The following is a 511,043-nucleotide window of genomic DNA, read 5'->3' on the forward strand; positions in this document are numbered from 1 at the left end:
TCTTGTGCAATGCTTGAGGATACTGCTTTTGAAGTGTGTGTAATTCCTATCAAGTATTTTCTGCCACAGGATTTCGAAGTGCCTTACAAAGGTAGACAAATCTCATTAGCTGAATTTTAGAGATGGGGAGAAAAGTATCAGAATTGAAGAAAAACTCCTTTCCCTACCTGCCCCCAGCCCAAATTCTGTCCACTTGGCATTCATAATAGAATGAACAGATTTTCATAATGCTTATTTTTCTTTTACATGCTTTGTTGAGCAGCAAAACAGCTAGCAAAGTTGAAATTTAAGTAGTCATCATTAGGTTTGAGTTATAGTTCCACTATGATGACTAACAGCAATTTATACTGTCTTGGTACTATTGTTTGTCACCTCTGACTATGCTGATTAAATTTAATATTAATATTTTGAATGTTTTCTTCACAACCATAAGGGCTGGAGCCTTAATTAAAAAAAATAAATAAATAAAGCATGGTGAGACCTGGAGTATGAAATACAGCCACCTGTGGAATGTACTAGGTTAGCAAGTTACTATCCCCTCTCTCCCAGGCTGAGTTATAGGGGAAAGGTAGGTTCAGACATTTTGTCTTCCCTGAGAGAGGTGGCAGGAGAGTAGGGGACTATTAGAGTACACCCAATGAGCAATGATGGAAATTACACCTCTACCAGTGCCCCTTTCATTTGTGAAGTCCCACAAGGATCAATTCTTTCCTCAGTCCTATTCTTCATATATATGCAGCTGCTGAATGAACTGGTTAGATGAAATGGACTCAAGTGCCCACACTATGCAGATGACAAACAGCTCTGCTTATCCTTCAGCACACATGACCATACCACTACCATCACAATGGCCCAATGTTTGGACAAAATCAACTCATGGATAAAGAACAGCTGGCTGAAGCTGAACCTGAACCTAAGGAAGCCAGAGGTGATGCTGGTTGGCAGAGGAAAGCACGTTGAAGAATTTGCAGTACACTTTGCAGTCTCCTGTAGTTGAAGGTTCACATCCAAAATTGGTGTAACTGCAGTCTGTTGGTTAGGCGTACTCTTGACTTCTTTGCTGATGCTCAGGTCTCACATATTAACATCAGCAGGTAATGCTTTTTACTATCTCCGGTTACCTAGACTGTCCTATCCTGGTGGACAATGACAGCCTCAGATTTTGAGGCTTTCATCACCTTTTGGCTGCATTCCAGGATAGCATGCACCTATCACTCCTTAGAAAGCTTCAGTTAGCACAGGATGCTGCAGTGTACCTTCTCCCTAACACAGGCTACTGTGAGCACATCAGTCCTATTCTTCACTCTTCCTACAGAATACCAGGTCAAGTGCAAGGGCTCAGTCCTTCTTGTCAAGGTATTCAATGGCCTGGGCTCAGGAGATTTGACAGATCACCTAACACTCTGGGATGAAAATTGTGGTCAACAACAACTTTGCTCCTCTGCCATAAGGGTAAAGTTCATCGGTGCTGCAGATGCAGCCTTCAGGGGGTCTGGGCCAAAAATATGGTCTGACATGGCACAGGAAATAAGGCCTGTCACAAACCTCGCTGTGCAAGGTGCACTTTTCCACCTTCCTTCTCTACTATAAAGAGAGTGGTGTGTGCAGAGAGAAAACAACCTACAACCCCTGCCTGCTGCAGCCGTGGGTGGGGATGCTCCCTGGAACAGCTGTAAGTCATCTATCCTAGAGCTTGTCTTCACTGCCTCAAGCTAACACGCCGCTGCACCCACATGCACCTCCAGCAGAGGCTAAGTGCTCGTTTAAACTCAGCTAGCGGGCTGGGCAGGGAGTGCAGGCTGAAGCTTGAGTGCTGTTGAGGAGGGTGGAGCTAGTAATGCAGTGGGGACGCAGCAACTCTGCTGCTACCCAGTTTGTTTTTGTTTTTGTTTTTGTTGTGGGGCTCTCCCTCGAGCTCGGGGAACCCGAAGCCATGCTGCAGAGGCGAGATGCTCCAAAGGCACCACGGCAAGGCGCTTGGACGCTGCGCTGATGAGCGCAGGCTGTGAACCTGCGCGGAACAGAGGGCACCTCTCTCAGCCTGGGTAAGTCTCAGCAAACCAGGGCGAACGGAAGAGCCCTGGCTCCTAGCCCTGGGCTGTAACCATCATCCCCACCTCCCTCAACCGATGACGAAACACGCCTCCCACCCCTCCTTTTCCCCAGCAGCCGGAAAACTACACTATCCAGAATGCATTCCTCCTATGCGCATGCGTGAAGACCATTGTGACTCTGTTAACCGGTTACCGCCGCTCTCAACCAAACCTCAAGACAGCGGTGTTTCCAAGGTCCGCTCGCCTGTCATCATCCTGTTAGCCAATCGGCGGCCGAGAAGCTCAGCAGCCGTCAAATCAGCGTGCAGCGTGAGTGGAGGTGGGCGGTGCTCTCAGAGACGCCAGGCTAGTTGGCGCTCGAAGGCGGGGGGAGAAGGGGAGTGTATGTTGCGACGGCGACGACGGTGGAGAGACTGAGGCCAGTCGGGTCCAGCGGGCACTGCAGCAGGCATGGGCGAGGCGGCAGCGAGTGGGTTAACCCTGCTGGGGCGCGACGCGGTCCCCGCACTGCCCCACTAACCACTCCTGGCTGGGCCCTCGGCCCGGCTCACCCCTCCCGGCGGGCTCCCTCCTGCACGGCACGGCAGGCAGTCACCATAGAGACCGCACGCGATGGGTAGCAGGCTGAGCCGGGCCCGCGGCGCTAGCCCCGCCCGCCGCTGAGGGGCCGCAGGGGCGCTCCCTAACCCCGGCCTCCCGCCATCTGACTGGCCCGCTGGGGGGGGCGCCGCCGCGTTCCAGGTGAGAGCCGCCCGCGAGGCTCAGACTTGCCCCCCGCTGGGCCCTGCCTCACCGCTGCCGTTCTGTGTCGCCGGGTCTTTGTCTGCGCGCGGGGCGCTGGGGACGGGGGTCGGTCGGTCGGTCGGTCCGAGTGCTGGAAAGATCCGGCTGTGATTTGCCGGCGCCTCCCTGGGCGGATGGCGAGCGGGGCCGGAACGCAGGTGGGAGCGCTGGGAGCTGGGGGAGAAGGGCGCGTTGTGTGCGCCCGTTAGCGGGTAAGCACCGGCGAGGAGCGCTGAGGGGCTCCAGCAAGACCAGATCCCGTCGCTGTATCGCGTCCCCGTTGGCTGCAGCCAGACTGCCAGTGACCGAAGGGTTTTTGCTGCATAAAGGTGCAGATGAGAGGTGCTATTCCATAGTGTTAAACGGTTATTACTGGAATCTCAGTTATGGTATAATGCTGATGGCATAAAAGGTGTTTGCTGTGCACAGGAGCTTTGGGATGCTACAGGACACTCTCTGAAAGATATGGCTATTACAGCATAGGCTGTGTAGATTGGAGGGGGAGGATAGTTATTCCTTTATTTGATTTGAGGTCACCAGATCTGGCGGAATCCAGCAGCATTAATGTCCACCTGGGCCCTTCTACTCCTAGGTTAAATTTATAGGGACATGATTATCCTTTTTAGTCTCTCTTACTGGAAGAGGATACACAATATTATTAGCAGATATTTATGTCACTTGATGTTGAAAAAGCCAAGTTTATAATAGCTTGTCTCCTTCCTTTACTTATACAAATATACTATGTATGTATGTATAATATATGTGTATGGGCAAGGATGGATGGAGAATCTGTCTGCTGTCTGTCTCATTGAGCACTGGAGACATTAACAGCAGTTGCATCAATATATGAATACAGATATGGGATGTCTCTCTAGGCCATAGATGTGTAGATGTACCCTATGTAGTAGTTGTAACAAAAAACAAACAAAAATCTAGTATAGGAAGGGCCTTTTAAAAATATGATTAAATACTAACAGTGGTGAATAAAAGGATGCAAGAAAATATATTGTTTCTGAATGTAGAGCTGAGGATTGAAAGCTGTTAGAGCATCCTTGCACTTTTGTTATCATAAGAAAGCAAAAGCAGTGAGAGGACAAAGATTGGCATGGAATTTCTAACCTTGAGGGCGTATGCTGTGGCAATAGGAAACTCTCTTCAGTGTTTACAAATTCTGATTACCTGTGTCAGGAAACAGGAAAGTGGCATGTTTATAACTCAATCTTTCCTATACAATGTATAGTATTTATGAGGAAGATGAAAAGGAATGTGTGACATGGATTGTAGTGAAGACCTTTTTTATTCAGACAATGTACATGAAGAAACAGTATTGAAAATTTACAAGCTGCTTTTGTTTTAAATGAGAAATGTATTAAGTGCCTTGCTACTTTTGTTGCTCTATACATTTTTTTAATATTAAGAAATGAGGCTACTATAAAAACCTTAGAATGAATGGAAATGCAGAAGTTGAGCTGTGAAGTTGTAATATCAGAATACAAATTTAAAACCAGTAAGATATATTGATTATGGCTGAGGGGGAATGTAAAGAACAATGTACTGCTTATTGTTTAATTTAATACCGCATAAGTATAGTTAGCATTAAAATGAATAAATTCTATGTTGCAGATCTGCCAAAAGCTTAGTTTTTTATAAATACTATGCAGGCTATCCTGTGCCTTTGTTGCGGTGTATCTGCATCTGTGTTAATTTATTTTTGCTACAGTACCTGAGTGAACAATCACCAAGAGGTTAAAGGTAATATGATCTTGCAAATTTTTGTGTCCTCAGTAGCATTGACTCTCAACACTGAATGTGGGACAAATGTATTCAATGTTCTGTGTAGCTCAGTACAGAATCTTTTCACTTCTTATACAGTGAAATGCCTTGGTAATTTATTTGAGTAAGCCAAGTATTAAGTCTTTCTTAAAGTTAATTTATTATTCTCGAGGTAGTCCTGTTAACATCAGTTTGGTTTGTAATGGATGAGCAAAGTGATTTGTGATATGTATAAAAGAGTGATATGTACTTATTGCTAATGCTTTTTATTTATCAGTCATAAAGTTATTTTTGGCACAGTATATCCAAATATTGTGTATGCAATGGAAATGTATTATTAGCTTTCTTCAGAAAATATTTCCATTTTTATTTGCTTCAGATCTGCTATTGAGTACCTGATAGCCACAGTGTTTTTAACCTCTTTGTGTTATTTTGGAAGCGATAGAGGATTAGACAGAGAAATACAGACTGATGGAAAATGTGTGATAATGGAAGCCCATGAGACATTAATCAGTTCTGGTGGAGTCATGTAGTACTGCATGTTGCATTTTCTGCTAAATTGTAACAATGCAGTTTTCTGCCACAGAGGGTTATGTATACAGTACTAAAATAAAAGTTGGATTGTTTTCTAAAAGGAAAACTGTTTTCCTTATCCATAAAAGTTAAATATGATTATAGTAAGAAAATTATAGAGACCACAACACAACCAGTTATTTGTCTATACAATATTAAAGATCCATTTGGAATGTAGAAAGTATGATGTAAGATAAAATGAATATTGTTGATTGTATCTCCTATTAAACTAGGACTTGATCATACAATTGGAATACATTGACCAATCTAAAGCTGGTCTTGTATAGTTTCTCTGTATTCCCATTTTCTGCATCGTCACATTCTCCTGCTCTGTTAAGCCACTATTCAAAACTGTAGAATCTGGCGAAAGGGCAGAGAGACAGCTGCCAATTCATTTTAAGACAATACTGTTTTTTGCAATCTCAGAGGAGTGCCTATGGGCCAGCTACGGTTCCTCCTCCCCTTTTTCCAACTCTTGAAACACCTTTCCTCCAGTGACAGAAAAAAGAGCCCCTTCTGTTTGATGTCACAGATAAACCAGGAACCTAACAGACTATTCAAAATTTACACGTTTAATTGACAATTTACTAATCATACAAGAGTTAAGTTTGCAGAATCAGATTATTACAAATTGCACACTCAGAGATCCAAGAATTGTAGTTTATGCTTTGGTTAAAAATGACTTGCCATCAACCAGCTATATTGATTTCTTCTTGGGATTAATGTGAAAGAGATTTGTTCATCAGAGTAAAATGAAATATATAAAATAAATATATATTTATTTTAATTTACCTCTTTTAACTGATTAGAACATTAACATAGGAAATAAAGATCTGATTTATCATGCATAAATTTTTAATCTATTATATTTCACTCAATTTAGAGAATGAAACTAGACAGGATAATTTAATTTCTTATGCACCAGCCATGTGCTTTATTGGTTGGGCTGTGTATGCTGCAGGACAATATTGAAGAAAAGTCAACTTCCCTGTCTTCATTGAATATCTTGAATACCACATAATGTTAATAGATTTTTTTTTTTTTTTTTTTAACAAAATGTAGGCCTGAACGTTTCCTTATCTCTTGCCTTGTGATGCTCCTTCATATGCCTTCTCTCAAAAGTTCATCCAACCTTTTAGCTTAGTTTAACTTTATAATCAAATACTTTGGGATGTATTATTTTTAATTGCCAAATTTCTCCTACTTTTGATATATATACACTGTCCATTTGACAGCTTCCTCCATCCCATTTATTAAAATTTTGTGGTATGTGCTGAGTCCCACTACACTTTTCATCCCGAGTTAGGCAAGGAGCGTGGCATGCTCATAAGAGAACACAATACATACTGTTATGACTGAGCTGGGTGAAACCTTGTTATGGGCTGAGTTAAAAAACGTTGGTGAGGTTGGTGGATGTAAATGCACACATCAGTTAGTATAGCTGTAGGGCTAAGTTTAAACCCCCAACTAACACAAAAGGAGTTAGACTTGGTGGGTGGGAGGGGCTTTTGCTTGAGTATTATTTTGGGTAAAGTGTGTGTGTGAGTGGGGAAGGCTAAAGAGGCTTGGGGCTGTAAGCTGAGACTATTCTTGTGTTTCTGGTTCCTCCTGCATTTGGAGAAGTAGGACTTTGCCCAAATTTTATAAATAAACAAGACTGCATCAAAGAAAATACTAGAATCCACTGTCAATTTCTGCCCCAATTAGAACATTCCCATAACCACAAACTTTGAGCAGTGCCATTCCAGAAGGGACAACGCTACTAATGGCATTTGATGTTGGGATCTGCTAACCTATTCTCACGTTGTGCTGGTTCTCAATAATAAGGGCTGGAATCACAGAAATGTTGAAATCAGAAAATGGTATAACTTATCCAGGGAAGTTGGATTGTTCTGCGTCTTAAATGTGGATATTATTACTCTTACAAAAATAAAAAATAACCTGCGCTTCTTTTAAAATAATATTGGTGACTTATGTCAGGGGTTTGTCTATTTATTAAATTTAATATATAGTCTTAGATGTGAAACTGTTTGCTGATATAATTACTACACAATCATATGACCTTGTTTGCCATATGATAGTCTTCTTCTGAGCATGTTCTCCCTGCAGTAGAAATTCAGTTAATGCCAGTTTTGGCATCCTCCTTTCTGCATAATGTTTTCAGAATCTGTTAAGATTATTTGTGATTTTTACTGGTGGAGCACACATTGCTATAGATAATTTTAAAAACATAAAATGCTGTACTACTATTAGGGTTGTGTCGTCATTATGCAAACATTTTTTTTTAACTGACTCACTATGATATAAAAGTTTGCTTGTGCCTAAAACCTTAGGTTTTTTTAAATTTATAAATGAAAAAAACTTTGTTCAGTCACTTGTTTTAAGTCAAAACCTTTATTGGTTTTAGCCTTTTTACTTGTATAATTCAGATTACTTCGACTTTTAAAATATATTGGTCTGTGATATAGTTAGAGCTATTTTAAGGTAAACTCTTTAACATTATGAGAGATTAAGCACTAAAAATGTCCATTGTCGAGGTACAGTAAATACTTTTAAAATGTAGTATGAATATTTAATATTTATTGTTCATTTCCTAAATATGGATTGCATGGTAGACTATAATGGCTTTGAGGAAACTCTTCATGTCTGTTAGATTAATAATGGGCATAGGTTTGTGTGTGTGTTTTTATTTGGCAGTTTAGCTAGTGAAAAAGAGCATCTCAGCTTGGATCAGGACTTTTTTTCTAGTATGTAAGAAATTATGACATGACTTCTTCAGCATTTGGAACAATATGTTTGCAATACACAAATTGAACTACAGAGAAGGTCACCAAAAGACGCATGTTTCTTTTGGTCATCTAACAGCTGGACTGTTAGGTATGTCATTGTGGTCTAGGAGCAGTGCTGTGACAAATTAAATTTACATGGGAAGATTATTATTTGATGACCAATGCTACTTTGTAGTCAACTTTTGATGAGCAATACAGATCTTTCATCCATCTCATCCGAAACGGTTTCTCACTATTCGTTCATAGATTTTTTTTTTTTTTTTTTTTTTTAAATTTAAAAAAAAATAATAATGCCAGAAGGAGACGACATAATCATCTAGTTTGGTCTGCGTAATGCAGGTCATAGGACTTCCCTGAATTAATTCTTGCTTCAGTTCCAATAACTGTGGTTGAACTAGAATATATCTTTTATAAAAACAATTGATCTTGATTTAAAACATTTCCAGTGATGGAGAATCCACTACAACCCTTGGCAAGTTGTTCTAATGGTTAATTACTCTCGCTGTTAAAATATCTGTATCTTGTTTGTAGTCTGACTTTGTCTAGCTTCAACTTTCAGGCATTGGATCTTGTTATACCTTATGTCTGCTATTTAAGGATCTGAAGGGAGTGGGCCTAGAACATGGGGCTGTGGGGGCGTTAGGTCACTGACATTCCCTTGTTAGCACCAGGAGAGACAGATGAAGTAACATCTCACTAACTTTGAAAGGTCAAGTTGTACAGGAAGTCCTATCAGGATGTCCAAGTCCTATGGTGTTTGTTTGGCTTGTGCTTGACTGAAGCCAGGAAGTGACCCAATTGGGTTGTCCAAGCAACTGTGCAGACTTCCTGTTGCTGCCACATTGGAGCCTGCTGTTTACCTGTCTCTTGGGATATACAGCCAGCTCTGTTCCTGCCCTGCTCTAGCCCCCACTCCCAGTTCCTGTTTTACTGCTGCTTCATGCCTGATCCTTGCCTCGTATCTTGTTCCTGCTGCTATGCCTCACTCTTCACCATCAGTTTTGACTCCTGACTCTGATCCTTGATTCAGTTCCTGATTCTGAATCCAGGTTTGACTCACGGTTCCAACTCTGGCTCTGATCCTTGGCTTGATTCCTAATGCCGACTCTTCCTTTGACCATTAGGCAAGACTGCCTATGTCCAGGTTCCGAACACGTTAAATTGAAAAGCCGTCTGTCATCGAAGTTCTATTTCCCATATAGGTACCTACAGTCTATAGTCAAGTCATGCCTTAATCTTCTCTTTGAAGCGAAATAGATTGAACTCCTTGAGTCTCTCATTATAAGGCATGTTTTTCAATTCTTTAAACATTCTTATGGATCTTTTGAATCCCCTCCAATTTTTCAGCATTCTTCTTGAAGTGTATACGCCGGAACTGGACATGGTATTTCAGCAGTGGTTGAACCAGTGCCAAACATATATAACTTTCCCATTAGATATTCCTCTGTTAATACATGATAACTGGATGCTCTGCTCCTTTAAAGACTTGGGGCCAGCTAGCACTATTCAGTTATCAGACTGTCTGGGAAGTGGTCAGGTTATGCCTCCGCAGGGTTGATAGAGCTCAATTGGCAAGGAACCTGTAGGAGGCAGTTTGGCTCTTGTGAATGATCTTGGAGCAGAGAGAGAGGTGCAGAGGGAAATGACTCTGGGCCCCTTCAGGCTCTGTTGGTCAAAGGTGTTTTTAAAAAAAAAAAAAACCAAACAAACATGACCTCCTGGAAGGGCATGAAAGAGACTTTGGCCTGGTGTTCATTTTTCCTGGAGTGAGGAGAGACAGGCCAGCAGCTTACACATCTATCCAAGGATCACACAATGTCTTTTAGCCACATCATCACACAGGGAGCTCATGTGCAGTTGATTATCCACCATAGCCCCCAAGTCTTTTTCAGGATCACTGCTTCCCAGGATAAAGTCCCCCATCCTGCAAGTGTGGCTTACATTTTTGTTCCTGGATGTATGCTCTTCCATTTTTCCATATTGCAATGGCAATTGTTTGATTGCTTCTAGTTTACCAAGCGACCCAGATTACTCTGCATCAGTGACCTGTCCTCTTCATTATTCACTATACCCCCAATTTTTGCAGATGAGAACTTTATCTGTGGTTCATTTAATTTTCTTCTAAGTCATTCAGAAAAATATTAAATACTGTAGGGCAAAGAACTGATCTATACAGGACCCCATTTACAGTTACATTTGAGACCTATTAATTAGCCAGTTTTGAATCTGTTTAATATGCACTATGTTAATTTGTATCATGTTAGTTTCTTAATCAAATGCCTTATGTAATGCTAAGAATATTGCATCAACACTATACTTTTATAAGTCAAACTCTTATCTTCTTGTTGAGATTATCATGTTAGATTGACCAGATCTATTTTCCATAAACTTAAATTGATTGGTGTTAACTAAATTACCCTCTTTTAATTCTTTATTAATCTAGGCTGTAATCAATTGTTCCATTATTTAGCCAGAATTGTTGTCAGTCTGACAGACCTAGAATTACTTGGGTCATCCTGTTTACCATTGTGAACTAGTAAGAGAACATTAGCTTTCTTCCTGTCTTCTGGTATTTCTCCAGTGTTCCCAGACTTATTAAAAATCAGGCCAGCTCTTTTAAAACTCTTGGATGCAAATTATCCAGACATGCTGATTTAAAAATATCTTACTGATATATATCCTCTGACTTTTTCTCAACCGTTTTTCTTTTAATAAAGTATTTCAGGAATTGTTTAAAAAGTACTCTTACCACACTAAAAAACAAAGCCTTTTCCCTGAATCCCTGACCAGTCTGGTTTCACTGTCTAATCCCAAGGAAATGTAAGATATAAACTGCATAAATACTGAAAAATGAAAATGATAGTATATTAAACTGCTTTCATTTTTTATAATTCCATGGATTATTAGTAGCACATGTAATAGTAGCTTTTATTTAAAAATGACTTTTTTAAGAGTGTTCCTGTAAATGTTAGTCTTTATACTTCTCCTGATGAAATGGTACATTTCTGAACTTTTGAAAACCCTTTTGCTATAATATAGTAAATTAAAGTATTTAGTGTTTGACCCCTTTTTCTGTAACAATATGGAATAATTTATCATTAATTTGTTACATCACACTACCTTCTACAAGGTTGAAAAAACTGGTAATGTTACAGGGCAATATCAGGTATTTATTTAAGGATATAAATACAGTATGAAGTTTTGGTGACATAATGAGTCAGTGCTTATGATGTCACCAAAAACCCAAAACTCATTTAATATTTTGTGAACAGTTTACCCCCTACTATTTTAGAAATTAAGTTATGGAGCTCGTGACTAGGTGACTATTCAAGCCATGTTTCTTTCCTCGTCCCTTTATATAAGGTAACGTTTTGTACTCTGATAAAGTTTTTAATACTAAAGAGATACATAAGTAGTAACAAATATTTGAGTAGGATTGCAACTCTTGATCGTTTTTCAGTGCATCTGCTGCCCCTGCCCATTTTTCTGCAGCAATTGCCAACTCTTTCAGAGGCTATTTTCTCCACTGCTCGTTCTCTGCAGCTCTCCACATCTGTTACTCTTGTTCATGTTTCAACCTCCTCCGCCCCAGTTCAGCCAACTCCATCTGAACAGCTGCTTCATTGAGGATTGTGCCAGGCACACCCCCTGTTCCTAAGGGAATCAGACCCATGCCTGCATTCTCCATATCCTTATTTCTTTCTGAAGGGTTTGTCTGCTCTACATATCACTCCCCTTGTGCCGTGAGCATAATTCTCATCTCTCCTGTGTGATTTTTCCTGCTGTAGTTAGTCAGTGTTCTGTGTACAGATACTCAAACTGTGCCTTCATCTGTAGTTTGGCATATGTTTCTTGCTTGCTTATTTTGTGCTGCATTTTGTTTTATTTCCCTGTCTTGAAATAAACAAGCAGAAAACAACAAAACAACCTTTTTCTCTCCTGTTTCCAACCTGATTACTTTATTAATCTTTAGGAGGTATATATTAGTATACTTTGTAAGTGCCTTGAGTATCTCATAAATTGGATACAGATCCTGCTGACAGTTCTACTGAGACAAATTTCAGGTTTATCTGAGCTGTCCCGCATGAATCACTACCATCTGCTCACAATGGGAGGGAGCCCTGTCTGTGACCAACAGGTGAAACTCCCTCCACCCACCAGCTACTGGCAATGTAGGCACTCTACTCCTGGCTCCATGAGCCCTGCTCTTTCTCTTTGCAGGCTAACAATTTACACATTCCACTCTGTTACACTGGAGTCCCCCATTTTCTATTTCCTTGACACCCCCATTGCACTCCGATCTGCTGCCTCTGTGGAAACAGGGCATCGTAGTTCACTGGTTTCATTTGAGTTCAACACTCTCCTTAACACGAGGCGCTTAGACAGGTTTAAAGTAAAACCAAATGGAAGTTTATTTAACAGAGCTTGGGATAAAGATTCAAATAAAAGCAAGGATAAGAGTTTGAAAACATAAGGCTACAGGTAAAAGAAAAACATAAAACACAATCTATAGCTTATATTGATTAACAAGTTATTTTCCTATTCTTATAAAATATTTCTCACCCAGCGCTTGTCCAGTTCTGAAAGCTGGGATCCACTTTTCATGAATAACTTGCTGGCAGAGTCACTGCTCAGTAATGGATCACTACTTGGGCCATTTCTTCTCTTATACAGTCACATGCTATTTTTTCTTAGTCCCTGGGGACCCCCTCTTCTGAGAACTCTCCTGGGGTTTGTTTGTCTTTGAGTATACTCAAGACTGTATCTTTCCAAAACTGTAAACATGAACTGGCTCAATCTAAGGATGTCCATTGTTCTCATGTTGACTTCCCCTTCTGAGGTGATAGGTTTCACTCCCAACATTTGGAACATATATATCCTACATGTTACATAACTGCAGAATTGATTTCCTGTACAAACATCTTGCAATAACAATGACAATCAGATAGTTAGCTTTTGGCAGAGACCACACATGACCCCCTTCAGTGTAATATTGAGTAAATGGTCAGACATGATGTAATATACCTGGCAGGGCATATTTGGGCGTATCTGTATCACACATACATTGGTAGACTCCAGTCCTTTTTTAAATGTACTCCTTGTTATGTACAGTTCAGGACTTGAAGCTTTGTGAAAAAGAGGAAGCAACTTCTGTAAAACACATTGGGACCTTTTTGTATGGGAGATGTATAATATTTTATATAAAAAGTGGCTTGATTGCCAGGAAATTTGGCAAACTAAATTCTCATTTTATATAATGGCTTATATTTGGGAGAGTGGAGGTAGGGTTGGTGTCTCTGTGCACAGTTTAATCAAATCTTTTTTCTTGCTTTATCAGTATTGCTAAAATGTTCTTTGTTTTTCTAAATTTGAAATTAAGCTAATTTAGTTCCAAGTTGAATCTTGCCTTGTTGGCCATATCTGATGTTGGACAGGTTATGTAATAATTTACAAATATTCCTGATTTTTCACACAGTAAAAATTTACTAACCTGACTTGATCCCCTCTAAACACTTCTTTTATATGCTCAACTGTCTAAAGAAAAACTGTTGTGTTTTGCCTTCTGTCCTGTTAATACAGGCATTGTTATAGTTAGTTATTTAAAAAACAAAACAAAACAAAAAAGCACCCTGGGGAGAAAGGTTTTACCAGATATCCCTGAAAAATTATGACATCATAATCTCAGTCAAGGCACTGGTAACTTGACTACAGAATGTTTCTATTCTTACCAAAAAAATTACAGAGAAATCCCATATCCTGCAAGGAGAGTTTTATTTTTTTGTATGGCAGATGATATGGAGCGTATTCTTTGCTGTTTCCTTAAAAGGAGTTGATCATATAAATCCTTTCATATATCCCAGAGAATCCGGATGTCAGTAGTGAAGTAAATAACTTATCTCTCACACACACACACCTTGAAATGGTACCTCCAATGTATGTTTCTAATAGCTCTTGAGAAAAGAGAATCATTTGAGTATAAGACTCGTTTGCGAGGATCAGATATGTGCTGAATTCTAGTCTTTAAAACATTTTTGGACATCTACAGTTACAGTCACCATCACAGACATACACTTTTCTGTGCCTTGTTAGATTGCTCCACCAAGGACAGAGTTAACTTCTCTATAGACTGGTTTGTACGCCTCTCGTACAGTCTCTAGCCCTGCCTTTGGCTTTAGGCAAGGAAAGGTCTATGATAACTACTTTCTGCCTGTTATATTTTGGAGACTTTGGGTAGGATGTTGTTGTGACAAAGGAGTAGCTCTCTCCTTGCCTGTCCACTCTTCTGTCCCTGTTATTGGTAAGTGGGTATGGGGTATGAGAGGTGTCTTCTCTTTCTCTTCCTTTTTTCCCTTCCACATTTCCTTTTATTCATTTGCATACCACTCTTTCATTTTCATATTGTTTGAGTTGCCTCCAGTCAAACGTCCACAGCTGTTATGGAGTCCGAAGTGAATGCTTATAGCAGCGGCAGTGTTGCGGGGCTATTAGAGAAACCACTTCTGGTAACACACAGATTTTTCAGATAGAAGAGTATTCTACCAGATAACTTCAAACAGCACTCTGTTTATAGCTGGTAGCTTTAAAATTTTGATGCAGTAGTCTAGAGCTTATATATCCTTGGTTACTGACTTTACTCACTGTCTACATCTCTTACCTCTCAAACGTTGGGTACTCTCTGGTATTCTATTGCAGATTTACTCAGTACTGAGCCTTGCTCTGTTGACAATGATACTTATGATGCGTTGAGCAGCTCAGCCTGATCTCTTCCTCTCCTGTGTGCTTACCCAAACTCTGTTGGGCAAGGATATCCCTCTCTCCGTGTATTTCTCTCTGACTTTTTTTTCCCCCACTCCCTCTGTCATTGCTCTAAAGCCCCCTATATTGCAGAAATCTGTCAGGAATGCCACAGGTACTAAGTCTTGCAATTTTTCTGACCCAAGGAGTTGCCTTTCATCTCTGCCTCTAATATCCTCAGGTATACTTTGGTTCTGAGGAGGTTTTCATTCAGTGTTCAGATGTAATTCAAAAGAATATGTTTTCTGTTTAGAGAACTAATCAATCAAGGCACATACTCTAGAAACTGAGTATGTGTATTATTTGTTTTTAAATCTCCAGCATATTTTCTGCCTTGTCAGAGTAGAGTAGATCTCTGAGCTTTTAACAGCTATGTGATGTTGAGGCATCTTTTCCAAAATGTTTGGCTTTCTGTCACATGTAATATTGGGTCTGTTTTAGGCTTCTTAGACACTTACCGTTAAGAAGCTTACTGAATGGCATGAAAATCATACGGTAAAATAAGTGGGTAGAGATGAGAGGCTTGTCTCACTGTTACCAAGAGGCCATCTTTTAGTAGAATGGCTGGCACTCAGGCCCAGCCTTATGCACTATTTCTAGCAAGTATTTCCCCTTTGCTAGGTTTTTCAATCAAAGAGATTATCCTAATTTGTCAGAGACTAAGGACTTTGATAAATAGCATGGTGCATGTTAGTCTTTAAATGGTTTGTTATTGAGTGGTTGAAACTGTTGCTTTTGTCGCTCATATACTCTGAATGACAGAGATTCTATAACGTTCTGTTGTATGTACTTAAGGGAACTCCTAGATAGATTTGGGCATATTGGAACGTTATTAGGCAGGTTTACTGCCTTGTACTAGCAGAGGCTGTTTTCAAGATAGTGTTTTGGATCAAGTATAAAATCCTGAAAGACATTCAAAATCCTGATAAATGAAATTTTCACCTGGTCAAAGTCCTGACAATTATTCAATTAATTATTTTACCCTTTTTCGTCACTCTGCCATCCCACTTTACTTTTCATATCCCTGCGATGAGGGATCTGCCAGGCTTCTCTGACACCCCTCCAATAAATGATCTTTGGGGAAATAAATAGCTGAGAAGAGCTATGTGTCAGCACACACAGTACAGATCAGTGATGCAATGTTTAGTGATTTTGAACATCAGGATTTTGCATGTCAGGACTTTGATCAGGTTCCAGTATACTGAGTTTCTTAAACAATGCACTCTGTATTTGTTATGCACTGTGCATCATCAGTGGGTTTTCATTTACCCTGCCTGACCCCAATTAGAATACACATAAAGAGGCTATTCTCCTGAGGCAGTGGCTCAATAAATCTGAGCCTGTCTGAGTGAGGTTTGTAGAATGTTGTTATACTCATTCTTTCTGGATTCATTTGTCTTCCTCTCCCTTATAATCTTGCTAGATGTACACATTTAATGTGTGATTGGAAGGGTGGACATGTGGCTTCAGCAAAGGCTTTCGTACCATCACTCCACAACCAGATGCTAAGGGGTGCAAGTGAGTGGTACAAACTGTAGTTTTTTTTTCAAACCAAAGACAGAAAGCTAACCTAAGGAGCAAAGTCCCGAGTGGGTCTCTCACACCCTGGTTTAGTACATTAATAAGTTGATTTGGTTGACTATTCAATAAACCATCTATTTTTAAAATTTTGCTTGAAATAAGTGAAATAAATGAAGGACTTCATTTGTCATAAAAGAAAATACCTCATATGTGCCATGAGAATTTGAGAGAGGTTTATTCAACTGCAACTTGAATAGAAATTCCACCGTCTCTGAGGAGCGGGCTGACACCACAGTGCTGCTGATAAAAGTATCTTGTTGGTGCTAAAGAATATAATAATAAACCATTCCAGATTGTGCGTTAACAGGATATTGGTGCATGTTTGTGGTGTTTTGTAAGCCTACAGCTGCTTGAGAAGTGCACCAATAACCTACAAATGTGTGTCTTGGTGTGGTTTAATACTATTGAAGTTCAGCAGATCTGTGACGGAATATTATGTTTCTCCTTTGAGTGGTTGTCCATAAATACATTCCACTAATGATGCGCATGTGCCCTGTGTGCTCTAATTTGGAGTCTTTTTGCCATCAGTGTCTGTAGGGCTGCATATGTGCCCTGAGTGTCCTCGTTGCTTGTGTCAAGGGCATGAAAAGGTGGAGTGCAACAACCACCACTCAGTTCATCTGGCTGCGTTTTGGCTTCAAGAGGGAACAGTTTGCATTTGTGGTTCATGAACTGCTAGCCCCTTTTTAAAACTTGTATATAACTAGGCTTGGAAGTATTAAATTTTTATCAGTAAATGTCAATTTTACCATTCACACTGAACCCAATGAAAAAATATTTCCATCAGTAGTAATAGAAATGTACAGATAGGCAAAGTAAGAAAAATGTTGCTTGGGAACTTACTAGAGTTTGACTTAAAGATATTTACTTTGTGTGTTTTGACATATGTTGTTGACAATTAGTGTTTTAAAAGTGTTAAAGTTTTGACGTTTTTGAATCTCAACATCTTCTGTCATTGAATAAGTATCTGGCCTCCTTATTGTCTGACCCACCCCCCAATATTTTCTTGTAAATGTGGTCCTTTAAATAGATACAAATAAAAAAAAATGCTAAAACACATAATTTTGCACAACTGTGAACATTTAAATTGATAAAAATAGAAAGAATGCTTAAAAATAAACATAGATATTATCCACTGAAATTATAAAAAATAAAAATTGAATTCTGCCAAGCCTGTACATAGCATTGTTATGATTGTATAGTTTCGTTAGTTGCCTTTTGGTGCTTTATTTTACCAAAATTAAAATTCTGCTGCTACCCGAATGGCCTCAGCCAAGTCTCCTAGATTCAAATACATATGAGGGTGCTGTGCCCATCATTAATGTGTACCTAAAATGTTTTTGTGTGAGGGAATCACACATCCCTGGAAATTGTACCATTTGTCAGTCCATCATCATCAGGAGTCACAAAGGTAAGGAAGCTTGGCTACAGATCTACCTTATGGGTAAGTTCATGTTGCTGGCATGAGACCCAGGGTTATGTGACCTCTTTTCCTCCTCTTGTATATGATCTTTTGAAGCCAGTGAGTGAGAGTGGCCCACATGATTTCACCAGTCTTGGCTCCAAGATTACCATATGTGACAAAAAGTCATTGTCAGAGAAGGTATTAGGGCCCAGGGAGCTCTAGAGGTAGATCTACTGAGATCTCCTCAAGAAGAGAGTCTCCTCTGCATCACTCTGCCTCTGAGACTTTGTGGCCCCATGTCATTCCTGGCAAAGCTGAACCTCACTTTAATGCCGATGCCTCAACACCATGAAGGTACTCAGAAGAATCTTCACAAATGGCACCACCAAAAGCTTTTTCCACATACAGAAACTTGATTTGTTCAATTTCCTGCCCTTCAGCATTGGCATCGCTGAAGATGGATGCAGCACTGCTGTCTGTGGTACCGCAGCTTCCAATATTCACAGTATCAGCATCAAATAAGCAAGCACTGTTGACAGGACCATATACTATGGCACCATCTGTGTAGTTGACTCCTCGGCACCATGTGACAGCGACTACAGACCTAGCTGTGTTACAGGAGGTAGAGTCACCATTGCTCTGTGTGTCTGGCGGCACTGGGACACTGTCTGCCTATGACTCTGAGTAGTTGGTTCTACCAACAGCACCTATGTCTACCGTGCAACCAGTGGAGTTGGGGTATTCCTTCCCAACAGCACCTTCAGTAGTATCAGAGGATAGCAAGGGAATGGAATGCTCCCAGATATACTCTCCAAGAACATTTTCTCTACCTTCTTCAGTCTCACATAGTGAATCTAGAGACTGTTTGCAAGATAGTTATTTGGGCACCCACTAAGCAGGACATGGACTGTGATTCCCTATACCAGTGGTTCTCAGTCTTTCCAGACTCCTTCAGGAATCTGAAGTCCAAGCCCCACCGCCTGGGCCTGAAGCACGTAATTTAGCTTTCTGGGGCCTCCTGTGGTGCAGGGCCATAGGCAGTTGCCTTGCTTGTCATTCACTAACACCGGCCCTGCACTTGCAACCCTCCCCGAACCTGTCTTGCAGCCCCCCTGGGATTCACACACCCCAATTTGAGAAACAGTAATCTAGATGAGTTGACATACCCCCTGGAAGACCTCTGCATACCTCTGGGGTACATGTACCCCTGCTTGAAAACCACTACCCTATACCATGGCCACCAAGCCCTTACCCCTCTATGCCCGTGTGGTTGTATTGGGGGGTCTTCAGATGCTTTTGGAAGGAATAATTACAGACAGGCCTCAGTCCCCTAAGTCTCCTCATCTATGGTTACTCAGGCTGTTCCTGAGTTTCTACCTGCTTAACCTTCACTGTAGTATGAGGACTTCCCAGAGTACATCCCACCTCCTCTGGTTGAATGATTGAGCCCTGCTACAGTTTTGTCGTCATTGTCATGCAGGCTGGCTTGAGTGGGGGGGGCATTTAGTATATTGGGTGACATCAGTATGGCAGAATCATAATAATCCATGTGGGATATGCCATGTCAGGTACTGTTAGGAAGGTTGTAGTGTGCTAAGTAAGATGATAATACTTTATGTTCATGTGTGATATTTGAAATGGAAGTTATAGATGTATTTGAGATATCTGTATTTCAAATTGTTCTGCCTGGACAACACCCCAGATAGGAAGGCTGCAGAACAATGGCCTGCGTAATGGCCCATTAAGGCATTTCCAGGTGCAAGGGGCCCTGAGGGAGAGGCCAGCATCACCACTGAGTCACCAGAACCTGCTTACGTGACTCTGGACTCCATTGCAGGCAGTCTACCTGATGAAGCACCAGGACTGTCCCATGTGACTGTGGACCCCAGGCACACCAGAGGAGTCACCAGGATTGGCCCATGTGACTATGGACTCCATTTTGGGTCTTGTGACTGCCCACAGGCTGCATGGCCGGAGGAGGGGGTTTATAAGATCAAACCAGAGAAACCATCTTGTCTTTGTTCCTGTCCAGTCTGCAGACATACACCTGTCTCTGGACCAATTCATCTTGCAACTGAACCGAAAGACCTAGACCCATCCAGGTACTGGATATGAACCAGAGGGAACTATACAAGCCTGCAACTCCACATTTCTTCCAGAAACCTGAAGTATATGGACTTTTAATCATTTGTATATCTGTGATTTACTTTAACCCTTTAACATTTCTCTCATGGTTTATTTCTTTCTTTTTACAATAAACCTTTAGTTTTAGATACTAAAGGATTGGCTGACAGCGTGGTATTTTAGGTAAGATCCAAACTTATATTGATCTGGTGCTATGGCTGACCCCTTGGGGTCAAAGGGAACCTTTTTAGCAAAGAGCAGAGAGTTCTAGTAACTGGACTCTTTGCTGGACCTAGTGCTGATTTGGGAGCCTGGAGCTGAAATGCAGTGAAGGGGGCTGTGGGCATTTGTGGACTGGCTTCTTGATATCCAGTGTGGGGTAATCAGAAGCAGTTTGTGGCTGGTTGGGAAGCCGGGGTTCAGTGTCACCCACCAGCATGGGGAGAATCTGCTCTCCTTTTGCAGCCTGCCCTGACCTTGGCATTATCAGTTGGCAACCCCTGGGCACTGGTCGTATCACAGTCATCATCATCGTCATCCAATGAAGCCATGGGGTCCCATCCTTCTCTTTCCCCCCCCCAGTATTCCTGAGGTGGATGAATCTGGTGGGAGAAGTGGGGTTTGAGGGCCTCCATAAAAGTGTCTGACTCGTTGCAGATCCCAATGGAGGCGGTCCAGGAACTGACCCATAAGTTGACTGAAGTACTGCAATCTACTTTGTTGGGAAAAATAGCCTTTCTTCTTTAAGTGTCCTGTGCATATTCCTACTCTTGGGATATGCCGGTCAAGCGCAGCCTGGATGGTGGAACCTTCTAGTAGCAGTGCTTGTTAAGTCATCCAACTCCTCCGTCCCTTGTCCCCAGCACTCGAGTGCATTCTGAGGGTGTCGTCATAAAAGGGGCTTGTTGCCCATTGCAGCCTCAGTTGCTTCCACCCAGTAGATGTGAACCTCCAGATCTCTCAATCAGTATCTGATAATGCTATAAATTCTTCTTAATAGTTTTTATATAGTTAGATTAGGATGATAGTTTTAGATAGAATAGTTATAGTTGTTGGTTCAGATACTTAGTGGTTCTGACATGATACTTCATGTTGGAATCTGTGTTTAAGAGATGCGCGTCATGTCCAGTGGTCTTTTTGGACTCCGATGCATAGATCTGGTGCCTGATATGTTTAGGTGAGAATCATTTGCTGACATGCTGCACTATATGCTGGCATGTGTACTTCTTGAGCCCGGAAAGAGAGACAAAGTAGACTTCAGGCCCCTCTCTTACAAAAGGCCTTGTCAGGCAAGCTTTTGTGATCCAATAACTCAAAAGGATCTGAAAACAAGAATAAGAAACCTGAATTGGCTCTGACTATTTCCAGGTCTAAGAAAACACCAACTGCAAAGGCTTCAGCTTTGACACCCAGCTCTGGTTCAAAGTTAATTTAGCTCTTGATAACCAAGTGATTGGCTGCAGTTCCGAACCTGATACAGTCTCCACTGGGACCAGTACTGTACAACCACTCCAGAGATTCTGCAAAACATACTGGAGCCATCTTCTTCAGCTCTGAAGAAGAGAAAAGATAAATTAAAACAGATGAGCAGCTCCTCAGATCATTTTATATCAGGCAGATCAAAGATTTAATGATTTAAAACCTTCAGATTTCTGCCAAAAGTACAGATCCAAAAAAAAGATCATCAGATCCAGTCATGGCAGATCACCTGCATGCTGTAACAGTTCTAACACACATTCACCTGGATATGCATCTCTTAACTGATCCAATAATATCACACTGCTCACCTGATAAGAGACTGAAACAAGGCACTGAACTGGAAAAAGCTTTTGAATTGATATCCCCTCAACTCCTAAAACTTTAGAGGGCTTACCTTTTCCTCTTTCCTTTTTTCGAATCCCAACATTAGTGATCCCACCGATTTGCTTTGGGATCGGATGCTATCTTGGGTATCCTGGCCATATTGGCCAACTCCTGCTTATTCTACCAGAAAACCTGACTCTCCAGTGCCAAACATATCCCACTGTAACCTATGAATCCGAGGCCTCTGGATCTGAGAACTAGGGAATGTTCCTCTTCCTTGACTCAGGATGTACTTTTGGAAGAAGAGTACTGGGAGGGATCACCATTAGATGAATTCCAGGACATCTTAGAAATGGAAAGTGGCTCCTCTTCTGATGATGATGATATGGGAATATTGACAGCATCATCTCCTTCAGAGGGTGTGGTTCAGTTTCATGAATTAGTTGATACGGTGGCATCAATGTTAAAATTACCATCAGTGGCTTTGAAGGAGGACACACATCCAGTGTTTGACATTTTGTAATCTGCTGTAAAGAGTAAGGGCTCATTGGCTAAATTAGAAGGGCTCTGGCAACCAGCAAAATCCCTTTGGTCCAATCCTTTGTCATGCTAACTGATTTCAAAAAAGGCCCACAAGTTATACCATGTTTTCTTGTGCACTCTTAGCCTAACTTTCTTGTGATAGCAGTAAGACTTCAAAGATCTAAGTCAGGTCTACCACCTTCTACCCCTTTATGATGATAAAAAGAAAAAAATTGAACTCACTAGAGAGAAAATTGTGTTTGTTTTTTTTGTTTGTTTTGTTTTTTGGCTTCCTTAAATATTCATTGTTATGAGGTGTGCAAAGTAAACCTTCCTACCACTCTGAGTTCTCTCCCTCAGCAGTGTCATTGAAAAACATGTATATTTTGGATACATATATATAAAGCAGCCACTTGGAGTTCTGTTCACACGTTTGACACATTAAGCTATTACTGTTGGAGGCCCAGTGCAATTTCAGTTGCCTAACCACTGTGCTACAGGCCTAGCATAGCTTCAGTTGCTTTGTTGGCTATTCTGATCCCTGTAGTATGACATTTTCCAGTTGGCAGAGATGAATAGGACTACTGAGTAATCTTGCAGATGTCTCAGTTTCTCCATACCACTGCACATAACAAGACAAAATACACAACATGTATGCTTGCAGCTGCACATAGGTAACAGTGATGGGAACGACAAGTTATACTTGAACTTCTGGGGGGTACACTGTTCATGGCCAAGGGGCATATTTTAACACTGCCCCTTCTATCACCAGATGTTTTGATGACCCCAATTATTATGGTGAGAATGGAATGTAGTTAAAGGTGAAAACCCAATGTAGGTAATTAGTATATATGATAGTGAGTAGAGAGGTAATTAGGTGAAAGTTGTTTATGGAAGGGTATAAGAAGTTATTATTTAGACAAAGGGGTGCGCTTCATCAACACTTGACTCCATGGGAGGTGCTGCTGGTCAGACCAGAGGCCACTGACTCCCTCGCAGGGCCCCTGAAGAAAGCCGTTCCTGTATTCAGCCTTCTGAGTGACTGCTTAGCTCTCCAGGTTTAGTATGCTATATTGTAGTTAATTTTAGGTTTTGTATTCAACTATTATATCTATAGAAAACCTTGCACATTAAACCTTATTGATCTGCAAATTGGGCATACCGTGTTTCACTGATATTCACACTCATCACTAAGTGTCAACAGTTACTAAAGCCTTATGGTCAGATACTGCATATGGCAAGGCTGTTTTACAGTGTTTATTCTCATAAGACTCTGAGCTCTCACCTCCATTGCAGCGGTCCACTGCTAAGGAGTCAGCACTAGTAGAAAGTGCACATGGACAACACAGTTCAAAGAACTCCAGTTACTCTACTGGTAAGTAACTTTCCTATGTAGATTGTGGTATGTGGCCATATCAAGAAGTCTGAGTTCTTGGATAGGACTCTGGGCTGGGAGTCACAGGACCAGAAGCAGCTGGGGCACATTATCCTCCAAGGAAACCAGCCTGAAGCATACATCGAAGAGGAGGTCAGAAGTTGGCTGATGGGTGTGAATGCAAAGACAAATTTAAAAGTTTTATTGAAGATAATGTTTACAAAATAAAAAAGGTAACCCATAAAGTTAGAGACAAAGTTATAACCTGCATGCTATCCCTGGATGTTTTATCGGGGGGTATGGGGTGTGATTGGAAGTCAGGGGAGAACAACCAGGGATAAGCTGCAGTGTCCTAGATGGGGGGGTGATGGTGTGGGCGCTAAGAGATACAAGGGGATATAAGGGAATGGGGGAACATTACTAAGTATGTAGGTTACATTGGGGGTGTTTTAACAAACAGAGTAAATAAGTCAATACAGAGTGGTGTGTACACTGAACCTTCCCACTCTCTCAAATTTGGTTTGGCCACCACTCTGTCATGATCAAGGTGAGGCTGGGCCAAATTTGAGTGAGTGGCATTGATGCTTGGGGTCGCAACACGAACTCTTTGATGGTGATATTGAGAAATACTGCCATGAAAACTTTTTGGATATTAAAGTATGTGCTTTTAAATGGACTTCTAGCCTGTGCACAGTTAGACAGTAGGATCAAAGGACTTACTTATTTAAAGTAGAATCCCCTGTATTGGAATCAAAGTATTAATAGCCCCTGTTCTGTCTACATTAATGGGAAAGTCCCATTTTGTAAGTGGGAGAGAGGGACTCCAAAGTGGTGTGTTTTTTTTTTTTTTTTTTTTTTAAGGTTGGGGGGCATGATTCTAAAAAAGGTTGAGAACTCCTGCTTTAGAAGGCTTCTTTCTACTTTTTGTTTAAAAAAAAAAAAAATTCTGGCACTGAATTCTATTTCAAACTGGAAATTGCGTGACAGCTTCTAGTGTATGTTGTGCTTTCTTGGTGGGTTTTTTTTTTTTTAATGAGGTTGTTTTGATACTAAATTTAATGTATTTAACATTGTCCTCAAACTGTGAAAGTGCTGCAGACTCTTGTAGTGACAATAACTGTAATGCATAAGTTGCCAAAAGGGAAGCTGGAGGTTTTGACAGCTGAATAGGAGACAGTTGGAACTTTTTGCACCTGGGAATCTGTGGGTTGTGATCTGGGTTTTTGGCACCCATGAGTTGAGGAAGGAAGACACAAGCTTGCATTGGCTATGTTTAGTTCTCATTTGGAAGATTTTCTTCACAACTATTAAGGCTTATGTTTCAGGGTTAAAATGTAAAACTAAAATCCAGGACCACTATGATGATGATATAAAGACGTATATCCTACCTTTTGGAGTGACTATGCAGTTCTTGTTACAAAAGGTGGATGGAAACCTTGAATCCTTATGCCAAGAGGTTATGTGCATTGTGTATTTGTACAAATTCATCCAAGTTAAATTCCACTAAATAGTGTGTTTGAGGAAAGTTGTTGTTAATTGCATAGTCATATGTTGCATCACATATGACTCATTCACTTACAAGACTTATCAGGTCTTATAGTTCAAGAGGACTTTAACATATTGAACAGTGTTATAACTTTATCATTAAATCTGTTGAAAAGAGACGACTTGCCCATAGAATTAGTCCTATCAAAACAGGGTTGAGGTATTCTGCACATGTGGAGAAATGTCTGTTGCTGTTGGCCATGTACTAGATCCCTTAATACACCTGATCTGTCAAATACAATGCCAACACTAAATGTATCTACAGCAATATAAAGGTGGGCCATGTATGGCTCTATGGATGTACATATTGGTGGTGGTACATTTTATGCAAATTAATGATGCTGCATTAATATGGTCATGACCCAGAGTGTGAACAGAGTTCAGCACTCAGAAAGGTTCATTATCAATGATGTGATGATAAATTCTAATTTGAAATATAGGTATTCAATCAAGATTGGTAGCAATATTGATATAAAATGGTAAAACTGCTCGCTTCATAACCTCTTATTTTCATAGTTTAGTAATTTTAGGCTGACATGCTTGGGGTCTGTCCAGTAGTAATTTTTGTTTGAAAGTTTGAGCAAAATTCTTAATGCCATTTTTGGATTATTGGGACAGCAAATACAAATTTCTTTACAATGGGGAAAGTATTCTATGCCTTTTTGAACAAAGCCACAGCAGAAATGGCTGAAGCCTGAAACTGGGCATGAACACGTTACTTAGTAAGGATCATTGACTTTGCTTCATTTGTTGAGGGAGCAGTGAGGGGGTGGAACTGGAGGGGAGGAATAAAGATTTAAGTGAATGAAAAATCACGGCGCATGCTCAATGGACATCTAACATGAGAAGAATTTAATGGTGCTCTTCACCTTTTATGACATTATTACAAGTTCTCTCTGCCCAGCCATGACCTCTTTACTCTTTGTTTACACTGTGGAGTTTTTTTTTTTTTTTTTTTTTTTTTTAATTAAAAAGTCCATTGTTGTTAACACTGGTTAGCAACATTGGAGCCTTAGTACAAACGACGCTCTGGCATTCGTTTTCAGCGTTTCATTCTTTTCTAATGGGGGTGGTTTAGGAAATTTACTGGCATTTATCTACTGGTATAATACCAGATTAAGTCCCTGTGCGGAGATGCTCATTCTGCATAAAAGTAGCCTTCATTCAGTTTATCTTAATTCATTTGAATTGAATTAAACCAAATTAAGGCTACTTTTTATTCTGAGTGCGAGCATCCACACAGAGACTTAATCATGTTTGCATTCATATTTTTTGTTAATCCAGACTAGTTTTCCTGTGTAGGCAAGGCCTTAGACTTGTTGAGAGTAGGATTAATTGAGGCTGTCTACACTGCAGCACTAATTCGCATTAGCTTAATTCGAATTGCAGAAAGCGATATATAGAAAGTGCTGCAAACTGTCCACACTACAGTGTTTGTGCTGGTTTCTTGCGTCCACACTGGCCAACCTTAATTCAAATTAGAAAGCAGTGCAATGTGGGAAGCTATCCCACAGTGCAACTAACCATAGAGGCTGTTGTGACGAGTGTCGTCATCCCAGAATGCAGCACTGCTTCCCCCACCCTCATCCCCCACCCCCAAACAAACAGGAAAAGGATTTTCATGCTGTTTTTTACCTCCCCCGATCGCCATTGCTGCAGGCACATGGAGCCAGCTTGAACTATGCTCTCATTTTGACCGTGACAAATACATCGCAGCTTATCCTGGATTACTTTAGAACTGTATGCTGTTTGCCTTTTATGCTCCCCCCACCCCCCCCTGTATATTGCGTGCCTTAGATTTTTCCCTTCACCAAACGAATCCCCCCACCTGTATGCTGTTTGCCTTTTATGCTCCCCCTACCACCCCCTGTATATTGCTTGTCTTTGATTTTGATTCTACAGGTGTCTGTAGAATGTAAGATAAATAACAAGGGAGTCAGTTAGTGTATTAATACAGTGATACAAATGTTTCCATTTCACTGATGGAAGCATGATATAATGTATCTACATGTAGCACTGTGAATAAACTCTTAAGAAAGTATCAATTTCCATGATTGGTCACTGAAACAATGTAGCAAAGAATTTCCTCTCACTGCTGGCAGTTTAAACGCATTCACCACGCAGGGAGGGAGGTGGTGAAATCTTTCAAACCCTTAAAGAGACAAACTGCAAAGGGTTTGGGGTGTGTGTGTGTGTGTGTGTGTGTGTGTGTGTGTGTGTGTGTGTGTGGGGTGATCGCAGCTTGGATTTTAAATCCATTCACCGCAGGAAACGAAGATTTAAATCTTCCTGGGGCTGCTTTGGGGGAGGGTACTGAAATAGAGCATCATGGGATACAGTCTGGAGGCCAATTAATTCGAATTAAGCCCCATTGCGTCCACACTCACACTAATGTGAATTAACTGATGCGCTGCAGGCGCTAATCCACTTGCAGAGGTGGTTTTATTAATTCAATTTTAAAGGCTCCTTAATTCGAATTAACAATGCGCAAGTGTAGATGCGGGAGTAATTAATTCGAATTAAGGGACTTTAATTCGAATTAAGCCACCAGTGTAGACCAGGCCTGCCACAATGCTGAAAGCAAAAGCTCCATGGTAGGGATCAAGGTTGTTCGTACAAGTATATCTGAAGCGACATTAGCAGTAGTAGAAAATTTTTGTAAAAGGTTTCTAATGTAGACTAGGCTACGGGGGCTGCTCAAAGGACAAGTTGAATCAGGGAGATTGTAGCTAACTCTTTAAAACATACACAAAATTACTGACCAAGAAAACTGGTCTCAGAAATCGGGAAAGGATGAAATTATGAGTGTGGATGGAAAAAGCCTCCCACTGTATGAATTGAGGGTGTCTCCACAGTTTTTGCCGAGTTGTGCAAATTCTAAACTGTAAGAAACAGGGAAGGGGTTTAAAAAGTTCCATCTTTGAAACCTTTGAAAAAAATTCTCTTGTCAAACCATAGTAGCAGCAAATGTGGGAACTGGCCTTTAGGTGCCCATTCATCTGAATGAGGAGTTAACTTCAAAGCCTAATTGGGAACATTACTAAGCACAGGTATTTTTCTATTTTAAGAACAAACAACCAATTTGTCAAAAACCCAAACAAATATTAAGAAGTTAAATGTGCACAATAACAACCTGCATTAAAACAATTTTAAAGATATATAGGAAGGGCAAGCTTAGACTAGTAAATAGGTTATGTTAAAAAAATGTAAACATAATTTTGCATCTTGGGTAAACTGAGGGCTTGTCTGCACAGGAAAGTTATACTGGTATAAGCTAAGGTGTGAATTTAAACCACAGAAATATATCAGTATAACCCTCCTCATGTTGACATAGTTATTCTGGTATAAGAGGACCATTTTTGGTTTAGTTTATGGCTGATCTTTGGAAGGGGTTTAAACTAAACCAAAAAAAGTTATTCTTATTATGGATTAAGTGTTTTCACTGGGGGAGTTAAACTGGTATAACTATAACTGGTAAAATTTCCTGTGTAGACAAGCCCGTAACTTATCAACTTTAAAAACATATTAGCTCGTCCTGGTTGATGATATGGGGAGCCATTGACTTGAGTGGGAATTGCACTGGGCTCCAAGATACTGTATAAAAATCTAAAATAGATAAGATCACCAAAAGTCAATAAATTGATAAAGAAAACTGGCTGCATTGTTCATGCTTAGAATTTTTTTCAGACTTTTTTTTTTTTTTTCCTGGCTAAATGTGCAGTTTAACATGTACTGTAAAAATAATTTTATATACACATACTCACCGTTAAGTATAATATACATGATGTGCAATACAGTGTTGGAACTGTTACTTCTTAATTTCCCCAATTTTTGTGTGTAACTTTTAATTGTGCAACTTTAAAATTACATTTTTAATGCAATTTTTTTGCATTTAATGGTGGTTTATAGCAGTACAGCAGTATAGCTACAGAATATAACTTTTGATTTAGGCTATTTTCCTTTATAATGTTTCTATCCATTAAATAACATTTTAGGACTAGATTCGGGTTAGTTCTAGGTATAGCTGGTTGCAACCCAATTTAAAAAAAAAAAAAAAACCCAAAAAACAAATAGGGATTTTTTTCATCAAACTTTTGTTAATTGGAAATTTTCTAAATTAATTTTTATGCAGCAGAATGGCCTAGTTAAGAGCTAGTTGGATTAGGAATACAACTGTTTTTGATTCTTATGGGGCCCTTGCATTAATTAATGACATCTGATGTTCTCCTTTTTTTTTTTTTCTCTCTCTCTCTCTAGCCTCAGGTTAAATGGAATCCACCTCTGGGAGTTGGATGATCTGTACTGAGGTAGACTCTTCATAGCAGCTCCACCACATCTGGAGATTGCAATGAGTGGGGGTGGGGAGCAGCCAGACATCCTCAGTGTGGGAATCTTGGTCAAGGAAAGATGGAAAGTGGTGAGTATATCTTGCTTTCATTTCTTCTTCTTTTTTTAAATAAATTTTGTCTTTGAAGTGGTCTTTGCTTACTATCAAAGTTTGTATTTATCTGCCTGTACCAAATTCCTTTTAAGTCTAACACCCTTCCCTTTTATTGGACTTCTTCACTAGTGCTTACACTGCACTATCACAAAGTGCCAGTCTCTAATGGAAAATATACTGAATAACCTGATCTAATTTTAAAATGAAGTTCAGCTTTGCATGGATTTAAGAAGTTTTCCCTGGTTGACAAGGATCTGAAAAACCTTGTTGAAACCCAACTGCTGAAATCATTTATGACCGAAGAGCCAGATTCTGATCTAAGTTAAAAAGGCTTAAATCCTGAATAAACTCCAGTTACCTCACTGTTTTAGTGCAGTTTGAAAATTGTCACTCAGAGCAGAAAGTAGTAATAAATTCATAGTTACTTTCAAATCCATCATAGGAAAAATATTTCCAACAATCTAGGTTCAGTCCACACTGAGTAGGAAAGTACCTTATTTCTCTGTTAGGCTGATTCTGGTTTTATAATCAAGTTCTGCCTAACATGGATTGTTAACTCAGTGTAAATGGGGCCTAAGCCACCAACTTTGGAAAGGAAGTACATTTAATGTTATAAAGAAGCATTGTTGAGAAAGAGAGTAATTTAATGTGTTACTCTAGAAACTCTAGCACTAATTTTAAATCAGATCATATGCTATAAAAGAGCCTTACAAATGGAGTATAGTCACCAAACTAGTAAGACAAGGTGGGTGAAGTTATATCTTCTATTGGAACAACTTCAGGTCTGGGAAAGGTACCCAGTGTCACAGCTAAATAAAAAGTAGTAAACAGTTGGCTGAGCAGTACAGGAGCGATCCTATTTCCTTAAGCCAATTTCCATCTTCTTTCCCCAGCTAACGAGCAAGGGTGAACAGATGAGTGGCCTGGTTGCCTGGAAAATATTGAAATTAGTTTGTAGTTCAACTCATGTGATTATGTATTTTAAATTGTAAGTTTTCTAAACATTTAATCAAATATTACAGACTGTAAAAGAGGCACCATTGCCTCTGAGCATCTCCATGTTGCTGAGTGTGGCTTTCCTCATTTTCCCTCTTTGTGAGGTAACAGTGAGGTCACTTCAACAGCCTGGTCCAAGAGAAACCAAACACTGTACTTTACAGTTGTATATCTCCCTTTTAATAAAATCTTCTGAAAGTACACTTGTACTGTGATTTTATAGGCTCTTTCTTCAAAGCTCAGACACAATTTAATAGTCCCAAAACAAAAGTATCTGGGTTCTAGAAGCAGCTCTTCCTGATGTAAGGTATCAGACTTCTCCACAGCCTAGAGAGCTTTTGCAGTCTTTCCCTTGCTTGTTCAGGGTCTCTCACAGGCCTCCCTGCCTAGAGAGCCATGTAATCAGCTCACTCTCACTGCCTTTGGAGCACAGTTTCTGCCTTGCTTAATCTCCCTAGGAGCTCCTTTCCTCCAGAGCTTCCTTTCTCCTGGGGAGCCTTGTTTTCAAGTGAGCTCTCTCCTCAGCCTTTTATTAGGCCCAGGTGCTTCTTACTTAGCTGCCTTCCTGCTATTTAGTTAACTATCCTCAGGTGAACCTGGGTTGGGTCTTTCCCTTCACCAGGTAGGCTGGGCATCTAACTCCCCTTAAAGGGCCAGTCCTGTGACACACACACACACACACACACACAATTATGACACAGGGACTGCCTAAAATTTCTTGTGGGCAGTTCCTGTATGCAGCTGCCAATATTCATGTTTTGGGGTAGAAACTTCAGCTAATTAACTCTTTGCACTCAGGATTCCCAGCATAATGTGCCAATGAAAAAGGCAGTAGAGGGCAAGTTTCAGAATTATGAAACTGCCTGTGATGTAGAATCTAGAATCCTTCACTTGGCTACTAGAACTGACTTTTTTTTGCTGTGTGAATGCAGTTTTTAATTTTTAAAAATTGTACTTCTAGGGGGAGGAGGGAAGCCTGGTTTAGTGCTGATATATATTTTTTTGTGATTCATTGCTTTTCTTTCCGTTGGGAAAATGCTAGAATTCATGCATCTTTCAATTTGCTGCCCTAAAGAATTCATTGTATATCTCTAAGTGTGTAAAAAATTACCTAGATACATCTGGGAGTTGGATAAAGATTTGCAGTAGAAGTACATTTTTATTGGATTTTTTTTATTATTGTATTTTGTTCTTTGTAACCAGTTAGAGTGATCAAAGACTTAGGTTTTTGCTGGTGAATTACACATATTTTAATTCAGAGTTAATGTTGCTTGTTAGTATGTTGTCCCCTTGCAAAAAGCTGAGTTGAGTAAAACACGAATTTGTGAAAACCAGTGTATGGCCAGTTTTAACTCTGCATTTCCTGGTTTTCAGAAATTTTAATTTTGCTCAACTTTGTTTTCTGCAAGGGGATGACACCACCAAACAATCTTAACTCTGCATTAACATAGTTCTTTGCCATTCAATTTCCTGTATTTTTGAACCGGAAAAGATATATTGTTGGTAGGAGTTAGTAGTCTTGTACGTATCAAGTCCTGCAATTTGCACAGCGAGCCAGCCAACCCCTTCTTCCTACCCCCGCTGCATCACCTGGGCCCCACCAGCCCTGCTTCAGCACATTGGCACATCTGTCCAGCCATGCCCCTGCCCAGTTTCCCCCCTCCACCCTGGCTCCCATCCCTCTACTGTACCCACCCACCCCCAACTTTAAGCAGGAAATGTATATCCCTGAAGTCTTTACTCTCTGGTATACAAATATTTCTGTTGCAGTTACTCCCCCATCCCACTCACAGTAATCCAACTCACAGAGAGAGTCTGGAGTAAAGGACAGCATGTTACAGCGGAATGGTGTTCTTGGTCACGTTTCAGAATGGTTGGAGAGTGCAGTTTGTGGCAGGGCCAGCAAGTGAAATCACAGACACGGTTTCTGTTCCAAAATACTGACAGTTTTATGTGTGACAGTTCCTGTGACACCTCTCCACCTGATAGATTGCATATTTGAGAAACAGTGAGATGTCAGAGCTTGTAATGTTTCTATGACATGCACACTATACATTTTTTGGTTAACCATGAACACTCCAGTTTCCCGATTAATGTTCTTCCAATACTTATTAGTGACTTTCATATTGACACTGTAGCAGTTATGCGGACACGCAGCCATATCTCAGGAAACAATAGCATTTTCTGAATACAAATCTGTGATGTGGTCCAAATCTGCTCTCATACATTGTGTAGGTGTACACCAGTAATAAGGCCCAGATAATTTCTGCTCAAGGGAATCATGACAATGTCTGGTAGATCACCGCCTCTTATGTCACTGGTTAAATGCTGCAGAGTGGGCAAAACATGATGCCAACGCAGGCCACCTCTTTCCACTCAAATCTGTAGTCAGCAATCCCCAAGTCATGGTATACTCCTTGCTATCCTACGAACTTCTGCAATCTTGTGATCCAGGAATCATCCAGGATCCACATGTTGGTAATCTTCGCAACATAATTTCTTTTCCCTCAGAGGTCAAGAGACCTGCACTGTCAGTTCCAAGCCTCCATGTTATGTATGTGTCTTTGGAAACACCACATTAATCTCCCCTTTTGTTGGGTAGTAGCCACTCACTCCCCCCCCCCCCCCCCCCCCCGGGTGAGTAAAATAATGTTCTCAAACAACCTATTCAAATCTTGCCCACCAACTGCCCTCATTTCCTGTTCCTTCTGTAGCTGCAATACCTCTCCTTGTGCCCCACTCCACCCAAGATCTTTATTTTAAGCTCCTGCCCACCCAATACAACTGCTGACTATTATGCCATGTTCACAGTAAACCTCCCCTTAAAATGAATGTGTTATATTTTAGCAGAGACAACTTGAACTACCCAGGCAAGCGTAAAAGGGTTGAATAAAAACCTTTTAATGGGTTTTTTTTTTCTTTTCTTTTTTAATTGGTGCATGCACACTGTCATCCTTCAAGACTGCACATCTACACAGTAAAAGAAGTGAACATGTCCTTAAATACCATTATCAGTTTGGGTCCCCAAAAATTTAGTGGGTGCCATATACTATGTTGGGTAAAACTCAACGGACTGAAACCATGTTGACCATCATATCAATAGTTTGATCTGTACAAAAAAACCCCACCTAGAATTTTTTTGAAAAATGGCTATATTTTTAGGCTTACATCTCCTCAACCCCTTGCTCATGTGACTCCAAGTTTGGGTTACTAATCCTACCCTGCAACATCCAGAGGCACATAAAATTTGAAAGGAATCCAACTAACCATGATTTTAGAGGACTTAAAAAGATCAACCTTTAAACAGGAGTTGTGATACAACCTTAACTATAATGGTGCTGCTGTGCCACCATAATTTTTTGTAATTTCAGGAGATGATCATATTTTTAAAAACTTGTTTAAATTCCATTTCCTTTGTTTTTAATCAGTGAAGGCAGGGGAGAATATTTAGAAATGTGGCTATATTTTGAAAAGTGGCTTATAAAACGTTTCCAGTATTGTTTCAATGACATATCTAACTGCCTGCCTTGAAAATGCAATATGAGATGTGAAGGTCAAGCTGGTTTTTCTTCAGGTGATTGCATATGTATATTCCACTTTTGGTGTGTGCTCACCCTGTGCACAGTTGCTGGAAATTTTCCCCTCAGTGTTACCCATTGGAGTAACCTGAGTAACTTGGAGGCTTGAGCACCCTCTGCAGTTTCACACTGTTGGTGGTGGTATAAAGGGCCCAGTTGACCTCGATACCCCTCAGTTTCTTCTGAACACCCGTGACAGTTGCCGGAACTGTTCTTCTTGTTTCTGCAAGTACTCTTAGTGGACTGTGTTCTCTTGAATTTTATTGTAAATAGAGTTGTTAAGATTATTAGTGTTTAGTGTTTAGTTACTCCATCTGAGGGTTTTGGTCAATTGCTGATGCCAAGTGATGCCTTGATCACCGGGCTTCAAACCCTGCATTTCCTGAAATAAGGCTGTTCCCATGAGTGTCCTGCACTCAAGTTTCTTGAAGTGCCTTAGGGAAGCTCATATTGGAGATTACTGCAAAATTTGCAAGGACTTTAAGCCTCACATGAAGAAAAATCATGAAGCCAGGCTAAAGTTTCTACTCATGGAGATGGCCTTGAGATTTCCCTCTGAGCCAGGTTGGACAGACTGGCTCCGCCCGAACCTGCAATCCCCAACATCAATGCAGCTACACTGATGGAGCATCTTCATCAGAAGGGCTGCATGTTGACGGGATAGAACTCCCCCATTGGCATAATTACTGTACTTCCATGAGAGGCGGAAGCTATGTTGGTGGGAGAATGTCTCCTGCTGACATAGTATCAGTGTGGACAGTGCTTTGGTCGCTGTAACTTGCGTCACTCAGGGGGCGTATTTTTCACACCCTGAGCGACGCAAGCTATATTGGCTTATGCAGTAGTCTAGACCTGCCCTGACTCAGCAGTACCCTCCTTAATTACAAAAATGAACTTCTTCTTCTATTCAGTAAGCTAAGGCATATTATAAATGTATGCAAACTGGCCAGATCCCTGGCAACCAGTAACATGTTTTAGTCAAACTGCTATGCTCTTAGCAACGAAAAACAAAGTATTTATTTGATAAAGATTCATGTGATTTATGAAGGCCCCTAACTGGAGATTTTTGGTGTACTTTATTCTTTTGTATTAAAGGAGACAGTTGATGTAGACTACAAAAAAGTGACCTAATAAACCTGTCTTTTGAAAGGTTCTGTGAAGTGAAACTTCCAGAAATTTGGCATTCCATGTCCTCCTTTTTTGATACTCAATGCAGACAGATGTATTGGGGTGGAGTTTGTGCTACAGTACATGAGCGGAAAAATACAAATAAAATTATGAATAAATCTTATTTCATGTATCATCAGATCCTTCTTGGTAGGAACTTAGGTTATTTAAAAAAAATTACTCTCCCTTTCTCTATTAGTTTAATCACATATAGGAGATCTTGCTGACTCCATCTTCAAAGCCTAAAGAGAGGCTAATATGCTGGCTGGATTTCTAGCTGGATAATTTCCAGATTCTCAGAATACTTAGACTGCATTCAGGATAATGTAGTCAGGTGACCCCAGCAATGCTGCTTAGAAAATGATGGCAGCCCTTTCAGAGCAAAAGTTTCTTATTGTGACCCTGCATTTCTACTTTAACAGTTTTGGAACAGTAGGGGTGGAAGGAGATTGTTGTACAAAATAAGTGAAATCACTGGCTGAAACAAATCTAATTTTTACCATACCAAAAGAACAGACAGCCCTTTGCGCACTGTGAACTTCAAAGCAAGGTCTGAAAGGCTACCCTGTAATATTGTCTCTGAACATATCACGTATCCGCCAAATATTATGAGACACTTTTTGTTACTTCCTCCTAACGCTGGTGAGACAGAAAATATTATAATGCCACTATCTAAATCCATGGTACACCCACCCCTTGAATGCTGCGTGCAGTTCTGATTGCCCCATCTCAAAAAAACATAGATTAAAACTGGAAAAAGTACAGAGACAGGCAACAAAAAGGATTAGGGGTATGGAACAGCCGTAACAGGAGAGATTAAAAGACTGGGACTATTCAGTTTGGAAAAGAGACGACTGAGTGGGGGATATGATGATGGTTAGGGACATAACTCTATGCTCTGGCTGTCCCTAAACCTCTGACTGCTAGAAGCTGGGACTGAATGATGGGATGGATCACTCGATAACTTCCCTGTTCTGTTCACTCCCTCTGAAGCATCTGGCACCATTCACTGTTGGTAGATGGCATACTGGTCTAGATGGACCATTAGTCTGACCCAGTATGGCCATTCTCATGTTCTTATGAGATTTTGTATTTGTTGAAATTTTTGTAATATCCCTTAAGTTAATATGAGTGGAATTAGGGGAGGAAAGTATTGTCAACAGTTTAAAAAAAAAAAAACAAAAAACCCAATTTTAAAGATCTTTTCTAAATTGTGGTGGTTGTATTTTCAACTATTATGTAAAGGTCATTGCATGGAGAATGGTATGATGGTTCTGTGTGGGCACCCCAGGAACTGATAAGTGTGTGTGTGTATACTCAAAGTATCTATTCATGAAGAAGACAAAGAGGGCATATTTTTAAAATTTCACTGTGTATCAATATGTGGAATTTTGTTTATTTTGGTGTTTTGGAAATTTTATTATGTTACTAATACATTTTAACTAACTAACATGATGGTAAACACTACGTAAAACCTAGCATAGGTGGGTGACAAGGTGGTTTAGCTGATAGTAGTTAACATTAGGGTCCTCTTAAGGTACCACAACGAGCTAAAACATGACTTCCCTGTCCACACTAAGGGTAAAATCATGTTTAATATCATGTTAGTTTAAAAAGTGGTAGTAATATAATACAGTTTCCTACTAGGAGAACAATGCATAGAAATATTAATATATTTTGTTTCCTTTGTCTTTTTTGTCTCCTTTATATATATATTTTTTAATGCAGTTGAGGAAAATAGGAGGTGGGGGGTTTGGAGAAATTTATGATGCTCTGGACTTGCTCACCCGGGAAAACGTTGCACTGAAGGTCGAGTCAGCTCAGCAGCCAAAGCAAGTCCTGAAAATGGAAGTGGCTGTGTTGAAGAAACTGCAAGGTAAGGTGGTTTCCTGGATATACCAAAAAGCTAGTGTATGATATATTGATTTTCAGCAATGATTTGAGCAGAAGCTTCTAGCTCTTGGCATACTGGACAGGAAAATCACTCACTTCCAGTATGTGGAAGCTTATGGTGGAGCTGCCTTTATGGTCTGACTAGGATAAGAGAAAATTAGCAGAAAGGTTCAATTGTTCTAGAAGTTGGAAGTTTTCTTAATCTTCAATTCTACTTTGAGTGATTGCACAGATCCATTCCAATATAGGTGAGTGCACGCCACCGTGCACTGGTTCCCGGAACTTTTTTCCCCTTAGCAGACCCTGCAGGGTCAGCTTAGGCGCCCCCTGGAGTACCGCGCTCATGCCGCGATATATGAGGCACCACTGACCCTATGGGCCCTCAGTTCCTTCTTTCCGTCCGTGACGGTTGCTGGAACATCTTGCTTCTTGCCTTTCTCAAGTAGCATTCCCCTTACTGATTCTGTTAATTGTTGTTGAATAGTTTGAATAGTTTAGTGTTAAGTATAGTGTTAGTTAGAATAGATGCCCTTAGGGGCTTAGGGCCGGGCCATGCCCGGCTCACCTGGCTTCAAGTCTTGCGCCGTTTGAGGCAAGCCTCTTCCGTGACCCGCACGATCGCTGCCTCAAATGCCTGGGAGAGCAGCATCGGCGAGATAAGTGGAAGATTTGTAAAGCCTTCAAGCTGAGGACTCAAAAGGAGCGCGATATTCGGCTGAAGGCTATTTTGATGGAGGTGGTGCTCCGACCGGCCTCCGAACTGCCGCGTTCCACCTTGGCACCGAGCGTCTCCTCCGTGCGGAGCGCTCCACCAGCACTGGAGTCTACCCAACGCTGCCCATCTCCAGTGCCCAAGAAGAAACGGCGCCAGGGCATGAAGTGCCCAGGCTCCCCAGCACTGCCTGCGTGGCCGGGATTGAGCAAGGAGATGCACCAACCATGGCCCGTTGAGCCTGCTCCGGCACCTGCATCTCCATGCAGGGAGCCTCCCCCAACTCCTGGGGGTGGGGGAGCGCCCCTGCAAGGACTGTTGACACCAGAGGTGTTCCACATGTCACGGGCCCTACTGATCATGCCCACGCCTCCATCCCCCCTCGGCCGAGGGCGCGGGGACCGGTGTCCCGGGGCAAACCCGTCCTGGGTGCCTCTGGTGGATGGTTGAGACCCCCGTCAGGGACGAGGTCTCCCACCAGACGGCCAGAGAGGGTAGAGCACAGCGGCTCCCCTTACAACTCCAACTCTGAGTCGTCGAGCTGCTCCTCCTCCACACGTCACCGAGGACGGTCCCCGGCACCGGAGGCGTCGCGCTCAAGGCGGCACCGCTCCAGGTCTGCCTCGCGCAGTGTGCACAACTCCCGCACGCTGGCACTGAGCCCTTCGCCACCACGGCACCGATCCCGATCTCCGGCGCGGAGCCTGGCACCGAAGGACCCGGCCACCTTAACCCGTTGCCGATCGCGGTCCTCTGAGTCGGGCTTGGCATCGAGACGCCATGGACGGCACTGTTCCCACTCACTGAGTGGCAAGCGGCACCGGAAGTCCTCGGTGCCGAGACGGAGGACCTCCTCGTCCAGCTCATCGGGGCGCGTGTCCTCACCGCTCGAGGCGGCACCGACGCTCCTCTACCTCGTTGGGGTCGTCGAGAGGCCGGTCCCCGATGAAGAGGAGCAAAAACCGGAGGCATCGTCGACATCAGTCCAGCAGCTTCGGGTCCCGCAAGGACAAGACCTGCCATGACGCTCCGCAGCTGGTACCGATGCCGGCACCAGGGTGGCCGCAAGGGCCCTGGCAGTGGCCTTATTGGGGCTCTTGGGGGGCACAGATGGGACAGGGAACTGTCGGTCCCATCCTCAGTGGCACAGCCAGTGGTGTACCCCCCCCACCTCCCAGCCAACAGGCTAAGGGCCATTCCTCGGAGGAGGAATCTGACCCTGAGGTGGGACCCTCTGCGGGGCCCCCTCAACAATCCTCCTCCTCTTCCCCTGATGAGGTGGCCGCCAGAGACCACAGGGCGCCCCTCCCAGATTTCAGGGCCCACCAGGAGCTCCTTAAACGGGTGGCCAATAATTTGAACCTTGAACTCAAGGAGCTCTCAGAGGAGGAGGATCCCCTCTTCGGGGTTGTCAGGTCAGGGGGACCATCAAGGGTGGCCCTACCCGTGCACGATAGGGTCCTTAAGCTGGCCAAGGCCCTATGGCAAACCCCTGCCTCGGTTGCCCCTACTTCTAAGGGCGCCGACAAAAAATACTATGTTCTGACAGGGGTTTGAGTTTTTGTATACCCACCCAGTCCCGGGGACTCTGGTCAATGCAGCTAACCACAGAGACAGGCAGGGTGGCCCGGGCACCACATTTAAGAACAAGGACAATAACAAAACTTGATTTGTTTGGCCGTAGGGTTTACTCCACCGGGGCCTTACAAGTCATGATCTTGAACCACCAGGCCCTTCTAAGGCGGTACAGTCTGAACCTTTGGAACTCTATGAGCCGTTCGCAGAGGGGTTGCCCCAGGACCAGGCGGCGGCGGACTTTGCCACAGTCCTGGAAGAAGGCGTCACGGTGGCAGGGGCGGCGTTACAAACTGCCAGTGACGCTGCAGACACCACCAGCAGAGCTATGGCCTCTGCAATAGCCATGAGGCGGTGCTCATGGCTGCAGTCCTCTGGTCTGTCCCAAGAGGTGCAGCAGTCTATACAGGACCTGCCCTTCAACAGGGCAGGCCTGTTCTCGGAGAAAACTGACGAGAAGCTGCATGCTCTGAAGGACTCGCGAGCTATGCTCCGGTCCTTGGGACTATACACCCCAGGCCTCGAGGCGTCAGTCTCGGCCGCCGCCCCAATGCCAGGCACAGCCCCTAGGCCATCGCTTAGACCCTCTCAGCCCCATAGGGACAGAGATAGGAGCAGGGGGTTCAGAGAACGCAACTGCTCTGGCTTGTCTGCAGCCTCCCAGCAAGGCCCCTCTAAGAGGGCTAACAAAAAAAGCAGTTTTGATGGTGCGCCCGAGGGTGGCACCAGTACTTCTCTCCCGGATCCACTCTTCCCGTTTGCAGAAAGGCTAAGACCCTTCTACACCGAGTGGCAAAATATCACCTCAGACCGTTGGGTTTTTGGCATAGTTATCAGGGGATATGCCCTTCAGTTCAGTCCACTCTGGACTTTTTCCCACTCCGTCCCTGTTCAGGGACCCCTCTCACGAGCAACTCCTTTTGCAGGAGGTGAATTCCCTCCTCCTCCTGGGGGCGGTGGAAGCGGTTCCTCCGCAAGAAATAGGGAGGGGATTCTACTCCAGGTACTTTTTCATTCCCAAAGCAAAAGGGGGCCTGAGACCCATACTAGAGCTACGCCGACTGAACAAATTCATCAAGCGTCTCAGGTTTCGCATGGTCTCCCTACCCTCCATTATCTTTGCTCTGGATCCAGGAGATTGGTATGCCGCCCTAGATTTGAAGGATTTCAGTCCTGCTTTGAGCAGGGGGTTGGAGTAGATGACCTCCTGAGGTCCCTTCCAACTCTGATTCTATGATGCATACTTTCACATTTCCATCCTTCCCAGCCACAGGCGCTTCCTCCGGTTTATGGTAGCTGGCTGCCATTACCAATTCTTGGCCCTGCCCTTTGACCTCTTGTCCGCCCCCAGGGTCTTTACCAAGTGCATGGCGGTGGTGGCGGCTCACTTGTGCCGTAGAAGGGTGCAGATCTTCCCCTACCTGAACGACTGGCTGATCAGGGGCAGGTCCAGGGCCCACATTCAGAACAGCCTATCCCTAATCTGTGCGACGTGCACCAGACTGGGGCTGCTCATAAACGAGCAGAAGTCCACGCTTACCCCGCTGCAATGCATAGAGTTCATTGGGGCCACCCTGGACACTACCCAGACCAGAGCCTTCCTCCTGCAGCCTCGATTCGAAGCTATGGCCATGATAATCGCCCAACTACACAGGTGCCCGATGACGACAGCCAGGCACTGCCTGCAGCTGTTAGGGCACATGGCAGCCTGCACATATATGGTGAGGCTGTCTCGCCTCAAACTCAGGCCTCTCCAGGCGTGGTTAGCCTCTGTGTATGCACCGATCACGCACCCCTTGAACAAGGTGGTCACGGTTCCTCCAAGGGTCTTGGCCTCCCTGAACTGGTGGAGGACTCCCTGGGAGGTGTTGAGAGGGGTTCCTTTCCAGGATCTGGCCCCATTGGTCACCCTTATCATGGACACTTCGGACGTGGGGTGGGGGGCCTACATCAGCACCGACCTGAGCATCTAGGGGCTGTGATCAGAGGAGGAGAAGAGCCTCCACATCAATGTATGCGAACTCCGGGCAGTCCGGTTGGTCTGCAAGGTGTTCCTCAGATTCCTGAGGGGCAGGATGGTTCAGGTTCTGACGGACAATACAGCGGCCATGTTCTATATAAATAGGCGGGGGCGGGGGGGCGCTCCTCGGCCCTCTGCCAGGAGGCCATTCGACTTTGGGACTTTGCAGTGAGGCACGACTTTCATATATCTGCCTCTCACCTCCCTGGGGTCAGGAACGACGAGGCGGATCACCTCAGCAGGTCGTTTCTACCCCGGCACGACTGGTTGCTACACCCGGAGGTGATAAATTTTATCTTCCGCAAGTGGGATGTTCCCCAACTGGACCTGTTTGCGTTGTCCTGGAACAAGAAGTGCCCGAGGTTCTGCTCGCTCCGGGGTCGCGAGCCGGGCTCCATTTCCAATGTGTTCCTCATAGATTGGACGGGGACCCTGGTGTATGTGTTTCCCCCCATTCTGCTGCTGCCCAAAGTCTTCTTGAAGATCAAGAGGGACAAAGCGAATGTCATATTGATCATCCCAGCCGGGCCGAGACAGCACTGGTTCAGCATGTTGCTGGACCTGTCCATCGCCCCGCCAGTGCTGCTCCCGAGGCGTTATGACCTGCTCTCCCAGGACCAGGGTCGCCTGCTGCACCCGCACCTGGACTCCCTCCACCTGACGGCATGGAGACTCTGTGGCTGACGGAGGGAGAGAGAGCCTGCTCAGCGCAAGTCCAACAGGTTCTACTGGGCAGCAGGAAACCCTCCACTCAGGTGATGTACTGGGCCAGGAGGAAGCAGTTTACCTGTTGGGCAGAGTCCCAGGGCATCTCACCGAGCTTCTCGCCCATACAGGCGATTTTGGAGTACCTGCTCCACCTGAAGCTCCAGGGTTTAGAGCTGGCCTCCCTAAAGGTGCACCTGGTGGCCATCTCGGCCTTCCACCAGCCGATGGAAGGGGGATAATTATTTTCCCATCCCATGTCAGTCAGGTTCCTCAAAGGGGTGGAGAGGCTATACCTACAGGTCCGTGACCCGGTGCCTCCCTGGGACTTGAACCTGGTCCTCGCCACACTGACAGGACCCCCCTTCGAGCACATGGCTACATGCTCACTGCTCATCCTCTCGTGGAAGGTAGTCTTCCTGTTGGCCATTACATCAGCTAGGAGGGTCTCCGAGATAAGAGCTTTAACCTTGGAACCCCCCTACACCATCTTTTATAAAGACAAGGTGTGGCTGAGACCTCACCTGGCCTTCCTGCCTAAGGTGGTGTCCCAGTTTCATTATAGCCAGGATATCTTCCTCCCCATGTTCTTTACTAAACCGCATGGGTCCAAGGAGGAGCGGAGATGGCACTCGCTGGATGTGAGATGAGCCCTTGCCTACTACATCGAGCGGATGCGGCCGTTCCGGAAGTCGACACAGCTGTTCATGGCAGTGGCGGACTGGATGAAGGGCTCACCTGTCTCCACCCAACGCATCTCCACCTGGATCACTGCCTGCATCAGGATCTGCTACGAGCAGGGAAAGGTACCGCTTCCAGGAGCTGTTTCAGCTCACCCAATCAGAGTCCAGGCCTCGTCGGCGGCCTTCCTGGAAAGAGTGCCCCTGCAGGATATCTGCAAAGCAGCTATCTGGTCATCGGTGCACACCTTCATGTCCCATTATGCCATTGTGTAGCAGGTGAGAGAGGATGCGGGCTTCGGCAGGGCCATACTGATGAGAGCAGCTTGCGGATGACTCCTACCCACCTCCAAGGTATGGCAATTTAATCACCTATATTGGAATGGATATGAGCAATCACTCGAAGTAGAAAACAGGATTACTTACCGGTAATTGTTGTTCTTCGAGATGTTGCTCATATCCATTCCACACCCACTCTCCAGCCCTGCTGTCAGAGTCGGCAGAAAAAAGGGACTGAGTGCCCTCAGGGTCAGCGGCGCCTCATATACTGCTGCATGAGTGCGGCACTCCAGGGGGCACCTAAGCCAACCCTATGGGGCTTGCTAAGGTGGAAAAAAGTTCTGGGAACCAGTGCATGGTGGTGTGCACTCACCTATATTGGAATGGATATGAGCAACACATCTCGAAGAACAACAGTTACTGTAAGTAACCCTGTTTTTTAGCCCCTTTCTGGAGCCTGTCTCTTTCTTTGTTAGAACCTCTGCTCTAGGCTTGTGTTTGTGTCTGTATGTGTGTTTTTTTTTACCTTTGCCTCACCAGTTAAGTCTGCCTTTTTGGTTGAGGGCCTCCAGCTGTGACATCCAGGACAAGAAGATTTATACCAGTATTTCATAGGTTTTTTGTCTTCTCAATGGGAAGGCTTCAATGGATTCAGTTACATTAAAGTGGAAATAGCCCTAAAGAACGTAGGTGTGCTCAAACCAATAAGAGAGACAGAAGCAATGATATTTAGAATTCTAAAGCACTTTTGGGTGGTCAGACAGTTAAAGCTCAATTGGCTGAGCATTCAGAACTACATAATTTTGATTGACTGATTCTTGCATGTTCAATAATTAGATCACCTCATCAGCTTAACATTCAAACTTTTTAAAGGCAAAAGAAGGCTACTGGTACACAGAGAAATGTAATGGCTTCTCTTTACTATTATTCACATCCCTGAAGTTTAAAACATTACCATATATTTTTAAACAATACAATTTTCTTTAATATTGGAGCATTCTCCAGTTTTTCTTTTTCTTTTTTTTTTTTTTGTAATCTGTGCAACTGCCAATCTCTTTTGCTGTTTATAGTTTGTTTTTAGATTCTTAGCTTGGACAAAACAAAACCTGCAAGACATATGGTGTCCAATCTGCTCACAAGGTCACAATGCAGGAGCAAAAGCAGCCTCTGCTCCATATAGATTTAATACACCAAGCACGCTCATGCAATTATACAAATACTTTTAACAGGCCATTTCATTCCAAGGGTGGAATTCACAAGGGGAATTTAGACACTGTATATTGAGTGTTGCAGTCCCTATCTTTTAGGCATCTCTCCATTTAGTAGAATTCAGAATCCTGAGTTAGGCTCGTGATACAACGTATAGGGAGAATTAGGCATCTAAGAATGGGATCCACAAAAGCCAACAGGCTGACTGGGGAACTGCTTTAAGCTAGCCAGAAGGAAATACCGGGCAGAAGGGTTTGGCCTAAACCCTGCCACTCAAAGGAAGTTAAGCATCTGTCTCCACTCAGAAGTTAGCTCAAAGAGAGGGTTCATGACTATGTGCCTAAATCAGATCAGGATAGGATTACTTTTTGCTTGACAGACAATAACTTAGACAAATGCCAGGAAAATTTCATGCTGCCATAGGCTGCCTGTCTTCTACCAGCAAGAATCTTTACTCATTTTTCTACTTCACAGGTTTTCACTGTGCGCAGACTAAAGGTTTCAAATAGGAAAAAAAGTAAGAAAAATGGACAGAAAATGGCTATTGTAAAATAACATTATAGCTATTTATTGCAGAATATTTTTATCCTTTCTGCTGTGTACCATGGTGCCCCTAGAAAAATAGACTTGGGCTACTACTTGCAGGATTCTGATTTTGTTGTTGTTGAGCGTTGTCGGTGTTTGCTGCTGCATTAATGCATAAAGGAAGACCTGGTCGTCATTGCCTCAGTGCTGAAATAGACTGACAGTACCATTCAGAATACTCTGGAGGATGGATCTTAGGGGGATTTTGTTTTTGTTTTTTAAATATGAATTTCATTGGTAGATTAATTCTCAAGGGATTTGTGGAAGGGGTAAGCTTTAAGGAGGGATTTGAAAGAACAGAAGGTGGCAGTTTGTCCTCAATCCAACAAAACATACAAGCACATATATAACTTTAATCACACACACAGTCTAAATAATTTCAGTGAGACTACTCACATGTTTAAAGTTACATTTGTACCTAAGTGCTTTGCTGGATCAGGGTCTTATTGCACAAGAAATGAGAAACCAGTCCAAGCACAGAACTTGGCATGGAAAAGAAATGAAGATACATGAGAGAAGGTTTCAAAGGGCATGGTGAGGGGGGAATAGTAAAGTGAGTGCGAAGAGGAATAGGAAGAAATGGGACATGTGTAAGAAAGCATGTAGATACTTGAAGGTTGGTGCTAGAAGAATGCAAAATGATCAGTGTTTTTAATGTTTTATTGTCAGAATTTTTCAGTAATACAATGGGCATGTTTCATACACCAGTAGTATCAGAGGTATAAAGTACTGTAAGTAATGGAGAGCTGCAAAGAAACTGTTTTATGGTCCTGATCTAGAAAAAGCAGTTATGCACATGCTTAAGTCTGAGTAGTTCCATTGAAGTCAGTGGGACTATACAAGTGCCTAAGTTCTTTGCTGAAGCAGGGCCTTACATGAGCATTTGAAAGGTTTACTAGAAAACAATTTGTTTGTACTATAGTTTGTTTTAATATAAACTAATACACCTACATTTAGAAACCAGTTCTGGGCTCCAGGACCTGGTTCACAAGATTTCATATATACATTAATAAATAATGCTCCACAGGAAGATCCCACCTAATTTCTTGAAAATATAAAAAACTGGAATTATTTATTAAAAGAATAGATCCCTTAAGAGCAATAAGCCTGAAATGTTCATTTTAATAAACACATTTTTAATCCCTACCACACAGCCTATACTACTATATACTGCTCTATCACAATGTTTCATAGTAAACAATGGAAGAATAAAACAAATAACTCAAGACTTCAGTCCTTTTTCCACTTGCCTATTGATGCAAATAGCATATTGTGTACACAGTACAGGACACTTGTTAAATCAGATATATAAAAATACCCCAAATTATGGGGACATGAGATATTGAGGCAATCTAATGAAGAAAATGGAAAGAACACTGCTAATATAACTTGGAGTTTTAATCACACAAAATTCAGAATGATTGTTTATAAATTACTTCAAACACATATTACACCCCCAAAACTTACTACTTATAAAGATGAGGAAAGCTTTTTTGACTGGTGCCAAGTCTCAAGAGGTTCATTACTATGTATGGTTTGAAAATGCACAGCAATACAATCATTTTGGATAAAAGTGAATGGTATAACTTGATTGTGTGACTGAACATCCCCATTGAACCCAAGGCTGGCCTGCCTCCTCTGAATCCAAAAAGTAAATACAAGAGGAGACATCTTCAGGCAAAACACTTTACAGGGAACCCCCAAAATGTCCTATAATCCATCTTCAAAATCTATTTGGACAAAGAATATGAAAAATAGAATTTCCTTAAAAATAGCCTACTAAATAGCTGAAGAGACTTAATTTACAGGAAGAGAGGCAATATTTCTTTATGCTCATGGAATTCTTTTAAAAATTCCCTAGACATACTAGTGGTTTATATACAACTGTGGTGTTTATCAATAGCTCATCTACCAGAATCACAATAGTAAAATATATCCGTTATTTTTATATTTTGGCTTGATGCATTTGTCTCACCAGAATACTTAAGACTCAGTGCAAAAGTATTATGGCTTTGATTTTTGTAAAATGATGATCTATATATTGATGTCAGATGTCTGTCTTATATTATCCAGCATCTGTTCCCGTTTTGTCAAGAATGTAAGCTTTACAAATTTCTGGGTAGCTGATGTGTTTGTTTGTTTACAGAATGTTAAAGCAAGCTATAGGTTAATTTTATGCACAGTTTTCTACCTTTAGATTAGCATTAAAATCTATATGAAAAATAAGCAGCACAGAACATCTTGTCTTGTTTGGGGTTCTGAATTTCAGTTAAATTGTTGCTGAAGCACTTGATTACAGCTTTTGATGGTATTTCATTTGGCTGATGTTGTGCATTTACCATGTGCTGAAGGCCACTGGTGCAAAGTAGTCATGTCCAGTTTTAGATCTAGCCCTCCGTCATTCTCTCAGAATATAAAATGGAATACTTTCACTTTATTATGAAGTAGAAGATGAGTGTATTAAGAGATTTAACTACAAGCATTTATGATGCTTTCAAACGATTAAGAACTTGATTGTCTTGTTTTCTGTTTTGTGCATGCTTCAGTGGAGATAGCTGCGGATCTGTAGCATCAGTATGTTCTTGAACGTACTAGCTGAGCTCTCACACTTCAAAGGAATACTATATTTGCTATTCAGACTGGGAATATTCAGTATTCAAATGGCAAAGTAACTGTGTTCGTTCAACTGGAACGGACAAGAGATTTTTGTGACTCACAGTTTCATAATATACATCAGGATAATATAGGCCTATCTGTCTTGCTTTTTCTGATGTCTTCATAGCATCTGTAAACAAGAGACATGTACAAAGGAAATATGTTCTGAGGTTATGGAACATATTTTCATGAGATAACTGTGACCTGATCACTTACTGATGGTATAGAGATGCATAGGTAATGAAAAATCTATCAGCTCCTCATCTTTATACTTTTTTGTTGATTTATATGTTGTCATTTCTGCTTTTTTTGTTCTGCAGAAAAGAGGATAGGAGAAGGGAAATGGGAAGGGGACTGCAACCAAGTTTTGTATGGTTCCATATGTGACTTCTTCAAGTGCTTGCTCATATTGATTCCAATTTGGTGTGTGCGCACCGCATGCACAGTTGTCGTTGGAAGGTTTTTCCCTTAGCAGTACCTGTCAGGTCAGTGCAGGCACCCCCTGAAGTGGCACCTCCATGGCACTTTATATAGGGCCTTGCTGATCTGCTGCCTCTTCAGTTCCTCCTTATCACCGGTGATGGTTGTTGGACCTTCTTGCCTCTTCTGTTGGCAAACTTTCCTTTAGCGGAATAGTTTCTTCAACATGTAAATAGTTGTTAGTTAGTTAGTTAAAAGTAATAGTTTCATTTGGGGGTTGTTTCCCTCCGCCTTTCTCCCAGTCCCAAGGATTCAAACAGTGCAGGTCCTGCCACAAGCCCATGTCAAAGGGAGACCCCCACAAGTCTTGTCTCAAGTGCCTAGGGGAAACCCACCAAACTGACCGGTGCAAGATCTGCAGGGGTTTCCAGCCAAGGTCTAAGAAAGACAGGAGTGTCAGACTCAAGCACCTCCTTATGGAGGCAGCTCTCTGGCCCCAACCAAGCCATTTGGATTTGGCACACAGCACATTGGTGCGCAGTGTGCCGGCCTCTTTAAGGGAGGCTACGACACTGAAGGAGTCTCAGCACCAACTTTCTCCAGCACTGAAGACCTGGCACCATTCCTCTCTGGTGCTGGAAAAGAGGTGAAAAAATTGATGGGGATATTCGCCTACAGTGAAGCCTACAGGAAAAGAGGATACCCAGGTGCATCTCATGCCAGGACACTTGGGTGCCTTCTCCACCCGAACTGGCATCACTGACTTTGGCCCTGCAAGGAGTATCATTGAGCCCAGTGCCATTGGATTCATCCAACAGGGAGAGCAATGTGGGAGAGCTGCACTCTCTCTCGACCAGACACATTTGAGGAGGCTAGGGATCTGATAGCCATGACAGCACAGCAGTCCCCCGCCAGAAGAGAGGGATAGGAGATAAGACTTCCAGCACCGCAGTACGTTGCGGTACCATCTAGAGGCAAGCCCTCCGTGACACGGCACCAGTCGCCCTCTCCTCGGTACTGATCTCTGGGCCCATCCCACTTGCCACCGCCATGGTCTCTGCACCCCGAGTCTCAGTCATCGGGATCAAAGGTGAAGTACTACGTCTCTAGACACAGCCAGCACTGATCACATGGGTGAGGCCAGGGACAGGAGCAGGGCAAAATCCCATTATGGGATGGTGGCTGGCACAATGGCAGATGCCGGCGCAATGGCTCTTCTGGACTCTATGGGCTTACCATCAAGCCCAGGGGCCCTCGTCTAGAAAGTCTTACTTGGTCACCTCCCAAGCAAGGATCTCACGACCATCGTTGTCCCAAGTATCTCCCCGGAGCACCGAGAGAGATGAAGATCCTGGTGCCGAAGGGTGAACAGAGCATGGTGTGGAACCTGGCACCTGAGAAGATCCCGCTACTGAGACGGAGATTCCTGGAGAATCACAGGATCTGGTAGGGCAGGAAGATCCAGTCCTTCCCAGGATGTTATCATTGTCATCCCCAGTGAGGCAGAGGTGGGGGCTTCAGCTATTCTACCTCCGGTGGGTAATAGAGCCCACCAACAGCTTCTCAGGAGAGTAGCTAACAACCTGGGCTTCCAAGCAGAAGAGGTGGACGTTCTGACACCTGAAAGCCCCTCTAGCGTAGCTCTATCCTTTATCAAAACTATTCAAGCCACCACTAAGACACTGTGGCAGACATCTGCCTCTATTACCTCAACAGCTAAGAGGGTAGAGTGTAAGTACCTCCCCTCTTCTTCCCCCCCCCCCATCCACCGGGCATGAATATCTCTTTACACAGCCAGGGTCACTGGTGATGGTGGCGGTGGCAAACAACAAGGCGAGACAAGGACAACAGGCATTCTTAAGGCCGTAGTCCAAGGACTCTTAAGAATCTGGATCTCTTTGATAGGGAGATGTACTCATTGGGGGGGCTCAAGCTTCGCATAGCCAACCAACAAGCTATTCTTAACTGCTATAATTTTAATTCCTGGGAGGCTCTGACAAAATTCAAGGAGATGCTTCCAGCTGACTCCAAACAAGAGTTTGCCACAATTGTCGAGGAGGGTAAGGCTGTGGCAAGAATATCACTGCAGCCTTGGATGCTGTGGACTCTGCCATGTGAACAATGTCCTTGGTGATCGCAATGAGAAGATGCTCCTGGCTGCAGGTGTCAGGTCTTCCCCTGGAGGTACAAAAGACAATTCAAGACCTGCCATTAGAGGGCTTTGGGTTGTTTTTGAGCAAAGTGACTCCAAACTGCACAGCCTAAATGGTTCTAGGGCTACTGTCACACTGGATGGATCATGGGGGCCCTTGAGGTGTATTCAGGAGCTCTGATTGCTCCCTTCTACACCAGTCTCGCGTTGGGGGTGTCATGCTGGCTGGATTGAGGGGAGCATTTAGTATATTGTTTGACATCAGTATGTCAAAATCATAATAATTCGTGTAAGATATGCCATGTCAGGTACTGTTAGGCTATAATGTACTAAGTAAGATGATGATGTTTATGTTCATGTGTTATATATGTAATGGAAGTTATGGATATGTTTGAGATATCTGTATTTCAAATTGTGCTGTCTGGGACACATCCCAGACAGGATGGCTGCAGAACAATAGCCTGCCTAATGGCCCATTAAGACATTCCCAGGTGCGAGGGGCCCAGGGGGAGAAGCCAGGGATACCTGATGAGTCACCAGGACTTGCTCATGTGCCTCTGGACTCCATTTTGGTTCCTGTGAAATTCCACAAGGAGCATTGCAAGGGTCAGAGGATATATAAGGTAGAAGCCTTGGAATCCATTTTGTCTTCAATCCTGTTCAGCTTCTGCCACCTATCTACCTCTGGATCAAGTCATCTGCAACTGAAGCTGTGCAACAAAGGACTGAGACCCATCCAGGTGTTGGATGCATACCAGACCAACAAGCCTGCAAACTCCACAATTCTTCTAGAAACCTGATGTATATGGACTTTAAAATCAATTTTATTTGTCTGATTGATTTAATCCTTTAACATTTCTCTTATTTGTTTGTTCCTTTCTTTTTATAATAAACCTTTAATTTTTGTTACTAAAGGATTGGCTGGCAGCATGGTATTTTGGGTAAGATCCAAACTTGCATTGATCTGGTACTGTGGCTGGCCCTTTGGGGTCAGGATGAACCTTTTTGGTAAAGATCATAGAGTTTTAAATAACTGGTCTCTTTACTGGACCTAGTGGCTAATTGGGAGTCGGAGACTGAAATGCAGTAAAGGGGGCTGTGTCTATTTTTATTTTGGGCTTCTTGATAACTAGTGTGGGAAATCAGAAGCACAGATTGTGGCTGGTTGGGAAGTCTGGCTTCAGTGCCATCCACCAGTGCTGGGAGAATCTTCTCTCCTTTTGCAGCCTATCCTGGCCTTGGCATTTTCAGGTGGCTACCCTAGGCACAGAAGGGACATAGCTATCTTGAAGACCTTAGGCTTGCATACTCTCAGCACTCAGAAGAAGCATTTTAAGCCTCAACCTGTCCCATGTTTTTACCCTGCACAGAAGCAGGGCTACCCTAGGAAGAGGGGCAGGAGCAATAGGCACAGAACTCCACAGCCCCCACCTACTCAGGGTCAGAGCTCAGCAAGTCAGCCTTCAAGCTCCAAACAATCGTTTGAAGGTGTGCCTGACGGCGACACACAAGTCCAAACCCAGGATCCCTCCCTGTATTTCCTGACTCATCTATTCCATTTCTACTGGGCATGGACTCACATCACCTCGAATGCTTGGGTGCTGTGCACAGTAGAATTAGGATATTCTGTCCAATTCTCCTCATTCCCACCCTCCCGCTCCCATTCTGTCACTCTTCAGGGACCCCTCTCATGAGCAACTTCTTATGCAGGAGGTGCAAAAGTTCCTACGAGTGGGAGCTGTGGAGGAGGTTCCTTTGGAACTAAGGGGAGAGGGGTTCTACTCCCAATATTTCCTAAGGCCAAAGGGGATCTCAGACCAACTCTTGATCTGTGAAACCTCAACAAATTCATGAAGATGAAGTTTCATATGGTCTCTTTGGACTCAATCATTCCCTCCCTGGATCCCAGAGACTGTTATGCTGCGCTCAACCTATAGGACGCTTACTTTCATATCTCAATAGTCCTGTCTCACAGAAGGTTCCTCAGTTTTGTGGTAAACCATATTCAATATCAGTTTACAGTCCTCCCTTTTGGACTGTCAACAGCTCTTCGGGTTTTCACCTGCCTCCTGAGGCACTCTACATCAACATCAGGGAGCTGAGAGTGGTTCACCTAGTGTGCCAAACCTTCTGGACTCATATAAAAGGTAGATGCGTTTCAGTCATGACAGACAATATAGCAGCAATGTTTTATATAAACAGACGTGGGGAGCATGCTCCTCTCCCATGTGCCAGGAAACCCTCCAGCTATGGGACTTCTGCATTGTCCACTCCATACACCTGGAGACATCTTACCCTTCCAGGGGCCCGGAGCGTGCTGGCGGATCATCTCAGCAGATCGTTCCACAACCACAAGTGTCTATCGTCCAGATATCCTGCACAACATCTTCCAGAAGTGGGGAATTCCTTAAGTGGATCTGTTTGCGATGGAACTCAACAGGATATGCCAGCAGTTCTGCTCCTTCCTGAACCACAGCCCAGGATTGATCGCAGATGCGTTCCTCCTTCCATGGGGACATCACTTACTTTACATGTTTTCCCCCATTCACTAGGTCCTACTCAAGATCAGAAGGGAAAAGGCATCAGTCATTCTGAAAGCCTCTGTGTGGCCCCGACAGCTTTGGTATACAACGCTATGAGAGCTTTCCATGGTCACTCCACTAGCCCTGTCGTTGGTACCAGATCTAATCACGCAGGATTATGGTCGTCTGCAGCATCCCAACCTCAAATCCCTCCACCTCACTGCATAGAATCTCCATGTCTGAACCCCAGGGAATCCGCCTGCTTGGAGCCGGTCAGGGAAGTCCTCTTAGATAGCAGGAAGCCATCTACCAGGCAACATATTTGGCCAAGTCGAAGAGGTTGCCCATCTGGGCAAAACAAAAGGGGACTCTTCCAATGCAAGCATCATTGCCCCTCATCTTGGACTATCTGCTGCAGTTAAAGCAACTAGGGCTGGCGGTTTCATCCATAAATGTACCCCTGGCGGCAATATCTGCCTTCCATCCTAGTTCAATGGGGCATTTGGTCTTTGCTGATTCAGTGGTGACCTGCTTCCTCAAAGGGCTGGATAGGCTGTACCCACAGGTCTGCAATCTGTTACCAGCATGGGATCTTAACTTCATGCTTACCAGACTAATGCGCTTTGAGTCCTTAGCGTCCTCTTCACTCCTGTATCATTCATGGAAGGTGGCATTCCTGGTCGCGATCATCTCAGCCAGAAGAGTATCTGAGCTTAAGGCTCCAATGTCTGACCGCCCCCGTACACGGTGTTTCACAAGGACAAGGTGCAGTTACGACCTCCAGTTTCATATGAAACAGGATATCTTCCTTCCAATCGTCTTCTCAAAACCATATGCCAATAACAGAGAATGGACTCTCCATTCCCTAGATATTGGGAAGACACTGGCTTTCTACATAGAAGGGACTAGACCTTTCCATAAGTCAAACCAACTCTTCATTGCTGTAGCAGATAGGATGAAACGTCTACCGGTGTTGTCCCAGAGGATCTCTTCTTGGATTGCTGTTTGTATCAGAATCTCCTATGACCTAGCTAAGGTGTCAGCCCCAGCACTGACAGCGCACTCCACGAGGGCACAGACCTCCTCAGCAGCGTTCCTGGTGCAGGTCCCTACACACGAGATCTGCAGGGCTGCAACTGGTCTTCGATCCCTACGTTCACTGTGCACTATGCTATCACTCAGCAGGCCAGAGATTACACAGCATTCAGCAGAGCGGTGTTTCAAGTCAGTGATTCCATGAGCTCCAGCCGCCCCCCCCCACTCCCCCCATCTTCGGTCAGTTTGAGAGTCACCTACTTGGAATCGACATGAGCAAGCACTTGAAGAAGAAAAGACAGTTACTTATCTTCGTAACTGTTGTTCTTTGAGATGTGTTGCTCATGTCCATTCCAAGACTCATCTGCCTTCTCCTCTGTTGGAACACTCCAGCAAGAAGGAACTGAAGAGACAGCAGGTCAGCAGGGCCCTATATACAGAGCTAGGGAGGTGCCACTCCAGGGGGCTCCGCACTGACTTGAAGGGTACCGCTAGTGGAAAAACCTTCCTTCATCTTGTGTCTCTACTCGTCAGCCAGTGCCACACAACCTACTTTTGAGGTCTAGCTGTCCAGGATTCAGCAGAGGGAGTAATGAGAGGGGAGGCAGAAAACCTGCTTGCAGAGTTGGCACTAAAGTATCCCCTAATGGGAATTGCTGCAGGGGAAGTGCCATCTTCGTGTCTTCAGCCCAGCTGGATGTGTGAGTATCTAGGTGGGCTGTGATGGAGAGCTGAAAGTGTAAATATCACACAAAAATGACACTTGGCAGTTCTGGAAAGAATGGGACATTTTGTGCTGTCTAGAACTGCACATGATGCACTCAAATGTGCTGTGAATGAGTGAGTGTGTGACATACCAGGATGCAATCCAGACCAGTGGGGGGCTGTCTAACCCCCGCTCTGCAATCTTGGGTGCTTTACAATACCTTGTTGAAATAGCTCCCACCTGGGCTGCTCACAGATGCCTTCCAGAATGCAGGTCACTCCAAGATGTGTTTGTGAAACTGTAGCCTGCCACTCACATTCTGGCTCTCACCAGCCTTGGTTATACTGCAGGGTGACCCCAACGTACTCTCAGTTCCGGATTTCCCCCCAGAAATGTATGTTTTGTCGTCGTCACCGCCTCCTTTCTTGCCAATGAATGGCCAGTTGGTAGACGATGGCCCATCAGCTTTGTTGCCCCCTTTGTCTTTGAGAAACTGTTTTAGCCATACCCCAGACTTATCTGGGAAACACACCTCAGTCATGATTTCAGGTAAGTTCATAACTTTACACATAATGTTGCTACATGTGTTTTACCATGATATTACAGATAAGCAAGTTGAGTTTTCAGATGATACTTGACAAGGCATACCTTGTACAAAGATTATTATAATAGTGTGTTAGGTGTGAATACAGGGGTGCATTTCTTCACAGAGAAACTTGGAAGGATAATTTGGGGTTCGGCAGAAGAGCATTCAGAAAATCATCTTGGAGTGAGCAAAATTAATCTTATTTGTAATTCCATTGATTTGAACAGTGTTTCAATAGCAATAAATCTGGCCTAGTTTCTTTAGATTATTATGAAGGGCTCCCTAAGCAAGCCAGTAGAGCGAAAATCACTTTGATTCTGTAATCTGTCAGTGTTCTTTATTTCTTATAATTAATTTGGTTTATGTACAGTATATTTGCTTTTAAGGTTTCTACACATAACGGTTTTTTTTTTGTTTTTGTTTTTGTTATAAACAGCCAGCCCATTAAAAGTGTGCATGTACTCGTGAATGGTCCCAGTGAGTGTACTTAAGACAAGTATTTGTGAGGTTAATGGGACACTGTTAGTTTGAAAATTAAATTGTCTGAAAATGTTGTAATAGTAGGTACAAATAGTAGGTACAAATAAGAGCCAAGATTACTATAACTGTGCTTTGGCATGCATGCAAATTGTAGGGTTTTAATGGCCAATGAGAGTGAAGGGATCTGGTTTTTGTTTTTTTTATGATGTGAGTTTAAAAAGAACCCAAAAAGACGCCATTGCCAGTTTAACATTCTTGTGAAAGATAAACTTTCATATATTGTATATTGGAACTGCAGCTTCAAAACTTTTTTCTAGATATAACATATATTACTTAAATTGATGTACAATTTATCCAATATTCCTCAAATTTGTGATATTATAAAAGGTGAATTTAGCTTTTCTTCATAAAACAGAAATTTCTGCAGACTTTCCCTTTCCCCAGCAGAAAGCCATAGTGTAGAGCCTGGCAGAATTTTCCTTGTTCTCCTTAACAAGTTTTCATTGCTCATAAAATCTCTATGAAAGGGACTTATTTTCATGGGAATGTGTTTGCCCTGACTAAAATAAGAAGTGACACTATAATATTCAACCTTATGGTTGTCATTCCAGGATTTTCAAGTGAGATGGAATTCAGAAAAATCCTGGGGACATGGATAAACTCTCCTTTGTTGGCAGGCAGGTACCCACATTTTAAACAGTAGATCTTATTAATGCCCCTAGGTTTGTATAGAGAGGTTTTGTCAAGTGTGGCTTGTAGTAAAATGGAAAAAATATGATCTTTAATGGCAAGGTAATACATTATTTTGAAATGTGCTTCACTTTTTTTAATTTTGATAATAGGATCCTATCATGAGTGAAGGAGAAAGTGATGAAAAGGTGAACTTTCAGGCTAGCCCATTCTACTGTTGTGAATTAAGCTATACCTCTTACACCTCTAGTCCTGTTTGTATGCTCTGTTATATTCTATTTAATTAAATATATCATTAAAAAATTCATGCCCATATTGGGACTCTTGTAAAAACTTTTGTACAGTAAAGCAAAATAAGGCAATAAATAATAAATAAAGCAAAAAAACTGTTCAAATTTTGCTCTTTCTTGCTTTTGCCATTTTATACTTTTCAGTCTATAAATGCCTACAAAGGGAGATTTTCAGTAGTAGTCAACTCTTTAATCTAGCAAACAGAAGCATAACAAGATTGAATGCATGGAGGTTGAAAACAAATTCAGCTTGAAAATAGGGTGCAGATTTCTAACTGTGAGAATAATGAATCATTGGAACAATTTACCAAGAGAGATGGTAGATTCTCCATCATTTGAATTCTTTAATTCAAGATTGAATGCCACCTTACAAGGTAGGCTTCAGTTAAGCCAAAATTATGGATTTGATGCAGGGGTGATATACTGTGACCTGTATCATGTAAAATGTCAGAATAGATTATCACAATGGTCTCTTTTGTCCTTAAAATCTATGAAACTGTTAGACCTTCTTAATTTTAGATTTGCCATTTGTATTTATTAGAATATATTTGTTAGTGTGATTTAGTAGCTCAGCACAATGCAAGGCCAGAACAAGAATTTTATAGGGTACAAGACAAGGTGTAAAGATAGACTCATGGTTAATTTAGGCCTGGTCTATATAAAATAGTTAAGTTGATGTAAATCACATTGAGTTGACCTATTTGTACATGTGTCTACATGCAAATTTTGATATAAAAGCCCCATTACAGGAGTAGAACCTGCCATGGTCAGCCTACTTTAGGTCGATACAGTGCGAGTGTAGACACTGGATGACCTGTGTTGATCCTAACATTTCTCCAGCAGCTGTCTCACAATACCCATTCCCTGTGACAGTGACCGCTCTGGTCACAATTTTAAACTCCACTGCTCAGGGGTCACAAAGACAGGAAACCAGCTTTCTCACCTTTAAAAAACCATATATATATATATATTTTTTTTTTTGAAATACCTTTTTCCTGGTTGCCCACCTTGGTGAGCACACCTAGGAGCTTGCACTTGTGTACAACTGACAATGCCTGGAGTAGACAAGAGGTATTGGATCTTCTGGTCCTGTAGGGAGAAGAGGAGTGCAAGCACACCTACAGACTAGCCATAGAAATGTGGACTTTTACGAACAGATTGCATGGGAGTTGCAGGCATGACAGGGACCAGCAGCAGTGCCACATGAAAGCAAAGGAACTTTGCCAGGCATATTACAAGGCCAGGGAGGCCAACAATAGATCTGGTGCTGAGCCACAGATCTGCTGCTTTTACAACCGGCTGCATATTAAACTTGACAGAGACCCCACAAGTCACCGTGGATACCTCCGAGGAGCCCGATAAAGAGACCTCTGCCACGAACAGCAAAGAGGAGGAGTGAGGAAATGTGGTGGATGACTTCAGCCACGCTGAGAGTCAGGTCCTGTTTGAGACTCCATTACAGTCTAGCTAGTCCCACGAGGCGAGCATGGATGAGCCCAATGAAGGGGAAGGGAGCTTGGGTAAGTGTTTGCATGCATCTTTCTTTACAATGTTTAAATGTAAAGATGGTGCCCAGCCCATCACCAAGTTAACAAGACACAGATATTGACTTTTCATTGTTTAACTCATATGAGAAGAGGCAGAAATACAATAAACAGAGGTAGAGTTGGCTTCTGCTTTTCGTTCCGATGTTGACTTAGGTGGGGGATGAAGGAGTGGGGGCCATGCAGAGAGCTTTGTTTATGAACCTAGGGATGTCCCTTTTACCCACCTCAGAGATTTCAATGAAACTTTTGTGGAGGTACTCTGCAATCCTCTCCCGAAGGTTTCTAGGGATGGCTACCTTATTTCTTTTTCCGTGGTAGAACATTTTGCAGAGTGGCATGGGATCATTGCAGTAAACAAGCTAGTGGCACATGGGCCTGGGCAGCTTCAGAACACCAGTAGCATCTGTGTTTTCTGTGCCCTAGTTACCCTCAGGAGTGAGAAATCATTGAAAACAACCACCACTGTGGAAAATAGTGCCAATGTTCAGTGCCATTGCCCTATATTCATACCCATGGAATAAGGACCAACGTTTTATTGCTTCATGCAAGAGAAAATCTTTCCCCTCAACCTGGCGGGCCGTACTCATCATTATGGGAGCTGGAGAGCAGTGCTATGCAGAGGCACTCCAAAGTTGAAATGTCAATAAGCATTTCTTATGAAAAGTGTTTGTGGTAATAAGGAAAGGGAGTTTTAAAATTCTTTCCCTTTCTGTTGCAACTGTAAATCCAGCAATATGTCTTCCTGTTTTTAACTGCAGATTCTGCCATGGTGGCCTTGAGGGATAGCCTCTCCTTTCCCACAGAAACCCTGACCCTGATTAGGAGGAAAAAGAAGAGGACTGGGGACAACATGTTCATTGAGATCCTGCAGACCAGTGCTGCTTCAGACTGAATAGAGGACCAATAAGACTGACAGCGTGGAGAAGGACAGAGCAGACAGCTGAAAACCCCAGTAGGAGAAGGAGAGGGATATGCACTTGGACATAATGGATCTTCTCAGGCAGTAAACTGAAATACTGTAGACCCTGGTTGACATGCAAGTCTAAAAATCCAGGCTCCCCACCCTTTGCAGTCTTTAGAGAACTCCATGGGAGCAGCTCCTCACATGCAGCATACCATACAGCAAGGAAAACCACAGCTTCATATAGACTGACTTGTGAGAACCATGACTGGTTTATGTATAGCCATAATCAACTATATTTGTGTACTGAAATGAACAGAAATGTTTGCTGCCTTTCCAATTTCAATATTCTACTCCATTAATTTGTTAAAAGTTTGTGTTACATTGTCTGTGTTTTTGTTTTTTTTTCACATTGTTTTTCTGTGGTTTTTTTCTTCCACTCAATAAATTTATATTTTTAGAGGAAAAAAAAAAGATCTTTGAGTTCACAATATTTTGCAGAATGCATAGAGGTCCTGAAAGTACACGGTACTTGTAAATGTACAACAAACACTACATAATTCCTAGCAGCACCCAAAGCTCCAGGCCCAGAACTGGCTGACCATTAAAATGCTCTTTCAAAGCCTCCCTCAACTGCATAGCTCCATGTTGGGCTCTTATAGCAGCCCTTGCATCTGGCTGTTCAAAGTCAGCAGACAGCTGCTCCACCTTTTGTCCTCCACCTCAGCGGCAGCATTTTGCTCTTTGCCTTGCAGATAGCATTTAGGACACAGCAGGCAGCTATAACCACTGGGATATTTTACTCACTGAGATCTAATCTAATGAGTAAACACCACCAGCATCTCTTCAGTCTACCAAAAGCACTTTCAACAGATATTCTGCACCTGCTGAAGTGGTAGTTGATTCTCTTCTTGGTGTCAAGTTGACCAGCATACAGCTTCGTGAATCAGGGGAGCAAGGAGTAGGCTGGATTCTTCAGAATCACTGTTGGCATTTCAATATCACTAATGGTAGTCCACAGATCGGGAAAGAATGTCCCTCCTTGCAGCTTTCTGAACAGTTCAAAGTTCTTAAAAACATAAGCATCATGCACCTTCCTGGACCAACCTACATTGATATCTGCGAACCGTCCCCCGAGATCCATCAATATTTGCATAACTGTAGAAAAGTAGCCTTTCTGTGGATGTACTCTCTGACAAGGTGGACTGGTGCCAATAGAGGGATATGCGTATCAGCTGGTGCCCCACCTCAATTCAGGAACCCCATTGCTGCAAATCCATCCACTATTCCCTGCATGTTGCTGAGAGTCACAATCCCTGCATAGTAGAAGATTATTAATGGCTCTACATGCTTGCATGATACTGGCCCCCCAGGTGGATTTTCCAACTCCAAAACGATTTTCCACTGACTAGTAGCAATCTGGCATTGCCAGGTTTCCACAGTGCAATCACCACTCACTTCTCCACTGTCAGCACAGCTCTTACTCTGATTTCCCTGCACTGGGGGGCTGGAGTGAGCTCTGCACAGATCCAGGAGTGTGGCCTTTTGCATCCAAAAGTTCTGCAGCCACTGCTCATAGGTCTCAAACTTGTATTATGATGCAATCCCACCAGTCAGTGCTCATTTTTCTGGTCCAGAAGCAGCTCTTCACCATCTGTAGCTACTCCTTGAACCTGCCAACAACCTTGAATTGTTTTTCACTGCATCCCTTAACAAATTGTCCTTGAAGTAATCATGATGTCCCTCATTGTTGCAGTACTTCCTGTGGGTCTGCAAATGTGGGAGAATCATGCATCCTCAATTTGCAACATTCATGAGGATAATGCAGAAGTCTGTGGGGTTCAAGGTTGTCAGAGGTGAACGCTAGAAAGTGTTTGGGTTTGTGAGATTTTAAAAAAGGTGCAAAAATTATGGGATGTGGATGGCATTATGGGATGGAGAAAATTGCATGCTGGAAACTTGATCCTTAGGTCCCAGCGATCCTAGAGTAAGTCATTTGTACCCTACAGCACATTGCAAAAAGTTCCCAAAAAGCACTGCACCCAATGACACCATGTATCACACTGGGATACCTACTTGTGGTGCACTGGACTTTGCATCAACACAAGCATTCCTGGTGAGTATGTGCAGTGCTAACACAAGCAGTCAAGTATACACGTGCACAGGTGATATACAAACTTTAGCAGTTGTGTACTGATGTAACTTGGGTCGACCAAAGTTTGTAGCATAGATGTATTCTTAATCTACTTAACTTTAGATTCAGAGCCCCATTACTGTTCTCATGAGATGAGTCCTTGCACAGTTGGCAAGAGAATTTCTGACTCTGGTTAATTGTGCTCCTGATGTGCCTGATCAGTGGCCTCATTTGTAAGGCCAAGCCTGCAAAGGCTTTACGCTCAACTCAATGTCATTTCTGTATTTGTCTGTAACATGATAACTTTTGAACAATGCATCCAATCAATTCCAAAATTTCAAGAAATGTTCTAGGTATCAGTGGCCAGAACCCTTCTGAATTTGGGGAAAATCAGAAAACTGAAAGGGGAAAAATGGGTGATACATGGAGCTACTGCCGTTTGATTAGAACAGCCATAGCTTTGAGTACATCTGCAATTGTCTATAGATCAAACAATTGGTTAATAGCATCAGTTAATACCTTCCCACATAACAATACATCACGCTAACTGAATTATCCCCCAGAGAGAGAGAAGAATAACGGTGGGAGGTCAGGAGGAGGAATGGGGAGAAAAGGGAATGTATATACAGCCCCTGGCATGAGAGGAAGATTGGGATGCCTGCTAGGGAGGAAGTGGAGAAGGTGGGTGGTGTGGAGGGGGAAGGAAGGAAAGAATGAAATGAAAGCTCCCCTTTCTGTCAATTAGATGGGAATGACCAGGGAGCCTTGCTCCACTCTCTCTGCAAGGCTCCTGGCCCTACATCCTTAGTGACAGGATTTCCCCCCAAGCACCTGGGACCGCTTCCTCTGTATCTGTATTCCCCTTAAGTCCTTATACTGGACCTCTCAAACCCTTAAAGGGACATGCCATGCAGTAGGGTGGGCTGACCACTAGGTACCACTTCCTTAAAGGGGCAGACTACCCTATTGTGGGGGACCACTCGGAGACCCTAGCATGGAGAACACAGAGAGCACCTGTCATGGCGGGGAAAGAAGTGGGGGACTACACTAATCCCCTGGCAAGGCAGGAGTTCGAGGGACTCTGGTATGGGATTAGGGGGAATGGTAGGCATGGAGGGAAATTGGAGCACACAGCTGAAGAGAATGAAGGAACCTTAGAATATGCGGGTGAGGGAATGATGGGGCACACAGAACCCCTGGTAGGGGAAGTTGGGGGAATCTAGTATGGGAGGAAAGGGGTCACACAGAGCACCTGGCATAGTGGGGAAGGGGGAATATGTGGCATGGGGGAATGGGAAAGCTGCTGATATGGGGGAAGAATGGAGGACCCTGATATGGGGGAGGGGCACACAGCCCTTACCAGGGAGGAGGTTATGGGATTTGTAAGGAGTCCCTGAAATGGAGAGGTATGTGAGAGAGGCATACAGGGAGCTTATGGGGGAGGGGGGAAATGGAAGCATTCAAGAAGCACCTAGTGTGTGCAGTAAAGTTGGCCTATACAAGCTACAAAGTATGTGACCCTTTAGTTATCAGTCATATTTATCCAAAAGACAGTTGAGGAATACAAAGTGGCATAAATAAGCCCAACCCTGTGGTATTCTTGTGTTGGTGGGGGGGCAGATAGGAAAGAAGACATAGAAGAAAGTAGTTAGCTGAGAAACATTGTCCTGGGACAAGGGTGTATTGTCTTAAATTTAAAACTAAACAACCTAAATCACAGGTTTCAATCACTAATAAAATCAATAGTAAAAATCTATTTAAATAATGAATGTTTAAAATTGCTTTCTTAAAAGTGCAGCCAGACCTGTCATTTGCTTTCATTAGGTGAATGCTTCACCCTGTAAAGCTCTTGCCAATTTTTTTCTGACTCCACAGCAGGAGGCAGGCTTAATCAGGCCTCCTTGCTGTAGAGCTATTCTGAGGAAAATTCCAAAATTTTATTTAAATTTCTGGCTAACAATTTGGCAGTCTAAATTCCAGCTGTGATTTTGTTTGCCTTTTGGGTAGCTTTTCTCCCTCATCTATTTCCATGTTCAGATGTTGTAGTGACTGTGATCCTGCAGCTGCCTGGGGAGAAAGCAAGGCTGAAAAAGTCAAAGGCAGAATGCAAATCTGGGTCTTGATTGGGAGATTTGCTATTTCTGTGGGCAGGAAACAATTTCCTCCTCAGTAACCCAGTGTGTGCAGGAAGGATGTGCCTTTGGCCAGCTTCCAGAACACAAAAGTAAGTAGCCAGGATCAGAAAAGCTAGTTCCAGTGGCATCTTCTTTTCTATGAAGTTGTAATTTCAGAAAGGTAACATGCTAGAACATGATTGTGCCTAAATCCCCAGAGTATGCACCAGGAATTATTGCTCCTGACTGTGGAGTTCAGTTGTTTCCTCCTCCTCTGCTTTCCCTCAGGCCTCAGATGCAAGACTTCACACACAGCATAAGATCTGTGGAAATCATAGAGAGCAGTAAGGAGGATACAGGTCCAGTCTTTTCCTTTCTGCAGTTGAGATTATTCCACCAGTTTTTAAAGGTGCACAGCACACTCCATTTGGCACTGTTTACAATAGAGAAAAAAAGCATTTTTTATACCTCCATCTTTTTGTATAGTTTCAGACTTTCTTCTGAACTCTTTGGGGTTTACATATTGAAATAATATCCTCTAAAATGAATGTATTCTTGGATTATCCAGAAGAAATCTAATCTGAGATAAATTGTACTATACATACTGGAAAATATGCTTGTATGGGAAATGTTGTCAATTTTAAAAAAGTTTTGCATCAGACACCCCCCGATCATTTTTCGTTTTGTCCTAGATTAATAAATTTATTCATAGATTTTAGAGACAGAATTGACAATTAGATCATCTTTTCTGACCTCCTGTGTATCACAGGCCATTAACTTTCATCCAGTAAACTAATCCTCTGTACTGAGCCCAGTAACTTCTGTTTGGTTAAAGTATATCTTCTAGAAGGGTATTCAGTCTTGATTTGAAGACAACAAGAGATGGAGAGTCCACTACTTCCCTTTATTATTTGTTCCAATGATTAATCACCCTCACTGTTTAAAAAAAAAAAAAAAAAATTGTGCCTAATTTCCTGTCTGGATTTGTTTGGCTTCAGTTTCTAACTGTTGGGTCTTACGAAGCCTTTGTCTGTTAAATTAAAGAGCCCTTTAATACCTGTTATTTTCTCCTTGGGAAGGTCCTTATACACTGTAATGAAGTTACCTCTCAGTTTTCTTTTTGAAAAGCTAAACATATTGAGACCTTTTAAATCTCTCACTGTATGGCATTTTCTCCAGCCTTCAAATCATTTTATGACTTTTTTCTTCACCGTCTCCAATTTTTCAACTTCCTCTTTAAAATGTGGCACCAGAACTGTGTGCAATATTCTAGTATCTGTCTCACCTAAGCCATGTACAGAGGTAAAATCACCTCCATACTCCTACTCACCATACCCGTTTATATACCAAGGATTGCATTAGCCCTTATCAGCTAATAACTGATTGACAGCATCGTACTGGGAGCTCATGTTGAGTTGCTTGTCCACTAAGACACCTAAATCATTTTCAGACTCACTGCTTTCTATGGTACATTCACCTGTTCTGTAGGAATGGCCTACATTCCTTGTTCCTAGATGTATAATGTTGCATTTGGTTATATTAAAGCACATTTTGTTTGAACGGGCCCATCTTACTAAACAATCCAGTTTACTCTGTATGAATGATGTATTCTCATCATTACTTACCACTCAGCCAATCTTCATGTCTTTTGCAAATTTTATCAGCAGTGATTTTATATTTATTTCCAGATCATTGATGAAAATGTTAAATAGCATCAGGCCAAGTACTGATCCCTGTGGAATCCCACTAAAAATATCCCCATTCAATGAAGATTCCCCATTGACCTCTGTTTTTTAGAACTAAGTTAGCCAGTTCTTAATCCATTTAATGTGTGCTTTATTGATATTACATAGTGAAATTTTGTAATCAGAATGTTGAGTGGGCTTAACTCAAATGCCTTACAAAAGGCTAAGTATATTACATCGAGGTATTTACCTTTATCAACCAAACTAATAGGAGGGGCTGCAGAAGCAGCCAAAGCAAGGACTACTGCACTGAGGGAGAGAGGGGTTAAAAATGGACCCAGCTGGGGTGAGCCATTCCTCCAGCACATTCCTGGACCCAGAACTATGCAAGGGAGACCCCCTTGCCCAAGGGGCACTATGACCCATGTGATGCTTCCCTTCCTTTCCACCATGTGGTGTTAGGGGGAAAAACTCTGGGAGGAACCAATCAGAGATTTCAGATAAGAGTAGCTGCAGAAGTAGCCAAAGCAAGGACCTTCAGACATTCATAGAACTTTATATTGTTGTGACTGGACTTTCTCTGCCCTGTACTGATTGGCTGTTTGCTCCAGCTCTCCCCCTTCTCCTTCCTCACAGTCACTTCACTTCAGATTCACTCCACATCTGTCCCTCTTATCCTCTTTTCCCCTGCCCAGTCCCCCTTATCCCCCTTCTCTTCAATGTCCCCTTTCCCTTCAGTTTGCTTTCCATTTAACTTATCCCCTTTAGCCCTCCCACCCCACTCCAAAAAAATCATGGGATGAACATGACGTTTGCTGCCATCACAAAGTTCACTCTGCTTGTGTGTTCTAGCCCTTTTCCCCACCCTGTGTCTGTCTTGTCTATTTAGATAGTCCCTGCCTTGAGTAGCTTACAATCTGCTACTCTTGTTTGTACAGTGCCTTGCACAATGGGGCTCCATTTTTGGTTGGTCCTTAGGCACTACTGTGATAAACATTATTATTGATAATCTTATCAAAGAATGAAATCAGGTTTGTTTGTCAAGACCTATATTCTAATATACCCACAAAAGCTGGGTATCTAGTATTCTGTGAACTCCTGCTTTTTCTCCTTTATGACAGGTTCCCATGGATGGATTCAACTATTCCTTAATCATGCTATTCTAAGTTCACATGTGATTTCTGCTATAATAAGTAAGACATTTAGAGCTATGAAGATGTTTTCAGTCCCTATGTATGGAGTGTAGTTGTTGTAATGTCAGTCCCAGGATATTAGAGACACAAGGCGGGTGAGGTAATATCTTTTATTGGACCAAGTGGCTTGAAAGTTTGTCTCTCTCACCAACAGAAGGTCTGGTAAAAGATATTGCTTCAGCCCCTATGAAAAGGCATTCTAAGTGACTGGATCTGTTTTGATGAAATTCCTTGGCTGCTCTAGTTTTTAAGAGGTTCTAATTATTGGGTAGTTATGGCCAGATATAATGTTTCACTTAAAATTAGTACATTCCTCAGGACAAAAACAGGAGTTTCTGGAATTGTTCAAGGAAGTGTTGGTGGCATCCAAACATTACCTTAGGGCTTCCTTTTATATTTTGGTCACATAGACCTTAGATACATCTGTCTCCCTTAAGAGATGTTGCTGGTTGAGGAATTATGGTCTCACTTTTAAGGCTCAGGCTAATATTGTGAATCTTTATATAGACTTTCTAGGGATCAGATATTACAGGCTTCCTTCGGAGTTGGCCAGCAGTCCAGCAGAGATCCAAATAATTTTGGAAGCACTTCTTTTCCCATCAGAAGAAACAAAGATCTCTTTAACTTTGCTCACAGAGTACTGTTTAACTCTTTTAACTTACCTCTGCTTTTTAAATTAAACCTGCTAAAGCAGATTTCTTAACCTGGCTATAATACTGTCTCTTCATATAGCTCAGATCAAAAACCAGGTTCAACCACATCAGAGTGTAATACTGGTTGTAAAATTCATTTGTTTTAACTGTGTCAATGGAGCCTCTGTCAGTACTGTACCATTGCCTCAATTTTTTATAAAAGTTAATTTCAGGAGCATTTGTCAAACTGGCTGGAAAGAGTTATTGCTCCAGTTAATGAGTGGTTTCTCAGGGCAGTCAAGGTTTTGGACACCTGTATTGCACTTGGCAGATAAAGCAAAATGCAGTAATACATCTTCAAACATGTTCCTCCAGAATGCCACAACTCCTATAAAAACAAGTTGTAAATATTTGAAGTGAGACCTCATTAGCTGCAAACTGCAGCAGTGAAGATACACAGTTGCATTTTGGGAAGTTTGCTTCAAATGTTTTCTTATAAAGAGATGTATATAAATATTGATTTGGGGACTTATTGAATAATACTTTCAGCCATAACAAGATAACTAATACTTCTGGGTAACAATGTTTAAAAAATGATTCACCTGACTTTTTCTCTGGTGCTCATTTAAAAAAGGGAGGGTGGGGAAAAGAAGGAGGGATACAGGTAGGGTTCCATTATTGCTCAATATTAAGGTATGGTGCTTTATTTTGAAGGATCCCCCTCATTACTGACTTTCCAGCATCCCAGAAAACACTGTAATTGATCTCTTCCTTATTATTTTCTTCTATATATTTCTAATTGTCCCCCCACCCCCCCTTCCTAAGCTCTTGAATTTCAAATGGAGTTATATAGAAAAGCTCTATTTTACTGCCAAGGTCATTTGGCTGGACTCAGCGGAAAAATAATATTTTAATCTAATACATGAAGGGGTATGATCAGACCAAATTATAAATCCCAAATTAGTTTTTTTGACCAAATTAGCTGAAGTCCTAAAACAAAATTCATATAAATCCTGGCATAAGATCCATGAGTAGCAGAATAATACATATAATTCCTGACATCTGGATTCGTCTCCTGACAGACATCCTCCAGATCCTCATTTTCTAAGCAATGCAACAAATTTGGACTTGCTCCTCATGAATGCCCTCTTTGTGCATTCGGTTGATTCAAAATGGAATTAACCACCTCGTTAAAATCCCCCCGAAAATAATATCCCCTGCCCTAAAACTTCCTAAATCCATGAAAAACTGATCAGAAAAAGAAGCTTGATTTTGACTGGGAGCATATACCTTGGCTAAGGGCAGAAGGACCCCTTAATTAAAATTAGACTTATCAGAATTCAATTCAGTTAAAGCTTTATAACAATTAAAACACAAATTGTCAGTATATACAAAGTAAACATCTGTAAACCAAACTCTTAAAGTTCTCAAGCAGCATTTTTCTTACTTTTCTTACTATCTTGTAAATTTTGATTATTCTCAATGGAAATATTTTTTCCTTGGTTTGTGTTGGTATGATGAAATTGATGTTTACCAACATTTTACTAATAAAAATCTAATCCATCCAAGGCTAATTAAAATATATCTGCCTTCTATATCTATGAGTTATTACTGAAACAATAAATGGGAAATGTTTAGTAAAGAGAGTTGCCACTCCTCTTCTATTAGATTCCCCTGGAGAGATATTCAGTAGCTGTGTCGAAGAAGTATTTGGGTGTTTATCATCATTTTTCTTCAAGGGTGTTTCATGTAAATACACTATATTAGGAAAATCTTTTTCAGTGAGTAGAATACCCCTTTCCTTTTTTGTTGGATTGTTCATTCCCTTCACATTAATAGTCATGAGATTAATAAACTCACCCATGAGTATCACATCATCTCTCACCCAGTATATTAATCTTTGTGAAAGGCAGTGAGACCCTCCAGCCAGATGCCAGGTCTCCATTATATTTGCACCTCTTCTTTAAATAAGACATTTTAGATATAGTTCCCATCATACACAAAATAATTTTAACACTACCACATATATTGCTTTTCCTTTCTTTAACACCTATATTATTTTGATCCTGAGTCTGATTTACTGTAAATTTTAAAATTCTGGACCCTAACATTTTATATTAATATACTCTTTTATATTAAAACATGTAACAATATTTATTATCAGTTTCTGTTCTCTTGTCCCTTGTTTCCCTCCCTGTGCACTGTTCCATTGTCACCTTGTCCTTTCTAGCTGTGGGAAGTCACTTTACTTCATTCATGGACATGTTAGTACCCTGTTCTTGGTACACCTTTATAACGTAGGGCATTTTGAGATTATTATACCATCTCTGAGTGAACATATTCTTAAATTTTTCCACCATAGGTGACCCTTCTTCAATTTATATAAATTTTGAAATGTTTGTGATAACTCTAAAGTCAAACATGCTTCAGTTGGGGAAGCTGAGGGTCTCCTGCTATTTTGTTACTAACTTTTTTTACAACATAAATCACAACATCAGATTAACTATGTTTACCCATTAAGTATACTGTGTCCACATAGAGTAAAATATCATCCAAACTATACAGCCCAGTTCCCATTTAACACTATACCCTTTATCATTATAACCACATGGATATAATATCCATTATCTATTATAATGTGGTAGTCACACATACTCATTTTGTTCTTTTGGATCTGGACTGTTTCTTCTGCTCTTATGCTTGTCTTGTGGTCTTAATGATTCATCTTTTTGAGCTGTTCTGGCTCTCTTTGATCTCTCTGCTTCCTAGTGATTTCTTGGTGACCTGTAGGACTGATGTCCTCAAACAATTCCAGTCAGATTGTTCTTGAGTTGATTTGCCTATTCTTATGTCCATGAGTACCTGTTTCCCTTCATTTGGATCTGAGATACATACATCTTTCCTTCCATTGAAAGGACAGTCTAAATGGGAACCCCTATTTGTATCTTATATTGTTTTTTCTAAGAATTGTGGTGGTGTTCCCTTGATTTTTAAGGGTTGAGGTTTCCAGATCTGGGAAAGTGTGTGTGGACTAGTTAAGAATTGTTAGTGCTTCATCTCTCTCCCTCTTTGCCTTCAGTATTTTATCCTGATCTTAATAGTAATGTAGATGGATGATCACACCTCTTGGGCTGGAGCCAGCTGAGGGCCTGAGGAAAAGGGATCTGTGAGCCTGCTTAATATGAATGCAATCTTCATTTCCCAGTTTTAATATGTCATGGAAAATATCATCTAGTGTATTCAGCAGAGTTCTCCCTTCAGTTTCCTTCGGAATATCTTTAATCCTTATGTTATTCCTGCATTCCTTATTTTCCATGTCCTCCAGCTTTAATTCTATATCTTTTTCTCTTTTTTCCATTATTTGGATTCTTTCGTCTAGATTAATAATGCTGTTTGATTGCTCATTTAATCCTATTGCCACATCTGATATTTTCCCCGTAATTTCATTTTTTTTATCTTTAATGTAAGCCTGGAACTTGTCCTTCATCTCCTTATTCATCTTTTTTATTTTTAACAGCAAGTCTTTCAGGTCAGCCTTAGTGACTGCTGCTTCTCCACTTGCCTTCATAGTTTGTTTCCTGGAGGAGGAGTTACTATCTTTTATGGCCATGTCTTTGTTTTGTGGGAGGACTGAACTTTGTATTGGAGGATCTCTTTCCTTTCCCAGACAACTAGCTCTTCTTGTCTTTCCTTCTTTCTTGTTCTTCCCTCAGGATGGCCACTCCACACTTCCCCTTTACTTGTCTGGCCTTTCCAAAATGCGTGCTGCCGTACTTCCTTCCCCAGCCACAATAGTACAATTGTAATTCATTTTTTAAAATCTCATTGCACTCACCCACTCCCTTTTTGCAGTATAATGATGGTCCAGTTCAACATCTCCAAGCTTGCAGAGTCATTTTAATATGTTCTGTAGGCTGGTGGTACTGGATTCTGTTGCTGTATATTCTCCCCTTGAGGCTGCTCTCTGGGATTGAAATCTGCCAGCTCTCTCTTGTCTTCTCTTTTTCTTTTCAAAACTGGTTTTATGGGTGGTTATTCATATTTCTGGCACAGATCTGTGGATTCAGGTTGGCTGGTTCTTTTAATCTTCTTAAATTGCTTTAATTTATTCCCCTTTTATTGGAGAGAGCTGGATGAAACCACCATCTTGTTGGCTGGTTTAGCTATGCTCCAGAAAGGAGTTACTTTTCAATGGTTATGCAAGTATTGGTGGATCACCTGGGATGTTTCACTGACATTGTTGGCTGGTCAGGAAGGTGTATGATACTCACATCTTTAGGAATACAAGACTTTTTGAATAGATGGAAACAGGAACTTTTTCCCCAGACTGGCAGATTCATATATGTGCTGTTACAATGTTAGTAGTGATTCTTGGGGACCCAACCTACCTTTTTGCTTCCCTATTTGTGAAACCATAGGCAGACCACTGGGACAGAAGCAAGGAAAAAATTAACTACCACCTAAGCAGGTGAAGGATAATTGGTGAACATGCATTTAGTAAATTGAAAGGATGCTGAAGAAGAGCTCTCATTGAGCCAAATATTCCTATTGTTATTTCTGCATGTTGCATTTGACTGTTTTACATAATATTTGTGAAGCAAAGGAGGAAATGTTGCCTGTAGAGCAGAAGAGGTAAGTGGAAAGACTGCTGATTTTGAACAGCCAGACGTAGGGGCAGTTACAAGAGGGCTTTGAGATGCTGTGTGACTGAGGAAGGCCTTGAGAATGTACTTTGACTAGTGTGTCATAGCATGAAAGTGTGCTGCTGTGTGCTATTTTGTATTGTTTTATGAAGAACTTTACTTGGCTTCTATATGAATTGTACGTATACTGTTAATACGCAAAATGGGGGAGGTGCTGCTTTTGGAGATCAAAAATGTTTTGTGAGACAAAGTAAATAAATATGATTTTCCTGAAACACAACTTTTATTGAACAGTAGTCAACAGTGAAAGTATTTTAAAAAATATTTACAAATGCACAGTGCAAAATGATCCTATATAAACCACAGATCAGTGACAGTGTACTCATATAATTTTTCTTGTTTTCTGCTGGGATGGAGTGGAAAAGTTTCTGTGTAGGCTATGCTGGTGCCTTACCGGGGGATGTGTATGGCACATGGCCTGGGAATATAGAGTTGTCCATACGTTGCTATGGCTTTTAGGGTGTCAGTCTGTGCACATTTTATTCTGTAATGAATTTCAGTGTCTGAGTTTGTTTGTTTGGTGTGCTTCTCAATGCATGTCTCGGTTCTTCAGCCTTTCCACGATCATGCACTTCTTCCAGTCCCTTGCCTCTTGTGAGTGGGCCTCAGAACTCCTGAGAAGATCTGAACATATGTCTCCCTTGTCCATTCCTCTTTCCCCTGATTATGGTCAGTCTTTCAGTTGGGGTGGAGGGGGTGCCTGTCCAGGGTACCCTGTCTCAGGTCGCTGATAACCAAGTGAGAAAGATATTGTTAGATTTAAAGGCTTACTGGTCAGAAAAAGATAAGTCAGAAAACTTCCTGAAAAGTTCCCATAAAGATATTCATAAAAGTATGAACTGGGTCAGACTTGCTTCAGAGATGCTTAGTTTAGGAAGTTCAGCAGCTCCCAGCATGTTGAGTATATGTGGCACTGTTCAAAGTCTGTAGCCATGTGGGAAGAAGTATGGACTGTCAGGTATACTAGTAATAAGTGTAGGCATAGTACAGTAAATATTGCAGAACTTATAATAATATAATGTTGGTCTGGAAAAGGTCATCTGTTTCTAGACCATTCCTCACTACTAAGGGAGCTGATGTTTGTGGCAGAAGGGAGTTTTGTTTGATTGGAGGTAGAGCTGCCACTGAGTTCACTGCTGTTTTAGTCTGAATGTGGTTTTTTAAAATTTTGTTAAAGGCACCTAGAGTAATACCTAGGCACATTTTTACATATTTTATTAGACATCTATATGAAGAAAGACAGAAATTAGTTGTTATTGGCTAACGTGTTTCTTTTTTTCCCTCAGGGAAAGACCATGTCTGTAGATTCATTGGCTGTGGAAGAAATGACAGATTTAACTATGTGGTCATGCAGTTGCAGGTGAGTTGAACTAAATAGATCTTAGGACTTTCTTTTTTCCCCCCAAGCATGTATTTAGCAAAAAATAACAGTGAAATTTAAGAGCATGATGGATAGTAGAAAACAGGCCGCCATTGTTATGGTGGGATGGTGAGCCAATTTAAGTTGAACATTTCATATTGTTACCATCATCTGTCAGAAAGGAGGAGAAATCTCACAGATCTTCAGAACAGTCTGATTGTTTTAGTGGGAGTGGTGTGCTGTTTTCTGAGATAGTTTACATCCCTTGAAAACTCTACTTGAAGTTGGAAGATATCTTAAGATGTGTGCCCAGTTGCTTCTGGAATAGAGTAGTCTTTTCAGTATATATTTTGATCACTTCTCTAATGAAAATATATTGATAAGAAACCTACTGTGCAAGAAGATCAGAAGACCTATTCTGAGTGATTGTGTATGTCCATTATACTAGGTGTTTCCTGCGTCTGTGCCAGAGAGTTTTTCCTAGCAGCATCAGTAGAGATGGCTATGCCTGCACCCTGAGCTCCTTGTGCTTCAAATCAAGGGTATAAAGGGTGGAGTGCCACTGCCCATCTCTCAGTTCCTTCTTACTGTCGGTGATCACAGTGTGCTGCCAGTTGTTCTTTTGTGAACATGCAGTAAGTGCTTTGCTTTGTAATGGTACTCATTTTGGGGTTTCCTTTCCTGACCTGACCTGACCTGATCTGTGGACTCAGGGCTTCGCCCAGTGCCAGGGGAGCATATGCCTAGGTCCCCTGGTTTTAAACTTTGCAAACTGATACTTGTCAGCAACCCTCACTCTTACTGCCTGAAATTCTTGGGTGAGGGTCATGTCAAGGACACCTTTCCAGTTTGCCAAGGTTTCAAGAGGAGCCTAAGAAGCTAAGAGAAGAATACCTCAGGTACATCATTACATGCATTGGTACTGCCTTGCTCACTTCAAGGAAGTTCTTCCCCATCCAGGAGTGTGCCCTTGCCTTACCAGAAGGCAGGGAAAGGAGGAGATCTCCTTGAAGAGGCATAGTGCTCAGAGCCCTCTCAGCCTCTGAAGTCAAAGAGAGGAACAGTTTCCATGGTGTCCAAGTCCTTGGTGCAGGACTCTTTAGCTGAGAGATGACCCACTCCAGTACCGAAGGTAGAGTGGACCATCCAGCTTGCCATCCTTGTTACTTCTTTCTAGTGGCTCGATCAGTGCAGAGCCATTGATTCCAGTTCCCCAGTTGGGACCTTGAGGAGCTCGGGGTGCAGGTATGGCCGCCCCTAAGGATACCATTATGGAAAACTCTTCAGCACTTGTGTACCAGATGTGCATGCACCTAGTCTAATGGACATATGGAATGCATCTCAAAGAACAACAATTACAAAAGGTCAGGAACCTTTCTTTCCTGTAGAAAAGGATTAAAATGGGGGATTAACACTAAAAAATGATAGGACGTTTCCTTAGAGAAAAATGTCCTGGCATTAAAAAAGGCCTGAAAAAACAGTAGGTTCTGATACACATTGTTAGTCATCCTGCTACTTAGGATATTCAAAAAGAAGGGCGTGTAAAGACCTTTGTGTAAACTTATGTTGTGTTTTTATTCTCTTTGTGACTGTCAGACACTCAGAAGGTTACAGATATAATACTGTAGCATAAAACCAGAGCTGGTTTGCTGGCAATTTTAAAAAAGAATAAAAATTCTTCTTTGAGTGCTTGTTCATGTCTATTCCATGTTAGGTGTGTGAATGTCGTGTGCATCATTGCTGGAGATTTTTTCCTCAGTGGTATCTGTCAGGCTGGCTCTAGTGCCTTCCGGTGCTGCGTGCTTATGCGCTGGTAAAAAGGACACCGCCAGCCCCACACCTTCTCAGGCTGTGTCTTCACTGATGGCAGCAAATTCACTGCCATCAGATTGACTTCTCCCAATCGACTGAGTGATCAGTGAAGACCCGCTCAGTCAATCCAGAAATCGACATATTAAGACCACCTCCTCAAGTAGCGTAGCGCTGCGTCAACGGGAACGCTGTTCCCGTCTGCACAGTGCAGTGAAGATGGCGTGCAGAAGAGAAGCAGAGAAGTTGACAGGAGTTACGCAAGTTTTTTGTGTAGCTTGCGTAACTCCGGTCGACTGCTGCCGAATCTCGGAGGTAAGTGAAGACAAGCCCTCAGTTCCTTCTTACCAACGCCCATGATGGTTGCTGGAACAACTCCTCTTGCTTTGGCAAGTGTTCTTCTCAGTGGTTTTTTTCTTTGTAATCATAGTTTGTAAGTCTTAGTATAGTTTTAGTGTATATATTGCAAATAGTACTAGTACAGATAGTTAGAACCCCAACCTCATCGTTGAAGGGCTCCCTTCATCCCTCGGGGCCAAGCATGTCTCGGTTCTCGGTCTTCAAATCTTGTGCCTCCTCTGGGAAGTCTGTGTCTTTGAGCAATCCGCACTCCAGTTGTCTGAAGTGTCTGGGAGAATCTCATGTGAGAGACTGTTGTCAAATTTGTTGGGACTTTAAGCCACGCACAAAGAAGGACAGCCTTCGGTCTGATCTCTGTTGTAATGGAAGGCGCTTTTAGACCAGCTTCAGAGCCAGACTGCTTGGATACAGCACCAAGCACTTAGACTTCAGTGTTAAATGCCCCTATGGCACTGTGTGCATTCCGGCTCCGTTCTCCATCTCTGGTGCCAAGGAAGAAGTATAAAAAGCAGTGCACCGGCAGAGGGCATTTGCCCGTGTCAAAGAAAGGCAAACAAGGGGAGGGCAGAAGCATGCGATCTGTGTCGGGCCACTCCTTCAGCCCCAGTCCTATTGTGGTACCGTCGACTCTGCCCAGATCATTGAGTCCAGTGCGAGACCCCCCCACTGATGCCAGGAAGCTATCATGGCACCAGCAGAATTGTAATGCCATCACCCAACAGGCTCAGTACAATCCTTAAGGTTCGGGAGAGCAGTGTTGCAGTCCACATGCCCATGAACTCTGAGCCTACCTCTCTGGGTACTGCTTGGGAGTCACTTAACGTGGAGTGGACATAAGCAAGTACTAAAAGAAGAAAAAACAGTTACTAACCTTTCTGTAACTTTTGTTCGTAGAGATGTATTGCTCATGTCTATTCCATGACCTACTCACCTACCTCTCTGTCAGAATTAGTTGGCAAGAAGGGATTGAAAGGGTGCAGGACTGGCGGTGCTCCTAATATTGGCACATAAGCATGTGGCAGCAGAGGGCACTAGAGCTGGCCCAATGGATGCCATGGAGGGAAAAATCTCCAGCAGTGGTGCACATGGCATGTGCACGCCTAATGTGGAATGGACATGAGCAACGTATATCGAAGAACAATAGTTACGGAAGGGTTAGTAACTGTTTTATCTCTTTTTGTTTTAGGTTGAACTGAGAATAAAATTTTTCAAAATTTTCAGTAAATTGAAAAAAACACTTTGAGTTGAATTGAAATGAAATGTGTTTTGTTCTGACTCTCATTTTATCATTTCTATTTCAGGCAATTTGACAAAAGGAAAGGAAGACTAGATTCACAAAATGGCAGGGGAAGGAAATGGACCTGCTTTCTTCATGACCGTTCACCCAATGGTTTAGGGCACTCACTTGAGATGTGAAAGACTCAGATTCAATTCCATCCTTTTTCTAAAGTGGAGAAAGGATTTGAACTTGTCTCCCCCACATTGTAGTAGAGTTGCCTAGCCATGCAGCTGTGAAATATTCCAGTGAAGGTCCTTCTCAATCTCTCCTGTTGAAGCTGTTCCAAAATTTATAAATAATTAAATAGTCATTGGAGCATGGACTTGAACTTAAATCTCCCACATTCTATGTGAGTGCCCTAACTATCAGACTGCAGAGTCATTCTCACCCTCTTTTCCTGACCTCAAGAGTACCCATTGGAATTCATAGTGGCAAATTCATAGATCCACTCCAGAATCTCACATAGCTCAGTGTGTATGGCACTCCCCTGAAATGTGGGGGAGATAAGTTCAAATCCCTTCTCCGTGTCAGGCAGAGAGAGAGGAATTGAACTTGGTTTTCCCACATGCCATGTGAGTGCCTTTACCACAGGCTAAAAGTTATAAGGAGACAACCTCCTCCACTTCTTTCTGCTTTGTGAATCTAGACCTCCTTTGTTTTTGTGAAAATGCCCAAAATCTAAAATGAAAAATGTTGAGTTGAGTCAAAATGTAACATTTTTTTTGACATTTCTGAAACATTTTGATTTTTTGGTTTGGTTGAAACTATTCTGCAAACTCAATGCAAATTCACGAATAGCTTCAGGTCGACTGAAATGGCAATTTCTCTAAAAAAATGTTGTCTAGCTCTAATCATAACTGACAAATATGCCAAAATCACTTTTCTGCTAGACTCAAGTTGGTATGGTTCAAGTTTTCTGGAATGAGAGACATTGAGTCATATTTTCAAAAACAGCTTCTAAATTTAATATCTGAAATATATGGAGAATTTTGCATATAAATTTAGAATACCTCTATCACTGACAATTTTTAAATCAAGATTGGATATTTTTCTAAAAGATATATTCTAGGAATTATTTTGGGGAAGTTCTATGGCTTGTGTTATATAGGCAGTCAGATTAGATGATCATAATGGTCCCTTCTGGACTTGGAAACTATGAATCTATGAAATGTGGTGTCCTTGAAGGGGAGCAAGTCCTTGGATGACTTCCATTGTGAAAAGTTTAAGAAAAGCATGCAGTGTTGTTGCAGCTGTGTTGATCCCACAATGTTTGAGAAATAAGGTGGGTGAAGTAATATCTTTTATGAGACCAACTTTCGTTGGTGAGAGAGGTGTAAGCTCAAAATTGTCTCTCTCACCAACAGAAGTTGGTACAATATAAGATATTACCTCCCCCACCTTGTCTCAGTTCAAGATAAGGTAGGTAAAGGATTTATTAACGTTATCTGCGGATATTGGGACTGCTCCTGTAAATGTACTTGTGTTTTGATTAGGGTCGGAATTTGGCAGATCTGCGTCGGAGCCAGTCTCGAGGGACCTTCACGATCAGTACCACCCTGCGCCTGGGAAAGCAGATCCTTGAGTCCATTGAGAGCATTCACTCTGTTGGATTCCTGCACAGAGACATTAAACCAGTAAGTTCCTTCTTAAGTCAAAACCAGTAATGAATATGTTGGCCTTAGTTGATAGCATTAAGAAGAACAGGCAGTGTATTAGATGTTTGTCTGAAAAAGTCAGAAGGGGCAGAGAATTAAATGTCAATCTTTCAAGCTGGCAGTGCAAAATTTATTTAATTAGTGCTAGATTGCAACTGGTATACATGACAGTCATCCTCCAAGTGATCTTCAGTTAACATTTTCATCTGTGATCTATTGAGACCTTATATAGCAGTAACTCCCACCACAAAATAAAATATGATTAGTGATTATTTGGACTATGGAAGCAAACTTTTAATGTAAGAAATCAAAGGGAGTAAACGTCAACCATAGGAAATATTTGTAAGAGTTTTAATAGTAATTTCATAATATTAAATCAATTTAATTTAAGTTGTGGTATGGAATCTAATATATGAATAACAAAGAGATATGAACCATCTCTGCATATGGAAGAAAACTGTTATGTGCAGGAAGCAGCCTGATATGCTAGATTGTCAAAGCCTGAGCTTTGAATAAAACCCATTGAAAATAGAAAGCTTTTGGTTGCTTGAGTAAAGTGTAGGTACAGCAATTTTATTTGGGAAAAACGACATACAATACATAATACTGAGAGAATGCCTCAGCACCTATTATGATGTTCTGGTAATTGATTATTCTGTAATAGTATGCTTGTGTTTGTTTGGAAATCTTATTCACTAACAAAGACAGTTTTCAGTTTCAAAAAGTACACGCACACTTAAATAGAAAATATTGAACAGGCAGGATATTTAAGACATGGTGGGATTTAAAAAGGAGGACTAACTCCCGAAGGTCTCAAAGCCTTTAAAATTAAATATTTGCCTGACCATGTTTTAAAAGTATTATTTTAAATACCGTATAAAAGGTGTTCCAACCATATAGAAAGATAGCTACACTACTGCCTTTACATCACGTGCAAGCTGGTAGTTGAGAACATAAATTGACCAATAATGAGCTATACTTTACTTAGCTTATTATACATTGTACAGTGTGATTATAGTTTATAGATTATTTTTATTTACATAGTGTTTTCATTTATTTTTTTCTCAGTTACCTCTGTTGAAGTGTAGATTTTGCATTAACCATTGTGAATATTATATTGGGGAGAGTTTTTTAGATAACACGTTAGTCTTTCTTCCCTCTGATCATCTGTCCATTTATTACTCCTATGTTTTTTAATTAAATTCCTCCAAATTACAAAGAAAATGTTTTCTTTAGAGAAGTATAAAAACTACAGATGTCTATAAAACAGGCATATTGCCTATGTTTTAAGTTGGACAGCAAGTGTTTTTTTTAAACAATGAACGAGGTAGATGAGGCTTTCTTCAGTCAACTAGGGAAAGTTTCCAGTTCACAGAACCTGTTTCTCATGGGGGACTTCAATCACTCTGACATCTGCTGGAAGAGCAATACAGCAGAGCACAGACAATCCAGGAAGTTTTTGGAGAGTGTTGAAGACAACTTCCTGGTGCAAGTGCTGGAGCAACCAACTAGGGGCTGTGCTCCTCTTGGCCTGCCGCTCACAAACAGGGAAGATTTGGTGGTAGGGGAAGTAGAAAGTGGGTGGCAACCTGGGCAGCAGTGATATGAGATGGTAGAGTTCAGGATCCTGACAAAAGGAAGAAAGGAGAACAGCAGGATACGGACCATGGACTTCAGAAAAGCAGACTTTGACTCCCTCAGAGAGCTGATGGGCAGAATCCCCTGGGAGGCTAATATGAGGGGGAAAGGAATCCAAGAGAGCTGGCTGTATTTTAAACAAACCTTATTGAGGGTACAGGAACAAACCATTCCGATGTGCAGAAAAAATAGCAAATATGGCAGGTGCCCAGCTTGGCTTAACAAAGAAGTCTTTGTTGAGCTTAAACACAAAAAAGAAGCATACAAGAAGTGGAAGCTTGATGAGATGGCTAGGGCGGATTATAAAAATACTGCTTGAACATGCAGGAATAAAATCAGGAAGGCCAAAGCGCAATTGGAGTTGCAGCTAGCAAGGGATGTGAAGGGAACAAGAAGGGTTTCTACAGGTATGTTACCAACAAGAGGAAGATTAGGGAAAGTGTGGGCTCCTTACAAAATGGGGGAGGCAACCCAGTGACAGAGGCTGTGGAAAAAGCTGAGGTACTCAATGCCTTTTTTGCCTCTGTCTTCACAGACAAGGTCAGCTCCTAGACTACTGCACTGGGCAGCACAGAATGGAGAGGAGGTGAACATCCCTCAGTGGTGAAGGAAGAGGTTCAGGACTATTTAGAAAGATTGGACATACACAAGTCCATGGGGCCAGATGCAATGCATCCGAGGGTGCTGCGGGAGTTGGCTGATGTGATTTCAGAGCCATTGGCTATTATCTTTGAAAGCTCGTGGCAATTGGGGGAGGTCCCTGATGATTGGAAAAAGGCAAATATAGTGCCCATCTTGAAGAAAGAAGATCCAGGGAACTACAGACCAGTCAGCCTCACCTCAATCCGTGGAAAAATCATGGAGCAGGTCCTCAAGGAATCCATTTTAAGGCACTTGGAAGAGAGGAAGGTGATCAGGAACAGTCAACATGGATTCACCAAGGGCAAGTCATGCCTGACCAACCTGATTGCCTTCTATGAAGAGGTGGCTGGCTCTGTGGATGTGGGGAAAGTAGTGGACGTGATATACCTACTTTAGCAAAACTTTTGATACAGTCTCCCACAGTATTCTTATCAGCAAGTTAAAGAAGTATGGGTTGGATGAATGGACTATAAAATGGATAGAGAGCTGGCTAGATCATCGGGCTCAACGGGTAGTGATCAATGACTCGATGTCTAGCTGGCAGCCGGTCACAAGCGGAGTGCCCCAGGGGTCAGTGTTGGGGCCGGTTTTGTTCAGCATCTTCATTAATGATCTGGAGGATGGGGTAGATTGCACCCTCAGCAAGTTTGCAGATGACACTAAGCTAGGGGGAGTGGTAGATACCCTGGAAGGTAGGGATAGGATACAGAGTGACCTAGACAAATTGGTGGATTGGGCCAAAAGAAATCTGATGAGGTTCAACAAGGACAAGTGCAGAGTCCTGCACTTAAGACGGAAGAATCCCATGCACAGCTACAGACTGGGGACCACTGGGCTAGGCAGCAGTTCTGCAGAAAAGGACCTGTGGGTAACAGTGGATAAGAAGCTGGATATGAGTCAGCAGTGTGCCCTGGTTGCCAAGAAGGTTAATAGCATATTGGCCTGCACTAGTAGGAACATTGCCAGCAGATCTCGGGAAGTGATTATTTCCCTCTATTCGGCATTGGTGAGGCTGCATTTGGAATATTGTGTCCAGTTTTGGGCCCCCCACTACAAAAAGGATGTGGACTAGTTGGAGAGAGTCCAGCGGAGGGCAACAAAAATGATTAGGGGGCTGGAGCACAAGACTTATGAGGGGAGGCTAAGGGAACTAGACTTGTTTAGTCTGCAAAAGAGAAGAATGAGGGGGGATTTGATAGCAGCCTTTAACTACCTGAAAGGGGGTTCCAAGGAAGATGGAGCTAGGCTGTTCTCAATGGTAGTAGATGACAGAACAAGGGGCAATGGTCTCAAGTTGCAGTGGGGGAGTCTAGATTGGCTATTAGGAAAAAGTTTTTCACTAGGAGGGTGGTGAAGCACTGGAATGGGTTACCTAGGGAGGTGTGGAATCTCCATCTTTAGATGTTTTTAAGGTGTGGCTTGACAAAGCCCTGGCTGGGATGATTTAGCTGAGGTTAGTCCTGTTTCGAGCAGGGGGTTGGACTAGATGACCTCCTGAGGTCCCTTCCAACTCTAATCTTCTTTGATTCTAACTAAATTAAGGTTAAATAGCAGGCATTTAGTATTGCATTCAGCATATAATCAATTTTAAACTTGCCTTTTTCCTTTGTAAGCTTATAACCACTGATTTTCTAAAGGACTCTATTATCCTTGCTATTTAGTGCATTCCATATATTTTCTAAATATGGCCATAAATGAGCTCTTTATGGTTCTTTCTAAAGCTTCTATGTCTCTTCTTTTCTCCAGTGCTGAAGAAAACACTACTAACCTCCGTCACACAAATTGAGAACCCCTAAGTTATCTTTAACTCTTCCTCCTCCCCACACATGGAGTCACTAAATAGTGCTCCTGCTTTCTCCACAACACACAGAACATCTGACTCTTCCTTTCTTGTCTGAAAGTCAAAACACTTGTCCATACCGTGCCCCCTTCTACTTTGATTATTGCATCTTCCTTCTCTTTGGGGTCCCTCATCGCCACATCATTGACTAATTTTGTCAAAACATTACTAGTTATCTTCCTTGTCTGTTACTCTGAGCACATCTCTCCTCTCTTTGAAACCTTCTGCTCATTACCCTTTGCTCACTTGATCCTTTGTTTCAGTGTCCTGCATGACTAAGTTTCAGTCTACATATAAAATCTAATTTCTTATTGTGACTGTCCTCTCCCCCTTCACAACTGTCAGTGATGTCAGTTCCTTTGACCTCTTTTATTCCCTTCTTGCACTCCTATGTTTGTGTCTGTCCCATGCATAAGAGACAAGGAAAAAACCTCCAACTTCACCAGGCTCTCAAATTCCATCTAATGACCCACTTGTTCTGTGAACCCTATGTACACTACACCATGATAAGGCCCTTCCCACTGTTACCTTACTGAAGGAAAGAGATGGGCTATTTAAAAAACAATGCAAAAAATTCTTCTACCCCTTAAAACTTGCACTCTTCTTTTGATATTGCACTATAGCTTTTCTTTTCTATGGCTGTCAAAAATTGTAAGCTCCTTCATGCAGGGACTTTCTTTACATCTGTACATTGTACAGCAATGAATGCATTGTTAGCCCTTAAAAATAACTATAAATCGAGCCATCTTTTGAATGTATAGCGTGATAACTAATAAGAATTACTGCCTTGCTCAATAAATTGAAGTGTGTTGTGTGATCATGCACTTAGTGAGAACCAGAATTATTTTTCTTTCATCTGTTTGTTTGTATCACATACTATACTTTTCTGCTGTGAAGCAGGTCTTATTTTTGGTGTTTGATTTTTCTGGTTTCCTTTGGGATTATCACTGTATTTGCTACATGCATACAGTATATTGAGGTACATTAAAAATGTCATGAGACTCTACAGTGAACATGTAAAATTGAATTCCATACATGCAAAGTTCTATTTTTTTTTGTCTCCAATAATTTCATCTTCTGACTTACTGCTATCTGACAATGTACGTTGAATTTCCTGCCCTAATTATAATGCCAGCTAATAGGATTGTGTGGTGTAAGTCCTCTAGGAAGACACTTTGAACTAACAAATTTTCGTTTTCATCCTGCATTCTTGCATTATATTTTAAAAAAAATTATATGTCACCCAAGACTTCATTTGTGTGGTGAATGTGAGTGGTGAATGGAGCCAGAGTTGAGTGAAATAGGTTGAGAGAGAGAGAGAGGTGAAGCATCAAACTTGACAGATGAAGAGACTGTGAGATGCACTATCAACTTCCACTTCCAGTTTATGTGTGACTGGAGGCGAGGGATGGATGGAGACAACCTGGTGGCTGCAGGGAGAAGGGTTTGGATGAAGCCGGTGGAGCCAAGGAAATGTGCAAACCACAGGGAGCTGGAAGGTGTTGCTGGTGGGGGGAAACGATTGGGAACTTAAATGTCGAGCCAGGACAGGAGCAGGAGCAACAGTCGGGGAGAATCACAAATTATATTAGAACTCTTTCTGCCTTCTAAGAGAGCTGTTACATTGCACCACAGCACGTCCGTATAAAAGGGTGAAATTGCTTTCTAAGGATAAAGTGGACTTTTAGGATGGAGTATTTCTTACCTATCGATAAAAGTCCACATTATTTCCTGGAGGAAAAAATACAATATTAATCAATTGCTTTAACAGATTGCTCACCTAAGGGGTAGTGCCCTGATCTTTGACCTTCAGCGTTCCAAAAGCTGTAAGTCCAGTGGTGGTTACAGGCCTGTAGACATGAACTAGAAGGCATTGAAACTCTGTCTGCATCAAGAGAATACTGCTGACCACATGCGTTTCTCCTCCTTTTCCCCCCCCACCCCCACATCTATCCATTGGACCTGAAACTGCTGTATTTTTAAATATTTTTAGTTTTTCCAGGTTTATTCAGAAGAAATGCTTTTGGTAGTTTTTAGAAAAAAATAAATACATTTGTCATTTGGACTTTGTGTTTGTGTTTTTCCTGACACAGAACTTCTGGACCTAAAAGGTTTTTTTTAAAATGGTTGGCTTTCAAATTTAAAAAAAAAAAATAAAAAATCAGGTTTTAAGCATTGTAAAAAGTGATGGGCCATATTCTTTGTTTACTTCTCATGGCAAGCCAAGAACAAATGTCTAGTTCCTGATAAGTGCCTTGGTGCCAACTCCTCCAACCTTTTCCTCACTTCAATAGCCTCGATACTCAAGGAATCTATATGTACACTGGTGGATGAGCAATCTGAGAAGGCATAGAGAAAAACCAACATTATGAAATCTTATTTATCTTGTCAAATGCAATTCATAAGTGTCCATGCCCTCTCTGTATAGTTCTTACAATGCAAGTTTTTGGCACTATCTTTGACGCATCCTAAATTCTACTGTGGCATTTCTGCCAGCATCCAAGTCTGATTTATCAAGACTATCCAAATAATCCTACTTGATGTAGTATTCCTTATCTATTTTTTCCTCTAATCTCAATGGCAAGCCTTTCTCATGCAACCCTTCTGTGTATACCACCCACCCGCGCAAAAAAAATCCATTTTCAATAGTCTAAATTCATCATCTGGAAATGTATGCTGGTTTTGAACACTCTCAGTTGTTCTTGTTTGTCCCTGTCCTGCATGGAGGGGGACAGATTAGTGAGCATACCTCAGCTTTTCTAAATTGGTCATGGCCCATGTGGATCTTCATTATAACATCTGCGGACTGTGGTTCCTTCTGTTTACAGAACCCTTTAAATTAATTCACATTAAAGAGTCTTTTCTAAAACACTGAGTGGAGGGCATCCTTTTAAATTAATGTCAAGCTTTTGTTCATTTCTCTCAAGAGTGAGTGTGTCTCAGATTCTCTGTCTAGATTTGAGTTGGAAGGTGATCTTGGCAGGTCCTGCCATCCTGAAAAGCAAATTTTTGTTTCAGCAGTTCATCTCTGATGGATAATGTAAAATCTTACAAGTGAGAGTTCACCAGCTATCAAATACTTTAAATGATCCTCTTTCTTCATTCAGGAGAAGACTTGCAACCAGTTAACAACCTTACATCTGACATAGACTAGAAGGTAGGCCCTCCTATCATTTTAAACTTTGCCAATATGTTAGTCTCACTTGACATCAGTTCAGTCTATGACTAAATGCTTCCCTGTGCAGGTCTTTAATGTCCTTTGATTGACTCTTCTAAATTCTTTTGGGGTGAGAACAGGTAATGATAGATTTGGAATTTCTAGGACTTTCCACTTCTCTGTTCCTAATTAGACTGCTTGCTAGTGAAAAGGACACTTTTTTTTCTTTGGCTCTTTACACAAAAGTGGCAAATTAGTAGGTTCTGATCATTAGTTATGACACTAGAATATTTGCCAGTGAATTATGACAACGTAAGCAGCTAACTTGTAAGAGTCAGAATTGTCTAATGATTCTTTTATACTTACTTTCTCTGATCCATCTACAAGCTTATGGTCTACCTCTGGCATTATTCTTTGTGGCTTGGGTCTCTTTCCAGAGATACAGGAGTTCAATTTCTTTCTTGTAGAACTTCATCTGCTTTGCTCCAAGATGGATGATATCCTGGCCAAAGTTATAAAGACCAGGGCTACTGCTGGATTCATTGGTTTAATCCAAACTGGGCACATGAAGTTATCAGGGTCAGTGGAGAATCAGAAATCAACAATAGCTTTTCCATTGTCAGCAATGCCAAATTTACAACATGGTGAGTTCTCCCATTAGTACAGGTGTTTTTCTTAGGCTTCAACTCTTTGGGCTAGTCCTGTTCTTTTTTACTGATAATTAAGGTTTGTTGAACAAGCCTAGGTGAAATGGCTAAAATACAAGTGATAGGCAGACTGTTTAATCCCACTGTTGCTGACATCAGTGGAGCTGAACCAATGGTATCAGTGTTCAGAAATTTTAGGAAAAAAGGTTATGTAGCCAAAACCCAAGAATTAGAATCTTGGAGGCAGATGAAGAAGAAAATGAAAATGAACTCTAACTGGAGTTTTCACAATGTATTGCCTCCACAGATCCACACTCACTCCCTCCAGCCCATTTGTCTTTGAAGTTTTTTTCTAGGCAGCCAGAAAAGAGGAAGGAGTTTTCTGCATCCCTTTTTTGATATGTAAGGTGCCAGTATGCTTTAGTATATGCATCAGTTCCTGCATTCCCCAGGGTAGATTGTTTATTGAAATTTCCAGATCCAGGAATGTGGATCTCCAAATACAATATACTTGGAGAAATCCAGTTACAGGTTAGTAATGTTGTTATGCTAATGAAAGACTGCAATCTACCTGGGTCGTATGTGCCATAATTCACATATACTAAGTTTAGAATTTCATTTTATTGTTGAATATAGTGTTTTCTTTTCTCCAAAGTGAATGGAACATGGGCAGATGTGAAAATGTAGAAGGAAGAATAGAATAATGGAAAATGACATTCATTAATTTGTATATGTTAATAATGTATATTTTTTTGTTTCTTTTTCTAGTCAAACTTTGCCATGGGACGTTTCCCTAGCACCTGTAGGAAGTGTTACATGCTCGATTTTGGCTTGGCACGACAATTTACAAACTCATGTGGGGATGTCAGACCAGTAAGAATTTTTTTCACAGTTATTGTAAATGATTATTAATTTGCTGTGATAATATACCAAAATCTTTTCTGGAGAAATATCTGTGTTACACTGAACTGATATAGTATCTAAATTTGGTCCACTGCATTCAGAGATGCCATATGAACTAGTGGGAAGTTCAAAGGACAGAAAGCCAGGAAGAATCGGGTTCTTCCTTTGGCCTAAGACATAGACTTTTTGTGTGGCCTTGGGCAGTACTTGAATGTCTTGTATATCGATCAACTTATCCAGCTGGAAAATTGGGGAAAAAGCAGGACCTCGCTGAATACCAGATGTTACATCAGAACTAAATTTTCCTTGATAAATAAATTATAGAAAATAATATGGAGGAGAAAAATTCAAACTGTATCTTACAGCAGTCTGGAAAGGAAAGAATTGAGCAGAATGATAGAACAAAACAGAATTCAATTAAGTTTAGTGATAATATTGCCATAAGAACTAAAGTAATTTTCAAATATGAATTAGGAATTAGGGAATGAATGTGTGATTTAGTCAGAGAGAATCATAGATACAGGGAGCTGAATAAGCACATCACAATAAGTACAGTAAAGCCTCCCTAATTCACTGGCGGATGGAAGTCCATTGTGAATTCCTGAAGTTTGCAAATTGGGAAGTAAGTTGAACACAATGTATGTCATGCATAATAAAATATAGTTTGTGTTTATTTTTTATTTTTATATGTAATGAATTCTGAGTAATAGGAAACCTTCTCAATAGCATTTACTATTCAATCTTGTCGGGGGGGGGGGGGGAGGGATAGCTATTTTTGTGTGTGCAAATTCTGAGGTGTGTGTTTTAGCAAAGTAAATTAGCGAGGTTCTGCTGTACTCTATTCCTTCAATCATAATCCTGGACATTGCAATGAAAACAAAGAGCAGAGGAAACCAACAGAGTGGCTGCAGCTGTTGGAAAGGTGAGCAAATAGTTTTTTATTTACATAAACTCTTGTCTTTTTCTGTGTGTCTGGTGTTTATGGTTGTTTTTCTAACTGACTTGTAATTTGAAAGGAAACAAATGCTTAAGGTCCTGTAAATTCAAAAATATACATCCACCAATGGTAGTATTTTAGGAGAATTAACAGAAATACTAGATTTTCTGTTGTAAGCAGTTAACGCATATTTGTTCCTCTTATAACAGCCCATTTGTTGCCTTTGTTTTTCATTGTAGTGCCCTGCAGTATAATTGAAGTAAATATTCAATGCAATTTAGTCTGTTTTCAGGCTTTTCTGATGGTATAACACATACTGTAATGATGTTACAATATCAGCAAGGAAAATGCATACTAGAGACATTTGTGTCTTTAGGTTAAATAGCAAAGTAGTTCTTTGTGTTGCACCAACAATATGACTACTAATAAAACTGAGTTGCATTTTCTTTAAGCAAAATACCTTGTGTGTTTAAATCATCTCTTCACTCCCATATAGTGATTCTTATTCTGATCTTCACTAGATTTCCTTATTAGTTTCCTTAAATATATTTCACAAGTGATCTGGAGATAGTAAAAAAAAAAAAAAAAAGAAAACCTCCAAAGTTTAGAGTTATATTTTTAAAATCAAATAAAATATTATAATAAAAGTCAACATATGTTATGGAGTAGTGATTGCTGTTCCATAGTTAAGGTTGAAGCTGGCTTCTTATAATAAGTCTGATTTTCAACACCCTTAACTTCCCCCAAAAGAAACCAATCTCACTGAAACTTCTCATGCCATGTATTGTCCCTGAATCTTTGAATTGTAATGGGAGGTTTGGTAAAAATCAGAAAAGGAATTTTAGAGTTATGATGCCAGGTCCCCAGCCCTCTGGTTTCTTTCTGCTCCTTAGGCATTGCTCAGTTCTTTCTTTACAACCCCTCGGCCTGACACAGAGCCAACAGCAGTTCCTCTGAGTTTGCCTTTACATTAGTGTTAATAGTCTTTAGAACCCAGTCAGTTAGTTTTAGCTACCCTTTTCTTCCCTGTTTATTTCTTTGAAAAAAAATAATTATTTTTTTATTTATTATCAGTTACCTCCTTAGCATAGTATAATATACCCACTCTCACAGAGGAAGCATTACTCTCCGGGGCATGCCCAGATCCCCGGGTTTTAAATGCTGCCTGTCTTGCTGGGAGGCAATCCCGGTCTCCGGGCACTCTCAGTGTATCTGTTGCCTTGGCCAGAGACACCTTCCCTAAAAGTGCTACCATTGCCATAATCTTAAGGCCTGCACCAGAGAAGTGAAGGACCTTAAGCTAAAACTTATTCTGATGGAGAAGACACTGTGCCTGACCTCTGATCTGGGATTGTGGACCCCTCCCAGAAACTGGTCTCCAGTGGCAAGCGCAGACAGACATTCCTCACCATCCTCACAGAGAAGAATAGTCGTCCAAAGAGATGGCTAAAAAAGGACCATGATACCCCCTCCTGGGTAATTGGCTGCAAAGAAACCACCCCTGGCTCGTCTTATGCTCCCGTTACTGACCGTGCTGCGGACGACTACCTATGAGGGGTCAGGGCCCTCCAGTGCTGGGAGTACCGCAAAAGCCAAAGACCCTAAGCAGGCAGGCCCGGAGAGGAATGGCAAAGGGAAGCTTACCTCCGTCTCCGTGGTATCCTGGGAGCTGCTCAAACATGTGGTATTGAGCAGGTCAGTAGCACTTCTGTCTATGGTGCTACATTCTGGCTTATAATCATCGGTACCAACAATTGCTGCAACTTCATCAGCACCGCCAACAACATCCTCCTGAATACCGAAGCTCTCGGCACTGCAAAAATTTCTTCGACACAAAGACCATTAATCTCTGCAACACTGGAATCTCCCCTTCTTGGTACTGATATTACTCCGGCATGCTCAGTACCATGCCAATCTACACCACCATCCAAATCGGCCCCTCCTTTTTCCAGTGTTGATGAGGAAGGGGAGATTTACTCATGATGCCGCTCTTCCCCCATTCAGACAGTCTCCAGACTGGGTCCACTGGAACAACCTGGATATCACTCCAGGACTGACACCAATGGGTGGTATGGACCACCAATGCTATTCCCACCTCAGTGGCCTTACTGGGAGGCATACTGGCAGCACTACTCTAAGTCAGTACCCACAGGGAGAGATTGAGACATTGTCCATCACCCTCAGTAGCTAGACCCTCTGAACCTCTAGAAGAGACACTTGAAAGGCTGGAGTAAACTTCAGATCAGGAGTTCACCCCAGCAACCAATTTCTCCTCTTCCTCTCCGGATGAAGCCATCATGCCCCCACCATCAATTACAGCTGATGATTTTAAGCTATTTCAAGAGCTGTTTAAAAGGATTGCTGACTCGCTTGAAATACCATTGGAGGAAGTTGCAGAGTCTCAACACAAGCTGTTGAACATTTTACAAACAACAACCTCTTCCAAGATTGCTCTCCCTGGAAACGAGGTGCTCATAGACCCATCCAAGACTATCTTGCAGACCCCCGCAACCATTCCACTCGTTTGTAAGAGGGTGGACCTAAAATATTACATGCCCCGTCTAAGGGCCTGGATTTTTTGTTTTCACACCTTACACCAAATTCAATGGTGGTAGAGGCTATGAAAGAACACCACTCCAGAACCACGTGTATGATAGAGACAGGAAACGGCTAGACCTCTTTGGGCGCAAGGCGTCAACGAACCTACAGTTCGGGATCGCCAATTACAAAGCACTGATGGCCAAATACAATTACACAAATTATTCAAAATTGTCTGAGTTTATTGATTATCTCCCTGATGACAAAAACCAACAATTTAAAGCAGTCATCTCAGAGGGTTACCTCCTTGCATGAACAGCCTTACAAGCCTCACTGGATGCAGCAGAAACAGCAGCACGATCCATCACTATGGCCATAGTCATGTGGCGGGCTTCGTGACTCCACCTCTCTGGGTTTCTCAAGGAGGTACATTTTACTGTGGAGGGTCTCCCATTTGAGGGACCAAAACGGTTCACAGCTAAGACCAATGAGTCACTTCATACCTTAAAAGATTCTAGGGTGACTCTTCAGTCTTTAGGCATCTATACACCTACACAAAGAAAGAAGCAAGGGAAATATTACTCAATGCAATGAACAAGGCCTGTGTCATACGTCCAGCCAGGGAGACAGTATGATTCTCAGAATTGTAGACAGAGGCCTACAAGACATAGACCACTCCCATTTCAGCCATTGACATCCCAATAACCTCCCTTCAAACAGCAATTTTGAAGGTTTGGTCAAGGACTTGAGAGATCCAGCACTTGAGAATGGAGGAGGTATCTAAAACCATCCATCCTTTTGGAGACCATCTGACCCCATTCCACCCCACATGGCAGACCATCACCTCAGACAAATTGATATTAGAAATTATCAAGAGTAGTTACTCAACCCAATTCATCTCCATCTCCCTAACCACCCTTCTTCCTCTTCCCTCTTCAGGGACCCTTCTCACGAGCACTTGCTATGGCTGGAAGTAAACCACCTTCTGCATTTCTGCACAGTGCTATAGAACCAGTACCAACACAACAGAGAGGGAAGGGCTTTTATTCTCATTATTTCTTAACCTAGAAAAAGAATGGAGGATGGATGCCCATTTTTGACCTAAGGAAATTCACCAAGTTCATGAAGACCCAACAGTTCAGGATGGTCACACTAGCAATGCTAATCCCAGCACTGGAACAAGGGGACTGGTTCTCAGCCCTCGATCTCCAAGATGCAGATTTCCACATTACAATACACCCATCATACAGGAGGTTTCTCAGATTCGTTCTGGTACAAGATCATTACCAATACAAAGTACTCCCTTTCAACCTCTCTACAGTTCCCCGGGTGTTTCCCAAAGTTCTTGTGGTGGTGGCGGCCCACCTCTGCAGGCAAGGGGTCATAATAATCCTCTACCTGGATGACTGCTTACTGAAAGCCCTTACCTGAGAAGATTTGGTAGAGGCTACCCAAAAGATGATAGCTCTCTTCACACAACTAGGCCTACAAATAAACAGGCAAAAATCAACGCTGACACCTGTACAGAGACTAGAATTCACCTCGATGCACTGGAAGCCATGCCCTCATTACTACCACACAGATTAGTCAATCTGATCAACACAACATAAACCAGCCCACAGGCATCGGCCATGACCTGCCTCCAATTATTAGATCATATGTTAACAATGGCATTTGTAGTAAAGCATGCCAGGCTATACATGTGTTGCCTTCAGGGTTGGCTCCAAGGCAGTATACATTCTGCACAGACACAATCTAAACAAGTGTCTCACAGTGCCACTCAAAATAAAAAAAACTCTACACTGGTGAACTCGACCTCACAATGTGTGTGCAGGAGTTCCCTTCACATAGACCTGTCAGTCAATGATACTTTTGATAGACGCCTCTTTGTTAGGTTGGGGGACAGACTTGCGCAACCACACGGTTCAGGACAGGTGGTTTCCCTTAGAGTCAACATTGCACACAAACCTACTGGAATTAAGCGCAATCTGCAACTCATGCTTGCATTTTCTGCCTCTGATCAGGTATAAGACCATAAAGATATTGACAGACAATGTTACTTGTATGTTTTATATAAACTGCCAAGGAGGAGCAAGTTCACACTCCCTGTCCACCAAAGCAATGAGATTATGGAACTGGTGCATCCACCACAACATCGACATAGCAGCTTTCAATCTGCCAGGATGCCAGAATACCAAAGCAGATGCGTTGAGCAAAAAGTTCTTTCGGGATCATGAGTGGGAAATAAATAACCTGGTACTACAGAATATATTCAAATGCTGGAGTTTCCTGATTATAGACCTTTTCGCTACAGGCCAGAATGACAAGTGTCCTCAATTCTGCTCGAAGGCAAGATTAGGACCGCAATCTTGATGCGTGATGCTTTCCTCCTCAAATGGGATGCAACTTTGCTGTACGTGTTTCCCCCTACCCCACTCCTATCCAGGGTCATACATAAGATAAGGACCGACCAATCCAGAGTTATCTTGATAATCTCCACATGGCCCAGACAAATGAGGTTCCCTTACCTGTTGAAGATGGCAGTATGCCCACCACGTGCTCTTCTTATTCTTTCACATCTCTTGTCTCAGGATGCAGGCCAGGTCCATCATCCGAACCTGGAAATACTCCACCTGAAGGCATGGTTCCTTCATGGTTCCAGGAAAATGAAATGAAACCTTGGAGGAGGTAAGGGACATACTATTAAACAGCAGGAGGTCAAGTACACATTATACTTACCTGCAGAAATGGAAGAGATTCCACATATGGTGCTAGAACAGACAAGCAGAGGCTATTAGCTTCCCATTACCATTGGTACTAGATTATATACTGAAGCTAAAGGAATCAGGTCTATCAATGAACTCACGTAGAGTACATCTCACAGTAGTCATGGCTTTCCATCACAAGGCGGACGAGTTCTCAGTCTTCCACCATCCTACCACTGAACAATTCTTCAAGAGTATTCGTAACCTCTGTCCTGAAATACAAGTCCCTATCGCACCCTGGAACCTTAATATAGTTTTATGCTGTTTTACTGGCCCCCATTTGAACCCTTAGTGACACATTCAGTTCTGCACCTCTCAATGAAGGTGGCCTTTTCCATTACCATCACATCTGCGCAATGAGTTGGAGAGCTAGAGGCTCTCATGACACCCCCCATACATAATCTTCTTCAAAAACAAAGTTACTCTAAGACCAAATCCTAAATTTTTACCTAAAATACTTTCCTCATTCCACTTGAACCAACCCATCCATCTTCCATTGCTCTTCCCTAAACCTCATGGGAACAAACGAGAAGCAATGATCCATACCCTGGCCATCATAAGGGCACTAGCATTTTATCTTGAAAGGACTGAACCTTTCAAAAAGTTGCCTAAGTTATTGTTTCCTATTACAGAAAGATCTAAAGGAGCCTCCATATCCAAGAAGAGTCTCTCAAAATGGATTTCCGGGTGCTTTGACCTTTGCTACTGCCAACAGGAACTACAACCCCCACCGGGACTCACCCACACTCCACCAGATTGCTCTCCATGTTAATAGTCTTGCTCAACAATGTACCCATCGTAGACATCTGCAAAGCAGCTACCTGGGCATCAGCCCACACATTCACGGAGCACTATGCAACTGAGCAGGACTCAACATCAGATGAACTGTTAGGACTTACTATCTTATCCTTGTTCACAAATTCAATTCTAAAGCCCTTTCCTTCCAATGAGGGGCACTGCTCTACAATCACCTAAAGTGGATCACCCACAGGGATTCTCCTCAAAGAAGAAGATATGGTTACTCACCTTGTGCAGTAACTGAAGTTCTTCGAGATGGGTGTCTCTGTTGGTGCTCCATTACCCACCCTCCTCCCCTTTACTTTGGAGTTTCCTACTAGGACTCTGCGGTAGAGAAGGAACTGAGGAGGGTGTGGTCGCACACTGCTATGTAACTGCCAGAAGTGGCACTGGATGGAGGCAGCGCATGTATGACTTAAACACGCACTGCTCCTGAAATTCTCTGATCACAGGCACAGGACGCAAATTCTCCTAAAGTGAAGCACCCACAGGGGTACCCATCTTGAAGAACCTCAGTTACTGCAAAAGGTGAGTAACTGTCTCATATGATGCCAGGTCCCCAGCCCTCTGACTCCTTTGTGCTGCTTAGGCAGTGCAAAGTAGCCAGACAGCTTCCCTAAAGGGCACCAGGGGCTGCAAATTCCAGGGGGGCATAAAGCCATTTTACCAGCTGTAAACAAGTTGCTCCCTGTTACAATGTAGGGGAAATTGTCGCATGGCCTGGAGCAGGAGGGGATATGGCTAGAGCATGCTTCAGTGTGGAGATCCTTGACTAGCAGAACTGTTCCAGTTACAACAGGGGTGTAATCAACCTCCAGTTAGTCTCAGGACTGGGGGAGCAGAAAGGTATCATAAAGCCATCTCCCTTAGATGCTGGACCTGGGGATCAGGCCCATTGTATTTAAGAATTTCAGTTACTGACTTTTTGAAACTTGGCCTAATGTTATTTTGACTCATCATATGTCCAGAATGTCTTCACTTGCAAACTCTAAAGTTATTTTGTTTTGTTGGCCTTGGTGAGGAGAAATGCCATGGGAAGAGGTTAGGGTAGGATGGAATTACAAAAATATATAATTGAAACAGCTTTATAATAAAAACTCCACATTTAAATAGGCAGGGGTGGAGGGTCAATACAGGATTTTTGGAGCAGGGATATAAAGAGAAGGCACAGGAAGCTGGAGAGGAAGCCCTTCTGGGAAAGTAGAAGCATTACCCCTTGGAAAACTCATGTCAAGAAGCAAGGAGGAAATAGGAAACTCACCAAATTGTCATGCTAAAGAGTTTTGATGAGTTAAAGACTGTTGGCTAACTACCAGTACATTGGACCAAGGCAGAGAAACACTGCAGAGTTCAATATGCCTTTTAAATAACAGGATGTTGTAATTTGCTTCTGTTTTTGGTGGCATTACATGCGGCATTACTGGCTGAGACTCCCTTCTAATTCATTGGTAGTCCAAAGATATTTAAAGATGAGCCTTAAAACCTGGGACACTGCCTCATCCTTTTGCATTCTCCAACAGAGCCAGCATATCATCTCTGTCTCCTATGCTTTTGCTATCTTAGTATACTGCTTACCAGTATCTCTGACATGGTTCTGTCTGTTGGTCAGTATCAATGACCCTCCTGTTTGGATCAGAGGAAGTACAGTGGGTTGGAGATATGGAACAACTTAATTCTGAATAACAAGAAGTGGCTATATCCATCTCCCTTTCTTTGGAGGATAAGGCCATCTCCACATCTGATAATTTCAGACAGTTTCAAGAATTATTGGGATGTGTAGTTGAGGCTTCTGAATTAGAATAATTTTCAGCTCTGAAAACCAGAGGCTCTCTCTTATTGAACACTTTACTGAGGAGAAGAAAAATACAGTAAAGGAGTTGATGATTTAGGAGTATATAGTATCCAAATACAAATAAAGAGAGGCTTGTGATGCTCCAGATGATTTGGCACACACGGTAACTGTGACCCATCCCGTGCCCAGGGTAGCCACCTGAAAATGCCAAGGTCAGGGCAGCCTGCAAACGGAGAGCAGATTCTCCCAGCACTGGTGGGTGGCAGTGAAGCCAGACTTCCCAACCAGCCACAAACTGCACTTCTGAATCCCCACAGAAGCCAGTATACAAATACACACAGCCCCCTTTACTGCATTTCAGCTCCTGGCTCCCAAATCAGCACTAGGTCCATAAAGAGACTGGTTTTTTAAACTCTGTGCTCTTTACTACAAAGGTTCCCTCTGACCCCAAGGGGTCAGCCATAGTACCAGTTCAATATAAGTTTGGATCTTACCTAAAATACCACGCTGCCAGCCAATCCTTTAGTAACTAAAACTAAAGGTTTATTGTAAAAAGAAATAAACCATAAGAGAAATGTTACAGGGTCAGAGCAAATCAGATACATACAAATGATTGAAAGTCCATATACATCAGGTTTCTAGAAGAATCATGGAGTTGCAGGCTTGTACAGTTCCTCTGGTATACATCCAATACCTGGATGGGTCTTAGTCCTTCAGTTCAGTTGCAAGTGAATTGATCCAGAGGCAGGTATATGTCAGTAACTGAACAGAAACAAAGGCAAAATGGTTCCTGTGGTTTGATCTTATATACCCTCTGTCCCTGGCCATGCGGCCTTGTGGAATGTTACAAGAACTAAAATGGAATCCAGAGTCCCATGGGCCAATCCTGGTAACTCTTCTGGTATGCCTTTAGTTTCTTCCTGGGCCCCTTGCATCCGTGACTGTCTTAATGGGCCATTAAGCAGGGTATCGTCCTACCGCCATCCTATCTGGGGTGTTGCCCAGGCAGCACAATTTGAAATACAGATATATCAAATATATTTATAACTTCCATTTCACATACTACACATGAACATAAATATTATCATCTTACTTAGCATATTACAACCTTTCTAACAGTACCTGACCTGGCATGTCTCACATGAATTATTACGATTTTGACTTATTGATGTTAACTCATATGTTAAATGCCCCCACAATCTACCCAGCATGACAGTAACATCATCTCATTCTCTGATTCTGTATTTCTGCTCAAGTCATAAGGCCTTTTGTACAGGGCCCAGGCCTTAGTGGGAGATGTCCCATTTGAAAAGGGAGGATTTGTTCAGTTTTAAGATGGATGAGATACTGGAGAAGATGAAGTATACCAAGTCCATTGCTAGCACTCTAGTACTCCTTCAACCACATCAAAGAGGAAGGTCTGCTTGTTGTATTCCTTTTGGTATCAGAGATTTTCTGTGCATCCTTGAGTTTCCAGGAAAGGTAGCCTTGGCATCAAGAGAAGAAGCAGGACAATGGAAAATACTTTGGGAGACAGCTGCTTTATCTACCACTCATGCATCTACAGCATTAGTGAGACATCAAAACTGCCATGTTGCTTTGTGAACCAGAGTTAGGTTTAACTTTCTTATCTAAAACCTCCCTTGGGAACTGTTTGGTCTGTTTCTTTGTGGCATAGGGTGGAATTGCACAACTTGGATATGTTGTCTAATTCCATTCCATGCTGCTTCCCAGTTTCCCTGCCTCATCCCTTTTTAGGGATTCCTCCCATAAGAATCTGTGTACAGCAGTTGGGAGTTTTAAAGAGTGTCTCAACAGTGGAGAGGAAAAGGCATGAGTCACAAGGATTCCTTCTGATTTCTCCAAGCAGACAAAGCAGAGGGACAAAAGGGAGACATCCACAGTATAATTCCACCATGATGTCCAGATATTGCATTCTGATTTTTGTGTCTGTATATTAAAACGTTGAATTGTGATGATGCAAGTTCATAATGCGAACATTGTCAACTAAAGTCAGGAAGTCAGTGGTGTCCTCAATATTTTATTCCTCCATTTGATAAAGTGGCTCTTCAAAGTTGAGAATGCTATTGTATTCTGGTGAGTTTAAAGGTTTTTCCTCTGCTGTTGATATGTATTTTTTTTGTTCCGTAACTACTGGCAGTTCTTTGAACATATACCTGTAAAACATGCGCTAGCTATTCAGTGAAAATTGAAAATCTAGACCAGAGGCAGCTAATTGTCTTTTTTTTTAAATTGTTTACAGGGAATGTAACTAGTAAACTATATCTCTCTTTCAAAGCTGTTCTGGAAGAAAACTTCCTTCTTAACTTTTGTGATTTCCTATTTTATTGCTACTAACCATTTAAATTAGAGCATGTTTACACTGCCCCACACTTGATTGTGAACAGTAGTGCTGCACTTTAACTCTCCTATGTGGACCCTGCGAGCAAGAATGAAAAGGTTCCCAGATTGCATTAATGTAGTCCTATTCTAACTATTCTTTTAGTTTGTGCCAGTAGGATCCACATGGGGGAGTTACAGTGTAGCACTTTGGTGTGCACTACTGTTCACACCACCATAATCCAATCTGCAGAATGGTATAGACATGCCTTTAGATAAGCAAATCAAAGTAAATGAACTAAAGAGGCAATTCCCACATCTTGCATCTGGCTTTTGTAGAGTGTACAAAAACATTTAACACATTGCAGGTAGAATTGTTGACTTTAATGAGCCTTTAAACGGCCAACTCTTCATTGGTTGTTGTATTGTCTTCAGTGGAACAGACTGACCAAATGTAAAACTCAACACAATTCATAGTTCTTCAGAGGGTTGAAGGAATTGTGTTGAATTACCCTACTGTTACATATTATTGTACAGCTCCTGTCACTGTCAGTGTTAGAAAGTAATATTTACTAAGGCTACAGTGTTTTTGCTTTTCAGCTTATGGAGTCTTTTGAACCTAGTAGCCAGTAACAAAATTCCTAGCATGACTAATGGCAACCATTTTAGATGTTGACAAATTTGTTATACTTTCCATCTATTAAATTCACTTTTAAAATTGTATGTATCCTCAACATATTTGGAGATATTTCCTGCTAGTGTTTAACTATTTTATGTGCTCTTATGTCCACCCAGTATTTGCCTTCAGTTTTGGAACTGAGAAACATGTTACAGTAAAAGTTGAATAATTTTATGTGCCTTAAATTAAGTTTATTTACCTACAAATTTGCAGTAGCATTAAAATTACCCTGTGTTGTGCCCACTTCATTTTACTTTACAGGACCATCTCAGTCAGTGGTAAGTCTGTCAGTTGTTTTTGTTTTCAAAAAACATTGACCAGGTAGAGGAGACATAGTTCAAAAATATTTTAGATCACAAAGCCTTGTGTCTCTTGCTCTTATACGTAGCTAGAATGATCTTTCATTGTGACAGTACCACCTCATCACATATGTATAAATAAATAACACTACCACAGCCTTGCTAACATTATTCTTTTCTCAGGTATTTTCCCCCAGTGTATAGAACAGGAGATGCATGTTTTCAGCAGCAAAGACAATTCCTGAGAATTAGCACAGAGCTTAACTTTTATTTTTCATCATTCTGCTACTCCCATCTTAGTGTGGAGTCTTTGATTACATTTACTAACAGCTAACATAACCTGAACAAGTGGTTAATCTTTTTCTTCCCTTCAGTTAGTCACCACTAGATTTGAGATGACTTCTAGTACACAAGACTCTCATAGTCTCCTCTACACCACAGTTCAAAACTGTGGTTTGTACTTCTTCTGCCTTATTTATTCACACCGGACATGCTGAACAATCAGGATAAGGCCCAGTGCGGGCAGAGAATTTTGGGCCAAGTTCAGGGAAACCTCCATTAGAAAATGTTTATGGTGCAAACTGGAAATAGAGAAGAAAAGTTCCAGAGGGGTAGCCGTGTTAGTCTGTATACAACAAAAACAACGAGAGTCCTGTAACACCTTAAAGACTAACAAATTTCTGCGGGTATAAGCTTTCGTGGGCTGCAACCCACTTCGTCAGATCCATGAAGTGGAAATCACAGATAGGAGGTATATATATATATCCAAGGGTAAGAAACAACAATGGGGAGGGCAAGTGCTAACAAAGTTAATTCAGTTAGAGTAGTTGAGGCCTATTCACAACTGTTGATTAGAAAGTGAAAATGTGTGATCAGTGACAATTACTTCTTGTATTGAGATAACCATTCCAAGTCCCTATTCAGACCCAGTCTGATTGTGTCAAGTTTGCATATGAGTTCCAGCTCTGCAGTTGCTCTCTGAAGTCTGTTTTTGAAGGTTTTTTTTGTAGAAGTATGGCAACTTTCAAGTCAGCTACAGAGTAGAAATAGAGATTCATTCAGTCCAAACAAATTGAATAACTATTTTCTTTAGTACCTACAATATTTATTGTTAAATATTATTATTGTGGTAGCTTCCAAAGGCTCTAGTTAGGCTCCATTGTGCTAGGTACCTTATAAACAATGAAGACACAGTCACCTCCCTGATGTGAGTTTGACTCTCCTTCCTGTTTACCTTCGGTTTCTATGTGTATAAAGACAGAAATACAGCTCCACTTGGCTGCCCATGATGCTCCAAATCCAGTTATTTGGAAATGATTCTCCCACCCATCCTATTAATTTAATCACTGGGTCTTAATGAGAGATCATAGACTCTTTTTGTACACATTTTACAGCAGCCTTGGGCATTCTCTAGTTTATTGCAGTTTGTTTCTTTATATCATTCTTCTCTACCTTCCTGAAATGGTTGTACAATTAAGTTAAAAGCAGCTGCAGCTTCTTTAACAAATTAAATTACTTTCTATAGTAAGGAGATGTAATTATGGGAAAAATTGCTTCCACGATGTTTTAGAAACCTGCCTTGCCATAGAGAGCATGAAACCTCTATTTAATACAGACTAACTAGTATAGCATGAGCCTAAGATAATGCTTTAAATGTTTGTCTTTGTGTAGATTGGTTTCTTTAATACTGTTTTGATCATCGTCCACCAGAGAATGCATTTCTCCTGTTAAAACCTGTGCTCTACATTGAACTGCGCCCATATTTTAATCTTTTATATTATGGTTTACAATGAGATCAAATAAACTCAAAGGATAATGTGATTGTTGTATTCTCTTCTGCTCCCTAGCATAAGTAATGAGCATGACATAAATAATACTAAGAGTACACTTGCCCTGGTTCAGTTTGCCTTGAAAATATAGTAATGAACCATATGATACAAGATGGATATGATCATATTTGTCAAGGAAAATATATGACTTCAGTCAAGTCATCTAGGAATCATTGTTTAATTAATGGATTTTGCAAAGAAAATGCGAGAATAATGGATGATTCTCTCTTCGAGTGATTGCTCATATCCATTCCATTATAGGTGTGCGCGCGCCCCGTGCACAGATTCCCGGAACTTTTTTTCCTTAGCTAGCTCTGTAGTGTCGGCCCCTCAGTTCCTTCTTTCCTCTGTAGTTCTTTCCTCTGTAGTTCCTTCTTTCCTCTGTAGTGTCGGCCCCTCAGTTCCTTCTTTCCGCCTGTGACGGTTACCGGAACGTCTGCCTCTTGCATGCAAACGCGAGTAGCATCCCTTAGTGTTTAGCTGTTATTGTTTGAGTTCTAGTTATTGTTAAATGGTAGATAGCAAGTAGTTATGTAGATAGTGCCCTTAGGGGCTAGAATTGAGCCATGCCTGGCTCTACGGGCTTTAAAGCCTGCACTGCATGTGCAAAATCCTTTCCAGTGAGTGACCCTCACGACCGTTGCCTCCGATGTTTCGGGGAGCACACAGAAAGGAGAAGTGCAGGATCTGCAGGTCCTTCAAACCAAGGACCCAGAAGGAAAGGGACGTGAGGTTGAAGGCGATCCTGATGGAGTCCGCGCTCCGGCCGGACTCAGCCTTCGTGTTCTCCTGCGGCACCGAGTGTCTCGTCGGTGCGGAGCACTCCACCGGCACCGTCGTCGGCACCAGCGCTGGCACCGGCACTGCTTGCGGCACCGAAGAAGAAGAAGCGGCGGGAAGCCGCTCCCATGGACTCTCCCCTGCTACCGGGAAAACGGGGTGCCCCAGCCACGTGCTGTGGAGAGTACTCCGGCACCGGCATCTCCTCACAGAGAGCCTCCCCTCACTCCTGGGGGTGGCGGAGTGCCTCTGCAAGGGCCGTTGAAACTGGAGGCTTTCGCTGCAGCACGCGCCCTCATGGCCCTGCCTACGCCTCCGTCCCCCCTCGGCCGAGGGCTCCGGGACTGGTGTCGCGGGGTAAACCCGTGTTGGGTGGAGGAGACGAGAGTCGAGGTCTCCCCCCAGACGGTCAAGGAGAGTAGAGAGTGTGGGCTCCCCTCCTAGCTCCGACTCCGGGTCGTTGAGCTCCCCGGCACTGCGGCACCGAGGGCGGTTCAGGGGCAAACACTCGAGGCGAAGGCGCTACAGTTCCACCTCGAGTGGGGACTTTAGCGTGGGCTCCGGTACCCCGGTGTGGAGCCCAGCTCGGTACCGATCCCCAATGCTGCCTGCCTCGGCGCCGCCGTTGGCCTCAGCACTGAGCACATCGGCACTGTGCATCCCAGTGCCACCGGCCCTGGCATCGAGCGCCTCGACACCGTCCACCTCGGCACCGCCTGTCTCAGCACCGAGCGCCTTGGCACCGCCTGCCTCGGCACCGAGAGACATGTCACGCTCCCGATCAGCGTCGCGACGGCGCAGGCACCACCACTCCCGATCCAGATCTGGGAAGTGTCACAGCAAGTCTTCTCGATGGAGGGGTCGTTCCAGTTACAGCTCCTCCAGCAGCTCTTCTCCTCATCGACACTATAGGCGCCGGCACGGAGGTCTTTATCGTCCCGGAGCCGCTCCCCTTGCAGGGCCCATAAGCACCGCTCAAGTGGCTTGGGGTCCAAGGGGGGATGCCTGGAGATGACCCAGCAGGTTCCCACGCCAGCACCTGCATGGCCACAAGGCCCCTGGCAATGGCCATATTGGGGGCCCTGGGGTGCTCAAATGGGTCAAGGGACCACCTCAGTTCATTCCTCGGCGGCCCAACCAGTACCCCCTCCTATAGGTGCACAGGAGGGTAACCCTCCGACCCAGAGGAAGGTCCTTCTACAGGGGTCCTTCCTCAATCCTCCTCCTCCCCGGATGAGGCGGTGGACAGGGACCATAAGGCCCCCCTCTTTGACTTCCGGGTCCACCAGGACCTCATGAGGAGAGTGGCAGACAATCTGGGCCTGGAGATTAAGGAGCTCTCGGAAGAGGAGGACCCTCTCTTTGGGGTCTCTGACACGGCAGGTCCATCTCGGTTGGCCCTCCCCATTCATGAGAGGGTGCTGAAGATAGCCAAGACTCTCTGGCAAACCCCCTCCTCAGTAGCCCCCACCTCGAAAGGTGTGGAGCACAAATACTATGTTCCCAAGGAGTGGTTTGAGTTCCTTTATATGCATCCCGCCCCAGGTTCCCTTGTAGTGGATGCAGTAAACCAGCGGGATCGCCAGGGGGGCCAAGGCAATACCCCGAAAGACAAGGACAGCAAAAAGCTGGACCTTTTCGGGTGTAAAATGTATTCCACGGCGGCCCTTCAGCTGAGGGTCGCAAACCATCAGGCCCTCCTCGGCAGGTATAATTTGAACCCCTGGTCCTCCTTGAAGAGGTTCTCCTCGGGGTTGCCCCCGGACCAGGCCACTGACTTCGCCACAGTGTTGCAGGAGGGAGTAGCGGTGACTAAGGCGGCTCTTCAGTCAGCCAGTGATTCAGCGGATTCAGCCAGCAGGGTGATAGCGTCGGCCATCGCCATGCGCCACTGCTCCTGGCTACAAGCGTCTGGTCTGTCTCAGGGGGTCCAGCAGTCGATTCAGGACCTCCCCTTCGACTGCACCAGCCTCTTTTCCAAGAGGACGGACGAAAAACTCCACGTCCTAAAGGACTCACGAGCTACCCTGAGATCTCTAGGGCTATACATCCCCCAGGCCTCGAGGTCCCAGGGCCGCCCTCAACCCCAGAGGCAGCCGCAGCCCCCACCAAGGCTGCCACCCAGACCCGCTCAGCCCAGAAGGGGTCGGGATCGTTACCGGGCGCCCAACTGCTGCGATCGTCAGGGGCCCCCTGCGGGGTCCCAACAAGGCCCAAACAAGGGCAGTGCACCCCATAAGAAGTTTTGACGGGGTTCATGAGGGTGGCACCTCTTCTTCCCCTCTGGATCACCCCAAAATATTCTCCCACAGACTTCGGCCATACTATGCCGAATGGGAGGCTGTTACTACGGACCAGTGAGTCCTTGGCATAGTCCTCAGGAGCTATGCTTTGAAGTTTACCGCCTTCCCACCCAACCTTCCCCCTACCCAGTCCCTCTTCAGGGACCCCTTTCACTACCAATTCCTCATGCAGGAGATCAACTCCCTCCTTGCGCTCGGGGATGTGGAGGAGGTTCCTCCACAGGAACAGGGAAGGGGACTCTACTCGAGGTACTTCCTGATTCCCAAGGCCAAGGGGGGCCTGAGGCCAATTCTGGACCTCTGGCATCTGAACAAGTTTCTCAGGCACACCAGGTTCCATATGGTCTCCCTGGCCTCCATCATTCCTACCCTAGATCCAGGGGATTGGTATGCCGCTCTCAACCTGAAGGACGCGTATTTTCACATCACTATCCTTCCAGGTCACAGAAAATTCTTAAAGTTTATGGTAGCTGGGTGCCACTACCAGTTTTCGGCCCTACCCTTTGGCCTTTTGTCTGCACCAAGGGTGTTTACAAAATGCATGGCAGTAGTAGCGGCCCACCTGCGCCGAAAGGGGGTCCAGATATTCCCCTACCTGGACGACTGGCTGATCCGGGGCAAGTTCAGGGCCCATGTGAGGAACAGCCTGGCTCTTACCTGCACCACATGCATCAGACTGGGGCTGCTCATCAACGAGCAGAAGTCTACTCTCGCCCCGGTGCAGTGCATAGAGTTTATAGGGGCCATCTTGGATGCCACGCAGGCCAGAGCCTTCCTCCCGCAGGCTCGGTTCGAGGCCATCTCCTCCATAATCACCGACCTGAACAGGTCCCCCACAACGACAGCCAGGCACTGTCTCCAGCTGTTGCGACATATGGCAGCATATACTTACGTGGTGAGGCTGGCTCGCCTCAAGATCAGGCCCCTCCAAGGGTGGCTGGCTTCAGTCTATGTGCCGGCCAGACACTGGCTCAACAAGGTGGTCACAGTTCCCGCCCACGTACTGTCCTCCCTGGTCTGTTGGAGGGACCCCGGGGAGGTTCTGAGGGGCATTCCCTTCAGAGACTTGGCCCCCTCAGTGATTCTGATAACGGACACCTCAGACGAGGGTTGGGGGGCTCATATCAGCAAGGACCTGAGCACCCAGGGACTATGGTCACCACACGAAAGGGCTCTCCATATAAATGTCAAAGAGCTCAGGGCAGTCCGCTTGGCCTGCAAGGTCTTCTTCAAATTCCTGAGGGGCAGGATGGTTCAGGTCCTTATGGACAACACAGCACATGTTTTATATAAACAGGCAGGGGGGAGCACACTCGTCAGCTCTTTGCCAGGAGGCTACCAAACTTTGGGACTTGGCTGTGAGACACGACTTTCACATATCGGCCTCTCACCTCTTGGGGGTCAGGAATGATGAGGCGGACTGCCTCAGCAGGTCGTTCTTACCCCACCATGACTGGTCACTGCACCCGGAGGTGGTGACTTCGATCTTCCGGAGGTGGGGGGATCCCCAACTGGATCTGTTCGCGTCGTCCTGGAACAGGAAGTGCATGAGTTTCTGCTTGCTCTGGGGTCGCGAGCTTGCTCTCCGACGCGTTCCTTCTAGACTGGACGGGGACCCTCATGTATGTGTTTCCCCCCGTTCCGCTCCTGCCCAAGGTCCTCTTGAAAATCAAGAGGGACAGAGCGGATGTGATACTGATTGCGCTAGATTGGCCGCGGCAGCACTGGTACAGCATGCTGCTCGACCTGTCCATCGACAAGCCGCTCCCGCTCCTGAGACATCACGACTTGCTCTCACAGGACCAGGGTCGCCTGCTGCACCTGGACCTGAACTCCCTCCATCTGACGGCATGGAGACTCTGGCTGACGGAGGGAGAGAGAGCCTGCTCGGCGCAGGTCCAACAGATTCTGCTGGGCAGCAGAAAACCTTCCACTCAGGTTGTGTACTGGACCCAGTGGAAACGGTTTACCTGTTGGGCGGAGTCCCGGGGTATCCCACCATCCGGTTCGCTCATACAGGTGATCTTGGACTACTTGCTCCACTGAAACTCCAGGGTTTAGCACTGGCGTCCCTAAAGGTGCACCTGGCAGCTATCTCGGCTTTTCACCAGCCGATGGAAGGGTGTACCCTGTTCTCTCACCCCATGTCAGCTAGGTTCCTCAAAGGGTTGGAGAGGCTATACCTGCACGTCCGTGACCCGGTGCTACTCCCTGGGATTTAAACCTGGTCCTCACCATGTTGACAGGACCCCCCTTCGAGCCCATGGCTACATGCCCACTGCTCGCCCTCTCCTGGAAGGTAGCCTTCCTAGTGGCCATTACATCGGCCAGGAGGGTCTCCGAACTCAGGGCTTTAACCTCAGAGCCCCCCTACACTGTCTTTTATAGAGATAAGGTCCAGCTGAGGCCCGACCCAGCCCTCCTACCTAAGGTGGTGTCTCAGTTCCATTATAACCAGAATATCTTCCTCTCCGTGTTCTTTCCCAAACCACACGATTCGGAGGAGGGGCGGAGATGGCACTCGCTGGACGTCAGACGAGCCTTGGCCTTCTACATAGAGCGGACCAGGACATTCTGGAAGTCATCGCAGCTGTTCGTGGCGGTGGTGGACTGGATGAAGGGCTCACCTGTCTCCATCCAGTGCATCTCTACCTGGATCACCACCTGCATCAAGACCTGCTACGAGCGGGTGAAGAGGAGCTGTGACAGCACACTCAACCAGAGTCCAGGCCTCATATGCGGCCTTCCTGGGAGGAGTGCCCCTGCAGGACATCTGCAGAGCAGCAACCTGGTCGTCGGTCCACACCTTTACGTCCCACTACGCCATTGTGCAGCAGGCGAGAGAGGACGCGGGCTTCGGCAGGGCCGTCTTGATGAGAGCAACTCACCGTTGACTCCTACCCACCTCCAAGGTATGGCTATTTAATCACCTATAATGGAATGGATATGAGCAATCACTCGAAGAGAGAAAACAGGGTTACTTACCAGTAACTGTTGTTCTTCGAGATGTGTTGCTCATATCCATTCCACACCCACCCTCCGTCCCCACTGTCGGAGTCGGCAGAAAGAAGTGACTGAGGGGCCGCAGGTTCGGCAGTGCCCTATGTACCGCGGCATGAGCGCGGTACTCCAGGGGGCACCGGAGCCGACCCTACAGAGCTAGCTAAGGGAAAAAAGTTCCGGGAATCTGTGCACGGGGCGCGCACACACCTATAATGGAATGGATATGAGCAACACATCTCGAAGAACAACAGTTACTGGTAAGTAACCCTGTTTTCTATACTTCAGCAATAAAAGTAAAATAAATATGAAAAACTTGGTTTCCTATTGGAAGATGTTAGCATGCAGGATTTTGGCAATTCTACAAGTTTACCTTTCCAGCATTTGTAAGCTGCACCTTTTTAAAATAATCTTGTCTCTGCAGCTACCCATCTTTTTCACAATATTCCTCATCTGCATCATGGCATCCATGTTTGTGACATCTGCCATCCACCAAATTCCTCCCTATCAGCCTTCCTCTCTGACTTAAACTCCTGGCTCTCCCTTTTCCCCTCCTCACAATCTCCCTCACTGATCCCTAGTGATTTCACTTCCATGCTGATGACCCATCTAACCTCTCGGCTGAATATTTCCTCACCCTTTCCTCTTCATTAGACCTGCAGTCCTAGTTCAACGCTTCCACTCACAAAAAGGGCCATTGTTCATTTGAACTGGTCTTTACTGAGCACTGCTGTCTCTCTGATCCCCTCCCTGACTATTTCCTGGTCTCTTTCAGCATCACCCTTCAGACCTCCACTCGTGCCGTGTCAGTTGGTCTTTCTGTGACTTCCAGTCCATAAGCATTGATGACTTCTTTTCTGCTCTCAGCCCTCTGTTTCCATTGATGATGATGTGGATTCTCTCCATGCTTCACTGACCTCCACTCTTGACACTGTTGCCCCTCTATCCCATTGCAAGATCTACTCAGCCAACTCCCAACCCTGGCTTACTCCCAGCATCCACTTCCTCTGCTTTTCTAGAGCATTGTGATAGAGTGCTAGAAGAAACCAGGCTGATTCAGCACCCTGCCACTGGAGCCATAATTGAGGGGAATTGGAATGGACTGAGTAAACCTGCACAGAGTGGGCTAATGAGGAGCAGCTGCTGGGCTCATTAGCCAGGCACTATAAAAGCTCCCAGGAAGGAAGTGCAGGGGGGACAAACAGCCAACCAAAGGTGAAGCTGCAACAGCAGGATGTGCTTCCCTTGACCTGTGGCTGGAGCAGTGAGGCCCCTGGGGATGGTAGGCCAGACTGTATATTAGTAGAAGCTGGTGAGGTATAAGTTGGAAATAAAGAGCGCTGGTGGGAGCACGAAGCTGACGTCTGTGCGTGGTTTGTGGGCGCAGAGGACCTGATCGGCGGGGGGCCTGCGCAAACCTCTTACAAGCATCTTTGGCAGAAATCATGTGAGCAGGCTAGTTTCCTGTACTACCAATTTGTTTTCTCCTTCAGTTCTGCCATTTTCCTAACTAAAGAACTCTACTTTTCCAACTTCATTGAATCCCACACCCTCAAACCCAGCTGCCTTTTCATCACCTTTGACTCATTCCTCAAATCCTCCATCCTCCTACCTCCATTTCTGTCTCCGTATGGGATCTTGTTGACTTCTCCCAAGAGAAAACTGTCAAAATACCATGTAACCTTTTCCTTCCTCTCCTACAACTCTCTCTTCTCCTTCTCCCATCATAAATGCAGAGATTTCTTATCTGCTCACCTCTTGTAACCCCTCCACTTGCACCAGTGGACCCCATCCATGTCCATGTCTTTATCTCTCTTGTGCCCACTCTCATCCCTTCCTTTACTCTTCTCCTTAGTCTCGCCTGTCTTAAAAAATCCCACCTTTGACCCTACTTGCATAGATTCTGAGGCCAGCAGGGATCATTGTGATCATCTGATCTGACCTCCTGTATAATACATTTTCAGAGTCACTGTTTCCCAGGGTGGACTCCCCTGTCCTCAAAGTATGGCCTACATTCTTTGTTCCTAAATGTATACATTTATATTTAGCCAAATTAAAATACATACTATTTGCTTGTGCCCTGTTTAGCAAGCAATCCAGATCACTCTGAATCAATGACCTGTGGTTTTCATTGTTTATCATTGGCCTAACTTTTGTGACATCTGCAAACTTTATCACTGGTGATTTTTTTTTTTTTCCTTCCAGGTCATTGATAAAAATGTTAAGTAGTGTAGGGCCAAGAATCGATCCTTGCAGGACCCTGCTGGAAACACACCCACTCGATGATTCGTGTGGCAGACAGCCGGTCTCACGGTCTCAGACAGTCTCACGCTCCGGTTGCTTGTAGTGGGCCAGGGCGTCTCCAGTGACCCCATCTTCCCCGACGAGGGGGTAGGGACCCAGGCCCACCCACTCCTCCGGGTTCCAGCCCTGGGGCCCTATGAGAAGCAGCTATGTGCTGCTGGCACCGTGTTCCCAACTGCAATTCTCTTCCCCTGGACTAATTTTCCCCCTCCTTCTGGCTTCTTGAGCCTGGTACCTTCCTCCAGCCTGTTCCTCCACAGAATCTCTGCACTCTGGTCTGTTCCTCCTCGCAACTCGGCACTCCTATTCCTCCCAGCTCGTGCCCTGTCTGTTCGGGGCAGAGGGTTTTTATGGAGCACCTGGCTGGTCTCTAATTGGCCTCAGCTGCTCCTAATTGCCCCCTAACGACTCTCAGCTAATCTGCAGGGAACAGAGCCCTGAGCATTCTGAGGCTTGCATATCTCCTTTCGATCACTTTCCTACAGCTTTCTGCCCTCGCTATATCACATTCCCCATTTACAGTTATATTTTGAGACCTATCAGTTAGCCATTTTTAATCCATTTAATATATGCCATGTTAATTTTATATCATTCTGTTTTAATCAAAATGTTGTGTGGTACCAAGTCACTTGCCTCTCCATGTACCGACCCTTCTCCCTTTCATCTCTAAAGTATTTGAATGTGCTGTTTAGAATCACTGTCTTAAGACTTCTTTTGTCCAGTTCCATCCTAGACCCTCTCCAATACAACTTTCACCATTTGCACTGCACTGAAACTGCTCTTGCCAAAGTCTCTAATTACTGCTTCCTACCCAAAGCTCAGAATTGTACTCCAAGTTCATCTTCCTTGACTGGTCAGCCACCTTTGACACAGCTGACCATGCTCCACTTCTTGTAATCTAGTCTTCCTTTGGCTTCCTTGACTTTGTCCTCTCCTGGTTCTCCTCCTCCTCTCTAATTGCTCATTTAGAATGTCCTTCAGAGGATCCTCCTCATTCCCCCCACTCCAGCTTTCTGTGGGGGTTCTGTCATTGGTGCTTTTCTGGTCTCCTTCTACACTTTATCTCTAAGTAATCTCATCCACAAACAGAAATTTAGCTACCATTTCTATGCTGATGACTCACAGATCTACCTCTCTACTCTAATCTTGTCTCCTGTCCAATTAAAGTCTTGGACTCTCTCTCTCTCTCTCTCTCTCTCACATCTCTTTTGAGATGTTTAGCCATCAACTCAAGATCTACATGGCTAAAACAGAGCTCTTAATCTCCATCCCCAAGTCCTCCCTGGTGTGTCCTTTCTTGATCACTATGGACATTACCACTATCCTGCCTGTCACTCAGGCTTGTTACTGGGCATCATCTTTGACTTGGCCCTCTCTCTAGATCCTTAGATCCAAGCTATGTGTAAGTCATGCAGGTTCTTTCTGCATAACATCTTTAAGGTACAGCCTTTACTTTTCATCCACACAGCTAAAACTTTTGTCAGGCTCTCAACATCTTGTGTCTCAGTTACCGCAACATCCTTTTCTCTGGCCTTGACAAATGCAGTCTTGCCTTGCTCATATCCATTCAGAATGCTGCTGCAAAGATCATTTTCTTATCCCATTGCCTTCACCATATCATCCCCTCCACATTCTCCCTCTTCTCTGTTTTATCAAACATAAGCTACTTTTTTTTCACTTTAAAAGCCTTTTACTGCCTACCCTCCTCTTCCTATCATGTCATTTGCTATCAAGATATTGACTCCTACCTCCGATCAGCCCATGATTCCATCCTCTTCTCCCACATGTTCAATTTTCAAACAAGCTTCTTTGTGCTTTCTCTCATGCTGTCCCTTATGCTTGGGAGGCATCTGTAAACATCTGCGAAACTAACTTGTAACCCTCCTTCAAAACCTTCATAAAGAAGTCTCCTTTGCTGTGATACCTGCAAAAAACTTGACAATTGTCAGATTGCTTGTGTGCTGAGACCACTGCCTATCATGCAGAACAATACTATTTCATTGTCCTTGTACTCTCCCATCTATCTGTCTGTCTCCATCTGTTGTTTCTTATTTTACACTTAGATTGTAAAGCTCTTTGGTGCAGGGGCTGTCTTTTTGTTCTCTGTTCATATAGTGCTGAGCACACTGGGGTCCTGGTCCATGACGAGGGCTTCTCAGAGCAGTGGCAATACACATTATAAATAATAATTCATAGATATTGTGTAGAATCAAGACTTGCTGTCAAAATAATTGTACCGCACCTCAAATCTAGAAGTACTTTTGCAAAGATGACATCAGAGAAGCTCTACTGCTTCCATTTTTAAGACTATTCTTCAAGGATGTTTCCTATCATCACCTACTCAGTTCAATGGAGACAGGTTTTAGGAAACAGGAAATGTTTATTTACTATCTATCACAACTATATGCCAAGGGTGTCCAAACTTACTAACCCACTGAGACCACCCCTATCTGCTAGGCAGAATCCTCTAGCCCCACCACCCTCTCGCAGGATACAAGCTCCAAGCTTCTCACCCCAGTCTGGTAGACAGAAAATGGTGGGTTTGGGGGGGGAGAGCCGTACTTTAACTGAAAAGAGCTGCTTGTGGCTCATAAGCCACAGTTTGGCATCCCCTGCTATATGCTATTGTTATAGGTTGGGATAAACTTGCTTGGAGCTGTTGGGTATAACAAAACAAAGGCACATCCAAGGCTACTCAGGAGCTAGATTTAGGTAGGCATAGGGTTTCTCTGGATATAGTTTTGGGTCAGTACATATGTGTGTGTTAGATAAGCAGAGAAGCACACAGAAACAGAGAAGGAAGCCCCAGACACAGCCTGGTCAAGCATGGATTGTGGTCCTGGGAGAAGCTTAGAGAGTAGTTTTATGTCAGATGCTGGCTGAAAGAGGTTTGGAGCTGTGAATCCTTCTGAGTTTAGGGAAATGGGATTTTGTACTTTCTTTGTAGACAAACAAAATTGCATCATAGAAATACCTGATTCCACTGATTTCCCTTCCTGACTTGAACAACCTATAAATCTCTGAATTTTTGGCTAGCTGTTCAGGTCAAAAGGAGTAACTATATGTTCATTTTTTTTTGTTGCCCTGAGAGCTGAGATCCCCAATCTGCTGTTGAACTCAGGTGTTGGCTATTACTGTATCAACTGCATATTTAACAGTTTTCTCTCCCTACCCCCCACTCATTTCATTAAGTAAACCATATAGATACCAAGGGGCTGGTGTTTCCTTCAAGAGACTTGCTGTGGATATTTTTTCTGTATGAATTAACATGAAAATGTCAACAAGGTGGTATAAACAACTCAATAAAATTTGAACCCATGATGTGCCTTCTCTCCCCAAATTAAAGTGCACTGAAAGCTCACTTTTTAGAGTGTATAACTATTTTGTATTTCATCACTTTTGCAATTAAGTGAAGTCTACTTGAGGAAGTCTCTTTATTTATTAAACAATATTTTCTGCTGTCATATGTCACAAAATAAAATAAAAAAGTCTCAGATGAATGCTACTTCTTTGAGTGTTGTCGATGTGGATGCTCCACTTCAGGTGTCAGCGCGTCCCGGTGCCATTAATTGGAGATTTGTGCAGTAGTTCCTGTACGGGCCACGCATGTGCGGGTGGTGTCTCATGACCTCGCCTGTTAGAAACATGCCAAAATCTAAGCGGTCTCCAGCCAGGTCTTTACCTCCTGGACCGTCAACTTCAAGGTAGAGTTCAACTATGGCACCTAGCTCTGCCAGCACCGCCAGCACAAGTCCTCATCGGCACTGAGCTGAAAAATGGCACCGGCTATGACACCGTCAACCCTGGCCAAATCAGTGCTGGAACTTGCACCGACATGCATGCCACAGCCCTTGGCACCACCCTTGGTGCCGTCACCATCATCGGCACCGACAAGGAAGAAACCGAAAACCACAGCACTGACAATCACACTGAGGGAGCACTCAACCTCGGCACCATCGGCACCAGCAACACACACTCACAGCAAGTTCTCGGCACTGCACACAGGTGAACACGCCTCCTTCTCACTCCCCACTCTATGGCACCGATAGGTCGCCTTGTATGCAGGCATCACAATCTTCTGTATCTCCCATTCCTACACCACTATCCAGTGACAATGAAGAAGGCTTACATGAGGGAGTCTTCTCTCCATATCAATCTTCCTCGGACACAAGAGAATCACTGATTGAGATTGAGAGAACTATGAGGGAATAGATTGAGCAAATGAATTTTCTCTCTCAGAGATCTTCCGTCTCACACAGCACATAAGATCCGTTCACATCCCACAATACTCAACATCCCACACTACTCAACATCACATGCCATCAACATCAACCACAACCTTAGAAAAATCTGCTCCATCATCACTAAACATAACAAAGACCTGGAGAAATCGGATGACGGAATGTGGGAGGAGAATTCCCTTCCCCACAACTCATCCTCTTCACTTGACGAAGCAGTAATGCCTCCTCCTCCGACCACAGCAGATGACTTCAAACAGTTTCAAGATTTATTCATACATGTGGCAATATCGCAAGACACACCTTTACAAGAAGATGAGGAGATCCAACACAAATTACTTCAAATATTGCACACTTCAGCCAATACCAAAATAGCCTTGCCAGTCAATGATGCCATAATGCAACCTGCTGATACCATCTGGCAAACACCAGCATCAGTCCCTCCAACCTGTAAGAAGGCTGACAGGAAATACTGTGTGCCACCAAAGGGTCTGGAGCTTTTATTCACGCATCCTCCTTCCAATCCTCTGGTGGTAGATGCAGTGCATCACAGGACCAAACAAGCCCAGCCTAAATCCACTCCAGGCGACAAGGACAGTAAACGCCTGGACCTATTTGGACGCAAGGTATATTCCTCAGCAACCTTGCAATTTAGAGTGGCCCACTATAACACCTTACTGGCCAAATACAACCATGATAACTATGGCAAAATCAACGAGCTAAAGTAATACCCGAGGATAAGCAGACACAATTAAAATCCTTAGTAGACAACGGATAGCTGATTGCACGGACGGCTCTGCAGGCAGCTCTAGATGTAGCCAATACAGCAGCTCACACAGCAGTCACAGCCGTTGTTATGCGCCATGCCTCTGACACCCATCTGGCATCCCGAAAGATCTGAAAACAAAAGTCGAAGACTTACCCTTCGATAAAGACAAATTGTTTTCAAAGAGTACGGATGAAACGTTATGCTCTGTGAAGGACTCCAGAACAACCCTTAGAACCTTGGGCATATATACACCATCCTTCAAATGGCGAAGATACCAGCCTTACCAATGGAGAGATTTTGCATCCAATTGCCAACAAAGGCTCTACAATAACTATAGACAAAAACAGTGTCCACAGAGGAGAAGGCAAATGTCTAACCAATCCACCTCTTGTCAATCAACTCAGCCCAAACAATCGTTTTGAGGGTTTGGTCGATGGTCTGAGATATACCTTGCAGGTAGGAACACCAACCATTTTTGGACACTGATTGCACCCTTTTTTCACCAGGTGGGCAGCAATCACCACAGACAGATGGGCTCTAGAAATCATCCACACGGACTACTCCATCCCCTTCACATCTACTCCACCCACCAACCCTTCCTCCTCATCCCTCTTCAGGGACCCCTCTCACGAGCAACTGCTACAGCAGGAAGTACTACATTTACTACAACTAGGAGCAATAGAGAGGGTTCCGTTTCAATATAGGGGCAAGGGATTCTACTCCCAATATTTCCTCACATAGAAGAAAAACGGGGGTGGAGACCAATTCTAGATCTCAGAACGCTCAACAAGTACATTTGTGTTCAAAAGTTCAAAATGGTCATATGAGCAACCATCATCTCTTCATTGAAACGAGGAGATTGGTTTTCAGTCCTCGATCTAAAGGATTCTTACTTTCATATTACCATATACCCATCTCATCGACGGTTCCTTCAGTTTACAGCTGAGTCGGAACATTACCAATATATGGTATTACCCTTTGGCCTATCCACTACACCACGAGTATTTTCCAAGGTACTCTCGGTGGCCGCAGCACATCTACGACACTTAGGCATCATAATTTTTCCTTATCTGGACGACTGTCTTCTCCGAAGCCCAATGCATATGGAGACAGAATATAATACACAGACAACCATATGCATTCTTCAGGAAATAGGCTTTCAAATAAACTTTCAGAAATCAGTCATAACACCAACGCAAACCCTAGAATTTATAGGGGCACAACTTGATTCAACTACCTGCTCAAAAATTTCACGCAATAGTGAATCTTATTGAAGAAATAAAAACCAGCCCCTACATTACAGCCTGAACATGCCTCCAACTCTTGAGCCATATGCCAGCCACCACCTTTGTGGTACAACATGCCAGACTGCACGAGAGGCCTCCGAGGTTGGCTACGTTCAGTCTTCACCCCAAACAGGCACAAAATGAACAAAAAAACGAACGGTACCTCCGGTAATCAAGGACTCTCTGGACTGGTGAAAAAACCCAGGCAACTTATGCACAGGCATACCATTCCAAAAGCAGATACCATCCGTCACAATCACTACAGACGCGTCGTTGATAGGATGGGGCGCACACATGCAAGGCCTCACTGTCCAGGGTCAATGGACTCGGTCCGAGGCACAGCTACATATCAACCTTCTTGAACTAAGAGCGGTACGCAACGCATATGCCCACTTCCTGCCACAAATAAAACACAAATCAGTCCAGATCATGACAGACAATGTGGCATGCATGTTTTACATAAAGAGGCAAGGGGGCGCTTGCTCTCATTCACTTTGCACCAAAGCCATAAAGCTTTGGAATTGGTGCATAAGTCAAGATATAGACATATCCGCTTCATACCTCCCAGGATGCATGAACACAACAGCCAACATACTGAGCAGGAAATTTGGGCTGGAACACGAATGGAGCTCAGCAACATAGTTCTACGTGACATCTTTCATTGATGGAGCACACCATCAATAGACCTCTTCGCGACGAGGAAGAACCGGAAATGCAACCAATTTTGCTCTAGAGTGGGTCACGGTTACCAATTTCTAGGAGATGCCTTCTTAATCGAGTGAAAGGGTGTACTTCTCTATACTTTCCCACTGATTCCTTTGCTAGCACGAGTGATAAACAAGATACGACAGGACTGCTTCTCAATCATACTTATAACTCCAGCATGGTCCAGACAATTGTGGTACTCATATCTTACAAAAATGTCGTCCGCACTCCAATGAGACTTCCGATGGAGAGATACCTCTTAACACAGAACAGTGGCAGGATTACTCTCCCCAATTTGGGCATGCTCCATCTGACAGCCTAGAGGCTCCTTGATTCCAGCCAATAGAGAGAATCTGTTTGGCACAGGTCCAAAATGTACTGCTTAACAGCAGGAAACCATCCACTTGCAAGATATATTTACAAAAATGGAAAAGATTTACAATATGTTGCCACTCCAAAAACACAACAGCGATAGCAGCACCCCTACCACTGATCCTCGACTACCTACTAGAATTAAAGAGGGCGGGATTACCTCTGAGTTCTATCAAAGTTCACCTGGCAGCCATTAGCACATTCCACCAAAGTGGGGAAGCCTCGCCTATATTTTCACACCCAATCATGAAACGCTTCTTGAGAGGACTCCAAAATTTATATCCGGGAATACTTGAGCCTACACCAGCCTGGGACTTAACCATGGTATGAAGGGGACTCACACGTCCTCCTTTTGAACCTATCGCCACCTGTTCTCTCCTCTATCTGTTGAGGGTGATTCTAGTTGCCATTACCTCGGTGAGAAGAGTAGGAGAGCTAGGGGCACTCATGGCAGACCCCCGTATGTTATTTTTCACAAAACAGTGTCACTATGAGACCACATTCAAAATTCATACCAAAGGTATCATTCTCTTTCCATATTAGCCAGGCCATATACCTACCAATGTTTTACCTCAAGCCACACAAATTTCAATCAGAGGCTAGTTGGCACACACTAGATGTATTCAGAGCATTATTATTCTACCTCAGCAGAACTAAAGACTTCCGCAAATCAATGAGACTATTTGTTTCCATGACAGAACATTCAAAGGGTAACACAATATCCACTCAAAGACTATCTAGATGGATATCAGGGAGTATTCACCTATGTTACAAATAGTCAGGGTCAAAGCCTCCATCCTGTATTAGAGCTCACTGTACTAGAGCAATGGCAACCTCTGTTGCCTTCCTCAACAATGTCCCTATATCCGAAATATGCAGGGTGTCTACATGGGCTTCCGAGCACACTTTTATAAGACATTACCCTATCACAAATATAGCTGATACTGATACTCTGTTAGGATCCACGGTACTATTAGCAGTTACCGAGTCTGTGCTGAAGTCCCCCCACCAATAGCGGGACACTGCTCTGTAGTCACCTGAAGTGGACCACCCACAGGGACAACACTCAGAGAAGAAGAGAAAGTTACTCACCTTGCGCAGTAACTGAGGCTCTTTGAGACGTGTGTCGCTGTGCGTGCTCCACTACTCCCACTCTTCCCCTCTATTTCGGAGTATCTTTACTGTCCACGGTAGAGAAGGAACTGAGGGGATCGGGTTGTGCGAGTGGCGGATAGGGCACCTGTACAGGCATTGCTGCACAAATCTCCAATTGATGGTGCCAGAATGCACTGACACCTGAAGTGGAGCACCCACAGGGACATGCATCTCGAAGAACCTTGGTTACTGCATGATGTGAGCAACTTTATCTTTCCACCCTGTTAAAAATAAAAATTGAACCAAAACTGAAGTGTTTAGTTCTTACTCAGGCAGAGCTTCCTTGAAATTACTGGAATATACTCCAGAATGTAGCAGTCCTAGCTCCCCTTAACTTGAAGTTATCTGTCTCATGTCTGTCTTTCAGTCTTTTGGGTTTTTGTCTCAGTGTTACAGTTGCAAGAAGGCCAGTGGATTCTGGTTCAATGACAGGCCAAACTAATCTGAAAAAAGGTCAGCCTACCACAGAAGTCCCAAAACAAATAAAATCCATCTTTGCATTGGAAAGTTAGAGTTGCTTTAGGGTTGTGAATTTATAAAATTTCCACAAGCAACACATTTCACAAATTTTGCTCTCCATGACTTTCCCATGTTCTACGAATATAGATTCTTGGTGACCTTCTCGTGGCAGGTAGTCCACAGAACAGGACCTGAACAGCACTAAATCTAGCCTATGGGTTGGTATTATATTATGGAGTTGAATAGACTGTAGTAGGTAGTGTTTCTGTCTCAGTGTTGCTCTTTAGACCCATTGGTTATTCCTTGTTGGTTTGTCTCTGAAGTTCCACATCTTTATTGGTTAATTTTGTTTTTTGTTTTCACTGGGTACTGAAATAATTTTGTTATGACCCTAGGCTCCTCAAAAGCAATCTGAATTAGACCAGAATTATTATTTAATTGCAGTAGTGCTGAAGAACCCCAGTCAAAATTGGGTCCCAGATGAAAGTCACTGTACAAACACATAGGAAGTTCTTTATCTTAAAGAGCTTATGATCTAATAGCACATGAATGATGGGAGGAGAGGAATGCAATCAGATACATACACATTTTATATACATATCAACATTTGCATTTTTAAAATGATTATAAAAAGCTAAAGTTTCAACTATCTCCATTTACTTCTCAACCTAGAATCGTTAATTTACTTGTTTCTTATAAGCCATTATGAGGAAGGATTTGGATGATTTTCTTTCAAGGAGTTATTTTTTTACTGATAGGTTTGTCAAACTTCTTATGCCCCTTACCTCATTTGGTTAGCAGATAGTTGTGCCTTAAATATAGAGATTCAGATTACCAATTCCCATGTAAAATCACAAGTGAGAGAGTTTAGATGGAGGAAGAAGAATTCTGTCATAGAGATCACCCCATGTCATCCTACTGATTGAACAGGGTTTACACCCTGTGGAAAAGGCTGTGAGGTTCCACTCCTACATCTGGCTGATCCCAAGGGATCGCGGTGTCATCTGCATAAAGGCCCTATAACTCCACAGTGGCCTTGGCCATCCTGCCCTCCCACCTATACTAGCTGACAGTTTAGTTCCATTGAAGCCAAGCTACCAAGGGCTCCCCCTGGATGCAGCTGCTCCCAGGATCCTGGGATTTTGAGCTGGGAGAAGCTTTTGAACAAGATAATACAGCTCAAGCTTTTATTATCTTTTCTGGTTATTCGCCACAGGATCAAGGTGGGTAGACTATGTGCATCCTCAGGCTTGGCCAACCCAGTCTCCACCACCTTCCCCTGCACAAATCATGGACCATATCGCAAGGCCTCTCTGGTCCAAGGTAGATGGGTGATTACTGTTTATGCAGAACAGGGGGGAGATCTGGATAGGGCTGGTTGCCTCTGTGTGCATGTCCAGTGGGCACACTGTCAATCAACACCTTTTAGGATTCTCCAGTATTCTTCCTGTGTTCAAAGATTTTGGGGTTTCCTGTCATCATAGCTTTATCACTAGACTTTTTTAATTCCATCAAATAGATATGTTTAACATAACTCTATTACTGCTTTCTTTGTATCCATTCCATACTCTTCTAAACTCAAGGAGCTATGGTACCAAACTCCTCCCCTATCTCTATAAAAAAGAGGATCCTACCTCTGGCTTCTTCTCTGAAGAAGTAATTTCTCTTATAACAAGATACTTTACTTTCTGGATCATTCTGCTGTCTTCTTTGTAAGGTAGGAATCTTTCCAAAGCAGTATGTGTGGCTTTTTTCTGTTATCCAACAGATGTCCAGATAACTAAAGTCCCTGTCAGTATAATACTTTGTGGTTTTATTCATCTTGAAAGCTGGTGCAGAAACTGATTGTGTTGGTATCATCCATTCCTAGAACTTTGTAGCAGATACCCAATATAGTTATTCACACTCTTATCAATGAATAATGGTCAACGAGTCAGACACACAATTGGCTAGATTCAGGGTGAATTGATTTAAACTGAAGTTATTTTGATCACTGATTTATATCAGCAAAGCAGGAAAGGTTGATTTAAATTATCAATTTTTTGCTAACAAGGATGATATACTGTATCCACATTTATTTAAGCATTTATATAACAGCATACATTTATTTGGTCATAATTGTTATATTTTTATTATATTTGAAAATGGTGAGTGATGCATTTCTTATTTACTTAAACTTTTTAATTGTAATTTTTATCAAGCTGCATTGGATGGGAATTGGAATTTAATTTAGTGCACAAAAACAGCATTTTTAAATTGTTTTTATTAGTTAAATAAAACTGCCTTAAAGGTGCTTGATCCATAAGTGAAAAAGGTAAGTTTAGCAAAACATGTTTTGGGGTTAAAACTAACTTCTTAAACAAAGGAAATAACAGTCTAGATAGTGCATTTAACTGATTTTCTGGTCACCATGGCCTTCAGGATTTTAGAACTAGCAGATCTCATCTTTTCACACATCGTTTTTATTCACCAATTGGAAGAGGAAAATACGTTTTCCTGCTTTTTCAGCTCCTAGTCTGTTCCCAACTTTGTGAGAACTAGTCATTGAACTGAACTAGTTGAATAAAAAGAAGAAAATATTTTCTTTGCACCTACAGAAGAGGAAACAACTGTCAAAAGTTGTTTTAACATTTCAGTAAACTCTAGTTCCAGGTGCTTATACAGTAATTTCCATAAGTTCAGTGATTTGACTTCCTTTAATTCTTCAACAAACATGTATGACTTGAATATTTTTTTAATTTAAACTATGTTAATAGATTGTAGTAAGATTAGGCCTTAATATAGGTATTATAATTTCAAATTTAATTTTAAATAGGTTTATTTTTAAAAGGAAAAATTTATTAAAGACATCCAAATTTTTTTTTTTTATATTAAATCAACGATTTTTGTGCACTGTGGCGGATTCCACCGGGTAAACTAAGAACCATTGGATTATAACTTCTTAGGCCAAATTCTGTTCCGGATGTGCTTACCAGGAGGCTTCTGCTGAAGCTAATGGAACATGCAGTACCATTAGAATTAATACAAGCAATGAAAGAAACAAAAGAAAATAATTCCAGATCAGAAATCAAATCTTCTATTTAACCTTTTTGTGCCCCAGTCACCATACCATCCACGTATATCATGATTGTAAACTTTACTGCAGACAGAAGACACCACAAACAGTCCACTTCTGTACCAGCCCAGCCAAAACTAATAAATAGTCCAGTGATGGATAACTAATCAATACATTTTAGACCAGAATATTTCATACACTATGTTTTAAAGATCAGTAAACTTGGGCTTTTGAAGACTGTCAGTGGGAGACAGTTCATCAGGTAGGGACTTCCTGTCAAAAACACTCTATCCCCAGACAAAAGAAACATACATTTGGAGACTCTCAGCAAAAATGTGTCTGGTGATTTCTGACATCACAGTGGTCCATTGGGAGTGTGGTAGTCTAAAAGTATATCTTTATAAATGAATATAAAATACATTAATTTCATATATTACATTCGTGCTATATGTGCTCAGTTCTGCATGCTCGCCCTGTGCAACTTTCTGAAACATGCTTAAGATTTGCTTAAATACAGCAACATTTCCATGCATTTTTCCTATGATACATATTCACAAAGCTTTCTTAGTTCCAGTTCAATGTAAACATGTAACTGCTCCCTGTTCATACTGTGTTTGGGGCACATTTTAAATCAGTTGCCATTTTAATGCCTTTACATTCAGGGAAAGGAGGAGTTGAGGTATTTAATACATTTAAATACATTCATGTGCAACATAGGGAACATTTATTTCGTTATCTCAGTACATATTTATTAGTTGGCCAGTGCTTTGCAGTGGTAGCCCAGCATAAAAAGGGATGAATGCATTTGGGGAATTCTCCACATTTCTTGAATTAGAACCTATTTATTGTCACTATTGCTGACCTCTAAATGCAGCATCACAGGACGGAGGTTTAACATACAGGAACTTCTTTCTTCAAAGTAATTCTGAGAATAGGAAGAGAAGTAAATAAATAAATAAAGCTTTTCTCTAGTTTGACATTTGCAGGGCTTGCTTTGTTTTTCATTATATTCTTGGGGTGTCTTATGTGGGTAATTTATTTACAGGACTGTTGAGCAAACAGTTTTGAGCCCATTTAGTTGTTTTCTTCTCCAATATGATTTGCTATTAGGAAGCATGATATTTCACTTTTGGATTAGATTATCCCAAATGACCTCCATTCCATTTACAACAGGCAGGAACCAATATGAATAATTATGGAGACTACCAAAAGAGGACTCCAAGGATGATTTCTTGGTGAATAAACACTGTGACATCTGATGGAATCCAATACATCACTACTGTAATTATTAACTCACTATTCCCTTCTAAATATTCCCTCCTCCACAACCTTCCTTCCGACCAAATATCTGTTTTCTAGTACAAAACAAACCCAGGGATTAACCTCCAGGAGATAGCAGACAGCATTTTTTCACATAAACTGCTGATGCAGAATGTACTCATGCCTAGCCATCTGCAAAGCCAATGAATTAATGACACATCCATTTGTTATCCTGATTACTAGTTAGGCTTTCCTGACTCAGAGGTCTACCATCTGATCTCCTCTTTGGGTCATTCATTCCATCTGATTCAGACTTTCAGTACAAAGTGTGACATGATACTGAAATAGCTGAGGAATTCACCCATTCTTGAAAATGGGAAAATATTGCCACATACTCAGAAATCTTCACATGCTTGTTGTATGTTTAAAAATCTTATATAAAATGTTCTCCTTATTCTTCACAATCCCCAAAACTTTCCTTCATATATCTCTCTCATCTCCATTTATGGGTCTTTAATTTGAGTGATAGATTCTTCTCCCACATTGTTTCTGACATAGCCTTTGTGTGCCTATTCTCCCATATCTTCAGATCAGTCTCTTTCTTCTTCTTATGACATCTAATCATTTCTCATAAAACAATGAAATCCTATTTTCCTAATCTGTTTCCTGTTTCACTCCTCAAAACATTTTTCACTGCAGCCTTTCTTATTTCACTCCCTATTAAAAAAACAGATGCTTCCTGTAATCTTGTTTTTGTATATTTGTGTGTGCTGTCAGTAATCTGTTACAAAGTGTGATTCTGTAAATAAATTAAAAAAAAAGTGACATCATTCAAAATAAATGTTACAGCATTGAAGAGATTGTATTCCATGTGACTCCCTGATTGTAACTTTAAATTTAACATTCCTACTAAGCAGGGAAAACTAAAAGTTTTAGAAAATTATGGAGAGGGTTGTTGGTTGAAAGGCTATCTTGCTTGAATAGAAATGTTTGCGCCACTCCCTTGTTACTCAGCCTTAAATTTATATCTAAGTCTCAGTGTCTGAAATACCAGTAAAAGGAAGTGCATCCCTCTTGCTCACGTTTGGGACTCAATATGCTTAGATATTATAGGTTATTAAATCAATGGAGACAACTTTTTCATTTGTTCCAAGGCCTCAGTTTAGGTTTGAAATTTAAACATTTTTGGTTGTAGTCTACTGATTATTGTAATATATCTCTACAATACTCTGCCTCATCTGGTTAATTTTCAGCTTAAAAGAAAGAAAGGTTAAAACTCTTTACAATAAAGAGTAGCTAAAGAATCCTATTTTCAATCATGTTTTATATGTTACAAATTTGAGTTGCTCTTAAACAGAATAATTTATGGCAAAATGAAGCAAGATAAAAATCTTCAGCCCTGTTTTATAGTTATTACAGTGTGTTCATTGAGAGACGGGTGATTTTTAATAATCTCCTGATTTTTTGTGTGTAAGTAATCTAGTTTTGAAAAGAAAAGGGTCTCCATAATCTCATGAGTTTATAGAATACTGGTAAAGACTGTTTGCTTGTCAGTAATAAATCAATCTGATACATCGGACTTAGCTCAGAGATCAGCATACATTGTATTTTGTAGGGATGTGAAAGAGGGAGGAGATGAAGGGAAGAGATGTACATAAATAGCTTCATTACTGGAATGGCATTGAATCAGCTGTGTTTACACTAACAGCAGAGGGCAGGCTTGTGGATAGCTTACTTGGTTATATTTTATATTTTCCATTTCTATTTAATTTGATTAACCTTGCTTTTTTTCTAAACGGACTGTAAGTAGTTATTATTTAGAATGTTTGTGCATGAAGGAAGGCGCTGTGGCCTTCCTCAGAGCCTGTGCCTGAGGAAGGGCCGCGACGCCCCCGCTGAGCAGATCTGGACATTGCAGGCCCGAGACCCTGGGAGCTGAGGGGTGGGGCCAGGACAGGAAAGGGATGTAGAAAAGGCCGGCCTAGCAGCTCAGTCAGGAGGAAGCTGCTGACAGAGAAGGACGTGCCTTTCCTGAGGCTGTGGTCTGGGCTTGACCTAGGTCCCGTGGCGGTACCGAGCAAGCCCTCCACTGACCGGAGCCTCAAGGGCCTGCCTGGGCTGCAGATACTGGAGGCTGCTGACTGGGAGAAGCCCCTGATGCTGGCCCTGACCTAGAGGAGCTGCCCATTGCCGGGGACCCACTGGAGCTGCCGGAGCCCAGTTTGCTGGAGGACCCACCAGGACTGTGTGACCTAGAGGAGCTGCCATCCACTGACGGCCCCGAGGAGTTCCCAGACCTGCCACTGGCAAAGGACTAGTGGGACTCCCTCTAGCCCTCTACCCCAGCGACTCAGAGGAAGACCCCTGGCTCCAGGTACCTGGGTTCAGGGTGAGAGGAAGTAGCCCAGGGGCAGCTGACTACAGTTTGACTGAGCTTGTGGTCACACCAGTATCAGCGTGTTGCGGCTGGAGCCCCGCTGACCCAGTGGCATAACTTCTTGCCCCTGGTAGGGCCCTGGGCTGGGACGCAGTGGAGTCGGGTGGGCCTGCGTTCCCTCCCCCCTTTCCTGGCCATCCCAGAAGTGTTTGTCTCCTCTGAACTTGCCGCCACAGAGGATACTGAGCAGGGGAATATAGACTCCCTGCCAGCCCTGCCCCGCTTTGAGGACAGACTACTTGCCAGCCCTACCCCATTTGAGGGCCGGGGGCTATAGACCACTTGCCAGGTCTGCTCCACCTGGGAGCTGGCGCTAAAGACTTGCATAACCCACTGACTTTTTTCCATGGATCAAGGAGCTGTAGCCTTCCTCGGAGCCTGAGCCTGAGGAAGGGCCGTGATGCCCCTGCCGGGCTGAGCCGCCAGCCTACACTTCACATGTAAATATTATGCCATACTGAAGAGTTAGATAGTATCACCATTTTCAGCCTCACACTGTGTATGCAATTTACCTATTTGTGCCATATATCATGTATAGATTGTGCTCAATTTAAGAATTATATTTTTTTTAAAAAGGCAACATCCCTGCAGATCCTTGAAAATGTATTCCTTCCCCTCCCTCCCTCCCTCCCCCCCTCCGCTCCTCTCCCCCCAGTCCCATTAACATGGTTTAGTATCTATACAATATGGTTTTGGTCATGGTTAATATCTTTCTATATATAAACACATACAAAAATCTAATATAACATTATTGTAATGGAGCGCTGTCAGTTTGTTTGGACACCAAATGCTATTGTATGTTAGAGAATGTAAATACTTGAAGAATGATTTCTTTAAAGGTTTGCTTCAGTTGAAGATCCGGTATGTAATCTATTTTTAAAATGATATAAAGTATGTCTGTGTACACGTCTCTTTTTGTGGTAATTATATCCACCAGAGAGATTCCTGTATTTCTGCAACTATGTAATGAACTGTATTTTGCATATTTTGAGCTTCTCACATGCCCTTTAATCACTTTACTTCTGGAGTAGCGTAGCCATCCTCTGCCCATTATTCAAGGCAGATTGTCATGTTATAGCCAAGTTCTTAAAGACTGCAAGTAAAAGTGTCTAGTAAGAAGTGTTAAATTTGAGTCAACAGTGAAATTAACTTTTTTGGTTTTTTGAGGCTAAAACGATTTTTAATTTTTTGCTTGTTCGCAGGGCAGTAATATGGGAGCTCTTTGGCTGACCTTCACTGAGTTTTTCCATAATTTCCAGTGTAAGAAACTTTTTATTTAAGTGTAGCTTTAATTTGGATTTCTACTCTTTGAGGGTTCTTTTTAAAAACAAACATTTTTGTATTGTGTCATCCAAGTAGTTTGTGGCACTTTCACTCCTTCCTACCATTTTTTTGCCAGGGAATTTTATTAAATCTTTTCAAGTATGCACAGTTGGAACTCCTGCTTTTAAAACAACCAAGAAATGTAGCATCCTGTTTTGGAGGAATACTGACTGTATGCATTGAGGTGTTCCCATAAAATATCTAACTATGCCTGAATTACCCCAAACAATTACAAATCCATTTAAATCCAGAGGAAACAGATTATCTAATAAAGTTCTTATGGGCAGCCCTTTGCAGAAGGCAAAACCCACTCTTGACTCTTTACAGACGGAACAGGGAATTGAAGAACCCAATAATAACAATTCTCAGCTCTAACACCTGCTAAAGCTGAGAATCTGACAGCAAGTACTCTAAATGCTGATCCTTAGGAAAAGGCTCATGAGAAGACAGCTGTGAACATAAATGTTTAAATCTTTTTAATCACTAGGGAAGCAGTTACACATCTGTTCACATGGGACTTGTGAACATGTTATTCTTACTCAGGTGTTTGCATAAGAAACCAAATAAATGCCATTTACCTTTCTTCAGTGCTTACAGGGGTTTGAACTTTTGGAGTATCTCCAGCAAATAAGCTTTTATCATCAATTTGCAACATTTGTGCAACTGCAGATATTACTCTGGAAATATACTAAGAAAAACAGATGCCACAAGTGCCTGCACAGAAACGTGCTGGTTCAACTTCAAGCAGAACATTAAAATTACAGAGGTTTAGCCAAACTTTAAAAACTTAGAAATGGACTTGAGGAGATAAATGGGAAATAGCAGTAATTAGAGGGCTGTTTCAGTTAAATATTCTCACTTTTCAAATATCGTGTTCAATGTTAGAGCAAATACAACTATTTGAGGCCTTTTTGTTACTCAGTTAAACACAGGCATAAAACTATAAAATCTTGAAATGTTTATGCAGTCTTATGGTTCTACTATGACTTCACTTTCTTAAGATGTAGAAACTACCGTGATCCTGAATTCTTTGGGTTTATATTAATTCTCTATAAAGGATATTCAGGAATAAAAGCAGATGATCTTTATTATTTAGCAGCAAGACTGCACCCTGCTTTTTTTTTGTTTTTGTTTCCTGTATCTCTTTGAATAGACTCATGCATTTGAGGATGCCTGAATGACAGACCACTCTCTGTCCCTGTCCAACCCCCTCTCCCAGTGCCAAAAAAAAAAAGGGGGGGGGGGTCGCATATGGCAGAGAAACTGGCAATACTAGAATGATAACTTGTAAAAAAGGAGAGAGAGAACACATACTGGATGCTTTGGACGAGAAGCTTCTAAGCCTTTACTGGTAGACATTACACCAGATGCAGCAAGAAGGGCCAGCCCACCTCAAACAGTGTTGAATTTATTCTCTTAAACTTGCTTTATAAGTATTTTTTTTAAATAAAAAATAGAACATTTATATTGGGTAAAGACTGTTAGATCCAAGAAATGATTAGAGACGGATTGTCTTTATATATTTGAGGCAAGGGAGAATTGTTCCAGGAAGACTTCTGAATTGCTTAGGCCTTTGTAGTCATTCATATTAAAGCAACAATTGCTTTTAACCCCTAATAATATAATTATATTTCTTCGGTAAATGAAATCTTGACCTAATTGAAACTGGAGAATGTAAAACTTAGTAGTTTATGACAAAGGAAAGTTCTTCAAACTGCTTTTAAGACTAGAACTTAGTGCTTGGATGGGGTGCAGTTTTACTTATAACACTAGCCATTGCAAACAAGTGTGATGATATGCTAATTTGTCAGCTAAAACCATTGCCATGTCTTACACAGACCTAGGACCTGACTTTCAGAAATGCTGAATGCCCATAACTCCAATTGAAGTTGAGTTGGGAGCTATGGAGCTCAGCAACTAGTAAGTCAGGACCCTACTATGTAGCATAGATGTCATTACTATGCTTGGACTGATGAAAGCAAAGCTAATTACTCAAGGATTTTCCTTTGCTGAAAAGCACACCTGTAGTAAATATTTAATTTGCTAGACAAGTCCCCCCAGTCCCGCAAGTGTTGGTATAGCCAAAATCAAACATCAAGCATTCATCAAGACCTTAGGAAGGTCACAGGAAATGGTGGCCAATTTTTTTTCTCTTTAATTGTTCTATGCAGTCACAATGCTGATGTTTGTCAGCTTAGGAGAACAGCAAAATAAGATAATGTGGGTTGTGTTTTTTAATGTCGAAAGACAATTTATCTCCAAAAGCCTACAATGTATTCTCTGCATTGAATGACAGGGTTAAAGCTAAACTCATACTTTTAGAAAAGAGGGGGGGAAGTATCTATTCACTAAGACAATAAGCACATGTTTATTACAAGTACAGTGTGAAACTGAGATTAGATTGTCAGAAAGATTGTACTAAAAATATTACCCCTTGGTAACAGGGAGCTGTTCCAGTTGATAATGCTCTGGGTTAAAATGAAATAATTGGCTAAAGATGTTAACTAGTCCAAAAGATTGTTCTTCAAAATCTAAAGAAGAATGTGGAAAGCCAATTGCTTCAGGATACTGGTCTATGCCATTTCGTTGTGTGCTCTTTCCTGTGGAGGTTTCATCCTGGTGACATCTTGTCAAACAGCATCTCATTGCTGATATTTACTTTTGCAGTATCTTGTCATTAATGTTCTGTTGGCACCCAGCAATATATAGCACAGTGGTGTTTGTCATTCAGAATTACATGATCACGTTTGATGTGGCTTTTATTCTGATGTGGCTTTTATTTCCTTGTAAATCCTCTCATCTTCCCTATCCCCATTGTCCACTTCACAGAACTTAACATCCTTGCCATAACTCAGACCTGTAAGTTCCTTTTTTCCATTTCCTTTTGCATCCAGGCCTTCAACAAATTATATCACTTCCTCACCAAAACCTATCCATTCACATATCTCTAAAATTCATCCCCTTCCTCTCCTCTTGCTGATAAGATGTTTGGTCAGTGGGGGCTAATAGGGCCAAGCCTCCATAGTAAAATCACAGCAGTGCAGTGTGGCTGTTATACTGCAGGGTGCGATTGGTGGAACATACCTGGGGAGTGTATATATAAATGTATGCACACTCATATATAAAGACACACCTATGTTATTTAGTAATGTGGAGGTGGTATCCATGTGATAAATTGCTGGGATGTGGTACATTTATTTATCGTGCTCCTTTGCCTCACCTGCATGCTGCCCAATAAGCCATCTGAGCAGCTTCAAACCTTACCATTTTCTTTTAAAAAAGAGATTAAAATGGCCATAGAAATGTTTTCTTTTTTCTTCCGTAAATATGGAATTTCACCCCATGTCCAAAAAAATGGTGCCCATACAAGGCCAAGGTAGGTAATGTTCAGTCCTGCACTGGCAATTGCTTTCTTAAAACATAAAAATGTCGAAGTTTTATGGTCCATTGTTTGTCACTTCTGCACTGTTAGGTAACTGAAGCTTTATACCATTGGAAAGGGGATATTTCTGGCTTGCCAATGAGTTTTCTGTGCAAAAAAGATAAGTTTGGGAGAATTTGAGAAGTTGTTTGAACTTTAATTATATATAATAAACAAGATTACAGATAAAGACCCAGATTCAACCTCTCTTATGTAACTGTAAATCCCATTCCTTTTATAAGGAATTGCATTCACTTATCTTAGGGCAGAATTTGCCTGAAAAATGTCTATAATGTTATAGGTTCAGATTAATTTTTAGTCTTATTGTTTAATTTGAAATTATAAATGAAATAAAAATTAAAAGACAATAATAGACACAGAGGATGGAATATATACAAAATATTGGTATGTCACACTGAGGCCTTTCACACTTTCAAAACACAGAGACACTTAAATCCATACTTAGGCAGCCACTGGAAGTTGCAGGTGCTCAGCCCCCTCTGACAATCAAACCACTTTTATTTATTTAAAGATAGGCACCTAGATTTGAATATTCTTGCCTGAGACTTTTTTTTATAGCTAGAGGTGGTCAAAAAGAATCCATTAAAAATTATTTTAATCTCTGTACATCTAAACAAGTTTAACTATTTTTCTTTATTTTAAAATGGTCTTCAGGGAGGCAACTTATGTCTAGTTTCAGCCAAATGTGAATGTAAAGTGTCAGGGTAGCAAATCACTGCAGAACACCAGTGTGATAGAACCATTTGTTCACTCTGACTATAAAGTAGTAAACAAGGTATTGGAATATTTGAAATATAAAATGTTTAAATATAATATGTTGGAATAATATGCTTCAGGCAGGAATCAACTTTTGTTCTGTGTTTATACAGCACCTAGCATAGTGGTGTCTTGTTTCATCACTATGGCTCTTAGGTGCTATGGTAATACAAATAATAAATAGGGATCTACCAAATCTGCGGCTGTGAAAAATGCATCATGGACCATGAAATCTGGTCTCCCCCGTGAAATCTGGTCTTTTTGTATACTTATACCCCTATAGGATAAAAGTACACAAAAAGTGCACAGCATTTCTCAAACTAGGGGTCCCGACCCAAAGGGGGGTTGCAAACCTATTGTAGAGGGGTCGTGGTATTTCCACCCTTACTTCTGCACTGCTGCTGTGTGTGGTGCTGCCTTCAGAACTGGGCAGCTGGAGAGCACTGGCTGATGGCTGGGTACCCAGCTCCAAAGGCAGCACCAACAGCAACATCAGCGCAGAAGTAAGGATGTCATGGAATATAGAATTGTATGAACACATCTGCAAAATTTTCTCTTATGCCCTGACCAACCCGCAAAAATACGTGATTTCTCCACCAAAGTTATTAGCTGAAAATACAGTTAACAATTTTTTATCTAATAGGTCGTCTTCATTTAGAAAAAAAAAAAAGTTTGTTTATTTGAATATATGTTAATTATGGTTTAATCAAAATTGCCACTAGTGTTGAGAGAGAACCTCCTGGGTATTTTTTGAAAGCATGGCCACTCCTTATTTTGGTTAGCACTTTCCACCTACACATGCCTTTTCATGTCTATTAAACTAGATTTTGTACATTGTGGCATTTAGAAATTTCTCTTTCATTCTATAAGAACACATGTTTTTAAAGCCATGTTTTAAATACCACCCCAAAAAATTTGCTTTTCTTTCCAGTTTTCAGTCAAACTGTTACATACATTTCTGACAATAGATGTGGCTTGTGGTCTTTTTCTTTTCTTTTGTAATGAAAAGATTCAGTTACTTATAAGTTTTGGATTGAGCATTTGGTGTTTGTTTGTTTTTTAAAGAAGATGATGTATTTTAAATAAGGTGTGATACAAAAAATAGGATTTTCTTCAAGAGCCAAAGTTGATTTATCACAGCTTTATTCTTTCTATTACCTCTATTCTAGGAAAAGGAACTATTGCGTAAAGTCAAAGCCACTGAAGGAAAAAACAAACATATGGTCCTAAATGCCCTCTAGGTTACCCCATAATTCCATCCTCTAAAGTATAAAAGCAGAAGCTTGTTATTTTTTCCTTTTAAATCTCAAAATAAAATGAAGATTTAATCTTTACATCAAAAATTTGTGAATCATCACTTATTGTAGAGACAGAGCAAGGAGCTCTTTATTTTGTCACAGGGTACTCATTGGAAGTAGGAATTTGCACTAAGATCTCATCAAAAGAATCAGAATAATTAGTAATGAGTTACATATTTATAAATTAGTGGTAACCTTATAGGAATAGGTATAGTAGGTGTGATGGATAGTTCAGTTAAAGCATATGCTTACTGGGTGGTGGGGATCAACATCTTAATCAATTCTTAGGCTGTGTTTAAACAAAAGTTTTAAGTAATACAGAATATGTAGTGGCATATCAGATGATGTCACACCATTTATTGCGTTCATCTGAGGAGAGAAAAAGACTAGGATGGGGTGGCCAACCCGCGGCTCGCGAGCTGCATGCAACTCTTTGATTATATAAATGCGGCTCGTGAGCCGCAAGCCGCTCTTTGCATGTGGCTCTTTGCTCTTTTCGGCTCTTTGAGACTATAAGTGAAATTGACCAGCTGCCGTCGAAATTGATGCATCAGCGTGAATTTTCGGGGGAGGGTAAGAGAGGTGTGGCTCTTTGCGATATCTACATCTATTTTTTGACTCTTCATCTCTGACTGGTTGGCCACCTCTGGACTAGGATGACTGAGGGCTCAATCTTGCAATATTCTGAGCATCCTCAGCTTCCACTGAAATTGATCATTGCAGGACTGGGCCCATCATTTGGAAAGGAGAAATGACAGAAGTATATATAAGTAGAATCTAAGAGTTTACGAACACCTTGGGAATGGAGGGTTTGTAACTCTGAAATGTTCATAACTCTGAACAAAATGTTATGGTTGTTCTTCCAAAAGTTTACAACTGAAGATTGACTTAATACAACTTTGAACTTTACTATGCAGAAGAAAAATGCTGCTTTTTACCATCTTAATTTAAATGAAATAAGCACAGAAACAGTTTTCTTATCTTCTCAAATCCTTTTTAAACTTTCCCTTTATATTTTTAGTAGTTTACGTTTAACACAATACTGTACTGTATTTGCTTTTTTTTCCCTCATCTCTGCTGCTGTTTGATTGCCGTACTTCCGGTTCCAGATGAGGTGTGTGGTATACCTGTCAGTTTGTAACTCTGTTGTTTGTAGCTCTGAGATTCTACTGTACAACAATCAGTGGTGTAGAGAAGGCCATTTGGGCTCTCCATGTTCTGTAGTACAAGGAAAAAGAGGTTAATCAACGAAATTCAGAGATAATATGTAAAATAGATAAATAATTTATACATTGTGAAATCGTTCTGTAGAACTCACTGCTAGACAATATTCTAGAGGTAAACAAGATTTTTTAAAAAGAGGCTAAGACAAGATCACCAGGTTTTTTTCTAAAACTTTTTTTTAGAAAATCTAAAAGTTACAAGGGCTATTAATTTCCTGCGTCAGGGCATACGTTGATAAGAAGTTAAGATATGTAAGAAATTTCATCCCCATAATTACAGTATGGTGTAATTGGCTGGGAATATTATGGGATTTTTTACTTTCCTGTGAAGCATGCAGTGCAGAGCACTGATACCACACTAGATCTGTTACGATGCGGCAATTTTATGTTCATGTTTTTTCTATGGAATTGATAAAGACTATGCGGGGAGGGGCCTTAATTAATCTATATCTTTTTAATGAAGTATTGCCTTTTCCATTAAGCTTTGGTTTAGAATTTTTTTTAATTGAGATCAATGATTGTTGTTCTAGTTCATTTTAAGGTATGTAATAAAAGCTTTGCTGAGATGCTAAAATTGATTTTTAATAGGTTTGTGTGAAGACAGTCATTGAACCAGTGATGAAAATCTGTGTGCTTGCAAGTTTGCTTGCTAAAATCCTTTGCCCTTCACTTTGAACCTTAATTATTCAGAGTCTTGAATGTTAGTTATAGTATGACTTTTTCTGTTGAACAGTGAAGAATTGGGGCCAAAAAGTGTACTATACAATCTGAGACTTTTGAATCCAGTGTTCCAGTTCAGGTCCATCTCCTCAGAAGACTGGTGTTATGTCTGACAGCATAGTTCTTTTTAAGTGATTGCACATGTCCATTCCAGTGTGTGTTGTGTACGCATCTCAAGCACAGTTGTTGGCGGTTTTTCCCTAAGCAATACCTGTCAGGGGAATGTGAGCATCCTAATGCCTCACACCACTGTACGCAAGTATAAAGGGCCCAGGTGCCCCTGACCCCCCCTCAGTTCCTTCCTACTGCCAGTGATGATTGTTGGAACTCTGATCATTGTGTTTAAAAAATCTTTCCTCACCTTCTTGTGTATATAGTTTCTGTTGTGTTAGTTTAGCTTAGAATAGTATTTTTTTTATGTAGTTACCAACTGGGATAAGTTTAGTTTAGTTCTTGGTGTAGACCGCTCTCCAGTACCCATTTGGGTACCGGGTCTGGTAACAGATTCATACTGTGCCCTCGTAGCTTGAAGGCCTTTCATGCCTATGCCAAGGCAATGTCAGTCAGTAACCTTCACCTCAGCTGCTTGAAATGTCTGGGGGAAGTCCACGTAGCTGACAGAGGTCAGATTTGTAGAGAGTTCAAGCCCCGTTCAAAAAAAGGGCAGCCAGACTCAAATATTTGCTTATGGAGTCTACGCTTCACCATCTATTAGAACTTTCCTGCTCTGAACTGGTACAGAGCGCGTCCAAGTTAGTAAGGAATGCTCCGCTCTCTGTAGCTGAGTCTTCGGGCAAGCCAGCCTCCCCAGTACCAAAGAAAAGGCTTCATAAGTCCTCAAAGGACCTAGTTCTGGGGCCTTTGAGATCTTCAGACAAGGTACTGGGTGCTGCAAAGGTCACTGAGGGGCACTCGAAGAGGAGACACTCACCAAGCACAACCTCCCTGCAAAGAGGGATTGCTGACTCCAGAGCCTAGGAAAGGCCTGTTGAGACTGATCCCAGAACCGGCACAATTTGATATCTCAGGATCAGGAGCCTTTGATGGTACCATGTACACCTGGAGCATTCTAAGCAGCTCAGGAGTATCTCAACAAGTATCTCAAGAGGATGAAGTTCTGCATGGTCTCCCTAGCCTTCATAATCCCCTTTCTGGATCCAGGAGACTGGTATGCCACCCTTAACCTAAAGGATGCATATTTCCACATCACAATATTACCTGGCCACAGGTGTTTCCTCTGGTTCATGGTGGGTTGTTCCCACTGTCAGTTTACTTCCTGCATCAAATTTTGTTATGAGCAGGCAAATGTTCATTTGCCGGGAATCATCACACCCCATTCCACTAAAGCACAGGCCTCTTTGGAGGCCTTTCTTGCTCTGGTACTGATACAAGACATGTGTAGGATTGCTACCTGGTCTGCAGTCCATACCTTTACGTCTCATTATGCCATCATCCAGCAGGCATGGGATGACGCCAACTTCAGCAGAGCAGTACTGCAAGTGATGCGACTGTGAACTCCAAGCCCACGTCCAGGGATATTGTTTGTGAGTCACCTAGAATGGAATCGACATGAGCAAGCATTCAAAAAAGAAAAGACGGTTACTTACCTTTGTAACTGTTGTTCTTTGAGATGTGTTACTCATGTCCATTCCATGATCCTCCCTCTGTTCCTGCCATCAGAGTTGATGGCAAGAAGGAACTGAGGGGGCCAAGGTCGGAGGTGCCTCATATACCGCGACATGAGCATGGGGCTCCAGAGGGTGCCAGAACCGGCTGTATGGATATTGCTAAAGGGAAAAAAATTCCAGTGACTGTGCATGTGGGCATGCACACACCTAGGATGGGGACTGCTCTCACAAGAGTGTGATACTTCAGAAGCTCCAATATTTTCTCCTTATGGGGGCTATAGAGGAAGTTCCCATGCCTTTCTGAGGGAAAGGATTCTATTCCCAACACCACCTAATCTCAAAGGCAAAGGAAGAGGGGGCTCAGGCCTCTTTTAGAATTAGAGCAACTGGACAAGCTTTTGAAGAAAACAAAATTTCAGATAGTTACTCTTACTTCTGTTATCCCTTCCTTAGAGATTGGGGACTGGTATGCTGCATGGGACTTAAAGGATGCTTGCTTTTATGTGGCAATTCATTGCAGCCACAGAAAGTTCCTCATAGAGTCTTAGAAGCTTAGGGTTATAGAATCTTAGAATATTAGGGTTGGAAGGGACCTCAGGCGGTCATCTAGTCCAACCTCCTGCTCAAAGCAGAACTAAACCCAACTAAATCATCCCAACCAGGGCTTTGTCAAGCCGGGCCTTAAAAACCGCAAAGGATGGAGATTCCACCACCTCCCTTGGTAACTCATTCCAGTGCTTCACCACCCTTCTAGTGAAAAAGTTTTCCTAATATCCAAACTAGATCTCCGTCACTGCAACTTGAGAACTTTGCTCCTTGTTCTGTCATATGCCACCACTGAGAACAGCCTAGCACCATTCTCTTTAGAATCCCTCTTCAGATAGTTGAAGGCTGCTATCATAACACCCTTCACTCTTCTCGTCTGAAGACTAAATAAGCCCAGTTCCCTCAACCTGTTCTTATAAGTCATGTGCCTCAGCCCTTAATTATTTTTATTGCCCTCTGCTGGATTTTCTCCAATTTGTCCACATCTTTTCTGTAGTGGGGGGCCCAAAACTGGACACACTACTCCAGATGTGGACACACCAGTGCTGAATAGAGGGGAATAATCACTTCCCTCAATCTACTGGCTATGCTCCTACTAATGTAGCTCAATATGCCGTTAGCCTTCTTGGCAACAAGTGCACACTGTTGACTCATATCCAGCTTCTTGTCCACTGTATCCCCCAGGTCCTTTTCTGCAGAACTGCTGCTTAGCCAGTCGGTCCTCAGTCTGTAGCAGTGCATGGGATTCTTCCGTCCTAAGTGCAGGACTCTGCACTTGTCCTTGTTGAACCTCATCAGATTTTTTTTTGCCCAATCCTCCACTTTGTCTAGGTCACTTTGTATCCTATCCCTACCCTCCAGCGTAACTACCACTTCCCCCAGCTTAGTGTCATCTGCAAACTTGCTGAGTGTGCAATCCACCCTATCATCCAAATCATTAATGAAGATGTTGAACAGAACTAGTCCCAGGACTGACCACTGGGGCACTCTGCTTGATATTGGCTGCCAACTCGATATCGAGTTGTTGATCACTACCCATTGAGCCCGTAGATCTAGCCAGCTTTCTATCCACCTTATAATCCATTCATCCAATTCCTACTTCTTTAACTTGCTGGCAAGAATACTGTGGGCGACTGTATCAAAAGCTTTGCTAAAGTTAAGGTATGTCACATCCACCACTTTCCCCACATCCACAGATTCATGGTCAACACTTCTCACTACCAGTTTGCAGTTCTTCCCTTTGACCTCGCGGCAGCCCCTTGCATGTTTATGAAATGCACGGTTGTAGTGGTGGCTTTTCTGTGCAGGTTGGGAATCCATGTGTTCCCTAACCTGAATGACTGGCTACTGAAGGGCCAATCCAGATGTCAAGTGCTGTCCAGCACAGCCACTATCCAATCAGCCTTTCACACACTAGGCTTCTAAACAGTACAGAAAAATCTATTCTGATGTTGGTTCAGAAAACAGAGTTCATTGGGGCAGTGCTAGACTTCACATATGCCAGTGCATTGCTGCCGCAAAAGAGGCTCAAGGCACTGCGGATCATTTCTCTAGTTCTAAATGCACATGCTCTCACAATGATTCAAAAGTGCCTTGGACTTTAGGGCACATGGCGGCATGCACCTATATCATCCAGCGTGTCAGACTGCACTTCAGAGAGCTGCAGGGTTGGATCACCTGAGTATACTCCTCAGCTGACCGTCACATAGACAGGGTAATCAGGTACCAGCTCAGGTCTTGTCTTCCCTGGACTGGTGGACAGACCTGTTGAATGTTTGCGCAGGAGTTCCCTTCGCACTTCCCAGACTCAGGGGCTTTGGTCATCCCTGGATCTTGCTCTCAATATATCCAAGAACTTTAGGCCATTTATTTGGCTTGTATGGCATTACTCCCGTATATGAGGGGGCAGAGTTTTAGTACTCACAGGCAATACAACAGTCATGTTTTATGTAAACAAACAGGGAAGAGTCCAGTCAATGAAGTTATGCAAAGAGGCAGTCTTGCTTTGGAACTTTTGCATAGCCACATCCATCAACTTCAAAGCAGCCTACCTTCCAGTGATTCAGAACACCCTGGCAGACCACCTGAGCAGATTGTTTGCAGGCCACCATGAATGGTCTTTTTCTCTGGATGTGTCCATCAGCATTTTCCGATGGTGGGGTACTCCCGAGTGGACGCAGTGAAAGAAAACAAGAAATGTTTCTTTTCTGGTCACAGCCCAGGTCACTGTCAGATGCTTTACTCCTGAATTGGTCAAAAGGCCTGCTGTATGCCTTGCCTCCAGTTCTGCTCCTGCCAAAGGTCTTGTACAAGATCAAACAAGACTGGGATCGCATCATACTAATAGCCCCAGCATGATCTCACTAACATTAGTTTTCGTTGCCGCTAGCCCTGTCGGTCAGAACCCCTGTGCCACCCGTGAGAGATGCAGACATGATCTTCCAGGACAGTGGTTGCCTCCTCCATCCCAGTGTACAGGCCCTTCACCTGACAGGATGGATTCTACATAGCTAACTTTCTTGGAGTGTCTTTGCTCTACAGGAGTACAAGAAATTCACCTCAAGAACAGAAAGCCTTCAACGAGGTCTGCTTACTTGCAAAACTGAAGAGATTCTCGATTTAGTCTATACAAAGAGGCATCCACCCAGTCTAAGTTTCGATTCCTCATATCCTAGACTATCTCATGTTCCTGAAAAAATAAGGGCTTGCCAGCAGTTCCATCAGAGTTCACCTGGCAGCAATCTCAGCTTTCCACGCTCTGGTGGATAACAGATTGATCTTGTCTTATCGTGTCTATTAGATTTCAGCCTGGTTCCACAGTGTAGTTTGAATTTAGTTCTAAGAAAGTTGATGGGTCCCCCCTTTGAGCTGCTGGCAACTTGTTCCTTATTACACTTATTTATGAAAGTGCTTTTCTAGGTCATGATTACTTCAGCCAGGAGAGTGAGAGAACTGTGAGCTCTGGTGTCAGAACTTCCTTGCACAGTATTCTTCAAGAATAAGATCTTTCTTTGGCCTCATGCTAAATTCCTGATTAAGGTGGGTTATGGTTTTCACATTAATCAAGAAATTTACTCACCAACCTTCTTTCTGAAGCTGCATTCAAGTAGATGTTAAGAAAAACTACATTCTCTAGATGTTAGAAAGGCTTTGGCTCTTTATCTTGATCGGGCTAAACCATTCAAGTCATCCTCACAGGTTTTTGTGGCAATTTCAGACAGAATAAAGGGCCACTCGATGTCCACTCAGAGAACCTCCTCCTTGATTACAGGCTGTATTAATCTATGCTACTTTTTGGCAGATACAGAACCTCCATCAAAAGTGGTGACTCACTCAACTAGATCCCAGGCAGCTTACTCAGCCTTCAGTCCAAACGTTTGCCTGTTGTATTGGACATATCCATTCTGGGGAATCTAAAAACAAAAAAGCTCTACAGTTGGTAGTAGAAGGGGTTTTCTTTGAAAGCTCCAGTCAAGTGGATGGTTTGGGAACTTACCTTTAATGACATTAATTTTTTTAACATGCAGCAAGAATATTGATACAGCAGTTTGACGCTTAATAAATGCCCAGAGACCAGTAAATCCCATTTTGAAATTGGCCCAAATAAATCTGCTTCCAAAACCATCAATAGTTTTGTGAGTAATGCAACTTACAGTATGATTAAAATAGCTGTTTTAACATTCAGTAAGCAGTTGACAGTGTGAAGTTCCCTGCTTTATATAATTGATAAAAAAGACTAACCTCTTTTGTTTTGGTATAGACCTTAGATATAACAGACTGATGGATTCAATAGAGTGTGGAGAAGATTATGCTTTAAAGTTTGCCTCAAAACTCTAAAGGAATTGTTTTGTGTTCAGTTTTCTTGCCCCCAAATCAAACAAATGGGAAATGATTTGGTTGGGTCTAGTTATCTAGTGGAAATCAAGGTCATTACTCTAAGAAGATGTGTCCCTGTCCTTCCCAGTCACCATAAAAAGAGAAGTATTAGGAAAAACTTACTAACTGCAGGATAGCTAAGCATTGGAATAAATTGTCTAGGAAGGCTGTGAAATCTCCATCATTGGAATTTTTAAGACCAGGTTAGACAAACAGCTGTCAGGGGTGATCTAGATAATACTTAGTCCTGCCATAAGTGCAAAGGACTGGATTAGATGACCTCTCGAAGTACCTTCCAGTCCTACGATTCTATGATTCTGTAATTTCATTTGGTAAAAGTAAATATGTTCCTGAGCTTATTTAGATTCTAACTGGAGATTCTGAGGTCAGTAATGTATTTGATTTTACCTTCTGGGTTCTTGTATTCTTGGGATTTACAGAATGCATCTCTTCTCATACTGAGGACTCTGATGTTTTGGCCATTTAGGGCTGTGATATCAGTATTGTGAAAAAAAAGTGCTACTATTCAGACTATTTGCATCCTTGTGGAATTTTACCTAAATTATAGCAATCTTAGAAACAGCTGTAGGATTTGTATGATTGATTTGTTTATCATTAGGACTGCTGGGCTAAAAACTAATTTCTTTGTAATGGGAGCTGAGATTCTCCTGAAATCTTACAGAAAGACCCTACCTAAATTTACACGATAGAATGGGATTTCTGCAGCATTTCTCCTACTCAGGGTAAAATCTAAGCTCAGAGAAATTCTTTGGGGCATGCCAGCTCTCAGAGAGTCTTGGCTGGGTATTAGATGAAGAAGAGCATGCTTAACATTCACCCACTGGTATATCTGTTATTAAAGGCTTGATTGAAGGGGCTAAATCCTGGTACCTCCCTTATGTGGTAGTAAGGGGCATATAAGACTCAAACATCTTAAGATTGTTCAAAGGTACTTGCATACTTCTGTTCCTTTCATAGTTTAAACTTCAGACTTCCTGAGATTCAGAACCAAGACGTAATCCTCTTGTCAGTGGAGAAAGATATTAGTAGACTCATCAATCATCTTGTTTTTCCTAAGAGCCTCTCCTTGAGGATTTGTCACCTCTTCAAAACAAAAGCTGACCTAGGTACAGGATAGCTTTGCCCTGGACCTAAGCCATGTGTGGATATGCAGCACACCATCTTGACGTCCATTTGAGCCCCCAATGAATCTTTTGCAGTAATATTATATCAGATATATGGGAAAACGAAAGTAAACAGAGGGTCTAAATGACATTTGCCTTTACTCCATTTTCTGTATTGTAGTAAATTGTACATGCTGCTGTGTGTGATCAGGTGACTTATCTTCTGTGATACTGAAAAATATTTATTTTTGTGTTTGTGCTTCTTTGATAGCCACGAGCTGTTGCGGGTTTTCGAGGAACAGTACGGTATGCATCAATCAATGCTCACAGAAACAGGGTGAGTATCTGTGCTTACGTCACACCTGTCAGAGTTCTAGTAATTAAAAATACTGTCAACTGTGTTTATACTATAAAGCTTGCTTCATTTTCTGTGTCACTATGTCAGTCATTATTATATTGGAAGATGTTAAACTATGGAAATATTTAGGAAAGGATAGGTCATTTTTACAGTACTGTAGAAAGCTGAATGTCTTCATAACGATGTTCTGGTTGCAGAAATCATAATACTCATTTTAATAATTACCATCACTTTTTTAATCATACCACAAGATAGTAGAATAGGGAAGATGAAATTATCATGTGATAACATATTATATTTACAGTATGTTCCACTTATCATGATCTCAGTGTGTTAGAGAATTCTGGACAAACTGCTATTGCCAGTGTAATGACATTTCTCTTCACAGTAACATATTCATCACTGTAATCGTATTTTAACATGCTTCCTTTTCTAATTTTTTTCTGTCCTTTTTATTCTTCCATCTGAAGTGATGAGAAAAGAAGAAATTTGTTTTTCTAGTTGCAGTATTATAGGGATCTGTTTTGCAATTTTACTTCTAATAGATTTTGTTGGGAATATACAGTAGTTGAAGTCTCTAGAGCAATACAGGATATAGGAAAGCCCCATTAGTTCTGATTGCATAACAGAAAAGTAAAATAAAGCAGTTAGGAGGTGTAACAAAATTCCATCCCTTTTCTTTTTCACAGGAAATGGGAAGGCATGATGACCTCTGGTCCTTGTTTTACATGTTGGTGGAGTTTGTGGTTGGACAGTTGCCTTGGAGGAAAATAAAAGATAAGGTAAAATCTAGAAACAAGGACCTTGGATGGGCTAAGAGGAATTTCCTTTGGGTTTGTACATAAACACCTTCATGAAAAATCTATGCAAGAATCATTGGTTCATAAAATTCTAATGTTATATTTTGCAGCAGTTTCTAGTGATTTCTTTTTCTTTCTTCACAGTGCTAATGTCATGGCATAAAACGCTGTGGAGTGTTATAAATGGTCTTAGTTTGCAAGGGAATTTAGACTGAGCTTACAGTTTTTACAGATTCATTATAGAGGGCAAATATAAATGTACAGACATTAATTCATGGTCCTAATTTGAAACGAGTGCTTTTTGCCTTCACATACCTTGTGTACAAAATTTCATCTCTAGTTTGATATTTCGTCTTGAAAATAGACATTCAATGTTTGCTGTTAGACAAAGTTAGCCCAGTAGATCTGCGGTGGTGCTGTTGGGCAGATGTCTTATTGGAGATATGCAAAGAAAAAGCAACTTCTGATGGCCTGTGCCCACGACTTGTTTCGACCTGTTTTGAAAGTATAGCATAATCAAAAGCACTTTTTGATGTACTTGGCTATGTTGGTAGATGAAGATGGGCTGTACCAATGATTGTTCCTATTCTTCTGACTTTGGAAACCACAGACTAACTGATATTGAATTGAATAAAAATACTAAAATAATTCTAGTTTGAGGAGCAATTATGTGTCAGAAGTGAACAGAAGTAGATGACATAATAGGACTATTTAATCTCTAATGTCTATTATTCTAATAGAATTGTAATGCCCAGTTATAATCAGTAGTGTCAAATAGTATCCACACACACACAGAGAGTAAATTATATTAGCATTTAATATTCAGTTGGATGTTTTAAAAGACATTTTACATAGATGCTAGGGGATCTTAGCAATGTATAGCAGGATCTCTGGTCCTACCATAACCTAAATGATTAATCACCTTTTCGTACACCCTTCAACTCTGACTAAAAATATTGCACTTAATTCCTGTGAGATATGGTATGAATATTCTACAGTTGGGAATGGAGATGTGATAATGTTTTTTGTGCTAACTGTTCCTAGGAGCAAGTGGGCTCCATAAAAGAGAGATATGACCACAGGCTCATGTTGAAACATCTCCCCCAAGAATTCAACATCTTTCTAGATCACATCTCCAATTTAGATTACTTTACAAAACCTGATTACCAGGTAAGCCTTTTTAACTTTTTGTATTTCTAATTTTTAAATAATCTTGTTTCACCTTATTTTATAATAATTCTCCTTCCTTTGATCTGCTCCTGTGTCCATGACGATAATGATTATGGACTGTTCCACTGTAGAGCTATTTTAATGGCCATTCAGTATTTTGGTGAAGTTTGACACTAGATAGTTTGAAATCTGAAGACTACAACATTGTTCTGCTGGATGACCTATAATGGGCCAAGGTATCATAATCTAGCTTTTGTGAAGGTCGGGTAGAACCAGAGTGCAGTGTAAAGGGCTATATTTTATCTCCAGTTGTGATGTGAGGGGTTCCTTGCAGATAGAAGTCTGCAAACCATTTGTAAACCCTTTCAGCCAATTCTAGGTGGCTTTGAACTCTTCTTAGATGCAGTGCAGACATTCAGATAGGTTGAATGCTGCAAGTATGTGAGAGACTTATGGCATGGACAGGTGGAGTAAACTGTAGTTAGTGTAAAAAGAACTCTGGGTTGATCTGCAGTCAGAGTTATTGTATATGAATTCGGCAAAAGGGAGGAGCAAAACTCAGTCATTCTGGTGGTAAATGATAAAGCAACAGAGGTATTGTTCAAGAATTTGGTTCACTCATTCCATCTGTTCATTGGTCTTGGAGTGATAAGATGAGTAGATATGTAGATCCACATTCAGGAGTTTGAACAATTCTTGCTAGAAATGTGAAATGAACTGTGATCCTTGATCAGATGTGACGTTATATGGTAGACCATGAAGTTTGGAGACATGGTTGAAAAATAGTTGGGCTATGTCATGGAATGCATCCCTGCATTCACACCCTACATACTATTGTAATAATCTTTGTACAGAATATGTCTTGTGAGGTGTCATTTGAAAAATAATATCTCATTGGTCAATAATTTCATGATAAAATATGTAAACATATGTAAAGTTAATAAACATAAGCTGAAATTAAGTCTGAAATGTGTTTGCCAGGAAAGTCTGAGTAAACCAGTTTCTCAAAGACAAAGGACAAGCTGATGCCTCTAACCAGGTGTCCGTTGGTGGACAGTCACATCATCTTCTTCTAGTGCTTGCTCATGTTGATTCTAATTAGGTGTGTGCGCGCCATGCACATAGTCGGAAGGTTTTTCTCCTGGGAGTACTCATTGGGTCAATGCAGGCACCCCCTGCTCACCTGTCGCCTCTTCAATTCCTTCTTACCATCTGTGATTGTCGTTGGAGCCTCTTGCCTCTTCTATTGTTGAACATTCCTCTAGCGTAGTAGTTCTTCAAAACCTGTAAATATTTGTTAGCGTTAGTTAGTTAACAGTAATCAAGTTAATTTGAGAGCTCCCCCGTTTTCTCCCTGAGACTGGGGCATATCTTGGTCCCAAGGATTCAAACTGTTCGAGACCTGCCACAAACCTATGCCAAAGGGAGACTCCCACAAATCCTGTCTCAAGTGCCTTGGGGAAACCCACCAAGCTGACCAGTGCAAGATCTGTAGGGATTTTCAGCCGAGGACTAAAAAGGAAAGGAATGTCAGACTCAAGCACCTCCTTATGGAGCTCTCTGTCCTCACTCGTGCCACTCAGACTCGGCATCCAGCACATTGGTGTGGAGCATGCTAGCCTCTATAAGGGAGGCTACTGCGCCAAAGAGGGACTCGGAACCGAGAGAATCCCAGCACCAGCTTTCTCTGGCACCGAAGACCTGACACCGTTCCCACTCTCCGGTGCCACAAAAGAGGTGGAAAAAGACTGATAGGGGATGTTCAACTACAATGAAGACTGCAGGGGAAGGTAATACCCGGGTGTGTCCCGTGTTGGGACAGTCGGGACCTTCTCCATCTGGGCTGGCACCGTTGACTTCGGCCCTGCAAGGGGTGCCATTGAGTTTGGTGCCATTGGACTCATCCAACTGGGAGAGCCATGGGGGACCTGCATTCTTCTTCGACACCGGACATGTTTGAGGCAACTAGGGACCTGATAGCCATGATGGCACAGCAGTCCCCAACCAGAAGGGAGGAGCAGGAGATAAGACTTCTGGCACTGCATCACATTGCGGTACCATCTAGAGACAAGCCTGCCATGACATGGTACTGGTTGCCCACTCTTTGACACTGTTCCCCAGATCCGTCCCACTCAGCACCGCCATGATCCCCACACTCTGAGTCTCAGTCATCCGGTTCAGAGGCGGAATCCTATGTCTCTAGGTGCAGCCGGCATCGATCGCACTGGCATGACCATAGACAGGAGCAGGGGCAAAATCCCTTAATGGAACTGTGGCCAGTGCAGTGGCAGATGCCGGCGCAATGGCCCTTCTGGACTCCTTGGGCTTACCATCAGGCTCAGGGCTCCTCTTCCAGAAGATCCTACCTGATCGCCTCCCAAGCAAAGGGCTCATGACCATCGGTGACCCAACCATTACCCTGCAGCACTGAGAGGGATGATGAGCCTGGTGTGAAGAGAGAACAGAGCTAGGTGCAGAATCCAGTACCAGTGAGGATCCCGATACCAAGAGGGATGCCCCAAGGGAATCACAGGACTCAGTAGGACAAGAAAATCCAGTCCTACCCAGGGGGTCATCATCATTGTCCCCAGATGAGGTGGTAGCAGGGACTTCAGTTGTTCCACCTCTGGTGGATAATAGAGCCCACCATCAGCTTCTTAGGAGGGTGGCTAAAGCCTGAGCCTCCAAGCAGAAGAGGTGTGGGAGTCGGAATACCCTATGGTAGACATTCTGACACTAGAGGGTCCCTCTAGGGTAGCTCTACCCCTTATCAAGATGATTCAAGCCACCACTAAGATGCTGTGACAAACGCCTGCCTCTATTTTCCCAACAGCTAAGGGGATAGAGCAGAAGTACTTTGCCCCATCCACTGGGCATGAGTATCTTTTTACACACCCACAGCTGGGGTTGCTGGTGGTGGCATCAGCAAATGATAAAGAGAGACAAGGGCAGCAGGCATCGACACCTAAGTCCTAAGCCTCTAAGAATCTGGATCTCTTTGGTAGGAAGGTGTACGCCACCGTGGGGCTCCAACTTTGCATAGCCAATCAGCAAGCCATTCTGAGCCGCTACAATTTTAACTCCTGGGAAGCTATGATGAAATTCAAGGAGTTGCTTCCATATGACTCTAAACAAGAGTTCGCCACAATCATTGAGGAAGGTAAGGCCATGGCAAGAACATAACTTCAGGCAGCCTTGGACACAGCAGACTGCCACGTGGACAATGTCCTAGGGATTGCGATGAGAAGATGCTCATGGCTGCAGGTGTCAGGCCTCCTCCCAGAGGTTCAGCAGACAATACAAGACCTGCCATTTGAAGGCTCTGGGTGGTTTTCAGAGAAAATTGACTCCAAACTGCACAGTGTCAAGGATTCTAGGGCTACCCTGATGTCCTTGGGTCTACATACTCCGAGCACCCAGAGAAAACACTTTAAATCCCAACCTGCCCTACGTTTTTATGCAGTTCAGAGGCAGGACTACTCTAGAAAGAAGGGCAGGAGCAATAGGTACAGGACACCACAGACCCTGCCTAACCACGGTCAGAGCTCAGCGAGACAGCTTTCTAGCTCCAAACAATCTTTTTGAGGGTGCGCCCAAAGGTGACACACCAGTACACACCCAGGATCTTTCCCCGTTTTCTGAATTGTCTATCCTATTTCTACCGGGCATGGACTTGCATCACCTCGGATATTTGGGTGCTGAGCATGGTAGAATTGGGATATTTTCTCCAATTTTCCTCCTTCCCACCCTCCCGCCCCTCTGCTCCATCCCTCTTCAGGGACCCCTCTCACAAGCGACTCCTTATACAGAAGGTTGAAGAACCCTTACAAATAGGAGCAGTGGAGGAGGTGCCTATGGAACTAAGGGGTAAGGGCTTCTGCTCCCAATATTTCCTAATTCCAAAGGCCAAAGGGGGTCTTAGATCCATTCTCAATCTGCAAAACCTCAACAGATTCATGAAGATGAAGACTGGCAAGTCAGGGGCCATTTCAAAGAAAAAGTAGAAGCTCAAGTCAACCTTGTATGGTCAGCCTTCAACAGTCTGGGTCTTTGGTTAAACATGCCCAAATCAACACTATCACCTGCCCAGCAGATTAAGTTTATAAGAGCAGTCCTAGATTTGATTCAGGTGAGGGCACTCCTCCCAATGTCTCGCTTTGATGCTATAGGTTCCATCATAAGGAACCTGAGTCGCTTTCCTACAACTATAATCCCTGCTCTCTTTCCCTGGCATTCATTTTTGCCAAGTCTGCAGCTGCCATAATCCTTCCTGTGTACTACAAAACCCTAGTGCATTGGTTCTGTGCTGAACAGAGACTGGAGCTGTAGTTTCCCTTAAACTTTCCCTTAAACTTTCCTATAGAAGGTCAAGCATACACGCTATTATGAATAATTACCATCATATGTGTTGTATCACCTTATGTCACTTTTCCTTTAGGAGTGGATGCCCACCCCTTTAAATATCTCTTAAAGTGTGATTAACCCCTCCAAAACTCCTCTTGCATAATAGAACAGATGAACTACTATCTTGGGGATGTAATTTGGTCACACTTTTACCTCCTTTGGCACTGCTGTTTCACTCTGTGACGTACTAGTAATGCATTTGATTGCAGCATGGAAGACTTCTTGGTTTAAATGTAATTTAAACAAAAGATATAAACTTTCTCCATTTTTACTCCTTCCTTTTTATGCTATTAAATAAGTTGCTAAAATGAATGGTAAATATAAATGCAGCTGCAAAAAATTCTGACTAGAAAAATTAAGGTTGGTCAAAAGTTGAACAGTAGCATTGTGAACTTTAATTCATGGGGTAAAACTTTCAATAGTGTCTTGAGTCCCATTTTCAAAAGTGACTTAGGAGCCTAAGTCTCATTGAGAGTAATGAAGATGGGTTTTTGAGCATTTTACTCATAATATTACTTTGGAGATTGCAAGAGATGAAGCTGAGGACATCTTTGCATTCTGGAAGACACAAGAAAAAGGCTGAATTGAAAGCTGAATAGGTTTTACCTACTTGCTCTCTTCACTTCTTTCATAAGAACACAGGGGCCAGCCAGAGTCTTGCCCAGCATAATCACTGAGAATTTGAGAGACTAATGCTGAAATGATTACAACACTAAAAACAGGGATATTCATCCAGAAATTAATATGTCTAGGTCAGAGGAACTGCAAAGAGCTAGGGAAATATTCTTCCAAATTAGAGGAGAGCTCAGTTGTAACCTCCTTATACCTTTGAACACATGAATTGGATTGTCTTTGCAATACTTTAGGGAACAAAATATGACCTTGCATACAAATGAGTTAGCAAATATAATTTACATAGAAAGCAGATAGTCTCATCATAGCTAATATTAAAACTGCTAAATAATATGAAACACATGAGGCCAGTTTAGACAGGTAATGACCAACTTGCTCTATACAGAGATAAGGACATCTGTTTCTTCGAGTGACTAGTTATAATTGAGATAATCACTGCCAGAGAATCTTCTCCAAGGTATCAAACTAAGATACAGTTAAACATACTAATCGAGATTGTAAGTAGCTCTTTCAAGAGGCCACTTAACTGATACCATATGGCATTGCATCTATCTTTCATCAACTTACTGGAAGTGTGAGTGATTTATAGAGTACTATTACTTTTCCATCATGTTCCGGTAAATACTGCCATGGTTATAAGCACAGATAATAGAATGGTTCTCTATAACTTTGAACAAACAGAATGACACAAAATCCTAAGTCATAATATCAGTATTGCAGAATATTAATGTTAGCATTTAATGCAACATCACCTCACTGTGTTTCACATTCCATTAAACATGAACATTATTACAGTGAGATAATGTTGGAATTCATAGGAACCCTCAAGTGAGCAGCTGAACCAAAGCTCCCAGGCAATTTATTTTAAATTAGGTAATTTCCTTTCTTGGATCTGTTCATCTCTCTCCAGACCACCATGTTCCTTAAGTTCAGGTCAGCAAGTTCTAGCTTTTCTCTTGCAAGGAGGAGATGCATTAACTCAACCCTGGTAACAGGGGCTTCTGTATACATTCCCATTTATTTTACGTCTGTATCCTGGGGGCCTACTCCTGTTTCCATTGAAGTCAGTTGGAGTTTTGTCATTGACCTGAGTGGGAGCAGGACCGAGTCTCTGGTTTCTTCACAGGTTTAAAGTGGAGGACAATAAATGCGGCTACAATAATTGTCCTGTGTTGTAAATTTCCATTTTGTAATCCATATAATAGAAGAAACTGACCACTTCATCCACTCCGCCCCCTACTTTCTCCACCCTTTATCTAGGATGTGGGAAAACTATCAGGAGCTAATTAAGAGTCAGTAAACCTCTTCATGCTGGCCTTTCAAATAAACTTGTTTGATTTGTAGATAATGATATACTGTATACTTGCTGAGCTGTACACTGCAGAGAATGAATCTGAATAAGTGCATCATATTAACTAATTCTGGAATTACAACTTTCAGAAGACTTCGGATAAGGATATTCATCATCACCATTAAATTATGCTTGGGTATGTGAAACGAATTAGCTTTCCTCTAGGAACATTTTCTTTCATAATATTCCACATTCATACAACTCTGCAGTTCCAAAGTAGAGCCTATTTATGTGAAACGTCAGCGAATTGTGCATTGGTTCTCTTCTTTTCACACAACATATTCAGACAAATTAAAGCTGACCTGATTAGATGGCCACTAATGTATCAGTATTTCTAAGAAGGCAGAAAACAGCAGCATCTGAAGCACTGTTATTGCATTTGTTTATCAATTTATTCTGTGTTATATTTATCTTATAGCTTTACTGCTTCTGTCTCCAGGAGACCCAGCAGACCAATGCCATCGACATTTTTCCTTAAGTTGAAATTTGTGGAGTTTTGTCTGAGAAACATATTTCTTTCTCACTGCAGCTTTTTAGCTATCTGTTGCAATAAAATTGTTTCTTCTGCTGGAAGGTACCTTCCTGTATTTACCATCGAGTTGGCTGATCAGACAGCATAACATAATGCCACTCCTTTTTTTTTTAATTCCTATTGATAGCTTGACTTGCTAATATTAGCAGACAAATCAAGATCTAAGATTTTAAATGAGAACTGGAAATATCAAATGATATCAGGTTTCTCATTTACCAGTGCATTCATCTTTCTTTCTTTCTTTCTTTACAATACAAACTAAAATTTCATATAGACCATCATCATTCACCTAGACAGCAGGGGTCCATTGCGACAATCCCCTATGGCCTCTACTAACAGCTTTGTTCCATTCACGTCTAATGCTAGCAGATGAGCCATCTGTTGCAACCAGGTTAGCTGCTGGCGACCAGGTAGTCTCTTCCAGTTTAGGGGTGGCTGGTGACCAGAGCCTATGTTCAGGGTGCACTTAATCACTTTGTGGGCTGGGATAGAGCTGTCCATGCGAGCCACATGTCCAAATAGTGAGGACCGAAGACAGCAGATGAAGTCTTTGATGCTGTGGAGTTGAGTTCTGGAGGCATCTTTATTGTTTCTTACAAAATAAAACCAGTTTGTGTGTAATAGTTGCCTTTGATAGCACATGTGAAATGCCTCCAGACACTGAATATCATCTTTAAGTAGAGTCCAGGTTTCACAGCTGTACAGAAGAATGGGCATGATGCATGGCTAGTAAAGCTGGACTTTGATGCCATCAGACAGTTCTTGCTGGCGCAAAGCCTTCTGGAAGGATTGCATTGCAGAGGCAGCAAGTCCTATCCTCCTTATGATGTCGGGCTGGCACTGTACACTAGAAGACTGCTTGCAGCCCAAGTAAATCAATTCTTCGACGGTGTCAACTGTGTTTTCATTTACTATTATGCCAGGCATATCGTTACCAGTACCCAGATTTTGGATCTTGGTCTTTTCCCAGGATATCTGTAGGCCAAGTGCTGCAGATTCGTGTTAAAAGCTTGCAACAATAACTGAAGTTCGAGGTGAGTTCATTCAACAGGTCAATGTCATCGGCCTAGTCCAAGTCCGAAAGACGTCGTGCACCTAACTGGATGCCATTGTGTCGCACGACTCATTCTAAGATACAGTCAATTGCTCGACAGAACAGTGTGGGTGCAAGTATGCATCCTTGACGAACACGTGAGGTGGTGTTGAACCATTCAGTATAGCCATTTCTGATCCTTATCTTGGCTATAGTTCTGTTGTGGAGGTCCTTTATGAGATGGCAGATAAGTGATTGAACTCCTATCCCTTTCAATGCCTTCCACGATGCATTTTGGTCTACAGAGTCGAATGCTGCCTTCAGGTCCATATAAGCGACATGGAGTGGCCGATTGAACTCTCTATGTAGCTCAGACAGCAGTCTTAATGCCAGTATTGCATCCATTGTTGACTGTCCAGTTGTGAACCCAGACTGTTCAGGGCAGCGTTTGGCTGAAAGCAGTGGCTGAAGTCTAGCCAAAAGCATGTGAGAAAATATCTTGCCCGGTACTGACAGCAGAGTTACAGGGCAGTAACTGCTGCACTCAGCTCGTGGACCCTTGCTGTTACAGAGGGCCAGCACTATGCCCTCCTTCCATTTGGCAGGTACCTTCCCTCTCATCCACATCCTGGGAAATAACTTGTGTAAAGTGCTGCTCACTGGCTCAATAGCACATTTCAATAGCTCCGGTGGAATAAATTTGCAACCTGCTGCTCGACCTTTGGAGCATCGTAATTGCAGCTCATACCCCGTTCAGTGTTGGTGCGTCCACTGATACTATGAGATACAATGACTTGTTTATACTATTCTATATATTATACACTGAAATGTAAGTACAATATTTATATTTCAATCAATTTATTTTATAATCTTATGGTAAAAGTGAAAAAATAAGCAATTTTTCAGTAATAGTGTGGTGCGACACTTTTGTATTTTTACATCTAATTTTGTAAGCAATTAGTTTTAAGTGAGGCGAAACTTGGGGTATGCAAGGCAAATCAGACTTCTGAAAGGGGTACAGTAGCTGGAAAGGTTGAGAGCCACAGATCTAGTCCATCCTCCCATGCCGAGGCAGGACCAAATATACTTAATCCTAGACCACCACATTGTTGACTTCTATTCAATTTGTGATCCCCTACAGCTCCCAGATCCTTTTTACCAGTCTACTGTCTAGCCAGTTTTTCCTTATTTTTTAGTTGTGCATTTGATTTTTTTAGGCCAGTAATCCTGTCAAAGAAGGAAATTTGGTTGGTTTGGCATGATTTGTTCTTGACAAATCCATATTAGCTATTACTTATCACCCTGTTATCCTTTAGGTGCTTACAAATAGATTGTTTAATATTTGTTCCAATCTCTTTCCAGGTATTGAAGTTAGTTTGACAGGTCTGTAATTCCCTGGTACCTCTTTGTTCTCTTATATTAAAGATAGGTAGTATATTTGCCCTGCTCTATTCCTGTAGGTTCTCATTTATCCTCTGTGAGTTCTCAAAGATACTTGCTAATGGTTCCAAGATTGCTTTAGCTAGTTTCTTAAGTACCCTAGCATGAATTTGATCAGACTGTGCCAACCTGAATACATTTAAGTTATCAAATATTCTTTAGTCTGTTCTTTCCTTATTCTGGCTGCTTGTTAATATTAATTCTTTTAAGCATTTTGGCACAGTTAACCTTTTTAGTGAAGACTAAAGCAAAATAGGCGTTAAACACCTCAGCCTTCTTGGTGTCATCCATTATTAGCTGTCCTTCCCTATTAAGTGGTTCTACACTTCACTTTCTCTTCTTCTTGTTGTTAATGTATGTATAGAACTTCTTTTTATTGCCTTTTATGTCCCCAGTTTAATGAAATTATGATGGCATCCATAGGCCTTAGTCAGAATTGACTTCATACAATTTTGGAGTACTGAACAAGCATGTTTATTGACACGGTCCCTGCCTTGAAGAGTTTACAGCCTAAGAATATTGACAACATATGACAAGAGTGGGAGAGGGACAACATAAAATACATTTAATTTATACAGTTGTTTATGTCACATATATCAACTTTGAAAACAGTCAGAATAAATATCAGCTATCTCTTAGTGCCTCTCAGTTTTCACCCATCATTATTTGGTGGATATTATGTAAGCACTGCAGCAGAAGTGAGTCTTGAGAAAGGCTTTCAAGGAGGAAAGGGAAGTGACCTTACAGATTATTTCAGAGAACATTTAATGTTAGGGGGCAGCAAGAAGATGTTTGTGGCAGAAATGAGCAGTAGAGTCGGGCATTGCTAGCTGAGCAATGAAGCTGTGGACAATGCAATAGGAGACCAAAGTGGATGGGAGTGGGTAGAATTGTAAGGAACCTTGAAGGTGAGGACATAAGGCTTGAACTTGATATGATGAGGGAAAAAGGAACCATATAGTGGAGGGATTGAACAAAGGTATGTGGGAGGGAGGCACGTTATTTGATTAGAGCAGGGATGTCAAACTCATTTGCTATGGCGGGCCAGATTTGAATTAAATGTACTTCAAGTGGGCCATACATACCATGAATGGAAATACTAGGCACAACCATTTTTATGTAGTATTATATTTTATTTGCTAGATATCAGCGATATAAAAACTGCAGTAAATTCACTTCTACAACAACTACTATTTTACGATTAAAAGAATCAATCAATGATTAAGAATTATAGTACTTTATTTACTGCTACTGCTGCTTCCTGATGCCTGACACCTCTTACTTTGGACCACTGCATCAAAGTCTGGAGCAAGGGACTAGGCTGTGGCAAGCTTGAGTATTGCATTCAGGTGTGCATCAATAAGTTGAGAACGAAATCTTGACTTGTTGATATTCATTACAGAAAAGAGCTGTTCACAGACATATGTTGTACCAAACATGGACAGAATTTTTGAAGCAAAAGACTTCAGCCTGGGATAATTTGGTCCTACATACTGATAAAATGTTCCAACATCAACACTGGAAAACTTATCCCTCAGAATAGAATCACACTGCAGTTTGATTATTTCCATCTGAAGCTCCTCTGAGACCTCGTGCACATTGACAGAAAACGGGTTACGGAAAATTGCAAAGTCTTTCTCAAGGTATTTGAAGTCAGAAAATCTTGCTTGGAAATCATTTCTTAAGTTGGAAATTTTGCTGCTGTACTTTTTTATGAGAGCATCACAATGAAACTCAGCTGTGTTGCGTCGAGATTTTAAAGTTGGAAAGTGTGCGGGATTATTATCTGAAAGTTGCTTTTCCCAAAGTTGAAGCTTAATCTCGAAAGCACTAATGCTGTCAGAAACATCTGTCAGCAATTTGTTGCGCCCCTGCATCTTTGTGTTGAGACAGTTCAGGTGTTCTGTGATGTCTACCATAAAAGCAAGATCTTGAAGCCATTCATTATCCTGCAGTTCAGGCATAACCTTTCCTTTCTGATTCAAAAACAATTGTATTTCACCATGCAATTCGTAAAAGCGTTTCAGTACAACCCCCTGACTTAGCCAACGAACATCAGTGTGATATGGTAACCCATGGGGTTTCTCAGTTACTTCCAGAAGGCAGTTGAACTGCCTGGGGTTAAGGCCTCTTGCTCGTATAAAATGAACTGTTTTTATAACCACATCCAAAACATCCAGTTTCAGTGTTTTTCTGCACAGTACTTCTTGGTGTAAAATGCAATGTAAGTTACAAAAATGATATTGCGGATTGACAGCAAGCAATTTTTCCTTTAACTTTGCAGCAACTCCAGCTTTTCCACCCACCATTTGTGGTGCTCCGTCTGTAGCCAGACTCACAGCTTGCATCCAATCTACACCTAATCTGTCCAAAGTTTCCACCAAATTATTGAAGATATCGTCACCTGTTGTTGTGTCTTTCATCAGAGCCAATTCTACAAACTCTTCTGTTATGCGCATAATTTTATTAACACCACAAATGAAAATTGCAAGCTATGCCACATCAGTAACATCCGTACTGTCATCAACTGCAATCGAAAATGCAATAAAGGACTTGACTCTGTCCTTCAGTTGATTGTTAAGGCTCTCTGACAAATCACTGATTCTCTCAACGACTGTGTTTCTCAAGAGGCTTATATTTGAAAAGGCTTGCCGTTTATCCGGACATATTAATTCTGCAGTCATTAACATGCATTTCTTTATAATTTCCCCATCTGAAAAAGGTTTTGATGACTGTGCTAGTTCATTTGCAATCATGTAGCTTGCCTTAACGGCAGCATCGCTTACTTGATGGGCATTTGTAAATAGCGATTGCTGCTTTGTCAAGAACTTCTCCAGTTCAGAAACTTTATCCTCACGCAACTTCCCAATATATTTATCATACTTCTCAACATGCTTGGTATCATGGTGCCTCCGAACATTGTACTCTTTGGCAACAGCTACATGTTGCGTACAAATCAAACATGTTGGCTTTCCATTCAGTTCGGCAAAGAAATCAAAATTTCTCCATTTCTCTTGAACCACATGACATTCTTTATCTGTTTTTCTTTTCTTCAATAACATAATTACAGGACCCTACACAAGGCTGTGTAAAGACACAAGGCTGTGTATATATGTACAAGGCCCAGATTACAAAGGTTGTGTATGCAAGATATCACCATAACAGTCTGACATACCCAGCGTTCTGCGATACCACGCGGTATTGTTTGTCTCAATTACTTAGCTGTAAAACCCTCCTACAATGTGTGGAACTATCACAGTTTGATGGTATTTTACTTTGCAGGGCTACAGTGATATTTTGAAGACTTGTTGTTCTATAGGAGAATTGAGTAACCCCAAAATTATTCAGTGGAAGAGATGTGCCTTTACTAGGCACCAGAGGGAGAAGGAGCATATATCTTTCATTCTGAACAAATCTAATATAACAATTGGCTTCTGTCTTTCCTAAGCTATTTGCCAATGTATTTTTGGGACAGTTCTTCTGGAAAGATGTATGGATGGCAATAGCAACTGAAGTGGGAGAAAATGGTAAACTGTGAGCAGCAGTAGGAAGGTTTTTCTGCAGCTGAAAGTAGCGAGTATTTTGAAATGAGTGGGCTGGGAAGAAGCAGTTCTGCCCCCTGCGATGCCCTGAGACCACACTCTCTCGTCTCCCACCTTTTGGAGCACAGTCTTGCACAAACAGCACTCTGCACAATGCCCCAAGATCACACTGTCCCTCTCCCGCCTTTTGGAGCGCTGTGTCTCGTGCACACAGCGCTCCACGCGCTGTCACCAGAGTACACAGATCTTGTGGCAGTGCACGCTGCCACGAGATCTTGCGGCATTGTACCCTCTGGCAGCAGTGTGTGACGCCATGACATCTCGCAGCAGCACACGCTGCTGCCAGAGTACAACGCCGCGAGATCTTGCGGCAGTGTGTGCTGCCTCCAGGGGCTGGACCAAAAAGGTTGGTGGGCCATATCCGACCCGTGGGCCGGATGTTTGACACCCCTGTATTAGAGCAGTAGGTCAGGAAGATGAGTTTAGTGACTGCCTTTTGTTAAGAACTGGAGCAGGGGCTATGATTTTTAGGAAAGTGAGAGAGGAGGAGTTGGCAGTATTCCAGATGAGATATGATGACAGTCTATCCTAGAGCTTTAGCTGTCTGGGCAGAAAGAAAAGCTTGGATTTTAGGACTGTTTTGCAGGTAGAAGTGGCAAGATTATGGACATAACCTGCCCATAAGTAACTGGATTGAGGAAATTTTTCCAGAGGGTAGAGGGAAATATATACGTCTCTTACTTCTCATTAAAATGTAATGGTCTTTATAAGCCTTTTATAGCACAGAGGCAGAAAGGAAAACTTGAGTGTGTAGGTTTCTTGTAGAAAGACTGACATTAGAACCAGGTACGCCTTAGCTTCCCTAAAGTTCAAACAATGTAAAAGATAATAAATCACAATCCCTCCCAGGATACAAAGGAGTTGGTTCATGCCACCTGGCTTTAATACTTCTTTTCACTTTCTGAATCCCTACTCAGAGTTTCCCACTGAGTTCTGGCTTCCCGAAGAAAAATAAAATCATTATACTCTCATCTTGTATACTCCTTATCCATTGTCTTGCTTTCTAATGGGACACCTGATATGTTCTTTCACCCTCATCTGTCTGGAGAAACATATGATGCCATTCTGCAATCCATTAGACATTCCTGGTGTGCTCGTATGCCTCCCCCTTCCCACAGAAGCCCATGGGTACTGGAATTATCCACACTCCTCTATAGAGACTCCTGATGACCATACTTCTTCATATATACTGATGGTTTTCTATGCACTATCCATTAGGCCTCCCAGTATGCTCCTTTGCTTCTTTTTTTGTAAGAAGCACAACTTTTTTCACAAACCACAATACTACATATCTTATCTTGGATGGAAGGAGACTGAAAAATGTTATACTTGATGTAAGTAATATAAATAAGTTTGTCCTAGTTTCTCTTTCCATACTCCGGGGTTTGAGTAATGTTATAAATTTCAGTATTTCAATTTTTTTTTAGAATTATTATTTTGTTTAAAAGAAATGGTTAAAAAAAAACAAAACACCCAACACACGAAGCAGTTAAGAAGTAGCAATGCTTAAAGTGCGAGTTGATAATTTCAAGATAAATAGTGTTAATGCACATTCTGAGTGACAGGTGGGGCATTTGTGATATAGTACTTTTGATAAACCTCGCCTTTTTGACAATTAACTGTCAGAAAAAATCTTAAAGGAGAGCCACATGTTAGAAAAGTCTTATGGGGAGACTGAGTCTGGAATGCTTTATCTTTCTCTTATTCAAAGAAACAAGGTTAATTAACTCTTTTCTTTATCTTTAGCTTCTCATGTCTGTGTTTGACAGTAGCATGAAAACTTCTGGAGTCACTGAAAGTGACCCTTTTGACTGGGAGAAGAGTGGAACTGATGGCTCTCTGACGACAACAACAACATCAACTACTCCTCAGCTACACACTCGCCTGACCCCAGCTGCAATTGGGTATGTGCAAGCATTTCCTATGTTGACCTAAAAAGAAAATCCATAGCATCAGGGGAAAGATACATCTGTTTCTCCAGAATGTTAACTAATAGGGTACTGAAAGATACTAAGTCTCCATTTGGTCACTATTGAGCCTCTTCTCAAAAGAAAAAAGTGCTGCTGTTCTAAACATACAGGAGTTAGGAATGTTGGTAGAGGTCTGGGTTAAGAAATCACTTTATAAGATTCCCATTTTCCACTCAACCTTTTGCCAAAGCCTGTGTTAAGAATCCAAGGGCTGATCCCTAGCTCACTGAACTCAATGAAAGACTTCCATTGCCTTCAGTGAGTTTTAAATCAGGTAACTAAAGAGGAGCACTTGCTGCAGCTTCCATTTTCAATTCCAAAATGAAACTTTTTTATCACTAAGATTGAAAATAAAATTTGGGTCTATATTGTATGTAGTGAGGTCTTTGAATCCTGAACCTCAATTACATTTTAAAGTCAAAAGAAAGTGGATCTTCTGATAGCTTATTGGAAGAGTAGGGAAATTAGAATGCCTACCTGCCTAATCTAGGTTTTGGGTAGGTAGGTTTTTTAGGAGATAACTTCCATATCACCACCTAGGGAGCTTTGATAATGGAGCAGGGAATCCATTGGATTTGGGTTCCTTCTGGATGAGAAATTCTGGAACTCCAGACAAAACATATGATAGATATCCTTTCCACTATTTCAAGATAACCTGTATTAAAGATCAACTCAGACAACATGAGTCAGGATATCATTAGCAACTTCTCAGTGTTTCAGAGACAGATAGTGTGAAATGCTGGATTGACCTCAGTGGATGCAGGATTTCACCAGCGTTGTCCATCACTAGCAATGGCTGTGAACAGACTCCTCCTAGACAACAGACTTGAATACCAATTCCAGTGCTCTCAGACAGCACCAGCTGCTATATGACAACCTGGCCATCACATTTTTAGGAAAAGACTTGCACTCACATTTAGCTGTAGATCTGTTACTGGGGCTAGGGAACCAAAACAAACATTAAATATGTATGTTTTCTATAAAGAATTTTATGGTTGTATATTTGGATGTTTAATAGCTATAACATCAGAAAATACTGCTTTGGTCAGAATTGTTATTGTAAATATACTACATGTGAACTGTCTGGTGCTCCAAAATTCTCATCAGGTTCTGTGTTTTGTCCTTCCACAATATTTGTCTTCCTCAATTATTAAAGGATTGGTTATAGATCAAGTGAATTATTCCATTAGTAAACTTTTCACTTTTTATCTGGAGTTGGCAGATATGGGTTTTCTGGAGACTTTCATTGCTTCTTTTTTTGTTTTTACTTTCCAAATGTGAAGAAATCTTTATCTACTCCAAACATGGTGATGTAATTGCTATTTGTGGAGATGTTTGAGTCCAGTTCCCTTTGTCTGGATTGATACTTGAAAAATTAACTGAAAGTCTATATTAAGTAAATAATAATACAGTTTGAAATTTCCCATCACTAACAGTGTATTTGAAGACTAAAATTGTAACTATACATTTAAATTTTAAAACAAAGTATCTGACAATCTGTATCTTCTTTATTTACCTGCTCAAACTTTCTAAGGAGAGAAAACGGAATCCTAGGAACTAAAAGAATCATAGACATGTTTCTTCAAATCCTAATTTTGATATTTCTGTGAGTTCAGAGTTTCATGTTTCCCCTGGAAGAGCTGTTGACAATATAAGCACCTAGAACAGTGCATGGGAGAACAGAATATTCTCTATTTTAGTTGGTTGTAATGTCATCAACTGAGGGGAAATACAGAACCTCCGAAAGTGGGTCTTGAAAGGTAATTAAAATAATATTTCAAATTCCTTTAAAACAGCAGTTTTAAGCCTACACACTTTAATAGTTTAATTATTAAAATGCATTGACATTCACCATTAAGATCTTAAAATTCTGTAATGGACTCAGTTGAACTCAGTCCTGATAATAGAAGCTAATTTTGTTGAAAGGGAAATTTTCACCCTTCCAAGAAGAATTTATTGTGGTCTCTTCAAATAGAGACCTATTGTGATTTTATAAAATTAGTTTTGATTCTCTCTTGCACCTGATTAGGAATACAAAGCTGTATCTGGTCTGTCATATGTAGTCATAAAATGGACTCTGTCAACTTAAATTTGTCTCAGAATTTAAACTCTGTAATTTGCAAAATAAACATTTTATAAAATCTAAGATCAATGGAAATGTTTTAGGATTTCTTTAAATAAATATTCAGTTACAACATATTTATTTAAAAAAAATAATCAGCAACCTGGCTGTTTGAAACACTGATTTTGCACAATAAGAACCTGAAATTGAAATTGACTAAACAAAAGAGAAATTGATATCTTTGAGTTTCATTGTCCAAGCAACAATGCAAAAATAATGGGTATGAATAGTGACATTTAGAAATAGCAAGATAGATTTTTAAAATCTTTAAAATGATCTAAAATGTTACTAACAACATAGGTAAATAAAGGTATTTGTTTATAACAGATTAAGTGTCCCTTTACATCCTTATTTGCCTGATGCCTGTAAAATAGCTGGTGAACATGTTATGCTGGTTAAAATAATATGAAATCACTGACTGTGATCTTCTCTTCCTTTAAGCAGTCAAGAGATTGTATATGTCAAACTGTGACTAAGCCAATAGTTTAACTATAATTCTCATAGAAATACAGAAGTCAGGAAAAATAAAGAAAAAGATTAGAATACAATGAATGGCACCAGTTAGCATTTATCCTTTGTCTCACAGGGCAAGTCCTTGAAGCCAAGAGTCATGCTATTTGAGGTCATAATTGTGATTTACACCTTTTTTATGCACTGCTTATTTGCTCAGTATATTTCGATATTTCATAATAAGTTGGAAAGCAATCTGTCATCTCTGGAAAGTAGGCACTATAACAGCCTGGGCTAGATACATTAAATGAATTCAAGGTGGATTTCAGCCATTCAGCCTTCGTGAAGGGATTTATATCCCATATGTATTCCTGAAAACCACTAAGAAGAGAATTTCAATTCCAGTTACTGAAAACTATCCTGTGGTGGGACAAAATGCCTTCTGAATTTCATTCCAGAAGGGCCTACATTTCAGTGAATACATATTGTTTCTACTGAATAGTGTTTGCTAATCTCTTTGAGATCCAAAGAAGAAAAGTATTATACTTATATGAATGCAATGTAGTATAATAAGATATGATATAAAATATAACATATATGTTCAACAGAAGGACTCAGGAAGAATGTGATTTCCAGCTTTAGAAAGTAACTTAAAAGTCAATAGAAAAACTGCTTTTAAAAGGTTTTCTTCATTCTCATAACTGAGTAATATATAGTTTTATGATATGATATAATTTTTCAAATCTTGTGTTGGATGGAAGATTTAATACTGAAGTCTGTGCCTTGAGCATATGGGGAATGCCAAAATCATTTCACTTCATTACTTCTCATTTCTTCCTTTGTAGAATAGCCAATGCCACTCCTATCCCAGGAGATTTGCTGCGAGAGAATACGGATGAGGTGTTTCCAGATGAGCAATTCAGTGATGGGGAGAATGGTATCCCTATTGGAGTCTCACCAGAGAAACTGCCTGGGTCCCCTGGGCATCAGTGTCCTCAGGAAAAAGATGTCTGGGAGGAGATGGATGCCAACAGAAAGAAAATTAAGCTGGGGATCTGTAAGGTATTTATAGAACTGCAGTGGAAAAAACCTCTTTCAGCAATTTCCTGGTGTCATCAGGAACATGATAATGTGGCATGACGAGTAATAGGAGAGCAAATACCCATTTGACATTTGAAATACTCTGTAGTTTACCGAGAGAGAATGGTTTTCCAAAGAAGAGGGCTGCATGGTTCAATGGGTTAATGCTCTTTTCATTTCTAAAGGCCATGATTCATATTGGGTTCAAAGATGGTTTTATTTCCTAGTCACTGAATGAGGTCAAAAGTGTTTTCAAGCACTTTCCTTGGAAGTAATTAAGGGTGAAGATGTGAAAATAGATCCCACCTAACTCTGCAGTCAACAAATGGAATATGATTGGTATTCTCCATTTAGTCACTAGTGCATGCTTGTCTTCATAATGTGACATATCACTCAGTTTGCAGTGAGTAGAATCCAGTTACTGCAAAAGTACTAAAGGTCAAAATTAAGGTACAATAACTAATTCATGGAAGGGGAACTTGCTTAGTGCTTGTCTGCATTATAGCTGGCTCTTGACAGTGATCCCTCTCTCACTATCATTACTTCTATTATTCGCTTCTTATAATCACTAAAATTCATAATCAAACAATTGTAGCCAGTGCTCCTCTGATGAGAAAATGGCATCAGTAGCTGAAAGAAGATATTACTGAAGTGTTCTTTAAGTGAAAATACTATCTAGTGGTAGGGCTGGATATTATTTTTCCAGGTATAGATAAAATGTGTTGTGGGGATGCCAGACTGCTAAGATACTTATTTTTGTACTTGGTTAATGTGTATTAGTTTTTTTAAGGGGAAATGGCAGAAGACAGATGGACCTTTTTCTCTCTTGGGGCCAAATTCACTTCTGGTATAAGCAGATACAAGTGTCATTGGTATCAGTGGGAATTATATCTGCTTATACTAGGGATCAGCGTGGTCCTTCAACTCTAAATCATACCAGTAGATATACAAAGTGAGATGCGGTTGGACATTTGATTTTAATTTTTGATACACATTGCTCTAAACTACTTTGTAGACTTTGGGTGCAGTGGTATTGCATGTCTCAGAAACACATATGGATGAGTTAACATGGAGACTAACCTTTCATCAATTAAAGAAAAAAAGGCTATGACTGCAAAGCACTATGAAGAAGCTTCTAGGCTTCTGAATTCAGCCTGCTATTGGTGAGAATTCCAAAAATGGGAGTGGGGGATCAGTATAGATCTAAAATCTGGGAATTTTATTGTTTTCTTCTAATTCCTTCTGTCCTGAGACTTAATCAAACCCATAATATTGCTGGCACTTAATCCCTAATTTAGACTGATGCTTTAGGAAACTGGTAGCTGATGGGCACATATAAACTATATGAAATACGGCATGAACTTCTGCTGAAGGAGCATTCTCAATATGAATTGGTTTGACAAAGGATAAAAGACATGCACTGCATAAACTGTTATGTCTTCCTCTAATTCAGCACTCCTAATGAATTAAATTTTTATTTCTCTTGTGCTTTATTTGCACAGGCTTCTACAGAGGAGGAAAACAGCCATGGACCAGTGAACGGAATGCTTAATGCACCAAGCCTTGGTTCCCCAATTCGAGTCCGCTCAGAGACCACCCTGCCAGACAGGGATGTTCCACTGGTGCGAAAATTACGTTCAATCCACAGCTTTGAACTGGAGAAACGTCTGACCTTGGAGTCAAAGCCAGACACTGATACATTTCTTGAGATCTGGTAAAGGGAATATTTCTATCTCACTTTTATGCTTGGATATTTTAGGGGCTTGTTGCCTTAGACTATATCTTCTGTTCTCTAGTACTGTATCCAGTGGTCAGTGAAATCCAGAAATGACGTTCTGAGCTATACTTATGCCAACTATGACTAGTAATGTTTACTGGATTTATAGTATTTCTGAGGAAAGTCACTTGCTTTTACCCCTTTTTGCATTTTTAAGTTGCATTTTTATTAAATTTTTGGCTATTTACACTGAGCCACAGATGTGCATGGTGTTTTATAGACAAATAAAGACAGAATCCCTACCTGAAGGAATTCTTAGTTTAAGGGCCAAGTTCTATCACACTTCTGTTGATTAGCACTTCATGAGTAGTCTTGTTGACTTCAGTGGGACTCCTTATGGCAGTCAGTGCAACACAATTTGGATAAAGATTACAGAATCAAGTGCTAAATTAAGACATGGGGGATAGAGTACCTCCGGTAAGATGGAATGTGTATGAGGAGCAGGGTTATGTGAAATAAAACAATGAGGTTACTTGTTTCTGTAGTGCATGCTTCATTAGCTAGAGTTTTATTTTATATTTCTAAAGTTGTCAGGAGTGCACCGGTGTTGAAAAGCTTATTAGGAGAGGTGGGTTTTGAGAAAGAATTTAAAGGTGGAGAAGGAGGTTGTATGGGTATAGGATCAGGGAATTTAGTCCAGCTGAAGGGAGTATTATGGGAGGATGACACAGGGAGGCTGAAGGGAAGGGGTATTGGCAGAGCACAGAGCCTAAGTGGGGAAGCAGTAGAAGAAGAGAGTTGAAATGTAGGCAGTGGTAGAGCTCTGTTGAGCCTTGAACATGAGAACAAGGAATTTGAATTTGATGCAGAGCTTATGTGAATAGAGGAAGACATGATCAGAGCAGACAGAGAGGAAAAGGAATTTAGTAGTAGTATTTTGGGTAAACGAAAGGGTTCAAAGAGTGAGTTGTGTAAAAACTGAAACTGAGACATAGAGCTGTATATCATACTTAATTAAAAACAAAGAACTGCAGCTATTTCACACAATTAATAGAACTAAAGTTTCATCATTTCCTTAGTACCCTGTCCCCACTCACAGTGGACAACAAGAGAGAAATTTACATTCCTGAGCAATAAAAACTCATTAGTGTTCTTCAATAAACCTCTGACTAAACAAGAGAACGTGCCGTGCTGCAGAGAGACGGGATGAATGTCTGTGTATCACAAAGCAAAACTGCAGTAGTTAGTCAGAAAATCCTTGCAGGTAGATAAAAGGATATATTTAGGATGGTTTATTACATAGTACTAACAAAGTTATGAAACAAAAATAAAGTCAATGTGGTACATGGTTATTCTTATGCCACACTCGGTCTCCTAATCTCCTTTTCTCATTCAGTACCAAAAGGCAAGTACTGAATGTAGGCTGAAATGTTTTGGCATTAATTCATGCTGGCTCCCTCTCTTTATTTACAGTTTTCCCAACTTTGATCACCTTTCTGCCTCCTTCCCCTTATTTTCAGTAAGATTGCTGTTGAGCCCTTATTTGCCAGGAGTTTCATGTTCACATGCAAAACATTTGTTTGCAGGCATCTTCATAACTAGAGCCCTGCTTGGATAAAAAAATGTAGATCTGCATCCAATCTGCATTTGCGAGAATCAATTTATATCTAAACTGCCATCCTCAGTCTATCTTTTCTATCACATCCACATTGCACCTGCAGTCCTGGGGCTCCCACTCAGCTGTCTGGAGGCCAGCCCCTCCAGGCAGCTGCCGAACAGCTGTTTGGCGGGGCCCTGGGAAGCAGCTGATGGGTGGCCTGCTTGGGGCGGGGGAGAGGGTAATAGAAGAGCTGATCAGCAGCCTGCCACCAGGATCCCCACCAAACAACTGATTGACGGCCATCCCCCACCCTCTGGATCTCAAAGGTGGGGAAGCAGCCTCAAAGGCTATGAGCTCCAGACAGCTGCTTCCCCATCTTTGAAATCCGCATCCAATCCACCATCTGCAAAAAATGGTCCGTGGATATAAAGCGGATATCCACAGATTTGCAGGCTCTATCCATAACTGCCACTTGAAAATTCTGTTTCTTATGCTCATATTTGGATCTGTAAGACACAATGTGACTGTCACTGCACTGGCCATCTGATACCACCTTGACCCCTGACTAATGTCTTGTACTCTGCTCTTTCCTGTTTTCCCAGTTTAAATACACACATGAAATGTATATATGAAACCCTAAGACCTTTCTTCCATCATTACCTAATGTCAGAGTTATCTTTTGGGTAACTGGAAGGTTGAAATTGGAAATAAATAAATAAAGAATTTCTTTCTCTTTCTATGCATCCCTAGCTTTCTCTGGCTTGGGACAGGGTGTATTGACCAGCCTCTCCCACCTTACTCACCATAGTCATATCACTTGGCTGATGGTGCACATGCTTGCAAAGTTAACCCTGTGGGTTATTTTTGGGTTTGTTTTCCATCCCATTATTTGAAGGTTTCAGCTGTTGAAGGCTAGTTCTAAAAAGTGGTAGGAAGCACTGCAGTAAACTCTCAAGTGAATTTAGCTTGATTCCAATGGCAAAATTCAGATAGTGTATTTCTTTCTTAACTAATTCATATGTAATTTCTTTCTCTCCTAAGCTTGCAGAAGATGCAGAAAAACTCAAATGTTGGGAAAGAAACTGCTGTTGCTTCTCCTCCTCTTCCTCAGAAAAAATCTGTTCCTGCTGTGACTGCCCGCACTGACCATGTCTGGCATTATGATGAAGAATATCTCCCTGATGCTTCTAAGCCTGCTTCAGCCAGTTCTCCAGAACAGGTTGATGGCATTGTTAGTAATGGATTTGTGGCTGTCAACTTAAGCTCCTGCCGGCAGGAGGTTGATTCCAAGGAATGGGTGATAGTAGATAAGGAACGGGACTTGCAGGATTTCAGGACCAATGGGGCTTTAGTGCATAAAACAACTGGAAGTCCCTCAGATGAGGAGCCAGAGGTGCTACAAGTCCTAGAGGAGTCCCCCCAAGAGGAGCAGCTGAGACTGAGTACTTGGGCAGAAAACAACATCCATGCCAAGAATGAAGCATTAGGTGTAGGGTTAGATCTAGCTGCTGATCATGCTACTGCTGCTTCTGAACAATTTACAGATAAATTAGAACTTATGGCTGGAGCTGCTGGCCAGCTTCTTACAGCCACACCTACGAGTCCAATGGAGGCCCAAGCAGAAGGAGCCCTTACTCTGGTAAGAAAACTCATAGTTGTAATCATATCTTTATTCTCTATTCAGAACTATATGAGAATAAGGCAATAAGTGAAAAGACAGTGGCTAAAGTCTAAGCAGGGTTCCAATAATTCTTAGGTTATGGGTAGGGCCCTACCAAATTCATGGTCTATTTTTGTAAATTTCATGGTCATAGCATTTTTTAAATCTTCAATTTCACCGTTTCAGATATTTAAATCTTAATTTTTACAGCATTGTAATAAAGCATGAATATTTATCTTAAAATAGCAAAATATAAACATGTAAAGCCCTTAAGACTCAGCATTTCTCAAACTGGGGGGTCCCAACCCAAAAGGGGGTCACCTATTGTCGGGGGGTTGTGGTATTGCTACCCTTACTTCAATACTGTCTTCAGAGCTTGGTGGCCGGAGAGGGGTGGCTGCTGGTCGGTTACGAGCTCTGAAGGCAACACAAAAGTAAGGGTGGCAATACCGTGACCCTCCCTACAATAGTCTTGCAATCCTCTTTTGGGTTGGGACCCCTGTTTGAGAAAGGCTGTGCACTTTTGTATCCTTTTACCCTATACTTTAGGATAAAAGTTCACAAAAGAGCAGATTTTATGGTCTGTGATGCATTTTTCATGGCCATGAATTTGGTAGGTCCCTAATTATGGGTTATGGGACTTGACTCTGCACCCAGGATTTCCCAGGATCTGCTACGTGAGTGTCTAAATTCTGTGAGAATTGGTTCAGCAAAGTATAACCCTTGGAACTGGGCTTTATTAAAAAATATACATTAAAAAAAACTTTTTAACTAGTGAAATATACACACATATATGTTGTTATGAGTAAATAAACAGAAAGTATAACAAATGTGTAAAAATAATATGCAACAGTATTTTATGTTCCGTAGAGAAGTATAAAAGGCAGAAGTTAGTATTGTACCAAAGAAACAAATTTCCTTGCTCCCTCCATCCTATAGTTAGTTCCTTTATTCTGAATTTCCTCTGCTTCCTGTCCCTGAAACAATAACTTCTTGGTTTCCCTGTTTGACTGGCTATAATCTGTTTGTTGATACTGGACACTTAGCCCTGGTCTGCACTTACCCGGCGATTTGGCGGCAGTCGATGGGAGTTACGCAAGCTACACAGAGTAGCTTGCGTAACTCCTGTCGACTGCTGTGCTTCCCTTCTGCGTGCTGTCTTCACTGCACTGCGCCAACGGGCACCGCGTTCCCGTCGACTCAGTGCTACGCTACTTGAGGGGGTGGATTTACTTAGTCAACTTCCTGATCAATTGAGTGGGTCTACACTGACCACTGTCGATCCAGAAAGATCGATCTGGCGGTGGCGACTTTGCCGCTGTCAGTATAGACATACCCTTAGTGATCACTGTGAATACCAGTGAGACACAGTACACCCGATTTGCAGATCAGTAAGGTTTAATGTGCAAGGTTTTCTAAAGATATAATAGTTGAATACAAAACCTAAAATTAACTACAATATATCATACTCACTAAGCTTGGAGAGCTAAGCAGTCACGCAGAAGGCTGTATACAGGAACGGCTTTCTTCAGGGTTCCCACCAGGGAGTCAGTGGCCTCTAGTCCAACTGGCAGCACCTCCCATGGAGTCAGGTGTTGATGGAGCATGCCCTTTTGTCTAAGTAGTGACTTCTTATACCCTTCCATAAACAACTTTTACCTAATTAGCTCCCTACTTGTTATTATATGTACTAATTACCTACATTGGGTTTTCACCCTTAACTACATTCCATTCTCATCATGCTGATTGGGGTCGTCAAAACAACATCTGGTGATAGGAGGGGCGATGTAAAAATATACCCCTTGGCAATAAAAAAGTGTACCCCCAGATGTTCCAAAGATAACTTGTGGTGCCCATCACCGTTATCTATGTGCAGCTGCAAGCATACATGTTGTATATTTTGTCTTGTTATGAGCCGTGGTATGCAGAAACTGAGACATCTGCAAGGTTACTCAGTAATCCTATTCATCTCTGCTAATCAGAATATGTCATGCTACAGGGGTCAGAATAGCCAAGCAAGCAAGCGAAGCTATGCTAGGCCTGTAGCACAGTGGTCAGGCAACTCAAATTGCACTGGGCCTCAAACACTGTTCGTTGGTCTGAGGGACCTCTAATGCACTGACTGCTGTAGTGTCTATGTTTCTGCGATCCCTGATACCTTTTGCACCAGATACAGTTCCTTGCTGGCTTCTTTAACTCCACTGCTAGTCCCCACTCCTGAAATAGTTCCATAATTGCTTCTCATCTGCCTCTTTTCTGCCGGACAGATTCCCCAACAGATTCCTCCCGTTGGCATGTTTCTCTTTTCAGTCTCATGCATCCTTCACCTGCACAGTTCCCAATAGTGTTCCTTCCCCCTCAGATGTTTCCATCACCAGGTAATGCTCCCTCTGACTTTATTTCTCCCCTTCCTTACTCAGAGAGGCAGTGTGGTTTACTGGTTAAACCAGGGGATACGGACTCAGGACTTGTGGTTTCAGTTCTTGCCTCTGACACTCACTATGTCAACTGGGACACACATGTCAGTATTCTCAAGCTTGGGTGCCTAAAGTTATGCATTTACATCCATATTTAGGCACCTAAATTAAATCAATGATATCTGTATGTGTACAGTATCTCTGAAAATCAGGCCACATTTATTTAAGTGCCTAACCTTAGGTACCCATATTTCAAAATATTTGTCTTAATCACTCTACTCCTCATTTTTCATATATTATAGTTAATTGCAACATATTATTTAAAAGAGACTTCTTTTCAGTGGGGTTGGCAGTATTCTGTTTTCCAAAATCAATTCCAAAGTTAAAACCCAAATATCCAAGAACTCTGGTTTCATACATTCTAATAAACCTCGCTTCACTTCTTTCTTACTTGATACCACAGTTTTAAAAAGCTAAAGCTCTTTTTGCAGAAAGGCTACAAAAATATATGTCCTCTGTTGCTCTTGATCACTTACTAATTCTAGAATCTGAAATTTTCCTTTTACCTTAGGAAAATTCAGAGAAGCAATTAAGCAGTTCTACTTAATCTATTTTACCCATATGTTTCAGGAAAAAACTTGCAAATAACCCCCATGTTCTCATGGATAATTAAAGACAGTAGAAATATTTTATACATGGTTATTTAGTTTTAGGCACCATTCTTTGCAAACTGTGTAATTTACAGAAATATTAAATGTACAGAAAAGACTTTAAAATAGGCAGCCACTGCTAAGCTAAAGAGCACACGAATTTTGAAACATATATTAGAAATGTGGCCAACACAAAATATTACAGTTTTAAAGTGGGTTGAGAACCTCAGAAAGATATAGCATTGATTTGTAGCTCAACTATAATTGTAGTATATTTTAACTATAGCCATAGTAGAAAATGTATAGTAACATGTTTGTGCAAAATGCTAATTTTCAGATGCTTTTATCGCCAGAAGAACTATTAAAATCCTTAGTTTGCAGTTTTACATGGACCTTCTTCATAAAGATGTACTAGTTTACAGATATTGGCTTGCTTGCTTAAACTCTGAGTATAGATGGGATTGAAACTGACTTGATTCCAGTGGAGTTGTCATTCACTGAAAATAGTAGTGGACAATATGAATTTCTGGAGAGGAAAGTGAAGCTGCATTGGGAAATGGAGATGGCTATTTGAATTGGAATAGGTAGAAGAAGAAACTTTTGCTGGAATGGTAAAAGGGGTGGGATTATGCCCTGAACTGGAAAAGTACAGGTAAATTTAAACAGCACTGGAGAACTTACAGGGAAAGTGAGTGGAGAAAACTTGTCTGCTTTGACAATGAATAAACAATATGAAATTGCAAATAGAAACTAAACTGGAAATAAAAGGGAGTGGAGGTGATTTGAGTAACTTAATGTCAATTTGAAAAGGATTATCAAAAAGTGCCTTTCAAAGGGTCTGATCCCAAAGGCCACTGAAGTTAGTGATTGTCTTCCCTTTTTTCAGTAGCCTTTGAATCAGGGTCAAAGTGAGGGTGGTCCACAAATACCTGGTAGGTAACAAGGTACTGGCTCCTCCTCCTTATTTCTAGGTGCTTTTACAATTGATAGGCTTTTTATTGCAAAAGAGTCCTGACTTCCTGTTAAAGTGGTTGGAAACAAGCAAGAAGAGTTTGCCTCCAGTAGGGTTCATTGCTGCCTAAGAGAAGGGGAAGAACCACTGATTGATAATGATGGGGGTCATACAAATACCTAAAGAGAGAGAAATAGAGCTAGCCTTCAGGGTCTGAAGTCATTGATAGAATGTCCAGGGGAGCAGGAAACCACCCAGTTGGGTAGCATGCCCAAGGGACCAAGGAGAGAGGGAAATAAAGTGGTTGAGAAATGTTATTGGGAAGAGGGAGGAATAGAACAGGTGGGAGGAGAGATGAGATGAAAAATAAATGGTTTGATTAACGTTTTTCCAAAAGGGCAAACGTTTATCACATTAAAAACAATTAGAAATGCATACACACTTCCCTAATATAACTATTCCATGTAAGCAGTTGCTTTAGTTGATATATGTACATATAGTGCAAATGGTAGATGACCTGCCCACTAAAATATCTTTTTATTAAGATTTGGTCCAAGTTATGAAAAAGTGTGAGAGCCCCTACCCTAGATATTATCTAATGGAAGAAGGTAAAACTGAGGAGAACTGGAGATAGTAACTGCTGTGCAGTACTGAGAGAGATTAGAGTTCGATTAGGATGGATCAAGTCTGTGACTAGGACCCCAGTCCTTTGCCACTAAAGTTAATGGGACCATGAATAAGCATTTTGGATACATTTTTAGTACATAAACTTTTTTTGTGTGGTTGAATTAATCTCATCTTAAGTAATATTAAGAATCCAACTTAAACCCAAAAAAGAAAGAGAATTCATGGTTAAAGGTAGAGAATTCAGCTTCATGTTGTAATTTCACTAAAACATCTCACAAAACTGTGCCAACCCTCCTTACTTTGGGCCCAAATTTCTGCAAAATAGTTAAATCTAATATTTTGACAGCCCAGAAAAATTTGCATTCATCATCATACATTACTCATCTCATCAGATATCTCCTAGAGACCTGAAATGCCAATCTTGGCACAGTAGCTGAAGCGCTTTATAATTTAAGTTATCTACTGTGAGAAGTAATAGGGAAAGCAGAATCAGATTAATTTCTAGCCACTTCAGCTGAAGTATTAAAACAAATCACAAATGTGGTGGAAAAAACAGCGGGGATTAAACTAACAAGAGAGAAGTTTGGATGAAGAACAGGAGAAAGAAAAATGGGCACCTAGAATGAAATAAAATCAAAGACAGTGAGAAACAGAATAGAGAGATGATGACAGACACCTAAATGCAAGAAGAATAAGAAAACAGTGAATTGGAAGAAAGCAATTGAAATTAATGTGAGAGAAACAGAGAATTTTACTCTTATATAGCATCTTTCATATAATACATAAGAATAATAACTGCACCACTGAAATGCAGCTACTTCTGGGGCAGACGGTATTAGCAAAGCACACAACAACCAAAACAAAGGAAGGGGAATAGAAGGGGAAACATTTTGCTGGCTTGGATTGTGACCTCTTTCTGAATTCTGATTTATACAGCCTACAAGAAGTTCTGCAAATTCATCTGGAGAGCAAAACTTCCATTACAAAGAACACTGCCTTAAAATAAGAGGTTTTTCCTGTTGATCTCTGATAAGAGTTCTGACTTCTTATTATATTACAGTAAACGTCTACATTTTCCTTTCTTTTAAAATATTTCTTATCACTCAAATACTCTGATCTATCTTGGAGTGCTGTTAAATTCCATCTGGTAACCATATCTTCATATGTTTCTTTAGTACAAGAATCCTCAGCCTTGCACACTCTAATGTAAAAAGGCTTTAGAAAGGATGGTTGCATGTCTTCTTACCTGTTTGTGAGCCTTCACATTCTTTGGATTTGACTCTTGTGACTACATAGCTCATGAAACCACCATTTAGCTCCTTAAGAGAATACCTCTTCTTGCATTTATCCATAAATTTTTCATTTTTATTGGCTTAATCAGTAGTTAGAATAGGCAGTGGAATCTGTCCTGATAACTGACCTTATTTTCATTTAAAAAAAAAAAAAAGTACTTTCAGGTCATCTCTAAACTGTTATTTGTAGGCCATAGACTAATATTTTGCAGTAAATCAACAGACTTATTTTCATACAAGTTTGGTGCTTTTTGAAGTACAAGAAAGTTTTATTGAATCCTTGTGGTATGTTGCTGAGCAAACCTTAGACATGTTCTGTAGTTGTATCACTGTCCGCAGGGAACCATAATTGCCTTGTTGTATGCCCTCTCTATTTCTAGATGGAATATTATAAATATGTTGTCTCAGGGCACATTTATATAGTAACTGTAACTCTGTGATTGTATTGGTTAGACACTATGGCGCTAAAGAGCCCATTCCTAAAATAAAACTACCTTAGTCAGTATCTTCAGTCTCCACTGTTACATTCCCCCTTAACTAGGTTCACTGACACATACAGCTGTGTCTGGGACTACATCCACATACAGCTGTGTCTGGGAATAAAGAGAGAGTGTATCCCATATGTATTATAAAATGCTATACTAAAATGGAAGAGTGGAGGAGATCTAATGACTTTCATTCATAATGGCTTCATCTGATTCATTTGAATCTCTTCCTTGGGAAAGTTTCTCTTTCATCCATTTTATGTTGCGATTGTAGTTGAGGATTATTCTGCTCCATAGGGAAGAAACAAAGGAATATCCCAGTATTACACAGCCACAACACAGGAAGATAACTACAGAGGCAAAGGGAACAATAAGGCCAGGGAAAATAGGGACAACTTTGCATAATTAAGAAGTAATGATCAGCACTTTCATAGTTAAGGTTGCAACCAGTGCTCCTTTTTAAGAGAAGGTGATAGTGATCTGAATTGTGTGTTTTAAGAAGAGTAGCATTAGAACTGGGTTTATGGCAAAGATTAAAAAAATGACTTTCACAATAGAAAAGAATAACACCATGATATTTCAGGCACTGATATATGAATGCTGGTTGGTTGAAAAAGTTTGAAAATTCATTCTTATGTGCACTATAATGCACTGTAATGTATGCTATAACATTTTTTTTACAGATTTAATCGTTATAAAATTTACCTTTTAAAGTTATTTATGTTTCAACATCAGAGATACCATTGTATATTTGTTGACAAATGGGATTGTCATCTCCAGTTTTAGATTACACAACTTTTGGCCTCTAAAAGTCTAGATGAAAATGGTATATAAGGTGTAAAGTGCCTATAGTTTGGATTCTAAAGGGTCTGAAGAATAAAATAGTTTAATAAGGTACAACGGGTGCTTAGGATACGTAGCATCTATGGTGTCTGTAAATCATATAGTGTCTATCACTTAATCTCTAACCCAGCTTTTGATAACATTCAAAATATATTGTAAAATACTTTTTAAAAAATAAGAAATTAAAAAACAAAAACTTTAATAAGGTTGCAGTGTGCAATTCAAGATGAGACATACAATTAAACACATCCGTAGGAAAGCTCAAACATTTAATAATATGGAAATTGCAAGCTAAAGTTTAAAAAATGACTCACAAAAATCTTACTACCCAGTGTGTTCCCATAGACCATTAAAGAGAAAAATTATTAATCACTGCAACTCAGAAAACTTGAATTCTGCCTCTGTAACAAAATATTCAGAATGACTAAAAAGTAGAAATTAACCTTTATCTGTTTATCTCATAACTTCCCTCAGAATTGTATCAAAAAACTTTAATACTGTATCTCATTCATACAACCATAAGCAATCCACAAAATGAAATATACTTTAACAACTCAAGAACACATGAATACCAGCTGTATCATTCTAGGTTTCTCCTGTGCCATAGTTGGTAAGCACATCCAGTTAGCATTCTTGCTTTACTAAGCAAAATAATTTAATTTATCTCTAATTAGACTAATATCATTAGAGACAAAAGCTACTGTATGAACATAGACTAAACATAACTCTTATGCCAGATGATAAAAACTATGTCTATTACATTAAAACAGGAGCTATTTATGTCACAACTTGATACTCCAGAGCAAATAATACGCACCAGTACTCAGTTATCCAAATGTATGATGTTTAAAAGGTACTTAAGGGAGCTATCCAGTTCCCAATAAAGTCAAAGAAAAGACTAGCATTAACATCAATAGACGTTTAATTGGTCCCTAAAATAGTTAAGCAAATCCAGGGGTGTTTGGTCATTTGAATGCTAGTGATTGAAAAGTTTTGTGTGTGGTAAAATGAGTGATAAGGTTGGTAACATAATTGTTTGTGTAATCATAGCAGCCTTAAATGAAACTTATAGATGATGTTGTTTTATAATTTAATTTAGATAGTGTGCCCCCGTGAAAAAATACTAATTGGCAAAGGACCAAATTTTTTTCTATTTATGCTGATTTTATTATATCACACCTGTGACTGTGAGCAAAATTTGCCTCAAAGAATACTATTTCAGTATAATACTACAGAACCAAATAAACTGTCTGTAAAAAGGGGGAAAATGGATCGAGAAATATGAAGTAGTGCAATAGGGGGGAATGGGTTTGAGTCTAGGGGATTTAATGTAAATACTGAAACAACTCAGTTTCCTCCTTCCTGCAGATGATTCTGAACTCTGCTCTGAGAACACTGAACAGGAGATGCTTTGGTGAACAAGGAATCACTCTCTGTCTGTCCCTACACCTGTTTCATGGTACAGACCATGTAGCAAAGTTGAAAGATCAGAAACCATTAGGAAAAAAATATGTAGCCTTTTTGTGTTGCTTTTCAAATAATAATAGTCATAATCTTGTAGAAAACTGTAGGAAGTGTCAGAATTGACAGCAGGTATGTGTTTTCTGCACCTGTACTCCAGATTTCTGGCTCATTATTTCCATAGCATTGCTCTTTTGTTTTCTTGTCATTGAACATCCCCTCTGATTGTTTCAGGCATCTGAATTTGGTCCCTGTCTCTTGTGGAAAAACTGATTGATTGAGGGTGATGAAACAGCCATGACTGGGGGAGGGAAGGACAGAGAGAAAGTGTGTATATAGAAAATTGGCAGAGTAAGTAAGTGGAAGGAGAAACCTTTTTGTAGGAGAGAGAAGTGGGAAAGACACACATGGGGGAAAAAACCCAGAGCTGATTAGTAATAACATATCACAAGATGTGGGGGCCAGTGAAAACTGCCAGAAGAATTGCATACCTTTGGGCAGTAAGGGTCATGAGACCAAGATCCAAGTGTATACAACCACCCCACAACAAAGAAGTTATACTATTTAAGCTTATTAATTGAAGTGTTTTTTGCTTTTTTTAATCAAGTATTGTTTTTAAATATAATGTGGACAAAGTCCCATATATGAAGTTTTAATGGGTGTTGGTCAATTGTAATCAGTTGTTGGTCAGATTTATTATTTATATCTGTCCATTTTATAGATCTACAGAGAGAGAAAAAGTATCTGTTAATAAGTTACAACAAAAACTCCTGTTCAGATACTCCTGTATCCTGTCTCAGACTTAGTTTACCTGTTATTCTATTGTTACTATATTAGTAGCAAATTGAACCAGGCTATACAATTTTACCTTTTGTTCATCAGAGCATATTTTTTATTGATCAGTGAAGAAAAAGTTTACCCATTGAGCATTTGGTTACAAGTCAGTCCAAAATATTTTTTTAAATTACATGGAGTTTTTTTCTATAAATTGTTGACATGTTATATAAATGTAAAAACTCACTCTGGCTTAGTTATCATAGAGGTTATAGTGCAATTATATAACCAGGAAAGTATGTAAAAATGCCACTTTCTTTCTCAACTGATCTGATTCCTGTGTGTTCAAGTCACATCTGTTGGAATTACTGAAAAAACACCCACATTTTTATTCCTATTAACACTTCAGAACCCGTATAGCTAAAAGAAAATGAACTAAATTCTATTCCGTCTCAATCATCAACAAAACAGTCAGTTACGTTCTGATTCCAGAGCCAGTTTTTTTCTCAGTTACTCCCTTGCAATCCCAATGACTTCAAATAAAAAATGTTGTTCCTGGAGATAATAGAGAAGCAAAAGAACACTTGATTTTTAGATATCAGATTGTTCCTGTGAAGCTGGCAATTAAAAGATGTTTTTACTAACCTTACCTGCGAATTGAGCAAATTTGAACTGGAAATCATTGAGAGAGGGTAAATCTGTGCACTGAAACTATAATTTTTATAGATTCACTTTTCTGCGTATAGCTACAGTTTATCACATGGTTAAAAAAGTGAATCTCTAAAATGACATTTTGCATGTTTCTGTGTTTGGTCAGTCTCACAAAATATGTTCAGCATCAGTTGTCGGGACTGTCGGCCAATTTTTAGCTCATTTGGTTGATAACCTATGAAATTGTTTCTTATACATAAGCTTCCACTGATCTGGATATCACTCATGGTTGAGACTTGCTCTTCCAACATGGGTTTTGTTTCCGTCCTTCCTCCTCTGAATTCCAAGTTATGCTGTTGGATTGCTGCAACACTGCATTCTGACCTCAGTTTACTCTGCCTCCATTAGAGAGAGCAGCTTTAGGCTTGCTGCCCTCCACAACAGAAAACTTTAGTATGAGAATTTTCTATCACAAACCACTGGGAATGTGCAATGAGTCACATACCAGTAGCTGCAACCTGTTATCTTTTCTTTTAGGGCAGCCTGAGGATCCTGTATATTTGAATATACATGGCTTCCAACTCCCTCAGAGTGTAAGTAATGCAGTGGAGCCTAGCCCTGCATTCTACTACACCTTCCACTGGCTTCTCTCAGGAGTGCAGCAGAGATGTCTAGCTTACTCCACCATCCTACCTGTGCTAGTAGATTAGCTTCCCTGTATGTGTGTGTCCCTCCTAGCCCAGCCTGCTATTATACCACACCCTTCATTGACTTCCTTCAGCAACTCAGAGTGGCCTATACCACCAACTTATTATTGCCAGTAGATCTTCATTTCTTCTGACTCAGGGTATGTCATTGTGATTTAGCCAGTCTGACATTTTACCAAACCTTCCACTGGCTTTCCTTAGCCACACAGCAAAGTGGTCTACATGTACCACCAGCCTGCTTTAGACAGCAGACCATCCAAATACCTGGAAGCTCATAGGAAAAAGTATGCCTAATTTTATTTTCTTCTCGCAGGCTCCTCAGTTTGTGTGCCAGGCAGTGCTTAATTTGTAATGAAAGAGGTAATGGAGCTCAAGCATTTAGGTGTCAGAGCTCAAGCAATTTTTCTGCTTTCATAACTGATGCGGCAAGCCCCAGAGGTGCTGGGGCTATGAATTGCCAAGCCTAGAGGTGCTGGAGCTCAGCTCTGGCACAAATTAAGCACTGGTGTCAGGATATCCTAGCCTAGGTTGCCACCTCATTAGTCCCACTGGCCGTTCTTCACAAATCAAAGCAACAGAGAGTGGTTTAGTAGCTCATAGCAGTATACAATCTAAATGGCTGTAATCCTGCAGTGAAAAGGTAGGTACAATGAGTTGTCTGACGTGACATAGCTATAAAGTCATTTCAGAAATTCTGTTACACATTCACTGCCAGTTAAGGTTTTCAAATGTCAGTATTTATATCACTCCTTCTAGTCTCCCATGTTTTCATACTTCACTTTGGTGAAGGATATTCCTCTGTCCCTTCATGTTGGTCCTGGACTAACAAATAAGAGTAGAAGCAGCAGAGTTTTCAAACTCCCTTAAAGATTTTTGAGCTCTGAGATGATATCTCAGGAATGTTGAAGTCAGACAGGGACCCGAAGGATTATTGCCATCTTTCCCATGCAGCCTTTTCCTTTCTTGATGCAGGATTCATGGGACTTTCTACCAAATTTCTTATGTTAGTTACTTCAGAAGTCATGTTATGGGAGACATTCATGACAAGGGATCTGAATGCAAGCTAATTACATAAAGAGATGCATTCTAAACTTAAGTGACCTTTTAACAAAAAGGGAAAGGAATCTGATAGATAGATATTTTATTTGGAATTAACTAGTTCAGTAGACCAGAATGTAGAAATATTTCTCTTTTCTCAACAACATTCTCTCTTCAGGCCTTAACTAGGGTCACTATCAGTCTTAAAAGTTTTAATTCTAATATATGGAGTAGGTGCTATGTCTTTGGAAAAATATTAACATCTACCTAAAATGCTATTGAGCACCTAAATGAAACCCACAAACCAACCAAACAAGAAGCTTTAATATCAAATTGGTTATGAGTGGTAATGTCCTGCATACTTCTATCCCAAGCTACTTCATCTTGCTCCAAAATGGGGAAGAGAGAGAAAGAAATTTAAGAGATCTGATATATCCAATATATTTATCATGGTGACATCATTTGTGCACTTTTCAGCATCACTAAAGTATTTGGAAAATCCTATGGACAAAACAATGTAGCACCCCTAAGTCCTTCAGTTGTTTCCCTTTGACAGCTGCCACTTGTAAGGGATCAGGGTCTGCAGCAGACCCAATCACCAGGCAACTTAATGAGCACAGCTGAGTTGGCTGCAGACCTGATTCCTGACAGTACAGCTTTCTTAATGGCTCCTTTAAGGCGCTTTGGTGGTGGGTTGAAGTGATTTGGGTCTGGGTTCTCAGTCTAGGACTTTAAAACTGAGATGTGAAAGATGTGGTGGATTTTCAGGGACTTGGGCAGCTGTAACCTAAAGGCCATTGGGTTCATGAGTTCTATAATCTTGAAAGTCCCCAGATATTGGTAGTCTAGTTTGGCGGATGGGCAACTTCATGTAAGGTTCTGTGCAGAGAGCCACACCTTGTCCCCTATGGCCAGATTGGGAACAGCCTGATGGTCTTGGTCCGTATGGTGTTTATAGGCTTCTTTGGCAGACTGCAGGTATTCTTTGAGCTCCCAGTGTACCCAGTGTAGGTGGGAGGCTAAATCCACAGAGGCTGGTACTGGGGAACTCATGGGTAAGTCTGGGTGTAAGCAGGAGTGAAAGCCATAGTTTGCAAAAAAGGAACTATGCTGGGCTGAAGCACGGATTGCCTTGTTATATGCAAATTTGGCATAGCACAGCAGGGGAAGCCAGTTGTGCTGGTGGTAACTCAAAAAGCAGCGAAAAAACTGCTCCAGGATTTGACTGACCCTCTTTGTTTACCCATTAGTCTACAGGTGATAGAAGGACAAAGTAAGGTACTCGATGCCAAGGAGTATCAGAAATTCCCACCAGAATCAGGAGATGAACTGGAGACCCCAGTTCAATACAGTGCCTGTTGGGTAACCTGTGGTAGCTAAAGACCTTTTCCAGGAAGAGCTGAGCCATCTCCCATGTGTTGGGCATGACTTTTTTTTTAAAGTGAATGGCAGCTGTACTTCATGGGTATTGAAGCTCTAGGAGTGATGCTGCTGTTAACACCTTCTCCTTGGAAACTGCAGTACATTCACAGTACTCTCAGTATCCAGTCATAATAGGAAGACATATAAGATTCCCGAATACCAATGAGAATTAAAATAATAGCAGCAACAGAAGAAATCAAATTAAAGAAACTTTAAAGGAAATTTTTCCCTCTCTCTCCTTTTCCTGATTTTTTCTAAAAGTAATTGCAGAAAAGGAGTTAAATAATATCTTATCTGATGATTTTTAGCAATACATATTCAACAGTATTGCTTCAATGCTTATTAGGACTTGCAAATATTTAATTGGCTTCAGAGTTATGCATCCAAGGGCAATAGGTTTAACTGGAGCCTTGTCTACCCGAAGTGAAAAGGTGTGTTCCAAAAAACTGTTAGCTGGAAGGCTTTGATCTTTGGGTTCCTATACATTGCCTGTTCCACACGCCACAACCATCCAAGCCCTTTCCAAGGTTTGTTTTTTCCTGTTGGTTGCAACATTTGGGATGAAATCTTTATCTCAGGCCTGATCCAGACAGAAAAGGAATCCACAATTGCTATAGCTCCACCATTTCAGTTTGTCCCTCTAATTTCATCCCATGATTTGGAAATTTTCCAAGAAGTTGCTACTTGTAGCTTCAGTGCTTATCCCTATGAATTAGGTGTTTCAGCAGTCCCATTGTGCATTGGTACAACCACAGCTGTAAAGCATGCTGTGTATGGATCTGCAAAAATAGTTCTGTCAAAAAACAACATTGCTGTGTGGATGTGTTATATAGTAGCAAAGACAAGTGCCATGATCAACAATTTCATGCAATCATTATCTTGCAACAGTTTCGTTGTTTAGTGTTTATACCTATCCTGTATATATGCTTGCTGAATGGATGAGTGAAGTTAGGGGAATAGATGGCCAAAGAGAAAAAGGATGCTCACTTCTTATGGTGATGTTAATGTTTTTTAAACTGATTAAAAATGTGGAGGCTTCAGATTTTAGATACCTCTTAAATTACCAGGTTTTAGCCTGAGAGAGAGAGATTATTCTGTCACTGTAAGAAAGGCACACAGGCAGTGGGTCAAAAATAAATTGTTAAAAATAATATATTTGAAAAACTTACTTTTTTCCCACCATGTTGTTCTCACAGCTCAACTCATCTCACATGCTGCATTTCTCCACTCTGAGAATTTCAAGTCCCATCCTCCGCACCCTGAACCCTATAGCCCATCTGTCTATCCACTTGGACCCTAAGAAAGAGGCTGTGTTACCCAGGAGTCAATCAGCAGAGAGCCATTCTTCCTCTTCCCGCTCAACTGGCCGTAGGCAACTTCCTGTCATTCCCAGTGGCAACAAGTTTCCCCCTGTCATTCGCATCTCAAAAGCACAACTCCAACAGGTGAATAAGTCTTCATCTTCATAAAAGCAACTCCACTCTTATCAGTCATTTGCTAAGTTGTAAGGTTCTTAGCTGCTTTGCAAAGCCCAGTAATATGGAGATGCTAATCATGCTGCTATACAATATCTCTTGGGAAAGCATATTGAAAAGATCTATTGTAGGAGCACCCAGTGTATTTCATCAAAGAACAGAGTCAGAAACATTTCCTGTGAAAGATAAGTTAGCACCAGCTAAAGAGGTAAAAATAGAGTCAGAAATACTTGCTAGTCTTTCAGAGGACAGGACGGTTAGAAACACCTAGTGGGTGTTTTTTCTGGAGAAGATAAAGGCAGGATCACTTAAGGATCTGTTGTTTGGGAAGTCATGATCAGGGGCTCTTGTAGGTCTGCTGTTACTAGTGAGGATAGATTCAGGTCCCTCCAAGGGATTTTCAATGGGAAAAGATGGGAGCATAAATCTAGAAAGTGGATTCTTGGTTTAAAAATATGGTAAAAAACTCCATTTGTGAAGATCATTTAGGAACATCTGATGAATTGTGGAGGAGGAATACACAATTTGGCCCGCCTGGAAGGCTTTCAGTGGAGAAAAGTAGGATCAGAAACCACTACTGTGCTTTCTTTGAGAGTCTGTAACACTTAACAATCTAAAAAATTCCATTGCTTCCAGTGGATAAAATAATATTGGGAACAATCAATGAGAACTGCTAATGGCAATGTTAATAGGGAAACTTGTGTCCTCATTGTTCTATGCTATATCTAAATTTTCCACCTTCTTTCCAGTAAGAAAGAGATTAGAGTTCAGAATTATACTTTGTGTCTCATAATTATACTTTGTGTCTTTGTGTTGTGGTCACAACAATGTTATTTGAGATTTGCTAAGCAGCTTCAGCTTGCACTGACTATTAAAGCAGTGTGACATAACATTGATTACACAAAGATCCAAACATCTCATCATTCACCATTATACCATGTTTAATCTAGACTGTAAAAAGAATTTCCACATTGTCTTCTGTTTCCTACATATTTATTATTATAAATATCATATAGCTGTATGTAATGTTTATTTTTTCTATAAAGCATGCACAAATATATTGATTTTTTTAATTATTGGCTTTTCTCAGTAGTTTAATAGGATGGGTGGCTGGTGATAACAAGACAAAAAAGTGCTGTAGGCATATTTATGTCAGAATTTTGTCAGCTAATCCAGGAATCAGTGTTTTCTCTCCAACACCAAGCTGTTTTTCATCTTCATATTGAATGCTAGCCCCTCTTCCCAGCTGAACCCCAGCTGTTTGGAAATGGGCAAATGTGCTGCAAATTAGGAAGTGACAGCTTCCAGATGCTTGATATTGTAAATTATATGGGATGCCAGAATATCCCGTTCATCATAATGGTTGAACTGTATTTACTAGGAGATTAAAATGTCAGAGAAATAAACTCATTAAAAGTTACGCTTTAATGTTTCTTAGAGTTACTTTGTATCTCAGGATGCAGAGTGGCCTACTTTTCTTAGATTTATGTGCACAGTTTAGCTTCAGTTTTTTCCATCTCAGATGTAAAGTATTGCAGGTGCAGGTACCAAACTGTTCACGTTATTCAAAATGATAGGCTGACTCTTGTAGATCTTTACTGGCTACCAGAGTATCCAACAGATTGTTTTGTATATTCCTTTTCCAACAAGGATTATTTGAAATTGCTGATTTAGTGAGAGTTTAGCTTTATTCAGTTGCAGTGGACACTACATATGCATAGTGACTTAGTTCTTTCCAGTGAGCAGGGCCCCATTTACTTTATGGCTCACTGGACCTAAATACTTCTGATTTCTATGTAATGTCTTCTGATTTCCATGGTGCAGTGGAATTAGATTTTTGTGGCAAGCTGAAAGTTCTACTTAGAGTGATTGCTCATATCCATTCCAATATAGGTGAGTGCGCGCCACCGTGCACTGATTCTCAGAACTTTTTTCCCCTTAGCAAGCCCCGTAGGGTCGGCTTAGGCGCCCCCTGGAGTGCCACGCTCATGCCGCAGTATATGAGGCGCCGCTGACCCTATAGGCCCTCAGTTCCTTCTTTCCGCCCGTGATGGTTGCTGGAACATCTGCCTCTTGCTCTCTAGTAAGTAGCCTCCCCGTATGAACTCTGTCTCGTTGTTGTAGTTGTTTAATTAGCGTTAAGTAGTTGTTAAGTATAGTTGTTAGTGTTAAGTATAGTAGTTAGAGTTAGATTAGATAAGAAGCCCTTAGGGGCTTAAGGTTGGGCCATGCCTGGCACAACCGGGTTTAAATCCTGCGTCACTTGCGGCAAATCCTTTCCCGTGAGCGACCTTCATGATCGCTGCCTCCGCTGTCTGGGAAAACAGCATAGAAAGGATAAGTGCAGGATCTGCAAGGCCTTCAAGCCGCGCACACAAAAAGAATGAGACGCGTGCTTGAAGGCTATCCTGATGGAGTCCGCACTCCGCCCGGACTCCGAACTGGCGCATTTTCCTGCGGCACCGAGCATCTCCTCGGTGCGGAGCACTCCACCAGCACCAGTGTCAACCCGTCGCCAGTCTCCGGTGCCAAAGAGGAAGAAGCGCCAGGGCACCGAACGCCATGACTCCCCCGCACCGCCTGCCCGGCCTGGGGGAGTCAGGAGATGCACCAGCCACGGGCCATTGAGATTACTCCGGCACCTGCATCTCCACACAGGGAGCCTCCCCCGACTTCTGGGAGTGTGGGAGCGCCCCTGCAAGGGCCGTCGACGCCGGAGGTGTTTGCTGCGGCACACACCCTCATGGCCATGCCCACGCCTCCCCTCGGCCGAGGGTGCAGGGATCGGCATCTTGGGGTAAACCCACGCTGGGTGGCCCCGGTGGGTGGTCAAGACAGCAGTCACACCTCTGACTCTGGGTCATCGAGCTCCTCCGCACTGCGGCACCAAAGGCAGTCCAAGACACCGGAGGGTTCGCACTCGAGGCGACGGTGCTACAGTTCCGCTTCGCGCAAGGTGCACAGCTTCTGCTCCCGCACCCCGGCACCGAGTCCATCGCCACGGCATTGGTCTTGATCCCCGGCCCGCAGTCCAGTGCAGATCCCGGTGCTGGAGGAAATGGCACCGACAGAGGCTCGGAGACATGCACGGCACCGGTCCCGATCCCCGGACCATAGCCAGAGGACTCGACACTGGCGGTGCAGACATCGGTACTGCGCTACCGCTCACGCTCATTGGAGTCGGAATCGGCACCGCGGAGGCATGGCCGGCACCACTCCCGGTCCCCAAAGGGAAGCGTTGCCGCAAAACATCGGCGCCGAGACGGAGGTCGTACTCCAGCTCCTCGAGCCTCTCGCCTCCCCGCCGGCACCATACGCAACGGCACCAGCGCTCCTCGTCTTCTTCGACGTCATCGCGAAGTAGGTCCTCGACGAAGGCAGGCAGAAGCCACAAACACCATCGGCACTGCTCCAGCAGCTCGGGGTCCTGCACGCACCACCCGGAAGTGCCGTAGATGGCACCGATGCCGGCACCAGCGTGGCCACAGGGACTGTGGCAATGGCCATACTGGAGGTTTTGGGGGACACAGATGGGACGGCACCGTCTCTGTCCCGTCGTCAGTGGCTCAACTGGCATCCCCCCCACCAAGCCAACCAGACAAGGGCCATTCCTTGGAGGAGGAATCGGACCCTGAGGAGTGTCCCTCCCACAATCCTCCTCCTCCTCCCCTGATGAGGCGACCGCCAGGGACCATAGGGCACCCCTGCCAGATTTTAGAGCCCACCAGGAGTTCCTAAAGAGGGTGGCTAGCAACCTCAATCTGGAACTAAAGGAACTCTCTGAGGAGGAGGACTCCCTCTTTGGGGTGGCTGGGTCAGCAGGGCTGTCCAGAGTGGCCCTGCCTGTGCACGAGAGAGTCCTGAAGCTGGCCAAGGCTCTCTGGAAAACCCCTTCCTCAGTTGCCCCCACATCCAAGGGTGCCGAGAAAAAGTACTATGTACCATCAGAGGAGTTTGAGTTCCTATACACTCACCCAGCCCCTGGGACCCTAGTGGTTGACGCGGCCAACCAGCGGGACAGACAGGGCGGCCTGGGCAACACACCCAAGAATAAAGATGATAAAAAACTGGACCTGTTCGGACGCAAGCTCTATTCTACCGGGCCCTGCAGTTGAGGATCGCTAACCACCATGGGCTCCTCAGCCGCTATAACCTGAACCTCTGGACGTCCATGTGGCGGTTCACAGAGGGGCTCTCCCAAGACCAGGTGGTGGACTTTACGACGATCCTAGAGGAGGGTGCCTTACAGACTGTCAGCGACGCTGCGGACACCACCAGCAGAGGCATGGCTTCGGCTATTGCCATGTGGACGTATTCGTGGCTGCAGTCCTCTGGGTTATCACAAGAGGTCCAACAGTCTATCCAGGACCTGCCCTTTGATGGGGCAGGCCTCTTTTCGGATAGGACTGATGAGAAACTGCACGCCCTGAAGGACTCTAGGGCCACCCTCAGATCTTTGGGGCTGTACACGCTGCAGGCCTCGAGGCACCAGTCTCGGCCTCAGCCACAGCGCCAGACCCAGCCGCCCCTCTGGCCGCTGCCCAGGCCCTCCCAGCCCCAGAGGGGCCGCGACAGATAAAGGGGCTTTGGCCGCCGCGACCGGTCGGGGTCATCTGCGGCCTCCCAACAGGGTCCAACCAAGGGGCCCAACAATAACAAGCGGCAGTTCTGATGGTGCACCCGAGGGTGGCACCAATACCCCTCTCCTGGATCCGCCCCTGCCGTTTTCAGAAAGGCTCAGGCCCTACTACACAGAGTGGCTAAAGATTACATCAGACCATTGGGTCCTCGGTGTACTTCTCAAGGGCTACGCCTTCAGCTTACAGCCTTTCCCCCGAACTCCCCCCCCCCCCACCCCGTCCCGCTTCAGGGACCCCTCTCATGAGCAACTCCTGTTGCAGGAGGTGAGTTCCCCCCTCCTCTTTGGGGCTGTAGAAGCAGTCCCTCCACAGGAAATAGGGAGGGGATTCTACTCCAGGTATTACCTCATTCCCAAGGCAAAGGGGGGCCTGAGACTGATATTAGATCTTCACCATCTGAACAAGTTCATCAGACGTCTCAGGTTACGTATGGTTTCCCTAGCCTCCATCATTCCCGCACTGGATCCAGGGGACTGGTACGCCGCCCTTGACCTAAAGGATGCATATTTTCATATCTACATCCTTCCCAGACACAGGCGCTTCCTCCAATTTATGGTAGCTGGTTGCCACTACCAATTCTTGGCCCTGCCCTTTGGCCTCTCATCTGCCCCCAAGGTTTTCACAAAATGCATGGCAGTGGTGGCGGCCCACCTACGCCGCAGAGGGATACAGATCTTCCCCTGCCTGGACAACTGGCTGATCCGGGGCAGGTCCAGGGCCCACGTGAGGAACAACCTGGAGCTCACCTGTGCCACATGCACCAGACTGGGGCTGCTCATCAACGAGCAGAAGTCCACCCTCACCCTGGTGCAGCGCATAGACTTTATTGGGGCCACCCTGGATGCCACTCAGGCCAGAGCCTTCCTCCCACAGCCTCGCTTCAAGGCGATGGTCGCCATAATCGATCATCTTCACAGGTCCCCCGCGACGACAGCCAGGCACTGCCTGCAGCTGTTGGGACACATGGCGGCCTGTACGTATGTGGTGAGGTTGGTTCGCCTCAAGCTAAGGCCTCTCAAGGCATGGTTAGCCTCAGTATATGCACCAGCCAGGCACTCCCTGAATAGAATGGTCACGGTTTCCACACAGGTCCTGACCTCCCTGAACTGGTGGAGGACTCCCGGGGATGTACTGAGGGGGGTCCCGTTCTGAGACTTGGCCCCATCGGTCACCCTCATCACGGACGCTTCGGTTGTGGGGTGGGGGGCCCACATCAGCAGCAACCTGAGCACCCAGGGGCTCTGGTCGGAGGAGGAGAGGAGCCTCCATATCAACATCCGGGAGCTCAGGGCAGTCCGTCTGGCCTGCAAGGTATTCCTCAGATTCCTGAGGGGCAGGATGGTGCAGGTCCTCACGGACAACGCTACACCCAGAGGTGATAAATTTTATCTTCCGTAAGTGGGGAGTTCCCCAACTGGACCTGTTCGCATCATCCTGGAACAAGAAGTGTCCGAGGTTCTGCTCGCTCCAGGGTTGCGAACTGGGCTCCATTTCCGACGCGTTCCTCATAGATTGGATGGGGACCCTGATGTATGCGTTTCCCCCCATTCTGCTGCCGCCCAAAGTCTTCTTGAAAGATCAAGAGGGACAAAGCGGATGTCATATTGATCGCCCATGCTGGGCCAAGATAGCACTGGTTCAGCATGTTGCTGGACCTGTCCATCGCCCCACCAGTGCTGCTCCCGAGGCGTTACGACCTGCTCTCCCAGGACCAGGGTCGCTTGCTGCACCCAGACCTGGACTCCCTCCACCTGACGGCATGGAGACTCTGTGGCTGACGGAGGGAGAGAGAGCCTGCTCGGCGCAAGTCCAACAGGTTCTACTGGGCAGTAGGAAACCCTCCACTCAGGTGATGTACCGGGCCAAGTGGAAACGGTTTACCTGTTGGGCAGAGTCCCGGGGCATCCCACCGAGCTTCTCGCCCATACAGGCGATTTTTGAGTACCTGCTCCACCTGAAGCTCCAGGGTTTAGAGCTGGCCTCCCTAAAGGTGCACCTGGCGGTCATCTCGGTCTTCCACCAGCCGATGGAAGGGAGAATCATTATTTTCCCATCCCGTGTCAGTCAGGTTCCTCAAAGGGGTGGAGAGGCTATACCTACAGGTCCGTGTCCCGGTGCCTCCCTGGGACTTGAACCTGGTCCTCGCCACACTGACAGGACCCCCCTTCGAGCCCATGGCTACATGCCCACTGCTCATCCTCTCGTGGAAGATAGTCTTCCTGTTGGCCATTACATCAGCTAGGAGGGTCTCTGAGATAAGAGCTTTAACCTTGGAACCCCCCTACACCATCTTTTATAAAGACAAGGTGTGGCTGAGACCCCACCCGGCCTTCCTGCCTAAGGTGGTGTCCCAGTTTCATTATAGCCAGGATATCTTCCTCCCCACGTTCTTTCCTAAACCGCATGGGTCCAAGGAGGAGCAGAGATGGCACTCACTGGATGTGAGACGAGCCCTTGCCTACTACATCGAGCGGATGCGGCCGTTCCGGAAGTCGACACAGTTGTTCATGGCAGTGGCGGACTGGATGAAGGGCTCACCTGTCTCCACCTAGCGCATCTCCGCCTGGATCACTGCCTGCATTAGGTCCTGCTACAAGCAGGTAAAGGTACCGCTTCCAGGAGTTGTTTCAGCGCACTCAACCAGAGCCCAGGCCTCGGCGGCGGCCTTCCTGGAAAGAGTGCCCCTGCAGGATATCTGCAAAGCAGCTACCTGGTCATCGGTCCACACCTTCATGTCCCACTACACCATTGTGCAGCAGGTGAGAGAGAATGCGGGCTTCGGCAGGGCCGTACTGATGAGAGCAGCTCGCCGATGACTCTTACCCACCTCCAAGGTATGGCTATTTAATCACCTATATTGGAATGGATATGAGCAATCACTCGAAGTAGAAAACAGGGTTACTTACCAGTAACTGTTGTTCTTCGAGATGTGTTGCTCATATCTATTCCACACCCACCCTCCATCCCCGCTGTCGGAGTCAGCAGAAAGAAGGTACTGAGGGCCCGCAGGGTCAGTGGCGCCTCATATTACTGCGGCATGAGTGCGGCACTCCAGGGGCGCCTAAGCCAACCCTATGGGGCTTGCTAAGGGGAAAAAAGTTCCGGGAACCAGTGCATGGTGGTGTGCACTCACCTATATTGGAATGGATATGAGCAACACATCTCGAAGAACAACAGTTATTGGTAAGTAACTCTGTTTTCTGCAGCAACATGAAAGACATAGAAACACATTAAATATCAGCTGTTTTCCTTCAATTAAATATTAAAAATGAAGATAAAAAGGATTCTATATAACTATTTGGTGTTGACTGTATTTCCATACATTTCCTGCTTTGTAATTTAAATTATATTATAGGATTCGTAACTAATGAATTGGAGAAATCATGGAACCATGCTGTAGAATATAGGTCTGGTGTACTGCAGAATAAACAATGATACAGCTAATCCTTGAAATCAGGCAAAAGGATTTTCCTCTCTTCTTTACTGCTGGGTGAGGATTATGGGGCTGTAACCCACCCTCCACAGTTTAATTGTTGCATTAGATGGAAGGCATTGCTAGCCCCCCCTCCTCTATACATTGATTGCTAGTGGGGTGGGGGGATAGGCTCTCACCTTCATCCACATTTTGGATGGAAGTGCTCTCTCCTATGCTATACATATGTGGTCATGCAGGTGGTGGAAGGGAATTAGAGGCTTTCTGCCTTCCTGTTTTGTTCAGCTTGCAGCATAAGGGAGAAGCCTAGAAGCACTAGAACTGGCAGAAAGAATGAGAGACTCCTTGACCACATCTTGAATCCAGGCAGTGGGATCACGGTACTGATTAGCACAATTTCCTTGTGTTGCCTGGCCAGGTCAGGGATAGTTAGAATCGGGGCAGATTTCTATTCAGACCCTTGCCAGCAGCAAACACTGCAGCTGTTTCCATAACTGGTGAATCATGGAAGGCATAGGGAAATGTTATTTTCTTTGGCCTGAAAAAGGACTGTTGTGTTCATGTAGTGGGGAGCATTCAGAATTTTCAAATATTAAAGGATGTCGTCAACATTTGAGTTACATTTATGTTTGTAATATTAAAGTGGAAAATATCCAATGGATGTATGCAGCTTGTTACATGTACTTCCAAGCCCCTTGAGTCTAGGTAGAGTCTAGTCACTGTTTCTAGCTCAGAGACCATAAGGTAAACTCCCAAGCTCAAGACGTCTTATCTGACACCCATCCTTGGGATGTGGGATGCTGTCATCCAGTTGCCCTAGACTCCAAAACCAGTCTCTGCCCAAGAGGTCCACATAGGTTGTGGACACCCTGTGCTTCTGTTTTAACCCCATCAGGGAAAATATCACAGGAAAGCAAGGAACATTGGCTTAGCAAAGGAGTTTCTTAACCACAGTCAGTTTACTCTTCAAGCAGTCAAGAATTACAGATATCTGAAAACAGTAAAAGTCCTGAGACAGCCCCTCCTGATCCCATCCTTCCTGCCAGTTCAAAGTTTGTCAGCATTTCAGACTGGGCAGAGTCCTGCCTGCTCTCATACTCCTGCGAGTCTTTCTTATGTGTAGCAATGGTTGCCCCTCTCAGCATAGAGAAGAACCCTGCTGCTAAGTAGGGTCTCTGTGTCTTTGCATTGTGCTCCACTGGGAAGTTCTAGTCCCCTCCTGTCATGCTTGCCACCCCTGCAGGCTTCTGGGCAGGAAATATATTGTTCCATGAGGACGGGCCAGCAGTTGAGAAACAAAGTCAATGGCCTCAGTTTAATCTTAGTGATAGTCCTTCAACGAGGTGGCAAATGCCTTTCCTGGGCATGGCAGGTTTAGCCTAGTGTTCAACACCTAGTGCAAAATGGAGCTCATAATTTGATACAGACATACCTTGCTCTGTCACACCTCCATTTCTGGGTTCCCAACTTGAGACGCATTATAAAGGAGTCTGATTTTCAAAGGTATTGCTGATCACCCACTGCTCCCATTGAAGTCAGTTTGAAGTGGATGTTCAGTGTATCTGCAAATCACGCCCTGGGTGCCTCCAGTTGGGCACTCAGAATTAGTGGGCACTTCGTAAAAAATAAGCTTTTATTTTTCTGTGCCTCAGTTTTCCCAGCTATAAAATAAGGAGGATAATACCTATCTTGCAGGGACAGATATGTATTGGGAATTAGTTTGTTGATGTTACAGAGTACTTTGAGATCCTCCTGGGAAAGTCCTACAGAATCACAAGCCATTATGTATTATTCATATAAATGTTGAGAAACACAGTGCAGATATGAGAAGAGAAATTTGCCCTTATTCTGTAAACATCTCACTGGTGATTCAGAGACCTCTAGAAGAACAAGTTAAGATCTCTTGATGGGTGCAAAGGATGGTGAGAAAAAGTTACACAGTCCTTTATATTTGTAATTTTCTTCAGACTTGGTACAGGTTTTTTATCATCCAGGTTTGCATGTGACTGTTATGAAATTTTGTCATTTTCCCCAGACTAAATTTGCGATGTTTTACATAGTGCAAACCATATCTCCTGATTATATCATTCTGCAACAAGAGGAGACAGAGACCAACACTGGTTCCTACATTTAACAGCCCTTCCTCCCCCTCAAAAACAAACAATCAAAAAACAGTTTTCTCCAGGTATATCTCTAATTAGAATGCATATTTTAAAATGATCTTTGTTTTTAAATTGTTGTCAGTGTCCCCTTAAAGTCCTTGTCACAATTAGAATTAGAACTATGACAGCTAAAACCATGGTTTTAACTCATTTGTTGCTAGCAGTGATCTATCACTGTTTCCCTGACCATTAAAGGTAAAAATGTTTTTCTCTGAGAGCCTTGTTACAACTGCATTATCAAACCTTGCTAAACATAAATGAAAGAAATTAAGAAGGGGAAAAAGATGTCTCTATTTCTTTACTATGTGCATTTCACTACACTTATGGACAGATTTTCAAAAGAGCTCAGCATGAAGCAACTCTCCTTAGTGGTTGCTGCTGGGCACTTTTGAAAATCTGGCCATTAGTGTAATAAAAGTTTCTTTGTTTCTCCTGACAGTCCTTTTTCCCCTGTTTGTGTGCATTTTTCACACAGCAATGGAGGAGAGAGAAAAATTCTCAGAATAGGAAAATGTGAATGTAAAATCACAGACATTTGCAGGGAGACCCAAAGACACACATAATACCTGCAATTACCTTATTTTTTTAACTAAGTGGATTTCAAATTGATGGTGTCCTATAAACAGTTCTGGCCAACAAACTTTCCTTTTGTGCAGATAGGTCTTTAGAAAGTTCTTTTGCTTGTCTAATATGTCCAATTGATACATGCAACTGTTTGGCATGTTGAAATGTAGTGCTGCAGGATTGGTTGTTTTTGTATTTTTTAATTCTGGAGAATAGAGAATCTCTTCAGGCACTTTTATCTCATCTGTCTTTGGTGCAATTAAAAATCAAGAATTATAGCATGGTAAGTTAGCTGTGCCAGGATAGAGGCTTTCCAAGTTGTAAATTAATGAAGAAACAATTAAGGGCAACAAGGCAGTTAATGTGAACCTATTAATTTTTTATAAGTACTGTACTACCTTCAGGGAAAGCATCCATTTTCAGTGACAACTTCCTCTGGTCCATTCCCCCTCTTGGCTTTCTCTGATGGCAGCACAAGGTCAGAGTGAAGATTAGTGCAGTAAATAGCAATAATAATAGCACTTAATATACAGCCATCACTAGTCTTCTGCATGGAAGGACAAGCCAAATATAGGAGGAAATGTATGTGTGCCCAGTGGTAGAGTTAAAAAAAGAAAAATAAGCACTATGTACAATTATCAGTTTTATTTTTTCTCTGATATTTATAGTTCCTTAAACCCACAGTACTTCCAAGACCTCAGTATCTGAGGGAGCAAAATTTCACACCGGCACATCTAGCCATCCTATTTATCCCCATTATTATGAGTTTTTCTGTTTACCGTTCTTATTAATGCCAGTCCCCAATCACTTCCAAAACAACTGTCGTGTGGTACAGTTTGCATCATAAATCCATTATTATAGGTAGGGGGAAGTCTGGGCCAGGAAGTGAAATGATATATGGAGGCTTTCAACTCTAGATTACTGGTCTACTTTGGTAGCCAAAAATCGTTACCATCTGATGGTTCAGTTAGGCCCAGATTCTTAAGGGTATTTAGGCATTGCTGCAGTCAGCATTGCAACACTTAAGTGATTTAGGAGCTTGTCTCATTTTCAAAAGAGATCTAGGCACTTAAGAAACTAAATCTCATTGCCCTGTGTGAAATGAGTAGGTCGTTATGAATCCTGTACTTAGTGGCCTAGTACATCATAAAACCATTATTGTGCCTTTCACTGATTGATACACTAGTTAGCAACTTCAGCCAAGGTGCCAAGGACTGTCAAAATTTAAAAAAATCACATTTCTGTCTGAAAATATTTTATCTTCTGTTGTTACAATTAACACCAAAGGTCACTAAAACGGAAAGAGATTAGACAACAAAAATTTTCTTTATTTTTAATTTGTTTACTTCATGAATTTACCAGCACTTACTGCATAGTCAGTTCTTCCCCTGTCGTTTGTGGTTTTTCACAGAGCAAAAGAAGTGAAAAACCATTTTTAAAAATAGGAGAATGTGATGGTAAAACCCCAAAAATGGACAGGGGGGATTAGGTGGAGATGTCTAATACCTTATACCATAACTAATTTTTGTAAACTGATTCATTTTCAAATTGTTACTAATAATTGTAGTGTATAGGGATACAACCCTATTCTTATACATGGGCATAGCTGGGTCCCAAGGGACACTTTTTACTACATATATACAAATATTCAAGACCTAACTACAAGCTCTGACCAGTTTTTGACAATTTCTAAAACACAGAACAAGGTGAGTGCCACTAGAGGGCTCAAAAACTATTTAGAGGAATACTATCCATTCATATACACTACAGTAATCCTGATAGTAGTATTACAGTAGCTCTCAGAGGACCAAAACAGGATCAGAGCCCCACTGTGAAAAATACAATACAAACATTTTGAAGACATGGTCCCGGCCCTGTAGAGCTTGCAGTCTAAGAAAGTTGATAGTGTCTCTTTAAGCCTGGAGCTGTATATAGTTAGTGGCTACCTGTGTTATAATATGACTTGATCTTGCCAATGTGGTTGGGACCTAACCATATTATAACTATGTCAGAGAGCTATGCGCTGCACTTGGCCTCCTATCCACAAAGGCAAAGCTATGCTATATTATAGGTGGGCCTCTAAAATGTTTAAGAGCTGTGCATATACACACAACATTTTGTATCGCAGACTGAACCATATAGACATTTACCATTGGGGTTGGAGGAACTGGGCTCCACTCACATTTCTAAAGGGTTGTCAATGATGGGTAGAAGTTAAAAAAAAAAAAAAAAATAACAGCAACAATAAACCTTCCCATTTTGGAATTGGTGGAAGCCCTAGCGTAGACAAGACTCCTGGCTCCAGATTCACCTTCTGAAAAGGACATTGATTAAATATGGTGGTAAAAATGCAAGAAGCAGCTGAAGCCTTGTCTTTATTAGAGCTCTCACTGCTGCTAACACTGGTTCAGCTTATTTTTAAAAATACATAAACACAGAGAACGAGAGATAAGAAGAAAAGTTACATCTTGAGGACAGAAAAAAAGAGTATGAGAAACCTGTCAGTATCAACAAGTCCCTAAAGATTGTATGTCAGTTCATTTCAGATATTCAAAGGAGTCTTGATCTAGTTTCTTAATTTGCACCTGAAGTTTTGTGTGTACAGTAATTTTAACTTTTCAGAATAGAATTTGTATGCAAACTGCATTTGCTTTTGCACATGCTGATCAAATATCCTGAGATATGCTTAATTTATGCATGCAAATGATATTTCTGTTCACAGATTCTCCCTTTTTGAGGCACAAAGTAGTTGTGAGCAACAAGTGTAAATTTAATGCCAGTCCTACAACTGGATCCATATGAGTACATCCCTTTGCAGAGTCCCATTTTATTTAATTGTGCTCAATACAGATGAATGGGTCTGCTATCTGATTGCAGGATATGGGGCCATGCAGGCCATTTTTTTAAAAAGATTTGGCCCTTAATTTTTTGTATTTTTTTACATTTTTATAGCACACACAGTTAAAAAATAGATGTGTAGAGAAGCAATAACTTAAAAATTAAAAATGAACTCAAACGAAAACTTCAGAAATTAGTACCAAAATGTTGGGGTGTTTAAAATCTGAACCAAGTTCTGAAGTTTCCAAATGGCTTCTACCCTTATATTAAAGCTGACCACATCTTCAGATCTGGAAAATCTTAAAAGTCTTAAAAAGGTATTCAAAATCCAACCCCAAGTTTGCAGCTTGAAACCAGCATTATTAATGTATAAAAGCAGTTCTGATGTGATTGAGTGTTAGGGTATGTGTGTGCACTCTCATGACAGAAAAAACCTAGAGTTAATTGGATTGCTCTCTGGGTTTAAAAAACAAAACAGTTTATCTTTTTAATCTTCCAAAATTGATATCCAGTTTGGAAAGTGCAGCTCTTTAAAAATGAGCTGTAGTATAGCCTTGAAAAGGAAAATCAGAACTTTTCTAAATAGTATTATCTTAAGCTTTTAATGTTTCTGATAATTATATATTTTCTGTACTGGAGCAAGATTTAATATATTGCTTAACTTCAGAGGTATATTTTGTATGTAATGAAGCCATATTGGAAATAAGGAAAAAAGTATATTTTGATACATTCCACACTCACTGCAGTTAGAAAAGTACTCAGTTAATTTAAGATTAAAATAATTCAGCTTTATAAGTAATATGTGTGTTAAGCAAACTAGCACCAGTGATTTCTCATTTAAAGTAAAGCACACCTTAATTTCAAATTGATAGTGTCTTCTATTTCAGGTATAAAAACTCAGTGAGTTAAAACTGAGTTAAAAATGTATTATTTTATAATTTTCAATATCTTATTTTACTTGGGTTGCTTCTTAATTAGAAAGGTAGAGTATATAGGTAAGAGTTATGAAAAATCTTCCTTTGGGAGCTAATTAACATCTTACTGGAAGTTGTTAACGATTCTGTAAAATCTAGATTTAGAAACACTCAATAAAATATGCTACTAAAAGGGTGCTCTGCAGTTGCCCCTGTCAATTATAGAACCCAAAATCTTGTTTTATGAGGCCAGTAGATTCTAACTTTCTAGAGGAAAAAACGATGACTTGGCCATCTTTCTGACTATGTTATAGAGTCTCCACCTCAGTTATTGTGACAGCAGGATGAGAGCAACCATGAAGAGGAGGGAATTGGTGACTGTAAAGGTGAAAATGGAGGGTTGAAATTTTGATGGTGAAAAAAGTGTAGAATACCATCTCTTCAGGTCTTTTGAAATTAGGGTCAAGTGACACTCTGGACTTGCTTGGTTACAGATGTGTCCACTGCACTCAAGAAAAATATTACAATACCTGGGTTACTTTTACAATCATTCTATAGCAGCAGGAGATTCTGTAATACTATTATTATAAATACAAATGTTTCCCAATTCTCCATTAATAATAAATAAATGCTATACCCATTCTATATTTTTTATACATTTTCCAGAAAAAGATTCCAATTTTTTTTTGAGTATCTCATGTAGTCACATGAATACCCATTAACCACTTGTTATAACTGTTACTTCATTAAAATCATTCCTTAAAAGCAGTTATTCATTTCAGGAAGTGCATTTATGTTAGGTCAGACAACAAAAGCTTCCTTAACCTGGAGTTAGGGTTGTACACTTGTATCAATAATTAAAGGGGGGAAAACACCTGAAAGAACATTGAAGTGTTCAAAACACAACAGCTGGAAACACAGAAAATGTTATGTTAAGATAAATCTATCAAAATAGCTTTCCCCCAGTTTCCCCCCACCCAATATATTAGAAAATATGGAAATACAGAATTATCTCAAACACTTCTTTCTTTCACTCTGTATCCTTCCCTCCCCCCAATCTGTGATCCCTCTATGTAAGATAGATGTATACAGAAATAGGGTATAATCTGGCAAAAGAGAGAAATCAGAAAACAGTTGCTCAAAATAGTATGTTGTTCTCTCCAAACAGGTTTGACTGAGGCTGGATAAATCTGCATAAGTTACTTCTCCTCTGAGTAACATTAATTTATTGTACCCAGCATTTGAAATCTCAACAGAGAACTCACGTGTGCAGCCGGGATGGAACAGCCAATTCCAGCATAGCTACTTCATCGTTTCAGTACAGAATTGTGTAGGTAGGGTCACTAGCAGAGCACTGGGGTCTTCTTGCTATGGGGTATTGTCAGTAATGAGGTGGGTGATGAGAGCAGTCAGTGGATTAAATGATGGTTAGGGGAAACTATAGATTTAGGTGGAATCCTGGATGCAAGTATGAAGAGGTTGTAAAGGAGTATGAAGTGGTAAATTTTACAAGTATGGTATTCTCTTGGGGCACCAGGCTTAGGGTTTGAGCATAGGGCACGCACAGGTAGCACTTGTCTATTACAGTGAAAAGAGAGAATGCAACTGTGTGTGTTATGGTGTATTGCTCAGTGAGGACAGAGTTAAGTTTGTGTGAGCATTTATCTTAATTCTGAATTTCCTGGTTTTCAGAAGTTTAAGTGTTGCTGAACTTAGATGTTCTGAAGGGCACAATCTATCATTGGGCAACCTTAACTCTGTGTTAACAAAGTTTTCTGCCATTTAATTTCCTAGTTTTTTAAAACAGAAAGATAAATGTTTGTTGGTAGGAGTTAGTGGTCATTTAGGCAGTTGTAGTTCTCACCTAGGTTTGTAGTTGATATATTAATGTGGCTAGATAATAATCAAAAGATACCAGGCTGTATCTACAGTGTGGAGACTATACCAGAATAGCAATGTTGGCATAGCTATCCCAGCATAATTCTGTAGTATAGATGCAGTTTACAATGATGGAAAGGATTTTTCCATGGGTATAGCAACACCATCTCACTGAATGAAGTTAGCCACGTCAATGGAACCATTCTTCTGTTAACACAGCTGCCTCTGCACTGGGGGGTTAGGGCAGCATAGCTATGTCAGTCAGGAGTGTGGATTTTTCACACCCCTGACTGATGCAGCTATGTCAGCCTAACTTTTAAGTGTAAACCAAGCCCTAGCTTTTATATTTTTTTTTCATCAGTAGATCTCAAATAACTTTACATTATTATCCCATTTTACAGATGGGAAACTGAGACACAGGGAGGTGAAGTGACTTAAGATGCCTAAGGTTACCCAGCAGGCCAGTGGCAGAGATAGGAATAGTCCCAGTCCAGTGGTCGTTCCACTAGGTCACATGGTTGCTAATATGATTCCTCAATGTTCCTCCTCTCCTGCCTTTGTTACAGTGGAATGGTGATAATACTTATGCTTTGAAATATTTGCAATGTGTAGTTGCTAACAGAGGCGGTGAGAGAAATCTCATCCATAGTCATGTCCCAAAAGCATGAGAGTTTTCTTGTATGGTTGTTACAGTAACTTTAAGTATGTGAGAGAAGACTGATGTGTCTCTCCTTTTCTACCCCTTGCTCCACCATTCCTCCAACATGTAGTTGTCCCCTAGCCAACATTTCCAGCTCCCATCCCCTTCCCATCCCGTTAAGCCATTAGTTGGCACTGTAGAAGCTATTAACATGTAAGATGTTGCCTTATGCTGCTGCGTACACATCTCACAGACAGCAGCTTACTGGAGGACTGTACGCTACCTTGGTTATGTAGCCTATGCTGCACACTGAGCTGGGCGTCTCTCTCCCCACTGCCCAACCCCAGCTGGGACTCCTGCGCCTGCTTCAGCCAGGTTTGCCCACCCCAGTCCACTCCTCCTCCAAACCTGACTCTTCCACCACATACTCTGGTCAGCCCCCACTCCACCACATAGGGGTAATGTGTGTTTTAACTATTCATTTTCTGGATTTTAGACGTTTAAATATGTATTACTATCATTCCTCCCCACCCACGTCCTAGCTCACATGGGGAGTAGGGAGTGGGGCTCAGATACCTCAAGAGGATTAGGGTCCCCCAGATCCTGGAACACATAGCATGTAGGAAGAGGGGCTCAGACTCTTGCAGAGCATTAGGGCTCCCCCAGTACACAGCACATACATATAAGGGGAGAATTCAGGGCTGACAGCCCCCCCTCCCAACTTCCTTTGATACCTCTCTCATTCTCCAGTGCCTCCTGTCATCACCGCTCCCACTCCCCCTAATCCTTACTCCCTCCTCCTTACCTGAGCCCCCAAACCTCTCTTATCTCCCATGCCGCCCACTCCCATTTATCCTCCCCCCATAACACCCCAGCCCTCATTGCAAACCCAAACCCCTCTTACCACCTACTCTTGCATCCCAGTCACTCCCACTCCTCCCAATGAGCAATCACACGTAATTTATTTTCTTTTAAAAAAAATAGTTTCAGCACTTTCTGAATAATCTGCTGTACTCAGATTACATTTTCCCAAAATAACTCCCCCCTTTGATAAAAGGCTGATTGCTCTACTATTTTTACTTCAGATTTCTACGCTGAATTAGATTTGAACTCTCAGTTGCTGGGGTGGCACTTGTATTCAATGAGTGTAACTAACCCTCAAAACCACTGCAGTCATCCTGTGATATGGAGGCAGTTTTCCAAATAATAAGACTCTCTCTCCACACATATTCGGCGTAATCTATTAGGACCTAAAAGCACAGATAGGCATGTGATCCTTAGTGTGCCTAACTGGAGAAGCAAACTCTTTTTCAAATAACGTTTTAATTTGCTTTCCCCCAAAGGGCTGTTGAGTACCATGCACTCTGTTGGGGTAACCCTTGAGCATCTGAGGCCTTGGTGCGATGATCTGAGCTGTAGTTTGATCACTATCTGTGAGCAAAAAAAGTTGTCAAAATGTAACAACTTTAAGAAAAACTTTGTTTTTCAGGAGGCTGTGTCTTGGGAACCCCATGGTGAAATGGCCATAAACTTGGGTCACTAACCATATCCTATGCCCCCATGAGGCACACCAAATTTCAAAGCAATCTGATTAACTGTACAGATTGTGGAGCACTTAGAACAGATGAGCTTTAAACAGAAAGCTGGTCTGAAACTTAACTATCACAGAGCTCTTGCTCTGTATAATGAGAACTGGGTTGGGGCTCAGAGTCAGGAATGGTACACACCTGTGGTCCTAGATTAATGAGTTTTGTAGTTTGTATTTCTGTTATTCCCTAGCTCCATGAATTAAAGCAACAATGTCCCCTTCTTTTTCACATATTAGTCCCATCTCCAGGAAGAGAGAATGCACTGAAATTAGTAGATAAGAAAATCTATAGATGTTTTATTTAATTTCTTCCTTTCCACCGAAATTAGCATGGTAGGGGAACATAAGAGACAGAAGGATTAGATTTAAAAGAAAAAATCAGTAGGGACTGTGGTATTCTACAGACTTGAGAAAATCGTTAGACAATTTTAGTCCCATTAAAAAGCATGGTTCAATACCACTTTATATGGTGTAGTCTGTTTCATACAAACTGTACATCCACTTTCTCTTCAGAAATGTATATAGTAGCAGAGGGAAACAGAAATTGTGTTCTTTTTCGAGTGATGGTCCCTGTTGTATTCCACTGAGGGTTATGCATGTGCATCATGCAGCGGGAGTCAGAGTATTTAAAAGTAGCATCTGTTGGTCCATGCATGTGCCCTGGCTTGCCTCATGTCTCCATCCATGGTGATAAAGGGTGGGGTGGACCAACCATGTCTCTAGTTCCTTCTTACCGCCGCATGGTCTGGTTTGGAATAGTGTCCTCGTCTCTGATGCACTTTTAAATAAGATAGTTGTCTTATAGTTTCTTTTTTAGTTATTTTACCAGTTTTTTTGTATTTTATATTATAGTTTTTGTGATTAGTGTAGATAAATTTGAGGGGTGTATTTTCTTCATGCCAACTCCTCCCCCCCATACCTGTGAATGGGTACCGAACTATGTCCAGGGCTCCAGGCTTCAAACTCTGTCCCTCCTGCCCACAGTCCTTCTCAGGCAGCGACGAACACCAGCACTCTTTCTACTGCTTGGGGGAAGCTCACATTGCAACCAGGGGCATTATTTGCCAGTCTTTCCCCAGCCACACCCGAGAAGGCTGGGCTCTCCACTTCTGGAAGCACCTCATGGAACTCGCCAGGAGGCCTCATTCAGACTCAGACTGGGGAACCCTGCTGTATGTTGGCCTGAATCTGTGAGGAGCACACACCATCTGCTACCACATCTGAATCCGATGCTGGCGGAACCACCCCAGTGGACCCCAAGGCAGGGTCTAGTCAGGAGGCAAGGAAGCATACTCATAAGCATGGGACTAATCTTCCTCAAAAGCAAAGAAAATGGATGCCCCTTCCACAAGTTTGAGCCATGGGGCCGGAGCTCACACTAAGAACCATAGGCATAAGAAGAAATCGAACATACAATGGAATCCTGCAACTCCATGCTCTGGTCCACCGGTACCATCATCACCAGCACCCCACAAAATGCACAAAATCCTCCTGCTCTGGGAAAATCCATGGTGCTGGCACTGATACCAAGCAAAGAGACGGTGCCTCTGACACTGGGGAGCTCTGAAGCTGTAGCCGAGACACAACACATGTTTACCTTACCAGACCCGGACTCACCCCATCTGTCAGATCCTTCCACCTCTAAAGAGATTATTTTTTGGCCACAGGATCTACAGGACCTCATACCACCCGCTCTGCTGGTCTACACCCTTCTGTTGGGATGGCCACTTGAACCAGAGTCCGCTTTCTCCTCCTCCTCCAGTGAATCAGAAATGAGAGAGGAACTGACCATGTCCTTTCAACCCTACGTACCTTCATGGAGACCACCACATCCATGGCAGCATCCACCACTTCCACCTTGGAGCCATTGGTACCCCATCCTGTGGGGACCACCACCACCTGCCGTGGATTCAACCTATTGGCCATACTGGGGACGTTGGTCCCAGTACCCCCTCCCTCAGAACTGGCTCAGTCCACGAGAGCACCTTCATCTATCTCCTTCCTAAGGGATCCTTCTAGCAGGTGCTCAAATCCACTGGTAGAAAAAGAACCCCTTAGTCTGGTCCTGGCAGTGCCTCAGGAACTCCAAAGCCACCCTTCATTCACTGGGCATCTATATTCCTGCCCCGAAGTGCAAATTCCACCGCCCACCATCCACCCAATGCTACAGATGTCCCCATTTCTATCATCAGAGACCTTATGAGCCCCCTAAGGAAACGCCAAAAGACTCAGAGATTTCACTTCCCAGGGCTCCCTTCTCAGGCTTCAATGACACGGATACAACCTCCAGCCAAGAGATATTTCTGAGGCAAACCCGAGAGTCACCAAACGCTACATCTACCACCTCATGACCATCCTACCCCCTTTGGGGGTCATTTAGCACTCTTTCCCCACGCTCAGAGTGTGATAACAAGGGACAAATGGGTGTTGAAAGTCATCCACCATGGTTATATGATTGAGTTTGTTATGCTACCACCTCCAAGACCTCCCTCCCTGTCCCTCTTCAGTGTCCTCTCAAACAGCATCCTCATCCAAGAGGTGATCTTCTTATGAAGAACAGTAGAACGTGTTCCCCCAGAATACCAGGGAATGGGGTTTTACTAAACTTACTTCCTGATGCACAAGAAGAAAGGTGGATGGAGACCAATCTCAATGTCCAGTGTCTCAATTGCTTCATTCACAGGCTCAAGTTTTGTATAGTCACACTGGCAGCGATTATTCCATCCTTAGAAAAAGACATGATTTAAGGCTCTTAGTATGAAGTATGCTTATTTTCACATCGATATCCATCCAGCCCACAGACGTTTCCTGCTGTTCACAGTGGGCATCCACCATTTCCAGTACACGGTGCTCCCCTTTGGAATAGCCACCACTCCCAAAGTCTTCACCAAAGATTTTTCTATCATAGCGGCCCATGTCAGACATTACGGGGTCCTCGTGTTTCCATATCTTGATGACTAGCTGCTAGCCACATGGTCCAGGCAAGAAGCCCAAGCATCAACGTCCATGTTGTTCAACCTCCATATTGCTCAACTTCCTTTCGTCCCCCAGAGTCAGCATCAATATCAAGAAATTGATCCTAGACCCCACACAGTCTCTGGACTTCAGAGGGGCTATGATCAGTTCGGTCACAGCATGGGCCTACTTAGTGAAAGACGGGTTCTAGGCAAGGAGTGATGTCATAAATCGCATTGCGAACAATCCTTATGTATCAGCCAGAACTTACTTCTCCTTGTGGGGCAACATGGCTTTGTGTGCATACGTGACCCCTTTTGCTCGCTTCCAGCTTCATTGCCTTCAGACATGGCTCCATTCTGTTTACTCATCAAACCGTTATTCCATGGATTTCATGCTGACAGTCCCTGCCAACATACTGTCATCCCTCCAATGGTGGACAGACCCATGTCGTGTATGTGTGGGGGTTCCCTTCCTTTCCTCCTCCCCGGACAAGACGATCATCGCTGATGCGTCCCTGGTGGGCTGAGGAGCCCATATGGATTTTCACATGACACAGGGCAGTGGTCTCCCCAGGAATCCAGGATGCACATAAATATCCTGGAATCCCGAGCTGTAAGGAAAACATGCCAATCCTTTCTTCTGTTCTTTCTTCATTTCCATCATGTTCTCATCATGTCAGACAACACTACCATGTTTTCTATATCAACAAATTGGGGGGGGGGGGCGGGGGGCGATGAGAGCAGCTGCTGTATGCACAGAAGCAGTGAATCTCTGAAATTGGTGGATCAATCACCATGTTCTCTTCTCTGCAGCCTATCTTCCAGGGACAGCAGATATGGGGAAGTGATTATTCCCCTCTATTCGGCGTTGTTGGGGCCACATTTGGAGTATTGTGTCCAGTTTTGGGCCCCCCACTACAAAAAGGATGTGGACAAATTGGAGAGAGTCCAGCAGAGGGCAACAAAAATGATTAGGGGGCTGGAGCACAAGATTTATGAGGAGAGGCTGAGGGAACTATGTTTGTTTAGTCTACAAAAGAGAAGAATGAGGAAGGATTTGATAGCAGTCTTTAACTACCTGAAAGGGGGTTCCAGGGAGGATGGAGCTAGGCTGTTCTCAATGGTAGTAGATGACAGAACAAGGAGTAATGGTCTCAAGTTGCAGTGGGGGAGGTCTAGGTTGGGTATTAGGAAAAAGTTTTTCACTAGGAGGGTGGTGATGCACTGGAATGGGTTACCTAGGGAGGTAATGGAATCTCCATCTTTAGAGGTTTTTAAGGTGCGGCTTGACAAAGCCCTGGCTCGGATGATTTAGTTGAGGTTAGTCCTGCTTTGAGCAGGGAGTTGGACTAAATGATCTCCTGAGGTCCCTTCCAACTCTAATCTTCTATGATTCTATGACACAGAATGTACTCATGGACTCACACAGCAGACATTTTGCTATTGACCACAATGGGAACTTCACGATTCAGTAGTACACGACATCTTCACCCAATTGGGGACCTTGACCAGAGACACATTTGTTTCACAAATAAACAGCAAATGAACCACATATTGCTGCAGGGGAGACCTCGGGCACCTCTCTCAGGGTGACGCTCTCCAACTCTCCTGGTCAGAGCAACTCAACTACGCCTTCCCTCCTCTGCCACTCCTTCCTTGGGTACTGCACAAGATCCAACCAGACAGAGTGATAGTCATTCTGATTGCCCCCTGCTGGCCCAAACAATTCTTGTTTCCCAGTCTCCTCCACATGTCAGCCTACCCAGTGATTCACTTCCATGACTTCCCTGACCTGCTGACTCAGTTCAACAGTGAGATCAAGCATCCCAATCCACATGCACTCCACCTCAGAGTGTGGTATTTGGGTGGGCATCTGCTTTAGAATGCACGTGCTTTCAGGACATACAAGACATCTTCTCCAGCAGCAGGAAGGACTCCACTAGGCAATGTTACCGAGCCAAGTGGAAACATTTCTCATCTTGGGTCCAACAAAAGGGACTTGTACCTGAGTTGGCGGGGATATCCTTCATCCTGGATTATGATCTGTCCTTGAAGTCATCAGGTCTCGCCCTCAACTCTTTGAGAATCCATGTGGGGCGATTAGTACTTTCCACTCTCCAGTGATAGGTTGTTCTATCTTTATGCATCCACTAACCACTAGGTTTTGGAAAGACCTCATCAGAACCTTCCCACCCATCCAAATGATCGCACCCCAATGAGACCTGTATCCAGTTCTTTTCATGGTAATGAAACCACCCTTTGTACCATTAGCATTGTGCTCCATATCCCTCCTTTCAATGAAAGTCACCTTCCTTGTTGCTATCGGTTCCACAAGAAGGGTTGACAAGCTCAGAGCGATAATGGCAGACCTGCCTTTCACAGTTTTCCACAAGGACAGAGTCTCTCTATGTCTACACCCCAAACTTTTACCAGAGGTAGTCTCCCAGTTTCACATAAATCAATCCATTCGCTTACCTGTTTTCTTCCCAAAGCCTCACGCATCTGCAGAGGAATGTCGACTCCATTCCCTAATGTCTGACGAGCCCTTGCCTTCTACCTACAGAGAAAAAACATATCAGGAAGTCTCCTAGGCTGTTTGTTGTGGTAGCAGAAAGATTCAGGGGACAAGCCATCCACATCCAAAGAACCTCTAAATGGATTTTGGATTATATTAAACTCTGCTACCAACTATCTGGCCCACCTCTCCCCACAGGGGTAAGGGTTCACTCCACAAGAGTTCAAGCCTCAACCACAGCCTCCCTTCAGGATATGTCACTTATGGATATTGGGTGACCATGTGGAGTTCTGTGCATACCTTTGCAGTGCACTATGCTTTAGTACAGGACTCAGCGGCGGACTCTTCCTTCTCTGCACAATCATTCCATCCTCATCCTTGCTCCAAGGTTAGGTACTGCTTTTTAATCATCCTCAGTGGAATACAATAGGGACCATCACTTGAAGAAGATGAGGAGGTTACTTATCTGTAACTGGAGGTTATTTGAGGTGTGTAGTCCCTATCTATATTCCACTTCCCGCTGTCCTTCTCCTCTGCTACAGATCTGTCTGATTGCGGTGGAGAAGGAACTGGAGATGTGGTCAGTCTGCCCCGCCCTTTATCACCTCAGATGGAGGCTTGAGGCAAGCCAGGGGACATGCACGGACCACTTTGTACTAAGAAAGGAAGCAAATATTAAATAAGATGAAACATCTATGAGATGGAGAGATACAGGGAGGTTATTCTGGATGGCAGAAGATACAGACTTATAATAAAAGTGGCCAGATTGTGTGAAGGGCCAGAAGGTCAGTTCTAGATGAGCAGAAGGTGCACGGAGGAGAGAGGAGATACATGAAATTTGGCTGTAGTAAATCCATGAAAGCTTTGAAAAACTTGGAGAGCACTTTTGAATTGTAAACTAAACTGACGGTGGAGCAAGATGAGATGTCCATAGACAGGTATGTAATATGATAATGCTTATATATGTGAGAAAGTGGTGACAGTGGCATCAGGAGCAGATTAACAACAAATCTGGGCACAATGTTTCTAAGGGAATGTCTACACAGCAATGAAAAATCTTTGTAGACTTCCAGGCTTGGGCTGGAGCATGGGCTGTAAGATCCTGCAGGGTGGGAAGGTCCCAGAGCTCAGGCTCCAGCCCGAGCCCAGAAGTCTGCACAGCAATGAAACAGTCCTGCAGCCCAAGCCCTGCAAGTTTGAATTGGCTGCCACAGGCCAGCTGTGGGTTTTTCTTTGCTGTGTAGATGTACCCTAAGAGCCCTGCTCTCCCAGGCAGCACCAGCCCTGCACATTTTAGTAGCAGCAGACAGTGTGATCTGAGAGGAGAAGCTGTTGTTGAAAGGTCACAGATTCATCTCTCGGTCTATCACTAGTTCCGCTGTTGTATAGCACAGTGCCATCTCTAGTCACCCTTTGTGACTCAGCACAGTAGTTCCAGATCTAGCATATTGACAGCCAGGCCAAGGACCCACAGCCTCCAACTCAGATCCACCATGCAGATTTGATGAGAGGATTTCATCTTAAGAATAGAAGTTATTTTAGCCCATCCAAGGTTTAAAGGTAGGGGAGTGGAATTGTAAATTTTTATAATAGATGTCTTCTGTCTACTCAGATTGTTTTTTCTTCAAGAAATGGACAATATGGTGAATGGAATGTTAGGCAGAAAAAAAAGAAAAAGAGAATAAATGACAATCTCATTCCATGTCTCAGATGGAGAGAACTATATGCTATCTAGTATAAGTAGGAATTTGTGCTGTAGAGGCCAAAGGATTTATGCCTATAACAGAAACAAATTAATTTCAGACAATTCAGTGAGGGGGAAAGAGAGCATCTCATTTTCTCAACATTTGTTTGATCAGCATTACTTTCTGAGACATATTTAAACTTTTGCAATTGTAAGAGACACTGATCAGTGCCCTTGGGCTTCTGAACTGAGGCAGCAATCTGTTACATCATAGAGTTTGTAGAGAAAAGCCAATAATGATAATAATTAGGTAGATAATGTTATCTAGTGTCTACCACTGTAGACTGGAAATCAGAACTCGTGGATTTTATTCCTAACTTTGCCACTGAGGTCTGGTCCACATTTACAAATTTTACTGGTATAGATATGTTGGTTAGATGTGGGGTGGGTTTTTAACCAACATAGCCATACCAGTATAGCTGTAGCTATATCGGTATAACTGTGCGTATGCCGATATAGCTTATGTTGGTCAGTGGAAATGGCATAATTTATACTGGTACAACCAATTTTATATCCATTCTTAATTTTCTATACTAGAAGGTTTTGCAAATATAGTTATACCAATATAACTATATTGGCAAAACCACCAAGTGTAGAAAGGCATGATTTACTATATTGATCTTGGGTAAGTCATTTAACAGCTGTCTGTCTCAGCTTTACCATCTATAAAATTGACATAATTATACTTAGCTATCTCACAGGAGGTTAAATTTTAATTAATTAGTGACAGAAGAAGGGAGCTATGCAAGTGCAAAGTATTGTTATTTATGGTGATTATTTTATTTTGTGTTAAATCAGATATTATTCTCTTATATCTGCTAGAGCACAGACCCTGAGCTTTCCCTCATCACTGAATCAGACAGGTTGATGATCAATTACAATGAAGTATTTTTATACCCTTTAGGAGTCACTCCTGTCCAGTCTCCTTATTTTTTATTCTTGTCTCGCAAGTGGGAAGGCTGCCTCCAGCCATCTTATTTTTATTATTCATGGATTCCAGGCTTGTATAGCCTTCAACCTCTTTCCTTGGCTCTTGCAGTCATGGCATGGCTCAATCAATCGTTCCTAATGGCTTAGGCTAGAGAGGAGGTTGTGATTCAAGAAGGACTCTCCATGGGCTTTCCTTATCCTCTTCAGTAATAGCTGCTGCATCCAAATTGTTCCACCTGAAAGCTGTGTCTAAGGCTACACAGCTCTGCACAGGTCCACTCTGGGCTTTTCTGCATCCTCTGCTTCCTTAGCATCTCCTTGAGGGAGAAGTGTTATCAGATCCAGAACAAAATCTCATCCGCCAGCTAAAATTGTGTCTCAGGAAGATTGAGATTTGGTCAGAAATGCAGTCACCACTAAGAATCTGAGTTCTTCTAGGGAAAAATGGATTCTAAGGGGCTCTCTTTATTCCCAGTGGAAGGAAATCAGGATGGTACACTTCCCTTCTACGCTTCAGTTCTCAAGAATATGGAAATACTTTGCACATCTCTAAACTTCCCAAGGACTTTTCAGGCCAGTGGTTCTTATCACATAAACTTGATTAAGATGTTATGTCATGCTCTAAGCCTGGCTTGTGGAATATAATGTCTCACTTCAGAAAATTAAAAGGAGTCAAACACCGGAAAGAATTTTTATTTTAATGCTTTAAAGTTTTCCATTACATTTAATTTCTCACATGCTCAGTTCTGACATCTGCTGGTGCTCAGAAGTACAGCAAGATAAGGAGGATTTTTTGTTTTGTTTTAACATCTTTTCCCGGACAAGTGAGAGAGACTTTTTCTGAATTTTTTTTAGTTGTTAATAACTGTAGTGACTTGGGCCATGATTCCCTCTACCTAGCAGCTAACACTCTTAGCTTTTCTTCAGTAGCTTGCGGGGCCTTGTAGATTAGACTGTGGGAAAAGGCATAGCTTCCTAACTCAGGATGTTAGTCCTCCTTTTATTTCATAGGTGTCTAGATTCTTTAATAAATTCTAGATTCTTTTGTAGGTAAGAACCACTATGTTCCATCCAGAAATCTACCATGAAGTATGGACCTAAGAAATCCCAGTTGCCCTTTGTGATCTCAGTAAAGGACTTGTAATAAATGCTTCTGAAAATCTGCTTTCATCAAATCCATAGGGGATGGACAGTAAGGAGGAAGGATTTCCAATTGGTTGGCCTATAGATTTCCTCACTGAATTGTGTTCTGTCCATTGTGTCTCAGATTAATTTTCTCAAATTACTCCAGTTTCCTCCTCTCCCTAGGGTAGTGGCATGTCACCTTTCTCTTTCTTCAGCCAATAAGGAAGATTTTCTTCAGAGGTGACCCACTTCTTAGAGGTCAGAGACATCATCTCAGTGCTAAAGGAACAATATTTTCTAGGAATTTATTTCAGGTACTTTATAGTCCCCAAAAGAGCTGAGTGGGCACAGATCTATCCTGAGCCTTAAGGAAACCAAAATTCAAGATGGAATCCCTCCATTGCACCTTGACTGCTACAGACCAAAGGGGATATCCTGCTTTTGTGATGTTAATAAATATTTCCCTCCACATCCTTATAGCCTTATCTGATCTAATAGATCTAAAGGGTAAGCTCTGCAATGGGGTATTTAAACCCCACACTGGGACAGAAGGGGTTAGGGAGCAGGTCTGGGCCCAGATGGCTCTCTCTAGCTAGAGGAGGAGCTTAAAAGGGAGTTAAACAGCTCAGAAAGGTAGAGGAGGAGAGACATATCTTAGGAGCATCTGGTTAAGGATGAAGCTGGAGCTCTGGCTACCGGAGAGATTCTGCCAAGAACAGCTACCCCAGGCCCTAGAGGAAGGGCTAGACTTTCCCTAAGACTAGGGAATCCTTTGCTCTAGCTTCTAGAGATATCATTGATTAGGCATTTGATCACGTCTTGAACCAGGAAAACAAAGGGTATGAAGTGGCCAAGGGAAGCAGCCCCAAATCACTCTGGGGTGTTTTTTATCACTGCTTCTCACAGGGCTCTGAGTCAGAGCCCAGTAGAAAGGGAGGGCCTGGGCATTTTGTCCTTTGGTGGCAAAACCAATAGGATCGGTTGAAAGGCATTCCATTCCAAGGACAAAACAGGCTTCACATCACAGCCAGTGTAGCCTGATAGGATGATTCTTTTGACTCAGAGAGTATGCTCAGAGAGAGAGATTTTCCACACAAATAGACTTGAACTAAGGATGGTTAAAATACCATTGCTGGCCTTTTGGCAATTGATCAAGGGAAAGAATATCCTCATAAAAATAGACAACACAGTGGTGGTTAGCTCTCACAAGGGACACAACAATCCAAGTCTTCTAAGAGAAAGCCATCTTTCTCTTCAGATAAATGGAAGAGTACTGAATAAAAGCTCTTTGGGTCCCAGGTGATGTGAATTGCCAAGCAGATTGGCTTGTTAGGTCAAAAATGTTGCCAAAGGATTTGTCTCTTCAGTTAGAAGCTTTCTAAACCAGATTTTGAACGCTGGGGAACTCAGTCTATGGACCTGTCTTCAGCAAAACAAAATATTAGATGTCTTCAGTAATTTGTCATGTATCCAGGGCCTCTGTATTATGACACATTTGCCATTCCATGGAACACCAACCGTGTTTATGATTTCCTCCTATATTCCTTGCTTGGAAAATACTTTAAAAAAGCAAAACAAAAACAGTTCTTCACAGAACTCAACTGATCCTTTTGGCTTTGGAGGAGCCACATAGGGCCTTCTGTACTGACCTCCTGAGTCTGTCTCTCGGGTGGTTCAGTTCCCTCTCCTCTTGTGTCCAGATCTGCTAAAATATGGACAAATGTTGCACCCAAATCCAGATGCCCTAAATCTCATGGCCTGGTTTGTGACAGGGCACTTCTGAAGACATTGGGGATTTCTGATAAGGTGGATCAAACTATGCTCCTCTCTCACAAAAGAGCAGATCCTTCATTGCCTGCTATTTAGTATAGTCTATTTTCTCGGCATGGTATAGGGCTGGAGGGTTTCAGTAAAGAAGGCCAAGGTCCCATTTATCTTAGACTTCTTTCAAGAGGGTTTTCATAAGAGTTTAGCTCCTAGTTCCTTAAAGGTACAGATATCAGTCCTTAGTGCCTTAAGGAACTCCATGCATGGAGGAACATGGGTTCGTTCTTCTAGTATCTAAGTTTCTCACAAAAATATCCTTCTTTTAGTCCCTCCCAGATCTTCAGGAGACCTTTTGAGTTCGTCTTATTTACAAAAATTGTATGAAAGCCCCTACTGCATCCTTTTTAACCTTGTCGTCATTCAGCTTTAACTTCCTGAATTATAAGGCAGTGGCTTTGATAGCAATCATCTTTGCTAAAAGGTAGGAGAGACAATATCTGATTCCAGGGGAGTGTATAGAATAACAGAGATCTCCTCTGTCATCAGGATTAATTCACACTCCACTTGCACAGTCTTTAGGCCTCCAAGACAGAGAGGAACAAGGTCAGTAAATAAACTTTTATAAAGTGCCAGACGGCATTTCATCCACACCTTTACAAAGCCCGTTGGGCTGTATGTTCAGGTGAGCAGCTCCAGTATTCAGACACAGAATATTTAGAGATGTGAACCTTTAGAGAGATCAATTTGAGAGAGAGAAGAAATAGGAGAAAGATTTGTTTCATTTTCTTGACCCTAATATTCCTTGTTCTTTTTTCCTTTACACCCTGAGTGCTTGCTAGGGTATTGTTTAAAATGCGAGATCTGTGCAGTAATGGACCCAGTGATGGAAAGGTAAATTTTATTTCTACTTCCCCTTTACTTTTTGTGATGGATCAGTACAATACAAATACCTGCCTCCTGAAAGATCCTGGATGTTTCCTTGAATCCTAGACCTAAAAAGACACTTCTCATTCAAATATGGAGATAATGTTTCTTTCAGATTAAAGACTCAAACTAAGATTAGAGAGGAAGTGAGGACTGTTCCCTAGAGGATGTGAATTGTTTTGGGTTCAATTGGTTGTCAACATGCCATTCAGATTCAGTGAACAAGAAAAATCCAGGACTGTGTATTTTGATCCAGTCACTGAAAGCAAATTTGCAGGTAAATGAGAATAAAATGTACCTCTTGCTGCAGAAGGACTCCAGGCATCTGAATATGGGTTTTTTTTAATTGATCCCGGCAAATCCTCTGTCAGAACAGTACATACACCCTAATCATTCCCATTTTGGATGCCTTAGGATGCCTTCCTTGCTGGGCTACTTCCTGTTTTCTCTCCCTCTGCACACAGTGAAAATCCCAGTTTCTCTACCCTAAAAGTAACATAACAGAAAAAATGCTTGATTCTCATGCTATCCATGGAACTACAAAAACCTGCTTCTCAAATCACTGTTGCTCTGAGACAGTGTATAAAGACACATTGCAGGCTAGACCTCCCGTTTCTAGCTTGCCCAACCGTTGCTGTCAGCCTCAAGCCCAAATATGGACAAAGACCCAAAAAAGAGGCTCATTAGAAAAGCAGTGTAATAAATTTCAGAATGATGTGGCAATAATTTCCTTAACATAAATAATATTAATTTCTGTAACTACAGTATCATGATGCAGGATGGCTAATGTTTCATATTTTTCCTGTGAATAATTTATAACATCATTTGGATGTTTGTGTTTGATGAAGGTAGATTTGAGCCTATAATGATGGATGTTTGTTAAATGAGACTGTTAGAGGATGTACAACAGGAATGAGAGTCTCAGTGCAGCTGTTAAATTCAGGTTCCCCAAGAGGGTGCATGTCACTATCAAATCCCAGTTTGTTTGTTTTTCATAGAAGTAGATTGAATGCTGCCAATATTAACTGGGAAATGTGTTATTGGGAGCTGATAGATGAGTTTGATTTTACCAACGTACTAGCTATGCTAAAAGCCCTTTGAGCTCTGCAACACTTTAAGACTATTTCTGCAACAAGTGCCACGAAATCTGTGCTATAAAGTTGCAGATTCCATGGCAACATTCATCAGCCTCATCTTCCAGCAGTGGTGAATCCAGGAGGGCTTTTGTGGCCAGCCTCATATTCTGTAATCATTTCCACTGCTGATAAACATCTACACAAGGGAGAGATACCATGGTGACTCAGTGGGAACTATCTGCTGCCTTGACCAAAACGCTCACTTCTTTAATTCAAGCCTATAAAATACTATTCATCATCTTTCATCCCTGGCTGCAGGATCTTATAATTTTTACGGTAATGTATGCTTGTTTAATGTTTCTTTTTACTATGAAATTGAATGTGTAAAACTTCTATAAAAATATGCAAAATTTTATAAAAATAACAAACAAAACGTAGTTTACCCCTTAGGCTGGCTCTATTCTCCAGCAGGTAAATGTGACCTTTTCAGCAGAGATAATGTTTGTTTTCACATGCCAAACATTTTGTCCCAGGATGGTAGAGTATTTTATTTTCTAGTTTTGGAAATCGTGTCATTTATGAAATTAGCTGTTATTTTTCTGATGTGAACATGGTGATTGATGGAAACAATAAAACTTTGAACAAACAGTATCAAATCAGCATTTTAAAGAATGTGCTCTGTATAAAATGATATTCTTATCTTTTAATTCTTCCTTTAATTTTCCAACATAGATAACAGTACCCAGACCATCAGTGGCATCCACCCAATCTGCCTCTGAGAGCTTTCATTATGGCCACCAGCTAGAGAAGAGGGACAGAGACACTCAGCCTATGGAACACATTGTGGAATTTTCCTCTCCTAAAGAGAATTTGCCTGGATTGGTAGTGACAGAGGATGCACTTCCCACTAATACCAGCAGAACAGATCTGGTGCTCCAGTTAAATTATATCAGCCATGAGGTGCTTGAGAGGGAAGGACATGTCAAAGAATGTGTCAGACACCTAGACTGTGGCCAAAAGGACCTACTTGAACAATGTATCAGTAGGGAGGAAGAAGAAGAACCTGAAAATCTCCCTGTAGAAATTAAAGAAGGAAGGCTTCTACTGGTTTCTGAGGATGCCATTGAAATGTCTCACAAAGAGCAGAGTTCTTCTCCACCAGGAAGCTCAAAATTTGTGGAGGAGGAACCTCCAGCTGCTATTGAATCTGATGAATCAAAGCCAAGGAGTTCCTGTTTGGTGCTAAATTCAGATGGAAAGTATGAGGTACAGAAGTCAGCAGCAGCTGAGACATCAGAAGTTTCACCCTCAAGAGTCCTTGACTTATTTGCTGATAGACAGGCAAGCCAAACAGTAGCAGTGCAGGGAAATGGTTTCCATGATAATGAGGAAATTTATCATAGTGACGACTTGGAATGCCACCAGATGGACCTTAATACATTTTTTCACCAAGAGGGCAAAAGAGAGAAAAATGCCCCTAGAAATGGAGAGTTGTTCCATTGTATTTCAGAGAATGGGAGTTCTCATCAGTCTAAGAAAGACTTGGTTAGGTCACCTTTTGTGGTCAGACAAAGTCGCATACCAGTTTTAGCACAAGAAATAGACATGACATCAGAATCCACTTCTCCTGTTTCAGCGAAAGAAAAGCTTCTCCTAAAGAAGGCCCATCACACAGACTTGGTCAGGCTACTTGTGGAAAAGAGACAGTTCAAATCTTTCCTTGGTGACCTCTCTAGTGCCTCTGACAAGTCACTGGAGGAAAAAGTGGCTGCTGCTTCTGTACCGTTTTCAGAGGATGATGTCTTATCCTCCTTTTCCAGATTGACACTGGACTCTCATGTGGGAAAACAATCTGAGGATGGCTCTTTGTCACCAAGCAGCTCTCAGTCCAGAAAGAGCAAGATTCCAAGGCCGGTATCATGGGCTACAACTGATCAAATCATCAGTTCAACCTCAGCTCAATTCTTTCCTCGTCCACCCCCAGGAAAACCACCAACTAGGCCTGGGGTGGAAGCCAGGTAATAAAAATGAACTAGAAATACATATTTTATTTTAAAATAGCTTTGATCTAGCTTGCAAAGAGTAGTGTGAGAATATGCATCATGTGATTGTCCAAAACTTCTGTCATTTGTAAACCCGTCTCTTTTTTAAAACCCTGGATTTGAGTGATCTGACCACAAAAAACGCATTTGAGAAATATTTTAACTGCTTTTTTTTAAAGAAAAAAAGCTTTAGCACAGACATTAGATATTAACAATATCTTGCAGTGTTACAAAAGAATGTGACAGTCTTCCACTGAACCCAATAGATATGTATAGCCAGAATTTTCAAACTTGGGTTCTTAAAGTTATATCTGTATTTAGACACTTAAATAAAAATGACCTGATTTTCAGAAGTGCTGAAAACTCACAAAACCCATTAGCAAAGCACTCTTATTTAGAAGCCTAATGGTTTGAAAATTTTGGTGAACAAAATTAGTTAGGGTCAGATCATGGCTGATTATGCACAGGAATGGAAAGGAGGGCAGAGAGGACTTCAGAAGCTCTCTTTCACCCCTGGACATCTATGCATGGGCAGCCAAAATCCTGTTTTGTGTAAGACTAGACTAGAAGGATAAGGTGAGTGTTGGGGTCACAGTGATGCAATACCCTCTGAAAGAAGTTGTAGAGGGAAGGCTTTGCCCTCTTCCACACTGACTGACAGACTGCAGCCACAGAGGGTAGACAGGGAATGTATGCTACCCCTCCAAAAAGAATTGATAAGCACCGCCTTTCAGTATGCTCCTTCCAGGATTACCAGAAAAATAAGTCTGCCTGTATGCACTTTGACACCTCTATCCAGTACTTATAAAAACATTCTTGTGATGTGTTGGGGGTTACACAAACATGGATACTATCCATTTGAACTGGACACAAACCAAAATCCTAGATTCAGATACCCTCTGAACTTTAGGTAAATTCAGATCCAGATGTGAACTCTGCAGCTAGGACCCATCTCTAGTTTCCAATTATACTATGTTTGTGTATATTTGTTGTAACGGACAAAGCACAATCAGATGGTGGAAATAATCTCTCTTCATTTCTTTTTAAGATTACGCAGGTACAGAGTTCTAGGGAGCAGCAACTCAGACTCAGACCTTATCTCTCGTCTGGCTCAAATCCTTCAGAATGGATCTCAAAAACCAAGGAGCTCCACACAGTGTAAGAGTCCAGGATCGCCACATAGCCCAAAAACGCCACCCAAAAGCCCTGTCATCCCCCGACGCAGCCCCAGTGCCTCCCCTAGGAGCTCTTCCTTACCCCGTACAGCCAGTTCTTCACCATCCAGGGGTGGACGGCCCCACCATGACCAGAGGAGTTCATCCCCACACCTTGGGAGGAGTAAATCGCCTCCTAGCCACTCGGGATCCTCATCCTCTAGGAGGTCCTGCCAACAAGAGCACTTCTGCAGCAAACCAAGCAAAAATGGTCTGAAAGGATCTAACAGCTCCTGCCACCACTCTTCAAATACTAAAATCCCCACAGGAAAGAGCAAATCTGCTAGTAAACTAAGTAGATAGGAACTATGCCTTGACAGGTGTAAAAGCCTTCTCCTAATCTGATGCATGTTGTGTCTGTGTACTGTGTATTTAAACAAACAAACAAAAAACCCAACCCTCCCCCCCCCCGCAAAAAATCAGTGTTGAATCCTCAGTTTTGAAAGAAAGTAAACGTGATAAATTATTTGACAAGTCAGTGTGTGTTAATGAGTGGCCAGGCATTGCCTAAGGACAAGCAGCAAGCAGATCGGGGAGAATGGTAGAGGCTGGAGAAGGACAGTCAAAGTTGTGTGGAACATTTGAAGTTAGAACACTCATTTGAGAGATAATTTTAATAGGGATTTTTGTTTGTTTATTGTTTTTATTTTGTGTACTTAGGAGATTTGGCCTAATTATTTAAGGCCTTTCTCAAAGAATATATAACAGAACCTGAAACATCTGTTTTTATTTTCACAATGACACCACCACTTCCGAGATAGGTACTGCTCAGGCTGCGCACACCTCTTTCTGAGTCATTCAGTGTCCATGCCATCTCCCTGCTCCCCGTTCTGTTATTAGTAAAATATATATTTATGGATTGGTCATGGTACAGATTCTCCTACCAAAAAAAAAAATTCCACACTTCACACATTCTTTATACTGATGATATTTTAAAAATAAACTTTAACATTTTCTGAGTTTTTATATTGATATCTTGCAGGGCATTAGTCTTTTGTTACTTAGTATCCAAGAACCTTTAAACATCAGTCATGTTGCTTTTTTCTTTTTGGAGCCATGGCTCTCCTCTCCAGGCCTATATTATGTAGATTCTGGAGGCAGTCATTTCAGTCTGAGTTATGGATAAAGAGTCTTCACCCTGGAGGATTGTTGCAGACTTACTATACACTGCTGTATTTAGTCATAAGTATGTGAACAGTTTGTCTGAAAGGTTGTTTGAGTGCAAAAGAGAGTCCTTGTTACAACCATCACTTTCCTATTAGTTAGGGACCACTTAAGCCCTAATTGACCTTATTCATAAAGTTACTGTATTGACATTAAACCCAAGATAACAGTGCTGAGAAGGAGAAAAGAGAACTACAAACTCAGATTCATTTTTTACCTTGGAATTTAGCCTAATTCTAGAACATGAACTAACTATATGTGTGTTCTCAGTGCTGAAAGGTGAGTGTAGAGCCTGTACACTTTATAGGTTATAGACAAGAGGAATAAAGGCCTTCACTTCTGCTTCCTACAGAATCTGAATGAGAATATTTGGCGATATAACCCAGAAAGAAAACAAATCTCAGACAACTTCATTGTTGGGATTTTTGTTTTCCCTCTAGACCAAATGTCTCATTGAGAAGCCAGGCTCCTTTTCTGTGAATAAAGTCCATGGTGTCTATTTTCCACAAATTTCCTTTATTACTCACTTAATATGCTGTAGAGGATCATTGTAGGACACTTAGAGGTACAGCAGCCTTTACTATGTTCAGAAATGGACAGTGGATCAGAATAGTATAAAACACAGGAGTACAAGTCTGAAAATACAAGTGTAACTAGTCTCCCTAATGCTACCTGTCCCAGGGATGGTGCATGTGTGGAACTTTGTCTGTTACTGATCTGCTTGCTGTAGTCATATGCCTTTCTACCCAGCATCTGTGCTTTTTATTTAACCTCTGTTTGCTGCCAAACTAGTACCTTTGGTTTGAAAAGAAAATATTTCCTCTCTGAACTAACACATTTCTAATGCTGCATCAAAGCTGCCCTGGAGCTACACTGAATTTCTTTTGTACTGTCAGAGTGTATTCGGATTTTCTTTTTCCTCCTGTGTATACTGTTTTCCATAAGTAATGTAGCACAGTGTGGAACCTTCGTTTCATTCAGGTTTCAAGCACTGCAGAGGAATGCAATAGGTAGGGCATACATGCTGTTTCTGAAGAGACTATGCCATTAGAAAGGCCCATCCCTTTGTATTATATTGTATAATAGATGATATACTAATAATTGCATGTCCTCATGGTAAATTATATAATATAAATATTTATAAATATATATATATATATATATATATATACATATGCTTATATAAATTCACTTACTCTTTCTCATTCTCCATTTGTAATTTATGGACCACAGATGATGCAGTTCTCTTTCTGTTGCGTGCCTGAATACTCTTGGCATTCCATCACTCATTTCCTGAAAATAGTTTCCTGGCATGCATGAAGTCTAACAGCCTTCATGCCTCAGTACGGTATTGAAGGATTGGTAATTTGTCAGCAAGCCAGTGTTCTGTGTCTCAGTCTTTTCCTTTTATTTATAATTTTTGTGTGTGTGTGTGTAAGAAAGAGAGACAGAGAGAAACAGGAGCACAGACTCAGAGGTACTGTATCTTTAATTACAAGATAGGATTTGTAATTACTGTTTTTTCATTTCACAATGTGCATTTACGCTGAAACATTGCTCATGATATAGGAGCAATAACAGTTAATGAATTACCTAATAGATGATAAAGACAAAAAAAACTAAGCCCCATCTTTTCATTTTTGATTTCCTTACCTGTCACCTTGCAGTATACACTAAACAGAGTTGGATCCCATTGTAGACATTTCTCCCTAAGGTTCTGCTGATACTGTCTCTTAAGGCAGTGTGGAAGCTTATGATATTTTTTCATTCTCAATTTTCTGAGGAGCATTCACTTTGGTCTTGGAGTTCAGTCCTTTTTACCAGTAATGTCTATAGGAGTTTTGGCATTAACTTCAGTGGGGGCAGATTTGGGCTCCGCCCTTCCCTTGAAATATTGAAAATAAGGTATTTACATTTTCTCCCTGATATAGCAGGATCCAGAACCAGTTTATCACTGTTATTTTAAGAATGGTTTGTTTTACAGGTGAGAGGAGACATAAAACTCGAAAGAGATATTTTCCTTCTCTTTGCCAGAGACTAAAATATACCCATATTGTGCAATATTATGTACTAGTGAATAAAACAGACAACATTGATATTGGTAGAAATACATTACTATTTGCACTTTTTGCCCATACAAAGAGAGGAACTACACCGACTGGGGGGTGGGGGAGCAAAACAGAGGGGATTGTGCTTTTGACTTTTTCAGCACAATGCATGGTAAAAGAACTTTGTCCTTGATAGGGACTCACTGCAGTTTTGGGGTGACAAATACAGATTCTATAGCTGGTTAGAAAACTACTGAGTTACTAATAGAAACAACTTTACATTTATGGATTTGTCAAGAATATAGTCTCTCTTGTACTCTTCCCCCCACTTTACTGTGTTGGTTATATAACTCCTCCCCCATGAAGGTACCAAATTGGGTATTATGAACTAAACTATCAGCAACTGTAGCTATATAGTAATCAAGTTCTGTGTAATCGCCACCCTTCTAATATTTCAAGGGGGCCTCTGTAATCATCAGTGACTCTGTAAAGAATAAATCCCAGCAATATAAACATATAAATTATTATACATTTAATTCCAGTTAAAATCACAAAAGGACAATGGCCCCTGTGTAAAGTCAGTCAATGGCTTTTTTCAGGGAACCTATGCAAGGCTAAGGAGAGGGAGAATCTTCCTCAGGGCCCAGAGCAGCTGCAGCCATTCTGCACTGGTTGCAGTAGCTTCCGCTTACACAAAAGTTAATTCATGGACCCACTGGCTATACCCTCCTTCAATCCTAATCTCCATTTCTGTGGTGAGAACTGCCATGCAGCCAAGACATATACAGGGCTCTCAGATTCTTCCTGCATAGTTCCTCTTCAGTGTCTCCCATGTGTTCTGAAACGGTGGCAGTTCCACTGCGTTTGGGGGGCTTTTTCCAAATGGGAGAAGTTGGGGAGGGGGCAGAATTTCCCCCTTCCTGTATGATTGACTGTCCAGAGCATTTTTGCACAGCTGTCAGTATGGGTCCCTTAATGTATTAAATGAAATAAAATCCAGCATTTGATATTTCACTTCTAAAAAACAGATTTTTGTGCTGCTATTTTGCAAGGTATAGTGTGCTTGGTTTGTAATTTTAAAAAATGTATCTTAGTATTGGTAAAAAGTTTTCATGGTACACTGACAGCGTGTTTGATTAACTATAGGCAAAATCTGACTTATGCGATGTGCCAGAGGTGGCAGAGAGAATGATGCTGAGCATACATCTGCCACTAGTGCAGGGCAGGGTGGCTCAGAGTGGGCATAGGTAACATGCTGCCAGGCACACTTTGCTGCTGCTGCTCTAAAAAAGAAGCCATACTCAGCTCCAGCTACCAGTATATATGTTAGCTGGCTGGGTGAGCATGATGGGGCTGGATATTCCCTGTAGCCAGCAACCATATTCTGTCAGAGGACTATAGGGCAAAATCCTGTTTTGATGGTTGCATGAGTAAGAAACAGGCTCCCTACATCCTCACCTCTCAGAATACTCATGAAACACAGGGCTGTATCTTGTCCTATACGTTTAAAAGTAGACTGATGGATTTTTCATCTGTCAAGGCCTGAGTTCTGAGAGCTCCATTCCATGCATTGCTGGGGCATGTGTGATCATTAATTATAGCAAGGAAAACACTGAACTTGGTCTTTTAAAAGAAGTTCATTCACCTTTCATTTTTGGGGTAAAAGTGTGTAGGAATTACCTCAGCTATTGCTTCCTCTTTGTTAGAAGTCAGCTACCAGAACTAGCTGAGGCCGACTGTCCTTTCGTTTAGTTTGACCTCCTTCTTGAACTACCTGCATTCAGCCCTGGTCTAACTGCAGCACCAGCCCTCTTCCAAATAAGAGGCCTAATCCTACAGTCCTAACAAGGGCAAAACGCTCATGGTCCCTATAATTGCAGTAGCATTTGTGGCAGTGGCTGAACTGTAAAGTGCTATAAACTTCATTCTTCTCTCCCTCCCTAAAGTAGAATTTAGGCAATGCCTGACTTACACTACAATCTCTCTGTCCTGTCAGCAGGTGACCTTTTCCATAATGAATTGTACTTTTTCCCAGAACTCTAAAGGACATGAATTCTGGTAGCAACATCAACATGAGAATGAAGAGCTGCCAGAGGGTAATTATTTCAATCTCTTAAAAGTGAGTTAGTGGCAAAAAACTGCTGCATGCCCACATATACTGTTTGATATAATATTTTTTTCGCCTAAAATATTTTTTGCACATTTCATTTCAGTGACAAAATGAACCTTCCAAAAATGAATGGGAGGAATAAGTAGCAATCACGATCCAAATGATTTCTAGTCACTTGGGTATAAAATAACAATTTGCTTTCTTACGGGCCTGATCCTGTGAAGTGCTGAATGACCTTAACTCCTGTTGACTTCTGTTAGAATTGAGGATGCTCAGCAACTTGCAGGATTAGGCTCATAAGGTACACACTATAATTCCAAATGTCTTTTGGTTTATCTATGCTTCCACTGTAACACAGTCAGGGGACTTGGTTACTATATTGATAAAAGCTGTAGTACCTAACCACGTCCCCTGTGTTTAACAGTTAAAAGCTATGGCCCTTACTGTTACTGGAGCTTTTAGTATAATGCATAATCCTTTCCTGTATCTCTTTGGTGCATACAAAATGCAAGGAAACTAGATAGTGAAAAAATGGATCTTAAGGAATACATACAAGTCACCACAGTATACATAAACACACAATTTGTACGTTTCTGACCTTCCACCTGAACTCTCCTCCCCCTGAAACACAAACACACAAATATCTTCGGAAAAGAGAAATGAAATAAAAGTGAGATTGGATTGTATAATGACTCATACTACCTGGGTTTATCCTATCATGCTATCTAAAGCAGAGGAGTTTGTATAATCTCAATCACAGCAGGCTCTATAGTTTTATCCTTTAAATCATCTGGTTTTATTTTAATATTGAGTCATATTTCCCTTTAAGAAAAAATATATAGAAGTTTATTAACTTTAGGTCCTGTATGTTAATTTAGGAACTACTCCATTAATTCAAGTTTTAATTTATATTTTGACTTTCATTCCATCCATCATTTAGTAATAGTGTCTCTCAAGAGTAACAATGACAAATATATAGTACTTGCGATCTTTCCTGTATAGTGTATGCTGTTTTTTGTTAGCCACTCACTTTCCAAGATGTTCAGCACGCATGCCAGATAATCATGGAAATGACTTTCTCCCTTTGCAAAAGTTCATTGAGGGGAAAATTATATTCAGAAATAAATGTGTGGCTGATGCATAAAGATAGCACAAGAGAACATTTTGAACTGGAAGGCTCAAATATTGACCTGAACTTTCTCAAAGTTGCATGGTATCTGGAGCCTCTGTTTTGGTTCAGGGTCCATTTCTCATTAGTGCTAGAGTCTGTGCAGTGCAAAACTTGATCTTGAATATAACAAAGGTTTTAACTGAAATGCTGAAATAAACCCTACTTATACACATTCAAATGTTTTGCTTTTTAGGCCTTCAGCAATATCCTAATCCAGTGCAAATGTTGACTTATGTGATCTATAAGTTTTACTGTCTGCTATTTCAATTTCTCCTGCATATGAATAACTTAGATCCTGGGCTGGTCCAGCTATTCTCATGCAAGTGAAACTCTCATTGAAGTCAGTGGAGGTTTTGCCTGTGCATGGACTGAAGGAATGGGCTCATTGCAAGGATATTTACAATTGCTGGTTATTTTATTTACAAAATGAATGTCTGTTTTGTGGCCACAGTGCAGCCCTATGCCCCCTCCTCGTCTACTGTTGTGGGAGCCATGTTGTGCCAGGGGCGTAGAACACATGGTCTCTAAAGCAATATCCTAAACAGGCTGCCCATAAGAGGTACTGACCACCCACAACTCTCAATAGGAATTTAACTACCTCCAATGGGAGTTGCAGGTGTTAGCATCCTTTCAGGATCAGTTAATCTGTGAATTGGCTAGTGTATAGGGTGCTCTAACAGCAGGACAGATTGCTCCGTCCCCCAAAGATATGTTTATGGGCCTTGTCTTTCCATGTATGGAGAATGGGAGTCCTTTTGCATTCTCCTACTGAATGGCAGAGCAAGGTCATGATAATTTGACAGTTTGGGAAGTTGGCCTTTCTAAAAAAAGCTATTTCACACCCACTGTTCCTCCAGCTGCCTGACAGAATCCCAGGAGTAGGTTGCTGGGAAACCTTCCTTGCATGCATTCTACCTTCCCTGGCCAGAAAGCAAGGTTCTAATGTCTTCCTCTGACTTCTGATTTTTCCTTTGAATCAGCCCAGATACAAGCTGTTGTGCTGTCACTGGAAGCAATTGATTTTCAACTGCTTTCCTACAACTATCCAGTCCAATAAATTAAGGAAATCACCAGCAATGCTTAGAGACAAGTAGTGAACTTCTGAAGCTGTGAACCTTTGGCTGCTAATCTAAAATCTCTGGGCAATACCACAAAGAAATGAAAATCTGGAAATCAACTAAAGATAGAATGTTCAGTGAATCCAATAAGATGACATTTAACAACTCAAGTTTAAAATCTGTGGTATAATTCAAGGAGAAAGTTGTTCCCAGAGCTTACTAGTTACCATTGCGAGAGTGAGTTGTTGAGAGTGCTCCAGACTCTTGCCCTGTACTTGTTTTTTTCCTCTAAAGGAAATCTTGTAAGCCATTTTTTTTTTCTTTTTGCTCAGGCATCCAAGAACGTAAGGTATCGGCAGAAGAGCTAATGCCCTTGTAACGGTCATTTGTATATAAAGGTGTAATTATTTATTTTTTTCCCATTTGTACCATATCAAGGCTTTGTACAATGTTTTATGTTCTGTCTTCAAATTATTTTGTATTTTATTTTTATAAACTGGTTCTAAATAAAATATTCATTCAGCATGCAAAACTTCAATCCTTGACTGCCTTTGTGTGATTTTACCGTTTATAAAGTTCCCAACTAATTTTTTATAGCCTATTTCTTGACTGTTGTAACGCTGAACTTATAAATGGAGAGAAGAAGCACCAATTGTGTTATGACACACTTTTTTTAGTTCTTTTTGTTATATATACAAAGTGGAAATTTGTTGGTACTAGAACAAACAGTGAGATGTTCATGTTGCAAACTGGAGTGGTTGGACCAAAGAGCTCCTATCTATTCAGCAGCCTCATACTCTGTATTACAGTAGTAAGGATAAACATTTTAGCTTTGCTCTATTTCGCACCCCCCTCCCTCCATCCAACAAAGCAATGACTCTGCTACAACCAGATCAGGTCTAATGAAGTGAAAATCTGGCAGATTCCAAATCTGTCATTCTAAGGCCTGATTTACACAAGGAAATTAGGTCAGTTTAACTATATTGCTCAGGGGTGTGAAAAATCAATGCCCTTTGGCGACGCAGTGAAACCAGCCTAACCCCTGGGTGCAAACAGCACTATATCCATGGGAGAATTCTGTTGACCCAGCTACTGCCTCTCAGGGAGGTAGATTATCTACACCCATGCGAGAACCCCTGCCATTACTGTAGGTAATATCTTCATTGAAGCACTACAGCAGTGCAGCTGTGTCACTGTAGTTTATGTGTACACATACCCTGAGAAACCAACAGCCTTCTTCGTTACGTTCCCTGCAGTCAGAAAGGTCTCTGTGGTCAGTGTCTTCATAGAGTGATGGTAATTATTCACCATAAGACAGCTATTGGGGGATGGTCCTGGCTGTTATTGGCCTTGCATTGCAATGAGGAGACCAGCCTTGTCTGTGTACAATATATCTGAGCTGCAGCAATCAGGGAAGTGAAAGAAATAAAGCTGTTGTAGAGTCTGGGCAATCTGCAGTATTGGGGTATTAACAGTGTTACTAAGTCACTGGTTGGCCTGATTAACATTACTTGTTATTCAGAGAAGATCTTCCCCTTTTCATACATCTCTGGTAAAACAGATACAGGTAGGCTTAATCGGTGATTAAACAGTGGTTATATTTGCATTTAACATACATGCATTTCTCATTCCCTGTATGCTGTGTAAAATATTGTCTGGTCTGTTGCATGGCAACATGGAATATTTTTGGTGAAGTCCACAAGGGGGGAAAAGTTCTATCAGCTCTATTACAGCTATATCACAACCTACGTGTGCTATACTAGGGCCATGCTAGGTAATGGAAACACAAATTAAGGGCTCAGTCCTGACACCAGTAAAGTCAATAGCAATACTCCCATTGACTTCCACATATCTGGAACAGGCCCTCACCTATTTTCTTTTATGCAATTATCTCAAGTCACTTCACACAATAGGAAGCATAAATGTGGAATTCATTTACATAGTAATAATCCCAGAAAATGATGTTGTCTTGGTTGAAAAGCAGGAAGGAATTTAGTGGCATGCTTCAAGAGGGAGAGACTTCCTATGCAAGACTGCTGAAAGTCAAGAACATCTTGGATGTTGCAGATTAGAAGAGCACATAAAGGAATGACAGTTCAGGTGTATGCTGATGGGGATTGAAATAGTAATTCTATACACTGTGTACTGGAGCCAGGTAGGTCAGTGGGTTAATTTACAAACCTTTCGCTGCTCAAAACTTGGTTTAAATGTGTATCACAAGTGAAGGAATTTGGTCTTTTAATCTGGCCCCTGATTAATGTAAAAGTAAACGACACAATTGCCAGCCTCTGCTTAGAAGAGACCCAGGACTGGAATAGTAAAGTTGTGGTAGGCAGAGGTTAAGGTTGCCAATTACTGAAGTGTCTCAGTATAGTGAGTGTCTTGTTCATGCTCACACTGGGGGTATTTGTCCACCCAGTTTCTAAAGTCTCAGGCGTTCCACAGCACTTGACCTACAAACATTTAGCTGCTTCTCAATTGAAAAATCCAATTGCTCATATCAGGGACTTAAACTTCAACGTGAGAGAGATGTATACACTCAGGGAAGGCTCTACCAAGCAATGCTGCAACAGAGCAAGTACAGCAATTGAACAACTGGAAAAATGGCCTTGAAAGAATGTTGAACAGTTAATAAGTGGCTGCTGACAAGTTGGAAGCCACTGCCCAGAATGATTAGGTGAGCTTTAGAGCACAACATTTCACTAATCTAACTGGAATGTTACAGAAGCATTAATCACTACTTGTCCTAAAAGAAAAGAAGAGAGGCGAAGGCTGCTTTTCACAGTTAAAGGAAACACAACTTGAAGCCCACATTTCTAGGAGGGGAATCTGAATGAGCACTCCCAGCCTGTTAACATGTACACATCAGGCAAGTAAGAATCTTATGCTATTCCCAGGCAATGGGAAGCTTTTTACATCACTCAACTCAAAAACTAGTTTTGGATTGGGTCAGTTTAAGAAAACCTGGTGAATGATAAGGTAGTTGTATTTATTGCCTGCAACAACTGCTTTTGTGAGGTAAAACATTTCAGAAGCCAGACCATCCCTTCGTAGAAAGCACCCAGCCTGTATTAACCCCCATTGAAGATGTACTGCATGTGTTTTATAATCTAGGGGCCGTGCTTCTCTTGACCTGCTGCTCACAAACAGGGAAGATTTGGTAGGGGAAGTAGAAGTGGGTGGCAACCTAGGCAGCAGTGACCATGAGATGGTTGAGTTCAGGATCCTGATGAAAGGAAGAAAGGGGAACAGCAGGATACGGACCATGGACTTCAGAAAAGCGGACTTTGATTCCCTCAGGGAACTGATGGGCAGGATTCCCTGGGAGGCTAATATGAGGGGGAAAGGAACCCAAGAGAGCTGGCTGTATTTTAAGGAGACCTTATTGAGGGCACAAGAGCAAACCATCCCGATGTGCAGAAAGAATAGCAAATATGGTAGGCGTCCAGCTTGGCTTAACAAAGAAGTCTTTGGCGAACTTAAACGCAAAAAAGAAGCTTACAAGAAGTGGAAGCTTGGTCAGATGACTAGGGAGGATTATATAAACACTGCTCGAACGTGCAGGAATGAAATGAGGAAGGCCAAAGCACAATTGGAGTTGCAGCTAGCAAGGGACGTGAAGGGGAACAAAAAGGGTTTCTACAGGCATGTTGCCAACAAGAGGAAGATTCGGGAAAGTGTAGGCCCCTTAAAGAAAGAGGGAGGCGACCTAGTGACGGAGGATGTGGAGAAAGCTGAGGTACTCAATGCCTTTTTTGCCTCTGTCTTCACAGACAAGATCAGCTCCCAGACTGCTGTACTGGGTGGCACAGAATGGGAAGGAGGCGAACATCCCGCAGTGCTGAAGGAACAGGTTCAAGACTATTTAGAAGGATTGGACATTCACAAGTCCATGGGGCCGGATGCAATGCACCCGAGGGTGCTGAGGGAGTTGGCTGAGGTGATTTCAGAGCCATTGGCTATTATCTTTGAAAGCTCATGGCAACAGGGGGAGGTCCCTGAGGACTGGAAAAAAGCAAATATAGTGCCCATCTTCAAAAAAGGGAGGAAAGAGGATCCGGGGAACTACAGACCGGTCAGCCTCACCTCAATCCCTGGAAAGATCATGGAGCAGGTCCTTAAGGAATCCATTTTAAGGCACTTGGAAGAGAGGAAGGTGATCAGGAACAGTCAACACGGATTCACCAAGGGAAAGTCATGCCTGACCAACCTGATTGCTTTCTATGATGAGGTGACTGGCTCTGTGGATGTAGGGAAGGCGGTGGATGTGATATACCTTGACTTTAGCAAAGCTTTTGATACGGTTTCTCACAGTATTCTTATCAGCAAGTTAAAGAAGTATGGGTTGGATGAAAGGACTATAAAATGGATAGTGAACTGGCTAGAGCATAGGGCTCAACGAGTAGTGATCAATGGCTCCATGTCTAGCTGGCAACCAGTCACAAGCGGAGTTCCCCAGGGGTCGGTCCTGGGGCCGGTTTTGTTCAACATCTTTATTAATGATCTGGAGGATGGGGTAGATTGCACCCTCAGCAAGTTTGCGGACGACACTAAGCTGGGGGGAGTGGTAGATACCCTGCAAGGTAGGGATAGGATACAGAGTGACCTAAACAAACTGGAGGATTGGGCCAAAAGAAATCTAATGAGGTTCAACAAAGAAAAGTGCAGAGTCCTCCACTTAGGAAGAAAGAATCCCATGCACAGCTATAGACTGGGGACCGACGAGCTGGGCAGCAGCTCTGCAGAAAAGGACCTGGGGGTAACGGTGGATAAAAAGCTGGATATGAGTCAGCAGTGTGCCCTGGTTGGCAAGAAGGCTAATGCCATATTGGGCTGCATTAGGAGGGGCATTGCTAGCAGGTCACGGGAAGTGATTATTCCCCTCTATTCGGCATTGGTGAGGCCGCATTTAGAATATTGTGTCCAGTTTTGGGCCCCCCAATACAAAAAGGATGTGGACAAGTTGGAGAGAGTCCAGCGGAGGGCAACAAAAATGATTAGGGGGCTGGAGCACAGGACTTATGAGGAGAGGCTGAGGGAACTGGGCTTGTTTAGTCTGCAAAAGAGAAGAGTGAGGGGGATTTGATAGCGGCCTTTAACTACCTGAAAGGGGGTTCTAGGGAGGATGGGGCTAGGCTGTTCTCGGTGGTGGCAGATGACAGAACAAGGAGCAACGGTCTCAAGTTGCAGGGAGGGAGGTCTAGGTTGGACATTAGGAAAAAGTTTTTTACTAGGAGGGTGGTGAAGCACTGGAATGGGTTACCTAGGGAGGTGGTGGAATCTCCATCCTTAGAGGTTTTTAAGCTGCGGCTTGACAAAGCCCTGGTTGGGATGATATAGCAGAGGTTAGTCCTGCTTTGAGCAGGGGGTTGGACTAGATGACCTCCTGAGGTCCCTTCCAACTCTAATATTCTATGATTCTATGATTCTATGATCTTGCATACTGTACACAGACTAGGGCAGTGAGGAAGAACACACACCAGCAATATCACTACTGCAGGTTTGCTTTTAATTAGGCAGCAGCTGCCAGATTAAAAAAATATCTATACAGGCGCTGAAGTTAGTATAAAGAAGAAGAAAAGGGAATCTTTTCATCAGAAGTAAAGTGAAACTAATGAACTGGAGAAAATAACACAATAGTCTTCAAAGGTGATGACAACAGAGCCCTATTTTTGCATTTGTGCTCCTAGCATCTAATACTGATAGAACACCCCTAAGCACCAAAGTCTGAACTACTTTAACCATGGCACCAGTATGTAGCATATGTCTTTGTGCTGGTGTAGGATAAGTCCATCCTTGTCTCAACCCTTACTTTTTTTCTGCTGCAGGAAGTGAAATAACTGCCAACAATAATTGCTGGGGGGAAGAGGGGGCCAGGCCTGAGGGGAGGTAGTTGGTTAGCAAAGTGCCCCCCGCCCAGTACATAATACTAGCTGGAAAAAAATGTCTGCAGGAGTATTTAGTTTTGACACTGTGTTGTCTTGCTGATTTTTAGTTTTTCAGCTGTTTCCTTTCAGCTGTCTGGGTAATTTGTTTCAGATCTGTTCTTCAGCAGAACCTGAGCAGCCAACTAGAATCACACAGAGCTCACACCATGATCAAACCCTCTTCTACAAAGCTTGTCCCAAATACTGGTTGTGGGGACTTGCTCACCTTGAAGTAGCAATTTCACAGGCTGTAATAAAAAAATTTATTTTGGGGTCCCTGAGGAAAAATCCTTGCACTATTCCCTAAGCTGGCAGCTGTTGATGTCTCCTCAGCTTTATCATAGTTTAAAGCAAAGGACTTCATCATTTCCTCTGGATTAAGTGAAAGGTACTTCCTAAAAGTGTAGTACTATTGTCACAACTGATTGTAAAAATTACATCTTACTCAGCAGCTCCATGATTTCTCAGCTAGGAGACAGGGAGCTGGACTTCTAGGGGTATGTCTACATAGCAACCACATGTACAAGTCACAATTAATTTAAGAAGAGCTGTTAAAGGCAATACTTTTCCCTATTTTGATACTCAACTAAATGCATTGTCAGCTGTAGAAGTTACTGTAAAAAGCCGATTTTTGTTCTATCAGCATATGTAATGATTCTCCTTGGCTCTTTGTTCTTGGGCTGACATTTAGGAATTGCTTTCTCGGCAGGCTTTCCTTGCTCCCATCCTCTCTTCCCTCAGGACATAGTATGGAACTTTTCTTCCATAGTGGTACAGTGCCTAGCACAGTGGGGTCCCTTGTCCATAACTGGGGCTGCTAGGTGCTATGATATAAATAATGATGGGAGATCTTCCATTTCCCTACTCGCCCTCCCCAAACAGAGGCCCAGCAGGTGGAACTTTTTCAAGAGCACTTGCTCTGCCTCAGCCTAAGCCAAATCCCAACTAGCATACTCTGAGTAGCAAGTCTAGCTTCAGTTCTGGAGAATGCAGGACATGGGGCTTCCTCCTCCTCTCTCTCTCTCTCTCTTTCAAATGCTGTGACATTTGTCCCCAGAAACTATGCTGGATCTTTTGAAGACAGAGTGTAGTGCTAAGTTGTATTAGCAAAAATTGTTCAATATTGAGAGCAGGCATCACTCACCAGAAATGAGTTTTTTTTGCTATATTTCTTTTTTTTTTTTTATATTGTGTGACAAATAACAGCCTCCACTTTCATTGCAGTTAAGCAAAATGTTTCTGCAGGGAAGGTGCATTTGAAGAGCTGGACGTGAACAGTGACCAGATGGAGCAATGCTGGATGAAATCTGAGCAGCGCATTCATGGATCAGTAGCTCTGTGGCCTAGTTCTATCCCATCCCCCGAGGAGGTAACATTACCAACCACTTGGAATACCTTGCACAGCCCAGATTTTTTTTTTCAAGTCTTTTTTAAAATACAATAAAAATAGCAGATACTAAATTTAAAGTCAATTATTTTTGCAGTTGGGTTTAAAAAAATACACAACTTGTGTAACTAACAGATTCTGCGCCTGCTATTCAATAACTGTAACATTACCTTTGCACCCCACTCCATCATACCTTTTAAGTTAAAAAAGTCACATTAACCCAAAGAGGATACAGACAAGAATCTTAGTCAAAATAAATTTGATTTTTTTTGAAAGAAGATGGTGAAGAAAACAGAGACATTAACCAACTGCAACAGTTAGCATCAACAAATGGGAGATTGGTAGTTAGTGTTAAATGCCACCTAATGTGAAACTTTCCCCACTGGGGAAAAAAAAAGTGGGAGGCAAGTCCAGTTTGCTCCATTATAGTCACAGGCTGGAGCACGGCATACAACAGCACCTCTAACATCAGTCACTTTACATATATTCAAGTTTTACATATCTGCAAAACAGAAATAGTAGCAGCCATTTGGATGTTCTTTCTTAATGGTTCTCAGGGGTGGTCTAGGAAAATCCGAAGGGCCTGGTTCTTGAGACATAGAGCTGGAACTGCAGCTGCTACTTCTGCTGCTGCTTCCAGCCACCTGTGCTCTGCCTCTGTCCTCAGTTGGGGAGATCTGGGGAGACCCAGGACTCAGGTACCCTGCTGTGGTTTGAGTAGAGGTGGTGGCATAGGTGATTGGGCCAGTGTTGTTTTTCACATAAACATTTTTGATAGCCACCAGTGTGTGTGCCATGATACTGAGGCTGTTGCTGAGCTCTTGCATGCCTTGCTGCAGCAGCCGAAGGTTATGATTGACATTGTCAAAGCCAGACTGGATCACCTGCATCTGGTTCTGCTGGATCTGCATTAGGTCCTCTTCAGTAATTTCATTTTGGTCTGTTTGGGACCGGCCTTTTGTTTTGGCTTTTACTTTCCCAGACAAGCCACCCCCAGCTGTTCCCAGAAAGGGCAGTTGCTCCTGGCTAGGTGGAACCACAGCCATGTCCTCAGAGCTTTCTTCCGGCTCCACTACCTTCACTACTATTTCTTCTTTTAAGTTCATCTTCTCAAGACAGGGCTGCTGAGATGGGCCAGGATCATCTGTAAAACCTAAAAGGGCATGGAGGAAAAAGAATCAGAAATAGGAATCAACAGACTTCATTATCTCTGTGGTCAATCAAACCTCTGCCAGCTCAGTGACCACTATTGGCATTTATGTGGTGGTTAATACTTCTGCTGTCAAGACTCTACAATGACGACTTGTACTTTATTATCTTCTACACTTGTATCATAGATATTGTCTCCTTTGGTGGGGAAAAAACCCCAAACATACTCACTGTAAATGACATAACTCGGAGCGATGCAAATTTCAGATTGAAATCACTTACTCCGCAATAGATCAGCCAAAACCATTTGCTACAGAAGAGATTAAATTCATTCCAAACTCTTATTTTCCTCTCTCCCAGTTTAGCACAAGAAACCCAATATCCGCACAGCAGAAACTCAGTGACACCCTCTCTGGATTGCTCCTCCTTGCCTGAAGTAAGTTTCATTGCAGGAAAGCTCATACCTTACAAGCCCATGCACAACAGGAAGTAATTTACCAGTTCCTTGCAGTTTACAAAGACTGGAATTTGCATAGTGGAATTTGCATAATTTCCTGTGAACAGAAGGAATGAATGATCCAAATTTGCACATATACAGGTGGGTCTAATGCCCCACATCTAAGGTATGTCTGTTCACTTTTACGCATTGCTTTTACATATTGTTTTCATAACCTATAATGCAAAACCTGCTAACAGTTCAGCATCTATGTGATTTACGTGAGAGGAGAAGGAAGCCATTATAAACCAATTATTTTGAAAAAGTGGATTTGGTGTACAGTAGAGCATCCTTAGCAACTGGCAAATCTGCAAGTAAGTGAAGACTTTTTGTTGTTGTTGAAGACAAGGATCTGGCTTCTTAAATCATGGTGTTCATTTCTTCTGACAACTGTAATTATGTGTGACTTGATACTTTATACAGTCTACTCCTAAGGCCAGCTAATGTTCTATGAGTTTTTTTCTTCTTGAGGCACAGAAACAGAAGGTGAACTGATACTGCCTAACACCCTGATCCTTACATTGCTTACCTTAACTATCAAGAGTAATCCCACAGAAATCAATAGGACACCTTACCTTACTGAAATAAAGTTAAGCACTTGTAAATATTTGCAAGAGCAGAGATTAACTATACACATTCTAGCTAGATATGCTGAGCATAAGAATAACAGATTTAACACTTGGATTAAAAAAACCTCAATGTAAATTAATTCTTCATACAAACAAAATATATGTCATGGATCTTAAAACACTGGAAGGGGGGCCTCACTGGTAGGGAGACTGGCATAAACAGAACAAGAAGCTTTTCAAGTCCCAGGTTGCCTGGGGTAAATATACCTCTTACAGCTCTACCTTGCACTACTGCCTCATGTGAGTAAACAGGAGGTGTGTGTGTGTGTGTGGTGGGGGTGAGTTAGTCCTGCTCTGGATCTGTCCCTTAGGAAGCACCTCGGAGACATGCTCCAGGGATTCAAGCAACATCTATGGGGCAGTGCTTAAAGTGGGGGAAGGAGTTGCATGATGGGGTTACCGACCAGGCAAAAAACCATTCAGAACGAAGCCGGGTTAGTGTGGGTGGGACTGGAAACAGCGTCTTCCTAAAGCTGCTGCTGCCAGAGGATGACAGGAGCTCCTGTTTCAGCCCATTTTAAGCACCGAAAAAGCACAAAGCCGCCTCCTCCCCCGCAATGCCCAGGCGGAGCCCGCCGGGCGCTGGGCGCTGCACAGAGGCCAAGCTAGTCCCTCTGCGGGAGGGATGATCCGCTCCTCTGATCAGTGACACGGCGGGGGGGAAGGGCACTAATCCCCCGGCTCCATGACAACACCGACTCCTGCCGCGCCGGAGGCCCACACGCGGCGGAACCGGAGTGGGGGTGGGCCGCCCCGCTCTCCCCTCACCAGCCCCGGAGCTCACCGATGTCCACCACGGAGGCTCCGGGCAGGTCCAGCGTATCGATGCCGCCCACGATGGGCACGGCTTCGGCAGGGCCCAGCGCGGAGCTGTAGGCGCGGTGGTGGTCGGGCTGCTGAGCGGGCTGGGGCATCTCCTCGGGGGGCAGCAGCAGGCCGAGCCCGCCGGGGTGGCTGGCGGGGCCGCAGCCTTGCGAGAGGCGGCAGAGCTTGCTGCGGTCGCGGCGCTTCAGGTCCCTCCAGCGCTTCTTGAGATCCTCCACGTCGCGGGGGCAGGCGGCCACCGGGTTCACCTTGTGCCGGATCAGCTCCCAGACCCGCCGCTTCTGGCCCGGCGAGGCGCGGCCCGGCCCCGCCGCGAAGAGCAGCTGCTCGTGCTTCAGCACCTGCTCGATCAGCACCTCGGTCTCCGCCTCGTTGAAATTGGCCTTGCGCCGCTTGGGCGAGTCCTCGGCCATCATCCTCCCCGGCGGGCGGGGCCGGCGGGACGCCCCGATGGCCGCGCGCCCGCCGTTAGGCCACAGCCGGGGCCCTGCTCGGGAGAGCAACGCCGCGCACGAGAACGCGAGAGACGCGCAAGCCCCCGGCGCAGGCGCCCCGCGCCCCGCTTGTTGACATGGGCAGGGGGCGGGAGTGGGGAGCCGGGCGGCTCCGCCCCGCGCAGGGAGCCGGCGCGCGCCGCGCCCCACTGGGCATCCCCCGCTGCGACCCGCGTCCGCGCGACCCGGCCCCGCCCACCACGGGCACCGATCGCTTTAGCCCCGCCCCGTCCGAGCGTCACAGCCACGTCCCCTGGCGTACACAGCGGGAGCTCCGCCCTTTCTGAGCTCACCCTCCCCGCGGCCGCGGTTCCGCCAGGGTCGCGCGGAGGACTGGTGGCGGCGCCGACCACGCCCGCGTGCTACAAGCGTTCTGGCCCCGCCCCCAGCTGCTGGTGTCCCCAGCCCGGGCCCGCGCTCGCCGTCTTCTCTCGTCTTGTCCGCGCGCCGCGGCCTTGTGCGCCTGCTCGGAGGCGGGCGGGGCCGCGCCGCCGGGGCCGGGCCGGGATGGCGGCTGTTTTGGAGTTGCTGCTGCGGGAGGAGGTGGCAGCCGCCGCCGTGGTGCGGTGGCTCGACCCCGGCCCCAGCCACCGCCCAGCCGAGGTAACGCGCAGCCCGGCAGCGTTGGTGTGACGCTGCTGCTCCGCCCTCAGCCCGTTAGGGCAGCTCCCGGCCTGGCTCGGCTCGGCCCGGGCAGCAGCAGCAGCGAGGGGCCGGGGCCTGCGGCTGCCCGGACTCCCCGCTCCCGGGCGGGCCAACAGCCCTTGTAGCGGGGGGTGCTAGAGACTGGCGTCTTGGGCTCCTGCCTGCCAACCCCGGAGCGGCCCCTGGGCCACACGCCCGGCCCAGCGCGCCTGGGCGCCGCTCGGCTGAGCACCGGGGCTGCAGGGCTCCCTCCGCACTCCAGCCCCGCCTGCCCAGTGCGCCGCCCTAAGTCTCGGCGTGAGTGTCCCCGGCCCGGGGCTGCCGCGTGCAGTGTGACTGGAGGCGCAGCCTGTGGCGGGGACGGATCCCCGGGTCGTGCTCAGCACTAATCTGAGGGGCCCCAGAGGTCACCTGCTAGGGCTAGGCGGAGTCCCGCCAGGGCAGGGTTTGGGTGGCTCTCCACGGCGCAGGGGGGCTGCTCGCCAGTGCTGGCCTGGCCCCTGCAGGCGGTGCTTACAGCGGGCTGGAGGAAATGGCTCGGGGGGTCTCGTAAGGAGAGGCGCTGTAGCGGTGGCAAAGCAAAGCGATGCTTGGAGCGTGTTCCTCCTCAGCGACCCAGCCCCACCCATGCCTAAATAAACGAAGTGCCACAGGTGTGTGCTCCCTTGCGCCCTCCCCATCGCCCCGCTTTCAGCGCTGCCCCTGCTGTCCATGAGCTGGGCTCATGTGTTAAGAGGCGGGTAGCTACAGTCTGCCCAGTTTTACATTAATTATATGCAGCTTTTTGTTTCTGGCAGTTTGTCAACGGGACCAAGTTTGCAAGCCCTTGGTGTGTTCTATAAAACTGCTTGGTTATTATTTTGGTCTATAGCCGCTGGGGAAGGCTTGGCCGGGTGAAAGCTGAGCAGGTGCTCAGCCTAGGCTAGAATATCAAGTGTATTTACAGAGCGCTCATAAAATGCTCTTGTATTGTGTTCCTGAAGTGTGGGGATCCCTATCGTTTGTGAGCTCCATCTGCTGGTTTTGCAACAAGCAGTTATCAAACAACTATTTTAAAGGTATTCTATTAACATCCCCTCATCAACCTGATAAGTCAAGTGAGGTCTAGCTTAGTTATTACTTGAATGGGAGACTTGCAAAAGAAATTCAGGATGCTGCAGGAAGAGATTGTCAATTTTAGAGGTGACACTGATCCCTCTGAGTTAGTAATGACTCATTGCCCCAGTGGAGTGCTTGTGGGTACTATGTTGCTGTCTGTGCTGTCTCTGACATGAGGTTTAAAATGCTTCATTAAAATCCCTTTGCATTTGGTGGTAAGTACTGTCTTTTCCAAATGCTACCTCAGGTAATTACACTATTTCTCTTAGCTTCCTGTCTAAAACTATATATATTGAGTATATATATTGTATAGCATTGCTGCTGAGCAGCTTCCATTTTTTAATGCACTATGAATCAAGGAGTGGCTGAATTGATAATTGTTAAATATGTTTGTGAAGTGTTTGGAATTTTTTGGGGAAGAAAAGTACTGTATAAATGTAGGTTAGTTATTTGTAATTGTGATTATAAATAAAAAGACACCCTCCCTCCCCCCACATTGGAGAAAATCTATATCCAGTGGGAAAAAAAGTCAAATGGTTAAGGATACACTCACTGCAGTTTTGACATAAAAATAAAGTAAAACAAAGAGATAAAATTGAGATATATAGTGAAGTTATTGTAGGTGCTGCTTTGCCACCTAGAAGAATTATTGCTTAAAAAGATTTGAGGTCTAGTGAGAGGGTTCTGGACTGGGAATCAGGAGACCCGGATTCCATCCCTGGCTTTCCCACTAATTTGCTGTGTGACCCTGGGCAAATCATTTCACCTCTTGTCTTTTTCTCTTCCCAGTTATCTATTTGGGGCAGGAATGTCTCCCTGTATGGGTAGAGTGCCTAGCAGTGAGTCTTGGTTGGGGCCTCTTGGTTCTGTTGTAATACAAATAATAAATAATTAAAACTTGGTTGTGAGTGATTGTGTGTCTGGAGTTGTATTTGAAAACGAGCTTTGCCCTGTATAACATTTTCTGTGTAAGCACTTCAGTGTGCTTTACAAATATTAATAACTAACCCTCACAGCTGCCTCACTCATTAAGACACTACCCCTATGAGGTAGACAAGTAATATCTGCATTTTCATAGATTTTTACGGCCAGAAGAGTATTAAATCATTTAGTCTCACCTCCTGTGTAACACAGAACTTAGAATTTCACCCAGTTACTCTTGCATTGTGAGCCCATTTTACAGGTGGGAAACCTGATGATCTGACAAGGTGAATGTCTTGGTGCATCAGGTGAGGTATTTCCAGTAGAAATAGGGAAGTGTTATTACCATTATACAAGGCATTGGTGAGATCTCATCTGGAATGTGTGTAAATTCTGGTCTCCCATGTTTAAGAAAGATTAATTCAAACTAGAACAGGTGCAGAGAAGGGCTACTAGGATGATCAGAGGAAGGGAAAACCTGCCTTATGAGAGGAAACTCAATGAGCTTAGCTTGTTTAGCCTAACCAAATGAAGGCTGCTCTCTCTCTCCCTGCTATTTATCCCTCTGGTATATTTAGAGAGGAGTTAACTGCCAGTATTGGCACAAGAACAAATGCATAGAAACGGGACATCAACAAGTTTAGACTTGAAATTAGATGAAGGTTTCTAACTGACAGAGAAGTATAGATCTGGAGCAGCCTTCCAGGTGGAGCAGTGGGGGGCACAAAACCTAACTGACTTCAAGACTGAGCATGTAAGTTTATGGAGGGGATGGCATGATGAAACTACCTATAATAGCACATGGTTCATCTATGACTGCTAGTAGCAAATATCCCCAGTGTCCAGAGGTGGGACCGCAGGCGGCAAGTTTTATGGGCCCATGGTGCCCACGCTTCACCAATATTGAGGACGGTGGGCCCAGCTCCGCCAATATTTCTGTGCTGCTGGAATGCCGACTGTGGAGCTTCCAGTTGTGCTGGGCCATGCAGGCCTAGAGCGCAGCAGCCCCCAGCCCTGCGGTTCTGCCTCCCTCCCCTGGACACAGTCAGCGGCTGGCTAAGACTCAGAGCTGCTGCTGCTCTGGCAGTGACCCCACCCCCAAGCAAAGTGGTGTAGCATTGGCTCCCCCCCTCCTGGCCCCACACTTTCCCCCACCCCCTCTCTTGTGGGCTCAGCACTCTGGTAAGGAGCCGGCCTTGTCCCCAAACAGCGCAGCATGACTGCTGCTCCCTCCTCCCGGCCCTGCTCCCACTCCTCTCCTGTGTGATGTGGGCCCAGCACCCTGGCCAGGAGCCATTCCCAGCCGGCACCACCAAAAATTATACAACCCTGGCACCCATGGATGGGACACTAGATGGGGAGGACTCTGAGTTGCTACAGAGAATTCTTTCCCAGGTGTCAGGTTGGTGGCTTTTGCTGACATCAGGGTTTGACTGATTGCCATATTTGGAATCAGAAAGGAATTTTCCTCCAACTCAGACTGAAGGAGATCCTGGTGGGTTTTGCCTTCCCCTGCTGCATAGGGCATGGGTCACTTGCTGGTTTGAACTAGAGTAAATGGTGGATTCTTTGTAACTTGAAGTCTTTAAATCATGATTTCTTCAGAAACTCAGCCAGAGATTGTGGATCTGTTATAGCAGTGAGTGAGGTTCTTTGTCTTACAATGTGCAGGAGGTCAGACTACATGATCACAGTGTGGGGTGTGCGTGGAGGAAGAGATTCAGAGGAGCAGCAGGACCTGGGCTAGCCCCCATGGGGGATTGGAGAGGGAGTGCCATCCCTCCCTCTGCTCTTGGCTCTAGCCACAACCTTAGCCCCCAGCTCCGCCCCCTGCTGCAACCCTGCCCTCAGTTGTGGCTCCTGGCCCCAGCTGCTGCTTTGGCCCTAGCTCCTGACTGTGACTCTCGGGGGGTGGGATATGGGCAGATTACATTTTGGGGAGGGGGACAGAGAGCTTGACTAGTTTGTGGACCACTGGTCTAAGGGCACCTAACAAGTCTGCATCAGAGCTGATGAAATCCAGGTCTTCAGACTGTCAATTTTGTGCTCCAACTAGTAGACCACATTGTTGGTTTTCCAAAAATATAACAGTGGAAAAGCAGAGAAACTTTACAGATTTGTTTCTTATCTCAGCTGTCAAAGTTTGATACTTTAGCTGGAAACTGAAATTCATTTGCATTCGCAAACAAATCTTACAGCCTGTTCTTCTTGCAGTGCACATATATGAAGCAAAGGAAAGACAGCAATTCCATATCTCCTTTCTTAAGAAAAAGCTCCATACAAACAAATTGCTTGATGTCTTCTGAGTTGCCTGCTTTCCATTTCACCAGGGCCTTTCTTGGGGAAGCAAAGCTTTTCTTCTTTGCATAGGGCCAAAGGGAGGAAAGCACGAGTATGACAATATAGTTGCCAGGTCTCAGTATAAAAATGAGTTAGTAGTATCCAAGAGAGTTGTTCTGGCTGTGTGTCAAACTTTGCCTAGTTCTGTTGTGAGGAAAATAGAAATGCTCTGCACTGAAAGAGCAGAGCAATTTTTTACACTGTATACAAGGTTTTACAGTATTATAGTAATTTTTAAAAGCCCATGGTAGAATTTTCAGATAATTTACAAATGGTTCCCTTTAAAGAATTACCTTCCATTTAAGATTTAAAAGATATTGATCTTGCATTTTTATTTTGCTTTCTTGAATATTTGCTCTGAGGATCATAAAAGATGCACCATATTATATTTGAAGCTCTTTGATCCCCACAGGTGGATAATATGACTTCACTAAAATGTAATAAGAGCTTTGCTCTTCTCTTATGTCCTGCACATGAGGATCTCAAAGCATTACACAAATAGTCATTTATTTTTGGAGGGCCCTCTGAGGGAGTAGGTGGTATTAACAAATTAGTAGGAAACGGGGGCATAGAGAAGCTGCCGGTTTCATAAATTGTCCCCTAATTTTGTTTGCCTTAATTTTTGGTGCCCTACTTGAGATATCTGAAAGGGGTGTAACTTTGAGGTGCTGATCACGCACAGCTCTCAGTGATTCTAAATGCAGTTCTGAGTGCTAAGTATTTCTATAAGACAGGCCCCGATTGTCTCCAGCTGGACAGACAAAATTAGTTGCTGCTTTTGAAACTTTGGTCATGAGGAATAGCTGTCAGATTTGGGACTAGAACAAAGAATTCCTGAATCTGTTTCTGGCTGTAACTGCTAGGCATACTCCCTCAATTTAAAAGTGTTAGAATCCGTGATGATGGTGAATTCCTGCACAATATTTGAGAGAAAGTGAGTCCATGGGTATCTTTATTAATGTGTTTTTCTCTTTCCTTGCAGGAGAACCATGTCCATGACAAGCTGGTACCTCATGGTTTGCTTCAGAAAGACTTTGTGCCTTTCCTGTTGAATTTTTTAAGGGAGCAGACTAGTCAGATCTTGACCAATGGGCCCTCTACCCCTGCTAAAACGCCAAATTCTAAGGCTCTCAGGAACTCGGCTAGCCAAAGGACAGAGTCAGAAAGGAGGGCAGGCAACTCAGCAGGGTCATGCAGCAGCCGAATGCAGCTCTTTTCCCAGAGGACCCCTGCTAACTCCTGCACCCCAGATGCTAGCTTTCCCTCTTCTGCTGCATCATGTGGCTCTTCTGCCTTCGCTGGGTCAAGCTTGTCTAGCCCCTGCAGTGATTTCCCCAGAACCAGCCCAAGCTTTGGTTGCAGCCCTGTGTTCAACCACAGTGAGAAACGTTCATCTCAGAAGGCCAGTTTGGGGAGCTTCCTTATGCCCACACCTGATGTCCAGCCAGGGAGGCGAGGCAGAAGAAAAGGCAACAGCTCTGCCAATGCTGCTGGCCGACAGGTGGCTCGGGACCTGAGGCGAAGCCTCAATGAAGAGGAGGATGGGAAGGGTGACAGCACATCGTTGAGTGGTGGGAGGAGGAAAAAGAGTGAGGTGGGTCCTACCTCAACCAATTCCCCACCTGATCAGCTGAATCTGAACAACTTGGAGGAATTCCCGCCCATGAGTGCTGCTTCTGGCTTGACAAAGTAAGAGCAAGTCTTCCTTATTGCACTCCTATTTTTTGATCATGCTGGCAGCATTGAGACTGTAGGTTATTTCCTGGGAGCAGCTGACACTGTTATCTCACAGGTAGCAATATATAGGTGCTCTTATACCTTTTCAGCTATGAATGTTTTGTAATAGACTGCAGGTTGGGGGCTGTTGCTATGCTGTGCAACTAGTATTTCTCAACTCACCAGGTTTCCCCCTCCCTTGTGTCCTACTGAGGCTCCTCTAGGGGCTCAACTTCATTAGGAAATCTTACCATTATTAAATACAGTTGTGAGGTGTCAAGACAATGGTGATGTGATGCTGAGCACATCTTTGTCCTTGTTTGCCGTCACAGTCAGCATTCTCTGGACTCTTTACAGTTGTATTTAAGCATGATAGGATTTTCTAGTGAGATTAAGCCCTCGGTGGCTCTCTACTTTGCTGCTGCTGTCTGGAACGGCTGCTGGGATGGGAAACAGGCATTCTGCGACCTCTAGTGGCAACGGCATTGGCAGGTGAGGCATCGTGTGTTATCTGGCTGTGCGGTGGTGGTTAGGGGGAAATGGGTCTCCTCCGGTAATGGGCTAGGTGGATGGTTGGCATGTGGGTTCTGTTTGGTTCTTGAAGTGCGTGAGTTTCCCTTGATTGCTAATGATCTCTTCTAGGTGGGCTGGTTGGGAGGCAGCTCTTCCTGGTGGTACAAGCTAGTTGTCCTTTTCTCTCTCTCTCTTTTTTTTTTTTTAAATGAAAACTGAGATTCTCCTTTGAGACCTAGTGGTGAAATCAGGCCCCTTTAAGGTCTCTCATGTTAGTCACGACCTAAATTTTGAAAAGTGATTTTGGGTGGCAATCTATAGGAACCTGAAGGACGTGTGATTCTGGAAGGCCTCTTCAGATTAAGGCAAAGGCCTCTCCAGCTAGACTTAGCTGAACATAATGTAGGTCTGGCACCCTAATCTTACCCACCTTAACTCTCCTTCCCTTTACTCGACCCAAAGTTCATAGGTTCAGAATTCCTAATAGATACTACAGTAGCTGACACACAGCTCTCCACATCACAATGTGGGCTACCACAGTTCTCTTCCTGTGAGTCAGTGGTCTCTTTCTCCATGAGGGATGGGTTAGAAAGTGCCCTCTCTTTCCAGGAGGCATAGTTACAGTTGAATCTGTACTTATCAATTCCTGTTAGGTCTGGTCTACACTGAGATATTATCTTCCACAAAAAATTAACTACCTTGCAAGGAGAGTCAGGTTTGTGCTACCTAGTCTGCACAGTGGCGCCATCCAGTTCTAAAATCAGATAATTGAATTGATTTTAGAGCTGGTTAGAACTGTTGGTTCTCTTTGGTTCAATGCTGAGAAATAGGGCTCCCCATGGAGGAGGAGGTTTAAATATGGGAAATCCTTATGATGCTCTATGAGATGGCTTTGGTCTGCAGGATACGATGCATTTCCGTCACCAATAGTAAATTTCAAACTGTGCAGAGAGTGACTGATGTGAAAAGTGTGAGGAGACAGGTCAAATGTAAGTCCAGAAGTAACAGCACAAATAGTCTTGTGGGGTCCCTACCAAGCTGCATATTCATTTAGAAAAGAGATGTCAGGTGTAGAACGCTGATTTTATCATAATTTCTACAACATTTCATTCAAAATGACATATTACTGTTCTATGGAGCCTTTTCCCGAAGAATCTCACAGCACTTTACAAATCTTATGCCTCACATCATCCTTGTGAGGTGGGTAAACAATATGGATAGGTAAACCGAGGCACAGAGAGATTAGACTATGTCCAGGATACAAAGCAAACAGGTGGCAGAGGCAGGAGTAGAAATCTGGGAGTTCTGACTTCGAGTGACCACCTTTAGCCACTAGATCATGCTTTCATGGACATTTTGGGACTAATAATGAATTGATGAGCAGCCAGAGCTTGGGATATCCTTGGTTACTAGTCTGACAATGTAGGATGAGTGGTGTAGATAAGTAGAGTAGTATCCATTTTTCATCTTTTTCCCCCATAATGATCATAGTTACTTTTAAGCCACAGCAGTGGAGTAGCAGGAAATACACTGCACTTTATCAGGATAATTAAAGTCTCTATTTGTAGGACGCACCCACTCTTTGTCTTGATTTCCTCTGTCCTTGTCAATTTTACATTGGCATCAAAATCTTCTGAGTTTGTAGGATTTGACTCCTGTTTTCCCCCTGCATGATCTGTTTATGCTTCATTTAAGTGGAAGTCTTTCTTAAACTGTTTCAGCAAAAGCAAGCCATCAAGACGAATCAACCCAACCCCAGTGAGTGCTGAACGCCCCCTCTCAAAACCCAAGATGTGTTTCACTTCCACGCCAGTCAGCCAGTCTCCAGCTGCTCAGTTTCCATCTGGGACAAGTCCTGAAACCTTTGCTGCCACCCAGGAAGGGAACGTTACTTCCATAACAGGGAGCAGCCTTCAAGAGGAGAGGGAAATGCTGAAGAAAGAACGGTATAGCATGAACAGGGGGTGGGGACGGATGTGTAGTGGTTCATAACTCTGGCAATAAGAAGTTGGCAATTAACAGAAAATATCCAGACCAGATACTTATTGTTTAAACAAAAATTGACCTAAAAGCAGATGAGATGAAAATGAACCTAGTATCAGACTAAGACGTTTTAAAATTCAGTCTTCACTCCTCACTTAAAGATGAGCTGCTACTTTGCAGAGTGACTCTGGCATTATATTGGTCCCAAATTTATTGTATTTCAGTTTCTCGGTATTGCATTAATGCAGAGTTCTGTGGGTCAGACTGCACCCTCAAAGTAAGGTCCAACCTTACCTGGTGGGACTGCACTCACAGATATTACCTGTATAATACCATTGTCTTTCAGTGATGCTCTGTTTTACCTATGTACCGACTACTGAAAGCTAATGGGTGTGCATAGGTGTAATTTGGTAGGTATTATTCCCGTTTTAGGAAATGGGAAGCTATACAACGGAGAGGTTGAGTGATTTGCCCAAGGTCACACTGAGTCATCGTAGATTTAGAATTATAACCCAATTCTCTGGAATTCCAGTTCTGTGCCTTAATCATGAGACAATCCTTTGTAATTAGGTGGAAAATGGATGTATTAGGTAATTTAACCCATCCTCCTGTATGGAAACTGCATTCGATTTTATAAATGTTGTGATCAGTTCTTGTAAGAATCCCAGCAACCCATATAGTGAAGAACTCTTCCTGTGTTGAGTGTGGTGTATGTCATCCTCAGTTCCTCTGTAAGTCATTGACTTGAATTTCAGATGCAAGTTGCTGCACCAAACATCTTCTCCTGCAGGGCTGTCTCTGAATCACAGTACACCTACCAATCTGAATTACAGTTGGAGTGCAAGCCTCCCTACTGATAGCCATCTAGTGACCTGTGCAGATCTCAGTAAAGTCTCCTGCAAGAAACAGCTGGAACAGCTGGCTCAACTCTATTCATCTTGTATATCAGGTAAGGAACTGGGAGTAGTGAGATGGCCATGGTGTGGAATATCTCCTTTAAATACTATTTCCAGAGTGCACTGATGACTTAATATAACTGAGTGCTGCCTAGAAAAATAAACAGAGCCCTCCCACCTACTTAAAAGAATATACCCGCCCCTCATTGGGCAGAAGCCTAGAAAACGAGATGGGCCCTACACAATTCCCTGAGCCTCAGCTGGCTTGAACTGTATTGGCGCAACATGCAAAGTGAATACCAGAGCCCAGGACTCTTCCCTGGCAATACTCGTTAGGTTGAAGTGGTTTATAAGCTGTTTTAACTGTTACCCATGGTTTAGCTTTTGGGAGAATGAAGGTAAAACACCTGAATCAGCATTGTTGAGTCCTGTATGGATCAGCTGAGACTCGAAGCTTGAGATTTGATTATCCTTATCATTATCTTGGTTTATTAACATAGACTAATGCTGAGTATCTGGCCATTTTATCTCACTTCCTCTTTCAGAAAATCTGGTTCCAAATATTTTCCTGGAGCTCTTTTTTGTCCTGCAGCTGCTAACATCCAAGGGAACAACTTCTTCGGAAGATGGCAAGAATGACCTGGAATTCAGTCAAAGATGTAAAGGTCAGCAATGCTATTGAAGGGTGACTAACTTGCTCCCAAGACTGGTAGTGGGATACAGAGCATATCGCCTCTGACTCAAGGGGTTTAAATCCGGCTTCAGGGACTTAGTGACCAAAAGTCATTACTACTGAAGACTTCTGAGGCCTGTGTTAAGTGAATTGGCAGAGCACTGTGGGATATGGCATTAGGGTAGTGAACATATAAAAAACCTTAAAAGCTTAGTTACTACAAAAAGACCAGTGTCTACCCTTGATCTTGTATACACCTCCCATTGATATCAGGAGATGTTCCACTATGGAATAAAGGGGGTATTTAGCCCTGAGTTTGTAGAGAAGATAAGTAAAAATATGTGGCCCTCCACCAAATTAGTTTGACATTTGGAATGAATGGGCATTTTATAATCTAGTAGGCTATTAAAAACCAGGTTATGGTAGCTCACTGCTATTGTCGAAGAACTCCCATGTTTACTTACTGAAACAAATTTTCAGAGAGGAGTGATTCACCAGATTTCCTTCTCCTATCACTTCCTTCAAACCCAGAAATACTGCTGGAATCCATCATAAGTTAAAGGCCTAATTCTTCCCAGGGACACGTGTACAGTTCCTATCAATGTCAATGGGAGTTGTATGCAAGCTTTTGGCAAATTTGGACCTTACGAAAAGCTAGTCAGCAGCTTGATTTCTGGGTAAGGTATGAAAGGGTGATGTCCAGGTGAGAATTAGCTCCTGGTGTGTCGGTTAGGAAGAGGCTCCATTTTTAGCTCTTCTTCTTATTGTTCTGTCACCTATGGATCCAAAGGACCCCAGTCGGACTTGACTTTGGTATCATGGTGCACCCATGCCACTGCCTAGAGGACTCTAATAATTGGTTGTATTGCATTAGTTTTTGGCCCACAGTTGGCAGTCTGTGGGCTTAGCACTGCCCCTGTGTTCATCCTGTTCCAAATCAGTTTGGATTGATTGTTTTGACAAGCAGCGGATGGGTGGAATTCCACTGATGCTGTTGCAGGAGTGCACACCTGCCTTGTAAGGGCTCACTCCTGCAAGTCCTGTATATGTGTAACTCCTACTGACATCAGTGGAAATTCCATTACTTATAGGATTGGCCCTTAAGAGAGGAGCAGCCTCTTGTCCAAGGCTGAGATTTAAGGCGTTTACATGAACTCTCTGATCTAGGAAGTGATTGCCCTCTGTTAAGTATAAAAGGTGGATAATTTTGTCCAGCAAGAACATTGGTAATTATGCCAATTCAAATTATGGCTGTCAAGTCTCAAGGTTCAGGGCAGGCCCCAGCTAATTCAGGAAGAATCCTCCCCTCATACAACATAGTACATTTGGCCAACTGTGTTAGAATGGGGTATTTTTAAGGGGGTACTTTGTCTTCATGTGATGTGTCAGAAAATGGGCACTGGTGCAAGGAGGTTACTGGTCCTGATAGACCAAAGATCTGACTGTATGTTAATTCCTACATTCCTCTCAGTTAACTGCATTAGATATTTGCATTTAGCTTCTGAATTTTCCACCAGTTGTTGTTAAATGCTGTTTCCTGATGTGCTGTTTTCAGATGCAATAGAGAGGCAGCATTTTCGAAACGTACACAACTGTGTTTATTTTGCTGTGCAGGTCTTGGATTGTCAATTTGAGTAAGTTGAACATTTCTCTTTCTGTGGGGATGTGTGTGGGGGGTGGGGGGGTGTGAGAGAGAGAGAGCGTGACTGTTTGTCTGGATTTGAGGGAGGTCATTTTAGGGGCATCCTGTTGAGTAATTTGCACAAAGTCATGCACTGAGTTAATTACTTGACCTAAATTAGAAAACTAGGACCTTTCTTTGTAGTGGCCTCTACACCATTATGCTTCAGTATAAGTGTCCACACAGGGAGATGGTGGGTTAGGAAGTGACACATCCAAAATGCAGTTGGAATTTGGTCGAACTGGTGTTTTGCTTCAGATGCCAGTAGGATCCAGTTCCCGGTTGACTAGTGGTTAAACTTGTGGTTTTTTGTTTTTTTTTAAACAAGTATGTACACTTTGTTTAGATTTTCTCTCCCAATGTTGTATTCCATGTGTGTTCTCTTGGCAGAATTATTTCCCGTTTAGAAAAGGGGACATTGAAACTTTTGGCTGAGAATGAGCGGATTGCATCCTTTTCCCCTGGCTTGCACGAGAGGCTTATGAAGGCTTATGAAAGCAGCACAGCCAAGGTAAAAAAAAAAAAAAAAAGAACAACCCTTAGAAGGTTGTATGTATGAAATTCCACGGGGTTCCCACTAATGTGCTTGCCTATCTCTGCCTTGTCACAGCCTGTTTATGATGGCTGTGAGATTAAATCCTGTTCATCCTGCTCTGGGCTTCACTTCTCAATTTCTTTGGAGACTATGTTAAACCTACCCTCTCCTGCCCGGATTGGACTTGTGTATTGCTAGGGCCAATGACCTGCAGCTGGGAATTCCTTTAGCTAACTTTTATTGCAATTAGGATGAAATCCTGACTCCATTGAAATCCATGGCAGAACTTCCAGTGAATTCAGTGGGGCCAGGATTTCACCTGTAACCTTTTCCCTGTGGTGAGTCTGGAGGTAGAAAAGATGGCATAGTGGATATAGCAGTGGACTGTGACTCAGGAGACTTGGGTTCATTTCACAGCTCAGCTACAAACTTCCTGGTTTTGTTTTGGGCAAAACACTTAATCTACTCTGTGCCTCAGTCCCCAATCTGTTTAAAAAATAAATTAAATATGGGGGTTGTATTTCCCTTCCTGACAGCAGCGTTGTGAAGATAAAATCCACTGATTGTGAAGTGCTCATGCGATGAGGGTCATATAGGAGCCTACATAGTAGCTGTGATGAAGCTGTTTTACTGACTGAAGGGATTCTCTCTCTTTCAGAAGAGGGGAGGAAAAATAACATGGGAATCACCAGCTGTTGCTTCACCTTCTCAGAATCCCTGTGTTGAGCTGACGTGTTGAATGATTGCACATGGCTCTTTCTTCAGGGCATGTCCATGCTAGTTCCATTCTCCTGGTCTCTGGAAAGTTCCTCAAAAGTGATAGGATATGCCCTTTCCCATCTTGTTGGTTCCTGTGTCTATGCCTCTTCTGCACTGGTGCTGACCAGCAGTTAATCAATAGTGGTTGGGAAATGGTTAGTGTCTGAACAGCATGACTGTGATATCTAAATTCACATTCATTTCTTTTTACCCTTCCAACTGTTCGGCTGTGTGTCAAATCAGGGAATTATATTATACTAATGGATTCTTTTATGTTCAATAGGTGTCCCTCCTGCTGCCTTCGTCTATACAGTCTGTGTCTTTCCAGCCAGAAACTGACAATCGCTCTAACTTTCCAAGTGACAGAGCTTTTCATATATTTAAGAAGCAAAGGTAAGTGTCCTCCAGTTTTGCAGTGTGGGGTATAATCTATCCATGGGCATGAACAGTTGAATGCCATAACATCTAGCTATACTGCACATATACAGCATGGTGGGGATAGACCTGGGGACCTTTTGCTCTAAAATCATAAGCCTTTACCATTTCAGGGACTAGGGATTTAACCTCTTTAAACAATGGAAGCCTAAATTCTACAGAAGTTGATATGCCAGTGCAGCACAAGACAGTGCTGGTTCAACTCTGCTTTTGGAGCTGCTTTTTTCTGTCTCTTTCCCACTTTGTGGTGGGAGAGTGGCTGAGCACCTTCTGTTGACTTGTTCTCTTTTTCCTGTTTAGGTGATTTCATGTGGTTCCTATTCTCTTCATTGAGAGATCCATCACACAGGTTCCTCTGCTTATCTGACCCCCTACTCTGTCTAATAATGGGATGAGTGTTTTGGTCGTCATGCCTGAGCTCAGGCAGAGGAAGCAGAGCATCTGTCAGTGATGGACTAAAGAATGAAACTAATAATCTCAGTGGTGATTGTCACTGCTGCAGAATGGTAGAATACATAGGACATTGGTTATGACTTTCATTCAGTTTTGGGTATATTGCAGTAGGAGATATCTTGTGAACGGATGGCTGGGCATCCACCAGCTGTTAGTTCGAATGCGGAAGGCCCAGGACTTGACATGTTTGTATCTTTTGTTCAATAGGGACATCTTTTATGAATTGCTGCGTGAATGGGAGGATAACCATGAAAAACCAGGCTGGGACTTTGAAAGAGTTCTGGGCAGCAGGATCAGGTAGGAGACTGATGCTGCAGCTCTGCTGTGCTAATGGGAAATACAGTAAAAACTTATTTTTGTCCTTGAAGCCAGCAGGTGCACACAGGTCACAGAGCTAATTATAAAGAAGATGTCACTTTATAGTATCATGTTTTGGAGCAGAATAGCATTATAAGGCTTTGGTTTTTAAAGAAGTCACATTGTGCTTCTGCTATAGCTGTATGCAAACTCTGTTTTGACTGGCTCTTCTTGGATTTAGCAGTTTTTGTTTCACAGGGTTATGATGACTCACCTCACAGCAGCCTATAATCACAGCCACTTTGCCAGGCTCTTTCAGAAACAGCTTATCCAGGTAAATAACTTATTGTGTTTTCTATAAACAGAGCAGTTTCGCTGAGCTATAGTGAAATGTAATCTAATATTTATATATTTGTACCCACATCTTTAGCTGTAAATGAATCCTTTCCTGAGAGAATGGAATTATTTGGGGGGCGGCAAGGGTGAGAGAATGGATATCTCAGAGGAATAATTAATAATGAGTCAGTGAGTCTTTCTCCTCTAGATTCAGTTCAAATCCAGCACAGGGTGGTAGAAAGCTACCATTATTTAATGATTGTTGAGTGGCCTATGTAAAGTAAGTTTGTTCTCAGTGCAGTTCCCAATGGACAAGTATCCATACCAAAATGGACAGACACCAGGGCATTAATGGATGACGGAGACTGGATTACTCAATCTGTTCTATTTTAAAGATGATCTGTCTAGGTCAGGTTTGTGGCACATTGCTAGGGTTGTGTAGGGAGCTGTGAATACAGAGTAATTCAGTCTCGATAGCTGTTTACCTGGCACTTTTTACCACCAATAAAAATTCACACATTTGGAAATTTAAAAAAATGTTTAGACATTGATGTATATCTGATTCAGGCTTGCCCAGTTATGTCTGTTTATGTTTCTCAGTGGAATTAATTGTTGCTGGATTGTGGTATGGATATAATGCCCCCTGAGTTTGGTTTATTTATTCCTGCAAGAAGACACAGTGCTGTTTTTGAAGCATTGTTGTTCTATTTAACTTCTTTGCCTGCTGTCATTCCAAGTAATGTGTGAGGTCACTAAGTGTGAGAAAGTAGAGAGAGAATTTTCTGCTTGGTTGCTTTGTGTTTAATCATTTCCATTGCTGACCCCATATAGTTGGTCAGTTTCCCTTGTTTGCGGGGGGTCTTCTTTCACAAAGCACAATAAAGAAATATTTTTTTTAAATCTAAACCTACAAAAATTGTCAGAGTCTTTGGCAGGTGTAGTACTTGCAATACATATTTTTGAAATCAATTTGATTTCAAGTTGATGTCCATTTAGGCTGGGATTTTCAAAGGAGATTAAGGGAATTAGGTGCCCGGTTTAAGAGTTGGACACCTAACTCCCTTAGTCACCTTTGAAAATCCCACCTTTCAAGTGTACTTCTAATCTGAAAAGAGACTGTTAACAATTCTGTTCAGAATCCCAATCTCTTAGCTATGATGCTTCTGCAAGGCTAACAAAAGTAAAGAGTAGTAAAACTGTATTTTCCTCACTAAAATCAGTACATGACAACTATGGAGACACAGGGGGCACATCTGCAGAAGAAGATGCCATTTTTACACAAAGTTCCAATGGCAAGGGCAGATTTCTCCCTCAGTTACATCTGTGCATTCCTGTTGAAGACAACAGGGTTTCACATGTGTAACTGAAAACTTAAGTTGAAAATGTTTTGTCTGCAGTGAGGCACAGGTGTAACTGACCTCCCAGATCCAGCAGGCCAAATTCTGATTTGTAATAAATATCTAAGCAGGAAGGGATCTAACTTGACTCTCAGAGCCCAGGGTGAATTTACAGGGTTGACAGTTGTAAAATGATTTTCCTTTGTAAACTGAGCATATTCAGTTGAGAATCATTGAGACCCAGTAAATGTTAATCCACTATTCCATATACTTCTCAGTGTGGTGCCAGGCTCTAAAGTTGCATCCTTGAGGTGCCTAGATACCTGATTAGTTTTGGGGACTTGAAGACCTCTTCATCAGAGTGGTGAGCAGTAGCTCTCCATGTGGATGAGCCTCTGCAAATACTACTAAAAATCTTTGAAGCATTGAGGAGCCCCACAGAATCTGGACCAGGGACATACTGTAGGTGACAATGGGAGGTAGTACAGTCTTAAATAGTCATGATCCCTGAGCGGTGGGCTAAACTGTGGAAGACTGAACTCTGAATGGTTCATGCAGGCTGTACAGTTCTCCATGGTATTGATATTCTCTCTATGTAATAAGAAGCCAGGCTGGTCCAGCAACCTACGGGCCTAGTATTAATGTGTGGGATCTGGGTTCCATTTCTGAGTCTAGTAGGCTGGAAAGGGCTGGGAGGGCAGCATGTGCGCCCTTCCGTATGTTCCTCCCTTTGAGTGGCTGAAGGATGCATCATTCACAGGTTCTGTAGGGAGCCACATTCAGTTCTTTGCATTGGATAGAAAGCTCCTACAGCAAAAGGCTTTTTATGGGGCACAGTGAGTGGTTGGGGCAAGATATCCCAGATAAAAAAAATCTTATACATTTCACATCTCTCTCCTTTTTCCCTCTCCTGAAGATGTGTAAAGGTCCTATTGGTGGAGGCACAAGTTGGGGAGACACCCCAGACCAGGATGTCCTTAATATGCTGGGTTCCGATAACCTGAGCCGGCTGAAGAGGCTACAGGAGAGATTTGTCGTTCCTCAGAGCATCAGAGGGCCCTGTCCACCCCCTGCCTTCCCTGGGTGCCAGCAGTTCTTCAGGGACTTCATTCTCAGTGCCGGAAGGTTAGCTGCATATCACTGCTTCTGCCTCGGTGAAGTTTGGCTGGTTGTTGGCTAATACCACTGCCTTGTGCTGCAGTCTGAGAGTCAACTCAAAGACTGGTCTTAGAACTCCAGCTGTGTGGGACAGTGGAGCCCAAGTGGGGACGCTTTCAAACTCTGAGGAAGAATGCCATTTGCACTGCCCATTAAGTACTCCTGGTTGGCATCGTTTCCAAGTTGCTCTTATATCCACTGGCACATGCAATCCATTTTCCCCTCCTAAGAGCTACATCAGGCTAGTTACTAGTTAGCTTACTACAAAATTAAACTGAATGTCTTGCCAGAGGGGGTCCTGGATTCCCAAGATTAGAATGGAAAAAGTGGTTAGTTAATGTCAAGGTTAATTAGTGCACTGACAGAGCTGTGTCCAGAGACCCGCATGGAGTCTGCCCATGCTCTGCTTGGCTGTTATACAGTGCTATTCTTGGCCACAAAATGCACTTGGAGCTCCTCCCTTAAATGAATTGATGTTTTGTATTGGACATCCCCAACTTCAGTGATTAAGGCTTGAATGCTAGTTGAGATTCCACTGCTGTTTTCACCTCCAGTCTGACTTTTCATCTTTTACTGAAGCTACCAGTTCAACCAGCATCTGATGGATAGCCTGTGTCTAAAGATACTCGAGCTGGATAGCCTTACTTTGGTAGAGCATGAACCTAGTGATGGGGAGACCGATATGGATGAACAGGTGAGTTGTGTGTTCCAGACATCTGCTAAGAACTTGTTCATTGGATCAGTCTTACAGCTCATCCATGATGAGGGCTTCCTACTTGCTACAGTGATTATAAATATAATAAGACTTGTTTAATATCCAGTTTCAGTTGTAATTCTTATCCTCCTTAAATGGTATTTTAGAATACTTTTTTGTTACGCCAGTGTGTCTGGGAGGTAAAAAACTTTCCACTGAGGTTTCAATAGCCAGTTTAACTTTGCCCTTGTGTCCTACTACCATCTACATGTGCTCAGTTATAGTTTCAGCTGTCTTGTAAACTATGGTGCCTTTTGGTGTTTAGCAACTCTTAAAATGTAGTTCTGCTCTGAAAAGTGACAAGTTTTGGGGTTTTTTTTTAAAGACATCTTAGCAGGTCTGTTCAGTGTATGTCGAGTCAGGTGGACTGACTGCATTATAAATAAAGTAAATTTTAACATTAAAAAAAAAAATCATGTTAACCCTGAGAGCCAGCCTACCTATGGGAGAGAGACCTGGATTTTCTTCTGGCTTAGGCATCATCAGCAAAATCGTTAACTAAATTCTCATTGTAGAGCTTACTGCAATCCCATTGTTCCCATATTTTGCCTAGTTACAGCTGTGCAACTCCACTAAAATCCTGAAGGTTGCACATGTGTAACAGAGGGCTGAATATGGCCAGCAGAATCTTTGATTATGTTGCACAAGCCAGAAAGAACTTAGTTTGACTGAGATCCCAGGTTGTGTTTGTGGTGCTGGCAGCCTCTAAGATGAGCAAACAGTCTGGAGTCACTGAGACAGAACACACGTAGGACCCCCCTCCTGGCTGCCATCTTCACCAAGTCACTTTTCAGAATGAAACTGCTCTCTGAATTCTCAGGGATATGCAGCTGCTGCTCGGCTGATGCTCATGCTTCATTGCCAGAGATGGCAGAGTGCAGGAATATCAAGTTGAGGATGGTAATATGGAAGTCTGACTGTCTGAGCAGCTGCTTATTTTCTTTTTTTATGACCAAGATCTTGGATTCATTTGTTGCTTATGGTAATAGTAGGACTATCCTCTGAGTAGCCATTGCAACAGTGGAGACAGGAGCTGTGTACAGCCATTTATGTATGTAATTTGAATGTGCCCATCGCCACAATATCTAGTTGCAGTTACACTGATTAAAATATACACCACTGGTCCCTCTGGAGGAGGAGCCAGCTCTCTACCTGCACTCAATTCTAAGCTGCTTTTGTAGGTCTAAATGGCATGCCCCAGGATCATGTTTCTGGGTTTGTATTGCAGCATGCTTAACAGGATGCCTGATGGAAGTGGTGAGATTTTGAAGGCTGGAAGAGGTGGGATCATCTTCACCTCTTGTGGCAGTGAGCTTGACAGTTTAGGGTCCTCTGCTGAAAACGCTCTTCAAGTTGAAACCTGGATTCTGTCAGTGGAAGCATTTCTGTGGAACCCAGCTGCCATGGAGAAAAGTGGAAAGACATGAGGTCACATAGCTCAGTCTTTGTCCATTCAGGGCTTTGAAGAGAAGGGCCAGGTCCTTTAAACATCCTTCTTAGAACTCTTGCCAGTGTACTTGGTTGCCGAACTCCACTTTTGAAGGAGACTTGAATATTGCAGTGTGCCATTTGCCGTGTTGTGGGGGAAGAACTTATTGGAGAGTGGGAGGAGGATGAAGATGTGAGGCATTTCCCAGGCAGGAAGTGAAGAGCTCTGGCAGGTTGCTGCTTCCCAGTTTGGTGTTATTTCTGACCAGTTTTCCTTTTCTCCATTTCAGGATGAAAAAAAGCGTTTCACTGTGGCCCTGATGACTCTCCGACTCCTGGCAAAGTTTCTGGGATTTCTTGTTTTCCTGCCATACCGAACAGTTGAACCACCAAGCAGAGACTTGCAGGAGTCTGCAGTGGCATTAAGGAACCAAGTAAGTTACCTGCTAGAAAACTAGCCTGTACCCTCTCTGGGCTTTTGCTGGGCAAGTAAGTTTCCTTTGCCCCAGGTGAAAGTATTTTTCTGCTGCCTCTGGCAGCATCATTTCATGAAGTAGAACAGTCTCCAGGCTGACATTCCACAGAGTTGTGCCTGGTTTCCTACGTGTGTCGTGTCGGGTGAAGAGGAGTGTATGAAATAGAGAAGAGGGAGGTGTTAATAAGTGGTGCGGTGCTGAACTTGTTGATGCTGTTGAATCATGGCCATCGTATCAGAGTCCTGAATTGGCTGGTAAGACTTCCGTTGCATTGTGTAAGATTCTACTGCCAGAAACACTTTCAGGAGTGTCTCAGCTCTCCACTCAATTCACCCCACTAATATGTCAGACTAAATGCAGATTACCTTTTACTGACTGCAAGAATTGAACCCAAGAATTGTCAGGCTTCTAGCCAGAAGCCCATCTTCTCAGTAGGATCTCTACTAGCTATTAATAGCAGGATATTTAATGTATATAGGTCTCCAGCCACTGTAGGTTAGAGATATATAAACACTAGCCATTTCTTTACCAATTAATTGTATAGAGTTAAATCATGAAAAGAAAAGCCATAAGATAGATGTGGATTTTCTTTTTAAAGTGTGAAAAGTTGGCTTCAAACTATTTTTAAGTTGACTTAATGTGTGTTGTCCATCAAGACTCTACCTGTACTGGATGTATTGAAGCTCCTGAGACGATCTATCTTGGACCGGCGTACTATCCTTACCGTTCCTTGGGTTGTAGAGTTCCTGTCCCTTGTGGATCATTTTGCTCCATTTCTTGACTACTATGGGAGGGTATTTTCCCTCCTGCTGCAGCTGTACAGGTGAGAGACTGGGCAAGGATGCTTGAGTCTGCTTGAGAACATTTCTTTGAAGTGATAATCACATCCCACTCTTCTTCCAAGATGGTGGCTGTGTGGCTGCATGCTGGCCTTCATGTGGGACAGTTATAAAAATCACTTAATTCTTCTGTCCCTGTTACGACTGTAAATCACTTTTATTTCTTTTGATTTTATGCTATGTTACTCCATCCCAAGCTCTTGGAACCTTTAACACTTGATTTAAAATACAAAGTGTGACCAAATATATAAAACTCCCCATGTGTCTTCAAACACACTGTGCACCTGCATCTGCAAAATATAAACTTAAGTCCCTTCACAAAGATCCCCAGTACCCAAATATTCTCAATTCTTCTCCCCTCCATAAAAACCAGGACAAAGAGATGGGAGTTGTAGCATGTCTTAAGAAGGTCACCAAACTTTGGCTGCTACAGACCAAATGTACAATGCACATTATACAACCCCACCCCCAAACACACACACAGTAAGATATCTTCCCTGCTCAAAACATCCCGAGATCGAAGGTAGAGAAGGCAGGGAACACATCAGGGAAATGAAGAGCATGGAGACAAGTTACAATATAGCGCGAGTATTTTTTTTTTATTAATGCAGCTGAAGTTTAATGGTCTCTTCCACTTCCCTCTCTCCATGGCAGGTGCATGCTCCTTTCTGAAGATAAGGAGATGAGTTTCCTGAACAAACTACTGATACTTGCAGTGCTGGGCTGGCTTTTTCAGGTACGATAGCTGGAAATGTAAATGGCTGGAGGAAAAGTGTTATAGAAATGAATAGAAAATAATTGAAAATGAGTTTAAAAAAAACATAAAATCCTTTCTGTAGAGAGTGGGATTTATTAACATTCCTATATAATTTAATAGAGATTTACATCTCTGCTGTAGAATTCTGTAGGTCAGGGGTTTCATATGTACGGCCCCGCATGCCGGGAACCTTTTTGATCCGGCCCGCGTCCGGCCAGTTTTTTTGAGACGTGCTGCCGCCCAAAGTGAGGGCATTGGCACTTAAAGAGATTTCTCTGCCTACAGCATTGCTGGTTTAAGAGTCCGTGAAATGTCTTAAAGAGTTGATGCCGGATGCAAAGAAATCCCTTAAAGCGGCAATGCACTCAGTCCGGCAACGGTCCCCTGCGAAATCCCGCCGCCGAAAAGGGGAAGATGGCCCGAATTTTTCGGCAGAGAGTATTGCATGGCCCCTGTGAACTGCAGTTTATGAGAATTTGGCCCCTCACCATCAGTGAGTTTGACACCCCTGCTGTAGGTGGTTTCAAAGTTCCTGTAGAGAAGATCTCATTGTCTAGTCAGTTCCATAGTTTATTTCTATAGGGTCCCATCTTCATCAAACCATATAGCACTTTTCCTCAAGAGCAAAGGGCTTTGCCAGTTACGAGTGCACGCGTTAGTTCCCACTAAAATTGGAAATTGTCCCCCACTGCAGAGGCAGTGTGCTGAACTCTGTGGCAGTGCTTTGCATTAATCAACCGAAAACTTGTCCGGCTGATTAAGAAATGTCATTGATGAGACTCCAAAGGGAGTCCCATTCTGTCCTCAGCTGGGAGAATGGTGCCTGGGTTAAAGGGAGTCAGAGATCCCTGGGGTTTGGTGAGAGATATGAAAGATTCCCTGGTGGGAGGTTGGGATATGTGAAATGGTGGGTAACAAACTCTTTATTCATGCAGAGAAGCTACCTGTGGCATGGTGGGTCTGGCAAAGTGTGGAGGATACTCAGTGGCAGAATATATATTTTTAAACACTGAAAGACTCACACTTCCAGCTACAGGGTGGGAATTTCACTCTTTCAACTGCCAGTGAATGGCAGCTAGTGAGGGTTTGTATTCCAGGTCCCCTCGGTCCCAGAGGAGTTGTTCTTTACCAGTGAAGTCAGAGAGGAGGGGTTGATGAGGGACACTATGACATCTGCTCAGGCTTTGGTAAGTTTGAACGTGATAGCAGCTGCTTTAATGTTTGCTGCGGATTGACTGAGGCATGGGTGGCCTGCAGGCCAAGTGCCGCCTGTGGAGTTCAACATTGTGTTTAGTGGCTTATCTTCAGTGCAGATGTGTTGAACAAAAATGTTACAGGCCCCAGCATGCAATGCTTTAGCTTGTCTGACTGGTCAGATTGTATTGCATGCTGGGACCTGTAGTGTCCATGGGCTGGACCTCACGCTAAAAACAGGCAGCTGCAATCTGCTTGTTTTATGCAAATTACCCCTCAGGGCTTTTGGTAAACTGCCAATGTCACTCTAAACTAGAGAGAGCCTGGACAATGTGAACTCAGATTATGCTTTGCAGAGGAGATGAGAGGCATTGCGAGAGCACACAAGCACGTTTGTTTACAGATTCTATGCTGTTCTTGATAGAGTATCCACAGTTGCAGAATGAGTGTGAGAGTTCCAGCTTGTTCCAGCTGCTAGGAGTAATGACAGAACAGAAACAGAAAATAGGTGACTCAAACCTTTTTTATAATAAGCCTGCTGTATTGGGATCCTCTACAGTAGAGCTGGCATGGCAAAGGGTAATTAGCACCTGAACAAAAAACAGTTTAGAGGGTAAAAAATTCAAGTCGACAAATAGGCAGTTTTCAGATCTCATATTCCTTGCTATCTGTGGGTGTGGGAGCTTCCACCCTGTCTCACCACTATATGGGAGTATCTTGTTACAGTGCAGTACATACCAGTCACACCGCTGATGGCAGAGGGGAGATGCAGAACCCTATTGCAGCTATTCCTAAATATGTTCAATATACAGTGCCTGCAACGATGGGATGCTAGGTTCTCCCTTGATCCCCGCCCTTCTTGGGTGTGCCATATGGTAATATGGCAGGGGTGGAGGGGTCCTGTAACTCCATAGGCCAGTTTCTCAACTCAAGTGGATTCTGTATATCTGCATGGAAGCAGTGGTGGAGCTTTTATTCTTAGTAGCTGTGTGTTCATTACTTTCCTTCTAGTTTTAGCTCCTACCCCAGTCTGTGGCAGTCAGGGCAGCAGGCCTCCCCTGGGGTCCCTAATCCCTTCCTAGAGCCATCCATTCTCAGCAGGGCTTTGGCAGTGATCAGGACTAAAGCTCAAGCAATGGCAGATCTCTCTGAGATGCAGCACAGTTCACTGCACATTTGAGGGCAGGAATGCGCTCTCTGTGTTCAAAGTTCATGTCTCCCTTCAAATACACTTGATCTGGATTGTGATTAGTTCCATTTTTTTGGTAAGGTGCCCTGAGACATCTGTGTGATATGTGAGGGATTTCTAATCCTCTAAAATCCTTCTGTAGCTATTTTGTCTTTCAACTTCCTTTTCTTCTTTTACCAGGATTCTGTGCCTTTGGTGGATCAGCAGTTACTTTATACTTGCTGTCCCTACCTTGGTGAGTATTTTATTGGTGTTAGTTCTTTGGACCGGGGAGTCAAATCGTCTTTCTTACTCCTCCCTACAACCTTAAATCTCAGCCACATAACACTGACCTTCATGGAGAGACCAAGTCATGGGAATTCCAACAGCAGTTGATAGAAATACCTATCAGGGAGAGCAAGACTGTCGATTGACTGTTCTGGCTGTGCAGTGTTAGTGATTCAGAGGAGAGGGGGAGCCTGTCTCTTCGTGTAACGGAGGACTTGAATGGGGGAATGCCACACTGCCCCATACTGCATGTAAATGGGAAAAGATTGGATTGTGATGTTACCCTGGACTGCAAGGTGACATTTACTGAAGGCAGAGGTCAAGGTACAAAGGGATCCCTCCCATCATATACGGTACTGTCAAGCTTGTGTTGTCAGGATTGACTGAGGAACACTCTCATTAGCATTGATTCCTTGAGAGACTGCCTCCTGGTGGCTGTGCGCTAATACTATGGAGGCACCCGCCTGACGATTGTGGAGAGCCAGTGCTTGCTTTGAAGATGAAAGGGGGAAGCTTTACCTCTTGGGGCTACACTGATGTGTATGTGGCTGCAAGGAGGGCTGTACATCAGAGCAGTGATTCGTACATGAGGAATGCTCATCACAAGTTGAAGGGTTGAAATCCCCTCACGGAGCTCACTGCCAGCATTCTCTCGGTAACCCCATTGGAATGCTGAGAATTCCTGCTTCTCCCACAACCCTTGTGGCCCTTTCTATCCTGCAGGCTGAGGAGGACTGGGTGGGATTGTCGTCAAAGCCTGTCAAAATCACTACTCCCTAATCCTTGTGAGGGGTCACTCCTCAGTGTTGGAAAGCCGTGTCCTGCCTTGTTGTCACCTGCTGTGAGTGCAGCTTCTGGGGTGCCTTGCCACCCTGCAAGGGTAGGGGCTTGTGTCCTGCTTTCCTCACCACCCTGTGTATGTGGGATATTGGGATTGTGCTTGCCCCTTCCCTGATCCCAACCTTACTCTTCTCTGCTTTCACAAAAGCTGAGGTTTTGCAGAACCTGGGTCAGTGAATTTCTCTCTGCATATCTGGCTCTGTTACCCACCGTCATGACTGTGCATGTGAGGATTACTCTTCACACCTGTTTCTCTTCATAGGTGAGCTGCGGAAGCTGCTGGCTTCCTTTGTGGCTGGCAGTGGAGCAAAGAATGGTGGCTTTATAAGGAAAATAACCCCAACTGCTGCAGAGTCCTTGGCACCTAAACCTTCCATTACCCAGCAGAAACTGCAGGTAGAGGAACCTGAGAGGAGCCTTGTGTACTGGCTCTTGCACAAGTTAGGGATCCATTCTGTTTCTACGTAATAAGACCGCTCTGAGCATGGTGAAGTGGCTTTTCACAACAGATACACGAAGGAGGGAGTGTTCACAAGATAGCAGGATGCACTGTGGTAGCCTGAAACTATGGGAGGGGGGACAATACAGGCATAGGCAGCAAAAAATCTCTTGTTGAACAGGAGAGGAAAGATGACTGACTGTACTCTCTGCTTGTTAAATCTTCCAGTACTGATACTGTGTGGGCTCTAAGTTCCAGAGAACCTGAATACATAAGCCTTTCCTGTCAAACACAGAGCTGATTCTTATGTACCTCGTCTTTCTTCCTGTCTCTCCTCTTTGGCATGTAACCTTCACTTTCTTTTTACTCTGCTCTAACTCCTCTGTAACCATGGTAGGACGGATGAGAGTTCTGTGTGTAGTGCAGTGTTGCCCATCCTATAATTAAAGGGCATAAAGCAACACTCCATAGGGATGGCTGTTTGTCATACAGTGCTCCCATTTGCAGCCTGCTGTGAGAAGGTGCTGGTCTCAGAATGGACAGAGCTAGCCGTGTCTTTTTTTTTTTTTCTTTTCTCTCCTCTTTTCCCCCTTCATCAGTCAATTGTTTTGTGATTTCTCACAAGTCAAAAGTAATGAGCTTTGGGCTCAAAGGTGAAAGGAAAATTGAAATAAACATTTTACAGGATGTGCCAGGGTTGTGATCCCAAAATGCTCTTGTATAGACAAGTTTTGTGCCTTTGGCTCTGTTGTTTGCAGTACACAGTAATATGCCCTGGACCTATTGATTCTTGTGGTGCAGAAGAGAGGAATGTGTGGTGTGCCCTAGTCTGTCTGTAGCTCTTGTTCTTCCTCTTGAGCAGGTGGAGCTGGAGCAGGCCTTCTTCCACAATCAGCCTCCATCCTTGCGGAGAACAGTGGAGTTTGTGGCAGAGAGAGTGGGATCCAACTGCGTTAAGCACATCAAGTAAGTGCTGGGTGGGGCACCTCTGGAAATCCCTGCTTCCCTGTTGGTTTTTAATCCTCTGAAGCCAAATGTTTGTGTGTCCAGTTGCAGGGGGGTTGCTGCATTGGCTTCTGCTGATGGTCAGCAGTCTGAAGCTGATTGGAGTAAAAGGTGGCGCTCATATTGGGCTAGTGTAGTGGGGACCACTTTATGCTTCCTCCATTTAATCAGGTGAAAATGACTCCCTCTATTTAAGATGGAAGGGGATTTGTATAACAGAAGGGCCCATCCACTAGACATCTGTGCAGCTGCTGTCAGACCACTTGCCTTGTCCCCCAGTGTCAGCCCTCTGCATATGACCGAATCCTCCCACTCCCCACATTGGATGCCTCCTACAGGTATTGTGAAACATGAGTGACTTAGGGCCTGGGAGTCACCCACTCACCTGCTCTGCCACGTTGGACACAAGTCACTTCATTTCTCTTTGCCTCAATACCCTATCTGTGAAAATGAGGATGATGATGACAGTGGTAATACTTCCCGCCCTGATTGAGTGTCGGGGGGCCTAACTTGGAGTAAAGCTCTACGAGAAACCCTCAGCTGGACAGCACGCTAAATGGGCAGTGTTACTTTTAAATCACAGCTCAGTATTTCAGCTGGTGTAAAGACTTGTTGCCACCTCCCTTTGTGGGGAAGGGAGGTGGGGGGGAATCTCTACCTTGATGTTGGAAGTGCTTTTCCCTGTCCTGGATTCCTTAAGGAGGCTGAGATTGGAATGGAATCCATTTTGCACCCTCTGGAGAATAATGCAGAATAAGCCACCCTGTCCCCTCCCAGCAGCACCCTGCTTCTACTTTGAAAGATTGATCTCATGTAGAAAGATCTGAAAAAAGTTTTATTGGGTAAACTGCTTTGAGCCCCATTTCTGTTGTGACACTCTCCTCTAAGACAGGGATCTCTCTGCATCTCTGAGCAGTGCTTGCCAGTTTTTAGACTCTTTCTTGGATGTTAAATACTCCCCACTCCCCCGCTTTAGCCAGCGATCCACCGGCAGTCATATTTGTTCAGAGTGCAAGGGAGTGTTTCTTTCTCTTTAATGAGCCTTCTGAAGGAGGTTTCTCATTCTGTATGGCTTTTTTGATTTTCTAAATTGTTTGTTAAAATCTGAGAGAGAGAGAGAGAACCTGAGTGCTGGCTGGAAAGCAGTGGACTGACGGTCTCAGGGATTGAAGGGCTCTGTTCAGAAAAGAAGTACAGTGCAAACAGAGCAAGCTTTCATGGTATTGCACTGCTAGTGTGAATTACCCTGGTCAGAGTGGGATCCACTTTTAGGCGTGAGGAAGGGAGTTTGGTTCTTGTCTTGTCCCATTTACCCTTGGCTTCTTTACTGAGGGGCCAAGCATAGTGGTGGCTTTATCACATAGGCATCTGTTCAGTAAGTCCTGGGCATAGATTCCAGTTCATTTTACATAGATCATGTAAGCAGACACTTTCCTTTGACTGTAATGCTTTGTCTACAGCTAGGCTGATTGCTCTAAAATGTCCATGCGTTACTACTGCCTGTTGAGCTCAGTGCTGCCAGGTGCTGATGGTAACTAGTGTGAGTGTTAGTGTAGGCAGGGAGCCAGTGACTGACTGCTTGAAGCCCTGTCTGCACTAGTGTTCCCAAAAGATCTTAGTATCAGTCAACTCCTAAGGTGTTTCTGTGAGCATCTTCAGGGGACGGCTGTGTATCCCTTGTCACTTTGGATTATGTCTGCTTGGAGTGAATGTGGAAATAATAGGAATTGCCATGTTGGATGTCTTATCTCTATTAGTGGCTAACACCATATGCTTCAGAGGAAGGTACAAGAAACCTTGCAGTAAGCAGTTGTGGGATAATCTGCCCCCCATGTTGGGTCTCATCCTAAACCCTCTGAGTTGGAGATTGGCTTAAGCCCTGAGGCATGAGGTTTAATTTGTCTTCCAAAATTTGTTAGCAATAACTGATCACTCTGGAATTCTTGTTAGCCATAGAAACCTACACTCCCCTTTGAATCTTGCTGTTTTGGGCCTCAAGAACATCCTGCAGCAATGAGTTACAGTGAGTTTGAAAGGGTCTAGGGATGATGAGACTCTCATTGTGGAGGGGGAGTTTAAAAAAAAAAAAAAAAAAAAATTCCATCACATGGTATTTTATTAATGTATCTCAGGCCTGGTCTACACTGCTGGTGAAATTCGGCAGCAGTCGACAGGAGTTACACAAGCTATGCAGAGTAGCTTGCATATCTCCCATCGACTTCGTAACTTCCGTTTAGTGTGCCATCTACACTGCGCTGCGCCGCACCGATGGGAAATGCAGACCCATTGACGCAGCGCTACGCTTTTTGGGGAGGTGGTTTTATTAGATTGACTTCTGGATCGATTGAGCATGTCTTCACTGCTGCTCGATTGAATCGGATAAATCAATCTGACGGCAGCAAATTTGCCACTGACAGTGTAGACACAGCCTCAGTGTTTTGTTTCATCTGTGGTCCTCTGGAGCAGTATATAAAGGTTCTATACTGATTTCCTGACTTGTTCTCTCTGTTGTCCCATTGGCTTGTAACAGAGCAACACTGGTAGCAGAACTGGTCAAAAGGGCAGAGGTCATGCTGCAGGATAAGGTAAAGGAAGAGGATGCTAATCATAGCAAACTGCTGGACGAGGTGTGCGCTCAGCTGTACGAGGAAGGGGCGCAGGCTCTCCACAAAGGCAGAGAGTAAGCAGGAGAAGCTACTTAGTCACTTCTCTTCCTTTTCATTGCAGATTCCTTAATGCTGTGCAGGCTCTGAGGTTACACCAGTATTTTTAAAACCCCAACCTTTGCTTCAGTCACGTTGGTGTGTTTAGCTGCATCCCTGTAACCTGAGCTCAGTTTCCCTTCGGATGCCTCCTGCTCATGGAAAGAGAGATACATTGAGGAGGATACAGTCCTGTGTACCCTAGCTGCCTCCAGCTCAAGCTGACTTAAGCTCCAGTCATTGTACTTTCCCCTCTTTTGGGAGAGGAAGGAAGGGATCCTCGGGTGTTTCGGCTCAACTGCTGATAGCAGGAGCCTGTAATTAAAACTTGGCTTACCTGGTTCGGTCCTACCTGGTTGTGGGACCCACCATGATGTCCAAGTGGTGAAATGTAACAGAACAGGTGGAAGTCCCTGCAGGGACATCTCTGATTGTCACCCTAGAGCTTTGGCTGACCCAACAATGTATTTTCTTTGCCATTTTTTCTTTGCAGATTTTGCAGATTGAAAGGCCCTGAGGCTGTGAGAGTGCTGCTGCCAGAAGAGACATCTGCCGCAGTATGTACTGTGTCTATTTAAAGGCTTGGTGCTTCAGTCTTGGTCAAGATCCCTGTATCACCATTGCTGCCACTTCTAAACTTCTCCATGATAGGAGGATCAAATTTACTGACACATGGATGTAAAATCACTCTGGCCTCATGTTTGCCCAGGTTAATTGGGCGTTTCTGCTAAAATGATCCAGCAGCAAAATACTTAAATGTTACTTGCATCATCATCATTTGACTTCAGGGTTAACTCCCATTATGATTAATGTGATGCGTTAATCATATTTAATTTACATTAATTAATGTAATACATATTTCTTAGCACCAAATTCTGCCTAAGTAAATGGGCTTCACATAGAGAATGTGTAAAAGGACCCTTTTGGACATTTCAGAACCCAGTTTCCATGACAGTGGCCTCGTCCCATTTGAATTCTTCAGGAGACACACGTTTACTCTGAATGATGTATGTTGAAATGAAGGCTCTTTCCTAGAGAGTTTGTTCCCTTGTCTCTCCCTGCCCAGTAGGGCAGGGCTGTCCTGTGCTGTGAATGGCGTTAACTAATGCTGTTGCTTATTCATTCCAAAGGTTTTGAGTAGAGCAGAAGACATTGCGGTGGGACTGGCTACTGAGAAGGCCTGCACCTGGCTGTCAACCAACATCACAGGTAGACCTCAGCTCTTTGCACTGTAGCTGCTCCTGACTTGAAGGGAGGGACTTTTATGAGATCAGAGGATAGAGGTCTTTCCAGTGTAATGAAGTACATGCTCTCCCTGGTTTTTTTGTAGTCAAAGCTTTGTCCTGCCCATCCATCCCTGTTTAGAAGCAGGGGACGGGGCTGCTGTCCTCACCCATCTGGTGTCCAACCCTCAGTGCATGTTACTAGGTTTTGAATTCTCAGACTTAGGTTACTTCAGGATCTCAGGTCAGGAATTTGCCTGGTGGGTGCTGGGTTCTACAGTATGGGAGGCTTCCTCCTAATCTGCCACTTGGGCTAGTCTTGTCTGCGCTAGACATTTACAACACTAAAAACTGCTTGGTCTCCTCAACATATTTGTAAAACACCATGTGTCCCCACAAACAAGTACTCCTTAGGGCTTGCCTGCGGAACAGGTACCACCTGGATTGGAATTACTTTCAGCAGAATGCCAATTTAGTCAGAACCATTTCAGACTGCACTGGTTTACTGCTAGCATTGATGGCAGAGAAATGGTTCAGATAGTTCTCCAGCTACTGTCCCATAGTGCATTGGTAGCATTTCAGAATCTCCCAGAAGCCATTGCTTCTGGCAGCTGTGCCAGGAACTGTGGGATAGGTACCCAGCAGGCATTGCAGCTAAAAAGGCTTAGAGCAACACTGGTGTGGATGCTGGGTTCAGAACATAAATTGATGTGATGGCTAGTGAGGGCATCCTAAAGCACTGTGGTGTAAACTGGCACAACACACCAGTTCAGCTTTCTAGTGTAAACACTACCAAACAGTGGTGCTAGTTTTGTCTCCCACTGATGTTCAGAGGGCACACTGAGATCCTCTAATAGAAAGCTCAAGAGATGGGCTAGGTATTACCATTAATCTACACTTCTGAGACGAGCTGTGTGTGCAGCATTCTCTGCCCGTGCCTTGCATGTGGGGGAGGAAGCCTGTGATTATGAGAAGAAATAGGAGCTCAGAGGGCTGAGCTGTTGGAAACCTAACACATTCCTCACACTGGTCCCGAGACACCATTCACTGGAGAAAGATTTGAGGGAACAGCCCATGATGTGGTGTCTGGAAATGCTGTTCTCCATATCCATTGTGAGGAAAAATATGAACGTAATAAGCCCTGTTCTTTGTTCCTTACAGCACTGATCAAAAGAGAAGTAAGAACTACCTTTAATCGAATGCTGAGAGTCCAGGGACCTTCCTTGCCCAGTGAGGACGCAGAGGGGGAGAGGAAAAGTTGTCCCCCCGGCTGCCAGCACCATGCTCCATTCCCCTCTCAGATCATCAATGAGATCAAAGTACTGAACTTCCACTGCTTCCTTGGTTACACTGATACTTCTTTGACTTTCCTCCCCTGGGTACAGCTGTCACAGTTCCAAGGAACCAGCTCTGAGCCTGGAGGGTTCCTACTATTGCTTCTCCCTCCCTCCAGTAGCTGCTTAGAGATCCGCATTCTGGTCTCAAGGGCCCAATCAAATATAGTGTTCATGGTGAAATGGCTGCTTGGGGCAGGGGAGGGGGAGGAAGAGAGATGTCCATCTAACTCCTCTTGCACCAGTCCAGAGTCCCTGCTTTGGGGATAAGAGCCATCCTTCCATGGTGAGAGCTATGTGCAACTTTGTTCTGAAGAGTGACCATGTCAAAATGGCTCCTCCTTACTCTGCAGATCTGCTCCGTGTATGTTTTTTTTCAGTGAGCTTTGCTGACTTCAGGGACTGAAGTATTTCCTGGTCTTTATCCCTATCAGCTCTGCAGAGCTAGCTGGATTCTGTTCCCTCTTAGGCACCAACAAAATGGTTTGCTGAGTTCCAGTCTGCTATATCCATGGAAAGGGGTTTGCCTGCCTGCCTTCCCCTCTCCACTCAGCTGAACTTGGGAGGAGTTAGTTATATACAGAAAGAAAGGAGTGGTGGGATGGCTTGATTTTTCCAGATTACCTTCCTGTTAGAACTGACATAAAATGCTTTCCCACCTCTCCTATCCCAAGCTTAAATGGATGCTGTTCTCTTAAAAATCATATTATCAAAAAAACCCCAAACTGTTCTTTCACTATTACCTGAAATTATTAAACGTGAAAGAATATTAATAATATCATTTGCTTTTCACTATTCGTTCAGCTTCTTTTTCTGAGTTTCATTTCTATTTACCTGGCTAGTGAAAATAGACTAGCTATAGTCAGATTTCTATCAGTTTCACATGTACTAGGCCACTGCCTCCAATGTTTTGGTGGCAAAAACTGCAGTGGAATGTGTTTTGTTAAGAAAACATGTTTCCACTGGAATTACACACACCCCTTCCCCCCTTCCCCCCCCCCCCCCCCAAAAAAAAAAATCATGGAAAGTTGTATGAAGAGCTTACATTTTTGTAAAACCTTGCTTTTTACAAAGCTTAAATTTGGAGTCACTAGATCCGATGCAGTCCTTTTGTAGTTCTAAAATGCAGTTGTTTCCCATCTCTTCTAATTGATGTTCTGCCCTTTAGTTGCTATTCCAGGATGCTAATACTGGTTGGTAAGTCACTGGTGATGCTAGGTGTTATCCACACACAGCATCAGGAAAAGCATGATCCACGGAACCAGACAGTTAATGCTACACATTTGTTTGGAGTGTGATATAGTGCTCCTTGTAATAATGGTGTTGAGCCTCATAGTCATGGTTGAGGCACAAGATGGCGGGTGGGGTTGGGAGTCAGAAGGCCTGGACTCTATTACTGGCTGTGCCCCTGATTTGTTCTGTGACTTTTGGCAAATCACTTGGACCAAAACTTTCAAATTTGGGTGCCTAAATAGGTGATGTGATTGCAAGGGTGGTGAGAACCTATTGCCCATATTGACATCAGTGAGAGTTACAGGCAAAAATCAGGCCACTTATTATATGCTTAAATACAGATTTAGGCACCCAAGTTTGAAAAAATTGGTGTTAATATTTCTGCTTCCATTTCCTCATCTGTAAAATGGGGATGTAACCTCCTTTATGGTATTGGGAGGGGAGAGTTGTGAGGATTAAGGAATGGTTATAAATCACTTCATCTTCAGTCCAGTGATCTCTCTATAGAAATGCAAAGTATGATTTATTACATGAGTTGTTGCTGCCTTTTCATCTAGGATGTGCTTTGCATTGCTGTGGGCCCCAGGGATGAAGGAGAAGGAATTTGCTATGTCCAGCTGGAGTGCTTGCTGAGAAGACTGAGCCAAACGCTTCGATGCAGAAAGGTAGAAGTAAAGAAGCACACAGTGCTTTCTGAGCCATCTGCGTACTTGCTAGTGAAATGAGCCAGCGTCAGTGCTAGGTATGGTGGGCACCTTTCATCTGAGCTCAGAGGCAGCAAAGATAAGTTTCATTCTCTGACCCTAGATATCTGCGTGTGATGTGTGGGTATGGGAAGATTGATTATTTCCATGGAGAATCTCCTGCACCTTTCCAACCAGGCATTCGTTAATGACCCTGAATCAGCAGCTCTGTGGCTCCTGCTGACACTGCTTGTACCTTTCCTAATTTATTTTTAACGCAAAGCTCCTGTCTGTTCAGCCTGAAGCAGGGGCTGCAGATTCTGGGATGATTCCCTGATGGTGACTTGCCAATTTTGTGTTTTCAGTTTGTGTGTCCCACCTCGGAGCAGCAGCTGGCTAGGTGCACTGTAGAGTTGGCATCTCTCCTAGGTAAGCCAGTTTTGATGTCTGTGCATTGTTAGTGCTGACCGCTCTCCCTTCACCTCTCTGAGTGTCCCTTAGGTCTCCCTGCTTTTAATTCAGAGTTCAGTTGGATCTATTGTAACAAAAGTGCCACTGGATCTGCAAAGAAGCTGCATTGCAAAACCCAGAGGGTGACTGGGAGATTGCTTTCTTAAAACCCCTCACAAACTTCATTCTTTTGAGCTGACCATACTTCAACAGCACATTTACCTCATTCACTCTTTTTTTTTCTCCTCCCATTTCTTGGCCCCCTCATTCAGACATGCTGTGGACTCTGAGATCCCTGTCTCTGGATTCTTGGAATTGAACATTTTTCTAAATGTAATGTTTCCAGTTTTTGTGCCTCTCTTGTGAGAGAGTCAGTCAGTAGCTCATTGACTTCTATGTGCAGATTTAGCCAGTGCAATACTGTCTTGATCTCTTATCCAGCAGCTAATTCTGAAGTGTGATTTTTCCCCTCTTGCTAAATGTGTCAGATTATGGTTTCTGATACCTGAGTGCATCTACACCTCCTCGCTTGCTTCTAGCTAATGATGTGGGTGCAGAGTTTTCCCTATGGTCAATCTTCCAGTCTCTGCTATCTAGAGCCTTCGGAGGAGTAGGGCTCCCTTTGAAATGTTCCCCTTTCAGAGAGCACTCTCCTGTACCTTGGAAGGATGAAAAACTTACACTGAGCTGTTCTCTGGGGCTGGAAATGCAGTTCTACCTTTCCATGAGATGAACAGAGACTTCAGGGAAGGTCTGAGAGCTTTTTAGGGTTCATTGTTTAGCTGTATTTAGAAGTACTGTAATGAGAATAATTAAAAATAGTTCATCCACTATAAAGTAATAGTGTAGCAGCCCCACATAAATCTGGGATCTACTAATCTACCAGCAAAATTATTAATGCAAAGCATACATTTTTTTGTATTCTGTATTCAGTTAAAGTAATCACTGCCCTCTGTAGGAGTGACAACTACATCCCATTCTGTTAGTAATAAAACTAGCTAGTAGCATTTAGTCTCTCTTCTCTCAGCTTTGTGACCAATAGGCCAGCTGAATAGCATTAGTCAACATCAGAACAGACTTCTATTTCTTGTCTGCAGTGTCTTCTGCCTTGGGTGCAGAGCCCAGAATTTTGCAAATTTCCAGAATCTGACCCCCTCAGTTGAAACTGCTGGTCTGCACTGCCTCTTCATCAATGTTTTCACCTTGGTGTTTGTACTGGTGCTAACCAAGCCTGTCAGCTCACTAACCATGTGCTGCACATACCAAGATGACTGTAAACGTAATAGTAATAAACTGTATTGGTCCATCCCCTCCACCCCATAGTTTCAGATCGTGTTCCTATCCAGGGCCTTAAGCCTCAGACCCAGAAGAAACCTGAAAGACAGCGAGTGAAGAAGAATGCTGTCTACAGCCTTCTGAAATTGCTGCTGTCTGTCTGGAAGGAAGACTTTTGGACACCTGTTCCTGTTCAGCTGATGTTCAGCAGGAAGACTGTCGGCTACATGGCAGAAGTCGAGCAACGTGAGGTGGGACTTTGTTAGCTCTCCAGAACCAGCTTGCCCAATCCTGCTCGCCATACTCACTGGAGTTCTGTGAACTTCTAGGACTATCATGTGAGTAAGGCCAGCAGGATTTGGCTCTCACTGTTCAGCTGCCAGTGAGTTTCTTCAGGGACAGTGAAAAAGAAAGAGCAGCATATAGTGTTGTCAAGAAGACAGGCCATGATATTTGTGTTTGGGGAGATGCAAGTAACACTAGAAGCTGTTCAGTTTCATGCCAGAACAAATGAAAAAATTTCTGATCAACTTGAGAAATTATAGGACTGTAAACATACATGGGCCCCCTGGTTAAAGTTGGGCCTGAAGAATTTTCCTGACTAGTTACAGGTGAGGATATCAGCTTTTCTTGAAAATTAGAAGGGAATTCCCAATCTGTCCTTGAGTTAGTTGGGCAGGGAACACTTACTGTATTTTAAACTGGGAATCCAGAACTGAAAATAAACATAAGAACGGCCATACTGGCTCAGAGCAATGGTCCATGTAGCCCTGTATCCTGTCTTCAGACAGTGGCTGGTGCCAGATGCTTCAGAGGGAGTGAACTGAACAGGCTAATTTATCATGTGATCCATCCTGTCATCCAGTCCCAGCTTCTAGCAGTTAGAGTTTAGGGACACTGGGAGTGGGGGATTGCATCTTTGCCATCTTGGGTAATAGCCATTGATGGACCTATCCTCCATGAATTTACAGAATCTTTTTTGAACCCAGTTATACTTTTGGCCTTCAAAACATCCCTTGGTAATGAGTTCCTCAGCTTGACTGTACAAGGTGTGAAGAAGTATTTAGGTTTGTTTTAAATCTTTTGCCTGTTAATTTCATTGGGTGATCCCGGCTTTGTGTATTGTGAAGGGATAATTAACACTTCCTTATTCACTTTCTCCTCACCATTCATTATTTTATAGATCTCGATCATATACCCCCTGTGGTCGTCTCTTTTCCAAGATGAACAGTCCTAGCCTTTTTAATATCTCCTCATATGGAAGCTGTTCCATATCTCTTATCACTTCTGTTGTACTTCTCTGTACTATTTTTCAGTTAGGGCAACAAGTACTCAGTATTTGAGATGTTGGCGTACCATGGATTTATATAGTGGCATTATGATTTTTTTGTCATCTTATTTATTGCTTTCCTAATGGTTCCTATCATTCTGTTGTTTTTTTTGACTTCTGCTGCACATTGAGCAGATGTTTTCAGAACATGCTTCACAGTGCCTCTAAGATCTTTCTTGAGTGGTAATGGCTAATTTAGACCCCATTCTTTTATATGTATCGTTATGGTTATGTTTTCCTGTGTGCATTACTTTGCTTTTATCAACATTGAAATGGAATGATTGTTTTTTTGTAGAATAGAATAGATGAGTTGCAAGGGAAATGTATTCCATGCAGAATGTTAGACATAATCTACCAGATGCAGTTCGTCCACAGAACCCAAGGACAAAGTTTACTTCTTCCTTTCACCTGTATTTTTCCACCCATAATAGAAATTAGAGTAAATTCAAAACATAACTTGTGCAGACCTCTTACAAAGCAGTAAATATATGCAGACCATAATCCCTCTTGAGGAATTTGACACTCCTTGTTTCTTTTGCAGTGGGATTTGTTCCTGTTTATGCTTCGTGGTCTTGTTGACCACGGTCTGATGGGAAATGCAGAGATAGAGAGCTGCTTGCATAGCCTCCGAGAAATTCTCTGGCCCTCAGTAAGTATTTGTATTTCATTTAATATTCAGGCATGAATATGAGGATGCTGTCAGTTTTGGAGTTTAGCTTTGTATTTTTTTCTACCCCTCTATCAAAGACCTAGGCCCAGATTCTTGTCAGCACGGAGTTTCTGCTTGGTGCAGTAGAGTGTGTGTGTGTGTGGGGAGGGGGGCAATGGTCCCCAAACTTTTTTGCTCCACATCCCCCTTACCTGGTCTGTGCCCTCCCCGCACCAGGAGCCGAAGCTGGGGCCAAGGCCATGGCTAACAGTGGGGTTGGGGGCAGGAGCGAGATGAGGAGTGCAGCTGGGAGTTGGAAGCAGGGTGGTCTGAAGCCAGTAGCAGGGTGAGGCATGTGGCTGGGGGCCAGGAGTAGGGTGAAGAGTGCATCTGGGGGCCGGGAGTGGGATGAAGAATGTGGCTATGGCCCGAAGTGTGACTGGGGACAAAGCAGGGCTGGGTAGTGCTCCCTCCCTGCCCCACATGGGGGCTGGCCTGGGCCTTGCTGTGCTTCTTCCCCCCACCCACTGGTGTAGGGGGTTGTCAGGGGGTTTGTTACAGTTCCCTGATTCTTAGGCTGGATTTGTGCCTGCCCTGCCCTAGCATAGATTAGAAAACCCCCCAACTATACCTGCTGACAATGGTTCCCAAGAAACCAGAAACTACCTGGGGATAGCTGAAGTACGGCATATTTTTGGCCATGCCCTGACATGCCTAGGCTTCTGGGATCTGGAGTGGGAGCTGGGTATGTGGCTCAGCTCCAGCTGAGAACTTCTCTATGCCAGGGGAAATTCTCAGGTGGCAAGATCCAGCTGCTTTTCACTCTCTTTACCATCACCAGAATGCAGCAGAGAACATAGTCTGTTGGCCAGACTTTTCAATATGGGAGCCTTAAGTTAGTCTTCTGACTAAATGTGGTCTCATTTTTTGAGATGCACAGCACCCATAAATGCCACTGCAGTTAGTGGAAATCACAGGTGCTCAGCTCCTTTGAGAATCATGTAATTTTTTTTTTAGGTGCAGTTACCTGGTTAGTATATAAACTAAGATGGACAGGCACAGAGATCAAAGGGAAGGTTTGGCATGCAAATCTGTGTATCATATTACTTCAGCAGCTGCAGTCCCATGCAACTCTGCTTTAACTGTTTTCACTGATATAGTCTGCATCACTGCATTAACTTCCCAGCACAAAACTTTGACCCCGTTTTGGCCTGTGAAATCTCAATGTTATATTACCCAAAATAATTTTGTTTCCCTTGGTTCACACTTTTTAAAAGATGGTCTCTGGTTTGCATTGTTTGTTGCAGGATTTCTTGAAAGAATTGGAAACTATCTCTAAGATATTTATATCCGAGCATCATGTTGCAGAACCCAGGAGTAGGACTTGTGAATTGGTGAGACAACCGAGAGGTACTGTGGCAGCACAAAGCTAGTGCAGACAATCTCTGTACGGATTAAGGAACTGAGGAGAATCCAAAATGTGGAATATGATGGTGCTTCTGAGTCCATTCAGGAAGCCCCTTGCTTGGATCACACTGTATTGAAGGGTCACTTGTGCAAAAATGCATCAACCTTTCCCTCCAACGAGAGTCTTGTAAGTATGACAGGAACACACATCCCTCAAAGTGTTTGAAGGTGTTTACATCTGCAAATGGAAATGCTTCCAAGAGTTGCTCTTTAAGTTGGAAATCTTTTAAGAACCTTACCGAATTTCACAGCTGATGATCTACACTTATAGTGGAAACACATCTCGTACTCATGCAGCAAGAGGCTCTGAACAGCCTGGAATCTGTTCAAGTGCACAAAACCTGCTACGTTGCTGGAGGGATTTCGGATGGTTTCCCAAGGTGTGCCATCTCTTATCTTAGTGTGATTTCTCATGGACTTTTTTAGATAAGACACCGTTGTACTACCAGGAGAGAGAAGTCAAACCATATCCCAAGGAGATTAACTGATATTTATTTTTCACCATGAGCTCAAGCTTGAAGGTTTGTTTATTACATTTTTTAAGACTCATTTTAAAAGTAAAGTCACAAAAAATATTTTGGAGCATTGGATCAGATTATTTTAAAGGACATGCATGCTTATGTTTGTGTCTCACTTAACAAAAGCAGAACTTGTATTTCATTTTTTTATAGAAATGAAGGGCAGATAATCTGCTTATCTTTTTTTACTGGGGAGAGCTGACAGTATTTTAAGAGGCATTGTTTTTGTAGTGTGAACATAAATGCCATGTATCTGTTACTCACTGTCTTTAAAATCCTTATTGCCTTGACTTTGGAGTTCTTACATAGAAATACTGAACCATGATAAGCGCAGACTAGAGAAACTAGACTGAAAATGCAATGGGACTCCCATGAAGTAGCATCCTGAGGATGTTTGGCAGGAAGCAGTCCTTTTCATGGTATGATGGTGAGTGCTGTCCACTCTCATGGATCCACCTTAAAAAAGAAACTGCCAACAAAGAGGGGCTTCTAATTTTCAGTATCTTAAATACAAAGTTCCATGTGTTGAGGACTGGGTTTCTTAGCAATATATTAAAGTCACTCATCAGAGTTTGCATAGGATTTGCCTTCCTGTATAAGGAAGGATTTTTTTTTTTTGCCTAACAGGTTGATGGGGTCTCTCTTTTCCTCACTACATACAGGTTATTCAGAAAGCAAATTTTTGTTACATAAGCGAGACAGCTAGACAAGGTGAATCCCAGGCTATTTGCATGGGCCATTTCTGTTACTAATGAATCTATCTCTTGCTGATATGGGTAGAAAATGCAATGCCAAGGAGTTAAATTGTTTTAAACTCTGTAAAGCTGGCTACTGTTAAAATTTGCAGGACACAGAGAAAACGAGGAAGCCAAAGAGGACAATGGGCACGTTGTAACTGTTTTGGATAGTTTTTGTCACCTATTCAGACTATTGCGTGCTGGGTTGAAGGAGACTGTAGGTGCCAGGTATCGGTCTTATCACAGTGTTTTGTTTGTTTGCTCTCATCGTGTTCAGGTTATTCAGTAATACCCTATCATGTGAACAGAGGGTGTGGACAGTAACAGCTGCCGCAATAGGAACTGAAAGAGCAGGTGCACATCAGGCTGCAGCACACTTGCTCTGTGGGGCTCAGTATAACTGGACCATCTCACTGCTGATATCTCAGTGAAGCTGTCAGATTTGCTATAATAAACAGATGATCAAAATGCAGCCATTTTGTGTATGAACTGTAAGTATATGAAGCCAGAAGTGTGCACAGTCACTTGTTGCTTTTTTCTTTCTTTTTTTAAACTGGTGCAAACTAAAGCACACAAGGATGCCTGTCTCTGAGAAGCATGGCTGAGGAGCTGTGCTCATCGTGTAGCACTCAGTAAAGTTTTTGTTGCAATAGTGAAGCTTCTGGGTCTTGTCCAGCCAACTTAGGTGTAACACTGACTTTGCCAAGGCATTGTTCCTGTGCTGGATGGTGAGTTGTGTTGCTCACATTACTTTTAATCAAGTGTGGATCCTGAACTCTCCCAAGTCCAAGACTATTGGGCTGCACCTCTCTTCCTGTGAACGCTGGAGGCTCTCCCCCAGGCTCCAGGGCTTGGCTGTGTCATGGAACCAGATTGTCTGCCGCTGGTGGTGCAAATGGAGGGGCAGTTCAGTCCTTCTTCCTTGCCCTTTAGCCTCCTGACCTCTAAAGCTTCTTTTGGGGCCAAAACAAGCAAAAGTTTGTTCCCTCCCTCCCCCAATCTATTTTACCAAGGATTCTTCCAGGGTAAGTCCACAAGTTGTCATACAGTCAATATAATAGCAACAGAGCATGCATTCATATGGACATAAATGTAAGGAGCTGCATCTCTCATGTCCCAGGCCGATGGTTCCAGTCAACTTTAAACAGGTGGATATGAGCATCATTGCAGTATGGACACTGTCTGGAATGCCAGGCTTCCTTCATCCTCTCTCCAAACTCATTCTGTTGGAAATCTTATACCTGCTAGAGCTAATGGCAGTGAAATCTGCCCCTCAAAAAGAAATGGGTTCAGGACACTGATCCTTTTCTCACTGTGAAGAAAGAGGAGTAGGAAGAGACTGGGCCATCCTAGACTTCGAAAAGCATGGTCAGTGAAGATGATATACAAAATGGACATCCTAGCTTCCCTTCTCTCTCTGTAATCTCTCCAGGAGACCTTCTCCATTGATGGACCAGGTAGAGGCTTATCTGCATAATTCTATCAGATCCTGTCATTGGCATTTTCTTTGGTTTGCCTACAGAAATTGCTCCTGTTGATACAAAATGTTACTCTTCCATCTGTTCACCCACAGGGCATTGACAAAGCTATGGGCCTGGCTGAAGAGTCTAGGAATTTATTTATACCTATTTTTAGACTCCATAGAATCTTAGGACTGGAAGGGACCTTGAGAGGTCATCTAGTCCAGTCCCCTGCACTTATGGCAGGACTAAGTATTATATAGACCATCCTTGAGAAGTGTTTGTCTAACCTGCTCTTAAAAATCTCCAGTGATGGAGATTATACTACCTCCTAGGCAATTTATTCCAGTGCTTAACTACCCTGACAGTTAATGTCCAACCTAAACCTCCCTTGGTGCAATTGCATCTTGTCCAACCTCAGCGGTTAAAGAGGAGAATTTTTCTCCCTCTTCCTTGTGAAAACTGTTATCATGTCCCCTCTCAGTCTTCTCTTCTTCAGACTAAACAAACCCAATTTTTCAATCTTCCCTCATAGGTCATATTTTCTAGACCTTTAATCATTTTTTGTTCTTCTCTGGACTGTCTTTAGTTTGTCCACATCTGTCCTGAAATGTGGCATCCAGAACTGGACACAGTACTCAAGTTGAGGCCTAATCGTGCAGAGTAGAGCGGGAGAATTACTTCTTGTCTTGCTTAGAACACTAATACATCCCAGAATGATGTTTGATTTTTTTTGCAACAGTGTGATATGGTTGACTCATATTTAGCTTGTGATCCATGATGATCCCCAGATCATTTTCTGCAGTACAGCTTCCTCGGCAATCATTTACCATTTTGTATGTGTGCAAAATGATTGTTCCTTAAGTGGAATACTGTGCATTTGTCCTTATTGACTTTACTTCAGACCATTTCTCTAGTTTGTCTAGATCATTTAGAATTTTAATCCTATCCTTCCAAAGCACTTCCAACCCCTCCCAGCTTGGTATGTTCTGCAAACTTTATAAATGCACTCTCTATGTCATTATCTAAATCATTGATGAAGATATTGAACAGAACTGGACCCTGAACTGATCCCTGTGGGACCCTACTCGATATACCCTTCCAGCTTGACTGTGAACCACTGATAGCTACTCTCTAGGAATGGTTTTCTTACCAGTTATGCATCCACCTTATGGTAGCTCCATCTAGGTTGTATTTCCCTAGTTTGTTTAAGAGAAGGTCATATGAGAGAGTATTAAAAGCCTTACTAAAGTCAAGATATACTGCTTCCACCCATCCATAAGGCTTGTTACCCTGTCAAAGAAAGCTATCAGGTTGGTTTGACACCATTTGTTCTTGACAAATTGATGCTGGTGTTTATCACTTTATTATCATCTAGGTGTCTGGCAAATTGATTGCTTAATTATCTTTCCAGGTACTGAAGTTAAGATGACTGGTCTGTAATTCCCTGGGTTAGCCTTACTTTTCTTTTTATAGATTGGCACTATAGTTGCCCTTTTCCAGTCCTCTGGAATCTCTCCTATCTTTCATGACTTTTTGAAGATAATTGCTAATGGCTCAGATATCTCCTCAGTCAGCTCCTTGACTATTCTAGGATGTATTCCTCAGGCCCATGTGACTTGAAGACATCTAACTGTAGCATATTAAGACATTAGCACTTCTGCCATTTCCACATTTTCTGTTACTGTCTCTCACCTCCCCTCCCAACTGAGAAATGGGCCTGCCCTGTCCTTGGTTTTCCTCTTGCTTCTAATGTATTTGCTGAATGTTTTCTTGTTACCCTTTGTCTCTAGCTAATTTTATCTTGTTTTGGCCTTGGCCTTTCTAATTTTGTCCCTACATACTTGTCTTGTTTGTTTATATTTATCCTTTGTGATTTGACCTAGTTTCCACTTTCTGTAGGACTCTTTTTTGAGTTTTATGGTTAAGCCCAGGGTAGTCTCTTGCCAGACTTCCTGTATTTTTTATGCAGTGGGATAGTTTGCTCTTGTGCGCTTATGCTCAAATGTCTCTTTGAAAAACTACCACCTCTCTGGAACTGTTTTCCCCTTAGACTTGCATCCCATGGGATGTTACTTACCCACTCTTTGAGTTTGCTAAAGTCTGCCTTCTAGAAATCCATCATCTTTATTGTATTCCCTTCTACCTTCTTTAGAATCATTAATTCTACCATTTCATGATCACTTTCACCCAAGCTGCCTTCCACTTCCAAATTCTCAACCAGTTCCTCCCTATTTATCAAAATCAAATCTAGAACAGCCTCTCCTGTAGTAGAGTTCTCCACCTTCTGAAATAAAAAATTGGCTCCCTATATATTCCAAGAACTTATTGGATAATCTGGGCCCTGCCATATTGTTTTCCCAACCGATCTCTGGGTAGCTGAAGTCCCCCATCAGCACCAAGTCCTGTGCTTTGGATGATTTTTTTAGTTTTAAAAAAGCCACCTCCACCACCACCTTCCTGGTTAGGTGGTCTGTAGTAGACCCCTCCCATGATATCACCATTGTTTTTTTTACCCCTTTTATCCTTACCCAGAGACTTTCAACAAGTCTGTCTGCTATTTCCATGCTAATCAGGGCATCATCTTCAGATACCTCACAGGAGGAGAGAGACTACAAGATCAAGAAACTGAGACGTCACAGAACGTGGCATCAATCCATCTTTGTCCACTGCTTCTAGTTCTTTTGGTCCTGTGCATAGAAATTACTCCATGCGAGTCTGCTTGGCTTTGGAGGCATTCTCAACAAGAGATGTAAAGGAAAGGAAAGTTTACCATCCACTAGTTCCTTTCCCTCAGTTGGTGGAAACAAGAATCCCGTGTGATGGAAGGATGCTTCCTCCTGAACACAGCTACACCCATGCCAGCCTTTCAAGGTGGGGGGGGGGGGAGCCTACTGGGGGCACCACAATACACAGGCAATGCTGAAGGCCAAAACAAGGCTCCAGCACATCAGCTTTCTAGAAATGTGTGGTGTCACACTGGCTATCTGCAACCCAATGACCATGGTATACATAAACTGACAAGGGAGCATAAGGAGATGAAGTCTAAATATCACTGCCGTGCAGGTGTTCCCCTGAGTGCATAGCCTCTATTGGGGCGATCCACCTAATGAAACTGCTGAATGTATCAGTAGGCTGGATAAATTGTCAGCAGCTATGGCCCTTGAACCAAGCAATGTTCCAGCTGATATCCAGGCAGCTAGGTCACCTCCTACATGGGACCTGTTTGTGTCCAGGTGAAATGCCAAGGTGAAAATCTTACCTCACCGGGGAAAGACCACTGGGATTAGATGCAGTGGGGTTCCCCGATAGCCACATCAGCTTCTCCATGCTTTCCTCTCCATTTCCACTATCTGGATGAATTATGAAATGATGAAGTGTTCCTGTGATTCCAGTTTGACTAAGATGCAGTGATATTTATAGTTATTGGAACTGACCCAAAGGCTCCATTCCATTTTCCCAGCAGGTAGGATTTTCTGGCCCATAGTCTGTTCCTGGATTCCAGTCCAGATTACCTGAGTTCGACGTCGGCTCTTGAGCAGCAAATCCTAAACAAGAAGGAATATCCCTCTAAAGGACTTCCTAGCCTTTCACAGGCCTCCATGCCTGTACAGCTAGCATCCCTGTAATGGTGCCCATTACTCCCTCCTCCATGTGAGGGACCCCCTTAGCTGCCAAATCCCAGCAGCTAGAAGCCTATCCTCCCCTTCTGCAGAAAACAAACAATGGCCATCCAAAAAAATGTGAAAATTAGCTACATCCTAGCTGACCTCCACCTGGGGAGTAGATAAGTGTGATACCCTAAAAGGCATCTTGAGAGGACTCACTACTATACTGCTGACTTCAATATCTCAGCTAGGCATTGAATTATATGGAAAAAGCGATATAGTCATAGTGCTTTGAAAGGGCCACAAATGATGATCTGAACTTCATATACTAGAAATTCTTGAGTCAAAATTAAAACATTTTGAGCACTTCAGTGGATATTTTGCTGCAAATGTCTTGTGCAAAATGTTTGAATTTTTCATGGTATTACTTAACTTGTATAATTTATTTCTTATTTAGTGTGTGTTAAATGGAAGGCCTACAGAAGAACTAATCTCTTATCACTAAGTAACTAAGCCTTTTTGTTACCTAATTCAGTTTATATTTATTTTAATGACCATTAAGAAATCTTACATTTTGTTAGGGGCAAAAACTGTCCTGCTGAGTAGACATCGCATGTTGAGCTGAGACAATGAACGTTGCTTGGGGCGTTTTCTCTTTACGTAGAAAATACCATTTATTATGGATATGAAAATAGCAATCCTAGTTGAGAGCAAGATATGATAAGAGATAGTACAGTACGATTGGTTTGATTCATTATCATTCAAATCCACTGCTATAATATTAGTAAAATACTGACAGGAAGTTTTTGCCCAGTCTTGATAACAAATACATCAGCTAGTTTTTTTTCCCCTTCAATAACCAATCCCACACATTAACAGTACCATAAAATGTTATATTTGCAAAAGAAACAGTTGTATAAATAGGGCTATTTAGTATCAATTGACGATTGTATTTAAAAAAAACCGCTTATATTAATTGGATACCAGTAAAAATAAAGATTAGCTTCATCAGCATATAAAAACTTCAAAACAAGCATATATATAAATAACTTAATTTGTAAACATAGAAAAAACAATCATATGCATTTATAAAAATAAACATCTGATGCACTGTACAATAAGACATTATCCTTCAATAGGCACTGTCAACCGACTTGAGTCCTCTAGATTTTTTCCTGAAAAAATTGCTTTGTCATTAACAGAGTGCCATGTCCAAAATAATGGAAAACAAGCAAACCTTTCAATTAAACAGCAAATATATTATGGATTATATGAAGATTTCATACCTTTCCCTGTCTAGCTGCAATAAAATACCTTATTGGCACTTTTCCCAGTTGCAATGGGCTGGAGCTACTGCTAAGTCTGAATTGAAGGGTTTGGGGCAGTTACAGACAGGAGGAGTTCTGCTTTGTGTGTGTCACAAAATCCACCCCAAATAACAAATCCCTACACAATGGCTTTTTTTAAGTGTGAAGAAAGAAATGGGTTGTTATCCCTTTAAACATTGTACTTGGGAGAGTGCAGTGTTGGGAGTTTGTTCACTTGCTGAAAGCTATTTCTGTAACTTTTCTCTGGCAGGTGAATGATATTTAATGAAGTAAACTGGACAGTATATTTTATGTGGGTCTCTGCTGTAACCATGTTGAAGAACTTTACTCAAAATATCTGGATGAAACCTAGCCCCTTAATTATTTTTAAAAGGATATCATGACCATGCCAGATTTTCATAGTAGAGGATTTTCTATATATAAAGCTTTAAAGCAGGAGCTTCAGACAAAAGTCAATTGGAGATTTTCTCCCAGTCATGAGCTCATTTGGAATGCTGCAAGGTAACGATGAAGAGGAGGGCTCTGCCCCTTAGCAACTGTCCCATTGCAGCCAATGGCACAGGCTTGAGAATCTGGTTTAGTACAGGTGAAAAAAATGATGAAACAGCTATCAGGACATTATCTAAACTTTTCATGTTTGCAGGATTTTAATTCTAGAAACAACTTGAATCATTAGTTCTACTCCCTATTTAAATAAATAAATGATCTTGCTTTACAACTGTCAATTTGATTTCTCCACTTCAAAGCACCTAATTCTGCATTGCAATGATTGTGTAGTAGAGTAGTAATAAATTGTGTGTCCTGAGATGTGTTTTGCTTGCCACTGTTGCTGAATAGTGACAATTTGATATTTTACACTGGATCTAGATCTTCATTCAAGTGAGGTGTAGAGCGACTAGTCGGTCATGCTGTTAACATTTTAACCCTGCCAAGATGAAGTAACTCCTCCAGTGGGGCAAGCTGACTTTATTTACAATATTTATCATTCTTGTCAGATGCTACAAGGAGCATTACAGCAGTTTTGTTTCTCTATGTAATAGCTTGTAAAAGGCCTCTGGCCATAATATACTCATTTATCAATTTTTGTCTTTCATCACTTCCATTGCCTTTTGTCTTGGAAGAAAACATGGGCTGGAGAAGGAAGGGATTGCACTTTGAAATTGCTGTTACCTGCCTTTTGCACCCAAGCACATTTCTGCATATAGATGCTGATTGCTTGCAAGGTGAGGACTGACAGATTTTCTAGAGGCAGCACTTTTCCCCCCCACTATTGAACAGCAAGTGCAGTTAGGGACCTACCTCTGGCAAGGGCAGGTACCCCAGGAACGTTTTACTCTTTGAACATTGATGCTTGAATTGTTGATCCTCCATTAGTTGTATTGTACACTTCTGGTTGCTGCCTCTCAGCTCCAGTTCTGAAAGGGGGCATGACTGAAAATGTTGTCTAAGCCAAAATTTTACTTCGTCTGTGAGGCTAAAGAATTTCACAGCTGTTCCCTGGTTTTTAGCTGCTTGAAACAATGGGTCTGGTTTTGTGCCCAACATTAACTAGCAAAAAAATGTGCTAGCCTAGCAATCACCAGAGGCTGTTGCTTAGCAATGGAGCTCAGAAGGCCTGCTGGGACAGCTGGAGCCCCAAGATCAACCTGCAGAAGAGAAGAGTTTAAGTGCTTGTGAGTCAAGACAGTTTTTCCAGTAGCTTGCACAAAGCTATGTGGTATAAAAGTATACAGTAAACATATATATTATAGCCCTCTGCCTGCAGGTCCCAAATAATGTGGCAACTTATAAGGATGATCTAGAGAGTCAGGAAAAAATAAGTACACAGAAAAAGGTAAGACTATTTAGCTTTAGACTTCAATCTTATTACTAAAGTTAAGTCTGCCTACTTTACACTGGTGCTGTATAAGAGAAAGTGTCAACTTTGTCATTTGCAGTGTTTAGGTATGATTTGAGCAACTGTAATTTGTGGTTTGATATATAACCTGTGACTAACAGCTTAAGTCAATTCCAAATTAAAGAGAATAAGGTGCTCTGACAAACTGTGCGTATTTAGTGTATCCTATCCTCCAGAAAAGTGTGCAAACCACAGCCCCTTACTCACTGAAATTGTACTGTAAAGTGATTTTATATTAAAATAGATAGAGAGCATTATATAATAAAACAGACAATTGAAAAATGGGGATGAAAAGTCCTTATACTATATTCTGTTTTAGCTCTGAGTATAACATTACTACACAGTACAGTTCTTCAACATACAACTAAAAACACGATCAGTCTATTTGCTAAGAGCATAACAAAGACTCCTGTACACTGTTCATTGAAATTTGAAGGATATCCTGGTTTGTTTTTGTTTTTAAATACTACCTTGGCTGTTTCTCACTCAACCTGGCAACGGGATAGAGTTGCAATTCTTAGTCTCCCTGGAGCTGGCACTGTGATAGTGGTTCTGAGTCCTCTGTCATAGAGGAGACTAGGATGGTAATTTTTCACTGTATCACTTTTACAGTTGTTGCCTGTCAGGTTAATTGACAGTCCTCTTGCACTTGTATTATCTCAGGGCAAAGTCTAATTTTACCTTCACTAATTTGTAAATCTTCTACTGTGATCCCTCTAATTTGTCACCTCTCAAAACAGTGCCTGTACTTTGTCTCCTCTACTCACTTTCATCATCTCTCTCTGGTCCCCTTCCGCTTGAGAGGGGCGGAACTGAACATCATACTCTCAATGAGGTCTTGCATAATGCACTGTATTATTTTCAATCTCATTCTTAATACATTCTAGCATTTTGTTTGCCATAATAGCTGCAAGAAAATACATAGAGTGGTGATTGCTTACTTTTTCATTTGTGTGGGTCTGCAACTAAAGATTATACTTTGCACATAAAGTTATCTATATTGAAGGATCTCAAAACTTAATTATCCTTCTGGCAGCTGGGTAAGTATTATACCCATTTTATAGCTGGAGAAACTGACACAGCATCATTAGCAGAGTGGAAACTACAACGGTGGAGTCTGGAACTCATTAGAAACTATTACCTTTCTAAGCTTAAAGGATGCAATGCATTGGAGCGCCAATAAGTGCCGAGTAGGTGCTGTATAGATTTCTCACTAAAAATCTTAGTTAAGACATGCACTACATGACAACACATTTTATAAACCAGTCTTTAGCTGCTGTAATATCATGAAAGGGGTCTGTCTACACTCCACATGGAATCAGGTGCCCTGACATGATTGGAGACAACCTTGTTACATATTAGCTTAAACACTGTTCTAGTATGTAATGTAGACTGGAACTTAAGTCTATTGTGTGAGCTCAGTGGTAGCCTGATTTCAAAACAATCTGTCAGCATAATAATTGCAAAGTGTTCAAGCTAGTATATAGGGACTAATGTTAATTTTGCTTGTCACCTAATCCCTGTCTGCAGTGTGAATATTCTATATCACAAAATGCTTAGACTTAGCTGAACTGTAGAGAAGGGCGGGGGTATGTCTATATTGATGGCGGCAAAGTTGCTGCCGCCGGATTGATTGAGCGGTCAGTGTAGACCTGCTCAATCGATCAGGAAGTCGACTGAGTAAAACCACCCCCTCAAGTGGTGTAGCGCTACGTCGACGGGAACGGTTCCTGTCGGCGCAATGCATTGAAGATGGCACACAGAAGGGAAGCACAGCAGTCGACGGGAGTTACGCAAGCTACTCTGCGTAGGTTGCATAATTCCGGTCGACTGCTGCCGGCTCTCCAGGTAAGTGTAGACCAGGGCTGGATGTGTAATTGAATCAAAACTGTTGCGTGGACTTTCTCACCTGTGCCATGTAAATGACTCGGGTGATGTCTTTCCCATTCACTCGGTCAGGTTCCAATATCCAAGCACTTGGCAGAATCTCCCCTCGTACCATTTCTTTACAAGGACGAGGCATGGACTCATCATAGATGGACTGAATAGCTAAAATCGACAAGTTTTCCTGCACATGATAAAGCGCCAAAAACATTTATTTAGAGCAGAGAAGACACAGATTGCAAGCAGTTTGAGCAGAGTATGAATTAATACATTGTGTCCAAACTATTTCATCTGTATGAGAGAAAGTCTGGTCCACAGTGGTGCTGATACCTATTAGTCCTAAGCAAAGGTAGATGCCTCAACTAGCTGAGGCCTATTCTTTTAATAAACAAAAAATGCTGTGAAGCTTGTCCTGTTAGCTGTGATGGGATTCTCTCTGTGACTACTACCTCCAACTGTTTGTAGCATTAGTTTGAATCACCTACAATAAAGTTGAGCTGTCTGCACATCTACATGAGTGAATTTAGACAATCTGTTAAGCCACAGTCCTAACAACAGCACTATACATAAAGACTGAATGACACATTTTAAAGGTAAAACACCACCACCTGCTGTTATAGAAGAACAAGTTTATATGAGGCAAAAATACTGTAGTAATTAAATGTTAAAGGTAAATATTAGCTTAACCTAGTTTTTTATAGACTCTGAGAGCAGAAGGAGAAACCGGGACAAGAATGCCAGCTTCTGCTAAGTGTCTCATCATAACCAACCAGTGGATGTCTCATTTTCTTCTGCAGCTGAAATGCAGGTAAACAAAAATGGGTAACATCAAATCATATAAAACAAAATGTCAAGCAGTGATGGATGCTGGACTTCATTAAACAGACCAGAGGTGGAGGAGACAATCAACTTTCATACACTTCAAAGCAGGATAAAAGTATCTAGACTAGATTTAAAAAACACCTTTTTTCCACAAGTTGAAACACCATATTGCTCCTAATCTTGGTGCAGTTTAACACATTTATAATTGTTAGCTGAAGCGGGGAATAACTTATGAAAAGCCGAGAACTCTGTCTGCACCACAGCACGGCAATGCTGATGAAAGGGAATCCTCATAGAGATGAGTGCCTTAGCCATGAATGCAAGCTGACATCAAAACTCAAGGTCTAGGTATGTCATGTATGCTATAGGACTTTCAGACAGTAATATCAGTTTGGTTAGTCTCCAGCAAGAGTCTAGGTTGGAAGGAGCTACGGCAGGGGCAACTGCACTAAACTGGATAAGCCTTGATGGGTTCAGAAATTTACTTCCTGCAAGCTGAAAGCACTTGGTGGCTAGCAGATGGAGCTAGCCCTCTGTTTCTCTCCCATCAGTAACAACTAAGATGATGCAGATAAAGCACATTAGTAGAGCTCCAAGGATGCTGTGATTGTAACTGTTCAAATAAAGAAAGAAAAACGTTGAGGAAAAACCAGTTTCACAGGCTTCAAAAAGCTTTTTTGTGTTTTTTCATTTTTATCAAAATTATAGAAATTTTGTATTTACAAAAAAAGCAAAAGGTCAGGTCAATGAAAAATTTTGAAAATCAGTTTTATGCAAGACACGCTGATCCTCCATCCCTTTGGCTGCAGCAAGGAGTCTGCACCCGTCTTGTCTCATGGCAACACACTCTGCCTAGGATCTTAGGCAGCGGCTCCCCTCTGCAGCCAGCGGGAGGGGAGCTGCAGGCCACTTTGAAAGATCCCATGGGCTAAAAATGGCCCACCGGCCCTGGGTTGTGAACCACAGAGCTAGAGAATTATCTATACACCAGTTGCACTTGCAACAGTTTTGTGGCTGTTTTTCACTCCACCCATGTGACAACTGGTGTTTTGGTTTTAGAATAAGGTCTAATTGTGAAAACCTGTAGATGACTTAAGCATGTAACTTCTATTTTGTACTTACTTCTTCATTAAGCGATTATATCTGAGATGCTTAGAAGTAATTTTTAAGTCAAGTTAAGTCCACAGGGATTGGAGAATTTATTGTAATAGATTAGCGAAGCACTACTTCTAACAGGAAACTTGCAGCTAACTTTTCACTGCATGTGAGCAAGCTGTGCATGCATACTGAGGGCTTATCTACATGGAGTCTTAGTGCATAGCCAGCCAGCCAGCATGTGAACATACAGAGCCTTAGCCTGCCGCATGGAGTCTGCTACCAAACTTTTAGTGTGCAGAAACAGGGTCCACGCAGCCCGTTAGTGCATGGCAAGCTAGTACTTGCCACACATACAGACTCCATGTAGACAAACCCTGAGAGCATTTTAGTCAAATTTTTAAACAGCAAAGTAACAAAACTTGAAGTAGGTTAAAGTAAGAGGTTACAGTGTTATACTTACTGGTGCATCTCCAGAGAAACTAAAGCTAGTGTAAATCATTAATGCCTCAGTCAAGCAATGCACTAAGCACATGCTTCACTTTGAGTAGCCCAACTGAAGTCAATGGGACTGCTCACGTGCATAAGTGGGGTGCTGGACTGCAGCCTAAGTGCATAGTTGGTATTAGTGTCTGTCTTTAAAAAGGAAGCTTGGCTATGAAATCTAGGAAGGCCATTTTGAATTGACATTTCCATTTTAAGCCCTTACCTAAACTTTTGAGGCCTAGCAGTCAAATAACATATTTTTTATATAAACTTGATTTACTAATTGATAAAGGGTCTGTATTAAGTTTCATTCAAGTTTGTAAACAGCATTACATAAACTGTGTTTTATTTTCACTAATAAAATTTATCTTAAGTCTATGCTTTAACTAAGCAACCTGAAATGCAATAAATTCTTGAGAGCCATGATATGGGAAACTGATCACATAAGGGTCTCTTCTGGCCTTGGAATCTCTGAAACATTACTGGGTGGTTTTGGTTTACTTTTATTGTATTTATTTATTCTAATGGCCTGAGGGTTATTCTTCAGGCCTGCCTCACTCCAAATATTGTGTGAGATAAAATCTGCTGTATTTCCAGATATTATATTACTTTCAGGTGTGAAAGAACTGTAGTTCGAAATGCTTAACAATGGCAATACTACTACTGCATCTTTGCTCTGGCGTTCTCCCTGTGCTGGGTTGTTCCACAAACCATGCTCCCATATCAATCGAAGTATGAAAGCTTTGTGCTGCACCAACAAGCAGCACCTCAGTGCTCTGCCCGCTCCTTCCAGATGAATACTAGAGTTGGTTGTTGCCAAGGCATTTTATAGTTGTCATTCAAATTCAGCTGGAAAATCTTCCCTCTGTAGTCTACAGCCAACTTTCAAAGGCACTGGCCCCCTACTCTTCAGGGTGCAACGTATCTGAGTTATTTTACTCTATATTCTGATAAATATACCTCACAATATAAGGAATCAGGTTAGAGTAGGAGAGTCAGCATCTGAACGCTCAACGCCAATGAGGATTCCAGCAGCACAGGCACATCTCTCCCCCCATGATTCATAAGGGGGTACAGTGGTGGACCTTCTCCATACCCCATCTTTTTCTTGAAAAAGTAATGTTAACAATTTAGATTAGGTTACATCTTGGATAGTACTGGTAAGTTTACCTCTTTGGCCTCTGCGGTGATGCAGCAGAAATCCCGTGGTTGCTTTAGGTAACACAATGAAGAATCACTCACCAAATATACTGTAAGAAATTGGGGGAGGAGGGCAAAATAAATCACACTATAGCACCTATACATGACTTCCTGCTTCTTTCGTTATGTTTCCTCTTTAGAAAAAAGTTTTTCATTTGTGCAATTCTCCACTGCCTTCAAGGCTTATAAATGACTATACATTAGTTTATTCAAACTGAAAAAGCAACATATCCTAGTGCAAAAGACAGCCTATTGCACCCAATCTCTACAGTGCCTGCCACTGCTGACTGAGTTCAGAACTCTGGCCAACAGAAATGTTGGGACCAATCTATGGATTAGAACTATGATGGGAAAGCCAGCTCCTTAAGAAGTTGGTGATATGAAACTAATGAGTCAAAAATCAGCTATTTTTTAAAAAAAGCTCCAGGCCAATGTCTTTATTTTCTCTGTCAGGAGCCATGGACACCAGTAGTACTATCGATAAATTTTTAATAATAATAGCTCCCAGGGTCACCATTTTTAAAAATAGCAAAGCTCCTTAAGAAGTTGGTGATATGAAACTAATGACATATTTTCCAAACAGCTTATTGTTTCTGTAGAAGCCAGTGTGTTGTGTCAATAAATGCTGAATATTGTGGGTACACTGATTAATTTTTAAAAACGCTAGTAACATTTTAAAACAACATCTAGGTTCTGGCATTGAACTGCCTCATTATTGAGGCTCTGAGGTAAGAGTGAAGCTGTCTTTAAATTATTTGAGGGTCTATTATTCTAGGGTCTCCAAGAGGTGGGTTGAAAAGATACTCGGTTTCCGTGCATCAGTGGAGCTACATCATATTAACACCATCTGAGGATCTTGCCCCATATGTACAGTGTCAGAGTTTTTAATCAGAATAATCTTATTTCATGTGTCTGTTCAGTTTATGATGTGGATGTTCACTGAAGTAGGTCCCATGTATTCTTTAGCCTCACCTCTTCTGATAAAGTGACTAACTATGGCAATTGGTTCATGGCTCTCACTGTCCTCTGAAGAAAGTTATATCAATTCCCACTAAGCTCCCCTTATACACAACAACCCCAATTGATACTCACCCAGCTGAATGTGGCTGGTTACTTTCTTATGTACACGAGCTGTGTTAATGGTTTTGTCATACAGATGCCTTTTGCCAGGGTCTTTCACTATGCACCACACGTTGGGAAGAGGTCTTTCAATCACTCCAGCTCCCAAAAACCCATGCTTAGTTGCTGATGGGAAGACTTTGTAATAAACCAGTACCTCTTTTTCTGTACACTGGTATCTAGGGGACATAGACAAGCTCTAGGTATTTGCACTGAAGATAACATAGAAGTGTGTCCACGTACCCCAAAAAGGAAAAAATATGGCATATACTTACTTCCAACCAGCTGCTGCCTGGCCATTGTAAAGGTTCCTCAGCTTATTTGAACATGCTGCCATAACCTTAAAAATTACAATTCAGAGATGTAATTGGGAGATTTGTCTGATCTATGACCTGTCTTAATCTGTCTTGCAATAGAGCAGTTTGCCTCAGTCAGGCTGAAGAGCAACCCGTAACTATTTAAGTAGGAATGCTGAATTAAGTTTGTACATACACTCATTCCACAGTAGTAAGGCCACAGTTCCCCATTGCCTATTGTGAGAGGATTGACAGAGGGAATTAAAAACTCTCTCTCCACCTGGAGCAGAGTTGATGTTCTCGCAGTGTCATGCCAAACAGAAGCATGTAAAATTTGGCTCTCCCACCCTCTGCATGCACACACACATCCACGTCATGCTGGATACAGCTTGGGCAGTAAGACAGGAAACATTAGTCAGGCAGAAGGAAGAGTAATTTCAGAACAATCCATATCCAGTCAGCAGTCTCTCTCATAGAAGAGACCAAGATGACAGACACCTTAGAAATTCCTAGGATACTGTACGTATCCTTTGCACAGTGTTTAAACAACTGAAATTTGGGGGGAAAACTTTAGCTTTAAGATCCCCATCCCAATGATGTTGAAATGGTCAGTCAGTGCTGCAATGAAGGTTTAAGTCTGGTAAATTTGTATAATTGCCTGGAATGGTTGAGAACTAGCATGTCATTAAATCTGTAAGACTACAGCCTCCAGCCCTCACCCAACCTTCGCCATTATGGTGCTCACCAATGTAGACCATCTGAGGGATGTTATTTTAAAATTCTAAATAATAGATAACTGTCTTAACCCAATGAACCCCACCGCTGCAGCCTGCCTTGCTTTACTTCTGTTGTTTAAATTTCTCTGAGCAGCTTTATACAATTGACTGAGAAAGGGCAGGCCACAGTGAGCTGTCATGGTCAAACTAGCTTTCTAGATAGCTGGGCAAGACGTGCAGAAAACGGTTACTGACCTTTTCTACCTGGTGTTCTTAAGAGATGTGTTTTTCATGTTCATTCCATGTCAGGTGTGTGTGTGTGCGCGCCACATGCACTGGTGCCGGAGATTTTTCCCTCAGTGGTATCTGTAACTCTAGCACCCTCTGGGGTTTCGTGCATGTGTGTTGGTATAAGGGGCACCACCCACTCCCCTTCCTCTCAGTTCCTTCTTGCTGAAACTCTGACAGAGGGGAAGGAGGGTGGGTCTTGGAATGGACATAAGCCACGCATCTGGAATAACAAGAGTTACTAAAGGTCAGTAACTGTTTTTTCTTCGAGTGCTTGCTCATGTCCATTTCATCTCAGATGGCTCACAAGCAGCGCCTCTGGAGATGGGCCAGGAGTTCGCAGATGTGCCAATTGTAGTACTGCGCTGCCAAATGCAGCATTGTTTCAGACCTGTTGAGTGATGGCATAGTGGGATGTGAAGGTATGGATTGGCAACCATCTCGTGGCCCTGCAGATGTCCTGCATCAGACTTTGAGGTAGGAATGCAGCTGACAATGGCTGTGATCTTGTTGAATGAGCTGTCTGTATAGCTGGAGGCGTGACCTGTGCCTGGTCATAACATGCTTGGCTGCAGGCAGTGATCCAGGAGGAAATACTCTGCGAGGATACTGGTGGACCGTTCAGCAACCACAATGAAAAGCTGTGTGGACCTTCAGAAAGGCTTAGTCCTTTCAATGTAGAAAGCCAGGGTTTGTCTGACATCTAGAGTATGCAGGCACTTCTCCTTGTTGGAGTTTGGGAAGAAGACTGGAAGGAAGATACATGAAACTGGGATACCACCTTTGGCAGAAAGGCTGGGTGATGGCACAACTGGATCTTATCCTTGTAGAACACTGTGTAAGGGAGTGCTGAAGTTAGAGTCTTGATTTCAGAGATTTGTCTCACCGAAGTAATTGCCACAAGAAAGATGCAGGAGAGAGCAAGATGGCAGGGGCTTGAAAGGGGGTCCAGTGAGTTTTGACAGGACCAGGTTGAGGTCCCATGGGAGGGGGGGGAAGACACGACGACGACACACCAGATCTTAGACCTGTGGGAAGAGTCTTTCTAAGACCTTGAGGAATCTGACCGTCATTTAATGTGAGAAGATTCATCTGCCCTGGATAGGAGAGTGAAAAGCTGAGATAGCTGCCAGGTGTACTTTGATCAACAATAACACCAGACCTTGATTTTAGGGCGGAGCAAATATTCTAAGATAGAATGCAAAGGCGACAGCTGAGAAAGGCTCCATTCAGATGCCCAGCAGATGAAGTGCTTCCACTTAGCCAGGTAGGTAGCTCTGGTGCAGGGTTTCCTGCTTCCTAGTAGGACCTGTCTGGAGCAGGCTTGTTCCTCAAGGCTTAACCATGCAGCATCCACACTGTCAGGTGTAGGGCAGCAAGATTTGAATGCAGCAGATGACAGTGGTCCTGAGAGATCAGGTCCAGGTGGTTTGAGAGCACCCAAGGGGCTGAAACCACTAATTTAGCAGCATGCTGAACCAGTGTTGGCGAGGCTATGCCGGTGCTATCAAGATGACCTGCACCTTGTCCCTCTTGATCTTTATGAGGACCTTGTAAATTCAGGGGATCGGTGGAAAGGCGTACATCAGGTCTCCTGTCTGCAGTAGGAGGAACGCATCTGAAAGCGAGCCAATGTTGAGCCCTTGCAGGGAACAAAAACAATGACATTTTCTGTTTTGTCTGGTAGAGAAGAGGTCCATTTGGGAAGGTACCCACCTCTTGAAGATGATCCTGACGATGCAAGGACCACTTGTGGTGAGAGGAAAAGGACCTGTTGAGGTGATCTGCCAATGTGTTCCTGACCTTCGGGTGGTGTGCGGACTCCAGGGAGATAGCTTGTTCCACACAGAAGTCCTACAGGCAGAGGATTTCTTGGCAGAGGGCTGAGGACCATTCCCCCTTGCTTTTGGATGTAATACATTGTTGCTGTGTTGTCTGTCAGTACCTGCAGTACCTTGCCATACAGCTGGGGAAGGAACACTTCACAAGCCAGGCAGATCACCCTGAGTTCCCTGACGTTTGTGTGTAATGTCAACTCCTCCCTGGACCAAGGACCTTGGGTTCTGAGGATGCTGAAGCGGACTCCCCACCTAAGTCTGAAGCATCCGACACCAGGAACAGTGTTGGTCAGGGGACTGGGAAGGAAACCCCCTTTGTTACATGATGAGGGCTCAACAACCATGCTAGTCAGGTAAGTATTGACAGGGTGATCGTAAGGATTACATCCAAGTTTTGTCTGGACAGTGAGTAAACCGATCCCAGCCACAGCTGAAGAGGCCTGAGGCATAGCCTTGCGTTCTGTACACATAGGTGCGTGCTGCCATGTGTCCTAACAGTCTGAGGTATACTCAGCCAATGGGGAGTGCAGGAGCTGTGACGTGGGCGAGCAACACGCTCAGGAATCTGGCTTCTGTTAGGAAAGCTCTAGCTGGGGTAGAGTTGAGGACTTCCCTGATAAACTCTATCCTTTGTACTGGGACCAATGTTGATTTTTGTTCGTTAATCAACAGGCCCAACACTTGGCATGTACCATAGTGATACTGTGTGGGCCTGAGTTTTCACATGACCCTTGATGAGTCAATCGTCAAGGTATGGGTAGATCTGTATGCCCCGACATCTGAGGTAGGCTGCGACTATCACCATACATTTTGTGAACATTCTTGGCGCTGTTGATAGACCAAATGGGAATGCTGTAAACTGGTAGTGGCTCTTCCTGACTATGAATTATAGGAATCTTCTGTGGCCATGGAAGACAGAAATATGGAAGTATGAGTCCTTTAAGTTGAGGGCGAAGTACCGTCTCTAGGATCCAGGGAGGAAATGATGAAGGCCAAAAAGACCATGCGGAACTTAGGTCCAAGATGGGTTGTGAGCCCCCTTTGGCCTTTAAAATCAGAAAGTAGTAGGAGTAGAACCCTTTCCCTCTCAGTTCTTGTGGAACTTCCTCTTCGGCCACCACCCGTAGGAAGGCTTGAACCTCCTGGATGAGAAGTTGTTCATGAGAAGGGTCCCTGAAGAGGGACAGAGATGCGGGGTGAGAAGGAGGAATAGAAACAAACTGGAGGGTGTACCCCATTGCTATGGTGCTGAGCACCCACTGGTCTGATGTTATAGCAGCCCAGGCAGGATGGCAGGGTGAAAAGCGGTCCAAAAATAAAGGGAAGATTGGATTCTGGGTGAAGTCCAGTAGGTCGCCTCCAGGCACACCTTCAAAAGGCTTGCCTACCCCCGGCAGGGTAACAGCTCGAGTCTGACTGGGATGTGGCTGTGGGAGGTTGGCCCTGGTAGTGCTTATAACCCCTGCCTTTCTTCCTGTAGGGCTTGTTCCTAGTCTGGCCCACAAACCTCTGAGGCTGTTGGGACCTGAAGTGTTTGAGGCCAACAGGGTATATAGGCCTAAGGAATGAAGTGTGGCCCTAGAGTCCTTCAAACCGTGCAGCCTGGTGTCTGTATGTTCTGAGAACAGGGCTGCACCATCGAAGGGGAGGTCCTGAATAGACTGTTGGACCTCAGAGGACAAGCCGGATGAGTGAAGCCATGAGGTCATGGCCAACGCCATTGTCCTGACCACTGAGTTGGCTGTGTCCGAAGCTGCCTGAAGAGAGGCTCAGGCTACTGTTTTGCCCTTCTCCAATAAAGCTATAAACTTCTGTCTGGACTCTAGATGCAGGGAGTCTGCAAACTTGGTCAGGGAGTGCCATATATTGTAGTCATATGTCCCCAGCAAAGCTTGCAGGTTCAATATGTGCAGTTGCAGGCCAGCAGTCGAAAAAACTTTTCTGCCGAAAAGGCCTACTCTCTTTGCACCCTTATTTTTTTGGTGTTGAACTCACCTGTCCCTGTCAGTCCCTCTCATCGGCAGCTGACACCACCAATGACCTCAGGGAAGGATATGAATACAAATACTCAAAACCTTTCGCAGACACACACTATTTTTTCTCAGCCTGCTTACATGTGGGGGCCAGAGAAGAAAGGGTCTGCCAAAAGGCTTTCACGAGTTGCATGACCCCTTCATGGACTGGGAGGATAACCTTAGATGGAGCTGCTACCTCCAGGATGTCAAAGAGCTCATCAGCAGGCTCCTTAAGCTCATCTGCCTCCAAGCCCAGATTCAAGGCTACCTGCTTGAGCAGCTCTTGATGTGCACTAAAGTCATCCTGCGGGATCATGGTTGAGGGCCCCACCACTGCGTCATCTGGCGAGAAAGAGAATGAGGCCGGTAATGGTGGAGGAGTTAGCTCTTCCTCCCTGGCTGGAGTAGCCTCTTCTGGGGCTACTACTGGTTCCTCCACACCTTGCTCTGATTCCTCATCTAGGTCAGGTGTTCGGCGTGGCACTGCTGCTGACCATCTCCCTGATGCCCCAGAGATCGAGTGCTGCAATTCTGAACGTGGGAACCTTCACAGGTTCCAAAACTGCCAAGACATGGGCCATTGTCCCGGTGGCCAAATGCCCGATGGTGGGCCAGTGGGAAAACATGCAGCTAATGCAGGATTTGCCTGTCTCCTGGGCAGGGCTATCTGTTTGCCCTCATAGTCTGAGGAGTCCTCTCTTGGTGACCATGGTGGTGCTGATGTCACCTCCACATCCCCACTCTACCAGAAGAAGCGGTGTTTTGGCTCTGGGGAACAGTACAGGGGTTCCGTGGAGCAGTGCCATGTGTCCAGAGATCGGTGATGGTGTTCTGGAGACTGGTGCTAATGCTCTGTGGATTGGTGCTGAGGTTCCTGGGATCAGTATCGGGTGTCCAGCTGTCAGTGACGAGGCTCTGGGGACCGGCGTCTTGGCTCTGAGGAATGGCGATTGCTGGCAAGACATCAGTAACCAGCACAGAGCTGGGGAGCAGTGCCATGGAGTTGGGGATTGCTGCAGGGGCCCCATTGCGGGCTTGCCTCTGGATGGGCCCACAGTCGGTGGTACTGGTAAGGGGTCTTGGTGCAGAGGTCTGCCCTCCTGAGGTGTAGGCAACATGGGGCGTAACAGCAGGTCCTTGAAATGCCTCAGGTGTGGATGATAGCGTGAGATGCCGGGTGCCCTTACTGCTCCAGGAGTTGGTGGTGGATCCTGGAGAGGGAGCTCTGAAGGGTTAGGCTGTTGCTGACCTGAGTTCTGGAGAAGACGAGCAGCCCAGCACAAGTCTCGACTCATCCCTTGCTCCCTTTTTGTCATCCTTTGGCTCCGGGGAGCACCCTCTTCCGGCATGCAGTTTTCTATGCCTTTTCTTCGGCCCTGGGGATGGTGATCGCTGCCAGGAAGAGCCCGGTGCCAGAAAGGCACTCTGAACCAACGCCAATGTACTCAGTGCCGAGTCTGAATGACTCAGCTTGGAGGCCAGTCTAAGAGCCGACACCATCAGAAGTGCTCTTAATCTAATGTCCCGTTCTTTTTTAATGCAGTCTGAACCCTTTACAAATTCTGCACTTATCTCGCACGTGAGTCTCTCCAAGGCACTTCAAGCAGCAATGATGGGGCTCACTCACAGACATGGGCTTCTTGCACGACGCACATGGCTTGAAGCCCGGGGATTGGGGGCATGCCCTGTCCCCACGGGACTAACTACAACTTACTACTACTAACTAACTATCTAATCTATATGCAATTATATACACTATGACTGAGAGAAGCAACTGGTTAGTAGAGCTTGCCAAGGCAAGAGGACTTTCCAGCACCGTCACGGGCGGTCAGCAGGAACTGAGAGAGAGCAGGGCCGGTGGTGCCCCTTATACCAGCGCATGCACGCACGAGTCCAGAGGGCGCTAGAGCTGGCCCTACAGATACCACTGAGGGAAAAATCTCCATCACTGGTGCATGTAACGCACACACACATGACATAGAATGGACATGAGCAAGCACTTGAAGAACAGATGTTCCAGACAGTGTGTTGCTGGAAACATGCAAACTCTATTAGGAAATTCAAAAATAAATAAAGAACATGCTCATTTACTCACCTCGGTGGTAGCATTAGCCAAAATATGTTTGGACAAATCCTGGTATTCTTTTGTAGGAGAGGAGCTGACTGAAATAGTTAGTCCATGAGTTAACCTATGGCTGATGCTAGCAGATGGAAGTGGTGACTGAACTCTGCTGCTCTCTGTGGAGGATGAAGAAGTTAGAAGAAAAGTCTTTTAAATGGAGGGAGAAAATATTCTACTCAGGCTACTCTACCATCTCCATCCCTGTGGTACCTGAGTACCTTACAGTAATACATTAAACAACTTGATTATCTGTCATGTGCAGCTTTTGGCTTATTTTCCTCTCCCTGTTCTCAAGGGGAAAATTGAATGCAGATATTTCAGAATCATCTGAGTGCTGTGCTATGTGTTTATATTAGCAAAGGCAAGGTCAAAGAAGTGCACCTTGCTCTTGGGACAGAAAGTGATGGGGAAGGTGGTGGTTCTTCAGTGTCTCTCTTCCTATAGCAATAGAATGTATATTGATCTACAGAGTTACGAAGGGCACAAAAATGATCATTTGAATGTTGTTGTTGTTTTGTTTTTTTTAAGAGAGACTGCAAAGATAATTGGATCTTAAAACTGACTATCTTAATAGTTATCCAGTTTTAAAATATCTGCTACATAATTCACTTTACAAATATATTCAGAGAAATGATTCTTAAATGGCCACTCAAAGGACTCAAGAATCTTGGATTGTATATTGATCCACCTGCAGCTGTTGAAGGTAGAGGTAAATTAGCATAGCGCTCATGAAGCCCTGGAATAGTGCAGGGGCTGTCATCATGCAAAGACAACACCACGATGTGGGCAGTGTCAAGGAGAAATTTAAGGCCCCTTTCCACACCACCCCCTGATTTGCACTCTGTGAATTTTGTCCAGACCCGAGGATCTGGCCTAATATGTCCGGGGATTCTTTGGCATGATCTCACCCTTTAGGAGGTTGTGTATGTTATTTCGTGCTGGTTTCACAACAAGTGCATAATGCATTCCTAATGCTGCTGAAAATACTTAAAGAAACAAGTAGGATTAAATATGAATTGAAAAATGTCAATCAAAATCAGTAACTGAAGACTAAAATCAAGAAGGGCCGATAGCTCAGAAATAACCAGAAGATTATTAATATTTTTCATTCATATAGAGCTTCTTGGGATACAGGTATGTATCATTAAGTATTAGGTCTATTGTGCAAATGGATAAATTAAGGCAGAATAGATCAAGTGATTAAGTCAGTTAGTAACAGTGCTGAGAATAGAACCCATCTAACTCCTCCTAATCCTTTAGCCACTCAGTCGCACAGAGGTAAGCAAGGCAAGATAGGAAGGACTGTAAGAACTACTGATGCACATCTTGTTTTTATAATCTCCCCCAAAAGGTCATCTACTCATAATTAAACTGAAGTACAGTTTAAAGGATATCGCTACATATATACTAGCAAAAGAGCTGTGCACACAAGTCAGTGTTTGTGTGTATAGCAGAATTTGCAAGCCTATCCTTGAAAATCAAGCCCCAAACTTCTCTGTTTCAAGACATTTATACTCAGGTCTTCCTGCCTGAATATGTTGCTTTGTTACCTACATCAAAATACTAACATGGGAACTGGCTCATATGAACCTCTGTGTTTGTATGGCACCTAGCAAAATGAAATTCTGGCCCATGGACTGGGGCTCCTAAGTCCTATGGTAATATAAATAAATAATAATAATAATAATCAATAATAGACTCCATTTTAGTTTTAAATAAATTCTACCTTAGACTCTGGAAATGGATAGTCAGGATTTTCCTGAAGTTTCATAGAAATAAGACATCTTCAAAAATCCAGAATCAAATCAAAATTGCATGATTGCATATATAATAAATCCACACAGATTTATGATGTGGACCCCAATTTAAGCAGATATATTTTTATTTACCACATGCTGAATCCTTTTGTAGTTGCTCTAACACATAAAGTTGACTATTTCTAACAGCTGAGCGACCTCTTGTATCTCCTCTTGGGAGCTCTCCACTTCCAGGAGAAATCTGTTATGCAAAGGAGGGCAAAGATGGTTTGTAGTCAGGACTATCGAAAAAAATTAAATTACCTAATCAAACAAGTACTGTGTTTATAGCCTGAAACCCACTTTACAAAGCTGGTAGCTACATATCAGTTTAGCGAAAACCACTTCCTTTCACTTTGCTCTGAGGGAGCCCTGGTTACCAAACTTTTAACTAATAGAATTGTTACAGTAGAGTTGTTAACAGTAATGCGGTGTCTTGAAATCGAGGTCACACAAAACCTGGTTCATATTAAAGTAGTAAAGACTTTATTATTTCAGTCATCTTCCTTCGCAGTTATAATGTAGTTACCCGCACTTAACATCTTTGGACCAATGGCACATACTTGGACCTCGACAGGTTGAGAGTCCTGATTAACCATTAACATTCTCCAAAACAAAGCCTTCTGCTATTACATCCCTCCTCTCACTGCCAAAAAATCAGAAAGGCATTACCCTCACTGACAACGTCAGCAATCTGCTCTTACCAGTGCTTCCTGTTTGCTGAGTTTACTTGCAGCATAAGTAGCAGCGTTGCTGCTGTTATAACCAGATGTTGGGCCAGACGAAAGACTGAGGCTGGATTCTGTACATAAAGTGCTTGTGCTTACAAGAGTCTTCAGCTTCGCTTCTTCCTGTGAAGGATGCCACAGTTGTTATGAACATACTAGAAAACAGGAGTCGTCTACCTTCAATAGCATCTAGCCAAATAAGTAGAGTAAAGTAACTGTGCCAAACGAAATAGGGGTGATCTTATTTGGTGATTTAAATCCAATTCTCAGTGGGTGGTTCTTCACATTACAAAAACTACCAATTACATTCCCCCACACTGGCAGTGCTTAACTATTCTTATATTTCAAAAGTGTTTCCTAATATCTAACCTAAATCTCTGTTGCTGCAGATTAAGCCCATTAATTCTTGTCCTATCTTCAATAGACATGGAGAGCAATTGATCTCCCTCCTTTTGATAACAGTCCTTACCATATTTGAAGACTGTTATCGGGTTCCCTCCTTCAGTCTTTTCTCAAGACTAAATGTGCCCTATTTTTTAAATCTTTCCTCATAGGTCAGGTTTTCTTAAACTTTTTATCATTTGTGTTGCTCTTATTTGTATTCTCTTCAATTTTCCCACATCTCTCAAAGTGTAGTGCCCAAACTGGACACAGTACTCCAGCTGAGGCCTGACCAGTGCTGAGGAGAGCAGGACAATCACCTTCCATGTCTTGCATACAACACTCCTCATAATACACCCTTTTCCACAACTGAATCACACATTGTTGACTCATTTTCAATTTGTAATAGGGATGTAAAAAATCATTTAATTAAGAATCCATTTAAACGTTCTAAAAATAGAATGGTTAAATGTGTATGGGGGAGGAGCCATGCTGGGCTCGACTCCTCACTGCCAAGCGAGAGCCACCTATCTGTGGCTTCCCACCCCTGCTGCGAGTGCAAAGCCGTAGCTGGTCAGCTGTCACTTGTGGGGAGCTGAGCCAAGCCCAGCCCAGCTGCCGCTCTCCCCCTCCCCTATGCTGGGCTCTGCACCTCCATGCAAGCAAGAGCTGCCCAGCTGCACTCCTCCCCCCAGTTTAAATGGTAATCAGCTGTTTAAAACATTTAAATCGCAGATTACTGTTTAAACCTTTAGGCTTTTACATCCCTAATTTGTAATATACTATAAACACCAGATCCTTTTCAGCATTACTACCACCTAACCAGTTATTCCCTGTTTTGTAGATGTGAATTTGATTTTTCCTTCCTAAGTGTAGTACTTTGCACTTGTCTTTACTGAATTTTGTCTTGTTGATTTCAGACCAAGTCTCCAATTTGTCAAGGTCATTTTGAATTCTAATCGTATCCCCCAAAGTGCTAACAATCCCTCCCAGCTTGGTGTCATCCGCCAATTTTATAAGCATACTCTCCTCCATTATCCAAGTCATTAATGAAAATATTGAATAGTACTGAACCCAGGACCAACCCCTGCCACATCTCACTAGCAAACCATTGATAACTACTCTGAGTTGGCAAGCTCAGCAGAAAGTTCAAGACTGTAGGGACCATGGAGACTGAATGATCATATAAACCATTCATGTGGCCACTCCAGGTCAAATGTGTGGCAAGCGGGGGGGAAATTTACTTATATTTACCAAGCTGTGGGAACCCTGAATGGTCATGGTCTGTACTGCTTCTGTTTTTAGATAAAGGATTTCAAGTTTCCAGGCTGTCAAACCAGCAACAGATTTGGTGAAATAAAAATAGAAATAAATAATCTCCTTGAAATTCCAATTGTTCCCCTTTGCATCTCTTCCAGTGAGTCCCAGTCTTGACATAACTCACTGGTCAAATATAGTTCTTCTTCGAGTACTTCTTCGTGTCCATTCTCAAATTGGGTGTATGTGTGTCACATGCACCGGTGCCAGAAATTTTTCTCCTAGTGGTACCCGTAGGGCTGGCTCTGGCGCCCCTTGCAGCGGTGCACATATGCACTGGTATATAGGTGTTGCTGGCCCACCTCCCTCAGTTCCTTCTTACTGTCTGTGACGGTGCTGGAAGGCTCTCTTGCTCCACAAGATCCCTCGTTCAACCCAGTGGTTTTTCAATCATCTACGTGTATATAGTTCTAGTTTTTGCTGTGTTAGTTAGAATGAATTTAGTCACCCAGAGATGGGGCATGTCCCAGTCTCTGGGTTTCAAACCCTGAATTTTGTGTAAAAAGTATCAGCCTTGGTGTGGAGTGCCCGTTGTCACCATCTTCTCTGCACTGACCAACATCCCCAGTGCCAAAGAAGAAACTGAAGAAGGTGCAAGTGGAACGAGAGCATTCACCAGCACCAAAGAGGGTCAAGAAGGGCACAGGAGACCAGGCGAGACCTGAGTTGGGTCACCGGTCCTCGAAGACTCCCAGAGAGTCAACTTCCTGGGTTCCAAGCCCTGGCCCGCCCTACAGATATCACTAGGGGAAAAATTTCCGGCACTGGTGCATGTGGCACACACACACACCTAATTTGAGAATGGACCTGAGCAACATATCTTGAAGAACCACAGTTACGAGGTAAGTAACTGTTCTTTGCCACAGACTGAAGATTTTACTTTAGCCATAACTACTCTATGTTAGCCTTAAAGTAGCAAAGAGAATTAACCAATGACAAGAAAATACTAAAAGCCCTTGGATGACTGTTTCACCAGAAGGACCATTTCAAGTTTAGTGTGTCTGCTCAGTTGAAGAGCTTTCACAGTCTTCCATAATGCAGAAGCTGAGATGGATTTGGCTGATGCACAGTTATCTACTGACTGCTTAGCATGTTAAAGGAAACAGAGGCAATAAAGTGACACACTACTGAATTACCTGTCACACATGAGAAGAGATTGTGACAGTTTATACCATTATGGTCACTACTTTTACAAGACTATGATAAATTTTGTACAAAGTATTTGAAAACTCAATCTATTGAACATTATTGTCTTGATAAAATATGTGTATCAACAGCGTATATAAAGTTGTAAGTTTCTACTGTATAATATTGCTGTCACATGTTCCAGAGTTAGAAAGGCAGGTCCAAACCAGTTTTTCAGAGACAAAGACTCCAGCCAAGTGTTAAAGAGCTATCACCAGCTTAAACTGCCATTCTCTAACAATGGGAAGATGTAAACAAATTTACATTTCATCACAGGGACGATTCAAACCTCACCTCCACACCAGACTGTATGCCACCATCACTCAGCAAGGATTTTTCTAGCACAAGAAATAGAATTTTAATGGGAGAGGAAAACACCTGACTTCATCTCTCTCCTCATATCAACAACTCTCAAAGAACTGAACTAATGGGGTGTGATCCCAGGCTGAAGGGAGACCCAGCTTGTGAAATTTACCACAGCGTATGGCGAGACAAAACCTTTGCTTTTAAGTTCACTTAGCTTGTTAAGTTTGGTATTAGCTTGCATATTACTCTTCTTTTATTTTGTAATCAATCTTAACTTTTATGCATCATCACTTGTAATCATTTAAAATCTATCTTTCTGTAGTTAATAAATTTATCTTATATTTTATCTTAACCAGTGTGTTTGAATTTAAGTGTTTGGGAAACTCCATTTGGAACAAGGCTGATGCATATAGCATTTTCCTTTGATGAAATGACAGATTTCTATGAGCTTGTATTGTTCAGTAGTGCGCTGAACAGTACAAGATGCACATTTCTGTGGGAACAAAGCTAGGACTAGAAAGCTTGAGGGTGTTGCCCAACATGTAATTCATGAGTGACTGGTCAGAGTGCTCATTTATTTAGCTGGGAGTGAATTTACATGCTGAAGGCTGTATGAGCAGGCCAAGAATGGCTGTTCTGACACCAAAGCAGTGTAAAAGGGGACCCCAGGTTAGAAAGCTGAGGGGACACCGTGCAACCATCCTGATTGTACCCTGGGAAAAGTCACAGAGTTACTGCAGCTTCTGCTCATAAAAGGTGACAGAGCGGGTGCTATGGGGAAAGTATGGTCACAAATTGGGCAGAGTGATCTGAAGGTAACAAGGTATCATTCCAAAATCAGACAAAAAATACCAAAAATTTGCAGTGTGCAGGAAGGGTGACAAAATACAAAACTAAACAAAAGGAAGGGGCAAGTAAACACACACACACACCCCAGACAAGAGAGAGAGATAGAAGCAGACAAAAAAGGATGGTGAAAGATTATCTTTTCATCTTGTCATTTCAAGGTACAGAACTCAACCACATTAAGCCTATATCAGAAGCGTCGCTGCATGCATTAATATCCAGCACTCGTAGCTTAAAGATGTCCTCTCATACAGTGAGTGAATTGTAGGACTCTTGACATATTGATTGTCAACAAAATGATACTATTGCACGAAGGTATAGTCCAGCAGCACCATTAGTAAATCAGTGTTGGGATGTTTGTTTTTAAATACAAATTAGCAAGATTATTCCTTATTACCTTTACCTCCTCAACAGGCAAAACTAAAGAAAAAGATCTGCCTTGAGCTTAATCACCATCATAGTTAAAAAAAAGTAATTGCATTAACATGAGTCATGCAGAACAGTTCAGTACCCATAATAATTTAACACTCACCTTCTGCAGATGAGAAAATATTTGCTCCCTTATGCGTCTCTTTTCTTGCTCAGCTCTCTCCCGAAGTTTGTCTCTTGCTTTTGCAATTTCAGTTTTAGCCTCCTCTCGTGCCCTTTGATAGTCTCGGAGCAGCAGCTCAATCTCTGAAGGATACTGGGCAGTCCTCCTCTTTGGTTGTTGGACTCTAAAGAGTGGGGGTGGGGAAAAGACAGACTAAGAACTGTCTGACACCATGCTATGTGACAATCATAAAGAATCACAAAAAGACTTGCTTTCTTCTAACACTGAACAAGGAACTTCATTAGAATGAGGAAAACAGGATTATTCGTAAAAAATATGGTCTCTCCCTGCTTCAAGGAATTGCTTCTGGATAGCTAGCTCACTTCTCTCCTCATTGCTGAAGATTTAAAGAAAAATGTGCACATGTTCACTGCAAGCTTTCTTTAAATACAAACGTCTCCAATATGTATGATTATGTGTGAAGAAGAATTATATCTGCAGCAGTAACAAAACTCAACAATGCCTGTTCTACTGAAACAAGAGCTCATCATCCTACTTGGCCCTTCTCTTGCTTCTTGGTTAACCTCTTCTACACCCCCCCCCCCCACAACAAACACCTTTAATTCTCTCCCTCTGTCTCTCTCTCAATGGGAGACATGGGACTCCCACAGTGAGTCAAGTCAGTGACCACCTCTGACATGATATTCTCACAGGGACATGCAAAGCCTTGGCATGAGATGCATCACTTATCCTCTCCCACCTGCTGTCCCCAGTTCCCAAATTGTCCAATTACCACAGTCACATCTTCCTTTGCAGGCCTCGCGTCCACTAAGCTTGGAAAATGGATTCAGGATGCATGTCTAGTATTCATCACAGTGAGAATGCCGATACCTCTACTGACATCCTATTCACATACAGGAGCAACTTAAGGTGCTGATTTTGATCTACTAAAGCCCAGTAAAGCAAAGGTCCCAATATTCTGTTAGACTACCTCCCCCCATCTAACACCAGGGCAGCAAAGTGCAGCTGGGGCAGTCTCTAAATTCAAACAGTTTGAGCTTGGGGTTCTCAGCATAGAGCCCTTAGACTCTGGAATTCACGTCTCTCACTGGTCTGATAGAGCCCAAGTTTGTTGATATTTAGAGCATAATGCAAAGCCCATCTCTCCTCCTTGGCTCTTTGGGTGGGGAGTGAAAGGAGAGGTTGCTGAGTAATTCATAGTAATCTTGCTTTTGCTTTTAAGTCTTTTGCTAAACATTGTACATGTGCAAAAATAAATCCATGGTTCACTACTTTAAACTATCAATTAAAATAAATAGGTATGAAAACTATGAGGCATTTTCTTTTGCAATGGGGAACCTTATTTTTTCCTAAGTCATGAGTATATTTTCTATGTTAATAGTTGAAAAGGGAAATCAAATTGACCAAAACTTGTACTGAAAGTTAATGCCTTCTTTAGAACAAAAAACGAGGTTACTTACCAGTAACTGATGTTCTTCGAGATGTATTGCTCATGTCCATGCCTCCGTGCACGGTTACCCGGAACTTTTTTCCCCTTAGCAGATCTGTAGGGCTGGCTCCGGCACCCCCTGGAGCCCCGCGCACATGCCGCAGTATATGAGGCACTGCCGGTCCTACGCCCCCTCAGTCCCTTCTTTCTGCCAACTCCGGAAGCGGGGATGTGGGGTGGGTTGTGGAACGGACATAGCAACACATCTCGAAGAACATCAGTTACTGGTAAGTAACCTTGTTTTCTTCTTCGAGTGCTTGCTCATGTCCATTCCGCTATAGGTGACTAACAAGCAATACCTTTGGAGGTGAGTCGGAGTTACCAGTGAGCTGCCCTCAGCACTGCTCTGCTGAATCCCGCGTCCTCTCTCGCCTGCTGGACAATGGCGTAGTGGGGCGTGAAGGTATGCACCGACAACCAGGAGGCAACTTTGCAGATGTCCTGCAGGGGCACTCTCTCCAGGAAGGCTGACAATGAGGCTTGAGCTCTGGTTGAGTGCGCTGTGATGGTTCCTGGAAGCGGGTCCTTCGCCTGCTCGTAGCAGAACTTGATACATGATGTAATCCACAAGAAGATGCACTGGGTGGAGACAGGTGAGCCTTTCATCTGGTCGACCACTGCGATGAAGAGCTGTGTCAATTTCCAGAACGGCTTTGTACGTTTGATGTAGAAGGCCAGGGCTCGTCTCACATCTAGCGAGTGCCATCTCCTTTCCTCCTCCGAACCATGAGGTTTGGGAAAAAACACGGGGAGAAAAATATCTTGGTTACAATGAAATTAGGAAACTACCTTGGGTAGGAAGGCTGGATGCGGCCTCAGCTGAACCTTCTCCTTATAGAATACTGTATAAGGGGGTTCCAAGGTAAAGGCCCTAATCTCAGAGACCCTCTTGGATCCAGGGAAAGGATTATGGAGGTTAGGGAGACCATGCGAAACCTGAGTCGTTTGACATATTTGTTTAGACGACGCAGGTCTAATATGGGTCTCAAACCCCCCTTCGCCTTGGGGATGAGGAAGTACCTCGAATAGAACCCCTTCCTCCTCCTGCCCTGAGGGACCATTTCCACCGCTCCTATGTTGAGGAGGGTGTCCACCTCCTGCAAGAGGAGTTGCTCATGAGAAGGGTCCCTGAACAGGGACGGAGGGAGAAGGGTGTGTGTGTGTGTGTGTGTGTGGGTGTGGGTGTGGATGTAAACTGTAGGGCATAGCCCCCTGAGACTATCCCAAGGATCCAACGGTCTGACGTGATCTTTGCCCATTCGGGATAGAAGGGCCTTAAACTGTTTAGGAAGGGGTGGGGTGGATCCAGGAGAGCACTCGGGGCGCCTCCCTCGGGCGCACCATCAAAATTGTCTCCTCTGGTTGCCCGACCTCCTAGGGGACCCCTGCTGGGGAGCTGAGGATGAGCTGGAAAGCTGATTTCTCTTTCTAAACTCCCTATTCCTATCCCTATTCCTATAGGGTTGAAAAGGTGTAGGTGGAGGCCTTGGCTGCTGCTGCGCCTGGGGCCATGACTGATGCCTGAAAAACTGGGGCATGTACAAGCAAAGGGAGCGAAGCATGGCCCTGGAGTCCCTCAGACTGTGCAACTTCACATCGATCTGGTCGAAGAATAGGGCCGACTCATCAAAGGGGAGGTCCTGAATAGATTGCTGCACCTCCTGGGACAGGCCCAAGGATTGTAGCCACAAGCACCTTCTCATACAGATGGCAAAGGCTATGGCCCTGCCCGCCGAGTCAGCAGCGTTACAGGACGTCTGGAGTGCTGCCCTAGCTACCGTGGTTCCTTCCTCCATTATGGTGCTAAAGTTTGCAGCCTGGTCCTGGGGCAGGGCCTCAGCAAACCACCTGAGGGAGTCCCACAGATTGAAATAATATCTGCCCAGGAGGGCCTGATGGTTGGCAATCCTGAACTGCAGGCTTGCCGTGGAATAAACCTTTCTCCCAAACAAGTCCAGCTTCTTATTGTCTTTGTTCTTGGAAGTGGACCCTGGCTGACCTTGCCTGTCTTGCTGGTTAGCCGCCTCTACCACCAGGGTTCCTGGGTGGGGGGGAAGGTGAGTGAACAATACTCAAACCCTTTGGCCAAGATGTAATATTTTTTCTCAGCCACCTTTGACATAGGGGCGACCAAGGAAGGACAATCTTAAGGACCCTTTCATGGACTGGGAGGGTCACTCTCGCTGGGGCAGCCACCGCCAGCACATTAAAGAGGCTATCTTCAGCCTCTTCTAACTCCTTCACCTCCAGCCCCAAGTTGAAGGCCACCCTCTTGAGCAGCTCCTGGTGTGCCCTGAAATCCTCCAGTGGCACCGAGTGGTCCCAGGAGACTGCCTCGTCCAGTGAGGAAGAGGACTGCTGAGGCGCATCCTGCGGGTGTGCTCCCTCCTGGCAAAGGGCTGCACCCCTTGAGGGTCCCTCCATGGGGTCCGACTCCTCGTCTAAGGAGTGGTATCTATGGGTCTTCTCCTGTGCCGGAGGCAGACTGTACCCCCAATGACATAATGGATGCCCCATGGGGCCCAATACGGCCATTGTTGCGGCCATTGTCCCTGGGACCAACTGGGGGCTGCTGCTCCAGAGGCTGACATACTTTGTGGGGGCATCGGCTCTCCTGACGACTGTCCCCCCTTGGAAACCCCGAGTCACTGGACCGGCAGTGCCATGTACGTCCTTGGTCCCAGGCGCCCTTCCGTGCTGGGGACTGCCCTCTTGATACCTCCGACCTGGAGGACAATGAGGACTGCCTCCATCACCGCAAGGGGTGCTGATGAACGGAGGTGTGCTCCAAAGAGCTAGGAGGTACCAGAGCGTCGTCTTCGTACCAATGATTTCCGCTGCCGCTTGCCTTGTGGCCCTGCAGACACCTTTGGTGACCGAGGTCGGCACTGTTCCGAGCTCCTCGGTGCCGAGCCAGACTCCGGCGATGGGGTTCCGCGTCATGGACTGCGCGGTGCCGGGTCCTCCGACGGCAACTGGGTTCTGCGCCATCTAGGTACAGGCGAACTCCTTGGTGCCAGGGATCTGGAACACGAGCTGTCCGAGTGCTGCCTCCTGGCATGTGCTGCCTCTGGTGCCGGGGATTGACATCGGCGCCGAGAGGAAGACTCCACGTACTATGCTGGAGCAGGTCGGCTCAATGACACCGACCTGGAGCGACTGCTGGGGGAGCAGCTCTGCTCTATCCTCAGAGACCGTCCAGCGGGAGATCTTCCTCCCCGTACCAGGGCTCTCCACTGCCATTCAGGGGGACCCAATGCGGGTTTCCCCTGTGACACTGGCCCCTTCTCCCTCAGCAGAGGGGGGATGGAGGTGGCGTAGGCAAGGCCAACAAGGTGTCAACGGCATCGGCAGGGGCACTCTCCCACTCCCAGGAGTCGGGGGAGGCTCCCTGACTGGAGATGCAGGCATCGGAGAAGACTCGACGGGCCGGGTCCGGTGCATCTCCATACTCAACCCTGCCCATACCGACGGCACAGGGGAGCGTCTGCGCTCTGCTTGCTGCTTCTTCCTCTTGGGTGCTGGCGATGTTGCGCGGTGCTGAGTTGAGGCCAGTGCCAGCGGTGCGCTCTGTACTGAGGTCATGCTCGGTGCTGAGGTGGAGCAAGCCGGCTTGGACGCCGGGCGGAGCGCTGCCTCCATCAACAGGGCTTTCAACCCGATTTCTCGGTCCTTTTGAGTCCTCTGTTTAAAAGCCCTGCAGGTCTTACACTTCTCTTTTCTGTGTGCTTCCCCCAAGCACTTAAGGCAGCAGTCGTGGGGGTTGCTGAGTGGGAAGGCCTTCCCGTACGAGGAACACGGCTTGAATCCTGGCAACCGGGACATAGCCTGGCCGCTCGAAGTCCCCGCAGGGACTTGCCTTATCTCTAACTACTCTTAACAACACTTAACTAACTAAAACTAATTTAGAATAACAAACAAGTCCAAACAAGGGGAATAGTACTTGCTGAGAGCAAGGCTAGTTCCAGCAACCATCACAGGAGGAAAGAAGGAACTGAGGGGGCGTAGGGACAGCAGCACCTCATATACCGCGGCATGTGCGCGGGGCTCCAGGGGGTGCTGGAGCCAGCCCTACAGGATCTACTAAGGGAAGAGTTCTGGGTAACCATGCACAGAGGCGTACACACACCTATAGTAGAATGGACATGAGCAAGCACTCGAAGAAGAAGAAGAATTAATTCACCTGCCCCAAAGTTCACCACTTCTACATTTGGCATTCCACAGAGAATCTATGTGCTCGTTCTACCACAGACATACCACTGTCCAGCTGAGTGAGCTCAAAGGGAGTTATGCATGTACAACTGAGAGCAGCATGAAATCCCAAAGATGAAGTTTACGTGACCTTACCTAGTATTTTCGACTACATTTCTTCTCAGTTGCTGGAGGTACTCTCGGCGTCTGCTGGGGAGATCCAGATCCCGCTGGTTTGTGTCTAATATCTGCAACAGGCTCAGATGCTTTTGTGGACTGAGGCTGCGACTTCTCCTAAAGCTCTGCAGCCTTTCCTCCCTCCGCTTTCTCAGAGCTTCAATTGTCTTCATGTGCCTATTTAAGGGAACACGGTCAGAATTATGAGGTGTGCACCTGGTAAAGATACAAAGCAGTTTTCCAGGGTGATATATCTTCTAAAGACCCTGAAAACCAGGTAAAGTGAAAACATGAAATTCACAAGAATCTGCACAGCCCCTCTCAGTCACATGATCATAGGAGTTGCAGAAATTCTAAACCTTTAAAATAGTAGGCAATAAGTACAAAGAATTAGAACTTATTTTAAGGTTTTTAATAACTGAAGCAAAACTTGAGAGATAACCTCAACACTGGTCTTTTAGGCTTTTAGGTTATAATGTTAACTTCCTGATTTCAGATACAGATATTATTCTATCGTAAGAATCCTATGAAACAGGGTTTAATTTTTCCTAGTTTCTCCACCCATCTTTTTATTGTTTTTGCCACCTGCATGTTCACATAGCAATATTTGCTAACAGAAACAAGGATTAAATATTGTTATAAATACTGATGCACCAAATTTTTTACATTGCAGTAGCTCCTCACTAGAATACTACTCCGATGGCTCTCTGTGCATGTAATCATTCTCATAGCTGCTAATGATTTTGGTTAATTTTATAGAAGGAGGACGTTAAACCTGGATATCCTGTAGCTTTTACTTCTTTCCATTTTCATTAGTAAAGCAAAAGCCTTGTTCTTAATTATCATTTACAACAGCTAAGAGAATCTTCATATTATGCTTATTCACACACATTTTTCTGTTCTCTAGTTAAGATCTCTTAATAAACTGAATATTTAATAACTTATGTTTATTATTATTGTGTATTTAAAATGCATGAGATTCTACACAAAACTATTTTGAGTAATTTACCTTTCATAAAGTTGTTGCTTTATGGGAACTGAAGTCAGATCTTCCCCTGTTCCATTCTGAAGAATTCTCAGCAATGCATCTGTTTCCCCAATTCCATAATTCAGCTTTGCTTCAGTAAGTTCTACAGTAAGAGGGTGCTGGTTCATATCCAAATGTATGCCAGACATAATCTGGGCACGCTCTTTTTGAAGTCTCTCAATTTCTCTTGCTCTGCTTTCCCAAGGCTGGGGTTTCCCTTCTGTTTCAGTTGCTCGTTTGCTGATTGGTTTCTTTTCCATCTGAGTTTGTAAATCGGCAGCACTGCCAGTCAAGCTAATTATTGAGGAAGGAGGACTGCTCTTCACTCCACACCAGTTGCTAAATTTATTGTGTATGGGCAAGTCACGAAGACTATAGCTTCGAGGCATGTGGGTCTTCACTAAGGAGGCATTCTCATTTATTAGAATTTCTGTATTACATTCACTTGCAGTGGCTGATGCCGTATCATCATCTTGAAGGGGTACATGCATGTCACACATTTCAGAAAGTGGAAAAAGGCAGCTATTTTGATTTTTCCAAAAGGAATGATGGAACTGTGCAGAAGAGGCTTCATCAGCATTTGTCTTGCTTGACCAACATGTGCTAATTTCTTGATTTAAAAGTATGTCAGAATTTGGAGGTGAATGTCTACATTCCTCAATGTAAGAAGTCTGAGAGCGGTTTTTAACCAAAGAGGCATCAGAACTTCCAGTGGTTTTGTCATATCGGATTCCTCTTGAAGAACCTCTTCCTCTCTTGGTAACATACATACAATGTAGTGAACGTTCCATTGGAATGTGCTCTTTGAGATCATCAACTAAATAGTCCCCATGGCCAGAAACCTCTAAAGTGCTACTTGAATGATACAGTCTTTTTGCATGAATTGTAGTGTGTGCATCAACAGTGAATCTGTGCTTTTGCTTTGATTCTTTTGAAACACCTATTCCTAAAAACTCTTTGTCTGTGTTCTTATCTGAGAAACCTCCAGATTTCTTGCTCATTTCCTTGCTGTCTCTAGAAGTGGTAGAGTCATTGTCTGTTTCTGTTTGTGAAGAATTGTCTACATGAGGCTCCAAGGTGCCCAAACCAGAACATGGACGTGATCCTTGCTTTCTTTGATTACTGAGGGAACTTGAAGTATGATTAGTATGTTCCATAGATCCCCTGATAGAACAAATGGACTTGCTACAGGTAATCTGGCTGCTTGGATTTGCACTAAGTGTTAGAATAGGGGAAGAGGCTCTGTCAACTAATAAGGTGTTTGTATAACATAATTTTCTTTCTACTGCAATATCAGGTTCATCAACAGTTCTCTTACCCTGAGTGTAATGTGCTGGAGATTGAGACATACTAGAAGTAGGGCTACTAACTACAGTGCATGAAGATTCATCTTGTCCTGAAGTCAGTGAAGATGATACAACAGGCGAAATCATGGAACTGCCAAAAGCAACATTCTCTTGTGCACTGAATGGTGTTTTTTTTAAATCTAAGATAGGAGTGGAGGCTCTGGCTAATGAAGGCAGACACATAAAGGAATCTTCCAAAATTTCATCAGCACAGTCACTGAAGTCAGGCATGCTCTGCGTTCTCATTTCAATGCTTTCTGGAGTTCTCTCTTGAATAGTTAGAACTACATCTTTCTTTTCCTGAGACCTACATACAGTATCTGAACCTACCACTTTCACAATCACATTCACTTCCTGAGCTTTCATCAATTCATTTTTAATTTTTGCCTGGAATAGCTTTTCCTTGCTTTTGCTTTGTGGATGTTCTGAAATATCCGCTTGAATACCTACATCTCCTGTAGTTTGAGTACAACTGTCTGACACAGCAGCCCTTATAATATCTTCAGCAATTCCTCTTGGACTGATTTTGACATTCTGCTCATTATCTATACCACTCTGTTGGGAGAGGTTTCCCAGCAGCTCAGAAGTGTTATGAAGAAGCTGTGATAGGTGCATGGACAGGTTCTGCATGCTATCCCAAGAAGAAGGTCGCTGAAATGAACTCCTACTTGTGTCTTGTTTTCTTGCAGAAACATCTGTATAGCTTCTCCGGTGCCTCTTCTGTCTTTTATATCTTCCTGTAGCCACGGTTTGTGTTCCCTGCTCACAAGTAATGCCTTGTGGTTTTTTAGAGGCTGTTTCTGACTCAGAAGGGTAGAGGAGTACAATTTCATCAACTTGCATGGAAGTGTTTCCAGGTTGTTCAGAAGAATTCTCAAATTTTGGAATTCTGTTTTTTGGGTTGGTTTCAAGTATCTCACTGGATACATTTACATAATGCTTGCTGTTGTCACTTGAACATGTGGATTCAAAGCCCTGTCTCACGTCATCCCATCCCTGGGGGTCTTCAATGCTGCTTAAAGTGCTTGACAGTACTTTTGCATTAGCATAAGAACTGAGATGAGAGTGAAAAGGGGAGTTTTGAGAGTTCAGTCCATTATCCACACTGGAGCATCTCATAACCTTATGATTATCCAGGCTTAGAGGAGGCTGACTGCAAGAGACATCACTTGCACTACCAAAAACATATTGCTTCCAACCAATCTTGCAGGGTCCATCTTGTTGCCATGGATGAATGTATGGGTTGATATCACTTGAACTAAAATGCATTGCATCCTTGTTGTCCTGTAAAAATAAATCTGTTTCTTCCGGTTGGTATCTCAATTCTTCAGTTGTCTCTTCATTGCACTGTGGTAGAGAAGTATTATTTGAATGTTTTTTAGCTTCTATATCCATGGAACGACCAGCTCTATGTGCCAAAGCAGTTGAATAGTGAACAACAGAGGGCTCTAAGGATTGGCTGCTTTGGCTTCTCTCCCCACAATTTTGTGAGCTTTTTGAATCATAGTTAGCACGTCTCTGAGTTGGTACCAATCTCTGCTGAAATCTGGGTTTATATTTAGCCAGTACAAAATTATCTGACTCCAATTTTGAAAATCTTTCAATTCCATGATGATCATCTTCAGTTGGAGATGGAGGCTCAACACTCATATTCAACTCTTGTAAAGATTTAGAGGCAGGATACAAAGGAAGATCTACCTTAGATGAAATTTCTGAAGTGTTTTCAAGATCAGAGATTGCAGCAATAGCTGGGGCTGATAATCTGTGATTCTGTAAACAATATCTTTGTTCATCTTGTTTGCAATATTTCGTATTTTGTGTAGTAAAGTATGACTTTTCATTCCTAAGTAACTGCAACATGGGCTCTTCTGGAGGCAAACAACTGTTTTCTGGTAAAATTTTGAAGGACGAATTTTCATTTTTCATGACAGAAAGATTTAGCCTTTCCGATTTTGAAGTCTTTCGCTTAATCTTCATTATATTATTTGCCACTGTCCGATAATTGTCAGCATTATCAACACTTGACCATGTATTATTTTTGCAGTGTACCATATCTTTTCCACCTCTTGCATTTGCTCTACTTTGATCGTCTTCCCTGACATGCCCAAGGTGCCAATTGTCTTGTAAATCTGCACTTGAATTTATTTCAAAATCTGAAACAGTGTGATACATTTCTTTGGAATCAGCAGCATTGTTATCTGTGGGACATACTCGCCCATATAGATTGTACATGTACCTGGAATCCACATTAATGTTTCCTGAATGTAGGTTTTGCGGTATTTTAATTTGTGGGTCCATGAACTCATTTGCAAAAACTGATGATGTTACAGTTTGATTTTCAACAGGATCTTTGCTTAAAAATGTTTTTTTCTGCTTTCTGTCTGTTGCACGAAGTGCTTTCTCAGTGTTTGAATGCAATTCCTTCTCATTTCTGCTAATTCTCTCTCTCATATTTTCTTCTTTCTTAAAAGTTGTTCTTGCAGCATCCCCAAAAGCTAATGATGATGACATAGAAACATCATCACCTTGTACCTTCCCTAGGTTTTTTAAAAATGCTTGTTGTAGTGAAACTTTATCCCAGGGCTGTTTATCAACTTCTGTTTCATTGTTGAGTTGTTCAGAGTCACTTTTATGTATTGATTTTCCATCTTCAGCAGGATATTCTTGAGAGGTAGATTTTGTATCAGCTATTGGGAGATGTCCCTTTTCTTTTGCAAGAGGACATACAATACTTCTTGAAGCAGATGGGTGCTGGTCAAATACCACTGCATCATCAGATTGACTCTCTTGCATTTGTACTATTGCAAATGCAGAATAGTTTGAAGTAGTTGTATGTGAAACACCGCATCTACTCGTTTCATTGTAATCAATGTCAGCAGTAAGAGGGTATTCCGAAAACATTTTTAATGATGGATAAGGAATTTTTGCAAATGCTCGAGGAAACTCTCTCTCTTGTCTTTCTTGTATGAAATGAGGGGTTGTAAAAGTAGATGACAACTGGTCAGTCAAAGAAATGTCTTGCAATGAGTCGTCAAGCTGCCTAAATTTCAGAGATTTTGAGTCTTCTGGCAAATTAGAAGTTTCAAAGGTACTGAGATTGTTGGAACTTCGAAATATTGTATAAGTTGACACATCCTCCACAGTGCATGAGGGAAGAGGTTTTGTTTCCTTATTGCTAATTTGTTCAGGTCTTTGATATGTAAACAAGCTCTTCTCTGGTAGTTTCCTGCTAGAACTACCAATATAGTCCTCTGAGTATAAAGACAAAAATTTTTCTTTTATACCATTGCAATTCTGGAAAGAATCTTGACTTTCTTCTTCCTTTCGATCTATTCCAACAACCTCTTTAGTGATTTCATCATGCTTTGTGTCTGTGCGTTCTCTCTCTCCAACTGCAGAACAAATTTTGCTTTCATCTTCTTTTTGACTTAGTACACCCAAATCAACTGATTCACTTTCAAAGTATTTTGTTTTTCCAAAACAAACAGCATCAATTTTACATTTGTCTTCACTGCTGTCTACCAAAACATTTGCAAGTGTAACAGGGCTATTCAGCAGACCTGCAGAATATTTAGAAACACAATTACTATTATATCTGTGAGAGTCTTCATCACAATGAACATTTTTGCACAAGGGCTGATTAGTACTTCCTAAAAGGGTCACTAGGTTCTCAGAAGCAACTGCAGAGTTGTCTGGATATCCCACACAGAGCTCTCTAGAAGCCTTGTATGCCTGAATCTCACTAGGTTCAGTTTGATATCCAAATACATCAGGAATTCGTTCACTATTACTTCTACAGTCTGTTTTAATATAGTCTGTAGTTGAACATTTCTCTGTCTGATTGCATTGTGCTAATTCTTTCTGACTTAAATTAATATTTTGAATAGCTTTTTGAGAAAAGACCTCTGGTAATGGTTGCTTTATTTGTTCTCTCATATTATCATCTTTCAACATTGAAGAGGAAAGCAGATTTTCATTTTCTGAAGTCAATGGACTAGACATGGTAACTGATGCAGCCATACTTCCTTCTTGAGCTATATCTTCTAAGGAATTAAAACATGCTTCTGAGTTTTTTCCCACACTTAAGCATGCGCTGTGTTCTTCATAAGAATTGCTAACATTTTGTATATCTTCAGGAGAATCTAACGTTCCCAGGGAAACTGAATTATTTTTTGTGCCTTGATCAGGTGCAGCAATTACGGATTCATGACACTCTGCAATATACAAAGTTGAATTTATGTCATCCTTATCAGGAAATTGCCCAGATGCAGCATAGTTAGATGCATTGTTTAATATAAAGTCTCCTTCCCTCTGCTTGTCCTGCATGATCATGGTTTGCAGAAAATCACTGTCTTTATTTTGCGTTTTATTAGAAAATGATTCATCTCTTCTCCCTATGTTACGCATACTAGGTGCTCCAACATGCACCTCATTCTCCATTAATGTTTCATAGTAAGGAAGAACAACTCCAGTACCAGCATTGTTATTAAATGACTTTACATGTCCTATTAACATAGTGGGATCATCTTGCACAACTTCTGCACTATTATTTACTCCAAAGTACAAAGGATGATTTACAGACTGACTTGGAAAGACTTTAAGCAAACATTGTTGGATTTCTACAGAAGATTTTATAGATTCTGGTGTACCCTGTTGGTTATTAGGTACTGAGGAATCACTGGCATCATCATTTCTAGAACAACCTTTCGATATCCCATGACTTTCTATTAAGATCTCATTTATTTTGCTATCATTATTTGTCAGTTGGTGGCTGCCTTTGTTTTCAGGTGGAAATTCATTTTGATTTTGTGAAGCAGTCAGTTCACTACCCTCAAAGTTTTCTTTGAAAACCTTTCTTTCTTTTTCTGTTCTAAAAACAGATGCATTATATGTTTTTACACTTTCATTTATTACATCTGTTTTAGCCATGTGTACCAGATTTATCTGATGTGTTTTCTCTTTCTCTTTTGGTATGGAGTGCACTGGATCAGATTCAAAAATATCAGGTCTGCTTCCAATAAAATTTACATCCAAATCTTCAGACACCCCATCTTCAGGATATTCGGTATAAGAGCTCTTATCTGTATTACTATTCTCTTTAAGGATAAGTCTTCTAGATTCTCCTCTAATTCCATGCTGCTCAATTATGGCACTATCATCACCTGAACTGTCACAGTTATTGATGTCTTTCATCAATTTATTCATTTTACCTGTCTTGATCCAAAACTTCGGTAATCCACCGTTTTCCTTCTTTTCAATGGCATCATGGAAACCTGCTGTTAACCTTAAACTATCAACTGACAAAACATCTTGTTCTTCTAGTTTAGAAGCTGTGAAGTATTTTTCTGGGGTCTCAGATTCATTTATAATTTTGTCATTGTTGTCTTTGTCACAATACATCTGATCTAGAGCTGGAGTCTCTTGTGTAAATAAAACAACATGTTCATCTGTGTGCAGTTCACCTCTCCCTGGGCTAACCAACACCTCATATTCTATTACATTAGTTTGTTCTTCACTTCCAATCATTTTGGAGTTAATTATGCTTCCATCAACTTTGTTTTCTTGAAAAAAGTTCTCATGAGCCATCACCAAGCAATCTGTTATATAAATTTCACTTGTATTGCTAAAAACATTTGTTTGTTCTTTTTCATTGTTTTCTAAAGAGTTCTCTTCCCCACATCTAGTTGGTATTGCTCTGGCTATGCTTTCAGTATTCAACATGTTTTCTATTATTTTGTTAGTCTGCTTCAATTCCTCATAAGTATCAAGGAAGCCTAAAGTATTATCTGATGAGCTGGAACACACTAATGAAGGAATGCTTTTGGAAGCAGCTTCAGTCTCTGCTGAACAATGATTTATTTCCATGTTTTCTTTCCTTTTATTTTGGTGAAAGTTACTTGTTTGAATGCAGCTGTCAGAACCCTTCACTGTTTTTGACTCATCAGTGTGTCCTACACCAACACCAAACACTCCTGACTCTTCTTTCTCGGGCTCTTCATGCAGTGTTGTTGTGTGCTGCTTTTTGTAAAACTCATTGAGGTCTTTGCAAGTCACAAGATCACTGGGGTCTTTTGATCTCTGAATCACACTATTGCTTTCAAAATTATTTCCTCGCTTTTCTACAATATCACTTTGGGCTTCAACTACAGAGTAATTATGTACCGTTTCAGTCTGCCTAGATTTAATTTCCAAAATATTGCTTTCCAACTTGATGACACTGTTGACAAGTTTAGCAATTTCTTCAACAGTGTTTATCTTTTTACTCTGGTCGGGAACCACAGTCTCTTCTGGGATCATTTCAGCTTCAGTAACAGCTGCCTTCTTTGTACATTCAGATGTTTTAGTCAGACATGGACTCCCTTCTTGGAAAGCAGTATCTGATATAATTATATTGTGTTCAAGCACTTTTCTAGGGTCTGTTTTTACATAATTACTAGTTCCTCCAACAAACAAACCATCTCCTGAGAAATCACTTTCACTAAGAACCATACAAGAAAAAACATTTTCTTTCTCTTCTCTTGATTCAGGAAACGATTTGTTCTTGGTCTGGGTATCATCAGAGAGAACAGCTGCATCAAATCCCACAGGAACTTCAGCCTTTTTATGTACATTGTTTTTCTGCTCTTCAGATTTTAAGCAGCACATTGTGCAAAGGCAGTTAGAATTTATTCCAGAACAATTTTTTTTTACATTGTTTTCTATACTGAGATTAGATCTGAGGTCACAAATTTCATTAACTGCTGCAAGACCTTGCAGTTGTGCATTATACTTCTCAGTTTCAGAAGCACTTAGAAAAAGATTCGTTTTTGCTGTGTCACAGTAAAATTCATTTGAGTTGGACTGTGAGGTGGATTCATCTTTAATTTCACAAGGAACAGCAGTTGACAGCTCAGTGTTTTTTCCATTTAAATTCACATTATGATATCTTAATTCATCTACCACCAAATTTCTATATTTGGATGAAGACCTTTCCAGGCCTACGGAGAGAGAACTCAAATTATGTTCTTTTTTACTTTCACTGCTTTCTTTTCTTATAGTCTCAGGACATAATGTGGTGTTTCCCAAAACCTGTAGGGATAAGCAACTTTCAGGACTGTCAGCCTGTAAACATTCAAGGAAATCATTCTTTAAAACAATTTTACTTTGAAATTCACAATTATTTTGTGAACACCAATCTTCATCCTTCTGTTCATATTCTTCAGTATCTCTGAACGAAGGTGCCTCCAAGGCAGTTTCAGTTAGGGTATCTGTACTTGTTGTCATACAGACTGTCTCTTTCTGAGACATGTCTATTGGTATTGCAAATTGGTCATAACTAGCATCCTGGGAAAAGATTGAAGGATCTGTGTGACAGGCTTTTCTTTCAGAAGAAACATCTTTGTCTATGGTTATTTCTCCTGCAGACATCTGTTGGTAATCCATCTTCTGCATCAATTCAAAATTATTCCCCCTGTACCTGAGCAGACATAGCGTATCAGCAGAATTTTCTCCTTGCTCAACAGAAGTCTGAAGTCTAAAACTTTCCTTTGTACAAGGGTTCCTATTCTTGTTTGACAGGTCATTGAGAAAGAAACCCTCATCACAGGATGTTGATGTTCCTTCTTTTGCAAAGAGCTGACCATGTTTTTTGTATATTCCCTGTTTTACTGAAGATATCCCTACTGTGGGTATCGAAGCTGTATTAGGAGACAGCCCTCTAGACAATCCACTGGCAGCTGCATTGATAGATTCACCTGTAATGTTTGAATCTATTGGTTTTGGTTCCATTATCAAACTATCACAATCATTATCCATGTCTTCTTTTTCAATAGTTCTAAAGATACTATCTTCTAAATCAGACTTTACATGATCTTTTCTCTGTTGTAAAACATACATAGATGGTGCTGAAATTAATGATATTTTTTTAGACCCCTGATCCTTGGACAGTTCAGGATAAGTTGTGGGGAGAAAGCCATCTTCTTTTCTAGATACCGGTAACAAACAATCTGTCACAGAGGTTTTCTTCAAACAGCTATGTTGTTGTGTGTATTCAACAGTAGACCCATAAGTAGACAATACATTAAGCTGTTTATGTTTAGGATGAGCTGACTTGACATCTTCATAATAACCACGTTTTGCTGAAAATGCTGAAATGGGAACACATGAAGTGACTGGTCCTATTGAACTGACAAACAATGACCTAACATCTGGAGATTGTAAGGTAGAATTTTCATCAGAATTTGCATTATCTTTGACCCTCTTACTTAATAAGGATCCACTCTCAAGAACCTTGTTTGCATCTATCTCAAAATGTGTTGTTTCTGGTAATGGTATTTCTGATCCATCAGAGGAGAAAGTTGCGTTTATCTCATTTACACCATGTGATAAACGAGAAATGCTATGTAACTGCTTATAGCCAGAGACAAAAGATACTTCAGCAGCTGACTGCTTCAGGTCATCTTTCTTCATCCAACATTCCAGCTTGTTCAGATGAGCACCATGAAATTGTAAATTTTCATGAAAAGAAGATACAGCTATTCTGGTGTTGCCGTTTTCACTTTTTGAGTCATATGAAGACCAAGCATCAGTAGGAGTCAAAGGATTTCCACCTGCGAAATTACGTCTTTGATCAAGAGGCCCTTCTTGTTCTATGGAACAAGGCTTCATCTCCTTTAATGGCTGTTTGGAAGAGTTACTGCAAACTGACTGTGTTTGAGTACCCAGATAAAAAGAACTGCTTGGCTTTAGCTCAGAATGTGTTCCTTTTACATCTTTGTCACAGGTTCCAGGCTTCTGGTATTCCTCATTCTGTATGGCTGGGGACCTAGGACTCTGCAGCCTCCAAAATATCTCTGCAGGCATTTCATCAGATGAATCAGATTTGGATTCTTCTACCAGATCTTCCACTAGCACCTCTTCTGCATCAGCTAAGCTATCTAGAGAAAAGCTTCTTTCGGTCTTTGCCAATCCACTGCGTGATGTGGATGTGGTAACCAAAGGTGAGACATTTTGATCATATCTGCTTTTGTAAAACTTAACTGGCTCATGGTGAACCACTAAATTGTGAAAACGTTTTTTATTTCGTTTTTTGGATTTGTTTTCTTTTTCTGCTAGAGAGTCTTGAGACATCTGACTATCATCGCTTTCAGAATCTTCTGGATTGGTGATACGTTTATTCCTGTCTGAATCTTCCTGTTTCAGTTGTTCGGTCAAGGCTTTTGCATAAGCACAGGAGAGAGAATCCACAGAGTAGGAACTATCAGTATCAGAAAAGTCATTTTCATCATCCTCTTGCCAGTTCCCTAGCAGATCTGTGGCTGCTTTTGAGATTCCAGCACTCAACACCTCAGCACTGTGCCACTTTTTTTCAATGTAATGAAGTGGTGTCTGGAAGTTTATCTTATTAAGGTTTCCTACTGAAGTAGCTGCCATCAGAAATTCCTGCTTTTCCATTGACTGACCATTATGACTTGGCAAGGATGACTTTGGCTCTCTTTTCAAGTTCCTTGCTGTTTGACTTAGATAACCTGGTGGTGGTTTTCTACGCACTGTTGATTTTTTCACTTCCTTGGTAAAGCTTTCTGGAAGTGAATCTTGGTGCTCTCTTAAATCCATTCTAGACATTTTAGGAGATGCCTGGGCTTCACTTTCTTCTAGGTGTTTCCCTGTAAAATGACTTGAATCTCCTAATACGTTTGCTTTTGTCACTTGTGTCCCTATAATAAAGGTTTCAAGTTCACCTTTCTTCTTAAACTGATCGGGAGAGAAGCTCTTAGAGGTCTGACTTTGAGGTTCAGTTTGTACAGGTCTATCATCTAATTTTTCCATTTTTTTATTATCTTTGTTGATATGTAATATGATAACTGGACCATTACAGTCTTTTTCTGATCCTTTTTTATTTCCAAAAAGTAATGTTTTTTGTTTTTTAGTTAGCTGTCTCTGTGTTGAGAAGGAACTATACCTCTCATCATTAAGATCATCTCCCCTGGAATTGTCTTTAATTGTTCTGGGCAGATATTCTACAGACAATGTTTTCCTTGGTGGATTGCCTTCATGGCATTTATATGTATTTGGTGAGGTAGATAATTCGGAGGTGGTCTCCCTCTTCAGGAAAGAACTGTGAAAATAATACAAGACAAAGAATCAGAGCCTCTCATACACTGCATGAATATATAAGTATATATTATGTCCTTAGCCCATGGAGACTCAGTAGCTGTAATCACTGTTAATCACAGTACAGTCCTGAGTCACTGAAATCCACTTAACACAAGTTTAGTTATGCCCCCCTACCTTTGCCCTGTGGTTCCCAAATTTAAGAGAGCTCTATGAGGAGATTCCTAGCTAGTTTAGTAATGGCTGGCCAACTTCAAAGTCCGAGCCAGATACAGCACTTTAGTCAGTGATAGGAAAAAAGCAATGTTATTACTATTATTAATTATTTCAGAATGCCCACAAATGTGCTGGGCGCTTCATAGGAAAACAAACAGAAGAGAAGTCCCTGAAGTCAAGAGCGTATAGTCTAGTGAGGAACTTCTCAGTCAAGTGATAATATCAAGGAAAAGGGAATGATGCAGGGTTATATGTACAATCAGATTGTATATGTATATATACTTAAGCATATATACATTTTGGTGGTCCAAATGCTGTGTGTGTGTTGGGGGTGGTTAAGAGTACCCATGCTCATCTTTTAAGTTGATGCTGCAGAAGTGAGTTTTTAGGAGTGGTCTGAATCAGGCAAAAATGGAGACTTGACTAAGAGTCCAGAAAGGGGATTTCAAGCATAATGAAGAAAGTGCAGAGACATGTAAGACAACCAGTGAAAAGTGTATCAAGGAGAAAGGATATAAAAGGAGACTAGGTGAAAGATTTAGGCATGGGTGCAGTGTCTTGAAAGCAAGGATGGACAAGCAGCCTGAAAATGTGTTGAACAATAAGTCTGGTGACTTAAAGAGAAGTGAAGGTGGTAAACGGTTTTGACTTATACAAAGTTTGAGTTAATATACCCTTATAAAAATGCCTGATTCAGAAAATATTTTTTTAAACTTGGAACAAATATGGAAAATTTTATAAAAGTTTACTAACCTGTAAATGGGTACACGTGGTGGGTAAAGATTACAGAAAGAATGTCTTCTGCGTTGCAAGGAACTTGAACCCAATGATTTGCTTCTCCTTTGCAACTTGTGATTCCAGGAGGTTACTGTGGTATTTTGGTTCAGGACTTGGGATTGTTTCAAGTTATCTTCACTGAGCCAGCAGCTGGCCTCTAGCTGCTCTAGGTTTCTCTTGGCCTCAAGTAATTTTTGCTTCTTGACAATCCTCTCCAACTGGAACTTGACCTTTTTCCGCCTTATGTTTCTTTCTGCTTTCTTTAAAGAGTATCTTCGCAAAAGCTCCAGCTGTACCAATCTCTTCTTGCTCTGCTCTACCAGGGAAGGGCAGATCTCCGATTCCACAGTATTCTGCACTTCAGCTTCTGCATATGAGTTAGACTCTGTCTGCACAGCAAACTCCCTCTGCTGCTGCTGGAGAGCAGCCAGTTGGTTCTTCTCATTAATAAGCCACTGCTGGTCTATAAGCAAAATCATAAAACAAAAATATTAGAAAATGTCCTCATTATTATCCTATTCATAATTTCCATCAGCAGCAAAGACCGACTTGAGGGGTGTTATCAATTATACATTAATCTTGTGAAGTCTTTGTATGAATCTTTAAACCAGATCAGGACATTTAAAATGGCCTCTTATCAGACATCTCTTCTGTTCAGCTTCAGCATCTTGTTGGCCTACCCCCACTGCCTTTCTTGATTCTAAGATCCCTTCCTCTCTAGTAGAGAGAGTGTGGCATATCAAGGGTACACAGACGGGGCAGAAGCAGGTAGCCAGACAAAAGGCATTCTCTGATCTGTACTTGCTGGATACCAATGGAGGATACTCGTGATCCAACAAATTTAGCGAAAGTGGATATGTCACATCCCCTCTAATGGCAGCATTGTGCTGCATTAGTAACTGAGACACCCTCCAACTAGGATAAGACTCGGGAAGCTGAGTACAACTATGTTGCATCAGTTGTGGAGTTGGCTTTAAGGCTAAGGAAGCTGTTGGGACAAAGTTTCTCTAGCAAGAAGTTGGAATGGCAAGTAATTTCTACATGAATAAGCATCTACACATCTAATTCCTCAAAAATCATTCAAACTTTGACCTTAAAATGCAGTGGATGCATTTAAAGTTTCCTGCTGGTTTGTGATGTGTTACCAAGTTCTACTGGTATTCCCCATTTAGTGTGTGTGTCTCCGACAGTATTGTCTTTCAAAATGGAAGGAACTTGCCTATACGGCTACCTTAAAATTTCTGAGGACAGATTATAGTTTGTATGTGTGATTTTAAAGAACTGAAAATGTGCATTGTGGGTAGGGTTATGATGGAACTGAAAGGCAGTGCATTGTGTAGCCAAGGTGCACATCAAAGCATTTGGGTGTAACATCTGGCTAGTAAGATATGGGAATTGAGTTTTGCCTACGTGTTGATATTGTCTTAACTAGTAATTTCCTGGATTTTTAGTGACTCCATTGAAAGTATATGCATTTAAGCAACCTCTCTCTCTAGCGCCTACCATCTATCAAACTGGGTCTAAATAGAGACTTGGAATGGTTATCTCATTACAAGAAGTAATTGTCACTGTCCACACATTCTCACCTCCTAATCAATGACTGTGAATAGGCCTTAACTACTCTAACTGAATGGACTTTGCTTATACCTAACTTCCCCATTGTTGTTCCTTAACCTTAGATGTATATATATACCCCCAATCTGATTTCTATTCCTTACATCTGACAAAGTGGGTTACAGCCCATGAAAGCTTATGCCTGCAGAAATTAAATTTGTTAGTCTTTAAAGTGCTACAGAACTCTCGTTGTTTTAACTTAATTTATGTTGGTTTGGTTTTGCTAATTTATAGTGGTGTTCATGTGCATCTAAAACAAGGGAAAGTGATGTCAATAAAATGCATTTTGCATTTAGTTCTGAAAATGGTTCATTCCATGGTCATTCTTATCTCTTGTGTGTTCCATAAACTAGTTCCAGATCTGAAAGCTCTGTCTCCTAAGTCAACTACTTCATTGTTCCTGTGGAACGTAGCTATCATGAGAGCTCATGATTGTAGAGGGAGAGACTATCTTGCAGGTGGCTCAAAGACAATCCAGTAGAGACCTTTAGATATCAGGACAGAGATCACAAATTTTGTATTCAACGGAGAATCAAAGCAGAATCCTGAGCTGATGTGGTCATGGTGACCCGTGTTATTCAGTAGAAAGGATTTTACTATTCTGTACCTGTTGGAGCTTTTTCAGGGTACATGGCATCATTCGTAATATGATGAGTTGCAATAATCAACCCTGGAGTTTACAAATGGGTGGGTCACCAGAACCAGGTTTGTGCTTGATCATATTGGAGCATAATCTTCTGACACACATAAGAGTAGGCGGGTTGTTCTGCTCCTATGACTATTTGGACAGTCAATGGCATTGAAGAGTCCAAAAAAAAAAAAAAAAAACACAGGGTGCATTCCCTCAGTAGTGGAGCATTTGATAGCAGGAGCAAGTTCTTCAAAGTATCTTCCTACCAGTAATACTTACTTTGCCTGGGTTCAACTTTAATTGGCTGCTCTTCATCCATGTGCACATTTCATTTAGTTACTGAGAAAGAGAGGGCATCAGCGATGTTTACATCTGATGAAAAGATGTAGATCTGGATGTTGTGTGCATACTGCAGCACGTGTTGTTTCAATAGTTCTCCCTATCTTCTGTAAGATACAGAGGGTTTTTGTTTGGAAATTTCCCTAGATTTTAAACAGCAACAAAAGTTTTAACTGGGATTAGTTTATAAGATCAGCGGGAGGGCAGCTCTCCTATCACTGACTTTGTAAGATGCACTGCAGTAGAAACATCCACCATAATGGATCTCCCATCCTGTAGAACTTTGCATGTCTCTCTACACGTGTGCATGTAAGATGGAATTCTAGCTCTATGCGTTATGTGAGGAAAGTAGCAGAGTGAAAATATTTAATCCATGCTGAAATTGTTTTAACAGTTTAACATTTTAAGGTTAACATGGAAAAAATACTTCCCCCATCCCTTCCAGGTCTGTCTCTGTTCTCTGCAGCCTTCTTCTGGCAAACCATAGAAAATTTGCCAATGAGAAAAGAAGGAACTAAAAGCTTGACTTCTAATCAACCTTTGCCTGAAGTTTGCTCTTTTTGGGCCTATGGGAGATAAGGGAAGCATAGAGAAAAACAGGGTGAGCAGCCACCTGGGGTCTGTGATAAGTCTGGCAACATACTGCCTAGTTGGCCAAACGCCTCATGAGTTGGGCTGAACAGTAGAGATGGAGAGGGATGGAGTCAGGAAGACAGGATATACTGGGGCTAGGCAACAGGAGTTCCTGTTGCCCAACATCATTGACACTCCCACTAGCTTTGCTCCTCTACAATGGCTCATGTATCCCTGGCACAAATCCTGCTTCTACTCCACCATACCCGCTCCCTCCACAAACTCAATTTCTTCCCACTCTTCCACCTGTTCATGTATCTGATAAAAGACTTCCAGCATGAGTCCTTGTCTGACAGAGATCTTAAGAGTCATTGGAGTCCTCCTCTTTGGCAAACCATAGGAAGTTTGCCAGATGGACAAGGTGCCTTCACAGAAGACAAGCTCCGCTTGTCAGGAAACTGCCTGCAAGTATTTCCCTCCCTTGACTCCTTCCACCATGCCTCTGCCTTTAACAATAATAGGCGATGTGGAGAAGACAGGAAGAGACTTGAAGATAAATTTGTCTGACAAGCAGAGCTAATAGCTCCAGTACAGAAGCAGCACCTTCTCTAGCTAGTGAATGTCCTACGGTTCTCCAGAAAGAGCATCACTTTGACAGATCTCAACAAGTCCCTCAGACTGGGACTCTCACCCTTCAGACTTAGGCTGGTTCACACTTACCACACGATTCGGCGACAGTCAACGTGAGTTACGCAAACTACGCAGAGTAACTTATGTAACTCACGTCAAATGCTGTGCTTCCCCTTCTGTGCGCTGTTTACACTGCGCTGCTGTTCCCGTCGGCTCAGCGCTATGCTACTTGAGGGGGTGGACTTACTCAGTCTCACTGACCGCTCAATCGATCAAGAAAGATCGATCTGGCGGCGGCGATTTTGCTGCTGTCAGTCTGAACATAGCCTTACAAAGTTTGCAAGAGACTAGAAGGCACTGCAGGGAGAGAACGTAAGGAGTAAGAAACGGAGGGTGATGGGTTGCCTGCGGTGTGTGGGCCCAATGAATCTTAAATCAGTGTAGTGAGGCTGACTCATTTCAAAACAACTTGGATCAGGAATGGAGCTTAGGATCCAGGGAGGAAAACTGTACCGGGGACCATGGAGGCCACATGAGAGAACGTAAGTACTTGGTAGATTCCAAGATATCTCTCAGCTTTTCATAGCATAAGCTAAGACAGTTCTGATGAAAAAGGGGGATGCCTGTTTCTCTTTAATTTCAAATGTAGCCCACGTCTGAAGTGATGTTTTGAGTTTGTGGTGACTCTGGTTGTTTAGCCACAGGGAATGGGACTCAGGGTGAAATTCCAAAACTTTTCACTGGAAAAGTTAGATTTTATTAATAAAAAAAAAATTCAGACTTTCCTGTGGCCTCTGAACAATAACTTTGTTAAATTTGGAGACTAAATTCAATCACTATGCTGTAAAATAAAGAGCTTTACATTTTGCTTTAAAGGGGCACTACCACCTTTAATTTCTCCAAATTGCCTAAAAATTTTTTCCAATAGAGCACCCTTTAAAACAAGGTCATTCATTTATTCTTTAAAAATTGTTATAAGGGTTCCTGTGTTCCCTTGTTGATATTTACAAAGAACTTTCCAGTTAGTTTCTCCCTTGCTAACAATGCATGTAAAGAGTGAAACTGACTGCATGAAAAATGCATAAGAAACAGAACATGAAAAAAGATTTTTTTTCTGCTAATTTCTCTCAGGTACAGTTATTTCACATTTATTTGTAACTCTTATAAATGCATGGTTTTCAGATAGAAATGTTATTTGCATCTAATTCTATGGGTCTCTTTAATGGAAAAGTTCAATACAACCGTATCTTATGCTGAGTTCTCCATTATGCCAGACTTCAGTGGCAGAATACTGGTTAATCATCACTCTTCCTTCAGGATTAAAGATCCAGTTTTGCAAATGAGATGTGCTATTCCAATCCAGTCTTACCATCTTGGGAAACTTCTTCTGTAAGAACTAATAACTTAGATCAATCAATCAGATCCAGATCCTATCAGTTGTTGGACTTTTGTGCGTCTCATTGTTTTTCAAATACCCTTTTTCAACATTGTTTTGTCTTCACCATCCCTTATTCTAACTGGTTAATGAGGCCAGCAAACCTAACTCTGGCTTTGACAACCAGCTTCTTCTAAGTCCATGTCACTGCCACATCGCTGAGGGATAGCTGAAGATACTCTCAGAGCCATTTCATCAGTAAAATATCCTTCTACAGTCACCAAATCACTGTCACCTGAGGACCAGAACAGGAATGGTGATATCCCTGTAACAGAGACTCCCTCAGGCTGCACCATATGCCATATATGCACTACATTACAGATCACCATGCCGTCTTTGAAGACCTGTAAATCAATACCCTAAAAAACAAGAGTTCTTCCATTGTAGTTTCCATTTGAATGTACAAAGAAGAGACCATGACGTAATGGTAATGTTGAAGTTTTAACCTATAATTAATAAAACTCTGTTTCAACTATTGCAAGACACTTCTTGCTCAGTACTGATGAAGATATGAAAGCATTTGGCTGGAAGGCGTCAATCACATTTAGAGAAAGTCAAAATTAATCATTTTAGAGGCCAACAAAATGAATTATCGTACAAGGCTCCCACCAAGCAAATTTTTTAAACAGATATCTAGGTCAAAGTCTCGTCCCATTGAAATCAGTGGCAAAATTTACTTTTACTTCAGCAGGGCCAGGATTTTACCCCTAAACTCTAGTGTCCCATGTAAAGTTCATATTATATATTATGTGTTGACGTAGATTTTAAACAAATTGTCTCCCTTCTTTTTCAAGTTTGTCCTTCTTGTCATTTTTGTTTTTCTGTATTTAATTGGTTTCATTGTTTAAGGCTCACATGGAATCTGCAGAAGATTTCAATCAGTGCCTGGGCCTATGCACATACATTTTTCTCTGAAGATCATTTTGAGAGTGAAATTGACTATGAGTGTGTGAATCTGATCCATGGCATTTTACAGGTGACACTCTGGCAAAGTGGGCAGGGATATAGCATGCACTGATCTTTACTGCAGTTGCAAGCATGAGTCGTTCCATCAGTGTGTGCTGGTGTGTAGAACAGTCTATCTTCAGAGGATAATTTCCCATATGCCTTTCACTAGGAATTATCTCAACCTTGAAAGGCCTTCTTGGGTTTCAACTTCTCAGGATAAATTCAAAAGATAACAAGCAGATATTTAAAAACAGAAAAAGAGCCCAGATAGCCACGTCACTCTACACGGTCATAAAGGACACTTAAGCAAGATACTTAAACAGAGCCATGCAAGTCAAGCAGGGGCTGGGAGTAACAGGAGGGGCATTGACCATGCCATAAGACAAGTAATACATTCCACCAATCAACAGTGAACCCCAAAGCTGCAGGCAAGGTGATAATGAATTCCATTTAGTCCTCTGTTAGCCAACATTTGATAGTTGTCCTCATAAGAAGGAAAATTACAGGAGAAAACTAGTTAACTATCAAAAACTCCACCAAAGGTGCAAAAACGTAGAGGAGAAAAATGAAACCAGCAATGAAGGAGTGCAGTAAAGGAAGAGAGGTGAGAGAGAAAGACAGACACCCACTTTCTCTGATCTGCTGGTTGATTAGTGCCTGGTCATATTCTAGTTCCCGCTCTGCTTTGATCTGTCCTCCCAGGATCTGCTGCTTTAAATCCTCAATGTAGAGTTGCTGCTGTTGAATGTGTTCCCTGTGGAAAGCTTCTTGATCTCTCAGCTTCTGCGTGTACTCTTTATGCACAGCGTCTATCTCTCTGCTGTTAGAAATGTTGACAGTGATTTTAAACCAAGAAACAAAGAAACATCATTTTTCTGTTAAGACACATTTCTTTATGTTAGACAGACCCTTAAATCAGACAAAATTCAAGCTATTGTTTGTACAAACAAACAGTTTCAAGGGCTAGTGAATTATGCCAAGATCATACAGTGCTAAGGTAGTTGTGTATGTGATGTCATAATAGGTCACAATCCCATATAAATCAGTAAAAGCTAACACGCACTATGTTCCTCAAGGTAAAACAGAAAATTCCATCATTAGAAAGTTAATAATATATTTGTTAATATTGTCACTGATCTTTTTTTTTTTTTTTTTAAGGTCATCCTATAAGAACAACTTTTTTTTTTTTTTTTAGTATGTAACATACTTTGCAACTTGTGTGTCTTGTATCTGAAGATTTCAAAGTTCTTTGCAAAAAGTGGCAAGTTATTATTATTCTCTTGTTATAGGTCAAAAGAACCTGAGGCCGGCCTAGGAAAGTTAAGTGAGTAGCCCAAGGTTAAACTGCCAGTTGCTAATAGAGTCAAGAAAAGAGCCAAGATCTTGTCACCAAATTCTCTACTCTAACTGCTAGATAAGATTGCTTCTTCTATATTTTAGGTGCAATTATGGTCAGAAAAATGGCTGTAAAAAACCACTTTCTTAACAGTTCTTCTCCCTGAGTGCATTCCAACATACATACACATGTATTTCAATGACAAAATAAGCTTTTTAACTACCTTCACTCCCATTAGTTCTATCAAGCCACTCATAGTTATGAAAGAGGGAGCTGGATTCCATTCTAGTTTGTGCATCAATAACACAATTTATAATTAATTTTAAATTGCAGAATATTTACAGAGATGAGGCATGAACCATGCTTGGATTTTTGCTTTTGAAAACCTTTTTTTTTATTTGTAAACATAGCAAATTAAATATGTAAAACATTGAAAAATAATAAATATGGAGAATGCCATTTTTACAGATTCATTTTAAAAAAGAACAAAACTTTTATTTACTAAATTATAGCTAATTTAGCCATTTTAGACTTGATTCTGACCAACAGGGATGAATTGGTAGTTAATATGAAGGTGGAAGGCAATTGGGGTGAAAGTGATCATGAAATGATCCATTTCATGATTCTAAGGAAAGGAAGGAGTGAGCAGCAGCAGAATAAGAATAGCAGTCTTCAACAAACCAGACTTTAACGAATTCAGATAACTGATAGGTAAGCTTCCCTTGGAAGAAAATCTATGGAAAAAAAGATGTTTAGGAGAGCTGGAAGCTTCTCAAGGGGACAATATTAAAGGCACAACTGCAAACTATCATGTGAAGACAGGAAGAATAGTAAGAGGGCAATAAGGCTCCATCAGGAGCTCCTTAATGACCAGACAAATCAAAAAGGAATACAGAAAGTGGAAACAAGGATGAAGTGAACAGCACAAGCATGTAGGGGGAAAATCAAAATGGCTAGGGCACAAAATGAGTTACACCTAGCAGGGACTTGAAAAGGAATAAGATGAGATTCTTTAAATACATTAGGAACAAGAGAAAGATGAAGAAAAGTGGAGGTCCTCTACTTAACGGGAAAGGAGAGCTAGTAACTGATGACATCAAGAAGGCGGAGGTGTTTAATGCTGTCATGTGGCCGGAGCACTCTGTCCCCCTTTTGGGGGTGGGAGAGGGCGGCTATAGGCCCGTGGCTGGCCCAGCTTAGGTGTCCTTAGTCCCTAGGTGGTGTGGCCTAATAGTCAGAGTCAGTATGGAGGTTCTGAGCCTTCAGGTAGGACAAAGGTATTGACAGTCTAAGGGCTCAGGTCCTCAGGCAGAGAGGGGCAATAAATACTCTATGAGCTCAGGCCTTCAGGCAAGGCTGAGCTATGAACAGTCTAGAGACTCAGGCCCTCAGGCGGGACTGAGCACCAAACTGTCTAGGGGCCCTGGCCCTCAGGCAGGGCAGAGCTGCATTAGAGAGGCTCTAGCTCCCAGGAAGGGCAGAGCTGCAAATACAGGCTGTCTGGCCTAAGGGGGGGAGGCTGCCACCCCCGGGTTGGGGTTGGCAGCATGGGGAGGGGGAACCAGGCCCACCCTACTCCAGCAGGTCCCAGCCCAGGGCCCTAACAGTGGCGTAGGGTTGCGCCACTGGGGTCAGCGAGGACCCCAGCAAAACTTGCTGATGGTGCCCAGTCCAATGGGTCATCCCCACAGGCCACTTCTTATCTCTTCCCCTTGGGTGACAGTTAGGGTGTCCCTGGCATCCCTGGGTTCCCCAGCTTGAGTGACTCTGACTCCTCTTGGGTGTCTCCTATTGCCCTCACATATGCCTTGCAGCTGACTTCCGCGGTCTGGATATTTGGCAGCTCCCAGGCTGGATCCAGCAACCTACGTCCTTCCCCTTCTGCAGTCAGCCCTGGCTGAGCTGAGTAGCTCCCTTTTATACCTGGGTTCCAGCTGGAGCATGCCCAACAGGTCTGAGGGGGTGTGGCCGCCTCAGCTCACAGGATGGAATTAACCCCTGCTGGGCCAGTGCGGGACTGGTGCGCCCTATCACAAATGTCTATTTTGCGTCAGTCTTCACTAAAAAGGTTAGTAGTGACCAGATACTCAATACAATTAATATTAACAAGGGGGAAGGAACGCAAGTCAGAATAGGGAAAGAACAGATTAAAGAATACTTAGATAAATTAGATGTATTCAAGGCTGCAGGGCCTCATGAAATACATTCTAGAGCACTTAAGGAACTAACTGAAGCAATCTTGGAACTATTAGCAAATATCATTGAGAATGCAGGGAGGATGTTAGGTCCCAGAGAACTGGAGAAAAGAAAACATAGTACCTATCTTCAAAAAGGGGTACAAAGAAGATGCCGGGAATTATAGACCACTCAGTCTAATTTTGATAGCTGGAAAGATATCAAATAATTAAACAGTCAATTTGTAAGCACTTAGATTACAGGATTATAAAGAATAGTCAACAGGTATTTGTCAAGATCATTACAAACTATCCTAATTTCCTTCTTTGACAGCGTTACTGGCCTAGTGGATGGGGGGAACAGTAGCTATTACGTCTTGATTTTAGTAAGACTTTTGAGAATATCATATGGGACTGTCTCGAGCACACTAGGGAAATGTGGGCTAGATGAAATTACTGTAAAGCGGGTGCAAAACTGGTTGAAAGATCATACTTTAGTAATTATCAGTGGTTTGCTGTCCAACTAGAAGGGTATATTTAGTGAGGTCCTGCAGGGGTCAGGCCCAGTGCTATTCAGTATTTTCACTAATGAGTTGGATAATGGAGTGGAGAGTATGCTTATAAAATTTGCAGATTACATCAAGCTTGGAGGTGTTGTTAGCACTTTGGAGGACAGGATCTGAATTCAAAATTATCTTGACAAATTGGAGACTTGGTCCCAAATCAACAAGATGAAATTCAATAAAGACAAGTGAAAAGCACTACCATTAGGAAGGAAAAATCAAATGTACAGCTACAGATGAGGAATAACTGGTTAGGTGATGATAATGCTGAAAAGGATCTAGAGGTCACACTGGATCACAAACTGAAAATGAGTGAACAATGTGATGCAGCTGCAAACTTCCCCAACATCAACCTGCCAGAATGACTCAAGTCCATTCTACAAGGGCCTCCTAAAACAATCTCCATAGTCCATTCAATCTGGATGTCTCTGATAAGAGTGCCAATAATTGGAAAAGTTGTGGTGGTGGTTTTTCTCAAGTGACCAGGTAATGGTCCTCTGGAAACAATTTCCTGTTCACCTGGACTGAATTTGAACTGATGACCTACTGTTGAACTAAAAGGTTCCACAGGCCCTGGTTCTCATGGGGGACTTCAATCACCCGGGCATCTGCTGGGAGAACAATTCAACAGTGCACAGACAATCCAGGAATTTTTTGGAGAGTGTTGCAGACCATTTCCTGGTGCAAGTGCTGGAGGAACCAACAAGGAGCCGTGCTCCTCTTGACCTGCTGCTCACAAACAGGAAAGAATTGGTAGGAGAAGTAGAAGTGGGTGGCAACCTGGGCAGCAGTGATCATGAGATGGCTGAATTCAGGATTCTGACAAAAGGAAGAAAGGAGAACAGCAGGATATGGACCCTGGTCTTCAGAAAAGCAGACTTTGACTCCCTCAGGGAGCTGATGGGTAGGATCCCTTAGGAGGATAATATGCGGGGGAAAGGAGTCCAAGAGAGCTTGCTGTGTTGTAAAGAAACCTTATTGAGGGCGCAGGAACAATCCATCCTGATGTGCAGAAAGAATAGCAAATATGGCAGGCGACCAGGTTGGCTTAACAAAGAAATCTTTGATGAGCTTAAACACAAAAAGAGAGCTGACAAGAAGTGGAAGCTTGATCAGATGATGACTAGGGAAGAGTATAAAAATACTGCTCGAAGATGCAGGAGTGAAATCAGGAAGGCCAAAGCACAATTGGAGTTGCAGCTAGCAATGGATGTGAAGGGTAATAAGAAGGGTTTCTACAGGTATGTTAGCAACAAGAAGAAGGTCAGGGAAAATGTGGGCCCCTTACTGAATGGGGGGGCAACCGAGTTACAGAGGATGTGGAAAAAGCTGAGGTACTCAATGCTTTTTTTCTCTCTATCTTCACAGACAAGGTTAGCTCCCAGACTACTGCACTGGACAGCACAGAATGGGGAGGAACGGAACAGCCCTCAGTGCTGAAATAACAGGTTCAGGACTATTTAGAAAAGCTGGACACGCACAAGTCCATAGGGCTGGATGCAATGTATGTGAGGGTACTGAGGGAGTTGGCTGATGTGATTGCAGAGCCACTGCCCATTATTTTTGAAAATTCATAGCGACTGGGGGGGTCCCAGATGATTGGAAAAAGGCAAATATATTGCCGATTTTCAAAAAAGGGAAGGAGGAGGATTCAGGGAACTACAGACCAGTCAGCCTCGCCTCAGTCCTTGGAAAAATCATGGAGCAGGTCCTCAAGGAATCCATTTTGAGGCAGTTGGAAGAGAGGAAGGTGATTAGGAACTGACAGTATGGATTCACCAAGGGCAAGTCATGCCTGTCCAACCTGATTGCCTTCTATGATGAGATGACTGGCTCTATGGATGTGGGAAAAGTGGTGGACATGATGTATCTTGACTTTAGCAAAGCATTTGTTACAGTCTCCTATCGTATTCTTGCCAGCAATTTAAAGAAGTATGGGTTGGTTGGATGAATGGGCTATAAGGTGGATAGAAAGATGGCTATATCATCGGGCTCAACAGGTAGTGATCAATGGCTCGATGACGTCTAGTTGGCAGCTGGTAACAAGCGGAGTGCCTTGGGTCTGGAGGATGGAGTGCATTGCACCCTCAGCAAGTTTGCAGATGACACTAAGTTAAGTGGAGTGGTAGATATAGTGGAGGTTAGAAATAGGATACAGAGTGACCTAGACAAATTAGAGGATTGGGCCAAAAGATATCTGATGAGGTTCAACAAGGACAGGTTCATAGTCCTGAACTTAGGGTGAAAGAATCCCAGGCACTGCTACAGACTGGGGACTGACTGGCTAAGCATCAGTTCTGCAGAAAAGGACTTGAGTGTTACAGTGGACAAGAACCTGGATATGAGTCAACAATGTGCCTTTATTGCCAAGAAGGCTAATGGCATATTGGGCTGCATTAGTATGAGCATTGCCAGCAGATCGAGGGAAGAGATCATTCTCCTCTATTTGGCACTGGTGAGGTCTCATTTGGAGTATTGTGTCCAGTTTTGGGTCCCCACTACAGGAAGGATGTTGACAAAGTGGAGTGATTAGGGGACTGGAGCACATAACTTATGAAGAGAGGCTGAGGCAACTAGGCTAGTACAGAAGAGAAGAATGAGGGGGCATTTGATAGGGGCCTTCAACTACCTGAAGGGGGGTTCAAGGGAGGATGGAGCTAGGCTGTTCTCAATGGTAGCAGATGACAGAACAAGGAGCAATGGTCTCAAGTTGCAGTGGGGGAGGTCTAGGTTGGATATTAGGAAAAATGTTTTCACTGGGAGGGTGGCGAAGCACTGGAATGGGTTACCTAGGGAGGTGGTGGAATCTTCATCCTTACAGTTCTTCAAGGCCTGGCTGGGATGATTTAGTTGGGATTGGTCCTGCTTTGAACAGGGGGTTGGACTAGATTACCTCCTTGGGTTCCTGCCAATCCTAATATTCTATGATTCTATCTCCTATTACCATTCACCAAGCCATCCACTCTCACAGAATTCCATATTTGTCCTTCAAGAATTGATATCACAAGCACACAAAATAGCCCTCCCTCTTCTGATTTAGGTGTTTGTGTGTCATTAACTCGAGGCATATAACTCAAACCTCAAGACTACGTGGGTCAGTGCAAAAACTGCTTTTTAAGCACAAAGCCAAATCCTGCAGGTTCTAGTTGGGCAAAGCTCCCATTGAAAACCCACTGACTTCAATGGGATTTTTTCCTGAATTAGCCCTGCAGTATTTGGCCCATATAATTTTCAAAAATAAGTGCATTAGGTAGGCAGCATGGTCTAGAGCAGTGGTCCCCAAACTTTTTACGTCATGCCTCCTCTTACCCCATCAGTGTCTCCCCGGGAGCAGGGCCACAGTTGGGGCTGGGGCCATGGCTGGGAGCCAGGCGCCTGGCTGGGGTGGGAACGGGGCTGCAAGAGGAACCATAGTTGGGGATGGGACCATGGCAGGGGCAAAGAGGGGCTGGATGGTGTTACTTCCCTGCCCCCCCATGGGTGCTGGCCCGAGCTCTGCCATGCCCCCCCAAATGTTCCTCCGCACCCATAGAGGGGCACGCGCCACAGTTTGGGAACCTCTAGTCTAGAGGATAGGCACTGGACTGGGATTCAGAAGGTCTGAGTTTGTCAATTACTGACTTGCTGTGTGATTTTGGGCAAGTCACTTCACCTCTCTGTGTCTCCATTTCCTCTTGCACATTTTGTATCTATTCTATTTAGATCATAAGCTCTTTGGGGCAAGAACTGCCTCTTGTTTCTGTACATTATCTAGAACAACAGAGCCCTGATCTCAATTGAGGCCTTTAGGTACTACAATAATATAAATAAAAAACAACAAGCATAGTTCTAGTAAGTTTTAAGTCTGCACATGTATTCTGGTAATGATTTAGGATTTTAAACTACAGAAGAACCCCGTTAATCCAGTCTAATTAGGACTGGGGCCAGATCAGATAACCAAAACTCCAGATAAACCACCCAACTGCAAAATTCAATGCCGCTGCACCATCTAGTAGCCACCAGAGAGATTGCACTCTTCTGGCCCTAGAGTCCTGGTTGTTTGGTAAATGCGGAGGGCCAGTTAAGGGAGGGTCGGATAAACAGGGTTCTATTGTATTTTGTTTATTGGTGTGCAAACTTTTTGGTCTCATTTTAAAGTTGAACAGAGTGATGTGGAAGTTAGGAGACCTGGATTATTGTCTAGCTCTGCCACTGACTGGCTCTGTCACCTTGGACAAATCACTTAATCTCTCTGGGCCCATCTGTAAAAGGAAAATACCTTCATTCACAGGGTGCTGGGAGGCCTAATGAACATTTAGTGAAGTAATTTGAATTCATGGAATTATATAAGTGCTAATTATTATTATGACAATTGATCTATCAATGTATAATCATCACTAATGGGAAAAAACATTCCATACAAAAACGTGAAGGATCTGTGGGAATCATTGCCAATAGTGCCCAAAATGCAGACTTAGATAATATTAATACAAATAAATAATTATGCCGCAACTATGTTCTACAGACAAAAACAATTTCCTTCACAGAACATATTACTTAATAATCTTTTCAGTTAACTCCTCTTGGTTGTAGCTTTCTTCATATAAACCCTCAAATATCCTTAACACAAATTAGCTGAGTTAGAGATCTCAAAAAGTCAGAAAGCAAGGAGATAATACAGTAACAGTTGTACTTTGCATTTTGATCTTAAGACCTCAAGGTGCCTTGCAGAGGTGGGAAAATACAATTATTTTCATTTTACAGATGGGGAGACTGGGGTACTTTTGGTACATTTTTCAGTAGCAATGAAAAACATTAGAAATAAGTGTCACCGTTTAAAGAATTCATCTTTTGCTGGTTCACTGTTACCTGCAGCAGCTGCAGTGCCAGCTGCACTAGCATATACCCCCCCATGAGAGTTTGTTTTTGCTGAATAGGCATGAAGCTAGTGATCCTTCCCAATGTTAACCATTTTGAGTTTGCACATTCAGCAGGACAATACTAGCCAAACCTGCTTACACTATTGAGAGCTCTACAGATATGTCCCTTAAAGAAAAAGTACACAGAAGTATACCCATACCCCACTGCATTAAAAAATGCTTTGTAACACTTAGAAAATACCATGACTACAATTATCATCACAATGTTATAATCCTATGTTTTCATTATGTGGACAAATAGCTATGACTCTTTACCTCTTTGAGGTTATTGGTTCTGTAACAGAGGAAGGGAATACTGTCCTATTATTGCTAAAAGAGTAAGACACACATGCCAGTTACAGTTCTGTTGCTATTTCAGTGTGTCTGCCCTCTCCCTCTGCTTTTAGTAGCATGAGATAAAAATCAGACATGGCAATGAAAAGGCCTGAGTACCTGTGTACAGGCTGGGACTGAGCATCAGCCAGCCTTTACACATTCATAGCTTGACAATGGTTTCCCTGAGAAGAGGACAGAGATAATGAAAATTCACAGACTGCCGCTTACATAATACAGATATGGTAGAAGATGGGAATATTTTTCCACTGGCAAAGAGGCTAGTTATCTTGAGAATAATCTGATTTGCTTGGATTTGGGATTCAGATCTGTCACTCCACAGTCAGTGATAAAAATAAGGATATGAATCCAAAATGTTTCCCTTTTACTTTCTGAACGTTTTACAGTCACCCCGAATTATCCTTGCTGGTTTGTGAAAATGACAGAGTAAAGTGAAGTTACAAATGAAGTGACAATAGCCAAACAAGAAAATAAAATGCTACATATTTGGTAGCTGAATTTTCCAAACAGACAATTTAAAGTCCAATTAATATGTTCAAAATACATTTGAATGATTAACTAAAAATGAAGGTCATCTTATGTTATGAAAACAGATTAGCACATTCTGAGATAGGTACAGGTGGTTGTTTCACTGGTTCACTGAAACACACCCTGAACTGGACCCAAAAGTAAGATTTCAGCTTGTTTCAGATATTCCAAAATATATGTATTTCAGGCAGGAATCAATTCCCTCTATTGCGTGCATCCCTTCTCTCCCAAATACTCGCACACAAACGGTTCTTGTAGCACTAGTAGGAAATAAAATAATTTAACATCAGGACAGGTATGGGGCAAGCAGTTTAAATTCTGCAGAGCTGAGCATCTCTCTCCAAAGCAGAAACACAGATAGACAAGACCAGCATTTAGTGGTGCACAGCATGTCAAAAAGCAAGCTAAGCCTAAAGGGGAGCCGTTTCCCTCTGTAGAATTGTACACACACACAAACACCCCCTTCACTTTCCCCCCAATTTACCAATACAATAGCAATGTTAACAGTTCATCCTCCTCCAAGTAAACATTTAAAAGTATTAAACAGGCAAAAAAAAAAAGATACCAACCTTAAACTAAATGTAATAACAAATTACTGAGAAAATCTTCATATAACAACACCATAGCTGGCTTGTTTTTCATCTCATCTTTCTATCCACAAAGTTTGCATTAGGCATGCTAAATGAACCTGCTGTAGATCCACATTTTCTCCAGCCTGTTTGGTCGTCAGCTTTCTGGAGTCCTATTGTGTAATTCCCCTCCCTCTTCCCCAAACACTTCCAAGGCTGATGCAGAGGCTGGCGGCTTCTACAGCATAATGCAGTTTTCAGTAACTATGGCAGCGACAGCCCTGTAATGAAGCAGAGTGCTTCTTGCAACGTAACATTAAGGCTCAAAACAAGAAACTCAAGCAAAGACGTATAACAAAAAAAGACAAAAAGAAAAAATAGTCCCTTAACATCACAGTTTTACTGATTTAATAACAGAAACGCCATCAGTCAGCTCCTACATTTCCCCGCCCCCCCCTTACTGCCTGTCTAGATTCCAGTTATTTTTTTCTTTATTATTTAAACAAAACAAAAAATCAAAGCAGATTTTAAATTTTTTTACGAAGACATGACTGTATGCTTGCAAAGCAAAAAAGGCTGGCAATAAAAGCAATCACAAGTCAGGGATTCTAGCCCATCCACTGATTTGCATTTTTCTCTACTATATCTCCTCCCCAGCACATCTGTCCAATCAGAAGGCTCCTTTCCCACACCACACCATAGCCTCACAGTAACACACAGCAAGTAGAAGACTACATCAACCAAACAGGACCAGCCTAAAAAACTACCAATACATATCTGCTCAAGGATAGCACAGAATGTAAAAGCTTGCTAGCTCTGAAGGGAGAAGTGATGAAATGGCTACAAACATTTTATGTTAACTCCTTCCCCAATCTCTTGAGACACTGCAGATTACACAATTATATGCAGAAACAAAATTAATTAAAAATGGCAGGAGAGCCATATGTGACATTTGGAAACAAGCACACAAAGGGAAATCCCTGAAGGTTACAGAAGGGAAATCACCACCCTGTAAGATGGGCATTTAGTTTTTTGACAAGCTGATGCTTAAAGAAAAAAAATGTCTGCTAACTAGTGTGATTGTTCAGTTATCTTATGTTCTCTTAAGAGCATGATCAACTCCTTCTACTGCCTAAATATGCAGACTCAGTAACAACAGCCAGGAGTGACATATCAACAATGCATCTGAACATACCTATAAGACAGTCCTACCCCACTGCCCAGCAATGACAGAGAGACACCGCCTCGGAAGAAAACATTTACAGTTCTTCCCCTTCCTCTAGTCCAGAATCAGACTCCTGTAAGTCAAGACACATATGCTCTCATACAGAACAATAGTGTCTCTACAAAACTCCAGCTCAGTTGGAATTACACTCTATTTCAACTTCCCCCTATGATTTCAACTGAATATATCATTCTTTGGTTCCTGTGCTGAAGTGCTATGTAATGTTGCTGTGCACTGTTATTCAGCTGCCGTATCCCTAGATGTGACTGCATTTCAGAGGTGGGTGAAGCGATCCATTAAGTATTTCAGAAATATTAGTTTGTGTATAAAGCTCTCTGAGATCTTCAGGTGAGAGTTGTTATTAAAAGTTCAAAGTATTATTATTATGAGAGTATTAAGAGGAAATTCTCCATGTTAACCAAATTGCAATGGATTAAGTACGTTAGTATGGATTACAGTGTCTTCCAAAATCTATAAATAAGCCATTTGATTTTTTTAATTCTTTTAAATTGGATGAAAAAATGCCACAGAATTTATTTATTTATTTTTTACAAGATGACAGTTTTGCTTTCATTGTTGTAATTAAAAAAAGGGGGGACGGACAGTGGAGGGGAAGGAAGGGAAAGAAGGAAGCTTTGAGGTGTTACATACAAGTTGATTATTTCTCCAAGAAACCAAACTGCATTTTCAGTGTGTATTTCTGGAATGCTGCTTCTTTCTGTATCTAGTTTTTTTGGGTTTTTTTAAATGGGCCTGATTTTGATCTCATATCAGTTTATACGGTTATAACTCCATTGACTGTAATGGAGTTACTCCCAATTATTTAAACCAGTGAGAGATCAGAATCAGTTTTTATGTTTGCATACAACATGGGGTAATGGCACTGACAGAAGTAAGAGCTCCAAATCATTTGTTGTGGTGATGGTGTACTTGGATGATTGCTACTCACTTAAGGACCTTTAACTTCTTGTCCTGGCTAACAAGCTGCATTAGAAATTTGAACTGCTGGACTTCACTGTCTAATCAGATACACTCAAGCGAACAGTCCAGGTAGCAGTGAAATTTCTAGAAACAGTTTTTCAGGTTTAACCCTCATTTTGAAATTTGAATTCAGTTATTTGAAATTGCTTCTCTGCCCGCTTTCCATGCATGATTTAACTGTAAAAACAAAGCTCATGACTGTAACTGGCCCCAATCTAAAAACGGATTTAAAAAAATGATATATATGATATTGGATTATTTGAGAAACAGAACGTGATCATATAATTAAAGCCTATATCATAAAATATATCTACAAGGGGTAGATATATAAAAGCTTACATTTGTCATTTCCTGACTATGGAATACTTGCCTATGTAACCCTAATATTTTCATAACAGTTTTGGGGATGGAATGTATTATAGCTAGTTTGCTTTGCAGCAATGGATTGCATTCGATAATGTATGGAGTTATATTTTTTTGGACTTCTTATATGCTTTATTCTATTATGCCATCTCCCATCATCAAAAGAGAGCACAATTTATCAAGGAAATTTGGGATATATTGTGATTATTTGAATATCTGAGACCCGTAATGATGAAGCATATGTTTTGTTTTAAATCCATTAATTCTGATATGCAGTATTTGTGTAATGCATTATTCTGAGGCTAGTTTTTATTAGGATTTTTAAAACAGACTGACCTGCTTTCCTATGTGCCCTTTCTTAGTAAAAAGTAACACACCTTCTTTCTCTTTGAGTGAAATCCTGGCCCTATTGAAGTCAATGGTAAAACTGACTTCAGTGGCACCAGCATTTTACTTTTGTGCCTATTGTATTGCTAGTTCAATCAGTATTCACCTATTATGAGCAGATATTATACCAGATCCTGTACAGTTTGAAGATCACTAGAACCACCCAATTCTAAAAACTTTAATCATATGATTAGCCCTCACATATGCAAGTAGTCCCATACAAGTCAGTGGAACTACCTTACGTGAGTAAGGACTACTTACAAGAGTAAAGTTTGTTGAATTGGGCCCAGTACACAAAGGACAAACATCTGGCACTGTATTTTAATTGCCTGCTTTTGTCAGATTGAGTTAGAGCCTTAATATTATTTCACAGTGAATGTTTGTACTTATTCTATTCTTAACCAGGGAACAAAAAGTACAAGCTTGACCTGGTTACATATAAAAGTTTAAAAGGAATTTAAGAGAACACTTCATCAAATTGACATCCACAAAAATATAAAAATTATAAGTGCAAATGGCATGATCTAATGTATGTGTTTACATATTTCAAATGGGTGAAATTCAGCCTTGTGCAGAGAGCTAGCTTACGTATTGCTTGAGTCATGTTTAAACCCTATTTAGAAGGGTCAAGGGTGCTGGCCTTTTGCACAGGTGTGACGTTCACCCATCCTGAATATTTTTGATACTATTCAGTTCTATGGCAGCTGGAATAATGTTGGGAGTTCGTCAGCAATTGCTTCACAGCTCCTGCCAACTGGAGCATTTGACTTACAGTACCCCATCCCCTCAAAAGCAGCACTTTCACTTAAGAGTTTGACTGAAAAAAGAACCCGGAGATAAGATGATGATGCTTTGCAGGGCAGTTACAATCCATTTGTTAAATTGCACTTATAACATTAAAAAAAACCCAAACAATCCTTCAGTGCAGCTTTGAGGTTGGATCCATTAGAATGTTACATATGTCTCACTTGGGACTTGAATTTAATAGGCTTGGCAAGCTACTAAAGCAAAAAAACATCAAATGTGAAATAAGAATAGCATCATGGCAGCAAGCAATAGGGTCTCATCAGTACTTTAAACTGCAAATTGCCATTCTTACACTTCAGTGTGATGAAGTCAAAATAAAAACCCAATTCTCTTTGATTATCGCGGTCCAGATTGCCTCTTCCCATGGAGGCCAATGGGGAAAGGAAGGGCTAGAGAAGCCAGAAAATCGGCACAGTTTTTACAGTCCTAATAATTCTAACTTGATATTCACAGCTAAGAAATATTAGAAAATTAAGCAATTAAACAGTATTTTAAAAAGAAACTTAAATGTATTGCTCTGAGAAAGATGGTGCAATTCTTCCTCTGAACAAACTGAGGCAAGAATAGAGATGAAGACCTAATGGAGCTGGCTGCATCTTCACACCCATATCAGTTTCCATGAACCTCACATATTTGTAATTCCCAAAATTTGCATAAGGATGCATAGCCATTTGCAAAGATTGGGGAACTGTGCAGGAAATTTCATGATTCAAGGTACTTAACTTCAAGTTATTCTCTTACCTCATTTCAGCAAAATGTTTGCACTCCTCATGGCCTATATGCTTTTGACTGAGGAAAAAAGAAGAAATATATTACAGTCAATACTGTATTTCAGATACACTTCTACTATGTGACATTGACTTGCTCTGTAGAGAGGACTACTGCAAGATCTACAGACCACTTCAGTCCCATTTTAGCTCTATATTATAGACCTTTGTGCTGAGCCTCTCGGGGAAGCATTTCAATCACATGAACAAATCCATCTGTCTAGAATAAGAGACACACTTATCCCTTAGTGAAGGCAAAGAAAAAGGAAAACAAATTTAGTTTAACTTTGTGAAAAGACTACAGAAAAGAAACAAAAGATTGTTGGATTCCTTCAGGTGAAACACAGCTAGTAAAAACTAGATGCACTTTATATCTCATCTCATTAACAAACAGTCATTAACATAAAATCAAATAAGCAAGACACCAAAGTATTTCATTTTCAGATTAGTAGTTTAAGACAGTGATGGCAAAAAGGAAGACAACATTATACGGTATATTATAGCATATGCCTAAAGTTTTAAAACTTAATCTACACAAAAGAATCTACTATCTATGCATAATCTGGAAACTGATGAGAAATAATCCTCAATCCTGTCTGGTTTATGAGGGCAATTCAAACACTAGCTAAAAAAACAAAACAGTGATGTACAGTCCTACATGCCGTAAGATTTGTGCAGATATATGATGCCCATCACTGAGAATCTACAACAGTTTCTACCTCTTCTATATTCAAAACAATGTAGTGAGTCTCCTGGCATTCACTGTATGTAGATCATTAGCAAATATCTTATTTGTAAGTCTTTCCATTATTTTCTTTGGGTTAAAGTGATATAACCTGGTATGAACACTATACAAAACAAATAAACAACAAATATTGTTTTGTAAAGAAAGGTATTTCTGTATAAAATTAAAAGAAATAGTTTAGGCGGATGTAAGTGTGTTATCCAGAGAAAAGGAGAGCACACAATCCACACTTGGAAGATGAAAAGCAAGCCAATAACACAGAAAAAGTGCACAAATATTGTATACGGATGAATGCTTCATGTTCATGAATATATTAATGTTCTATCCTATGCTAAGTATTCAGAAAAATAGGATCTTCATCATCTCAAATTGGACACCCAAAATCTGGGATCTTGTGACCTTAATCTCTTTAAACTAGACCCACAAAGGAATTTAGAAGATGTTCCTGTGCAAGTGCTACCTCTCCCTGGAGGTGCCTAAATTTCTGGTGGTAATATGCACTAGGTGACTAAGTTTCCAGCTCTGGGCACGCGCAAAACCACTTAAGTCCTGATGCTACCAATCAGTTCAGCGCCCTAGCTCATGCCTAAACCCCGGCAAGATTTTAGGATTTATCCACCTATCTCACCTTCAGGGCCCAATCCAGTAAGTGTTCTCAGAACATGCATATCGGACTGGGTCTCGTACAAAAGACAGCTGGGTTGACCAGAGAAGGCATTTTCTAGACCAAGACTGGGGGCATGTGTGTGTGTCCCAAGATACCCAATAGGCCAGTGGTTAGGCCACTCACCTGGGATGCAGGAGACCTGTTTTTAAATCTCTACTCTGCCTGATTTACAGCACGGACTTGAACTTGGGTCTCCTCTATCCCAGGCGAGTGCCCTGACCACTAGGGTCTAGGGTATTCTGGGGTGGTTCTCTCTCAATCTCTCCTGTTGGAGCTGTTCCACTCTGTATAAATAATTAAATATCCTTTGGGCCAGACAGAGATTGATTCTATAACCTGGTGGCTAGGGCAATCACCTAGGATGTAGGAGACCCAGATTCCCATCCCTGCTCCAATGAATATTTATACAAAATGAAACAGCTCCAACAGGAGGGATTGAGAGAACCACCTCCAAATACCCTAGACCCTGGTGGTCAGAGCAATCATCCTGAGAGATCATGTCCAGAAACAGTGGCAGACTGATTGGTGTGTCCCCGAGAGATCTAGGAAAGTAGTGATCCAGTGTTGGCATGGCTAGACCGGGACTATCAGGATCAGACATGTCCTGTCCCTTTTGACCTTCAGCAGAACCCTGTGCACGAGACAGGTGGGAGGGAATGTGTAGAAGAGCTGGTTGGTCCAAGGGAGGAAAAAAACATCTGAGAGCAAACCCGGGCTGTGGCCTAGGAAGAAGCAGAACTGAAGACATTTCCTGTTGTACCTTGTTGTGAACAGGTCTATCTGTGGAGTTCCCCACTTCTGGAAGACAGTGTTCAGGAAATCCAGGTGAATGGACCACTCATGATGGTTGGAAAAGGATCTGCTGAGATGATCCGCTAAATCATTTTGCGATCCTGGGAGGTAGGAGGCTTTGAGATGGATTGAATAGGCTATACAGAATTCCCACAGGAAAATAGTCTCCTGGAACAAGGGACAGGAGCATGCTCTGCTGTGCTTGTTTATGTTAAACATTGCTGTTGTGTTGTCTGTGAGGAATGACATACAGTTGCCCTCCAGGTGGGGTTGGAATGCCTTGCAGGCTACGTGCACAGCCCTCAGTTCTCTCACACTGATGTGTAAAGAGAGCTCCCCTGAGGACCAGAGACCTTGAGTTCTGAAGATCCCCAAGTGAGTCCCCCATCCCATTACTGATCCATCTGTGACGAGAGACATTGATGGTTGTGATGTTGAGAATGGGACTCCTGTGCACACTGTCCCCAGGTTCAGCCACCAAAGGAGTGTGGCAATCATCGATGGTGGAAGTAAGACCACCTTGTCTGGATGGTGTCAACCTGGTATGTACACCAACGCTAGCCAAGACTGGAGAGGTGTGAGTTGCAGTTTTGTGTGTTGCACCACATAGGTGCATGATGCCATATGCCCCAGGAGCTTTAGGCAATTACTTGCTGTGGTGATGAGGTGACTCCTCAAGCTCTCTCTGAGTGCTCCTAGAGTTCTGAACCAGTTTTCCATGAGAAAGATTCTGGCTTGAATCAAGTGGAGGATCACCCTGATAAATTCCATCCTTTGAACCAGAGAAAGGGTTGATTTCTGCATGTTTATCAACATCCCCAGTTCCTGGAAGGTTGGCTGTATTAGCTTTACATTTGCCTCCACCTGGGCCTTGGATCAACCTCTGATCATCCAGTCGGCTATATGGGGTAGACCTGAACCCCTTGTTTCCTTAGAAAGGCTGTCATGACCACCATGCACTTCATGAACACAGGAGGATCTGCTGACAGGCCAAATGGGAATACCGTAAATTGGTAGTGTCTGTAGTTTACAACAAACCATAGGATCCTTCTGTGTCCCCTGAATATACTAATGTGGAAATACACATCCTTCAAGTCGAGAGGAGTGTACCAGTCCCCTGGAATCAGTGAAGGGATAATGGAGGCCAAGGAGACCATGTGGAACTTCAGCTTTTTCATGAATCTGTTGAGTTTTCACAGATCAAGGATGGGTTTGAGACTACCGTTGGCCTTCGGGATTAGGAAATAACAGAAACAGAACCCATTGTCCTCTACCTCCAGAGGAACCTCCTCTACCGCTCCCACTTGCAGGAGCATTCGCACCTCCTGAATTAGAAGTTGCTTGTGAGAGGGGTCCTTGAAGAGGGAGGGTGGGAAGGAGGGAAATAACTGAATTTCAGCGTGTATTCCAGTTCTAACGTGCCTTGGGAGTCAGCCCCCGTTGTCCCTGCCTTTCCCTTTCATTCGCCGCTGAAATAACCAGTAAACCTGGTGGTAGTGGGGTGGGGGGGGAGGTAAACAAAAATTCATACCCTATGAGAGGTACAAAGTAATTCCTCTCCATGCTCTTAACAGTAGACTGAAAGGATGCAGGAGTCTGCCATAGAGTTTTTACTGGCTCCAGAATGGCATCTTTCAATGTCACGATGGCCCCAAGACCACTAAAATATCCATTAGGGCATGGGAAGATTTGGACATCTCCTCCATATGGGTACCCAGTTTATGGGCTACCCTACGGAGGAGCTCCAGGTGTACCCTGTAATCGTACTGGGTGGGCGTCATAGCTGTTCCCACCACCGCCTCGTCAAGCAAGGAGGAAGAAGCCTGTAAAGACACAGATCCCTGTACTTCTTCCTCTGCCCCAGATGGCTCCTGTAGGGTGTGGGGGGAGCAGAGTCCTGCAGTTTGGTACCGGGTCCAGCACTGGGGACCGATCCCTGTTCTGAGTGGGATGTGGGGGGAGGGCTCTTGATGCCGATATAATGGAATAGAACCTTCTGGACATGAGGCCTTGGATTGATCGGAACTGCCCAGGGATTCCAGAAAGGCCACTGCAGTGGCATTTGCCACTGCGCTGGTGTCCAGGCCATCGGCAGCATGCTCTGACTTATGTCCCCTTTAGGGTGTCACTGATCAGAGCATTGTCTGCTCCTGTGGGAGGCGTAGGACTCTGTTCCCAAATTGGAGTACAAGGAGTTGCATCTCAGCAAGCAGGGCAGATCATTGCCGACCGGTGCAGGAGAGTGGTGCCGTGGGGGGGGAAGATAGGTGCCATGCCATCATGGCCAGTTTGCCCTTTGACGGCAGTTGTCCCAGTGCCACAGTAAATCTCGTTTCTGATGCTGCCTCAGCCAGTTCCCAAGTGGCTGGGGATGGCGGTACCGGGAGGGAGAGCAGGTCCCTCACTGCCTCAAACACCTCTGGCATAGATGGCAGTGCCAAGGCCGTGGAGTCCCTTGGCCGAGAGTCCAGTGGTACTGGACTCAAGGGATCCTTTCCCAGGGCCGGAGTCAACGGTGCTGCACGCCCCGCTGACATCTCTGAGTGGCTTGGCACAGGTCGCACTCTATCAGCATCCCTACAGCCCACAGACCTTGGGGTTGGAGAACCTTCAGTTGGTCTTTCTCTGCTTTTTCCTTGGCACTAGCTACGGTGAGTGGTACCAAGAGTCCCGTGCAGGAGTTGACTTCCTCGGTGCTGGGGATGCACATCGGTGCTGGGAGTCCCAGGCCGTCGATGTGGCATCCTTCCTCAGTGCTGTAGAGGTGGAACGGTGCTGCGTCTCCCCCAGAGACGCCGGGGCACTCCTCACCAAAGTCGAAGTACTTGGTACCATGTCCACATGACTTGGCTCCAAAGGGGGATGGAGCGCTTCTTCTATCAGGAGGAACTTAAGTCTGGTGTCCCTGTCCTTTTTTGTTCTGGGTCTGAAACCCTGGCAGATTCTATACCGCTCCTGCACGTGGGCCTCTCCCAGGCACTTAAGGCAGCGAGCGTGTGGGTCATTAACCGGCATCAGTTTGTGGCATGATGCACACGGTTTGGACCCCTGGGACTGAAACATGCCCCAGTGCCTATGGATGGGCTAGCCCTGATAAACGAGATTCACTATCACTATACTATTAATTAACTAACTACTAACTAACTTAACTCTAAAAGATAACTATTTACAATTTTACAGGAAAAAAACACAGAGACGGTACTTGCAGAATACAAGAAAGAAGAAAAGTTCCAGCGACTGTCACAGGCGGTAAGACGGAACTGAAGGGGCGGCAGGGCCCTATATACCAGCGCTATGAGGGCATGACTCTAGGGGGCACCAGAGCTGACCCGCCGGATACCACTGAGGGAAAAACTTTCTGGCACTGGTGCTTGGGGTGAGCACATACCTACATTGGAATGGACATAAGCAAGCATTTGAAGAAGAAACAGCTGAGCTGTTTTGGCTAAAATTTAAAAAAAAAAATTTAGGCTGAGGCTAACATCCAGAGAGAAAACTTCAGCCAGAATGGTAAGTTTGGCAAAGTTATAAGTGAGTGAAAACAGAACCTTATAATGGAAATAAACTGTAAGCTATCAGCCCTTCCATATCAATTCCTGCAGCAGGCTGGAGAATAAATCAGCATTGTTATATATCCTCTCTGGTAAATTCTCTGCAATCTCAAAGTCCTAGAAACAGATTACTATTAAGGACGAATACCATGATATATTTAAGATAGGAACAAATCTAAGATGCTATTACAAGTTTGTAAAGCAAAAACACCAACTTTATCCCATATATGATGGGTTAACATGGGCGATTATATTAGCATTCATGACTCTTAATGTTGCTGGTGGGGTAAGTTTGTGTGTCACCCAATAAACAAATTTTTAACGCTTCTGGGTAGCCATTATTACATAGTTGTCAGCTTAAGTAATTGCCCTACAGCTTTTTTTGTATGGCCAATATTATCATTTAAAACTAACTAAATAAATAAAATATAACGGGGCCTATGCATTCTACTTCTCTTCTAAATGAATCCTGGTTTCAGGGAAGTTCCATCCTGCTGAATACTGCTTTTAAACTTACCTTTCTTTTTCAACTGTAGAAAAGATATAGGGAGAAGAAGGGGTAAAATCTCCATCCAAGTCCAGCCATTCCAAAGATCTGCTGCTCAAAAGGGGGGAGGCCTCACTAATCTATTAAAAAAACAAGGTGGGAGCAGGAGGAAGGAATGTTAAAACAACCTATCAGGTTTCAACTTATTATTGCTGCTGTTAATATGTGCTGCAGAATAAAGGCATGATCCTTGCCCCAATGACCTTCGAATCTAGCTTACATCAATGTAGATAATTTCAATGTAATCCTTGCTATTCTGCAAACAACAACAAAAAGAAAATATTTGTAACACAATATGCTCTTTAATGACCTTCTCCTTTAATAACTGTCAATCAATACTCTCGACATCTTATTAGACAAGAATATAAGAATCAGAACAGACCAATATAATCTTTTACCCCCATCTCCAAAATGGTCAGCGTAGGATAGTTCAGAAAGCATAAAAATCCCACTATATGCAACTCCGTATTTCAGAGGGGAATTTCTTCCTGATCTCAGCTGGTAATAAGATTATTCCCTGAACCAGAGGACTTACATTTTTATTTAGGTAAGTATAATTAAAATGCCAATCATATTTATACAGATGTCTAAGTCTGTTTGGAAACCTTAATAAACTATCTCCTAAACAATATCCTTCAGTAGTGAATTCTTCAAATGAATTATACACCACATAAAAAGTATTTCCTTTTATCAATTTTTAATTTCAATCTCTAACTCTGATATATGTAACAACAGAACATCTCCACGGATAATAATACTGATGCACTCAATATATTAATTCTATAATTTCTCCAATTAAAATTGTTTTTAGTGTATTTAATGCTGAATGGTGAGATAATAACATAAAGAGGATAACTCAGATTATTATTGATTATGGAAAGTTTTTAAATTGGTCTTTCCACTTCAGTATTCTGCCTATAGTTACATTGTTTCAACCGCAATAAAGTCATGACTAGAAAACAGGGACATGTTAAATCGTTCAAAGGGATCTGCATTTTCTTTTGCTAAGCAAGTCTGGAAGTGGCACTGGTGTCCACCCTCAATGGTTTAGTGTTACTACAGACCATCAGAAGAAGGAAATGAGGCAAGTAAATAAGTAGATGGGAAGAAATGTTACACATTTCAGATTTGCTTATAAAAGAAAATAATGAGGTTAGTCACCAATGAAGGAATTTAGGAAAATAAAATATAAAGTCTCAAAACTTACCAATCTTCTTTGTCTTAAAATGGCAGCTTCTGCGGGGTGATTGAACCTAAATTTATGAGCCTTACCCAGGACAACAAGACCTCCTTGTTCAAAAAAAGAAAAAAAGATGAGGAAACTATGGAAATAAAATTTATCAAACGTCTAGAATTTTGTGTGTATTCATGGTATCTACAATTTAAACTGCTCCTAGTAACCTATTGCTGACTGTTACTGCCAGCATTATTGTGCTTTTTAAAAAATCTTAAACCCTGGAGGTCAGCGGCAAATCCACTACTAGAAATTTCTTTTTATTCTAACGTCTAGAAAATCCTGACCCTTCTATCTCAATGACAAGAGAAAATTTTCAAGTCCAAGTGCCCAGTTATTAAGATACTCAAAAATCTTTAAAGTGAAAATGCTACAAAAAGTGAGAAAAAATGTGAAACATAAATTCTAAAGTAAAAAATAATTGCAAAGAAAAATTCAGGAACGCTCCTGCATAAAGTCGTATTTAAATCCAACAGCACCATGGGCTTGGAACTTAAAAGTAGAATTGAAAAAAAAGTTAATAAGGTAAAGACTTGTCATAGCAAACTGAATGATTGTCTGGTGGTGGTATGTGAAAGAAGTGGCATCTCCTAACAGCAGAAGCTCTGGGCAGCCAAGAAACGTGGGTTCCCAGTGTTTGCTTTTGAAACCACAATAAGGGCCTGATCCACTGATATCAATAGAGCTTGTTAGGTGCTTTTGTGAATCCTACCCTAAATGTCTAACCCTAACTTTGAATTCAGAGACACTCCCCTGTTCTCTATAGACCAGTAGGTACAATTTTGACAAAAATCTGATGCCAGTGAGAAATGAAGTCCAAGGTAGTTCAACCATGCTGGTACAGTCCACAGCAAACCAAGCCCTTGTGGCATTTGCAGTGGACATGTTAGGGGGATCTACTTAACCCATTACCATATTGGTCAGAAGTAATCCTGAATAAGCCTTCAGTTTTCAGAGAGCTAACAATTACTGCTGCTAAAATTAATCTCAACATTACCATCATTATTTCAATTTATCATAACATGTATACCCATCTATTTCATAGATGTGTCTAACTCAGTAGATCTTAGTTTCTGAACTCAAAAGATTATTATTGGACTGCATTGTTCCATCCGACAGAAGTGAGGAACGAACGCTGAGCGATGGATTTACAGTATTTTACTGTATTCACCTGCTGATATCTGTATCATTAGCAGCAATGCCACAAAAAAGAATTGCCAGACTCACCTTGTGACAAACGGCAAGCACCAGTGACTTTCTGTCCATTTACAGTGCAGTGTGCTCCCTGGACTGGATGCAGTGTCACAATCCCACACTTATTGTCTATAATGCAATGGTTCCTTTCAATCCACTGACCCTGCAGAACTACAAATTGTAGGTCCTTTTTACCTGATCATATTAGGTTAATTTTAAACTCTTTTCCACATTCGCTTTAGAACGAAGCCTCCAGTGCAGGTAAGTATACTAACTACACAGTACTACAGTCAAAGAACAATCCTATGTACCGTACAGGAATCTAAGCCCTGGTCTACACACTTACCTGGTGATTCAGCAGCAGTCGACAGGAGTTACGCAAGCTATGCAGAGTAGCTTACGTGACTCCTGTTGACTGCTGTGCTTCCCTTCTGCGCGGCATCTTTACTGCCCTGCACTGACAGGAACCACATTCCCGTTGACGCAACACTACGCCATTTGAGGGGGTCGTTTACCAGCGTCGACTTCTGGATTGACTGAGCAGGTCTTCACTGACCGCTCAATCGATCCAGATAGGTCGATCTGACAGCAGCAACTTTGCCACCATCAGTATAGACATACCCTCAATTTCTCCTCTCTGATTACTAGTTTATCAGTTCCTGGAAAAGTTTACTGGTCTGAAAGTATTTGTGCTGCTCTTCCAAATGTTCCTATCTGTAGCAAGTTGTAAGCGATCAGGACCTGTACATTACTATCATGCTATATTTTCTATTTCAACTGTGACATTATTTTAATAGCTGATATTTCACTAACTATTAGAGCTAGATACGAGATGATTTAATCAAAGCTGAGATTCCAAGCTGTTTCCAATTTCAGTATTAAGTTATCAGTTTCTATCATCTTTGGTACATCTTGAAATTGTGGCTGCTAAAGTCACATCAGAAATGAAGTGTAGGGGAAAAAGAATGAAAACTATTTGATTTTAATGTCCAACATCCATGACCCAACATAGCTGGAAAGAAATACACTGTACCACAGAAAAGCCAGTTTGCTGGTTTCTCTCTCTCTCGCTTTTTTATTTTTTGCGCACTGATACAGCAAGTTCTGGACTTTGAACCCTAATGTAAACTTTCTTCCTACTGGGGAAAAACACAAGTAGAACCTAAATTACTTTCATGGTGTTTCTTGACCTAATAAATAGCTGCAAAAATGAATTATAACACTTTATTATACAGCAAACCTACAATCAGTTACTCTTTCCTCCTTAACTTCTCACATGGAGACTGACGATACAGAAAAATGATTATAAGGCTGTTATTCTAGACAAGCAAAAGCACTTAGGTTGACAGAACACAACATAAAATCCTCTGTAATCTCATTCTCTTACCAATATCCTGCTCCTGGTCTGAGTCACTTCTTCCAATTTTGGTTGTTCCTTCCTAAAAGGAGTAAATAACTATTGTAAATGAGGTAAATTAAAAGTAATCTTATTAAAAGTGAAAAATTTCTCATTAATTCTGCTACAATATCTTGGTAAATATTTCAAACATATTATCCCTGCCTAGGTTAATTAGAGCAGACTGTGGCTATTAGTTGTAATGTCTATGGATTCTTAACCCCCAACTGCCCACAGCTTTATAATTGCTACTTATCACACTTAGTGCCATGTCTGCTTCCTCTGTTGTTATTTAAGCAGATGATGCAACCAGCTGGATACTTTTTTAAAGTTGCTTGAGACTAATGTGTTGCTTCCATAACTGCTCTCATGCCCAATTACTGTATTTGAACATGCACACTGGTATCTGAGTTTGCAAACTGGGTACTCTGCATGGGCAATTATGATAACTGAATGCATAAATAGCTGTGTGCACAAAACAAGAAATCAATTTTGAAAACAATAGCCCAGAATGTAAATCTTCGACTAGCAGCACTTTACTGATCAAAAAAATAAAATGAAAAGATCAGAACATAAACCCAAATCTTTAACAGAGGTGGGGACTGAGAATGGATTCAGTAAACTCACTACAATCAGAGAACAATCACAGTATGTACATTTTCCATAGATGAATGAGTTAAAATAAATCAATATTCTTGTTGATTATTAAACAACAGGCGTGTACCTATACATGAACAAGTACTAAATATACCCACAATTTGAAAAAAGAATAATAAAGTGTCACAGAAAAAATTCTCAGGGACATGCAGTCAAAAAACTAAATTTTGGATAAGTGATGGAAGAGAGCTAATATTTATTATATTGTGACAAAAGAAAAGTTAGTAAAACATAAGGTCACAAATCAATATTCTGAATATGTAAACTAGCAATAAAGGCAATGGACTCACATCCTGGACATTATGTTCCTTTGTTATTCCTTAGGAAAACAAAGTCAAGATATTTCTTAGGTCTGAAGAGGCACAATATTTATTTAATACATACACTATGTTTCAATAGGTCAGTAAGCTGATTCATACACACACATTCTCAAACAAGTTTATTTTTAAAAATATGTTACAATACAGCCACATCTTGATAATCAGCTGTTTAGATTACATACAAATGAATTATTATTATTTATACAGTATTTAACGTTTTCTGTAGTCCAACTAGAACAAATGAAAACATGGTCCCTACTCCAAATAGCTTACAATTGAATTCTAAACATGAAGCAACATGAGAGAGCAACAATCCGTAAGGGCAGAGAAAGGAAGCATAAGGGTTATAATAAGATGACAAGGTAACTTAGGTGGTAATAATGAATGACTTATAATCAAGAGCATGCATGATTTCCCAGCACTCTCATCCCTTGGAGTGAGATGGTAGGGTTACCATCTATCCAGTTTTTCTAGGAACTTTCCTTTTTTGAGGTAGCTGTCCCAGGAAATCTGCAAGGGTGCTCAGTACACACTGCAGGCTGTCCAACTTTATAGGCTCAGGATCATCCTGGATGTTCAAGTTTTTTACACCTCAGAGGTGGCAACCCTAGGCTGGGGTCCTTGTATACAGTGCTAGGGTAACAACTCCAAACTGCCAACCCAGCACAACTTTCTGCTCAGGCGGTTGAGAGGGGGTGAAACACAGACACAGAGCCCTCTGCTGAGAGGTTGAAGGCTCTCTCTTCAGGGAGAAAAGGAGTTTAAAAAGCCACCTTCTAAGCGACCAAAGGAGCTAGAGAACAGGAGCAGCAAACAGAAGTTTTGTGAGGGAGTTGAGAGAGGCATTCCTTCTAGGTCCAGCTATCAAGCAGAGAAAGTCCTGCAATAAAATGAGAGAGCACAAGACAAAGTAAACTGCCAAGATAAGGAGAGTTTGGCTGCAGAGAGAGTTCAGTGGTAGGAGGAGGAAGCAGAGGAACTATAACCTAGTTACAAGAAGAACGTCAAAAAAGCCCCTAGAAAAGAAAGGGAGAGAGGAGGGGGAGAGGGAAAGAACCCAATATACCTCAAAAACATAGTTTAAGCTTAGCCAATAAACTAACCCTCCTCCCCCCAAAAAATAACCACATTTCCCCTCACCCCAAAAACACATGCAAGAGTGAAAATAATGCAGGAAGAAATTCAGCTGAAGATTGGGGATTATTGCATTGAATGCAGCATGTGAGATTACTTGCCTCATGGGCAGATAATGCTTGTATACATATGGTGCAAGCAGCTCATGGCCCTTAGAGATCAGAGTATGGGCTCTTCAGGCCAGAGTGGCTGAAATGGAGTAGCTAAGGGAGACAGAGGTACACAGATGAGACTTTCTGGGATACAGCAAAGTGGTCCCATTCTCAGTCTGACAGCCTCTGTGCTGCTCAGGAGAAGGAAAGTCTCAGTAAAAGAGAACATCAAGCTGGATCAGAGGGAAATGGTCCCATAGTTGGGACCGTTCTTCCAGATGACATCAAGGTATCCTCTCACATGGAGGAGACCCCCTCCAGCGGAGGGAACCCCAGTTCCTAGGAAGAGCAAGATAATAGTAATGAGGGATTTGATTATTAGAAATATAGATAGTTGGGTTTGTGAGGACCAGGAGAACCACATGGTTAATTGCCTGCTGGGTGCAAAGATTGTGGCTCTCACGAGACATCTAAACAGACTTATGTGCAGTACTGGGAAGGAGCCAGTGGTGATGGTGCATGTAGATACCAATGACATAGGCAAAGGTAGGAGAGGCCAAATTTAGGCTGCTAGTTGAGACATTAAAGTCCAGGACCTCCATTGTACCATTCTTTGAAAAGCTTTCAGTTCTGTGCACTGGGCCAGAAAGACTGGCAGAACTGCAGGATCTCAATGCGTGGGTAAACCGATGGTGTAGAGGGTTTTAGGTTTATTAGGATCTGGGGAACCTTTTCAAAAAGAAGAGGCATATACAGGAAGGATGGGCTCCACCTAAACTAAAATGGAACCAAACTTCTGGCATGTAAAATTAAAAAGGTTGTAGAGGATTTTTTAAACTAAGGGACAGGGGGAAGCCAGCAGGTGCAGAGGAGCACACAATTCAGGTAGAGACATCCCTTAGGGATGAGTTTATTAAAGAGGGACCTGTATATCCTACTAAAGAGGATAGGAAAGAAGTTGTTAAAGTACAGGCAGGAGTTAGTGAAGCGTAAAAGAGCTTATATAAAAATGCTAGAAGTCTAAATACTAACATGGGTGAACTAGAGTGCCTGGAATTAAATGAGGATATTGATATAATAGAAATCACAGAAACTTGGTGGAATGAGATTAATCAATGGGACACGGTAATACCAGGGAACAAAATATACAGGAATGACAGAGTAGGTTGTGCTGGTGGGGGTGTTACAGTATATGTGAAAGAAAGCATAGAATCAAATAATGTAAAAATCTTAAATGAATCAACCTGTACCACAGAATCTCTATGGATAAAAATTCCATGCTTGAATAATAAGAGTATAGCAGTAGGAATATTCTACTGACCACCTGACCAGGGTGGGGACTGTGATTATGAAATACTCAGTGAGATTAGACAGGCTATGAAGGCTGAGAACACAATAATCACGATGGATTTCAGATATCCTCTTATTGAACTCAGAAAGAGCTGCAGAAATAAAATTTCTAGACACCATAAGTAAAAGCTTCTTGTAACAGTTTGTCCTGGAACTCACAAGGGAAGAGGCAATTCTTAATTTAGTCATAAGTGGAGCACAGGAGCTGGTCCAAGAGGTGAATACAGCTGATTGCTTGGTAATAGCAACCATAATGTAATTAAATTTAACTTCCTCGTAGGAGGAAAAATGCCAAAGTAACCCATCACAGCAGCATTTAATTTCAAAAAGGGGAACTACAGAAAAAAAAAAAAAAAGAGAAAGCTAGTTAAATGGAAATTAAAAGGAACAGTCACAAGGGTGAAATGCCTGCAAACTGCATTGAAACTAATTAAAAACACCATAATAGAGGCTCAAACTAAAAGTATACTCCAAAGAAAAAAACAACAGTAATAGGACCAAAAAAATGCCACCATGGATATGTGATGGAGTGTTCATCCCACATCAGCCACCAAAGGGGTTAAGGTGGCTAGTTTGGCCAATTATCCCACCCAGGCTGCAGCGGGAGGAGGAGCCAGGGAGCAATGAGGACTAATTAAAAGATGAAACTCACCTACACAAGAAGAGGCAAGGCTTATATAAAGCCAGGTAGCTGAGGGCAGAAAAAGGCTGCAGGAGAGAGTGTGCAGTCATTTTTTGGGAAAAGGGAAGAGAGGAAAAAAACCCAAGAGAGAGAATAAGCCCTGGGGTTCTAGCTCTGGAAGAAGGGTCAAACACAGAGGAGTTGTGTGGAAAGAAAGCCTGAGAGGGCAAGATAGGAAGAAGTCCAGGGAAACAGCAGCAAGGGGTAGAACTGTGCAGACCCTGAGTGCTTGTTATAGGGTCCCTGGGCTGGAACCCAGTGTAAAGGGTGGGCCTGGGTTCCCCTACCAGCCATTGGGAAGTGGCACAGGAGCATGGGAGGTGCCAACCAGACAGCTGGGCTAGAGAGACTTTGTTAACCTAGAAGGGGAGGACTGGTACAGTTATCAGGCTAGAGGGCTGAATCATAAAGAAGCAGCACCTTGAGTACTGAAGAAACAGAGAGAAGGGTCACAGCTTGAGTAACTGATGGAGGAGAGAACCAGATCAGGTGAGAGCTGATCCCCACAGCAGCCACAAGGAGGTACCACCTGCAGTGAGTGAACCCTCTTCACATGCTAAACAACAGAGTAAAAGAGGAAACTAGAGGCAATACGGCATCCTTTAAAAATTGGGAGTCAAATCCTATGGAGGAAAATATAAAGCAGTATAAACTCTGGCAAATCAGGTGTAAAAGTATTAATAAGGCAGGCCAAAAAAGAATGTGAAGAGCAACTAGCTAAAGACACAAACTAGCAGCAAAAAAAATGTGAAGTACATTTATAGGGCACATGACTCTTTCATTTGGGAGGCTTACGCAAGCGCCAGAAGCTCCCTAGAAGTGGGGGGACCACGGGCCCCCAGACCATGGCCCTGCACCCACCCGCCTGGCCTCTTCCCTTGAGGCCTCATGCTCGCTCCACCTCCTCCCACTCTGCCTCTTCCCCTAATATACCCCCGCACACCATTTGCTCCTCTCCGCCCTGTCCAAGACCCTCCCATTTTTAAAAGTGATGAGGCCAAGGCCCCCAGTCCACCTACTCTGGTGCCCGTTAGCTGAGTTGCTCCAGCATCAGCATGCATATTAGAACGGGGAGTCCCACAGCTGGGTCATGGCCCCATCACTTTTAGCCCTTCCACTTTTTTCGCACCTTAAGGGCGAGGGATGGGAGGAGGGGCGGAGTGAGGATGGGGGCCTCAGGGGAAGAGGCAGAGCTAGAGTGGGGCCTTGGGGTGGAGTGTGAACAGGGCCACAGTCTGGGCACTGGTGGCCCCCACTTCCAGGGAGCTTCAGGCGGCAGCGCTCCAAAGGCAGTGGACTGGTGTCTCTCCAAAGGGAGGTGACCCATGCCACATCCAGCATTTCTTACCCCCTGCATAGCCAGCCTTTTTTGGGGAGGCACAAGCCTCTTATATGCATCACCCATGAGTACATCTGAAACAGGAAGCCTGCCAAACAATCCAAGTGGGGCACTGGACAATCGGGGTGCTAAAGGAACACTCCATGAAGACAAGGCCATTGCGGAAAAGCTAAATGAATTCTTTGCATCAGTCTTCACTGCAGAGGATGTGGGAGAAATCCCCAAACCCGAGCCATTCTTTTTAGGTGAAAAATAAGAGGAACTGTTACAGGCTGAGGTGTTAGTAAAGGATGTTGTGGAACAAAATGATAAATTAAACAGTAATAAGTCATCAAGACCAGATGGTATTCACTCAAGAGTTTTGAAAGAATTCATATATGAAATTGTAGAACTACTAACTCTGGTATGTAACGTATCCATTAAATCAGCCTCTGCACCAGATGACTGGAAGATAGGTAATGAATGTAATGCCAAAATTTTTTTAAAAGGCTTCAAAGTTGATGCTGGCAATTACAGACCAGTAAGCCTAACTTCAGTACCAGACAAACAGATTGAAACTAAAGTCAAGAACAGAATTATCAGACACTCAGATAAACACAATATGTTGGGGAAAAGTCAACGTGGTTTTTGTAAAGGGAAATCATGCCTCATAGATCTACCAGAATTCTTTGAGGGGGTCAACAAACATGTGGACAAGGGTGATCCAGTGGATATAGTATTCTTGGACTTTCAAAAAGCCTTTGACAAAGTCCCTCACCAAAGGCTCTTAACCAAAGTAAGCAGTCATGGAATAAGAAGGAAGGTGCCCTCATTGAGCAGTAACTGGTTAAAAGACAGGAAACAATGGATGGTCAGTTTTCACAGTGGAAAGAGGCAAATAGCCGGGTCCCCAAGGATCTGTAAAGGGACCAGCATATTCATAAATGATCTGGAAAAGGGAGTGAACAGTGAGGTAGCAAAATTTGCAGACGATACAATGTCTAAGACTGATAGCTGAGATTTACAAAGGGATCTCACAAAATTGGGTGACTGGGCAACAAAATGACAAATGAAATTCAGTGTCGATAAATGCAAAGTAATGCACATTGGAAAAAATAATTCCAACCATGCACACAAAATGATGGGGTCTAAATTACTTGTTACCACTCAAGAAAGAGATCTTGGAGTCATTCTGAACCGATCTCTCACAACATCCATTCAATGTGCAGAAGCCATCAAAAAAGCTAATAGAATGATAAGAACCATTAGAAAGGGATAGATAATAAGACAGAAAATATTCTAATGCCACTATATAAATCCATGGTACGCCCAAACTTTGAATACTAAATGCAGTTCTGGCTGCTCCATCTCAAAAAAGATACATTAAAACTGGAAAAAGTGCACAGAAGGGCAATGAAAATGATATGGGGTATGGAACAGCTTCCATACAAGGAGAGATTAAAATATAGTGCTGTTAATTTTAGAAAAGAGACGACTGTGGGGGGGAGAGGGCAATGACAGAGGTCTATAAAATCATGAATGGTATGGAGAAAACGAATAGGAAGTGTTATTTACCGCTTCACATAACACAAGAAATAGGGGACACTTTCTGAAAAATAGGCAGCAGTTTTAAAAGAAACAAAAGGTACTACTTCAGACAATGCACAGCCAAATTGTGGAATTCGTTGCCATGGGATGTTGTGAAGGCCAAAAGTATAACTGGTTCAAAAAAGAATTAGATAAGTTCATGGAGGGTAGGTCTATCAATGGCTATTAGCCAGGTTGGGCAGGGATGCAAGCCCATGCTCATAGTGTCCCTAAACATCCAGATGCCAGAAGCTGGGACTAGACGGATCACTCCAAATTGTCCTATTCTGTTCATTCTCTCTGAAGCACCTGGCACCAACCACCGTCAGAGATTGAATACTGGGCTAGATGGACCACTGATCTGGCCCAATACAGCCATCCTTTACATTCTTAAACAGAAACCTACCCACCTGAAAACAGCCCATCCTGCCAAAAGAGGAGCTATAGCCAGCCTCAAACTCCCAGATGACCATGGCATACCCACACCAACATTGCTGACTGTTCTTGTGTTGGTGCCCCCTTCACCACCCCTCCAAATAGGGTCAGGCCCACAGCATGGGGGAAGAGGACATGGGGCAGGCCCATAAATGCCACAGGTAGTGGTGTTCCTAGGCGCCCCCCAGTCTAGAATAGTAATCACATTACATGTTGCTACAAAATTTCATGCACTCGTAACATATAGTTCCTGAACAACTCAACCATAAAACATCCAACTTGGTCTGAGCATGGTTGTAAGTACTTGATAACTGATTTGGCCTTTGACTAAATATTCTGAACCTTACATACATATCTATATGGGCACTTGGTGCCTAAACTTCATGAAAACTAATGGAGTGTTAACTTGCATTGTTTTCACTTATCTATATCCCATTATAATGAAGTAGCAAACATTTACATTGTGTATACCCCTGTAACTAAATAACCCATCAAATGAGAAAGAAGTCTTGTGGAATGCAAATAAAGAACTTTAATAGAAAAGTGTGATTTTCAAAGCAAGTGGCCGTGTGTGATGATCAGAGGTCAAATGCTCTAAATGCATTCCTCACTCTCTTTCATCAAAGGAAAAGCCCATATGGTTAGTGACCCTGTCAGCTTGTTTTCTGTGAAAAGAAGCTATAAGTATGGATTCAGGGAAAGATCCTTCATCCTCTGGACTGTTTAGATTCTAACAGGGCAGAATAACTGAATGAGAAGACAGAGATCCCCAGAGTGATTCTGTGTAACCCTGACAGACTTTTGGGAAACTAGCAGATTACTACATCTCCACTACCATTTGGAATTATAGACTGTGATGGACCTGTACATATATTTTACCTGCTTTAACCTCTCAATAACTCTCATTCCTTTTTCTTGCAAATAAACCTTTAGTTAGTTTACCCTAGAATTGGCTAATACTCTTTGGTGTAAGATCTAGGGTACCAATCGATCTGTGTTAAGTGACTGGTTTCTGTGGACTGGAATGTGGTTGGATTTTTGGCATAAGCGACTTTTTATCTCAAAGTCCAATTTGTCTGGGTTGCAACATAAATTGGAGAGTCTAAGGGCATTGTCTGTGACTCACTGGTAAGACTGATATGGTAATCCAGGAGTTCACATTTGGTACTGGCTTGGTGAAGTCTAATTACAATACACACCACCAGTTTGGCGTGTCTGCCCTGTTTTCTGACAGTCTGCCCTGAAGTACAGACTCATGGTCATGAGCCATTCCAGACAGCATGAGAAATGTATGTGGCCTTTGATTAAACATTCTGAACCTCATATACATATTCGTACGGGCACCATGTAAGAAACCCAAAGGAGTACAATATAACCTGGCAGCACTTTATTAATTATGCTTAACCAGAAGTTTTTGGCTAAGAAGGGATTTTTATTTTCAAGACTTATTTTCATTATCTATGAAATACTCCTCCAATATGCTGATGTAACTATCTGGTAATACAATTAAATACAGAAATCTGTGCATTACAGCAGTGTCTGCAAATGAAATTCATGGCAACTGAAAAGTCCCCATAAAACACAGGTGGTAGCCCCAGGGAACACAACAAAATATTTCATGATGAGGGGAGACCAAATAATATGAAAGCAGGCTGTTTAAAACATTTTTTCACAAACTGGCCAAAAACCTGGCCCACAAATTAGTTTTAATTTTTTTAATGCTATTATTCATTTACTTACCTAAACGGTTTGCACAGAGATTATCTTTCTTAGCTCAATATTGTTTCTTCTAGCTTGGAAAGGGAACAGTTGGCATTTGATAAATGGATTAAAATAAAAAATCAACTAGATTAATTGTAGCAACTCCAAGTACTTCCATCTATTGTACTGAATTACTGTTTTATACTGTAACTTTCTACAGCAATGCTCCATGGGAGCATTTAGCCTACTGCAGCAACAGTATATTGGGGAAATATTTTTGCCCTTCAATTCTGGAAGCACATCATCTCTCAAAAATCTTTACTACACCAACGGACTAATCCTTTTTACACCAATACAAATGGATCCCGCAACTTAAACTTCAGACCATAAAGAGCAATTAAAATCAAGGGAAAAGATACTATTCACAAAAGACAACAAACATGTCATTGAGCAATTATAAAATCTACTGTATATGAGAAGCATATGAAATAGGAAACAAGAAGAGAATAATGGATAACACACTACTTGCACAATATGATTCAAAGCTGGCTGCCTTTTCCTTCCATGCAAAAAGTACAGAATGATGCTGCAAGACTGCAGTGTGTAAGAGCACAAAAACATAAGGAACACTAAATTTTACCTTCTTATCGTTCAGATGAAAGTAACAGACACCAGAGCCTAAAAGAGGCAAAGCACAAAGAAAAGAAAAGGCAGCATCTAGGAGCAAAGAAAGAGGGACAAAGGTGTTAGTGTAAGTGAAACATAAGTGGTTAACAGGTTTTGTCAAAAGCAGCACGTGGAATACTTTACTGTTTGCAAATCAGTACATTATAATATGGAGGGACGAGTTTTAAAAAAGTGTGCTTTAAGCAGTAGTGACTACTTTTTATATACAGTGGAGATTAATGTTGTCAACATTCAATATGAATGTCTACCAACACTGACATTTACATCACTAATACTTTCAATTATTTATGTTGAAATGGCTAACAAAAACAAATCCACAGTCTAAAGTGTCAGTGATAATACGTATGGAATATGCCACTAAAGGAAGAAGGCCTTTAGATGCATTCACCTCACTGGTAATACACCTTCATAGTAGTAAAAAAATTCTGTCTTTGGACTGCAGCGCCAAAGCTGTGTGTATGCAATTTACAATTTTTTACAATGGAAGAGAGGATTATTTCTACATATTTACTTCAAATAAAAGTATTCAGCCAGAAAATCAGGCACTTCAGACCAAATGTGAGAGGGAATCACTAAAAAGATTTACAAGCACAAATTCCAAATGTTACAATTTCGAAACAAGAAAAAAGTCAAAGCAAAGAGCAAGAACTCTTGAAAGATGCACCTTTGCAAGAAACAAACCTCCAAGGCCAATTTTTCAAATGGGCCTCTAAACCTAAAATCCCATGTAATTACTTGGTTTGTATGAACATGTTTGGTATTTGTGGGCTTACATATAGAGGGTAATTTGAAAATGTGATCTTTGGTATCTGAATTTATTCTACAAAAAAGACTGCGTGTGGATGGCATTGCCATTAAATGCAGGACTCCTTGAAGAACAACATATTGACCTAAACTGTCTTGCAACTACAATCATGGGTCAAATATAGAAAAGCTGGCAGAGGAAGGGGTAAGTTACACCTCTTTGCACCAATTATACCCTTTTATGCCTCATGGAAGATTTACCCTGGTGCAGTAAAGCAGTGTTTATATTGTTGCATTCACAGGGTTTCCGCGGGGACCAGCTTTAATTTCCATCATAGCTCCATCAATGCAAAGTTGATGGGAAGTGCAGAATTAGAGCACTCACTGGCTACCCTGACCATGCTCCTTCTCACGCCAGCATCAGCCACTTTTTGAGTTGTCCTGCCCTTCGAGTAATTGAGGTTACAGCTGCTTGGAGCAGCTGCAATCTGACCTAACACAAATTTTGCACCACTCGGGAATTCCACCAGAGGTACGACCCAATGCCTTCTAGGTCACTGATGATGTTAAAGGCTGTACTATTTTTAAGACAAAATCAAATTTTTAACTGAGTACTTTTGTTTTCTGAAGCAGGTTTCATAGCCATCTAAAGCAGTTTTTGCTCCAGTGGACTTTATATTCTTCCTCCACAGTGGTTAATACAGGTGTTAGGATAGCATAATTGGATTCTCAGTATGTGAATGCCACAAAATGTTCTATGTGGTGTAGTTGTAGTCATGTTGGTCCCAGAATATTAGAGAGACAAGATGGGTGACGTAGTATCTTTTATTTTGACCAACTTCTGTTGGTCAGAGAGAGAAGCTTTTGAGCCACACAGAGCCCTTTTTCGGACCTTCAGAAGAGCTCAGTGTGGCTCGAAAGCCTGCCTCTTTCACCAACAGAAATTGGTCCAACAAAAGTTATTACCTCATCCACCTTTTCTCTACAAAATGTTCTAACCATCTGAAATGGCCTGTTGCTAACAGGCTAATTTAAGACAGCGGAAGAGTTAGTTTAGAAAAGGAAGAAGAAAAATATATTACTTGAAGGAATTGTTAATGAAGATATTGCACACAATTCCTTAACTGAATCCGTGCATAAAGCACTCTTTTATGGAAACTTTCAGGGACAATTGCTTGACTTGACAACTGGATTAATAAATGTAATAAGAAAACAAATCATTTAATAATTAATAAGTAATTTGAATGACAGTTCAAAGTGTACACCATTGTTTACCATAACAATGACTGCATTACCACAATGACTGATTTTGAAGTTCAGTTTTAGATGGTTGAAATCAAAGATAGAGAGACAGAAAACTCGTATTATAGAGCAAAATATTTAGACTACAGAGCATTAAAGGAGAAAGCTAGTAATACTTCCCTCAAACACATTTTTGTTTGTGTTGGAAAACCAGGTTAACAGATAACCTGACAGGTTGTTCTAAGGATGACTTATCCCAAGACAATATTGGAAGAGAGGATTATCTAAGGATTATCTATCTATTATCTGCCAGTTTAGGTACCTAAATACTTTTCAAAATCTGTCCTTGACTGACTTAGAAGCCTAAATCCCAGTTTAAAAAGTGGTTTCTACTGGGAGGATTTGCAATGAGACTTCGCTCCTAAGCACCAAAGTCCCTTTTGAAAATGGATTTACACACCTGTGTGACTTAGGCACTTTTGTAAATTTGACCTTAGAACTTCACAGATTTATGTTTGGTTTTCCACAAAATGCTACCCTAACCTCTTACATTTAGGACAGGCCATTTAAATTGCTGTCTTTGCTTTCACATTTTATTTAAATGTGCTAAAAGCAAACTGCAATCACTTTTCTCATTCCAGAAGTCTGACATTTCAAAAGATGAGGCCAAAAGAGTGTTTATATCCCATGTATTTCTCAGTGTATTCATGGTAATGGGTGCTTGCTATCTAATGCAATTTCTCTTTAATAGCACAAAGCATATACAAGTAGTGTTAGTTCTATCTCAAACAGACCAAAAACCATTTTTTAAATGAAACAAAAAACACGAATGTCTCAAACCCATATAAAACTTGCTGAGTGCTTACATGTGGATTAGGATCTTTGTATTTGTAGATACCTGAATATATCTGAAAATGGATGTATTCAGCTATCTCACTAATGAGCACAAAGAGGAAGAGGCTACTCCCCATCACTCATTCCATGTAAAGACTGCAATAACATGTTTATATTAGAACTTGCCTTCATTTAAACAGTGTCAAGAAGTTAGAATCCAATTTAGGGCAGTAACATGTTAAAAGGGGGGCAGGGAGAGGAGATGACCAAACCACACTCACTTGAAGCCTTATTAACTCTGACATGGGAATGATGAGGATCTGGCATTATGGAAATCTCTGTGGTGAAAATCCTGGCCTTAGTGAAGTCAATGGCAAAACTCTCACTGAATTCACCAGGGCCGAGATTTCATCCCTGGAGTCTGGAAAGACTCCCAGGATACCCATTTATTCACTGCAGCCAAAAAGAATATTTCAATACTTCGCAGACTGCAAAGAGTTACAAAGGGATCTCACAAAACTGGGTGGTTGGACAATGAAATGGCAGATGAAATTAAATTTTGATAAATGCAAAGTATTGGACATTGGAAAACATAAGCCCAACTATACTTATAAAAGGATAGGGTTTAGCTGTTACCACTCAAGAAAGAGATCTTGGAGTCATTGTGGATAGTTCTTTGAAAACATCCACTCAATGTGCAGCAGCAGTCAAAAAAGCTATCATTGTGGGCCAGGGATTGTATGTGATTCCATGGGAGAGGGTGACCACATCCCCTCAGAAAGTAAGAACAGTGGAGGGTAATTAGGCAAATTCACTCAAATTCTAACACCTTCAGAGAAGTAGCACTATCTGGACAGGTACATATAAAGTAATTAAAAATTGACTCTACCGAGAACAATAGACAAAGAAGAAACTCTTGGATAAGTAGCCTGAGTTTAAACTGATTCAGGTCCTTTGTCCTGATCCAGCAAACGGAAAGGACCTTCCATCCCAGGGGGTCCAATCCTTCCTGGGAAGGATTGGAATGACTTTGGCCTACACTAAGGTCCCATAAAATGGATGGTTGACCTCTGGAAAACTTTTAGCATGTGTGTAGGAACTTGCATTGTTTTCTATTTGTTTTCTTTGTAATGTTTTCACCTTAAGAATAAATGTGCTTCCCTATAAAAGGCTGTGAGGTAGCTTATAACTGCTGGTAATTACGCTAAAATAGAGATGTTGGCCTGTTTAGGCAGTCTGCCTTGCAGGAGGTATCACAGTGTAGGCAGGGAACTGTGCATCCTGGAAAAAAACTGGTCAGGAGGGAGACACACACAGGTCTCTGCCCAAGAGAGGTGACAGTTTGAAGAGCATGGAGCCTAGAATGGGTGCACTTGCTAGCCCATGAAGGGAGAATACAGGTGCAGTTGCCCTGAACTGCGACAGAAAAGTGCTCACAAAAAGTGACACATACCCATTTTGTGTGGGCAAACAGCTGCTTGAGTGCATCTTCTGGGCAGCTGAGCACCTATTTGCTTTTGTACACACGTACACTTGCTTTCCAGTAAGTTTTGCATGTGCTATGATAAAGGTCAGCTTAATATTCAGCTGAATGTATCTTGTTTTGTACAGATGGTGGAGAACAGATGGTTTCCCCTTTGTTTTTTATTGTTGTCCTGTTACCAATGTGATTATCTTTTCACACAGTTTTTTGTGTGTGACTTGCAAGACAGCCTTTTGCTGTTTGATAATTGCCATTGTTATGCCACCCAATCTGGTTCTCTTCCAAAAGAAAGACACCTATTGTATGTCAGAAAAAATGAAACAAGTGATTATGTCTCACCCTGAGATGATAGAGCACAACTCCAGTACTGAGGATATCATCATCCATGGCCATTAAATGAGGTAAATCAGAATCTATTGTCACTCCAGCTTTTTCTTTGTTGATGTCCACACTGTATTCTTCCATTATGGCTTTCCTGTCAGTCCACTTATTGGTCCAGTCTTTGGTCAGCTGTTCGATCTTAAAAGAAGGTCAGAAGAGGAAGTTAACACTGAAAATTTTATTTACACAGGAAGTTAAGTATATCTCAAAGAGTCATTTTTTCCAAAAAGACAGCTTCCTTTTTGCAGATGCAAATTTACTCTTGCCAAATTTCTATCTTCCATTGAATTGTGGGTGCAAACATGGATACTTCCAACTCTAGGTGCAAAGCACATAACTAGACGTGCAATTAGAATTGCACCTGCAATGTATTTCATGTGTGCAAAAATGCAGATGCACATTGCACCATTCAAAAGGGAAGCTGGGCCCTAGCCCATTCAAAACTTACTTCAAAATATCTGTGGATACATATAAAGTGTTTTTCATAACTTCTTAAATAATTGTTGTTTGTGTTGTTATATAACCCTCACTGAACCTTAAAATTAAGATCTTCAAATCCACTCCAAGTCCGAGGTGGTTTCTTGTCCTTCAATGTTATCTCTGTAATCTAAATGTCATTAACCCTTTGATAATAGTGCAGTAACTTATGTGAAATACATTGATGGTGTCAGTTCAGGTCTTAAAAGACAAGTGTCCATGTCACAAAACTACAGTCACATTTGGCATAGATTTTGATAGTCCTAGCTGAGAGGTCAATGACTGAACAGACCATGAAGACTTACAGGGACACTGTCAACTTGAGGTTTCCAAAACCGACCAATTTTTAAAAACTTCAATTTATTGGTAAAACCATCTTTAAATATTGTTTATTGTTATAAATATTGTTATAAAACATTTCTCTAAAAACAAAAGTTGAGAGTTTTTCTGCACCTTGCTGATATTTATAAGGCATTCTTTCACTAACCAATTAGTCCTATACTCATGGACTATATACAGGGGAAAGAGTGGAACTGACTATACACAACATGTGTCAAAAGCACAATTTAAGCAAACTTTAAAAAAGGAGAATGCTTTTTGGTTTTTTGCCAACTTCTGTAAATTACAGTAATCTTAGGTGCTACTTGTAACAAATAGTGGATACAAATAAATCGGACAGAAATTAGATTAAGTTGATAGTGTCCCCTTAATTACAATCCCCAGATGCGGTCCTTCTAGGCAAGGATTGACAGTGAACTGATGGAGCAGTGTGGGAGGCTTGCACTGCTGCTGTCCAAGTTGTCAGTTCAGCAAGAGGCAGAGCTTCAGCCCTATGCCATTAAGGAGTTCTGTAAGACGAAAACCCTTCTGCACTCATGTGGAGCCCAGAAGCTAGCACCTCAGGAAGTACTAACAGACACAACAAAATTCTCACTTCTCATTGTTTATGTCTTCCGACCTAACCATTCAGAAAGAAGGGTAGAAAATGCCTCTCCTTGAAGACCACTTGGGATCTCAACACATACATCTAATTTACCTTAGAAGCACATTGCTACTACAGTGATGGGTGCTACAGAAAACTCTAAAATAGACCGGTTAGATAGATATGAAAAATACTATTGAGGACATTTTAAATGTTTGCTGTGAATTGAATGGATTGTACTTATTATTCAGTAGAATGGAAGTTTTATGAAAGACTATTGCTGAAAAAGATTAATATTCCATCAGCAGGCATGAAAGAGTTAATATGGGAATATTTTCACTGCTGTTTAAAAAGTATGTCATTGTCCCTATCATAGTGTGTGTGAGGGGAGGCTAATAAAATATACCCACCTTCATTTCATTTTGAAGAACTATTTCTGTCAGATTTCCATCTCTGTCATCACTCCAAGAAGGGCTAGAATTCCTCTGTGAAAACAAATATTATAGAGATCTTCATCTTTTTTTTTATTCACAACTGAGGCAGACATGTTCTGTCAAACACTCTGATTTCAGAGAAGTGATCCAAGGGACGTAGCCATACATTTGATTTCACCCTCCAAATTTACTGAGGGAATACCTTACTGCTTGTAAGAAACAGTGAAAGAATACTGCTCTTCCACTACCACATCTCTGTGTGGGGAAGCTCAGAGCTAGCATAGTCTTAGCCTCTACCTGCAAGAGAAGTCACTACACAATGTAGCGACACAAATGTGTTAAAGCTCACAACTGGTCCAAATGAAGCAGGAAACATGCTGGAAAACAGCAAAGAATGTTAGCTGTATATAATGTCTCAGAGTCCATTCCCACCGTCTCTCAGGGAGCGCAGGCTAAACCCTGAACTACTTAAGGCCTATTAGCTCACTTTCTTAGAAAAGGACTATGACAAGTCTGGGGGTGCTCTTTATTAATTATTAACATATCTGAAATTGTTACTAGCATGGTGCTCCAGTACCCTATAATGGAATGTATATTTCACCCTTGGGGTTTTTCTGGGTAGCCAAGTCAGCCTATCCACCCAGAGACTGAGAGGAGGCCCTTTCTAATAACTGCCTTAAAATAACAGTTTATACTTAAGGGTCATTCACAAACAATACCAGAGAGAGTAGCCTTACTGGCAGAGGTACAGCTAGCACAAAACCATGATAATGATACTCAAAGAATTAATAGATTCATTCCCTCCCAGTCCCATTCAACAAATATAAAAAGGTGTAATATTTATATATTAAAAAATTATGTTTATATAGCTACGAAAAGCATTATCGAGGGTCCAATTAAATAAGAATTCATACACACCAGTTCAAAGTTCATCAGCATAGTTTTTAATCTATCAATTTCCTCTCGCAGTTCTCTAATCAGTTTTACATTTGCATCCTGAAACATTAAGAGATGATTATTAAACATCATGCTTACAAATAATAATCTAGTAAAAGAAGACCATGAATTTCCTTACAGATGAGATTATTCCAAAACAATTCTGCTAATAAATGACATTAAAATAAAATTCAGATTATCTATTAAAGGGGGAAAAAAGGAAAATTTTAAAATAAAGGCTGCCATTCCTTATGTTGTACCCCAATTATTATAGAGCTCTCAGACACTTGTAAATCATCAGTGTCATATGCACGGTAATAAGAAATCTCAACAAGATAAGATCCAGGTGGTGTTGAAGTGGTAACTCCAATTTACTCACCTAGAGAATTATGTCATTAAGTCCAGCCCTTAAGGCCAGAATGCAGCTGAATTTATAGAGAGGAGCAAAAGAGAGAGCATAAACTTTATCCCTTCCTTCCCCCCCATGCTGTGCCTCCTGGTGCAGGGATGGGCAACAACTGTAGTCACTTTCACTCTCTGCGGCACAAAACAACTGGATGGGAGCAAAACCAAAGTGGGGCAAAACCCACACAGGAGAGAACATATTGCATTGACCTCAATGTATTAAGGCCTTAATGTAATAACGGTATTTCATTGTTATTTATAATAAAAATAAAAGCAATCTAAAACAAACTTTTAAATTAAAAAAAATTATCCAAATGATGTCTAAACAGCAATTGTCTACTTTACAATTCTGATTATTAGCTCTCCTGACAAATACTGAATTTTTATGATTAATATTTATGAAGCGCTGATTTCTTTTAACTTTCTATTTTCCAAAAGAAGTGGCAATTTCCTATAAATTAAGAAATACCAATAAAATGACTTATTACAGAATTTAACATGATAAATAGGAACATATTAACATGTCTTACAGTATTCATAACTTTTCAAGCACCCAACCAACTTCATAAATACCACATCAATAGCTAAATATGCTTTGATGCTTACACTTTCAACACAATTTAATCAGTTTATTCTAAACAACCCTTTTAAACACAGAGAAGGAATGTTCATTGAAGTCGTAATCATCTTTTTTTAAAAAAAACACAAACTACGTGTGAGGTAAATTAAAAGTAGCAGGACTGATTCTCCAATCCTTTGCACCAGTTTTACACTACTGTTATTCCATTTACTTCAATGAAATTATTTCCGATTTACATCAGCATGAGAGGAAAACAAGTCTATTGGGTACTTGTATGGCCCCCATCACTATAGTATCTGAGCACCTCCCAGTGTTTAATGCATTTATCGTCACAACATCCCTGTGAGAGGCAGATCCCCGCTTTACAGCTAGGAACTGAGGCACAGAGACTAAAGGTATGTCTAAACTTATGCCAGCATGTAGAGTACAGACACTGCACACCTAGCTAACATGGGCATAAAAAGCAATATAAACAGCGAGACACAGCTTAGGTGAGTAGAGTAAAGTAGAATGCCCTACATGCCTGAACCGTGAGGGTGTGTACCCTACAAGTCTCTCTACATGCTCAAGCAATGCCTTCCATGTCAGCACTGTTATTTTTAGCAGTGTATTGTCCCTTTGCCTCCCTGCTGTCAGAGCCTTTCCTTGCCAAGGCAAAAGGAGTCAGCAGCAGGCAAAGGCTCTGGGAGGCAGTGGGGAAAGGCTCTGGCACCTCACTGCTGCCAGAGCTTTCCTTGATGTTAAAGCTTTTCCTCGCCACAGTGGAAGTCTGCTGGAGCCTTTCCCTGCTGCTGGAGCATTTCACTGTGGCATGAGCAGACATGTAGTGCTTATACTCTACACACTCCTATAAGTGTAGACATAGCCTAAGTGACTTGCCCAAGGTCACACAGGAAGCCTATGATAGAGCAGAGAACTGAACACAGGTCTCCCAAGTCTTAGGGCTTGTCTGCACTTACAGCGTTGCAGCAGTGCAACTCCACCATTGTTGCGCTTAGTGAAGAGCCTACCTATGCTGATGGGAGAGATACCCCACCACCCTGAGAGGCAGTAGCAATGTCCATGGGAGATGCCCTCCTGTCGACATAGCATTTTTTTATAATGGAGTTAAGTTGGGATAACCCCTCGGAAACATAGTTATACCGACGTAAATTTGTAGTGGAGACCAGGGCTTAGGCTAGCGCCCTAACCAGTGGCCCATCCTTTCTCTGCAATAACACTATACAAGGAAACAAAAAGGACATTTATTGTAGAATCTACTGTACTTCTGTAGAATTTCCTGGTAACCATAAAATACAGAAGGGCTTTCATGAAAGGACTTGGTCTCAAAGAATGAGAAGACACAGGTAGAAAGGGGTAGGAAAGAGAACTATGGGCCGAATTCAACACTCATTGAAGATCAGGAACCCATACAAATAGTCACACAAGTGGTACCATTTGAATTTAATCAGACTACTCCCATGTATAAGTACTGCTTATGGGCCATACCAGAACTGATCCTGTAACCCTCACTCCTGCACAGACTTCAAGGGGAATTTTGTCTGAGTCAGGATTGTAGAATCAAAGCAACGTGGTATTATCTTTGGGGCTTTTAGCAACACCTATAACTAATGTTGCCTGACACGTCCCATGATAAGACCTCGTTTTCAGCTGCTTAAAACTTCGGCGAATTTTAACTATTTGGGCTCAAATATTCCATGCCTCAGTTGTCTGCTTCAGGGGTATAAAAAAAAAATGTTTTTTTTTATTTCAGCTAAAATGGTTCAACCATTTCCAAGAATAAGGCTAGGGAAAAAATACATTTTGCCCATGTTAAAAAAAAAAAATTGAGAACATTCCTTTGAAATGATCTAGTGCCCCCATGCTTTGGACTTGAAATCTGGCAGAGAGTTGGCCTCATGTCAGGGATGTGCCATTTGCCATCCTTGAGAAATTCAGCCCAAATTTGGCCAAATTATAAGCCTTTGAAAAATGCAGTTCAAACATGTTTAGTAGAGACTTTTTCCATTTTAGCAGCTAAAATCTCTGAAGATTCTGTCCTCACTGAACAGAGATCCTATGTGTGACTGGACTATGCATGCATCATCCCCAAAGAGCAACTTAGAATGCTTAGGATGCTCCAGCCCATGGCTACCGGGCAAAACTGGACTTTCCATGAAACTACTGCTCCAAAGTGGGGTGGGGAAAGTAAGGAACTGAGAGCAGGGAGTCAGTCTCTCCTATTCTCTCATTGACCACCCCCTGCTGGCACCCATGCAGAGTACAGGAGAAATCTGTCTGATTTGAATGCAGAGGGGACAAAAGCTGGATCAGGGGTAGGGAAGGAAAGGAGTAGATTGGGACAAGGAGTCTGGTTGGACTAGGACTGGAGGTGGGTGGGCAGAGAAACTTTTGTGACTAGGACTGGTGGGCAAGGAAACTGGGACTGTGAGGCAGTGAAGGAGATGGGGGGATGGACAGGGACCCAGTTGACTGGGAATTAGAGGACATCAAAATTATACAAAGAACTTGGGAGAAGCTGGGACTGGCTGGCCAAGGAGGCTGGAACTAAGAAACTGGGGTCAGAGAAGGAAGGGGGAGGGGAGAATAAATCAAACCAGGAGCTGGGATGCCAGGGAAGAACTAGGATTGACAGAGCAAAAAGACTGGGATAAGGAGCCACGAACAGATGAGACTGGGCAAGGAACCTGGAGGGGGGACTAGGACTAACTGGGCAAAGTAACAGACTGAAATGAGAATCCTGGGGAGTGGAGACTGGAACAGGCTAGGTGAGGAGAATGCGACTAGGACAAGGAGCCAGGGGTACAGAAATGACAGGAATGTACCTGAGACAGGTTGGAGAGGACAGGGCAGAAGGGGTCACACTTGGAGGAATGGGCAGAAGAGTCTATGCCTACTAGAGCACACTATCCTTCACACCTTGGAATAGAACTTAAGGTTCCCGACACTCACCATTTTTCTGCTGTCAACAAATATCAGTGAAACCAAGTGCCGGCCCAAGCTACGGTCTGACCAGGCAACAGCCTGGGGCGCCTGATTGTATGGGGCGCCAAAATGACTGATGCTGGCAGGCAGAGCTGCGGCAAGATACAGCAGCGTGAAATTGACACCTTCCTGAAAAAAGCCACCGCCGAAATTGAAGGAGCCGCACGTCTTTTCGGCGGAGGGTAAGCGGCAGGGAGAAATCCTCGGGTGGGAAATCAAAATGTGAAATCACCACCCCTATAAAAAGCTGCCACTGAAACTGAAGGAGCTGCCAGATTCCTCCTGGAGGGCAATAGGCAATTGACATGGAAATTCACATTGAAATTGACATCCCTGAAAAGTTAAAGTTCTGTGGGTGTACACCCTAATGGAAATTCCCTGGGCGCACATCCTAATGAAAGTTCTTGCCTGAGGCACAAGAATGGCTTGGGCCGGCCCTGGTGAAACCCACTGGAAAAGTGTGTCCCCCATTCCCCTTTAATGCTGGTCCACATAAAGGATAACCACCTTACTACTGCTACCAGTTACTTAGTTAGCTCAGCTGGCAGAGGTCTGTGAGGTAAATCTAAAGGTTCCAACCCTGCTGATGACCCATGTGGGTGTCAATATGATGCCACATGATGGAATTCTTTTTTCATAAATCTAGGAAATTACACACACAAAGCTATGTTAACAGAATATTACTGAGGTTGTAAACTCAAGAACTCAAACTAAGAAAATGCTAGAAAGACACTGTCCGTGTAACCTTCATTCAGCCCTCTACTGTGCATGCATTATGATAAAGTCTTTAATGACATGATCATATGCTATTTTTTCCACAAGAACCCATTCTCATTCAGTGCACAGGAGAGATGGTGCTCATTTAATGATCTGCTATTCAATATTTTGTTTTATCCTCACTTCTTAATGTGTAGTCTATGTCTTATTTCTTGCACAATATTCAAACCCTGCTCTGAAGACAGAATTATTAATTTCCTCATGGATCTTTCTATGGATTCCATCACTACAGGACCTGAGTGCTTCACAAGCATTAATTGAACTATCTTCACAACACCCTGTGAAGTGAAGGGATTCTGTTATCTCCATTTTACAGATGGGGAGCTTAGGAACACAGAGATTAAGGTCAAAAGGTTTCACTAATTTTGGGTGCCCAATTAGAGATGCCTAGAACCTGATTTTCTGAGTACTTAGCAGTCTGTCACTCACTAAATGTCTGTATGGACCCTGCTATTGTGCTAGAAGTTCCATCGTGCAGTTTAATCTACTCTGCTTTGAAACAGGAGTAGAACAAAATGCACCAGGGAACTTTTAGTGCATGACAACAAGGTCTATATGGACACAGTGCATAGTAGGCTAGTGAGGGGTAGGTTTACACATCAGCTTGCAGGGAACTAAGTGTTCATATAGACAAAGCCCATAGTAATCATGTTTGTAATGAAAATTCAAAACAAGAGGGATGAAAACTGAAGGGATACAAAACAGGAATGGCACACAAGTCAGAGGTACAAAATTATATAAACTGCACTCAATCAATTACAAACAATTCCTTTTTGACATAAGATACAGAGACGAATCTATTTGAGACTGACATTGCTCAAAAGATTATGTATTTTATTATTTTTTAATTACTTCAATGTGCTCAGAGTGTGTTTGCTAGGTATGCGGAATAAATTTAAATATATATAAAAATTAAATAAAATCAGAGTTTGGTGTCTCACCTCATTCACCCGGGGCTTGTTAATAATGTTCCTGGCATTTGAGGCATATCTCAAGGTACTCATGGTTTCATTGTAGCTGGAGCTAGCAGGAGAGATGGCTTTAAATGAAGAACAAAAACTGATTTGAAGAGATTACTATTTGTATAAAAATAGTAAATTTATTAAATACTTAAAATGTCTTTAGGGATATTTCTCATGTCAACAGAGAATGACTTATCAAAATCCCTTAATTTATAAACACACCATATAATAGTGCCGATCAAAGCCCCAATCTTGGAAGGACACATGTTCATGCTTAAATTTAGTTCCACTGACTTCCTTCAATGAGTTTATTCCCTGGGCATGAAGTTAAGTATAGGTGAAAATCTGACCATAGTAGTGGCCTATTTTTCAGTACAACACACCATGTCACAGATAAAGTGAACAGAAGGTTGAACTCACTGGCAATCATAATGCTTTTGGAGTTGCCCCCTAGACTGTCCTTCAGAAGCCAGGTGAGGACAGAGTCGCGGTACGGGATGTAAGCCTGACGCCTGGGCCCGCTTACACTGCCTGAAGAGTGACTGCTCACATGGTTGTCCCCTTCACTGGTTATGCTGTTTATGCTCTGGCAGCTGCTGAACATCTGAGAGTTTTGTGCTGTGGAGAATACAACAGACATTTTCTGAGAGGGATTATCTTCAATGAGCTCAGACAGCAATTTCTTGTCTTCTGCATTTGGCGTGTCCTTATTACTCTCAATTCTGCATCCTAATTGGCTGAGATAATAAAAATATCCTTAGTATTGATTTTACACCATCCGGCTGGCTGAACTCTGACATTAAAGTGTTTAAACCACTGTCAATAGTTTATCTGAAAACACTTTTTAGAAATCAGTTTAAATATCACTATGCTTTTTCTAATGATGGCTATTTTCATTCTAGAATGTCAAACTAGTACATGAAGGGGCCACAGAGTTGTTCTCCTCAGATCAGTATTCTAAATCTAACACACTTTAAAATACAGCGTACAATGAGGGGTCCTATGGCTTTGTGTATAACTATCTTTCAAAATAAAAAATATTACTTTTATTACACATACCTAAGTTGGAGATGACAATTCCCAGAGTAACCAATGACTTGTTAATGTTGGCACCTTCTATAATTCGATCTTTGCAATAACTGGGATCAGCTCTTTCACTAAAACACATATCAGGAAAAAAAATACAAGCCATGTGAATATACTTAATAATTAACACATGCCTGATGTGGGAGGGCCTGAATGAGAACATGTTCTGCTGAGGTACAAGAATGGAGGAATGGTTAGTGGTGGAGGAACACAGAACATACTTTCTTTTTCCCTCAGTGCATCCTGCTACCCTGTTTAGCATTGAGTCACCACAGTTTTGCTCCTTTCTGTACTGTAGAGTAATGGGGAAGATACTAGTCTTAGCTCACCATTGTTGCCTATGGTTTTGGTGAATCCATTGCTTGTAATGGATATTGGTCCAATGATACCCCTCTTCCAAAACGATACATGACAGAGGACAACTTTAGCTCAATATCTTCCTTGTTTTCAGATACAGAAGTCTTATTTAGCATTATTTTAATGCAGTTTTTAAAAATGCGATTTCCAATTTTTAAATCATCAGAATTATAAATTATATTTTAATTTTAAATTTTAATACAGCTCTTTCCCCTCAGTTCATTATTACCTGCCTGCAAGGTCCACCAGGTTGATCTTGCTTGCAATTTCAGAGGGGAGATTGTTCTCCAGTATAGCCTGAAGGGAAAAATAAATCAAAATGTTATTCCACTTATTCAAACTTACAAAAATACAAGAGGCTACGTGTTCTATTGAAGAGTTGTATTTCTGGCTCTTCTACTTACTATGTGACCTTGGACCATACAGTATGGGTCAAAACATCAACCCAATAGCTCTCTTAACTTACATGCAAAGCCCACTCTGATGCTCATTTTCTCTTGAATAAACCTAATAACTGTATGAAAAGATGTTATTGTATACCTGACAAAATCACTGTTAATGTTTCCAAGGTTCTTTTGTGCAACTACTTAAATATATCCTTACTGTTCTAAAATTACAGGATGTTAGAAGAGTGAGATGAAAAAGATCTATTAGATCACTTAGACGATTGCCCTGATAGTGTAAGATCGAGTCCTCCAGAAAAATGATGTATTTTATCATCAACAGCACTATGCACCAAGGTGCTTAGGAGATGAACACAGAAATCTCAGAAAGACAAAAAGTATCCAGAGGAGACATTAAAATACTACTTTTGATATTAAGATCCTAATTAATAAGTAGTAACTATAGAGCACAAAATGTAGTGAAACTGCAAACAGATTACCACACATGAATTTTCACAACATTGTTAGGGGAGGTATTGCAATATAAAGGTCAGATTTCAATTTAATTTTTTTTTCTTTACACAAAAAGCCTTTTGCTTCACTCCTAACCATAAGCTGCCACAAGGAAACAAGAAACTTCAATAAGTACAAAGCATTCAAGGTGATAGGAAATGGAACAAAATTTGCAGTGTGATCCAAAGGAATTAAGTAGCATAATTTCCACTGAGGTTATTGAAAGAAGCACAAACTCTACACAGTATGTCAAACAATGTTCTTTGGGAGGAGGAGAAAAAGGAGGTTGGAAATTTTGGCTAACCTGAGTGTACTGAATGGTGAAGATGGCATGGGATCTGCTGCTGGCATCATGAACATGCGTAGGTGCTGTGATTCTACATAAAAAGAGGGGAGAAAAAAAAACTCAGTTGGGACAGTTTATGTTTCTGAAGTGCAAACAAAGATTCAACTGATTAATGAAGGCTAAGACGAAAGAACTGTGGCTTTAAATACAATGGCCATATTCTTGGATCTGGCCAAATTGTGCCCAGTCCAGGACCGGAAAACGTGGAGCACAAAGGTGAATTAAATTCACCTTTGCAGTTTGATCCAGGGGGCAGTCGTGCGGCATATATTAGAACAGCCTTCAGGTACATATTTAAGGTGTTAAATAAAAGCTGAATACAGCTTGAAAATATTTTTAAAAGGTTACTCACCTATACAGTAACTGGAGTTCTTCAAGATGTGTGATCCCTATGTGTATTCCCCTGTGGGGTATGCATGTGCTCCAGCTGCCTGAGACTGGAAGGTTCTTGCTACCAGTATCTGTTGGTAGGCACCTGCACCTTGCTCCTCCTTGTGCTCAGGACAGAGGACAAAGGGGTGGTGCAGATCAACTGCCTCTCTAGTTACCTTTTTACCATAAATAGCCCTAACATAAGGCTCCAAGGCAGAAGGGAAGGAGGCCAGATAGTGGAATACAGATAGGGACCACACATCTCAATGAACTCCAGTTATTGTACAAGGTAAGTAACCTTCTTTTCTTCTTTGAGTAACAGTCCCTATCTGTATTTCACTGTGGGTGACTCAAAAGCAGTATTTGTTCAGGAGGAGGATATAAGGAACCCTGTTGCACCAATGATTGGAGGACTGCTCTGCCAAAGGATACATCAGCTGTAGAAGGTTGCACTGGAGTAAAAAAAGTGTTGCAAAAATGTGAACAGAGCCTTACGTTGCTGCCTTACAGATTTCCAGGAGAGAGACATCTTGAACTGAGGCTACTGTTGCAGCCTGAGCTCTAGTCGAGTGGGACCTCACACATTGCAGTGGAGGGGTTGCCATTAACTCGTAACAAAGCAGGATGTAGACTGAAATCCATTTGGAAAGTTTCATTTCCCTCTCATACATTCTACAAAGGATGCAAATAGTTTAGGTGACTTTCTAAAGGATTCTGTCCTTTGCAGGTGCAATGCCCAGGCATGACAGACATCCAGAGAATGAAGTTTCCTAATCTCAGTGGTGGCATGGAATTTTGGGAAAAACACAGGGAAGTGAGTTGTTTGTTTCAGACGAAATTCCAAGATTACTCTGGGGGTGAATTTTGGGTATAATCTCAGGGAAACTTTGTCTCTATGGAAAATAGTATAAGGAGGATGAGCCATAAGGGCACCCGGTTCACCTACTCTTTTAGCTCAAGTGATGGCAATTAGAAAGGCAACCTTCATAGCTAAGTGGACCAAGGAACATGTGGCAAAGTGTTCAAATGGAGCCTTCGTGAATGCTGATAAGACTAGATTGAGGTGCCATATTGGGGTAGGTTTCATTATCAGAGGAAAGGTTCTGACAATACCTTTTAGAAAGTGTACTGTAACAGGATGGATGAGTGAAGATAGAGTGGCTGTCCACCAGAAGGTGACAGGCACTGGAACTGCTAAGTGCACCCGCCAAGAGATAGATCTCAAGTCTTTAAGGAGCAACGGTAGTCCAAAATGGCAGAGATGTCAGCATCATGTGGGGTTATCTGATGAGTGCATGAGAAAGAAAATCTTTTTCACTTTGCTAAGTAGCATTTCCTTGTGGACTCCTCCTACTATTGCTAAGGATGGATAGTACCTCTGAGCTGACTTTTCCAGGTTCGTCATCCATCCAAAAACCTGGCTGTTAAGTGGAAGGATGCTGGACTGATTTGTTTAATCTTGCATCTGTTCTGGGTCAACAGTTCTAGGAAGAGTACGATACAGATGCATGGTCATACTGACATCTGCAGAGATCTGCCGGTCATTAACCAAGCGTTGAGGTAAAAGAAAACTGATGGGCCCTGTTGGTGAAGATGAGCTGTCGCTACTGATAGCACCTTGTGAGTACGTCTGGCACTGTTGCAAGGCCAAAGGGGAGCACTCTGTATTGGTAATGGTCCTGACCCAGAGCTAACCTCAGGATTTGTGTGTACAGGATGGACGTGTGTGTGTGTGTGTCTGTGTGTGTGTTGGGGTGTTTTTTAAAACTATATTTATAAATTACATTGTATTTATTATATATTGTGTTACATGTTTTGGGACTGGCTTGGTTACTTTATAGGAACTAATTTTTGTACAGCATGCTTTATGTGCTGTTTATTTTATGTTTAGGCTTATTTTCTTTATTGTTATTTCACTGATTATAAATGGTTTTATGGGTGTTTTTTTTAAATTTTAGTTAATAAACTAAAAACTAAAATGTCTATTTTGACTTCATTACCTATCTTACTTAGCACAGATATTCCGTTTTCAGTTTGTTGATCTGTCTATCTCCCTAATCTTGTCTTTCAAGAAATGAGGCTTCACCTATGCCCAATCACTCATATCAAGCTAGATCTACATTCCACTGCTTTTTTAAAAAATGATAGTATTTGTTTTATTTGCATTATGTTTTTGTTTTCTGTGCTTTTTTAAGTTTATTATTTAATATTATATTTGTAAAATTATAGTAGGTGTAATTAGTTATTAGTTATTACTAATATAGGCAGTTTTAATTTTATTCCTGTTTTTGTCTTTTAATTGTATTATGCTATTTAGATTCTGTTTTTAGAGTGAACTTATATAAGGGCAACTTTGTTAGACATTATACTTCCACAAGTAAGCGTTTTTTAGGGCAAACAGCAGCACAAATCTGGAGTTTTTTAGACTTTGCATTGTTTTGCAATATTTAAGGAGAAACTTTTTTATATTGGATGTGTTGCAGTGGTTTTATATTTAACTTGATGGTATTGGATGGTTGTTAATTTTTTAATTTTGTACGAATTGTGTTTTTTGTATTAAATTTTTAATATTTTGCGGTGATAAAGGAGACATTTTTATTATATATTATTTAAGGTTGCTTTTATTTTGTATATCTTGTATTTTTATATACAATACATGCTATTATTAGAATACACTGATTTAATTTTATATATTTTAAAGCAATTATAATATTATGTACTTTATATAGTTACTAAAACTTTATTAATGAGTTTTTGGTTTTGCTTATTTAATGGATGCAGTACTTTTCCTGTTTTTTGTTGAAATCCTTGGTTATGTTTTTAATAGCATTTTTTATAATAGCTTGGTTTTAGAGTAATATATTATTTTTTAATAGTTTAGTATGTGTGTTAATTTTATTACTTTTTTTGCTGTTTTGTTTTGTTTTGGTTTAGCTGCTTTTTATTTTGGTAGTTTTATGTATTTTAAAGTATATATTTTTGTTTAGAAAGCTTGTCTTTCTCACCAACAGAAGTGGGTCCAATAAAAGATATTACCTCACCCCACCTTGTCTCTCTTAATATCTTGGGACTTACATGGCTACACCTACACTACAAGTTAAGACTTCCAGGAGACATTGGCTGCTGCCCAAAAAGTGTTTTTGTTACCTTTGCAATTTTGAATGAAAGATTTAGATGGGTTTTTAGTGGAATTTTTTAAAAGCTAATTTATTTTATCCATGCATTTTCTTTTTTATTTTCTGGTTTTTTGTTATGCTGTAAAAAGTTTATTATGAGAGACTAAATAAACATTTTAAAGTTGCTTTGCTAGATGAGCTTTTGAATTTTTTTAATTAGTTTTATACGTTTTAAGGATTTAACTGTAAATTGAAAATTATGAGCAGATGACATATTTAAGTTGCTCACATTTTTTAACTGCATTTTTTATTTTTATATTAAATCTTGAATAAGTTTTGTTTTTTATGTTTTTTCTTAAACAGGTGAGAACTTTCTTGGCCTGGGTTTTGATAACTAGGCTTTATCATCAAATTAAGCATTTAGTATTTTAATATTTTTAATACTTCATTATTCTTTATAATTTAGGGCGTTTTGATCTTTGCATTGTTAATTGGTCCAAAAGGTTTTTTAGTTGCACATTTTTCTAAAATTACTTTAATTTTTTATTGTTTTATAATACACTTTTTAAAACTTTACTAGCTACTGAATATTTGGATTGTAATTTTTTTATTATATTTTTTATAGTAATACATTTTTAGCTGATGTTTTGGTGGCTTTCAGCGCCTTTTCTTTCTTTTTTTTTTAAGGTTTTTTGCATTATTTTTTAATTTAGTACACTTTGTCCAAAAAGCTGTACTCATCAAATACAATACTTGAAGGATGGCTGCTTTATACTTTGGATTTACACAAATAGGTAATATATATTGTTGCAGGTTTTTTTAAGTTTTCTAGAACTTTTTTGATGTAATTTGTTTGTTTTTTTATAACTTTGCTTGTTATGCTTTTTGCATTTATTTCTCAGTTTGTTTGTAAAGTTTTAGCTACCAGAAATAATCCTTGTGAAACTGCTGCTAGATTTGGGCTTTCTTTGTGTTAGGATAAAAAACCCCAACTATATACTATTTTTTCCATGGAGGCCAATGGGTCCTATTTTTTAAAAAATGTAGTGGCATTTAATAGACTTTTTCTGTGCTTTGCCAATAATTTATTTATTTATGGCATTTAACAGACCTTTGCTGTGCTCTGCCAAGCATTCTTTTTTCTTTTTTTCTTTATTATTACTCTCCATTCCAAAGTGTCCACTGTCAGATTTAACTTCTCTAATATGGTACTAACTTTTTCATATTTAAACTTTTAAACCCTTTCAGTGCCATTTCCCTTAATGCTAGGTTGTGACACTCACACTAAGGCGTGTAAACATTAGCTGCTTTACATGGGCGGATCTGAATGACGGCACCACGATGTTGTGTGACTTCTGAGACCTTATCCATTTGGTAGGCTCCAAATCCTTACCCACTAAGGTCCCAAAAACTCAGTTTGATTATGAACTCTCCACTGAGGTTTCTTCATTGGCATACAATCAAACCACACTTCCAAAGGTACACAGAAAACTTCTTCCTTTATGTACATTTACACATTACGTTGCATTTATTATACAATGCATTACATGTTTTGGGACCAGCTTGGTTACTTTATAGGAATTAATCCCTGCATAGCATGCTCTGTCTATGAATGACTCACTCTTTACTTCATCTTACATTCCATGCTTATCTTGTTCATTATAAATAGTTCCCTTGATGTTCCCCCTTATCTTATCTAGTATAGACATTTTGACCTTAGTCAATTGACCAATGGACCTATCTTAGTTAGCACAAACATTCTGTTTCCAGCCTGCTGTTCCATATACATCCCTAGTTTTGTCTCCCAAAAAATAAGGCCTCACCCAGGTGCAATTACTCATATCAAGCCAGGCCTACCATGTGGAAATAAGCATCCTTTAAACAAAAAGCTGTGAACCAATCACCCTTGTTCAGTTAGGGAATTATGGAGACCAGGACGATCATCCTGAACCCCTCAAACGATGGATGAAGACATTCAACTGCCTGAGGTCTACAGACGGTCTCCATCTCCTTTCTTCTTGAGAATGAGGAAGAACTTTGAATAAAAAAAAAAATCCTTTTCCCCTGTTCTGAGAAGATACTAGTTCTATGTCTCCTAGATGGAGTAAGGAATCTACTTCTTGCTAGAGCATCCTCTCATGAGAGTGGTCCCTGAAAAATGACCAGGATGTTTTTTTTAATTTTGTTTTGGGGGGGGGGGGGGGCGGGCGGGCGGCGGCTTGGAGGGGGAGAGGAATATTTCCCAATCCCATTTCTGTATTGTTATAAGATACCAAGCCTGGGATAAATGAGCTAGATGGCCACCAAAATGATACCGGAGTCCTGAAGAAAGAGATGTGGTAGAGGGATGGAAGCTCTTGAAGGTCATGTTGAAAGTTTTTCCCAGCAGGAGGCCGGGGTTGGAAGGAGGACAAGGAGGGATGTTATGTTTGCTATGCTGCATCCTCTGACACTTCCTGCATGGCCTGTAACCCCTTTAATGATAAAAGGGTTGAGGGACTGGAAGTTGTTTGTAGGGCTGAGACTTGTGGTATTTCCTTCATGGAGCTCGAGTGTAGATGCCCTTGAGTCCTTTAAGGAATGCAGCGACTCATCTGCCTTTCACTAAACAAACTGTTTTTTCACTAAACAAATTGTTTCCCTCAAGAGGAAGATCCTCCACTGAGGTTCAGACTTCTTTGAGAAATCCAAAGGGTTGAAGCCACAACACTTACCATATGCCTGACCAACCTGATTGCCATCTATGAAGAGATGACTGGCTCTGTGGATGTGGGGAAAACGGTGGGCGTGATACATCTTGACTTTAGCAAAGCTTTTGATACAGTCTCCCACAGTATTCTTATCAGCAAGTAAAAAAAGTATGGGTTGGATGAATGGACTATAAAATGCATAGAGAGCTGACTAGATCACCGGGCTTAGCGGATAGTGATCAATGGCTCCATGTCTAGCTGGCAGCTGGTCACAAGTGGAGTGCCCCAGCGGTTGGTCCTGGGGCTGGTTTTATTCAACGTCTTCATTAATGATCTGGAGGATGGGGTGGATTGCACCCTCAGCAAGTTTGCAGATGACACTAAAGTAGGGGGAGTGATAGATACCCTGGAATGTAAGGATAGGATACAGAGTGACCTAGACAAATTAGAGAATTGGGCCAAAAGAAATCTGATGAGGTTCAACAAGGACAAGTGCTTAGGACAGAAGAATCCCATACACTGCTACAGACTGGGGACCGACTGGGTAGGCAGCAGTTCGGCAGAAAAGGACCTGGGGATTACAGTGGACAAGAAGCTGGATATGAGTTAACAGTGTACCTTATTGCCAAGAAGGTTAACAGCATATTGGGCTGCATTAGTAGGAGCATTGCCAGCAGATCGAGGGAAGTGATTATTCCTCTCTATTCGGCACTGGTGAGGCCTCATTTGGATTACTGTGTCCAGTTTTGGGCCCTCCACTACAGAAAGGATGTGGACAAATTGGAAAGAGTCCAGCGGAGGGCAACAAAAATGATGAGGGGGCTGAAGTACATGACTTATAAGGAGAGGCTGAGGGAACTAGGCTTGTTTAGCCTGCAGAAGAGAAGAATGAGGGGGGATTTGATAGCAGCCTTTAACTACCTGAAAGGAGGTTCCAGGGAGGATGGATCTAGGCTGTTTTCAGTGGTAGCAGATGGCAGAACTAGGAGCAATGATCTCAAGTTGCAAGTGGGGAGGTCTAGGTTGGATATTAGGAAAAACTTTTTCACTAGGAGGGTGGTGAAGCACTGGAATGGGTTACCTAGGGAAGTGGTGGAATCTCCATCCTTAGAGGTTTTTAAGGTGCGGCTTGACAAAGCCCTGGCTGGGATGATTTAATTGGGGTTGGTCCTGCTTTGAGCAGGGGTTTGGACTAGATGACCTCCTGATGTCCCTTCCAACCCTACTCTTCTATGATTCTATGACACCTAGTTGCCTGATTTGTGTACAAACACCGCATTGTAATTTTGAGGCCCGTTTAAGGACCCTTGGAAATGTGTCCCTTTACATTAAAGATATTAACCCAAAATTATTTTAAGTTTTTCCACTGCTATTTTTCTTAGGGCTTTCCCAGAGGCCAGAAGCCATTTGTACCTTCCCTTTCTAACTGTTTTCACAATAATTCTACATTGTGGTCAGCCTGAATCATGTGATAAACATAAAACTCAAACAGTTTATAGTAAAGCACAAATATGTTCTGATTTCAGTAGTCACAAACAACTAAGCTATGCTGAAACTGAATTGAAGGCTATACCATCTGAAGAATGGAGAGTATTTGGAACATACAGATTTACTTGGGTAAAGCAAAACATCTCCCTAGAGTTCTCTTTTTATCCCATATAAAAATAATATTATGTGTATGCTATGTGTAAGTCAGGATACAATGAGTTTTGTAGCAATACCTATGCAAATAATCTTTTAATGAGCCCTTGTAACAACCATTTAAGGTTACAGGATGGCATGTAGTGTTTTTCCAGAGAGTAACTGGGAGACCTGACCTGATGTCATTGCATAGATCAGTCATTCTTCATTTCTGATTAAAGTTAAAGGGCAGATTACAACATTGTCAGAAAAATCAGTATTTGTACTACCAAAATTGGGAAAAATAAGAAGTACAGACAAATATTTGATTTTTAAAAATACCTGTTGGCTATTCCTTCTTCTAGAAGTCCTACAACTTGTTTGTAGTCTGTAACTAAATGCTGAGACAATCCTGTCAGAGGTTTAAAAAGTGAAAGAGAGAGAGTTAAAAAACAGATTTTACTTACTCAGGAAATGTTGTTTTACTCTAATCTCTTGATTAATTGTAGTTGGATCACTATCACAATTCACTTGAGAGAAGGGGAGTACAAACATTCTGTTTGAGACTTAGGCCTGATCTACACACAATTTTTATATCACTGTAACTATTTTGGTTAGCAGTGTGATTTAATTAATTTATTTATTTAACCAAAGTAGTTATACCAGTACAACCCCTAGTGTGGATGCAGTTATACTGGTATAAAAATGTCTTATACCAGTCTAGCTTATTCTCCTTCCCATATGGGAATAAGTTAGAGTAGTATAAGCACTTTTATACCAATATAACTGCATCCACACAGCTTGATTTTTTTAAAAATTTTTTTGTCACTTTAACTGCACTAACATAGTTAAAGCAATACAATTTTTTTCTGTAGACAAGCCTTTACCCATTGCTTCTGCAGGTGTAAAGTATAGGATTCAGTCCAAATATATAAGAGAATGAGGAAGTCCTCTGTCTAGAGTCTTTGGTGCACACTTCATTAAGTAAATACCGTAACTTTGAACCTGCAACATTTATCTATAAACTAAATCCTGTATAAATTTATGTGCCCTACACCATGACAAAGTGCATCCTGGTTATGATTAGAAAGAGTCACGCATTAATGTAGCCACCCTCACGAGGGGAAAAAAAAAGAGAGAGAGAGAGAAAGTTCACTGGCCAGGAAAGAAAAGACATGATGCATTACAGAGTCTACTGGAGCAAATCAGAGGCAATGACTAATGTGGCCCCACTGGAGGGCAGTATGCAACTATGATGTAACCTCATTACCAACATCTTATAAAACGTAAATTGTCGCAGCTTTAACGGACTTACGCCTGGGATGAATTTGACCTCACGTGTTTGTTCTGTCTTATTTTTGGCAGCTGTAGTATCGTCAGTGGCATGAGAGGAACCCTAGTCATGAACCAGGGCTGCACTGTGCAAGACGCTATAGAAAATAATCTTTTCCTAAACTGTTTATCGTGGGATAGAGTGAAGGGCTACTTATATTTTTTGTTACATTTCACTAGCAAAATAATCCAGAAAACATGTTTTCTTTTTAATATCTGCCACAGACATGTGTATGGGGGGAAGTAAGGAAAAAGTATACTTTGTTAGCACAAAATAATTTATCTATGGTAAGAATATTATTTCTTAAGACTATTTTAAATAAACTAGCAACTTTACAGATACACACCTGTTGGCATCATGAAAAACAAACACTATACAGTTCCATTGGAACATCTTATCTGCAGGAAATAAAGACTTTCAGTACTAGGTACCAACACCTAATATCACACCTTCTAAAGAGACCATTCATTATTCCTTTAATTTTTCTAATTAAAATGATTTCATATCAAGTAAGAAGTCAAGATCAATTGCTTAATTTAAAAGCTCAGCAAGACTATTTCAGAGACAGCAGGACAGATTCTGTCCTCAGATGCTAATAGGTTAACAGATTGTGAGTGAGGTCAGAATTTGGCCCAAATATGGGTGGTTTGTTTTAGCCCTTTAATACCTAACCCAAAGAAAACAAATTCTCACACCAGCATCACATTCACAACCAAAAGAATTTCATCAGTGGCCTAAAAACATGTAAAAATATAGGATGATTTACAAAGCAAAGCATATATTCTACTGTTTGACATTGTATTTGCTATACATTGAACTCCAAAAGATGGAATGACATGGTCCCATCAGAAAAACAATAGCCAATTACTATTCAAATAGTACTAGCATCTGCAAATCTACAGAATATGGAAAAGCACCTTATATTGTTTCTCTAATTCACTTTCAAGGGTTTTTAATCTTGTGAATAAAAAACTAGCTATGTGATGGGAAGGCACAATTATATTTATTATAAAGTTTCCACAGTTCTTACCCATTACATTTAAGTTATTACTGACACTATTGCCTCTAGTATAGAATCTATTTGATAATGTCACATTAAAGGTTTATTTTAAAAAGACAAATGAAAAATTATCAACGCTGTTAGAGAAGGAATGCCATGAAGTGCTCTTTCTGCTACTTGGAAAAAAGAAAGTCTGTTTTCAAGAATCACAGAGAGATCACAAAAAACTCTGTCTGGACTAGAAATCTATCTCAGAAATTTGTCTCAGAGCAACAAAACAGATTGCATCATTTCCTGATTTAAAAGAGGTTGATTCCTTAACAGTGCAACCATCTGTAAGATAGAATTCTGAAACCATTCCAATCTGAAGCACTGAAATGCTTTCAGCATTTTAAACATTAGCAACTTGCAGCCTTTACATTGAAAAATGATAGTCTGGAAACTATTCAAAATACTTAGTGCTGGGATTTCCTGACTGGACTTGCAAATGGAAAATGCGTTACCTCTAATATGAAAGTAACCAGGCAACCCTAAAGGGTTTCCTCTTTGGTTGTCTTCCTTGTCTGTTCTTCATCCAAGAACTGACTTCTGTACACTAGAGGCCACTGAAACAAACTATGTAAGTGATACCTGCAGTACATGAGGGAGCCCCTTCCCAGCACTAATATTATTCTGTTACCCCTAAACTGGTGACTGCTCACGTGCAACAAATACGATACAAGTAAAGATGTAAGTCTTGATATACTGCAATGTATCGTAAGATAATGGAAAATCTCTAAACTTTGCCTATGTTCATCGGTTTAACAATACTCATTTGTTTCATGTAGCAGATTGTCTGGAAAAGGGGTGCAAAGTAAACCACCCTCTTATGCAACTATGGCTACAATTCAGAACACATGTCCACCCAGTTATCAGTAACAGGATTCCTAAGTCATTATATTGCAGAGACTCTACATGCAAAACTTCCAAGGGCGTCAAAGGGCAAGGGCTTATGTAGAAGGACTGCAGGATTATACCCTACATTACCAACTCAGCAATTATTGGTTTCAGCAATATACTATAAGCAGTCCTTATGGGCATATTATGCCACAGAGGTGCAAATCACTTTATTTTCTGTGTTAGAAGTTCTTTAAAAATCAAGCCACCTATACTGATCAGAAGCATGCAAAATGTCTGAACCCTCTCACCCCTCATCTGACGTGAGCTACCTAACAAGCACACTTCTGTAGGAAGCTATGTGATCAGATCCTCTTTATCAATCTCCTCTCAAAAAACAAAATAACTCCACCATCCCCACAAAAGCAAAACGTACTCACAAATGCAATGCACATGATATAAATGGTTATAGTTGTTAAACACACAATACATACAGTATCATACACACAGAGAACTATGTCATCTGACTACAGACCCCAAGTAATGACTCATCAGTATCAAACCAATTCATGTGGTACCACGACAGCAGTGTAATGCTATCACGTGACACTTCAAACAAGAAGTTACTTCATTTTTAATGATTTCTTTCTAAAATTTTGAATCATGTTAATTATTATAAGCAGAGCTGCAAGACACCTGCAGAGATTTTTATAGGAATTTATGGGTTTGTCATGGGACACAGATAGCAGGGGCAGAGCTAATACAGAGTGCCCAAGTTGGATTTCCTGATGTGATTTTCAGTGGCACTTCCTAATTGCGTTAGCAGGTTTATATTATACTTTTCTCACATTATAAAATAATGAAAATTCAGGGAAGAGGAAATTTTAAAGGAAACAACAAAACTCCAACATTATAAAGTCACTATCCTAGTAATGAGCAATATTCTAAGTAACATCTTGGTATTGAATTCTTATTTAAAGAACTATCAACAATATAAAATCTCAAAACTGGAAGAAAAAGGATAGATTTATCTCATAAGGAGCCATCTGGGAAACAACTGGATAAGTTCCTACCACAGTATCACAGGGTGAGCTGGGACATTAAGGGAAATTCATGTCCCATGTCTGACCTGGTTTCCTTCCAGATCAAGGGAACTCTGGTATTTATAACCTGGGAACCACTTGAAATGTACACCTGAAAGCAAAGCAAGCTGGGAAAGAAACAGTTTAAAAGAACTCTTCTTAATGTGGGCAATGATCAGAAAAAAGTTGCAGTAACTAGGTTCTGGGTAAGATCCATAGTGAAGTTCCCAGCTGAGAGGGAGCTTTTTCCCCCAGAAAGGGCCACAGTGAAGGCCAAATGCGTGTGCTTCTCCTAGTTTTCAAAGGATTACGGGTTTGCTATATTGGATCAGAGCATCAATTTTTATTTTCCAATTCTGAATTTAGTAGGATACTGGTGCTACAAAAGTCGTAGTTAAAATAACCAGAATGCTACCTAGACAATTGTGAATAGGTTTGTGTGTAAAATTTCCCCGTTGGCTCTGCTGGTGATCAGTTTATTCTCTCAGACATGAAAACTGGTAACAATGATCAGGTACTACATGTAATGTTACAGGTCATATTGATTAGCAGGGAACTAGGCATCAGGATTTCATAGTTCTTTACTTGACTCTGTCACTGACTCACTGTGTGAACTTGGGTAAGTCATTCAACCTCTCTTCGGTTTCACTATCTGTAAATTGTGGATAACATTTATATATTTCACATAGATGTTGTGAGACTTAATTCATGTTTGTGAACCATTTTGAGATTCTTGGATGAAGAATGCTATGTACTATTATTATTATATCTTGCATAGCTAAGATAATTGACTGCAAATGTTATTAGTAGTTCTAAAATTATCCAGCTCTTTCGAAAATCCAGCTGCAGTATTTATCTTGATTTTCCATTTCCAGTTCCCTCCCTCTCCTAAAAAAACCTGCATAAGATCAGGTGGCATGATAATGGCAAATAGTGAAAGGAAAGGGGAGGGGCGGGGAGAACAAAGGAAATGTACAGTATGGATGGAAACGAGATTTCTATGTTTTAAAACCACAACAAATTAGTATTGGATCTGATATGACAGAACCAATACAATTCTGTCTTATGTGCAGTTTACACATTAAAGGAATACTTCGTAGGTCTCAAGCATGTTACAATCTACTTTGCCAATAGCCAAGAGTTGGCACTATCAGTAATTCCAGAGGCAATTTGGAGTTCTGCCCACTATGGAGACATGGTGTTTAGCAGCCCATTAAAAAGGAAATGGGTGTATTTACTTTCCAAACAGACCCACCCATATTTAAACTTTGAATCAGTTTGGAAAGGTCTCTTCTTCCACTCCTGACCATTAATATGTTTTATATGGTTTTAAAATCACTTATTCAGTTACTTTTACTGTCTGTAGTGCATTGATTCTGTAGAAACCACTTTCTGTCAGTCACTGACTAAATGTATTGCTTTTCAAAGGGCAAACTCAGCATAATGCACTATCAACAAACTTAAGCACCAACAGTTGAGAGTTTACTTTAAAATTATGTTACATGACTGACAATAGGGGAAGAGAAAGAAAAAAAGACGAAAAATAGGAAGTGCAAAAGGAGGTAAGAGAAAAGATGAGGACTGAAAAGAGAGGAAAACAGAATGGAAGAAAAAAGTCCACAATAAACACTCTTATAGAAAGATGTATGTTTGGAAACAATGTAAAACTGCATTAGAATGTTTTTATAACTACAGCAAACATACATTTGAAAGTCAGCAGATCAGAAGTCTGTAACATAGTAATTCCAGTGGAAACAAAAAGCTTCTGACAGGAATCTGAAGCTTCTGAGGATTTACAGGCAAACCATTATCAACTAAATGGCCATGTTAGTTTGGAAAAAGGGATTATTCCCATTTTCTGCTATGCTTTGGAAAGATATTTCCTCCTGGTATTAGTCAAATGCAGTATGGTTTTACCTTCTCATGAAACATTCATTGCAGCCATTGTTTGGGGGCAGATTATCAGGCTTGATAGATCAACGGCCTGATCCAATACAGCAAACCTTATATTATATATTTTTATTTAATACATTCCCTACACACACAAAATGAGTCCTCTTCAAATATTAAGAATTATTAGATTCCATGTTCTGCCATATATTTTGCAGGGAAGGGTTTTGAGTTCCTCAAACTATATATTTCATGTTGATTGTTTAATAACTGGAAAGAGTGGGAATAATAAAGATCATGTTAGGAATGCAAGTGAACATATAGAATAGCCACATATGCATTCATCTGTAACTCACGCTGAAACTCACTCTCACCTTGCACATATGGACCTGTCTCAGGGTGCTCTCGAACACGAAGTGTATAAGGTTTCTTCTGGCCTGACTGCTTTAACAAATCTCGGACACGCTCGTTATAGATTTCAAGGAAACTGAAGAAAAATAAATGAAATGTTGTCTTTCTTACATCCGGTATTCACAAAAAATGTATTTAAAGTTTTTCTTTGGACAAAGCAAATTTGCATCTGCAGCTTGGGCACAGACATTGCATGTCAAAAGCTAAAGCATTCATCTCATTACCTCTCACAATATGCCTTCTTACATGTTGTGCATACAGACGCTTGGAAAGGAGCTGAGAAGCAATCAATTGTCATGAAGCAAGAAAAAAATTGTCCACTGATGCTGGCTGGTTGGAAATAGTGCTGACATATTAAATCATCTGTACTGCCAACAAAGCATATTTCCTGCACTCTTAATTAATGTTGTATCCAACTCTTTAATTGTCAAGAGCATAAAACTCCACAAAGTTAACAGGGGTTATGAATGAGAACTGAATGCAGTATAGGGTCCAAATTTTGAAGAGTTAAACAAGCAAGAAGTGGACTCCTAAACCACTATTATTTAGCAGCATGTTCTTTGGGATATAACAGTGAACAAACAGCATCCAAGGAACTATACTTAGATTGAAAACTGAATAGCAGGATTTTCCCAGCCCGAGAAAATTGATTGACAGCCCTGAAAAAGAGAAATAATCAACCAACATATGTGTACTTTGACTATGGAAATACACATTTGAAAGTATTTAGAAACATTTGACCAAAGACAATGAGACACTAGTACCTGATTTCTATTCTGCAAGATGCTGGCTGTTCTGAATAATCATCCTCCCTTGAAAAAAGGCCCTGCACAAACCAAAAGTTTACATTTTTCTCTTAAATTAGAAAAGAAAAGAAAAGAAAATTAAAAACAGTTTAAACAAATGCAAGTTTAAAATAAACAAATACCTCACATATACGAGGTGTCAACCCAATGGATGCCTTAAAATAAAACAAACAAGAAAAGGAAAACAATTACATGATATGATCACAGTCCCAGTTGCTCTTGTAAGGAGTCATTTTAATAAATATAAACAAAGCTATGGAGAATGCCCAATTATTCCAGCATCAACTTCCCACTAAAACATGGAGAGATATACAAGTAGTGATTGTGGAGAGCACAACAAAATCTACTTTGGAGCTCTCTCAGTGCTAGATGTGTGACAACTCATAGCTATTCCAGTTGCATCTCTCAAAGGAATCACTTCAAGGATTAATTTGCTCTAATTTGAATGGTGGCTGTATCCATAACTGTGAATCTCACCCTCACTGGAAGTGATCTTAGGGCATGTTTCATAGGCACTGGTTGTGGAGAAATTTAAAGGCAAGATGACTCCACTTTCTACAGCATATGGCTGATGTAAAGACTTGGAGCTCCCTTCAGCCTCAGTCCCTCCCACTCAGAATCTCTTTGCAGGATGGCGTGGAGATTTTTAGAAGGTATATTTGAAACAGAACTAATGAAGGAAAACACAGTGTTCCCTAAATAAATGTATTATTGTGGATGTGAAAGTTCTCTACAGATCAAGCAGGCTGATTTTCTAGCTAGTAGCAATGTTAATAATGTTTTACAATAAGTGTGGATTATTAAATATCAGATTCAAGTGGAATTCTTACTGAAGCACAAATCACTTTATCACCAAAGAACCCAGCAGCAGCAGCATTACTACAATGAAAGTGCCATAGGCATTAGTAACGATTTTTAAGATATGGTAATTGTAAACTGTTGTTATGCTTCCAAGATAAGCATGCACTAGTGACCTGATTCTCCTCTCACTCACATTAGTTTTATATCAGTATAACTCTTCTGTCTCCCATGATGCTAGTTTTGATTTTAAACAAAAAGAGAATCAGGCCTTAATTATCAGATGGGCAAAAACTCCTTGCGGCTGTCTGTCAGATGGTGCCTTTAGTAAGCTAATACTGTCTTTCTGGGAACAGCAGAATCAGTTCAGTAAAAATAAGATCCAACCAGAAACTGTATCCAAAATTCAGACCAGCCAGGTTCAAATAAGTTTATTTGAACAGAGAATCCCTCTTCCCTACCCTTTACCTGAAGCGGTAGTCCTCTAAGGGAGTGGAAGATAGTGGCCTGCTCTTGCAGTCTCCTTGAAAAATGCTTCTCTTTAGAGACAATCCACTACCCTTCAATCTATACAGGTGTTCAGAGAGATGAACTATCTTTCCCTCTGGATCAGCAAAGCCAGCAACCCTTTCACTTGGCACACTAGTTTAAGACATAAAGGTACTCTAAGTGGGGCCCCATAACTCAAATACCTTAGAACCAAGTGGCTTTGAGGGCAGTATGCTAATGTTTCACCCCCAAAGCTTCCATTCAAATTAATTTAGGCTACCTAAACATTACTTCAGTCGGTGTAAGTTAAGTCACTTATGGGTGTGAATAAGCCACCCATCCCAAGCGATGTAAGTTATACCGACCTAAGTGCCAGTGTGGATAGCACTATGTTGGCAAGAGAGCTTCTCCCACTGACATAGCTACTGCTGCTCCCGGGGGCTGGAGTAATTAAGTCAATGAGAAAGCTCTCTCTCATCGGCTTAGAGTCTGCACTAGCAGCACTACAGCTCCATCACTACAGCTGCACCACTGTAAGCTCTGTAGTGTAGCCATAGCCTTAGCAATCGGACATGAAGGAAGTCACCCCTCACACTGTTCCCTTACTGACAGCGAAGTCTTGTTACAAAAATGCAGCTGACAAGATGGCACAAATAATTATAGCAAATTTTAACTAGCAAAAATAATTTAACTTCAACATGGTTGTCTGATTGTCAAAGAAAATGACATAGGAATATTTTGTAGAAGCTCAGGCTGGCTGCTACAAAGAATTATACATGTTCATAGTAGAGAAACTCGTTTTCTTTAGTCTAACAGGTAAACCACACATATGCAACATCTAAGGAGTACAATCTACTAAAAGCAAATATTTTAATTATACCATATTTTTATTATTTTAGCATATGCTACATTTATTTAGCTATGTATTTAAGCATATGCTTAATTTTAAGCACAAATAATCCCAAGTAAAACATGCTTAAACATTTTGCTTTTTAATTGGGATTTTAATCATGAATTTCAATTCAACAAACAGATAAAAAATAAAACAAAAACAAAACAGTGTAATGAAGGCAGTGACTCACTGGAGTTCCCATCATCGTGTATGTTTTTCCTGAACCCGTCTGGCCATATGCAAAAAGACAGATATTGTACCCCTTAAAAGCACCACATAGCACTGTGGTGCCAAGGTCCTGAAAAACCTGGAACAACCAAAAGAGAAAATGCACTCAGTGAGTCATACCCATCCTTGGAAACACCCAGTGCCATTCAAAAATCATTCCGTTTATTTTTCACAAGTCTAAAATGATAAAAGTTCCACCCCATTTGTCTATTAACTTATTTCATGGGACTAATAAACATGTGGAAATTTGACATAATAATGGCTGATTACACACAAAAGTGTTGAATTTTATGTACAGCATTAAACACACAGACATCACACCACAGAAAGTTTAACAGGATGAAGGTAAGATACAAAGTAATTAGATTAGACTGTCTTAATTCTTCATAGAAAGAGGAATTGCCATACTGAATCAAGGTCTAGAATCCTGTCTCTGACAGTGGCCAGATGCTTCACATAGAAGAACCTGAAGCAAGAGGGTTTATATCCCTTCCAAAACTCTTTGTTTGCACTGACTTACAACTCTAGATATTCTTGCTATCCAGGTAAACACTCAATAACTCTCTGAATCTTACCAAGTTTTTGGCCTCAACTGCATGCCGTACTAGTGAATTCCACATTTTAATTATACATTGAGTGAAAAAATATTTCTTTTTATCAATTTTGAATTTGTTTTCTTTCAGTTATAAAGAGTGCTTCTTGCATTATGATTCAGGGAGAAGAGAAGCTCTGGATCTACCTTCTCTATATCATTCATTATTTTATGCTTTTAGCATGTTGCATCTTATTCATTTCCTTTTTAATGGAAACATTCCTAATCTTTTCAATCTATCTTCAAATGAGAGTAATCCATATGAAGTTATCAACACTTCACAAAATAATAATCTGGAAGATAATGAAAAATTTTCTAAAATTCTTTTTCTTCTAATCATAATTAAGTTCTTACATTCAGCAATTGGTGACATGTCTTATAATGCAGTCAACCTGACTACTTAATTTCTTTTATCTGAAGTCCTCAGCATTCAATCTCAAGAGAATAGAACCAGATTATGGACATCAACCTAAAAAAAAACAAGTAGAGGCTAGGTACAAAGTCTATACTTGTATGAAACTGAGATCAGACAGATCAGAATGCTGCTGCAAAGATCATTTTCCCAGCCTATCGCTTAATCCATGTCACCCCTCTCTTTGCATCCCTCCATTGACTCACTCACCCTTCTCTATCACATCAAATATAAGATGCTTGTCTTCCTTTTCAAAGCCCTTCATGATCAATGCCCATACTACCTATTATCTCTCATTCATTATCAACCCATGATGTCAGCCTCCACTGCCCACTTGTTACATTTTCACACAAGCATCTTCATGTTTCCTACATGCTGCCCCTCATGCTTGGGAGGTGCTTCCTGTAAACATTCACAAAACAACCTCATTGTCAACCTTCTAATCTCTCCTCAAAATTCTCCTTTGCATGATGCCTACAAAAAACTGTACAATGATTAGGTTGCTGGTGTGCTAAAACTTCTGCCTATCATACTGACCAATAGTGTCTCTTCCACAGAATCATAAAAATCTAGTCCAGGCCCCCATGCTGAGGCAGCACCAATTGTACCTAGACCGTCCCTGACAGATGTTTGTCTAACCTGTTCTTAAAAACCTCCAATGACAGGGATTCCATCACCTCCCTTGGCAACCTAGTTTAATACTTAGCTATCCTTGTCCTTATAGTTAGAAAGTTTTTCCTAATATCGAACCTAAATTTCCCTTGCTGCACACTAAAATGTTTACTCCTTGTCTTACATTCAGTGGGCATGGAGACTAACTGATCACTGTCCTCTTTATATCAGCAATTAACATATTGGAAGACTGTTATCAGGTTCTGAGTCAGTCTCCTTTTCTCAAGACTAAATATGCCCACTTATTTTAACCTTTCCTTTAGGATAGGTTTTCTAAACCTTTTCTACAACATTTTTCTTGTTCTCTTCTGGATTCTTTCCAATTTGCCCACATCTTTCTTAAAGTGTGGTGCCCAAAACTGGATACAATAGTCCAGCTGAGGCCTCACCAGTGCCAAAAAGAGTGGAACAATTACATCCCGTGTTCTAAATATAACATTCCTGTTAATACACAGTCTTTTTTTGCAACTGTCTCACATTGTTGACTCAATTTGTGATCCACTATACCCTCAGATCCTTTCCTGCAGAATTACAACAGAGCCTGTTATTCCCCTTTTTGAAGCTGTGCATTTGATTTTTGCCTTCCTAAGTATAGTACTTTGCACTGGCCTTTATTGAATTTTGTCTTGTTGATTTCAGACCAATTCGTCAAGTCATTTTGAATTCTAATCCTGTCCTCTAAATTGCTAACAATCACTCCTTGCTTGGTGTTAGCCGCAAATTATACAAACATACTCTCCGCTCTACTATCCAAGTCATTAGTGAAAATACTGAATAGTATCAGACCCAGGACAGACCCCAGCAGGACCAAACTAGTTACATCCTACCAGTATGAGACAGTGAACCATTGTTAACTGCTCCTTGAGTATAGTTGATTTTTTCTTATTTCCCCATCTGTCGTCTTTTGTCTTATACTCAGATTGTAAGTTCTTTGGGCAGGGACTGTCTTTCTGTTCTGTGTTTGTGAAGCACCTGGCATAATGGGGTCCTGGACCACGACTAGGGCTCCAAGGTGCTACAGCAATACAAATAACGAAGATAATAAAAGAGCTGAGCATCACAATCATCAGGGCCAAAAGCTGGCTACTGCTAAGCATGGCAGAAAGTAGCAAATGTCACCTGCTGTTTGGATCCTACTTTTGTTTTTTTCCTGTTTGGACTTGACTGTGCCCAAACCTGCTGACCCCATCCCCAACATACCAAATCCCCACTCCACTGCAATGTAACGAGTGGTCGTCTCCTCTGGAGCATACACTGGGGAATGGAGTCCCCTCTATGCAGGTTGTCAACTGCTAAGCCCTCCTGTACAGGATAAATTAACTCACTACGGCTGCAGACTTTCAAAGAAAATATTGTAAGTATAAAAATCCTTTCCATTCATGCAGAAAGTTAGCCGGTATATACACACAGTTACATACCACACTAGCTGCAAAAATTCAGCCAGCTTTTGTTTCTTTCACAGACAGATAAATGTATTAAACTTGGCAATGATGGATTAAAAAAAAAGCAAATATACTGAAAGGATAACATCAATTTACCCCAATTCCAAGCAAGAATAATAATCAGAGGTATTAAAAATAAGCTCTTGAGACTTTAATTTGCAGGTCATATTTCAGTTCAAGTCACAACAGATGCCAATTCTTAGCAGAAAATTCATTAGCATACCAACTCTACTGAAGGCTGATACTATACACACATTTCATTAATGAAGAACAACTTGGCTATTTGTGTTCTCTGATAACAAACCATCTGAACTAGAAGTCAAATGTCAGCTCATCATTGGTGGATCAGTGGCAGCATGTCTGACAAAGTATTGTGTGTCAGCCCCTGGAAGGTTCAAACATTATACAATGTAAAGTGGAATACAGACCTACCTAACAATACCTTTATCAACATATACCAACCAAACACAGTGAAAACGCAGCCAGAAACTTTAATATGATGGACAAGAGCAATGAGCTAGGGGGAGTGGTAGATAGCCTGGAAGGTAGGGATAGGATACAGAAGGACCTAAATAAACTGGAGGATTGGGCCAAAAGAAATCTGATGAGGTTCAACAAGGACAAGTGCAGAGTCCTGCACTTAGGACGGAAGAAACCCATGCACAGCTACAGACTGGGGACCGACGAGCTAGGCAGCAGTTCTGAAGAAAAGGACCTGGGGGTTACAGTAGATAAGAAGCTGGATATGAGTCAGCAGTGTGCCCTGGTTGCCAAGAAGACTAATAGCATACTGGGCTGCATTAGTAGGAGCACTGCCAGCAGATCGAGGGAAGTGATTATTCCCCTCTATTCGGCATTGGTGAGGCCGCATTTGGAGTAGTGTGTCCAGTTTTGGACCCCCCACTACAAAAAGGATGTGGAGAAGTCGGAGAGAGTCCAGCAGAGGGCAACAAAAATGATGAGGGGGCTGGAGCACAGGACTTATGAGGAGAGGCTGAGGGAACTAGGCTTGTTTAGCCTGCAGAAGAGAAGAATGAGGGGGATTTGATAGCAGCCTTTAACTACCTGAAAGGGGGTTCCAGGGAGGATGGAGCTAGGCTGTTCTCAGTGGTGGCAGATGACAGAACAAGGAGCAACGGTCTCAAATTGCAGTGGGGGAGGTCTAGGTTGGACATTAGGAAAAAGTTTTTCACTAGGAGGGTGGTGAAGCACTGGAATGGGTTACCTAGGGAGATGGTGGAATCTCCATCTTTAGAGGTTTTTAAACTGCGGCTTGACAAAGCCCTCACTGGGATTATTTAGGTGAGGTTAGTCCTACTTTGAGCAGGGGGTTGGACTAGATGACCTCCTGAGGTCCCTTCCAACTCTATAATTCTATTATTCTAATGCTGAACAACAGGTTGTCATCACCCAGTGGCTGAAACTGCACGTTTTCAATAGAGGAAAGGGTAACTATTAATACAAACATTTATACAGCACAGTTTTTACAAACCTCAGTAAGATACATCTTCTGCCCCCAAAGAATTTACAATCTTTATTTTTTTAAAAAGTGAAGGAAAAGAAGCAGGACAGCAGTACAAGGAGGAATGATGTGAGGATTACTGATACAGAGAAGAGGAGAAACTGCTTGAACAGGTGGATTTTAAGGAGAGATCTGAAGAAGATGAGGTGTTTAGTGAGTGAGAATGGTGGGTGAAATCCTGGCCTCAATTAAGTCACTGGTAAAATGTCCATTGACTTCAATTGGGCTAGGATTTCACCCAAAGTGTTCTAAGCATGAAGAAGACATGAAACAGAGACTGGAAAAGAGACTAAGGGAATGGAAAGGAAAAAGTATTGAGCAAGAAGGGACGGAGGAAAAAATTAGGGCAAACATTACAGAGGGCCTTGTAGGTGAGGATAAGGAGTTTGCATTTGATATAGCAATAGTTAAAAAAATTATTTTCTTTCTCCCCAGCATGCTGTACATAAGAATACAGTTACAACTGCATATTCTCTCGGAGCTACCAGGAAACTGTTCTCTTGTATCCCATTTCAAGACCTAAAAGACCCAAGATACCCCTAGGGTTTTCAAAAAGTTGCTGCTTGTAATCACATATATAAAATAAGATCATAAGCAACATTTTGTCCATAAGGCCTTCTTTGAGCTCTGGGAAAATGGAACAGTAGGGATTTGGTTTGGAGTTTTCTTGGAAGTTGCTTTCTAGTAGTGTTTCGACATCTGTTTTTTATTTACCTCCTTAGTTTCCATGGAAAAGGCAATGCTCTTTTAAAAATAATTGAATAAATATCAAATCAGACTATGGGCCTGATCCTGCAGTTCTTGCCTCACACGGTCAGTTCTATTGATTTCAATGGGACTGCTCAAGAGTAAGGACTGCAGAACTAGGCCCCGTACGGGTATGTGCTTGAGGGAGGAAAGTATACTAATAGAAAAGTGCTTCAAGTCTCCCATAACTCTGATTTAACAATTGTTGTTGACTGGTGATCCTGCTGTGCTTTGCCAACTGTGACATGTTCTTGTTTCTTTAACCACAGTGCTGTTGCAGCTTAGAAAGTGGTTGGTCTGAAATGTATCCCTATTGTGTTCTAAAATAGTTCTGGATTTCACCAAAATATTTTCTGTACTGAGAATCACCATATTTAGGTCCAATTGTTCATCAACAGCTGCAACAGTGTTCTCAGTTATCAGTGGAGATAAGTGACCTGGTATCATGGTAGCATAGAACATTTGATTTACTATTAGCTACCTCTTCTCTAGAACACAGACAGTGATCCATTTTAGGCAGGCTATTTATTAAACACACTGACTGAAAAAGTCTGTTGAACCAAATTCTCCTCTAAACTACTCTGTTTTAATCCCTTTATCTTCAATGGAGCTGCACTGAAGGAAGAATTTGGCCCTGTATTTGTAGACTCATTACATCAGCACAATACAAATTAAGCCACTGTTTTGCTAAAAAGCTACAATTATCTGGAGAAGCATCTGATATTAATGATCACAAGTCAAACCATTGTATTTGTGATTCTTGGCTTGAATCATCATGGTAGGAAATTAATGCAGGCTCCTTGATGTGACAGGCCTATAGATCAATCTCACAAAGTCAAAATGTGTTTAACCCTTTGTAGTAAAGTTATACATTGACCAAGGGGAAGCTCACCCTATTTTCACTCTTGTCCATCACAGTTAGCAATCCTCCATCTCCTTGGTAATGGAAATATGGGTCTGTTTTTGGTTTTTGTTGAGGGGTAAAGAGATCTCCCCCCTCTCATTTTCCCCTTTATGTATCTGCTCCTGCCCATCCCACTCTGAGGTCTAGTTAGAGGAAATTTGTCCTTCCAAACAAGGCCTGGGGAAGAGCTCACCCAATGCTGACCACGAAGTGTTGGTTAAAAACTATATTCTTCTTCCTAGGGGTTGAGTGTGTTGCTTCTACAGTGCTATGAGATCTTTTAGAGCAGCATCAAGACCCTGTCAAAATCCAAAGATACCCAGGGTTGAAAGCTGAAGTAAGAGTGCTTGATGTTTTACTGACTGGCTTAATAAGTGATTACCTAAACATCTCAACAACTGCCTTTGATGTGCAATTAGAGTGTACAAACAGGGTGAGCAACTAAATATGTGCACACCAGGTAAATCGTGTGATCCACACTTTGAAAGCTTATGTTTGAAGTTGCACTGTTCCCAAGAAACAGGGAGTAAGACTACAGGAGCTACGTAGCCCTTAAGAAAACACAAGGACAACCTGATGCACAAACCATATACATACAAAGACTTAAAGCAGCCACCAGTCTTCTTAGCTGTTAACTTAGGCCTTGTCTACACTCAAAAAATACTGTAGTAATTGCGGTGGCTGACTATTCACATTACCCTCCTTGGATTGATGGCGTGTATCCTCACCAGGAATTTTCCATTGACCTAAGAGGGGCAGTGTGGGTCTCAGCTCTCTGTTGGGCGCTCCTCAGGCTGGCTCCTGGTTGGGCTGCCCCCTTCCCTTCCTGTTCCCTGCCAGGGGCTAGCCCTGGACTTCTCCCATCCCTTTTCCCCACCAGGAGCTGGGGGAAACCACTAGGGGCTTCCTCCCCGTTCCCAGGGAAGGTAGCTCGGTGCATCTTGCCCCTGGGGAATAGGGTCCAGCTGTCCTGGCTTCTTTCCCCCACCTGTTCCCCACGGGGAACTGGCAGCCTTTCACAGCAGCTAAGCTATGAACTTGACAAGGCTGCACAGCTCCTGGTGGGGAACAGGCATAGAAGCCGCCTGCAGCTTCTCCCATCCCGGCTAGCAGCCGGGATCCAGCCACCCGGGCTTACAGCAGCCCGGACTTCTTGCCCCGCTCCCAGCCTGGGCTTTCATTTAAAAAATCATGGTAGCTATCCAGGATTATAAAATAACTATTTTGTGAAGAACATATTACAAATAATGACTATTTTGGGAGGAAGGGGGGGGGCCGACGATGACACATTGCTGAATAGGAAACATATCTTGTTTTGTATTATAATCCCTAAATCAGTGGCTGACATTTGCAGAAATTTATAACCTAAGAGGTTTGATCACGTCATAACAGTTGTCTTTACTGTACAATATTTCATGGGAAACTTTGACCGATAAAGATAACTTTTGTTTTTAACTCCATTTAAAGAGTATTTTCTAAACTCAACATTCAAGGTTTAAAAACAAATAATTCATTATTAATATGATTTATGCACCTGAAATCCACCAACTTGAGTTCAGAATATAGTGCCAAATTCATAACGGGTAACTACTGAAGTAAATAGTTACACCTGAGATGAATTTGGCCATTTCCCATTAACTTATGCTACCTTTTTCCTCTTGATTTGCATGCCAGTCTCTCTCCAGTTTCTCAAGCTGTTTTCTGCCCTTTTCTTACATTTATATTATGATTTGTCTCTTTTCTTCTCATTTTCACACATGCTCACAAGAGGTTAAGCAGGCAAGTATAAGACTGTAGTTGCTGCTGCAAGAACATTCCTTCCTGTTAAATTCATCTCACAGTTGAGCTATCACTGTCTATTGTTAAACATACTGGCATATGTGTTAGGAAAAAAGCAGCTCTCTAATATAGAAGCACATCTGGAAAACCAAGACACAAAGTAACTAATTCTGCATTCAGTTGCACCAGGGTATTCTAGATCCATTAATTTTAAGACCAAGAGAGATTATTATGATCATCTAGTCTTGACCTCATGCATGGCACAGGCCACAGAATTTCACAAGTGATTTCCTACATAAAGCCCATGACTTCTGGTTGAGCTAGAGCATATCTTGTAGAAAGACATCCAGTCTTGAGTAAATTCATAGTAACTCCATTGAAACTGAAAGTACTAAGAAGAATTTGGCCCAATGAACGTTACTTGAAACTGTCATCAACTGGACAAAATTTTCAATTGGTTTTCTCATCTATAACATAGATCTAGAAGAATATAACATTTGCTAAAAAGCTCATTTTTAGAAGCAAAATCTCCTTCCAGGGCGCATTTCCCAAACACTAATGAGAATGACAGATGCTGGTGTCAGCCAATCATTAAAGCTAAATCAAATCCTATGTCACTGCTTATCTTGAATTCTGACTAGCTAATGAGCCTGGAAACTCCTATTCACATATATGTAGGTGAATCTTAAAGACATCTAAGGGACAATTTTAACCTGTCTTACTTACGGGCATTCATTAACTACAGCTTGGTCCAGTTTATCAAATAAAATCAGCAGACTTTTAAAGGAAATTTGGGGCCTAACTCCCCTTTATATGGTGAACACGTTTGTATTCTCTTCTGCAATAAGTATCAATACATTTTTGGACTGGTGCCTAGAAGAAATGGAATCGAGGATGGAGTGAGTCCAATCAAACAACAAAAAGTTATAGACAATTAATGTTAAGAGTAATGACTTGAGAATAAGTGGGACACTTGCATTTTTTAATGAACGCCTGTGCCTAGCCTTTAGATGTTTGGGTGGTTTTTTTAATTAAAATACCCCAAAATTAGAATGTTTATTTTAACATTACAAATATGTGTTGTAAACATGTGTTAGATAATTATATTTGCCCACCACCTTGCCATATGATGAGGCATCGCTCTATCATTACTGTAGCCTTGGTTACTAGTAAGCCAGCAATATATGGGTAACTTCTGTAGTCTGCATCCTCTCATTTTTCTTTGTATTAACATGTATTAAAGTAATTCTTGGCCAATTTGGTTGGATGGTTGATATTAAGTAGTATATAGAAATTGTGTATTTTAAACTGAACCTGCTTTTGTACTTCTGATAGTGCATCTCTTACGGAAATAAACATGATGTTAATTATGAAGACATTGGCGGCATTTTAACTAGGATCCTGTCTTGGTAGTATGAATTTTAAAAACGTGACAGCTGATCTTTTCTTTCTTGACTCAATTAGATCTTTAAAAGCAGATTATTTGAATTACAAAATGGAAAAGAGCTTGGTGTTTTAAACTACAATAGATCGTCTCTTGGAAAAAGCAGGTTTGTGTGTCAGGGTATCTCAAAGTATCATACCCAAACATAAGCCAAAAATCTCAGAATAACATCATGGAAAAAAAATGTAGTAGATCTCCAGAGACAGTGTTGAAAACCAGGTTTGCAGATGGAGGGGAATAATCTGAGCAATTTAACTCCATGTTTTCTATGATAAACAATACTTGTATTTTGCACTACAATAATTAGGCATTTTACCGGGACCAGCCCTAACTTATTTTCAAGCACCTCATACAGTGAAAATTTCATGACATCTCATTGATGCACTAAATTAACCTGCCTCACAAACTGCAGACATTTCACAGAGGCAATGAATTTACTAAGTTTCACATACTTAGTGGGAGGTGAAAGTCGAAGTTTTGACCAATGTAAAAAAAGCCACTGATGGTTTACTGATATATTCTGTAAACAATAATAGTGGTAAGTAACTTACTGAAAGCAAACTACTACTTCTGTAAAAGCTCAGGCTGAAATTAGGGGAGCAATATGACCTTCTACAAGTTAACAAAGTAACAGGAAAATGATGTGAGTAATCATCTCCAAGATAGAATACTTTTCAAAAACATCTCAAGCAATTGTATTGATTTTTATAAAGGGAAAAAGATTGGGTTTAAATGGGATCAATAACTGGCTTTTCACCACATAACAGACCAGACCAGATCCATAAATAAAAGATCAGAAAATTCATAATTCCTCAAACTCCATTATAAACATTCATGTTAATTTTCACACAGTGAACAGAGGAAGAAAAAAAGAAAACATGCTTCACCATCAGCTAGACAGCTTCAGAACACTGTTAAGGAATTTTTAACGGATATGTTTACTTTACAAAACAAGCACCATCCTACTGGAAATGGTGTCATGATACACCACCTAAACTCTACTACTGTAAACATATGGTTTAAGGCAATTTTAAACCATCAGACTATTTTTTGCATACACATATTTAAGCACAAGGTAATAAAGGGCTCAACCCTGCAAGCTGACGGTGATCAGCACTCCATTGAGAGTTGAGGATGCTTAGCACCTTGTAAAAGGCACTAATTACCTTGCGGAATCAGGTCCACTATAGAGGCTGTTATGCTCTTGGTTGTGAACAAATTAGTTCTGCTGAAACTGCCCCTACCAGGATAGGCTTCTGAGGGATGTAGGTGATGGCCTTCTTAGGGATTTTATTAATAAAAATAAGAAACCAAATATAAAACTAAATAAACATATAGCTGAACTAACTAAAAATAAAACACCATAATTAAATGAAAGTCACAATTAAAATGGAATCAATAGGTTCAAATTATCCAATTAATAAATCAATACTGCATGTAATTAAATGGAATCATGAGACTGACAAAAAATAATTACTTTTGTTAATTCTGCAGTGAAAGAGTTTAGGAGGAGCCGGTTTCTGAGTAATTGCCCCTTCCGTGCTCAAGGCAGCAGTTACCTTTGTCTTGGTTCACTTTAATGAAATACAATTCTTAGGATGCTTATTGGCGATTTCTATTTAACACTTCCTCCTTAAATTCTGCTGTTCTGTGCTATGATTTTATTGACCTTACTTCTCTTTTTACACAATGGCACAGAACCCTTCTACAAACATAACACAGAGGTGATGATTAAATCACACACAATAGCAGCTTTGAATAACACAACTTTTCAACCCTGGATAATCTAATTCAATGACAGCTTGGTTTTACTTTTAGGAAACTATTACAAGACATCATTTACCTATGAACACACCCATTTAATTCATTCATTCATTCGTTCACACCATGATGGAGGCATCCCTCCAAAAAAAGGAAGAATTCTCGCTACTGCTTAGTTTCTTGGGATTTTTAATTCATGTAACTGCCCTTAACTGGAACCAGGCGATAAAACTGGTGGTTGGAGCTTGTAATGTTGCTGAATGCATGCAGGGTCTCCCAGTAGGTTGCAGACTGTTCAGGCTGGCACAGTTGATACTCAAGTCTGTCACCTCTTCTTCCTCTGGATGGCCTGTCCAGGGAAAGGGGGACAGGTGGTGGGGGAAGAGGGATGTAGCTTCAGATCATGCTGTCATTGTTGCTGGCCTCAAGAGACAGCCATTTTCTTTTTCATTGTCTTAACTTTTATAGGGTAAATTTCCCCTTTATTCTGCCTTGGAGTTCACCTTTGCTGCTTCTGGATCAATCGGGTATATTCAAATATTTTGGATAGAATGGACATGACCAATCCTCTTGCAGTGCAGTCTTTTAAACCTTAGATCACTGTGGAAAGTCCCACGTAAGTGTCCATTAACCTGCAAAATCCAATGAATTAACTGGAAATTGATGGTCTTCCAGAAATATGATGGACAGGATATGTGGGGCCCATGCTAGGAAGAGCTAGTTCCAGCCTTCTGCCTTGAATTACAGGCACATGATGTACACACAACTTTCTTTTTATAAAAATAACTAATACTCTAACCAGCACTTACATTCATTCAAGTCCTCTCATGACAATTACCTCAATGTTCTCAGCACTTCCTAAAATAGTCCAGACCTTTCACCCACGAAAAATTATAAAACAGAGAGGTAAGTTCATATCTAGCCCTAGTAGCTGCTAAAATGTATGTTGCTTTTAGTTTTATCAAAATAATTTCATTTACCATTTAACAATTAAAATTTACCCAAGAAATTCTAATAGGGCCTATATCCCTTACAGACTACATGACTCGTATTCACATATTTTTTGTCCTCTGTTTGTACAGCCCCTAGCACAATAGGATCTTGGTCTATGACTAGAGCTCCTAGGTACTACAGTAATACAAATAAATAATAAAATAACTCATGCTGAAAATACTTTACTTTAAAAACAATTATTTTCTGTTAGATTGCTGAAAAGCTAATGATGAAAACCCGTTTCAAAATTTTAATGAACAGACAAATTTTTTTTTTTATTTAAAAAAAAAAAAAAAGAAAGCAAAAAGAAGAATCTGGGAAGCAAGAACTATTCTAGAGTTCTGTTTCAGTGATACATGTCTTCTCCATGTGTCTTCTTACAAGAAATACAAAATGAATCCTAGCTAAGGGGCTTTCTGTGGGCAGTCAGAGAAAGGAGTTTGCACATTATGCACCTTAATTGCTACAGAAGTCTCTGTTACCATATTAGTTTTACTTAAGCAACATTTCCCCATTCATGTAAAAGAAGAAATAAAAGGACCCTAGCTAGTTTAGGAACATTTCTTCTCTCTTGTTAATAGATTGTTAGCTACACAACTAGGACTGCTTCCTTTTTCTTTTCTCCCTATCAAGTTTTCACTTTTTCAGTTTCTTTTCCAAATTAAACAGGAAATAGTGAAATAAAAAAGAAGGCTTCTCTCTCAGACACAGGGAACTACAGAGGATGGTTGGCCTTGAGGTTAAGGCACTTAACTGGGATTCAGGAAATCTTGGTCCATTTTTTGGCTCTACTACAGAATTCCTGTTTGCCCTTGGACAAGTCATTTAATCTCTTTGTGATTCAATTCTCTCTATGAAAGAAGGATAATACTTTATCCATCTTATCGACTGTGAATTTTTCAGAGCAAGAAATGTCTGTCTATTAAGTATAGACAGTACACGTAGCATTATGAGGCCCCAGTCTTAGTTGGGTCCTGTAGGTACTATTGTAATACAAACCACAACCACAGATCACATGTGATAGTATTTATAGCAGCTTTGGAAAACTGTAAGGAATATTTACCAGCATAAGCACAAAAATCTACATGCCTGCCTCTATCATGATGATTGATATGTGACACTGAAATCACATCTAAAGATATTTTACTTGTCCACCAAAAAACAAACCACCACCACTCAAAAACAAAAAACAAACCTATTCACCCTGACTGAATGGGCAAGCAGAATTTTGTAAAACTGATGATGCACAGAAGAAAATAGAGATGCAGTTTTATTTAATCAGGACTGGAATCCAAGGATCTTACTAATATTAGAGACAGCATGACTAATTGACCAACTTCAGATTTAAGGAAACAAACTCATCTCCGGCATAACCGCAGTGACTTCAATAATTACACCAAGTATGAATTTGGCCCAAGGTACAGCCACCCCTTTTTACATAATTTATTGATAAAAGGCAACTGCCTAAAGTGACCGCTATTAAAATTTTACTTTTTATTAGCACTGAACAAAGGATCGAAGAGGCAATAAACCTTGATTCTCAGGCTTCTGAGTAGACATATTAGCAAGGTGGGGCTGGATTAATTTAGGAGCTTTAGGGGCTGAAGCCCAGGGCCTTAGATTTTGAGGGGGCCCAAAATATATATTTAGTTAGGGAATTAAAGACATATGTCTGAAAACTAAAATAGTTTTGTTCTTTTTATCTTTCATCCAGCTTTGCAATCAGTACATCACATGTAAAAACCAAAACTAAAATAACCAAGGTAACTTAACAATAGAGTGTTTGGCATCAGGAATGGGTCATGGTAAAATGGCAAAAGAAAGGATCTGAATATACAAAGAGAGTCCCCCAAAATTATACTAGCCCGAGACCCCCATCTAACTTATTCCAGCCCCTGGGCCCAGGCTGTCTAATGTAGACTCACAGACTCAAAGACATTAAGGCCAAAAGGGACCACTGTCATCATGCAGTCTGACCTCATGCATATTGCAGACCACAGAACCTCACCGCCTACTCGTGTAATAGATCCCTAACCTCTGGCTGAGTTACTGACGTCTTCAAATCATTATTTAAAGACACAGGCAGCATGGTAGTCTTTCCTTTGGGGGACGCTATGGAGCCCCAGAAGCTCCCTAGAAATGTGGGGGCTACCTGTGCCCAGATCACGGCCCCGCCCCCCACAAGGCCTCACCCTTGTAATGTCTCTTTCCCTAAGGTCCTGCACCTACTCCGCCTCTTCCCCCCAAGGCCATGCCTCCACTCCGCTGCCTGGCCCCAGCCTTACACTCTGCCACAGGGCTCCTCACTGCCCCTCTGGGCTCCTTACTATCCCCTCCCACTTCCATGGGCTCCTCACCGTCCCCTTTTCCCCGGGCTTCTTACTGCCCCCAACCCTTCCCATAGCTCCTGGCTGCCCCATCCCTCCCCTCTGCTCACACCTCATGAGGCCCTGGGAGGGGAAAGGGAGAGGCCCATGCTGCAGCCAGGGAAGGCAGGGCAGCTGGGGGATGCGGCTGCCTGCGGAGCTCAAGTTAAGCCAGAGCTCGCCTTTGGAGGCAGGAGCTCCATAGCCACCGCTGCTTTCCCTTGCAGCACACAGGGAAGTGCGGCTCGTTCAGTTCCCACTGCGAAGGGGCGCCAGGCTCCAAACAAGCCAGGCAAGCACAGCCTGTCCTAGTTAGCTCCGAGGGAAGCTGGGCATATGTGCATGGGCTACGCTGACAGCCACACTTACACTGCCCTGCCAGCGTCTTGGCCTGGGCTCCCCGCCTGGCCAAATGCAGTGCCACGGACAGCCCAGAGATATGCCTGTGGGCAGGCAGAGTTGGAGAGCTGTGCCAGGGCCAGGCAAGAGGGAAGAGGTGGAGTGGGGGCAGAGCCCCAGAGGCAGAGGCCAGGTAGGGGCGGGGCCTTGGGGTGGAGCATGGGCAGGGCTACAGTCTGGGTGCCAGTGGCTCCCCCACTTTGAGGGAGCATCTGACACGTCTTCAAAGGGAGGTGACTTCAAAGGCGTATCCGTCATCTGCCCCCTGCATGGCCAGCCCTTTTTATTTTGGGAAGGCTTAGCCTCCTCAAGCCTTTTTACCGCCGCCAATGTTTAAAGACTTCAAGTTACAGAGAATCCACCATCTTTTCTAGTTCAAACCAGCCAGTGACCTACACCCCATGCAGAAGAAAGTGAATAACTTCCCAGGGTTTCTACCAATCTCATCGGGGGGGGGGGGGAATTCCTTCCCAACTGCAAATATGGTGATCAACTAGACCCTGAGCATGTTGGTGAGACCCACCAGCAAAACCTCTGGGAAATAATTCACTGAAGTAACTCCGAACCCTCTCCATCTAGTGTGCCATCTCCAGTCATTGGAGATACTTGTTACTAGCAGTTGCAGATAGGTCACATGTCATTGTAGGCAATCTCATCAAACCATTCCCTCCATAAATTTGACAAGCTCTTACTGAGCATAGCTATCTTCTGTCTCCTCAAGCCAACCATTCACCCTGGAGTGCAGAGATAGCAGGTTGAGGAGAAATGTGTTTCTATCCTAAATGTAACGGTGCCAAGGAGATTGCATGTGATTGCTATCAAGGGTCTCTGAGCTGGAACCCACTATAGTGTGAGGGACTTATGTTCCCTTATGTCCTCAATGGGAAGACCCCAAATATAAGGGGGAAGGACAGGTGGGCCTGGACCAGGGTCATTAATCTGGTGTGAGATCGAAGAATTATAGAAATGTAGGATTGGAAGGGACCTCAAGAGGTCACCTAGTGAAGTCCAGTTTCCTACACCCAGGCAGGACTAAGTATCATCTACGCCATCCTTGACAGGTGTTTGTCTAACTTTTTCTTAAAAATCTCCAATGATGGGGATTCTACAACAATGCAACTCCTCCACCCTTTTGCCCCTGCCTGTCCTTCCTGAACAGTTTATACCCATCCATGACAGTGCTCCAGTCGTATGAGTTACTCCACCAAGTCTCAGTTATTCCAATTATGTCATAGTTTCTTGACTGTGCCAGGACTTCCAATTCCTCCTGCTTGTTTCCCAGGCTTCTTGCATTTGTGTATAGGCACTTGAGATAACTAGCCAATTGCCTACTTTCTCAGTATGTATCAATTGTATCAATCCAATTATTGTATCAATCTAATCCATAACTCTTTATAGACAGAAGTATTACTTCTTTTAAAGGTTTTAAATCTAAAAAGAGACATCTGCAGTGGTACCATTTTCTTATTTTAATCCCTTTTCTTCTGATGTGAACATAAACCTGCAAGCCAGATACTGAATATGGCAAATCTGCATTTTTGTCACACTGTAATTATCCATCCTGCTTGGGTCCCTCCTTCCCCTGTGTAAAATGATGAATGGCTTCTTATGTTATTGCTGTATTTCACTAATTCTGCACATTCCTGCAACAGAACTGCAACACAAACACCAAATCTGGCCTTTGATACTATACTGAGTACTATATTTAAGCCCACTCCAACTGTCCTCACAGGTATGATAGAATGGTGTATCAGAGAAGGCAAAGGAATTGCTTGACATAAGAGTCTGCAGAATCTTTATTAATGCTTTCTAATAAGAGCTTAAGGATTGTTATTTTGTTATTTCAGCTGCTTATTAAATTTATAATATAGAATCCTGTCCACTCAGAGCTGAGTGAAAACCACATGACTTGGCTTAATGAAATGTGAAGCAGATGTGCCCTGGGTGATTGTCACCAGTAAAAGCAAAGTAAAATTGCAATTAGGAAACACCATGAACAAGTCCTCCATTCTCCTCTACGAGGTTAATTACTAGGAAAGACACTGTCCAAGGTGGGTTTCCTTAATTGCACGCAGTCCCTTGGGACAGGTCCAGCTTTAGACATTAACCTTGCAGACATTAACTTCGTAGAAATCCAAGAACTACTGCAAGAAGTCTGTTTTTAAGACCTAAATTCTGTTTAGTTCCTTGTGTTTTATTACATATGCACAAAGCCAGTATCATTATTAACTATTTGTGAGTATTCATAGTGTGCAAGTGAAGAAACTGTAAGTACTCTGGGTCTAATCCTGGAGCTCTTACACAGGCTCCAGGAACGCCTCCTTGCTCGCCACATAAATCACATAGATCTTGTGGAGGATCAAGAGAAAAGGATTTATCCCATAATACAAGAACTATGGCCATAGTTTAAATGAAATACATTAAAATGCATTAGATTACCGATTAGAAAAAAAAAACCCTACCCTATTGTGTCTGGACAAGAAATAACATGTCAGAATATATTACTTGCACAAATTCTTAGCTATGTTTCATCCAGCAACTGTGTGACAGCAGTTCAAGTGAGGGCTATTCTTTACCATCAGAACATTCACCAGCAATACAGGAAAAGAGTAAGAAACACAATGAATAAGAAGGAGGAGGAGATAATTATAGATGAATGTTTATCCACATAAAATTTGATATCCTGTATATAGCAGCAGAATGAGTAACAGTACGCTGGGGCAGAGGAAAAAACCAATATAAGACCCACACACTGTGTGTAACTCCAGTCAGTTAACTATGCACAGGAACACACTACAGATGCTGAAGTATAAATGGGGAGGATGAGGTCACAGCAAGCCCATTCACTTGCTATGCCCTCATAGAAGGAGTCACAATGCAACAGGCTGGGACCAGTGTTCCTGACAGCACTATACAGCCCAAATGGGCATGGCTGGGTTAAGCTGGGGGCAGGGCAATGCAAGAACAGCACCACTGAAGAGAGAAAGTTTCACCTTTTGTAAAGACGAAGCAAGGGTGAACTTGCTCTCCCAGGTTCTTTGAAAACAACTTGCCTTATACACAGGAATATACTTCATTCCACCAGTATTTGAGGATGCTTCATGTGCCCACACTCCTATACACCCCAAGCTCTCCAGTGCCTTTTGGAGCGATAATTTGGCACTCAAAACGTTGTTGTGATACTATTAATAGGATCTTCATTACATAATATTTGTAAAGAGCTGAGTATTTTTATTGCTTTCAGATAATTCATATAAGTATGTATCAGGTACTGTGATAGGTCTGTTGGTTATGCTGAGTTATCTCTCTGCTGCAATAAGAAGAGTGAAAAGCAAGCACTGGATAACAAAGAGGTTATAAATATTCACCACTCTCTCTCACCTTTGCTAACTCTTGCCTAGGCCATGAGCGGACATTTGCAATTTCTCATGAAAAGGGAGTAAAGAACAACAGGACAAAGGAGCATGTTCTAATGTTTCAGACAGCAAGGCAAATATTGATCAGCTGCTACACTTCCGAAAATCACTGTGTTTTATTTTTGTTGGAAAAAATAATCATTCCTTGCCTTTGTTACAAAAAAGTATTAATCCAAACTGTTCAGATATTTACAAAGGATAAATGTCTGAACAATTGTAATCTGTAAACTCCAAGCATTAGCACAGCACTGTTCAGCTAACTACTGCATCAAACCACTAATTGCTTTTTAGCTTTTTCACCAGTTGTCAATGGTTATTCTTTTCTTACTCAGCTGATGCAAATTGGCACTCTGGCTAATAGATCATCACATTTAAGATCGCTACACTGGAAAACACTTCTTAAACCTATAAAATATACTTTCATAGTGACAAAGTGTCTTCTCCCCCTTCAAATCAGATCAGCTGGCACTGCTGTAAAGAAATAAGATATGTAAAATGTAGAAAAAGGAGAGGAGAGGATTACAAAACAAACTGTCATGTAAACAAGTCTTAAAAAATAAAGCAAGGAAGTCCTATGAAACAGAGTTTCCATTTTTAAATTTCATTGTTGTAGCACAGTTCTTGTCTATTTGGAGTAGATGCAAATTTGCTCCAATTCACACTGCTGGAAGTGAATTTCCTGTATTTGGTATTGTTTAGTCTGAATGGGCCTCTTGAGGGTGCTGCACAGACTGCACAAGAACTCAAATGCACTTCAAGTTTTAATCTTTGGCATACTCCAACTACGTCAATAGGTGGAGGGAAGTATAGAAAGTAACTAGATTGATATACAAAACTCAGATAAGAACCAGAGTAAATTAATTTTATTACTAGCTTTAGATTCATGTTTTTCTATGTAATTTTTAAAAGAAAGAGTTGGGAAAGCTGTCACACTACGCAATGATCAACAGCAGCCCCATTTAAAACATTTATTCCAATGTAAAAGAAGCCAGCTGGAGAAACATGCCCTAATCAGAAAATGGGGGAATATCTTAAACTAATCAAACTTTGTGAATACAACCATTATAGTCTGCAGAACAAGCCTATAGGCTAGTTTGTCTGAGACTGCCCTTCGTAATTTCCTGCCAATGCTCCAGTTCTGGCTTGAATATTATAAACTAAGATAAATTACCTCATCCTTTCAGATGCAAACAACTAGAAATCTAGAAATTTGATTTCTCTGGGTCATAGATGGAGTATTCACTTCCTTCAAATATGAGCTATTAAAAAATATCCAACATCTTCAGCTTTTCTTCCCTATCCCCGCAATACCAACAGTGAATTGAAAAGCTTTTTACAAATTAAAACAATTGATTAAAATCTCAAATCATTAAACAGAATAAATGTTGATAACAACATCAGCCTAACCTAAACTTGGTCTAAAATGTAAATTTTTTTTAAAAAAGCAAGCTTCTATTAAACCTAAAACAAACAGAAGTGTTCATTTTTAGAAAATCCCAGTAGGTAGCTGTTAATAAACAAAAACATTTCTCTGCAGCGTGTAATAACCCAAACAATGCAGAAATAAGTGACTAAAAGTTAACCTGCCTGTAAGCCAAAATGAATCTGAACTACATTGATTTCATTGTCCAAGCTAAAGAAATATACAAAATAAAGGAGAAAATCACTTTTTAAATTTTCAGTTCTAATAATTTAAATTATTAACAGCATAGATAAAAATGTTTTTGTTTACAACATGATTTAAGTTGGTGACCCTTTTAAAAAATTACAAATAAATTTGTCATCAATGTGAAATAAAAACCTTTTTATTTACCAAGTTTACAATTCAAGGTTTATGTTTTTCATGCAACAGTTGAAGACATCACTAGCAATTAAGTAGAACAGTGAGCTGTTTGCCATGTACTGCATTGCACTTTGATCACCCACCATCTTTTGCAAGGGAAAACCATATCCCTTGATTCATGCCTTGACAGCTCAGTTAAAGGAAGGATTGGTTTTCAACCTGTAATTTAAATCTAGACATATATTCTGTTATTAATCTAGGATATTAAACAATTTTGCATCTCTTTTTTCTTAATAAAGCATTTCAGCTCACCTGTAAGCAATTCCTTTCATTGTGTGTTTATAATATGAACTTTTGAGGAGAGTTGATGACAGTTTAAGATTAAATGTCTTTGGCCTGGTCTACATTTACCACAAAATTCGGCGGCAGTCAACAGGAGATACACAAGCTACATAAAGTAGCTTGTGTATCTCCCATCGACTTCCTAAATTCTAATGAGCACGGTGTCCCACTACGTTGCGCCAACAGGAAATGCCCTCCCATCAACGCAGCGTTAATAAATCCACCCCTGGAAAAAGAGTAAGTCGATTTCCGGATCAACTGAGTGGGTCTCCACTTCCGCTCAATCGATCCCAAAGAATCGATCTTTTGTGTAAAAATTGCTGAGTAACAGAAGCAATTGCAGAAAAAGGAAACATTGCCAATTTACAGCAGAGATTCAGTTCTAATTCTTTCCCCACATAGAAAAAAAATGTTGGAGACTATGACATCTCCCCAAACTTCAGTACAACACATTTAGCTCTCTATCCATTGTTACCATTGACAGTTTTTTCTTTGTTATTTGTTTCCTTAAAATAAATGTTTCCAAATATACAAGATGTTAGACAAATACACACACATATCCTGGAAGGAAAGCTTAGCTAGTTTTTAGAGCATGTATATGTTGAAGCAAACCTCACAATGCAGAAAAATAGGTGGAGAAAAAGAAAACATATGACTGTTCTACTTTGTGAGTGTACAGTGCTCATTCCTACACTCATTGTCTTCCATGCAAGAAGGAGCAAGCCCGATGTGCTGTAGTGCAGGCAGGGAGTGCAACAACCCAGAAGTGACAAAGTCAGTTAGCACTACCTCCAGGTCCAGTGAAAGACCATATTAAACCCCCAATTCACCAAGGAACTTAGGTAAAAAGAACTACTCAATGTATTTGAAGGTAGGCATGTGCAACTATCTTGCTAAATTGAACGCACTGGGGACTTAGCCCTTGAAAGAAGGGATTGAGGGGGCGTAGGGCCGGCAGTGCCTCATATACCGCGGCATGCGTGTGGGACTCCAGGGGGCACCAGAGCCAGCCCTCCGGGATCTACTAAAGGGAAAAAAGTTCCAGAAACCATGCACGGTGGCGCGCACTCGCCCTATAATGGAATGGACATGAGCAATCACTCAAAGAAGAACAAGTTATTTTAACTTTCTAATTATGTGAATCCTCCCACCAGTTTTCATAGGCCACGTATATCAAGTTTCTTCTCATCAATGATAATTTCCAATATCTCTTGTTTGTAACCAGACTGCTGGGAGTGGTATATAAGTTTTTGAAAAAATCATTCTCTTTACATTCTTTGCCACATTGGTTCACTGTACTTGCAACATGCTGAGTTTGCGTTTCTATCACCGTTGCCTGCGTGGCCTCCTCCCCTTGTGTTGCTAGTTTAACGTCCCCTTGGGTGCTCCAACTAATCTCCAACTCAGAAGGCCACCCCTTTCATACTGCTCCCTCTCCCACTGGAATTTGACCCAATGTTTTATGAAACCAAAAGCTTCATCTTCACCCCAGTCACACAGCCAATGGTTCCCCTCCACTATTTTCTGCTTTCTTTTTCTGATGGAATTGGAAGAATCTGTGAGAAGATCACTTGAACCTTCCTCTTCAGCTCTCTTTCAAGATGCCTTAAGTATTCTATAATCTGTGTAGTTCCACATAATGCTGTGCCATTGGTTCCAATGTGTATCACCACCAGTGGAAACTTCATTACAAAAGTGTTGGGAGCCACATAATTTCATAGTCCCATGCAATCTTGCTGTAACATTTCATGTTTTTGTTTCAGAAAGACAACACACTGTTATTGCCCTTGTGTTCTTTGCTGAATACTTTCACCACTCTTCTTAATATGGAATCACCATTGACAATTGCTTACCTTCTTTGGATGGTTGAAGAACCTTTCCTGGTAGCTGCTTTCTTCATATTGCAAAGATGCCCATCATGTATGTCCTTTGTAGTTTTCTGTTCTGTTCTCATAGGGACAGGTTCAACAGTAGTTGATTCACTCAGTAACTGATAATGATTCAATACTTCTGTCTAAGTGGAATGCCTCCTGGTTCTCTTTCCTTTCTTGGTCACAAATTGTCAGTCCACTTCTTCCGCTTCTAGTCTCTCCAGTTCCCTTATAGCCAATCCATCCTTCCTTTTAGTCCATGGTATCTGTGGCAATGATTTTCAAATCGGGTTATCCAAGAAATCTTCATTTTCCTGGATGCTATGCATTGCTGACAATTTGTGCTTCCAGACCACTTCTCTTCCTCCAGTACAGCCTACCAGCTTGCACTTCATGCACTAGAAAACTCTTTGTCTACTGGCAGAAAGGATAACATAGCACAACCAAGGCAGGTCACAGCAGTTGTTCCCTCCTTGTCCACATTCATAATGTGATCATACCTAAACAAAAGGAACCACATTCCCTCTGAAACTCTCATGTTATCCTCCCCTATTATCCCTCTTTCTTTGAGGCAGTGCTTTTGTAAATTTTGTAACTACACAAAATAAACCTTTGGATGGAACACTTTTATTGAAATATTTTAAATGTGTGCCTATTATTCCCCCAATATTATATGTTGATTTACTCTGACAGCTGAGAAAAACAACCAGAAGACATCTGGGGATGTGCTGTTTATTTCATAACATGTGTTTAAATCTGGTTTAACTCCCGTTATATCCTTATCGTCAAGGTGAAAAAACAGCTAAATCAATAGTTTTCTAAGTAGAAAATCAAGTCCTGTTAGAAAAAGTTACTTGTGCTCCTAACAACAGGTCCTACTGTTCTTCACTCTAGCGACAGTGCCTGGATGTATGTGCAATTTTAACTGACCATGTGCCTTTAAGTAAACTTGAACAGGGCCTCTCTCTGCTAGGTGTACTGGCTTATAACAATATGTAACCTAAAATGATAAGATGTGCTGTTCATCATAGCTATCTTTTCCTTACCACTGAGACCCATTGGTTAAACCAAAACAAAAACATCCATAACCATGCCTGCAAATTAGACAACTATTTTAATGTGGTGGCTCTCAGTTTGAAGATCAAAGCATCTGTGGTAAAGGACTTTGTGAGATAAGAGGCATTTTACTTGAAACTCCATCTTTTATTAGACATTCAGCCATTTTAGGAATTTCTGTGCCTGAATTAAAAGGATTTGTACATGCACATGTTTTTAGCATTATTCCACGCATTTAGTGTCTTTTAGTGGTATGTAAACAACTCAATGTTTTGCAGTCACATTTAAATTGAAATTTATCTCCCAATTTCCATGATCCTCTTCCCCCCCAAAAAAATTTCTATTTGAAAGAGACGGCTACAGGAAAGAACACAACTGAATAAGCACTTAAATACACAGGAATATGCTAAAGTCCACAGAAGTAAATGATATACATCAAGTAGTTCAAGTATTTCACAATTCTTCTTCGGATAGATTGCCATCTCCATTTCAAGCATGTATCCTATACACCTAGACAGTATTGCCAAGCTATGTAAGCAATCCCAAGGGTCTGTCAAGTCCCCAAAAGTCAGAAATAAGTTAGGTTAACTTTTATTGGAGCAAAACAATACAAAATAAACCAACAACTCACAAACCACCCAGTTCAACAAGTATAGTGTAAGTAACTTTTTGTATATTATAGATCACAAGTTTTGATGGATACCCTGTTTTCAAAGCCTCTCACTTAATGATGGCAAGGTTTATATAAAATATTCTAACCAATACTGGAAAAAGGTTTCTTTGACTCCTCTGTGGAATATTCCACAAATTAGGGGCCAGATCCCCCACACATTGATATGTGCATAACATTATGCATGTAATTTGCCCCACTTAATCAATGTAATAAACACTAGTCTAAGTAGTAAGTATTAGCAAAATCAGACTCTTAAATTGTTAAGAATAAATGTAGATGGTCTCCTTGAACAGCAGCAGTAACAGCTTTGTTTAAATCTATGAGTGAGAAAGTTTCAGGTGTTTATTGTTTAAATGTATGCAACTCCTTTCTGCACTTAAGAAGTGACTTAGGTCTCATTTATTGACAACACTTCTAAAAAAGATCCTAATGCTGCAAGGTGCTGAGTGATTTCCACACATTCTGTTAAGCATCTTCACAATGTACTATGTTGACTCCTTATGAATTGTGACTCTGATGGCAACATCTGCAAGAGTTTTGCTCACAACCTGATTTCATTTTATATTTTCTTGCAGCACAAGGATTGAGAGGTCTAGGGAAACATCTGAAGACTTTTTCCCCTTCAATAAGTGATGACAACAGCCTCCGTATGCCGGCTTGCACTTTAATTATTTTTTGCTAGATACTAACATTCAGTAGAAACAATCTTCATCAGAATGTCTCTTACTTGTAAATTTCTTCTATCTGTGTGCTCCTTTTGATGAGTGCTAGGAGGGCACTTGGTAGGAAACAGACAGTGCCTCTGTGTTGATAGTTTTTTTTTTTTTTGTGCCAGTGCTTCTAGGAAAATTTTATCAGGTCAAAGCAGTCCAGAAGGAAGAAAGGTAAAAAACTGGGTATTAATTGTAATGTATCTCCAAAAGTTTTATCAGGCAGTGCTACTAAGGCTGAGGTCTTTAGGATTGGGTGTGGGGTAGAGATCCATTATTCCCATGGTACCAACTCTAATGGTAGGCACATTATCTTTAGAACAAGAGCTGTGCATTATTACTGCACTTGTTGGTTGCAGCACACACTCACAAGCTCCACATCTTCTACCTCTTCTAAACTCTTAAATAATTTTAAGAGAGGCTGAAGAAAAAAAACAACAGTGAGTCAGGAGTACCACTACAATTATCCTCTACACCAGGGAAAAAAGATTGCAGATGAACTCACAGCAGCAAGAGGGAGGTAGAATGGCTCCAGACTCAGGGTTTATCTACATGAACATCTTGTTCGTGGCTAGCTGGGGAGTAAATTTCCCCCCGCCTCCCAGTAGCCTGTTGTACACTGACTATCCATATGGACCTGGTGATGTACGTTAACAGTTCATTAGTGAGCTCTTATCCATTCCACTTTGAAACAGGAGAAGATCGAAGTGCACTAATGAACTGTTAGTGAGTGTCAGCGGGATCCACATGGACAGACAGCATGTGGCAGGCTAGCATGGGGTAGATTTCTACCCCAGCTTGCGACAAACTAATTGTTCATGTAGACAAGCCCTTAACTCCTTTGAGTCAGAGCCCCAGTGCACTGTTCGGATGCACTGCTAGAGATGCTGTCTTTTGGATGATATATAAAAAACAAGGCCTTGATACTTCTTATGAAAAGATCAATGGTGCTTTTCTGAGTAAGGCTGTTATATCCCTGTGAATGGGCCAAATTCCAATTCAGATAGTTATATTCTGTCCACTTAAATTCCCTCTGATATGTTATTTGGGTACACTATTCTTCTAAAGTTCCTGTCCTAAACTATTATGTAGCATTGTACACTGTTGAACAGCAGCTGTGTTCCACCCCACATTTGCGTGCACCGCAGTGGTCAGCAAAATCAGATCTAAACACCCATTAAGTACCTCCAAAAAGGCATTCTGAGGCTTGTTTTAAAAATACTTTGAGATCAATGATGAGCTGTACTACAGAAGCACTATTATTAACAGAAGAATCCTTCAATTGAAGAAAGGAAATACCTATCAATTCCAAATTAGTGAGCTGAGGGGTAAAGAAAGATCTTTTGACTATTTTGCTCCCTGTCCCACTCCCTCTTCCCTATGGCATTCATCGTAGAAAGCCCTCCACATTCATAACTGATGGAATTGAAAAGATTACATTCCATATACTGTAATCAGGGAATAAATTTATGCAAATTATACACAGTAGGCTGTGAAACAATTACTGCATTGTGCTGTGCTGTGCTGAGCAAAAAAAAGAAGACAGACAGACAGAAATGGCAAGTCTAAGAGTGAAGGAAGGCTATAGGAAGAACTGAAACAAGCATAGTTTTATAGTCTGAAATCTTTATGCTGTTCAGTAAATGCAGCTACATTTTTAGTAGTTCTTCTGAGCTACTATTGGATTGAGAAAGTCCAATTAACTTGAAGATATAAAAGCCACTTAAGCACATGCTTTAAATCACCTAAGTTTCTATTTCTATACTCCAGAGGATTTCAAAGAAATTTAGAAGTAAATTTATCACAGAAAATATCACGTTGTTCAAATACAGAATTATCTGAAGGCTCACTATCGTTTTCTTGTTTTTATACTGTATCTTATATATAAACACACTGATTAAAGTATAACGATTGCTAGAATTCATGGTCCAAAAACTAAAGTAAAATATCGGTTACTTCTAGTTTACAGATTAAAAGGTCATTTCCTGATTACAGAAGTGACAGGTTTTTTGGCTTTAAAATTCTGGGTGAGTTCCAGCGATCAATTTGATTTGATTTTTTTTTTTTTAAAAAAGGATTGGCCTCCAGACCAGAGAGAAATCTGCTGCTTATGTTTATATTCATTAGCACTCTGGATGATAGACCTCATACTATCAGAGTTATTGTTCCAAAGGAACTTTGCAAAGTTAGTCTTGGTAAAAAAAAAAAAAAAACCACCAGAGCTAAAAGAAAAATATGAAGGGTGAGAGAAGACATGTTTAAAAATATTTTTAACCAGTGAACTGGTCAGTGAATTCAAGTAACAGACAGCTCAGAAGTGGAACGGGTACGATATTAAAAAGCAAGCTAAAACATGCAGAAGAAAAAAAAAACACAGGAAGAAGTCTCACACACACAAGTTACTATAGCCCTTATTCTTAATTGTAAACACCAGCAGTGTATTTAATGCTCTATAGAGAGAGATAATTCCTGTCCCCAGGCTTGAAAGAGCCTGTGCATATAAGAGAAACAATATGAGATGATCGTGATTTTCCTTTTGCTCTTTGGCTTCTGGAGGTAAAGCAGTCAGCTAGGAAAGGTCTCTCTTCCAGGGTGTTAGAAGAGAAGGAATATTAGTTTATGAAGCTTGTTCTTTTCATACTTTTGACTCACTGAAGAAAAAAAGTTTGTCAACTTGTATTCCTGTCGGTAGTTGACCAAGGCCATTTATTGCCAGCATCAAAGATAACATGAGCCAAGGGAACACAAGAAAAGCCACCTGCGGTACCTCTTTCAAAGCAGTAATCTCTTCTCTGTATGTTTTTCCGATGAGACACAATCCAAATACATTGTAAAGGGTCCTCTGTTCAAATAAACAGATCTGGCAGGGTCCTCAAGAAATCCATGATCTTGGAAGAGTTAAGCTACTAATCAAAAAGGCATAACAAAATTGCAACAACAGATTGAGCTCGTCTTCTTTTTAATCATATTCCAAAAGCAAATACATTGCTAATAAAAAAAGTTGAGGAAGAATGGACAGCAGTTCCTTTTCAAATATACATTTGAAATGAAAATGCAGGATATAATCTCCCAGAAGACTGCATCAGATTTTGAACTGAGACTATCCTTGATTTTATCCAAGAAAACAAGGCTTGCAAGGGGCTGGACTTTGATCTAAAAGGTCTTTTCATCACTAATGTATTTACTCTTAGCTGAGGATGGGAGATGCAAATGCTGATTAAGTCAAAAAACGTAGGCAGAAACATAGTGAGATGCCAAAAAGGAGTAAGGATGGCGTAAACATATTATCTGCCTAAGGGTGCCACCCAGTTGTCCCACTGTCAAATAAAAATAAAAATAAATAAAAATAAAAAACATGTAAAAAGCAGATTAGTGAGGCCTAACTAAGGCAAGACTGGGATAAAGCTGGGGAAAAAAAGGAAAGCATTTTGATTAATTAGCAGAAACCATGACTATTCCCCACATCTAATGACCTTTGATTAAAAATTAACAGTCCTGGAGTCCTCCTTGACTTATCTCTACAACTAGATTTCCAGATAGCAGCAGTACTCAGAAATAGGTTTTTCCACCTGATTTTAACAAAGAAATTATGCCTCTTTTTATGATAAAGGAATAATGTCCATGTAGCCACAACAGATTCTGCTGTTGTTACCTCAGGGACAGATTATGACAATTATCTCTAAAACAGGAATGATGGGGCAACATGAAAACTTGTATTGGTCCAATATAGAATCATAGAACTGTAGAGCTGGAAGGGACCTCGAGAGGTCATCTAATCCATCCCCCTTGTGCTGTGACAAGTCCATATGTAAACGTTAATTTCCTGACTGGAACAGATAAGCAAGAGGACATCACACCAGTGCTCTATACTGCATCCCACACAAAATGTAAGATTTGTGTCAAAAACAAATCATGTCAAACCAACCGAATAGCTTTCTTTGACAGGCTAACAAGCCATGTGGACAGGGGAGAAGCGGTAGATGTGGTATTTCTTGACTTTAGTAAGGCTTTTGATACTGTCTGGCATGACCTTCACATAAAAAAAACTAGAGAAACACAATGTAGATGGAGTGACTATAAGGTGGATGCATAACTGGTTGGAAAACTGTTCCCAGAGAGTTATCATCAGTGGTTCACAGTTAAGCGAGAAAGGCATATGGAGTGGGGCTCTGCAGGGATCATTTCTGGATCCAGTTCTGTTCAATATTTTCATCAGTGATTTAGATAATGGCATAGAGAGTACACTTATAAAGTTAATAAGAACATTAAAATGGCCATATGGGTCAGACCAATGGTCCATCTATCCCAGTATCTTGTCTTCCAATAGAGGCCAATGTCAGGTGCTTCAGAGGGAATGAACAGAAAGGTAATCATCAAGTGACCCATCCCCTGTCACCCATTCAGAGGCTAGGGACACTTATCTAGTTCTTTTTTTAATTCTGTTATAGTCTTGGGCTTCACAACATCCTCAGCTAAAGAGCTCCACAGGTTGACTGTCCATCGCATGAAGAAATACTTCTTTTGTTCATTTGTGGATGATACCAAACTGGGAGGGGCTGCAAGTGATATGGAGCAGCAGCAGCACTCAACTTTTCCAGACTACAGTACCCCTTTCAGGAGTCTGATTTGTCTTGTATACCCCCAATTTTCACTTCACTTAACTACTTGCTTACAAAATCACACAAAAATACAAAAGTGTCACTGCACACTATTACTGAAAAATTGCTTACTTTCTCATTTTACCATATAACTATAAAATAAATAAATTGGAATATAATTATTGTACTTATGTTTCAGTGTATAGTGTATAGAGCAGTATAAACAAGTCATTGTGTGTATGAATTTTTAGTTTGCACTGACTTCGCTGGTGCTTTTTATGTAGCCTGTTGTAAAATTAGGCAAATATCTAAATGAATTGATATACCCCCCAAAAAATTACTCCCTAGGAAAGAATATTCCAGAAAGGGATCCGGGGGTTATAGTGGATCACAAGCTAAACATGAGTCAACTGTGTAACACTGTTGCAAAAAAAGCAGACATCATTCCAGGATGTATCAGCAGGAGCGTTGTAAGCAAGACATAAGAAGTCATTCTTCTGCTCCACTCTTCATTGATTAGACCTCAACTGGAGTATTATGTCCAGTCCTACATGCCACAATTCAGGAAAGATTGTGGACGAATTGGAGAAAGTCCAGAGAAGAGCAACAAAAATTATTAAAGATCTAAAAAACATGACCTAAGAGGAAAGATTGAAAAAACAAAACAAAACTGGGTTTATCTGGAAAACAGAAGGGACATGATAGGAGTTTTCAAGTACATAAAAGGTTGCTACAAGAAGGAGGGAGAAAATTTGTTGTTCTTAACTTCTAGGGAGAGGACAAGAAGCAATGGGCTTAAATTGCAGCAAGGGCAGTTTAGGTTGGACATTAGGAAAAACTTCCAAACTGTCAGAGGATTTAAGCATTGGAATAAATTGCCTAGGGAGGTTGTAGAATCTCCATCATTGGAGATTTTTAAGAGCCAGGTTAGACAAACACCTCTTACGGATTGCCTAGATCAGTGTTTCTCAATTATATTTCGCCGCGGAACCCTTGTCGGAGGAGGGTATGGCATGGCCGCACAAGTCCAGGAAATTTTCCCCTTTTCGGCGGCGTGGTGTAGGCGGCACGCTCTCTAAGCAGTTTTCGGCGGCACCATCAGATGTTCGGCGGCGCGCGATTTCTCTTAATTTCAGCAGCGCGGTTCCACTTTTTCGCGGAACCCTTCAACTTGGCCCGCGGAACCCCAGGGTTCCACAGAACACTATTTGAGAAACACTGGCCTAGATAATACTTAGTCCTGCCATAAGTGCAGGGAGGTCCCCTCTTGAGGTCCCCTCCAGTCCCATGATTCTAGGATTCACTTTAGGGTCCTAGTTTTCATTTTCAGGTCCCTCAAAAGGACTAGGACTTGGCTACCTCAGAGAGGCTCTTCTTCTCACACAACCCACAAAGAATACTATGAGCCAAAAAGTTCTACAGGGCGTGTTCAGCAACCACAACATCAGAACACACACTAGACTTTTATTTTACAAAGCGGTGGTAATCCCAACTGTCTTCTGTGGCTGCGAAACTTGGGTGACTTACAGAAAACACCTGAAAAACCTGGAATGTCAGCACCAGCACTTTCTCTGGAAAATCCTTAACAATATCCTTAACAGAAAGTGGGAGGATCGCCTCACTAACACCAGTGTCGTCAGGGAGATCAACATCTTCAGTGTTGAGGCCCTGATTATCTAGCACAAGCCAAGGTGGAGTGGGCACTGAGTGCACATGTCCAATGCATGCCTACCAAAACAGCTACTGTACACCCAATTAAAAGGAGAAAGGAAACAGAGAGGCCAAAAGAAACATTTCAAAGACATCCTCAAGACAAACATCATGAGATGTGTTATTGATATTACACACTGGGAGACAGTAGCCCAAGATAGGGCTAACTGGTAAAGACTTGTCAGAGATAGAATGACCACTTTTGAGGAAAATTGCCTCGCCCTGGTCACAGAAAAACACCAGGGGACAAGGGGGAAAGGGCAGACAACTGTCATGCAGTAATCACGGCCCAACCCTGCCTTCCCACACCACTTGCAACACCTGCCAACCAGTCTGCGGCTCAAGGATCAGACTCCTCAGTCACCAATGGATCCATATAAAATAAAACCCATGAAAGAGATCATCCTTGTCTCGAGGGATCGCTGACTATGTCAATTGACAAGTACATTCCTAAACATTAATGGTTCTTAAATTATTGAACTATATATTATAGAGATGTGTGAAACCTCAAAGAGATTCAACAACCCTAAGGAAAGTGGTATATTCTACATTTCAGACTGGTGAACAGACTGCATTATAAAATAAGATTTTTGAGTCTGTCTCTGATGCAACCACTGCTAGAATAGAATGTCCATTTTTTGTGTACATAATTCAAGGATGTTGAATTGGAGACAGTTCAGAGAAGAGTCAGGAGAACAATTAGAGGATTGGAAAACAAGCCACATAGTGAGAGACTCAAGGAGCTCAATCTATTTAGCTTAATGAAGAGAAGGATACGGGTTGAATTGATCACAATCTGTAAGTACCTACTTGGGGCACAAACATTTGATAATGGGCTGATCATTCAGCAGGCAAGATCATATGGCTGTCAGTCAAAGTTAGATAAATTCAGACTGAAAATAAGGTGCACATTTTTAACAGTGAGGGTAATTAATAATTGAAAAAAATTACCAAGTGTTATGGCATGTTCTCCATCACAGGCAATTTTTAAATCAAGATTGGATGTTTCTTCTCAAAGATATGCTTTATTCAAATAGGAATCATTGCAGGGATGTTCTATGGTCTGTGTTATGCAAGAGGTCAAACTAGATGATCACTGTGGTGTCTGATGGTCTTAGAATCTATGAATTTTTTAACATAAATAATGAATTCCTCACTTTTCTAGTATTAAACAGTGAACACTTTCCATAATAGAAAGTTTAGAAAAAAATAACCATTTATTAGGAAACACTACATTTAAAATATTGAAGTTGTAAAATGCTAATCCATACAGTTAACCACTTCAGTGTAACTGGACACTTACAAGAATGAAATTTAATTCATCTTCAGTCCTCCTTTCTATGCTATTCAGAGGTATCACAAATAGAATCAATTTTGACAAAAAAGAGAAAGCTAAGTAGAAGTCAATTTGACTTTTCACCAATGAAGTCTCATGTGTAAACTTTTTGTTGGATCAGAAACACCATGGACCCGGGTCACAATAAAGGGTCTCACAGCCAAAAGATGATTCACTCACAGCCTCCAAGGCCACACACACATTTCAGTCAGAGACAAAACAATTTTAGTCAAAGATAAGGTGCAGGGAAATAGCTACTGGAAAAAATAAGTGCAAATAATTATAAAAGTGAGGTTTGGTTTTCTTAAAAATATATTCAAATGTTTGCGGTTCATATCCTGACACTTTGATAAGCAATTACACAATATTTACAGCACCATCTGGATTTTTACAGTTTTGATTACTTACTCATTCTAGTCCAATCTCATGTCTGCAACATGCCAGAAACACAGCACATTTTCAGAATTGAACAAAATGGCTGTGTTGAACTAAACTGCAGCTGTTACAATAAATGTATTCCATTATTCAGTGTTAACATAGCCTTGCCCAAGAGGACCTTTCATCAGCCAGCTGCCCAAAAAAAGAAAAGAAAAAAAGATTGGCACAGCCTACTTGTAAAATCCCATCAGTAGTGCAACCCCAAAAGCCAGAAGGCTCATGCAATTAACTCTAAATTCAAGCCAGTACTTTATACTTTCAAAATAGTAACCAGTAACTAGCATAGGCATATATTTGAGAGGCTTAATGATATAGCTGAAGTTCATTGTGATTTGTCTCAACAAATTTTACTCCCAGAAGGTAAATCTAATGCCTCAGTTATTAGAGCTATTCACTACCATGCGGTAGGGGGAAATGATGATTCTGGGTTAAATGTGATCTCAGGACAACTGCTTCTTGGTTTGGCAAGGATCTGGAAGCACTGTGGAGACGACTTTCCATCCTGTGTGTATCCCTCTAGAAATGCCCCGCAGAAGATCAGGAGTGGGTTATAGTTAAGTGACGTAGAAGGAGAACATAGGAGACCTAGAACTTTTATGGGGGACACTATGCCAACTGAAAGGAATGACAAGCTAAGCTGGGATCTTCTCATCCAAGACTAGTCAGTCCTACAAGCATTATTGCCTCAGGGAGGCAAGAACCTCATTGCTTGAGTAGCAGGGACGAAAGAAGTCAAAATCCTACCTTTCTATACAATGAAGTCCAAGCTTATGAAAGATCATCCCAAGGAATAGAGTCCAATAGCGGATACCATCAAAAAACAACAACAACAACAAAACTGACTGCAAACTAACAAGGTCACACTTTTAATTAGTTTTATGCTTCACAGTAACTTCAGAAAGCGGGCCATTGAACAAGGAGGATCATCAATGCAAGTTTTCATTTTCAATTTCAAGACACTGCAATATTCATGGTTACTAAAAAATGTCTCCAATTGTCACCTTACAGATTTCTCCAACATAAAAAACAACTTGCAATAAAGAATGCCTACAATTTCCTGTCTAGTTTCATTTTATCTACCCAGACAGACAGACAAGAGCCCTCCAGTATTAGGCAGGTGATGTGCTTGGCTGAATATCCCAAAAGGATTTACAGTTTTACATTGTGTGGGGGAAGGGATTGCTAGGATTCCCTTCTAGCAGCAGATCAAAGGGCTGCCACAGGAAAAGCAGAGGCAGCCCCAGCAAATGCTCCAATCTCTGCAAGGGGATTGGGAGAAAGCTCAGCAATTGGCTATCTTTATTATCTGTCTGATACCCCATTCCTCTCCCGCATTTCCATTTATTTTGGAAGGGCCAAAGTACTCTCTCTCTCTGACCTGTGGACTATCAGATGCCTAGTAAGGGGAACGAATGCATCTCTCATTCTCTCTCCCAGCTCTTATCTTCTTCAGGCTTCCCATGTTTGAAGCAGTAGCAGACTGGTATCTTCAGCTAGTCCTGCTGGCTTCACCCCCAGGTTATATTTGTAAATGAAAACTACCTCAGTAGGAAGAGGGTTGAAGAAGCTATTTTAAAGAGATTTCCTAATCAGTGCTGGTTACTGTGACTAGGCCTAGTCCCTACCCACTCCTCAGTAGAGTGCACAGCCCACAGTCAGTGCCATCCTCATCTCCTCCCTGGAGTTTAGCTTGACTAGCAACTCAAAATACCATCATAACACACAACTCAGTTTCATTACACACAACCCTCCCCCCAAGGTTGGCTGTACTCGGATTTTCCTCCACAACCTCCCTTGCTTTCTCTCTGTAGACAGCTACTCACACTTCCCTTATGTTTGGACAGAATTAACAAGCCACATGGGCCACAATGTGTCAGTAGAACTCATGCAGCTTTATGCAGGGTTGTACTACCTGATAACAGAGGGGGTCAACAAAACAGCCCTGGCCACCCTGTTACAGGGAATGTATCATACACATAGAAATCTAGGATGAGGAATCTTCTGGTATTTTACAGAAATTTACTCACTATAACCTGTCTTGCATCTTGTATAAACTTTGCTGTAATAACAACGAGAGTTCTGTGACACTTTAAAGACTAACAAATTTAATATTTGTAGACATAAGCTTTCGAGAGACTTCAGCTCTCTTCTTCAGATGCAGTAATACTTTACTTACATAGGTGAGGCAGCCAAATACCTAATTACTTAGGATTCTAGTCTCCATAATGTCGTGCTTTTTAGGGTGCAAGTTTCTACAGTTTTCCACTGACTTGTTCAGACTAAGTTGGACAGGCTGCAGAAGCTAATTTCAGTAGGCTTGTTCTATTTTGCCTCTATCTGTTATGGACAGACAAAAAGATGTAGATTTCATTATACTCATGCCCCACATATTCACCCATTTCCACCTCTCTATGCCTTCTCCCCAACTGATTTCCTTCTCAAGTTCTCTTTTTCTGCTCTCTCTCTCTCTCTCTCTCTCCAGTCAGCTGAATACTGATACTTAGGCTATAAAGTTCTACAGGGCAAGAATCATTTTTTTGTTATATGCTTATACAGTCCCTAGTACAATGGGGCCTCAACCCCCGTGTGTTACAGCAACAAACAATTACCACTCACACTTTTCAGAATCTGGAGATTGGTGTCTAAAGCCATCCTTTCACATCTGTGGACTATATTGTAATCTGCAGTAACTAATATTTACTAATAATACATAGCACTTACAGTACATCACAGGTTCAAAGTGTTCTATAAATATTAGCTAATTCATCCTCACAATACCCATGATATAAGCACTATCAGTGTTTTCAAGATGAGAAACCGAGGCACAGGGAGGTAAGGTGATTTGCCTAGAACTGGAAGAAGCAGGATAAACTCCATTATTTTCTTGTTCTCCTAGGTAGCGTCTGACTTAAATCTATGCATCCAGTAATCAATAGTCAGTGCCTGTGAATACTCGTGTTTGTGTGCAAATATTGCAGTATTAATAAGACTTTTTTCTGAATATTCATATCACTGCTGATGTGACAGTTTGATTCTCCGTTTGCCTTTTTATATTTAATTCCCCCCATTCCTTCATTCTATACTTCATATTTTGAAATACATGTGTTTTCATTTATATTTGTACAGAAGTGTATGATTGTTTCCTCCTTTGATAGCGTCATAAACTAATTGTTTGCAACTAATATTTTTCCCTATCATAACCCCTAAATACTGTCACACTGATACCAAATTACAAAGTTTATTTGTCCTTCATGAAATCTCTGAATTTCAAGATTATTCATTAAGATTCCCAATTAAGTTTTCTGGAAGAGGAAGACAGCTTGATATGGCCAAAAGACTGACCTTATTCATCTAAAATTCAAGCCACTTAAATGACTATTGAATGCAGCAGCTGTGTTGCTGGCAGAGGAAACATAACAGAACTAAAATGCTCATGGTGGTGATTTCCCTCCCTCCATTGCAATTCATTACATACTGATCCAACTATTGCACAAAAAGCCTTTTTCTTACAGCATGCTCTCCCTTTCACTTCTGTCTCTGTTTCCCCCAACCAAAACTATGCCAAGGATAGAATGCTCACTGATTTGCAAATATTTCATAAGAAAATGCCATTTACACCCACAGTCTTCTCCTTCCGCTCCCCTCCCGCTTCCCAAAACAGAAGGATTTGAGAGCTCTTCTACAGAGATTTCTGATGCAATTTGTAAATTTAAGAGCACAAATCAGAGAGAATATACATTTTACTTTTAAGATTTTACAAGAACTATAAATGTGCATTTCAAACAGAATGAAGGGATGGATGAAAAAACTCACAATCTTTATTTGCAAATGAAAGATTTCTCAGGGTATGTTTTCACTGACAGTGGTGAATTTGCAGCCATCAGATCGAACTACCCAGATCGATTGAGTGGTCAGTGAAGACCCGCTCAATCGATCCGAAAGTCTACTTGTTAAAACCACGCCCTCAAGTGGCGCAGCACAGTGAAGATGCTGTGCACAGTGGAAGTTAATAAGTCGATGGGAGTTACACAACCTACTCTGTGTAGCTTGCGTAACTCCCATCGACTGCCGCCAAATTAGAAGGTAAATGTCGACCAGGCCTCAGTGAGAGTTCTATGCAAGTATAAGTGTGGTGACATGAAAAAAATGGATTACAGTGATCAATTAATAAGGATGGAAAATACATTAATTTGTTTAATATTTTGTTTCCCAAATAATATTGTATGTCACTTTTTTTAATTCTTTCAATATGCAAGTTACATCTAAATTGTATCAGTGTAAATTTAAGACTCCTGCTACATCAATGAAGGCTTTGTATACTGCTTCAAATAGAAAGATTTGTGAGGCAAAACAGCATCTCTTCTGTTCAGGCTTCAATTATGCATTTGAGAAGAGGAAGAATTATCTTCTCTCCGGCCCCTACCACTTTTTCTTAGCTGGAATTTGGATACAAAACCAAGTAATGCTTTTTGGGAGTGAAGCTTTGGTGAAAACTAGCACAATCATTTTAAAACAGAATGAAGAGCAGAAAAAATCTCTGAAACTAACTTTCTCAAATGTTTATATCTAAAAACAAAGAAATCATACAATCTATGTTGAGTCACTATGTGCCGGTCTTTAGTAATGGTCATTTCTGTCCTTAGGGTGCAAAATAAAACAAATAGTCAATGTACAATTTAGCAACAAAAACATCAGTAATAATGTACTCCATTAGATAGATGTTTTTGTATGAAAGGGTGCTTTTTTCCTATCACAACTCTGCACAGAAAAGGACAGAAAATACAAACTGCCAGATGAAGTTTAGTGTCAGATTTAAACATGGCTTTCTTTGCTCTTTTAATTGCTGTGTTTTCATTACTGCACTAACTCAAGTTAAGTCACTATTAGGTGTTTCATGTGTATGTTTTTGCGAGTTGAATGACAATAATAAAAAGCAGAATATGGGGCAACATATTTTTCTAGCAGAGTTTTACTAATAGGAGTTAGTTAACAGGATTCTAACAGAGCTACTTTACAAGTGTAGGGCTGTATTTTGACACCTGTTGTTCAGAGGTGCCCACCAGTAGCAGCAAGTGCACAGGGAGAAAGCTTACCATCTAAACTCTGGCTTCCTCAAACCCAAAAAGAGACCACACCTCAAACACTCCCGTACAGCTGCAACTAGATGTTCCATACCAGAGGCTACCAATGAAATGACAAAACTCCACATTTGTTTGTATATGTGGATCACATGAGAGCAAAGAACCCTACACAGAGGCTCACATAGATATTCCAGCTGCTAGTAAGAATAATATTGCTTCAGTCAGCATTCACACAGATTATGGGTGCACGTTAGCACTGTTTTTGTAGTGTATAAAGTACATAGGTTTGGGGAGTGGTTATATCACACTGTGCTCAATGGCAAGAATAAAGCTCATAATCACCAATTACTGTTAAGAACTTAGCAGTTAGAAATATATTTCTATTACTTATCTTGTGTAGGTCAAGTTCATCACCAATATAACTCAAGTAAGAATGGAGTGTTCATGACTTACAAATTTAGTATCAAAGATTAACAAAGTCTTATTGTGGAAGTTCAGGACAGACTAAGATAAGACTGCATATTCCATTTTATAAAGAAAATTCTCAAGTCCACAGAAGTCCACCTTTATAATCACAAATAAGAGAGATTATCATTCTATCTGGAAATGAGTTGGGGTAGCCACAAACTGAGGCTACCACAAGGATTTATCTTTACTGCAGAGTTAACTCAGGCCCTTAAATTGCATGTTGACCTAACCCAACTCCCATTCACATACAAAACCAGCTAGCTCATGTGTGGTAGTGCTTTACACCAGAGCCAGCTGGCTCATTACCAAGGTGCAGGCTAAAGCCTGAGTGCTGCTAATTCTTGGACTGGTAATGCATCCACTTTGCAATGAGGATGCAAGCTAAACCACACAAGTGCTGAGAATCCTTCAATGCTTTCCCACAATTCTCCATGTGTGCTCACACAGACCAGTAAGTTCTCACTGTTCAGTGGCAAAAAAATCAGAGCAGCTCATCTTAATAAAGCACGAAGGGCCCTGGGATGACCCCCCCAAAGCTTTAGCACTCATCACAAGTGAGTGCAGCATTGGTATGGAGGTAGTTAACTAGAATGTGGCTTGGCAGTGTTGCTGCTCACACCCAAGATAGGCCAACCCAGGTGCTCAGACCAGGTGCTTCTTACCCAGGTTAACTCTGCAGTGAAGGCATATCCCAAGTTAGCTATGGGTTACCAACAGGTCCCTTTTGTAAAATCCTCACTGGTTCAGACAGGAGGGAGGGAAAGAGTTGGGTAGGGAGTAGAAGGGGGATAGCAGAAAAGATAGGAATGAACAAAATGGAACTCTTTTTCCATGATGATTACAACATGTGTCTTTCAGAGGCTGAGGTGGAAAGGGGGGGGGGGGTTTGAAAGAGCATATTATCATTTTCCTTGTGTAGAGGGAGCGTGGCCTTCCTCAAAGACAGGGAGGGAGGGACGGCCTGCCCCTGGGTCAATGGAGCCAGAACAACCGGGCCTGCCACACCAGAAGCAGGGGGGCAGAGCAGAAAGTATAAAAAGAGAGGCCTCCCGCTCGGTCAGACCTACCCAAGCTGCCGGAGAGGAAGGACGCCTCTCCATCCACTTCGAGTTCCCTGTCTGACCACTACACCACTGAAGGGCTGCCAGCAACCTGGGCCCCAGAGTGGCTGCCAGAGCTACCAGCCACCTACAACACTGCAGAGGGGCTGCCGAAGCTGCTGGCCGCCTGGGACCCGGAGGAACCGCTGGCTGCCAGGGACCCAGAGCAACCTCGAGGAGTTACCGGATCTGCCGCCAGTCGACGATGTCAAAGGGTTGTGGAACCTATCCCTAGCTGAATACCCTGAGGAGACTGAAGGTGATCCAGGAGCAAGGTACTCCAGGGAAAGGGGAGAGGAATTAGCCCAGTGGAGCGGACGACAGCCCGGTTGTGTTGTGACCTGGAGTCAAGTCAGCGAGTTGCACCTAGAGCCCCACTGACTCAGTAGCAGACACTGATAGGAACCTGAGCTGGGATGCAGTGGAGTTGAGAGGGGAGAGGGACACAGACCCTCCCATCACCCCACCCCTCCTACCAGCCGGTGAAGCCTCAGAGGCCATAAACTATTTGCCCGCCCTGCCCTGCCCTGCCGAAAGGGGCAGGGCTAGAAACTGTTTGTTTGCCCTGACCAGGGCTAGAGATCACCTACCTGTCCCGCCCAGGGCCATCACCTGTTTGTTTACCATGCCCAGGGCTAGAGACAGTTTACTCGCCCTGCCCAAGGCTATAGATTATTTGTCTGCCCTGCCTGGGACCCTGGACTGCTGACTTGCCCTGTCTCAGGCTGGAGAGAGCTTTAGTCGCCCCACCCTACTAGAGGGCTTGGGTCATAGACTGTTGACTCACCCTCCACAGGGCTAGCAATGGCTTTAATTGCCCTGCCCTGCTTGAGGGCTGGGCCCAGAGACTCCTCTCCTGCCCACCCTTCCAGGGGGCCTGGGTTGGGAAGCGCTTCAGTGCCGGTGAGCGGCAGAAGGGGCCAGGATCCCAGCCCACCAGCTAATTCCCCCCAGCTGGTTTTCTGTCCGCACAGAGGCGCTGGAGCGAGAGGGTGCACGGCCTTCCTCCCAGACGGCCAGGGAGGGACAGCCCTCCCTCCGCCTTACACCTTGGTATCAAAAAAACAGTTTTGGAAAAAAGACACTTTGCTAAGAAACTAGAGGCAAGTACTGGCACTTGTAGTCAAATTGCTTCTATACCTTTGCTATTTCTCAGATGTCAAGAGAGTAGCCTCTTATGGCAGTGGCTGCCAACCTTTCCAGACTACTGTACCCCTTTCAGGAGTCTGATTTGGTCTTGTGTAACCCTAAATTTCACCTCATTTAAAAACTAATTGCTAACAAAATAGAACAGAAAAACACAAAAGTGTCACAGCACAGTATTACTGAAAAATTGCTTACCTTCTCATTTTTACCAGATAATTATAAAATAAATCAATTGAAATATAAATATTGTACTTACATTTCACTGTATAGTATATGGAGCAGTATAAACAAGTCATTGTGTGTATGAAATTTTAGTTTGTACTGACTTCGCTAGTGCATTTTATGTAGTCTGCTGTAAAAATAGGCAAATATCGAGATGAGTTTATATACCCCCTGAAAGACTTCTGTATATCCCTGGTTGAGAACCATTGTCTTATGGAACTATATAATTTTTTCCTCCCCCATACCTCCAAGAGACACTTTACAATAGACCAGCCATAGCTCAGCAATGTTGACAGACTGGACTTTTTGATAGGCATCTACCTTCTGAGTTATAAAAGAATATAACCCCTTTGAAAAAAATCCTTAAACATACAATATCATTCAATTATTTGTAAATTATAGTAATATATTAAATTTCACTCAAAGGCAGGCAGAGCCAAGAACTGAACCTGCACCTTAACCACAAGGCCACCATTCCTCTCTAGATCACCCTTCCTCTCTGATGCTAGTCGTGCAAAAGACCTCCTTTTAACAAAAATCTTGTTTCTGCAATACAACTCTGGAAGCTTTTTAAGTAGGGAATATTTATAGATCTTATCAGTAGGTCACAGCAAATTCCTCATTTTTATATAGTTTAAAATATGCACAAATATCGTTCAAGTATTTTTCTACTGGCAATGACTAACCCAGAGAGAATTACTTTTATTACAGAGAGACTGTCAGTGCATCTTTCTACTTTCAAACTTGGTAAAAGATGTGAGAAAGATAAGGTTTAGAAGAAAATACAAGAGGTACACCACTCAGGAAACACAAAGCTGGCTTACCTCATAACAGGTCAGTCAATTCTTTTGTACTTTAGAATTCTGAGGAACAGTGGTCCATCTCTGACCTCTCCAGGAATACTGATAAGATCATGATATCCCCAAAGCTGCTGTTTGTTTTAGATAACCTCCAATTTAGCCAAGTACAACATCCCTGCTTCAAATCTATTCCTTTTACTTGTGTTTCTAAGAAGTTGGTTATATTCTCCTATTGTGGGTAATTAGACATTAAGCCAGAAAAAAAAATTAATTCTTGTTCTCTGGATAGAAAGACACACTGCTCCACACACCCCAGCACTGTTAATAATGGTGTCCTCATCATTAATTTTGGATATAACAATGACTGTAGTGACACTTGACTTTCATGGACAGATTTCTAGTTGGGGTCCTACTTGGTTTTTCTCCATAAGCAGCCTCTGTCTCAGATCCAAAATCAAGAAATTCAGAGAGATGGTCTTGTGTATGAGTGTCACAGGATCTAGAGCTTCCCAACTGCCAGGAATACCTAAGAGAAATTGTTTATCCCCTTGCATGGTTACAACTTTTCTTTGGTATAATCCTATTGGGTTTTTTTTAAACCCAAAAAAGTGGCCTGGCATGTAACCAAGTTAGGTGTCACTTTCTGCAGACTATGCATAAACTCGCATTTGCAGAAATTATCCAATGGTTAAGTGTTTTCCCTTCCCTCACTGAGCTATGATGCATTTGAGCAAACATCCATTAATCCTTATTGTAGAGCTTTAAATGAAAGTCAAGAGACAAACACTGTTCTCTCTGCTGCTCCAGAGATCTATCACAATTTAAATACCACAGTTAAAAAGTGTCCTGTATACAATCAATTAAAATTTAGGTCTGGAAGTACCCATTGCTAAGCAATACAAATCAAGCGACAAGCCTGAACTTGATATGCCTCTCATGTGTAAAGTATCAGATACAGAGGCAATACCAGCATTTGTCATAATACTTGTCAGACAGACTCCTTTTCAGAGATACCAGAAAGTAAACAGTAAGTTATTGCTACATAGGATTGCATGGGTTTTCATTAGAAAATGAAAGGTACAGTACATCATTTGTTCCTGCTAAGCGTTAACCCTAATAATTACACAGTGACCAATGATTTCTGAGTTTTTGGTGAGGAGCTTAAAAGCCCCACACCCTCCTTGTTTGGACTGGGGTACAGTGATGAGTTTTCTGAGAACACCCTTTACCTCTCTCTCAGGAGTTCTCTATCAATGAGCTAGTCTCCTCTTTCACTCCAAGACTCAAAGCTTGAATTCAGTGTACAACCTATTTATTCAAGTTCCATGCTTGGAAGGCCCACACAGGTTGATAAAGAATGGGCAGTAGCTACTCCAACTGTTACTTCCCCATATGCTGGGAGGAGCTTTGGCTGTTGGATCCATATTGTCATGGATCCACAGCCTTGGACTATCCCCAAAGAACTCCTTCACATGGGAGTGCAGGGAGACCTTGTGGAACTGTGCTTCTCGGTACGTGAGCAGCAGAGTCCCAGTGCAGGCTCCTCCCACATGCAGAGCAATCACACTAGTTCTGCAGCTAGCAGGGCTTACTGAACTCACAGAAAAGAAAGAACATGGTTTGCCCCAGATGAGCAATATCAAATATAGGCATAGCAGCAAAAGGAATGTGGTATAGTGGTTAGAACAGGGGGTTCTCAATCTTTTTCCACAGTATGACCACATCTCAAAAGACATCTCCCATTTACAAACTGCAGAATATCCCTGTGGTAGCTACAGCAATTGTTTATATGAAAATAAAAAAATCAGGAAAGTATACATGTATTTTAGCTGGGCTTTTTTAAGTGTTCATTACATTTTTTTCTTCCTTTCCTTTATGCCACTTTTCCTGGTGGGGAAGCAGCAGCATGGAGAGTAGGGAAGACCAGACCTCCCTTTCTTCCGCAACAGGTATCAGCCCCTCCTAGGGGATTTCCCAGGCCAGCCAGGAGATATAATGCCTCCAGCATGTCCTGAATCAGCCTCAGGGCCTCCTCCGAGAAGGATGTGCCCAGATAGTTCCAAAGGAAGCCTACAAGGGGGCACCCTTATCAGGTGCCCAAACCATCTCAGCTGATTCCACTCAATCCAGAAGAGTACCAGCTGTACTCTGAGGCTCACCCAAATAGCAGAGCCTCTCATTCTATCTCGGAGAGTCAGCTCAGCCATCCTGTGGAGAAACCTCATTTCTGATCTCGTCCTTTCGGTCGTTACCTAAAGTTCATGGCCATAGGTAAGGATAGGAACATAGACTGACCTGTAAACCGAGAGCATCATCCAAAAACTTAGCTCCCAGTACCCCACCATGGATCAGTACGGCACCCATATCACTGCCACCGCACTAATCCGCCGGTCAATCTCATGCTCCATCTTCCCTTTACTCATGAACAAGACCCCTAGATACTTAAATTATTCCACTAAGGGCAGCTGCTCCCCCTTCACCTGGAGAGAATACTCCATTTTCTTCGGGGGAAGACCCATGACCTCTGATTTAGAGGTGCTGATTCTCATCCCAACCACTTCACACTCGGCAGCGAAGCATTTGAGATCAGTCTGAAGAAGCAAGAAGGACATCATCATCTGCAAACAGCATAGATACAACCTCCAAGTTCCAATACTAGATACACTCTCCAACACAGCTACACCTTGATATCCTGTCCATAAAGATCACGAACAGGAGTGGGGGCAGGATGCACCCTTGGCGGAGTCCAACACCCATCTTAAATTAACTCAACTTAATGCCAAGAATGCGGACACAACCCTCACTTCGGGAATAGAGGGACCGAATAGCATGCAGCACTTTCCATAGGACACGTTGGGGAACGTGGTCATCAGCCTTCTCCAGCTCTACAAAACAAATGTGCACCAGTTTAGCAAATTCCCATGACCCCTCGAGTATCTGTGAGAGAGCAAAGAGCTGATCTGTTGTTCCATGTCTGAGATGTAAACGGCATTGTTCCTCCTGAATCTGAACTTCAGCTACTGGGTGTAGCCTCCTCTCCAATACCCTGGCATAGGCTTTGCTAGGGAGGTTGAGAAGTGTGATGCTCGTGTAGTTGGGACACACCCTCTGGTTCCCTTTCTTAAAGATCAGGACAACTACCCCGTTTGCCAGGCCTGAGGTACTGCACCCGCCTTCCATGCAACATTGAAGAGGCGTGTTAACCATGACACCCCGACTTTGACCAGTGATTTTAACATCTCCGGGCAAATCTCATCCATGCTGGCTGCCATACCACTGCAAAGGTACTTCACCACCTCAGCGACCTCATCAACAGAAATAGATCTGATCCCACTGGGGGTTTCCGGCATCACCTCCTGAAAGGAGAGCATGTCCACCAGGTTGAGGGGTTCTTCAAAGTACTCTTTCCATCTCTCAACCATCTTCTCAGTCATGGTCAGCACTTCACCACCCTTGCTGAGAACAACCTGGGCAATGTCCCGCCGACCCCTTCTAAGGCAACAAACGGTTTGGCAGAACATCTATGAAGCTGTCTGGTAATCATTCTCCATGGTCTTTCCAAACACCGCCCAGGCTTTCGCTTCAACGACCACCACAACCCTCCTAGCTTGCTGGTACCTCTCAGTCGTATCAGGAGTTCGGTTCACGAGCATTTCTCAAAGGCCTCCTCCTTTGCCTTGACAGCTTTCCTCATCGCTGGTGTCCACCATTGGGTACTAGGGTTGCCCCATGACAGGCACCAGCCGCCTTCAGGCCACAGCTTTTGGTGGCTGCCTCAACAATTGAGGCTGTAAACATGGTCCATTCAGACTCAATTTCCATGGCCTTGCCCAGAATGCCGGAGAAGTTCTTCCAGAAGTGGGAATTGAAGTCTTTCCTCACAGGGTCCTCCACCAGATATTCCCAGGCACCCTGCACTGATCCTTTGGGCCTCCCATGTCTATCTGGCCGGCATCCCATGCTTTGGATCCAGCTCACAACTAAGTAGTGATCAGCTGACAGCTCTGCTTCTCTCTTCACCTGGGTATCCAGAATATATGGTTTAAGGTCCAATGAAACGACTATAAAGTCGATCATCGATCTTTGGTCCAAGCTTCTCTGGTACCAGGTACATTTGTGAGCAACCCTGTGTTTGAACATGGTGTTCATTATGCACAATCCATAACTAGCACAGAATTCCAACAACAGCTCACGTTTCAAGTCCAGATCAGGGAGTCCGTCCCTCCCAATCACTCCCCTCCAGGTATTTCCATCATTCTCCACGTGGGTGTTGAAGTCCCACAGTAGAATGACAGAGTTGGTAGGTGGTACGCTATCGAGAACAATCCCACCATCTCCAAAAAGGCTAAAGTACTCTGAATTGCTGTTAGGTGCTTAAAGTCTCATTGAAGCGACTCTCTCATCTTACATTTTTTTTAAAAGAAGAATGGGTTGTCCTTTTCTCTTCATTTCACCTCCCATCATCAGTTCTGTTCCTACCTTGCATTCTACTCTCCTGCACATGCTTCCATATTGTCTGGTCCCCCTTCTCTCTCTGTACATGCTTCTCTGACACTTACGGTACGTCTACACTGAATCGGGGAGCAAGCCACTGAACCTATCCCCTGGATTTAAGAGCCTGACCTCCAGCCTCAGTCGCAACATTGAAGCAATGTCTACACAGCTATTTTTAGCACAAGCCCTTTTGATTCTGTGGGCCTGGGCTGGGAAACTCATTCCCAGATGCAGTGTAGACAGACAGTTGGTTTGCTTTTCCCTGGGCATGATGCCCAGACACCTGGTACTCTTCACATACTCTTCAGCATATAGTGCATAGGGCTATCTCCTTTCCTGTTCCCCACTAGTAGCTCATCTCAGAGGATAGTTCTTGGGTCTTCTCCTCCTCTTACACAGCAACAGCTCCTAGACACAGTAGTTACCATATCTCCTGCTTTTCCGGGCATTCTGACTCTTCTTTACAAAGTCTAAGGCGGCACCAAGAATTGAACCTGTGCCTTAACCACCTGTAAAATCAGCTGGAAATCTCCAACTCAATCCAAAATTGATGGTAGCTACAGGTATTCAGCACCTCTGAAAAAATTCAGGCTCACAGTGTCTCAAGTTGGCCACCCAAGAATTGAAGCAACCAAAATTGGAGACCACTTCTGAAAATTTTGACCATTAGACCATCTGTAAAGTGAGCATAATGTTGATATACCTCATAGTTTTGTGAAGCTTATTTTTTGTACAGCACTTCAATATCCTCAGAAAGTAGGTGTGAGCTACTGAGTTCAAAATATCACTATCAAATCCACAAGTAAAGCTTTTTAAATCCACAAGTGATTGAAAAAGTTAGTTTAGTCTTTCCCCAGAAAAGGAGGGAACGAAAGAAACTGAATTCTGATTCATATCTATTCACTCAGCTACTGAACTAAAAGAATGGGTCATGAATTATGCAGTCACGATCACTTTATAACTGAAACCAGCCACCCTCACCTAACATTAGCCATGGGTTCACCTCAGCTAAAATAATTACTCCGGAGAGGTTGGTAGTAAAATGCTTCTTTCAATGGCTAAAAGGTTAGGTTTTTTTAAAATTCATAATGACTAAGCTAAGCAACCTCGCCATCTTTCTGAAAGGTAAGATAGTTTGTGGTCAGAGTACTGGAGTATGACTCAGGAAAGCTGGATTTTATCCTCAGCTCTGAAGAATAGTTATTGTTTGAGCAGCACCTTTAAAAATAGAAATATAGAGCACTTTAAAAAATAAAATTACATTTAAGAACCATGCTTGTTTTATATTTTTAAAGAGCATAAGCACTTGCAGATGTGGTGTGACTTTTCTTTTTGTTAGATGAGTGCATAAAGTATGTTGCATGTATATTGAGTGTTTTCTCCCTTGTGCCATTTAACTTCTCTTCAAGTTTATGAATCACATTACAAACTGTATAGTTTATACTACTAACCCCTCAATCAAGGAAAACAAAACCAAACCCACTTTTCCTATCTCTTTTAAATTTAAAAAGATGAAGGTAACATTAAGAGAAATATATTAAGAGTAATAAATAAGGTGCTTAAGATCCTGCTGTGGATGATGACTGTTCACAGTTTAACAAATATAAGTCAGCAAAAAAACACAGATGACTAAGTGCTTTTCAAATAACAAATTTACACTTTCTAGCAACTTCCATCCAAAGATCTTATAGCACTTTACATAAGCATTATCTAATTAAGGGTAGGTCTACACTCTGAGTTTGGGTAGGTCATTCCTACCTCGAGGATACACACTCACACTAGCTTTTATCAAGCTAGCACTACAAATAAAAAATTGCTGGGGCAACATAAACAGCAGAAGGGGCTAGCCACCTTGAGTTCATACCTAGTAGCATCTCTGATAAACATGCATTTGGGGAAGCTAGCCCCTCCCACAGCTCACAGTATTGCAGTTGTATTCTATTTTTAGCATGCTAGCTCCATGAAATCTAGCACAGGTATGTCACTTCAAGCTAGGAATCACACTCTCCATGTGAAAGAGTAAATATACCTTAAGCCTCTCAAAACCACTTGTGCAGTAAGTAAGCGATACAGAAATATATAGGAATATTATGAAGTGTGGCAACTTCTAGAGCACAACACAGCAGTTATTTAATACAACAGGGACTGAAATGAACAATACCACATCCAACAGTAAATGCAGGAGAAATTTATAGAGGCAGGTTGGAATTGACAGAGTTGGAATTTGGCCAAGACACAGGGATTTATACCCCACTCTTATCACTGCCATGGGATCTCAGTGATGACTAGAAGCTGTTGGGACCTTTTTCTGACATCTCATCCAGAACACAAGAAAGTACATATCTTTTTAAGAGACAGTATGCTCAAGAAAGAAGTCTGAAGGTAGAGTATTTTCATCATTTGGCTAACAAACCAAGTCCCTGGGATAACTGTTGGCACAACAAGACTTCACTGTAAGGAAATACAGTTATTACAGGCAAACTTATAAAAGAAAGCTTTACTGTATGGCAGTGTTACTTAATTCTTTTAGTAGCTGATAATATCACTAAAAAAGGAAGCTACTAAGAAACTGAATCTCTATCTAGTCAGTGAGAGTACTGATCTAAAATATGGAATTAAATACAATGAACTTCATTCAAACAATATTACAAAAGCAAGGTAATATCACATTTCTCCAGCGCCCTCTTATAAATTACGTATTACATTTTATAATGGTCCTAACACCTTTGGGGAAATTAGTGACAGAAATTCACTCACTGCCTCAAGTCCCTCAGGGCATCAACCCATCTTAAAACCCTTTTGTGTTGCATTCCCTTGCTGATGAATATGGTGGTGTTCTTTTAAATACCAAACATTCCACTGGCTTCCAAGTGACATATGAGGTACATGGAGCAGCACCAAACATCCATTTGTCCTTGGATATCAAGTACATTCAGTGTCTACACAAGGACACTTTATGGTGCATTTTAAAGTCTCCATTTGTAATATTGTCTTAGAAGAATGAAGAGTACTTAGTTGCCCTAGCCAATCTGAATTTATGTGGCAAACTTTCATCATTCCTTATACCATAAGGAGCTAAAGATGACATAGTGGGTTGTATTTATCAATAGCTCCTGCAAAAGCATTCTAGCTGGAAAGCCAACCACACTGATGATAGTTCTCAGAAAAAAATAAAAGAGTTTAGAACAACACACTAAGAAAGAAGAGAGGAAACAAAAGTCAGTGTTCACAGGAAGGCGCACAGAAGAGAAGCTCCTTCCTACCCCATACCCCCACTGCAATTTAATTGTTGGAGAGGTCAGTTCGGAGGAGAAAAAACAACAACGTTTACCTGGGTACCACTGCAAGCTGACAAAGGTGGCACAACCCCCATGATCCTCTAATTTGGGTTAGAGCTGAGGCCAGAATAGATCCACCCAGAGAATCAAGGGGCTGCAACAAACTTCCCATAGCCTCCTCCCACCTGATTGTGCTTGGTTTCTCCTTGGCATAGCAGACCCATAATTTTTGTAACTGTCACCTTGCAAATTCAGCAGACTCAGAGTAAAGCTAGGTACTGTGCACATCACCACCAATAAAACAGGTGCTGCAAGGCTAATTTGGTCCTCAGTGACACCTGTGTGACTTCTTTGTCTTAAATGGGCCTGCACAGGTATAATCACCGGAACTGAGTAAACAATTCTGATGATGGACAAGACGAATAGATACAGTTACCTCTTAGATGTGTTGGTTCTGCAGGTCTACCAGTAACAAAGAGCAGTAAAAACATGTTTTAGTCACCACTGTCAGCAGATAACACTGAATGCACACAGACAGGAGATATCTGGAGAAAGGAGGGGCTGTTTTCCCATGCTTATTTGTTATTTTACAAGTATGTTTAAGAACTTCTGGGTTACTGAAAAATGAAAGTGACACTCGCCACTTGTTTTTTTTAAACATCCCTATGATCTTTGTATTTAAGCAAACAAATCTTGCATTATCAAACTAGGAAGAGTACTGGTCGGTAAGGAGGGCTGACTGAGTTGAATTAAAATGAAAAAGAGTTCAGACTTAATCTGGTATTGTTTAGAATAATGGGGTGTTAACAATGAAGTTTAATGCTGCCATTTAAAATGTCATTTCACTGCTGATCATTTCAGCAGAAACACCTAGCTACTCTGGTTCTGTGGACTAAGTTTAGGATTGTGTTCAGCACTTATACAGAATACCATCACTTTCTCCTTCCAGGATCTGACACCCATCCCCCCATCCTCCAAATTATTTTTCATTGCTTAAATGGAGTCCCTCAGACTTTTTCTTTCAGCAGATCATCTGTGCTTATCAGAAAGCTGATGACAGTGAAAATGGTGTCTATCAACTAGTAAAAAGAGTACTGGAGCCCTTTCATTTTAAATTAAGGACTGATGTTACCACACCTGGGATACAGTATGGATATTAACAACAGGATAAGAAAAAGATAGTCTATGGAAAACAAATCAAATACCAGAGTCTCAAACTTGGTTACTCCCCACCTCCTCTCCAAATACTGTAATAAAGGACAAAACAGGACACATGGAGAATAAAAAACATTACTCACCGCTTCCTGAGATGCATATTTAGGATCTTCAGGATCAACTGACCAATAGCAATAATCAAAGCCAAAAGCCACAATCTTTTCTCTTGTGTCCCATGAGCCCTCAAGCCTATTGTCCACCTGAATAGGGGGAGACAGAAAGAGCACTTTATTTTGAAGATTACCAAAGAGCAATCATTTTAAAAGTTTGTCCAGGATATACTTTTCCCCTTTCACAACACAAATATTCATGGCTCCAAGTTTATCCATTTTCCAACACAAAAGTCAAAGCAAAAATATGGATGGATCCATCACAAAACTGCTGAGGTAGAACTTTCACTGAACAGTTAATTCACCACTCCTCTCCCACTTCAAAAAAAGTACAATGCGCTTATGAGTTTTCCATCCAAGCATTACTGAATTAATCCTCAAAACTTCCATGTTAAGTGGAAAAACATTATCCCCGTTTTACAGATGGAGAAATTGAATCCCAGAGATAAATGATTATGTTTATAGTAGAACCAGAAATACAACCTACACCTCCCAACTCCTAGTGTTATGCTTTAAACACAAGTCTATCTCCTTTCCTTCTTTACCTTGTTGTATTAACAGTTTGTCAGTTCTCCTCCTCTGGATTACAAAGTGCCCATAGCAAATCCTAAATTTTGATTAATCAGTAATCACAACCAAGCCTCCTGGCATTACATCATAGCCTTGAACTACTTCTCTTTGTTATTAAACTATTTCACATAAGGTATGTCTTCACTAAAAAGGTAGCCTGGGTGATTGACATTCAGCTCTGAGCACCCAGGCACCCTAGCCCAGATGTGAACGGCTACACTGCAAAGCCACACCGAATTACTGTGTCCTCACTGGTGCTGCACTGCTCTGTGTGCCATTAGGATTTCTAGGGGCATATCCCATGGCTCTTTTGGGCTGCAGTAAGATGAGCTGTTCTACAATTCTTTCATAGTGAATTGCAGAAGAACTTGTCTGTTCTTTCTAGGCATACATGGGGAATTGCAGGAAGGCATTGGAGGATTATTAACACTTGGGTGGTTTAGCTTAGAGTCCTCACTACAAAGCACAACCCAAGCTTTAACCCATTGGCACGTCGGACGTGCTGATTGCAAAGTTGAAAGCACCATTAAATTCAGGTGAGGAGTTTTTGTGTATGGACAGGAAGGGGATTGGGGCAGGCTAACTTTGCTGTGAAGACACACCCAAGATTGTCTGTACAGCTCTAGTTTAAACAGCCATCAGTTAATCAGAACAGAATTTCCGAGAGCTGTTTTATAAGGTACGTCTTTTTCTTTTCAAATATAAATACATATTTTAATACTGTTCACGGTTTCAGCTTCCATCACCAATTCTGATAGTCTGATGCCATACATTAAATTAATCTGTGCAAAGAAAGAACAGTTACTTACCTTCGTAATGGTTGTTCTTCGAGATATGTTGCTCATATCCAATCCCGATTAGGTGTGTGTGCGCACCACATGCACTGGTGCTAGAAGTTTTCCCCTCAGTAGTATCCATAGGGCTGGTCCTAGGGCCCTCCTGCACTGGCGTGCATATGCGCTGGTAGGGTGCTGCCGATGCCCCTCACTCTCAGTTCCTTCTTGCCAGAACTCTGACAAAAGGGAAGAAGAATGGGTTGTGGAATGGACATGAGCAACACATCTTGAAGAACAACAGTTATGAAGGTAAATAACCGTACTTTCTTCAAGTGCTTGCTCATGTCCATTCCAAATTAGGTGACTTACCAGCAGTACCTCTGGAAGTGGGCCAGAGTTTACAGATGCTGATTGCAACATTGCTCTGCCAAAGTCGGCGGCGTCCTGGGCCTGCTGCATAATGGCATAGTGGGATAAAAAAGTATGCACTGAAGACCAGGTTGAGGCTCTACAGATGTCCGGGATTAGAACCTGAGCCAGGAAGGTTGCTGACGATGCCTGTGCTCTTGTCGAGTGGGCCATCAAGGAGGCTGGAAGTGCGATTCCTGCTTACTCAGAATCAAGTGGTGATCCGGGAAGAAATTCTCTGGGATGACACTGGCAGCTCTTTCATTTGTTCTGCAACCAAAATGAAGGATTGCATGGCTCTATGGAAATGTTTGGTCTTATTGATGTAGAACACTGGAGCCCTCCTGACATCACGAGTGTGGAGTCACCTCTTCTTGGTGGAATTATGGGGCTTCGGAAAGACCAGTAGGAAAATGTCCTGATTTACATAGAAATGGGACACTACCTTTGACAGGAAAGCCGGGTGTGAACACAATTGGACCTTGTCCTTGTAGAAAATTGTATAAGGGGGTTCAGAAGTCAAAGCCTTGAGCTCTGAGACTTGTCTTGCCAATGTGATAGCCACCAAGAAAGCCACTTTCCTGGGCAGATGCAGGAGACAGCAGGAAGCCAGGGGCTCAAAGGGTGTGCCCGTGAGCCTGGAGAGGACAAGGTTCATATCCCATTGGGGATTGGGTCCCACACTGGTGGAAAAAGCCTTTCTAGACCCTTGAGGAATCTGGCTACCATCTTGTGAGAAAAGACCTTTCTACCCTGTATAGGGGGATGAAAGGCCGATATGGCCACTAAGTGTATCTTGACTGATAACAAGGCCAAACCATCTTGTTTTAGATGGAGCAGGTACGATTTAGACAGGGAGATGTTGTGAAGAGCTGCACAGCAGGTGAAGCATTTCCAGGTTGAGGCTCTGGTGGAAGGTTTCCTGCTTCCCAACAGAATCTGTTGGATTTGCGCTGAGAGTAGGACCACTTTTCCAGGCTCAGCCCTGGAGCATCCATGCCATCAGGTGCAGGGAGGCGAGATTTGAATGAAGCAGTCGGCCCTGGTCATGGGAGAAAAGGGAGTACCCAGGTGCAGGCTACGGATAAATCGAGGAGCATCCCGAACCAATGCTGGCGTGCCCACACAGGGGCCACCAGGAAGACCCATGCCCTGTCTCTCTTGATTTTTGTGAGGACACTGTGGACCAGTGGTATCATCGGAAGGCATACATGAGGTTGCCTGACCATGGTAGAGGAAAAGCATCAAACAGTGAGCCGACCTTGTGTCCCTGCAGGGAACAGAATTGATTGCACTTCCTGCTCCACCTGGTGGTGAACAGGTTCACCTGGGGCATGTCCCACCTCTGGAAGATGAACCTGACTACTGCAATGACCACTTATGGTGAGAGCAAATGGATTTGCTGAGGTGATCCGCTAATGCATTGTTGACGCCTGGTGCACAGCTTCCCAATGAATTCCGTAACTCTCACAGAAGCTCCACAGACGTAGTGCCTCTTGACAAAGGACCTGCCTCTTCCCCCTGTCTGTTGATATAATACATCGAGGCCATATTGTCTGTGAGCACCTGAACCACACTGCTGGTGAGCTGGAGCAGGAACATTACACAGGTCAGTCGAATTGCCTTGAGTTCCCTGACATTGATATGCAATGTTAGCTCATCTCTGGTCCAGAGGCCCCGAAGGAACCCACGTACCCATCCTAGCTCTGAGGTACCCGAAACCAGCGATAACATCGGCTGTGTGGCTCCTCTGAGCACGTGCCAAGGCCTTGTCCACCACAATAGGGAAGTAAGTATCTGTGGAGGGACCTTGATGACCATGTCCAGATGATGTCTATATGGGGGACTACATCGACGCCAGCCACATTTGCAGGAACCTGAGGTGCAGTCTGGCGCACTGGATTACATAGGTGCAGGCTGCCATTGACCCAGTAGACTGAGGCATATCCTCACTGTGGTGAGAGGGTGGCCTGACACTCAGGCTATGAGGTCCGACATGGCCAGGAATCTGGCTTTCGGTAAAAACGCTCCAGCCCAGATACAATCCAGGACCGGATTCTGGACTGGTATGAGCGTTGATTTTTGCTCATTTATTAACAGGCCTAGCATTTGGCAGGTGGCCCGAACGTCCTCGATGCCACTCTGGACCTGCATCTTCGAGCGGCCCTTGATAAGCCAGTCATCCAAGTAGGGAAAGACTTGCATGCCCTGCTGCCTGAGATAGGCTGCTGCCACCGCCATGCATTTGGTGAACACGCATGGCGTGGCTGATAAGCCAAAGGCCCCTGAAATGCCGCCTACTGGATGAAGGGGTGTAAGGTCCTAGGGAACGCAGTATAGCCCTGGAATCTTTCGTCCCATGCAATCTAGAGTCCGTCTGATCTACAAACAGGGCTGCACCACTGAAAGGAAGGTCCTGGATGGACTATTGGACCTCCAATGAGAGACCAGATGATTGGAGCCATGATGCCTTTCTCATCGACACCATGGATGCCATGGCTCTGGCCGCCAAGTCAGCCACATCCAAGGCTGCCTGGATGGAGGCTCTTGCTACCATCTGTCCTTCTTCCAGAATAGCCTTGAACTCCTGCTTGGAGGCCTGTTGCAGGGAGTCTGAACATTTCTCTAATGACTGCCAGATGTTATAATCATATCTACCCAACAGAGCTTGCTGGTTAGATATGCGCAGCTGCAGGCTAGTCGTGGAATAAACCTTACATCCAAAAAGGTCTAACTATTTAGTGTGGCGGCTGTTACCACCAATGACCCAATGAGGGGTGGGTATAAAGATATTCAAACCCCTTTGCGGGAACATAACATTTCTTCCCTGCCCACTTGGACGTGGGAGGCAAGGACGGGATCTTCTCCTTGGGTTTCTTGTAGGGGCTCAGCGACCAAGGTTGGGATACCAGCAGGGCCCAAGCATCATTTTTTTGGGCCTAGTACAAACTTGTAACACTGGCCCCCTCCCACACACATACCCATGGAGATTGCAGCCTGGGCCAGGCCACCCAGGGCCTCCAGGCCACAGTAAAGTGTACTCTTTCCCCCCGCCCCCCCATGTGGGGGCCCTGGATACCAGAGATCTGTGCCAACTATACGGGGATCAGTGAAAGGACTCAGGAGACCAGTGGCATTCCAGGGACTGATGCTGTTTCTCTGGAGACTGGTGCCAAGGGGCTGGAGACTGGTGACGAGAGCCCAACCGCCCATGGTGTGGCTCCGTGGACCGGTGCTGTGGGTCCAGAGACTGAACTGGAGACCAGCGCCTCAATGTCAGGGATCGCTGTGGAGGTCTAATTGGTTTCCCACAGGAGGTCCCACCGATGAAGGCGGTGCCAGGAGTCTTCCTTCTTGGGGCATTTGAGGCATGGGGATGGCCAAAAGGTCCTTCATTGCCTGGAAGGCTTCCAGCATCATGGGCACCGTGAGGTGCAAAGGGCCCTTGCCATTCTCCAGAGTCCGTGGTGGGTCCGGTGTTGGGCTTGAGACCCGGATAGGTGAGGGTACCTTGTGGGTTGATGGAGACCAGTGGCACAACATGGGTCTCGCCTGATCTCCTGTGCCCTTCTTCTCCCTTCTCAGTGCCAGGGAGCGCCCCTGCTCGGCATGTGCCTTCTTCTGTTTCTTTTTAGACAACAGAGATGGCAATCAGTGCCAGGAAAACGATGGCTCCGGAGGAGCACTCCACACCAAGGCCGATGTGCTCAGCACCAAGTTCGACCAGCTCGGTTCCAATGCCAGTCTAAGTGCCGATGCCAGTAGAAGTGCCCACAGTCTAATGGCCAATCTTTCTTGGTACAGGGCTTGGAAACCTTTGCAAATCTTGCTCTTTTCCCACACGAGCTCTCCCAAGCACTTCAAACAGCTCTGGTTCAGGTTGTTGACTGGCATAGGCTTCTTACATGAAGCATAGGCTTCTGCTTACAGGCATGCCCTGTCTCTGGGCCAATCTCTAACCTAATACTATTACTAACACTTAACAACAAACAACTGAACTATATACACTAAGAAACAATGAAAACCACTAGTTGGCAGAGCTTGCTGTAGCAAGAGAGCATTCCAGCACCATCACAGAGGTAAGAAGGAACTAAGAGGGAGGGGTGCTGGCAGTACCTTATATACGGACAAATTTGTGTGCCGCTGCAGAGGGTGCTGGAACTAGCCCCACTGGGGAAAAGTTCTGGCACCAGTGCACATGGAGCACACACGTCTAATTGGGAATTGACATTAGTGAATACTTGAAGAAAAATGGCATATAACCCTACTGGAATTTTTAATCTGTTTTTAAATACCCTTCCTCCCCCACCCTCCACCCCTCCAGAGTTAGAGGGGTCAGTTTCCAGATATTAGAAAAAGCTGTTTAAAGGATTTAGTAAATTTTCATTAAAGAGTCAATGACACTAGTCCTAAGAATAAGGGCTGCAGAATCAGGTCCAATATTTATGACTGTAAACTTATCTTTTTATTTGGCCTGTAAAGTGCCATGTATGCCTATGGCAGTGTAAAAAAATCATTTTGATAAAAGGTGACTCAAGAAGTTAAGGAAATCAAATAGATCTAGCTACACAAGTCATTTGATTCCAAACAAGATGCTATCTCTGTTTGCACCTGACAAGTGGGCAAGGCACTTTCCCAAAACCCAAACAACATTCCCCCTAATCAAAGATGGAAAGCTTGAGTCACCACATTAGATAGAAATAGCTGGGTCCATATGTAACACTGACTTTTGCTAATTATGTTGCTGCTATCTTGATGTCTGGCAACAGCATAAGTAAGAAATAGTTAAATTCACTATTAATTAGAATACTAACTACCACATTAACAAGCCACTTAGCCACTATTGCTGAAAAATGGTGATAACACTTAGCTACCTTTAAGATCTCAGGATGAAAACACTGAAAATCCTAAGTATCATATTTCATTAAAATTATGGGGGAGATTGTTATACAAGCCTATCTAAAGGAACCTCTTCGCAACAGCAGTTTTGGTGCTGTGTACACACACGGTGGGGGTGGGGGTGGCAGCAGCGGGGGCACTGTACATTTATCTCTAAAAGAAAAAGGACCTCATACAGAGGGACCCATGTGATTCTAAATTAGTCATGCTGAATTAACTCCAACTGATGTTTCCTTTAGCTTATGTTAAAATGTTGAATGAACGCCAACTGATGTTTCCTTTGGCTAGTGTTAAAATGTAAACTAGCCTATTGATCAGTTAATTCAAAAGGATTATCTTCAATAAATGAGGTTTATTCAGAAGCCTTATTAATGCTGTAACCTAGAAGAGAGCTCTCCACTGTTTTCTGCAGTGGCTGACTGGGAGCCCTGACTGCCTATTTGTAGCCTGATTTTGGGTGTTTTAGTAATTTAAATGGGGTTATAGGTTCGCCAGTTGATCTGATCAGAAGAAAATAAGGTTCTTGTCTTAGAATCAGGCTCCAGAAGAGTTTTATAGGGACTCCGGGGCGCACAACAGGAAGGTTCACAGTGATAGCCAAATTTGTATAATTTTATAAGCTTTTATTAAGATAACATAAAATGATAGACAAACGACTGATTAAAAGAAAATGAATAATCAAATGGATAATGGATAGGATTACACTTTTATTTTAGAGACTCATGTGATATATATATATATCTACCGTATGCTTTGGATTAATAGATTCACACCCTTCCCTGATGACCTGGTTGAGAGAGACGTCCGGTTCCTCAACTCTTGAGTAGAGGGGTGGAGAGGTAGGCAATGCTCGAGGGCTAAGAGCTATAAGGCTAAGACTCAGGGCTTGTCTACACTTACCTCGGAGATTCGGCCTCAGACTGTCTTCACTGACAGTGGCAAATTCGCTGCTGTCAGATCGACTTATCTGGATCAACTGAGTGGTCAGTGAAGACCCGCTCAGTCGATCCAGAAATCGACGTATTAAGACCACCTTCTCAAGTGGCGCAGTGCAGTGAAAGATGCAGTGAAGATGGCGCACAGAACAGAACCACAGAAGTTGACAGGAGTTACACAAGTTTTTTGTGTAGTTTGCGTAACTCCAGTCGACTGCCGAGTTAAGTGTAGACAAGCCCTAACACTACAAATAATACTAAGTATAAATGAAGAACAAAATCTTAACACTAGCTAAAAGAAGCTTCAAGAAGGAGTAGTTGACGAGCGCCCCAATTAACACAATTTGCCCCTTCTTATACCCTAAGCAATAGGGGTCCTCCTTCTAAGTCCAAATTTGGATTCTTCACCCCCAAATTATCAGGGTACACTTATTCTATAGGCTGGCAGGTTCGTACATATTAATGACATATCCACATTCTTTCCAGAGGTTCGTTTATCTCACCTTTGTTATTTCTGGCCCTTTTTGTGGGTTCTGTGGCATATCTGTGAAGTTTACTCAGGGCATAACATGTGACAGCCCCCGTTTTGATGCCTCCTGACTTATCTAGGGTATAGGTTATAACCATATATGTCTTATCCTTTAACTCATCATTACTTATCTGGGCCAAAGGTCCCAAACATATGTATACTAACTGCCTTAGCTTTCATACAGAATGTGGCCTGTAACGTACCTTGCATTACAGCTATAATACTTTAATATAAATCTATGACTCTATTAACAACCATACTTGAATCTATAAGGAAAGATATGTATATATATGCAAGCAAGCAGGCTAGTCCTATAGGTTACATATTGCAACAAGATAAAATACTTTATATCTGCAAATTCAGCTTTATAATTGTAAAGCGACAGGATATCAACAGAAATCAGTATTAATGTAAAACTTCAGCTATCCAGTATTTGCACTGGTATAACTATTTCAGTTAGGAGTATGTTGTTGTTGGTTTTTTGTTTTTTTTTAACCTAAATTATACTAGTACAACCCTGAGTGTGGAAATAGTTACTGGTATAAAGGTGCCTTATACACCTATAGCTTATTCTCTTCCTGAACAAGAATAGCTTGCAGGTATAAATCAGTTTCATACTGATATAACTGTAACCACATTAGGGGGTTGTACCACTTTAACATACTGGTATATTTAAAAACAGTAAAACTTTGGTATGTACACAAGCCAAAGTCTCTCCCTTCATAAAGCTTAACAATCTAACAAAATATAAACAGGCCAGCTTTTATGTCTCCAGAGCATCCTGCCAGACTTCTGGTCAGCAAGATCCTCCATCCCTTTGTTACCAAGCGCAGTACTTCTTTCATGGCCCTCCCTCAAAAGATCAGTCTAACTAGATTCAGTTGCACATCTGAAATCTATAGATGGCTTCTTCCTAGTTACCCTCATTTTAGGGAGGGACTCTCAGATAGGCCCAATAACTGACTGCTGTGATATTTAGCTCTCATCTATAGCGTATTTTCTGCTTTCAAAAGATGTTTTTCTCAAATCACCAGATAATTCTGTACCAGAGAAGTTGTTTACATGGCCTACTATGAGTGCACACTCTAAGCTTTAAGGCTATTTTTGCCTTTTCTCTGACACACAGAAACACACACAAGATATATGTAGAAAACCTCTCTAAAATGCCCTAATATTCAGTATACTGGTTGTTAACTATGCTGTAGCCTAGGTAAGGATTATAACCTTTTAGTCCATTTACTATCTATGCTCTAGGCTTATTCCAGAGGGATTCCTTTGTAAGGCTCTGAACTTGAAACACAATCTTCAAGTCCTTCTTGAAGATGGAAGTATAAAGAGATAATGGAGTACCTATATATGAAGTATATAACCATCAGTAAAACAATTAAAATGCAAAAACTACCAAGAATCACCTGGTCTGTGCAAACTCCTCATCATTCTGTCATCTAACTGAGACCTCAGATTTGCTTTGTCCAATTATTTAGTTTAATTACCTTATGAAATTTCCAGTATAATTTCTCAACCAAAAAAAATATTTTATAAGAGCAAGACAAAGGGAACCAAATAAGGTACCAGCAGCTCTACTGTTGGAGTAAATGTTAGACTCCTAATATTAGCTCAATTTACCTGAATTCTAGGTCCCTGTGTCCCTAGGTAAGTAGGCCAGGAAATTTTAATCTGACTTTTTTTTTTTTTTTTTTTTTTTAAATATAAGAGAGTAAGAAAAGCGATGGTTTTTCAAAGATTTAAATTAGAATTACAGTCCTACTGTCTTCTGCTACGTCAGTTTTAGGTGCAAAGCTTTAAAGTCCTGAAAAGGAAATACTTTTGTAGGTCTCTAGGCCCTAATCAGCTCACGTTCCCATGTCCCATACAAGTAGCCTCCAAGAATCCCAAAGGGAAAGGAAGAAGGGCGCCGTAAGTCAATTCTCAGTGTTCCCAGTCAGCCATCAAAGCCTTAACTGTGGCTGAAAACATTTTGCTCAACTTCACACATTAGTTGCAATCAAATCTAACTGCAAATGGTGGGAAAAAGGAGAAAAGGAAAGAGAGAGAAAGTATCCAGATGTCTGGGATTTTGTGCTTATCTTACTGTTACTAACAATTTACTGACAGCCTTGAACAATGGCATGCAGCCACGGTACAGAGGCTTTGATAGATATAGAAAAAGTAAGAGAAACACAGCTAGATGTTAAATTCCCTGTTTATCTTACAAAAAACACAGATGTTCATGGCAATTCTAAAATAACGCCAAAACTGTGCCAATTAAAGCTCTTTTCTTAATATTTCCTTCCTGTTTTATTTTTAAGCTTGCTTTTTGGATGATCCATTGACCAACTAAATATACCGCTATACATTCCCCACAGGATTTCATCATCATTCTAGAACCATCGGGGTTTGAAAAACAGTAAGAATAAACCAAACTTACCTTTATGTTTCTGACTTTTGCCACTTTTTCATCAACTTCTACAATTATTCTTCTCCCTTCTGCATTCTCTCTGCAAACAGATATAAAAAAAAGTTAAAATATGAGGAAGACTGAAGATTTGTATTAAATATTAGATTTGTGTGTTTGCACTATTACAATACACTGCAACTTGTGTGATTAATTCTAACGCAGACAATCCAGTTTATAAAAACGCCGTCAGGGCAACAAGAAATGTTTGTAACTCTTTAGTCTAGTCTCTTTACAGTCAGAAAAAGTAGCAAAGAGCACCAGACTCATGAAAAAGGTTCAGCACAAATCTTAAAAACCACAACTAAGAAAACAGGTATTTTACACTGTTTGGAATTGAGTTCACTTCCATTTTTTTAAAAAGTGACAATCCACAGCTCACAAAACTGGATGTTTTCTAGCAAGAAGAGAACCTTACTTTAGATGAAAATAGTTGATAAATTTAATTTTTTTTTTTTTAATTATAAGCAGGCACTTCATATAACTGCTGAAAGAGCCATGAAGAATGCAGTCAAGTATCGATACATTAAGTATCTGTAGATCAGTTCTTATAAAAGCTGAGCTAACTGTATTTTGACAGAGAGAGATTGCCCTATGTTTTATTTTTACTGTATAATCTCAAGTGATAGTCTCCAAAAGGTTATTTATATTACATTTTAGGATTGTTTTGTTTCAAAGGTTAGGATGCTTCACTAGGGAGTGACATTTTAAATTTGCAATGGGTCAAATACTGCTGTTTGCTATTCAAGGAAAACTCCCATTCACCTCAATGTGACTTTTGTTCAAGTACAGCCAACTTCTGCCATCCATAAGTTACTACTACTGTAGAATGAAAAAGGATGTGGGGTTGGTCTAAAATCACTACTTCTGTGTACCTAGTATGATTACTAGTTGAAGCTAAGGAGTCTCTCAGACCTTGTGTTTCAGGCACTTCTGAAAAAGTCAGCCTGTGTAGGATTTCTCATGTTTGCTCACGGTTCAGTGGTAGAATATTGGGAGTGGTGGGTTCTGTTTTTTGTTTTGTCTTTTTTGGCAACATTCCAGCCAGCCATTTTAAGATATTAAAATGTGAAATAGGTCCCTGCAATTAGTCTACATTAAAACGAATTTCTGCTACTAGTAGTAATCTCAGTATGGAATTAATGAGCTGCTCCCTCCCCCTTCTAGTCATTCAGGTAGACAGTCTAATCTGCTAATGAGCATTTTAATGTTAACATGGTCCTCTTTGTCACCGTTCCACCGGAGATAACCTCTACTCAAAAGATGGCCAGCAGTCTCCAGAGAAGAAATGTGCTAAGACTCAACCAGTTTTACCTCATTAACCAGCTATTCACCTAAATAACATGCCACCTGGAAACAGCTTTCAATAATAGGCAATAATTTGACAACTGCCATAGGAGTCAAGAATAAAAAGGCTAAATGCTACTTGTTTGTTCCCTCCATGGTGAAAAGTTCCAGAGGGGTAGCCGTGTTAGTTTGTATACAGCAAAAACAACGAGAGTTCTGTAGCACCTTAAAGACTAACAAATTTCTGCGGGCATAAGCTTTCGTGGGCTGCAACCCACTTCATCAGATGCATGAAATGGAAAACACAGATAGGAGGTGTGTATATATAGACAACCAAGGGTAAGAAACAACAATGGGGAGGGCAAGAGCTAACAAAGTCAATTCAGTTAGAGTAGATGAGGCCTATTCACAATCATTGATTAGAAGGTGAGAATGTGTGAACAGTGACAATTACTTCTTGTAATGAGATAACCATTCCAAGTCCCTATTCAGACCCAGTCTGATTGTATCAAGTTTTCATATGAGTTCCAGCTCTGCAGTTTCTTGCTGAAGTCTGTTTTTGAAGATTTTTTGTACAAGTATGGCAACTTTCAAGTTAGCTACAGAGTGTCCTGGGAGATTGAAGTGCTCTCCAACTGGTTTATGGATGCTACCATTTTTTATGTTTGATTTGTGTCCATTTATTCTTTTGCGTAGAGACAATCCGGTTTGGCCAATGTACATGGCAGAGGGGCATTGCTGGCACATATTAGATTAGTAGATGTACAGGTGAATGAACTCCTGATGGTGTGGCTGATGTGGTTAGGACCTGTGATGGTGTCACTAGAGTCGATGTGCGGGCAGAGTTGGCAACGGGGTTTGTTGCAGGGATAGGTTCCTGGGTTAGTGTTCTTATTGTACGGTTGCTGGTGAGTATTTGCTTCAGGTTGGGGGGCTGTCTGTAAGCAAGGATAGGCCTGCCTCCCACGGCTTGAGCGAGTGAGGGATCATCTGCTAGGACAGGTTGTAGATCCTTAATGATGTGTTGGAGAGATTTTAGCTGGGGGCTGTAGGTGATGGCCAGTGATGTTCTGTTGTTTTCTTTGTTGGGTCTGTCCTGTAGTAGGTGACTTCTGGGTACCCATCTGGCCCCACAGTATGCCAACATTTTTATGGCTGACCTAGAACACTGCTTCCTTGAAACTCGTCCCCAAGCACCTATTCTTTACCTACATTACACTGATGACATTTTCAGCATCTGGACTTATGGGAAAAAGTTCCTTAAAGAATTCCACCGGGATTTCAATAATTTCCACCCCACCATCAACCTCAGCCTAGACCAGTCCATACAAGAAATCCACTTCCTAGACACTACAATACAAATAAAGGATGGTTACATTAATACCACCCTATACCTATGCCTCACTAAGGCAGGCCTGGAGAACCCCCCTTCACTGCTCCTTTCCTGGGGCAGGGTGTGGTAGGACAACAGAGCCTCTGGCAGGGTGCCATGGCAGGGTGGTACATCCCATCACAGGGAGGAAGATAGAAAAGCCACACAAACTATGCTTATACCATGAGCTCTTCAGTTTCTTTGTATGTGTTTGTATCGTGCTTAGAACAGGGCCCTGATCCTGACTGGGCACTTCTGCAATATAAATATTTAATCAAAATAATAATCAATAAGTGAACTTCACTGTTCCCATTCCACATGTTGCATATGGCCCTAAGAACAGATAAACTGACTAGTAGGCTGGAACCCACGATATACTCTTCCATAGCAAAGCAACATTGTTCAGATAAACATTTTACTCTCTTTCCATACACAGAATCTTCAAACTACAGTAAAGTATATGAAAATAAACAAAAAAGGGACAAAGAAGACCATTCAAAACAATAGCAGATTGCACTTACATACAGTAGTGCCTTTCACTGTTAGGTAATTATTATCCCCATTCCACAGATGAAGAAACTGAAGAACAAATGGGTTAAGCGACTTTGTCCAAAGTCACATGGCAAGTCATTTGCTATCAGGAATAGAAGTTCTTTTGACTCTAAATCCTCTTCTCTACTCACCACACAGACTAACTCCTGTAAAAATTTGCAAGGTGATATGCTTCTATTTAGGCATAAACTGATGAACATTGGTAAAGGAAGCATGCTTTAGTAGCTAAAATATGGGAGGAACAAGCAGGAGACCTGTGTTCTACCCGTAGCTGTCACAACCTTAGACAAAACATTTAACTTCTCTGTGCCTGTTTTTTTTCCCCTCATCTATAAACTGATACCTAACCCACAAAGATATTGCAAATCGTTAATGTTTGTAAAGCCTTTTCTGGTCATTGGAGGAAAGATACTATACTGAAGTCCAAAATACAATTAATATGAAAGTTTCTAAATAATTTTTTAAAACATTATTTATATTTACACTCTAAGGGCCATATTCTAACTGTTCTTGTGCAATCATTCAGGGAAGTGATAGATGAGGTCACAGGGAGCTTCCTACACCTTGCAAACCAAGCAGCCAGAAACCTGCACCTTATGCTCTCTGAGCACAAGAGGATGTGGGGAGACATGCATCACAGAGCATCATCAGAGACAACAGATGATGGGCTGAGAGGGCAGCAAGGAGCTCACATCAATTTCTCACTGAAAGAGTTAAGAGTCTAAAAGAAATAAAATAGTTGTAGTAACAAAAAAGGAATTCATGGCTTCAATATTAGGAAATTAGCTTAGGGAAACAATGGGTTAATCCTCTGCTGGAGAAAGGGAGCCCTTCTCTAACCCTCTGCTGAAGGGAGGGAGTCCTTATCTAATCGTAAACCCTGAACACAAAAATTCCGTTAGAGAAGGGCAAAAGGTAAAGTAGATGGGCGCATACTTAAAAAGGTAATAGAATATTAACACACACCTTGCATAGAAAATTAGCTTATTAGCATGAACATGGAATGTATGTGTTGTATGTAGAAGAAAATGTATGTAATAGGCGGTCGTGAAAGTTGTAAACCTTTTACTACCCAGCCAATGGGGAACGAAGGGAGGGACTTTTTCGGCCGGGACAGGGAATATAAACTGTTGAAAAATGTAAAGAAGGCGCGCTCCTTGTAGAATACATTTTTTTTCCTCTTGAGTTGCGCCCAGCTTTGCAAAACTGTTTAAGAAATAAAAGTAGGTTTTTTTTTTTTTTTTTTTTTTACTCTTTACCCGTTTATGTCCGACGTTCTTTATTGGACCTTTTTGGTCCTAAGTAGAAAAACTAAGGAAGTGTTTCTAACATCACTAACCATTAGCCCAGAAGTTCTCCCTCTTAAAAAGGTGCAACAGTTGCATCTACTGCACCTGCTCTCCCAGCACTCTGTCCTTTGGGAGCTGTTACTGGTGCAGTGCCCGTGTAATACAGCTGCAACTTATGAAAACCATCTTTCAGCACCAAGTGTAAATATTAGGAGACAAATGGAAGAACAGCTACCTTTATATTTTAGTTTATGGTTGTTTTTTTAAAATCAGCTCAAAGGGCAAAATGTATTATTGTTAATTTGAGGGAGGGAAATATTTTAAAGAAATTTTTACAGCAGATTGCACTACAAAACAGAGCAACCTGGGTAGTAAGAGTGTGTTTGAGATGGGAGCTTCCTGTATAAAACACACCAGATCAAATAAACCCATACAACATGAAATATAGTACAGTAAGAACTGCTTACACAAAACTCAGTGATTCAAGTTTAACTGCCATTCGTCAGATCAAACATCTAAATGTATTGATCTAATAAGATCATAAGGCAAACATCTGCCTAACAAATAAGTAGGCAGTTTTGATAAAAAGATACAAGAAGCGAACCAGGACACAGGGTCAAATGCTACAGTAATGTAAATGATGATGTCAGTTAACTTGAAAATGGCACAGTACTGTAATCGGCACTAGTCTGACATCCAGCACACATGGAAAAGGGTTTATTTTGCACAGTGAGGACACAGAAAAGGGTGGGGACAAGGCTGGATTAAGGCACAGACACTATAGGCCCATGCCTAAGGCCCCAGATCCTGCAATTATGTAATTACATCAGAATCTCAGTATTGTTTTTTTTAAAAAGTGCCTAGCCTCATGGTAGAGGAAAAAAGCTTGAAAATGTGAACTGAGTATAATCAATGCAGTGATGTTTCCTTGAGCCTGTAGAGAGCATGAAGGGTGAGCGGTCCCCTTCCATCAATGTGGGGTGTGAATTCCAAGATCCATTGCTTTGGAAGTCCCACCTGTGAACATCCATACTGAATAGCTGTCTGTTCTTCACTCATACCCATATAGGGGCATCAACACTGGTGCTACAGTATCTCAGGTTAGGCGCTAGGATTTCTGGAGGTATGCCCCAGATTCTTAGCACCTTGCTAACTTGAGCTAACAGAGATTGTTTTGCAGTGTATTGTGGGAGAACTTGTCTGTCTTTCCCAATTCCCCGGTTGGAAGTGTTTTTAGCCCACCAACACATTTAACAGAGGCACTTCTAGCTCTGCATACTCCTCCCTTCAGTCTGTTCTCCCTTCTGTCTGTTCCAGCCAGTGCCAAAACATCAACCCAGCACAGGTGCTGGAACTATTCCTGCTTTTGTCTGTGCTGTTATTGCATCAGGATGCAGAGAGCGAGCATACGGGACACCGTGGAGAGCATTTCAGCTGTAGTTTGAGACTCTCAGAAGGTGACAGTGAATCTTGATAAGGAGGAAATCATGCAGGCTAGATGCTGACATGGCAGTGGGGAGACAGCTGATACATGCTACAATCACTGCAGATTCCCTACATGAGAACGGGTGCTTCTGCACGGTGCCTGTGGGACTTATCATGCAGATCCAAGATGACCAGCAGCGGCTCCAGAACTTCCACATGAGGAAGGGACCTACAGGGAGCTGTAGGAGGAGTCTGCCCCAACCCTTCAGCACTAGGACACACAAATGAGGGAGCCCATACCAGTCCAGAAGCAGTCTGAAATTGCCATCTGGAAACTTGCTACACCAGATTGCTACAGGTCTGTGGCTAATCAGTTAGATGTTGGCAAGTCAACTGTCAGTACTGCAGCAGCGGGAGGTTTGTGAGGCACTGACTGCTGCAGTTTACCCCCCCTGTTAAACATACCTACTATGTACCTGAAATAATAGCTGGCTTTAAGCGAATGGGGTTACCAAACTGCACTGGGACCACTGATGGCACCCATGTGCCTATTGTTTGCCCACCACAAGGAGCACATGTCATTAGCAAAGGACACTTCAAGCGTTATGCAGGCATTGGAAGACCATAAAGGCCAAGTTCATGATCACAAGCATAGGATGTACCAGCAAGGTGCATGATATCACAGTGTTGGGGAGATCTGGCACTTACCTGTTTGGCCAGGAAGGGACCTTATTCTCTCCAAATAACATGCTTATCAACAGAGCACCTGTACCCACTGTAATTTTAGGAAACCCAGCTACTGCCTTGGCTTATGAAGCCCCACTTCTGATACTCTGATATCAGAGAACCTGGCAGAACGTTTAACCACACAGAGCACTTGCAGGATAGTGGCAGAGTGTGCATTTGGCTGAAGGCAAGATGGCACTGCCTACAACCTGTTTGGATGCCAGTGTGTCCAGTGCCATTTGTACTATTGTTGTGTGCTGCACCCTGCACATCTGTGAGGCTAAAGGTGAGAACTTTCACCAGGATTCAATTCAACACCCTCAAGATTTGCAAACTCAGTGCAAGCAACCAGAAAGCATGCCTGTCATCTCTGGGGTTGGGTCAAAGTGAGCAGCAGAAATAAATATTATGGTATGAATTTCAAATGTAATTAATTAAAAAAATAAAGAAACTGAGGGCCTGTTTGGGAGGACTAAGACAATCAGACCAGGGACCTGTTACCAGCATTGGTTTTAACACTAGATCAGGCCCAGGAAGCTTTGGAGGATATTAATCGTCTGGAGATCTCCAATGAAAAAGTTGATCCTTCCAGTCACCTGCTGGATCTGCCTATCAATGGATGGAAAGAGCTGCCTATCAATGGATGGAGAGAGCTAGTAAACTATAGGAATCTCATCAACTATCTTGAATTTCTCATGTATGAAAAGTCCTCCATCACTACCAGTCAGGAGTTGGGAAAATTCAGGTGGACATTAACAGGATGCTGAACTAGGATACAGAAGCTTGCTAACAACAGCACTGCCTCCCTCCCAGGCCAGACAGTATACTCTGTATGAACAGCACCCAGAAGCCAACTATCACCACCATCACAAAGGGACTTCTTCCACTTACTACAGCCACTGAGACTTATTAATGCAGGCTGTCTGGAGTAGTGCTAGTATCAGTGTAACTTTATCACAGTATACAAGTGTGACAGAGTTACAAAGAGCAGTAAATGCTGAAATATACATTCAGACTTGCTAATCCTGTAATCTCATCTTTGTACTTCCCTCCCCCCCTTGTAAGCAGTTCAAACGCAGCTAGAAATCAATAGTTGCATGTTTAATACCCCATATCTTGGAATCCATTGAATTACATGTGGTTGATGGGGTGTGGAGGAAAGAAGGACCAGGGAAATGGTGTGGCTTCCACCCTCAACTGAAGCTAAGGCCATCCCATAGTACATAATATCCTCTAACAATAACTGCTTTGATCATAACCCAAGAAACTCTCTGTTTTCTTAGTTTCCCCACCAACACCAATAATAATGAAGTTGGTCACAGTCACTTACCCAGCTGCAACTGTGGCTCAGGTACTGGTTCTCCTCCCACCCAGTCCACAGGCCCATACCCAAAGAGATCCTTGAAATACAGCCCCACAACATCCCTCCGAGCCCATCTAGCCACAGGTCCATTCCTGCTCCTCTGCTTCCTATACCACTGCCATCTGCTACAATGCTGTCCGTGGCCTAAACATCAGACTGTTCCACCTCAGAAGCCTAAATGCATGATGGCAGACTTTGTCTTCGGGGTAGCAGTGAGCACCTAGTCAAACCTGCTTCAATATGGGGGAAAAGCCCTCTGAACGCACACCTCTCGTTGTCACCTACCACATATGGGGTATAATCAAAACAACTTCAACCCATACTGCATGGGAACCTTGCTCTGAAAGAAATTTTTCCTGGACCACCTCTTCTGGCCTTCCAACAGCCCCCCAGCCTTGCCATGTTCATCATCAAAAGCAAGCTCCCCACGGACAAGGACTCACCAACTCAAAGTGGCACCAGACCCTGCCATAACAGATGCAAAACCTGTAAACGTATCAGCATTGCAACAATGATCAACACCTCAGACAACATACCTTTCAAGATGGATTCTACACATTCCTATCACAACAGCTTGTGTACTTCATCCTGTGCACTGAATGCCCCAACAACAAATATGTGGGTGAAACCAGACAAGAACTATACTCTCAAAAGAACTCATACAGAAAAACGATAAAAAACAAAAATACCACGTCACCCATGGATGAACACTTTTCACAAAACAATCACTCCATATCTGACCTCTCAATCCTTATCCTCAAAGGATCCTGCACAACACATTCAAAAGACAAGCCTAAGGGCTTAACTTCATAACTCTGCTAGATACTAAAAATCACGGACTGACTAGAAACACTGGATTTATGGCTTATTACAATCTACAATTTACTCACTGCCCCTCCCCCGTTGCTCATCCCTGTCCTCCTCACCCCTTGTTTTCCCCTTTTCTCCTCTATGACTGGTGAGGTGCTAACAGGCCACTTCACCTTGAATGGTCCCTTGAAATATGTGTTAACTACTTATGCTGAACAATCTGTTCCCTTGTATTTAGCTGTGACATTCTGAGTATCCTTCCCACACCTGAGTTCAGGGTAGCTCAAAAGCATCTTTCTTTCACCAACAAAAGTTGGTCCAATAAAAGATATTACCTCACTCACCTTGTCTCAATTAAACAAAACTACATATATGTCTGACATAATTGCCACCTACTATTATTATAAATAACCCCAAAGATTAACTAAATTAATGGAACATCTGAGATTTCCCATGCATAGAAGTCAGAGAATGGTTTCCACTGCAATTGTAATTTAGCCCGCTAGAAGTTATCACTATGATCAACAACAAGAAATACTGCTTCGATACAAGGGTTCAAGTTTTGGTGGTTGTTCTTTTGCATGTAGTATTCATTAGTGGCAGACCAGGGTAAGGTGTTCGAGGTCACCAGCCAATGGGACGCCAGCAACCACTTCCTGGTGGAGGGCAAATACACCCGCTTCGCCGACTGGCGTTTCGTCCACCGGGCCCGCCTCAACTGCCTCCCACTCAACGGAGCCATCCACTTCGGGAACCGAGACAAGCGCTGTAGAAGGTGCGGGTACACCAACGAGACCCTGCCACACGTCATCTGCGGCTGCAAGCCCCACTCCCGAGCGTGGCAACTGAGGCACAACGCGGTCCAGAACCGCCTAGTGAAGGCCATCCCCGCCCGCCTGGGAACAGTGACCGTCAACTCCTCCATCCCCAGGACCAACAGCCAGCTGAGACCAGACGTCATCATCACGGACGAAGAGCGCAAGAAAATCGTCATGGTGGACATCACGGTCCCCTTCGAGAACCGCACCCTGGCGCTCCTGACAGCTCGCACCAACAAAGAAGAGAAGTACGCACCCTTGGCCGACACCCTACGCGAACAGGGTTACTTGGTCCAAGTGCACGCCCTGATCGTCGGGGCGCTGGGCGCCTGGGACCCCCGCAACGAGCCCGTGCTCTGGGCCTGCAGTGTGGGTCGGCGCTACGCCCAACTCATGCGACGCCTCATGGTGTCAGATGCCATCAGGTGGTCGAGGGACATATATGTTGAACACATCACCGGGCACCGGCAGTACCAGGAGGAGCAGGCCGGAGAGCCCCCCCTGGAACCAGCCGTCCCTGTTGACTCCTCCGACCCGAGCGGCCTCGTCGAGGGGCACACCACCAGAGGCCGCGGTGGGCATGCCACCCGAGGTCGCGGTCGTGGCGGGCAGAGCTACAGACGCCGCGAAGACCACCGCGAGAGAAGACGGGACCGGCCCGCCAACCGACCGTGAGAGACACCGGACTACCGAGAGACATTTCACCCCGTACAGACCTATGTATTCTCTCCACTGAACCATACCCCCAACGTCCCTACTGTACACTGAAATGCTCCCTCATGCCCATATATATCTCTCTCTGTAACCCTTAAACCCAACATCACCCCGCCCCATCCGGGATACTGCAGCCCACCCCACCCCACCCCACCATTGCCCTCCCCTGGCCCCCATTCCCACCCCCACGCATGGACTCACTCGCCGCGGAAGAAGACGGGACCGACCTGCCAGTCGACCATAAGGAACACTGGACTAATGAGAGTCATTTCACCCCACATGGACCTGTATATTCTCTTTTCTACTGGATCTTGCCCCCAATGACTTTACTATGCATTGCATTGAAATGTGCCCTCATGCCCACATATGTATCTCTCATCGCCCTCCCCCGTCCCCCACTCTCACCCCCACACAGGGACTCACTTGCCCTCCCTAGCAAACGCCTCCCAGGGACCCCCCTCGCGGTGGCATGCCACTCTACCCCCAGACCTCCACCCCCACACAGGGACTCACTTGCCTTCCCTGGCAAATGCCCCCCAGGGATCCCCTCCACCATAGATAGCGTCCCCCAACCCACATATCCCCCCGTACGCCACTGTACCCCCCAGACCTCCACCCCCACACATGGACTCACTTGCCTTCCCTGGCAAATGCCCCCCAGGGACTCTCCCTCCACGCTGGATAGCGTTCCCGCCCCCCATACCCTCCTGCAACCCTCAAGCCCCACACCGCCAGCCCCTCCCACGGGCCACAGCTCATCCTCGATCACCCCCCACTTCCCCGCACTGCGTGTCATCCCCGGATACTGTATTGCTGTGCTTTTTGAACCTTGACTATCGCTTTATTGTTTTGTGCTTAAACATTTCCTAATAAAACGTTTTAATTCATTAGTGTCAGTCCCCAAAATAGCAATAACTAGTGCTTACAAAACTAGTAAGAGGCCATCCACAACATCCTTTCTATTTACATATCACAGCGCATAATTGAAAAGAATGAATGGGATGGAACATAGCATTATGTTTAGTGCACTCCTTAATTAGGTCATTTATTAAATGGTTTAATAACACAGCATGCAACACATTACCAGCAGAGATTTTACTTTAGAAAAAAGCCATACTATTACTAATTAAACTCTCATTCTGCAAGGTATTTTTAGATATTACTTTTAAAAAAGACATGATAATGAAGACATCATGGATCACACTGATCATGGTAATTTACACTACATTAAGCTATCTGCTACACTTTAACACACTGGGAAAATTGCAGGCTCTCTGTTGAGCTATTCACTAAGGCCAAATCGTCTTCTCATACCAGTGGTCCCCAAACTGTGAGGCGTGCGCTCCCCCAGCGGGGTGTGGAGGAAGGTTTGGGGGGCACGTGGTGAAGCCCAAGCCAGCCCCCATGGGGGGTTGGGAGGGGGCACCACCCAGCCTTGCTCTGCCCCTCGCCTATCTCCACCCACAGCTGCAGCTCTGCCCTACCCCCTGCTCTGCCCCAGCCCAGCTCCCCGCCCAGCTGCAGCTCTACTCTGCCCCCAGCCCAGCTCCGCTGAGTCTGCCCTCATTCACTCTCTGCCCCCAGGCTAGCTGTGCCTCTAGCCCCAGCTCTTCCCCCATTCCCTGTTCTGCCCCCAGGCTAGCTCCACCTTCAGCCCAGGCTCCTCTGCTGAGGAAGCCTTGGCTGTGCAGTAATGGAGAGAGAACACGGACAGATAACATTACTGGTAAATGGGGGTGCGGGGGAAGAAGAGAGGTTCAACAGGAAAAGTCAGTGTACAGCAGTGGTGCCCAGAGTTAGATTCCAGGGATCATTAGAAGGAAGGAATACTCCTCAACACCCTTGCAGTGGAACGGTAGGAAAGTCACTCCATAGCCTTAGGGTTGCTCACAGCTAATCATCTGCCTGGTCATTAATTCAACAGTTCTCTCCTACCCTACATATTGAATTACAAGCAAGCGCCTACAGAACTACACTATGTAGCGTGCAGGTGGTGAAGAAAAGTATAGACATAGGCGCAGGCTGTGTCAGCAACCACCAACATGTGGTGGTACCATGGCTCAGCCTTGCCACATGGCATTGCCCTGAGTCAGTCGGTGACTCCAGATTGATGATTTTACATACCAGGTAGGGCTCGCTCAAGGATTCATGAGGGGGATTGGAATGGAGGGTCTCACAAAGAGGCCTTTGGAGTAGTGCAGAGTAGTAAAATGTTACAAGCTTTTTGATGGGATGACTTCCAAGCAAGTTCATTTGGCTAGAGCAGTGGTTCTCAACCTACTTACCACTGTGGGCTGCGTATACAGCTCTCTATGTGCTATGTGGGCCTCATCCACACAATATAGATATACTACCTGTATGGCCCTGAAGATGTAACATGGGCCATTGCTGTATGCTGATTGGGCTGCAATGGCCCATGGGTTGAAAACCACTGGGCTGGAGGCTCCTTCAGGTGGTTTGCCTACGGGGTTCATAGAGACTGGAGAAAAAAAACTTTTTTCTGATGTTAACATGAACAGCAGGAGAGGACCTGAAAATATGGATCTCTTGCTCCTTTTCCAGTCTCACAGAAACAGCTTCAGAGGCAAAGACAACCTTTTTTTTCTTTTTATTTCAAGGGGCTAGAATTAAAAAAACAAAACAAAATAATATCGCCTTAATGAGCAGTTTTGGCCCATAACTAAATTTCCCTGCTTTTAATAGAGTAAGATAAATAAGCTTTGTTCCAAATTCAATGTTTCCTTTATGAACATAATCCCTACATTTCAGGGGGGGGGGAGGGGGGGGGGGCGGGCGGAGGATGGAATAAAGCCTTTCAAGTCCCTGGTTTTCTGTGCCCAGGAGTTTGAATGTGGATCATATGGATTTTCTATAGCAGCCAACAGCACAAGCCCAATGTTTTGATGGGTCCTATACAAAGTAATATACAGTGGCCTTATCATTGGTGTGTGCTAACAAGGGTCCCACAGTGTGCCCTAAAGGCTTGCAGACAGAGTAATCAGTTGCCATAACAACTGAAGTGGTGGAAGTGCCATAGTACTACAAAAACAGCTTGTTTTAAGTTAGTGTGGTATAAAGATGAACAATATGTTTTGCTGCTAAAAAACAATCAAAAACACTAACTAGCATCCCCACTGCCCCACCCAATAAAGAATCTATGGCAAAAATCAGAAAGTAAGTTAACAAACCTACACTCCTACACCAAAACAAAAGTACCTAGTTAAAAGAGTTAAGAATGAAATGCATTTCATTGGTAACCATCCAGCTAATGGCCAAAAATAATATTTCACTTTCTTTATAAAAGTTCTACATCTCTTTAAAAATATCCAAAACATCAGAATGTCTGGAAATAAGCAGTAAAGGGATTTCACCAGTTTCCCTCGTCATATAACACTTCAACATTAACTATCACTGTACTAACTTACACTGCCTACCCAAACTTGTCTGCCTCCTAATTTTGTTCTGAAAGGGAAATACGGTGTTAGATTTCTACTCATATATAACTGTTACAAACCTTTTCTTTTTAAATGTAGCTTATTACTTTGATAATAAATATTTTGAAAACAAAAACCTAGTTCTAGAGCACATTAATTTACATCAGCATTCTTTAAGTTTTCTACTTGGATAATGCTTTGGTGGTGAAGAATATTTTCATTAACAGAATTAGAATGATGAATCCATTTGCTTTTCTAAAGTGTGTTGATTATAAACTGGTTTAGATGTATGCAAGGGTGCACAGAAATTGTCAAGTTCATATTTTTAACTATATTCACTATTTAATTATTATTTGTATTGTGGTAGTGCTTAGGAGTCCCAAGGACCCCATCGAGCTAGGCATTATACGAACTCGATAAAAAGATGGTCCCTGCCCCAAACAGCTATTATTTAGCAAAAAACACTTTTAAAAAATTAATAGTAGCATATGTTACTATTATATTAAAATTAATGTTTTGAATAGCAAGTGGGATTTTATGATCTCCCAGTACCTTATTGTTTTAAGTTTGCGTGTTTTACGAATTTTAGGATGCAAATTTACAGTTGGTTGGGCACTGTCAGTTGAGTGGGGCGATGAATGATCAAAGATTTTATGGCAATGGAAAACTGACTGGGTTGCTTAACTGTTCCCAATGTTTTCCATGGCTTTGTAAGTTCTAGAACTTTGTAAAGGAAGTGCAATATTGTTGGGCTATTAGCTGAACGTGTGCAACCTTAACTCTGTTTGATTAAGACTTTTTGGAGGATGTTGATTTTTGTTAAGAAGTACCAAAACTTTATAGTGAGTTGGTGTAGAAGATTCTGTTCTAAGAGATCTCATGAGGCCCATCTGTATGGAGCTCCCCTCCTGAAGACTTTAGCAACTCTATAAAGTGTGAGAGAGTAGAGGGGGAAGAGATACTTATCTGAGTAGGATCTGAAGGCAGTAGAAAAGAAAGGAGTGGGAAAGGGGAGGCTCTTATCTACAATGAATCCTTAAGCACCCCAAGCTCTAACTAGAAGTTTTTAGGCATCCAGTGTTTCATGTGAATAAGATAATCCATTTTCCTCTGCACCCCCTCCCACATTTTCTATACTTGCACTTTCCCGTTCTGAAATTACGAAACAACTCCACAGACCCTCTCTAACCACACACACCTAATTGAACCTCTCAGCTTTTAAATGTGCCAAAGTGTAACAAATCAAAACTATGTGGAACGCCTGTGTTTTATTTATTTAGCTTTTAAACAATAAGAGGCCATCTAAGGATCTAGGCACCTAACATAATTAATCATACAATAAATACCATTAAAATTAGACTTCAGCAAAATTAAAGTCAGTTCCACATGAACTCAGCCAGCCAGCCAGCCACCCCTTTTATCATCTAAAAAGCACACCCTTAGGCTTCTCCAGGAACTCTATCAAAGAAATGTCTTTTGCACTTTGCCTGGAAAGTCACCAAATTTGAGCTATTTAGGACCAATCAGGAGAGTGGGGAGAACAAGTTCTAGAGTCTTAGAGACCTGAGAGAATACTCTATTAGCTGTTCCCTCTCCTTTATAGTGAAGGAGACCCCGCTCAGACACACCTGCTAGAAAGGGCAAAAAGAAACCCAAGTTTCCCAAGCCCAAAGAAAAAAACAAAACAAAACAAAAATACTGTGCCCTGCCAGTGTATGGCAAACATACCTCTGATCAGATTATTTCTCTGCCATGGCATAAGGTATGAAGAACTAGAACTGGGAATTTCTGCAGTTTGAAACACACCACCAGCCAAATGGAGACAAATAATGGCTTGCTTTATACAGTAGAGAAGGGAGCCAGGATGGGGGAGATACGGTGATTTCATTTATTTACTTATTACTAACACTTACTCTGTCACCTTGACCCTCAGTTTTTAGAGAAGATCACTCTTGGTCTTAAAAACAGTAATTATTTTTACTAAGCTTGTTTTGGAAGTTGAGTCCCTACCCCCCAGGAGTCTTTCTTGACTCTTCTACATCAGCATTTCTCAAAAAGTGTGGGTCGCCCCCCCTTTGATAGGATTGCCAGGGGAGAAAGCCCCAGTCCAGAACTCTGGGAGACGGGAGGGCTGAATCCCCAGGCTGGAGCTTCGTGGGCCATGTAATACATCTATTTTTTGTAGATACAGCCTTGTGATGCTTTTTTTTTTTTAATTTAAAATATTAAGTATTCTGAGTAAAACCAGGCACTGGGCTCATGTAGTAATTTTCCTCATCAGAAGCAGTGGTTCTCAACCAGTGGTACATGTACCCTTGGGGGTATGCAGGTCTTTCAAGGGGTACACCAGCTCATCTAGATATTTGCCTAGTTTTACAACAGGCTACATAAAAAGCACTAGCGAAGTCAGTACAAACTAAAATTTCACACAGACAATGACTTCTTTTATACTGCTCTATACACTAGTATGTGCTGAAATGTAAGTACAATACAGTAGAACCTCAGAGTTACAAACACCTCAGGAATAGAGGTTGTTCATAAACCTGAAATGTTTGTAACTCTGAACAAAACGTTCTGGTTGTTCTTTCAAAAGTTTACAATTGAACGTTGACTTAATATAGCTTTGAAACTTTGCTGTGCAGAAGAAAAATGGTCCTTTCCCTTTATTTTTAGTAGTTTATGTTTAACACTATACTGTACTGTATTTGCCTTTTTTTTTTTTGGGGGGGGGGGGGGGGGGGGGGTGTCTCTACTGCTGCCTGATTGCTTACTTCAGTTCCAAATGAAGTGTGTGGTTGACTGGTCGGTTTGTAACTCTGAGATTCTACTGTATTTATTATATTACAATCCATTTATTTTATAATGATATGGTAAAAATGAGAAAGTAAGCAATTTTTCAGTAATAGTGGGCAGTGACACTTTTGTATTTACTGATTTTGTAAGCAAGTCGTTTTAAAGTGAGATGAAACTTGGGGTATGCAAGACAAATCAGACCCTTGAAAGGTTGAGAACCACAGGTATAGAGTAGGACATCAGACACAAGGCTTCCACAGGATCTGCATTTGTTCAGTAAGTAATATTGTTTAAACAGGTAGCTTTGAAATAAGTGAATTTTTAGCATGATTTTCTTTCCCTCTAGACCCACTTTCTAACTTTTACTTTACATCTCTTTGTACGCCCCTCACTAGGAGCTTTTCCCAACCTTTAAAGTTACCCTAAATACTAAACAACCCCCAAGTCTTTTACACTACATTTTAATTCCAAATTCCTCTCACTTTTAGCATGCACTATTTGTTGGACTCCCCAATCTTTGCCTTAAAAACTAGAGGGGGAGGGAAGAGTAGGAAGGAACCCTAATTAATCTATGACAGATCTCCCAATGGAAGAAACTGCAATGATTTGATGAGAGTAATGATGGATGAACTGGTAAGACAACTCATCTTGTGTTAAGGAATACCTGCAGAGAATCTTTGTACACTCCAATAGAATTCTTTTTTCCTAAATGAATATAGGGTTTGGAAAAGATGACACATCAAGAGCACTGCTGAATTAAATCCTCCACCCATAAAGTCAGAAATAGCAGAGAAGTGTGAGATTCCTCACACTGCTACACCCAAGTGCCCTGGTAAGAGGGGAAGATCACAGCCCCATCCCATCCATTCCTTGGTCTCTTTTTCCATACTACTAACAATGGTGCTAATTGTCACAGATATCCACAAGGAGCTGGGATAACACCAAATCATAACAGAGGCTTGGCAGTCTTTTTGGAATATTCATTATACAAAATACAAATGTGTGATATATCACACAATGAAGAACAATGGCAAATATGGCCAGATGCAGAGTGGAAGCAGTTTCCAAACAATCTGGGCAAAATTTAAACCAAGGTTTTAGGGATTGGAGCCTTTCAGTCATTACCAATTGCCTACTATTACTTGGCCTTTACTTTTCATTTTTGGGAGAGTGTCCAAACACCACAGAAATAGACAATACAAAGAATCACAGTCAGTAACATTAAAACAACACTAAATTATTCAAAGTTATAAATGGCCTTCTCCGACTACTGTAGTTTTCCCCATAGTATAACAGCATGCGTTAATGCCAGGATTGTGTTATTTGGACATTTATTTTTAATTTGATTTTAAATAGGGAGGATTTCACGTAACAGTTGCTTTTCTGATAAAGACAAAAATGCATACAAAAAAACTTGTAGACCTCTTCCCTCCCCGTTGCGCACATTTACAACTTAAAAAACAAAAATTGTTACACATATTTTATTCAAATAATTTTTTTTACATACCTTTTCCCTCCCTCAAACATCACTGATATAAAAGACTTTCTTTTGCATTAGCTGAAATTGAGAGCAGGTTTTTAAATTAAGTTGTAAACTCAAACAAAATTTATCAAGGCCACTGCAACATTTCTGTGAATTTAAGAGTCCAAGATATGCCACTATATTTTTGGTAAAATTAATGGATTAGTTCTCAGGCTGGGAAACTCTTGCAGAAACATCTTGTCTAAAACATAAAAGGGTTATTTATTACAAAGGTCAATGAAGTCAGGAGACATGAGAGATTCAAGTTTAAAAAAAAAAAAAAAAAAAGCATCATCAAAACAATATTTCTGCTATGCTATATTGGTTTTCCCTCCTTCCCCTGAGGAGGAGTAAGTAACTAGCCACCCATACTTTGCACAACCCAGTGCTTTCTTGTTCTCTTTCCCCTCCTCCCAAAATTTCCACAATACACATGGTTTTAATTATACAGTGTATTATACACATAGGTCACTTTAGAAATCTGTTCTAACTACAGCATCTTCACGTTTGTGGGAAGTTAACTTGCAGTCGCAATATTGAGTTTGCAAGATTTCTTCTGGAAACAAACAAGCCCTCTAGGGAACGAGTGACATTCTGAACATCCGGCTTCTGCAGAGGGGAAAAAACAGCAACAACAAAGGGGGGAAGAAGCTGGGGGGAGGGTGTCTTACAGAGACTGACAATTGCCCCATTTCTGTTGGGAACAAGTAAAATAAACAGCACCACTTTTTGTTTGTTTGTTTAAGAAAACCTTCCAGGGATGTGGTGGTTTCTGAACTAGTCCTATTCAGATCATCTTCCTGGTCCTTGTTGCCTTAAAAGAAACTTTTCAAAGCCAGAAATCTTTTCTTCAAACACAAGCAAATGAATCATAGTGGAATATTACCCACTACCCATACTGAATATAAAATACCAGTGATTTATCAGTTAACATCCTCAAAGTGGCAAAAACCAGAAGAGCTAACGAGCTGCCATGTCACAGGATATTTAGCAAACAGCAAAACGCAAAAGGAATATAGTAAATATAAACGAGAGGGGAGGGACATGTGCTTCATGGGCTGGACTGGCTAGCAGAGTTTTACAACCAGGGAAGAAGACTACTAGGGGTTGGGGAAGGAATGGTCTCCACTTAATCTTCCAACTGATCAACCCCTCACTGCCAGCCCCCCAGGCTCAGATTTGGGCATTCAGTGCACAGTCTAGCCCTTAAACACTCTTATGCTTCCCCTGGGACCCTCATTCCATTCCTTCCTAACTTGTTGGATCACGCAGAGAGCACAGATATGTACACACACCACACACGTCCACTCTTCGGAAGGACTTAAAGCAGCGCGCGCGCACACACACGCACCTGTGCATCTACACAGACACGAAGTACACAGCTACCTGGCTGAAGCCCCTCCGACAAACCTCTCCCCTTGAGGCACCAGTCGGTGCCTACCAGTGCACGTAGTCTGGCCGAGGCTTACACCGCTGGAGAACACAGACGACACACGAGCCGCTCGTGCAGGGCACACCTGCCTGGGGCACGCACAATGCCGTGGCGCACGCCTGCAGCCCAGCCCAGCCCGGCCCCTCCACCCCGGGCACTGCCCCGGCCCCCCGCACCTTTTGCTCAGAGGCCGGACCCGCACGGCCACCTTGACATTCGCCATGTCCCGCCGCAGCCCCGGGAGGAGACGCCGCCGCCGCCCGCGCCCCGGCTCCGCGTCACATCGCCGCCCGCGGCCAACCCGCCGCCCCGCGCCCTCGCTGCTCCCTGCCGGGCCGGCTAGTGGCGCTCCCCGCTGTCCCCAGAGCCAACACAGATTGGCGGGCGCGGCCCCACCGCCCATCACGGCCCCCGGGAGGGAAGGACCTCCCCAGTCCCGCCTGCGTCCCGTCCGGGGGCGGGGATAGCCCGGCCTCCTGCCCTGCCCGTCACTGGCTAGCGCAGCCGCGCCCGTCGCTCTTGCCTAGGGCCGAGCGGGGGACCCCGGGCCACACTGCACTGGGGCTGCATGAACCGTGCGCGTGGGGATAAAATAATTCAGGGCTGGACGGCTTCGGGGACAGCTAGGCCTCGCTGTTAGCCGCCTTCCCGCCACAGGGGCTGCTGCCTTCGTTTGTAAGCAGGCTGGCGCCGTGCACCTGCTGCGGCGGTGATCCTGCTGCAGGACACCAAGGCAGGGGCTAGTAGGTGCTCACACAATATTTCGGATGGCTACACACCTTCCTGTCGCCACAAGCAATTGTACGCATTGCAGTCTTACTTGTACTGTAACTAGGTGAGCGTCCTCCCATTGAAGCTTCTGTCCCAAACTGCTAGTCTGTCACAAGGCACCTCTAAAAATGTGTTTAACATACTGAAAAAAATAAGATCATAATACAGACAACTGGCTTTAGAGGATTATGGGTCTGTCATGCAGGTTCAACACGTATTTCTGATTTATCATCCCAACTAGAGTTGTAAAATTTGCTGTCCACAAATATTGGTTGCTACCTGCATCTCCAGTATCCTTGAGTTATCATTAATCAAAGCAATGAATTAATATGTCGATGCTGATGACAAATGAGACAATGCAGTTTTACTATTCAATGACCTATTATCCCATATGTAATAATAAACTGGGAAAAGTAAAAAAACTGATTTAACTATTCGTTTGAGGCATGAAAGCAGACAGTTTAATAGTTTAACTGTTTAAAAAGTAAAATAGCAATAAAGGACAGCCCATGGCTGTTTTCAAGACTTCCAGAATTAGAATGAAGTACAGCAAATTAATTTAGCCTGAACTTCTAGCTAAAGCATCAGTACAGAAAGAAACAGCAGAGGCAAAGGACAGTCCTATGGTTGAGGCACAGATCTGAAAGACAGGAAATCTGGATTTCTGTTCCTGTCTATGCCACAGACTGCATGTGTGACCTTAGGGCAAGTCACAAATTCTATGTGTGAAATCCTGACCTTACTGAAGTCAATGCAGGTTTTTCCATTGACTTCAACAGGGCCAGGATTTCATCCTCTGTGCCTGTTTCCTCACCTATGAAATGCCTTAATGCTTACCTACCTCACAGGCAGACTGTGGGATTCAAGACTTCAGTTGTACAATGAGATGTGGTCATGTGGACCATTGTGCCTGTATAGAAACCCACTATCTTCATTGGAGATTCTGCACATGCACAGGGGAGCCACCTGTGCTCAGGTAATTGCAGGGAGGTAGCTGATAGGAGACAAGAGATCTAGGTTCTCTCCCAGTTCTACCACTGACATTCTGCATGACTTTAAGCAGTTCCTTCTATCTAGTCTACTTCAGTTTCCTCAGCTGTAAAATGGAGATAACCATCCACTGTGGTGAAGGTATTTTTTTAGATGTAAGGATAAAAAATGCTAAGTGCAGAATATCACAATTACAAAGCCTTACAAATTGCTCTGAGATAGAGTTAAGAAACAAAGCTCGCTTCACCCATTTCCAAAATTCAGCTGGCGTGAGATGCAGTTATTGAACTGCAAAACAAGCGCTACTCAACAGTTTAGAACATAAATGAAAAATAAGAACACTATCCAGTTAAAATTTCTGTGGAAACTGTAACAGACAGACATGGAATTTGGCCCTGATAGAGAAATTATTACTCCCACCCTTGCAGGTAGTTCCATGGGCTGTTTAGTGGCCATAAGTTGTCAGGATCTTGGTTTTACCTCTCCTTTGAAAGTAGTTAAGACAAAATACACACCATGTTCTATGCTCAAATTATTATATCACAGCTAGAGCTGGTTGAGTACTGCAAAACTGTTTTCAAATTCCAAAGTGCTGTTTAATTCAGGCATGCTCACACATTTGATTAATGCTGAGAATTGAGAATGTTTGGAGATGGCTAACATTAATAATCCTATTCAGATGTCAACCAATGTATTATTGCACTAACAAGAAGATTTTGGAGCCAGTTTCTGTCATTCTGTTTAAAAAGTCTGCCTTTAAATTAATACTTCATGAATAGTCCATAAGTTGAACACTGGTGAATACTTACAAGTAATGAATACATTAGCAGAAATCATCTTCTGTTTGCAACCAATTTGAACCCAGAAAAAAGGGATACATTAATTTGAAAATTTATTAACCAATAATTTGACTAGTTCTAATTATAGCTGTCCATCCTGCCAAAGTCACATATACAGTACACTGGTAGTATCTATGAAGAACAGCAACATAGACACTTAAGGATTTTAACCATTTTATTCTGTGGTGGACCTGCTATAACACACAACTTAGATTTTTATCTGAATAAATTCACCATTGTTCACCTATGGAACACCTGACTTCTCCATTTTTTCTGGCTTTATTTTTACATTTTATAAATGTTTCCATGTAGTTTGTGTATTTCTGCAGGATACAGTATATTTACTGGCAGTTTACAGCTCAGGAAGAATGAAGTATTTGTGGTATTGAGCCACCTAGTGGTTGACTTTAAAGAAATTAAGGGGTTTGATTTAATAACTCAGGCAGCTTGTTTAAAACAAATAAACAAAAAAGCTGGATAAAGAAAGAATCTGATTTGCCATCAAGGACGCTGATCCTTGTGACAGAGTGGGATATGTCTATATCGAATTATGAACTCCAATTTGTACTATGTGTTGAACACGCCCACAGACAAACTATTGTACTGCATTCCAGATAGCTGCCCTGCCCAGGAAATGTGCTTGACACCTCACTGAAGGACTATCACTAAGAAGCCATCAAGACTGAAGTCTGGAGCCATCAACTTGTAACTGCCTCTCAACCTACCTCTAACAAACAGTTTTTCTACACAGGGTCCCCATAGATGGGGCAAGCACGGCAATATTTGCACATGGAGGGTAAAGCTGGAGCTTCTCATCTGAGCACATGAAACAGAGGAGAGACCCTACTTAAGAGCACAGCTCTGCTTTGTGCAGGGGTGTCCAGCCATCACCAGATGAAGAATGACCCGCAGGAGAAGGATGGTTTTTGCCCAGACTGCAATGGTGACAAACCTCATACTTACAGAAAGGGTGAGCTCAGATATGAGGAGGATGTGTCTCAGGACTTTTGCTGTTTTCAAAGAGCTGTAACTGTCAAGTGCTTTAAGAGTGATTAAGAAATTCCTTTGCTAAGGATTGGAAAAAGGCAAATATAGTGCCCATCTTCAGAAAAAGGAAGGAGGAGGATCTGGGGAACTACAGAATGGTCAGCCTCACCTCAGTCCCCGGAAAAATCATGGAGCAGGTCATCAAGGAATCCATTTTGAGGCACTTGGAAGAGAGGAAGGTGATCAGGAACAGTCAGTATGGATTCACCAAGGGCAAGTCATGTCTGACCAACCTGATGGCCTTCTCTGATGAGATTACTGCCTCTGTGGATGTGGGGAAAGCAGTGGATGTGATATACCTTGACTTTTGCAAAGCTTTTGATACTGTCTCCACAGTATTCTTATGAGCAAGTTTAAGAAGTATGGGTTGGATTGAATGGACAGAAAGCTGGCTAAATCATTGGGCAGTGATCAATGGCTCCATGTCTAATTGGCAGCTGGTAACAAGCGGTGTGCCCCAGAGGTCGGTGCTGGGGCCGGTTTTGTTCAACATCTTCATTAATGATCTAGAGGATGGGGTGGATTGCGCCCTCAGCAAGTTTGCAGATGACACTAAGATGAGGGAGTGGTAGATATGCTGGAAGGCTGGGATAGGGTACAGAATGACAAAGACAAATTGGAGGATTGGGCAAAAGAAATCTGATGAGGTTCAACAAGACACGTGCAGAGTCCTGCACTTAGGACGGCAGAATCTCATGCACTGCTACCAACTGGCTAGGCAGCAGTTCTGCAGAAAAGGACCTGGGAATTACAGTGGACAAGAAGCTGGATATGAGTCAACAGTGTGCCCTTATTGTCCAGAAGGCTAATAGCATATTGGGCTGCATTAGTAGGAACATTGCCAGCAGATCAAGAGAAGTGATTATTCCCCTCTATTCAACACTAGTGAGGCCTCATTTGGAGTATTGTGTCCAGTTTTGGGCACCCCACTACAGGAAGGATGTGGACAAATTGGAGTCCAGTGGAGGGCAACAAAAATGATTAGGGGGCTAAAGCACATGACTTATGAGGAGAGACTGAGAGAACTAGGCTTGTTTAGCCTGCAGAAGAATGAGGGGAGATTTTATAGCAGCCTTTAATTACCTGAAAGGAGGTTCCAGAAAGGATGGAAATAGGCTGTTTTCAGTGGTATTAGATGGCAAAACTAGGAGCAATGGTCTCAAATTGCAGTGGGGAAGGTCTAAGTTGGATATTAGGAAAAAGTTTTTCACTAGGAGGGTGGTGAAGCACTGGAATGGGTTACCTAGGGACATGGTGGAATCTCCATCCTTAGAGGTTTTTAAAGTGCGGCTTGACAAAGCCCTGACTGGGATGATATAGTTGGGGTTGGTCCTGCTTTGAGCAGGGGTTTGGACTAGATGCCCTTCTGAGGTCCCTTCCAACCCTAATCTTCGAGCGCTTGCTCATGTCCATTCCACTGCAGGTGACTAATAAGCAATATCTTTGAAGATGGGTTGGAGATACCGGTGAGCTGCCCTCAGCAAGGCTCTGCCGAATTCCGCGTCCTCTCTCACCTGCTGAACTGTGAATTGTGGACCACCTCCGCGAACAGTGCCGGCGAGCGGAGGCGTGCTCCGAAGAGCTTGATGTACTTGAACGCCGTCTCGGCACTGACGACTTATGGTGCCATTTGCCCTTCAGTAATTGGGATTGGTGCCACTTGGAGCTTCGCGGTGCCGAACCAGACTCTCGTGACCAGGTTCCACGTCGGGGACCCCGCGGTGCCGGATCCGACAGTGACTGGGTTCTGCGCTGTGCAGGCGAACTCCTCCGTGCCAGGCTCTCCAATGGCAACCGGGTTCTACGCTGTCTCAGTGCGGGCGAACTCCTCGGTGCCGGGGATCGGGAACTGGAGTTGTCCAAGCGCCGCCTGGCGGACCTCAACCGGTGTCGCCTTCTGCTCTGCGCTGCTCCCGATGTCAGGGACTAACTTCGGTGCTGAGAGGGGGACTTGTCCTGAGTCGACGCAGACCGGCTTGATGCTGCCAACCTGGAGCGACTGCTAGGGGAACGTCCTTGCTCTACCGCCGCTGGCCATCCAGCGGGAGACCTTTCCACCCTTACCAGGGGGTCTCCAACGCCCTTCAGGGGAATCCAGCGCAAGCTTGCCCTGGGACACCAGCTCCTTCTCCCTCGGTGGACAGGGGGGCGGAGATGGCGTAGGCAACACCAGCAAGGCACTTGCTGCCTGAAAAGCCTCCGGTGTTGACGGCACTGGCAGGGGCACTCTCCCGCTCCCAGGAGTCCGGGGAGGCTCCCTGCCCAGAGATGCCAGCATTGGAGAAAACTCAATGGCCTGTACTTGATGCATCTCCGCACTCGACACTACCCTTACTGGCGGCACAGGGGAGTGTCCGCGCTCCATGCGCTGCCTCTTCTTCTTCGGCACCAGTGATGTCGCTTGGTGCTGACTCGATGTCGATGCCAGCGGTGTGCTCTGCACCAAGGGTACGCTCGGCGCCAAGGTAGATCGGGACAGCTCAGATGCCGGGCGGAGTGCTGCTTCCTTTAGAAGGGCTTTTAACTGGATCTCCCGGTCCTTCTGGGTCCACGGTTTAAAAGCCTGCATATTTTGCATTTGTCTGTCCTGTGCTCTTCCCCCAGGCACTTAAGGCACCGATTGTGGGGGTCGCTAAGCGGAAAAACTTTCCCGCAGGAGGCACACAGCTTAAATCCAGATGACTGGGGCATAGCCCGGCCACACTAAGACCCTCAGGGTCTTCTATCTAACTAAACTGAACACTACTTAAAACTAACTAAGGACTATGAATAACAAAGTTCAAACAACGGGGAATGGTACTTGCAGAGAGCAAGGCTAGTTCCAGCAACTGTCATGGGCGGAAAGAAGGAACTGAGAGGGCGCAGGGCTGGCAGTGCCTCATATACCATGGCATGCGCACGGGACTCCAGGAGACACCAGAGCCGGCCCTACGGGATCTGCTAAGGGTATTAAGTTCCAGGAACTGTGCACAGTGGCGTGCACACACCGATAGTGGAATGGACATAAGCAATCACTCGAAGAAGGAAAAGTTTCTAAAAAGAAGGCCTCTGACCAATGGGGTGACTGCAGATGCTTTTAAATAAGACAAAAAGAATGTCTTAAATTGAGTCAATATGGCCCTTTCTAACCCACACATTAATGTTAAAGACTCTGTGAACCCAGCTGCAATTAAAAAACTATTGGGCAGCAAGAAGGAGGGGACAGGCCTTGGGAAGAAAGGTAATTGTAAAACTTATACGAATTAAGAGGGAAATAAGCGTGAACTGTTTCAAATTTGTTTTAGCTGAAGTCAATAATTGGCAGTGACATAACTCTTAAAGGGTTCATTGTTAATACATGCCTAACAACATTGGAGCTAGCCACTATGGAGGTAAGCACCCCTGGGTTTAGCCAGTTGATAAGTATCTTGATCAAATACTTGTAAGTGTTTTGTTACTGTTTGGGTGTAGTAAAGTTGCTTATTATGCAGGCATCTTAAAGCAATTGTTTAAGTACCATTTGGCCTTTGGATTTAATAAAGGAATTTATGGTTAAGTTAGTGTTTCCCGTATCAATATTAATAATTTTAACAGGATGAAAATATAGAATACCACACCATTTTACAGAAGGGGAAATGGAAGCACAGAAGTCAAGTCAGTTGTCTGAGGTCACACAACTGTCATATAATCAGAAATGAGACAGTGCTGCCCTCTAGCCATATGCTCAGTCCTCAAGCTTTTGTTGCCTCACATCTGAAATGGCTTAAATGCAATACTCAATCTGATTGGTTGAAGATTCTGAAACATGTAAATACAGGATCCTACTCTCATAGTCTGGAGTAAGTTAACCAAATTTCCCTCCCTCATTGCCCAATGCTATTAAAATATTTTCATTTTCCATTTTTGTTTACTTTATAATTTAACAGTGAACAACCTGAACTCCCTTACAGCTGTAACCATTTATTATAAGCGAAAAGCAGGCCAAATGATAAAATTTGGGAGGGAAAAAAAAGCAACTAAACCACAGACACCACTAGCACAGAGAGAGCAGTTCTTGAGTTTAAAATCAACCATACTACAGTACTATAAAAGTGACTTAGGATAGTTATTCCTACTAGTCGTTTGTAAACCAGCTATTTGTTCAAAGCTGGACCCAAAAGAGCAGTTCTGCCTTTCACAATCATATTCAAAAGAGGAGGGTGGTGGTTTCCAATAGCAGTTATCTTAAAACAAGTAGCACTTATTTATATAGCATCCAAACCTCTTCTAGATGCTTTAACCCCTTTCCCTGTTTCAAAAGAGAAACCTCAGCATGTACAATCATAAGAGACAAAGATGCATTCTCTGTTTTTAATTTGACACACCTTTAATACCCACCTTCTTTCTTGATCGTGTACTTGGCTGTTTATTTATAATCCTTGCATAGTATCTTATGTTAGCCATTGTCTATTTTGAAGAAAATGACTACTACTTACTATCATGCTTTGTCTCTTCCTTCCTCTGCAATTTTTAAAGCATTGAATTTCAAAGCTCACCTAAGATGGGGGAAAAAATATTTTTTTCTAAACAAAGTAGGCAATTTGCTTGGGGCGAGATTGCAAAGGAATAACAGTCTAGATCATATTTGGCTCTTTGAGACTAGTTTAAAACTCAAGAACTATGCCCCCCCCCCCTTTGTTTTTTGCCATGAAGGGAGCAAAAGGTGAAGAAAACAATTGTCTAAAGAAGCAGGCTAAAGCGGAAGGGCATTTAAGCCAATTTGGCCTTTATCCCACCCTTTCCCACACTCCTCCCCCACTAACTCCACCTTTGCAGATGCCTCTCCGAGTGAGTGCCACACACTTAGGTGGAGGAATTTGGTTGGGCAGGGAGAGGATGGAGCCAGTCTTTCACAGCATCATTCCGCACAGAAATTTCCCATACTTAAAAAGTTAATATTGTCAACATGTCAATCAGCCCCCTTGAAGAAGCCTTTGACAGCCCATCTCAAAGCAACTCTGCTGCCACAGGAGATTGGGGTGGGGAAAACAGAGGTACAATGTCAGAGGATGCTTGAGTTAATTGTGCTGGTTCTGTAGATAAGAGGCTTCACTCTGCAAGGCTAAAGATCTGTTTTTCCTATATACTATATTCATTTTTTTATTTCTGTTGAGGACAAGACCAGGGCCAAACCAAATTCCACCTGCAAAATGCTTATCTGCCTTTCAGATAGCTAGGCGTTTCACACCCAGAACATTTTGAAGGTGAAATCTAAGTGTTAAAAGTGATACCTTCAAATGTATTACTCTAATCTTTCAAACAGAATTCTAAAGAATAGGGGTTGGCAGGCAACAAATAAAACAGGATACCTGGAGTTTCAGCTGAGCTACAGATGACTAGGTTTTACATAAGACCTAGCAGTCACATACATGCTGCAGAGCTCCACTGACATTAACTATGAAGAACTGGAGAGAAAATTGGCATAGATATTGGGAAGTCTAGGTTAACTGAAATAAAAACGTGTTTGTAATGTGCAAGTATCAAAGATTATAAGCTCTTTCTTAGTTTGTAAATTCTTTGAATTTTTTTGTTTGGGTTTGTACAACATGTCCCACAACAGGGTCTTGGTTCATGACTGGGGATCCTAGGTGTTACAGCATGTCTTGCTATGGAATGGGTGTAATTCATAAAGTCAAAATGGCTGAGAACTTAAAAATTGGATGGCAGGAGACAGCAAATCCCAGTGATCATTCAATCTGGTGATATTCTGAACAAAAAGAGCCCTCAACTATACTTGTAGCTGCTTCAATTGCTTCATACTGAAAGTGAAAAGTTAGGTTTCAGAGTGAAATTCTTGGAAACTTATTATAAATGAGTAATGAAATAATCAGTAAAGAATAATTTATGGATAAACTGAGTCTCCTGCAAGAGATTAGATCTCCCATTTTATAGTCTACTATATTTTTTTTAATTCCTATTTTTACATAGAAAATATAGCATATGATTTCAAAACACTTGAAGAAACAGGCTTAGTCATTACATCATGTGCCTTAGCCATATTGAAACAGCCTGTATACATACATTAAAGGTTGAAGGCAAGACAGTTCCATCCGAGTGCTTCATGGAGGTATGTGTTAACATACTGGCAAACTCCAAAGAGGAGTTCACCTAAACAGTAAGACTTGTCATATACAGCTCAATGTCCAATTTTTCATTATCACTTGCTACCAACTAAAATCTCTCTTCTGGAACAGGGAGCTACACAACCATAAAGTGTCTAGTTAATCTAAGGCACAAGTATACTGCAGCTACCACACAGGATTGATAAAAAGCAGCACTTTCAACAGGTCATCTTTTCTTCTCCCCAAATAAGATGTTTTATGGTGGAACTAAGCTTCTGAAGCTAGAATCTGATTCGATAGTGATCTGGGAGTTTCCATAATGGATTCCTTTTTGCAGATCTCTCCACGACAGTATCTGCTCTGCCAGCTCTTCTGTCTCTGTCACAAGCAAGTTCATTTTTGCCAGAGCATTGTCCTGGAATACAAGGTGGGAGTTGCAGAAGTTAACACCACAAAACTATAGGTACTCTATCATACTAACAAGAGACAATAAAAGATGGGTTAAGTAATCGAACAGTGTTGCATTTTGAGAGTAAGAGCATTACAGGAGATAGTAAAGGTGATTTCCTACTCACCATGTTTTTCATGATCAGAGGTATCCGAGGGATGCTCCTTACTGTCTGCAAATGGCTTTCTAGTTTCTCAATGAAGGCCACTGCCAATGTCAATAACTCTGCTACATACCTTTAATTGAGGAAGAAATCCAGAAACAAGCTGTTCAAAATTATGCAGTTTAATCTTTAGCTTCACGTTCCTGTCTTGCCTTGATTTTTTCCCCTCTTGTTCCCTTCCACAGTAATTGTGAGAATTCCTGAAGTTCTGCCTGGAGAGGAAATCTCAGCAGAAATAATGGTACTGAATCATCAATGAGCAGCAGGGCACAGGCTGCAGGAGCAATAATGTCATCTTTGCTTGTCAGCAAATGTGCTGTTTGGTGGCACTCCATAAGTTAAATACTTGCCAGTGAAAGACATGAGTAGTTATGGAGAACATGTACTATATGTCTATGGGCTTATCCATGTGTGAAATGTGAGCATACTGCACAGAAGAAAGGAGACTTGGTACTATACTAGAGTATTATTTGGTTTTGAAGACATATTCTGAGAATAACTGAAGTGTTATATAAACCCAGAATTTAACACATTTGTTTAAAGGTGCAAGAAAAGCTGCTATGGAATCTGCTAGAGGAAAGAAAGAACACATGCACAAAGGTTCAGTGTGCAAGTGTGTTACAGGACATGGCAATCCCATAGTACCCCTGCTGGTCAAACAACACACTGCTGGCACTCTTTTCCTCAGTTTTCTTCCCCAATGTGGTTTTCTTCACTTCTCCATACACTGGTCTGTGGCTGCAGATATAGCTTAGATCTCCAGCCAAGTCACAAACAACTTTAACCCCTTCCAATGTAGCAAAAGTCTAAGTGAGACATCCAAGAAAAAAGATTCTTCTGCCCGCCCTTTGGGGGGCTTCTCTTCAGTGCTCCCTCTGGACTCCGTTCCCAGCCTGTCTGGGCTGCCTTTAAGAGTCTGTCTGGCTCTGGAATAGAGTACTCGACTCTCCCAGGCTGGTTCCCTTGGAGTATCATTCTCAGCTCCTGCACAGCTCCGTTTTCTGTGTCCTTCCCTCCTCCAGTACAGAGCACTGGGCCCTCAGGCTGAGTCCCTTGGAATACCTGGTCTCCTGCAGACCCCGGCTGAGGGCCTTCCACAGGAACCTGCCCAGACCATGTGATACCACCTCAGTTTGATCTCACCCTTTCATGAGGCCATTAAAGGGGCCAGTCACCATGTGATACAGACATCACTACCTTTTGTCACTGTAAAAGTGATAGAAAAAAAGGCAACTGATAGTAACAGAACTACATCTAAAAGCTATCAATTTTTCCCCCCATCCTTCTCAGTTATGCAAAGATTAATGGTTACACTGAGTCACTACCTGTAGCTCAAAATAAAGATCTCAGATATGGGAGTTATCCTGGTTAAGGTCATTCAGTACCACCAATACTGTTCTTCAGATGGGTTCAGAAGAAGTCTCAAGTCAGCTAATATTAGCTAAGAGCAAGTCTACTATGGGCTGCTACATTATGGAGACACTAGTCCCAACTTCACTGCTAACACCACTTTGAAAAAAGCAGTTAAATTGAGGTCTTATTCCATTGGATTTTGTAAGAACAACAAAATACTTCCTTTCCAAACTCATAACTTAAAGAGGTCTAGATATTTTATGAAAGTTTAAGTGGTTTCATTGAATAGATTTTAAAGTATTTTTAAAAGACCCATTTATGAAAATTTAAATCAATTTTCTAGCATTTGGGGGACTCTCTAGAATAATAATGTATCTGACGTTTCTAAATTTTCACCAAATATCTAATTACCGATAACGTCTCCAAGGAGGTCCAAAAGGACAACACTGGAAAAGATGGCTGCATTTGTGCATAAAAAAGAGTTTATATTGATTTGAGTAGGAGCAAGACAGTTTACTTTAGCAAGTTTTTGATACAACAGTTGTGCTTCCCCTACCAGGAGTGATTGTCAGGCAAACATATCTTATTTGGACATGAATACACATGCAGGCTACATGCTCAAAGCTATTTCTAAGAGCTCACCTGTGGAATACGGCTTCAATAGGCAAGTTCTCTTGACACAAGGGCTTCATTAACCTCTGTCCGAGTGTCCTCTTCTCTTTCAGCACTGCTTCCAAGTGTTTATTCATAACTTGCAGAGCTTGGCATTTCTGAGCTACATAACCGAAAAATATCAAAGGGATGCTGATTGGAAATTGTTTGACCAATGGAGCAAGAATAGAAACTCATTCTGCACAGCAGGTGACTCAGGTTTTCCAGCAGTCTTCCACTGTGTAAGTGAGGGGCCCAAATTCTGGTAGGATAGCAGTAACCAGATAAATCCCTGTTGAATGATTCAGGAAGTAGTACCAGGATATGTCCAAAGAGGCTCAAGACATCTATTCCTTAAAAAGATATCACTTTATTAACAAGTATAGTTTAAAGGTATATGGTAGCTTCATCTAAAATCCCTATAAGGGTTACACCTGCACCTATAGTATTTTAAGAAGAAGAATTTCCTTCAGGACTGTGTAGTGGTGGGAAAGAGGAGAAGATCCATAAAGACAAAGCAAAGAGGCAGAGAAATACTGAGGGAATGAATCTATTCCCCTCCCCAACCTACCAAAATAAAATCCCAATTCTTCTCAGGGACATTACATAGGAAAAAATACATACATCTGTTGACTTATTGGGAAAGCAATAGTGTTATGTGCAGCATACTGGAGCACAATGGCTTACAAATGCTCCCAGAACTTCTGAGCCCTGGAGCCCACAATATTCAGTGGAAAGGACATACACATGGACACTAGTCATCTGGCGGTTTCTAGTTGCATTGCTGTGCTAGCACCCTTTATTGGCTGATTAGACAGCTGTCACAGCCTCAGGGGCCACTTCACATCAGTGGATGACAGATGCAATGGTGGTGATGAGAAAAAGGGACTCAGTGGAGGTGAAACACATCAGATGACCTCCATATCAAACAGCCTAAAACTAATAATTGTTCCCTTGAACAAAGCCACTTACTCAGGAAGTATGGGTGAGCAATATCTGCAGTTTCCTTTTCCAATCTCAGGATTTCAGTTTCCAGGTTCTTCTACAAAAGGAATAAAATAGCTATACTTGATTTCATGCAGTTTACTTTCTATTTACCTATCTACCTATGGTTATTCCCCACCCACACCATAAGGGACGAGTGCCTTCCATGTACTTAAAACAGGGATACCACACATCCTTCCTTCCATGTCTGTAGGATACACTTAAAAAAAAAAAAACAAGATTCATTTGTACGGTTGTGTTGCATACCTGTGCATGAAGAGCTGAGTTTTGCATTTAGTTCTTAATGCAGTAAAGCTTGTGATCAATTTATTTCTTTTGGAAATGAGTTCCATCATCTAAGTCTAGTTCCTGAGAATGTAGTCTCTCTCACTCACAATTCTTTCTCTAGTGGCAAAAAGTTCCTTGGCTCCAGTGGAACACAGCTGTTGTCTGAGGGGTGATCTTAGACAGACCTCTAATTTGATTCTATTCAATGGGTAGCCAGTGCAGAATATGGTTAATGTCTTCACATGCCCTGTGTTGCTAAACAGATGGATTGCTGCATATTGTACCAGTTGGAACCTTTTCAGGTTAATTCCTAGATATTAACTGCAATATGTGATCAAGACAGCCACAAATGTAAGTGGTCTTTTTTGCCACCATAACTATTTGGGCATCCAATAGCTGTGAGGAGTCCTAAACACAGGATTGCCAAAACTCTTTTTTCTGGGGGAACGGAGGGGAAAAAAATCACTATTCCTGCCTCCTCCATCCCAGAATTTCTTATTTTGAACTTTTGTATCACTCTAAAATATTTAGATGAGCATATATTTGAAAGCTTTTTCATACAGGAAAACATTATGTTGCAATTTCAATCTGAGTAAAAATTTAACTATTCTAAAAATTGAAAAAGAATTGATGAGACCATTAAAATTCCTGTTAGGAAACAATAAGTTACAGAACTGTTTAGAGATCTGTAGGGAAAGGAAAATGGGTGGATTAACCGGTGATAGGAGAGAAGGGCACAACAAGTGAGTGGAATCAAATGTAATTGTATGCTGAAGATAAGAAAATTAATTGAATTGTGAACAGGTAGCAGAACTTGTTTTGAGATGTAGAGCTGGATGTTTTCTGTGTGCTGCCAGTCTTTCATCCTATGTTGTTTAACTAGTTCCCCAAAGGGTTCCTGTAGATGTTAAATATGAAAGAGAGGCTTAAGCCCTGAAGGTACAGGCTCTGCAGGAGGAGGAACAGCTGACTATCTGAGTTCAGTCTGGAGAAAGGACTTGAGCCACTTAAGGGCTTTCCAATCACCCCTACAGGGTCCTGAAGAACAGACAAGATTATTTTGTGATCAACACCAGGAAATGTTTCACAGAGATCCAGCATGGTAAGGATCTCTTATCTTTCCTCCCTTATCTCGAGAGGAAATCGGTCATCCACCAAAGCAACAAGTGATGTGTCTCTGAAGCCTAAGTAAAAGGATCCAGGATACCAGCAGCTGACAGATAGTGCTAAGGCTGTTGCTCCAGCCAGTGGTGGTGATTGTCTAAACCCCTTCAACTAAACCGATGGCCATCTGGATGTCTGCAATGCTGTTTGATGGCGTGACTCTTCAGCTGTTAATGTATGCACTGGGCAAATCAGTAGGTAAGAGTTAGTACCAGACAATAGCAACAACAGATTAAGTTATATGAGACTCATATGATATGAATCTCTCTAATAGCCAGTTTAGACAGCAGTGGGAGCCTAAAATGATGGAACTGTAAGAAAGGGAATTTTAGGGATTGTATACACATGAAAATTAATCCAGAATAAGGTAGGGTGTGAATTTAAATCAGATTATTTTAAGATTAACTCCATGTATGAACACTCCTATTTTGAATTATCTTAATCCACTTCCAAAAAGGATTAAAGTCAGTCAGAAGGCACTCTTATTCCAGAATAAGAGTATACACACATGGAGCTAATTAAGAATAGTTCCATGTGTAGACAAGCCCTTATTTTGTTCAAGTGGAAGTGGTTCAGTTGCCTATAAATACAACAGCTCATGAAACACCAGTTATTTGCTGATCTAAGGAGAAAAGATGTTCAGATCTGTTTCCCCATAATTTCTTTAAGAAGCTTTAGATAAAGTTTGGTCACCAGGTACAAAGGGTTCAGTTATTATGAAAGAAAGACCTATATATAACATTTCTCTCTTTCCTTTCTGGTAAAGCTGCCAATTATTAAATTTATACAATTATACAAATTATTAACAACATCTGCCATTATATTTTACATGTTCTTTTTCTTCTCCAGCCTGCTTTATGTTTTCTACTGTATAATGGTAAAAACACAGCATACAAATATGCTTTCTAGATGGAGGGTGCAATGCAGAGGTCCAGAGGAGTTGGTATGTTGTCTTACCCATCATATAGTAATATGCTCCCTGGTACTGAGGGATTTACCTGGTTTATTTCAGCTTGGATGTCTGCAATTCGCTCCATCTCTGAGAGGTGCACAAAGCATGGGGTTTGTTTAGCAGATAAATCCAGCATCTCCTATTAAAGGACGACAGGAGAAGGTGGCACCAGGTCAGCAGCAATAACAAGTCAGAGGCAATTAGAACATTTTCAAGGTTAGCAAGAACATTAATGCAACTGGCATCCTCTTTCTATGTGTTGCATTAAGTTTCTCCTAACATTAATGATTTGGGAAACATAAATCTTGCATAGGCAGCTGAGGAAACATTTCAGGAGGACAAAAATGGGCTAACAAAATTAAAATTTATCCAAAGGCAAACTCGTTAAAGAAGAGTCTAGGAGCACCCTCCTTAAAGATTTGTTGCTCAAATCAATGCCATTGGAATGCACCCAAAGGCAGAAGTTTGCTCTTTAGAAGCATAAACAAGAGGGAGGGATAGTCATTCTTGGCATAGACAGCGAACACCCAAAATTGAATGAAACTCATCAGACAGGGAGGGATTTCTCTCTTCTCTCCCCTTTCAAATTTAACAATGTTTAACGGAACTATGATTTATTATAAATGGCATCTTATTTGAAGACTTGCATTGTACTTGAAGGGGGAAAAAAACAAGTAAAGTCCCCCAAACCGGTGTAGTAGGAGGTAGCATGGCTGGTGGATAAGGCACTGACTCAGGAGACCAGAGTTCAATTCCCAGCTATGGCACTGATGTGCTACATCATCTTGGGCAAAGCACTTCACCTCTCAGTATATCAGTTTACCCTTCCTCCCTTTGTCTATTTAGATTCTATTCTATATAGTTTTTTATACAGTGTCCATCACCATACTATCTGAGCAACTTCCAGTAGTGTATTAAGCAATGTGACGAGCATGTGTCACAGGTCTGTATTTTCATTCTCTCCCTTGGGGAAGAAGTATATGCAGTGTTTCCTTTTGGAATTTATATATTCACATTCACACACACCTGTGTGAATATTAGAGATGGCAAAGTCAAAGAAATACTTCTTGCAAGGAGTGGAAGGTGGTAAGATTTGGGATGGCCCTTAGTTCCTATGGGAGTTCATTCCACAATCTTGAGCCAAGCACGAAGAATACTCTGTCTGATTGTAAGGGCTGGTCTATGCTTATAGTATGGCAGCAGTGCAACTGTACCACTGTAGTACAATGGGAGACCTTCTGCCATCAGTTTAGGTACTCCACCTCCGTGAGAGGCAGTAGCTGTATCGATGGGAGAAGCCCTCCCATTGACATGCACTGTCTACAACGGGGGTTAGGTTGGTATGACTCCATCACTCACGGGTGTGGAAAATCCACACTGAGCGACAGATATACTGACATAAGTTTATAGCACAGACCAGGGCTAAGCTCTTTACACAGTTCTTAGTACAGTGGGACCCCAAATTTTGTTGGCGTTTCCAGGTGCTACTATAATTCAAATAATAAAAATAATTCAATAAAGTGATTACACAACAGGCAAGTTTATGCTACAACAAAGGCCCTTTGTTTTTTGTTTTTATTTTGTTTAAAATTTCTCAGAAAGTTATCAGTGTTTATTACAAAAAAATTAAAAATGGGAGAAATACTGTGCAAAATCAGCTTCAGAGTTTTCTAGGAAAATGTTGGGGTTAATATTGGGGTAAGAGAGAACAGGGAAAAAAAGCAACAAATAGAGAAAAGTAAGTATTGAAAGTACAAGCAGTTTAATGCTGTGGTTTATTTCATGAACTGTATATTAACAGTATGTACACATGTGACACTTCCACTACATTGCTTTTCTTTAACAAACACCTCGCATTTACACTTAGGCTTACATTAATAATAAATTAATGTAAGCCTATCTCCTTAATGAATATATTGGAATTTCTTAATAAACAATATTTCCATGTATTTGAATGGTCCAGAAGTCAGGTGCAAATTAGAAAAAAACAAGTAATAAGCTTTTGTAAAACCCAGGAATTTTTTGTTAAAAACTGAAAACAAAAGGGCCTTTAGCTACAAATAGTGACCGTTAACATGAACTTCTGTGCAGGAATCTGTCTACATGGCTCTCTGTACAGGATTGAAAGAGAGATGAAATTTAATAGGAGTACTTGAAAGTGGAGGCATGGTTCTATTAGACTATTTTGACAGTGCAGATACAGGACTAAACTGAACCACTGCGCTTTAGCCCAAAAGCAGAATCAGTGCTGTCCATTTACATCTGGTGCCTTCTGTTGACACTCATACCGCAGTGCCAACGAACCCCTACTAGCAGAAAGCAGTATAGAAGCAAATACCTGGGGGCATGTCAGCTAAACACAGTATGCAAACGCGTCCCAACTCAGCCTCTGGAACAAATTTATTTTTAAAAAGAGCTAAAGAAGATCAAGCAGGCCAGAACAAGGCCTAACTGAAGTTAGCTCTCCCAGAGCCTGCAATACCAGTCTGTTTTTTAGAGCACTGGTCTGCTCAGTTCTCTCCTGCGGCTTCTCAAGAGGCCCCGCGACAGGGCCCGGTTGCCGCAGGCAGCACTCAGGGGTGCAGTGCTCCTTCGGGCGCGGTCTCCGGAATAATTCCTGAATGGGAACAAGTAGCCAGCCGGCAGCCACGCCGGGGGGGCGGGCTCAGCGGCCTGGATCGTGTCTGCGGGCCGGGCCGGGCCGGACCCAGAGCCGCCTACGTTGCCCGCTGTCGGGCTGGCTGCTGCTGCTCGGGGCGCTCACGCATGTGACGCGGACTGCGGGGCTCGGCGGCGCCCACGGGGAAGGCCAGACGCCGGCAGCCAGAGCTGCTCTCCCCCGAGAGGACTCGGCTCCCCGCCCGGGCCCCCCGCTCCTCACCTGGCTCACTACGCCCGCCGCCAGGCACTTGCCCAGCACCAGCCCCGCGGCCGTGGGCTGCGCCGGGTCCCAGGGGTTCGAAAAGGCCATCGCCGCCGCCGCCGCCGCACAAGCTTTGAGTCAATCAAACCTGCCGCGCCGCCAGATGCGGGCGCTGCTGCCGCTGCTCGTCAGCTCCGCTCCCCGCGTTCCCGCACCCACGCCCGGCCGCGCGCCGCCCTCGCGCCGGAAACTCCGCCTCCCTCCGCTCACGCCCGCCTGCCATGCTGAGTGTGGCACGGCTCTGTGGCGCCGCCATGTTGGGTGTGTCGAGGGGCGGTGCTGGCTTCCGGTTCCAATCCAGGCCGGCCGCGGGCTGGGTGGGCGGGCGGTGACGGTAGGAAGTACCGGGCACTCCCCGGCCAGCCGGAGCCGGTCCGCGGGCTGGTGGAGACTCGCGACGGGGAGCTAGAGCGGCGGCCGGGAGTGAGGACGGCAGCGGCGGTAGGTGAGGGGGATCTCCGGCCTGGCCGTCGCCGGGGCACAGGGGAGGGATGGAGGGAGGGTCCCCGAAGGCACCGGCTGCCCTGGGCCGATGGTGCCCCCTGAGCCGAGTGGCGGCTCGGCTGGCCGGGCGATGGGGCAGCCCCGCGGCGGCGGGGGGCGATGGGCTGGGGCGGTGTGAGGCGTCTCGGACTCGGTTTGTGCAACCCGCAGCGGAGCCGCCTTGGTCCTCCCGCCCCCGGCGAGAAGACCTGGCCCGTGCGAGGGGCCGGCCGGGCCGCGGCGTCCCTAGTCCGGGCTGGAGCTGGGGGCGGGGCGGTCACTAGTTTAATCCAGCCTCCTCCTCCTCACTTCCTGCCCTAGCAGCCAGGGGCTGTTATTCTGTGGGGCTTCAACTTGACATTGTCCCTTTACGGGGCTGACCTGCAGGAATTCCTACATTTGGGTAACCACATTATTTGAACCCGCTCCAAGACTGAGGGATCTAAGGCCATGTCTACACTGTGGGTGCTACCGTGCCATAGCGCTAGGGCAGCCCCCTAGGGTAGACACAGAAAGGGTTTTTCCATCACTGCAGGAACTCCACCTCCCTGAACTGAGGTAGCAAAGCTGGTGGGAGCATTCTTCCATTGACCTATGCTGGAGGTTAGATTGACACAGCTCTAGTGCTTATGGATGCGGATGTTTTACATCCCTCGGTGCTGTAGCCATGTCAACCTAAGTTTTATGTGTAGATCACGCCTAACATATTGAGTTCATGAAGCACCAAAGCAAATAGACAAGTGTGCATACACACACGTGATATACAGTACTAACTGCAGTGGCTTTACCCCACTATAACATGTCTTGACCAATGTTTGTAGTGTAGCCATGGCCTTAGGTCTGACACTTTGTTCTTGCCCTCCACTGTTGCATGCTCCTGCACTTCCAAGCCATTAATTTAGCATTCAGACAACTATAAATGAAGGCCTTTTAATATGATAGATTGGATCAATCTGATTAAGACCTATATTTTGTTAACTAGGGATAAGAAATATAGCCTGAAATATTAAGCATACCATTCAACAGGTCCAGATTAGCCATAATTGGAAGAAAAGTTTTATGCACAAAATGATTTTGTAAATTTGCTTTTTAACAGGAAAATTGGGTTCATGTAATCCAGTGCAGTGTGATTGGGAGAGACTGGACTGGGTTTATGCCTTAAACAAAATTTGTACACTTGACACAAGACCAGCAGGATGGGAAATAGTGCCTTAAAAGCTCACCTGGAGACAGCCCAGAAAACAGGCGTGTTCCAGCTAACTGGAAAGGGACTCTCTGAGGTAGTACAACTCTTTGGCTATACATGTACATGACTAATTTTTTAGGCATGGAATCAGTCTTTCTGTTTTGTAAAGTGCTGCGCATTAATAGTGATGTATAAATAATGCTTCAGATACCACGCTCTCCCCTTTTTAAGGAAAACACTCTTGCATGCATCCTTACTCTTTGACTTAGCAGTCAGTGATAATCCGCTTACCTGGAAACTTGTAACTCTTTATAATTTCTGGTTTTATATTTAAAACAAATGTATTAAATCCAAGACACTTAAAAGTTTATGCAACAGAAAAGGTGGCTTGCAATAGAAAATCTTAACTGGAAAACACAAGATAGGTTTTATAATGGTGTATATTTATGCAAGATACTCTACAATTTGTGAAATACTTTTAGGCCCCAATCCTGCACACACTTATGCATATGCTTAACCTTAGTCATGTGAATGAATAGTCCCTTTGATTGAAACTGCTCAGCTGACAAAAGTAAAGCATGTACATAAGTGCCTATGGATTTAACACGTTATCTGTGATTGATTTGATTTTGTTTGATCAAAGCCCAGAAAAATCCAAATCAGACTCAAACAATGGCTATGTGGTCTACCTACTGTTTGTGTGATGTCTAAGTTAGCACTGCATTGTGCTACTTTGTCGTGGATATGGGGAGTAAAATACCTCCATCTCTTGTATTTTATCTTCCTTTTCATCATCCCTTTCTTGCAATGTGGGGATATAGGAAATTGCTGCTATAATTTACAGGGAGAAGTTAAAGCTACCCCTTTCCTCCGTCCCCCCGACTACTGGCTCACAAACTAGGACAGATCCAAACTTCTTGATCAATGTACAGTCAAAGTCCAGACTCCAGAGAAAATATTACAACACCCCTCCCCCCCAATAATAATAAGTAAATAAAATGATTTCAGGGTCTGTTCAAAAGTATCTGGTGGTCTATATTTGGCCCGTGGTCTGCCAGTTGACTACCTCTGGACTAGGACATAGTTTCTCAACCTGTGGTACGCAAGACACAGGCAGGGGTACCCAGGGAAAAACAGAGTGAAGGGGAGGCGGGCGGCAGCTGCCAACTTCTGGGGAAGCTGGGCTTCAGCAGCCTGTTTCCCACCCGGTCCCAGCTTCCAGATGGGAGGCGTGTGGCAGCCGCCGGCTTCTGGGGAAGGTGGGCGGCAGCCCCCCGCTTCCCACCTAGTCTCAGCTCCCAGCTGGCAGGCAGGCGGCAGCCACCACAGTCCCAGGAAGCTGGGCTGCAGCTGCCCGCTTCCCGCTCTGTGTCAGCTCCCAGCTGGGAGGCGGGCAGCAGCCGCCAGCTTTTGGGGAAGGCAGGCGGCAGCCCCCTGCTTCCTGCCTGGTCACAGTTCCCAGCTGGGAGGTGGGTGGCAGCCCCCGGCTTTTGGGGAAGGCGAGCGGCAGCCCCCTGCTTCCTGCCTGGTCCCAGCTCCCAGTTGGGAGGCGGGCGGCAGCCTCCCGCTTCCCATCAGGTCCCAGCTCCCAGGCAGGAGCCCGGTGACAGCCTCCTGCGTCTTGCAAGCTGGGCTCGTAGCTGGGTGGCAGCCACTCGTGCCACAGCTCCAAGCCAAGGGACAGCCTCCAGCGCCCTGGCTTGAAGACGGGCAGCAGCCGCCTGCCCACATCCCTGGATCCCAGCCGGCACGGAAGCTTCCTCTGCCCCAGCTCGTATTGGGTGGCAGTTGCTCACCTCCCAGGCTGGCAGCCAGGTGGCAGCCCCCCCTCCCTGGCTGAAAGCCCAGTGCCCAGAAAACTTGTCAGTTTCACTGCTCTAGCTGAGCAGTGAAATTGACAACTATGACAGCCCCAGATTTCACCAGTTACCCTCTTTTCCTGTCTCTCTCTCACCCCTTTCTCCTCTCAAATCTATGGCATAAAATTTGGTGTGGTGCTTTATATTCCCCAGCATTGGCATACTGCTCAAAGCCTCCTGGCTTTGGCCAACGTCACCTCTAGCCCAGGTACATACTTGAGTTGTGTACCCCTGGTGTAAAGGTGGTAACCCTATCCACACTAGATCTGACATCTGTCATATCATGGCTATATATACTTAGCCTTTCTTCCAACATATGGCTCACATTATAGTCTGTAAATATAAAATCCCGTGGAAAATTGAGTGTTAATTTTCAGAATTTAGGGGGTATTTGCTACTTAAAAGGTTGAGAAACATTGGACTAGGAGATACTTGCAGATACTTGGTGATGTTGCTGACTGTGAGACTAGATGATTTAAAACAAAAAAAACCCACCTGTGCATGATGTAACAATGTCACATGTGCATTATGATGGCAAGGCATGTGAATACGAAGTGTTGAGTTCCAAAGAACAGACAAGTGTTATAGCAGGATAGAAGGAAATGGTTTTTATAATCTATGTAAAATAATTGTGAGAACTGCAGGAAGAAGGGGTTTTATTTAGCTTCCATCATGCTTAAAAATGGGGGGAAATAATCAAATAGCAACATGTTATTTAAAAAATAGACATTAAAGAGAACATTAAAATGAAAAGTGTGTAAACTGTATGGTGCTATATTCCTATCTCACCCTTTTTTCTTTATTTTTATCCTGTTTAGGAACCAGTTTTCCTAAGAGTTTGTAAAATGGCCCTTGCATTTTTTTTTGGTGCCATAGAAAAAGAAATTAACTTCACAATGTTGTTTTTGCTTGAATTTTCAGTGATGGTGAGACACTGTGCATAATATAGGCTAATATAAACTTGAACTGAAGTGTAAATAACAAAGATTGATACATGAAATTACACTGTCTATTACAAAGTTTTATTAGCTGTTTTAATGTTGTACATAACTTTTTTCCCTCCAGTTTCCTGAAGACCTGCAGAAGCTAGCTAGCAACCTAAGGACAATAGATTTGTCAAACAACAAAATTGAGATCCTGCCACCACTGATGGGAAAGTTTTCTGTTCTGAAGAGTCTTACTTTAAACAACAACAAACTAAGTATGGTCTTTTCATATTGTCACAGATTTCTAAAAGAACACTGAACCAGACTTCTTTATTGTTGGTCTGACGTTAAATGTGATAACTTGACTCTTACAAAATGCCAAGGGAAACACTGGTCTCTTAAAATATCTTGGAATTCATGATTAGGAGAAAATTAGATTTGTTCAAAATTAGTTGACAACTTCGTTATATTTTCACCCTTGCAATAACATGCAAGTACTTAAAATCATATAACTGTGCTGTGAACCTGTCCGTTCTAAATGTTGAGCAGAGTCAGATAGTTTAGTATTTGCATGGAAAACCTCTGAAGATGGTGTCCTGCAGAAAACAATAGTGATTCAATAGGTGTCACTCCTGTTTGGCCAGTGTCCTGAAGACCTGCCAAGCCAGCAACTAGAATTAGGGGCTGCTCTGCTTGTGGGTGAGTGATAAAACAAAGTTCTTGATCACTAGTGGTCATTAACAATGCCATAATCAAATTTCCCTTGCAACTTATTAGGGATGATGTTGTTTACTTACTGTCTCAAACTTTTTTTTGCATTTCACTACAGATGTCTGAACTTTAGACAGTGGTGAACTTTTTGCTATAAGCATTTTATAGCTTTTTGGATTCATTTGAGATGGGATGAACAAATTTAAACTAGAATTTCACTTCTAAACTTCAAATGTTGCAGAATGCATTTAGCCTAGTGGTTTGGGGGAGAGGAATTTTCTCTTGGAAAATCCTATCAGAATAGTGTTGTATATTCCACATAGGAGCAGATTTGGCTTTTAATGGATATGAAGACTCACTGTTTTCTCTGAGTAGGTTAGGTAATTTTTGTTCTTCATTTTATTGCTAGCTGCTCTACCTGAGGAGCTGTGTAAGCTGAAAAAACTTGAGATCTTGCACCTGAGTGGCAACCACCTGGCACAGCTGCCTGCTGCCTTTGGACAACTCCCGGCTCTTAAGACCCTGAGTCTTTCTGGAAACCAGTTTCGGACTGTGCCAGCCCAACTGTGCAGTCTTCGTCACCTAGATGTGGTGGATCTCTCCAGAAACCAGATCCAGAGTGTGCCAGACACAGTGGGGGAACTGCAGGCTATTGAACTCAATTTGAATCAGAACCAGGTATGGAAACTGAGGCTTTAGAGGCATGTGGACTTAAGGTGTGATTGAGTCTTAAAGAGTTAGTTCTGCCCATGCTACAGAAGTCAGGCCAGTCAAAGTCATCACTTCGGAATGAGAAGGATGCCTTTTGGGTATGACAGTGATGGAAGATCCATATAAATATCTAGCTAGTTTTCATCTACTGTGATACTGTTTATTGTCTGATGTGATTTTCTGGGATAGCCTTTATTAGGGTCAGGTTCTGCTTTGTTAAACAATAACTTTCCTTTGTGTCAGAAGAGAAAATATTGGCTGTTTTGAGATTAATGCCTCAGACATGCCCATCCTGTTCTATTATCCTACTTTACCACATGCATTGTAGCACTAAGTCCTTTATTCTAGTTCCCAGGTGGGCCCTGCTTTGTGGGGAGGTATCCACATGCCAGTTGTCAGGGGTTGGGAAAACTGCCTGGTGAGTGAAGCTTAATCCTTTTATTCTAAACTGTTTACTGGCTCTGCACAGTTTTTCAATCTCTTGCTATTTAATTTGACTAATGACAAATGGATTTGAATGCGTGTTGCCACTGCAGATCACGTCTATGGTATTAGAAGTAAGGACAGCTTCACTTCCAGGTTCTTATTTTAGAAATACTCAAACTCCTCTTTATATGATTAAAGTCAAGAGATATGATGGTTCCTCAAAACTAAAATGATATCAAGTGACTTGATGCCAGTCATGCTAGGAAAATAAGTAGTTCTCATTTCCTGTCATTATCCTAGTTAATCTACAGAACAACAGTGTAGTTAAAGTGGTTTAGAAAATTGAAGTCAGATTGTGTAATAGGCTGTGAAACACAGATTGGTGTACTTATAAATAACCACTTATCAGTAAAAATGTACTGTTTCAAGCTTTTTTTTTCTTTTGGACCATGCCAGATTTCCCAGATCTCAGTGCAGATCTCTCACTGTCCACGCCTCAAGGTCCTGCGTTTGGAAGAGAACTGTCTAGACCTTAGCATGCTTCCTCAGAGCATACTCAGTGATTCCCAGATCTCATTGCTTGCAGTGGAGGGCAATCTCTTTGAAATCAAGAAACTCAGAGAACTGGAAGGCTATGACAAGGTTTGTAGAAAAATGTTTCCAGTGAATGTTTTTCTCTTTCCTGCTCACAAATGCATCCTTGACTGCTGGGGATCAGAGTTCTGCTGGTGGATGAAAGTTGCAGTAATCCACAAGTGTCTTTGCAGCCCATTGGCACCTAGACCACTGGTTTTTTTTTTTTAAAGAATGGTTCCAGGAATCTTCCAAAGATGATCCGCCCATTAGATAACAACAAAGGACCTATCTGTGGTTCAGGAGCTACTTGTAAAACAAGCATCTTGCAGCTTTCCTCTTGAACGGCCCTTTTTGCCTTAGTGATGCGTAGCCTTTTCTCCCTGGAATATGTCAGACTAGATTGCAGCACATGCTTATAAGCAAACTTCTGATGCTGCAGTATTTGTTTAAGACAGCAATTAGACAATATACTAAAGGGGAGAGATGGCCCTTAATCACAGTTGGAGCAATGATATCCTTAGTGCTCTGTTTGATTGAGCAATATTAGTGGCTGGGGTTCTATTTCCTAACTGGCCCTAAATAGAAGAAACTAGAATTAAGAGATAAGACTGGAACAATTACAGAGGAGCCATCTGGCTGTTTAATTAGCTGTAGACTTCATGGCCCTTTGCTTGGGAAAAGTTCAACTTGATCTCCAGCATGATGGTTGTACTGGAGAAAATGCTTTATAGGACAGCTTCCCCATCTTTGTACTTTCATCCTGACTGTAGTAGGTTGTCTCTGCCCTGGCGCTCTCATGATCTTGCCTGCACTGCCAGGCCATGTGGTAGCCTTGTCATAATCATTCTCTATTTGTTGCATAATCCCCACTCAATAGTAGGTAAGGATGGAAATATTCCTTTCCGTTAATTATGGAGAGAAGGGGAAGGAATTTAGTTGATTTGATACAAAATTAATAGGGAAACTTTAAGTGCAGGTTAGTCCCATAGATTATGGGGCTAGGTCCTCCCCTATATATGTGTAGAATATATCTTGGATTTTATTCACTTTTTCAAGAAAAATCAGTTGTGCTTAGAAGTAAGTTTTGTCATTACTTTTGTCATTACTTTTTTTAACTCTAAACTGTTTTATTACAATAGACCGGGGTGGCCAACCAGTGAGAGACAAAGAGCCGCAGTTACCTTGCCCTCAGGCAGTGCATCAATTTCACTCCCCCTGGTCTCTCTACCCCACAAGTTTGCACTGATCTGACAACTTCGGCGGCAGCTCATCAATTTCACTCCCCCTCTTCTCCTGAGCAGGACAGAGCTGCAGGTTGGCCACCCATGCAATAGACTAAGACAGCATCCCTCCTTGTTTCTCTCCCACACCAAATTGTTCTGGCGAAGCTTTAAAAAAAACACTTCAATGAGTAATGTATTCTTGTGGATATGTTTATGTTGTCTATAGGGTGATGAGTGGAAACCAGCTGGTGGTAAGATGATGGGGCATCACTTGATTATAATAAGACACCAAAGCACAGCTATTGAATGAGACAGGGTAGAGGTTAGGAATAATGGAAGGGGAGTTGTCTATACCATTTGCTCTTTAATTCACAGAGCATCCTCTAAACCAGACAATGGGGTGCTTGGTCTCTGAGACAAATGACTATCGGCTTGGAGGCTATAAGTTGTACTTTTTATGTAAATCTACAAATTCATTAAACAGATGTTCATGACTATAAAACTTCCTTGCTATATGAATGGGACACTGCTGGAGTACGCCAGCGATAAAGCCTCCCAATGATTTATTTTCTTTTTGAAGTTAAGAATGGCCAGTTTCAATATGGCTTTTGTATTACCTACTTTCCAATTTCAGCACAGCCAATTTTGTTTTCTTCTCTCTGAATTTTAGTACATGGAGCGGTTCACAGCCACCAAGAAGAAGTTTGCATGATGGACTGCCATTCTTCGTCTGTATCACACACGTAGAAGATGGTGACCAAAACAGCATAATCAGCAGCACTGCCTGCTTGAAAGGAGAACTTAAAGCAAGGTTGAAAGCTTTGGGCTTGCTGATGGAGATGAAGAAACTGAACATACTACTTTCAGAAGTCTGTTATTGCCATCACCACTTGAAATAAAAATCTGACATAGGGGAAATTGCAGCCTGGGCATTGAACTGTTAAATTCAGCTAGAAGCTGGTTATACTTCTGGCTGGCTCCCTCACTTTTTTTAAATTCTCTCTTTTCAGGATGACTAATTTGGGAGAAAGGGGTATAATAATCCTCTCTAGTTGATGAGGTAGAGTACATAAGCTTTTTTTCACAATGGTTGCTACTGCTTCCTGCTAAAGGGGAGTTGGCTATTGTTTAGCGTGAGCGGGTTACTTACATCACATATAAGATGTGTTTGCGTGGTAGTGTACTGCAGTAGTACCACCACCACAACTCCAAAATACTAAGTTATGCTACTTTCTGTAAATGTCCTCTAGCATGGAGACGGTTAACTTTCATGTATATATGTTGTAACACTAAAAATGGTGTACATTTTATGAAGCACAAATAGTTGAATGAGCTCACATGGTTAATTTATCTTAAGTCTCTTTTATATTAACTGCTTTTAGTAATCAAATCATGTTTCTATTATCTCTTCTCTCTCACCACTTGTGTCAATTCATAGTACAATTTACAGATTATCTTCTAGTTGATGGAGAAATGCACTGTTCCCTTATGCTTGAACATACTGCTATTTAATGGAACACTCGACAGATTCTCTCAGTAAGATGTTTGCTGGAACAGCAGTTATCCTTGCACTGATGAGTGCTCACAGCTGCAGAGCCATGTCTAAAACTTTTTCACCTTATTACAGCTGCCTTACTACCAAAAGCACCCAGCAAGAGCTAAAAATGTATGCAAGTATGTAATGTACTAAAATAGATAAATTGTAATAGATTTAACTTGTGTATTTATTTTACTAAAACATTTTCAAAAATCCATAGGTTGTCTCACTTCTAACCATATTTCTGCTACTTCAATAGAATTCTATTAAGCTTACCGAAAAGGTTTATTTTACCAATCTCTATTAGATTTGTTTGGTATAAAACTACTTGTGACAATCTAGAAGTAGACACTCCTTATGAAAAGATAAAATGGCTGGTGAATAATAAGCCTTTGAGCAACATGTTAGCTAAATGTACCTGTTCATAAATGATTATCTAGAAATTCTGCTAGAAAAGCTTGCGTAGTAGACCAGTCCTGTGGGACCTCTAATAAGACCTAATGCATCTGTAAACCACTAAAATGCATAGGCAGTTCCATGGATGTAAGTAGTGAGTAGTATGTGAAGCCTTTCAAAGCTGTTGGGAAAGGTAGATCACAGAGGAAATAGTTATATCTGACTTTTTGAACCTTTTGTATAACAGTTGAAGTTGCAGGGTAGAGAGAAGTGTTGAGCAGACTGGCATTTAACTTTCTCTACAAGAATGGTAGACTTGTATATACAATATGTGCCTAAAGCAATATCAGACAACACAAGGAACAATCTGGCTGAACTCACAGTAAGAGCCATAGCTTAAAAAGCTCTGTAGGTACGCTTTAATGCCTCAGGACTACTTTGCTTTGGGAAATGGACTTAAGTTGGTTTCTAGTTTTGTTCACTAAAATCCACCACCAGCAAGCCTTAAACATGAGCTCAGTTCATTCAAGAAAATCTAGAAAGCTGAACGTATATAGATAAGGTATTAATTTCCTAACCTTCAAGTGAGCAGTGAATTTTATCTACATTTCCAGCAGGTAGACATGAACATAACTACTGTTTTGTATAGGACAGGTACATAAGGAATACTATATAAATTAATGATCATGTGCCCTACTTTGTAACTTAAGTTCTAAACTGCTGTGTTGTGTGCTTAACTCTTTTTAAAAGGAGTCCTCCACCATGCTGCTTGCTGAGAGTGGAACAAATATGGAAAGTACACCTTGTTTGAGTCTTCAATATATATTACTAAGCTGAAGCATCGCCCTTTCTCAAACATTAGCCTGTCGAAGGCAACCCAGTACCTGCAAGAATATTTCAGATTCCAGCATCCAGAGGTTAAACAATGTAATATTTCACTGGCCATAACTAGTGCCTTTTAAAATTAGGCCTGGATGAACAAAGTGTTCTTGCCCTGTGTTACCTGAAAAAAACTGACTAGAACAGCCTACAACAGCTGAGGTACAGCAGATGCACCAATGATTCACTGGTGATTATATTTCAGCCAGTGTAGACCAAACAATCCTATGATATTGTTCACTAGTTACTGCTGTACTGACACCTAACCTTCCACTTTCTCCCATACCAGTAGTCCATATGAAAGCAGTAATATTCCTTCCGTGTTGTGACTTGCACTTAGGGAATCTTCTTACATTCTTGTCATTGTACTTTTTCACTGTTCTAAGCTCTGATCTCCCTAGATGAGCAGGGCAAAAAAAAAAAAGGGGGGGGGGGGAGGGGGGGTAGAATTCATCCTTTTCCCTCAACTATAGTTAAGTCCAGGAGCTAGTCTCACTTCTATTTGTTTTTGACAAACATTCTTTCCTGAGTGGTGCTTTTCTCTGGAGTTCTTGGCAGGAAAGAATTCTGTAGATCATAGACAAGCACTTTGCCTGCTATTTCTTGTAGAAAGTATGATCTCCTTCAAATAGATGAATGGCAGCTGGTAGCCAGAAAGTGTTCGTGGGGAATCTTTTGCATGTATTACAAAAAACTTCAGCCTTTGCAGTGGACAAAGCCTTTGTCTTCTAGCCAGAACTATCACATCTGGTGTAACTTTCCATTTTAGGTGGGTCACTGATGTACCCGTTAGACAAAGTTATCAGCTTTATAAAGCAGTTTACAAAAAGGTCTTTGAGCAGATCCCACATCCTGAGGATCAGCATTAATTCTGATCAAGATGAGAGTAGCTGATACAGACCTCTTTTACCTCCTGCAGGACAGCCAATCATCTCAGCCCAAAGGCAAAATGGGAAAGGCATCTAGATCAGAGAGCCATTTCACCTGTCACTTTGAACTGATCAGCAGCTCTAGCTTTTTGGGAGGGATAGGTAACTTTTCAATACAAACAATACATAAATCTAGCACTGGACTATTATGTACATCATTGTATTACAGTACATTGCTTCTATTAACACTAAAGATTCTAACATACAGGATACATACCATATTTGACTACAGTAACTAAAATGTAATCTGCATGTGCCTCAGAAGTCACCTTGTATTTTTCTGATATACCCCTCACATCCAGTTCACTTATCCTTTCCCCTTTATTCCTGTCTGTGTGATGCCTCACTGTACCTTCCACTTCTTAATCACCTGTACCCACCTATAGAAAGTTTAATCACCAGGCTGCTACTTCATATTCAGCTTAACTGCATCTGTAATATGAGACTGGCAGCTTCAAAGTATAGTACCTACTGGACACATGTCCACATCACAAGCCCCAATTGGCATTTATTGGTAGGATCAGAAGACAAAAGATGGAATGATGAAACAGCATAGTCCTCCACCTTTTATGGACAAGTAGGAAGTCTACATTATGCTATTGTACCTCTTCCATAAGTAATTTTATACATTTCAAAATTACCCACCCTTGTCTTCCCCCACCTCAAAGCTGTTACAATCTTATCTCCAATTATCCACCACTTTTTGTCTCCTTTAGCTAGCCCTCTTAATTTCTCTCTCCCCCTATCTTTGCATAGTATTTTAGGATACTATTTACATAGAAGGCACTTTACAAACTAGAATTTTGTAATATCAGATCCAGAACATCTGGTGTACTTTGAATAGCACTACACATCACTATGCAGACAAGTCACA

The 511,043-nt window shown here is 42.1% G+C and overlaps 6 protein-coding genes across 11 annotated transcripts; 3 read left to right on the top strand and 3 right to left on the bottom strand.

Annotated features, from left to right (window-relative positions):
* The first annotated feature begins 2,437 nt into the window (after positions 1-2,437).
* On the top strand, positions 2,438-217,361 carry TTBK2 (tau tubulin kinase 2). Its single transcript, XM_067557906.1, has 15 exons — positions 2,438-2,795; positions 29,380-29,539; positions 37,033-37,180; positions 72,694-72,767; positions 77,709-77,849; positions 86,563-86,667; positions 141,005-141,070; positions 141,781-141,873; positions 142,936-143,061; positions 157,803-157,960; positions 161,444-161,660; positions 163,181-163,392; positions 166,037-166,634; positions 213,877-215,162; positions 216,235-217,361. The coding sequence occupies exons 2-15, from the start codon at positions 29,471-29,473 to the stop codon at positions 216,701-216,703; spliced, it is 3,762 nt and encodes a 1,253-aa protein (XP_067414007.1). The 5' UTR covers positions 2,438-2,795; positions 29,380-29,470; the 3' UTR covers positions 216,704-217,361.
* A 13,324-nt stretch (positions 217,362-230,685) lies between these two features.
* LOC137159508 (t-SNARE domain-containing protein 1-like) lies at positions 230,686-235,045 on the bottom strand. The gene is made up of 2 exons (XM_067557907.1): positions 234,324-235,045; positions 230,686-232,418 (listed from the first exon to the last, which is right to left on the bottom strand). Exons 1-2 carry the CDS (start codon positions 234,778-234,780, stop codon positions 231,760-231,762), a joined length of 1,116 nt encoding a protein of 371 aa, XP_067414008.1. The 5' UTR covers positions 234,781-235,045; the 3' UTR covers positions 230,686-231,759.
* Positions 235,046-235,232: 187 nt separating this feature from the next.
* Positions 235,233-275,895, top strand: CDAN1 (codanin 1). 4 transcript variants are annotated; one of them, XM_067557901.1, is made up of 28 exons: positions 235,233-235,461; positions 240,845-241,551; positions 243,813-244,037; positions 244,830-245,023; positions 245,516-245,635; positions 247,199-247,277; positions 247,715-247,835; positions 248,902-249,011; positions 249,714-249,803; positions 250,062-250,137; positions 252,393-252,601; positions 253,214-253,328; positions 255,107-255,250; positions 255,949-256,115; positions 256,786-256,867; positions 257,986-258,075; positions 259,452-259,506; positions 260,641-260,774; positions 261,677-261,783; positions 264,353-264,502; positions 265,018-265,081; positions 265,655-265,733; positions 266,909-267,066; positions 268,872-268,979; positions 269,363-269,426; positions 270,771-270,973; positions 272,594-272,701; positions 274,009-275,895. In XM_067557901.1, the coding sequence occupies exons 1-28, from the start codon at positions 235,366-235,368 to the stop codon at positions 274,132-274,134; spliced, it is 3,981 nt and encodes a 1,326-aa protein (XP_067414002.1). In that variant the 5' UTR covers positions 235,233-235,365; the 3' UTR covers positions 274,135-275,895. The 4 variants fall into 4 exon arrangements, with proteins under 4 accessions (XP_067414002.1, XP_067414003.1, XP_067414005.1 ...); XM_067557902.1 differs by having other exon boundaries at positions 261,680-261,783; XM_067557904.1 differs by lacking the exon at positions 235,233-235,461 and having other exon boundaries at positions 241,543-241,654.
* A 5,136-nt stretch (positions 275,896-281,031) lies between these two features.
* STARD9 (StAR related lipid transfer domain containing 9) lies at positions 281,032-480,483 on the bottom strand. The gene is given in 38 exon segments (XM_067558116.1): positions 281,032-283,465; positions 285,626-285,784; positions 289,174-289,253; positions 290,296-290,501; positions 290,598-290,662; positions 297,571-297,713; positions 299,487-299,595; positions 300,098-300,244; positions 304,689-304,872; positions 310,546-310,743; positions 311,576-323,035; positions 324,001-324,487; positions 330,824-331,014; positions 345,121-345,168; positions 351,419-351,528; positions 352,656-352,738; positions 353,910-354,047; positions 355,264-355,315; positions 369,878-370,057; positions 371,729-371,803; positions 372,671-372,748; positions 378,377-378,474; positions 378,818-379,015; positions 379,457-379,554; positions 380,070-380,137; positions 381,041-381,113; positions 389,223-389,292; positions 395,436-395,548; positions 396,237-396,298; positions 396,401-396,433; positions 398,648-398,764; positions 449,539-449,655; positions 460,111-460,180; positions 479,851-479,917; positions 479,920-480,013; positions 480,016-480,048; positions 480,051-480,197; positions 480,454-480,483. Coding segments are annotated over 38 exon segments (15,783 nt in total). The 3' UTR covers positions 281,032-283,363.
* An 8,740-nt stretch (positions 480,484-489,223) lies between these two features.
* Positions 489,224-498,435, bottom strand: HAUS2 (HAUS augmin like complex subunit 2). Of its 2 annotated transcripts, none has more exons than XM_067557908.1 (6): positions 498,416-498,435; positions 495,451-495,543; positions 492,989-493,058; positions 492,008-492,140; positions 489,977-490,085; positions 489,224-489,816 (listed from the first exon to the last, which is right to left on the bottom strand). In XM_067557908.1, the coding sequence occupies exons 2-6, from the start codon at positions 495,538-495,540 to the stop codon at positions 489,658-489,660; spliced, it is 561 nt and encodes a 186-aa protein (XP_067414009.1). In that variant the 5' UTR covers positions 495,541-495,543; positions 498,416-498,435; the 3' UTR covers positions 489,224-489,657. The 2 variants fall into 2 exon arrangements, with proteins under 2 accessions (XP_067414009.1, XP_067414010.1); XM_067557909.1 differs by lacking the exon at positions 498,416-498,435 and adding an exon at positions 498,286-498,415.
* Positions 498,436-498,610: 175 nt separating this feature from the next.
* LRRC57 (leucine rich repeat containing 57) lies at positions 498,611-507,351 on the top strand. 2 transcript variants are annotated; one of them, XM_067557911.1, is made up of 6 exons: positions 498,611-498,772; positions 499,907-500,090; positions 502,921-503,056; positions 503,902-504,170; positions 505,086-505,271; positions 507,099-507,351. In XM_067557911.1, exons 2-6 carry the CDS (start codon positions 500,007-500,009, stop codon positions 507,138-507,140), a joined length of 717 nt encoding a protein of 238 aa, XP_067414012.1. In that variant the 5' UTR covers positions 498,611-498,772; positions 499,907-500,006; the 3' UTR covers positions 507,141-507,351. The 2 variants fall into 2 exon arrangements, with proteins under 2 accessions (XP_067414012.1, XP_067414011.1); XM_067557910.1 differs by having other exon boundaries at positions 498,611-498,768.
* The last annotated feature ends 3,692 nt before the right edge of the window (positions 507,352-511,043 follow it).

Source organism: Emydura macquarii, unplaced genomic scaffold (assembly GCF_026122565.2).
Source record: "Emydura macquarii macquarii isolate MOO-44397 ecotype Brisbane River unplaced genomic scaffold, CSIRO-AGI_Emac_v2 contig_1876, whole genome shotgun sequence".
Classification (NCBI taxonomy): domain Eukaryota; kingdom Metazoa; phylum Chordata; order Testudines; family Chelidae; genus Emydura; species Emydura macquarii.

Coding starts and splice junctions, on each gene's coding strand:
- CDAN1 (XM_067557901.1), top strand. CDS start 235,366: ATGGCGGCTGTTTTGGAGTTGCTGCTGCGGGAGGAGGTGGCAGCCGCC. Junction 245,024..245,515: donor CTATTCATCTTGTATATCAG/GTAAGGAACTGG, acceptor TTCCTCTTTCAG/AAAATCTGGTTCCAAATATT. Junction 260,775..261,676: donor TTACCCAGCAGAAACTGCAG/GTAGAGGAACCT, acceptor CTTCCTCTTGAG/CAGGTGGAGCTGGAGCAGGC.
- HAUS2 (XM_067557909.1), bottom strand. CDS start 498,375: ATGGCCTTTTCGAACCCCTGGGACCCGGCGCAGCCCACGGCCGCGGGG. Junction 493,059..495,450: donor TCCAAGCTGAAATAAACCAG/GTAAATCCCTCA, acceptor TTCCTTTTGTAG/AAGAACCTGGAAACTGAAAT. Junction 492,141..492,988: donor TGCTCACCCATACTTCCTGA/GTAAGTGGCTTT, acceptor TCGGTTATGTAG/CTCAGAAATGCCAAGCTCTG.
- LRRC57 (XM_067557911.1), top strand. CDS start 500,007: ATGGGAAATAGTGCCTTAAAAGCTCACCTGGAGACAGCCCAGAAAACA. Junction 500,091..502,920: donor CTGGAAAGGGACTCTCTGAG/GTAGTACAACTC, acceptor TTTTCCCTCCAG/TTTCCTGAAGACCTGCAGAA. Junction 505,272..507,098: donor AACTGGAAGGCTATGACAAG/GTTTGTAGAAAA, acceptor TCTGAATTTTAG/TACATGGAGCGGTTCACAGC.
- LOC137159508 (XM_067557907.1), bottom strand. CDS start 234,780: ATGATGGCCGAGGACTCGCCCAAGCGGCGCAAGGCCAATTTCAACGAG. Junction 232,419..234,323: donor AGCCTCCGTGGTGGACATCG/GTGAGCTCCGGG, acceptor ATGCCCTTTTAG/GTTTTACAGATGATCCTGGC.
- TTBK2 (XM_067557906.1), top strand. CDS start 29,471: ATGAGTGGGGGTGGGGAGCAGCCAGACATCCTCAGTGTGGGAATCTTG. Junction 143,062..157,802: donor TTACAAAACCTGATTACCAG/GTAAGCCTTTTT, acceptor CTTTATCTTTAG/CTTCTCATGTCTGTGTTTGA. Junction 163,393..166,036: donor GATACATTTCTTGAGATCTG/GTAAAGGGAATA, acceptor TTCTCTCCTAAG/CTTGCAGAAGATGCAGAAAA.